General features: G+C 39.6%; 6 protein-coding genes across 15 annotated transcripts; 3 read left to right on the top strand and 3 right to left on the bottom strand.

Annotated features, from left to right (window-relative positions):
• Nucleotides 1-51,305: 51,305 nt before the first annotated feature.
• On the top strand, nt 51,306-53,072 carry MAP1LC3C (microtubule associated protein 1 light chain 3 gamma). The gene is made up of 4 exons (XM_054162494.1): nt 51,306-51,367; nt 51,448-51,503; nt 51,640-51,746; nt 52,683-53,072. The coding sequence occupies exons 1-4, from the start codon at nt 51,319-51,321 to the stop codon at nt 52,984-52,986; spliced, it is 516 nt and encodes a 171-aa protein (XP_054018469.1). The 5' UTR covers nt 51,306-51,318; the 3' UTR covers nt 52,987-53,072.
• A 31,599-nt stretch (nt 53,073-84,671) lies between these two features.
• On the bottom strand, nt 84,672-108,084 carry EXO1 (exonuclease 1). The gene is made up of 13 exons (XM_009909160.2): nt 107,894-108,084; nt 104,847-104,966; nt 103,851-103,974; nt 102,931-103,068; nt 102,516-102,728; nt 100,364-100,551; nt 99,490-99,586; nt 97,669-97,885; nt 96,143-96,395; nt 93,814-94,291; nt 93,201-93,302; nt 87,400-87,593; nt 84,672-84,813 (listed from the first exon to the last, which is right to left on the bottom strand). Exons 1-13 carry the CDS (start codon nt 108,052-108,054, stop codon nt 84,672-84,674), a joined length of 2,427 nt encoding a protein of 808 aa, XP_009907462.2. The 5' UTR covers nt 108,055-108,084.
• A 17,969-nt stretch (nt 108,085-126,053) lies between these two features.
• Nucleotides 126,054-161,581, bottom strand: LOC104308039 (protein ELYS-like). Its single transcript, XM_054162293.1, is given in 33 exon segments — nt 126,054-126,143; nt 126,145-126,266; nt 126,269-126,521; nt 128,434-128,468; nt 128,712-128,784; nt 130,090-130,287; nt 132,014-132,206; nt 132,651-132,758; nt 133,284-133,416; nt 133,509-133,584; nt 133,715-133,873; nt 134,745-134,876; nt 134,941-135,085; nt 136,578-136,765; nt 137,484-137,630; nt 138,734-138,790; nt 138,890-139,013; nt 140,084-140,177; nt 140,631-140,735; nt 141,543-141,683; nt 141,837-141,926; nt 142,025-142,115; nt 144,348-144,476; nt 145,285-145,346; nt 145,787-145,968; nt 146,056-146,188; nt 148,776-148,920; nt 150,784-150,868; nt 151,791-151,907; nt 152,893-153,100; nt 154,410-154,590; nt 160,045-160,298; nt 161,467-161,581. Coding segments are annotated over 33 exon segments (4,359 nt in total). The 3' UTR covers nt 126,054-126,059.
• Nucleotides 161,582-179,835: 18,254 nt separating this feature from the next.
• Nucleotides 179,836-192,147, top strand: OPN3 (opsin 3). Its single transcript, XM_009909169.2, has 4 exons — nt 179,836-180,266; nt 189,602-189,921; nt 190,962-191,213; nt 191,877-192,147. Exons 1-4 carry the CDS (start codon nt 179,915-179,917, stop codon nt 192,138-192,140), a joined length of 1,188 nt encoding a protein of 395 aa, XP_009907471.2. The 5' UTR covers nt 179,836-179,914; the 3' UTR covers nt 192,141-192,147.
• A 44,967-nt stretch (nt 192,148-237,114) lies between these two features.
• Nucleotides 237,115-239,004, bottom strand: PIGM (phosphatidylinositol glycan anchor biosynthesis class M). Its single transcript, XM_009909170.2, has one exon. It carries the CDS (start codon nt 238,983-238,985, stop codon nt 237,726-237,728), a length of 1,260 nt encoding a protein of 419 aa, XP_009907472.2. The 5' UTR covers nt 238,986-239,004; the 3' UTR covers nt 237,115-237,725.
• Nucleotides 239,005-269,660: 30,656 nt separating this feature from the next.
• On the top strand, nt 269,661-520,639 carry RGS7 (regulator of G protein signaling 7). Of its 10 annotated transcripts, none has more exons than XM_054162304.1 (18): nt 269,661-269,832; nt 270,884-270,982; nt 374,637-374,733; nt 409,568-409,618; nt 433,529-433,635; nt 444,734-444,785; nt 455,476-455,540; nt 458,052-458,128; nt 458,271-458,352; nt 475,240-475,314; nt 476,424-476,522; nt 477,211-477,272; nt 479,525-479,635; nt 480,120-480,245; nt 489,400-489,586; nt 493,471-493,560; nt 494,826-494,879; nt 503,144-503,773. In XM_054162304.1, the coding sequence occupies exons 2-18, from the start codon at nt 270,905-270,907 to the stop codon at nt 503,396-503,398; spliced, it is 1,668 nt and encodes a 555-aa protein (XP_054018279.1). In that variant the 5' UTR covers nt 269,661-269,832; nt 270,884-270,904; the 3' UTR covers nt 503,399-503,773. The 10 variants fall into 10 exon arrangements, with proteins under 10 accessions (XP_054018279.1, XP_054018281.1, XP_054018282.1 ...); XM_054162306.1 differs by lacking the exon at nt 269,661-269,832 and adding an exon at nt 495,691-495,771 and having other exon boundaries at nt 502,954-503,262; XM_054162307.1 differs by lacking the exon at nt 269,661-269,832 and adding an exon at nt 495,691-495,771 and having other exon boundaries at nt 503,144-503,220.
• Nucleotides 520,640-541,007: the final 20,368 nt, after the last annotated feature.

Below are 541,007 nucleotides of genomic sequence, written 5' to 3'. Positions count from 1 at the left end.
ATTGCCATCCTGGCTAGAAGGAACGTTGAGGCAAAACCAAGGTTCAGGCTGTGAAATGGCATTCTATGGTCACTTACTATTGACATACAAGTAGATGGTAGGTTTTCTGTACTAGGAAACATAAAGGAATGAGCAACATTTCACCCATATAAATATTTCCTTTAAATAAATACTCAGTCATACAAATATTTTCTAGTTTTGGGCCTTTAGTTTGTCTATCACTATTCCATGTCTTCTAACTAGCCTTAAATACATCAGAGTTACATGACTGGTAATTAATTCTTCTCCTACAAGTACGAGAAGGTTTTAAGGGATTGGGGTTGGCCTCATCAAATTAATCAGAATCCCTAAAGCCTCTCAGATAAATGGATTTTTTTATCAAAGTATTGTGAATTCCTTTCAACCCCAACAGTTCTTTCTAATTATAGATATTTCATCTAACAATGAAAAAACTCTGACCTAGTTATTTTTCCTTTTTTTTTTTTTTTCAGAAAATTTCTTCCCCAAACTAAACATTTATCAAGTCTGAATCAGTAATTCTGTGATGACTTATTATCAAACCAATTCTTACATAAAAATCAAATACTGCTTTTTAGGAAGGTCAAGGGTTATGTCAATTCATGTAATAATTATTGTCAAATGATAGCATAGACATTTTGTTTTATTTTACACCTGGGAGTTTTTTCTTTCCTAACTCTTACTTGAAAAAAAAAATAATAGTGAAATGGCATTTTTTTGTTAAAATGTCATCCATATAGGTGAGTACATCAGCACAACCAGAAATGTGATGCCTTCATTTAGACTACAGTTTCAGCTGATGTTAATAGTGTGCCTCTACAAACACAATTCAGTTGCACAAAGAGGCAACTGTTTCACACAAGTGTGAATTTGCTCTTCGAAAAAATAAATGTTTGGCAATAGAATTTTCTCCAGTCAGAGCTGTAATGGATAAGTTTCATAATAAAAATGTTTCACTACCACCCCTCTGCTTCTTTTGAAGTAATATGACCACAAAAGCAAGCTGCATTCTGCATTTTGTTAAATATTCACAAAACTGTTTCCAAAATGCAGACTTTTCTCACCTGGCTGTGTGTTAGTGAAGGCACACTTCAAAAGCAGTGGGCAAAAAGGCAAGGAAAACCAACCATGTCCAAATATGCTGCTTTAAGAACAAGCTGAAAACCCACCTTGACTTTCAAACCACAGGTTTCATTACAACTTCAAAAAAACAAAATTCAAATTTCTTTTGAAGTAAGCACAGCTTAGGAAACTCTAATCAGGTATAACCCATGCACAACTTCAAATTGCCAGCTAGAGGCACACGACAGAACTAGTTGTAACTGCAAAAGGCACACTTTTGACGAAGAATGTTTGTTTCTTTTGCAGTTGCCAAGATCTGCATCATCCCAGTGAAATAATGACATAATCAAAAACTTTAGTTGTCAGCTTTTACAGATAAACTTCTGCTCAATATTTTTCTGATATCCAGCTGAGCATATGCCATCTATTAGCCTCCCCACACGCACATATGAAAGCATGTATTCTGACAGTCATAGAAGAAACAAATATCTAAAAAAAATTATTAAAAAATAATTAAAAAAAAAAATCCTGAGTTGCTATGAAGGAAATATCTTTGTAAAGAGAACTTTCTGTACTTTCTTGCTTCTGTATATAATTTAGAATATGTCTAGCAAGTATGGGACCGAGATCCTCAGCATTTAATTTACTGACTGGGGTTTTTTTTGTTTTGTTAAAGAAATAAATATTAGACCAGATTAACCTGTGGTGAAAATGTCAGACAAGTTATGCCACCAGTGCATTCAGTCTTATGAATTGAAGCTGAAAAACAAATCAAACAAAAAACTAACCACATTTTTAAAGGTTAGTCAAGATATTTGGAAAATTTCTGAGGTCCCCGTGGATGGGTGACGTTACAGTTTGAGATAAATCAAGTCCCTACACAAGACCCCCCAAAAAAATCAAACAAACAAAAAAGACCCCAGTGTCCAGAGCTGTTAATTGTAGCACCTGATGGCAATAATATACAAGAATGGATTAGTGTGATTTTTTCCCCCCTTGCTTTATGAATAGTTGCAATGTGTAAAGTTTTGTTAAATGACATTTTGTACAAATATTGGAGGATCTGAGCGGAACAGAAATTTGTCAGATGATGAAGCTAACACGTCTGTTTACAAAGCAAGACTTAGTGATGAAATCAGACTGTGGAGTTACCACTCGCCTTCCATTTAATATACCACAGGAATGATTCAGATGTAGTAGTATTACTGGACAGATCCTAGGGAAATAGTGTCATGAGTATTATCCAGATTAATGAGTTTACAAATGCATTCTTATCGGCTTGGAAAACAAATTAGGGTGCTTCAGTGACCCCCTCAAAAGAGCTGATATGTAATATTAATTTTAGAAGTAGCAGGACGTTCTTGTTTTATAAATGGAGGCGTTTCAGGGGTTTTTGAACAACTTCTAATCCTAAATAGTAGTCAGACATACTAAAAATGGACTGGCAGGCTCAAGTTTTATTTGGTACAAAGTTTGGATGGATATTTTAATAACTGTTTAGAATGGCAGCAGCTCCAAAGTAGTATAGAAGGCTTTGGTCTGTCCCACTAGCCAAAAGACAAAGTGCATCTTTGGACTTCATTAAGTAGGAAATTAAAAAATATCAAATTCTGCTTGAAGCTGTGTATAAGGGGATTATAGCCAATTACTTGGTCTGAATTACTGTTACTGTTTAACTAGATTTGCCATAGCAGCTTTGATTCCTGCTTCGGATCCCTCTACCAATGTTCATAAACCTGGCGCAAATCCATTACAGTGATTTCACGCTGGATAAGTAGGGATCAGAATCTAGACCAGTTTCCTCTTGCTTTAGTTCTCCAGAGTATCACCATTGCACAGGGTATTTCCAGACTTAACAAGGATTTGCATTCAGTGGTTTCTCACAGACATAATCCAAAAGATGCACTTTCTCTAACCCCCTTCTAACTGGCATTGGTAACTCTGTCATATTAAAGGCAATTTCCTAAACAGGACAGCTTTATTCTTAAAGAATGTAGACTGTAATTGTTGTTGTTTGCTGCAAACATTTACTAGTGCCTTATTCATATAAGATTTTGTTTAACTGTTCCTCATGTGAAGTCCTGCTAAAGATCTTGGATCTAGTACTGAGGCATACAGCAAACTTCCTGCGTAAGAAGACTACCTATTGTGATGTTTACAGGTTAGTACCTAAAACTAGAGTCACAAAAAGACAAAATTTGAATGGGATATATTAGTCCAAACCACAAGGACATCTAATCCTTAGCATTTTTATCCAAGCCCAGTTCTAGAACTAAATTTCACACGTTTCTCCTGTCTTCCTTATGAACTAATCAATAGGACAGTTGAATTATTCTGTACTACCAACATGTAAAAATAAATACAATCTGGATTTCCTGAAGACCTGGCTGATATCAAAAGCATAACCACAGAAGTTCCTGTAAGCATAGGGTGAAGCACAAAAACAATGCAGTGACTACTTTACAAATCTTCCATGCTAAGTTTCAAGTTGCTTTGGGCCAGCTAACACGTTTTTTCTGCATGACCCAGTGTTCTACTTGAATACAAGGAAAGCATGGATTGTGTAACACAGTACAACAGCCATAGCTGTGGCTTGACAGGAACAGGTTTAAGTTTTTGTCCAATGTTTTCCTCCTCATTTTCTTTCTGGGGAAAAAAAAAAAGCTATCTTTGAAATTGAGGCTGTGCTGTATAACATTTTACACAACACAGGGCCACATGTTCCTTCCAGTAAATGCAAGCTCTGGTGGTTGTGGTGGTAGTTCAGGGAAGAGCTTGAGAAACTAATTTAAAGGGTCTTAATATGCTGCTTTTAAGACCTACCCATTATTGACTGTACTACCTAAATTCTACTACTTTGTTGAGTTTTGCATGCAGAAAAACTAAGAACAACTAAGCTCTGTGGGATTGTTATCTGCTATTTTACCCTAATCTAAGCAGAAACACAGACTAAGAATTTTTAAGGTTTTTTTTGTGACTTTAGTGTGTCCATATTGAAAATGTCACAGACTTTCTCATCAGCTGTCTATTCCAGTTCTTCAAACTGAAGTGCTTTATAAATATCCCCATCTTAAATATCATGTACTTGATTCCTGAGAACGGCCTTATAGAGTGCTAAGTTATCTTAAAACTGGGTTTGGATTTCAAAATTAACTCCTAGTTTTAATAGAGAAATACTGACCTACATGTATAGTATGTTTCCAGGTGGCAATTACTGGCATTGCATTTTTTTCCCACTGCTGTCTTTTCTCTACATATCCATCCATGGGTTTTTTTAATCACTGTTAATCCAATTCAATCTATGTAAAGAAACAGAATGAATCCTTGGTATTTTAAACTTCACAATGATACCTCTGAGTTGAAGGCACCAGTAAAAATATTTCACTTTTAACACTGCAGAGTATAGTAGCTCAGCTGATACTGTAGGCTGATCGCTTTTCTTAGCTGTAGTTTTTCACTTTAATTACTACCGGATGTTATTTGTGAATTTTTCAATGTTGAATCAGGTTGCTCTTGCATCATCACTTTGCACAAATGCCTTAGAAGCTTGCCAAACTAGCATGTGAAAGAGACCTCGTTCAAAATAGTTTAGACAAGAAAAAAAGAAATGCTTTACACTCTGTGGATGCCAGTCAGTAGATAAATCCCATTCTTAGAATACAGTGGAGTGTTCTATTGCATCCCCTGTTTGGATTAGCTCTGCCTAGGTTTCAAAGTCTATTAGAACTGTGTGTTTGAATTATCTTGAGATCAGGATTTTACAGAGAATCTGAATCAAGAATCCAGCTGTATTGAGTGGTTCAATATCATAACTTAAATTGGATTTTCATGAAAACATACTTCTATTCCATATGTATATGCTACAGGGGCATTAAAACACTGTTAGTTTTTCTATAAATTCAAAATACACATAGGACAAAAATCAAGCTACTGCAACCTGTTCTGAAAACCTTGTTAAAAATCAGTATTTTAAGAGCACCATTCAATTCTGTCTGTAAATTATTCTGCTATAGTCAGACAACAGCTCTGTTTTGTTCACAACAAAGTCTACACTGCAATTCTACAGGAAGACTCAGTAAACCTTTTTAATCCTGCAAAATGAATATGATAATTTTCCCTTTAAGAACAGCAATGATTGATGGTTGATTCAGGCCAGAAAATAGAACAAAATATAATAAAATGGCCAAGAGGTTTCTTTTATGTTCCTTGTGGCCTTCCATGTCCACAAATGTGAATAATACTGATTTTATGTGTTGTAGTGATGTTGTGGGAATATCTAGCGGGCACTGCATCTCACATAGTAGTATCTGTCCCTCCTGCACCAACATAAAATGTAACAAGGGTAGAAAACACAGAGCAAAAATTGCTCCAGAGGTAATAATTTAAATCAGACTGAGTTAATGGAAGGAGCGCTGACCCAAAAGCTCTGGGCTACTTTCTCTTTTCATTCCTTCCCTCACAAAATCCTGTCTTTCTTACGCATCCCCCTTGCTCTCCTTTGTATGATTGAATTCCCATGACTGTTTTCAGAATGAGGGAACCTTTTAACTATTACAAACTTAACAGAGAAAAATCACCATGAATAAAAGTCCATCAGTTATCTATGTAGCAGGTACTGAGAAGTAAAGCTGTATTTGAAATGAGGTTCTTCTTCGTACATTAGAAGTTTCTACTGCAGTATAAGGATTTACAACACAGCCCATGCCTCCACATTTCATGCCATATACAGCATTTGCATATAATATCTCAAAATACAAATGTAGTCCAGTCTGACAGATACCATTCTGAACGCCTAATAAACTTGTGAAAACTAGGTACAATATCAAGCAATCAAATTTGACAAATTATTCACACTCAAAAAAAAATAAATAAATCTCCAAAATTCTGCTAACTACATAACGTTCATCAATTACTTAGACACTGGAATTGCTTTCATATATAACTTTGAGTGACTTATTGGGGATTTTAATGTGGGGGGAGGGGGGAATCTTCATTTTTAAAATTAAAGGCATGCACCATTATACATAGTGTTAGTTAAGCCAGACAACATGTAACCTATAAAATTATGAACTCTTCAAATGGAAGTGTGTGGAACACAATTTTGTTGACTAATCCATTTGAAAATGTGTCGTTTGCTAACAAAGCTTTTCAAAATGATTTCCTCAGTATTCAATTACTCCACATTATTCCTTACTTGTATTTCTTCAACTGACACTGTACCTGTATTCAATATTTTTATTGAAACTTGACAGAGAAACCAGGTACTTCTGGAGGCAACAGCTGTCTCTTTCTAAAGGTCAGAGGGCTGTTCTCCTAATCTCTCTCGTCCTCTCACTATTTTCTGCTTCTTCAGCAGCCCAGTCCAGGTTTTCACTTGTCATTGCCTGAGGAGCAAAGAAAACAAAATACTTGTAGTCACTTCTGAAAACTGCTGGCTGCTCAATATGCTTTTGCCTTTTGAGAGGTCACTCACCTCTCATTATGGTATGAGAGAAAGCATAGTAAAGGAGGTCAAACACATAATTCCTGGTGCCTCTCATAATTTTTCATCTGGATGAAGAAATAGCAGAGGAGAACATTTAGCAAAATTTAAACGAGATAAAAGTTCTTCTGGTGATATAAATACATCTTCTGCTGGCCTTGTTCTAATGTAAACCATTATTTACCATACAACCAGATTTGTAATGACTGAAATGTGTGACTAACTAGCTTGAAAATGTGAGTGGTCGAACACTCCTTTTCTTTAGAAATTCAATTCATTTCTCCACTTTGTAAGAGTGGTGGAAGAGGCAGATAAAAATGGAAAATGCACTGTCCCCTCTTTTCAAGGAATATCCTAGGTTGCTACTAAAAATAGAGCTAATAAGGATTTTTAAAAAGACAAAGATCTTAGGCATTCAACTTCTATTAATTCTCAAAAGGTGCTGCATACATGTGGGAACTTGGGGCTCACAGCTTAGTACCACATTGTTTGTGGCAAACTGTCAGACTTCTCAAGAGAAATCTTTTCCTTCTTCTCACTATACTCAAGACAGCTGTGACATCTGCTTTTAACAATCTCCATATTCTTCAAAGACATTTACGACCTAGATTAGAGGAATTTTCCATGTGTAAAGAAAAATGAATGACAGATTCAGTGAGGAACCTAAAGAACCTAGTACAAATATTAAAACAAAGAAATCAGGTCCAAAACCAGAATATATTCTTATTTTGACAACATTTTTAAAAACCCCTCTAAAATATATATGTAATTGGAAAAAGAATGAGAGGCTAGTGCAGTAACTCAGATTAATGAAGTTTATATTTATAAACCAAAACACTGTTACATTAGGCCCCACATCTAAACTGCTGCTCTTAATTCAACGGAGATGTGAACCACTAGCTTTGATGTCTTGTACAAAGGTTTCAGCATTGAAAGTTTTATGTCCATCTATGGATGTATACAGCTTAAAAGGCAGGAAAAAAGAATGGGGTTCTGTGTATATCTATACGAACCCCACTGCCAAATAATCATCAAAAAATAGTCACTTCTCATAGCATTCAAGTCCGCAGATGTCACCACAGAAATCTTAATGAACAAATCTGGAGAAAGGCAGAAAAGCATTATCTGTGGCAGCAAAGCAAGCCAACTAAAATAAACTGTAGGCCCATTTTCCAAGTGCCAGTTTAAATAATAAAAGCACTCAGATGCCCCCATATCCATTCCAGATTCAAAATGTCCTTATATCACATTCCAAATACAGAGGCTTCTCAGACATACACACAATGACACAGACTGAAAGGAAAAATTAGTATCTGTGCCAGAAGAGCTTGTGTGAGCACAGTGACTTGTTCCACTGGTGTCCCACTGTTAAATAAAACTGACAGGAGATAGTACAGCTCTTTCTGGGAAGGGACACATAGCCTTTGCTAGAAAACAGGAATATGCATGCATCAGGAGACTCAGAATAATGAAATGCTAAAGTAAGCTCCTGGCCACAGCACAGAAGTACACTCACGTAACAGTTTCTGATAGCACATACCAAAGCCATCTACTCGCCTTCTCATTTCCACATAGTGCCAAAGCTCACTTTTTTAAATAACAAAGGGCAATGTTTCTCTCTGAACAGCAACCACTGCCTCAATTGTCTCTTTCCTCACTCCCCTTTTTTGCTGGCAAATGTTTCTGTTATGTACCCCCTGCCTCTTGTCTTTTTCCTTTTCAAGCTATATCCTGCATGCTGTTTCTGAATCCCTTGCTGCCTTGTACACTGGGATGAATCCCTGCAACTTTCATCATTGGTGCTGTAACATCCTGCAAGGTTGTTTCCACTAGCTTTACCTGAAATGCTCAGAAGAAGGAAGTACATGCACATGTTGTTTAAAGACACACAAATTACTATGTATAAAGACAAGGAGAGTCAGGGCAAAAACAGAATGCAGGCACTACTGGAGAAATGGGGAAAGGGTTTTAAATCACACTTCTCAATCCGATTTTGCCTTGGCATATCCGAAACCTGTATCAGGATCTGCAGCCAAATTTTGCAAACCTTACACAGCTAAGACAAGACTTGCCTCCAGGTATTTTGTTCACTGTTGTCCTGGAGTCGCACACCAGGTTAAGCTGCTCAGCTAGGCAATAACAAGAAAGTCAAAACTGCAGATCACTTCAAGCCACATGACCTCAACTTTACCCTCCAGGTGGCATTTGGCCACAGTGAGGGTCTAAACTGATTACTGTCATCTTGTGACAGTTAAGATGGTCCAAGCTTGCCATCATATACAATACCACCACTTTCAATAGAGCAAATGAAGAAAGAAGACCTGTCTGCAAAGACATTTTAAATCTCTGAGTGTGACTTTGGCACTCTACTTCCCTACACAGTCTAAAAGTAGCAAGAGTCTTTTGTAAAGTTTGCAGAACAAAAAGAAGATCTATTATGTAAGCTTACTACTATACCTCTTCTGAAGGAATAAAATATTAAATAGAAAAATCTGTCTAAACTTATTTTGAAAACTGCATGGCCAGCTTATGCAGTAGCTAGATATGTGGCAAGGTTGCAGTGTTACTCTCTAAGGAGAATACAAATAAGTATGCTTATATATTTTGTCCAGGCACTCCGTAGTCTCTAAGTTCTACTATGAGAAGTATGGATAACTTCTCATTATCCTTCCTATTTCAAAACACAGTATTTATCACCGATGTGTACAATACAGCGGCATAGCTTAGGCCTGTTATATAGGTCAGTATCTGCAATGCACATGACAACATAGTTTGCCACTGCCAAGGGGAGTGGCTGCAAAATCTATTTTGGATAATCCAGTTTATATTTGAGGAAATCAATATGTGGTCATTTCTAGAACTGTGAATATAAGGCAACTGCTGCATGCTTGTATATTTGATGAGTTTTATTACACTATATCCTTATATGAATGCCTATGCAGTGTAAATGCTTTAATATAAGATACTGAATGGGTTTTTTACACATTATTTTATAAATGATGCTATGTAATACTGCATGTTTACCAATTTAATTTTGTGTGTGTGTGTGTTGGTACAAACTTGAAGCAGGAAGACATGATTTTAATAACTTACACAACAGCAATTCAAATCCATTATAAAAATATGTTCTTATGCAAAGACTTTTAATTTGGCAAGACAAGTGCTTCCTTTAGACAATGGGCTTGGTTCACAGCAATACCTGTGTAATTAATGTTTACTTATGAAAAAAAAATTAATCACTGAGTCTCTGAATGGGGCTACTGACTGCTGCAACCACTATGGCAGTATGTTTTGATACCTTTGAAAATGTAACTAGGAAAACATTCCTGGTCTTGAGTCAAGCAGAAAAATAGTGCTCTGCTTGAAAAAGTTTAAAAATTAGCATCTGTTGTGTTTGGTGCTGCAGGATGACAATGTAGCAATCTTTTGTTTCTCTCTCTCTGTTGTTTTTTTCCCCTTCAAACAATACTTGCTCATTACCTTAATCCAATGAGTTCGTGTTACTTAATTGTGAACTGGGCCCACTGTTTGCAGTGTTACTTACACGTAACCAAAGTTCAGTGTAACTAACAGAACTGAGTAGATTAATTCTTTTGGAAGAAAAGGCAAAAAAAGAGACTGGTTTTGGTTTTGCTGAGTTTCTGGAGAGGTGTTTTGGTAACAGTATGCTGCTGTTGTACCAGTGCTTTTTTAAATGTGAGGAAATCGCTGGGTTGAAAGACTGATGGCTAAGATAGCGCTGTCAGTGGTAATAACTTATACTGCTGAAAATGCAGTTACCAACAATGTAACACTAAATCAAGGAAGCAATGCATTAGTTTAAAACTGTAAATACCTGTTCTAATGCTGCAGCATCACAGCTTTTGTTTTTCACTGCTTTGATATCCAAGGATTCCTAGTACTACACGAATGTATTTCATCTGCTTCATTTTTTAGTTTCAGTACTTTGATTCAAAGTAAAGTTACTCTTATTTCTTTGTACTGCACTGAAATAAAAAAGTCTGGTTTCAGTACATAATGCTTTTCTTATTCTTTCTGGTCTGTCTCCATCAGTGTTTTTTTCTGTGGACATTAAATCACAGATACTAGACCCTAGCTCCCAGTCCGCACACACCAAAGGCATACCCAGCCACACAGACAGACTGCCTGGTGCCTCCAAGTACTACTGTGAAGTCTGAGCAGCACTGCCACCAAGGGACTGCGAGCATCTAGTGAACTCCACAGCTGTTGGAACACAGATTTTATATATGCCAGTTTAGATTCCAGACATGTTAAGGTTAAATCCCACTTTTGGGCACATCAGTCTGTGTTGCTCAGGCTGTATCCATCTTGCACGTTCACCTTAAACAGGCTGTCTGGCTATAAAGCAGTCTTGCTGACTATGTTTGTAAATAAAACAGGGGCATGGTACAAGCTTGAACGGTACCTACTATGGCATAAATGTTTCATTAGCATGGTTGTCCTTTCTGTTGGCCCACAACAACCATCATTCTCCCAGACAGTGCCCAGGTGCAGTATAATGGGGCAAGGTGTCTCAAATACAGTCTGGTCCTGTGAAGAAAGAAGGTGTCGGGAAGAGAAGTCCATCGGCGAGGGGGGTGAGGGAAAGACTCGCGGCAATCAATATGATTGATAAGCAAGCTTCAACTTTATTGTTCGAAAGTACGGCTTATAAAGCATCTCAGCTAAATATGCACAAATGTCATTATTCTATTGGCTATTAGTCCAGGGTTACATTATAATGTTCAACCTCCTTGCGGTTAGGCCTACGTGCAACTTCACAAGTTCTTTCTCAGTAGTCCTTTGTCTAACATATACTTTGTTTCACATACTGTTATCTTGCAAGCAACTGCAAGCACAGCCACAAGGCTATGGTGGCATTGCTGCATCAGCACACTAGCTTACTGTGAGCAGTAAACAACAAGATGGAGTCCGGCCTACACTTTTTGTTCAAGCAGCTGTTCCATAGAACCATGTCCCTGCAGTTCAAGCCATTCCTCAACAATTCCCCCATTTTTCTTTTGTACAAATAAGGCCTTGGAGGTTATCCTTTGTCACTTTGCATGATACAATTATACACAAGTTTAACAATATTCAAAATTAATACAATGATACCTAAAAACCTAAAAGCTTCTTTTGTCAATCAGGCTCTAGGCCTACACTGCCAGATTGCTCACACTACTCATTGCTGGCATTTGGTCAAAAGAGTTGTTCTCATCTTATACAAGATATTACTTGCATATACAAAAGCAAACAAATTAAAACTAAGCTATATAGCAAAAACAAAAGTTCCATAACACAGCATGTCTAACAGACTGATACAAGGCACAAAGCTTAAGTTAAACTAGTTACAATGTTCTAACAGAACTAGCATAATACATGGTAAAAGATAACAAACATTGTAAAGAAGAACTTAGATCTTAATAGTTCCAGTCTTTACATTTCACTTATAGACAGAGAAGATTTGATTATGCCTGAACACATTGCACACTGAGATTAAGACACAAATGCAATCCTTAGCACTCTTCTACAATCTGCTTTAGGGGTATGTTGCATCTTTATTTTCTCTAGGATGGTCAAAAATCATCAATTGTTTAATGGTAGCAAGATTTCTTTAATCTGTAAAGGCAGATCTGGCCAGGCTCTAGCTTCACAGACAGAAAACTTGCAGGTAAACAGCAAGAGCAAAAGAGCTTCTTTGCTTTGTCCAATATAAAATTACACATAATAGCGTGTTTGCTCATCCTAGTAATACTGAGCTCCTATTGGTACCATTAAAAAAAAACTTTTTTGCTATGGGGTATTTTCCCTTCCCCCCCCCTCTTTTTTTTTTTTTTCTTTTATATATAACATATAAGTCCATAGGAACATTTTATCTAATCATACAACAATCAAACAACTCTAATATTCAATCCTTATTCACATGGTGCTATGGTACATTCTTCTGATTGATGCTTTTGATCCCAGATTATCATAACAGTTATTGTGATCGATGTTTGAAATGCTTCTTCCTCATAGTCTTGATTCTTCTGCACATTAACTGAAGAAAACTTTTAAAAATTAATACCTATTTACTACAAAGCTTAACTATATTACACGGAGCTCCTTTGAAATACTTAGGCACACAAGTAAGAAGGTTCGAACCAAAAGAAAATCTTATAATTTGAACTCATTACTAAGTAGGTATACCTTGCTACAATTACTATGTATTAAGTACCTGTAAATACCAAATGCTTACTATTCATTATTCTTATTAGAATAACTTAGCAAAACTCTAAATAACAACTCTCTAAAAGACATTGCAACCAGAAATGATAAAATTAGCACTGTCGCTTTAAATTAGAGCAGAGTCGCGGCTGAAGCCACTGGGAAGGGGGGTCGCTGGTGCGAGCCTCTGGGGGGGAAAGGGGTGGGGGCTGCTGCTGTTGCTGTAGCTGCTGTCGGTGCTGCCGGTACACTGAGCTGCCTTTCTTCGGCTTTTTCCCCGCTGGGTGCAGACGGCAGTGGTGGCAGCTGGTAAACACAGTGTGGTCGCCGCAAGATGCATTAGGGGCAGCCCAGATAAAACTGGGGCTGCATCTCGTCCTGACAAAGTTGCTGTAACTGCAGCAGCCATTCGCTGTTCTAGCTTATATTTTTTAATACAGTTTATGCATTCTCGCCACGGCTTTGGCAGCTTGATAGTGACCCAGTCCCACAGTCTGTTTCCATAGTCTCTCCAACAAGTTTCATCAAAATAACTAAGCCCAGGAATTATCTTAGACGATACGTCTGCCTTTTGTTTTTCTAAAAAGCAATGAAGCAATGAGAACTCTACCTCTTTTTCCATAATCAGCAGTATTTGTCCTTCCACGCTGGTGTCCTTAAAGCTCTTCTGTGTCACAGACTTCCCTAATTGTTCTAAATAAAGCAAGCCTCGTTTCTCAAGGAAACATTAAAAGGGCTACTTCGCTCTCCATACCCCCGGGGGATTTCCTTCCTAATTATTTCCTTAAGTGCAGCCTTGAACCTGAGCCGGTAGCCCTTACCCGGACGGCGAGCAGAATTCCTCCTAGTGAATCCTTGCCCAGGCACGGTACGAACCCCCTACGCCAGCGTCGGGTTCATACTTTTGCCCGTCGATCGCTGCACAGACCTGGGAATACCCTTCGACGCACTCCGGCCTCACCAGTTCCTCCTTCCTCCAGCAGCCATAGACCCTGAGCCCGCTGAAGCAGCCGTCGGATACTCTTCCGTTCCTATAAAGCCTTCATGTCCCTGTGTTCGAGCGCCATATGTCGGGAAGAGAAGTCCATCGGCGAGGGGGGTGAGGGAAAGACTCGCGGCAATCAATATGATTGATAAGCAAGCTTCAACTTTATTGTTCGAAAGTACGGCTTATAAAGCATCTCAGCTAAATATGCACAAATGTCATTATTCTATTGGCTATTAGTCCAGGGTTACATTATAATGTTCAACCTCCTTGCGGTTAGGCCTACGTGCAACTTCACAAGTTCTTTCTCAGTAGTCCTTTGTCTAACATATACTTTGTTTCACATACTGTTATCTTGCAAGCAACTGCAAGCACAGCCACAAGGCTATGGTGGCATTGCTGCATCAGCACACTAGCTTACTGTGAGCAGTAAACAACAAGATGGAGTCCGGCCTACACTTTTTGTTCAAGCAGCTGTTCCATAGAACCATGTCCCTGCAGTTCAAGCCATTCCTCAACAAGAAGGAATAGGACAGCTTAGGCACTTGGACATCATGCTGTGTCACTTAGCTGTACAGACAAGGAACTTCTCCTGGCTTCTTTTGCTATTTAGGTGCAAGCTATTTGTACTCCTGAAATTGTCACATTCCAAATTTGAAGTTCAGCATTGAGTCTTGGTGTCAGACAAAAGTATGACATTCTCCAGGATACAGTTTATGTGTGAACACTTGGATCTAGGAGGGAACTCCATCCATCTCTGCATTTATAATTCTTCCCCAAATGATGGGGACCAATTGTTATTGGAAACACTGTCCTGTTTTCCAGAGGAGATAAAACAGCATTGATCAGAGTAGATCCTATAATATTAGGGAAAAAAAAAAAATCAAGGGAAAAAAAAAAAAAAAGACAGGGACTTTAGCAGTATCTGTTAAAATTCTAAAATAATAAGCCTAAAATAATAAGCCCAAACCTCTTTTTGGGATTGTAGGCTGAAGGCTAAGTAGAAACCATGCAAAAAAAAAAAGAAGATTTTATGTACAGTAATAAAATTTTAAAACCTGAAGCCTAATTAAACCAATGGCCTACAGTGGAGTGACTGCATCAGTGAAAGGGGACAAACTATAGATGTCTTCCTGAACTTCTGTAAGGACCTCTGCAACGTGGTTTCCTATACACTGATGAGAGAAGAGTTTGATGGATGACAGAAAGAAAAGGAATGGTCATGGTCAAAAATAAATATTACAGTCCAAGTCCATGCTGATGTGGAAACCAGTAATCACAGAATGTTAGGGGCTGAAAGGGACCTCCAGAGTTCGAGTCCAACCCCTGCCAAAGCAGGATCAATTAGTAGTGTCACTCAAGGGTCTGCACTGGGATCTTTATCAGTGACACAGGCAGTGGGATTTAGTGCACCCTCAACACATTTGTACATAACACCAAGATGAGAGGTGTAGGTGATCTGTGAGAAGAAAAGGAAGCCATGCGCAGAAGGACTTGGGCAGGCTTGAGGAGTGGGCTCGTGCAAGCCTCTTGAAGTACAGCAAGGCCAAGTGCAAAGCACCATACCTGCGCAGGGGCAAACCCCAAGATCAAAGCACACTGGAGGATGAATGGATTGAGAATAACCCTGCTAAGAATAACGTGGAGGTGCTGATGGATAAAAAATTGGGCATCAGCTGGCAAGGTGCTCTTGCAGCTCCAAAAGCTCATCATGTCCTGGAATGCAAAAACCCAAATTGTTTATGATGCCAGTGTTAATACACTGGAACAGGTTGCCCAGAGAACCTGAGGACACCTAGAAGCATTCAAGGTCAGGTTGGACAGGGCTTTGAGCAACTTGACCTAGTGAAATATGTCCCTGCCCATGGCAAGGTCTAAGTGATCTTTAAAGGTCCCTTCCATACAATTAAGGATTCTGTGATTGCAAGGTGCTGCAGTAAGTTACATGACTAGCTCAGCTTAGTAGCTGGTATCGGTAAAGGAGACATTCACATGGCTTACAAATCTTCAGGTGTATTTCTTGTACAATTCGCTTGAAAGTAGCTTCTTTTGTAACTCAGGAGTGATACAAGTAATATGAACAAGTAATTAGTTCTGTACAGAATAATTTCTGTCCTTAAAAACCCATATGTGCATAGACTGACTTTTGATACAGGCAAGAAACATTAAGTGTAAAAAATGTATAGAAACTTTTCACACTTAGACATTTGCATAGAGTGATCTAAAAGGAAGCACAGTTTCTTCTCTCATGTTTATTAATTTCTCTGGTTATTATGGAATACTGAGGCTTGTTTGCCTATTTCTCCTCCTCCCACCCATACTTTCAGTCCCAATGCCTCACCCATAGGTTTTTTCCTCAATCCCCCAAGTAGCTCTGGATAGGGCCATAAATGCCAGCACAGCCAGAGTTAGCACATAGCAGTGGTGTGTTACATGGCCCAGAATTTTATTTGCTGTCGTAACTCAATATAAAGTAAGGTTTCCAACCTCCCACCATACCTGAACTGCAGTACAGCTTGGAAAACTTAACATACAAAAGGGAAAACATTTGTAACACATGATAGCCCAGGTCCTCTCACATGTCCCAAGAACTGAGTTACAGCAATAACACAAACAAATCTCAGCGTAAAGACCCTGATGCTTAAAAGGGGAAAGCCTTTTCCACAAAGAAGTGCTGTTGTGGACAAAGCAGTGTGCTATGAAGGACAGAAGGGATATATGCCTAGAGGTGGCAAATGTTGGTTATGAAAATGGGAGTTGTGTAACAGCCTAGTCTGCTTCTCACCAAAGTGTGGGCTACACAGACTATGGGAAAAACAAAACGGGGACTTAAAAAAAAAACAACAGCAAGGAAGCTGACTCCAAGCATTTCAAACACTTCAGATAAGTATTGCACCATTTGGAGTATCCTGTAAATAAATTCTAAGATGTCCACAGTTTATTACACCAACCTCTTGTGGTGGTTTGGCCCTGGCCTGGAGGCCAGATGCCCAACAAAGCCTCTCTATCACTCCCCCTCTTAAGTGGACAGGGGGAGAAGGGAAAACAATATAAGAGAAAACACTAATAGGATAGGAGCAATTTTAATAACACTAATAAGCAAACAGCAATAGACCATGCAGAAGGAAAAAGCAGAGAGAGAGATGTTAGTCTCTGCTTCCCATCATCAGGACGATGGTTGGTCTTGGGAAGCAGGGCTTTCTAAGCTTGGTGGTTACATGTGAGGATAGACGCCATGGATGAATTCCCACACTTTTTTCTTATACCTGAGCTGATGTCATATGGTGTGGAATACCTCTTTGGCCAGTCTGAGTCAGCTGGCTCAGCTGTGTCCCCTCCCAGGATCTTGCCCACCCCTCAATGTACTCTTGGGGCAGAGAAATGTTGAAAGGACACAGCCTGGATACTTATTCAACAGTAGCCAAAACACTGCTGTGTTATCAACTACTGCTGCAAAAACACAGCACTAGAAAGATGCTGTGAGGAGAATTAACTCCAGCTCAGTCCAACCCAATACACCTCTTTATCCAGTAGGCCCCTTCTTTACTTCCATAATGCTGCAGCTCCCAATTCTCCTGACAAGATTCATCAACAATCAGTACTTACTCAACCCATTATGACAATTAGTGCAATATGCACCTCTTTTCTAATAGATTCAGATTAACATCCTAGTTTGAATCTGGGAAAGCAAGTGATTGCTCATTTCCCAGGAGATTGCCATAGTCTCTGGGATATTTTGTTGTTGTTGTTACAGAGACTGCTTTCACATTCTCTTAAGAATACAGGAGGCCTAAACGAACACAAATCCCCCTCAATTTCTATCTAAAAAAACTTCTAACTAGGTCTACTGCTAAGTAATTTCTCCATGGAGAGACACTCATGTTCCCTGTAATTTGAAAATGAGAACACTAAGTAGCAGATAACATTTAAACGGAAAAGGTAAAGACTGGTAGGTGATAAGAAAAAGCAGAAACTCCTGAGGTAACCACTGCTCTCAGTAGCCATGTGCTCTTGTCAGAGCTGGGTTTATGTTTTACTGGAAAGGAAGCTTTTGACTTCATGGGTCACAATGAGGTAAGCAATAGCTGGCTGGCCTTCCACCCAAGTGTTGTTTCACAAACAACACTTCAACAGATTTCTTCACTAAATGCAACAGGAGTGATGAGTTCAGAATAAAGAGAGAATCTTTACCTTCATTCCAAAGCTACTGGCTTTATTCTAACAGTATCAGAGCACCTCACTTTGGTATTTCTCATATTTTTTACAAAAGAATTATTTTACTTGATTATTATTTTATTGCCCCTTTTCAGAGAAAATGCAGTACACACTGAAGACCAAAATCTGCATCTAAGAACTCTTTTCACATATGCAGCTTCATAGAAATCATAAGAAATTCGAAACAAAATCTCTGTTTATAGACAATAAGCAACTTTGGCTACTGCCTTTAGCACATTATGGCCAGACACATCACATTACATGGGAGGACTAGAAGTTCTAACAAAATGGAACTTCTTCCATTGCCAATTTTATCAGGAAGAAACCGAACAGTCACTTGTCACAAGTTTTATTGTATCTCCTATAAACCTGTTTGTTTGCAGTTCCACCAAGTTTTGTTAGACTGCTTTGCCTTTGGTTAGATGAGTAGCATGGGAGAAGGGTTTACTATCGTTATGCCTTTTGGAATGTGTACAGGAATTGAACAGGATTTATATTAATAGTAAAGCAATTAATGAGATAATTAGGAGCAACCATCTGGAAGCAAGAAGTGTGAATATAAAGATACTGCCTAAGTTTTCCCTCTTGGCCTTCTACCCTACCTGATATTATCATAAAAGCATAGAATCATTTTGGTTGGAAAAGACCTTTAAGATCATCAAGTCCAGCCATTATCTAACTTTGCCAAGTCTGGTGTTAAATGATGGTCCTTAGCACAACATCTGTGCAACCTTTAAACACCTTCAGGGCTGGTGATTCAACCAGCCCTCTGGGGAGCCTGAGCCAATGTTTGATAACACTTTCAGTGAAGAAGTTTCTTCTAATATCCAATCTAAACCTCCCCGGTGCAACTTGCAGCCGTATTTCCTCTCATTCTATCACTTGCTACTAGGGAGGTGATCCTTGAACACTGGGCAGCCCCTCTTCCCTCTAGGGCTTTGTTCCATGATACTTTGGCCAGCAGATCCCTGAAGCAATCAAAGTCTGCATGCCTAAAATCCAGGGTTGTAAGCTTGGGATACATCCCCCTAGTTGCCCTGAGGATCTTACATTCTATTGCTTCATCCCCAGGCTACTCTGAACTCAAGGCTATTAATTTTTTATCAAAACAAATCATTTCAGCATTTTAGCTCAGCACTGAGGTCTTTGAAATATTAGTTGATCAAAAACATGTCCCAGTTGCCCAAATGACCTAGACAATGTGCACAATTGCTCCAATCCCCAGTGAGACTGTATGTCATCCTGCTAGATTAGGAGTTGTTTGCTCTAAAGACTAGCACTTGAGAAATTGCCAAAGATCAGTACTGTCATAGCTCAAAGGTGCAACAGCTCACATCAGGAATTTGCAGGGTGCTTTGCCATCACAAGAGTATTCAGTGATAAAGTTTGAAGAAATTCACAGCACATCCTTCATTTTTATGTCAGTTTTTGGGCTAGAGGAGGTGATAAAAGCATGAGATCAGAACCCAAATAAAAGTGACTAAATCTCATGGTACCAGTCATTAGAGAGCTGACTCTAATTAGATTGAAGCAGAGAGCAATCTTTTATTGCTTCTTTTGCCTCTCAAGAATACTTCAAATCTCTTCTTTCAAATAATGAAATGACATGGTTGAACACTGTGAAAAGGAATTTTAAGACAGTACCATCAGAAAAAGAATCAACGGTTGCTGTAACAGTATTGCATATAAGAACTGTCAACATGTCATGTCCAGTCCAGACTGAGCAGCCTAGCATGCTCAATTATTCAGGTACTTTCAGGTGGCACAAAGATATTTTTACATACTTTGCTATCTTGTTTCATTCTCTCATGATCTTCCAATTTCCTGCCTGCTCTTCTGGATTTATACATAACTGGTAAAGCTCTTGTCCTCAAATTTGATGGTGCTCAAATGTCCTCAGATTCTCAGTAGGAGCAAATCTACATCTAACCAGAATTACTTTGTACCACCAGCATTGTGGGTAATGAGCATAAAAAGGTAGAAAGCTGGCAAATAGAAGAAATACAAGGCACCTAAAAGGTAATGTATCTTTTAACAGGTCTTTTGCTTTCCTCCATAGAGGAGAATGACAACCTCCTTCCTCATCAGAGCTTCAATTAAAAACCTTCAAGATCTGCTAAATTACTTTTAGTTTCCAAATGCATTTTTTAATTGTTCTGTTCCAACATGTTTCCCTATCAGGGGCTGCAGCACTCCAAAGCTCTAGCTGGGAGCACTTTATATGGGCTTTAATTTTAGCTAAGCAGGTAGGCTTTAGCTGACAGGGTGTCGGAGAGAGGCAGGGGAGGAGGCAGGGTTGCAGGCAGGGTCACTGCTTTCCAGTGGGAGGGGAGGAGTGGGGAAGGGGACCCCTGAAGCACCAGAGGAAGACTTGACAAAGGAGGAGTTTTCCTTAGTTGATGAGGACTGGGTTAAGGAATAGTTAGGCAACCTGGATATCCATAAATCCATGGGTCCTGATGGCATGCACCTGCGGGTGCTGAGGGGGCTGGCAGAGGGCAATGCCATTCTGGGGTGTTGTATTAGAGGGGGTGTGGTCAGTAGGTCGAGAGAGGTTCTCCTCCCCCTCTACTCTGCCCTGGTGAGGCCGCATCTGGAGTACTGTGTCCAGGTCTGGGCCCCTCAGTTCAAGAAGGACCTCAGGGAACTGTTTAAAAGAGTCCAGCCACAAAAATGATTAAGGGAGTGAAACACCTCCCTTATGTGAGAGACTGAGGGAGCTGTGGCTCTTTAGCTTGGAGAGGAGGAGAATAAGGGGTGCCCTCATTAATATTTGTAAATATGTAAAGGGTGAGTGCCAAGAAGATGGAGCCAGGCTCTTCTCAGTGATACCTAATGACAGGATAAGGGGCAATGGGTGGAAGTTGAGGCATAGGAAGTTCCATGGAAACATGGGGAAGATTTTTTCCACTGTGAGGATGACAGAACACTGGAACACACTGCCCAGGGGAATTGTAGAATCTCCTTCTCTGGAGATATTCAAGATCTGCCTGGATGTGTTCCTGTGTGATCTGGTATAGGTGATCCTGCTTTGGCAGGGGGTTGACTAGAAGATCTTTCGAGGTCCCTTTTGAGGCCCCTGACATTCTGTTATTCTGTAACTTATGGGGAAATTGGGGCGGGGAAATGAACTGCCAGTTTGAGAAGGGTGATGTTACAACAAAGCCCGGCACAATGAATTTTCATATAACTTCATATTATGCAATGCCCAAGCTTAAGTGAATGAAAAAAATCTACTTGTCAGCATTGTCATTTTCAACTGCTACACCGAGTAGCTCGACTGTCAGCATACCTCTGCAGGGCTAGAGCCAATATCAGATAGAAACAATCTTCATGATTGCTCTCCCTCAAAGGTTTATACCTGTTAGCTCTAAGACAAGGAGAGGCAGCACTAGGCAACAAAGATCTGTTCTGACACAAGACATTTTCTGATCACATTTACTATGTTACAGAAGGCTATAAGGTGGAATGTGCCTACAAAAGGAAAAAAAAAGGGCTGGAAGGCAGTCCATGTATCATTGATCTCTGTACATGAAAGGGCTTTAGCATTTCATCTGTTTTCAAACCCACTGGGAAAAAAATAAAATCTCTAGAAGAGGTGCCAATCTCACAAAGTAGCAGCCTGAAATAATGGAATCATGATTCTGTTCTAAACAAAGGCTAATATGAAGGTCTCGCAGTTCCTCAACGAGTTCTCTAAACATTGTGCAAAATGTGGCAACCTTTAATTTTCACTGCAGCCAGACCAATTACAGTTCTCCCTTATTTTCTAATGCATAACAATTGATGAGGGCAGCAGAGACCTAACCTGAAGTCAGAAGTAGCAAAAGACTCCAGAAGTAAAGCAATAAAGCTAAATGAGAAAAAAGAAGGGGGGGGTGATTTTTCTATTTCAAACCACCTGACAGTAACTTCACTGCATGGAAGTCATATTCCTATCACAAAGTGAGGTTCCAGGAAAGTAACTTGTGCTATTGAGAAGGAAACCAGATCTTTGCAAGAAACATAACCGATATTCACAGCTGTGCAGTCACAGAGACAGCTGGTTATCTTACAAAACTGAAATTATCATAATTGTGGAAGCTTGGGTGTGAAACTGTACAGGACACACAAAGTTATTTTGTTTGCATGTGAAATGCACTGCTTCCCAGACACCAGCAATACATTCTTAATTTTTCTGGAACAACCAGAAAGGCAAAAGGCCAAGAGACATTTCTTCTGGACATTGACTAAACAATATCGAATGACTTGCAATATTACCAAGCAGGACCGAAGCCCACAGTTTAGGCACTGAACAGATGAGCACCACTGGATCCCAGTAACATCTCTCCAGAGAGCCACACAAGTTCTTACCTGGAGACATTTCTCAGAGTTGTACATTTTTCAGCAGTGCTGCTCCAGAGAAGGGCAACAAAGCCGGTGAGGGGTTTGGAGCACAAGCCCTGTGAGGAGAGGCTGAGGGAGCCGGGGTTGCTTAGCCTGGAGAAGAGGAGGCTCAGGGGAGACCTGATAGCTGTCTACAACTACCTGAAAGGAGGTTGTAGCCAGGTGGGGATTGGTCTCTTCTCCCAGGCAACCAGCAGCAGAACAAGAGGACACAGTCTCAAGCTGCACCAGGGGAGGTTTAGGCTGGATGTTAGGAAGAAGTTCTTCATTGAAAGAGTGATTGGCCATTGGAATGGGCTGCCCAGGGAGGTGGTGGAGTCACCATCATTGGAGGTGTTTAGGAAGAGACTGGATGGGGCACTTGGTTGCATGGTTTAGTTGATTAGATAGTGTTGGATGATAGGTTGGACTTGATGATCTCAAAGGTTTTTTCCAACCTGGTTAATTCTATTCTATTCCAAGCAGACCATGATGACAGTGAACAGAATGATGCAGCCCAAATCAGCATCTCCCTGCACACAGGCATTGAAAGTGCGATGGACAAATCTAGTGGCTGTGTCCTTGTCATGTATGGGTGTTTTTCAGTCACAGTTACGAAGCCCCCAGAGGAAAAGCAGGGATGCTTAGCTTGGCTTCTCAGTTTTTCCTGTCAGAAAATGCACACCTGCTGAAAGGTAGTTTTCAAGGCAGTGGGGAAAAAAATGGGCTGGCCTCACCCTTCTGCTGGCCCTTCCCCTGCCAAGCTGCTGAAAAATGCTTTTTCTAGCAGAAATGTGGAAACTGAATGTTCCACAAAGCATGGATATTTGCCATGCAGTTCACCAGCTTGGGTGCACACATCCTTGAAATAAAGAAATCCCTGCTATAGAAGAGCTTGGGAGACAAATTAGAAATGTAAAGAAAGGAGAAACCTATATAAATCTATGCTTCAAAATGGCAGCAGTGGTTTCTGCTTAACATCCCAAGGATAAGGTTAATGGTTCTTATGCTCCCTTCAGTGCCTAGCAAGGAAGCAAAGAGTAGGGCACAGTCAGTTTGCTTTTCATAACAAAGTGTCTTGTTGTCTGGAGCAACATTACACACTCTTGTGCCCCCTGGGCAAGGAACAATAGCAATGTCATTTCTCTGTGGTGCAGGTGCCTTTTTTTCTGGCAAGGATATACTCACATTTCATTTCTCTGGGAGACAACAAAGGCAGTTTTATTTTAGATCTTGTATCAGTCCCCAGGCTTGCTCAGGCTATTGCTCGGGGCAACAGATTAGACTATGGGAAAGAGTGTGATGAAAAACTGGCCTTGGTGAGGGTTACTACAACAAGCAGCAGGCTCTGGAGGAACACAGCAAAAGGCAAACAAGGCATAGGAAAAAGTCTCTGTCGGCCAAGATAACACCCTATGTCATTTGCACCTATAAATCTGTGGCCTGCATTCAGTCCATATGCTTAGGGGATAACATCACAGTGATGACTGATGGTCAAAAGTTACACTGACATGCTTGCCTTAGGATAAGGAAGAGGAACTGACAAAGTTATGGTAATGCTGTCTACCTTAAGATAAAAGTATACTGGGAGAACTTTCCAAGCTAACCTTATCAAGGTTGAAAGGTCAGAGATTTCCAGAACACCATATATGCATCCTTGAGGATTGCCATTGTTTGGTAAAATCAGCAAACTCCAGCAAAATGGTGCCCTGATGTTGAATTTAGCTCATTGTTATATCATGATAATGTGAAAAAACACTCCTCCTAGCTAGAGTCTGAGCATGTGTAGTGAATTTAAGGGTAGTTGTATCTTTAAGATGAAGCAAGAAACCAGACAATAGCTAGTTAGTAAGTGTTGACATGAGGCATAGACAATATATTTTGCTACCTAAATATCCACCACACATTTCAATTGGTGTGCTAGCTTTGTGGGATTATCACCTAGCACCTTTTTCTGTGCAGAGCTGGAACAAAACAAATATCTTGATTCTGTGTGTTGACTAGCTTTTGCAAACCATGTAAAGAATCCAGATTTGTGACAACAGTAGTAAATCTGGAAGGGAACTCAACAGGCTATCCAGGGCATCCTTCTCCTTTGCAGGATTAAAAGTAAGTCCCTGTAAATTACATGTGAAGGGTCAGGTCTCACTACTCCTGCTTTTACCACAACAGTGATCAAGGTAATCCCTGCTTATTCATACTCCCTCAGCGACTTGATTGAGGCAGTCTGAGAGATTTAATAAAAACTAGAGTGAATTTGTTTCATTAAGTAATTGCACAAAGTTCTGTCTGTGTTTATAAATCTCTTTAATGATGCTAACCATCTCCTTATTGCAGTGTTGACTTGACATACTGGCTTTGCTTATCATTTAAATGCAAAGTGCCTTGCCTCCAGGTGAGGCTAAAGTATGCACAGTGTATGCCTCAAACCAAAGAATGAGGGCTGCAGAAATGATGAATCCTCACACATCACTAATAACTAGGTAGAACCATTTTGTCACACACACCCCAGCTGTCTGGGGAGAGTTACATCGTAAGAGCCTGGAGGGCAGCTCTGCCCTATGCAAGAAGAGAACTGAATGCCCTTTTTGCTATCCTGAGAAGTCTGGCCCAGAATGCATTTCTGTGTATATGGAATCATAGAATTGTCAGGGTTGGAAGGGACCTCAAGGATCATCTAGTTCCAGCCCCCCTGCCATGGGCAGGGACACCTCACTCTACATATGGTTGCCCAGAGCCACATCCAGCCTGGCCTTAAAAACCTCCAGGGATGGGGCTTCTACCCACTCCCTGGGCAACCTGTTCCAGTGTCTCACCACCCTCATGATGAAGAACTTCTTCCTAACATCTGATCTGCATCTACTCATTTCTATTTTTGCTCTATTCCCCCTAGTCCTATCACTACCTGACATCCTAAAAAGTCCCTTAACAGCTTTCTTGTAGGCCCCCATCAGGTACTGGAAGGCCACTGGAACGTCTCCTCAGAGTCTTCTCTTCTCCAGACAGCCCCAACTCTCTCAGTCTGTCTTCACAGGAGAGGTGCTCTAGCCCTCTGATCATCCTCGTGGCCCTTCTCTGGACACCCTCCAGCACATCCATATCCTTCCTGTAATAGGGGCTCCAGAGCTGGATGCAGTACTCAAGGTGGGGTCTCACCAGAGCAGAGTAGAGGGGGAGAATCTCCTCCCTTGACCTGCTGGCTATGCTTCTCTTGATGCAGCCCAGTATGTGATTGGAATTCTGGGCTGCAAGTGCACACTGCTGGCTCATGTTGAGCTTCTCATCCACCAACACCCCCAAGTCCTTTTCTTCAGGGCTGCTCTCAAACCAATTCCTGCCCAGCCTATATTGATGCCTGGGATTGCCCCAACCCAGATGCAGGACCTTGTATTTGGTCTTGTTGAACCTCATGAGGTTGTCATGGGCCCACCTCTCCAGCCAGTCAAGGTCCCTCTGGATGGCCTCCCTTCCTTCCAGCATGACTGCTGCACCACACAGCTTGGTGTCAGCAAACCTGCTGAGGGTGCACTCTCTGCCACTGTCCATGTCACCAGCAAAGATGTTAAACAAGACTGGTCCCAGTACTGATCTCTGAGGGACTCCACTTGTCACTGGCCTCCACTTGGACATGGACCCATTCACAGCCACTCTTTGAGTGCAGCCATCAAGCCAGATCCTTATCCACTGAATGGTCCATCCATCAAACCCATACTGCACCAGCTTGGAGACCAGGATGTGATGCAGGAGAGTGTTGAAGGCTTTGCTCAGGTCCAGGTAAATGATGTCAGTTGCTCAGCCTTCATCTCTTAATGTTGTGACCTTGTCACAGAAGGCCGCCAGGTTTGTCAGGCAGGATTTGCCCTTGATGAAGCCATGCTGATTGTGCCAAATCACTTCTTCACTATTCTTCTGCCTCAGCAGTGCCTCCAAGAAGATCTGCTCCATGATCTCACTGGGCTCAGAGGTGAGATTGACTGGCCTATAGTTCCCTGGGTCATCCTTCTTTCCCTTTCTGAAAATGGGGGCTATGTTTCCCCTTTTCCAGTCAGTGGGGACCTCCCTGGACAGCCATGACCTTTGGAATATAATAGAGAGTGGTTTGGCAAACTCATCTGCCAAGTCCTCAGCACCCATGGGTGTATTGCATCGGGTCCCATGGACTTAAACACTTCCAGGTTCTTCAGATGGTCATGAACCTGATCCTCACTCACCATGGGCAGTTCCTTCTTCCTGTCCCTGCCAGTATCTTCCATTATTCTGGGAGTGCAGCCAGAGCCCTTGCCAGTGAAGACTGAGGTAAAGAAGTCATTGAGAACCTCAGCCTCCTCCATGTCACTTGTCACCAGCTCCCCTGTTTCCTTTCTGAGGGGGCCCACACCTTCCCTAGTCTTATTTTTGCCATTAATATACCTATAGAAATTTTTACCATTCTGCTTGATCTATCTCTGGCTAGATTTAATTCTAACTGAGCTTTTGCTTTTCTAACCAGGTCTCTTGCTGCTTGTGCAGCTTCCTTATATGCCCCCATTCCAACTGTCCTTTCTTCCACTCCTTGTAGAGTTTCTTTTTGTGTGACAGCATGTCCAGGAGCTCCTTGCTCATCCAGGCAGGTCTCCTAGCATTCTTTCCTGCTTTCCTCTTTATGGGTACACTTTGCTTCTGGGCACAGAGAAGGTGATCCTTGAACACTGACCAGCTGTCCTGGGCCCCTCTTCCTTCTATGGCTTTGTCCTACGATACTTTGGCCAGCAGATCCCTGAAGCAATCAAAGTCTGCATGCCTAAAATCCAAGGTTGTAAGCTTGGGAAACATCCTCCTAGTTGCCCTGAGGATCTTAAATTCTATTGCTTCATGGTCACTGCAGCCAAGGTTATCCCCAAGCCTCACACTGGTCACCAGCCCTTCCCTGTTGGTGAGAACAAGGTCCAGCATAGCACCTTTTCTCATTGGTTCCTCAACCATTTGGAGGAGGAAGTTGTCATCTATGCATTCCAGGAACATCCTGGAATGCTGGTACCTAGCTGTGTTGTCCCTCCAGCAGATGTCAGAGTGGTTGAAATCCCCCACAATGACCAGGGCTTGTGAAAACGAAGCCACTTCTATTTGCTTGTGGCATGCCTCATCTGCTTGGTTCTGCTGGTCAGGTGTCCTGTAGCAGACCCTACAGTATCACCACCTTCCCCTGTCTTCCTTTTAATCTTCATCCATATGGTTTCAGCCAGCTCATCATCCTTCCCCAGGTGGATCTCCACTGATTCCAGCTGGTCACTGATACAGAGAGCAACACCTCCTCCCCTCCTCCCCTGCCTATCCTTACTAAAGACTTTGTACCCGTCTATCCCTACATTCCAGTCACGGGAATCATCTCACCAAGTTTCAGTAATAGCCACTATGCCATAGCATCCTAGCAGAACAGAGGCCCTTAATTCATCCTGTTTATTGCCCAAGCTGCATGCATTTGCATAGATGCACTTTATACCTTGTCCTGCTTTGAAAATAGCCACATGTAGGGTATTTTGAGAATTAAACATGAGATTGTGCCATTTTTCAATTTCAGAGCAAAATGCTCTCCAACTCATATTATGTCCTCCTCAAGCATCTGAAATGGCTTTCCTGTGTGGGATGTATGTGTGCATGTCCTCTAAGGGGCAAAGCAAAAACTCCTAAAATTATGCAATTTGGAGTGAACACATAAAAAAGAAGAAAGCTGCTCTTAATAAATTAGACATTTCTCTTGGCATCAGATTATTTAACCTTTTCAGTTTTATACAGTGCTTCTGTTCACACAGATGCAGGGAGATCCACAGATGGTCGTGAGGCTGCTGTGATACCAGACCAATGCCAGCAGAGAAATGAGCTTTCAGAAAGGGTTCACTGCAAACCTGCACTGTGTTACACCAAACACTCTGCAAATGAGCCTAACAGTCATGGAAATGAGTTCCATCGAGCATGAACTAGGAGATCTGCTAAGTGAGGGCCTCTAAAATAGGCCTGTTTGGAAAACAGAAATAATGAGCTCCTGCACTTTTTTTGTTAAAGGTCATGAAAACGGGACAGCTGTTGTTTAACAGCTAACTGCAAGTAATAAATGCCAGGAGTAACAGATACTGCAGTTAAGTAAGGACGACTACCTGTCCTTTTCCATAGTAATTTGCACGACATATCAAAAGCATCACAGAATTGAAAGTGAGTATCTTTAGGAAACTGTCTCCTCATGATAGGTGTGGCTCTTATTAAGAAGAAAGCAAATAAACCCCAGAAGATCTCATGGAGGAATTCCAGCACAGGCAGGCCCAATACAACAGAAGTAGCATGCCATGTGCTGTTTCAGGTCCAATACGGCTAGAACTTCTGGAGCAACAGATCCTAAATCACATGCAATATGTTGTCCATAGTCCCTTTCCACATTTCCCATGGCCACAGGAAGCTTCTGCTGTAGGTGGACAAACATTGGACCTTCTTGCTTTTGTTGCAGATTAAGTCTGTGGGCTGTTTGGTGTTGCCTCATTTCCCTTCTTGGTGAAGAATGAACACAAAGCTGCTTTGTCTTCAAAATGTATCAGCTTGGAAGTCCAGATATGGCTGGGAGGCAGGAGCTGTGATGTGAATTGTTGAAGCTAGGGCAAGAACCATGGACAGCTCTTCTCTGCTCACAGTGCTCTCTGCACAATAAACTATTGAACCCAGTGTGAGAGGGGAGGCATCATTAATCGTAGAATCATAGAATCATAGAACAGTCTGGGTTGGAAGGCACCTCCAAAGATCATCTAGTCACCACCCTCTGCAGTAAGCAGGGACATCCTCAAATAGATTGGGTTGCCCAGAGACCTGTAGAGCCTCACCTTGAGTATCTCCAGGGTTGGGCCCCCAGTCACCTCTCTGAGCAACCTGTTTCAGTGTTCCACTGCCCTCAATGTTAATAACTTGCTCCCAACATCCAATCTAAATCTACTCTTCTCTAGTTTGAAGCCATTTGCCCTCATTGTATCACTACAGGCCTTTGTAAACTGTCTCTCCATCCTTCTTGTAGTCCCTCCTTCAGGTGCTGGAAGGTCATTATTAAGTCTCCCCAGAGCCTTCTCTTCTCCAGGCGGAACAACCCCAGCTCCCTCAGCCTGTCTTTGTATCAGAGGTGTTCCAAGCCTCTGGACCCCCTCCATCAGGTCCATGTCCTTCCCATCTTAAGGGCTCCAGACCTGGACATAGTAACACAGTATCATAGTATCACCAAGGTTGGAAGAGACCTCAAAGATCATTGAGTCCAACCTGTAAAATCTGCTCCTTGAATGCACCAAACCCACCTGAGGCTCAATGCTTTTAAAACTCAGGTCACAGAAACAGCCACAGATACATTCAGATCCATTAGTGAGCAGGACTTTGTCTCCACAGACTGAGGTGGTTATTTTCACTGGAGTCAGGAGTCAGCCTGTTTTGATGAGGAAGTGTCTTGGACCTTTCCCAGCTATTGATATTCCTAAAGTGATGATCCTGTTGTATGTGTGGCTGCAGTGATGCATTGCCTCACCACGCAGCTCCTGTTACATGTGCCTGGCCTTAGCTGGGCTGCTGACTGCATCTGCTGAAGGCTTTGAGCACAGACCCCACTGCTTTGAGTTTTAAATAGGGTTTGGGTGTGAGGCTCTTAGAATAGAATAAACCAGGCTGGAAGAGACCTTCAAGATCATCATGTCCAACCTATCATCCAACACCACCTAATCAACCAACCCATGCAACCAAGCACCCTATCAAGTCTCCTCCCGAACACCTCCAGCGACGGTGACTCCACCACTTCCCTGGGCAGCCCATTCCAATGGGCAATCACTCTCTCTGTGTAAAACTTCCTCCTAACCTCCAGCTGAAACCTCCCCTGGTGCAGCCTGAGACTGTGTCCTCTTGTTCCGGTACTGGTTGCCTGGGAGAAGAGACCAACCTCTGCCTGTCTACAACCTCCCTTCAGGTAGTTGTAGAGAGCAATAAGGTCACCCCTGAGTCTCTTCTTCTCCAGGCTAAGCAACCCCAGCTTCCTCAGTCTCTCCTCATAGGGCTTGTGCTCCAAGCCCCTCACCAGCTTTGGTGCCCTTCTCTGGACATGCTCTAGCAAGTCAACATCCTTCCTAAACTGAGGGGCCCAGAACTGGACACAGGACTCGAGGTGTGGCCTAACCAGTGCAGTGTACAGGGGCAGAATGACCTCCCTGCTCCTGCTGGCCACACTGTTCCTGATGCAGGCCAGGATGCCATTAGCCTTCCTGGCTGCCTGGGCACACTGCAGGCTCATGTTCAGCCTACCATCAACCAGCACCCCCAGATCCCTCTCTGCCTGGCTGCTCTCCAGCCACTCTGACCCCAGCCTGTAGCTCTGCATGGGGTTGTTGTGGCCAATGTGCAGAACCCGGCACTTGGATGTGTTCAATCTCATGCCGTTGGACTCTGCCCATCTGTCCAGCCTGTCGAGGTGTGGTCATTTGAGGCTGTGCCTTTAAGAACAAACACTGCTGGAACACACTGGCTAATGTTTTTGGTACCAGAACCAAAACATTCTGATATTCTAAACGAATTTCATTGGTTGATAAACAAAAATGCAGCTTTAGATTGTGAAGCAGTTGGAATTTTTTTTTCCACAGTTCAGTTTGGTTTGGGAGTTGGGGGAGTTGGAGGTTTCAGCCTGTTCTCCCTGCCTGCTTCTTCTGCGAACTGCTGGAGTTGGCCTTCAGATAAGCAAAAACTAATCCTGCATGGGCTTTTGAAGCTTACTAACAACTCTTTTCCTTAGTAACTTGCCTTTCTCTCTCTCTAACCCCTTTTTGGGGAAAAAGGGAGGTAGGGGGGGAGAGAGGGAGTTCCAAGGAGGGGATCCCTCCCTCCGGGAGGGATTTTTGTTGTGTTATTTCTCTTTGCTGTATATTTCTGTGTATATATTGTAAATACCTGTATGTATTGTGTCATATATAACCTGCTTTCCATATATGCTTGTAAATATATAGCTTTTGCTCTTTGACTGAGTTAGCTGTGGTTTCTTACTCTGTGGAGGAGAGAGAGCTAAGCCCTCTCTCAACCTACCACACGAGGTCCTTCTGTAGAGCCTCTCTACCCTCCAGCAGATCAACTCCTGCCCCCAACTTGGTGTCGTCAGCAATTTACTGATGATGGACTCAATGTCCTCATCCAGATCATCAATAAAGATGTTAAAGAGCACAGAGCCTAGCACTGATCCCTGGGGCACACCACTAGTGACTGGCTGCCAGCTGGATGTGGCACCATTCACCACCACTCTCTGGGCTCGGCCCTCCAGCCAGTTCCTAACCCATCACAGTGTGCTCCCGTCCAAGCCATGGGCTGACAGCTTGGCCAGGAGTTTGCTGTGGGGGAGTACTGCAGGTGAGATCTCACCAGAGCAGAGTAAAATGGCAGAATAATCTCTCTGGATCTGCTGGCCACACATCTTTTGATGCAGTCCAGGATGTGATTTGCCTTCTGGGCTGCAAGTGCACACTGCCTGCTCATGTCCAGCTTCTCATCCATCAGCATCCCCAAGTCCTTTTCCACAGGGCTGCTTTCTATCCCTCATCTCCCAGTCTGTATTGATAGTGAAGATTGTTCCAGCCCAGGTGCAGAAGCCTGCACTTGCTCTTGTTGAACTTCATGGGCCCACCTCTCCAGCTTGTCCAGGTCCCTCTGGATGACATCCCATCCCTCTGGTGTATCAACAGCACCACTCATCTTGGTGTCATCTGCAAACTTGCTGAGGTGCATTCGATTCCACTGTCTATATCATTGATAAAAATATTAAACATCACAGGTTCCAGTATGGACCCCTGAGGGACACCACTTGTCACTGTTCTCCATCTGGACTTCAAGCCATTGAGCACTACCTTCTGAATGCAACCATCCAGCCAATTCCTTATCCACTGAACAGTCCACCCATTGACTCCTTATCTCTCCAACTTGGCAAGTAGGATGCTGTGGGGGACTGTGCCAAGGCCTTGCAGAAGTCCAGATGGATCATATCCATAGTTCATCCCTTATCTACTGACATAGTCACTTTATCCTAGAAGGCCTCTAGGTTGGTCAGGCAGTACCTGCCCCTAGTAAAGCCATGCTGGCTGTCTTGAGTCACCTCCCTGTTCTGCATGCCTCAGCATGGCATCTAGGAGGGTCTGTTCCATGATCTTCCCCAGCACAGAGGTGAGGCTGACAGGTCAGTAGTTCCTAGGGTCCTCCTTTGTATCCTTTTTGAAAATGGGTTTGATGTTTCCTTTCTTCCCATCCCCAGGGGCTTTGTCTGATTACCAGGACTTTCCAAGTATCACAGCAAGCAGCAGCTTGGCAACTACATCAGCCAATTGTCTCAGGACTCTGGGATGCATCTCATCAGGTCCCATGGACTTGTGTATATTCAGGTTACCCTTCCAGCAGCTGTTAACAGAATCAGTGGGAGCTGTGTGAAGCCATATGTGTTTGGTCTGATCTGAGCATCCTTTCTAGGTCAGACCTCTGAGGAGGAAGAGCACCTAGTGTGAGATGTTTGCACATGTGCAGTAATGACTAAATTACACCTCTCTAACAAAACTTAGGCAGCCTCAAACAACACAGAACCTGAATTTATAATCCAAGAAAACTTCATAGGTGCTCAGACATTCTGAGGATCATGTTCTTGGAGCAAACTGTTCTCACAACAAAAAATTACACCTTTTTTTTTAAACTGCTATGTCTTCAGCTGTCAACAGTGCCCTGCTGGCTGTGTGCAAACTACTCCAGGGCATGTGAAACAGCTCAGCTTAATCCTTGCTGATTTAATAGTAGAGGGACAGTAAGAAACAGCTCAAGGATATGACTTGCTCCCAAGATTCTACAGTTACTTCTGACTGCACACAATTTGTACAAGAAGCTAATGTTTTGCCTCCTATATCCTTTGGTAGATATCATCCTACCACTTGCAAGTACTGCCAAATTATGTGGGGAAGAGGTGCCTTTCATCAAGACCCAAGGAAAACAACAGTGACTCCAAATTCTGGTTAAACGTGCTTCTTTGGAGGGGATCACCTATATATCAGGCCATCAGGCCCTGCTCTTTGCTGGTTCCTATCAAGCTTGACAGAATTAAAATAGCATTGTTTAAAGAAAAACCTGTGCAGCTTTTTGTTGTTTTGTTTGGGGTTTTTGTTGTTGTTGTTGTTTTGGGGGGGGGGGTGTTCGTGTGGGTTGGGGGGGGGGTTTGTGGGTTTTTGTTTGGTTGGGGGGTTTATTTGTTTGTTTTGGGTTTTCTTGGGGTTTTGTTTGTTTGTTTGTTTTGCTGTGACTCTCAAACCTAAACCATGGAAATCTTAAATGAATTGGCACTAACAAATGTGGTCTCATACACTGTCATATGTTAACGCTGACCCTTAGCTGTTATGCCAACTAAAGGCCACGTATTTTGTATCAGTTCAACATCAGATATCCATAAATAAATAAAGCAAGTCTTCTAATTTAACATTTGTAAGTATGGAGGAATTTAAATGCACACCTGTAAGGACACTGTAACCATGCCACAGAAATGTAAATGGACCACATGCTGTAAGAGTATTTTTTTCCTTAATAATTTTAACCTATATGAGGCTGTTACCAAGCAACGTATTAACCATCCTGAAACAACAAATATAATCAACCTTAAGTATCCAGCATGACAACTCACTAAAGCTTCCCAGGGGACATTCAAGGTACTAAAATGTTTCAAAAGAAAGACGCATGGTCATCCTGAGGGCTTTTTTAAAGAACTGTCATCTTCACAGTCAATATTAACACATCCATTACAGGGCTGAAACAATTATTTTCTAGCATATGCTGCCTGTAAATGTTATGTATATCTAAATATAGTAGGCCTCACATGTCAGGAATAGGATTCAAAGCCCTGGTTTCAAAAGAGACTGAAACCTCTTTCCATATTAGACTATTCAGTCACACTCTCACAATCAAGTTAATGCCTCTAAGGCACTCAGCATCACCTGGGTCACCACCAGTATGAGTATCATGGAACCCACCAACATGAAAGGATATTCCAAAACAGGGTAAAGAACATATCACATACATATTCAGAGCAAGGCAATTCTTTCCCCAAGGACCACTGTAAAATATAATTTCTCAGAATATTCATTACAATTTCAAGCCAGATTTCTATCCCTCAAAGTAGGACTCAAATATGTATTTGCAAAGGTGCCTGCTACTTCAATACACGAAACAGAATTTAAGCCTCAAGCCAACACAAATGTATTCAAAATCAGGAGAGAGGCTGCTGGTACAGTTAAGGCTGTTATCAAAGAAGATCCAGTATAATGTGCCCAGTGCAGTGAGATTTGCAGGTCATACATAACTATGTAAGTACTACACCTGAGCAATGGGGGCACAAACCAAACCTACACAGTCAACCGACCTGAAACAGCAGAACACTCAGAAAAAACCTCCCAAAATCCAAACATCCAGCTTGCATGCCCATGCATCCCCAGGGACCAAAGGAACTAAAAGCAGAAAGTTGCCCCAACACCTACTTTCAGGCTAATTTCTTCCCAGATTGTTGTCATCAAACACAGTCTGTATGAACAAAAATCTCTCATTAAAAAATTCCCAGCTCCACATCTGTCCTCATATTACATGGCAGTCACAAGTTAGGATAAGATTTGAGCTCAGACAAGACTGGCACCAGCATCTTACATTCCCAGTAATATAAGTGATCGCAATTCAATCAGCAAACCCAGATTACAACCAACCATGACGTCAGGATTGTACCTTTGGTAATCACTGTGAGTAGGAAATCCCAGTTTATGAACAAGTCTATCCTTACCACTCTCTATCCTCTGCAAGGATGATATAACAAAAACAAATATGTCCTTGACTTAAAAGTGAGACACAATGATGAACCCAGCACCTGATTCATGCTTTACTTAAAGCTTCTGGGACCCTGTGGCTCTCCCTTCACAGCATGCTATATTTTTTTCTTGAATAATTTGACTATATTTGGTCAGGTGTCAAATACAAGGAAAAGTGACAGCACAATAAATGACTAGGCAAACACCACTTTCAACCTGTGAGACAAGAATGGAGCTACACTCTTCTCCCAGGTCTGCAAGTTTGCACGAAACAGTGCAGGGATTCCCCAGTTCAGTCAAAAATCTTAAACTAGTCCCTGCAATTACAACAAGCAAGCTAACCTGGCTAGAACTTGTTCATTTGTAGTGGGTGCTCTCTATGATATTTCTTGGTTTCTTTTAAGTACCTCAGGTATTCTGACAAGGTAAACAATCACCTCTGAAGAGCCTGTGATGCTCTTCCCACATCAGCAGGAGTGTGGAGGAACCAAAGCAATGTGTCAGCATCCCTGTTCTGAGATGGCACCAGCCCTTTCATATCTCCGTGCAACCGTCAGCCTTTGTATTCAAGAAACAATCTTGTGCAAGTGCTGTGGTCTCTTTTTGCTTATGCTGGTCCTTGGGGAAGCATGTTGTTAGGCCACCTGTAGTATTTTATGCAGCATCACCACACAAATTTTCTTTGCCCTGTTCTGACACAACATCTTTGATTTTTCACTCCGTAATTTTTCACTCAGTAATGGCCAGTTTGAACACAGCACAGGATCTATATACACTGTCACACTTCATGGCAATGTATTAGTAAGCAACAAAAAGTCTCTAAAAACTACTTCTGTTAAACCATACATTGTTGATAACTGAAAATGTGATTGCATTCAGTCTGTGCTAGAATGGCAGTGAGCCAGCCACCATGTTTTCTAGCCCTGTTGGATTCATTTTTCCCAAGTCCATTTGAACTACCTCATCAGCTAATAGCAAGTCCCAGCAGATGGCATTACATTACAAGGAAACTTTACCCTGGTGCCAGCTGCCTTCCCCTCAGCTCTACAAGTTCAATGGAGAGTCTCAAACTTCTCTGTGCTTAGGCATTATCTTACTTTCTTCTTACTCATGTTTTTTTCCAAGCCTAGTGCACAGTCATTATGCTTCAGCTGAGTGGAAGGCATGTTTCAGCTGAGAACAAAGCCAGAAAGAGGCAGCACAGCTTTATGTGACTTTGATCTTCATTCGTATAGCTCTGTTTCAAAATCCCTTACCTCCCTGTGGTCCCTCAGGCCAGAATAATCTTCATGTCAGCACTGCTACTGTATGCAATAGGTTGATAATAACTGTTGTCACTCCTTGCATGCTGTAGTCTGCCTTTTCTAGGAGCCAGACAATAAGGCAAGAGTAAATTCAGGGTTGAAATACTTCTGAATTCAAATGTAAATGATATATAAAAGGTTTAAGCACATATGTGTGAATGCAGGTGTCTACTGCTAAGAGAAATAACCCAGAACAGCAGACCCAGACCCTGGGGGTTTCCAGACCTGTTAAATAATGAAAGCTGGGGATGCAGAAACTGTCACAACTGCTAGCACTATTACTTAGTTCATCCTCAGCTGCCCTTCCCTCCCTTTTCTCAATTCCCTTCTGTTCCAGCTCTTCTTCTTTTTCTTCAGGACTTCTGCATGGCTGGCTTTGTTCCCAAGATTAGAAATCATATCATTCAGATGGAGCTGTGTCCTGGGCTACAGGAGAGGTTACAATAGCAATCCATGTGCTTGTGTGCTACCGAGTCTTGCTGTACTGTTGTGCCCAAGCACAACAAGCTGGAGTTACTGCTATGAAAAGCTGGTGATACTCCTGTGACTCAGTAGTTCATGGCTATATACAGACCAAAAGGTCTAAAGGTCCGCCAGTGTGAGATGTGATTCTCATCTTTATTATAGAGCTGCTGACCATGACGCATCTAGCTTCCTAAGAATTTTAGATAAAATCTTTGAGAGGCAGGCATCAGCAGAGAACTAGAATAAGCAGAAGCACTTCAAAAGGAAGATATTTGAGTGTGACCAATCTGTTCAGCTGTGGAAGGTGTAGAGGAATTACTACCACAACATGAGGAGAAACTTCTTTACTATAATGGGTGATAAATCACCGAAACAGGATACCTAGAAAGGTTGTGGAATCTCCTTCTCCAGTGACTTTCAAGACCCATCTGGATGTGTTCCTGTGTGATCCTGCTTTGCATATGGGTTCAACTCAATGATCTTCAAAGGTTCCTTCCAACCCCTACCATTCTGTGAGACTGAGTGAATTCAGGGTCACCCGATAGAGCTGTTTACGATTTGCGTGGTACCCTGCTAGGTTATATGCACAGCTGTATTAATGCACTTATATATTTAAAAGCTCTTATTGAATATGTCATAAGGTATTCCTCATTTAATTGCTGGAAGGTTGTCTTTCCTGTGTATGAGATCGTGATTTTTGATAATCACTCTGTCACCGGAGCAGGAGTTCCTCTATCACTCTATTGTTCTCAAGAGGGCTGGCATTTCAATACCTTTTCAACTGGATCTTCTATTACCCAGACATAATCTAATCTGTATGTAAACAGTGTGTGTGTGTGTGTGTAAATACACATTACTACTGTGCCGTAAGAAAGCTGCAGAACCTAAGTTCATTATGGAATACACATTTGGTGATCCTAGGAACTAAGCGGACGCCGTCAGACATTTTAAGAGAGAAGTCCATTTCATGAGCGGCAGTACAGGCAGACCATTAAATCTCTTGTGCCACCTTCTGACAAGCATGGCGAATTACAGCTTCCCAAGAACAGGAACAGCTCTTTGCTGTAATGTGGCGCTCTGGGTAGTGGAAAAATTCTGACACCAGAGGTACGAAAGGATGTGCTGACCCACCGAGCTGTGCAGGGCAGCTTGACATTATTGCAGTCAGGTAGTGGCTCTCACCTTGAAGTGCCACATGAAGCCCATGGTTACTAACCCTTTAGGGTTAGTCAAATCTCTCACAAGCAGAGTTGTATTTTAAGTATCCATGCCATTCTCCTTTTTTTTTTTTTTTTTTTAATTCAATTTTATTCAAACAGCACACAGGAGTCATTCACAGCCATTCGAGCCTTTGAGTTCTATGGTTACCCAAACTGCAGTGGAGCCAGTTATAGTTGGTATTCACGTGCCTAGTGCCTGTCTCTTGGCAGCTATGACACTAAGCACAACTTCTCTAGTGCCATGCTTCTTTTAGCACATGGCTGATTTATCATTATTGATTTTATTTCCATGATGGATCTTAGCAAGATTCACCCAGATACTTTCTGGCTGCGGCTCTTGCAGCTGTAGCCTCAGACTTCATGAGGATGCTACTATCTTCTTTTGACTTTCTTCCGCACCTTTTAGCTCAAAAGCAGTTCCCTCTAAAGCCTTGCCCTACTTTGCAGTCAGACTGGGATAAGAATCCTGATGCCACCAGAAGGTTCACTTATCCCTCTTATCCCATCCTAAAGATAGGTACAAAAAAGCAGAACACTCACTTGAGCTGGAAATCGGGAGTGCTAGCACAAGGAACCACAGACAGTGGCTACAATAAAGAGTGGGCTTAAGAAGTGGCCCTGAATAAAACCTTTTCTGGGGTCTTCTGCATGGTACAGGTAGGGCCCTGGGGGGAAAACTCTTCTTTGAATTTTTGTATGTGATGATCCTTGGGCTTATGGTGCAAAAATATAAGGAATCAGAATCAGAAGTATCCAGGCAGTTAAAAGTTACATAACTAATATTATTGATACCAACTTACTCAAATTTACCCGTGCTAAATGTAAACGGGAAAGTGTGCTGGAGACACCACTTCATCAGTCATTTAATAGGGCCAACAGAACAGAGTTGTGAGCTACAATTGCAAAAATTTAATTCAGTGACTTTTTCAAACCAAACTAAGCACAGAACAACAGATGACAACCAGTGTGAAGTTCAGAGGTAGAAATGTCTTCAATACCCTCATTAGCAGTGCTGGGAAGAATGAGTGAGTTATTTCCTTGAAATTTACACCACCTAAATGGGGTGGGGAGGGGTGAGGAGAGGAAGTTTCATGTATCTTTATCCTGAGGAGTGGACTTACTGTGCATAGGACACTGAGGCTCTGAAAGAAAGAAACTGAAAATAATAAAGAATTAGAACCTTCTCCTTTTGTTCCTCTGGGCAGAGGCTTGCTCCAGCATCTTCTATGTCCTAGACTGTGTCCTACCACCACACTGACAACTGACCTCACTCTGATCCACCCTGACATTTTGATTCTCTCAATACATGTCTGTTTTCATCAAAGCTTTAAACATATCTTGATTCTGCTTCTGTTCAGGAAACAAAACAAAACTCAAAGTTTGTTCTGATTACAGAATGTTAAAGGTTGGAAGGTACCTTCAGAGATCAAGTCCAAGCCCCCTGCGACAGCAGGATCGCCTAGGGTAGTCTGCACAGGAATGCATCCAGGTGGGTTTTGAAAATCTCCAGAGAAAGAGACTCCACAAGCTCTCTGGGCAGCCTGTTCCAGTGCTCCATCACCCTCACTGTAAAGAAGTTTCTCCCCATGTTGAGGCAAAACCTCCTATGTTCAAGTTTGTATCCATTGTCTCTTGGCTTATTACTGCACACCACCAAAAAGAGATCGCTCCCCTTCACTTGACACCCACCCCTCAGATATTTATGCACATTGATGCAATCCCCTCTCAGTCTTCTCTTCAAGACTAAACATCCCCAGGTTTCTCAGTCTCTCTTCATAGGGGAGATGCTCAAGATTTCTTCTGAGAAGATATTTAAGGCTTCATGGAAGAATATGGTCCAGACTGAGCAGCTGGCTCTTCTTCTGGGAGTCCAGCTCAAGTAATTCTTGATTAGTGACTCTCTCACCCCACTTCCTTTACTTTGTGACATTAACATGATGATAGGCACTAACTCACCACTCTGGAGACACATGTTAGAGAGTCAAAATATCTAGTCATCCTTAGGCAGTTTGCCACCATCAATCACCAAGCCTGTTTCAGAGACAACTGCAGAAAATTGGATCAGAAAGTAGACTTCAAACCACATTACACATGGGAAACAAATGCTATCCAGGAAACCTTTTTATAAGTCTAAATTATAAACCATTCCTTGACAAAAGAAAATATTTTGGAGAGGCATTTAGTGAGATACTGCATTTGACCACAGGCATCTGATCCAATTAAACTTTTAGTATCCTTTACACCCATAGCAATATATTTAATCCACTGTGTACATCTGACTACAAACCTTCAGTGAAAAAGAAGAAAGAACACACATATATACGTGTCTCTCTGTCTATAAGTATATACTTAAAATCATACATACTAATATACATTTACATATACTAGTATAGGCACAAAAAAACTGCAGCAGTTCATGTGATTACATTAAATACAAGAACAGAAGTATTTTAACTCAGTTCACTGACTGCTGAAATTTCAAAGGCAACAAGTGTTCTTATGTTAATAAAACATTTCAGCTTTTGCACTTAGGAGTTGCATGGGACTAATCCTACAAAAAGGACAGGGAGAATTTACAAGAGTGAATCTGAATTATTTTGATTGTCCCCAGTAAAACAATGATGCAAATGGATGCATCAGCTATTTAAAAGCCAACTTGGTTTCCCAATAACCTCCTGGTGGTATTTGTAAATTGACTTCAGTATTTGTTTTTTTCAGTAATATAAAATTCAACTTAATTCAATGTAGCATGATGCTGCTCCCAAATAAATGTAAGCCAGTATATGAAGAACTAAAGGAAAAGGTATATCTATTTGTGGGAGAGAATACTGTAACAGACCTGTTGAATTAGTTAAGGATATATTGAAACAGAATAAAGAGGAAAACTCCTTCTTTTTCTTTCTAAAAGTTCAATGTGTCCTTCTAGAATCTGATCAGTTTTCTTGGAGCTGTTTGATTTGAAGAAAAAAATCACAGCCTGCGAACACACCTCTGGCTAGTGAGCCCAACAGAATTTGACTTGAAGGTAGCATCATAAAGCACCCATCATGGTGGTGCAAAAAGTCAAGTGAGCTTGTGAGGGAAGGGAATTTAAATTCGCCAGAAGGCTTTATGGATCTAATGCTTGTTCACAATCACTAACTGGCAACTCCATTGGTTCCCTCTTGAAATTTTGGATAAGGCTGTCTCCTCTGAACCACCACTATTTTCTAAGTGTGATTCAACCTTGTGTTTGAAAGATCTTCTATAAAACTGGAGGGAAATGTACAACTGGTGCTTGCCCTCTCTATCAAAGTGATGCCACTTGAGAGAAATGGCACAGCAAAAACTGAAGTGGCACTATGATATGCATTTGTCTTCTTCACACACAAACTGATAGGAGGTATTGAAAATAAGCAAGACCCATATCAGGAACCAGCTGCTGAACAGCCTAGACACCAGTTCTGTGAATCATTTGATCCTTACAAATGGACTCCCTGAGGTTACCAACAGGAGCCATTCAATACTCCACAATTGCCATCTATCATATCTATATGGTTTATCTCTGCATTTATGTAGGATGGGACTTTCACCAAGTGTCAGATCTGTTTCACTTAATCTTTCATTTATACCACAGAAAAAATCCTCTTGATTAGTACTTCCTATACAGGATTCTGATTCTTATGATAGTCTTCCCTTACAATCACAGGAGTGTCTGGGTAAAGGCCACTCTGTTGCTGGTCACTGCTGTATGGTCACAGTTACCACCAGTAGGTTTACTATGCCTGCAGTTCTTGTCTGCTACATTGTGAGACTAGCACTGTATTGCATTTCAAGACACTGAAGATAGGGAATTCAAAAGAAAATAGGTAAAGAAAGTCTTCTGCTTTCCAAAGCAGCTAGATCTGCTCAAGAAGACAAAAGGCAAGACAGTGGCATGTTTTGCATAGTCAACAGCTCCCCCAGATGCAATATATTCCATTTGTAGTTTAAGAAAGATTGCCCACTGTAAAGATTGCCCACTGCAGCCACAGTACTGCAAAGGTGGGGAAGAACTGACTTATCTACTGCACCCACATTAGTCACACAAACTAAGCCTATGAACTGTGCAACAAGACAGCGTTTTTCACTTTTGAGTTCACCAGACTGACCTCTGTTCAGTGTCTCCCATTCCACACATACTATTCTTCAATGCTTCATTATAAATCCATTTCCCATAGAAAGGTATTCTTTTCCTCGCAGCTATACAGACATTCTCTATAACTGATTTAACCAAAACCCAGGTTACAGATGAAAAATAGAAAGGGTGGGTTACATGGGTATAACCTATTGTGACAGTTTCACTTGACAACACTAAGGAACTGAGTAAACTTATATGTTACTGGGCAAAGGAAAATAGGCAAAAAGAGGACTAGAGCAGAACCCAAGTCCAATCCTGTGAGGCTGAGCTCTTGGAAAGTATTCACAGTACCCACTTTAGATATTCAAATCAAGCACATAGTGTGGCCAAAATAATGAAAGAACTCATGCAGAATACAGTTCAGAGCACTGAATGGACCCTCTGTGAGAGTTGACCATATACAGAACCTGAGAAGACTGGACTTTGGACAGTCATTTGCAGTCAGATTCCTGAAGCAGAGGATTCTGAGTATCTCCTGATGTACATGTTTGGTCTGTGATTTGGAGTAATATTATATCAGTTTAAAGCACTTGTCAGCATTTTTGTGTTCAATAAACTGCAAGGACTTCTATAGAACTTTGTTCATGACACACATCTAAGCCTTAGATATTTCTGCTGAAAGCATTTAAAAGGGACTTTATGTTCTGAGGGCCACAGTTTCTGAGTACCTAATGTGGGCATCTTAATATTCCCACATTAAGTGCAGAAAAATTTCCCTGTAGGGATCAGGCCTCATTAACATGCACCTAAAAAGGGAGGTATTCAAAGGCACCAGTCACTCTTGAAAACTCTATGCATCACTCTCCTGGTGAGGCATGCTTTTGACCCTGAAGAAGAGTTTGACTCTCCAAACTCCTCTGTCAGGCTTTCCAGCAAGATGGCAACAAAGCTGCCAACTTCATAAGGACATGACAAAGCTATTTTAAAAAATCCTCTGCTCTTGGTCAGTCATGACACCCTTTCTGAAGGTTAAAATACAAACCAAGTTCCAGCATTTACAAACCAAACTCCAACAGTTACTTTTGGCTCTGCCTGACACATAAAACTACTGACATTCTATCTGAAAACAATTCAGCCATACTGGAGAAAAATGCATTAAAACCCTATATAACACAAAACCCCCTTAGAACAATAATATATGGACAAAGATAGCTTTTAAATCCATTTTTTCATGAATACTGATCCCTCTCACCAATGTACAGGCCCTGAGGTCTGGACCCATATTAGGAACACTGCTAAAACCAAACAGAATGCAAATGTGCTACCAAGTCAAGCAGCAAAAACATTAACAGAAGAGGGAAATTGTGTTCCCAGAATTTCAGCTTATCATAGGTATCCAAAAGAATCAGATGGCTTTAAACAGATGCACAGTAAATTATAGTCAGAGAAAAATTTGGAGCTTTTCCCTTCCTATTATGTCTTTGCATTAAGTGTTGTTGATATGCATGTGAAGTAACAGCAATCCCTTATAACAAGAAAATATGCACACGATCCTAAAAATACCATTGATCCAGCAACAGCCCTCATGAGCCAGGCCCAATCCCACAGAAGGGCTTTGTTATCAAGAAAACACAAACATTATCAGCTATTGCTAGCTGTGAAGCAGCTATGACTACAGAAAGGAAATGCATTAACTGAAGCACTCACCTCAGGTTAAAACTAAGTGTCTTGTCCACGCAAAGGAACATTCCTTCAGATTCTCAAAAAGATGATCAAGGAAATTGTCCACAAGAACAATATAATTTCTGGGTTTTTTTCTGAAGACAGAAAGAATAATAATTGCATATTATCATAGAATTGTTGTAGAATCATAGAATCATTTCAGTTGGAAAAGACTTTTAAGACCCTCACGTTCAACCATCAACCTAACACCACCATGGCCATTAAACCATGTCCCAAAATGCCATGTCTACACAGTTTTTTAACACCCCCAGGGATGAAAACAATTCAGCCATCTACCATCTCCCTGGGCAACCTGTTCCAATGTTTAACCACTCTTTCAGTAAATAAATTTTTCCTATTATCCAAACTAAACCTCCCCTGGTGCAACTTGAGACCATTTCCTCTTCCCCTGTCAATTGTTACTTGGGAGAAGAGTGTGACACCCACCTTACTACAACCTCCTTTAAGGTAGTTGTAGAGAGAAATAAGGTCTCCCTTCAGCCTCCTCCAGACTAAACAATCCCAGTTCCCCCAGCTATTCCTCATGAGACCTGTTTTCCAGATCTTTTGCCACATTTGTTGCCCTTCTCTGGACCCATTCCAGCACCTCAATGTCCTTCATGTAGTTCAGGCTCCACACTGTTGACTCATGCTCAGGTGGCTGTTAACCAGTACCCCTATGTCCTTTTCTGCTGGGCCTTATTCAAGCCACTCTGCCCCAAAACCTGTAGCGTTGCATGGACCTGCAGGATCCAGACTCATGTAATTTGCCTTAGCCCATTGATCCACCCTGTCCTGTTCCTTCTAAGTAGCCTTCCAACCTTTGAGCAGATCGACACTTCTGCCCAGGTTGATGTCATCTGCAAACTTACTGAAGGAACACCCAATCTCCTCATCTAGATTGTTGCTAAAGATGTTAAACAAGACTGGCCCTAATACAGAGCCCCAAGGAACACTTCTTGTGACCAGCTGTCAACTGGATTTAAATCTGTTCACCACCACTCTCTGGGCTCAGACATCTACCCATTTTTTAACCCAGCGAAACAGTAAGAACAGCAGAGTAGATGATGGGAAAGGAGAATCCAATGACAGTTTGCCATTTTTACAATGTTTCTAGACTTTGAGCTCAGCCCCTGTGGGACAGAAAGCTGATAAACCACTGTTAAAAAGGAAACAGAAAATCAAAGATCTACATGTAGGGACCTTGACTAAATAACCTTGTCAGCTTTCCTCAAGAAAGGCCAGTCATTTTATTTTTTGCATCTAGTTAGAATCACCAATTTAAGCAACACTTGCAGAAAATTGCTGAGAAATCTAGGTTTCAAAATCTCAAATTTAAAATGCTAAACAAAAGCACTTTTGTGGATCAACTTAAAAATTATTGAAGATATCTCAATATAAATTGGTCTACTCAGTGGTCTCAATATGGTTGAAAATGTAATGACGTAATGTTGAGAGAGATCGTAAAAACTTTACATGGAAGATAGAACACTCGAGAAAAGCACATTTAGTGCACTTGTAAACAAAGATTCCCATAATGAAATTATTTAATCACAATGAGCTGAACACCAGCTACAGGTAATAATGAGAAAAAAGAATAGAGACTAACTGAAATTTCTTTTGTGGAAGAGACATTTTAATCTTAGAATCCCAAGCTCTGGTGGAAAACAGACACAGTCTCTCATTTAAAAGTAACAGAAGTGCTTCTTACCTTTTCTAGCTACACCAAACTAAGCATCAGATATAAGATTTAGATTAAATAAAAGTGTCAAAAAATCAGGAGACAACTAAAAGTACATATAAAGACTAGCAAATTAACCCAGAGATACCATGTGTGACCTTTTTACTTACCTCAGCATTTTGAGAGGGGCTCAGCTCATCATTTAGGTCTTATTAGCAGATGAGTTCGGACCATACAGCTGAGATACAGGAATATGCATCCCCTAAAATATAAGAATACTCCAGTGGCTTGTTGGTATTCAGAAAATTAGTTACTGGCACATAATTATTTCTGACTTACCCATGAGAATGGGTTTGCTTCTGTGTCACATGAGAGGAAACAGACAGGTTCAGAGTTGTAGAAGGCAAGAAGGACGCAAAGGACTCCCTGTCTGTAACTAGCCATGTTCAGGGAGCAAGAAAATGTTCAGGATGGCTCTTTTAAAAACCATTAAATTGACTGACTGAGTCTGAATACTTGAGGCCCTTTTCAAACTGCTCTTGACAATTTTATTTTCACTTATAGACAACCTTCATGAATGCACATATTTAAGATAACTATGCATAATATGTAGAAGTCACAGTCTTTCTCAGTGCAACAAATAAGCCTTCATTTTGCCAAGTCACATTTTTTCCCTAGAACATCATGCTGCATTTTTAGTTCCTTCTCAGTTAGGCTGCTTAAATAAATAAATCTCAGTCCCTCTGTATCGCTCATATTTGAATCATTAGTGTACACATAACTGTTTCATGCCTTCTGCACTGTATCCATCAGCTTCTCTTGCTTATATATCCAGTTGTGCTCAGAATTATTAAGTGCTGGATAGAATTTATAGTCTGAGTGAAGCCCCATTTGTTATTCAAGATTTGCTGCACTGGAATTAACTCAGTAGCACCTGCATACTGACTTACAAAGAAAACCTAATCTCAGTCTATGGCATACTAGAGTGCTTTTCATCATCTAAGAGTGGAGTGAATCTCTTCCACTGGAACACAAATAAGTTGCAATGCCATCCACATTTCAACATTTATTGAGTTTTTCTCTTTACTAACTCCTATCCTTGGATTTCCCTCCATTAGACATCACACTGTTCAGCCATCTTGGCAGAACAGACTAAAAAGCTTTAGCCCAGCTTCAGATTGGGAGCCCTGCCTCCTGAGCTCTGTCAGATTAAACTTTGGCAATTTAAAACATCAGTGCCCCCACCCTACCATTGTGCTAGAGGTTACTGTCCTATTCCTTAAAGCTCACAGGGTTTTTAAATACATGGGAAAACAAGAGTGCACTGGGGAGGCTTCTGAAGGCCAGTGCACTGAAGGCTGTGCAGTTATTGGGTTTTATCTGTCTGGTTCCTTCAAGCGCTAAAATCTTGGCGAGCACTGTTCATCTCTCAGAGAAAAGTAGATACCTGCTTTTGGGTATGTTGTCATGCCTCTGCTGCATACCTGTGTATTCAAAAACTTTGCAGAGGGGAGGAAGAGACCTCCTTATCTTTTACACCTTTTTGGTTGTTACAGACCTTACTGTAACCAGCCCCGGCTGTTGCAAATCACAGATTATGTGATTCACATTTGCATACATGCTACAATATTGTCATTCAAACATGCTTCAGAGCATGAAAGAACAGAGCAGAATTCAAAAAGCTCAAGAGGAATTCACCATTCAAAGAGGTGTTTAGCATTTCTCTTTAAGGAAATACTAACTTACAGATCCACTATATGGCATCTGGACATACATATACAGTCACATCAGACCAGTTAATGTTATGGTGTTATCCTGACCTTGTGATGTGTCAACATCAGACCTTTTTGGAAGCAACTTGTCCCTCTCTACTCAAGTACTCTGTACTTTTTATCTCATTTTTCTTCTTTGGAAGTGTGATTTCAGCATGCAGCATTCAGCTACATAAAGGCAACTGGTAAGGAGTTCTGTAGTTTTTAAATACAATCACATATAAAATATTGAGGTTTATTTGCATAGTTTTGTATTTGTTTGGTGGTTGATTTGTTTGTTTTTATTCTCTAAGAGGCAGGGTGGTTCTGTGACCAGCTCAAGGCATTTGGGCTTCAAGAACATGGAATGAGTTATCATTTGTATTTTAGCCTTCCCCATGAAATTGTGTTATAAATGTTGCATGCATTCTTCTCATTTTGTTTTTTTGCAGCTGACAGTTATTTCTACTTCATTTTATCTTGTCTGAGAAATTCATATTTCCAATTCTTCAGAGAAAGCTTGGGTTTTTTTCTGAGCTGCTTATATTTTGCATAGCATGGGGAGCCTTTAATATCCATATAGACCTATATTATTTGAATGACAACTACCAAGCAAGAACAATTTGAGTAAATGTACTTTTTCTAAATCTTCAGGCCTTTAACACAAATAATGACCTTTTTCTGAGCAACAAGAGCATGAATGAAACAGAAGTCTAAGAGAAAGAGCCCATTCATCACTCTCTCCCCAATTCTCTACCCAGATTCCAAAAAAAATGTTGGAAACTGGGATGAAAAAGTGCAAGAAACAAGGGAAGCAATGAAAACTTCTGAAATCATAAAATGAATTGGCAGGCAAAGCAGTCAAATTTTAGAATGGACAAGTCACATATGCTAGGTAGTCCATGAAAGAAGCACCTCCTCACTTGGTCAAGAAGCAAAGCCTTCAGTCATTTGCTCAGTCATTTTCCTCTGCTGCAGTATCATGTATTCAGACTGCAGCCATACTTCTCAGACAAATCAGTTTGTATGTCCCAAAATGTACCCACCAGCTTGTTTCAGACTCTCTTCATATACCATAATTAATTTTTTTATAGGAGCTCCCTCATTTTTAGGACTCTGTAGACAGTATGCTCAAATTTTGGATACTGCGCCCTCGTGTACAGGGAAAACAATTCCCTAACTAAAACACCTTGAGGGTATTGGATGAGGTTTTTAATATCTTCAGGTCAAATAAGTCAATGTGAAGGACATGCTGTCTCTTTGCTGCTTATATGCTAACTTCATTTGGGCCAGACTCTATGTGATTAGGTCCATGAAGCTGGAATCATCTCCATGTAAAGACAATGGATATATCAGAATTTAGTTACACAGCTGCAAACCTGAGACTGAGGGAGAGGCTGTAAGTGTGGCAACAAAAATAGGCTAGATAAAATATGCAACTCCAAGTTTGTGCATTAATGTTCAGGGATTATGGGACCCCTATGAGTGTAGTCTTGGGCCATTCAAGCAGGTAAAACTAGAGTAATGACTCCCTTTGGTAGTTCTGTTTCTGTAGGGTCCTCTGAGTATTCCACTCTCTGCACAATACTCCTCTAACAGCTCATTAATTATGTGCATACAAGAATAACTTGAAAGGGAAAGGAGATAAGAAGGAATAAATTCCACCTTTGGCTCTAAAACTGGGCATTTCAATGCAAGAGCGAATGCAGGTGCCATGTAGTCACTCACTAGACTTTCCATTCTCTCTGTCTGCAGATAATGAAACAATTACATTATTAGCACAGGTTAATTAAAGCCTAAGTCGGTGCTTACACTTAGCTCTCAACAGAAGTTAGAGCCGTAACTGATAATCAGGTTCACTGATCACCAGAAATTCTCCTTCTTTGGCACCCCTTCTTATCAGATACTCATTTTTCTTACTAGCAGTAGCTGTAGGAGCTTACAGTTAAAAACTCACCTCTCTCTGGAAGCTGGGCCTCTGAGGCCTGTACAAAGCCACACTTTCATACTTTGTATGCAATGACAGGTGACACAGAAAGAGGAACCCTCATGTGTCAGGTTTTCTCTCATCTGCACACAATGCATCAGAAGCCACCAGGGATGTTTGGAAGAACTTGTTCACAGCTTTGGGAAGCCCCACAGTGACCACAGCTCCAAGGACACACTTTGTGATCTCCACGCATCCTTCTACCTCCACACGTTTTGGTCCTGTGCTATATGTAGGTCTATGCCGTTTCTTTACCCTTCTAATTAGTCTTCTGTTTAGTCATTTTCTTAAATACTTGTACCACCAGGCCAAGTTATGGCATCATGCCACATCTGTGACACATTCTTCCACTCATGCTTCCTGAGTCTGTCACCCCACCTCTTCTCAAAAGAACTGAAGTTAGACCCAGCACTGTAAGCAAACCCCTGAGCTTATCTGCCCTGATTCAGTATAGACTCAAGTTATCTCTCCAGATTCAGAACTCTTGCAAAAATCTTCTGTTCTCTGAGCAATTAAATTTGCAGTGCCACATAGAGGACCTTGTGCTGTGACTAAAGTTCACCACGTCCAGATCAAGAGAAAAGAAAAGATCAACAGCACTAAGGCCTTCATCCACTGGAAACTGTTCTGGAAAGGCTGGATGAAAGATATGGCACGTGCATAGGTAATGCACACACACTAAGATGGTCCTTTTCAACACAGTCTTAGGTGACAGTGATTTTGCCTTGAAAAAGTGGTCAAAGCATGGTAGATCAAATAAAATTTTAAAAGGCCATAGTTTAAAGGCATATCAATTCCAGGAATCCACTGAGATGACTTAGAGACTCAACAGCTAGTCTTGGGTTAACTGTACTCCTTGCTGAGCACTGTCTTGCCACAAGGCCTTCTTGACAGCTGCGTGAAATCAGGTGAATAAGCAGCCCAAAAGGCAGGGAATCTGTGTCATCATATTTGGCAAAAAGATGGACCTGAAGACTGCTTGAAATAAAATCACAACCATGTGTTAAGGACAAAAAAAAACAGAGCTAAAACTCATGGAATCACAGAACGGTCCAGGCTGGAAGAGACCTCCAAAGGTCATCCAGTCCAACTTTCCCACAGTCAGCAGGGACATCCTCAACTAGACCAGGCTGTCCAGTCTCTCCCCATCCTTCCTGTAGCCCCCCCTTCAGGTACTGGAAGGCTGCTATTAGGTCCCTCCTGGAGCCTCATCCTCTCCAGGCTGAACAACACCCAGCTCCATCAGCCTATCCTCATAGCAGGATCCTCATCTCCCCAGTAATTCAGAAAATAAGCAATCTGGTAGGCTGTGGATATGGGGAAAAAGATTTAAATCATAGAATCATAAAATGGTTAGGATGGGAACTGTCACGGTAGTGGGGTTTTTGTTTGTTTGTTAGTTATATTCCTAAACCCAGTTTTGAAAGCAGTTTGTAAAGATGAAGAAGGTAACTGATGTTCTGGACTGGCCACCTGTAAAGGGAAGGCAGATGGAAACAGACCAGCCTTGAGCAGCACCCTTTAACCACCCTGTAACGTAGTCAAAGATCTCTCACAAAGTATTACATCGTCTTGTATGCAAAATATATCACACTTCGGTTAATTTATACCAAAGAAAGCAAAGAACAGAAGCGGCACTGCAGCACATTCCACATTCCCTTTGCACCCCGTCGTCGGCGGGGCGAAGAGAGGAAAGTGTGTGAAGAAAACCCTGACCGCCCGGGAGCCCCGCCGACCGCCCGGGAGCCCCGCCGACCGCCCGGGAGCCCCGCCGACCGCCCGGGAGCCCCGCCGACCGCCCGGGAGCCCCTCGCTCCACCGGCACCGCACGCCTGGGCGGGGCCTGCGCCGGGTCCCATAAGAGGCGCGGGGCGGGGTGGTGGCAGCAGCTTCGGGAGTGTGGTGGAAGGAGGATGCAGGCGGTGCCGGCGGCCAGACCGTTCAAGATGAGAAAGAGTTTCGGTAGGGGCGGCGGGTGCGCGGAGGGACTGCACCGCGGCAGGCTGCGCGCACGCGTAACCTTTCTCCTTTCTCCCGCGCAGCCACCCGGCTGGAAGAAGTAGCAGGAATCCGGGCGAAGTTTCCAACTAAAATCCCGGTAAAGCTCTGTTTTGTTATCGGAGGCTGTTGGTGCGATTTAAAAAGAACCGCTGGGAGGCACTCTGAATTGGAGGGGGAGAGGGGAGGAACCTTGATGTTTTAGGATTTACTAAGTGTGACTCTGATTAAAACAGGTAATTGTTGAGAGATACCACAGAGAGAAGTATCTCCCTCTCTTGGACAAAACCAAGTTTCTTGTTCCCGAGGAGCTGACCATGACACAGTTCATAACCATCATCAGGTAGGTAGACAGCGCCTGTGGGTCTGTGCTGCACTGGGGCTTGCTGCTCTTTCTAATCAGGTGCTGTCTAATGCTGTGCTGGAACATCTTGCTCTCTTTCATGTGGAACAGGATAAAGGTATTAGTAATTGCTTCCTCTCTTGCAAGTGTTTTTTTCAGGGGCATTGGGGGGGTGGGGGAGGTGGGGAACAAGGTCTATGCTTTTTGGATTCATTAAGTCTTCTTTCTTCCCCCTAACAGTAGTGAGTAGAGACTACACCAAATTCTTGTTCTGCTGTCTTCCTGCTTGATGAACTTGGCACCAGGGCTGTGTGCTTCTTCTTTGCTTGCAGTTGTTACTGCCTTTCTCTCTTACTGTGCCTTGCTGAATTTGCTCCAGTTCAAAGCAGTTCTTAGGTGTGAGTGGGATGAAATGTTCTCTGTATAAAACATGACAGAGAAGCCTCCCAAAGTATTTAGTGATGCTCCCTGACAAAGTAGGAGAGCTATGTATTTTTCAGCATGCTTTTAAAAGATGATCACTTCTGTAAAACATACTTTTTGCTCTTGGACGGCTTAGGTCCTGGTCTTCGTAATGCCTCTGAAAAGGACTCTTCTTTTGAAGGTACTCTGTTTAATAAGTGAAACAGACCATGCTGGAATGTTTTACTACAGCTGTACTGCAAAAGCTTTTGGTTTCTACTCATTACTTCTCCCTGGTAACTGGGAACTCAAAGCCCGGGCTCAGTAGCACTCAACAGGGCAAGCCTTTCCCCAGAGAACAAGCCTTTCAGCTTCCAGTGACTTCCTGCTGATGAAGATATTGAGCCACATAATGACTTCACACAGCATTTCTTGAACCTAGTTCAGGCAACTGCTCTGCTTAATGTATTTCATAAAGTTGAAACTTTATTAAACTTGTTAATGCTTAATCCTCTTTTTCTTCCCTTCATCTAGAAGCAGGATGGCTCTAAACGCTACACAAGCTTTCTACTTGCTCGTGAACAACAAAAGCCTAGCCAGTATGTCCTTGACAATGGCAGAAGTGTACAGGGACTACAAAGATGAAGATGGATTTGTGTATATGACATATGCTTCCCAGGAGATGTTTGGATGCTTTTCACCTGCAGCTGAAGGGGAAACTATGGCTCACCTTAAAAAACACTTAAGGTTGGGTCCATGTGCTGCAGCAAAGCAATTTTCTATGAATCATGCATGTGACATGAACCTTGGAGATGCTCCTGCTGATAAGAGCTCTTGAGCTCTGTAGTGGAGAGGTATGATTCCAGGCTGGCAGGACCAGCTTAAGGCAGAAATGGCAATATGCTTTTCCTATATAATAATTTGGATGTATATTTTTATATTGGAAGACACAATAAGATTTTTTTTTTTTTTTAAACTGCACCTCCCCTTTTTCTGTAATATTAATCTTTTATGTAATTGATTTTTAAGGTTGTCTTGGAGCACAAGACTAAAAGTAAATAAAGAATCCTTTAAGTATTGAGTTGAATGTTAATCTGAGGAAAGACTATAAAAGTCTATCTAGGAAAAGGTCCTAAAATAATTCAGAGCATTTGAGCATAATGCCTCTTAAAGCATTGCTTGCACACCAACTCTGAAGTTTTGACTAGAATTACAAAGGTTAAGTTATATCACACAGGACAAAAACCATATCTAACTAAGCAGTTCATTAAACTAGACATGAGCTGCAAGATAAAGCAGAATCTGGAGCAGCATTTAAAGGCAGTGCTTGATTTAACTTGGAGAAACTGCTTTCAGCAGTTACAATAAATGCTGTGATATACATAACTATTTGCTTAAGTAAGCAAGAGTGATTGGTAGTCAGCATAACCTCAATGCAGATAGCATGAGTTGAACTGTAGTGTAATCAACTGCTCAAGAGTCTGTTCCTATTGCTAAATTCTTCTGCTCTGGTCTATGTGGGTAAAAATGTCATATTCATTCTCTACAGGCACCTGCTTGTCAGTTCCCTTGAAGGATTTCAGTGAGCCGTCTTTCAAGGATGGATAGAATTATGTCTCATATGATTAAGAGGCATACTGGTGTCTCTAGAAAATGTCAAAAATGCCAGGTAGTGAGAATTCAACTACACAGAATTGGCTCCTAAGCATGTTAAAGGAACACTTGACATGAGGCTTAGTCTGATGTATAACTCTAGTTATATAGCTCTACTGGTCCTCTCATTTGTGAGGAATGTCTTGGAAAGTTGTGAATGTTCAGATTGAGAATGATCATTTTAAAATGTCACAGTGTGCAGCTAGTTTATCAGCCTCATCCTAGGACAGTCAAGTTGTTACAATACGATGCAGTTCTGTTCAGTACCAAACCGATTTGCAGAGTGATTAATGTAGGAGTTTCTAGACTGACAGGAGTTTCTATGCTGACAGTATTTAAATTATGCATAAGGAATGCAGTAGTTCTCTTGCACTAATAATCTCTTGAATTTAAAGCTCTGAGCAGACTTGAGTTCAAGCCTTTAAACCAGGGGTTTTAGTGGGGTACCTGCCCCAGTGAAGGTAATGCTTGCCAATTCATGTTTCATGAGCTGAGAAACAAAGAATTCATTGACCTGACTAGCTCAGTGGAAAGGGAAAGGTTGAAGCTGTGTTACTGCAGGTTATGAAAACATGTAAGATTTGGGATCCCAGAATCAGTTGGTTGGATAGATCTTGCTTATGTTTGTAATGGAAACAGTTTCCATTGCACAAACTGAACTCAAATAGCTATTTGTTACCAGACCTCAGGGAGGCAGAGACACCTGTTTGGCAGGAGTACCATAGAGCAATGTTGAACAGCTGTGGGAACCTCGAGGTGGAGGATGCAAGGCTAAGTTTTGTTATGTTCAAGATCTCTTGCTAATCTAAGAGCTTGGGCTAATATTTAGCTTCATTAGCTCCTCTATCTTTCTTTCATGTGTGATACTTTGTACATGAACTAAAGATTCTTGGCTGGAACAATTTTATGCCTGACAGCCAACTTTCTTTGGTTTGTAATGTAGTGGCTGAGATTTAAGTGTTGATCCCCTCAGCATTTACTGGCATTAGGCTATGGTGTCTAACAGACTGAGTCAGCCAAAAAGTTGCACAAGGAGAAGGTCAATTGCAGGTAAAGAGAATCATATAAACCTGTTTAAACTAGCTTGCTAAGCCTGGAGAGAAGTCTTGTGAACTGGGAAAGCTTCATCATTGGATAGTAGTAATAGACTTACCTTTTTCCCAGTTGTTAAAGCGCATAGTACTAACCATCAAAGCCAGTTTTTAAAAAGTCTTAAAATAATAAACTACAAGTTAGGTACCAAAATAAATCAGTTTTCCTGCTTGTGGATTTGCTTTGGTGTGACTAGAGGCTTTTGATTAAACCTATTCTCTCCTAAGTGCGAGGAGCAAGGACTGAAAAAGAAGCAAACAGAAAAACTGCTCTGACATAAGCAACTGAGATAACTGCAGCTACTTCCAATGTAGCTGCTGTTTGCAGAGCTAATATTTGCTCAGGCAAATACACATTGATTAGACAAGTGTGTAACTTTTTACAATGAAGGACACCATGCTGTGGTAAGCAAATTTTATTGTTCTTTCCCCTAATCTAAAAAGAGAAGGCAAAGATGCCACTTGTTTATGCAAGTATCTTCATTTCTAGATTATGACATACAATACCCATCAGAGAAAACATTTTCTGCCATAGACTACCAACTAAATCCTGGAAGGTGCTTGGTGCTCTGGCCTCAGAGCACTTGCATGCATGCATACATACATACATGCTTTGCTGAAATAACTTGTTAGATTGGGTCCATGGTGCTCATTCCTTTGGGAGACCAAGCACCGTCGCATCTTCAAATATTAAGACAAATTGAAAGGATACAATGGAAGTGTGGGATGAGGACTGAAATTGCCCTTGCTGTTGAGATTATTTTCTTTTGGTTTTGTTAGCATTGTGGAAAATAAAGTGCTTGGGAGTTGTGACTTTAACACAGCCAAGTAGAATCATACAGAAAAATGCTTTACCAAGGTACTAAAAACTTTCTGATGTTAACAATCATAGGTACTGCTGGAGTTATTTAAACAGAAATACAAAGCAGCTGAAATCTGAGGCTGCAACCTTGCTGGACAAAAATGATATTCTCATGAAACATGCCATTCTTGTCTGTAATGTATGCCTGCACCATGACTGCTGTCAGAACAGGACTGATTTCTTGTTTTCAAGAGCTGAACAAACTTCTTTCCTGTGGGTTGCATTCTATGGATTGCATGCACTCTGCTCATAAGAGCAGCTGGAGAAGAAGGCAGTAGCAACTGGGGGGGGCTGGGGTGGGATGGGTGGGGGGAGTGGGGTGGAGGGAAGACAACCTCCTTCCTACCATTGATAGGCTGTTGGGTATGGTCAAAGATATCTGACCAATGCATTTGAATTTCAAGTGGGTGGCAATCAATGTTGGGGTTTTTTTCTGTGTCTGTAAGACTAGAGATTTAGCTTTCTGTACTTTCCTTGCTACAACTGATGTCCTACAGCCATCTACAAACTGCACAATATTTTATGGAGTGCAAATTGACATTTGTTGCTGCAAGGCAAACTTGATAACCTCATCTTGAGTTTTAGCACATAAGCAACAGCAGGAGCTTTCCAAAATGTTTGCATTTAAAATGACTTAACAGCATGTGGGTAGAATAAATGAATGACTGGCAATACTCATCTTCTCACTCAAGGACTGTAGGCAACAAGTCTTACAGACTTAGATGGACACTTCATTATTTTCCTGTGCTAACTACTTCCAGATGGTGGTAGCTTCAGGGTAAAAATATTTTTTAAAAGATACACAGTTAAACAGACTGACAGAGTGTAGCTTCCCCTTCAAATAAGGGGGTTTGGTTTTGTAAGATACAGTAAATTAAGGTGTCCAATGAAGTAATAGGACAATATAACCTTCAGCAGCAAATTACACTGCCCTATTTGCCTTTCAAAAGAGCTGCTATAGAAACTAGGGGGAGAAAACCAAAAGACCTAACCAGGAGAGAAACTGTTTAGTATACTGGGTTTTAACTTATGGACTATAAAGCAGAGGGGGAGAGAGGGAGAGTTTATGTGGAAAGCTTCCAAGGGATCCCTGAAAGGTAATTAAGAAACATAATTTCATATATGTTACTGTACAGTCTCCTAATGGCACGTGTTCTTCTCCTAGGGATTGCTGTTCCAGAAAGATTTCTAGACAACTCTCCTGAACTTTAAAATATCCTGTTCTTTTCATACAGTTTTGCATCACCCTGTCATATTTTAGTGCACGCACACAAAGTTCTGCCTACAGATATGTGCTTAGTTTCTTTATCTTTTTAAGATGATTTGTAATGGTAACTGTTTCCACTTTTTCTTTTCCCCAATTATGGTTTTAGTTTTCTTCTGAAGAGCAAGTTTCTTTATCTGCTACTTCTCTCTCTATAGTCTCCAAGATCCAAAAGCAGTTTGGTCTCATGTCCAATAAGCTATAGCAGCATAGTCCATGTGGGTTTTGAAGAGCATGCAGCAACTAACACTGCCAGTTAGAAAGCATCAAACCCTTGGGTGAGAATGAGAGTACACATGACTTTCCAGAGCAGGCAGGGAGTGAGGGTCTGCTTAGGCCACTCAACACTTACATCATGTCCGGCAGCGACTGTAAAGGGCCTTTATGAGGCTGCTTATGATTTGTTGCAGGGTGGGCTTGGCTGATAGTGTTTATTTTTGCAAGTACTCCTGGCTTTACTTTCTGTTTATAACAACACAGTCTGAATCTCACTCAGAGATTAAGACCTGTGTCTTGAGATGACACAAAGAACCTGGTTTAACTGCTGATGATCAAGACATTCCTGCTACACCTAAATATTATTTCCTGTTCTCAAGAACAGAGCCAAGACTTTACAGCCTCCCAGATGGATTTGCAGGGAAATCTTTAGGTCCACTAAGCAGTGGGTGCGAAGTGATGGAGCCGGCCAGAGGATTAAGTATGTGTGTCAGTGCTTCCATGCAGGGCAGCTGCAGCCATGTATTCTTTGCAAGCCAGTCTGTGACTGCCTGGAAAGCCTGAGACTCAGTGTGACCTCACTAAGGCAACTATTATAGCCATTAGCTCCCAAAGAGAAGTTATGAGAAAGAAAATATGCACACATGATTGCAGATGGAGGGTGAATATAGCCTTTTTCCTGAATAAGAAGTAAACTCTGTCAACTGGAAAAACAAAGGAGAGTGCCGAGAGGAAGACATGGCAAGTAAAGAAATTCTATTCTTGGTGCTGGCACTACTTCACAAGGCAGCTGGCTTGGCCCTGACTATGAGAACTTTAAAACTTAATAGCAAGTGGTGGATATGAGTATGATCTCTGTCTGCCCCTTCTTCCCTAAAATGCTGTATCTGTGGTCAAAAATTAAGAGTCAGATAATGATATGAGATGCATATTTGAATGCTGACTGGCTGAGGAAGAGTAATTCATTTTTCAGCAGCTTGATGCATTAGTCATCAACTGGAAAAACAGATTCTGCAGTACAGGTGAGGGCAAGATCACCAATTTATTGCAGACATATCTGTGTTGTCTAGACTGTCAGGGTAACCCAAGCAAGCAGCACAAGGCTTATGAAGATAATTTTGTTATTCAAAACTATATTGGCTCTGTTATGAACTTGTCAAAACTGTCAAGAGAGGCTTCAAGAGAAATACTGCATTTTCCTAGGAGGCAGCTGGACTTGATTTAATCCTCAACTCTTACCAGCCATCCTCATGCTCACTGACTTTCGTTCCCGTTCTTTTTCTGGAAAGGGACCAGGTCTTCTGTGTTTGCAGAACCTGAGTACAGATTCCAAGTTTGCTGAAAACTATAAATAATATGCCTTTAGTTGCCACTTGCAGAAGAAGTCACAGCTGTTCTGTTATTGTAATTCAGTCTATGTTGGAGTCACAAAATTTGGCTATGCCTTGGTCTCTCTCAAGCTTCTAAGCCTCTGCGGGGTCTGGAGCAGCAGTTTAAATGGGATCTCCGAGGCTGTTACTGCCATTTAGGTAGATCTTCCCTTCCAGTGAATTTGAAAAATAAAATGTTTCACATCCCTTTTTTAATCAGTTGAAGAACATCTGTGTGGTTTAGCCCTGCTAATAAGGCTGAACTATTTTTGCTACAGGCACAACAAGGCAGGCTAATGTAGCAGCTTAATTTCATGTCTCAGCTCATCCAGATGATTTTACCACAAAAGGAGGAGAATGCCTCCTATGGGATCATCCAGCAGTGGGTTAGGAAGAAGTAACACTCTCTAGGAAGGGATTGGTGCAGAGATACGATGTTACAAGAAATAGAGGGAGGGTAACTGCTACTAGTATAGGTAGATCTTGAAGATGATACAGGTCTGCAAGCTAGGCCATGTTAAGACCTTAAAGGAAGGTTTTCTTTGGCTCTGACATCCGAGGAAAGTGTTGAGCAAGCTTACTGTCATGTGCTTTGCAGAGGAGCATGCTTTATAACTCAATGGGTAAAGAGTGAGGGAGTCCCTGCTGTGATTTCTTTCTCGCCCTGAAGAAGCTCAGTCACAAACACCATAGTAAGCACCCCCAGTAACTCCTGTCTCCCTGGACCCATCACAGAAAATCACTTTTCTGTACCCTGGAGTGACCCACAGAGGTATATGGCAAGGCTCTTGAACCCAGTTCCAAAACTAGATCCCTAACCTACCTTTCTGTTCTAACTACCCAACTGTAAGATCTGTGAGAGTTTTACGAGTGGAAAATTTAGGCAAAATGCTATAAAATGAATGAAACAGGTCCAGTAGAAGCTGGGTGATGCATTGCAATTATTGCCTGGAGCCACGAAGGCTTCAGAGCAAAAGCTATCATGTTATAGTTCACAAGAGGAAGCACTTAACCCACAGGGGGTGGAAAGAAGAAGGAAAGGTCAAGAACTGTAGCAGGTATTAAAAGTTTTATGTTTAATTTTCTGGAAAGTTTTTCTTCAAAATACAGTTTTGCCAAGTATCATGTTTCCTATTTCAAACTGCTGTATTTTTTCCCCTTCAAATTAATTTTACTTGTGCTAGTTTGTCAGGAGGAAAATCCCAAATCTCAGAAAATGCTTGTTGACTATATGTATGTATCTGTATGACTGCCATAAAAATCTGCAGTATGTATGGGAACAGGCACTTGGGCAACACTGAAAAGCCAGAACATGGGTTACTCTGTACTAGGCATATCTCCTCATTTTAAAATGAGATGAAACTTTCTGCTAATTCTCAGCATAGAAAGTTCTGTGTTTCATGAGGGGTTTTGGTTAAACATAAATGTGGCACACTTTGGGTCAGGCTATGTTTTATAATCATTTACTGTGAGTGATTTGTTAATTGCATATTCTCAGGTGTGTTCAGTACCAGTTCTGGCTCCAAATAAATTGCTGAAGATCTATCTGTTTCATTTTGGATACCAAGAGTGAACTCAGCACTTTGTAAAGACCTGTTGGTACAAAAATATTAGAAAGATATGCTTTCTTCATAATTAACTCCTTGATTATTTTGCACCGGAAGTCATTTCAAGAGAACGCAAAGGAAATCTCCACATGCTGGAGATTTTTATCCTGACTCAGACTTTAATCATCTACTCGACATCATAGAACTTTATAAAGGTTTAATCAATGTCATCTGCTCCCTTTTTCTTCTTTATGCTGTTTGCTTCACATCTGGGTTTAAGTGCTGGTTAAACAAATCAGAATTTATGGAATTCACCACACTAATGAAGCTTCTTCTCTTGTCATCTTGTTCCCATACAAAGTATTTGTTCATAGGGTCGGTGCTCATCTAACACCTTTATTCCCTATGCCTTCTAAAAAAATAAAGACATAAATACAAAGGCAAAAAATTTCCTTGTGATAGTTAGTCCTATATATCTTGTGGGTTTTGCAATAAGGCACATGAAAAATGTTGTAGAGATTCTGCAGGAAGAGTGAAGAGGGCCTTCATAATTGCCTTGGTACTATTCAGGAGAGATAACTGCAGAATACTTCATTTGGACAGTAATAATCAGCCACAAAAATACAGGACAGAAAACAAGTGGTTAATGATATTTCGTCTTAGAAGTCCATGAGATATACTGAATCACAAGCTAAGCATGAGTCAACATTATCATGCTGTTGTGAAAAAAGCAAACATCACTCTGGGATTCCTAAACAAGAGTGGAGCCTGCAAGATGTGTGAAATAAGCCTTCCGCTGTGCTGAACAATGGTAGCGCTTTAGCCAAAATACTGTGTGCACACTGCAAAAAAAGAGTATTAACTACTTGAGAATTCAGAGAGCAATGATGATAAGCAGAGATTTAAACTGAAGAAGTGAGGTGATTTAGTCTCAAGAAGACAAGGTTGGAAAAGGAAAATTATATTCCTCATAAATGAGAGGCTCTTAGACAAGGAAGGGGGGAAATCTTTTTTACATTGGCTATTACAAGAGGTAATGGGCTTAAACTGCAGCAAGAAAAACCTAGGAAAGCCTCTTAATGAAAAAGTAGGTGAAATGCTGTGATTACTTGCCTGGAAAGTTGTGGATTGTCCATCCCTGGAAGATGAGGCAAGTGGAAGATTACTGAAGGTCCTCTCCCAGTCCTTATTTCCTTTGAATCTGTTTTCTATTACAACACATTTGTTCCTTAGATTTGAAAACATTTTTCTTGGTAGTGAGTGTTCTTAGATTGTATCACACTTGTGTAATCCCAGTGAAGGGGATGCAGAATAGTGGAGGGCATGCGAGATGATCTTATATTTTTGTTTTTGTCTGAAGAAAAAGATATGATCAACAGATCACTTTAGCACAACAGAAGATTGGTTCCAGAAAAGCTTCTTGAATGCTGATAGGTATTAATCAAGTCCCACCACACTGAGACTTTAATGTTGGGGACAGTCTAGACTGATGCAAGTGTATGGGTGTGGTCTCAAAATAGCTGGTTTAAATCTGTGCTGCTGTTGAAAGTGTTAATGCTTGTAACTGACATGACAAGCTCCAGGTCCATGATCCAGCCATCCCCATGAGGTCATCAGAGCCCCTACAACAACTGACTAAATGTCTTTGATCACTTGGCCACTCATGCAAATAAATCCTATGATTAAGACAAGTATTATATCCCCATTAAAGAAGTCAAATTAAAGAATGCAGCTACACTCTGACTTTCCAAAAGTCAAATGGCAGTTACAATTGATGGACCATAAAAGGGCCATTGCTGATACCAGTTAAGACACTTGAAAACTCAGAAAGGACTAACTGAAAGCTAGTATTGTGACAGTATTTTGAAAGAGTAAATGAATTAGCAAAGGTAAACACCATACAGCCTGGCATCAGTACTGGTAGGGCATATCAAGGACTTAACTAACTGAGCGTTTAAAAGGTGACGAATATTGATGTTAATGTGTTTACTGAAAGTATAACTTGTCTATCAGCGTTTTCAGTAGGTTACAGTATAAGATTAAACAGGTATTGGTATTAACATGTTAAGACTTCCATTTAACCTGTCAGATATCTGTCTAAAGGAGTAAGAAAAATGTAGTACCTTATAAGGAGGTCTCAAAAAAAGCCTCCTAAAATCAGCACCAAGTAATTGTACTTTTAATTCAGTCCTGTATAGCCATGTTTCTAGGCCTGTGCTATTTTTAGCACAGCATTTTAACCAATAATCTAGAAGAAAAACAAATCAATCTTCCCCATCATAAATTTATCAGTGATAAATCCTGCAGCTGTCTCAACGAAGGGCAGGTCAAGTGCTTCTGGGTGATGTGAAGGTAAACACATAGAATGGTAACAACAACATCTAAGTCTGACTAGAGCTATAATTACAGAAGATGATGTTGGGCCTTGTGTTATAAAAGAACAAGAGAATAAGGATATTGCAGTAGCCACTATGTGTTGCAGATCATCAAGAAAAGGCAATACAATCCCTGGGCATATATACAGGGAAAAGAATTTTAATCTTACTTCTGCATCTATCACTGGAATGACTGCTGCCACATCCAGTCTAATGCATACAGTTCAGGGCTGATGTTGTAAGGAGAGTTTGCACCTTGAACAAATGGAACCAGAAGAAAGTGTTGTCTCTGAAACAGTTTTTCCCATGAAGTCCCTGGTCTATCACTCTTAAATATAAATTCACTTCAACTGAAACTGTAATTCCTCACATGTTCACCTTAATATATGTTTTGTGCTTACCTACAGATTTTTCTCTAGGATATTCTCGTTTCTTTCAAACACACATCTCTTGATGGCCCTGTATTCCCCAAAGTGGAGTGAGCGGCAAAAAACTGGAGGCACTAGAGTGAAAAAAATGACAGAAGTCTCACTTGCTATGACTTCCAACCTAAACCCCAGCAATGAATCAGCAGAATACACCCTGGCCCCTCTGAATCCTGCAGTCAATATATTGTCATACACCTCAGCTGCCCCCTGCCAGCTATCCTATTTTCTGAATCTTCCAGTTAACTCCCAGCTGTCTCCCCCTGCCTACACATGGGAAACTTTGCCCTACTTACAAAGCAAAATGTTTTAATAGAGCCATGGTAGAAAAGACAAGTCAGGTTTAACTTAAAAGTAGTATGTCCTTTATTTTTTAACTAGTCTGTAAACACAAAGATTTTTGGGGATTGAAGTTTGCTTTGGTTTGCCTATGAGATGTCTAATCTCACTACACTGTATTAGCAGCAGCTTCTATTCCTGACCTTATTCCCCTCTCAAAATGTTTTCTTTCCTGAACCATATGCTTCACATATAGTTATTTAAAGAGTTTCACTAGCTAAGCCTGTCAAGATGAATCATCCCTCCTGCAGAGGTGTTGTGGGATATGCAGCACAGTACTAAGACCATTAATTTGGTTATATAGTATAAATAAAATCATACATGTCAGTTGTGCGTTGCTGTCATAGATAAAATTACTCAAAGAAATTTTAACTGATGTGGAATGAGCTTTCTCAGCCTAGATTCCCTAAGAGGTAGGAAAGACATATCTTTATAACAGAATTAGGCTATGTTTGTGCATATTAATTACAGAGACAGTGTCAAACACATCTCTGGATATAACTGCTGATGTCTACCAGATTTTAGCCTACTGTTGTTTCTCTTCTTGCTCCAATGCCAATTTTGCTGGTGTAGAGAATAATCATAAAAAGTTTATCTCTGTCCCTCACTTAAGATGGTTGTCTGGATGTTATCTACAAATGATTTTATAACATCAAAGGTATAGTTTGCAGTAAGAAGGCTTTTATGCCTCCTTTTATGCCTTTTGGTCTTTGGCAGTATGAAAAATAGTTACTATGAAACATGTAACCTTTATGCCAGAGCAGACCTCTGTCCTCTTTTCCCAGATAAGTATCCAAAATGACTGAAAAGAGCATCATGCTCCTTCTCACAGGCAGTCTGGAATTCTTTCTTTCTCAGGGTTATTGCACTTTCAGCAACAACAGAAGGACTTCCCTACATCACTCCAGGACTAGCCTCTGGGCTAGTGGTAAAAGCACTTTCAAAAAAGGTGGCAGATGAGTTTCCTGTTTGTGGGGTTTTCTTGTGGGTTCTGATTACTGATGTACCATGTATGATATGTATCCATCTCCACCTTTAATTGTAAAATGGTGGAAGAGGTATCATAAGTGATCTTCATGCAGAACTTGGGATTTATCGCAACTCTTCCCATTTCCTGATAAGCTGATCTCTCTTCAGCTCCAGGTGTTATTTCTTCTGAATTCCTGAGAACATGGTTATATGATCACTTCAGTGCAGCATAAATCTACAATGGTCCACAAAGTCCTGTCCACCTTTGCACACTCATACATTTCTTCTTCTGTGTGAGAGTCCTGACTGTTTTGCTGCTGCTGTTTTCAGACAGACAAGGTTCTTTGGCCTGATTTAAAGGGCTGCTAGGTGCATACTAGAGGTAGGACATGAAAAGCAGCAAGGAAATGGTAGTGTGTTACTGGCAAGGAACAGAGAAGAGAAGACCAATCTTTTCTGGCAGCAGAGCAGACATCTACCTAATTAAAGTAACCACGTAACAACAGCATAGGATACCTTCTTATGCAGTGCAGGCAGTTTGGAACAAAGGTTCGCCCAGCATTTTCAGAATCACAGACTCACAGGAAACATCTACTTGGAAGAGACCTCACCATCATCCAGTCTAACCCTTGACCCAGCACTGAAGGGTCAACACTAAATTATGTCCCTAAGTACCAGGTCCACATGTTGTTTAAACACCTCCAAGGATGATGACTCCACCACTGCCCAGGGCAGACCATTCCAATGATCAATAACAGTCTCTGTGAAGAAATATTTCCTAACATCCAGCCTGAACCTCCCCTGGTGCAGCTTCAAACCATTTCCTCTAGGCCTCTCACTTGCCACCCAGGAGAAGAAGCTGACCCCATTCTCACTCCAACTTCCCTTCAGGTAGTTGTAGAAAGCAATGAAGTCTCCCCTCAGCTTCCTCTTCCCCAGAACAAACAACCCCAGCTCCTTCAGATGCTCCTCACAGGTCATGTGCTCCAGGCCCCTCACCAGCCTCATTGCTCATCTCTGGACACACTTCAGAACCTCAATGTCCCTCTTGCAGTGAGTGGCCCAGAATTGTATTCATGAAGCCAGACATTTACAGTCTGGTCAAGCTGAGGCAAAAGGTCCTTTTGTAGGTCTCTCCCTCATATGTCATGAGTGCTACACAATGTTGCTAGAATGAATTGGTTTGAGCATTTATCTGCCTTGCTATTCAAGAGATGTCACCTTTCCTACACATTTTTGAAATGTCCACTTTAACAGTGTTTGTTCAAAGCAAAATTTTTTGTGCTGTTTGAAAAAAATGTAGTCACTAACAAAACAAAACAGAACAAACCAAAACAATTTCTGACTGAAAACAGATCTGCCAGATTTAGTCATTGTCCAGCAAAATGAGGCTGCTTTCAGTGAGCCACATGAATGCAAACAAACACCTTCCCCTGCTCCAAATAATCTATCATTCTGACCATGCTTTTCAGGGATTATTCTGCCTCACATTAACTGTGACAGACACTTTGCAAGCCAGAATTTCTGGTCCAGTCAGGTTCAACAGTGTAGGCAAACCTGCCAGGTAGAGCCAAGGTAGGTTTGAACAATATTGAGAGTCCCCAGGTGCCACAACTGCTCAGGATACAAGCCAATCCTCGGACTAAGGAACAGCTGGCTGCCCTAACTGATGCCTGGTTTCCCACAGATCTGAACTCCAAACATTTAATCTGTCCTGAAAATAATAAAATAATAATTTTTTTTTCCAGAAGAGTTCTATGATAAGCGATGGATTCTCCTGCAGCACAACTGGAATAGATCTCTCAATGCACAATGCCACATCTGTTTCTGGAAAAGCACAAGCGGAGCCAATTGAGTGATCTCACTGGCTAGTAATTTCTTTGAAATAGTTTATCACATATATGAAAATACACTGCATTACATCACTTCAGAAGTCATCTTTGTTTTCATTTAAATTAAGTTATAGTATTTTTCTTGATGTTTAATCTTCAGTGCACGTGACTTCAGTGGCATTATAGAAAACATTGAGAATAAACTATTTGGTATCTACATATCCATCCAGTTGGAACACAGCACTGGGGAAGTTAATTATACATATGTAATATTTAGAGGCTGACCCACAGAATTAGAGAACACTCCTACTTCAGCGGCTTCATCTCCAACACACATACAGACATACACACATCTGAAATCTATATCCCATATGGGAGAACAAAGTTTTCCAAACTTAAATTACTGGCATTTAAATAAGAAACCCACAAACCCAAATAAAATACTAATGTTGATTGCTAGAGCATGCCAGCATTTCACAACAGACTGGGAGATTGAACATTTTTGTACTTATTCTCCTTCAGGCACAGCTGAGGAATGTTCAGACAATCTCAACCACAGCCATATTAGGACAGCATTAGGTACACAGCTCAAGTGCAGAAGCAATTTTTTATGTTATACCCCAGACAATGGAAGATTAGACACAGAACTCACAGAAATGGATGCATTGCTGTGTGTCATCCATTTATTTTGTAATGTACAGAATAAACATGCATCTTTGGTCTCCTGCTGAAACGTTGTTTTCCAGGAAGGTTGCTTTATCACCCAAAGTCACATGCAAGCAGAACTTTCAGGGCAAGAGAGAGGAGTAATGAGATTAATATTTGTTCCTGGAATTAAGGCTGGGGGAAGTTCTAATCAGTTGCACATGCCTCCTACTTCCTTTTACATATCTCTGTTATTTGATCCTCCACTTTTTAGTTTTTCTAGTGCAGAATCTAAAACACATCAAGAGAGACAATGGTTTTCCTAGATCTTCTATAAGGTGAGTAATGGTAAATGTATAGTCATCTGTATGGACTGAAGGTTTGGGGCTTATAAATTTATACTATTCCTTTCTGGCCATCTGTGAGCCATATCAGATGGTCCTATTAATAGTCCTATAGCCAGGTTTCATTGCAGATATAACTTTGAAGGTGATTTCAGGAATGATGTCTTCTTGTTGCACTGCAGGACTGAGATTCAAAGCACCTGTTTTTGACTCCCAGTAGTCTCTGTAGTCTCTGTTTTTCACAAAATTAGGATAGTACTTGTGACTGCTGTTGCTTTGACGTCTGATATAATAGCTAGAACTGACTATAGCTTCAGAAGTTACTCTTGCTACAATTTTATGTGCCACCATTATAATATTGTCAACAGGCAAATACAAACGCCTTCCATCTGTAGAGAGATAAGAAGGTAAGACACAATATAAAGCACTGGCTAAAAGATGGTTGTGATGGGGTAACTCCATGTGCCTGCCATGTCTGATGATTTCTTGTAGCACTCCAAGTAGGGAAGCCCAGCTTGTTCATCTTCCCTGACAAAGCACACTTGTGAATCACTAGTAAATGGTCCCTTCCTCGATAGATATCAGGTCCCTAAAAACACAAAGTAAAGGTGAATAATAGAAACACTACAAAGTCCTCCTCACAGAGGAACTGCAAATTTCTAAATTTCCATTCAGAAGAATGTAGGTCTAAAATGTCCTTTAATCTGTACACACTTCAAAGGTTCCTATGTTCACATAAACCTCTGGATTGTTTATAGCTTGTTTGCAGCCACAGTGGGTACTTGCTTGTGAATTATTTATATCTCTAGAAAGGACTAAGAATGGAGTAGGAAGATAGGACTGAAAAACTCACCTTCAAAACATTCACAATTACTTGAAGATTGATATAAAGGGACAAATCAGTTCCTTCATTAAGCATTCAGAAGGAAAAAGTTTGAAAGTATCTATAGCCACATTTCAGTTCTGGAAATATTAGTAGATTAAGAAAGAGGGCCACAGACAGATAAAATTCGGGGGGGGGGGGGGGGGGGGGGGGGAAGAGACTCTTCCATTACTATGGGATTTTTCTTGTGAATCTGAAAAATTAAATTATAACAAAATGAACAGAGTGCTGCTACTTATCATGATGACACTGATTATGTCAAGCTTCAACTCAGTTTCATTCAGCAGCTAGCATATAATTCCAAGTGAGCATGACCTACTGCAGACATTTGTTTAATATAAAAACTTCAAGAAATATTAAGAGAATTCATTGTTAAATTTTGAGAATGGGCCTAGAAGCTACAACTAATACAGAGACTATACTTGCGCTTCACATCTTTCCCAGATACTAGAATTTGAAGTTCAAACCGAAAGTGCAGTTTAACCAGAAAACTTCACAAAGTTCTTCACCAATCCTGTTAGCAAGGATATTGATTCTTCAGTGCTGCAGTTTCTTCATTACTTTTTTTCCCATCCACAGTTTATATTCTCTTCTTTGCAAAACATTGTTCATGGTTATGGGCTGACATTCCATCTTTCCAGTCTTCTTTTCTCTAGACTAAACAATGCCAATTCCTTCCATCCTCCTTCATGCTCTCTTTAGACTGTTGCTCTTTTTTTTTCACTCCTTTCTGGATTGTCTCCAGTGTGTCTACATTTTTCTTGAACTGTGGTGCCCTAACACAGAACTCCTTGACAACCTCTGCTGTCAAGGAGAAGAGAATTATCTTACACACCTTGCACAGAACATTTATACGCGAGGATCATTTTATTTTGCTTAAATTTGGTAATACTCGGTAAGTGCAGGATGCTTCCTCATTAAACTGAAAATGTTATGTTCAGAGAGAATCTTTCCTTGTGAGAACTGGGTTCAGGTATAGTTTTGTGATCGGCCTCAAGGGTAGAGAGTTGTAAGCACCTCTTTTACTTTATTACAGGGCATGCCACTAAACTAGGAGCTAGCACCAAAGATCCAGAGGCACACATGGTTTTCAGAGATGGATGGCAACTATCCTACTTTGCGTTTTATTAAAATAACAACACTTAGTTAGCTTTCAAGAGACAGGTAGTGAGTTGAATTTGAGAAGAGCTTTGCTCACAAGGAACATGAGATCACAGTTGCAGTTAGAATGATTTGGAAGGGACCTTGAGGGTGATTGAGTTCCAACCCCAATGCCATGGGTAGGGAGACCTTCCACTCAACCAGACTGCTCAAAGGCCCATCCAACCTGGCCTTGAACACATCCAGGGAGGAGGCATCTACAACTTCTTTGGGCAACCTGTGTCTTGGCAGGCTCACAATAAAGAATTTCTTCCTGAAATCTAATCTGTCAGTTTGTAACTGTTACCCTCCTCTTAACACAACACCCCCTTGATAAAAAAATTCCTCCTCTTTTTTTTTCCCATAGGAATGCCCTTTAAGACTTGGAAGTTCCTTTTAAGAATTGGAAAGGCCAGAATGAGGTATCCTTAGAGCTTTCTCTTCTCCAGCCGGGAACAACTCCAACTATCTCAGCCTGTCCTCATAGGAAAGTTGCTCCAATCACCTGATCATCTTTGTAGCCCTCCTGTAGACCCATTCAAGCAGGTCTGTGTTATGCTGGGGGCCCCAAAAAGTAAAAAAAACTTGTTATCTTTATGTACTTTTAAGCTGAAAAGTTGTTTTATTAAAGTCAATTGCACTATTACTTCATTGTGTTGCCTTAATTGTATAATATTCTACAAAAAGGATTTGGGACAGATTTTACTGGGGTTTGCTACCAAAACTTGAGGATTATTTCCTGGTGTGAAAGAGGGTAGGATGGATATTGAACAGCAATAATGGTTGTGGATAGCTTACTCCTTATTCTCCAGGATTTCTTGCATGGCATGAGCAAGAGGCTTAGCTCATAAAATACAAGGAGACACATGCTAGCTCAGAAAAATGTTTTTATATTCCTACCAAAACAAACATTTCCTTACATGTACTGCTGTACAAATTTCTGTCTGACAATAGAGAAAGACCAAGAGACTTTGTCAATTATCTTCATGTTAAAATGGATTAGACATACTTTGAAGACATGATTAGCTTCAGGGGTGCAATAATGTTATGCACATGTGTTTCAGTTAGTATCTTTCAATGAAATTTCAATTGACTTTGAAGAATGAAAACAAAACAAAACAACAGAAGAAAAGTACCCCCACTGGCAGTGCTTATTTGAATTAATACCATGGATAAATAATCACTTCATTTGTACCACTGCAACTCGTGCTTACTCAGTTTCTTTTGTAAAACAATGGTGTAAAAGCAGGTAACAGATAAATTATGGTGATCAAAGTTTTAAGACAAGTAGAGATAATTAATTTTTTTTTTAAATGATTTGGCTGCCATTACAGCATTTCCTCAGCAAAAGTAACATGGAAAGCTTGCCTCCTCTGCCCAAGCCCACACTGTAATTTGTGTACATTTCAAAACATGGCCATTACAACATGCCATGAAGTGCCATGTCTACAGGTGGCCTGCAGTAACAATTTCCCAGAAATGAATGATTGTTTGTCTTCAAGGCAATCCACTGAAGATATCTGTAATTTGCTAGGATATAGATTATCATTCTAATCCTATTTACTCAAGCTTGAAGTTAGTTCCCTAATAACATTGTTTGTCTTTAGTGCAAAACTTCTCTATCTATTAATTTCAGTCTTCATTCACTCTTTTCTTTCAAGTTGTAGGCTTGCTTAGTAGTGCTGGTATAAAAGAGGAATAATTACAAAAAGACTTAGTTTAGCTTCTCTCTGCTACAGCAAAGAACAATATTTGACCTCCACTTTTACTTTCCCATGCAAAGCCATACAGCCATACTAAGCACTAAACGACTGTGAAACCAGCTGTCCAAGACTATTTCCTTTTACTCAGGACTCACTGACTTCTGAGAATTGACCTAAGTGCTTATTGACACCAGCCCAACAAGCTGAATGTTTCAGGCTTGCCCAGTACCATATGTAGTTGACCTTTGACACTTGAATAATATTTGAAGAACAGCAATATTGCTAGTCATTCTGTGTTAAATGTGACATGCAATATTTCTAGAACAGAGGCATTAAAAAAAAAAAAAAAAGAGAAAAAGAAGAAGGGTAAAGGTCTTATTCCTATTTCCTTTTTTATATTTTAAATACTTCAGACTTGCACAGCTGAATACCATAGAGCTAGAAGCAGTCACTAGAAGTCACTCAGAATGTGTAGACACAGGGCTATATCTGCTAACAGTTTCTGGGGGATACTTACTGAGAAAGCTTGTGGATTCTCAAACAATTCTATTGCCTAATGCAAATTCTCACAGCTTAAAACCATTACTTTTTATTTTATGCCAATGGACATAAATAATAGTTCATTCCCTACTTTTTTGCTATACCTTATGCACCTGAATAGGATGATGTACAAGGGGCTCAACAGACATGGCTGGCCACACATGGTTGCCATTGAGATAACCTCTTCTGTTCCCACAAATCCATTTGCATATATGGAGGTTTAACATGGACTTAATTAAAAAACAAAACAAAACAGAACAAAACCCAAGCTATTTATTTGTTCACTTACCTCCAAAGATTGTGTTCTATAAGACACACTTTAAATTATACATGAGATGCTGATGCTGCATTCCTGAATGCACACTAAGTTCAGACCACAATTGTGAATGAAGCAGAGCACATCACAGCTTGCCTTTGTCACTCTGTGACTTGCATTCTGTACCTCTCAGCGAACATGATTGCAGTCTCTCTCCACACCTAAGCACAAGTTTTTAAATACTCATTTGTCTGTGTCTCCAGATATTACAGATTTGTGCAATTCAAATTCCATACAGGTTATAACTGTTCTTAAGAGACAGCTGGTTGTGGAAGAGCACTGGATAGTAGGAGTCACACAGCACAAGCCCCTGTCTAGTCATCCAGCATTCACAGGGACAATTGCGATGAGCCCTACCTTAGAGTTCTGTAATCTGCGGTGACATCAATTTCCCTGCAATTCCAGCAGCAGCACCTGCCTGCAAATATATCCACACTCCTACCCACCCACCTTCCCATTGGAAGAAAGGCCACACATGCTCTGTTCCATTAAAATTATTTTCTCATCCTGATGCTGCTCTACACTATAGGGATAGGAATGGCAGAGCCCACAGCACATGTATCCTGGAACACAGAAAATAAAGAGAATACTCAAACATTTCAATGGATAAACTGAACTGGCAATTGACATCCCACAATGCATTCTGAAACAATTAATTTACTCAAAACACAATTTTATTTTGAACCTGGAACTGCTTAGACCTAGTGCCAAAAAAGTACTCTCATAAATACAAATCCTGACTGCTCCATTTATAGCTTTGTATCATTTAACCCTTGCTCCCTGTGTCAAGGGATGCTCCTTGGCTATAGCAGCAGATTTCCACAAGAGGACTGGAGTTGAGTTGGGAGTGGGGGTGAGTGGGGGTGGTGGTTTGTCAAGCTACAAGATAATTTTAGGCTGTTGCAAAAAATAATACAGTTCTGGGCATATTGAGACCATCTGTCATTAATGGAACTAAACCTCAAGAAACTCAGTATAATGAACATTATCTAACACGAGGAGCTGGAGTTGCTGTAAAGGTTGGGAGTGCTGTAAAGGTCTGGAACATTCTTTGTGAAGAACCTCATTCATTTACAGAAGAGAAATTAGCTTCAGATCCACAGACATCTGGTATTCTAAAACTGTGGGTAGAATCTTTCCCTTTTTTACCACAGAGGAGTCTCTTCGCAATGGTGCTGTTCATTGCTTTCTTTCACCTTCCCACCTATCTCATTCTTGACTAGGTAAGAGCCGCCTAGAAGAGTCACGATACCATTGCAGGGATGGTGTGGTTTGATCTGCAGAAGTTATCTCTAGCCTCCTCTTTCTGTATCTAAACAGTCCCTAAAAAGTCAGAGGAAAAACTACTGAATTGTGAGTGAGATGGCCTAATTAGAAAGTCTGAGGATGACGGTCGTAATGGAGGAGACAGAGCCATATCACCATCTTATGGTTTAAGAATATAAAATATTTTTCAAAAAAGGAAAAAGGTTTTTTCTTCTTAATGTGGTCAGTATGCAGGCAGGGGAAGGAGGTAAAAGAATCAAACTACTTGCCCTTTCAACACATCCTAGTGAAAGGCAAATCTGATAGCCCACTGAAAGGCAGAATAGAATAGAATAGAATAGAATAGAATAGACCAGACCAGGTTGGAAGAGACCTTCAAGATCATCGTGTCCAACCTATTCTCCAACCCACCTAATCAACTAAACCATGCAACCAAGCACCCTATCAAGTCTCCTCCTAAACACCTCCAGTGATGGTGACTCCACCACCTCCCCAGGCAGCCCATTCCAATGGCCAATCACTCTCTCTGTGTAGAATTTCTTCCTAACATCCAGCTGAAACCTCCCCTGGTGCAGCTTGAGACTGTGTCCTCTTGTTCTGGTGCTGGTTGCCTGGGAGAAGAGACCAACCTCCGCTTGTCCACAACCTCCCTTCAGGTAGTTGTAGAGAGCAAGAAGGTCTCCCCTGAGCCTCCTCCTCTCCAGGCTAAGCAAGCCCAGCTCCCTCAGTCTCTCCTCATAGGGCTTGTGTTCCAAACCCCTCACCAACCTTGTTGCCCTTCTCTGCCACTGTCATTTCTCTCCATTACAACTATACCCTGGTTTTACAGAAAGTGTTACTTAGTTGTGATGTACACTAATGGCTGTAAATGTACTTAATGGCAATCCAAGAACCTGCAACAATCCCTTACTGGCACATTTTTGAAGAAGACTAAAAACATGCTTTGCTCTTTACATTTCACTTTAATATAATCTCTCTCCGTTTATATTAAAAATTGAAGTTGCAATCATCCCACTAAGATCAAGTTCTGCTCTCAGATCTGCAAGAAGTCTGTCAAAAAGTGGTAAGAGAAAAGATAGAGTTCAGCTTCCTATGAGCACACATCTTCCAGTGGTAAATTGTGGGTGATATCATTTCAGGGCTCTGGCATTGGCAAAATGTGTGTGCCAGACACAGGAAACCAAGAAAAATAAGACAAACCACAGAAGCCTCCAAAATTAAATATTTTTTATAGTTTAGTCAGAAGATGGATGTTCTCACTCAGACTGACCTCCATGAACTAGATGTTTAAGCCAATACAAATATTAGCTTATTTTTTAAAGTCTCTGAACACTCATAAGACAGGACAGTTCAGCTTAGTTTTGATCAGCTTTTTAGCGAATTAACTAATCTCTGCTTTGCTTAACAACTCCAGGTCAGGAGAAAAGGGTCTCACTATTTTTTATACTGCTTACCTTGTAAAAAAACAAACCCAAAAGTGTCTGATGGTTTCTTATACTTAGTAACCGTAAATCTCAGAAGTCAGTGTTCTCTACACTTACTCTAGAAAGGATTTATAATCAATACTTCCATTACTTAGTCCTAGCTAGATTTTTTTACAAAGTCCACCATAATTCAGGCGAACACTGAAGGTCATTGCAGTTGTTACTAAAACTATTTTAATGCACTAAAGTTAGCATTAACTAGTTTTAAATGATCTTCATTGGAGAAAAAAAGTTGAGGCAAGCTAACTAAAATACTTAGTTTAGACAAATTAGCTAATTGTTAAAAACTTGTGCTAATGATACAAGGATGGCTGCTAACTGAGCTCAAAACATATACATTCACATGCCTTAAATGAACAGTTATCTGCTGAAAACATATTTGCCAACTAATACTGTATGATTCTATTCTACTTAAAACTACTTGTGCTGCAGGAATGGTTTCTGTGACAGGCATTTCTCTGGTCATAAATTCTGAAGAAGAGAATGAACAAGACAGCTATGGTCTGGATTTCCAGTAACATTCTCTTCTCTTTAGCCAGTGTTACTAGCCATTATGTATGAACAACCATTTCAGCATTTCCAGATGTGGTGATAATGGCAATTAACAAGATTATGTAGTTGGTACTGATTCTTGATTGACAGATTCTTCCCAAATTAAGGCACTAGATCTATGAACACAGTAGGTATACTTATTCAGGTTGAGAATAGTACTCTCTTCGTCTGATGGGTATAAATATATTTTTTCCCCTCAACTATAAAAGAATCACCATTGCTAATTAAATTATTGCAAAATAAGTGTGCACTCTCCAGCTGAATGATTTGTAGGATATCAGTTCTAGAAGATCCATAAGATTCCAGTTCTTGGCCTCCTAAATAACAGTATTTCAAACTCCTTACATTTGAGCACTTCTATGGCAATGTGAACAGGACAACTAAGTGCCATTTAAAGTAAAATACAGCAGAATCACCACTGTATACTGCCTGGCTTTCCAACAACATAATACTGGTTATCTAGGAAATACCACAATTAGTCAAAACAGGCATTTAAACCAGTCTTCAGCTATTGCAAAAATAAAATGGTAGCCAAAGGCTCCAGACAGCAGCTTTTGTTTGTTTGTTTTTTAAGGAAAAGAAAAATCAGTTTACTGTAAGTGGGCTCTTGATTCATGAACTGATGTGAAGGAGAAAAAAAATAATAAAAGTGAATCATCCTTGCTCTGAGACTTGTGGTGAACCATAACAGGAGCTCCTGAAATGTAGCCTCTCCATTAAGTGACCACAATGAGTCGCCTTGGGTATTCTACTGTGTCCTCTATGGATTTAGACATATCAATTCTCTTCGCATGCATTAGCATAACTCACAGCAGCATCTAATCATGCTACTAAATGTGTAATCTTTAATTTTTTTCTTTGCATTAGCCTTGAACAGCTACTCTCCCAGTTGCATTACTCTGTTTTAGTAATTTTCACATATATGTATCCTAAATCTTGCAGGTTCTGTTCGAGCCAGATGCAACAGAGAAATCGTGAAGACGAGGAAAGCGTCAATTGTTTCTTTCATCCCTTCAACTCAGTTGTTTGTAGTATGAACAAGGATAAATTACCACTTCTGGATAACAAACTTAAGGTCCAAATTATAACAAGTAATTAAACAATCTAGCTAGGTTTTGGAATACATCTCAAATCCTTTGTCTCTAGATACAAACATTCTTAAAATATCTGCAGACTTATCCTTAGAGAATAGGGCAGGAATATTCTTATTGTACAACCTACAAAGCAAAGTATGAGGAATTAAGAAGTTTGCCCAAGGTGACAGCAGTAAAGCAGAAGTCCATTGGAATTCTTGCAGACACATAGGCAACTTAAATATGCTGATATACAGAAATGTTCTAATTTATCCAGCTTGAAGTGAAGCAGTAAATGTCTAGAATAAAACATTTGAACAATACCCTATCCAATGCTATTTTTACTATGAAATATTAAGATACAATTTATTTTCAGTTTACAACTTTCAATTCTTTCTGTCACTTTGGAGTATAGGAAAACAAATAACTTTTGCACACCTCCTTCTCTAAAACCAAGATTAACAGCAGGAACTGAAAATATACTATGCAGGTTTTTAAGTTAATAAGGAAATAAGTCTTATAAGCCTTAAGCCTTTGTTAAACAAAATATTACATGCATTTTAAAGTGTAATCCAACTCTTTGTTTTCCTCTTACTTGACAGCATTTTAAATGTATTTTTTTGAGAGTGCCAATTAGCAAGACTGTGATAATTTATTTTTTTAATTAAGCATTCAAAACTTTCGTTTAAAAATGAAACAGTAGCAAAATTCTCTGCTGTTGACAAATAAAAGATTAGAGGTCTGTGTAAAATTGAGTAATTCATTGTATGTGTAACCTGTTCTGAATTGGCATAAATATGTATATAATGGGAGCCAGAGCCAAGCTGCACATTTTTTTTTGTTCCTGCCAAGATAAGTAGCTTATTTTAAAGAAACCAAACCAATTAACCACCACTGTCCCCCTTACCCCACCCTTTCCCAGCCTAAAATACTGAAATATCTAAGCCATGTTTCTTTCACTTGCTACTACAGAGGTACTGACACCTTCTGGCAGTAAGTGGTTACAACTGTAAAGAACTGCCAAAACCAAAATTTATTTGGTTTCAAGTAGCAAATTCTACTATAATTTATAATTGAGTTTATTATTGAGTTCTGCTGTGTACCAATGCAAATCATTACTGAGGAAATATTATAATAATGTACACAAAATCAAATAATACAATTAAATACAACTACTATGAGCTGAGAAGAAACAAATTTTGTCCCTTGATTTGTTTTTCTAAGATGAGGTAATCAACTGATAAATATTGTTGAACTGAGCTCCTGTGATGGTTTGGGCCTGGCTGGGGGCCAGATGCCCATCAAAGCCACTCTATCACTCCCTTCTTAGACAGAGAAGGAAGAGGGAAAATCAAACAAAAATGCAGGAGTCAAGATGGAAGCAATTTAATAGGATGCAATGCCAAAGCAAAGGCTGTGCACAGAAGCAAAAGCAAAGATATTATTCTCTACTTCCTATCAAGCCAGATGATGTTTTGGCCACTGCTGAGAAGCAGGGCTTCAACATATTTACCAGTTGCTCCAGAGGACAGACACCATCAGCAAATGTCCCCACACTGCCTTCTTGCACTTAGGTTTTATATCTGGCTGACATCAGTTGGTCAGTTGGACCAGCTGTGTCCCCTCCCAAGATCTTACCCATCCCTCAGCCTGCTGTTGAGGGGGAAACACTGGGAAAGCACAGCCTTGTCTCAGAGGTAGCTAAAACACTGCTGTGTCATCAAAACACAGCACCACAAAACACAGCACTAGAAAGATGCTTTGCAGAGAATTAACTCCAGCTCAGCCAAACCCAATGCACCTCCTTTAATACAGGAAACAAGAATAACAAAAAACAATGGATGGGGGGGACAACTTAGACTTAAAATACTAAAAAGCAAATCCATCATTTGAGTGCTTGTGCTATTACAAGTGTTGCAATGATTCTGTGTTTTCTAAAGAAACAAATGGGTGCCTCTCAAGATACTGGACATGAAACAAGCTAAACAAAAGCTGAAATTCCTGTTTGATATAGGCTGTAGAATGGTTAATGCTAACTTCTATTGTTTTTAAAGTAATGTAAACAATAAAACTTCTAATCTTCCCAAACTCAGTCTTGTCTGTCTTATCAGTACACTGCTTCTGCACCTCAAACATTTAGAGCTTTGCTCCAGGTTGTCATATGTACATTTTTAACACTAAACAGTTACTTCAAAGCCATTAGAGAATCCTTCCCAAAACAGGATCTCACACAGGTATACATCATATTCCAAATCCAGAGTTTTGCAGCTGTTAAAAGTAAGAATTTGCCTGGATCACAGGAATCTGGGAAGAGCTACTGGAACAGGAACTAATCCTTCACATGAGGCAAGTCTCTGACAGGCATTTTTGTTCTACTGACCTAATATTTCCTACACTCTCCTAGATGAAGGAAGAAAATGTGTAGTCCCACTTTCCATAGATGAGAACTGGAAATGCACACTACTCTCAGATGGTGTATTATGGGATGCTTAGGCTGAACTTAGCAATAGGAACAAGAAGCATTTACTCCAAATGGGACTGTAACTCTCGTGATTCACAACTGAACAACATTCTTCAGTCTAAAGTGAAAATTTTAAAAAGTGATCACAGATGATGAGAAAATTGTAGTAGAAGAAATTTAGATGCAGCCTTATACATAAGGCATTGGATTTTAAACAGATGGAATGGCATATTTTATTGTATTACAGAAGTTATGCAGGACAAACCTTGCAACAACCTCCTATAAGGTAGTTGTAGAGAACAGAAAGGTCTTCCCTCAGCATCCTTCTCTCCAGTCTAAATAAACTCAGTTTCCTCAGCTGCTTCTCGTGAGACCTGTTCTCTATGCCCTTCACCAGCTTCATTGCCTTTGTCTGGACCCACTCCAGAAACTCTATGTCTTTCTTGTAGCAAGGGCCCCAAAACTGAACACAGTACGCAAGGTGTGGCCTCACCAGTGCTGAGTACAGAGGGACAATCACTTCCCTGGTCCTGCTGGTCACACCACTCCTGATAGAAACCAGGATGCTGTTTGGTCTTCTTGGCCACCTGGGCACACTACTGGTTCATGTTCAGCAGGTTGTCAATCAACACCACCCAAGGCTTTCTTTACTGGGCACCTTTCCAGCCACTATGCCCCAAGCCTGTAGCATTGTAGGACTATTGTAACCTAATGCAGAACCTAGTACTTGGCCTTGTTAAATCTCATACAATTGACCTTGTCCCATCAATCCAGTGTCCTGGTCCCACCGTAGAGCCTTCCTACCCTCAAGCAGATCAACACTCCTAAAGTGATATAATCTGCAAACTTACTGAGAGTGTGCTCAGTCCCCTCACCCGGATCATTGATAAAGATATTAGAGAGAGCTGGCCGCAGTACTGAGTCCTGGAGAACATCACTTGTGACCAGCTGCCAACTGGATTTACCTCTGTTCACTACAACTCTGGCCATTCAGCCATTTTTTTATCCAGTGAAGTGTTCACCCATTCAAGCCACAGTCAGTTTCTCCAGAAGGATACCGTGGAAAACAGTTAAAAGCTTTACTACAGTCCAGATAAACAACATCCACAGCTTTTCCCTCATCCACTGAGTCAAGTTTGAGATCAAGTTTGTCAAGCAGGATCTGCCCTTCATAAGCCAATGCTGACTGGGCCTGATCATCTGGTTGCACTGCACACGCTGCATAACAGCATTCAAGATGATCCTCTTCATGATCTTCCCTGGCACTAAGGTCAGAATGACAGGTCTGTAGCTCCCTGGATCCTCCTTCTGGCCCTCTTGTACATGGATGTCATATTTGCCAATCGCCAATCAACGGAGACCTCCCTGGTTAGCCAGAACTGTTAATAAATGATGGAAAGTGTCTTGGTGAGCACTTCCAATGGTTCAGTCCCCTTAGGCACATATCACCCAGCCCCATTGACTTCTGTATGTATAAAGTAGTGTAGCATAATCCTTGTGGATTATGGGGGCTTCATTCTACTCCCCATTCCAATCTTCCAGCTCAGGGGGCTGTGAACCCAGTGAGCAACTGTTTCTGCTGCTAAAGCTGAGGCAAAGAAGGTATAAGAGTACCTCATCCTTTACCACTACGTTCTCCCCTGCATTCAATAACAGACGAAGATTCTCCTTAGTCCTCCTTTTGTTGCTAATATATTTGTAGAACCATTTCTTGTCTTATCATCTGAAGCGGTATTAATTTCTAGTTGGGTTTTGGTCCTCTGTATTTTCTCTCTGCATAGCCTTGTGACAAATTCGTAGCCCTCCTGAGCAGTCTGCCCCTTCATCCAAAGACCAACTTTTCATTTTCACCTTGATTTGAACCAAATCTCTCTCTTTAGCCAGGCTGGTTTTCTTGCACACTGACTCCTCTTTTGGTACAAGGGGACAGCCTCTTCCTGCACCTTTAAAATTCCCCTCTTGAAGAATGTCCAGCTTTGGTTCTCTGGGACTGCTTCCTAAGTGACTCTGCCAACCAAACAGGCCAAAGTCTGCCCACTGGAAGTCCAAACTGGCAGTTCGTTGACTCCCCTTTTTACTTCAACAATTGAGATCTTTGTGATTGCTGTGCCCAAGACAGCCTCCATCACATCACCCACAATTCCTTCTCTGTTTACAAAAGTTCAGCAGTGCCCCTTCCCTAGTTGGCTCCCTCACCAATGTATTGGGAAGTTATCCTCTACGCTCCAGGAACTTCTGCCTCTCTATTCTATGTATTTAAAAAGGTTCTACGCTATATAGGTTATCTTGCAGACACGGGAGCTGGTGTGGCTTTCCAAATACCAACAGAAAGTAGACAAAGTTCCCATCAGACCCAGTGTCTCATCATCTAGAGCCCTAATATTCTCAATTTTTTGTTTGTTTGTTTGTTGCTTTTTTTCCCATCTACAATTCATAAGATATATCATCAGTATTTTACAAGAGAGGCTTTGAAGCCTGCCTATGTGATGGTTGTTCTTTAAAGGTATTTAGATCTATATTTTCCAGCAAGGAATAGTTACAGGATGAGCTACTATTGAACTGTTATCACTATGTAGCACTTTAGAGCTAGGGGATCCAGGAACTGGTTTTGATCTTCCCTTCCTCAGCCTTCTCTCTTCTGTCATCTTGTAACCAGCTGTGGAAGGTTGGAAGGCCAATCCTCCCTTGCCTCCCACTGGGGCAGAGACACAAACGGATTGCAAAAGCGATGGAAAGTTTAAATGGAAAAGCAGTAAAGTGTTTTACAGAGAGCTACAAGAGCAGTGACAAGAGATCCCAAAGCATACCCAGAAGCCTCCAAGCACTCCCCTTCTCCCTACGTGAGGGTACATCCAAAACCCTCAGGTCTCACCAGAGCAAAGTGACAGACTCACCTCTCTCGATCTGCTGGCTACACATCTTTTGAGGCAGCCAAGTGATTTGCTTTCTGGCTGCAAGCTCACACTGCCTGCTCATATCCAGCTTCTCATCCATCAGCACCCCCAAGTCCTTTTCCTCAGGGCTAATTTCTATCACCTCCTTCTCGAGTCAGTATTGATAATGGGGGTTCAATTTCGACAAGTCACATACCTGCAGTTTCAACACCATTACTTGATTTGGATGACCTTAAACTCTCATATTGATTCTCTGTGATACTGAGTATTTGCAGCTCATATGATCGTGCTTGGTGCCATGGTTTAGTTGATTAGATGATGTTGGGTGATAGGTTGGACTCAATGATCTCGAAGGTCTTTTCCAACCTGGTTAATTCTATTCTATTCTATCATTCCACTGAAGAAATGTCTAGTCAGCACTTTCAAAAGTGAAGTTTGACCAGACCATAATTAGTAAAATTTATGGTCTTTCTGTGCCAGATTTACCCTTTTAATAGGATATAGCAATCCCATCCACTTTGTAAGAATATTCTGAAGTTCTGCTGATAAAATTAGGGAATATTCATAGAAGATGAAAAAGTAAAAAGAATATTAAAAAGCAAACAATGCACACAAAGACATACACTTCCAAGCTGCCATCTGCTTTCATGCCCTCCTACTTGTTTCCTGTTTTGCAACCACCTTCACATCCTCCAACATTCAAACGCTTTCTAAAACAACCATCCTTGTCTCTGAGGTTTTCCTTTTTCTTGTCATCTGAGCACATTTTATTTTATCTTCCCCTATACCATCATAACCCATAAACATGTCTATTTTGATACTGAATCATTTTTACTGTGGAATATTACCCTGCTCAGATTCAAATTTTAACTCAGGAGTAGTCTTGCACAAAGTCATTTGCATGTACATCTTCATATCTTACATAAAAAATACCAATCCAAGAAACCTAAACTAAACTATAAAACATTATTACATGCTTGCATGTAACAGAGGCCTCTACTGTATTAGCTGCTTTCTGAGAAGAATCCCCTATAATATTAAGCCAGAACTTAAGACCTCTAAAGCACAAACCAGAAATTACACAGAACTATTTAAAGAAATCTACTTCAAGACCATACAATGTAATAAAATCAACAAGTGCTTTTACAGCATTCCATCCAGCTATCCCTTGCCCAATGCTTTACAAATAAGGCACTTTCAATTACATTTTTAATCTCCTGTTAATAAAGGAATATATAGAAAAAAGCCAAGGACACCTATTGGTGACAAAACAGTGGCGATACGGATGTTTGTAGAATATTTTACTTTATTTCCTCTATTCTCTCTTCAGAGAGGCTACAGTAAAACAAGTGATGGTATTGTGGATAAATGAACTAAAGCAGGATTTGCAAGCTACAGAACCTTGCATCGCATCATATGAAGAGATATTTCTAATTTAAAATGAATGTTAAAAGCCCTGCTTTTCAACAGTGAGGATTTTTTAGTGAGTGGAAGCCTGCATCACTACCTCAATTCCTTATAGCCCATCCCATTAACATGTAGAAACAAGAAGTCTGCTCCCACAAACTTACACATAACCTACTCTTGTAAGCAGCTTCTTTGTAAATTAATGCAGCTGGTCACCTGGTTTCATAGATGCAATTTCTCTGAGAGGAAAAAAATTTTCTTTGTTTTTGTAATTGCAATCCAACAAAAAACAAACTCCAAACAAATCACCCACAGCCTTGCCTCTCCTAGGTCAACTTCAAACTTTACATTTTTGCAAAAAGCTCAGAGATGGAGGGTAAGTATTCATCTCAGGAATGGAAAGGATACATTTCATAGATTAAGACAGTCTTTTCTACTTTCATCTGCTGCAGAGATACAATCTTTCCTTAAAAAAACAAAGGAATAAAACTTAGACACTATCTTTACATTGACTCAAATTTTGATTTTAAGAGGAGAAATCTGAATTCTCATTATGTTATTTCATGATAATTCAGTCATCCAAGGCAAGGACTGAATTGTTTCCGGTTTGTTAATCAGCTGTTGAAGACTGAAGCTTCAAGGACAATGATCTTTTGTATGCCTTAGTTCTGAGAACTGATACTTTGTGTCTGTTGCTGGGACTGCCATTGTGGAAAAAGCAGGCAAAGCAGAGGAACACATTGTATTTCTATTTTTCTTTCTGCAGTCCTCAAGTTATTCCCATCAATAACATGACTGCGTCAAACACAAACCTACTTGTTGAGAGAGCAGGTCTTACCTTACAGGGGAAAAAAGTACTTATCAGAGTGCTGTAAGTATAGTGAAGGTTGTTTGGAATACTGAAGAGCAGTTTTACTCCTACTTTGGAGCTAATTAGGCTCAAGAGTAAAGAGGCAGCCCAAATAAATTATCAACTATTAAAAATGAAGACACAAACTTGTTCTGCTGGTATTGTGCAAAGGCAAAGCCAGAGCTGTTGTTGGCAACTTGGATTGCAGGTTGGTATAGGTTAAAGACCGAGTGTTCCATCATAGAGGAAAAATACCTCCAGAAGTACCAGAGAGCACAAGGAGGTGGACACAGGAAAGTGTAATCTTGGTTATTTCATTCCCATCATGCTGCACGTCCCTCTATAAAGGCAGTTCACAGTCTCAAAGTTCTTTCTCTTTTCTTCCTTCTCTCTGCTCCCCAACGCAGTGGCTTATCTCTTGTGCTTTGTGGGGCCTTCTGCAGCCTTGGCTAATTTCTTGCTAAGCAATTTTGGCCAGGGCAGGGGTAAGGGGGCAGGGGGGTGTGACAGTTTTACCAGGGCCAGGTGAAGTTGAGTTGTGGGTGGGGGAAGGGGGAAAGTTTTGACCTAGTGATGCCCAAGCAGATTCCTTTACCCTGAACACCTGTTGTATGTCTGTATATGTCTGTAAATAGCATTCAAATTTAACTTCCAGTTCTGGGCAAGTGTTTTTATTTCACTCCCTTAGGAGCAAAATACCTTTCTGTCCTGTTGCCCGGAGCAGCTCGTGGTTCAAACCTAGGACACAGCCGAGATATAAAATGACCACATGCAGCTGAAAAGTTTGGATAGAAGTTTAGCAAAGGACTTTGAATAAGAACACAGGCATCTGAAGGGTTTTATTTCAGTCATCTTAGAACTGTGTCTTTCAACTTTCACCTTTATAAAAAAAAGATGACAAATCACTGGTCAGACAAAAATATATAGTTGGTTTTCAAAGTATCTTCTCTACATTGATGAAATATCCAGAAGAAAAATTTTGGCAATGATTAAAAACTCATCATATTGTGCATGTATACAGCTCATTGGAATATGGCTCTCTGAACATCACTATGTTCCAGATGATTAAATGTTTTTTCTTCTGTTTCTGGAGTGAGCTGTATATTATCTTTGATTGGAGACAACGGATCTGGCTTTTTACACGAAGGAAGTTTTTCACACTCTCTGCACACAAAAAAAAGACAAAACAAAACCCAAGAACGTTATGATATTTTATGTTTCTAAGCATAGGCCTCTAATATCATACAGGTTAAAACATCTCTCAACAAGCCCAAACAAAAAAAATAAAAAATCTGTGATAGAAACTTTTCATTGCAATATCACTAAAATTAAACAAGTTCACTGAAAGTTATTTCAACAGTTTTAGTTATCCTGCAACAGAGTAACACCTATCAGCTATCATCTGAAAGACTGTATGTGTGAGAGACTACATTTTGTTTCTCTTGATGTGACTCAAAGATAAAATCAGCTATGCTGCTTGCCCAGACAATAGCTGATGTATATGGGGCAGAGCCACTGGAACAACTCTCGACTCCCAGAAAGGTGCATAGATAACAAATGTTCATGAGACTGCAGCTGTCCTGGAAATGGGCAGAGGCCAATCGATACTCTCTAGAATATACATACCTAAAAACTGTATAAAAGATCTGAGCAACTACTCAGGAGAAGGAAAACTCGGAAGGAAAAGACCTGGACAATGCCGCTGAGAAAGAAAACATGAGAGAAGGAAACGACTGGGGCAATGCTGCTCTGAAGGAAAATGGAGAGGATACCAGGACAGAGACATCACCATGTAACCAAGACTCTGTGTCCTAAGTTCCTCCTCCTGCAACTCATGAAGAGGCTGTTCAGAGGACAACATCTCTTCTACAGCTAAAGCTACAGCACCCTTCCTCTACAGACCCAACATCTCCTCTACATCCAAAGCTGCAGCACCTTTCCTCCACAGACTCAAACTGCCTTGAGGGGGTGAGGGGTGTGGTAATACAATTCCTTTCTTCTCTCTCTCTCTCCCTCTCTATTTTCTCCCTCTCCCCTTCTAAACCATCCACTTTGTGTAATAAATAGTCTAGCTGTTGATATCTTGGCCTCCTTTGAGCCTCTAATTTCATAACACAGGAATATTCAAAAGAACTGAGTCTCTTAACGAGACAGTATGTACCCCATCTTATGTTGGGTAGCATGTGCTTTCTTTAAGTCTTGTAAAACAAATAACTGTAGCTTCCTGTATCTACTATGAGTCTTGACATGATGGCAGAACAAATTAATGTCCTGCATGATTTATTTGCCATTAGACAACAAAATTCTTAAGACATAAGGCTAATTCAGAACTATTTTAAATTACAAAACAAAACCAGAATAACTCAGAGCTAAGCAAGTCCTGGCAGTGAGAAAAACCTTTTTGGGAAATAAATTAAGAAAAGAATCCCCTAGAAGCTAAGAGAGAAATACCTTATTTACATAGAAGTAAGTTATATATAGAAAAAGATATATCCTCACTGTATACCCAGAAGTTAGACTAGCCAAAACTTGACAGATAAAAATATGTTAGGGGCCAAGTCTTGTGACCATTACCAGAGAAAAGGAATGGCATGCCTTCTAGGCTCACCGTCCTATTTGCCTGTATACTGATAAATCAAACTGTATAAGTTTTATCCCTGTTTAGGACCCTGGTCAGACATTCCTAATAAGGCATAAAGCAATATATACACAAACACTTCTTTGAAACTCATTCTTAACCTGCATCAGAAAGATAACAAAAGATTTCTAAAAATATTAATACTGTAATATTTTTCTAACAGAAATCAGTTGTATGTTTATAAGAGCTTACCACAAAGCCCTAAGTTACTAAAATATATTTACCTGAGTTAACCTATGCTGACTTACACTTTTATTTAGTGAAAAAAAGAATATCTTCTATTCTAATCTCATTTTGTTTCCGATTAATTAAAGTAAGGATTATTTATTCAAAGTTGAGACTATTTGAATCTGGGAAAGCTTTGCCACCAGGAATTTCTACCTGAGCCTATGGGAACAGTATAAGGCTTGTTTTGGGTTTTTTTGGGGGAAGGGTTTTTTCAGTTGTTTGGCTGCTTTTTCTTTTAAGTGCTGGGGTTTTCTGTTTGGTTGGTTTTGTTTGTTTTATGTTGGGGATTTTGGTTTGTTTTTTTCTTTTTTAGTTCAAACCTTGAAGATATTTGCAGAAACTTCAAACAAGCACAAGGGAAAACAGAATTTTATAATGCATAAAACCACCTTTTTTAACCAGAGACCTCAGATAAAAGGAATATTCCTTCAATTCACCATCATCTTGAAAGCAGAACAGTTTTGACAATCAGCCATCTGAAAATGTGGGAGGCACTTAGATGGTAACAACCTTGTATTCACTTATGTTTGGTAACTTTTATGCAGCTTTTGGACTTAGACTAAGGAACATCCTTTATTATTTGAGGTCAAATGGTAATAATTTTCATGTAAACTAGGTTAAACTAAATGCACTACTTCAAAAAATTAATTTTAGCTAAGAGTTTTTCTTGGTTAGAATGAAAAAAGTAATTAGGAGAGGATACTTGCAACAAATCCTAGATCAGTTATATCAAGGTTAAAAAATTCAAAATTGCATGTAGAAAATGTCTATCTTAAGCTGTTATCTTTACTGAATTGTGTGGAGATGTGGAAAGTCTGTTCTGAAAATTGTTTCTTTGGAAAAGAGTATAAAGAGTTCTAATGAAAGCACTGACAGCAGCCTACCTTCTAAACTGGAAGTTTTTCCGGAGATCACTAATGGTGGTTTGCAGTCCCATCTGATTTTCAGCATCACAGTGATTTCTCTTCTGCACAGGTGACTGTTTCCTGCTCAGTCCACTTACTTTAGCTGGTATCAATGGCTTCAGCTTTGTTACACTAGGTGACCGTGTATAACTGGATTTATGTAAACCAGGAACCTGTGAGATTTTAACAGTAGAGTATGAATGGTTAAAAACAACAACGTGCAAGCAACAGATATTATGCTTATAATATTCAAAGCTTACAATAAAAAACAAAAGAGAACTTTACATTGTGTTGAGATAATATAGTATAGTCTGAATTGCCACAACAAGATATTTAGACAGCTTCTACAATCTGAAAATGGCTTCTTAAACTCATTAGAATAGAATAGGATAAACCAAGTTGGAAGAGACTTTCAAGATCATCGCGTCCAACCCATCAACCAATCCAACCCACCTAAACAACTAAACCATGGCACCAAGCACCCCATCAAGTCTCCTCCTGAACACCTCCAGTGATGGTGACTCCACCACCTCCCTGGGCAGCCCATTCCAATGGGCAATCACTCTCTCTGTATAGACACAAAGCAGCTGTAAGAACTGGCAAACCAGTTTCCACAGGTCTTTGTATTCTAAGAGGTTGCAAACAGTTCTTTTGAATGCAGTTTTTAAAGTCTATTCAATATTTTTTTTTCCTCATCTGCTTACATGAGAGTACCACAAAAGCTATTCAATAACAACTTTTATAATTTTAAGAGAAGCCACACTTTGATATCACTATGCAATATCTATGGCTCCATTTTTCATGAAACCTAAGCAGAGTACAGGTATCAGTTTATCTTGAGGATCACTAGAACTCTAGTTGTACCATTTTTGCCCAGTTTCTGTACCTGGAACTCAAAACAGCAGTGCTTGGCCAAAATGCATATTTCAAATGCAACTAGTCTTAAGTTTCAGAGAACGATAGAATCATTTAGTTTGGAAAAGACCTTCAAAATCATTGAGTCCACCCATTAACCTTACTCTGAGTCCACCACTAAGCCATATCCCAAGCATCACATCTACGCAGCTTTTAAACACATCCAAGGATGGTGACTCTACCACCTCCCTGGGCAGCCTGTTCCAATGCCTGACAAATTTTTCAATGAAATTTTTTTTCTGATGTCCAGCCTGGTACAGCTAGATGCCATTCCCTCTTGTCATATCACTAGTTAATTGGGAGAAGAGATCAGCATGGAGGACAGGGAGTTGATTTAAGACAGCCAGCATGGCTTTACTAGGGGCAAATCCTGCCTGACCAGTCTGGAGTTCTGTAAGGCCTTTGACATGGTCTCCCAAAGATTCTACTCTCCAAGATGGAGAGATATGGCTTTGATGAGTAAACTGTTCAGTGGATAAGGAATTGGCTGGATGAGCACTACCCTCTGTGACCAATGGCTTCAAGTCTGGATGGAGAGCAGTGACAAGTGGTGTCCCTCAGGAGTCTGTACTCAGACCTGTGCTGTTTAATATTTTTATCAATGATATAGACAGTGGGACCAAGTGCACCATCAGCAAGTTTGCAGAAGACACCAAGCTGACTGGTGCTGTGGATAAGCCAGAGGGACATCATACAGAAGGACCTGGACAGGCCGGAGAGGTGGAACAAGGAGAATCTCATGAGGTTCAACAAAGCCAAATGCAGGGTCTTGCACTTGAGTCAGAACAATCCTCACCATCAATACAGGCTTGAGGAGGAGGTGATAGAAAGCAGCTCTGAGGAAAAGGACTTGGGGGGTGCTGGTGGACAGGAAGCTAGACAAAGGCCTGCAGTGATAAGACAAGGGGCAATGGTTTTTAACTGGAGAAAAGTACATTCAGACTGGATGTTAGGAAAAAAGTTCTGTACAATGAGGGTGGTTGAGCACTGGAACAGGTTGCCCAGAGAGATGGTTGAGGCCCCATCCCTGGAGATATTCAAGGTGAAACTTGATAAGGCTCTGGGCAATCTGATCTAGTTTGGGATATCCCTGCTCACTGCAGGGGCAATGGACTACATGGTCTTCAGAGGTCCCTTCTAACCTGGATGATTCTACGACAATGTTTACCCCACAACAACTGCCCTTCTGATTGATATTTGAAAACATCAGTTAGAAGAAAAATGCATTGCTTCATTATATAATCTCTTCTCCATATTCACCACCCCCCATTAAAAAAACAAAACAAAACCCCTGTGTACCTCATTCACAATTCACTTCTCAGTTTCCAAGCACCAAATCTGTTTTTTCACATTTACATACTTATAAGTAAATGAAACTCATTCTGACATGACACAGTTAGTATAATTAGGTCAGTCAGTGTGATATCATATTTCATATTCTCATCCCTAAACATGATCTCTTCTATTGATGTCACTTTTCTGGGGTCATTATCAGGCTCACTGTCTGATAGCTCCTCAGACTGCTGCTACCACACTTTTTTTAATACTGATACTGCTTCTCAGACTTGGTGCACAAAAAGTAATAAGTCTAACAACAAAAGAAACACACTGAAGCCTGATCTGCTGGAATTTTTTTTAGCAGCTTATCACATTTCAGAAGTTAAAACTTATACCTATTGCTATCTATTTAATCACTCTCTTCCCATGTATACTATATGTGCAGAACCATAGCAAGATAATTAAGTACATGCAGTATACTTTTAGATGAAGTTAAAACTTTCTTTGCCCAATAAGGGCACAAGCAGTAAAAGGCTGTAAATGGCTCATTCACAATTTCCATCATTTTCTTGTTGTTTTCCCCAATTTTTTTGAGGAAGTAACCATTTCAATGCATCAAATGCTTTACTGTTTGTGCTGTAGAACATGAACTACTCACAGTTGCCAGCTTCTAAGTCATCACTCAATCTTAGCTTGATATTTTAGCTTCTATCATTATAAGGACCAAAACATAATTATGGAAGTACAACACCTAACAGAAGATACGACTGCCTGCAGTTCTAAGAAGTTCTTATTTTAGAGTTGACTACAAAAGACTGGTTTAGGACACCGAGGTCATAAGTAATGCTCATATTTCCCATTTGGATAATGCTAAGAATAAAGGATTTTGTTGTAAATAAATTGTATTTTCTGTTTTGTGGGATCATCTTTAGAAGATCATAGAATCAATAAGGTTGAAAAAGACCTCAAAGATCATCAAGTCCAACCTGTCACCACAGACCTCATGACTACTAAACCATGGCTTCAAGTGCCACGTCCAATCCCTTTTTGAACACCTCCAGGGACAGTGACTCCACCACCTCCCTGGGCAGCCCATTCCAATGGCTAACAACTCACTGTGAAGAACTTCCTCCTTACCTTAAGCCTAAACTTCCCCTAGAACAGTTTGAGACTGTGTCCTCTTGTTCTGGTGCTGGTTGCCTGGGAGAAGAGACCAACTCCCTCCTGGCTACAACTTCCCTTCAGGTAGTTGTAGACAGCAATAAGATCTCCCCTGAGCCTCCTCTTCACCACCAGCTCACTCAGCCTCTCCTCATAGGGCTTGTGCTCAAGGCCTCTCAGCAGCCTCCTTGCCCTTCTCTGGACACATTCAAGAGTCTCAATGTCCTTAAATTTATGGCACAACTCTGCTTACCTCAAATGCTTCACTCACTCAGTTGCTATTGATAACCTACTACTTTTTCCTTAAAATATTAGGGGCCTTCTTTTCAACAAGAGTACACATATCAGTTCCTTCCAAAACAACATTTCATTTTTATATCCACCCACTGCACACACTAGTTTTATTGAAACAGCATTGTTTCTACATGAATAGACTAAGTACCTCTTAGAATTCCAAATAAAATTTGTAAAAACCCATGAAGTTTAAAATGTAGGCTAAAACTTGAAACAAGAATATTATGAATAATAAATAAAATTCTAGAATTCCTGTTTATCTACCACTTCAGACATTCTTCAACAGACAAGAAGTTATTCATAGTCCTACATAGTGGGACTAAGTTACATCACTTATAATTAATGTAGAAGTAGGCAAAGCTGCATAATGATTACCCACTAAGAAACTTAAAACTAGATAGCTCTTTTGCCTTCTGTCACTATCAGCCTCTATGATGAGCTCAGAGCAATTGTGGAAAATACTTAGCAGAAAAACATACAGCTGGAATACTATCACAGAAGAAAAATCTACAAGATCCTAGAGAGCTCATTATCTTACAGGGATCTGTTAGAGGAAAGCTTCTATCAGTTTTGATATTAGAATTGGTTAGACACTTTTCTTTGGTTTGGAACCAATTCCCCAGATCACCTCCTCCAGTCATTAAATTACTCTACAGGTCAGCTATGTTATTCAGTTTACCAAATCAGAATAATTTGTTTTAAGTGATTGACTGAGACTCTGGGTGGGCCTGAGTTCCAATGATTGACCTTTTGGTTATAGAGTCAATTTTCAGCCAGGTGAGTTTTATGGTCCAACTCATTGTAAGTATTATTACCAGCATATAAAAGAAGCAGAACAAATGCATGGCCAAGGAAATAATTAAAGGAAAATCTCCTATTAGCTACTTGCCTTAAACTCCTGTTCTCATGGATTTTCAGTAGATTCCTATTGTCTGAAAAGCATCAAGCATCCTGAAAATTTGTTTATTTATGATACTTATATTACCTCAGTACTTCCATACTGCATATTCCCCACTATTTAGTAGGGGCATTCTCCCAGTACAGCTTTAAGGCGAGTAAAACATGAAGCAAAATATAATACATTCTTAAAACCAAAGCAGTACAATTTTGAATTCCAGCATAGTTTCATTTAATTGCTCTGTCTTATTGAGAAGGAGCTAGAATGTTAATTTATTTAGAAAGCATTAATTTTGGTAATCAGGTATTCCAGAATAAAATTCCAATTCACCACATAGGTTACTAACCACCACAAGATGGCACTATTATACAAAACACACACAAAATCCTGTTCAGCAGAGACGCTTGTGATTTTTAGTCTTGTCGACAAGAAAGCAAACATTAAGAAGCTGAAACTGTCTTCCTTTGACTTATGAATCTTTTGGTCAATTCTAATGGCAATGCCTAAGGAGTTAAAGCACTTCTAAGCTGTTAAGATCTTAGAGGTTTTGTAAACTGGACAAATGATTAAAACTCTTTAAAATTTTAAAGATAAGGGACATAACATTTGTTCTTAGATATCCAAGAAATCACATAGAAGTGAAATTATGAATGCCCAACTCATACTGAAATGCTTGCTCTGAAGGAAAATTGATTGTCCTTCCATACAGATTCATTAGTGGCTAAACAGGGATTTTAACTAAAACAATTAAACAAGAATGGTTGACTAAAGCCTTTCCAGATTTTAGAATTTTAAATTTTAACATACTTTTTCCTAGTTAAAGAGGAAAGAGAATGCTAAACTGGTAGATTTATCAAGACAAGCAATGAAACGAGGCTGTATCTTGTGACTGTATCTGAATTATGAACATGACTGCAATTTGTATCATAAAACCTATGCTTTAGCATACCTAAGGAAAATTCAGAAGTGGGTTTTTTGGTATAAAATAAGATGCCAAGCTAAGGCAAAGTGCTCAAAATCCTCAAACAAGTTGCAGCTATGATATCAGTCATCGGTGGACTGGTTATATTTCATCTTAAATCTGATATAGATGAACAAGAACACAGTTTTCTCCTGCCAACACAAGCATTGCTTAAAGATTGTTTCATTAAGATTTCTGGAATGAACTAGTAGAAAGCACAAACTGATTTGTGGAGCTTAGTAGAGCTCATAATAAATTTAAGAGAATTCTTACCTTGGCCTTTATGATTGTGTTTTTTCTGTCAAATTGAATAGCAGATAATGCTGGAGATCGAGTCTCTTGGTCATCAGCCACTGTTGAACTGGAGTCAGATTCCTTCATCAAGAGAAAATTCATAAATTCATTTGCATTTCAAGCAGGGTGGTGGTGGTCTGGTTAGGTGGAGTGTTTGTTTTTTTGCTTTTGTTCTGTGGACTGGGGATTTTGGGCTGGGGAGCAGGCCTGTTTGTTTCTCCCTCCCCCATGTGCAAAGCTAAGAACTTATACAAAAATTTGGTGTTTTTGTCAGCAAGCAACACTAAGGTGACATACACTCTCTGAAAGACCTTCAGAGTAACAAAAGCCAAGGCAAAATGCTAAACTACATAGGGTTTTTTTTTTAAATCACTGTAGGGATAGCAATGGAAAGACCAGACAGACGAAATCAAGTTTGTTCTTTGGCTTTCATCTAGTAAATCAACACCTTCTACACAACTATGTAAAACACTGACAAAGTTTGTTAGCACAAGCTATCTGCAGGATATCATCTAGGAGAAGACTTTGTAGACTAATTCTTTTTATGATTTAAAGTGAAAGCAAATGTTGAAACAATGTCTAATTTTCTTACTTGTGCATTGGAGTTGTTTTTAGACACTTCTGTTTCTGAAGACTCCAAATTGTGTTCTGGCAGCTCACAAGACTTTTGAGACTCTGATAACTGTTCCAGTTCTGTTAGGGAGGAGGATTCTTCCTCCATTTCACCACACACCACTTCACTCTCTGTTTGTACCCCATTAACCTGATCTTCCTGGTATGCAATGCAATTGCTGCTCTGTTGGTGAAACTGCTGTGAAAATACAGTAGGAGACAGGCAAGGACTTCCCGGTTTACTTGTGAAGCTGCTAAACCATTGGAAGCAGTTTTTCTGCATTTCTCCAGGAGGTGTAAAGGTCGCACTTGTTGATTTTTCAGTTTCTGAAAAGCGAGAAGCATCTTCTGTTACATCTTTTACTTTTTGTTCCTGGCAAACCTGCTCAGCATCTTGAGTCAGATCACTGTCATCTTTCTTTGCTCTATTGTCAAACATTGCATCATTGCAGAAAAACCTAGGGAAAAAAAAATAATAAAGAAAATTAAAAAGAGGTGAAGGCAAATGAATATGACACCTCCAAAATCCAGTAATTGTTTCTATCCATCAATTGTATTTTTGGAGTGCACTTACAGACAAATTGTTTTGACATTGGGAAAATTTTCTTAGTCCCCCCAGGGAGGTATTTAACAGCCAACAGTAAAAAAAGAAGCGGGGGGAGAAGGTATCTGTAAAACATGTCATTCATTGACTGAAATAGTAACAAGGTTCTTCATCTGAAAAAGAGAAACATCTAGGAATCCTACAAAGAATAATCAATTCAATAATCAGAGCTAAACAGTAGAGAAACACTTCAGCACCTCTCATTAAGGAGACTGAAACATAACTATAGACTCATACAATGGTTTGGGTCAGAACAGAACTTTAAAGTCATCTAGTACAATCCCCCTGCAGTGAGCAAGGACATCTTTAACTGTATCAGGTTGGTCAAAGCCCCATCCAACCTAACTGTGAATGTTTCCAGGAATAGGATCTACCCTGTAGGCAACCTGAGGCATTTCACCATCCTCATAAAAAAAAAAAAAAAAAAAAAAAAAAGAAAGTCTTCCTTAGTCTTCCTTATATCTACTACAAATCTCCCCTTTTAATTTCATTACCCCTTATCCTGTTGCAACAGGCCTTGCTAAAAAGTCTGTCCCCATCTTTCTTTCAGGAATCCTTTAAGGATTGAAATGCCACAATAAAGTCTTCCCAGAGCCCTTGCTTCCCCAGGCTGAACAACCCCAACTCCCTCAACCTTTCTTCACAGGAGAGGTGTTCCATCCCCCTGATCATTTCTGTGGCCCTCCTTTAGACCCACTCCAAAAGGCTGACATCTTTATTGTGCTGAGGACTCCAGAGCTGCACATAGTACTCTAGGTGAAGTCTCATCAGTGCAGGGTAGAGGAGTAGAATCACCTCCCTCAACCTGATGGTCATGCTTCTTTTAATGCAGCCCATGGTACAATTGGTCTATATAGTAATAATATCATATATAGCAAATATATAGTTCTTTTCCATGCTACAGCAGCAGCTCCTAAGAGTAAGTACAAGTCAGAGCTTTATAAGAAACTGAGCACTGTTTTAAAAAAGCTACAATCATTGACACCTCTTAATTTTTGATACAACATAATAAAAACTTTCAGTTTAGGAAAGCACATGCTAAAGCACATCAGTATTAAGACTATACAGTAAAATTACATTGCTCAAAAATATACAAGATATTTAAGAGGAAATACACACATTAAGAGACAATTATGATAATGTTTTGTGAAACCAATTCAAGTAGCTGTGGTCAAACGTGACCAAACAACCCCTAACACATAGCCAATATAAAACCTAACAAATCCAAAGTCCCTCTTCTCAAAATGCTGGTGCAGAGATCAGGAGCACTGACTGAATGTCATGGGATAAGAACAAGTATTTACGATTCAGTAAAGTCAAAACAAAAACAAAAGCGAAACTTACCCTGTCAACATGTCACCATATTCACTCACTTCAATATTTGTCACAAAGCAGCTATTTTATTTTTTGAGATATGTCATATGACCTTCACCCAGAAAAGAACCCAATTCCTAATTAATTTTGATACCCAGGGGCGAGACTGCAGTGAATAGCCTCTCATTTATTTGTCTCACACAGATGACATACCTAGTACAGAGTTCTTCATGCCAGCTCAGGGCTACAAGTGCATGAATACAGTTGCAGTAAAAAAAAAAAAAAAAAATGTGAGGTAGCATTTTTCTCATTTTCAATATTTGGGTTACTTCAGCAACACTGACAGCAAATATTATTTTGATACTTACTGAAACATGAGCTGCATGCCTACCTGCTTTTTGTTCCCGGAACAATTACAACATCCTTCTCTTTGTTCTTCCTTTGTAGAAAGGAAGCAAATTTATTTCTAATGCTGGGACAGGACTCAGAGCTTTCTTGGATGACAGAATTCCCAGAAGAATCAAGGCTTTGTATAGCAGAGACATTCTTTTGTGCCTGATTATCATGATCACTCTCCTTGAATTTTTTTGTTTTTGAAAATGAATATTGGGTCAACAGATCTCCATCCGAGATTTCTTCAATATCTAAAAACAATTTAAGCATCACTGTAAAAATCATGTTCTAGAATTAACCAGGTATGAGAGAATTAAGCACTATGTACTTACTCGCAGACTTAGAATGGAATAAACCAGGTTGGAAGAGACCTTCAAGATCATCGCGTCCAACCTATCATCCACCCCACCTAATCAACTAAACCATGCAACCAAGCACCCTATCAAGTCTCCTCCTGAACACCTCTAGGGATGGCAACCCCACCACCTCCCTGGGCAGCCCATTCCAATGGGCAATCACTCTCCCTGTGTAGAACTTCTTCCTAACCTCCAGCCTAAACCTCCCCTGACGCAGCTTAAGTGTTAGTAAGGTCTGGTAGGAACATGCTTCACAAATTACAGTTTAGAAGTCTTTTACACAGTTATTTTCCAGTACATAGCCTTAAAAGTAACTTTCTATGGAAAGGCAGATGGAGTGGAGACAGAACACATGAAATGAAAATGAAGTTTGGTTGGTTTGTTTTTGTTGTGTAGTTTTATTTGGTTATTTGTTTGAAAGGTTTGGGTTTTACTACAACACTTTGAAAGCAAAACTGAAGTTAACTTAAAGGCAAGTCACTAAACTACGAATTTTCATAAACCAGGGACTAAAAATATATCAAGAGTAACAAGATCAAAAAAGGAGCCCTAGTAGCAACACAAAAAGCAAAGACAGCATAGGAAAACACTTAACATATCAGATAAAGCACAACTGGATCAAAGAAGTGCTCCTTCTATTATAAGCCCACAGTTGGTTTCGGCAGGTATGTTAGGTGGTAAAGATGACAAGATGACACAGATTTACTAGAGGAAGTAAAAACACTGGAGTACAGAATACCCTTGATAAGGGGATACAAACACTAGGGCGTTAGAAGAGTATAGAAAACATTCTTTAAATTTCCTGTCTGGCCAAGTATAAACCCTAGGAAAAATAAGTTATTCTCATTTCTTAAAAAACTATTATAATATGGAAATTAAAACAAACAAAAAAATAATCCCAATGGTATTAAACATGACAACTTAAAATTGAAACCAACAAAGTTTTACAGCAAACTAAAGAAAGTTATAATCAAGTGCTACTTAAAGCTTGCCACCACCCTTAATCGTTACATAGCCATTATTATGGCTCATCAGTCTCACAGCTTTTTGAAAACAGAATACAGACAGAGTTAGGCCTCTAAAAATCTTGTGCCATCAAGTCCAAGATAAAATTCTTTCTCCACAGCATTCTATTGTTATTCATATACTTATTATAATAAAAACATACCACTTCTTGGCCTTTTTTCCAAGAGCTCTTTGCCTGAAACTTTTAGCCCTTTAATACTAATTATCTTCTCCATGCCTTTGGTTGTTGGTTTCTCTGCCAAATGCATTTTATGAGGAACAATATCTGCATTAGGGACAGGCTTGTAGTCTCTGCTCCAAATGCTATTTGCATGACTAGCATGTCTATCATTCCAGCCACAACTTCTCTGCTGCACAGGCTACAGGGAAAAAAAAAAATTTAGAGTTTTGCCTTCTACATACAATTTGCTGATTTAGCATACAAAGTCATTTTGATATTTGTATGTGGGAACCCAGGGATTAGCTAACAGGATGTTTAGATGACCTTCATGTCTGTGTGGGGCCCTGGAGTGGGATAAGACGTGTTTTACCCTGAACCATGCGAGAAAGGATGGAAGTAAAAGATAACGAAGTGCTGCATCCTTGAAGCGGCTAGGAAAGGTAACTGGGGAGAAAAGAACCTGTTAAAATAAAGATAAAATGGTGGGCTTTACAGGGATAGGCTGTGGGAATGTGGAACTGTACGATCCACAAACACCTTAATAAATAGCCACCAGCTCTGCAGAGAGGGGCCACTTGGCCCATGTTGCAGCCATGGTGTCTCCTCACAGACTGGTCTCTCAGTTTGTATTTTAGCTCACCATGGTGGAACCAGCTGGATTAGGACCACTATATTTTTCACAATTCTCACAAACACCACAACATTTGTACAATTAGTGACATACTCTACTGAAGCATTTTCTATTTTTGCATGAAAGAGCTGAAGGATGAATTTAAAAACACCATATCCAAATTGGCACAAAGAGATATTTCCAATTCTTCCTCCAGGTGGATACAGGTTTCATGTGTGAGGAACAGACGTCCTCCAAAGAGGTCATTCCAAAACATCGATATTCTAAACAAATTTCATTGGTAGATTGATAGAATGCAACTTTAAGTTTTAGTGCAGAGGGAATTTTTCTCAGTTCCAGCCTGTTCTGCCTTTCCAGCCTGTCTGCTTCTGAGCAAACTAGCTGGAAATACCTTGAGATAAGCAAAACTAATCCCTGCATGTGCTTTGAAGCCTAGTAAGAACTCTCTTCCTTAATAACTGCCTTCTCTCTCTCTCTCTAACCCCTTTTTGGGAAAAAGGGAGGTAGGGGGAGAGAGGGGGTAGGGGAACCCTCCTCTGTCCGGAGGAGGGAATTTTATTGTGTTATTTTTCTCTGCTGTATATTTCTGTATATACATTGTAAATACTGCATATATTGTGTATATATAACCTGCATTCCATATATGCTTGTAAATATAGCATTCCTTTGCTTCTCCGACTGAGCTAGCTGTGGAATTTCTTTCTCTGTGGGGGAGGGAGAGCTAGGCCTTCTCTCAACCTACTACACCTCACGTCTCCTACTTTTGATACAAATTATTTTTGTGCTGCCATGACAGTATGGCACAAGTGACTAACTGCTCGTCTCAATTGTATTTCTGTCCAGAAAACCTAACCTGGGAAAATACTTTCCTCAGAGTTATATATGTAGATTAAATCTCCTTGAGATCTTTCTGAATCATTTATTTCTGTCAACAGGATTAAGGACTTATTTCATAAGCCTAAAAGGAAAACAAGCACTGAAGTTAGATGCCATGAAGAGTACAATTTTTACCAGTACAAAGAATGAGAAATGTGTGGGAGCATACAGTTTCTGCAATAGCAGAATAGCTTTACCTGGTAAGTCAGTTGCAGAAAACATTGAATCATATTTTCCTATGAATATTCAGACCCATGTCAAATTCTTAATGTGTAACTTCAAAACAAAGATCTTACCTGTGCAGTGTCAGGGTTATAATTATCAATTTGTTCCATTGTATCAATATCAATGTTGCCAACAGCAATTTGAAAAGCAGCACTATCCCCAAAATGTCTGTTATCATTATACTAAAGGAAAATATCCAAATATTACATTAAATTTCAATAAACATGGCATGGAATTTAGACTAGCTATTTGTCTTTTTTTGTGCTAGAAAGCACTGCTAGAATATCAACCAAAAGCATGGCTCAATCTGAAGTAAGAGCAATTATAATATATCTGCAGTGCTTGGCAAATCACAACAGTCATCACCTGGAAAGTTAACATATTTCCAGAAATTATGAAGGAGAATACCAGAGACTAGGCGGCTTTGAGAACATACAAAGCTAGTAACTACTTCAACAGCTTCCTCTTTTTACATTTTCCTAATCTTCTGTGATGAAATTATGATACATGAGTGTGGCAAAATACTACTGGCTCTACAGGAAGAGGACAGGAAATGCTTAGATAGGGAATGACACAAACTACAAGAATTAAACAAGCAGAAATTACACATTTAACACAGACAGAAATTAATAATGGCCATAAAACAATTAAAACAGTTTAAATATAACCTGTATTTAGCAAGTTGTTCTCTACAATGAAAGACAAATCAGTAGATTTCGCCCCAATTAATATGTCACTGATAGGTCAGGTCACTCAGTTACCCCCTGTACTTCAAAAATTAACTAAAAGCAGAGCAAAAGAGAAAAGAAGGAAGGAAAAAAGAAGAAACACTTTCTAAGACTGCAGTAAAGTGAGGGTTTAGTGAACTGCAGAGATGCAAGGAAAGTGCTAAACATATCACAAATGAAAAAGTATAAGACACTGCTGTTTCACCACAAAGGATACCGTCCTGCATAATTTAGTGTTTCTGGATCAATATCATCCCCATATGGATTCAGAGGAACTAATTTTCTGTTGAGAGGGTCAAAAACTAACTGATAAAGGAACGTATTATTGGCTCGTGTAAAACCCTGTATGTATTCTTCTGGTACGGTTATATTCATCTTCAAGTATTGCCCCATTTTCTTAATAACCTGTTAAAAAATAGTTTAAAAATGCTTAAATGCTTCATTTAAACAGGCTACACAGGTTAAATACATTCCAGTTATTAAGTATCTTTGCTTGTAATGAAACGTACAATGTGTATCTTGTTACAACAAGCAGATTTGGCTTTAAGAGGGGAAGGAAAACAGAAATTGTATACATTATTTTCTCACTCTCAAATTGTTTACAATAACATAAATAGCATAATCCAACTCTTTATAAATACTTCTTGTCCAATAGGATAGAATAAACCAGGTTGGAAGAGACCTTCAAGATCAAGATCATCATGTCCAACCCATCATCCAATAATCAACTAAACCATGCGACCAAGCACCCTATCAAGTCTCCTCCTGAACACCCCCAGTGGCGACTCCACCACCTCCTCGGGCAGCCCATTCCAATGGGCAATCACTCTGTGTAAAACTTCCTCTTAACCGCCAGCCTAAACCTCCCCTGGTGCAGCCTGAGACTGTGTCCTCTTGTTCTGGTGCTGGTTGCCTGGAAGAAGAGACCAACCTCTGCCTGTCTACAACCTCCCTTAAGGCAGTTGTAGAGAGCAATAAGGTCACCCCTGAGTCTCCTCCAGGCTACGCAAGCCCAGCTCCCTCAGCCTCTCCTCATAGGGCTTGTGTTCCAAGCCCCTCACCAACTTTGTTGCCCTTCTCTGGACTCGTTCCAGCAAGTCAACATCCTTCCTAAACTGAGGAGCCCAGAACTGGGCACAATACTCGAGATGTGGCCTAACCAGTGCAGTGTACAGGGGCAGAATGACCTCCCTGTTTCTGCTGGCCATACTGTTCCTGATGCAGGAAGAGCACCTCCTTATGGTATATTACTTAAACCTAATGTGTATCCAATTATCAAAACACTTCAGCAATACTTTTTAGGATAGGAAAAAAACCACTTAGATTTCCTCTTCCCCCTCCATTAATCATCATAAAGGAGTGCTTATTAATCTGGTAGCTGCTTTTTTATATTTCTAATGCACCACTCAAGAAGAAGTTTCTAGTAATTCATTTTCCATTATCACTAAAGCCAGACTGTGTTCTTTTGAAAATCAAGTTTATCATACTGCTAGAGGCAGGAGCTTCTCCTTTCCAAATAAAATACCAGCTGTGTTACAGCCATACATTCTAAATACAGGGAAATGTACTCATCTCATTAACAAGAGTTTGAACAGTCAAACCACTTTTTTTCTTTCAAGTCACTCTTGACTTCCCAACACTACTAGAAAACAGCAGTGGTGAATTATGACAAATTATTAAATCTTGACATTTTGCTCAAAAAAGGTACATTGAAGAAAATCATGGTTCAAAGCTCTCTTTTCACTTCCATGAAAGCCAACCAAACCAGTTGCTTTGATGTCTGCTTTACAAAATATTTCAAAAGCTTTCCTGAATTGGATCTACCTGCCTCCAGGACAGCCACACAAGGTATTTTTCTTATTAACTCTAAAATATCATCTTCTCCCTTATTATCTACACAGAAGTTATTCGCTACCTTAGCCTTTGCATTTCCTAATACTAGATTTGGTTTTGTCTCACACATCAGATGAGAAATATACCTCATCTTATTTTGTTTTACACCATACCAAACTTTTCTTCTGTAATAACTAATATGCAAAAGCAGAACAAAGAACAGGTAATGAGGTTTAAAAAAAATCCAAAGCCTTACAAAAAAGTAAGTCTCTCCTCAAATATAATACCCCCCTGAAGAATTAGAACAATTCTTTCTTTACTTTGGTGCATTGCATTAAATTTATAACAGCTTCAACACTAGAGTAAGTTTAGCTCAGTATCTTTCTAAAGCACAGGAGAAAAACAATTCTTTTAGCATTCTCCTCAAAATGGAGGAGCTCAAAAACCTCTCCTAGTTTCAATTCAGTGTTCATTTCCTATATACTATACAGGTCCCCAACAAGCCAACAAACAAAACAAAACCAAACCAAGTTTACCTTTATAATATCTGGATTGTTGGCTAATTTCAGTAACTTGCATGCTTTAACTAACCCAATTCCATGAATTGAGGCGAGGTAGTCACAACCAGAAAGAATACACATATAGCGGAATTTCTCTTCTGTAAATACATTTCCAAGCTGCTTGCAGTTCCCTAGTCGGGCTTGATCTATCTCTAGTCCATTTCCAAATTTGTCAATTTTCAGAAACACCTGGAAAATGAAAACAATAATTTATACCCAAATAAGCTAAGTTTGTTCCACTTGCTGGAAACAAAGATTGAGTGCTATTGCCATTTCTTCTGTTTCCTCCTTTTACCATAGAGGAGTAAATACATACATCAAACATAAAAGCAGAGTTTGTAGTTGCCAAATATCGGTGAGAGGTAAAGGCTATCAGTATTTTCTTCCATACCTTTTTACATCCAAAAGCTAAAAGATCAGAGTCTTCTGTAATTATAGCTTGAACCATGCCAGTCTTGTTGAGATAAGCCAGCTGAGCATCAGCTTCATAAGGAGCAACAATACAGTCAACTCCCCGGGCTCGTGCAGCCTGTACATAAATAGGAAGCATACAAATACTTTGCATCAATTTTCAGTAATTACATTAAGACATCCATGAGCATAAGAATCTCTACTAATAAAAAAAAAAAAGTGATTTTTTAAATCACACCCCCATCCCTTCCATTAGAGCCCAATATTTCATATAAAAAAAAATTAAAAATAATCAAATATCAAGTATTTGATCAAGACTAGTTTACAGATACAACCTTTTCTGTGTTGGCCTGTAACACTGAGCTCCCAACATCTGACCACAGGTGCCAGCTTCAAACTCATGCAAGTTCTATTTTGGACAAAGGGAAACAGTACTAGACTTAGGTAATACTACTTCAATAAAAGTTCTAGTAGTAGAATATTCTAGCAGTTGTAGTAAAAAGCTCCTAGAAATGTTTTTTAAGCAGCCAAAATGTTTTATGTAGTCTATCCTCAGGAATTTGCCAAGGCAACCAAAAAAACCCCAAAATTGAAAAGTAGTGTTTAGGTTTTGCACAGCAAAAGTAAAATTGTATTAAAAGCTAGTTTGTAACACTATTTCAGCTGACATAGTATCATTATTTACACAATTGGGCAATAATAAACTCCAAGTTGAAGTTTGTTAATTGTGCCTAAAAATCCAGTGTGCAGGACAACTAGAAACTCACAAGGGGATTATATTTCTCTTACCTACACAGAAGAGTTAGTGATGTAGCCATACAAATGCAGAGTAAGACATGCTATTTACTGCATAGATTTTCTTTTTCCAATCTGTCAGTATCAGTATCATTGACAACTTACTTTAATAACTTCACGAGCCATAACATGGGTAACATTTACACTGCGCCCAAAACATTCCCTAGCTTCTGACAGTTTCCCTTCCTGTAACAACTGTTTCCCCTTCAGAAGGCTGGCTTGACGCTTCCTGAAAGAGAAAGAAACATATCCAACACTCTCTAACTATTTTTCACTTAAAAGAACAAGTAGTGAAAAGGACTAAGACAGATGGGGGGAGGCAGAATCGTTCTGCAGATGAACCCTTTCCAAATCTGTTTCACTGCCAATTTTTTAAAATACAAGAATGACCAAACCATTGTACTGTTGAAATTTATAATGGTTTCTCAGAAAACAGTAACATCTCAGGAATTGAAAGCAGTAGTGTAAATGTGATGCACCCATTCTCAGACTGCAGTAAAATAGATTTAATGGAATTTGGGAGTCTCTGATATTAGATACCTATTGGTTTAGAGGGCAGAAGGCATAATTTACTTTGTTTCAAATATCAGAAATTAGTCACTCCATGCTGAAGGAACCACATGCTCCATGAGAATTTATGCACTAGTGAAAAATTCTCACTGTGTCAGTGAGAAACCTCATTATATAGGGACCTGAATCCAAACCTGAAATAAGTTTATTTTATTATTTGTAGAGAAATAGGAAGAGAGTGGTGTTATTTTTAACTAAAAGCATATTGGAAAGAAATATTTTTGTCCAAAGGTCACAAAGTTGGGTGAACTAAAAGCCTTTAATATATTACAGGAACTAATGCTCAGAGATTTACTTCCTTCCTCTATAATAGTGTTTTCATTTCTAAAGTGCATTGCAATTTTTGGAATAAAACTTCTAAGAAGAAATTTGGATGATTTAAATATTTAAAGTAAATGAAATAATGCTACATTGCAGGAAAGTTTACCAAAGATTACTACCAAGCTGAAGCTTGAGGTTTTTCAACTTAGAAAATGAATCATAACATGAAACATACTGTTTTGCTTGCAGTCAATACAGTTCAGTACTTACTCTCGTCGGGCCTTTTCCACTTCCTTCTTAGAAGGTAGGGTGCATCCATCAAACACCAAAATTGGTTTAATTCCAAATGAGAGGAGCATATCAACAAGTCTCATACAGAAAGCTACATAACTGTATTGACAATAAGAAAAGGAGATATTCTTTATTGTTAGGCACAAGTCTATTGCATATTTGCAGAAAACAAGAACTGTAAATTTAGGACTATTGTTTGCAGACCTTAACAGGCCATATATTTCCCCAACATCACAAAAGCAATAAGAACACCTGAATGCTCTTTTGAACAAGAGAACTCCACTTCCAGCTCAGAACTAGACTGACAGTGCTCTCTACTTCTACACAAAATAAGAACCCAAATTCAGTTCAATTTTGTTTTGCTACATTAGAATTAGACACTGCCAAAAGTGTTACGAGTTAAAAATGTATCATCTTTTTAATTTTGGCAACTCTGTTCATAATGGCCAGGGAAACAGGATGAGACAAGCCCAGAACACTACTTGAAGGCTTGTGTAAGGCAGACTAAATGCATTTTTGCTAAGTTGGAGGAGTGATGGGGCATTAAACCTTTGTGAAACTATTCACTCTTCACTCCAGATGGAGGATACTTGCTATGGACTGAAAGTGCACAGAACTGAACTTGATATATGACAATTTCTGTTCATTTCCTTCCTAAGAAATGTAAACATGTACAAAACCCATGTTTAATTCTGAAAGCTACTCTTAATAAAAATATACTGTGTTAAGCAATAAAACTTGCATCTTATTCAGAGCACAACACATCTATCAGAGTTCCTCAGAATTGCTACATTTGTCACAGAACTATTTACACACTATCACTTCATACAAATAAGGTTCCTGAAAATAATACAGAATTTTGAACAGATGAAGAGGTGAAGTGTCCGGTGAGTGCAAGAAGGGGAATATCACGCCCAATGTTTAAAAGGATAGAAAATAGGACCCTGGAAATTACCAACCTCACCCATGTGCCTGGGGAGATCTTTGAGGAGGGTCTCCTTCTCAAAGGGCCCCTTCTACTCTGCTCTGGTGAAACCCCACCTGGAGTACCGCATCCAGTTCTGGAGCCCCTATTACAGGAAGGCTCTGGATGTGCTGAAACGTGTCCAGAGAAAGGCCACGAGGATGATTAGAGGGCTGGAGCACCTCTCTTGAAGACTTACTGACTTAGGACTATTCAGTCTGGAGAAGACAAGGCTTCAAGGAAACCTTATTGTGAGCCTTACAATATCTTAAGGGGGCCTACAAGAAAGCGGGTGAGGGACTTTTTACAGTGTCAGGTAATGATAAGACTAGGGGGAATGGAACAAGACTAGAAATGGGTAGATTCAGATAGGATGTTAGGAAGAAGTTCTTCACCATGAAGGTAGTGAGATGCTGGAACATGTTGCCCAGGGAGGTGATAGAAGACTCATCCCTACAGGTTTTTAAGGCCAGTCTGGATGGGGCTCTGAGCAACCTGATCTAGTACAAGGTGTCCCTGCCCATGGCAGAGGGTTTGGAAGTAGATGATCCTTGAGGTCTCTTCTAACCCTAACAATACTAGGATTCCATGCTAAAGCACATGAAGGACACAAAGGTGAGTTGAGACAGCCAGCATGGCTTCATCAATGTCAAACCCTGCCTCACCAACATAGTGGCTTCCTGCAGTGGAGTGACTACATCAGTGGACAAAGGAAGGGCAATGGTTGACATCTATCTGGACTTCTGTAAAGCCTTTGACACAGCCCCATATCCAGCTGAAGACAAGTGGTGTCCCTCAGGGGTCTGTACTGGGACCAGTGCTGTTCAATATCTTCATCAATGATACAGACCACGAGATTGAATGCACCCTCAGAAAGTTTGCTGGTGATAACAAGATGAGTAGTGCAATTGACAAGGCTAAGGGACAGGATGTCATCCAGAGCGATCTAGACAGGCTAGAGAAGTGAACTCAGGAGACCCTCATAAGGTACAAAAAGGCAAAGTGCCAGGTCCTGCACCTGAGTCTGGACAATCCTCCTTTTCAATACAGCCTGGGAGATGATGAGATTAAGAGAAGCACTACCAAAAAGGACTTGAGGGTATTAGTGGATGAAAAGCTGGATATAAGCCAGCAGCATGCACTTGCAACCCAGAAGGCAAATCATATCCTGCGCTCCATCAAAAGAGGCATGGCCAGCAGATAAAGGCAGTTGATTCTGACACTCTGCTCTGTCAAAACCTCACTTAGAGTACTGTCCAGATCTGGTGTTCTAAACACAGGAAGGACATGGACCCTCTGGAGCAGGTACAGATGAGGGCCTCAAAGATGATCAGAGGGCTGAAGCACCTCTCTTACAAAGACAGGCTGGGAGAGCTGGGGTTGTTCAGCCTAGAGAAGAGAAGGCTCCAGGAAGACCTTATACCTAAATTTCAATATCGGAAGAGAACCTACAGAAAGGTGGGGGAAGGACTGTTTAGAATTGCATGTAGCAACAGGACAAGGGAAAATAGTTTTCATCTACAGCAGGATAGCTTTAGGTTAGTCATAAAAAGGAAGTTCCTCACAATGAGGGTAGTGAAATACTGGAACAGGCTTCACAGAAATGTGTCTGAGGCTCCACTCCTGGAGACATTCAAGGACAAACTTGATGGGGCCCGGAGCAACCTGATCTGCTTAAAGATGTCCCTGCACCCTGCAGGGGGTTGGGCGAGATGACCTTCGAGGGTCTCTTCCAGTCCAGTGCATTCTATGGTTCAATAAATTGCTTCTACAGAATTTCACCTGAGAAACTGAATTACAATGGAAGTGAGGGATGCTGGAACTCACTTAACTGCTGATGTTTTCATAGAAAATATGTCAGATTTCTCCCCACCCTCCAATATATACACCAATATTTATTTTTTGAAAGCTATTTACTTATAGTCAACATTTCCATTTTCTAAAAGTACAATTCGGAAGCAACAGTAATAGATGAAACTGCTTAAACTTAACTTTTAGTTCATATACGCGAAGCTAACAAAACTTTAATGAGCAAGAGAGGTGAGACCGAAACGCAACTTACACATCCGTTGGCTCTCCTCGGGCCAGCTTTTCAGCACAAGCATAAGCGCCTTTGTGCAGCCAACAGTAGGTGTCCACAGCTACTGTCTGCCCTTTGTATTTCTTCACGTGGCTGGGCTCAGCAGCTTCTTTGAGAAATTGAAGCAGGCCCTGAATCCCCATGTTGTTGCTTAAACTGCAGCCGGGAAAACGAAAAGCGTGAGCACAAGGCTCGAGCCTCGATCTTCGCACAAGGAAAGTCAGCACAGGTTGCAGACTGGGCACGGGCCTGTACCAGAGACACAAGAAGCTCCTCGAAGTGCCACCATACACCCTGACCAGCCGAAGCTCCTTCCTGCCGCCCGAAGAGGTGCACAATGTTTAAGCCAGGGTGGGGATGGGGCTGCCCAGTGCCGGCAGGCACGCAAGCAGCTACGGGCCAGTAGGACCTGCGCAGGCTTCCCCACGCCGGGGTAGGGAGGGGGTACAAGGGGCTCCACACACAGCCGTCTCCCCCGCCTCGCTTCAGCCAGGGGCCGGAGGAATCTCAGCGATGCTTCCCGCGCCGCCCTTCACGGTCTCCCCTCCAGTGGCACATGCGTACGGACACGGGGAACAGTACCATCTCAGCGGCGACAGTGGTTAAGACAGCTCTCCAGTCATGGCGCCAGCAGCGCCTGTGCTCGGCGCGGGCCGCCACAGCACCGGGATGAGGCTGAAACTCAACCGCCGCGATCGCCGGCCAACGGCCGCGATCGCCGGCCAGCCGCGGCGGAACGGCGTGCGCCCGTACCTGGCAAGGAGAGGAAGGAAGGCCTGCACGCCGGCCCCCACCCGCTCCGCTTCAGCTACGGCGCGTGGCGGCCGCCCGGGTCTTTCAAGGAGCGCGCGCTCTGGGCACTGTCCCCGCCCCCGAGGGCGACTATGAGTTCCAGCATGCCCCGCGCGGGCCCCAGAGCCGTGCGGGCGCGAGTCCCGCCCCCGGCAGGCGGGCTCCGCCCCGCGCCGGGTAAAGCGGCTTGGAGAAGTTGGTCGTCGGGTTTGGGGGTTCGCGGAGCTTTCGCTCCGAATTGAGCTTGAAAGAAAAGGATTAAAGGGCAGGGTGTTTGTAGGTCGGACATAGGTGCTGCGAAAGGGGGTTCTGAGGGGCTGTGACGTGAAAGGGTGAGCTGTGAAATTTACTGCTACCAAAGGCAGTGCAGTTAACTCAAGCGTCTATAAAAGTATCTCATACACTGAAGTGAGATTCAGTTCGCAGTGTTGAGTCCGCACATCCTGTGCGCAAGTAAATTTTTCTGTCTCTCGGTAGAGTGTTGAATAATGGGGAAAATACTGCTTCCTTACATTGGGACTAATACATTTGTTGGCCTCTAAATTAGTTGATTTACTGTGGGGGGAAAAAAAACCCAACAAACCCAACAAACCACAAACAGTTGTTTGCTCCAGCTTTCTCGACCTTTCTTACATGCTTTTGTGCCTTACTAGAAATTGCTGTACTTCCTCCATTCTTCATGTTGAGATCTTTCACCTTCTTCCTGTATTTCCAAAGGCAACCCCATGCTCCACCCTGCCAATATGTCCCTTTGTCTTTATGTTTCAAGTCAGAGGTCTTTTCAGGTCTCCATCTCCAGCTATTTCAGTCATGCCAGGCATACCTTGGCATGATCATGAACAGAAAGAATGTATTTTTCTTTCCTGCTACAGGAAAGCTATGACTTAGTGGCAATTACAGAAACTTGTGGAATTAATCCTACAACTGGAGTGTGGCCATCAATGGCTACAAGCTGTTCAGAAGGGACAGGAGAGGAAGAAGGGCTGGAGGTGTTGCCCTCTATGTAAAGAAGAGGATAGAGTGCAAAGAGCCGTCACTAAAGAATAGCCATGAGCAGGCTGAAAGCTTATGGGTAGGTATTAGGGATTGGGACAACAAAGGGAGCTTTGTGGCTGCCTGATGAAGCAGAGCCTATCAATGAAGCCTTCTTACTCCAGCTTGAGGAGAACTCACAATCACAGGCTCTCATCATTCTGGGGGATTTTAACCAACCTGACATCTGTTGGAAAAGCAGCATGGCTATCTATAGGCAATCCAGGAGGCTCCTATAGTATATATAGATGACAACTTCTTGAGACAAATTAGCAGCCCTACTTGGGGTTATGCATTGTTGGACCTGTTGGCCACAAATGCAAGCAAAATCTTCAGGGATGTTGAAGCTGAAGGCAGCCTGGGCTGTAGCAATCATGTACTAGTGCAGTTCAGTCTTAAGGGGTATGAAGCCCACAAGAAGCACAGTTAGGACTCTCCATTTTAAGAAAGCAAACTTCCAGCTCTTCAAGGAGTTGGGAAATGGCTCTCAGGGACAAGGGAGTGGAACGGAGCTGGCAGATTCTTAAGGATGCTTTCCATAGAGCACAAAAGATCTCAATCCCCACATGTAAGAAATTGGGCAAGGAGGGCAAGAGCCCACCATGGTTGAGCCATGACCTGCTGGTCAAACTAAAGGCAAGCTGGAGCTGCACAGGAAATGGAAGGAGGGACAGGCATGCTGGGAAGAGTAGGGGTGAGGTCAGGAAGGCCAAGGCTGTTAAGGAATGTATTTTTAATTTATAAATATATGGCAAATGTTAATAAAAACACTTCCAGTGATGGTGACTCCACCACCTCCCTGGGCAGCCCATTCCAATGACCATTCACTCTTTCTGTGAAGAACTTCCTAACATCCAGCCTAAATCTCCCCTGGTGCAGCTTGAGACCGTATCCTCTTGTTCTGTTGGTGGTTGCCTGGGAGAAGAGACTGACACAATGCGTGATCAACTGAGGAACCTGAAGATATATAAGTCCATGGTACCTGATGAGATGCATTCCAGAGTCCTGAGGGAACTGGCTGATGTAGTTGCCAAGCCACTCTCCATGATATTTGGAAAGTCCTGGCAGTCAGGTGAAACCCTTGGGGACTGGAAGAAAGGAAACATCAAACCCATTTTTAAAAAGGGTAGAAAGGAGGTCCCTGGGAACTACAGACCTGTCAGCCTCATCTCCGTGGCTGAGAAGATCACATCCTGGGCTGCATCAAAAGATGTGTGGCCAGCAGAACTGGAGAGGTGATTCTGTCACTTTTCTCTGCTCTGGTGAGACTTCACCTGGAGCACTGTGTACAGGTCTGGAGTCCTCAATACAAGAAGGACATGAACCTGCTGGAGTGGGTCCAGAGGAGAACCATAAGAATGATCAGGGGGTTGGAGCACCACTGCTATAAGGACAGGCTGAGAGAACTGGGGTTGTTCAACCTGGAGAAAGCTCTAGGGAGACCTAATAATGACCTTCCAATACCTGAAGGTCATCCTACAAGAAGGATGGGGAGAGTCTGTTCACAAAGGCCTCCAGTGACAGGAAAAGGGACAATAACTGGAGAAGAGCAGATTTAGATTTGGATGTTAGGAACAAGTTCTTTACTCTGAGGGTGATGGAATGCTAGAACAGGTTGCCCAGGGAGGTAGTTGAGACCCTTTCCCTGCAGGTTTTCAAGGTGAGGCTTGACACAGCCCTGGACAGCCTGGTCTAGTTGAGGATATCCCTTCTGACTGTGGGAAGGTTGGACTGGATGACCTTTGGAGGTCCCTTCCATCCCAGACCATTCTATGATTCTATTTTCTCAGTGAGAAAGAGACAATGGATGGCTTTAAATGCATAGATGAGTATGCACATGTAGAGGTGTATCCTGTCACCTTTCCTACAGTGAAGCCTCAGAAAAATTCCTAGGCTTCCCTCAAAAAACAAAACCAGAATTAGGGCACCCATTATTGCCATTAAACCTCAAACTCCTCTGCTTTACCAGTTTTGCTGCCTTTACTGGTTTGTATTAACTGTTTTAGGCTCACCGTTGCTGTCACAGTGCTGCTTGTGGCATGTTTTTTTGATCTCTGGAAACAGCTAGAAATGGATGTCAGAATGGAGAACAAAAGCCTGCTGAGGTTCTAGTACACCAGTGTGTACGTTTTTCCCCCCCTTTTGTGACATTTTGTTGTGAAATTTTATATCCAGATGCCGTGAAGCATCTGTGCCATGTAGCTGCATGGCTCAGCCTGGCCTCTAGGAACCTCTGGGACAGCGTGAGCTCCAGCTGAAGCCGAATGCAATGGTCAGCTTAGTTTCACTTTTTAAAGGGCAGGAACAGGAACAACTCTCTTTAAAGGTAAGTCTTTAAACTAGTCATGCCACAGTTACTATCTGTTTGTTGTTTTTGTTTAATGTCATGATAATGTACGTTTATATAGGATCTAAAGAGGACTTGGAGCCTGTTTGTTATTTTGTTCTTTCTGCAGTGGACCTCACTCTTGTGCTGAAGACAAACAGATGAGTTTTCTAGCTTATTCCTTCTAGCTGAATGTTCTTCTGTGTTCTCAGGAGACTGTTCCTTTGAGTTAATATCCTTTGGAAGGTGTGTGTTTTGGTATGATGAAGCCCCAAATAGCAGTTCTAGCCTGTGACTTTCAATTTTTCTTCTGTGTCTCCTGTATGTTGTCCAGAAAACATTTTAAACCAGTCTAGGGTCACTGAGTTCCTCCAGACTCTCAGAGTCTATGCTGAGCTGTGCTGAAATTAATTTCTTCCAATCTGGAAATATACTGAGTACTCTCTCCATATATATTTAAGCATGATCTAGTAGTGTTAACAGCTTGACTCAATCATTAACCAGAAATTGCAAAAGGACAAGCAAACGGCAGCAGATGACAACAAAGTTTGGCAGGCAGTGGGAAATGAACAGCTGTGTTGTCATATTTAAGGTGAAAGCCAGAGGCAAAGGAAACCTGAGTCCTCTGAGACAGGTGAGCAGCACCTGGGAGTTGTCGCTATTGATTTATTTAACTCCGTTCTAGGGCAAACTGCACTTGAGGTAAGCTCTTCCTGGACTTGTACCCTCTGCATGTGCACCCTGTTTTTCTGAGAAAAGTGATTTAATGTTTGAAAATATTCCTTTCCCCAGAACAACCCTTGCTATCAATACATCCTGGGAGATGTGGTGATAGGAAGTAGTCCTGTGGAAAAAGACATGGGGGTGCTGATGAGCAAGAAGCTGAACATGAGCAGGCAGTGTGCGCTTGCACCCCAAAAGGCAAATCACATCCTGGACTGCATCAAAGGATGTGTGGCCAGCAGATCCAGGGAGGTGATTCTGCCACTCTGGTCTGGCAAGGCCTCGCCTGGAGTACTGCGTCTAGGTCTGGAGCCTTCAATATAGGAAGGACATGGACCTGATGGAGTGTGTCCAGAGGAGAGCAATGAAAATGATCAAAGGGTTGAAGCACCTCTGCTAGGAGGACAGGCTGGGGTTGTTCAGCCTGGAAAAGAGGAGGCTCTGGGGGGACCTAATAGCATCCTTCCAGTACCTGAAGGGGGCCTACAAGAAGGGTGGAGAGAGACTGTTTACAAAGGCTTGTAGTGATAGGATGAGGGGCAATGGATTGAAACTAGAGAAGAGCAGATTCAGATCGGATGTTAGGAACAGGTTCTTTACCATGAGGATAGTGGAACACTGGAAGAGGTAGTCTGGCAAGGTGGTTGAGGCCTCATCCCTGGAGATATTCAAAATGAGGCTCAAGAGGGCTATGGGAACCTGATCTAGTTGAGGATGCCCCTGCTTACTGCAGAGGGGTTTGGACTAGATGATCTTTGGAGGTCTCTTCCAACCCTATGATTTCTGGTAATGCAAACAATGAATTAGCAGGTGAAGGTCCTTGTCCCAGGGAAATCTAGGGATGTGCAACCCATACAAGGACTTGGATAAAAGCTTCATTTAAGTCAGTAGTTCAAAGTAAAAGGACCTTAATTTAAACTGAAAGGTTAAAAATAAACTAAAAAATATGTAAATCATGGTCTGCAGGAAAACTGTAGTTTAGATTCTCTGGGATTGGATTCCAGCTCACAGACTTTTGTGGGACTTTCAGCCCAGAATAAAGAGGAAGAGAGAGGTTTGCTGTTCATGTACAGGCTCCTCTGGGTGGAGCAGGTCAGTGTGATGTGGAGGTTGTCTCTAAAAAGCAAGCACAATTCCCTCATAGTGGGAAAACAATATTTTGCTGCATTGCTTGTGCGAAACTGTCTCCTTTTCTTAGAGTAGGTGGCTTAGAGCATGTGCTTCCATACTGCACCCTGCCCTCTCAGTATTACTGGCTGCTCTCACACACTCCCTCAGGACAGATGTTGTGAAGAGATTTTTTTTGTGGATCTTCTTTCTTCCCCTCTCCCTTTTTTGTATTCTTTGTATTTCTGCAAGAGATATGTTGATAGGAACAGGACGGACAACAAAGCAGCTTGCATCATCTGCAAGTCATTTTACATACCCCTTGTCTGGGGTTTTTATTCATGAAAGTGAAAAGTATCCTTTTTTATTCTGCTCTTTCCTGACTTTTCTCAATCATTTTATATCCTTCAACACAGTTACACTCAAAACCGTGGTCTTTCTGGAGATGTAATGCCTTCAAACCAGAAAGCACTGCCAGCATCTTGCTGAATTCCAGGCTTCAAAAATTGGCAGTCAGTGAGGACTTTAAATGTATCTTAGCTCCCTTGAACAGACTGGAGATTTTAAACCTAAAGTGAACAGTCACTCCTTGATGCAGTCAGTGGTACAGATCTGTAATGTCATCAGATTAACAGGCTGGACCATAAGTAGAGATGGAGCTTGGCAGCAGTCAGTTTTTATGTTTGCTTATTTTAGACAAGCCCCATGCTGGTGTAACAAAGCCTCTAGTTACATTCCTGTAACCAGGTGGTAACAGACATTTCACACAAGCCAGTGAGATACAGATATCCTATCACATTTTGTTAGAAGTTTCTTACATATCAGAGGTGAAAAAAAGGGGGCTTTGGGAGAGGTGTGGGGCTGGGGGGAGGGGAATTATTTTACTGGGCTCTAGTGATTTGGTGGGATCAGATAGAATGATCAAATAGTGATTGTGCTTTCTGGAGAAATGAAGGAGGCTCAGTAACCTACCATTATCCTTGCCCTGTTACTCTAGGAAAATCCTTTCTTATGGAAATACTGCATCTGTTAAATCTATCTACACTAAGTGCCCTGTTTACTTTTGTTCCTCATGTAAATATTTTTCTTCTTTGTGCTACGTGGATTAAAATTAAAATGGGTTAATGAGTAACTAATTATTCCAGCAGCAGCTGAACAATTTCTCATGTGTTTCCAGCTATAAGTAATCTAAAATCTGTCTTTTGCTTTTATTTAGGTACTGATAAATTCCACAGTGCTGAGTCTTACAGCAGCAAATGAAGAATATGTATCTGTTCTTCCTTTCCATTTTATATTTGCTTTTGAAAGCCACTGGCACCAGAGATATTCTATTTGGTCATAAGAATTACACAGAATATCAAGTGGGCAACATGAATCTGATTCTCTCTGTCCCACATGGAGGGTCAATGGAACCCAGAGACATCCCTGATCGAGAGGCTGGCTGTTGGGATGAAAAGACATCCTCTTGTATTTTCTCTCATGAGTGTCCTCCTGGAAGTGTTCAAAATTATGAGAAATGTAAAGTGTCTACCAACCAAGATAAGTATACTATAGAGGTGTCTCAGGCTCTTGCTGAAGAAATCAAGAAAATTACTCATGGCTTCTTTCCACATATCATTATAAACCACCTACAGAGGTTCAAGATGGATGCTAACAGGGAAAAGGAAGAAGCATCTTTTGGAATTCCCCAAGCAGAACAGGCTTGGGAGGAGTATATGGGATTTTTGACCACTGCAAAATCACAGATGACAGGGGGTCTGATTCTGGATATCCATGGACAAGCACATCCTGAACGTTGGATAGAACTAGGATACACACTTTCCAAAACTTCCCTTAACTCAAACATCTTTTCTGCATCATCTTCCTCAATTAGACATCTGGCCAGTCAGCTAGTCAATGTGTCTTCTGAGGCTTTGGTTGCAGGGAACAGAAGTTTGGGTAAATATATTGAAGAACAAAATAATAGCTATGTTTGTGTGCCTTCTCCATCCAATCCTCGCCCAAACAATGGGAGCTATTATAGTGGTGGATACATAACAAAGACTTTTGGTTCATGCAGTTCTGGCACCGTTGATGCAATTCAGCTTGAGCTACCCCAGTGGGTGAGGGCCCCTGAAGAACGCCACAGATTTTGTAAAGCACTGGCAAGAGCTGTAATGAAATTCTGGCAAGCTAACTACTGCAGCCAGTACAACCATGATTTTCTGGCATGCTGAAGGAGGCTGTCTTGTTAAGATACCTTTCCACAATACAGTAATAATCTGGAACAACAGAACAACTGATATGCCTGAATCATTTACACCTGCACTATAATGGTGGATGGTGGTGGAAAGTAAGTGATCTGCAAAGGAAAACAGAGGTATTGATGTAGAGAAAATCCACAGCTAATACCAACAAATCTGTTAATCCACAGCTCTGCATCAGATCCAGCATTGGAAAGACTGCTTGAAGATGAATGGGTTTATTTGGAAGTATCATTTGCCCAGTAAACTTTTTCTGTGCTTAATTTCTTTTCAATAGCATCCTCTGTTCTCTGGAACATAATAAACAACTCTTCTGCATCTAAGTAATTCTGTGCAGTGCAGTGCCTTAGCAGATTGTTCAAATAAATGAAGTGTCTCTGTTTTCTTACCACATTTAAGACAGGCAGTTGGAGAACAGAATAGAAATAGAAATTAGAATAGAATAGAATAGAATAGAATAGAATAGAATAGAATAGAATAGGTTGGAAAAGACCTTTGAGATCCTCAAGTCTGGTGACTCCACCACCTCCCTGGGCAGCCCATTCCAAGGGCAGATCACTCTTTCTGTGAAGAACTTCTTCCTAACATCCAGCCTAAACCTCCCCTGGTGCAGCTTGAGACTGTGTCCTCTGTGTCCTCTATCATTGTGTGAAATGTTTTGAGGCTGGGACCACTTTCCATTTGGTGTTTAGAAAGCTCTAGATTTGAAATGAGCAGTTTTTTCCAGGAAATGAGTGAAAAGTGAGTCAGCCTTGTCAAGACAGTTATTTATTGCACAAACTAGGTATGAGAGCTGGGGATGAAGCTGTTTTTTAGTTCTTGTAAAATGGACAAAGTTTGATTAATTGTATATATAGTGACACTTAATGTTTTACAACCTTTTAATGCACCTATGTGAAGGTAGAATCAAAGAACCATTTTTGTTAGGACCCACAACAGATCAGTGTCCTGCATAGGCTCCATCTTCCCTGATGAAGTTGACTCTTGTCTCTCATTTTTACTAGACTGAGGAATCTTTTGTGTAATTCCAACTTTCATGCTAGTCACATCTAGTTTCTGGGACTGTACATCTGAAAACAAGCATGGAACTTGACAGAAATGTTGGGCCTTCTCCTAACAATGAAAGGTCTGTAATGGGTACAAGAAATTGGTAGTAGCATATAGGTAAGAAGGGTGCCAGAAGCATAAAAGCGAATACACACTGGCACAAACATGAAAGGAGAGGGTGACAGTATCAGATGACTACATAATAGCATGGATACTTTTACACAACTAATTGAAATACTGCTCAGTGCATGCCGCTTTCCTGAACTTATTTCCTGCTTTAAATCAATGGGAAGAGGAAACCCCTTTTCATTTTCAGCATCAACGTCAAGTTCCTGCTCAGTTTTGAGACAAATGCAAAACAAATAAACCCAAAACAACAACAACAAAAAAACCCCCACCCCAAATCGACTTGCTTCATCCAGCTTCTGACATCATAAGGGCAGAAGGCTGGTGGAAAACAGCTCTAATGTGCATTTCAGAAGAAAATTAAGGAGAAGAGTCACTAAGGACAAAAAACTTGTATGACAGATACAGAACATTAAAATTGTCAGGGTGATTCGAAAGGTTTGGAGCATTATCAGGCAGTAGATAACCTCTTGGGCCTTCTGCCAAATGAAAGCCTGATTTTGTGTAAAATAAAAGATGAACAATGAGATGTTAGCACAGACTGCAAGTGCTTTCCTTCCTTATACAGCAGCATACTGATGAAATTGTTATTGTACACTCCATATCAGTGTCCAAATCATGACTTTGATACAGCCACAGCTGCAGTTTATTTAGTTTTATTACCATGAAAATGAAATTTTTGCTTGTTATTAGCAGTAATCTTTGCCCTTGGTAATACAGTAATTCAGATGGAAAGTACATGCAGGGCTTGTGAATGAAGAAAGCTAATGAGTTTTATTAAAACCATTCTACAGATGCTAGTAACACTAAGCTTTAACCTACCATCTTTTCATACCAGAAAATACCTTTTTTAAGTATTTCATTATAACTTTGATGGAGAAAGTCTGGCAGCATTTGGGCCTTCATTTCTACATTTCTGGCACATTTTCAGCATGATATATTGTGGTCTTACAGATTGTCCTGAACAGAGTGACTAACGTTTACTCACCCTTATTGACTGCCAAAAGCATTTCAGCAGAGATGTCTGTATACAGTGCTGTCAGAAAAACTGAAGGATGTTTTGAAAATGGCAAAAGTTCTTGCTTTTTTTGCATCTGCAGCAAATACAGATTATGTAATACTTTAACCATCAAATACTTCCCTGGAAACAGAACGTCTAATGGATTGCTTCCTTCAAGTATGCTGAGAATAGATGAGGACAATGCATTCATGATTCTCAGATATACTGAGAAACAAAACATCATTTTTGGAGAGATATAACCATGGCTAGGACAGATACTGTCCTCAGTCTACCTGCATGCTGTTTGTAAGCATGCACATATATTATGTACCATAAGTCTAAGAATTAGAGAAGCCAAAAAAAGTACATAAAAATTAGTTCTAATATTTTATGTTTTACAGCATCTCAGAACAGCTGAGGATGGAAAGGACCTATAGAGGTCATCTTGTGTAACCCCACTATTCAAGCAGGAACGTCTAGAGCACATTGCCCAGGACCATGCCCAGATGGATTCAGAATACCTCCAAAGATGGAGACTCCACAGCCTTTCCTCTTTTCCCCTTAGTGTGATACTTATAGTATGGGATACACCTGTGAGACAACTCAAGTCAGCTGTCCTGGCTAACTCAGAACTAATAATGACCTGGAGCCTATAGCAGGCCTGTGATTCTGTCCCAGTAAAACCAGGACATTTGCCTCTTTCAGTGGTGCTCTGTCACCAAGCACCACTGAAAAGAACCTGACACCATCTTCTGTACACTCTTCCTTCTGATATTTATATAATATCTCAAACAGTAAAGTATGCTAATGGTTTCAAATGGCTACTTCCTGAAAAAAAAAACTGGGGAAAATGACAAGAAAAAAATGATGGAAATTGTGAATGAGCCATTCATGGCCTTTTACCACTTGTGAGCTTATTCAGCAAAGAAAGTTTTAACTTTGTCTAGAAGTACATTACATGTATTTAATTATTTTGCTGTGATTATGCACATGTAGTACAAATGGGAAGAGAGTGATTAAATAGATAGCAATAGGTGTAAGTTTTAACTTCTGAAATGTCATAAGCTGCTAAAAATATCCTGCAGATCAGGCTTTAGTGTTTCTTTTGCTGTTAGACTCATTACTTTTTGTGCATGAAGCCTGAGAAAGCAAAAAAAAGATCAACAATGTTGTATCAGTATTTAAAAAAGTGTGGTAGCAGCAGTCTGAGGAGCTATCAGATAACGAGCCTGATAATGACATCAATAGAAGAGATCGTGTTTAGGGAGGAGAATGTGAAATGCAAAAATCACAGTGACCTAATTATACTGATTGTGTCATGTCCTTCCAGTACATGGCCTTCCATTATCTTAAGGGAGCCTACAAGAAAGCTGGGGAGGGAGTTTTTAGGGTGTCAGGTAATGATAGGACTAGGGGGAATGGGAAAAAAAAAATAGAAATGGGTAGATTCAGATTGGATGTTAGGAAGAAGTTTTTCACCATGAGGGTGGTGAGACACTGGAACAGGTTGCCCAGGGAGGTGGTAGAATCCCCATCTCTGGAGGGTTTTAGGGCCAGGCTGGATGTGGCCCTGAGCAATCTGATCTAGTGTGAGCTCTCCCTGCCCATGGCAGGAGGGTTGGCACAAGATGATCCTTGAGGTCCCTAACAATTCTATGATTCTATGTCAAAATGAGTTTCATGGACTTATAAATATATTAATGTGAAAAAACAGATTCAGTGCTTGGAAAGTGAGAAGTGAATTGTGAATGAGGTACACAGTTTATAATTTTTTTTTTTTAATGGGGGTGGTGAGCAGCTGGAAGAGATAATATAATGAAGGAATGTATATTTCTTCTAATTGTTTTGAGGCGGCTGTTGGTCTCTTCTCCCAAGTAACTCATGACAGAACTTCATGAGATTGGTACTGGCCCAACTCTTAAGTCTGTCAAGGTCTGTCTGGATGGCACCTCCTCCCCCAGCATATTAAATATGCCACACATCTTTACATCAACAGTAAACTTGCTGACTTGCACTCAATCCCAGTGTCCATATTGCTGACAAAGATGTTAAACAGCATCAGTCCCACTACTGACCCCTGAGGAACACCACTCATCTTAGACATTGAGCCATTGACCATTGCTCCTTGAGTGAAACCATCAAGCTAATTCCTTATCCACTGAGTGGTCCCACACCAAATCCATGTCTTTTCAATTTATAGATTAGTATGTTGTGGGGGACAATGTCAAACACTTTACATAAGTCCAGGTAGATGGCCTCAGTTGTTCTTCCCTTATCCATCAATGAGGTTACCCCACATTATGAATAAAGGGTGATAAGGCAAGAAATTAATAAAAATATAAAGTTAATGTGGCTCTGCCTCACACATAACTATATACAAAAGTTATCAAAGACTATAAAGCTTCAGTATTCAGTTGAGAAAATCTTCACAATAGAGATGGTTACAAATGGTTTGAGAACAATATTTGGAAAAAGATAGATCCCAAAGCAGTAAATTTTCCCACTAACCAAAGGCAGGAATTTCCAAGAGTCTTTAGGAATATGTCAATTACTCACAATGCTGCTTGCTGATTGTGGAAATTTCTCTTTTGTCTCTTTTTATCAGAAAATCCTTCTGAACTGCTTTGCTGCTTATAATCCACATGTGTGTGGTGGGCAAAAACCCGTGAGAGAAGAGCCTCATGTTCTCTGCAGCTCACCTGTTGTATATAGCCAGCTAATTTTTGTTGGAATTGTCACCAGACAAAGGCTATTGATAACCATCAGTTCTCTGCTTAAACATGCCCAAACATGCCCAAAACAAGCCTAGAGTTGACCCTGCATGGGGTCTGTGCCTGGCAGGACACGTGGCTTGGGGGAAGGGCCCATGTGAAGTCCAGTGACCCACAGGCCTGGGAGGGGGAGGTATCTCTCCTCTGGCTCCTTTCATCTCAGCCTGTTTCCCCCATATCCCACCTTCACTGGGGTGGGGGGGGAGGAGGTTTGTGTGCACTGTCACACCCCATCAAAGAAGGCCATCAGATTTGTCAGGCATGGTTTGCCCTTAGTGATGATATTTCTCTAAGAACTTTCAGTGTGTAAAAGAAACTTTTATTATTTCCTGTATAATTGACCTTCTGTCCAACTCAAACACTACACTCAGGTTTTATTACTACAGTATAACCCTGCAGTTCTACATGTAGGGAATACTAACCACATTATGTCCTCAGTAAACTTCTCAGGACTGCTTTTTTTTTTTGACAAGGTAATCAATGTAAATAAGATCTCCCCCAAGGCTGAATTAAAAAAAATTCACTAAGAACTAACTTTCCTATAGCCCTATTGATTTCCTCTTGTGTCTGAAAAATCAATAAAACTGCCTGATGTTTATTTTAGGTATCTATTGTTGTACTTTTCCCTTTGGTAAACTCCTACAATTCAGTTTGAATTTCATCATTTCCCATGTCTATGTCTTTTGTTGGTTTGTGTTGGGTTTTTTTTTGGTTTGGTTTTGTTTTTCCCCCAAAATCTGTATTATTGTCTTGCATTTTATCAAGTCTGCACAGCAGAGACTTGGCCATTTTTTTCTTCTTGTTAAATATAGACATAGGTATTGCTAGGTTTGCTATTGTAATTTTTATCAAAGTCTCAAGCAAGACTTGCATACTGAAAACTTGGAGACCGGCAGCATCCTGTCGGACAGAACATACAAACAAGACTGTTGCCATATTCCATCCAAATTTATGCAGTGTGAAATCTGACCATTGAAATAGAAAGGCTCTTAAAATTATTGGATAACAAGGAAGAAATGGATGTAAGAGTGCTATTTCTGCATTCTGCTTTTGGAGAGACAATGAACAGTAGAGCTCTGGGGAAATGTGATCAGACAGAGAAACAACAGAAAGTATGTGACTGATTAAAATGGAAATGGATGGCCCAAGAGTAATAGACAGGGATGGGAGCCCCACTGATACTGCAAGGATTAATGTTTATAACCTCACCAAGACAGTCACTACTGTGACTTGGAGTGGTGCTTTAGAGTAGTTCAACACACAGTTTCTCCTGTTTTGGTATACAAATAACACGATACTCATGTAAAACCCAGTCTTAGCCTTCCTGACAGATTCCTGTCAGGAAGTACATCTTTTCAGTGAGGCTCTCAGCAATTAAAAGCAAGACCTGTGTTTCCTTATTTAAATTCTTAAGATACTAACTCAGGTATATTTGGTCTTATTTAACTGGAGGAAAAAAGAGTCACAAGAGAACAATCTCTTGGAAAATAAAACCAACATTTATCCCCAGTGACAATGACACTTGCTTTTCCACAGTATGTGGAGGCATTTACTCCTCTAGGGACAGAAAATTCCCTTACACATATGTAAAAATTAATAAAACAGTTAAGAAACATTAGGAAAATATAGCCTACAGTCATTCTACTTTACTTTTCTTTAGCATATAGAGTAGCTGTTTGCATCATATATACAGTCTCTTGTTAAAAGCAATTGATCTGTTACAGTGACTTAGAGTCATATGGACTTACAGCGGTATCAGCACTAATAAAACAGGAACAGGGTGCACTTTCCATTAAAGTAATAAATCTCTGATTTGAATACCTGAATCCTTTATCAGTCATACTCCAAACAGAATCCTAAAATACTAGCTATTCCCAAAGTAAGCCTTCACACATCTCTGCATGTTAAAGAAGTTATTCACTGAGGAAAAATATCAAGCCAACTGTCTTTGCCTTTTTTGGACAAGTCTATTGAAGTCTGTTGTGGCCTCTTTTAAATGAAGTGTGTGCAGTCACTTTTTTGCTGCCTATATATAATGTAGAGTCTCATTTAGTGCTTTTGTGTTGTATAATAACATTTGTGTTTTATAATAACTGCAAACTTCTGAAACTCAACTTACATTTACTGCTAAACCAAGAACTTCAAACAGTCAGACTAACGTTGATTTGGTGTCCCTTCTAAATTCATCCTTTGAGCAACTTCTGCTTGTATCTCCAGGTTTCATGCATTGGTACTAATGAGTATTTTCCTGATTTTTTTGGATTCAGCAAGAGCATGGCTAACACCCTTTCTCTCTCAGGAAATAATTATTACCCACGAAAATAAGCCATAAAGAATTAAATTAATAAATGTTTATATTTATTTCTTTGAAATCCAGAAAAGTAGGTGGTGCATTTATCCCAGGCTAAAGAGTAGTCATTAATATTGAAAACTGTAACTGGAGATGACAGTAAATTTGATCAAAAGCTCTGGAAACTTAAAGGATTGATGAAAGAACTTTTTTTTTTCTCTAGGTATGCTCTAAACTCCCCTTTCCCCACCTACATCAGAGGAGGTTTGAATGGGGGAAGACAATGGCATGAAATTGCCTTCCCCTCCCCCTGGGGGACAAGTAAAAGGTGCCCATTCTTCCCGCTGGGAAGAATTAATTATTTTGATAGTATAAAATAACAATTAATTGAGTTAAATATGTGACTGACAGATTTCATCAGGATTTTGTTATCTTTTTTTCCTTTAATTCTTAAATTTAATTCTTCTAACTGTCTATTGGCTCTATAATGAACAATCTTGACATTCTTGCAACATCAGTGAATAAGGGATTCCAGCAGCGTGAAGTCCTGCCCAAGTTATGTCATTGCAAAAGCAGCACCCTGTGATCCCATCCATGCCTCCTTTTTCCTAGATACTCTACAAGAAAAGACTGTAACTCCTCAGCAGCCATCATCCACAAAGAAGCTTAATAATCACATAGGCAACAAGATATATTACATCCCTCTTTAAGCACAATACAAATTGCTTGCTGCAAGGTTAATCAAGGACATTTCTTCGCACCAGTAAATCTTGTATTTCCACAACAAAGACTTACAGAATGAACATTTCAAAGTTATTTGATCCATAGTTATTTTTAGGGCTATTAATCTCATTTTAAGAGCTGCATAATTTTTCAGCTGTCTACATATAATTTCACTTAGCTGCTGCATGAAACTGCTTAATGTATTTATTGCAGTTGAAGACACAATTATTGTCAGTGTTAGTCTTTTTCAAGACCTATCAAGATAGTGTAGTTCATGTTCTGTATTACAAATGGTATATGCTCTTTTGTATACTTTTTTGACTATACTTATTGCACTGCAGTCTTTGTTTTCTTTCTCCTCACAGAGTCACAGAATCAGAATGTTAGTGGTTGGAAGGGACCTCCAGAAGTCATTGGTCCAACCTCACTGCCAAATCAGGATCACAGGAATGCATGGAGGTGGGGTTTGAAACTCTGTAGAGAAAGCTCCACAACCTTTCTGGGAAGCCTGCTTCAGTGTTCCAATACCCTCACTGTAAAGAAGTGTATCCTTTTGTTGAGGTAGATCCTCCTCTGTTCTAGCTTGTACCCATTTTTCTTTGTCCTATCACTGGACAGCAAAATAATTCTAGTTTTCCCAAACTCCCAACAAAATAAAGACCAGTTTTTCTCCTGACACAGTATGTGTATTTCATGTTTCACTTTCCCAACCACAACAGACATGGAATACTCATAAAACCTGAAGTCACTGGATTGAGGCAAGCATTACTGTATGAATATTTATTGTCTGAGTTACAAACAACATAAACCAGATTATAATACCTGTTGCCACTAAACTTAAAAATATCTTTATCTCCAGATGTACTTCACAGAGGAAGTGTGAGTATGATGTAATATTTGAAATGCTTTGAGATATATGAAAGCAAAATTCTATGTTACGTATAGTTCCTTTTAAAACCAACTGTGTTTCTAGTATTTTTTTAATTGGCCTATAAACTCTTCTAAAAATCAGACAGTAGGAAGGAAGCAGCTGTAGCACTGATAAGCCATATTAACAAGGATACAGCACAACAAAGGAAGCCACAACCTCTTTCCTGCTGCATAGTAAATCCATTTCACAATCCTCAGAATAAATTGCTTTTTCGTTTTGTGTAACTGAAACTGTAAGTGAAATAGAAGTTGAATATTTTTTTGGTGGCTGAAATAAAGCAATTTTCTAACTGAAATTTCCCTGTTGAGAAATTCAAGCAGACAACACTGCCGATAAATTATTTTTGAGGGTTGTGAGAAACGAATATATATGGACAATCCTCTCCTGAATCTCAAGCAAGCAAACAAAAATTTTCAAGTGTTTAAGTAGTGTATTTTTGTTTGAATTATAGAAAAGAGCTTCAATACAACAGGATGGCATCTTGCAAGGCACTGATCTCAGGCAGAGTTATAAAGCATTAATTTTAGTCACAGTCATATTTGATAATACAGGAGGAAAAACAGAAAAATGTGTGCTTGCTGCACTAGTTTATTAGAAGTTGTCAGTTACAGAAAGATCCAGCATAGAGAAACTGATGTTACCTGGAACAGGCAGCAATAGATGTGTTTTCATGTATACAACAGAAAATTCTCATCTAAGATAAATTGTACTCTATTTGTATTTAATAATTCCAGTTAAATTACACCAAAGTCACTAGTTAAAAAGGTTTGGAGAGATCACTATAATAAAAGAGTTTGGCTTCTGGCATAGGACACTCCAGAGAATGTCCACTGCAGAGTTTAGAGCTTAACAGAGACAGAGATTGTTCAAGTTAACTAGTACTGATGATACACTCTACTTGACGGATGTCTTTTAGTTTCACCTTCCACTCCTTCTGGCACAGTTGTTAAGGGTGCTTTTCCATTCTGGAATCTAGTTTCCTTTTCTCCTATGGTTTCATGAATATACCGTTCTGTGACACTTCACATATAAACTCTTTACTTCTTGTCTTGGATTACATACAGTAAGGTCTCAGCAATGGGTACCTTAATGGATTCAGGAATGTATGGGAGTGACTGCAGTATTTTGAGATTCCTGATCACTAGTGACAGTGGACACTGGCTTTGTAGCATGTTGTCGCTTTTTGGTATTTTCTAAACTCTTCATAGGTTTTTCCTCTGCTTTTGTTCCAGTTGGTTTAGAAGCAGGTCTCCCATTTCTGCTTCACCTTCTTCTTTTCCCAAGATTGAAGCAAAATTACTCTGAGATATAAAAGGCTCTGCTTCTCCCTCAGCTGCATCACATTTACCATCTTGTGTGTCAGGTGCATCACATGCAAAGGGTTGCTCTACTGGCATCATAGATGTACTAAAGACTGCCTGATGGATGGGGTTCACTATATGGTGATGTTTCAGGTACTGTTCTGAGGTTTGTGCCTTGATTGCACTATCTGCAATAACCTAAAGGTGAAAAATGTTAATGCATTATTAATTATCAAACACGCTAACTACAAACTGAGCTAGACAAAACTGAGGACAGTGAAATGCTGTTTTTCCTTTCAGATCACTGTGCAATGTAAAGTTGAAAACATATGATGAGCTCCCTACTACAGGTAAGAGTTGAAGGGACAGAGAACAGTATTCAGTGCGTGCAGTCCTCTTCTTCATTTCTGAGACTTCACGACTAATGATGACTTAGTTGATTAGATAGTATTGGATGATAGGTTGGACTTGATGATCTCAAAGGTCTTTTCCAACCTGGTTAATACTATTCTATTTGCCACCACCCATGAACAAAGTGAGCAGTTTTACAATACAAGCTACATATACAACTGGCAGTAATCATCACACTGTTGTACTTTCTGGAAGGATACAAATCCACACAGTGAACAACTCTGCCTCTAACAAGGTCAAAAACTGTTGTGTCCCCAAACTTTAATGTTTCAGTCACCATAGTTGTGATGGAAAGACTTCATCAAATTTGCCAGGTATCACATCCAACAGCTCACCACCACACTTGGATTACATGGGACAACAAAGGTATTTTAAATACTTCCATCTCATGTTTTGTGATTCCCTGTACTCAAACTTTTATGTGGACAAGAAAAGTAGTATCTCAGTGTATTTCAAGTGACTCATGGTTACCATGCTAGCCAACAATGGCAGAAGGAAGAAGCCACTTAACAGGAGTGCCCATAGAATCTGCTTCCTTTTTTGCCTGATGCCTTGTCAAAAGTTGCTAAAGAATGATATTAGAGCAACATGCCATGCTTCAAATCTAAATTCAGGAAATACTACTATGCATATATATCCCTATTATGCTTAAGAATCTATGAACAAGAAAGCATTAAGCACTTTGTCCTAAATTCAGTGCAGGTAGACATGCTCAAAATGTATGTTTATGTCTAAATCAGTAAGAACCAGTTAAATCAGAGAAACCTTCACTGCAATGCTACCTGAATGACTGCAGAAGGTTTGTGACTCTGTAGGATGCATCCACCCTGACAAAGACCTGACGATGATTTGGGCTTACCAAAGACCTGATAAAGATTTGGTATTCATGGCCATTAAAACTTGATTATTTTCTTTTAATCCATTAGCTTGCCTTTTGACATATGCTTGCCCTCAACTAATTAGACTAACCATAGGCCAGACTCAGCTAGGGTATATACGTGGCCCCATTTGGAACTAATTTCTGTCGGTCATCATTGGAGCAGTGTGTCTATAGTTGGGGACTTTCCCATTGGATCAGGATGCTTCCTGAGGAAACTTCCCAAGAGCGAGCCCTCACCCTCCCTTCTGGTGAGTGACTGCTTCTGGATATATAGAATCACAGAATTGTTTCACCTGGAAAAGACCTTTAAGATCATCAAGTCTAACCATTATCTACCAAGTCTGGTGCTAAACTATGTCCCTTAGCAAATTGTAAAGGATCTAAGGATCTAAGCACTTAAATCATCCTAAATCATTCTGAAAATGAGTTTGGTTCCCACATAATTTTTTCACTGTAAACCCCAACTCTTATGATTGTCCTTAACATCAAAACTGTATTTTTTAAAGTCAAATAAGAAATGTTTAAGATCTAGTAAAGCAAATAAAATCAGTTATTTTTTAAAAACTGTAGTCAGTTTGTTTTGTACTACTACAGCTCTCAATGGCCCAAGACTTGACAGGTTCTATTCTACGTTCTAGGTATAGAAAATGCATAGGAGAAAAGAGTATGTGCCTTTACATAATGAGGTTTTAAATTCTATTAACCAGATCAAGAAAATGCAACATTTTGGTGTGCCTTCTAATTGCCAGTAAGTCAGCACTATCCTCAATCTTCAAAGTCTTTTCTATTCTGCAGAAAATGGGAAAATATTTTGCTTACATTAATTTCCTCTGTTTCAGGAAGACTATTAGAAACTTATTTCTTCCTCTGGAGAAGGAACAACTGGATGTCTGTTTCTCCCCCATACTCCTCTAATTTTGGAAAATACATCACTGATGAAAGCTGCTATACTACACAAAATTCCTCTATTGTCTTTTTTTGCTACTGTTGATGATGGCTTTGGTCTTGAGTCTGCAAACCAAGAGGGAAAATATATTAGCATTGTGGAATCAAAGGGATGATTAGTTGCCCATTATATTTCCCCCCCTCAAAATTACCTCTTAAGACTGATGAAGGTGAATGGTAAGGCCATTTCTCTAAACAAAGCTTCTTTTGAGCTCTAGGAGAGGTCTAGGAAGGAGTAAATAGATACCAATGTTTGTAAGTTTTACATGTGTCACCTTAAGCAAGGCACTACAAAATTAATTCTCCTTGTAGCACTATTTTAGCTTTTAAAGTTGAGTGTGACAATTAATCACACTTCTGAGTGATTATTGAGTTTCTATGACCCTGGAGAATTTATATTAATTTGGTCTTGTGTTTGCTTATACTGTCATCTCAAGGCTGTTCATTACTGCATTTTCAAGAACAAAGAGCTTTGCATACCTACAATCATAACTCAGGATTTCTTTTTTTCATGCTCCTCATAACAGACAATAAAAGCTATGAGAAATAGAGATTATGACAACTTGTTGATCCAAGCTCATGCATGTAGATACTGGCACATGCCCCATTCTGCACCTCTTCTCAAAATGTTATTACAGTAACTGCATGACAAGCTGGATCAGGGAACACAAATGACAGAACAACCCCATGCAGTGCTACAGGCTGGGGTCAGACTGGTGGTGGAGGTGGTGGAGTCACCATCACTGGAGGTGTTCAGAAGGAGACTTGATAGGGTGCTTGGTTGCATGGTTTAGTTGATTAGGTAGTGTTGGATAATAGGTTGGACATGATGATCTTGCAGGTCTCTTCCAACCTGGTCTGGTCTGGTCTGGTCTGGTCTATTCTATTCTATTCTATTCTATTCTATTCTATTCTATTCTATTCTATTCTATTCTATTCTAACAAAAGGAGGAGTAGAAGGGGACAGATTTCAGATGGCTCAACTTCATTTGACAACTATACAAATTCTGTACCTCATGCAAGGCGAGTAGCAAACCCAAGAACTCTAGGGCTAGAGAACAGACGACAGTATAGCTCTCTTTATTGGGAGTCTACTTTTACCATTATTTAAGCAAACCCAGCCCTGTGAAAAGAGAGACTGAAAGTAAATGCAGCTCCTGGCTTCTCTTGCTTTCAAAGGGGTCCAATTGGCAAAGCTTAACAAACCTAGACAGTCATTCCTGCCATACCACCATTTAAAAAGGCAGAGCAGGAAGCTGAAGTAGCAATTTGAAAAAAATCACATCTCTTAACAGTGCTTGAGTGAAAAACACAGGGGCCACTGATATTCATCATGAAGATCTTCCTATAAGCATGTGATGTTATGGAAGTTCTGACTTAACCTTTTTTGACAAAATTCAAGCCTGCCATTTCTGATTTGCAATTCCAGTTCTCAACTGAAGGCATTTAGGCAAACTTTAAAAAAAAAAAAAATCTAAATCAAATCACATTTATGAAGCATTTAACTGTAAAAATTGCAGCCCAGCTTACCCTAACAGATTGTTTGGCATTGGAGTTTTGTTCACTGAAAGATACTCTAGTTTTCTTTGCTTGTAGAGGAGGAGTAACTGATTGAGATGCAGAGGGAGTTGCTAGTGTCGTGGTGCAAAGGCTGGATTTGAGAATAGACCGAGGCTTAAACTCACAAAAACCAGAAGGAGGAGTAGATGTGGCCAAATCTTTAGCTGTCTATGAAAAGAAAAAAAAAAATTCATTTAAAACCAGTTGAATCTTCAAAACAGAAAACTTTACTTGTCACAAGTATTCATTTAAATTAGAAACTGAGTTTGTACCAGCAGAGTGGACAAAGTTTACCCTTTGCACTGTTTGTTTTCCAAGGGTACTAAAATCCTAATGCTGAACCCCCATGCTTTCTGTGTTTCTTCTGGCTTTTAAATGTATTTATTTTATAATGGCAACATAAAATGTTATTTTTTTCCCAGTTAATTTCCTGCAGAAACAAGGATATATGGAATCACCAGGGAGGTGATACACTAGACTAAATGATGTGACACTGCTGAAAAACATCTATACATCTTAATCTAGAAGTATCCAGGTCTTTTTACCTCAGCTCAAAAAAGATTATACAGTATTGAAAGATTTAAAAGGAGGATAATGAAATGAGCTTAATGATACAGACAATATTTAACATGAAGAGGAAAACTTATAATTCAGAGAGAGCACAACTAGCTTGTTCAGGCAGGCAAAAGGCAAAAAGAACAGCACCATGAAAATAGTTCAAATATGATTTCTTTGCATGATAAAGAGATTTAGGGTAGTGAATGGAAATACAACTTAACACAAACAATTAGCCATCACTAAATTTGACAGAGACTGATACCACTTTACTGATAGCACTTAGTTGTTGTTCACTTAACTGCATTAAGTAAATTAAGTGTATACTTTCGTGCTTGTAGGCGTGCAAGTCAAATTGTACAGAGACATTGAAAATCTAAATAATGAGATAATTAAGCCACAAATTGCAGATCTAAATATATTGAAAAATTAAATTTTAACTTACTTTGTTCCATGCAGTAAAGACAAGAGTATTTCATGAAGCTAAGGGACAACAAGCAGACTGCAATTACCTTCAAACTAAACCTTCCCTCCTTAAGACAGTTCCCAACATATTGCTTCTGTCATGGCTTAATGAGTGCACAGATTGCTCTATTGCTCCAAAAGGGGCAAAAGAACATAGATTGGATGGTAATGGAAAGTTTAAATGGAAAGGCTATTCACAAACTACAACGCTACAGTTACACAGTAATGAGCATAGCAAAGCATATAGAATACAAACAAATCCACAGTCTAGGCTTAACACACAAGCTCATTAAGCTAGAGCTTTACACACAACTCTCTTTACACCAGGACAGCCAATTCAGAGCAAAATCCCAGCACTCTTCCTTCCCCCACCTGGTATTTCCCATAAGCACCCAGGCCTCTTTCTTCACCCCCCTGCCCACCATTGCTAGGCTGGTTTGGGCTGACCAGGCCCAAACTGCCCCTCACTGTTTCCAAATCCTGCCCCCATGCTTAGGCCATAACTACGCAGTAAAGATACCAGAATGTAAGAAAGGTGTCTCCCAGGGAGACCAGAGGGAAGAAAGAGAGAGAAATTGACTTTGCAGCCACCTTTATAGGAATGCAGGATTTATGGGAAGAAATACACTATTTCCTGTGTTCACCCACTGGGCTGGACCCTCTGGACACTGGGGGTCTCAACTCTGTGGCCCTCTTAAGGCACCCATAGCCTCAAACTGCCACAGCTTCCCAAAGGACTGCATATACAATAACCACACACATACTGAAAATATTTCACCACCTGAATACAAGAATGTTTCTCTTAAATACTTGGATGGTGTAATTTTAATTGTTTCTGAACTTTTGGTTTAGTTGGTCCTTGTAAAGTACAAACCTTAACCACCAGAGGAGTCTGCAGTAAATTCAGCTCTGGTGCTCTTGAAAAATTCTCCAGTGAGATGAAGCTATGCATATTTGATTTCAATGGCCTGGATGCCATGAAAGTAGAAGCTCTGTATGGTGACTGCCAGCTACCACCTTTTGCTGCAGAATATGAAGAAACAGAATAGACCAGAAAACCCAGCAATCTGTGAAGACAGAAAATTAAAAATGTGAACATAAATAAATAAATGAGAAATCATGACACATTCAACAAATCTGAGATGATGCACAACAAAAACATTTGGTGTACTAGAAATAGAGGTGAGCCCTCAGTGTTGGGTGATGTATCAGACCAATGAACAAGTTCTGGACATATTCTTTTTTATAATTACTGCTTTACACGTCATACTTCATTTTCTAAACCACTGCTTTTGAGGCAGGAGTAACCCAAGTGATGTAATCCTAGCATTTACATTTCTGTGGTGGGACCACTTCAAATTCACCCCTTAGTTCTGCACCGAAGTTGACCTTTATTTAACAGATACAAAACTAAAGGCAAACAGGACACTTGCAAACAGGAAAGCATATATACAGAAATATTCACAGACACACATATTCTATATGAGAAGCAATAGCTATTCCAGCTATACCTGAAGCCTTTTTGGGAAGATTTTGTAACTGGTCTTTCAAGAAATGCTTTGGGCAAGTCTGCACCAGGGAGAGGATGTGGTAGGACTGCTGGTTCTGCAGCTCTAGGTCTAGAATTAGAAGGAAAATGTAACTGACTTTCATTCCCCTGAAGTAAAAGCATACCAGAATTCAAGTCCATTTGACCATGTCACTTGCAAGAAAATCATCTGCAATACTACGTTCTTTTCCACAGTTTATACTTCTGCCTAGATAGAAGTAAGAAAAAGGCAGAAATGAAGCAGAAAATGGGCAAGAAGTGGTAAAAGGCTACTGTTTGATCATACAGTAAAATCCTTCAATATCCGTACACAAATAGCTTGATGGTAATCATACTTTCAGCTATCTGAAATTCTGTAAACACATTTACAATAAATACATGTATTTGCATAAATAAGATTATCATAGCCAAAATCCCTCTCTCCAAATATTCCTTATGATGAATTGATTCTTCAATGTTTCATAGTGTATGCACAAAAAAGCCAAAGAGTTTTATGCTTGTGCACCTTCCTTCCAAAACATTATTGTAATTCAAATGGGTATCTCTCTCCTCCAACAGGTAGGTCAAAGCTAAACTTTGTTGAAAGGCTGCTTACCTAGCATACTGTGAGACACTGCTTTTCTCCTCATTTCTTACCCATACTTCTCTAATTTTGGATAATACACTACTGATGAGAGTCGCTATTCCATCTTTTTTTGCTACTGTTGATAGTGGCTTTGGTTTTGAGTCTGCAAACCAAGAGGGAAAATATATTAGCACTCTGGAATCAAAGGGATGGTTAGTAGCCCATTATATTTTATCCCGCCCCCCCCCAGATTACCTCCTCTTGTGACCGACGAAGGTGAACAGTAAGGCCATTTCTCTGAAGAAAGCTTCTTTTGAGCTCTAGGAGGTGTCTAGGAAGGAGTAAATAAATAGATACCAATGTTTGTAAGTTTTACATGTGTCACCTTAAGCAAGGCACTACAAAATTAATTCTCCTTGTAGCACTATTTTAGCTTTTAAAAGTGTGAGAATCAATCACACTTCCAAGTGCTTATTGAGTTTCCATGACCCTGGAGATCCAGAAGGCTCAGCGCTTTCTCCAGGCAGCTCCCTATGAACTCTAGGAAAGATTTTTCCATATTAGTCTAACACAGAATTTCTGGCAACTGCTCTTTCTTACAGGAAAGGATTTTGGACATTCTGGCAAGTGAAAAGCATAAAATAAGAAGTTAGCTTATTACAGTATGTTAATTGCCCAGAAGTTTTTTCTAGCAGTGTTGTTTCTAATTACTGAATACATTTCCTCCACATATACAGTAAAACACATCCACTGCACAGAATGGCAGGAAGTTTTACCCATCAGTGCATACCAATTTCAACTGCCAGTTTTAGCTAAGTAGGAGGAAGACTGAAATTATAACAGAGCCTACAACTTTCCATAAAAATAATTTTGAGACTCTGCAGAACATTATTCTGATATACTTGTTACCACCTGTGATTTTTAAATGGCGTACAAAAAAATGACAAAGAAAAAACTACCTACACACACACCCTCTGGCAGGAAGAAAGTTTTCAAATGCAAAACTTAACACTTCCAAGACCACCTGATAAACTATGGTTCTGGAAAACAGCAAATGTGTCACAGATTCCTAACAGAAGTTCACACAATGCAAAATTTTATCTGGCTAATTTGAGAAGCAGAAACAAATAAGAATGTCTGTCATAAGTTGTATATGAATAAATTATGACTTGAAAGAATAGCCTTGAAGTAGTGAAATAGTTTGTTTAAATTTTTGGTTCAGCCCTAAGTTCAGGTATAGAAACTCATTTTTAGTACTTCAAAGGACAGTGTAAAAACAAAGCAGAATATCCATTGCATGCTATCAAAAAGCTGTTAGTAATACCTCACAGGCACTTGCACAGCTCAGCCCTAAGTTCAGGTATAGAAACTCATTTTTAGTACTTCAAAGGACAGTGTAAAAACAAAGCAGAATATCCATTGCATGCTATCAAAAAGCTGTTAGTAATACCTCACAGGCACTTGCACAGCTGACAGAACTTTTATGCTTACTGTAAGATTAACCTTCTTTGACCAATTCAGCTGTAGTGCCACAATATAGTTGGCACACTGCAAATGGTAGACTAAAGGAAATGCAGATTTCTGAACACGAGCATTGTTCTGTAAAAACTTCTCCAAACAGTTCTAAGAGAAATAACACATTAAAAGAAATATTATTAAGATTTTTTTTTGTCTTGCCCACCCTTACTAGCTCAGCAGTTGTGAAAGGTAGCTTCAGTAAGTCTTCCATTAGTCCTATCTCCTGGCAGACTTCAAATGTGTGTTTTAACAGCTCTTCTCTGTTTAACGTAGTGGCAGATTGCTGCAACAAACCCCATGCCTCCATCATGCACCTGTAATGAAGATAGCCCCAAATTATTGTATTCAACATGTAAAGGAAAGATAGGGGCATTATGGTTTATATTATTTGTTCTCCATTTTTCATAATATTTGAATGCCAAAATGGTGTGCGGTGGGTTGAAGTTATCCCGCAGCATTAACATTTTGCCAGACCAACTCAGTTAGAAGCAAATGAAGCTGTATTTACAAGTAAAAACTATACTCTACAATGGAATGAAATGAATATGTATAAATATGCAATATTTACAATATTATATAGATATTTACAATTAGTAAACAACACAAAACCGCCCCTGGTCAAAAAGACCAAGGAAGCCGTTCCACTGCCTCCCCATCCCCTGGCCCGGGAGAGGAGCGGAAAGAGAAAGCAGGGGGTTAGACTTAGCCAAGGTCAGCCAAAGCATGTTCTCTACTGAGCAAAGCAAAATGAGCCAAGATGAGAGGAGAGAAGAGAGGAGGGAAGAGAGGAGGGAAGAGAGGAGGGAAGAGAGGAGGGAAGAGAGGAGGGAAGAGAGGAGGGAAGAGAGGAGGGAAGAGAGGAGGGAAGAGAGGAGGGAAGAGAGGAGGGAAGAGAGGAGGGAAGAGAGGAGGGAAGAGAGGAGGGAAGAGAGGAGGGAAGAGAGGAGGGAAGAGAGGAGGGAAGAGAGGAGGGAAGAGAGGAGGGAAGAGAGGAGGGAAGAGAGGAGGGAAGAGAGGAGGGAAGAGAGGAGGGAAGAGAGGAGGGAAGAGAGGAGGGAAGAGAGGAGGGAAGAGAGGAGGGAAGAGAGGAGGGAAGAGAGGAGGGAAGAGAGGAGGGAAGAGAGGAGGGAAGAGAGGAGGGAAGAGAGGAGGGAAGAGAGGAGGGAAGAGAGGAGGGAAGAGAGGAGGGAAGAGAGGAGGGAAGAGAGGAGGGAAGAGAGGAGGGAAGAGAGGAGGGAAGAGAGGAGGGAAGAGAGGAGGGAAGAGAGGAGGGAAGAGAGGAGGGAAGAGAGGAGGGAAGAGAGGAGGGAAGAGAGGAGGGAAGAGAGGAGGGAAGGGAAGGGAAGGGAAGGGAAGGGAAGGGAAGGGAAGGGAAGGGAAGGGAAGGGAAGGGAAGGGAAGGGAAGGGAAGGGAAGGGAAGGGAAGGGAAGGGAAGGGAAGGGAAGGGAAGGGAAGGGAAGGGAAGGGAAGGGAAGGGAAGGGAAGGGAAGGGAAGGGAAGGGAAGGGAAGGGAAGGGAAGGGAAGGGAAGGGAAGGGAAGGGAAGGGAAGGGAAGGGAAGGGAAGGGAAGGGAAGGGAAGGGAAGGGAAGGGAAGGGAAGGGAAGGGAAGGGAAGGGAATTGTTATGGTACAGCTCCTCTAATTCCAAGTATTTACCCAATGAATTTGTTTAGAATAATCTTTTGTTTTCCTTTTTATACCCAATAGTGATTTAGTTGTATTTTTCTACTTTTCTGCTCAAAATCTGCAGCTGAATTTTAAAGGCATTGCCTAAAACCACCACATGGTGGGATACATTTTTTTACCTGTTGGACAATAATACAGTGAGGAAAAGCTGCACTTCACTACTGCTTAACATGGATGGCTTCATCATCTGCATGTATCTGAGGGCTTGCCTATGCTCTCCTTGACACAGGAGGGATTGAATAATTCTCTTATGTTGCCATGACACAGTTTTGATCGTAGCTGGATGAAAGAGCAGGGCCAGGGAATTCTGTGGAAGTTAGTGGTCAGGTTTATTACAATCTATACATATGCATATGCAATAAAAATATCCAAAGGTGTGTTAAATAAACTTAGATGGCAAACTAACAGAATACTTGATACAGAAGAGGCAAATAAAAATTGTTAGATATCTGAGAGAAAAAAACACCAGTTAGCCATACAGAACAAACTTACAAAAGGAGTAATTCACACTTTTCTGGGTTAACCAAATCTCTGTATACAAATGCCACTTGAAAAAAAACATATGACTAAATAAAACTACTCTCCCAGAATAATAGATTTATATTATCATTGTGACAGGCAATGAACAACTTTCAGCAGCAGAAAGAACATGAATTAGGTTTAAAAGTCATTTCTATGATCTTCTCTCGCAAATCAGGCCTCTGTAATCAGAGTTTTAGTATTTGAAGTACTTAAATCAGTGCTCAACTGGTCTGCTGAAAAGAACCTAAATGGATGGGTTTTAAGATTCCAATATCAAGCATTTTTAAAGTTCATCTCTTCTTTGTTTTAATCAATTACTGTCAAAATAATTTGAACAAAATTTCAAATAACAATTATATCGCTGAAGATACCACAGAAGTATTACCAAAAAGATGCTGATGTTTTATCACCTGTTGTTAGACAAGTGCCAGTTTTTTCAAAACACTTTTTGGATTATAACTTTTTACAGCAATGTCTGTCTAACTGAACTGCAACATACTTACTTTGTAATCATTGTGATCTAGAAGCCAAAAACCTTGAATAAGCTGAACATGACCCCAAGATATAGCAAAGGCAGCTGAGAAGGATTTGATCCAAGTGTCTGTTTTATTTGGAAAGCAATGCATGATATCTAGTAACAAGTAAATTGTCTGTAAATCTAATTAAGGCTAATAGATTGTGAGAGCAAAAATTTATCACATTACATTCAGAGAAGAATAAAAAAGTGGTAGGAAGCAGAAAACACTAACGTATTGGTCATTCCATTTTAAGGTATTATAACCTGAGGATAGCCAGGTCCTAATCGCAAAATTGCATTTGGAATAAATAGTCACAAAGAAATAATCCTTGATTTCTGTAAGGCATCCAAAAAGGTTAAGTTTAGATATTTAAATTCTTCAGTTACAAACTCAGGCTCTCCATTTAGTCAGCAGAGCTACCAGGTGACCATTCAAAACATTTGAACAATGAACAATGTTTAATTACTAATGCAAACAAATTATACAACTTAGTTTTTTCCTCATTTCCAGAGTATACCCAAAAATGTAAATTATGGTGTACTTACAATACAACTTCACTTTGAACGATTAAAACTGGATTGAAACCATTATGTGGATCACTCAATAGGAGTGTCATTTTCTCTTTCTGACATCTGCTTTTACATTTTTAAACCTCTTGCTGTCTAGGCTTCACTCTTGGGTGTAGACAACAAAGAACAAAAGTGATTTTGTACATTTCAAAGGCTCAAAAATTAAGTTTCCACTCAGTGACTTTTCTCTTTTTTTATTACTCTGTGTGCCTGCACTTTTAACAGAACAAAGCAAGCATTATTAGCTCTGTTGGAAAAATCAATGATTTCAGTACAAATGGGGTACTGGTAAACCACTGTCCAAAATCTTTTTGCTCTAAAGCAGCACATTTTAGTGCATCATTCTAGTAAGTAGCTATTTGCTACAGATATGGGTGAATTAAAAATTAAAACCTGTGCTTAAATTTAGAGAAAAAAACAAGGGAATTTTTCAGCATTCATTAGTAAAGAGGTTGATAACAAAAAGAAAGAAAACATAAAAAATCCACAGTACAAAGAAACAAAGCAACGCTTCTGTCTATGACTTAGTCCTAAACTCAGTGTTTTCACTAGCACTGTATTTGAAGCATACCTTAAAAAATGCTATTAAAACATGTAGGTGCCAAACATTTCAGAAAATATATGTGCATATGCTGAAGGTGTAACAAAAATAACTAGAAAGGATACAATTGCATGTTTGTAGCTTTCTTCAATGTTTTCTAGCAAATAGAGATCCAGCAGCGCCTGAAAGGAAAAGAAAAATGAAAAACTCCTGGCTTTTATAAATCATTGGCTTTGGGGGTGGGGCTGGGGTGTTTTGTTTTCAGTGAAAGTAACACTCACATGTAAACTAGCAGGTGGATATTTCCCATTTCCTCCTCCATCTCTCTGCCACAACTTCTCAACTTTGTCTCCTAACTGGGAAACCATTCCATCAATCATCAAGCAGTCAGAATCCCATTTCCCTCTACAACAGAAGGTGGGAAGGGTTTGGACAGAGTAAAACACTAATTCCAGCCTCTCAGTGTAAACTATTTCCTCCAGTCAAAACAAAACAACAAACAAACAAAACCAACCAAAAAAACCCCAAAACACCAGACCCAACCAAATCTCCCGTGAGTCAAAGCAACGAACATACAAAGGTATAGTTAAAACTTTAAAGGCACATGAAATAAATTTCTGAGTCAGGCAAAAGATGTGCATTACATCATATTGAGTTATTAAAGGAGTTCAAAATAGAATCCCTTTTCCCTTATTAAGGGAAAAGTTGTAATAACCTTTTAGTTTTCAGATTTTCTTCCTTGTGGTTTTACTTGTAGTACAAAGGAAGTGTGGTATTACTTGAAAGTGTAGTACTTTGTTCTCAGTGACACAGCCTACCTTCCTTTAGGTCTTTGTTTAGTTTTCCAAAGGAAAATCTATTATCATCTAATCCAAGGCATATCACCTATATGCTAGCAAGCTAGTCCAGGAAAGAGAATCTGCATCAGGAAGTGACTTCTATCCAATAGCTCCAAGAGTGCTAGGTGTACCAGCCACATGTAACTTGGACTATCTTATTAAATTACACAAATGTACTTGTGAATAGATTAAGGCCAATATAATTTTTACCATTGATTATGAGTTTATAAAGGGGATGATTTTTTAACATAACATGCTTTCTTCTGTGTCCAAAACAAATGTTCTGGGCACACTACACTTTGTTGAACTGGAGATGACTGATCCTATCCGGATCACAAGTTCTTTTTTCAGTAGTAAAGAATTATGCCAATTAGGCAATGAATTAAGTACGCTAGGAAAAAAGAGATAAGATAACAAATGATAGTAAGCAGAAGTATGCATAAACATTGCAACAGAGGAAAGTCACCTCTGTTTTCAGCCGGACACATGCATCACTGAAGTTAATAGTACTGCCGACAAATTCTGCTTTAAGCATGACGTTATTTAAACAAATACAACTGTCAATACAAAATCCATTCACTTCCACTTCTGAATTTTTAGAATTCTACATTCTATATAGAATTCTGTAAGGATTACCTTGATAAGCACTCCATTTTCTGTCGATGACCAGTATAATAGCTCTGAATCAGAAGATAATTGTAGAAAGGTCTGGACAGGGGCATATTGTCATCTGCAGGCAATAAAGTCAAAGCAAGTTAAAAAAAGTAGTATCACATTTTTAAACTCAAATTTCTAGCAAGAAAGACAGAAGATAAGCAAGCTAAGCATCAGGAAGCCTCCAACTCTGAAAGAAGACAGTTTGGTTTCTGCTTTTACTAAAAGAACTGTAAGACACCAGACTTGATTCTATCTTGTCTCAAGTGTCATTGCAAGTTTACAGTTGATGTATCATTCAGAACATGTAGAGTAAGATGAAGTTCACTGTGAAAACAAAACAAAACAAAAAACCCCCAAACAACTACTTGCATTATGTATTTGAAAAACCAACACAGCTCCAGCATATGCTGTCACTGAACCAATATGACTGGACAAAACATTTTCAAAAACATGGCTAAGCAAGTGTTTACAGAAATCACTTATGGGACAGTCTCTGTGATATAAATGCAGTACAGTTTATACTTACCAAAACCCTCTGGAAGGAGACTGGATTGACAGAACCAGATGACCACTTGTGCATACAAAGAAAGGAGGCTAGTTACCACATTCTTGTTTGTCAGGTCTCTAAAACCTGGAATAAAGACATAAGGTGATTTTTATTATGCAATTCCTTTTATTTTTACAAAACTCCCCTCATCATCCTAAAAAGACAACATAAAAGGAACATGGTAGAAATCTTTGCCTTTGCATTTTTCATTCTGTATCACTTTTTTATTGGGATTAAACCTCTACAATCACCACCAAAAGAAAAAGCAAACCCTGCAATGAACCAAAATCACTAAAGGTTAAAATGAAATACAAAGACTGAACAAGTAAATATACTCAGGAACAATATGCCAAGAACAACTGATGATATAAAAAGCTAAAGAAACTCAAATTACTTTTTACTTATTTGTGCTTCTTTTATATTTTTCAGCAATTTCCAACACAATATTTGCATGCAATTATAAATTGCTAGTGGAAAAAAGAATACTTTTCAGCATTTTGACTTTCAGTTGCTGTATTTTCAATCCTGTGCCTATATAGCTTCTTGCTGAATGTAGCTTCCCCTACCCATTTGCATGAACTCCACAATTTCCCTGAACTTGAGGAATATTAAGTGGTAGTCCCAGATGTCAGCCCCTTCTGCTAGCGAAATGTGATTGTCTTACAATCATCATAAACAAGAAAAGCTCATGTTTCCACAATTAAAACTAATAGAATAGAATAGAATAGAATAGAATAGAATAGAATAGAATAGAATAGAATAGAATAGAATAGAATAGAATAAACCAGGTTGGAAGAGACCTTCAAGATCATCGCGCCCAACCTATCAGACCCAAGCATAATTCTAAATGTTAATAAAACACGCCAAAGATACAGCAATACTATTACAAACCTTTTTCAGTAAGCTCCTGTACTTCTGTCAGAAAACATTTTAAGACTGTGTTAAGGTTGCTTAAAAGCAACTGGCAGTGCTGAAGAGACTGTAGTGTCTGTGGGTCAATGAAGTTGCAAGAGCCATCAAACAGTGGAACACCTTTTCAAGAGCAAACACAAAATCATTAGCCTCCAGAGAAATATCAAAGTGCACTTAAAGAACCGTCTGCACTATCAGGTACCAGCAGATTGCTGAAGGAACTCAGTTAGGAAGAATAATTTTATGTTTGCAGAATGGTACACTAGTACTCACATATTTGGTCAAATTCATCTTTTGTATAGATCACTTTGTTCCATGTCCATTGAAGAACAAACCGTAAATTAGCAGAACTCCTTGGCAGGCCTTAAAAAAAGAAGGAGAGAGAGAGAACAAAAAGGTAATGATTCAACAATTTCAAACTATAAATATATATTGCATAAAACCAACATAAGTATTAATACCTTCAGATGTCCAGTGTTTAATGCATCTTATCAGAAGTTCTAAAGAACCTGTCTGGACAGCAGCTGACAGCACTGCTTCTAACTGCTCTTCCTAAACACAACACACAAAATAAAATGAGAATATTACATACTTTCAACAACTGAACCACAACACAAGTGTTTGTTTCTAGCTATATACTCATTATAAAGTCAATTAGTACACAGGCAACTCATTCTACATTTTTTTTCTTAATTCTAGCCACAAGCTGGACAGCTTATTGGTCTGAGTACCACATTAAACTTTTCCTCTAACATTTCAACTTACTGAAGGCTAATATTTATTTGCAAGCCTCCCTAGTATACTCTTAATTTACTGAGTTCTAGTTAACTATTCTCAGTAACATCCTCTGCTAATACCCATTATGCATTTTATGCAGATAAGTTTGCCATCAGGAATGCATAGAGGGGACAGAACGCATACAGCTATGCAATGTCTGCATAGAAGCAGTGAAGCTAAGGTTAAGCAGCTTTCTAGACCTTCATGAGGACATGAAGCTGTTGTGACAAAAACCATCAAGTTATCATTTTCTAAAATGAAACAAAAAAAGAAGTGAAACATTTACATTCTAAACAGTTTAGATTTTAGGCTGTTCAAACACTGTATTATAATGTAGTGTCAATCCTTTTGAAGGATAATGCACAGACATACAATACTAAGTAGCAGATTATTTCAGCCAGCATTCTAATACTTTTTCCAGGAGAAATGATCCTTCCAAAAATGTTCCTTTTTTTTTTAATGCAAAAGTATTTTTCCTTTTTAAGCAAAACCATTACTTTCAAAATGATCTCTACACATTGATAATGTCATCTCTTTCTGAAAATGGGCTTCAGACAAAGAAACACACCCAATAATATTTATACTGCAAAACAAATGCCTAAACCAAGCTTCTTGGTTCTTTGGCTTCTAAAGCTGAAATTTGTTTTACATGTCCAGTCTGAGGTGGGCAGATTCAGACTGGACATGAGGAGGAAGTTCTTCACCATGAGAGTGGTGAAGCCCTGGAATGGGTTGTCCAGGGAGGTGGTTGAGGCCCTGTCCCTTGGAGGTGTTTAAGACCAGGCTGGATGAAGCTCTGGCCAGCCGGATGTAGTGTGAGGTGTCCCTGCCCATGGCAGGGGCGTTGGAACTAGATTATCCTTGTGGTCCCTTCCAACCCTGACTGATACTATGATACTACACAAAAGAAACCCCTGCTCCAAGACATTACAACCACGTCTGAACAATAGGGTCACAACTCAGGAAAGATTATTAAAAAATGAGTTCATTTTCTGACTTATTTCCAAATTGGAATTGACATGAGAACATCCAATTTTAATGTAAGAGAACATCAGGCCTGCAAAATAGTCTGTGGGCTGCACCAACTTGCCAAGAAATTTATTTTAGCTACCACACTGCGCAGAAGTGTTAGTTGCCCTTACACACTTCCATAAATCTAGTGAAGAATTCAATATACAGGAAGATGACAGCAGTGGGACGAAGGGTCACCCCTTCCTACTTATCACACCATGATAACTAGGTAGGTGATCGTTTAGCTTAGATACTGCCTGGGTGAAGATGGGCTGTTCATAACAAAGACTATCTCTCACTAAACTCTTCCAATGAGAGAGAAACACTTGCTGAACTGCAAATGAAAAACCTGTGACAGAGGCAGGTGAAGTCATTGTGGTGGGATTATGCAGACACAAGGTAATGGGTGTCGTGAGCTAAAGGTGATTAAGGTGCAACAGCAACAATAAGGCAGTCTAACAGGAATAAATTGGGATGTTGTAGCAGGCCAAAAAAGAGCGAAAAAGAGGGGAATTGGTGATGAAATTGTCAGGCAGAACTGACAAGAGTAATTGTTTACCACAGCCTGCTTCCTTTGAAGCAAATAATCGTGAATAGTGCAGCAAGCTAATGTCTGCAATGGCTTGCATTTGACTGAAACACCCTCATCATTAGCTACTAACCTAATGCTTCCAGGAGCTGAGAGGGATGAAAGTTGTTCTGTGGGAAAGGTGCTTTATGCTGTGCACAACCAACACTGACTGTATCATTCCTTGTGCGTATCTGTTGCACAGAACTAATGGAAGGGCCTTTAAAGACAGATCTATTAGGGCTGTTCCCAGTCAGACTCACATTTGGATTTCAGAATACTATTCCTTTTTTTAATGAAAGTCAACATCTGTGTTTCATTGAAACTTATAAATAATATCAAAATCAGATTATCATGTCTTGTAGCCTTAACACCCCTGTCAGATATGATGGATCTATTTCTCCCTTGATTCCCTGGTACGTACTCACCTGACTCAGGCTGGATGGCTGGACATCAAGTAGTCTTGGAGACAGCAAGCCAGCTACCAAACACTTCTTGTAGCTATCATGAATGGCTTCACTTATTAAAGGACCAGATTTCTTCAAAAACTTCAAGGTCTGAAACATCAATCAAAAGCTACAGATTAAGACAGCATCATTTTTCAGCCACTAAAGTTCTGGATAACCACTACATGAACTAATATAAATGTTCACTTAAACTGTCAGAAAGCTTGCATCACTAATACGCTTTAGATTAACAATCTGAGTAAGCATTGTTATGTGGAGTCTTAAAGACAGCAGTCAAACAAACAGTTTATTCACATACATTCAGTTTAAGTGAAACTAACACACAACTTTAAATTGCACTTTGGAAGACCCTTTCTGTGTTTATTTCTGCAGAAGATGATTTATGTTGGAAAGCTTTGGTGAGCTGAAACTTCATTGGCCGCAAGCTGTGCAGTGGCTCAGAAGTTATAATTTGGCCAAGCCTGGGAGAAAACAATTTTCACTTCTTCTGAAATAGTTAAATAATTTTTCATTTTCCCCATTTTCCCCATTCTGTCTTCCTTTTCCCTTAATCAGGGACCAAAACCTTAATGCAAGACTATGTTGGCAGTTTATCTGATGGGTAATACAGAAGAAACACTTTTCCCTAACTTTCACAATATTTTTGTTCTTGCTCCTAGAGCACCACTGGATTTCTTTCTAGTCATTCAACCCCTGAAGACGCTTTAACAAGAGACAATGGTAGTTTTACAGACCCAAGAGTGGACCTAAAACATTACCATTTGCATAAAACCGGCAGGATACAATTGCATGTAAATGAGCAGGATGAGAGTAAAATGGTCTCTGACAGTGGAATCAGTGCAATAGAAAACTTAGAAAAGATTTTGACATTTTTGGTAAAGAAATAGTGAAGGATTACCTCCTTCTGGAAGCCACTGCAAGTCACATGAACAACTCCCGAGTTCAGCAAGCACGTACCATCTGCAGAAACAATGAATGTCTGACAACCTTCCACACTCTCACTGTTATGCTTTGACCAGTTTACATTATTTCAGAGGCAATATCTGGAAAGATATAACTAAGTACCCACTTTCTTCATCAGATCATCTATAAATTTGTGTAGGGATTTTATCTCTAGTGTTACTGAGGTGCTGGACTTCGAGCTTCAGTCCAAAGTCAGTTCATTTGATGACCATCACCGCTTCACAGATTACAAAAACTCAAAACACAGCAGATTGTCATATATGTTTTACAATATTAAACACCTTGTTAGCACAATGTCATCAGAGTTGAGTTTGTGAGTGGTTGGGGGTTTTTGATTTGGTTTGGGTTTTGAGTGACAAACATTGAACAAGAGAATCAATAAAGGGTATTTGACCCCAGTTTAAGCTTGCCACTATTAAAAGCAACAAAATACCTACCAAAATTGTAGTTGCTTGGGTTGAAAAACTGCTCAGGTGGTGGATCAGAAGGAGGAACTCCCTGACTTAGGCTCCACTCATGTATCAGAATATCCAAAATAAGATCTGGAGCAGTCATGTTCACTACAGTATCCAGTGACCACAATGCAAAATAGGGACAATCACAGAGGAATTCTTCTGGCCTTACAAGCAAAAAGGGTATAAGATAAACACCAACTTTCAAATTAGTTATTTTCTGGGATATTGAAAACAACTGAATAAAATACTACCTTGTTGAGTCTGGCATTTGAGCATGATACCAGCGATTAATGTCAAACACACCCAAGTAAGTAGATGGTCTACTCTGACTATGCGTGTTCACTTGCCAACTGAAGATTGATACACTGGTGTCAGGAGATATTACTGTAAAGGATAAGACATTGTTTGTTATTTACAGAAAACATGTCTGACATCTTTAGAACACCACTTTCCATTTGTCTTAATTCTCTTATATCACTCATGGAGTATTGATAATAATAACAAAAAATATTACAGAACAGCAGATGTCTTTGTGATAGGTTTCAGTCATACTGTCCCTTCTTGTTCAAACTGTATCAATTCTAAGTCAAATCAAAGACAAAATTATTAGAATAGAATAGAATAGAATAAACCAGGTTGGAAGAGACCTTCAAGATCATTGTGTCCAACATATCATCCAACACCACCTAATCAACTAAACCATGCAACCAAGCATCCTGTCAAGCCTCGTCCTGAACACCCCCAGTGACAGCGACCCCACCACCTTCTCTGGCAGCCCATTCCAATGGGCAATCACTCTGTCTGTGTAAAACTTCCTCCTAACCTCCAGCTTAAACCTACCCTGGAGCAGCCTGAGACTGTGTCCTCTTGTTCTGGTGCTGGCTGCATGGGAGAAGAGACCAACCTCTGCCTCACTACAACTCCCCTTCAGGTAGTTGTAGACAGCAATAAGGTCACCCCTGAGCCTCCTCTTCTCCAGGCTAAGCAAGCCCAGCTCCCTCAGTCTCTCCTCATAGGGCTTGTGTTCCAAGCCCCTCACCAACTTTGTTGCCCTTCTCTGGACACGCTCCAGCAAGTCAACATCCTTCCTAAACTGAGGAGCCCAGAACTGGACACAGGACTCGAGGTGCAGCCTACCCAGTGCAGTGTACAGGGACACAATGACCTCCTTGCTCCTGCTGGCCACACTGTTCCTGATACAGACCAGGATGCCATTGGCCCTCCTGGGTGCCTGGGCGCACTGCAGGCTCATGTTCAGCCTACCATCAACCAGCACCCCCAGGTCCCTCTCCACCTGGCTGCTTTCCAGCCACTCTGACCCCAGCCTGTAGCACTGCATGGGGTGGTTGTGGCCAATGTGCAGAACCCAGCACTTGGATGTGTTAAATCTCATGCCATTTGACTCTGCCCATCTGTCCAGCCTGTCAAGGTCCCTCTGCAGAGCCTCTCTACCCTCCAGCAGATCAACTCCTGCCCCCAGCTTGGTGTCGTCAGCAAATTTACTGATGATGGACTCGATGCCCTCATCCAGATCATCAATAAAGATGTTAAAGAGCACAGGGCCCAGCACTGATCCTTGGGGCACACCACTAGTGACTGGCCGCCAGCTCGATGTGGCACCATTCACCACCACTTAAACTTTTCATGGGTTGCCTCCCCTTTCTTCCAGAGATGATACACCCTCTTTTTTTCCCTTAGTTCTTTTAGAAGTTCATTACTCATCCAGGCTGGCCGTCTGCCCTGGCGGTTCATCTTCCGGTGCATTGGCACAACCTGTTCCTGCGCCTTCAAGAGTTCTTCCTTGAAGTAGGCCTACAATTTGATCCAGCCCATTGATCCAGCCTGTCTGGGTCCCTCTACAGAGTTTCCCTACACCTGAGTGGATCAATGCTCCCACCCAACTTGGACTCATAGAATCACAGAATTATAGGTATTGGAAGGAACCTCTGAAGATGATAAAGTCCAATCCTCCTATCAAAGCAGGATCACCTATGGTAGGCCACAGAGAAACATATCAAGGCAGGTCTTGAAAGTGTCTAGAGAAGGAGGCTCCATAATATCTCTGGACAGCTTGTTCCAGTGCTCTGTCAACCTCACAGTAAAGAAGTTTTTCCTCATGTTGAGGTGGAACTTTCTGTGCTCCAGTTTGTGTCCACTGCCCCTTGTCCTATCACACCTTTCAGGGCACCACTGAAAAGAAACTGGCCCCTTCTTGACATCCATCCTTCAGATGTTTGTAAACATTAACAAGATGCCCTCTCAGTCTTCTCTTCTCTAGGCTAAACAGCACCAGAATAAAGGAGGAGGAGAACCTCCCTTGACCAGCTGGCCACACTGTTCTTAATGTACTCCAGGATACTATTGGTCTTCTTGGCCACAAGGGCACATTGCTGTCCCATGGATAACTTGTTGTCCACTAGGACTCCAAGGTCCTTCTCCATGGAGCTGTTTTCTAGCAGGTCAACACCTAATCTGTACTGGTACATGTACTCACATGCAGACTTACTGAGGGTGCTACCAATATCCTCATTCAGATCATTGGTAAAGATATTAAAGAGAACTGGCACCAATACTGAGCCCTAGGAAGCACAGCTTCTCACTAGAGAGCAGCTGCATGCAGACATAGGTTTAAATAGGGAAAAAACAATTTTGCTAACATTCTTAAGCAATGAAGAGAATGGTCTTATTGTTCAAAGAAGGGAGCTGGCAGAATAAAAAAACCAGAACAGCATTATTCAGATGGCCTCACATCGCAAGAGCATGTCAGCAAACAAAATAATAAGCAAACCCATTTTTTTTCCTTTAAAGAAGTCCCATGTAAGTTGAGCACCAAATTTTTCTTTTTAAATAATCCCAACAAGCTACTCTATATAGATATTTAAGAATTTCAGACTGTGGGTACAGGACAGCATCCATCGTTTAGATTTCAAATTCATCCATTCATTAACCACACACAGACACCAGAACAAACCTTCATTAATGCTATCCTCAACATGGTTGTGAAATTCTTCTACAGTCTGACAGCTGAGTAATTTGATGCTGCAGGCTGGCTCTCTCAAGGGTATGATTCCATCCATGAGATCTAAACTGTACCTTTCAGCACAGTATTCCAAACCCTGGAGTAAAAAACGAACAAACAAACAAAAAAAACCACAAAACCCAAACAAACCAGAAAAGGTCATTCTGAGGTACAATCATATATTATACCTAAATATGAAATAATGTGTATGTATATTATAATATACAAATTATTTTGTATTTTTCATGAGGTTATTTCTGATGGCAAATAGAAACTACATGAGACATGCAACAGAATTAAGTGTCAAGTCCTAATGGTCAAGTTTGGTTGCAAAGGCTAAAATTTAATATTTCCCTAGCTTAAATTCGCTCTGAAGCATGCAGACATAGGAAATAGATAAGAAAAATCTAAACCATCTATTTGAAAAACTAGCATGAAATCTAAGTAAATAATTTAATCTGTATGTTTAAGCGAAACCTTTGTTCCACTTTTTAGCCATTGCTCCTTGTCCTGTCACTGAGTACCACTGAAAACAGCCCAGCTCCATCATCTCGACCTCATAAGTTCCCTTCTCAATCTTCTCTGATCCAGGCTAAAGATCCCCAGCTCTCTCAGCCTCTCCAAATAAGGGCTATAAACAAAATAACTTTTAAAGGAGAATAAAACAAAGCAGGAGTGCAAAAGCAAAACATCCAGCCTGCCAAAGTGCTTAGAGCACTCTACAAGAGATGCAGAAATGAACTGAACTGAAAACCTTTTTAAAATTGTAAAACTCAATGAGGGTCCTCTGTTGCTCTAGAACACTATACATTTATGGCATAAAAAATGCATGTCAACAAAGGTAAAGAGATGACATCAATATTTAGAATACTCTGAATCACCTGAAAGTCCCCATGATAGACAATGCATTTTAAATAAACACTGTTTTTTTTTCCCAAACACCTAAACTTTATATATTCAAGCAACAATACTCACATAAGGAAAGGGATTTCCTATACCACAGGAAAAAAGATAAAGGTAAAAATTATAACTCATTCCAACAAAGTGCACAGGTTCTATAAAAATAGAGTATTCCAAGACAAGAATCACTCCAGTTTCATTCCATGATTTTTGAGAATATATAAGAGAAAGTGTCAAAATAGGAAGAAAGAACCGCTAAGTAATCCTAAGATTACTTTTCCCTCAAAAAGATCTTGGAAGAGCTCCAAGCACACTACCAAGCAGAATTATACATTATACAGAAGCATCGTATATCTGTTAGATATCTGAGATATAATGATACCTCATCTGTATTTTAAACACAACATGTCAGGAGTCAGTACTAAAAATTTGTACATAGTCTTCTGCCAAAATCATACCACTGTTTACTGTAAGTGTTTATGTATTTTCTGGCTTGAAGAGTAAACACCATAGGTAACCCAGCCAAAAAGTAGAAAGAGTTATCCTTATAGCTATAAATTTCAGGATTAACACTTAACCAAAATGTAGGTATTTTTAATTGGGAGGGCCTGTTGGCAGAGCTCAAAAGAAAAACAAGAATGTAAAATGAAAGATCAGAAAAGAATATAGCTATATGACTGCATTTCTAAAAGATACAGAAGTTTGTTCAAGTCTGCAGTTTGGTTAAACAAATTCAAACCCCTATCTTCTCTTCCTAGGTAACATTTTTTTTTTTTTTAATTAAGAATACTTTTCTTTCTAAAAGCTGCTTCCTCTTCAGGAACTGAATTTTTATGGACTCTGGAGATGAATCTAATTGGAACACATGACACTGTAGCATAAAATTGTATGACTGGTTTTCGAAAAGTACGGACAAAGGCCATGCCCAGTAAGACTCAACAAAAGACTAGTGGTTTTATAGTTAGCTCTGAATTTTGATAGCAAATATTAGCTCTACCAACTTAACTGATGCTTAGAGGAAATGACCATTTTCATCTTTTCACATACATGCGTGTCTTACCTCATACACGACTTGTCCTGATGCCAAGCACTTTCTGTCACTAAATGCTAACTGCAACAGATGTAAACTCACAACATCACCTCCACTGGAAAAGGTATAAATTATGAAATTTGATTACAAGCTGCTTTGCAGTCCTCATCATTTTATTAGATCCAGATTGAAGTTTTCTTAATAGAACACTGTAGGTGAAAAGAAAAACACCACTTCCCAAAACACGAGAATTGGTCACATTTAGCCACAAAAACATAAAGGAGGAAGTTTCAACACTACCAACTTCTGAGGCAAATGCTAGCCATACAATTTGAAAGCTTTAATACATGATTATGGACTAAATATTTTTGGAAACAGCTCTTTACAGTGAAGAGATCAATCGAACCTGCTTTAAAGTAAAAAAAAGACTGCCACTCTATGAAAGGCTGAACTGACTAAACGGCTTGCCAGTGATGAGAGATCTTTCTCCCCAACTTTGGTTCATACCAAAGTTCCACTCCCTCTCTTGTACAAACTGCACCCTTCCACATTTTGATTTGATTTGTTAGCCCAGTGGGAAGCCACTGGCTTTTCCGCCAAACAGTGACAGTTTGCTAAGAGAGTTGAACTGGCTCATAAAGACTGCCAAAGCTGGCACAAGGTAATGAGACATACTGTCAACGCTTCCTTTAGGGCAGCACTCTGTTGTACCACCACATTTAAGTGTTCTAGATCTGCAGCCTCACCCACTTTTAATCACATTTAATACCACGATGTGAATATCAAATCATGAAGCAGTCATCAAGAAACAAAGGAAATAATGTAAGAATGCAAGTACAAATATGTATGGCCACTGTTGCTTTGCCTTCCTTCAGAAGGTAAGTCCCTCTTTACATCTGTTAAATCCCATAAAAATTGCATCATAAGTTGAACACCTTGATGAGTAGCTGAATAAACAAAACATCTACTGTATGAAAACAAGTATTTTAAAAATAAATAAATAGAAATTCAGTGGCTTGTAGTAATTTTTTATTCACCTTTCTTGCGTAGACTGAGCAGCCCACAAGTAGCAACAATTCCGAGGATCATTCTCAGGCTCTTGAAAAGTGACAGCATAGACAGGAATCTTTCCTCCTTCAAACCGAGAGTGGTGCCTGCAGGTTTAAAAAAGAAAGAAAAAAAAAATAAGTCTACTGGCTCTAAATGTTTATAGGAGCATCTTCTGAGAAAAGAGCACCTTACATGCTTATCCTCAAAGTACAGAAGTTCATGCTTCCATCTCAAACAAGTGAGTCAAGGAACTGACTACCTTTTATGCAACAGTCCAGAAGTGAGGAAATTACTGTCCATCGAATGCAGTAACCTGAGGTGTTAGATTTCTCCTCCTCAGGCAGAGGAGAATATAAGTGATTACTTCAGCTGCTAGGCAATAGATTGTTCCTACTGTTGTATCCTACTTCAATATTGAACTTAAAATGCAGCACATCTTCTGAAGAGAACCAAATAGAAGTACCCTGTCATAGGACAAGGGGCAATGGATATAAACTATAGCACAGGAGGTTCCACCTCAACATGAGGAGGAACTTCTTCACTGTGAGGGTCACAGAGTACTGGAACAGGCTCCCCAGAGAGGTTGTGGCGTCTCATTCTCTGGAGACTTTCAAGGCTCATCTGGATGCATTCCTGTGTGACCTAAGCTAGATTCTGTGGTCCTGCTCTGGCAGCGGGCTTGGACTTAATGAGCTCTGGAGGTCCCTTCCAACCCCTAACATCCTGTGATCCTGTAAAATATAAGTATTTCCTGGTTTCACCAAATACTACTGACAGAGAAAACTGTTGCATAAGAATCAGCTCTATCACATCCTAACTGCTTGACATAACTTACAGAAGCCTGCTTTCCACAGCTCCTCAATCCACAGGCACAATAAAGGAAATAACTCTAGTCCACTGGGGACAAGGTGGTCTGCTTAATCCATGTATGACTCAATACGCATTTCGGAAGAAGATTTATAAACAATCCAAGATTACACTCAAAGTTCAGTCTCTGAAAAACTTATTTTTAAGTTGATATCCTTTTCTAAGCAAAAAATGAGACTTCTGCATCTCCAGGCATGGCCAAATGTATAAAGCTCCACTTACTCCCTCATCAAAGTTTTCATATTCCATAAGGACAGGTAGCCATCTGAAAAGCCTACAACGAGCTGATTGCTTCTGCTTATGTAGCAGAGGGTTGATATTCCTGCTTCTGAGGGACTCTGTAATTGAAAACAGAGATTGCTCCCTTCCCTGGTCACAATTTCTCTTTGCTGTAGAACTTCAGCAGGAATTCTAACAGCAACTTCTGGATCTACAAACACAAAACCACACAATAAATTAATGTCATATGCCATTTAGGTTGCATTTTAAATACTAATGTGACAACATGTATGTGGAAGTTTGAGGCTAGGCCTTTAAAATTTTGTTACAGATTTCCAGCAGACAAGTAGAAAAATATAAATAAATCACTATTGGATGTAAAAAGGAAAACTAAAGATCATTCTAAACAATTTCATTGAAGAAATATCTGCTATAAGACTGGCTGTACCAAACCAATCTTTCTTCTTCTGGGGGCTTCTCTTCTCTGCTCGCTTTGCTTGGGAGAGATTAACTTGCTTTTGCCAACCTTGGGTGCAGTATTTTGGTAAAGTCTAACCACTACTTTCTTTCTGCTCCTTTCTCCCTTTTGGACCAGGGTGGGGAGAGGTGGGGGGAGGGGCAGAGGGACAGTTTCCCTGGTCTTTGACCAGGGAGTGTTTCGTGTTGTTTGTTAATTGTAAATATCTGTAAAATATTGTAAACACTGTATACTTGTGTGTATTCATTGCATTCCATTGTAGATTGTAGTTTTGCTTGTAAATATAGCTTCCATTTGCTTCCAACCAAGCTGGTCTGGTGAAATTAATGTTGGGGGCAGAATCTCAACCCACTGCAATGTACAATCTGTACAATCTAATTCTACTGCCCCAGGCAAAACACCCATTTATGGAACATTTGGTTTTGCTATTGCCATTTTGTATATATTCAAAGAACAGAATAACTTTCTGATGGGACAGGTATTCTCACTTGCATTTCAAAAACATGAAAAAGTGTGACAAATTCTTCTTGGACTCTGTAAATCACAAGTTTCAACCTCACGATGAAGCTGTCTGAAGTAACATCAACCCCTGAAGCCATTGCTGTAATAATCAAAACAATCTGAATACACAAATTAGAGATTTCATTCATTGAAATGTTTAATTTTTGGTGAGTTGGATTTATTTAAACAAAACCAAGCTTTAAAGTTTGCCCCAAGTTGATTAACAGAAGTAGAAGTACACTCCCATGAAACAGGGCATCTTTAACTCAATTTCCTATCAGGCAACAGCACTCAGATTGTAAAATTCCCACACCACACAGGCATGAATCAAAGACTTAATGACCGTGGGAAGGAAGGGGTATTTACAACATTAGGAGTATTAAGACACTCCCATTTTCAATCAGTTCAGGACTATACAATGCAAACCCACTCTTACCAGCAGTTATATCTGCACACTAGTATCTTTGAAGTCGCTTGCATGTTGTTTATTTACAACAAATTTTCTTACTTTTAAATTCAAGTTTAAAAACTACAATCTTACCTGACGTTTTGATTTCATTCTGACTGCAAGATAAATCATCCAAACAAAGGTCAACTAGAAGTAGATGACCAACATCTGTACCCACTGCTACCACTCCAAAGAGGCATTGCAGACTCTGATGCAGGTGCTGAGTGCTTGCAGTGGCTCCTCCATGACTAGTTATGGGTTCTATAGCAGTTACCTACAGCAGAAACTACAAGTTAATATTTAAGATATTTGACAATTTAAATAGAAATAATTCAAAAGTGAAGCCAGAATTGGCACATCAGAAACAAGAATGTTGTTTCAGTGGGTTCTCTGGCTCAGGAATCAGCACAGCTTACCACAGGTGCCGCGAGGGCACAGTGTGCTTTTATTAAAGGGCAGACAAGGTTACATAACAGCGTAGCGAAACTGAACACAAAGCACAAAACAAAAACCACACCTGCATTACCCACAGTCCCAGAAAGGCACAAACAGAAAACTAGGCGCAAACCAAAAAGCTAGACACGTGTTACCATGGCTCTGGCGATTTCAAAATGGTGGGGTGTGGCCAGCGCCTCAGCAGGAGTCTCCACTGCTCAACGGAGGATTGGTGCAGCTAATAAACCGCTCCGCCAGCATCCCGTGATGTTGGATCAAGACATCCCAGGAGGGCTTGGGGGGCAAAAGCCCCTTCCCATTATACAATCACGTTACATAACCTCCATCCCCTATTGCCCATGCACGCAGCCCGCTCAGGAGTTGTGGCACCCCCCACCCAGCAATTGCCTTCCTCCTCTTCATCTTCCTCCAGGTTTGTTTGCCCTCTACAAGGCACTTGGAGGGTATTTGTGGTCAGCCAGCAAAACAATAAATTACTAGCACTACTTTGTTTATAAAACAAAGAACTTGCAGACTCTTGGTTTTCATAGCTTTAGCCTTATCAGCCACCTGGGTACTTCTGATCAGACACAATTAACCTTTTCCTGTTACAAATGTAAATACATAATCAGAAGACTTAAAACCAAAGCATTGTTTCCAATCAAAAAAGAAAAAAAAATGTATATAATGTTGCTGCTTTCCATTTGCTAGATTTCTGACAGTTATTTAACTAATTAACTTCAGCTTAAATGTGGCATTGTTATTATAGCTTACTAATTTCCATATTCTGCTAAGAAATACTTAACTCCAAGGAAACACCCCAAATCAGTTATGTTCAAGAATCTTTGTCACATTTGAGAGACTTAGCCTTCTTTTCCAAACAGGTATTAGGAATAATCATGTCTCTAAGTCAGATGAGGCAACAGTCAAGTTTTCATGATAGACATTCAATAGGAATGAAATGTTTCTTAGAAAGCATTAAAGGGTCCTCATTTAGAATAAAAATAACAGCCAGATGAAGAAAAAAACCTTAAGTGCCCACTAATTTTTTTTATTAAAATAAAAAAAAATTAAATCTATCAAAAACCAGCAGCAAAGCAAATAGTAACTTGATAGAGAAAAAGCTAGCTGCCGCTGAGGAAGAAGCACTCACTGCTCTTTAACACACAAAGCAGCCCTCACAGAACTTACAAGGAGAAGAAGACAGACCTTTCAGCACCCGCCACACATCCCAGGGCAATACTGACCATCATAGCAGAGACACAAACACATGAAGACTGCTGCACTAAAGCTATATAACCAAAGAACATAAGCTATCATTTAGCCTTCTTTCAAAATGTTGACACAATAAGAACAGGAAGCTTTACTTCAGCAACAAACTTTTACTTGAACATAAAACTAAAGAAGTGAGCACCAGAAGGGAGGCTGCTATTTTTGCTGTTGTTTCATTTTGGGTTTGTTTTTGTTTGTTTGTTTGTTTGTTTTCTCCCCCCACCCCTCCAAGGTGTGGAGAAATAGTCAAACCCCTAAGCCCCAAGTGGTTTTCCTCTCCCACATCAAGCACTTGCTACGACTACTCTGCCTGGCAATCTACTAGAGAATTTACCTTTCATCTTCATCATAAGAATTCTAACCTTACAAATATCTACAATAATTTAGACACTTTTATTTTGTTTTGGATTTCCTGCAAATCAAACTGAATTTCAAGACTTCTCTCCTACTCAAAGGACTGTCAAAAATGTTTTGATTATTCAAATTCTTGCTGCTCCAAATCTTGATGACAGTTATGAGGAAAGCAGAGCTACTGTATTTATCTTGCTGCAGAATAGACAAAGTTCAAGTGTTGCTTCTAACTTCTTTTTCTTTCAAGATTTTTTTCACTGTACAACTGGCTCCAAAAAAATCTTTTCCAATTTTGCATACAGTCTTCAAATTATGTTTCCTGTTTTTAAAACTTCTGGGTTTTATACAGAAGCTGCTGAAAGTGTCTATTTTCCCACTGTTTTACACACTGGCTTTTCATATTCTCCTAGATTGCTTCCAGCTCATTCTGGGAAGGAGCAAAGCACATTTATCTCAGCTCACTGAGTCTGAATGCTCATACAATGCCCTTCTGCCTTATACAGAGCAGGAAAATTTGTGATAGTACCGCTAATAGCTCTGAAATATACAACCATTATAAATCAATTAATACAATTGTTTGTAATCCAGATTTGCTTTTACTAGAATCCACGTTGGTGAGCCAATAAAAAAAAAGTGTAGTGGTTTGAAAGGAAAGGCTCTGCTTTCCCTCCCCCACTGAGAAAGAGACCACGGCTAAACCCAGTCGGAGAAATGAGATTATATTTTACAAGGAAACAGATTAGATGCAACACAACAAACACAGGTATTTTACAGTATATACAGGAATATACAGCAAATGAACTCAACCAGAAATTAGACCCCCCACAGAGGGGGCTTCCCCCTGTGCCCCCTTCAACCCCCTACCTCCCTTCTCCCCCAAAAGAGGTAGAAGAAGAGACGAGGACAGTTAACAGGGCAGGAAAAGAATAAAGGCCTTGCACAGGGAGTTAGTATCTTATCTTAGTTGGCCAGAATCCCAGAAGCAGATCCAGCCGAAAGGGACAGCGAAGGAAGGAAGACTGAGAGAAAGTTCCCAGCTCCCCCCGGGTCCAATCTGACCTCCCACAATCCTACCAATGAAATTCGTTTAGAATACCAAAATATTTTACAAACATTTAGCCAGTGTGCCCCTTTCTTAAAGGCACAGCGTCAAACGGCCACAATATGATACTCCATTAACTTTTTCAGTTTTCTGCTGCTTTTCAATGAGATGGCAGGGGGGTTGGAACTAAATGATCCTTGAGGTCACTTCCAACCCTAACAATTCTACGATTCTATGTCCCCATGTATAAATAAATAAATAAATAATGATTTAGGTTTTTTTTTTAAACTAATTCCTTTACTGTCTACACATCTACTCTTACACTAAAAGACAGTCACTATAAATACCCTGTCTTAATACACGAATGGCTTGACAACTCAGATCAGAGTCACTCTAAGTTAGTGTTAATCTACAGTTTAGCTGTCCATAGGAGTTATACCCACGTGGAAAATAGTCCAGAAATTAAGGAGCTCATTAAAGTCTTAAAGCAATAATGACAAATAATGCAGAAAATGATGTTAAGAATAGATCTGCATCTCTGCATCTTACTTTTTAAAAGAATCAGTGTAAAAATCAGAGAAACACTCAGGCAGATTAAAAATGCATATTATGCAATGTATAATGTGGAGGTAAGAGTTACAGAACAAATTCAAAACACACGGACAAATGTAAGCTTTACACACCTGTTTTTGCTTACATTTACTCCCACTCATAGATTAGAAGTTAACAGCCCAACTAGTAACACTCATGTCCTGTTTGATCTGTTCTAACTAATATAAGAGCAAAAGATAGGAATTAAAATGAAAGCGACAGACCAAGCATGCTTGTCATCAAGAGCATTCAGAGCATAAGTGTAAAAATTCAGATAAGCTTTGGCTTTATTCCAAAATTCATAACCCTCACCATGTAACAGCCAGCTTTTCCCCCAATGCTTCTTCATATTTTCTCCTGGATAGATTTTTGTGCTATAGCAAAAACCCCTAATACAACTATAGTTATCTACATTTGATTTCAAACAACTTCTATAGACACAGATTTGATATGTGACATGACCCTTCTTAACTGTTTCTTTACCTATTCCCAGCTTACTTAGATTTAATAAATAAAACTTAGCAAACCTATGCCTTTTATTCACAAACATAATTCACTTATTGATTATCCACTTCTGTCAACAGTTTGCCTTTCCATCTGAAACTCCAGGACTTACCAAGATGATTGACAAACTGACACAGCAAAGCACCAACTCAACTAATTTCTTTAGAAATGACAACACAAATCCGCATGACTAGTAATCACACTGCAACATTACACACAAACGAAGCTCCACTAGCAAGTCAAACCAAATTGCATTATAGAAAACTGAGTAATAAAGAAGCATTTAGTTGTTGCAGGTTCTAAGATAATAAAAATACAGTCAATCGTAGTCTTCAATTAACTTTAACTTACTGTTGTTTTACAGGAAGATAATGAGGCTAGGGGACATTATATCATTTGAGTCTATGGGTTATAGAAGACAGAAAATACTAGTAACATTACACCAGTGTATCCCATCTACATAAACAGAATATTCAATAAGCAGAGATTCAAGGACTGCAGATTGAGTCAGCCCTTCAACAATCCATCAGATAAATTACTAAAGGCTCTTCATTTCATCAGAAAAATATGTTCTGCTCTAAAGTCACCTGCTTGCTTGTCTGGGAACATATCTAAATAATTTATAACACAACTATGGAAGTTTGAGATATTTTAAATACATTTTCTGACATAACCAGTTACGAAAACTATGTTACAGACACTTTGAAGAGTGGGGCTTTTTTCTTTTTTCCTTTTTGTCAACTTTTTCACACCAAAAAAATAAATAAATTATTTTTAACATATTTTTTCCAGTTCTGGGCTCCTCAGTTTAGGAAAGATGTTGACTTGCTGGAACGTGTCCAGAGAAGGGCAACAAAGTTGGTGAGGGGTTTGGAACACAAGCCCTATGAGGAGAGGTAGAGTGAGCTGGGGTTGATTAGCCTGAAGAAGAGAAGGCTCAGGGGAGACCTTATTGCTCTCTACAACTACCTGAAGGGAGGTTGTAGACAGGCGGGGGCTGGTCTCTTCTCCCAGACAACCAGCACCAGAACAAGAGGACACAGTCTCAAACTGCGCCAGGGGAGGTTTAGGCTGGATGATAGGAAGAAATTTTTCATAGAGAGGGTGGCTGTCCATTGGAATGGGCTGCCCAGGGAGGTGGTGGAGTCACCATCATTGGAGGTGTTTAGGAGGAGACTTGATGGAGTCCTTGGTTGCATGGTTTAGTTGATTAGATGGTGTTGGATGATGGGTTGGATGCGATGATCTTGAAGGTCTCTTTCAACCTGGTCTATTCTATTCTATTCTATATTTTTGTGGAAATGGAGAAGTAGGCAACTATCTGCTGTACAATAAACCCATAAAACTCGTGTCACTATCAGTAAACTTAAACAATAATGGTATGACTTTACATAAAGCCTCTCTTGACTGGATACTCTGATGAGACAGTATGCTATTGTAGCATAGGAAAAACACTTCCTAACAAAGAGACACTCCAAAGTTTTTCCTGAACCCAACAACATAAAAGCATTGATCTGATTAAGAAGTACATACCCTTCCTGGAAGAGCAATTGATGTAACCTCTCTTGATATTCCAAGGTCATACAGACAGAGAACACTTCCCTCTGCTTCTTCCAACCCGATGAGTAGGCCAGTTCTCTTCTGCCAGGAAAATTCCTTTACCACACGAACAGTAGGAGGCTGTTCATTCACTCCACTGAAACGGTATGCAGAGAGCTGCTCTCCTGTCACAGAGTTCACTACCTCAAGTTGAGGACCACATGCCAACCATGCTAGGCCATTTCTCCCTGTAAGAGAAAGAAAGCTGACTAAAGCAAATTTCCAACAGAAGTTTGAAAACAACTGAAATATCACAGTCACTGCCCCTTTGCTTCAATAAATGTACCTAACAGAAGAAAACCAATTTAGCAAATCAACTATATAAGATCACCCACTAAAATCCTCAAGTAATACATCTTAATGACCTTATTATTTTTCATTTGTGCTTGCCATTCTAGCTTTCAAGAACTTTTATTGTTTGGGATAAAGATTGCAATATACTGATCTATAGTCTTTATACCATATTTGACTAGAAATCATCTAAATACAGACAGGAATAGAAATCTTAAAGTATCCTTCAAATATAACAAATCTAAAATAATTAATTTCTAGTTTATTAGCTTTACTGGACACATGCCTACTTAGAGCAGGGATTTGGACTTCAACATGAAATTATCTTAAAGTGGGCACTGCAAGAGTAAATTTGAACTTTTACATATGCTGATCAGAGAAAGAATTTGATACATTTTGTTTCACCACACCACTCCAAAGTATTAACTCAATTACTGTATTTACAGCCAGGTAGATAAATTCAAACTGATCATAACAGAAGCCTAGACATCCATACAGATGGATGCTTTCCCAGCTCTGCTTTCAGATCACCTATCGGCTATCTAATCTGCCTAGCCACTCCAAGCAACTTTCACTGTTACTCGTCTGTGTCCTATTAAATACACTGGAAATATGTCTGCAGTGCTTAATGGTGGGATCCTCTTCCTTCTACATAATAAAAAGCAGGGGAGGGTTGCTTCTGCAACAGCATAAGAACTGTTTCTGTGTGTGATGTTCACAGTTTGAGTTGGTACAAATAAATACGTTCCAGAACAAGATCATTACCTTTTTTGAAAGCTGCCCTTTATTTAATCAAAATTATTCAGCATGCTAAGTAAATTATTTTAATGACATTGTTAATATTTTTAATATTCAACAGGATTGGTGAGGGTTGTTGTGATTTCAAAGTTTAATGACACTACTGTTTAACATTTTCAATCATTAAAACATCCTTTTTGTTCACTTGCAACCTGATGCAGCTTAACACCATCAGCCTGACACAGTTGATACTATGACCCTATGCTTCAGGTAATTTGTCCAGGCAATAAATTTATTTCAAGACCAAATTTATAGGAATGTGCTCACCTCCAGAAATCTTCCCACTCAGCACAGAATTCAGAGTAATCTCATCTTCCCCAAGTGCCTGAATAGTTATCTCTGAAAACCGCAGCAGACTGCTCATTACCTGAGCTGTTTGCATTCTTCACTGTAACGAAAGAAAACAGCACAAAAATTTGTCAGCCACAAATATCTTTGAGATTTGAAACAGAGCTATCTCCTATACATTGCCTGTAGCTGTTTTCCTAAGGAAAAAAAGTGGCACTCAGGACATTTTTTGACCTCACAGCACAACAAAAGCTTTTTAGTAAATTTGCACTTTGCCATTTTTTACTCCTGCAGAAAGAGGATTTAGTGAATGACTTAGCAAGTTAGTGTATACCACCAGGTCATTTCTTTCACACTTAGAAAAACTCCCCCTGATATTTTAGGCAAAAACTCTACATTTCATCCAAAACCTGTATTTTAGTCTAAAAAGGCACTAGTGTAACAGTCTGTATCCAAATTCTACAGTCAGGCTTATTTCACTCAAGTGCAGCCTTAGAGAGTCTCTTGCAGAGTTTGTGTGAATGTTCTGCAAGCACAAATCTGCAGCAGAAGGTGAGAAGAAAGAATTTCAGCTCCCCGTTCAAACAACCCCTAACAACTAAGATCCTGTTTCTGATGCAGACCATTGATTTGATTTCCTTTTAAATGATAAAACAAAATCAACAAAGACCAGAGCCAGGTCACCCAGCTGCCTCCTAATTCCAGATTTGCCGTTCCTGTCTAGCATGGCTAAGCTGAAGTCAGTTCTGAAATGATGCTCTCTCACACACTGCTTGTGTACCCGGACAGACAGATGTAGGTGTGAACTGTTTCAGCAGAGAATACATCCACAGCCTTCCTAACAGATGAAGACATGTCCAGCCACCCACACTGGTATGCCATTGTACCACTTGCCCCTCACCACACAAAAACGCAATGAAGAGAAAGGCCTTCCAAAATCACTGGAGGTCATCTGATCCAACTCCCCTGCTCAGGTACACTGCCCAGGACCATGTCCAGACAGCTTCTGAATATCTGAATTTGAAGCATACTTTTATAGCAGGCCCAAGTTTTTGGTGACTTTTCCCTACCAATTTAAGTATGCCCTCCACCACAAAGGTAAAACACCACCACACAATTAATGGCTTCTGTTACGGTGCAGGCACACCCCTCCCTGGACTTCATTGCATTGTCAGTGCAAGCCTTTGCATTCTTGTTAAATTACAAAATCCAGTGGGCTGTGACAACCTCATACTTTCTGATCTTACCTAATGAAGGAGTGAGATGAAGCACTGGTTGTAAGTACAGTGAGTAGGCATCAGGAGGCACTCCCTTACCGAACCTCTGTCTCCTGGGTTACATAACCTGGGAGACGCATACACAGTGTTGCCTGGGAAACGTACACACAACCCCTCCTGCCTGGATCATGGCCCACTTTGAAGAGTGCCAAGACTGGCCAGCAAGCATAATGGTAACAATGAAAAGTACTGACCAAAGTCAATCATCTTGTGACCCTATAAACACTGATCCTAAGTGAGCTCCCCAGGATCACAGTGGGCTTTGTCTTGGCATCTCCCCATGAGCTGAGATGCCTCTCAGGCCAGATTACAGTCATAGAATCATAGAATCATAGAATCAATAAGGTTGGAAGAGACCTCAAGGATCATCAAGTCCAACCTGTCACCCAACACCTCATGACTACTAACCCATGGCACCAAGTGCCACATCCAATCCCCTCTTGAACACTTCCAGGGATGGGGACTCCACCACCTCCCTGGGCAGCCCACTCCAACAGCTAACAACTCTCTCTGTGAAGAACTTTCTCCTTACCTCAAGCCTAAACTTCCCTTGGTGCAGCTTGAGACTGTGTCCTCTTGTTCTGGTGCTGGTTGCCTGGAGAAGAGACCAACCCCCTCCTGGCTACAACATCCCTTCAGGTAGTTGTAGACAGCGAGAAGGTCTCCCCTGAGCCTCCTCTTCTTCAGGCTAAGCAACACCAGCTCCCTCAGCCTCTCCTCCCTGAGCTTATGCTTGAGGCCTCTCCTCAGCCTTGTTGCCCTTCTCTGGACACGTTCAAGAGTCTCAATGTCCTTCTTAAACTGACACAGGACTCAAGGTGTGGCCTAACCAGTGCTGAGTACAGGGGCACAATGACTTCCCTGCTCCTGCTGGTCCCAACAGTCAACCCAACACCACCATGGCCATTAAACCATGTCCCAAACTGCTGTGTCCACATGTTTTGTGAACAGCTCCAGCTAGGGACAGTGACTCCACCACCTCCCTGGGCAGCCTGTTTCAATGCCTGGCCACTCTTTCAGGATAGATATTTTTCCTAACATCCAACCTAACTCCCTCCTGGCACAGTTTCAGGCCATTTCCTCTTGTCCTCTTATTTTCTGATGCTAGGGAGAAGTTACTAACCTCCACCTCACTGCAACCTCCTTTCAATTACTTGTAGAGAGCCTCCTCTTCTCCCAGCTAAACAACCCCAGCTCCCTCAGCCACTACTCATAAGACTTGCTCTCTAGACCCTTCACCAGCTTTGTTGCTTCCACATAGCACGGAGCCAAAGTCCTCCTTTGTGACAATCTAACAAGTGAGCATGGTGGAGATGGTTTAAATGGTGCTGCTTTGTAATTTCTAAGCAGCCTAACACTCCAAACTTTGGTGGAAGTTGGCAAGTTCAAGATGTACTGACAGAGCTCTAGGACTGGGATGTGACAGTGAAACCATGTTTGCTACTAATTTCAGAGAAGCTGGGGCCAGTCCCCAGCATCAGGGTTGAGTGTCTGTGTGGTTTTGCAGAGCTCTTACTTCAGAGCTGGTGGTTTCTGCTCTGTCTCCAACATGTGTCTGTCCTGCCAGGTCTCCTGTACCAGAACAGGAGACAAGAACAACCTGCAGTTATTTTCCTCTGTTCTGTGCTAGGGGAACTCTCTCCTTCTTTGGATCAAGGCCTTTTTGAGGCTCTTGATGCTGTTCTGTCTTCGCTACCTGGAATATAGACCCTTCAAGCAGAGCTGGTTAAATAAATACATTTTTAATCCCATCTTCAGCTGAAAGGTTTCAAACCTCAGAGTGCAGCAAAACTTGCATGATCAAATCCTAAAGCTCTGGTGAGGCTCCTTGGCTTTGGGGGTTCATTGCAAGTTGTAAGCAGTGGTGCACTGGGGAGTCAATGACTATTGATAGTCAGCTTGGGCATGGTTTCAAGTGAATATGTTGTGGAATTTGATATTAAAATCCATGGCTTTGATGCAATACCAGCTGAAAGGGAGAGAGGCTTCAGCTAGATTTTACTTTGAGCCTTTTATTTGCCTTTTGTTGAAATGAAGGGGAAACACAGATGAAGTCAAGTACGGATTCCAAAATATTGGGGAGAGCAAAGGGAAGGTCTAAAAGGACCTTAGGAAGGAATTAAATGTAATAATAAATCCAAAGCTGAGACTGCTTACTTGGAGGTGAATGAGCATGGGGGGGAAATGGCTTTTTTGGCACAGATTATTGTCCTGGTGTGTTGGAAGTGGATGACCAGCTTGAGAAGGCATCTGCAAGGCTCCCTGAAGCAGATGCTGCAGACAGTCATCCACTGTTAAAGCTGATGAAAGGAAAGAATGTTCATCTGCAAACATCAACAGGGAAGACCATGTGCTTGTAAAAGCCAACACAGGCAAACATGATTAAATCACTGTAATTGGCAGATAGGGAAAGACCTTAATTCTAGGTTAATCTATATCTATATAGATATATACCTATATAGATATATATACACACCTTTATCTATATAGATATAGCTCTCTGTGTGTGACTTGCTTAGACAACTTTGTTGAATCCTTGTATAAATCACTGTATTGAACATAACAGCCTATTGATTAATGACTAATTAAGCATTGCTATATAATCATACCACATGATCTTAGGATTTATTGTAACACTGTCTCCCACAGCATCCTCCCAGAGAAACTGGCTGGTCATGGCTTAGATGTGTGGATGCTTTGCTAGATGGAAAACTGGCTGGATGGCTGGGCTCAAAGAGTGGTGGTGAACGTAGTTAAATCTGGTTGGTGGACAGTCACAAGTGGTGTTCCTCAAGGTTCAGATTAGAATAGAATAGAATAAGGATGAGGAGAAGGCAGAGTTACTTAACAACTTCTTTGCCTCAATTTTTTCTAGCAGGACAGAATGTCTTCCAGACAGCTGGCCTGCAGAGCTGGCAGAAGGAGTTAGGGAGCAGCATAGTCTTCCTCTGTTCCAGAATGGGGTAGTTGGTGATCTGCTTAGCCACTTGGATCCCCACAAGTCCATGGGACCAGATGGGATCCATCCCAGGGTGCTGAGAGAGCTGCCAGATGTGCTGGCCAAGCCGCTCTCCATCATTTTTCAGCAGTCCTGGCTCACTGGAGACATCCCAGACGACTGGAAGCTGGCCAACGTGGTGACCATTCTCTTCCAACCTGGTTAATTCTATTCTATTCTATTCTATTCTATTCTATTCTATTCTATTCTAGAATAGAATAGAATAGAATAGAATAGAATAGAATAGAATAGAATAGAATAGAATTAACCAGGTTGGAAGAGACCTTCAAGATCATCGTGTCCAACCTATCATCCAACACCACCTAATCAACTAAACCATGCAACCAAGCCTCAACTAAACCATGCAACCAAGCATCCTGTCAAGCCTCGCCCTGAACACCCCCAGCGACGGCGACGCCACCACCTCCACGGGCAGCCCATTCCAGTGGGCAATCACTCTCTCTGTGCAAAACTTCCTCCTAACCTCCAGCCTAAACCTCCCCTGGCACAGCCTGAGACTGTGTCCTCTTGTTCTGGTACTGGTTGCCTGGGAGAAGAGACTAACCTCTGCCTGACTACAATTTGGGACCTGCTCTGTTTAACGTCTCTATTAATGATCTGAATAGGAGATTGAGTGCACCCTCAGTAAGTTTGCAGATGACACCAAGCTAGGTGGATATGCTAATCTTCTTCAAGGTAGGGAGGCTCTACAGAAGGATCAGGACAGGCTGGATCAGTTGGCTGAGGCCAAGTGCCAGGTCCTGTTACAGATTTTAGTTTCATTGCAATTTGGGATAAGGATACTAAATTTCAGTTTAAAGGAAAAGTAGCTAAAATGTTATGTTCTGCAAACATCAAAATATTTCAACCATCAAAAAGTTCAGGAATCTCAAGCCCAGCGATAGCCATTTTAATTCTAGTTTCTGTGCAGTAGTTAGAGAAAGAATGAGAAATAAATAGGTTAATAATTGGACCATTCAGTGCAAACACTGAAATAAGAATGTCAGATAAGATCTTCTGTTTCCTAAGACAAGGCAGAGCATAAAGCAGCAGAGTGTCATTTCTTACTAGTCAAAAATGCTCCAGAAGCAACACAGTTAAAATCTGTATTATATTAGATTCCCTGGTTACATCTGACCAAATATTATTGATTCATGTACATGGAGCACATTAACCTCTGTGGGATATACATGCATCCAAGAACACCATATGTTTAACAATTGGAAAAATACAACAATTTGGCTCCTCTACCAACAATACAAGTTCCACCAAGCGGCATCTTCAGGGCTAGCATCTTCATACTCATTTATCGATATGCTGCAAAACCAAACGAGACAAAACATCTCACTAATACTTAAAAGGCCATCTCTCTTTAAATCTTCAGCCTTTAAAAGGAGAAGAATGATGCAAAAGTTGTCAACTCTATATTTGCCTTTGTGAAGTCATGTTCTAGTAATAGGACTCAAATTATTGCATTGTTAAAGCGCTAGAGTTTTCTTTTACTTGCATCAAGATATATCATAGCAATTCCAATTGAGTCAAAAGCAAATTTTCAGGTCAACTGAGATGAGAGATCATAGCATGAGTAAATGGCTGCTGTCACAAGGCCTTAGTCATTTTCAGAACAAGTGGGATTTGAGGCCTCTATTTCACTGTGTTATTCATCTAGGTGTTAAATCATTTACACTGCAGTCACTGACGTCAAGACTGACATCAGTCCAGCCTATGAGGAGTCTGCAGTTCAATTTGAAAACATCATGGGGAGGTAGAAGGTGGGGAAGAGATCTATTTTTAACATTACACTTTGTGAAATTATTTTCTGTAGGTATATAAGAGGGATAATTCTCTAGAGGACAGAGAACAAGGCTTTCAAACAAATTATTTCAGTATTCAGCAGAACTGCAGAACTGCTTTGTCGTTTAATAATCCACAGGAATCCTTTCTTGCTTTACACACTCCTGCCATAACCATTATGCAACAATTAGCTAAAACCCCTAGAAAGTATTAATGCTGATTCAAAAATGTACAGCATTGTCTGATAAACTGGTTTACAGCATTTCTAATAAACTGGTTGTATTACAATTGTAAAAGTGTACCAGTGAGCATACATGTGTGACGCATCTAATAGTATCTAGAAGTTCATGTCTAAACAGTAGAATGATCATCTGAGAGACTTGTTTACAAATTCTGCATTAACAGCATCGTGAGCCTGAATTTGTACTTCAAATGGTACAGATCTTCTTACAGTTTGCTGACAAGGAAAGTAACTGTGAAGCAGTGTCATGCAGACTGTCATAAAATTCAAGTCTTTCAAGCTTCTGGATGTTGCTCTATAGAAAAACTCTCATTTGCAAATAACTGATTAAAGTTTCTGTCCATTCAAGATATTCTCACTAGAAAATAATTAATTCTCTGGTTTCCACTGTATCTGCAGAAGTTAATTCCAACAGGATGATTTGTATTAATTTGTATTTTCTAAAAAAGACATGTAGAAAGAAATCACAGAATGCTAGGGGTTGGAAGGGACCTTGAAAGATAATCTGGTCCAACCCCCCAGCCAGAGAAGGATGACCTGCACAAGCCCTATGAGGAGAGGCTGAGGGAGCTGGGGTTGTTTAGACTGGAGAGGAGGCTCAGGGGAGACCTTATTGCTCTCTACAACTACCTGAAAGGAGGTTGTGGACAGGTGGGGGTTGGTTTCTTCTCCCAGACAACCAGCATCAGAACAAGAGGACACAGTCTCAAGCTGTGCCAGGGGAAGTTTAGGCTCAAGGTGAGGAGAAAGTTCTTCACAGAGTGATTGGCCATTGGAATGTGCTGTCCAGGGAGATGGTGGAATCAACATGCCCAGAGGTGATCAAAAAAGGATCGGATGTGGCACTTGACGCCTTGGTTTAGTTAGCCATGAGGTGTTAGGTATTAGGTAATAGGTTGGATTTGATGATCTCTGAGGTCTTTTCCAACACTATTGATTCTATGATTCTTCTATGATTCTATGACCTATACCAGATCACACAGAAACTCATCCAGGTGGGTTTTGAATATCTCCAGAGAAGGAGACTCCACAACTCCCCTGGGCAGCCTGTTCCAGTGTTCCATCACCCTCACAGTGAAATTTTTTTTCCTCATGTTTACATGGAACCCCACCCCACTGCCCCTTTTCCTGTCATTGGGCATTGCTGAGAAGAGCCTGACTCCGTCCTCACCATAAACATTAATGAGGTCTTCCCTTAGTTTCCTTTTGTCCAAGATAAAGGGCCCCAGCTCACTCAGTCTCTCCTCATAAGATGTTCCACTCCCTCAATAATTTTTGTGGGTCTGCACTGGACTCTTTTAAGCAGTTCCCTGTCCTTCTTGAACTGAGAAGCCCAGAACTGGACACAATATGCCAGATGTGACCTCACCAGGGCAGAGCAGAGGAGGAGGAGAACCTCTCGAATTGATGTGGCTAGAAGATTATAATGGGGTGCTTCCTCAGAAAATCATTGATGTACTCTTTTGACTATCATCAATTAATTTTCTTACAGCAGGTTTCCACCTATAATACATATAAAAGCAGTGTTACACAATCACAGAATCACAGTCATGAGCTTTAAAACGACCTCTTGGGATCATTTAGTCCAGCTCTCCTGTTCAAGGAGGTCACCTACACTAAGTTGCCCAGGATCCTGTCTATTTAGGGTTTTAATAGCTATAAGGATGGACATCCTGTTCCAGTGTTTAATCACCCTTCTGGTAAAAATGTGTTCTCCTGTGTTCAAATGAAATTTTACCACCTCTTGTCCTAGAATAATACAATGGACTAGAATCATATAATGGGTTAGAAGGGCCCTTTAAAGGCCATCTAATCCAACAGCCCTGCAAGGCACATCTTCAACTAGATCAGGTTGCTCAGAGCCTCATTCAACCCACCCTGTCAGCAGGCGCTACAGAGGAAAGCCTGTCTCACTTTTCATTCTCTTCCCCCGTAACACAAGGGTAAGTCTTCTCTTTTCTAGGCTAGAATCTCAACTCTCCCAACCTTTCCCCATATGAGGTGTTCCAGCCCCTTAATCATCTTTATATCCCTTCACTGGACTTGCTTTGGTAGCTTTGTATCTCTGTTGTACCAGGTGGCCCAGGTCTGGACACTGTACTCCAGGTGTGGTCTCCAGTCCTGAACAGGACCTGCCACTGGCATATACCACTACTGAGTTGCCTCTGACTGGGTTTTTTATCACTTAAGGGTTCAGCTAGTATTCTTTCCACCCTGAAACCAATAAATAACTAAGAGCAGATCCTCATTTAACTAAAGAGAGTATTTGAAATTACTTTGATGGACTTTAATATAAGTGTGTCCTTTGAGCATTGATATATTGGGGCAGAGACTGCTGGAAAGTTAGAAAACTCTTGAACATTGAAAAGTACTTGAACAAAGTACTTGAAAAGTAGAAACCAGGAATATAAAGAAACAGGAAGATGCACACAAGGCCACAATCTTTATGTCATGGAAATATATTTGGAAGATTTTGTCAAGCTAAAGAGGGGTTAGACGTGGAGAGGTACATTTGAAACTATTAGATCTGTGACGAATAGGAAGAAAGGAACAAAAGGTCACAGATAGAGTTCTGAAAAAGGGGAACCAGTGGAGAGAGACAGATAATAGAAGACAAATATGAAAGGAACAAAGTAATGTGTGTTCTCCTTCCTTGACTTTGAAGACTGAGGGCATGCTCAGCAGTGCCAAAAGCAAGAAGAACAGGGATGTAATACAGGCCTTTTAGGAAAAAAATAAGTAGAATACTGGAGCACAGAAATCATAATGGCTATTTAGGCTGTTACAGAAAGCAATTGTGATCAACAAGATACTTGAAAAATTAAGTGATAAAAAAGAAGCCTAAGCAAGATAAAGGCTACATAAAGTGTTCATTGTAATTAATGATATATCCAAGCTGCAGTTTATGAATGTGATTTGTGTGACATAACTAGTAGTCTAGTGAACATTTTAAGAATCATTGTATCAGGTAAGGGAGGCATCTCTATCTCTCTCACCATCTCTCTCACACAGCTGGTCTCAGCTAGAATATCTAGCATAATTTCCAGTCTTAAAAGGTCAATTACCATTTGAACAGACTTTTCAAGCATGTAAACAAGAAGATTTGCTGCCTTTGGAAAAAAAAAAAAGAAAATCAGAATTGGATATGGCCTAAAATTCTATCTGATAAAGAGGGCTTATAGGCAAATCCACTAAAAGGCCATTATATGATGTTCAATGTCCTCTAGAGCTAATTATTTCACAGATTTGCCCCAGATCCTCCCTGAAGAAATGTAAAAATCAGTAATTTTTATAAATGGTTGCTTGAAACACTATCCATGAGAAATACTTTCATAAAATACAATTTTCTAGAGAGAGTGTTCTCATAACAAATGTAGGAAACAGGAAAAAAAGAGCACCATGTTCAAAAGAAACAAGATAAAGTACTTTTTCACAAAATCTGTAAAACTGTGGATGCTGAGAGTATTCTTTTTAGGTGGATTCAGAAGTAATTTACAAATGGATAGATTAAAAGTCAGTCAAGGGATACTACACACAGAATACAATTGCAACTCTAGCTCAGAAAAGTAATTTACAAATGGATAGATTAAAAGTCAATCAAGGGATACTAAAAACAGAATACAGTTGCAACCCTGGCTCAGAAAATCCTCAAGCAATGTGCGGCCAAACACTAGGAGGGGTAAACCAGATCTCCTATTTCATAGTTACTTCATTCTCAGATTCTTTTAACAAAGATTTGCTATTTACCACCATTAGAGACAGAAAACTGGATTATGTGGATCTCATCTATCCACAGACTCGAATAACACATACAGAATTCTCGTTTAAAAGCTCTGTTAAAATGCTGCCACACATCTAATGCTTCATAATTAACATAAAGGCCAGTTTTATCCCTGGGACAAGAAAAAGAGGAGGAAGAATAGGAAGAAGAGGAAAGAAAGAATGTATTTCCAATGGCTTATCTAAAGACACATTTAACCTCAGAGCACAAATTGAATACAGTTTTAAGAAACTTTACATTTTATCAGGAAGCCTGAGGCCAGTGCATATCAGTGAAGTAATTGAGAAGATGTGGACATATTCAGGCTCCCTGCTGCAGATCCTGCCGCCTTTGTCAGGATCTAGTATATCAAACTTTTAGGATAAGCAATTCTACTAATTAACTCTGTGCTCTTTCACAAACCAAGGAGGGAAAATAATTTTATTTAATTAGGTCATGCTTTAACATGCATTCATCTGCATAATAGGCTCAAGGATCCTGCTTCAGAGATACAAGGGGCCAACTTCAACCCATGTAAACAAGAAGACCATAATTAATAGGAATCTTAATTTTCTAGTTCAGCTGATGCACCAAATGTAGGCATAGGAAAGAAAAGTACTTCACCTACAAATAAAAATGCAAACTACTCAGGCTTTATTTTATTTATCATTAAACCTTTTTTATCAGACCTCCAATGACATGCCTTTAAAATACTCTCAAATGCCTCTCAGGGTTGGAAGGTGGAGTAAGAAAAATCATGCACATTTGGAATAAAAAATAGTCATGTTTGCTGAAATTGCTAGACTGATTTTGCAAGCAACGTAGTATGAACAAATCCTAAGATTCTTCTAGAATTAGCAGCACCAATTCTCCTATGTGTTGAGCTCTTTTGTGTGATATATTTGGAATTCTGAAATTAGACAGAGATAGTCAGCATAAAATCCAGTACAGAAAATCCCTCAGCAAAAAGCTGTAATTTGCAAAATACCCACCTGTCTACCTACATGAAAAAGGGGAGAAAGGCAGGGCTCAGCAAAGTTCCTCCATACTTACTCTTTAATTGACATGATGGCCTGAAAGAATTTCTTCTGACTCCAGTGAAATAGTTTAGGGATGTCTCTAGGGATTGTTTTTGTATTTACAACTTCCATTGAATACTGATCTTCTGACGCTCAAGCTTCACATTCCAGGTTTTGGCACCAGGAGCATAGGATTTTTTCATACTTCCACTAAATTTACAAGAGCACAGGGAAGAGAATTATACAAGCTAGAAAGAACTAAATTTTTATGTTACAAAATCCACCAACTCTCAAGGCACATACCAGAATGGATATCATCACTCAGATTTTACAAGAGAAATTCCAAAGATGGATTTTATCCTCCTACCTTCAAGTGTCTTCCACAGAACAAATGGACACATGCAAGTTTCTAAATTGTTTACTATCACACTAAACATGGAGCCCCTTTCTCAACTTGTTAAAATTAAACTTGAATACAGTAACAGCAACAAGAAAGTTGCTTCAAGCCTGTTGTTTGGCTTAGGTTTTGTTTAAATCAACCATGAAAAATCCCAAACATTTTAACTAATTTTCCAGCTTCAAAGGCACACCTGCTTTCCCAATTTCTGATTTTTTTTTTAGGGAATGAATGGTAGCCCAGATAACTCACATTTGCCCCATTATGCCGTGGGGCTCATGAACAGCAGTCTCATGAGCAACATGTAATCAAGGGCTAAATACTGTTACCTTTCAAGATTCAAATTGACTGTTTATAAAGTTTTAGAAATCCTTACCTCACACTTCTGTCCTTGGAGAAGCTGAAGGAGCTGGGATTGTTTAGCCTGGAGAAGAGGAGGCACAGGGGAGACCTCATTGCTGTCTACAACTACCTGAAGGGAGATTGTAGCCAGGAAGGGGTTGGTCTCTTCTCTCCAGCAACCAGCACCAGAACAAGAGGACACAGTCTCAAGCTGCACCAGGGGAAGTTTAGGCTCAAGGTGAGGAGAAAGTTCTTCACTGAGAGAGTCATTCGCCATTGGAATGGGCTGCCCAGGGAGGTGGTGGAGTCCCCATCCCTGGAGGTGTTCAAGAGGGGATTGGACGTGGCATTTGGTGCCATGGGCTAGTCATGAGGTCTGTGGTAACATGTTGTACTTGATGATCTTTGAGGTCTCTTCCAACCTTGGTGATTCTGTGATTCTGTGGATCAAGGTTGTTGCTAATCCTCCTGAAAAAGGCCTTAACATTATAATCTTTGACTTCTGGACCAAAAAGGGTATGGTTGTATGGATCATATTATAGTCTATTTCACGTATGGGAGGAACAGTATCCACAGAGTGAAAAAATTGCTTGCTACAGTTTCCTTCCTTATCCTCCAAACCTCCTGTTTTATTTCTCCTTCAATATCAGTATCATGAACATTCTAGCTCCATATCAATACCATGCACATTCTAGCTCCTCACACTCTATTTACTAAAGTATTTTGCAAAAAAAACGCAAACAAAACAAAACAACACAGAACAACACAACCTTCAAGCTTTATTATCCTATTGCAATGGTGGAAAAGTGAATTTATTTCCCCTCTAGCTCAAAGACAATTAAATCCTGATCCATCCCCTGAGTGAGCAACACTGATTACTGAAGGAATGGCAAGTACCAGTTCTTGAATCAAGCTTCATTCACTCTGTGGAAGGTTGCCTTTAGAGAATGGTTCAGTGCAGCACATGTTTAGAAGGAAGCATTTTCCTGAAAAAATGCAGGTGCTTGAAAAGGAGTTGTGTGATTTGTACATGTCATCATTAGTAGTTTTTTGTTGACTAAACATGCACAATTTAAAGAAAAGCTGTAAGCATCAGTAATTAATATGTTAATTACTTTGGATTATGTTACAATCACAGATTCTCTACATATGAAAGCTAGTTACCTTTTTCAGGGTTCTGGATTCTATGCTACACCTCAGATGATCAAGTCCCAGTTCCTATAACCCTTTACTGAATCTGATCCCTTCTGCTTGATAGCATTTTGCGTATCGTAAAGGCTTACCATTTTTTGACACCGCCACATGAGGCAGTGTGTTCTACTGTGAGGTCAGAAGAATTGTGCTCCTGTCTTGGCTCTGCCATTTCTTCTCTTTTGGTAAACTCATCAGGTTGTTAAAATCTACCTGTAAAAGAGGAACAACATGCCAACCCTGATTTAGTTGCCTTAAAGTATAACTAATCCTATTAGTTAATGCCCACTTTTTATGTACATGGTATCTGTGGTTCCTTTTGTATCACAACACTACGCTGATTTCTAGTTCTGGCACTGTTCTGTTTATTGCACTACTCTTGTGTCTGATGTACATTTACATGAATATTATTGACATAATAAATACAACTGAACTGTAACTGAAGGTGAACAAAAGTGTTCATGGTACTAGCTATGCTTAAGCAAACATGCATTTACATGTGTTTACTGATTTTTCAGCTACTGAGGTCATTAATTCATATTCATTAATGCAACGACATATTTCTGTGATCAACAAAATTCTAAAGTACTTCAAAGAAGCACATCAGTGGTAATAAGTAGAGGTTGGTATCTTATGCCATTCGAGAAAAAATAAGCTTATGAAGAAATCAGCTGAAAAATCTTTTGTCCCTCTTTTTATTGACATCACTATGGTATTAAGTGATTCATTAAGCAGATGATTAAATTTTGGATGAGAAAATACAGCTAGAACAGGCAGGCAGAAATATACCCTTTGACCCTAATTAGTGTCATTGTTCACATATTTAACAGGAGTACCATGAACTCATAAAGTTTAGATCCAGAAGAGACCTTGAGATCTACGTTCATTTCCTCCATGTTACAGATCATTAAATATCAGCCATTTATCACTATCAGCCAAACAACTTTGTTCTAAAGCAGAGCTTCAGGGAAGGTACCAATTTTTAATCTGCAGACATTGAGAGATGGAGAATCCATCATGTTTGTTTCAAAGGTTAATGCTCACATTGTGAAAATTTAAGCTTCCTATATGAATCTGTGTGGCTTCAACTTCCATAAAGCAATTACTGGAATGTCTTCACTGATTTAGAGTAATAGTATATTCTATTAGAGGTCTTTGTACCTCAGTTACTTCTCCATTTTTTCTCTCTTGTTAATTAAAACAGGTTGAGCTCTCTGTCTCCTACTGCAACACTTTCACTTCAGGCCTCAATTTTCGTTATTCTTTTTCACATTTTTCACTTTTTCAGTATCTTTAAAGAATGTTGATGCCATGTTGCTGTGTTATACTGTAATAAGCAATTTTTAAAAATCACATTTTCTATGCACTGTTGCATAGAACAGTTTGTATGCTGGACTCTGGAAAATGACAACAGGCCATTGAGTTTGTACTCACTTCTTCATGTTTGTGAACATGAAGTGAAACAAGAAACCACAGTATAGGGCTGATCTCCTATAGAAGGTTAATCCTTCAAAATAAAGTTAAGGTCCTAGGTTCTTAACTTTAAAACACATTATTTAGGTGAGATGAATCACACCTGCAGCTAGTACAGCTATTTGTATACACACCAGATATAATGAAGCTCATATGTCATGGTACCTGCTGTAGCCATTCTGACATTCTCACGGCATCTCGTTGCACCCCAGGGTCCACTCCCTGCTGCAAACACTTGCGCTTGCTTCAGTCAACCATGTTTAAGCTAAACACTCATCTCAATCAAAAATACTCAGATTCTTGCAACTTTTACACTTAGCCTACTTTCTGATTAAAGTTCACATCCCAATACAGATTAGGTTATATAGTTATGATGACACATTCTGTACATTCAAGCCCTAATTTTGAACTTTTAGCATTAGGCACCTATGCTACTTTTTTTTTCCCCTTAAATATTGCATTATCAACAGATGTCAGTCTTTAAAAGTCTTGTTTTAATGTCAAGTAGTTGGGAACAGATGAAAGCTTTCTTGTCTGTAAACTCGCCCTTGCTCTTCAGACACACAGTGCAGCTATATATAGATGTGGTGAATAATCACTTGGCTTTAACCTGCCTTTAAGGCTAAAGAATGGCCAAGAGAACATGTAAGAAAACAACTGCCATGAGAAGGCTGTAAATATTCAAATTAAAAATGTGAAGACAGGTAGAGTTTTGGAGGGGGGTAGATTTGCTTTCTTTTGGAGGACTGCATTCTAGCTGTCTACCATGCCCTTTGAAATATTTTACAAAGCTCAAAACAGGCAGTAAAATCCTAATGTCATCTGATTCCTGAAACAAATGTATTGAGTGTGGACCAAAACTTCTCTTTTCTGGCTTGTCAAAAAATGTGGGAAAGAGCCTTTTACTTGAAGGGCACACAAGCAGAAAACAAGTAAGAAAGAAAATTAGTAAAAGCAACATATAAGTGAATGAATAAGCAGGAAATTACATAAGTCTTTTGAATGCCTTGAAATATTATTTTTCTACCTCACAATGTTCTCACTGCAAAAGACCTGACATTTTTTATGACATAGTTAGAAATAGGAGTTGCAGTTTGTATTTCTACACAAGTTTAGAGAATAGAAAAGAAACTTTGGTGCTTTATTTACTCTGCTTTGGATTCTTCAGCTCTGACTTGTAAGTGACACTCGGTGCTCTGATGTCCTGAAATATTTCAAATTGCTAAATACAGCAAAGGCTGGGAACTTTTAAAAACAGTCCCAGTCATCTGACAGTTTCCAGTTCTGAATTATTATTTCCAAGGCTGCCTTCTAAGACTTCTTTTCTTCCACACAGGTAAACATGCATCTATACACACACGTTGTCCACCAGAAAATTTACAGCCAATCCATTCTTTCATCTCATGTAAACCTGGCACAGCAGACAACATAGTTAAAGGATTGTTGCAAAGTGATCCAGAAAGTACTTGGGAGTTTCAAGGATTGTTTTCATAGTACAGGACTGGGGACCTTGTATTCCACCTTCTTGTGATACTACTCATGAGCTCAGCTACATACACATTTGGTACTTTGAGTTGAGACACACTTCCAGTAAGCCACACACATACATTTCCAGAGATGCAAATATTGGCATACTTTTCATGCAACTGTAAAAGTAAAGATAAAATCCTTTTAGCAACATTTCCATTAATTTGTATGCATGTTGGATGAACAGGTGCTACAGCAGAATTAGGAGTATGAGTTCTGTTCCCAGCTTTGACTTTGGCCTGATGATACAATTAACACAGCATTTCTTTTTGTTGTGCCTCATAAGAACACTGACATTGCATGGAAGATAAATGGAACTCCGTGCATGAAGTATGCAAGATCACTTGAATAATGTCAGCAATTTGACAGTATTAATAATAGGTCCACTATGAATTCAAGCATTGAGAAGACTGCACATTTAAGGATCTATTTTATTTTGCTATGAAAAACCCCAAACCAGGAATTCTGAGGTATGATCTTTGCAAAATGTAATTTATGGATTATTTTTCTCTTATTTTCTAGAAATCAAAAAGACATCTAAAGGGATTATTTTTGACAGATGCTCTAACAAAAGCCTACTTAAAAAAACCCTACATATCTAATAGAATCTGCCAATCAACACTATATTGTTTAACATGGACTACTCACTAAATTATATTTCTCCCTTCTTCCTTACCATCTTTTCACTCCTTTTATTTTACAGGGATTAAAAAAGGTACATAATTTAAGATTTCCCTTTAAAGACAGAGACAGGGATGTATTCTTCTCAGTGAATTAATCTGGCCCAGCCATATTTTAAGACTTCCACCACACAGCATATGGTCTTGAAGCAATCCATGACCGTGTGTTGACGTATTTTTGCACATCGTCTGTCATGCACAGGCATATCTCTTTTTTGGACCAAGAGAGTTAAAGAATGTATGCTTTTCCTAAAGCCCACACTAAAGTACTAGTAGTCTGTTACTGGAAATTTTGGAAGGTCATGTGTTCTATTAATCCAGCTTTTATGGGGTAGAAATATAATTGATTTAAGAAATGCAGCTGCTTTAATAATGAGAATAAAACAGAGTAGTGATGGAGAAACAGACAACTAGCTTTTAAAAGTAAGTTTCTGTTATCAATTAAATCATATTTGATGGATTTGAAAACAGACTGTAAATAAAGTTAACATTGATAAGACTAGTTAATTAGTGTTTTGTTTTTCTGACCCATGACTCTCTATTCCTAATCCTTCTGCAACAGCAGTAGTTTGTCATATAAAATTGCCATGACAACCCTGCAATTTATATATAGGTAGATGTTTTGAAAGAATACCTATGTTTTCAATCTGATTCCACAAGGAACTACACCCCCAGTCTAGCCCTTTCAATACCATTGTGTATAAAAAGGGAAAAAAATCCCTAGGTACTGTTTGCCAGGCCATATTTTTTATGAAAATTCTGTTGCTTACAAAGATTATAGATTTAATTATTTTTTTCATCTAAACTAAGAATAGATCTAAACCAAAAGTTTTATCTGGGCCTTTGTGAAGGCTATCACACATCAGCACGTATGTGGGTTGGCTAGTAAAGCAAAGAAACTAGAGGTTTTCCTGATGTTTGGTCTTACAAGGTGTTTTAGGCCTACATCTGTGATGAGGAAAACTCTCTGGGACGCATTCAGGCACAGCTTGTATTTTGAGACTCCTCAGCCTAGCTGAAGGGTCACTACAACACCCTCACTAAAGACAGCTAGAGCTGCATGGACATTCCTGTGCCAGAGACGCTGAAGATGAAAGTATAAAAATAGGTGACTTCACAGTGCAAACTTTGGTATCTGACCTGGTCTGTGGCTGACAAAAAGGTGTTCACTTGTGCCACAAGTTTGCCAGGGTCAAGATGCTGGTAGTTGCTTTGTGAGGATGCAACTAGAGCCACCTCTAAGCGCTGAGGGGCAGCAGTTTAGGGGAAAAATAATTAAAAATCACCATACTAGGAGTTTCATTGGCTGGAAATCTGGAGAAGTCTATCAGTTCATCAGTTTCTACTTCTTCCCAGAGCAGGGCTAATAGGAGGTCTGTCCAAAGAAAGTGCTGCTGAAGGCAGCCTCAGGGAGCCAAAATGCACAGAAGGTTTTAAGGAAGGCGACAACCACATCCCGAACATGACCAAGCCGCTCGTCGCAGCGAGGTGACAGATCTGTTGAGAAGGAGCCGCATCTTACCGACGCCGTACGGCGGCAGGAGCATCACCCTGACCGGCAAGGGCAGGGCCCGTCCTAGGTCAAAATCACCCGGGGGAGCGCCCTCCATGGGCGGGAAGGTCGAGAGGGCTCCTCCTTCTGTCCTGATTAGCGGTCTGCCTTGGGGCCAGGAGCGGACGCAGAGGTTTAGCCCTGTTCCTGGGCTATGAGCAAGCGAGCCGTGAGCCATGCCCATGGAGAACAGTACGGACACGACGGACCGACTGGAGCCCGAGGCAGCGGAGCAGGAGGTGCCGGGCGAGCGGCCTCTCTTCAGCGCTGGCACCTACGAGCTGCTGGCACTGCTCGTTGCCACTATCGGCATGCTGGGCTTGTGCAACAACTTGCTGGTGTTGGTGCTCTACTTCAAGTTCAAGCGACTCCGCACGCCCACCAACCTCTTCCTCGTCAATATCAGCCTCAGCGACCTGCTAGTGTCCGTCTGCGGCGTGAGCCTTACCTTCATGTCCTGCTTGAGGAGCCGCTGGGTGTGGGACGCCACTGGCTGCGTCTGGGACGGCTTCAGCAACAGTCTCTTCGGTGGGTCGCCACCTGTCGCCCTAGGTCTCTCCTCCCGGCTGCCCTCGTTGTCCTTGCTCCGTCTCCCGCTCCCTGTCTCCACCTTCCCCACCTGTCCACCATCACATTCCCCCTCCCCAGCTGTCCCAAACTGTCAAGTCTCCGGGCTCCAACCATAACCTCACTCCCTCAATGTACTCGTCTCTGCGTCCTTCACAGTTCCTTCCCAGGCGGTTCCACCCCCCCCACTCGTTTCAGATGGTGCTTGCCCGCCCTCTCTGCCGGGTTGCGCGGCCCCAGGCGGGGCGGGAGGAGGCGCTCTCCCGCCGGCGAAGCCGCAGCCCGGCGCGCCGCTGTGGGGCGGTGCTGCGAGGGAGAATCCGCCGCTGTAGAGGTTTGCGGGGATCGGGCGTCTCCCTCGCAGAGTTCTCGTAAGAAAGTCGGCAGTGTCGAGGAGCATTAGACGTTGTCTTTTATGTGAGGAAGCGTTGCGGTCTGTGGATAAGGGGCGCGTACGACTCTGTAGGGCCGGCAGTGCCCCGCCACGGTGGAGCAGGTGGAAGCCCGGACACTCAAGCATCTGCCAAATGGATTCTGCCAGGCAGCTTACACAGGAGAAGTGTAGTTTTGTCCCTATCTTTATCCCTTTATATATTGTACTTAATAATTTTGATTATGGCATTTTCCATCTTGGCGTCAAAAAATAAGATGCAGAGAAAACAGAGTACAATAATCTTACAGAGCAAATCAAAACAATGAGGTATAAATTGGCAAGCAAATTGTGTGGTTAGACATTTTTAATTTCTATTTATTTTGGGATGTGCTAAGACCTTATTACTGTCTACAGCTACCTGAGGGGTGGTTGTAGCCAGGAGGGGGTTGGCCTCTTCTTCCAGGCAACCAGCTCCAGAGCAAGAGGACACAGTCTCAAGCTGTGTCAGGGAAAGTTAAGCCTCGAGGTGAGGAGAAAATTCTTCACAGAGAGTTGTTAGCCATTGGAATGTGCTGCCCAGGGAGGTGGTGGAGTCACCATCCCTGGAGGTGTTCAAGAGAGGATTGGACGCTGCACTTAGTGCTATGGTTTAGTAGTCATGAGGTCTTGGGTGACAGGTTGGACTTCATGATCTTTGAGGTCTCTTCCAACCTTATTGATTCTACAATTCTCTGTTACTTGTCACTGTAAATGTTTTCAGTGTTGCTGCTTTCATGTATCACTTTCTTTAATAAATTTGTTCCCAAAGAAATGTAGGCAAATTCATGAGCTGTATCTACAGAGTAGTCAGGCTAACATCACTGCTTAAGAAAATGTCTTCTTTCTCAGCTTGGTCATGTTACTTTCCTTTTCCAGTGTGTGTGGCTGTTCAGTTTTAAGTTCAAATAAGAAAATACTTGCATAATATTTTTTTTTCTTGGAAGAATAGTCCCTAAGCCCCAATACTTGGTGTAAGCTGTCTTCTGCATTTGTTGATCTATAAATGGGAGGTTCCTCTGACAGTTAAGACGTTTGGGACACATGATTAAAGCTGCTTTTAAAAAAAGTAATACACAAACGTTACTTAAAACTTGTTGAGAATTAACTCTGAATTGAAAAATTGGATTTTTTTCCTATTATTGTAGTTAATAATTGGGAATCACTTTGGTCATGCAGCTTAATTTTAAATTGTTAGGTGTCATTATGAGGATTTTGCTCCTACTGTTTTGGAAGTCAAGATGAAGGTTATTTTTGCATTGTTCCTAATGTCAATATGATTAAACACATAGGTGGAATGTGTGCTTGAAATGAACTAGTAGCACCTACATTTTCAGAAATCTTTGTTGTGTAACAATGACGACTTTTCTTGCCCTTAAAACTGGGAGGAGGACCCTTTACAGTTCTAGGAATTTTGGACTGAGAATCTGAAAATTCTCTTTATAAAGGGGTTTCTCACTTTTCCAGCCAGTCTACCAGTTTCAAGGCAGAACTTAGACACTCTATGCAGATCTTCAGATTCTGAAACTTTTCAATTGAGAAGGTGTCAACAAAACTATAGATTGTCTGTCCAGTAACAAATGGGTATTTTTTGTTCCTTGCAATAGCCTACTTTTGCATTATTGTAATTTTATCATTAAGCAAGTTCATCTGCTTCTTGTGTTTCATCGTACAGATTAGAACTTGCTGTTTGTATTACTGATGGCTGTTTTCTCTGTGTCTTGAAAGTGTTTAATTGAGCTGTTAGAATATACCAAAATCTGCTTGCTACAGTGCAAAACTGATCATTTTGACTACTGACCATCTGTCCTTATCACACAACTAACAATCTCAATTTTCTTTTACCCATTAGTTCTGAAGTCAAGATACAGTTTAGGTACATGGATCTTCACAACAGAGGCCAGGGAAAAAAAGCTTCCCTTTGCTATTGCACTGCATATACTGGTGTGGGGAAATGACGTAGGTTAGGTGGCTGAGTGACAATGTCTAAGCTTCAATGGCATGATTGTCTTAGTCAGTAATCCCCATTTAATTGAATTATACCAAGTTCCAGGGGTTGTGGGGGTTGTTTTGTTTTGTTTTAGCAGGTGATTCTATCTTGATGGAATATGATAGCTTCTTCAGTTAAGTGATGTATTTAAACTGTGAGGCTCACCTTTCTGTGGAGGTATGCAGTCAGGTAGCTCTGTGCTGGTCTTGCTGATTCTGCCTTCTCATGTAAAAGCTTGTGACTGTTGCCCTGTCTGTAGTCAACCAAGCTGTCAGTAGTAGAGATCCATGTAATCTCTTTATCTGATTTAGTAATGCAAATCATGCCTGGAAGGTTTGCTGTCTGTCACTGAGTGCACAGGTTTTTGTGTGTAACTGCTTGAGAAGACACTTGGCAGCTAAAAATACTCAAATGTCACAGAACCACAGAATGTTAGGGGCTGGAAGGGACCTCGAAAGATCATCTAGTCCAACCTTCCCAAACACCTCCCCCCAACTCCCCCCTTCCTTAACAGATGTGGATACTCAGCCAGGGTGTTCCAGCACTGTCCCATTCTTAAAGGCACAGCCTCAAACGGTCACAATACCCACTAACCTTAAGCAAGAACTTGTTTAATTGTGGAATAAAGGCTCAGGGTGTGATACTTACATGTGCATCTGTTGTTTTTTCACAAACAAGCCTTTTAAAAATGACAGTGACTATTGGAGAACTTGATATGTGCAAAAGAAATTTGTCTCCTGATCATCCACAGGTGGTGGATTTCTGCTTTAATGCTTTCTATACATAAAAATAGCCCTAAGGATTTAGAAATAAGCTAGTCTGATCACATGGAGCATGCATGTGTACCTCTTGAGCATATATCATTCTAGCCACAAGTGATGGCAACTGAAAGATTCTTATGGAGTAATAGATGTTTTAACTTGAGTCATGAGAGTTACTTCATAAAATTTACAACTCTTGACAAAGTTACTGCATTCTATGGAAGTGTAGTATTTCATAACATATTTTTCCTACTATTTTGGGGGGTGGAAGTATTAAAGGAGGGGAAAGGAAAAAACCAACACCAGTGCCATTTTAGAGGTCTCTGTAAATTAAATAGCTTTTGTAATTCTGATGACACTACTCAGAAGTTGTCCTTCTGGCTACTTCTGTTCCACTAAGTGATGACCAAATGCTGAGAGATGCTCCTTGTAGTTAAGTCTGCTCATTCAGTAAAAGTGATTTATTGATAATCCCTCATGTGAAAGTTAAAAGGTCTTATCTGCCCAGTTATACACATGCTTGATTTCATGTGATCCACTCTTGTAACATAGCTTTTACATGCTGATGTTTTCTTACAAATTCCTCTGTCATGTAACCCACTCTACAACTAAGAAAATGGCAAAAGCCAAATGACTCCTAAACAGAGTTATCTACAGCACTGTCTGAAAGAATTATTATGTCATTTCCCTCTCCCTGTACATCAGGGAGGCACTAGATGCCATTGAGCTGGAGATCAGGGACCATCAGGTTGAGTGCCTGTGGGTGAGAATTAAGAGGGAAGGCCAACAGGGCTGACATCTTGGTTGGAGTCTGTTATAGACCACCCAACCAGGAAGAAGATGTTGATGAAGCATTCTGTAGGCAGCTTAAGGCTGTCTCAAGATCACCTGAATTCGTTCTCATGGGCGACTTCAACCTGCCTGACATCTGCTGGGATCTCAACACAGCAGAGAGGAGGCAGTCTAGGAGGTTCTTAGAGTGCATGGAGGACAGCTTCTTATCCCAGGTGCTGCGTGAGCCTACCAGGGGCAAGGCTATGCTTGACCTCCTCTTCACCAATAGGGAAGGGCTGGTGGGTGATGTGGTGCTCGGAGGGTGTTTAGGGGCCAGTGACCATGAGATAATTGAATTCTTGATATTCGGTCAAGCTAAGAGGGGCAGCAAGAGGACCTCCACTCTGGACTTCCAGAGGGCGGACTTCAGGCTACTCAAGGAGCTAACTCAGAAGGTTCCTTGGGAAACAGCCCTTAAAGGGGTCCAGGAGAGCTGGGACTGCTTCAAGGAGGAACTCTTGAAGGTGCAGGATCAGGCTGTGCCAATGCACCGGAAGATGAACCGCCGGGGCAGACGGCCAGCCTGGATGGGTGATGAGCTTCTAAAAGAACTAAGGGAAAAAAAGAGGGTGTATCATCTTTGGAAGAAAGGGGAGGCAACCCATGAAAAGTTTAAGGATGTTGCTAGGTCTTGTAGGAAGAAAATTAGGGAGGCAAAAGCACATTTGGAGCTTAGACTGGCCTCTGCTGTGAAGGACAACAGAAAGTCCTTCTATAAATATATTAATAGCAAGAGGAAGGGCAAAGACAACCGCCACTCCTTGGTGGACACGGAGGGGAACGTTGTAACAAAGGATGAGGAAGAGGCAGAGTTACTTAACACCTTCTTTGCCTCAGTTTTTTCTAGCAGGACAGAATGTCTTCCAGACAGCTGGCCTGAGGAGCTGGCAGAAGGAGTCAGGGAGCAGCATAGTTTTCCTGTGTTCCAGAATGGGGTAGTTGGTGATCTGCTCAGCCACTTGGATCCCCACAAGTACATGGGACCAGATGGGATCCATCCTAGGGTGCTGAGAGAGCTGCCAGATGTGCTGGCCAAGCTGCTCTCCATCATTTTTCAGCAGTCCTGGCTCACTGGAGGCATCCCAGAGGACTGGAAGCTGGCCAACATGGTACCCATCCACAAGAAGGGCCGGTTGGATGAGCCAGGGAATTATAGGCCTGTCAGCCTGACCTCAGTGCCAGGCAAGATTATGGAGCAGGTCATCCTGAGTGCAATCACACAGCACTTGGAGGATGGCCAAGGGATCAGGCCCAGCCAGCATGGATTTAGGAAGGGCAGGTCCTGCCTGACCAACCTGATCTCCTTCTATGATCAGGTGACTGGACTGGTGGATGTGGGGAGGCCTGTGGATGTAGTCTACCTGGACCTCAGCAAGGCCTTTGACACCGTTCACCATAGCAAACTCCTGGCCAAGCTGTCAGCCCATGGCTTGGATGGGAGCACACTGCCATGGGTTAGGAACTGGCTGGAGGGCTGAGCCCAGAGAGTGGTGGTGAATGGTGCCACATCCAGCTGGCAGCCAGTCACCAGTGGTGTGCCCCAGGGATCAGTGCTGGGCCCCATGCTCTTTAACATCTTTATTGATGATCTGGATGAGGGCATCGAGTCCATCATCAGTAAATTTGCTGACGACACCAAGCTGGGGGCAGGAGTTGATCTGCTGGAGGGTAGAGAGGCTCTGCAGAGCAACCTCAACAGGCTGGACAGATGGGCAGAGTCCAACGGCATGAGATTTAACACATCCAAGTGCCGGGTTCTGCACATTGGCCACAGCAACCCCATGCAGAGCTACAGGCTGGGGTCAGAGTGGCTGGAGAGCAGCCAGGTGGAGAGGGACCTGGGGGTGCTGGTTGATGGTAGGCTGAACATGAGCCTGCAGTGTGCCCAGGCAGCCAGGAGGGCCAATGGCATCCTGGTCTGTATCAGGAACACTGTGGCCAGCAGGAGCAAGGAGGTCATTCTGCCCCTGTACACTGCACTGGTTAGGCCGCACCTTGAGTACTGTGTCCAGTTCTGGGCCCCTCAGTTTAGGAAGGATGTTGACTTGCTGGAAGGAGTCCAGAGAAGGGCAACAAAGTTGGTGAGGGGCTTGGAGCACAAGCCCTATGAGGAGAGGCTGAGGGAGCTGGGGTTGCTTAGCCTGGCGAAGAGGAGACTCAGGGGTGACCTTATTGCTGTCTACAACTACCTGAAGGGGAGTTGTAGTGAGGCAGAGGTTGGTCTCTTCTCCCAGGCAACAACCAGTACCAGAACAAGAGGACACAGTCTCAGGCTGCACCAGGGGGGGGTTGGGCTGGAGGTTAGGAGGAAGTTTTATGCAGAGAGAGTGATTGCCCATTGGAATGGGCTGCCTGAGGAGGTGGTGGGGTCGCCGTCGCTGGGAGTGTTCAGGACGAGGCTTGACAGGATGCTTGGTTGTATGGTTTAGTTGATTAGGTGGTGTTGGATGATAGGTTGGACACAATGATCTTGAAGGTCTCTTCCAACCTGGTTTATTCTATTCTATTCTATTCTATTCTATTCTATTCTATTCTATTCTATTCTGTTCTAGTTGTGGACTTTATCTTTCTGATGCATATTTTCAAACTCGTCTTCTTATGATTCTCCTCCTCTCCACTGATTACAGACAAAGCTGCAGAGCACTGTGTTTGCAAACTGAGCCTACAGTTGAGTGATGTTAAATTTTCCTCCATAAACATGTCTGTAGATGATTTTATTTCTGAGTCTTTGGGCGCAGAGAAATGTGAGGTTAACTTCTTGCCTTGCCTCGTTTTCAGAAAGTAGACCACATGATTACATAAAACATTTACCTCAGTATAAATATGGAATAGTACCCATACAATTCTATAATAATTTTCTAATTTCTGTTAAGTCATGCTGAGATCTATATTCTGGAATGTGTTGTCAGCAGGTTCTGTCCTGAAAAAGGGCATGGAGAACTTCCTTATCAACCTCAGTTAAAACCAAAAAACAATCAACCAAAACTTGTCTTTTGAAAACCCTCCAGTCTACATCTGCTAGTTCAAATTATCTTTTTCAGCAATGGCTTATACAAGAAAGAAACCCCACAAAACTAACTGTGAGAGCAGTGAAACCTTTGAAAGTTTAAAAATAACACTGGCAAAAAATGTAGAACTTTTAAAACTTATTTTATTCAGTTCACACAGGCATGGCAAGAATGTGGCACATTTTCCATTAGAGAGTGAAAAGCTTCCAATTACTAACAAAGCTTTCTAAACTCATAGAATATATAGAATACATAGAATAAACCAGGTTGGAAGAGACCTTCAAGATCATCGCGTCCAACCCATCAACCAATCCAACACCACCCAAACAACTAACCCACGGCACCAAGCACCCCGTCAAGTCTTCTCCTGAAAACCTCCAGTGATGGCGACTCCACCACCTCCCCAGGCAGCCCATTCCAATGTGCAATCACTCTTTCTGTATAGAACTTTTTCCTAACATCTAGCCTGAACCTCCCCTGGCGCAGCCTGAGACTGTGTCCTCTTGTTCTGGTACTGGCCGCCTGGAAGAAGAGACCAACATCCGCCTGTCTACAACCTCCCTTCAGGTAGTTGTGGAGAGTAATAAGGTCACCCCTGAGTCTCCTCTTCGCCAGGCTAAGCAACCCCAGCTCCCTCAGCCTCTCCTCGTAGGGCTTATGTTCCAAACCCCTCACCAACTTTGTTGCTCTTCTCTGGACTCGTTCCAGCAAGTCAACCTCCTTACTAAACTGAGGGGCCCAGAACTGGACACAGGACTCGAGGTGCGGCCTAACCAGTGCAGTGTACAGGGGCAGAATGACCTCCCTGCTCCTGCTGGCCACACTGTTCCTGATGCAGGCCAGGATGCCATTGGCCCTCTTAGCTGCCTGGGCATCATCATCTGTAAAGAGGATTCCTCTACTACTTACAGGATAAAGTAACTTTCTTAAAGATCTTAAAATGTTAATTGATTAATATTATGCTAGTTTTCTTATTGAATGCCTTGGCACAGAGGCTTAATGTGTTGCTGTAGATTTTGTTGTCTACTAAACTCCCATGCTTATATATATTTTTTTTCAAAGTGAGGTCAAGTATCTGTGATATCCTTCCACGGTTTTTTCCTAGGTATAATGGTTATTCTCTCTATGGCAGAAAAATCTGCAGGTTTAACCTTCTCAGAGCTATATAAATGTATGCTGTAACACACATGAAAGTACTTGAATAAATGAAATGCTGTATATACACATGACAAAATACTTGGGCTTCATATTAGATAAAATGTATGCAAATATAGACACACATAACTGTATCATCTCACAGAGAGCTGTGAAATGCAGCCTTTTCTTATTTAAGAGACTCTCTATATGATGTAATGACTGAACTGCAACATATTTTAGATGACACAAGCCTGATAGGCAATTTGGTTTTTCATCATCACATTTCACAGACTATTGAAACAGAAATCCTTATGTCCTGATAAATACAGAATTGCCTTGACTTCATTAAATTATAACAATGTCTGGATAGGGTAATGCTGAGATCTGAAAATGATTGTGATTTCTGCCATAACACATGAATTGTGCAGAGGGGTTGAGATGGACAGGAAAGGAAGAGAATGCATGAATAGTTGAAATGAGTGCTTTCATGTGAGCAGCAAGATAGGAAAGGACCCTTAGAATAACCCAGTGTTGTCTAGATAGGATTCTTTCAGCCATGTAATGCTTTGCTTTCCTGATTATTGTTTGGAGTACAAAGACTTAGAGGAAAGCTTGAAAAAAGTTGGAATTCTTCTAGTCATCTTGTTCACACAAAAGGTGCCTGTCTGTGCTTTCAGTTGTGGAAAGCTTTCTTAGACTTTGATCTCAATTCTGAATTGCCTAGAATTTCTAACATTTTTGTTACTGCTGATTATCTCAGTTTTTTAATATGGTAACTTTAAAGAAAAGTTCAACTACTGCCAACAATTGCACACCCTTGGAGTGTGATCCCTCACTTAAGTAACACTTGAAAAAAAGACTAGGCCAATGCTTTTTTTTTGTTTTGTTTCTTTTTCCTCCTTGTCCTGATTCAAAGGCCATTGTACATCATAGGTCAGATACCAGCACCCTACTCCAAATACTTCTGAAGTTAGTGGTGCAGGTTTTGTTTGTAGTTAGTAATGGGTTATTGCCCAAAAAGCTTATTTGTGTTAGATTCATAATACGAGACAGCCAAATTTGAATTAACCTGCCAGCAAAGGAAACATCAAGAGGACTTCAGTCCAGTCTGCAATGTTTGTGAGTGATTAAATTGATTTTCTTTATTTTTCCTGCAGGAATCGTTTCAATTATGACTCTTACTGCCCTTGCCTATGAACGCTACATTCGAGTAGTCCATGCAAAAGTGATTGACTTTTCTTGGTCTTGGCGTGCTATCACATATATCTGGATCTACTCATTAGCCTGGACTGGAGCACCTCTTTTGGGCTGGAACAGATACACACTGGAAATTCATGGATTAGGTTGCTCAGTGGACTGGAAGTCAAAAGACCCAAATGATACCTCCTTTGTGCTCCTGTTTTTCCTTGGCTGTCTAGTAGTGCCTGTTGGAATCATTGCCTATTGTTATGGCCACATTCTATATGCAGTAAGAATGGTAAATCAATTAAAATAAAAGACTTCTCTTGATGTAATACTTTTTAGGGAAAAATGTTGATTCTGTATATTGTTTGGTCCAGAGCCTAAATTTGCACTCTTGCTTCTTATTCTAACTTTTAAATGTTTAACACTCATCCATGTGAGGAACCACTAGAAAGGATGGAGGGCTAGAGCAGAGCTAGCTTAGAGCTACCAAAATCTTATTTGTGTTAATTTTAGTAGCCGACAGTGAAGGAGCTGCTCACGCTCACTAATCCACATCAGATCCTGCCTTGAAAAAGGGGAAAAAGAAAACTGTTTGCAGTTCTGCTGATTAAAAGACTCACCTCCTCTTCACCCTTTAGAGGAAAACCCTGTAAAACAGTTCCAGGTTGAGATTAAGTCCTATGAAAACAGTTAGACATATTGCAACCCCTTTTAATGCAGTATAGGTCTTTTTAGTGTTAGAAAGTGCAAATGTTTCATATTCTGTGAGTAATTACTCTGGACCCATTTAAATTTGTGGTCATGTCCCATCTTTTCCTCATTTTATGACTTGCTGGGTAACATTGGGAACCTGCTGCTGAGTAATCTGCTTTAAAAAGAGGTTTCATAATTTCAGGGTAGCAAACTAAGTGGCAGAACAGTACAGAGAAATCTATCTATGAATTTTTCAGCAATCTTTAAAGAGAAGATGACACAAATCTACAGGACTCCCTCAGATAAAGGGTCACTAAAGGAAACTGAACTTTCTCATGCCAATGGATGAGGGCAAGCTAGTTTTCTAAAATACTTTGAACAACTACAGCATATCTTGTTACATCACTGAATTTATTGTTTTCTGGTAGTTTTCCTATTTTTTCCTCAAATAATATTTCTATATTTAATATACACAATTAAAGTCTGGGAAGCATGCTGTAAAGTTCCATAAGAAGGTTCAGAAGAGAAGGTGTATAGTGTCAGTATCTAAATTAGTGAGTTAGTTAAATGTAGAACTATTTAGCTTCAAGCAAAATACAGAGCTATTTTAGTTTATTGTTTTTTCTTTTTCTTCTACAGCTACACTGTGTGCAAAATTTCCAGACTGTTCAAGTGATCAAACTTTTAAAATATGAAAAAAAGGTGGCTAAAATGTGTTTCTTAATGATCTCCATGTTCCTTATTTGTTGGATGCCTTATGCAGTGGTCTCCTTCCTGGTGACATATGGCTATAGCAACCTTGTAACTCCAACAGTAGCTGTTATCCCCTCGTTCTTTGCCAAGTCAAGCACTGCTTATAATCCAGTCATCTATATCTTCATGAGTAGAAAGGTAAGTACATTAAGGATATTCTATTTACAAACAACCAGAAACTGAATTGTAAGTGCCTGAATGCGAGGAGTCTCGTGAAAGGGATGGGAAATTTAAGTGTCTAGTTTTGATGCCTTGCCTGTGAAATGGATGCAACTAGGAAACCTCATCTGAATCACTCCTTTAGCTCAATAGAGAAAATGTGGAAGATGTACTGTCTGTCTCCAGACCCTGGAGTTACTTAAAAGGAAGAAACCATCACTTTGTATCCCCTTTCCTCACCTTGTTCCTTCTTTTTGCCTCCTCCTGCAAAGTGTTTCTGAGAATATTCTTCCCTTCTTCCTTTCCCCCTTTCCCCGCCCCACCCTTTTTGAATACAGGCTCAATGCCTATAGCACACCTTGGAGCTTCATTCTTTGTTCTTTGCAGATCTTGCTACTGCTAATAAATTGCATTTCAGTGCCCTCTGCTGGCTAGTTGACCCTATTAGGCTCTGGTGGAGAAAAAAATACCCATAAAGAATCCATCATATTTGTTACAGCACCGAAACTACTTTAGAACAAGGTGGAAATATGCCAAAATTGATTATTTTGAGTAATTTGCTTTATTGCTGTCTTGACTGGATTGTATGTTATGTGAATGTTTGGGAAGTTGTAACTTTTTTCTTTTTCTTCTTTCTTGCAGTTTCGACAATGCCTTTTGCAACTTCTGTGCTTTCGCCTGACGAGATTACAGAGGACCATGAAAGAGACACCAGCAACAGGGAGTGACAAGCCAATAAGACCTATAGTTACATCTCAAAAAGCAGGGGCCAGGCCAAAGAAGAAAGTGACTTTCAGCTCTTCTTCTGTTATTTTTATTATCACTAGTGATGACACTCAGGAAATAGATGACAACCATAAACATAGTGAGGCAGAAGTAAATGTTATCGAAGTAAAACGACTATAGTGACAAGCTAAAGAGACATGAGTATGAGATGGACTTCAGTCAGTAGACTTCATTTGGAGACTGGTTTCAGTGGCAGTGTCTGTGGGCTGCCAGAGGAAACTGCATTTTTAAGTTGTGAAATAGTGAAGGGATTCTGCATCTGCTGCTCTGCAGGCAGTTTTGGTCACAGTACTGAAATCTCTGCCTCTATGCCAAAATCGATGATGGATGATGTTACTCTGAGATCTCCAAGTGTATTGTAAGCTTGCCATTCAGGGGAACTTGATCAGGCTGGAGGAATACAAAGTTCAGCAAGGGCAAGTACAAAGTTCTGCACTTGGGAAGGCACAGCAGGCTGGGCCCTTGCTGCCTGGAATGCAGCTCTGTGGAAAAGGATGTGGAGTCATGGTGCTTAGTGAGCAGGGTGATCCTGTACTGTGTTCTGGCAGCAAGGAACAGCATCAGCATCCCAGGCTGTATGGACAGGGTTGGAGCCAGTAATCTGAAATTATTAGCCCTTGACTTACCTCTCATTAGACCATGTCCAAATACTGTACCCAGTTTTGAGACCTCAATACAGGAAAGAAATCTGTAAACTGGGATGAGCTCAGTAGAGTCTCCTAAAATTGTCAGCAGCTGTAGTATTTGTCCTGTAATGAGAGGCTGGAAGACCTGCATTTGACCAGCCTGAAGATTAAACATCTTCATGGGAGCTTAACCATGGGGATGGGGAGATTTTTAAGGAGATGGAGCCAGGCTTTTCAGGACAATTTAGAGTGGAAGGATCACAGATAAGAAGCATGAACTGAAAGAAGAGATTTGGATGGGGTATTAGGTGAAGCTTTCTCACCTCAAGGGCAGCCAAGCAGTGGAACAAGTCAGACTAGAAATTCCCTGAGGTTCTTTCTAGCTTCCATTATCCTGTGACCCCTGAACTTACAGCATTCCAAGCAGAGTTTTCAGGCAGGGAGGAACATTTGAAGCTGGCTGCAGTATTGTTGATGTGAATTGGTGCTTTGCAGAGTCAGTCACGAGAAAAGTGATGTCATCAGTGACTGGGGTCATGATTAAACCAGAAGCCCCCAGAATGCTGTCCCTGTGTACTCAGCAAGTCTTCTCTCTCAAGGCTACCTGGTAGGAGCCTTGACTTATGTAGTTAAGAAAATCGTGCAAAGCAGAGCACCATTGAAAAAATGTCAGTGAAAAGGGAGAATTAGACATTTGTGTTGGATTTTTTGGGTTTACAATACATGCTTTATGTATTTTTAGCTTGCATCCATTTGTTCTGTATGTGCACCAGTAGCATCATCCTCTATTAATCTTGAACCTGCTCTGGTACTTTGAAAATACTAGTTAGAGGAGAGCAGGGTAATTTTTTCCTAAGTTGCAGCGTAAGTAATAGAGCTCAGTAAAAGAACAGATAGAGAGATAGAGATGTTAAAATAAATAAATGAATATTTTCCTCCTCTCACCTTTGTAAGTGTTGCTGATCTAAGTAGTCACAAGATTCTGCTCTGAATATGGCTTTCTGTCACTATTGGGTGATTATGTTAGAACTAATTTTGAGTTACAGTGGCTAATTCTCTACCACATGCATTTCACCAGTGCCATTTCTGTGCCTCAGTCTGCTAAAAGGGCAGTGTGGATCTCCAACATGCATCTTTTCTGTATCTGTGAAAGCTGTAAGAAAAGCAGTTAAGAAACCCCTTGATTCCTCTAGGGACAAATCTTCTGAGAGGTATAAAGGGAATATGCATTGGTCCTGCCATCAAGAATGAAACTTTAAAATTAAATAGAAAAAAATCAGGGTGTGAATGTAGCAACTTTCAGTTAGTTCCTCAGAGTAGGAAATAACCTCAGCTCAGAACAAGAGACTGACTTTGTGCTTGTGCCTGTTATTTTGAAGAGGCAAATTCAGTACATGCACACCTTTCTAGAGCTTTAGCACTGGTGAGCTGGCTGTGTCATGTTTCAAAGTGCATCAGGAGTCCACTCTGGTTTCTAGATTAAATCAGATAACCTGAGAGAAAACAGATCATAAATACTTGTCTTTGTTTCTTTTGTATTTGTAATTTTTGTCTTGCTACAAATGAATAGGTAAGTTGATTCACCATGTCAAAGCATGTTCATTGCAATGTTGAGAGCTAAGCTTTCAGCCAGCGATCACTACATCTATGCACATTTATACTTACAATGGGAGGAAGATGTATATGAGCATTCCATGTCATAATTCCATCCTTCTACCAAAATGTTTGGCATTTTAGTGCTTTCTGTATACTGAGCTTTCAGTCAGTGATTAAATGCACCTTATTTATATCAATGTGTTCTCAATGTAGCTTTTTTTTTTCCCACTGAGAGGGAGATAGTTGGGTGTCATAACTTGTTGCATACAGCTTGAAGGGCAGCATTTTTGCCCTGAGAAAACAGTAGCATTTTGGAATTCCAGTTGACCTTTGTATATAGAGTCAGTAAAGAGAAACTATCCACCGTTCAGGTTTATGAAGGTAAAATCTGAGTAATAGTAACAGTATGTGGTGTTTAAAAAAGGTAATTGACATGCAGCATATTTACCACTGCAGTACTGGGCACACTAAAAATTATGTAACACTTTATGAAAACTAAGCACTAAAAACTGTTGGAAGATTGTTTTCTAAGCTACTTTGTGTAAATTGGTGGCCTAAAATGATAAATTCTGTGGTCCGTTGCAGGTAGCTTGTTCTTACAGCCTGTGAGGTGTCTTTAGCTTTCGAAATGTGGCCATGTGAAGTTAGCATGCTGGAGTCCTGTTTGTTTGTATTTTAAACTTAACTATTTTATGTGGGTAACTGTAGTATTGATGCAGAATTCCTAGCCTGCTACAGAATTTAAGTATTGTAACACTCAGTCATTGAGTATCACCAGGTGGTTACAGATCCGTTATTTTTATTTTTATTTTTTAAATTTCAAGTTGGTCTTTGGTCTGTCCTGGGAGGGTTGCAACTGGCTAGTTTATTGAGTGGAAATGCAAAGCCTTCGAGGGACCTTTCTTTCCCATTACAGGCAATAGAAGAGGAAGATGGTTAGCATTAATGTTTGGGCTATTAGCTGCTCCTAAAATAATACAAATGCAGACTAAGAAAAAGGAATAGGAAAAGTGTGAAGGTGTGGCAGTTTAGGCTGGGTGCTTCCTGGGCTGCCACATAAGTTACACCTTCAGCATGCAGAGTGTCCACCTACTGGGTGGACACAGGAAGCAACATATTTCTGCCCATAAATCCTGCATCCTATACATCTGCCTGCAAAGTCATTCTCTTTCTTTTTCTTCCCTCTCTGCTCCCGTGGGAGATGCTTCCCTATCAGATAAATGGTGGGGGAGTATCTCAGGCCTCTTATGCCTGTTTAGGCCTAGTGCCAGGATAGTAACAGCAGGGAAGGTGCAGTCTCGGGCCTGGCCAGCCTGGGACGAGCCTAGTGGGGGGGGATGTGTGGTGGTGGCGGTAAGAAAGAGCCTTGGGGGTTTTGGGTGTACCCTCAGGTGGGGAGAAGTGCAGTAAGTGTTGGGGTGCCTTTGGGTGTGGTGTAAGGAACTCTCTGTGCTTTGGGATATCCTTATTACTATGCTGTGTAGTTTTCTAGAACACCAATTGCTTTTCCATTTAAACTTTCCATCGCTATTCCAATCCATTCATGCGAGTGTCATTCTTTTGCCCCTCTCAGGGCAAGAGAGGATCTGTCCCGCTCTAAACCAGGGCAGAAGGGCAAAAGGATAAGGAGAGATCAGAAGGGTGCGTTATTTATGAAAATTTTAGATAAACTAACTGGTAAGAACTTTAATGATCCTGCCATGCAAAGGAAATCGGTAACTGTGGTGAGTACCATGATAGCCTCAAAGCCAATTCCTTTCTTTTAATGATGTTTCATTGATTTCATGCAATACTAGAAAAATACATGTTACGAGTTAGCTAGAATGCCATTTGGAAATGCAGGAGCTTGAGCTGAACTGCCTGCTGAGGAAAAGATCCCCTCTCACACAGTGTTCTGAGGCAGTCAAACCTTGAAGTTGTGTCCACTGACCTGTAAGTGTAGGGTCTTCTGCTGCTGCCCTGGATCCCAGACAGGCAAGAAACTATGGGAAGTGTGGTACAAATCTGCTTCACAGCCTAGTGACCTTTCTCCTTCATCACTCAGAAGCAGCCACATTTATGCTGAATGTATCCAACTTCATGCCAAAGAGTCAGGATTTATGTTGCCAAGACATTATATTTTATCACACTGATTACCTCAGTGAGGAGATCAGTATTCACAAGCATTTCCTTTGTGCAACAGCAGTATCCAGCTTGCTGCAACAACTAAGTGATAAGGACATTCAAGCACTATTTTATGCTAAGCTGTCCAGAAAGAAAAGCTTTTAACAATGCATTTATACTTGGCTTATATAAACAACCTTCAGCATAAAAATGGAATTTGGCTGTGTGATATTCAGAGATGAAAGAGGTGAACAATCTGACTATGATGGTTGGTTTTGGTGTAGGTTTTTTGTTTGTTTTATCAAGAGGCCTTTTTTTTTGTTGTCTCATTAAAGGAGGAAGGAGGTGATGTGTGTTCCTGCTGCTCTTAAATGCTGGCAGTAGGATACTCCTTTTGGTTTGGACTAGTACTTGCATATGCCTCGGTCCCTCTCTGTAGTAGTTTTAGGCTGTATCTTTAAATTTTTCCACACATCTTGAACAGAAAGTAGTAAAATGTAAATAAATCACCACTGGGTGTACAAAGGAAAATAATGATAATTCTAAACAATCCCATTGGAGAGATATCCACCATAAGAATTAGTTTGGTAAACAATCTTTTGGCTTCTTTCCTCTGGGAGATACTAACTTTGTGTTTCTGGTTTCTGCTGACCTTGGCTGCATTGTTTTGCTAAATCTAACAAAACAACTCTGCTCATTTTCTCTTGTCCCTTTGTGTCCAGGGAGGTATGGAGAGGGGCAGGGACTAGGAAGGTGTTAGTTCCCCTGGTCTTTGGCCAGGCTGGGGGGTTCTTGTGCTGGTTATAAATTGTAAATACCTGCAAATATTGTAAATACTGTGCATTTTGTACATATTCATTGCATTTCATTGTAGATTGTAGTTTTGCTTGTAAATACAGCTTCATTTGCTCCCCACTGGGCTGGGCTGGCAAATTTAATGTTGGGGGGAATTTTCAACATACCACACTCCCTCACTGGCACTGAAGCAGGATGAAAAGCAGGAGGGAGAACTGCACATCTGACTTCCCTTTCTTCTGCCACAAGCAAGCACTGCAACCTTTTTAGTCCCACTTATCTGATGCCAAGGCTGCTTTGCCTGCTGCTCTGGCCTGGTTCTGCATTTGATTTATCCAGCTCTAGCTGCACATTATTAGTGCCTTTCTCTCTCTCTCCTTATCAGATTAGTATTGAAGAATTACTTGTAACACTTTAAAGCTGAAGAGGAAATTAAATTGATTTGCAGTACAAATTACAATGCAGGTTATTAGCAACGGACTTGGCATCAAGCACTGCTTGAATCTGGCTCTGCTGTCATTTTGTTGCAGCATTTTCAAGAGTGTTTGCACTCCCTCTTGTGGGTTGCTCAGCCCGGTGCATGCTGACAGAATGAGCACGGCCTTCTTAAAACTGTTTTCATTATGCATTTCCTCTGTATATGGGAAGGTTACATTTTGTTTATATTGCATAGACTTCTGTCTTTGAAAAACTGTGGGAAAGAGATACCTGTAAATAATAGGAAATGTGGTCTGTTGTAGTGATGATTTGAGTATCTTACGTCTTTGCAGGTTCTGGAGAATGCATCAAGGCAGGAGGTTGTTTTAATAGATTGTGTAGGCATGGTGCATATTAATAGTGTTTCTAAATCAGTTTTTTGCCTTGGTGGAACTTCCTCCAAGTGAAGGTTAAATTTCATTTGTAACTTCTCAAAGCAGCCTGAAGTCTGCTCTGAGGGATAATAAAGTTTATGCATACCAGTTAGCCATGCTGTTTTTCAACAGTCTGTCTTTACAGATACATGATTGAGACTGAGGCTAGCATATAATGTAGAATTATTAAACCTTACTTAATCGGCTGGCTGCTACTCTCCTCTTTATTTAGATTAACTGAGTTCCTGTTATGAGCTTCCACAAAATGTGCTTATTTTTTGTTTTGTTTCTGTGATGGATAGATCCAAGACAAATGAGAAAATGCTCTTCACATCTTCACATAGCACATGGTATTCATGGTTTATTTAGTTGACTTTTCACCTGGTTTGCTGTGCTGGTGTGACATGTATTGAGTACATGCGATGGGCCATGGCTGATATCTTGTGCAGTGTCTGTGCAAATTCCATCTGTTGTTACTCTTTTCTAAGACATGCTGAGGCCTTCAGAAAGAGACACTTACACAGGCAGTATTTTCTTTCTTTATGCCAAATACGCATTTTATTTTAGCACCCTTTCAGTAGCATTTCTGCCAGTTAGGTCTAAGGAGAACTTAAAGTATGCTTGATGGACTGTTGAATGTGAATCATCCTCCTGGAGGTAGAATACAGAAGAGGATTTTTATCTGCTTCTGAATCCATTTTCAGCACTGATCTTAAAAGATCTTATAAGTAGATAGTGTGAGTACCAACAGCATGTACATATATCACACAACACCAGTCTACACCTCCATTTCATGTGATGGATTCTATGAATCATGACTTGTGGCTCTGTAGATATAGTTGTAAAGTAAGTGTTATCTTTGAAACCATCAGAAAACAATGAAATTGCAAATTGCAGAACTGTGTGGGGTTTAGTTGTTCAGTTGCCTGAGAGCTTCTAAATGAGGGGACAGTAGGACAGGAGTGGGGGGAAGGTGTAGGACAACATTCTTTTCTTTGCAAAAGTTCTAAAGTAATGTGTTGTGTTTCTTCTAGGATGAGGATTTGATGGCAGTCTTATAATTGGCACACACTTAAGATGTGTAAGTATATAACTGCATCTAGAGATCCTCAGTAAATAGCTGAAATAACTTAGCTATTTATGCTTTCACAAAATATTCCAACTCATGAATATTAGATGTATTAATTTTAAAGTAAAAGCTTAGATATAGCTGTCTGTCTCTTCCCATGAAGTTACATCTAAAAAATGAATAGCATGCCTGATTTCCAGAGAATTGCTGTGAAATCTACTGACAGTGGGAAGTGTTTGCTTCAATAACTGTATTGAAATAGTTTATTGGTACCTATTACTACTTTATACAACCTGATCAGAGTATTGTTATAAAACACATTCTGCTTTTAAAAGAGATTTCTGAGATCATACACTGCCAGTTTCCAGAGTGAAATGATAAATTAGTGATCAGAAATTGACATGTTGCTGCCTGAAGTGGACAGTACATTCCCCAGGAACAGTATGCCCCAGCTTTACCTTTTGCACATTATCTCCTAATTGTTCTTTGAAACACTGCAGAGGCTTATAAACGATCATGGAATCATAGAATGCTAGGGATTGGAAGAGACCTCAGGAGATTATCAAGTTCAACCCCCTGTCAAAGCAGAATCACCTAGGGCAGGAATGCATGTCTTTCTTGGAAAAATAATTCATACCAGAAATTGTCTAAAATATGAAATGTAGGAAAATTTGGTGGCCATGTCTTTCTTTCTTTAGGCATTTATTGTTCTTTGTAGTTGAATTTTTAGACTAATAAAGCATTGCTTTTTCTGAGCAAAAGCCCTTCCATCTTACTAATTTCCCCCACCCTGTTTTTCAACAAGTTATGGCTTTCTTTCCTCAACAGTTCTTTCCTAGCAGAAGGGCTCAGGTATGTAGATTCTAATGTGCATAGAGGAAAGCACAACAAACCTTATTGCAAGGAGACTTGTGAAGATAGCACAAACTTGGCTAAATTGATATCTACAGGAATGTTTAAGTGAACGAGACACTGTTGGCATGTGTTTAAATCCAATATTTTGTACATACTACACAGTTATATCTGAACGTAAGGAATTAATTGGTCCTAAAGATAGTTCAGTTTCTGTTGGAAGCAGCTTGAGATGTGCATCAATTATATAGCAAGACTATTTTTTATCTAGGTAAGGTATCACCCTGCAGAGGGAGCCATTGGGTTATTGAGCCAAACGTTGCTTGTATTTTCACTCTGCTGTAGTTCAAATTTTGTGGGTTTGATTTGTTTTGTGGTTGGTTTTGTTGTTGGTTTGGTTTGTGGCTGTGTTCTTTTTCTTATTGTTGTGAGCTTACATGGATACTTGCAGATTTAGTTTTCTTCAGGCTTTGCTGCAATTGCACAAACTCATTCTCTTAAAATGTCCTTCCTGGAGGTGACAATTACATGCTTAGTACCTTCTCTGCAAATGGAACCAGATAGGAAAAGAGGTCCATCCTGTTTCAGAGCACCAAAGACAGTGCTTAATTTGTATAAAATGCAGCAGATCTCACAAGGGTACAAACTGTCAAAACTTCATATCTGAGTATGGAGTCCTCTGTGCAGATGGGAGACCTGGTCTTACATGAAATTTATCAGCCACTGTGTATGTCTCAGATATTCCAGGACATCTCAGGTGACAGTAGGGCACCTACATGGGTGCAAAGTTACTGAGACTTGGAGCTCCACTGAGTACAATGGAAACCTATGTTATTTATTTCATATCCAGGCCTCTTAAGTTTGATATTCCTTAATATGAAAGTCAGAAGGTGGGCTTGAATCTTCCTTCTCTTGCCTCTAACACGACTATCACTTCATTTTGTAAATGAGTTCTGTTGAGGGCTTTTCCCCCCTTTCCCCCTCCCTCCCTCCCCTCCATTTTCCTTTCTTTCTTGTCTCTTCCTTTCTGTCTTGAGCAGAGTACTGTGAACTTCACTTGGACAGCTTAGTTCCCTAGCAGCTAATCACCTAGCATTTGGGCGATCAGGTGTAGCAATGCTTTATCCACATACATAATCTGGCCCAGTGTTTTCTGATTATGTCAGGTGGCTGGTAGTTTGAGGAAAACTGTTGTCTGGACTGTGCTCTGTGTGTGTATCATGATCATTGCTAATGTCTGGTATAAATTTGACACTAATGAGTGCAATTGCACTAAACGGTGTCATTTCCTTGAAACAGTGTTTTCTGACTGAAAAACATGCTTGAATTTTTTTTTTGGCTAGCACTACTTGGGAAAATGAGACAAATAAAGGTCTTTCAGTCTTTCCCATAAAGTCTTTAAAATGTTTATGCCATCCCGAGTCTGTAGAGCTTTTTGCCATTTCAAAGCAAGCAGCTGCTGAAGTATTATGGGCTTCAGCTGGAGGTAGTTAATGCTACTATAAAAGTAGCAGAAGAGATGGAGAGAGTGTTGAGAATGTTTCTCCTGAAAACCATTTCTAACTGATACAGTTTTTCCCTAGGAATAGATCATTAGCCTGAAAAAGACAGTATTTACTTCTTCACAAAGAAGGAAGCATTGTCAATTGACAAATTTACTGTTCCTGAGAATCTTTCAAGTCCAGTGCTGTTTGTTCCTACATACTTGTGTAAGTGTTCTGAATCTAAAATAGTTTTCAGTTTGTTTTTATCAATTTGTTGGCAATGAAGAGATGTAAAATACTGCCAAATCAAGATTGCAGGGATTTGCGTGCTTTTAGCATGGTAGGGAAACTAACTGCATCAGGCAAAAGGGACCCCAACATAAAGCTTCTCCACAAGAATATACTGTGTGTCCTGAAACAGTGGGTATCTCCAGACAGCTGCATTACTCCATATATGGCTCCAGCACTGTGCTGCCTGATCACCCCAAACTGCTCTCACATTTCTCTACAGCAGGAGAGTACTGTATCTCATGTAAGTAACCAAGCTGAAGGCAGACTGTGGTCTAACTGCCTAGCTTGCCGTGGGACTGGAAGGTAAGCTGATTTAGCATGCTTGTGGACCAAGGTCATTTACAATCAGCAGGTGTTTGTATTAAATGAAGATCCGTGAACCTGACCTGCCAAAGAGCTGAAGAAGAGAGACTTGTGAAGGTAAGATGGCCCTGTTTTGGCTGAAACTAATGAAGCAAGGCTAAACCAACAGGAACACTCAACTTCAAAATAGATTTTTGAGGGCCAGGGTTCTAGAGCAAAGACCGTTGCCTAATTAACTGCAATTTTAGTATTAAAGTTAGCACCACCTCATAATGCTGACGCACCAAGCTGAGTATGTGGTAAATGTATATGACTACGTTACTCAGCTCTCCTTCCAAAGCATGCTAAATGGCAGAGACAGCCAGGGCTAGGGTATAAAGCCCACAAGAGGAACATCTCTTGGTGCTCAGGGGCACTGCACCAGCAAGGAGGGAAAGACAGAGACAAGGACAGACAACAGGCTGTGCTCCTTGTCCTACGCTCATAAGAACACCCTTCTTGGCAAGAATTGCACCTCCAATATATGGCTTCAGTTTTGCTGCATTTCTATTACATATTATAGCTGTTGCAAGTATTTGAGTCTCCGACTTTGTTGGATGTTACCCAGGATTTATTAATCCTGAAATCAGTCACTTGCAGTTACTGCATTTATAACCAGCAATCCCAGATCTGTTATATCTGTTACTGTAATGAATTAAACTATTTTATTAACTTTCTGAACCTGTGTCAGTGCAAGCCCCTATTGGGGCACTGAAAAAAAGAAGAGGAAAATGTTAGTTTTGTTAAACAGTTCCAGTAAGATTCCTGGACTCTGAGACAGGCAGACATGGGGACCTTAACATGATATGGACCACCTGGGAAAGCCTGTGCAGCAGAAGGAATGGTTTCCTGTAGTTTAGTGCTTTGTGAGCTCTCCTACTCTTGAGAAGACAAGTCCTCCAACAGAGAATTGAACCACTTTTCTTGTCAGGTAAAAAGATATATTTTATGCTACTAAAAAGGAAAGAGGAAAAAAAACCCAACAGTTCCTGCACAGAGAGCCACAGGAGGGTGATTTTTCTGATGATGAAAGTAATTGTCTTTCATTAAATAACTTACAATCCTAAACTTCAACACTACTCTCCTTAGCAGCTGTTATAGGATTCAAGAACATTTGGAAGTTACATTTAATTGCAGTGTCTAAATTGTGGTTTTAATCTTTGTTTTAAAAGGCTGTTGAAACAAGTTATTACAATGTTCTAACTATAATTTTCCTAGGTCACTGCCTCTCAATGTCTGTTGCTAGAATAAGCAACAATGTTATGACTGTAATATGGATTAAGTGTGCTATGTTTTTACTACTATTATCCTAGCAAACATGAAGATTACAAAGTATAATGATTTAACATATATTTTTCCATGGCTTAATCAACTACTGAGTTGATATAAGGATCCCTTTAAAATACAGTTGCTAGCAGTAATAGCAATGCTGACATTTCTTTTTATCTGCTGATGTTTTCATTTGGGGGATACTGGTGGACATTGTGGCTATCTTTTTCTGTAGTGCAGTACAAAATAAGTCATTATTGTAAGTTCAAACCTTTAAAGTACTGAACAGATAAAAGCTAGCTCTGTGTGTCTTGGAGACAGACATTCCTTTAATTTCATGAAAACAGAGTGCAGGGGTTGAGTGCCTTCCCAGTCTGTTGTCACGGTCAGAGTTCATCATCTGTCTGATTTCCTTGCAGCCACTCTCACACTTGGCTCTCAGTATTACACTGCAGCTTTAACATCAGTAAGGTTTGGAAAATTATTATCAAGAAAACAAGTGTGAACTCTTTGGGAATGGAGGGCTTTTTTTGTTCCCATACCATGCTTTTTCTGGTTAATACTGACCCTAAGTATTTGACAGCTTACATGACAAACCATGAGGTCTCATGTGGAGAGGAATGGCATTAGCACTCTCATTCGTTAAGCAAGAAGTCCAACTGAAGGAAGTTTTCATAGATGAAGTCATAACTCCAAATGGACAAGACTGTTCAGATGGCATAAGATTGGGTAGTAAAATACTGTATGATGTTTGTGGACATGAGTCCATAAGGGAATGCCTTACTGGTAAAGCTAGGAGTAGTGCTTCAGCCCATGCAGAGTGGAAAAGGAAGCATGTAGTTGAGCAGGTAAATAAGTGTAGCTTGAAACAATGCATTGCAAGGACAGAAAGCAAAGTCTGTTTGTAGCTGTAAGAAGATTTTGGCCTGGGGAAGGCCACTGGTTAGTATTGATTTCTGAAGCATCAGAGTCATAGCTCTGTCAGGACAGAAGGGACATGGGAATAAAGTTGATACTTGGGAAGTGGGGAGGAAGATCTCTAGCAGAGGGCTGGACAGGAGGTGAGAGCAGGGGAAACTTAAAGAATATGGCAGGAATTTGATACCCATAGAAAAAGCTATCTTCTCTTCCCTCAGGCTATCCTTAAAATAGGATAGTTGCTGATAGTGTAGCTCCTTTGTTGATGATATACAGAAGCTATGTTTTAGCTGCTGATTTGCCACTGATGTCACTCAGAAAACCTTGACCTCTGTACCAAAAATAAGAAACTCTGAAGTAAACTGAATGATGATTAGTTGTTGCAGCTGAGTTTGCTGAGTCAGAGGACAACATATCGCACAGGTCAGTGGGCTGATACAAGTGCTTGCTTACCACAGAAGCTGGGAGATGGGTGTAGGCAGTGCTCTTCAGTGGTAAACATGATTGTCTAGCAGATTAAATTGCCTTGAATATCTGTGGGTGTTTTTAAACAAGGTTATACCATTTCTTCTCCCTCTCTTTGCATTGTTTTTTGAGAGCTGCTGTTTACAGGAAGCATTAGGAGAAGATCTTAGTTACAGGCCAGCAGAGTTTCTTATGGTCAGCTCTTATGTATTTGTTGTCTATAAACAGCATTGTGCATATGCTGTCAGGGTCCACAGGCTTTTGGTTCTCAGCAACTGCCATTTTCTGTTAGTGGTAATTGGGAAGTAAATCCGGGCCTTACGTGTATCAAGCCACTGAATCGTAGCTTCACTTCTACTCACTTTGATTTGCATGAGCACTGAGAAGCAGGTAGTATGAGTTCCATGTTAATGCTTAAGAATAATTGGATAGTGAAAAGTAGAACTGCAATTCAAGAGTGGAAAACTACAGTGCAGGCAAAGGAACCACATGCATTTTAGAATCATAGAACCAATAAGGTTGGAAAAGACCTCAGAGATCATCAAGTCCTACCTATCACCCAACACCTCATGACTAACTAAACCATGGCTTCAAGTGCCACATCCAATCCCTTTTTGAAGATTTTGATGCTTTAAACACAGTAACAAATAAACCAAACAAGAGAAAGCTATGTGAAATATGGTGGGCTCTCTGCAAACCTCTCAACAGAACAAATTAAATGTCTCAAAGCCAGACCCATGCTGGTAATGTTTTACCACTAAGGAGAAGTAGGGCTGCCTTTTCCTGTACCTTCCAATGGTGAGCCACAGGGTGTTGGAAGCAGAAGACTGTGGAAAAGCACAAAACAATATTGCTGATAAACATGTGGTGACCAGAGTGGATGCAGAGGCTGGATGAAGATCTGGTGGTGTTTGTTCCTGTGGCATCAGGAAGGAATGGGTGGCAAAGGTGAAAGCCACATAGTCCCATTCCCACCACCAAGACTGCTGACAAGATACCAAGATTAGGAAGTGTTTGAGCAACTGATAATGGAACAATGGCTTGACTATAGTATTAGCTCAATTTCCTACCTAACTGGAGGATGAGAATTTGATGCTAAATGGCAGGGACAGATCAAATGGGTCTGTCCTCCTTGCCTCTCCAAAATGGACATCTTTTGGTAAGCTTTGCAACCTCAGCTATGTTGAATGCTTTCCCAGGAGATCCAGTATGCAATTCCAATCATTTTTTTAGAGCTGTATAGCTAGTCTGTAGTTTACTACCTTTATCACTGTCAGTCTTAAAGAATCTGTGTATGTTGCATGTCTCACTACCCTCGTGGTGGTGAGACACTGGAACAGGTTGCCCAGGGAGGTGGTAGAAGCCCCATCCTTGGAGATTTTTAAGGCCAGGCTGGATGTGGCTCTGAGCAACCATATCTAGTGTGAGATGTCCCATGGCAGAGGGGTTGGAACTAGATGCATCTTGAGGTCTCTTCCAACCCTAACAATTCTATGATTGATTTAAAAAAACCTGCATTATTCACACACCCAGCTACTGCTTTGAATGCAACCAAACCTACAGCATAGAAGCTGTTTGCACATCTGGTGTTGGGCCTATAGTCATGGCAATAATTGGCATATCTATTATGAGATACTCCAGCTGCCCCTAGCACCTCTAGTCTCTAGAGGATCAGGTAAAACCCAAGGGGAGTATCTCTTAATAAATTTCTTAATCTTTTCCCTAATTAATCCATCACTAAATGCAATACAGGGCAACCCTAAGCCTTACTTTGATGCAATGATCTCACTTGGAAATGCTAAGTTGGTGCCAGACTGTGATGATGCATGGGACAGAAAAGCCACAAGTATCAACGGGTGTCTGCTTGTCTGGGTATCTAAGGATCCTTAGCACTAAGCCATCAGTGCTCCATATTGGGTTCTGGCTCTGTACATGTCCCTTACAATTGCTCAGGCCCTTTCCTGTCATATTGGACCTGTTTTTCTCTGTGTTACATCATTATGTTACAGTCATAAAGTATCATGTGCTACATAAATTGTTTTTTTTTTTAACTTGGAGCTGTTATCAACATAAAAAAAAAATCAGTCATGCCATGCAAAGAAAAGTAGAAGTAAAGCAAATTACCTATAGTGACTTGGTAATTGGAAAAGTCCAAGTGAACCAAGGGAAAACAAAGCTGCAGGCAGGTCAAGGCAAGTTCAGACAGAGCAAGTCTGACACACGTTAGTTGTAAATCCCTTCAAACATACTACAAATTGTGTGGTCTGGCTAGCAATGGCAACTTGCCTGTTTGTAACACACAAGGAAAGATGCATGTTTGGGTTTTAGTTTTTGGGTGCAATGCATCCAGCTTACCGATTACCTCCATTCCTGCCTGCATTTTTATCCAGGTTAGTGCTTTCTCTTTGGAACTAGGAGTCCTGGATTTCTTTCCCAAACTGCAAAATGTCAGGAAAGGCTCTACTCTCAAACAATAGTTACCTTGGGCAGAGGCAAAGCAGGAAAGGTTTCAACTGAAAAGGTGTATAAGTGAGGAGGATCTTCAGCTAGAAAATGTAAATGACTTTTTGAGATCTTAGTTACCTCTTGCAACCTGCAGAAGCCATAATGAAATGTCTTATCTTTACATCCACATTTGCCTTCTGGGCTCATGCTGGGTGTTAAGCTTGCTAGAGATGTGAAGATACTCTTCCAAGTGGAATACAGACTTCCCCAGAGGCAAAAATTGGGTCATGCCTGATGTCATTCTTTAATGACACACAAGTGCTGAATTTTCCTCATTGAACTAACTCAGTGCTGGAAAGCTATAACCAAGTTTTGAAATCCTAAGCATGAAGTATTTTAAGCAAAGACCTGCCTGCTCATGTCCTGAGTAGTGGAGGCAGCAGAAGGAACAGGGGTAGGATCCAGAGCTGGGAGAAGGGTGTGGAGAGACCATTTATTCTCTTCTGTCACTGTTAGGCAATCAGGAAGTGAGTCAGCAGCAACTGGTGGGTCTTGGGTTTCTTCTCTTTCTCCTTCTCTGCCTCATTGGCCATTGGAATGGGCTGCCCAGGGAGGTGGTGGAGTCACCATTACTGGAAGTGTTGAAGAAGAGACTGGATGAAGCACATGGTTTAGTTGATTAGATGGTGTTGGGTGATAGGTTGGACTTGATGATCTCAAAGGTCTTTTCCAACCTGGTCTATTCTATTCTATTCTATTCTATTCTATTCTATTCTATTCTATTCTATTCTATTCTATTCTATTCTATTCTATTTTCTTTGTCCTCCTGCTGTCCCCTTTTATACCTCCCATCTTACATTACCCTTTTGCAAGAAGGACATTGAGACTCTTGAACATGTCCAGAGAAGGGCAACAAGGCTGGTGAGAGGCCTCGAGCACAAGCCTTATGAAGAGAGGCTGAGGGAGCTGAGGTTGTTTAGCCTGGAGAAGAGAGATACATAGAAGATACATAGAATAAACCAGGTTGGAAGAGACCTTCAAGATCATCGCGTCCAACCCATCAACCAATCCAACACCACCTAAACAACTAACCCACGGCACCAAGCACCCCATCAAGTCTTCTGAAAACCTCCAATGATGGCGACCCCACCACCTCCCCAGGCAGCCCATTCCAATGGGCAATCACTCTCTCTGTATAGAACTTTTTCCTAACATCTAGCCTGAACCTCCCCTGGCGCAGCCTGAGACTGTGTCCTAAGAGGGCTCAGGGGAGACCTTATTGCTCTCTACAACTACCTGAAGGGAGGTTGTAGCCAGGAGGGGGTTGGTCTCCTCTCCCAGGCAACCAGCACCAGAACAAGAGGACATAGTCTCAAGCTGTGCCAGGGGAAGTTTGGGCTGGAGGTGAGGAGAAAGTTCTTCATAGAGTGAGTTGTTAGCCATTGGAATGTGCTGCCCAGGGAGGTGGTGGAGTCACCATCCCTGGAGGTGTTCAAGAGGGGATTGGATGTGGCACTTGGTGCTGTGGTTTAGTAGTCATGAGGTCTTGGGTGACAGGTTGGACTTGGTGATCTTTGAGGTCTTTTCCAACCTTATTGATTCTATGGTTCTGAGTTTCACATGCTCCCAGTGACTTTCCAGGACTTCTGTGAGGGAAACAGGCATGGGATGCACAGGTATTTCAGTGCCTAGAACCAGTTCTGCCATTCTCCACATACCCTTTGCCTTGACTTGGAATGGTGCTGCTGATGTGGGGGACCTACTTGCTCTGCTTTACAGAGCCTGTTAGTGCCTGTGTGACACTTCCTGTGTGACACACAGCTAAAAATATATAGGTTTTCCAAAATGTTCAGCACCTTGAAGCCTGTCTCAGGGTGGCAACCTTCTCTGCAGCATTTGTGCATCAATTGGTGACTGTCTTGATGATACAAATCTTTACTCAAAAATGTCACCTTGGTAATAGAGTCACTTGACTTACTACAATCAGGTCTTAATTTTATCATTTTGTGTGGCTGAGGTAACAAACTCATCTGAAACCTGTGGTGAAAGGGTCTCACTTCATTAATGAATTCTTAGGTAAAAGAAAGCTGGCGTGGCCTTGAGGGCATTGGAAGTCCCTAATGCCATCCTCAGTTTAATATCATTTGCAAATGTGCTTTAAAGGGTGGCTTGGTCACCCCCACACCTTGCTCTCTTCCTTCCTCTGAATCAGAGGGAAGATCTAAAAAGAAATATTTTTATAGTCTCTTTTGTGGGCAGTCTTGATGTGTTTGGAAAACATGTTTCAATAAAAAGAGCTAGAAAAAGATAGGGTTTGGGCCTGCACATTTGACCTCTGTAATTAAATGTGGAGGGAGACACAGAATTGTCAAGGACATCAGAGGTAGATTTCAGTTACAGATTTTGAAAGGTTTTTCTTAGTGTGAAAACTTTCAGTTTAATTATTAAAAAAGTTATTTTTCATAGAAATACTAAGAAATACTGAACTCCATGATAGCTGCAAGCTTACAAGTGCAAGAGAGAGGAAGAGGATAGGACATGTTGCTTGAAGGTTTCATTAACGGGCAGAGCTGTTTTAGAAATTAGTGCTTGTGTCTGTTTATCAGTCTGACAGCTGCCTTCCTCATCTCACTGATTGTTGACATCACATTTACTTACTAATTTTGGAGAATGGAACATTAAGGCAATAAAAACTGGTGTATAAAGTGACTGGTATGGGGAATAACAGAGCCAGTGAAAATGAAATCGTTCATTGATTTTTCTTGAAAGAGAAGGTGACCTTACTGTGCATGAAGCTGTAACCATGGCAGCAAATCTAGTCACTGGGAAAAAAAATGATGCTGATTTTACAGTAGGAGGTGAAAATGGACACTCTAAGCTGAATGTTTTCAAGCTCATGATTAGGGGCTTCAAACGTTTTCATTTAATAGGCTTTGACTTTGAAGATGGATTGTGCCTCTGTATTTCTCACAGAAAAGATGTCCACATTTGGTAATTGGGCTACACCACACAGAGGGTTGAGGGGCACTTGTGCTAGAAGAAAGATGAATCTCCAATTATGGCAGTTTCCTGTAACAGGTGTCAGGGATACAAGAGTGTCCCAGATAAATAGGGACCAACTGTTACTTAGATAAAAGACCTTTACATCAATGGCTGTGTAAATGGAACTTCAAGCATTAAAAAAGGTCCTGGATGTAATCAGAAATTAAGGAGATAACACTTACAGGGGCACTGTAAGTGTCTCAAATTATTTACAAAGAGCTAATTCTAATTGTGCTGCCCTGTTTCCCAGACAATAGAGGGACTCCCAGACATGGAGAGAGCTGAGGGGTCCTGATCAGGCAGCTGGCAGCTTACTCTGGTTTGTGCTGCAGGGAACTGTAGTATAACTCAGTACTTGTGGACACACATTGTCCTTTGCACCCACAGCAGGAGGTGGTTATGGGCTGCTACCCCTGAAAAACTCAGCTCCCGCATGTCTCCCCAGGCTTGCTTCAGCCAGTTTTCAAAGGCTTTGCTGAGCACTAGTGCTTAAACAAAGGGACTGGAGTGCTCATTCTCCATTTTACAGAAACCAAAATTATGTGGTATATTTATGAGATATGACTGGTTGCAGACTGCATAATGTAACTGATCCCTTCTTGTATTTAAGAAAAGTGCTCAATAAAGCCGTATCTGTTTGGTACACTGGGAAATAACAGACATTGAGACAAACTATTATTTGGAATGTTTTAAATTAAGATTAATGTACCCCAAAGTGTTTATCTGCGATATCATTGTAAACTGGTGTATGTTCCTGCAACTCAAAAGAAATGTTATTTTCTGTATTAGAATGTTACATCCGTTACACAGTGTGTGCTTAATTTGGGACCATTCAATTTGGGACCACTCTCTGTAAGTACCTCAAGAAAAGATGACTTGGACTCCAGAACCAGAAAGCTAGTTTCATAGCAGCACCTTGATCCAAAAACCATTTTGTAATCTCTGCTTTGTTAAATAACCATGGTGAAATTAGAAATACTTGTCCTTGTAACGCCAGGTATGAAAGTACTATACATATATACCAGGTACTGGTTCTGCTTGGTTTTGATGGAGGTTGCCCCCATAGACATGGTCTCTGCAGTAATGCACATCCAATTGGAATTCAGAGGAAGTGAAAGCAAGCAATATACAGCTTCAAAAGTAGCCTTCAAAATACAGCAATACCAGGAATCCTCCTCACTGTCAGAGCCAGGCATTTGCCCAGTGGGATACATGCTTTTTATAAATAATATCAAAGGAGTCCCCTTTTAAATCCAAGCATCTGATCCCAGACTTTCTTACTGGTTTTACAAAAGGCTGTGGCCTTGTTTGTATGTCCTAGAGACATGACTGTTGTAAGATCTGCTGTAGAGAAGCCAGCCAAATTTCCAATGGAGCCATTAAGAAGTCTGTTTCTCAGCAGGTGACTTGTTGCTCAAATAGAGACATCCACTGGGATTTAAATCTACAACACTGTCCTCTGGAATAGCTCAAGCTAAGTGGGAAAGTGACTTTCAGTAGGCAGTAGGGGGAAAGGGGATTTGCCTCAGTAGGCAATGAAGAACGAAGGAATCTTGAAAAAGAGTGGTTTGAGGATAATGATCAAAAGGGGAGAAGTAGAAGTCAGAAAAAAAGTCAGAAAATCAGAGGATGAGAGAAAACGAAATTAAAATGTTATGGCAAACATTTTAAAGATCTCACTTGTGGATTTCAAAGAAGGAGAAAGATCAGACTTCATTCAGTGCTGGGGCATTGCTGAAAGACTTCACTCAAATCCTCTGAAGATCCATTTCCATCTTCACAAATAAATGATTGCGCAAGCTGACTGCAAACCTATTTTTCAATAGACTAATCTGCTCTTGGGATTTTTCCAAGATGATTTTTTGGAGTAGAAATTGGAAGAGAAGCATAAAGAAACAATAAAAGTAGATCTCTCTGCTTCTCCACTTTATTTTCACATGAAATCCCACCTCATAACTAGTTCCATAATAGTAAATGGGAATGGGAAAGGGAGAACTGGCTGCAGAAAGGCAGGAAAGCCAAAAATAATAGAACAGAACATTTAGTGGCAGAAAAGCATTCACACAATGGAGGACATGAGAAAAAAAGTTAAAGCAATGTGATTTTTAAAGGAAAATTCAAATGCAGATGGGCATATTTAGACTAGAAAATAGCAGATAGAGATACCAGCAGAAAATGTATAATGTTAAGATAGACTTTGTCACAGACTTCTGTTCAGGCAGTAGATAACATTTCCAATACTGTTTCAGTTTTAGCAAAATGTTTTAAAAAACCAAGCCTGCAACAAATACCTTTCAAGTAAAAACTCTAATTAACCTGTATTGGTTGTTTTTGCATAATCAAAGTGAAACTTGCAAGACTTATTTCTAAATGGCTAGAGAAGCATATTAAAAGCCTTTGGCAAGATTACCTTTGTGTGAATCAGATAAGCATACTGAAAAGGCATAATCGTATCCCTACCAGGAGATGAAAATGGCAAGTTTTGCAGAAATCACTGGTTTTTGCTGTGTTATGATCATTGCATATTGTAGCCTCATTGAACTAGGAGTTTGATGGTGAAGTCACATATTAAATACCTACATATGATTCTTAAAATCCTCATTTTACTTGGTAAAGGTGATGCTAGTAGCGTGCTGATGGAATGTTTCTATGCTCAGCATAGTCTACAAAATGCTGTAATGTGCACTAATCTGGAGAGCCATACTATTAGAAAGTTCTTTAGGCTTTGATATGTCTCAGTTTCAAGGTGGATGGTACATATCAAGTATGTACAAACTACAGTGTAAAGAATGCCATCATTATGCTTAGGAGCTTGAAGAGAGCTGTTCATCCAGCTTTTGGAGGTGTGAGCCACCTAAACTGGAGGAATTTTAAACTACAGCTGTCAGGATAATTACTAACATTGTGTATCAAAATCACACAGATTGCAGTTGTGCTTTCCTGCTAAGTGTCTGCTTGTTCCGCCTTACAACTCAACAAGGGTGCTCTTTGCCAAGGCTGTATTGTATCAGACACTCCGTGGTACTCATCCTTTTGTCTTGTGAACAATAATTCCTCAGGGAAACCTTTTTCAGTTACCACCTTGCTTACATAAACATGTGGCTTGAATGCTGACCAACCTTTCTTGTCCAGTTACCTTTATTCTTATTCAGAGTAGAAATGCAGGCAAATGTCAAAGACATAAAAGCATTTGAAAATAAGAGGCTAAGCGGTGAATGCTGTTCAGGATCCTTCAGCAGCATCCTCCACCTGACAGCAAGTGAAGTCTTTCACAGACAGAGGCCTGCTCCTAGAGATATCATGCAGAGGAAGAAAACAAATTCACTTATGATGGGGTGTGGATAAAAATACTCAGCCAACATATTGCAACATATTTCTAAAATGCTGAAGAGGTCAAATTTATGTTTTTCTTATTCCTTATAAGTACTGCATGAGGACTGCTCCATTATTTGTAGTGTGTTAAATATCACTCACTAGTAAACACATTGAGCATTGCACTGGGACTAGATCTGATAGCAACCATGTCCTTTGTTTTGTATAATCTTTAAAAGTGAATTGTGTGGTTTTTCATTATTTCTCTTCTCAGATGATGTCTTTAGTATCTTGCTTTCAGGCTACATAATCAACTGCATTATATTGTTTCATGGGGACAAGAAGAGGATGTAGTTGAATATTCTTAGACTAAGATTTCTGTCCAGCAGTATGTGTTTACAATTACATGGTTATAGTAAGCCTGTATCTGTGCAAGGGGGTCCATCAATGCTCACTTACTGACTGTCCTTCTGCTCAGCTGTGAAAATTCTCTGGCCACAGCCAGTAGGCCAGAGAAGCATGTTGAAGCAAAGAAAACAGAAATTCAGGAAGAAGGCTGAAGCACACACTGGCATTGATTTTCTGTTTCTGTCTCTTCTTCAGCAGCCTGGTCAATTTACTTATAGATGAGTTTACTTTAAATTCTAGCCCTGGAGGAAAAAAATTGACATGAGCCTTCATAAAGAAAGAGTTTTCTTGTGTCCAAGAGCTAACATGATGCCAGGCTCCCAGTGTAACCCTGCAGGATGTCACTTGTGCAGAGACTGGGCCCTTCCAGACAGTGACTCCTCCAGCACAGGGTGTGGAGTGCTGGCATCACCAGCCACCGCCTCCCTCATTTAATGTCTAATTCACAGAATCACATATTGTTAGGGGTGGAAGGGATCTCGAAAGATCAACTACTCCAATTCCCCTGCCAGAGCAGGATCACCTATACCAGATCACACAGGAACTCATCCAGGTGGGTTTTGAATATCTCCAGGGAGGGAGACTCCACAAACCCCTGGGCAGCCTGTTCCAGTGTTTCATCACCCTCACAGTGAAAAAAAATTTCCTTATGTTTACATGGAACTTCCTTTGCCTCAGCTTCCACCCATTGCCCTTTGTCCTGTCCTTGGGCATCACCAAGAAGAGCCTGACTCCATCTTCTTGGCACTCGCCCTTTACATGTTTATAAACATTAATGAGGTCACCCCTTAGTCTCCTCCTCTCTAAGCTAAAGAGCCCCAGCTTCCTCAGTCTCTCCTTGTGAGGAAGATGTTCCACTCTCTTAATCATTTTCGTGTCTCTGTACTGGACTCTTTCAAGCAGTTCCCTCTCCTTGAACTGAGAGGCCCAGAACTGGACACAATATTCCAGATGCAGCCTCACCAGGGCAGAATAGAGGGGAAGGAGAACCTCTCTCGACCTACTACCCACACCCCTTCTAATACACTCCAGAATGGCATTGGCCTTCTTGGCCACAAGAGCACAATCCTGGCTCATGGTCATCCTTCCATCCACCAGGACCCCCAGGTTCTTTCCCCCTTCACTGCTGGGAGGGACTGTCCCCAATCTGTACTGATCCATGGGGTTCTTCATTACATTTCTCCCTGTCCAACTCTCCAGCCTACGTCTCACTGAATAGCAGCACAACCTCTGTCAGCCACTCTACCCAGTTTTATGTCATCAGCAAACTTGGTGACAATGCTCTCTGTTCCCTCATCCAAGTTATTGATGAATATATTGAATAGTACTGGTCCCAGTACTGACCTCTGAGGCACTCCACTAGATAAAGGCCTCTGACTAGACTCTTTCCCATTGACCACAACTGTCTGACTTAATTTAGGATGCCTTCCATCTCCATAATGGAACCGCTACTCTCTCTACTCCTGGGAGAGGGGTAGGACCATGTAGAAAACTAATGTCATTCAGAAACACCTTCAGATTTCTCTCTAAAGTCAGCTGCTCTGGACCCCTTGAAACAGTGGGCATGAAAGCCACCCAGCATCCAAGTCACAAGAACCATTTACTGCTTTCTTTGATAACATTGATAGGTATGAGAATCTGTGCCCTCTTCCCTTAATCCTGCCTCCTCCTTTCTTTCCTGTTTCAATGTCAGGGAATCAAAATGCCAGGCAGAATATTCAGCAGCTAATAGGTGGAAGGATCAGCAAAATAAAATAACTAGGATCAGTGGGAGCAAGCTAACCTTATTCTGTAAGGAAAGATGTGAGTAGATGCATTAGCAGAAAAAATGATGTTTGGGTTTGGATTATGTGTACTACCCTGAAGTCACTGCAGTCATTTAGGTGGAAACCAGTATAGAATTTAAAAAACCAAGCCAGTGGCAGGAGGAAGGGTTCATTTTCTCCCAGGGCAAACTGGAAAATTTATATGTACCTTCCTATAGACAACTAACTTTCTTTGAGTGAGAAAGTAGACAAAATAATATGTCTTCATCACTACTTCAGTTTCACCAGATGCCAGTGTGTGCCAATGGAAGATCAATCAACAAAAATTACTTGTTCAATGAAAATCATAAATTGATAGTTCTGCTACATCCCTGGCACTCTGGAAAGAGTACACCCCTCAAGGTGTCATGTCAGCCACACAAAAAAGAGCCTTATTTCGCTATGTAACAAAATACCTCTGTATCCGTTGTATGAGGTAAATAAAAAGGCAATGATCTTGTGAATCTCCTTTTGAAATATGTATGTATTTCAACAAATGTAAGGAATAAAAAAGTTGCATAGACTATTGTTAATATGATCAGTCAAAGTTTGATAATCTGGAAGAGGAAAGTAGAGCTGGTTTTCCCTTTCTCTATGTCTGTCGGCCCAGAAAATCTTTTTATTTCAAAAAGGGTTTACTTGCATCTGGCCTCCTACATCAGCCAAAATAGATGACCACAGCTGTGCCATTGGTTCCCCCCACCCCAGTCTCTGAAACACCTAAACAATTATGCACGTCAGGATCCAGCAGAGATGCCCATGGTTGGCTTGGGACAGTTCAAGACATTTCTCAAAAGCAACTTAGGAATTAAGGAGCTTGTGGAACCAGCATTCATTTGGGAAACAGTATTTTTAATCTTCTGCATTACCAGACTGCTTACAAACATTTACCTCAAACCTAGTTCTGATGAGGATACAGGGTGAGGTAAAAATCATTCAGTTTAACTGTATAGGTGTAAAAACATTTCCCATTTTTAGAGCTATTTAGTTTGCCAGGGAAGGTGCTATATGTTTGGCTGTTTGCTTTGTATGTAGAGCTTATGGATCTGAAGTCAAGTACAGCATTTTGAGGTCAGAGCTGCTGAACCAGGTAAGAAGGCTAACTTTGTGAAGGAAAACCTCTAAAGTCATTGCAAAGCAAGATAGCTTGGCAAAGATATAGAAAAGGTTTAGAAGAAAGTGGAGTTTTCAGGTTACTTTGAAAAAGCACCATCTGGAACTTTTATTTGGAATTTGATTTCCATGCACAAAACTAGGAACATCAGAATATTGGAAATGGACATTTAAAAGTTAAATCTAAGGAAGCAAAGGTAGGATCCATCAGAACCAAACCAAAAACAGAAACAAAAAAGCTAACAGCAGTTGTCTTTGAGATAGGGACAAGGTAAATATTACCCATGGCTACTTGACATGGATAAAAAGAAATCTCCTAGAGATATGTTTTAGAAAAGTGTCTTTCTGTCCTGGAAAATGTATGATAAGGTTTGTTACTAAACTTAAACAGAGTCAGACTAACATCTAAGACAATTTTCAGAAAATACCTCAGCAGAAAGTTATTTTGAGGAAGAAAACACACAGGAGGAAGGACAGGAGCAACAGCAGCAACAACTGTCCATGCACCACAGTAGAAAGCTGCGTAGTAAAAATGCATGGAAGAAAAAAAAAGAGGGCGAGGAGGGGAGAAAGCTGAGTTTTTAAAAGGAGCCCTACAACCATGGGCTCGTAAGTGAGTGATGCCATAGGAACAAGGCTGAGGACAGCCCCTCCCTGGTGGGGAGTAGCACCATACCAGTGGCATCCACAGAAACATTACCAGAGTCAACACGAAGGGAAACCTGCTTGGAAATAGAATACATACATAGAATACATAGAATAAACCAGTTTGGAAGAGACCTTCAAGATCATCACGTCCAACCCATCAACCAATCCAACCCACCTAAACAACTAGCCCATGGCACCAAGCACCCCATCAAGTCTTCTCCTGAAAACCTCCAATGACGGCAACCCCACCACCTCCCCAGGCAGCCCATTCCAATGGGCAATCACTCTCTCTGTATAGAACTTTTTCCTAACATCCAACGTCACAAAGCAGTATCATCATCCTGCTGAACATCCCAGCCTGGGAAAAGATGCTGAGGACACACTGCTAGAAGTTGTGGCTACTCCTAAGAGGATTGGGAAGTTTGTGGCTAAGGAAACATTGCTGCTGGGCATGTAGATATGCTGCTGAGTTCATATGGCAGAGGCTACTCAGGTCAGGGATCAGAAGGCTCCTCTGTGGTGTTGTCTGGTTTATCTTCTCACCCTGGAGGGAAGCACTTTCATTCTCAGCAGAATTTTTGTCTACAGCAGAAAGTCTTGCTTAGGTTTCAATCTCACATTAATAAAACAATATTCTGGAGGACACAAAGATAGCCTGAAGTATTATCAGCAAGAAGCTTCCTTGATTCACATTATGCACATCATCCTGTAAATGATTAAGCATTAAAGAAACATAAAGTACTTACATCATTCAGTTTTCCACTACTTTGAACCTAGGCAATAAAAATCAGTGGAGTTTCTGTTACTGCAGGTTATACTGTATCTGCTTGAAAACAGTTATGTCTGATTCTAATTTACACCTAAGCCCTTTTTCATGGCATAAAGGGGCCTTAAAGGATATAATTTACATTCACATGCGATTCTGTGGTACACTAAAAGGGCCCTTATAAATGGCCAAAGTGCCAAATAGAGCCATGACAGCCTGTGTGAGAATTCGGGCATGGGTCCTCTAAAAAGAAACTTAATTCAGGCAGATCTGCATCCGTCATTGAGAGGGTGAAGGGCACCTGGACAGCCAATGATGAGAAGTACTGTACAGGGCAGTGCCCATGAGGCTGTGTCCTTCAGCGCAAACCTGTCCTCTCTTTCTCACTTTCCTCTCTTGCTCATACATCAGTTGCAGCACAGAGCCTCTAAATAACAGAGAGGGAGGAAAAATTACTTCATCATGATCTCATGTGATTTCCTGAGCAGGTAAAAATAAAGATGTTAAACTGGTGACCATGCGTGAATCTTGTAGAAGTGACAGCACCAACTCCTCTGCGCTCTTCTTAAATAGCAGAACTAAAAATAGCCAAGATGATGTTGGCCTGAGATTTTATAAGACTCTGTGTTCCCCTGATGACAAAGAAATGACCTGGCAACATCCATGCTGGTGCCAGATCAGGAAATGGCATAGAAGAAATAATGTCAGGAATGACTAGAAATCACAGGGAGAAGATTTCACTGGGGAGAGCAGGAGAGTGGAGGAGACAGTATGCAATCAATGTCCAATGGTGAAAGCAGGCACATTCCCTTCTTCCCTCCCATATGCAAAAGCTAAATTATTTTCTATTATTCTGATATCCAAGAGACATCTCTGGTTTCCACATCAATGAATATCCTCAGATAGCACTAATGATCACTCTCACTATCCGTGCTTTCTTCATGCTCCCCCACAGTACTGCAAATATATCTCCAGACATATCTTTCCTTTTGTTTTCACTCTAGGATCAAAATCTCTGCATTTGTCAGGAAACAGAATTATCATACCCTAGACAATGCTAATAAGAATGAAAATGTGGTGAACAAGAGACCTGTGTAACATCCATGTAAAATTGCTTTTCAAAGTATTCTTCAGCAGTATAAGAACTGAGTGAGGCAGTAAAAACCACTCACAGTGAAGAAAGGGCTTCTCTTTGACCTGAATCACATCCCTGTACCCTATGTGTCTTTAGAAGACTTTCACAAGACTAGCTAGGAGAAGACCTGACCTAAGCAGACTTTCAGTCAAGTGAAGTCAGCTAACAGAAGAGTTCAATAGATTAATCATGCAAAAGCACTTCATGATTGCTATTGCTTTTCTAGCCCACAGTCATGAGTAATTCTTTGTTTCCTTCCTTCTTTCTTCCACAGGATATTACAAGGCAGAGCAGATTGCCAAGAGAGCAAAGGAAGGGATGGCACCAAAAGCAGCTGTCAAGTTTGAATTCCTTAGATAGGAACAATCTGATCAGCATCAAGGCCCAAAGAAATATTTGGCTTTGAGTCATTTTCTCAAGCACCATGGGAGAGCAGTGAGAGTGAGCTATAGATTATTTTGCTGCCTGTTTAATTTTCCTCTACAAAGCCATCTATTTAACTTGGGATAATATTTCCATGTCCCCCTATGTAAATTGGGGGATAATATTTCCATGTCCATCACATACAGAGATGCCCAACACAAATCACGTATTTACCAGGTGCTCACATTGAGAGGACTACTTCCCCATGACAAAGTGATGAGTATCTTTTATAGTTTGAATGCACAGCTAACTCAAAAGGAGAATTATTCCTATCTCAGATGAAAACAGGGGCAGGTAAAGACTCTATCAACCTCTTCATTATGGAAATTTTGACACCTGGTTCAGGACTGAACTTCCTAATTTATTTGGGCAAACTTTAGGTATATGATTTCTTAATTCTTTTCAGGTTTTAGTATTGTTATCTGTTTTGTACTTCTAGAGTCTCAAGGATATAGTGTGGTCTCACTGTTACCGAAGGTCTTGGTGGCCTTGTATGCAGTTACATACAGATAGAAGAGACATTTTCAATGATCTTTCTAACAGCAATAGAAGTTGTTTCAATGCTTGCATGACACTAAGCGTGTGGAGTGGCAACCTTCCAGTTTTTGCAGGAGCTGGCAACTAGCATGGTTCCTTAATAGAACAGCAACATATTTCTCTTTCAGATTTGCAGTTTCTAAATGTCACTCTTTTATTGTTGATTTATAGAGATCTTTTTTTTGCCAGTCCCAACCAGAGCAATATATATACTCCAAACTGATATTATATACTCCAAAACCAGTTCTTTTTCCCTTGATTGAATAAAAAATTATGGTAAAGCATTGAAAATTTTGTCTCTTTTAAAGCATTTTATAAAGTAAATCAAATGTTTGGATCTCTCTGAAAAACAAATCTTCTAATTTTATGCAGAACATTGCACAGTGCACTGAAAATGAGGATGAATGGTTGCTAATTTAGACAGTCTTGACCGTGTATTTTTCTGTAAAAGATTGTCAACTCGCTACCTAATTTGATGATTTGAATGAATAGTGCACCTGTACTGTTTACTGAAAGGTATGCTTCAGATTTATCTTCTAAGATTTTACTTGAACACTAATATCACAAAGCCTACATAAAATGGGAGGACAAATCTAGTAATAACAGTGCCACAAATGAGACTTTAATTGGACGGTCAGGAAAGACAGTCACTCAGCTGTTTCTCTCATGAGTATCCAGTGGTCACCCAGAAAAAAACCCAACCAATATGTGAAGGACAAGGGTCAAAATTTAGGGGAAAGCGATGTTGTGGTTTCTGCATATATTGGAGAGAAGTGGCCCTTCATGTTGGGATAAACATGAGGGAGTTTTGGAGTCTTGCCAGGCTCCTGGGCTTCAGGTGAGAAACCTCCAGGGCTGCATGAGTCATTGGTCAGTGCCATGCAATTTGTACTGAGCTCTGTTATAAATAATTCCCACTTCTCCTGTCAGCTTGTGCAGTTGAAATAGCTGTTGGTGATGCTCAGCAGATTTGTAGGTTTTGTAATTTTTCAGGTCCCAACTGAGTTGATAGCTTTGCCTTTGCCCCAACACACACCAACACTATCTATTTTTCTAGATGGAGGAATGTCACTATTGTATCCTGTGTGGCTTCAGCTCCTCCAGGTAAATGGGAGGCTGAGTCTGTTGCATTTACCTTACTGCTGCCTCCTGCTTTGCTGTACCTGGAAAACAGAGTAGTAGTATTCCTTGGTGCAGGTGTAAAGATTAAGCTTTGGGAATTTCAGTGGCAACCGAACTTTGCTTCCATGACAAAAGCATTCCCAGAAAGGTTATGAAGATGCCTGAGCCTTTGATTTCTGAGAGAGCATTGAATATTTGTGAAGCTCTGGCAAGTTCCATTTCCTGAAATATTGTCATTATGTGGGTGAATATGTTTTGAAGAATAATTTTTCTCTGTACAGCCATGCTGCTTCCTTTTAAGGAGAGCACCAAGGATGAGCAACCTTTTAGAGAAAGCCTCTGAACACAGTAAATGAATGTATATTAAATCAATGTAAAGAAAGGTAGATGCCAGACACACATCAGGTAAAGCTAATTACATATTTCAGGAGTAGTCAAAAAGCTTCATTTGTGTCTGACCCACGTAACACAACATTGAACAGTACCGCTACTTCCTACAGAATACCTATGTTGAAAGACTAGAGTATGAGGCTTTCATCAAATGAGTGTCTGTTAAATACATATTCAGATGAAGTTTAAATACAGTGTCTTAAATGGCTTTTTAAAGACAGAAACACATTTTTGACAAGTATTATACTTTTTAGTCACAATTTGGAGTGTTGAATAATTCTCAGATAAAATTCTGTAGGTAGTATTGAAGTTTCACAATAAAGTAATCTGAATTAAAGGAAGCAGAATGGATGTTGAAGGGTCTAAAGATGGTTAATTTAGATGTAGAGCTTAGCCTGAATACAAGGTTGAATTCAAAGATCTAAACAGATTAATTGCCAATGCAATATATACCCACAGATGAAAACTGGATGTGATATTTTAAGATGTACTTTTGGATAATAAGTATGCTTTCAGAAAAGAAGTGACAAGGAACAGCAGAGAATGTCTTTTCACTCTGGTGCACTACAATGCATTACAATTTCCTGCAGTTTTTGATGAAGTTCAACTGCATTTATCTACAGTAACTATTTATGTGTGTTTGATTAAATTTATAAACAGATCATCAGAAAATAAAGTTACAGGAAATAATGAGCACAACAAATATGAAAATATGAAGGACTTTTTAGGATGAGTAAGGATATGTTATAGTGCAAATGAGGAATTGGTAAAACTCTGTCAGAGGCACTTGATTAACATTTCTCTTTCTAAATGGCTGCTGAGTAAAAGGCACAAGTGTTCAGCCTGCCATATCACAGGGATTGTTTCAACACTTGTAATCAAATTTATTCTGACAATAACAATGTACTAACTGTGCTTTTTCAGGTGGGAACCCTTGTTGGGTTTTATAGTTATGTGGCCAACTGGCAACATGAGCATTGACATGTCCACTGTACCATAGCAATCACAAAAGTGACCTAGGAATTAATAAGATGTTGTTCTATTCCCACTTCTTGCAAGAAACTCTTTACTGTCTGGGTGGGTTTTAAGTAGGATACCCAAACAGGAAACCCAGAAACCTCCAAGATGTGAGTAAGATGTAGTTCCAAGAACTGAGAGGAATGAAATTAAAGTTGGTAGCTAAGATTGTCAGAAGCAAATTGGATCAGACATTTTTGCTTTTCTACTTTTGATGGGTTTTTTGCACATTTTTTTCTCATGTCCAATGTCCCAACCAGAAAAGCCTAATCCAAAACTGAAAAGGAAACCTCAGAAAACAGCTTGTTTCAAGAAGGAAAAAAGGAATTGAGATTTTGGATTGATGATTTTCAGAATGTCTGTCTACTACAGACTTTTTCTTTATTATTTTTGTTAATAATATTGATGAAAATCTAGAGGCTTTGCCTTATTTTCTGCTTAATTTGCGTAGCAATATATTTTCATCTTGAAACACAAAGTTCTAAAAATGTAACCATAGGAGTTTCCTTGACTCAGATGGCTTTGGCCTAGACTTGAAATGCCATGCTCCTCACTGCTGGGAGAAAGGAAGTTCCCCTTCACATTGACACACAGCAAAAACATTGTGAAAAAGCTCCACTGTCATGGCTAAATTCTGCCCTTAATGACCCTTCTTTACCTGTACTAATTTCCACGTGTCTTGGAAAGCCTGTGTTTCAAGTACTGCAATGTTCATGTACATTGTTGTTCAGTTAAATGAAATACACATGCACAGATTTCTCAAAAAATAAAGCATTTTCAGTCACTTCAGGCTACACTATCACTAGCAAGCAGCACTCAGAGATGAGCCCTCAACATATTGTGGGGGATTACTGCAAAGTAGATGTGGTTTTGCCTGCCTGTGCTGGTTTACTACACTTTGTGTGTGGTAGAAGGTGCCTGAAGAGAAGCTGAAGATACCGCTGTCACCAACAGGAAAGGCAGTAACTGGAAAGAGGGGGGACTGCGAAAGAGAAGAGGGTGAGACAAGCCCTTCAAAAGAGTTCATTAGCACAGGGAAGGCAACAGAGTGGAAAGGTCAAAGAAGATACTGATGAGGGGATGCTTCAGTTGAAGAAACAAGAGTCATAACATTTTGCAGCAGTGCATTCACCTGCTGGTTCAGAGTGTCCTGCTCCCATGAAATCTTGGTGTTCATTAGGTGGGCATCTGGAGCAGATCTTCATCCAAAAGAAGCTCAGATTCTGTGTATCGACAGCACATTGCGATGTAAACCAACACACAGGAAGTGAGGACAGCAGGGAGAACTCACTTTAGTACTGCTCTGAACTAAAACATAAATGTAGACGTGTTTTAAAAGTTGGACTGAGATCTGGTCACACCTTGTAGTGGAATTTCTTTGGGAGCTTATTCTAGAGCCTTTATTAGGAGACAAATCACAAATGCAGCATTTATCATCTGGTTTGTATGATACCCTACATTGCTATCAGTTCTTCCTCACCTGATACAGCAAAATAAAAGGTATTTGTTTTAAGTAATGGTCTAATGCTTTTGGAAGGTGTATGGTCAGAAATGCTCATCTGAGTTTTCCTACATCTCAGGAAGGTTTGCACAATTACTGATAAGTAAGTCCCTGAAGATGGAAAAATCACTTATGCAAAGGAATATTTCGCATTTTGGGCACATTAAATTTTGACTTCTCAATAATGCACAAGTATAATTTATCACAAGGCCCTTAGTATACATTTTTTCTGTTTGTCTGGGAAATAAATGCACACATTATTTGTGTTTTACATAAACTTCTGAAAACTCACCAGATTAAAATTCCTTTCTGTCCCATACAACTGACTGCTACTCATGATCTAAGTGTGACAGCTCCTGGATACCAACCTCTTTGCCATCTGGTCTCTCAGAAGAGCAAAACACCTGCATTTTCTTTAAAAGCAGCTTTGCCATATGGCAGCACAGTACCTATTCAAATTCTCAAGGCTAAAGTACATTATTTAGTTTTGATGAGTGTTCTTGAAACTGCTTTGCAGAAATCTGTCTTTGGAATAACATCTGCATTGCCCATCTAAATGTGAGCCACAGGGTTGGGGTTTTTTCCAATATCCTGACCCTCCTCTAACATTCTCTGCTTTCTTGATATTCATGCACCAAACATACATAAGATATTTGACCTTTATGTTGCTGAGCACCATGCATGTTCAGTGACTAATGCAGCATGATTGCTTTGTAAACACCATTTCAATTTGGCTTGCAATTAAAACACCTAAATGAGTTCTAACACCTTGGCTTGACAAAAAGGTGTAATTGTGCTACTTTCCTAGTTTTTGCAGATACACTTCAATTAAGATCCAAATAATGCTCACATTTCAGGCAGCTAAGTCCACAACTGAAACCTCCTATATCATCCTGAAGATTAATTTTAGACAGAATCTCAGCTACTATTCAATACTAAGGGTCAAATTACTTGTAATTTTCCAGACTGATAAATTAATATAGCATTAGCCCTGATGAAATACAACACAAATATATGTTTATATGGTACTGCAAACTGTAGTGCCTCTGAAACTGAAGTTCACTTCTCTTTCTGCAGAGGCATAATCAAAGGCAAAACTATGCAAATGTGAAGAGACAAAGTTCAGCAAATGTCACTGATCACTGGTGGGTTTAAAGAAGACATTTTCAAATATCTTGTGAGTCACAGTGTTTACCTTTGATGTCTCTTGCTGGGCTTCTAACCTGCTTGCACAGAACCTGGGATGAGGTGGTTCTCAGAAGTGCAGAACAAACACTGCTCTTGTTTTGATACAAGAGTCAAGCAGGGCACCTGTATGCTGTCAGAGCTAGCTTGCCTGCAAGGAAATGCTAGAAAATGTGCTAGTATGAGAATAATTAAATGGATAAATCTGGTTCAGACAAAAGCAGAAACTTTCCCACCACTAATCTAATTCAGACTGGAAGGCAGCTTTCAATAGCTTTCATCTTTGAATTCTCAGGGGACAGCCATAAAATCAGAACCAAGGACAGAGAAATGCAGGACTATTTTTCTCAGTGGATTAACATTAGCCTCCAAGTTCAAAGACCTCGGAGTACAACCACACAGAACTACTGGACACTAGACATGTCTATATGCTTACATGCACAGGACTTATACAGGGCTTGTATATGGTAAAGGACTTACACAGGAGTTGTATCACAGGTAGAGAATCACCTTAGAGGCTGCAGTCACACAAGCAGCCTATAATGAATAAGCAGTTCTGGCCTGTACCATGTGTATTGAGCTTTTAAAAATGGTTATATTTAAAATACTGGAAAGAGAAGGGAATTCCTTTTGTCCAGAGTCACATTTCACTGGCATGCTTGGCAGCTTTGGCTGGGAAGTGATGGTGAGAAGTAGGCCAAAATTTGGCTGTGCTTTCTCTCTGAGACAGCAGGTGCCATGCAAGGGGTAGACGGAAGGAGTGCAACAATGCATGTGCATGACACCTGGAGGAAATGTCTCTTTGAGGAGCTTAGATCTACTAAAGACAATTGCCATGAGCCCAGGTGTGCAAGACGTCAAGCTTCTCCAACAGCAGCTGTTTTCAGCCTGGCTTGAATTTCTGAGAGAAAATAATTTCTCGGTGTGTGTCAGTCTGGGCTGCTCACCACCAGTTATGCCTGGAATGTTGCCCATTCCTCTTTATTTATTTAAATAGTCTTTTAGATAGAAAACCTGCCAAACTCTTCAGCTTTGTGCCCTGTCAACTGCAGTAGTCTGTAGAAAGGGTCTATTTTCTGATACAGGATCACATGTTTTTTGCAGTCATCACTATTTTTTCTTATCTATAGATAAGTTAATCGTCTTAAACAGCAGTGTATATAATTTCAGAGCTAAAGGTAAACTATTATTAAAACAGAAGACTTTAAGTAAGGACAGTTTTAGTAGAAGGCTGGATCTTTATTTTATTTTGCAATTACACAAGTCATTATCAGTACAGGTGACTGGAACTGTGCCAGTTTAGCTCTTTTCTTCCTCCACTTTCTTTTTCCCACCTCACTCAGAGTATGCAAAATTCTATAAGAAAGCTGTGGTTTACTTTTGGTAGAAATGGCAGCCAAGTTCCAGGGGCTAGTAATGCTTGAATTAACCTTGCCTAACAAGCAGACCTGGGTTTTAACTGCCTAGCCAGCTAAAAACACCTTTGCAATTACATGATTTTGTCAGGTTTGATTTCTCTTTTCTTCCCTTCTCACCTAACAATGTCACCACCTGCTGAGCATCATCTGTGAAATGCCAACTAGACCAAGTCACAGTTGTGGTTTACTGGCACAATCTGGTAGCACCCAGTCTTCAGTGGGGGGGGAGAGTGTAAGAAGATAACACAGGCCCAGAACTGAGATTTTTATCTGACATACAACTTCAAGTGGTGTAAATAAAAGGTCATAACCAATTAACCAAGCATACTTGGTTATGGGAATGGTTTGTTAGGGATGCTTGTGTGGTAACAACCTAGGAAGAACCATTGGACCAGTATCCTTTTCTGAATGTGGCCAGCAACAGATGCAGAGAAAAAGTTGACAAAGCAGATATTTTCAGAAATACTTCCCCTTTTCAGCACAATTTGCAGCTTGGTGAATTCCCAGGAGAAGATGGGGAGTTTTGTATTTATACCCCTTGATGAAATTTTCTTCTATGTATTTGTCCAGTTGTTTGGAGCTCAGTGTCCTGTGCCTCCAAAATCAGGAGAACATTTGTTCACCATTTCCATTGCTAAGTAATATGCAAAGGCCCAATTCTCTTCAGGGGAGAGATGAGGATTTCATCCCTTCCTTCCAGAGGAAGTTCAATCAGAAAACCTCAAGCCTTCATCTGATTTAAGATTATTCTGAGGGTAATGGATTTCATAAAGTACTTTCTGTGTGAGGTTTTTTTTTTTCTGAACATATGTAACTAGGGAACTGGGGCTGGCTGTCAAAGTTAGTCCTTACTGGAGGATCAACCATTGTTCAGTCTTCACATCAGTTTACTGGCACTTAATTCTAGATTTTCTAGCTTCTCTAGACTTTGGTTATATATGCAATAAATAACATTAAATGACTTTTTGCTCTGAGTCATTTATTTGTATGATTCTCATTTTGCATATATATTCATGCCTGTCTCCACTGTTAAAAAGGAATTGCAGTTCCACATTATAAAGTAACATGTCAATGGCTGTTATCATACATTTCAGTGAGAGGGAAATCTACCCCTTCACTCTCAGGCTAGTGATAAATCCTGGTAAAGGGTGAGGAAAGTCCACCTGGGTGAAACTGGGGATGGGCTGTCCTGAGTGAGGGAGAGTCAGAGGGATGAGGTCTGCCCTGCCCTGGTTGCCATGGATAGGGTGCAGCCCTTGGGGGAAAGCCTTGTCAGGGAAAAGGAGCACAGGGAGATAGCAGGACCCAGCTAGCAGGACCCAGGAGGTAGCTGTGTTTGGTGGTGGGGAGAAGCCTTCTCCACCTGCATTCAGCTCTGAGGGGACAGTACCTGGGAGTGCTGGTGGAGTTCTTCATCATGAGCCAGCCGTGTAGTCTTGTGGCCAAGGCCAACGGTATTCTGGAAAGCATTAAGAAGAGTGGCCAGCAGGTTGAGGGAGGTTCTCCTTCTCCTCTACCCTACCCTGGCGAGGTCGCATCAGGAGTATTGTGTCCAGTTCCGGGCTCTACAGTTCAAGAGGGACAGGAAACTACTGAAGAGAGCCCAACATCCACTGGACGAGGATCAATAAATGACTGGAGCCTCTCTCTTATGAGAGAGGCTGAGAGACCTGAGCCTCTTTAGCCTAGAAAAGGGAAGACTGAGAGGGGAATCTTATAAATCCTCTTCTCATGCGTGACCAGTGATAGGACAAGGGGCAATGGGTACAAACTAGAACACAGTGGGTTTCACTTAATGAGAAACTTTACTTTGAGGTTGCAGAATCTCCTCTGGAGATTCAAAACTTGCCTGGATGTGTTCCTGTGCAACCTCATCTAGGCACACCTGCATCAGCAGGGGAGTTGGACTAAATTATCACCAGAGGTCCATTCCAACCCTTACCATTCTATGATACTACGGTTCTATGGTCCTGTAACCCAAAAGGGGTCTCTTCTTATACCCTTAACAGATGGCATGAAGTCCCTGAATTTGCTCCTGCACTATTACAGATGAGGATATACATAGTTATACAGGATATATATGTATCTTTTAGGTATGTACAGATAAATGAGGAGATATTTATAGCTGCTATAGTATAGATTAAAGATCTGCATGCCTTAAGAACCATGGAAAAATCTATTCTGGGCACTCTGTGGAGAAGTTTGCATCTGTACATTCCCACCACCTACGGCCTCCAGCACTGAGCACGTACTTGTCGAGAAGCTTAAAAGACTGAGGCAAATTTAGAGCTCCCTGTAACTGCTTCTGGCACAGTACATCTGGTCCAGATTTCATTTTGGTAGTCTGTATCTGATCTGTATCTGATCACAGAATTTGCATTGGCCTTCACAGTGCCTGCTTTCAGCTGCCTGTAGAGGGCCCCATCAGCTCTGTCATCCTGATTAGGCGGCTTGTAATAGATACCCACAACAGTATAACTCATGCTGGGCTGCCCCTCAGTTCACACCTCCAAACTGCCAACTCACCCCTCATCCACCCCTGGACAGAGCTCAGTACATTCGAGTTCTCTCTCACGTAAAGAGCAACTCCACCACCTCACCTTGTTCACCTGTCTTTCCTAGAAAGGACATATCCATCCATGACCACATTCCAGTCATGTCAGCTGTCCCACCATGCTATGCTGGAATGCACCTGAGAATATAACATATCTCAAAGAAAAGGTTTAAATATACAAAAAAGAAAATCTGAATATGTTTTAAATCAAAAAGTCTTTAGTTAAATGTTTAGAGTTTACTGACAATCAGGCTTGTAACTGTTTCAAACAAGACTGCAGTAACTTCCCAATAGCGTGTTACAGGAATGGATTAGGAGACACATCGTGCTTGAGTTAAGTTGTCATTTAAATGGATCAAGCAATAAAAAGTGACAGAGGCAAACAAACTGAGCACAATAGAGCACAACAGGGCACAACAAAATTAAATCACTTGATAATAAACTACCGTCTGAGACAACAGCCAACCTCTCCAGGGCCTCACTTTTGCCCCTGTTTCTTGATCACTTTGCTCCATCCTGCACATGTGAATTTTGGCCCTGGCCTTGCAGTATTTCTTTCTGGTGAACTAACAACATTTGGTTCACTTCCAGCAACAAACTTTCTTATACTTAATCAACTAGTTTATCAGAGCATGAGAGAACATTGGTCATGACTTCAGTTCCTGTACTGCTGGAATTAACAAGATGGCTGTTGCCAGCACTAAACTTGGGAGTGCTAATGCTAATTAAAATCTATTTTCAAATACACCTGACAGTTTTAAGGTAGAGAAGTACTTGTTACTCATGTGAATTTCCAGACTGTATATTTTTAAAAAGTTTAAAAAAAAAAAAAAAAAGGTGCTGCTTTCTTCAGGAACATGTCATCTGTGAGAAAGAAGTAATGAATGTGATACAGCATTTGTCCTCCTGTAGTGAGTTTATCACCATGTGTGTCCTCCAAACTCTTCTGAGTAAGAGAAGCTTGAAACTAGAATTTACAAGTATTACTATTTTTGGTTAAGTTTTTAATTGTCATATTGTTGTTGTAACAGAAAGATGTGGCAAAATAGTGCTAATGTTGAAGCTGACATAAACTATCAGTAGCTTTATTATCACTTGACTGAAGTCCACATAGCCCCTTCAGACAGTTTTCCCTCAGGTGCATTTGGGTGAAATATATTAAAAAAATACTGTAACAGCTAATTCAAATGTGACTGTGTTCCTAAAGGTAATCTTAATTATTCCATGTATTCACACTATACAGTGTGGAAAATAAAGAATACTAATCATTTAATCATACTTCATTTTCCACTTCATTTTCTAAGCCTGTTTCCTGGGTAATTCAATCTACTGGATCAGTGGGAGGGACATGGGATAGATTAAAAAAAAATGTTGACTGTCAGGTCACCAGGGGATTTGAATTAATGTTCTTTTGCATAGTATATAAGCACACGGGCCACAAAGTACAGCTCTCCTTGGAAAATTACTGACAAAACAGTAAGCTGCTGACTTGTGAAGCAGTAATCAGGTTTTACTTGAGTTAACCTTCAAAAAGCAGTTTTAGAGTGACTGCTCACTAATACTCTCTTGCTACATCAACAATATTGCCTGTTAACAGCTTATACCAGTCACATCTGTACAAATCTACAAGTGCTACTGTAGGATGCAACATCCTATAGACCCCCTTTAAATAGTATGATGGAAGCAAAATTAAGTTCATCCAGCCTGACAACTGCTAGATTACCAAATCCCATTTTCCTCCTGTAAAAATGGAAAGCACACTTGATAAAATACCCTTCATATAAATAATGTAGCTTCCACAGTCTGAGCATATTGCTGAGTTTGCCTGCATTTCAACTGATTTCAAAGGCTGAAGTTCTCTTTAGTATAATCAGATACAGACATTTCCTTTAGATATTTCTTCCACAGATGTTCTAACCTGCTTCTCCACTAATTTCCACAAGAAAGTAGTAGAGATCGCTTACCTGTCATTTCTTTACATGCAAGCTATGAAATACTTTATCTGAAGAGAATGTTAAAGGCTCCCAGTTAAGCTCTAAGAGGCTGAAGACAAAACTTTAACTATGCATTAAGGCTGCCTCTAGTAAGCAACTTCTTATTTCTGCAGAAGCCCATGCCTGCCTCAGAACATGCCAAAGAGGAGGGTGATGAGGAATCATTTGCTGAAAAAAGATACTATTTACTTATGCTATGAAAAAGTAAGACATTTTGGTCTTCTTTGTATTACTGTAGTATCCAATAAAAGAGACTTATTAAATGCATGGCTTTATTAAGGTGTTTACAGAAAAGTAATTAAAAAAAAAAAAATCTGATACTTTTACTAATACAAAATGTAGGTCTCTGACCTTGTTTGTCATGCAGCAAGACAGAAGCAAGGCTCATACACAAATAATGTGACCAGTGCAGATTGTTAATGAAAAACATCAGGACACTGGTAGAACGTGCACTGTCAAATAGAGTTACAATTAGGTGGTTCTTGAACATGTCCATCACAATTCAAGATCCCTGCTGCATATGCTTTTACTTTCCATATGCATCAAAAATCACGTGATTCAAGTTTTAGTCACTAAAGTGCTAAACAGAAAAAAATATTTAAGAAACCCCTTTTACAGAAGGCAACTCTGAAAAAATATTCTTAAAACATGTCATGATATGAACTTTTAATTTTGTTTCTCTATGGGCAGATAAATGTTTCGGTTTGTGTATATGGTGCATGTACATAGGCCCTTAAGCAAGAAGGTTCCAAGAGTGGTTTGGTTTCAGTTCTGACTACAAGGTTTGTCCTAAGTGCAGGGTAATTCCATACCACAATGCTGCTTTGGAAAATATATGAAGAATATACTTTATGAGTTTCATGTGTTCACTATGTATTTCTAAAGTCCTTTTAAAACAGAGGCCTCATTCTTCTCAGCTAAGAAAACAAAACCAAACTGAAAATTAATCAATTGCTTATAATTGACTGTCTCTTTGCTTTCTCTGTAAAACACTAGATAAAATACTGGAGTTTCCTCCTTGCTGTGAAACAGAAAAGCTTTGAGGTTTCTTGGGAAAAAAAGAAAGCTGATGAGCTCAGTTTAGAGCACATAATTGCTGCCTTTACTATTACAGGAGTCAATACAGTAGTAAGAGGGCAGTTGGGTGGTAAGGACTAGGTACATGGATATTGTGTCAGATGGTAATTTAGCATGCTCATAGTAAAACTTAATGAAATATTTATTATTATATTTTTGTTTACTTTGTTATCTGAGTAATTCCACTTATAAACTACAGGAAGTCACTGTTAAATGCTAAAGCAAATAATTGCTAGTGCTGAAGCTTTGACTGGAGTCACCTGTGAATCCAGGCATGACTCTTTGGACTGCAGGCTATGGTGTAAAAAGCAAGGCAAAAATGGTGTCCGTATTGGTACACTGTTCATTCATTTCACTTTGTCTTTCACCTTGCACTTTGCATTCCAGGGCTGGTTTCAGTGCAATGTGAAAAATTTGTGCAAATGAGACACTTCAACTTTTTCTTTTATAAGAGTAGTGCACATCACAACTTTGCAGCCTGTGGCAGAGAATGAAGGCTAGTATTCACACACATCAGTTCCTAATTAACAGAAGATAAATGGACATAAAATTAAGCAAAAGAGTTTGAACAACCATCAAAAGCAATAAATGCTCCATAGGAAATGAATCTGGTAAATTTTGAGAGCATTATAATTAATCACCATGACTTGTTCATGAATTATACCTTGTTCTACACTTGGCTACAATTATTTTGCTTTAATGCTTTTCATCAGTGAATAAAGTTATTCAATGCTATTTACCTATCAAAAATGATTTGCAAAATCTAAACTCTCAATTATCTCTCCTGTTTGCCTCAGCTCATTTCTCCCATCCAATTTCTTATGGTTCACCACTTATAAATCCCAAACACACTGGGGTGACTGGCTTACTTACAAAATAACAACCATAAAAAGAAGAACTCAAAGTGGATAATTAAATCTATGACTGCAAATCCAAGTTTGTATAAAACTCTTTTTATGACTTGTTTATGCATGGCTTTCTCAAATCATTTCTGAAGGGTTGGTATTGACCTACAAAGGTAAGATTCTCTTCAGTTCCTGCTGCCACAGAAGTTGCCTTCTCAAGGCCTCAAAATTTTTCAGTTATTAAGGAATCAAGAATTTATTTGTCATAAGGAAATTACTTCCTATCTAAAAATCAGTATTATAAGACTGTCATGAACACAGTAACTCAAAATGTTTTTCCTGAAAACTTTTTGAAGCTGGAAATGCCTTTTGTCTTTCATTTTCCTTCTTTGTCAACAGGATGGAAAAAACAGGACAGTGGAAAGGTCTAGGCACAGTGCAATTAGGTCTTCTAGAGAGATACAAAACATTGCTTTGGGGAAGAAAATAGGCTTGCAATAGAAAAATGTTTAATGGGTTACAGAAGATCAGTTTTACCTTGCAAGAAAAACAACCTATCACCTGCCTATTACGATGGCTTGAACAGAGGTGTTGGCAAAGCAGAGCTTCTTCAGTCTTTTGGTGAAACACAAAGTGGGCATGTCAAACCCTACATTAGAAAATAAAACCACATGGGGCACTTTCACTTCACACACACACACATACAAAATATTTTGGTGATTAATATAAAACTCAAGTGTGTGTGTGAGTGGCTCGTGCCACCAGTCATTTGACTGACAAACCTCTTGTGTGAGATACAGACAAGCTGGTGGTTCCGTCTTTCTTCTTTCATCCCAGGCAAAGCAGGGGCAAGGAAATCATTACCATGTCAGCTAAACCTGAGCAAAAGCCCCAATACAGTTTGTCAAAAGAATTATCTGCTGCATCATACAGTTTCTGGTTTAGAAAGAACAGGCTGGCAGGATCTTCACAGTGTGAAGGCAAAAATGAGTGCAGAGGAGCAGGGGAAACCAGAATGCCTTCCAGTGCAGGAGCAGAAGCACCACCACTCTGAGAAAATCGTCCTTCCTCGTAACACATCAGAATGGCTGATTTGGACCATCACACCTCTTGAAAATATGCCCTAAGGCCACCTCAGTGGTTCTGAGAAGCAATGGGGAAAAAAATTGCACAACCAGGAAAGAAAAGCCTGAATGTAAGAAAGCTGGGAGCCACTCCAGTCCTGGAGAAGCAGGCTGCCTCAGGGGACTGCAGATTCAGAGAAACAGCATGGTAACCGTGAACTTTGAAGGCAAACCCTCTTGCCTGCATCTTTTCCTGCTGACATCTTTGGGAATCCTATGGAATGACTGAAGTTATTTTGCTCCACCTTATATACCAAGGGTTTCACTTTCCTGTAAAATCTAACTGGAAGTTGCAGAAAACATGAAAATGCCTGTTTTGCACATGCCTGTCTAAACTTGAGATTTTACTAAAAAAGACCAATTTCCACCTCTGTCAAGGGCTGTGTACCCCAGACTCCTCACTGGATATTCTGCAGAGTACCAAGTCTAAAATGGCTCTGAACCTCTCTCACTACCACTTAACACTCAATTCCACATCTGCTCTTGTGCCTCATCTAGGAATAAGTATCTCATTTTGACAGGTTGTAGAGCTTCCTATTTTAACACTTATGACAACTGCTCCACTTCCTGAACTCTCTTCACTTTCATTATTTTTAATATCAGAGATATTAAACTACTGAAAATTTGTATTTCCTATTAATTTGTGTTATAAACTCTATACTGCTTTTGGGAAGCAGGTGCCATTATTTTGATTCTTTGCATTTGCTACTGTTAACATCCATGGTAACTGCTGTTAACTAACTGCAGTTTGAAGTTTAGCTGCAGCTTGGATTGCGGAAGCAAGGAACACAAATATTTTTGTGTTGCATATCTCTGTGACCCAAAACAAGTATTTGGAAAAGTCTTCCTTCATGACAAGCATAAATCTGTTCAAAAATTCAAACAGCACTGGAAAGGGAAAAGTATCTGAACAAGAATGCACATCTGAGTTCCAAAATAAATTACAACTTTCAAGGAGTCCATGACTTGTATGAAATAACCACTTTTTTCTCCTATTTCACTGAAGAAAGACCCAGTACAAGCCACAAAACTGAAAATGTTATTGTGAAAAGACAAGGAAAAAACCCAACAGTGTACCTATGAAGTTACTTCATCACCTTCATTCTTGTAGAACATCCCACCCACTTACTGGAATGTACAGGACTCTGGAACTCCAACATGCCTTTATAATCCATGCTCTTCTAGAGAAAAAGCCAGTCCTCAAGAAGCAAAGTAATGGTGAGGAAGTGGATGCTGCGGAGTAAGAAGACTGGGGCTGTTCCATGAAGGGGTAGAAGAAGGAACTGAGGATGACCCCATTATGGGTTATACCCTTGCTGACCAGGGTGCAGTCACACACTGTCTGAAGATGGCATGTGGGAGATAAGTGCTGGTAATGAAGCCTCAGACATGGTGAGTAAAGAACCAGTCTAGAATCCTTCCACAGAATCACAGAATTAACCAGGTTGGAAAAGACCTTCAAGATCATCAAGTCCACTCAGCACCATCTAATCAACTACACCATGGCACTTAGTGTCTCATCCGGTCTTTTTTTAAACACTTCCAGTGATGGTGACTCCACCACCTCCCCAGGCAGCCTATTCCAATGGCCAATCACTCTTTCTGTGAAGAATTTCTTCCTAACATCCAGCCTAAACTTCCCCTGGCACAGCTTGAGACTCTGTCCTCTCCTGTCACCGGTTGCCTGGGAGAAGAGACCAACCCCCACCTGGCTACAACCTCCCTTAAGGTAGTTGTAGAGAGCATTAATGTCTCCCCTGAGCCTCCTTTTCTCCAGGCTAAACAGCCCCAGCTCCCTCGCCTCTCCTCATAAGGCTGCGCTCAAGGCCTCTCACCAGCCTCGTTGCCCTTCTCTGGACATGTTCCAGCAAGTCAACATCCTTCCTAAACTGAGTGGCCCAGAACTGGACACAATACTCAAGGTGTGGCCTAACCAGTGCTGAGTACAGGGGCAGAATGACCTCCCTGCTCCTGCTGGCCACACTGTTCCTGATGCAGGCCAGGATGCCATTGGCCTTCTTGGCCACCTGGGCACACTGCTGGCTCATGTTCAGCCTACTGTCAACCAGTACCCCCAGGTCCCTTTCTTCCTGGCCACTCTCCAGTCACTCTGACCCCAGCCTGTAGCTCTGCATGGGGTTGTTGTGGCCAATGTGTAGAACCCAGCACTTAGATGTGTTGAATCTCATGCCACTGAACTCTGCCCATCTGTCCAGAATGTCAAGGTCCCTCTGCAGAGCCCTGCAACCCTTTAACACATCAATACCTGCCCCCAGCTTGGTATCATCTGCACATTTACTGATGATGAACTGAATCCCCTCATCCATATCATCAATAGAGATATTGAACAGGATGGGGCCCAGCACTGATCCCTGGGGGACACCACTAGTTACTGGCTGCCAACTGGAAGTGGCACAATTTACCACCACTCTCTGGGCTTGGCCCTCCAGCCATTTCCTAATCCAGCACAGAGTGCTGCTGTCCAAGACATGGGCTGACAGCTTTGTCAGGAGTTTGCTATGGGTGATGGTGTCAAAGGCCATGCTAAAGTCCAGGTAGACTACATCCACAGCCTTCTCCACATCCACCAGGCAGTCACCTGATCATAGAAGGAGATCAGGTTGGTCAGGCAGGACCTGCCCCTCCTAAATCCATCCTGGCTGGACCTGATCCCCTGGCCATCCTGTTAAGTCAGATCAAGATGATCTGTTTCATAGTCTTGCCTGGCACTGAAGTCAGGCTGACAGGCCTGTAATTCCCTGGCTTCTCCTTCTGGCCATTCTTGTGGATGGGCATCACATTGGCCACCTTCCAGCCATCTGGGACCTCTCCAGTGAGACAGGACTGTCGAAAAATGGAGAGCGGCTTGGCCAGCCCATCTGCCACTTCCCTCATTACCCTAGGATGGATCAGACCAGCCAGGAGCAGCAGAAAACAGGGCTAGAAACAGTGCTAGAAAGGTTACAAGCCAGTTTCAGGGACTACATGGGTGACAGGTACAACTGCACCCACTGGGAATGTGCAGGGCAATTAAGGCAAATCAGTGCCCTCACAGGTCTGAAACAGTGTAGTTTATATACATTCATGCTACAAGGTACATGCATTTACACTAGAGACAGTGCTGGTGATATGAAAATTCTTACCCAAGGACAGTAGGGCTGTTTCTGGATTTTGGATTGTTTATTACTGTTGTTTTTTTGCAACTAGTGCCTCTTTTTGATAATGTGAAATAATTTGAACAATTATGAAACTATTAATTAAAAGGAAAAGCAAGCCTGCCAACCATATAAGTAAAAAAGTGTTATATCCTTTGAACTCCAGAAAGTAGGCAGATGCAAGCCACAGGCCTTGTCCAACAAACCACAGGAACAGAAGCAGCGTACTACGCCGCCAGGACATCTTAACACTAGGCATTATGAGGGGCAAAAGGCAGAGATACCAGACAAAGTACTGGGATGTGCATACTTTGTTAAAACTCACAAAAATAGCAGTGTGTAGGAAACAACAGAAGGGAAGATCTCTGTAAAATGCTAAGGACACAACCAGGAGCATAAGCAGCTGGGGTAGGAAAGCTGCAAGCCCAAGAGCAAAACTCCATTTGCTCTCTGAAGTTAGGTACAACATGTAGAAATAGGGAGAGAAATTATGACGGCTGTCCCTCCTGGTCAGGTGGTAGAGGTAGGCATGCTCCAAAAACTCCCAGCCATAGAGGTTATAAAATGCAACAGTCAAGGCAGCCAGCACAGATCCAGCAACTGTTCCAAAAACCAGCACATTGCGGTTCAGCATCTTGACGAAAAGCTGCCAGAGGTATGCTACGAATGCAAACTTTGCTTTTTTGTCACTCCCCAGCTCCACTGCCCCTTCCCCGCTGCAGCGTTTGCTCTGCAGATGGAGCACTATCGGCAGCGCGTAGGTCAGTGGGTATATTTTCATATGCACCGACAGCCCATAGCAGACTGCGGCTTTCCCTACGTTCCCCCTCTCCACAAAGTACAGAGTAGCGAGCACCAGCAGCGCGACTACGGCCTCTGCATTGCCCCGGCTAGAGACGGCCATGGGTAGAGGGTTAAAGAGCCAGGCGGCGGCGCAGCACCCGCAAGCCTGACCAGCGGCGGCACCGCGGTGCCGCAAGATCTGGTAGGCGACGACAGCAGCCGCCAAGTCCCCCGCCACGAAGAGCAGTTTCCCGAAGACCTCGGCGAGGTAGACGTTGGGAGTCAGGAGCCAGGCCACGAGCGGGGTGTAGCGGTAGGTGGCTCGTCCGTAGGGCGACCGCCCCTCGGTCACCAGCCGCGCCGCGTCGGTGAAGACCCGGTAATCGACGTCGGTGTAACGTACCCGCATGGCCCCGTCCTGGTGCAGGCCGTACAGCACCAGGCCCAGCCTCGCGAGCAGCGCCGCGCCCAGCGCCGCGCCCACCCCCGGCCATCCCCCCGCCATCCGTCTTCGGAGCCCGTCTGCTACCGCAGTGCTCTCAACCGGCACCGCTGGGCGTGAAGAGGGGGTGGGGGTGAGAGGTAGGGGAATGGTTGGAAGGGCTCCCGCTCGGCGGGGAGGAAGCGCGGCTCCACCAGCGAGCCGCCGCGCGCGTTCTCAACTTCCGCCTCTGCGCGGGGGGACGAAAGGGGATCGCGCACGCAAGCGCGCGCTCTCTACGGCCGTCGGGCGGCGGCGCGTGCGTGATGGGGGCGGGGAAGCCTTTGCCCTGGCTGGGGCGTTGTTGTTACGAGTGTTGGAGCAGCTGTGGCTTGTTGGGTGGGTAGGAGTGGGTGGTGTCCGGGCAGGTCCTCTCTGGTCTTCTCAGTGGCTGGTGGCACCCTCCTGCCTATCAGGGCTACAAGTCCGCGTGTCCTTCCCTCCCCGCCGCTGCGAGTCCTAAACCGGGAGTGCCACTGTCTCGGCTGTCCCTGCGTGTCCAGAGCAGCGCACCTGCGGGAAGGGGGAGGTGTGTGGAGCTGCGCGCTGTAGCTGCCATTGAGTTGGGGCGTTGCACTGGTGGTTTATATTGATTCCATTAGACTGCGTTACTCTGCCTCGGTAAGCGTGGTCTCGTATCGCTGTCTTGAGCCTTGCTAGAGGAGGAGCATCTTTGTCAAAAGACGTAAGGAGAGCTGCGGGGCCTCACCGTCCACGTTGCTGTTGCTCCTTCCCCTTCTCAAAGAGAGCATCATCGGAGCAAATCTGTAAGGCTCTATATGGGCAAAGTCAACATATGCAGTAGTAGTTGAGAAGAAGGGAAAATAGCATCTGTTATTTACCTTCTGCAAATGGCTGTGCTTTGCCTAGATATGAGCTCTCTCTAAAGCGTCCTTCCACAGTAAATTTTTTATTTACTTGGATCAGAAACAGTACCATGAAAATCAGAGCTTACAAAATGTGATTTACGATAAAGAAATTAATTCCATTGTAATTAGAGTGGGAGTTTTGTATGGTTTTCAAATAGTTTTCCTTGTCTGGATATTTGCTAGATTGTATCTCATGTTTGAGTTGTGGCTGACTGAAGACCTGGTCTATCTTAACTAGGACTATGGATTTAATGTTAGGACTGTGCAGGATCTTTTTTAAAGAGAAGCTTTATTCATAGGAAAACTGCATTTTCTTGTTTACTAGTTAATTGCAAGTGCACTCTTTTCCAAGTGAAGCAATTCAACTAAATGTTTTGGGAGTTGCAGCATTCCTGGCTTACATCACTTAAAGACAAGAATGTGTTTTTTCTCTGATCAGGAGACACTCATCAGAGAACTGGGAATAAGTTTGTATTTGGCACAGATGCGTTGGAGGGTGGCCTAACTTGTAGGCTGTTCAGGGAACAAAAGATACTTCTGTTCATGTGCACACAACTGTTTGTGTGGTTTTTTGTTTTATTTTCCCTTTAAGACTGTTTTACTTTGCATAGTAATACCATGGTGTATAGGCTAAGGTGTCCAGTGGAAGAAGCATGATAATTAACTAACCTGGAGAATCTCTTTTTCATCTGTATGGGTCATCAGATATGTACATATTACATAGTAAACTGGACATCTTAAACACGAAAGTTCAAGACACTTCTTCATTAACTCACCATATGATATCATTAAGTCCGAAAACTGATGCTCACAGTATTTGTGGGGTAGGGCACAAAGGTATTGTTGCTCCTTTGTAAATAATTGCTTAGATACTACTGCTGTTCTACCTTAGAACAGGAAAGATTAGTCAAGTAGTTTTTTCTCCTTCCTTCTTTCATATAGCTTGTTTAAGGAAGGTTGTTGCTCATAAAGAACCATGTTTGCCATATGCCTGCTTTCTTCCAGCCTTGTTTGAGATTGTTGTCTCTATCATTTCAGATCCTTTGAGGAAGCTTTGTCAGAACAGAATGCATTACAGTTTATTTGTTGAAGTGTCAAATTTGCTTAAATAATGCCAGTTGAATAACTTACGAGTTTGTGTGTTTCTCTGATGATTTTTGTCTGGTTTTGACAGTTTGTTTTCAGAGAAATCTTTTATTTCATCTGAAATCAATAGAAATTGTGGAGTTGTCCTTAGTGACTGTTTATCTGGATTCTAGAGAGGAGAAGGTAAGTGATTTTAAAGGATTATGATGTTAATGAAACAGAAAATCTGCCTTAGCTGTTATTGCATATACTGTGACTGTATTAAATTGCCTGAGTTAGAAAAAGAGTTGCTTTTCCTTATCTATAATTTAATGTCCTGAAAATAAGCATGAAGCTCTTCAGAGATAGAAAGTTTGGCTCAAAAAATGTTTGGCTTTAGATTTGATACCAGCTTGCTTAACCTGATTTGTTGTGTACTCTAATGCAGGAAGGAGGACAGTCTTATTAAAGTTATAAATCTGTTGTTCCTGTAAAATGCTGCTTTAATTTATACAAGCCACCAGGAATCACTTTTGGAAAACACTAGGAGAGAAAACCTAATCAAGCTGCTGGAACTGCAGCTAGCTGATTCTTGTACACATGAAAATACAGTATGAAGCAAAGTGTGGAGTTGGCCATAACCATGTATATTAATTAATAGGAATGTAGAGATGCATATGTATATAAGTGTGGTTTTTTTCCCATTGTCTGCCATGCATTTTGTTTACACAGTCTCCAAGATGGTACTGTCAGATTCCATTTTACAAACTAAGGTCACATACATATATGTGCTTCTGTTGCATACTCATGATGTGGGATGATAAGCCTAATCTCAAATTTTAAGTTTTCATGTCTTCATCTTCTCTAGTATAGATTGCTCTTCAGCAGCCTTGGGGCATATATTTGGGAAGCTCCCTTAAACACCTTATCATTACTTAAGATTCACACAGCAGTAAGCAGTGCAAGGACAGTGAAACTGAGGCCTTGATATGCAAAGTGTGCTAAGGCCTGGTGGAAGTTTTTACCATCTGAAAAACAAGATAGAGATGGAGTGTGACTTGCTAATGAGTGTGGGAGAGAGTAACAAGCTGGTTCCCAGTAAGTCAGGAGTGGTCAGCTGTTGCACTTGCCTTTCAGGGTTTTACAGTATGGTAGAAGGCCAGGAGCTGAGGCAAAGAAAGATGAACGTATGGCTAGATCGGATGGATATAGTAGGGCTAAATATTGGAGGAACTAGCACTACATTTGAGAACTTGGAAGCTAGTTGAAGGGGTGTGGAGAAATTGACAACGAATTAGAAGATGATTGTGGTAGCAGTGCTTTGAAGTAACACAAGAGAGACAGTGGTTGGTAAAAAGGTTGGTGCAAGGAAGGAGAACAAGTGTTGGGCTGCAGTTGTGAGAGCCTTATTAAGATTCAGGCTTAAATGTCTGAAAAGTTATGGAAGAAAGAACAATAAGAGGCTTCATAGGAGGAAGGCACTTGAAGGATCCTTTCATGTGCCATGTTTTAGCTCATTCTACTGAGGTGGTGGGGTAAGGCACTTCTCATGCAAGTCTCTTCTCCAGTTAGCTAATGGTTAAGCTATACTTTGGGATTTTGTTAGAAGATAAAATTTGACCATAACGACTAATGCATTTTAAATTGTCTGACTGTATGCACATAAGTTCGTATGTGTAAAAGGTGACAGGGAAGCTGAGTATTAAACATTGGAAGGAAGATCTTGGACAATAGCTGGTATACAGCTTTCAGACTTCTGAAAGGGGAGACTGCTATACTGTAACTTATTAAAATTATATATTTTTAAATTATTATTTGAGGTATCTTTGCATTTTCTTGGGTTTTGAACCTAGAATGTTTCCTTACATGATAAATACTTCTGCTTATTATATTTGTAAACTGACCAATTTTGGATAAGGGGATTAATACAGTCAGCTTCTTGCAGTACATGAAATCTGGTGGAAAAAGTGATTAACAGCTATGTTAGATAGTGTGGGCTTGCTAACTTGTATTTGCAAATACAACTGATGCCTTACAAATATTTGCAGTGTGTCAAAGCTTAGATATTACTGGCAAAAGGGAAGTGTCAAGATTAGGTAATTATGTATTAATTTCTGCTTTAGTACTGGAACGAATAACTCAGGAGGTTTTGCAAAAATAAGATTGGAAAAAAAAAACCCACACAGAACTCTTCACAGAAGAAAATCACTATTATAAAGATAAGGCCACCACTATTCGCGTAAGCTTTTCCTGTTAACGTGTTTACTTAAAAGTGATATATTTATGCCCGCCCTTATTCACACATTGTTCTAAAAATGTGGCTATTCAGAGAATGTGATCTGACTTGTAAAGGAATTGCTTTTTTTGTGGTTTTTTTTTTCACCACATGATTTTGCACAATATGCTTAAAAGTGGTTTGCATGGTTCTGCTTAGTGGTTTTGCTGGTTTATATCCGTGTATTAGGTAAAATGCTAGTTGGTAAGGGAAAATAAGAACTGGATAAAAAATAGGGAAACCTGTTAAAGATTAGTGGATTAGGATTCCAGAAGTGGAAGTATACAACAAAGAAATTAGTTGAATTTCCTCTGTGGGTTTTGGGTTTTATTGGGGTTTTTTGTTTGTTTGTTTTGGAGTTTTTTGGTCTATTACTTCTGCTAACCAAAGAGTGTGTAGAGTGACCTGATGAAAATACAAACTAGAGCCAAATGACAAATTACAAATTCAAAAGGTTCTGACCATTGAACAGAGGCCAATGGCACACCCAGAAAGCCTGAGTGTCTATCACTGTAAAAGGTTAAATCTACTGGTGTTAGGCACCATTTCTTGCTAATTTTTCAGGATGTAAGTGAAGCAATATGTATTGGGAACTGGTGAAGTTTCTGTTAGAGGACTTTATAGACATGTATATATGTATTTACATACTAAATCTATATATATAATTACTATATTTAAATGTTATGTATGTCTGATAAGCATACTTAAGGAGTAATAGTCATGTCTTCCTGGATGTCCACAATTTTTAACCTCTTTAGATACCTGTCCTGGCTTAGCACAGCTCCTCTTACAAGCATCCCTCCCCACCATACAAATGGGAAGGAAAAGGACCTGAGAGGAAGAGTTGAGATAAGGACAATTTACTACTCTTCGGCAGGAATATCAGATTACACAAAAGACAACAAAACATACCAGGGTCTGCAGCATCCAGGGAACGTACAAAATGCAAACAGCAAACCACAAATCACCTGTGAACCACTCCAGCTGAAAACCGGAAAAGGAGGGATGTACTCCTGCCTGAAAGCTGGGAAAACCCCACAAAAACCCAGAATAGAAAGGTTTGCAAGCTATAAGATATACTTCAAGTCCCATAAGCTCCTCCTAACTCCTTGTCATGCAGTGAGCATGATGTGAGCATGGCGTAGAATATACAATCCAGCTGGCACTGTGCCACTGGGGAGCTGTAGCCCCATCCTATGTCCCTTGTCCCTTCTAATGGGGCCAGTCAGCTTAAATCAACACATTACCTCTGTGAGGTATTACCTCTGAAGTGTAAGGTAGTGGAGCTTAAGAATGTCAGATATATGGGATCCATCCTCTGTTCAAGCAATAACATTTGTGACACTTTACATGAGATTAGATTTGGAATGTTAGCATCTGAGATATCCTTGATTCAAGAGTCATTACCTATCGGTGCAGCCAGCCATGTGTCCTAAATGGCATTCAGTCACAGTACTTGATTTTTAAGTGATTAGGGGGGAAAACCCCTGCATTTTTACTTTGTTTTTAGTTTATAGCAACTGAATTAAGTGTTTTCCAATTCTTTGTAGAAGGAAAAGAGACAAAAGCTTGGAATGTATTTGTTTCAATCTTCTCACACAGTTCTTTTATCAAATATAAGGGGCAACCTGTAATTAGTGGGGTAATGGGGAGGGAAGTCTATCTTCTGAGCCTACGTTAGACCACCACCTTCTACATCAGTGAGAACTCCATTACCCAGTTCCTAGTTCATGTATCTCATATTGAGATACATGAATGAGATAAAACTGTTCTGAACCTCTGGTCTTGTTTTTTGATTGACAAGTAAGCATCAAATATAGAAAGAAAATCACTTCAACTTTCTGCTAGTGAGCTGGTTTGTTTAACACTTTCAGAACAGATGGGACAGACATGAAAAGGTGCAAGAGGTAATCAATAATTTGTTTAAAAATAAGTCTGAATTACTTTATTTCAGTAGCTGAAGTAAGAAGTTTTTAAAATGCAGAATTTTAGGCTTACAAGCTATAGGAGCTATGGTTGAGAGTGGGAGTTCGTAAACATCCAGCTTGTGTTGTTCCAAAGGTACTGGAATACAAGCTAGTTCCATGGGTGGCTAAACTATGGAACCTTGGCCTCTTTTAGTTTAAGCAACAGTTGGCTTCCATGGGACCCAGGAACACAGGAGTTTGATCAAACCTTTTCCTGAGGAGGAGTTTTTATCAAACCTTTTCCTGAAGAAGAGTAGTCAGACATAGCTTCTCTTAGTCTTTCCCATCCCTTTCCTTGAACTTCATTTTCTAGTGAGGATACTCTTTGTGCTGCTGCTGCTTCTCCTGTAGTAGGGAAATCACATTTTACCCAAATGCCCAGTTTTGTAAAATTGGTGGGAATTTAATCTCTGACTATTACTCAGTGTTGTGCTACTGCAGTAGAAGTGGGGAGACAAACACAGGCGTTACGGACTTACTGTGCCCAAAGTACAAGGAAACATTTCTGATGAATAATGTCTTTAGCAGAGGACCATAACCTGTCATAACTCCTTTTCCAGCCACTTAAGTGTCTTTCTATGCTGTGATCTTTTGTATCTCCTGAATAAGAGAATTAAAATAAGAACTAGTGTTATGCCAACACATAGTAAATAAAGCACTGTAATGGAAGGTACAGGAATGACAGATAAGAAAAGGAACTAAAAAAGTGGTATAACTCTCTGTAATAAAGTTCTGTGGAGAGAAAGGTGAAATGTGATTTATTTGCTGTTGCAAGCTTGGTCAATAGCCATAATATAGCTGTAATAGACCTCTGTCTATCACTTAGTATATTTTGTTTCATTTAACTAGAATAAGCAATAAGATCAGGTACATGTTAATTAAAAACCACAGCTTATTATTTGCAAGTTCAGATACCATTTGTTAAGAGTTTTTGCTGGAAAAGAATTGGTTTGAGATCTTAGAAAGGGTTACTTTGCACAATTGCTAAGAGAATGTATGAAGTCCTTCAGAGTGTGAAGTGATTTACTGAGTTGTAGGACACCTGCATTTGTAAAGTTGGAAAGGTTCAAGGACATCATCTTCATCCCTGAAGGTACTATGCAGCATAATTGTGTAACCTCTCATGGTGGGGAAAGTCAGCTCTTACCTTACTTTTTGATCTAAACCTTATGTTTTGGGGGTTGGTTTGTTTTTGCATTTTGAAGAAATAACCTTTTTTTTTTTCTTTCTTTTTTTTTTTTAAATGAGGTTGAGTAAACGTTGAGGATTCTGTCTGGAGACTTGCCAGAGGAGTAGAGCACTCAAGTGCTTCTGCAAGTTTTGAGAAAAAAGTGACTGACTAATAGAGATGTTACTGCTTCTGCAAGATGAAGGACTGCAGCAGGAATTCAAGACACCAGGGACCCTGAGCATCACTCCTAAGTGTTGTGATCAGAAATCTCTCCTTCTTCCAGAAGGTATAGCTGTCTAGATTTGCTACACTTGTCACATACCAGGCTTTGTTTTTCTGTGGCTGTTTGCAGTTACTCACTGAGATACAAACAAGTAATTCTACTTACAGATGTAGTCTTAAACTAAATCTCATGGAGTTGTCTAACAGTAGGGGCTATGCTCACTGTTTCTTATGCTTTTGAGCATCAGATGGATTTCCAAGAATGTGGTGTGTGTGACACTTTTATTTCAGTAGATACAAAATGAGTTCAGGCCTGTAAGCATGGTATTGAACAATAAATATAAATAAAAGTAAATGGCTTTTGTATTATTACACCTTCTTCACCACCCACATGGAAGAGTACTTGTGGGTAGTATTGTGAGGGTCTCATTAGCCTTGCGATTTTCCTGGTGATATTTCTAATCTGGGTTCCTGGGAGACAATAGACTACCCTGTGAGAAGGGTCTGCCCTGCATGTTGGACCCTCTTTTCCTTTCAGAAGAGAGTGACCTACAACTATGACTCTCCTTTTCATGGGAGTACTAGTAATACCGTGGCAGGTAGTTCTTTTTGATGTTTGTGAACTCTCCAGTGTGGTGGAATTGACAGCCACATAGTCTGTTGACTGCTTCTCCACCTCTAGAACCTCATACCTATTGCATAGTGACACCTGGGGAGGCACAATGGGCAAGGAGAGGGTTTGCTTGCCTTTTCTAATAGGAACTTACTTCCATTCACTACTTATTTTCAGGACCCTGCCTACATCCTGGTAGGGGGAGGATGCCAGATCCCTTTGATGGTGAGGTTTTTGTGATGATGCTTCTTGTCTCAAGGAGGTCACAGTATGATTCCACATGTCTTTCTCCCAACTCCTTAATGTTCCTTAGCCTATCCACTTCCTCTCTTACAAGATCTCTCATGAGACTTCCTTTTACCCCATGGCAATATGGTGCAGCCTATATAACCAGCTGTGGCTGTGCAGCTGATTAGAAGAAACTGTTAGAAAAGGCAGTGTCCCGCTGCCAGGGCTAACTGTGCTGGAAAGGCTCCAAAGCTGCTGTTTTGGAGGAGACATGGGTAATCCTCTGGCCTTGCCAAAGGTGTAGTTTGCTTCCAAGTGTGTCTAAGCTCTGTCTACCTAAGTAGAAAAGGCCTGGGTGGAAAAATAGTTACCTTTGCTCATGAAAGAATGCTTTGGCTAAGGCTTGGTACTGCCAGCATGTTTACTGTGTGTGTGTAAAATGTGAATTAAGATTATCTGTGTTTACATGTACTCCAAAAGTTTTGCAAAAAACAGTTCTCTTTTGTATAAAACTTCGAATACTCCCTCAGGAATGGAAATGAAACACTAACACTACCACTACCTGTGGTGCTTTCGGCCTTACCCAATAAGGGCTTCCCTTTCTTAGATCATGAATGATTTTAAATTGGTTAAATAGCTGGTTTAATATATTTTGAACTAAAAGGGTGTATTACTGAGGTTAAGCTTTTTCCCCTTCTCTATTTTCTAGGGATGATGGTCTTCTAAATATTTTTTGATAAAGGATCCACAGTTTTCCCAAATGTTTTAAGTGTGTTTTTTAGGAAAATTAGCATCTGTCTGTTAAAGGCTGTTTGCTTCTGTCCTGTATATATTTATTTATTTAAAATAGTTTGTCAGGGAGATCTCCTTAAAAAAATTACCCCGAGTAATAATCCTACCTTACTTCTTTTGTTCTATCCTATTCCATTGTGCATAGTATCTAAAATGCAATTGTACTTTGCACTACAGAATCATACTAAAGAGAGACTGTCCTGGGGACTTAGCTGTAAAGGATATAGCCTTCAATAGCCATCTGTGGAAATTCACTGGTTGATGTGTTGGGGGGTTTTTTTGTTTGTTTTTCTTGTTTGGCTTTGTTGTTGGTTTTTGTTTGTTTGTTTTTCTGATGACTAGTGTTTTCTGTCTCCTAGATATTTATTTGTCTGCTCTTCATTTAAAATCTGAGCATTGCTTATATACATTTTTCTGTTTGGACTCTGCCCTTTGCTGCATTAATCTCTGGTGATGGTGCTTCTGCAGATTATAATTACCTGGTAGCAAAGTTCATACTAGTTTTGCTGCTGTTGTTAGCAGTTACAATTCTGTCATTTGCTCACCTCCTTGTTACGCAGGATGACAGTCCCCGAACCTTATGTACATGGGTCTTTTAACTCAGACTTTAGAGCTTATTCATTCACTGTTGATTCAAAACGACAGCTGTGCCATCAATCTGTTTGTCAATCTTTCCCCATTTGGTGTTCTGGAGTATGCTCTCCTTCCCACATATGCTCAAGGATGCTGTCTGGTCCCTTGTGCTCTGCAGGTGTGCTGCACCTGGATCAGAAAGTGAGGGTAGACAGTATGAGCGCTTACTGTTTTAATGTTAAAACTCATCATGGGAAAGTAAACCCCTGGTAGAGAATTTGGGCAAGCCGTGTTTGTAAGACTTGGGACAATTCATATGCAGTGTTCTATATCTGCAGTGTAACTGGCAACAGGCATACCACTTGTTTCAGTATTGTTTGGCTTTCTTCATTCTGGTGAATTTCAATATTTGTCTTTGCTGACTGTCACATTGCTGAGTTTTACAGGTTGTTGCCAGAATTTGAGCCTGCTGACATAAACTTCGCATAAGTGTAAGTATAGAGAATCAACTAGTGATTATCCAGTGTCAGAGCAGATCCTGCTTTGTTTGTGTACAGGAGAAGATTAGGGAAGGCTGCCTTTTGAGAGACAGAAAATAGCTATATCTGATATCAGTTTGAAGCTTTCAAAGAGATGATTGTGCCAAAAAGTACAGCACAAAAATATCCCCTGGGTAAAGCGTACATTAGGTTGAAATATTGGTGCAATGCAAAGTAACAGTCTTCCTTATTTTGATTGCATTGCATTTGTACAAACTCTAAGGTAAATATTTCTGCAAAGATTAAAAGTCATAGGATCACAGAATCACCAAGGTTGGAAGAGACATCAAAGATCATCAAGTCCAACCTGTCACCACCAACCCCATGACTAAACCATGGCACCAAGTGCCACGTCCAATCCCCTCTTGAACACCTCCAGGGATGGTGACTCCACCTCCTTGGGCAGCCCATTCCAATGGCCAATCAGTCTTTCTGTGAAAAACTTCTTCCTAACATCCAGCCTAAACCGCCCCTGGTGCAGCTTGAGATTGTGTCCTCTTGTTCTGTTGGTGGTTGCCTGGGGGAAGAGCCTAACCTCCACCTGGCTACAAGCTCCCTTAAGGTAATTGTAGACAGCAATGAGGTCTCCTCTGAGCCTCCTCTTCTCCAGGCTAAGCAACCCCAGCTCCCTCAGCCTTTCCTCATAGGGCTTGTGCTCCAAACTCCTCACCAGCTTTGTTACCCTTCTCTGGACATGTTCCAGCAACTCAACATCTTTCCTGAACTGAGGGGCCCAGGACTGGACACAGTACTCAAGGTGTGGCCTAACCAGTGCTGGGTACAGGGACAATTAGATCCCAACCAAAACTTTTTAATAGTGAAGCCTGTTTTGATTGTCCATATAAGTAAGACATCTTTGAGTCTTTAATTTTTTTACTTCAGTCACACATGGTGTATAGTAAATCAACTTTTCCTGTTCGGAGAGGAAGGACAGGATTTAGATTTTGCTATCTGTTTATAAAAGTATTTTTTTCAGATAAATAGTTCTATTTATTTTCTTCAAATTTTTCTTTCCCATTCTCTTCAACTTCTAACCTGAGAGCTCAATGAACAGTATGAGATGCTATCCTCCACCAAAGTACTCTAGAAGGGCTTGTAGGAGTCTGCAACAGGTTGAAGACTGCTCCTTAACCCAGACAGTTCAAGCATGTAGAAAGTCACCCTTCTGTCTTCCTTGTTATTAGACTTGTTGTATTTTATTCGTATGCCTTAATTGATTTTACAGCTGAGAAAGGTACTTCTGTGGACAAGTGACTCTAGGATTACTCAGCAGTGTCGAACAGTATCTGTTCTCCTTCAGATTCATGGACAATCTGTCTCCCTGACTACACACCATCTCTCACTTTCCCTTCTAGCTTCTTTTCGTGTTCCAGTGTTGGCTACCTTGGATTCTCAGTTCATGTTCTTTTGTTAGGACCAGAGAGTTCTAGTTTCCCATTTCCAGGAGGAAAGTATTTGTTTGCTCTTCATCCAAATGTGTTCCTCTACATCTCTTGTGGAGGCTTCATGTAAAATGCACAATTTCCTCCTTCCAAAAAGACAGTGGTTCAAAATGTAGGATCTCTGGACTCCAGCTTGGCTCAGAACAGTCCAAAAGAGCAAATGCAGAGAAGTGCTTGATTATGGCAGCCTTCATCATCTTGGCAAAGACTTCAGAAAAATTCACATTTAATAGATGATATTATCAGCCTGTTTTGTGCTTGCTTATTCAACCAAGAACTATTTTAACGAGACATATAGTATCTACATTTCAGAGCCAAGGACTTCTCAACATGACAATGCTTGCCATAGAATTGACAGGAGGCATATCTGCTTAAATTTTGAAATAAGAGTATCTGTACTAAACTAAAAAAGGTTATTTTAAGTGTGTTGCTCTTGCCTGTGTAACTTTTTTTTTTCAGTACTACATGTGTTATTTTCTCAAACTGTTCTACTTCAGCTTCTTTTTCCTCTTTTTTTTTTTTTTTAAGAAGTGGGAAGGAGTTACACTTCTTTAATGTGATAGTCTGAAAATAATTCTAAGTAGAATATTCACAGTAACTCTGATGAATAAAGATGCTGTTTTCTTAAACCTTACTACTTTTGTACTGCTACATCACAGGATGTGATATTACTCTCAGAAAAGTTGGGAATGCAGTCTCTTTTACAGAAATGTTCAGGTTGGAAAAGACCCTTGGGATCACCAAGTCCAAGCAATAACCCTACTCTACAAGGTTCACCCCTAAACCATATCCCCAAGCACCACATCCAAACAACCTTTAAACACACCACCACCTCCTGGGGCAGCACATTCCAATGCCTGACCACTCCTGTGATTTTTATTTTTTTTCCCCCCTAATGTCCAGTTTAAACTGACCTGGTTTTAGCTGGAGGCTGTTCCCTCTTATTCTATTGCTCATTACCTGTGGGAAGAGAGCAGCACCAACCTCTCCACAGCATCCTTTCAGGTAGTTGTAGAGAGCGATAAGGTCTCCCCTCAGCGTCCTCTTTTTCAAACTAAATGCCCCCAGCTCATTCAGTCAGTCTTCATAAGATTTATTCTCCAGGCCCTTCCCCAGCTTTGTTGCTCTCCTCTGCACTCACTCCAGCACCTCCACATCTCTCCTGTATTGAGGTGCCTAAAACTGAACACAGTACTTGAGGTGTGGCCTCACTGGAACTGAGTACAAGAGGACAATCACCTCCCTGCTCCTGGTGGATGCAGCATTTCTAATCCAACCCAGGATGCCATTGGCTTTCTTGGCCACCTGGACACACTGCTTGATCATATTCAGCTGCTTGTCCATTAGAACCCCCAGGTTCAGACAGCTTTCCAGCCACACTTCCCCAAGCCTGTAGCATTGCTTGGGGTTGTTGTGACCCAAGTGCAGGATCTGGCATTTGGCCTTGTTGAAGCTCATCCCATTAACATTAGCCCATTGATCCAATCTATCCAAGTTCCCCTGTAGAGCCTCCCTACCCTGGTGGAGATCAATTCTCCCACCTAACTTGGTGTCATCTGCAAACTTACTGATGACACACTCTCTGTCTTCATCAAGGTCATCAATAAAGATATTAAACAGAAGTGGTCCCAACATTGAGCCCTGAGGAACACCACTTGTGACTTGTGGCTGGTCACTAGCTGGATTTAACTTCACTGACCACCACTTTTTGCGCCCAGCCAGTGCTTTATCTATCAGGGTGTGTGCTCATCCAAGCCATCAGCAGCAAGTTTGTTGTGGTGGCTTAAACCTTAACTGGGAGTTAAGAGCTCAGATGGGGGCAAGGTTGAGAATCTCTCCCCAACTCCCCCCTCCTCCCTCCCAACAGAGAGGGGGGAAAAAAAAGGAAAGGAGCAAATCTACCAAACAATAATTTGGAGTCAGCTTGGAAGTAGAGAGGTAAAGAGTTTTCTTTAAACAATATATATATATATATAATAAAATAACAGGTAAGGTTCACAAGGGCAGTGAACGAGGATGGATGGGAGGGGGACAAAGAATAAGAATACAAAACCAGTCTCTCTCTGAAGAGGCACAGAGGCAGCAGGGAGAAGGATCAGGCCTGACCGTGTGGCAGAGGAGCAGGAAGGCAGCCACAGTAGCTCTCATCCAGGAGAGGCAGGAGCCAAAAGGAGAACTAATAACTCCAATGCCTCCCCTTTTATACCCTAGCTGGGCAGGGAGGGGGGAGTGGAACAGACTCAGTTTCCCAGGGGGAAAATGCCCTGCAGGGAGGGCAAAGCACTCGCAAGCCCTCCACCCTGTTTTTTCAGAATGGGTGTTAACCCACCACATTTGTTCACGAGAATTCTGTGGGGATGTGTTAAAGGCTTTTCAAAAGTCTAGGCAGACAATATCCACAGCCTTTCCCTCATCCAACAGCCACTCATCTTGTCATAGAAGAAGATCAGGTTAGTCAGGCAGGACCTGCCCTTCATAAACCCATGCTGATTGGGCCTGATCCTCTGCTTGTTCTCTATGTATTGTGTAATGGTGCTTGAGATGATCTGCTCTGTGACCTTCCCTGGTACTGAAGTCAGACTGATAGGTCTAGAGTTTCCCGGATCCTCCTTTCTTCCTTTCCTGTAGATTGGTGTTACATTTGCTGCCCTCTGGTCCATTGGGACCTCCCTAGTAAGCCAGGACCTCAGCTAAATAATGGAAAGGGGCCTGGGAAGGCTGACCCTACTTTAAGAATGAAGTTATAAAGGCACAGGAGCAGGCTGTCCCTATGTGCCATAAAATGAGTCGGTCAGGAAAAGACCAGCCTGGTTAAGTGAGGAGCTTTTGCAAGAACTCAGGAGGGAAAAAAAACCAGTGTACCAACTTTGGAAAAAGGGACAGGTGAACCATGAAGCATTTAAGGATATTATAAGGTCATGTAGAAAGAGAATTAGAGATGCAAAAGCTCACTTTGAAATTAATCTGGCCAATTCTGTCAAGGGTAATAAAAAGTGCTTTTATAAATACCCTAATAGCAAAAGGAGAGCCAGGGTAAATCTTCATTCCCTGTTGGATGAAGGAGGGAACATCGTAACAGAAAACAAAGAAAAGGCTGAGGTACTTAACATTTTCCTTGCCTTAGTCTTTAACAAAAAGACTGACTATCCCCACTCAACAGCCCATTAAGACAAAGACTTGGTGATAAGCCTCAGCTCTTAAAAGCTGACAAAAACTGGAAATATTTTCAGCTACCTAAGTCTCTGCAGAAATGCTTGGTTTTATTTAAAAATTTTAATTTCAGTCTTTTTTAAAGCCAAATGGACTGCAAAGCAAAAGGCTGAGGTCCTGAACACCTTCTTTGCCTCAATATTTAACAGCAAGGCAGGAGTTCAGGATGAGTGGCCTTCTGAGCCTGGTGATGGGGTCAGGGAGCAGTGTATTGCCCCGGAAATCCATGAGGAATTAGTTTGGGACCTGCTGAGCCACTTGGACACTCACAAGTCCATGGGACCGGATGGGATCTATCCTAGGGTGCTGAGAGAGCTGGCAGATGAGCTGGCCAAGCCGCTCTCCATCATTTTCCTCCAGTCCTGGCTCACCAGTGAGATCCCAGATGACTGGAAACTGGCTAATGTGATCCCCATCCACAAGAAGGGTCGGATGCAGGAACCTGGAAACTCCAGGCCAGTCAGCCTGACCTCAGTGCCAGGGAAAGTGATGGAGCAGATTATCCTGGCGGTAATAACTGCGCACCTGAAGGATGGCCAAGGGCTCAGGTCCAGCCAACATGGATTTAGGAAGGGCAGGTTCTGCCTCTCCAACCTGATCTCCTTCTATGATCAGGTGACCCGTCTGGTGGACATGGGGAGGCCTGTGGATGTGGTCTACCTGGACTTCAGCAAGGCCTTTGACGCTGTGCCCCACAGCAAACTGCTGGCTAAGCTGTCGGCTCATGGCTTGGACAACACCACTCTGTGCTAGGTTAGGAACTAGCTGGAGGGCCGAGCCCAGAGAGTGGTGGTGAATGGTGCCACATCCGGCTGGCGGCCAGTCACCAGTGGTGTCCCCCAGGGATCAGTGCTGGGCCCCATCCTCTTTAACATCTTCATTGATGATATGGATGAGGGGATTGAGTCAGTCATCAGCAAATTTGCAGATGACACCAAACTGGGAGCAGATGTTAGTCAGTTAGAGGGTAGAAGGGCTCTGCAGAGGGACCTCGACCGACTGGACAGATGGGTGGAGTCCAACTGGATGGCATTCAACAAATCCCAGTGCCAGGTGCTGCACTTTGGCCACAGCAACCCCATGCAGAGCTACAGGCTGGTGTCCAAGTGGCTGGAGAGTTCCCAAACAGAGAGGGACCTGGGGATGCTGACTGACAGCCAGCAGTGTGCCCAGGTGGCCAAGAAGGCCAATGGCATCCTGGCCTGCATTAGGAATAGTGTGGCCAGCAGGAGCAGGGAAGTCATTGTGCCCCTGTACTCTGCATTGGTTAGGCTGCACATTGAGTACTATGTCCAGTTCTGGGCCCCTCAGTTTAAGAAGGACATCGAGACACTTGAACGTGTCCAGAGAAGGGCAATGAGGCTCGTGAGAGGCCTCGAGCACAAGCCCTGTGAGGAGAGGCTGAGGGAGCTGGGATTGTTTAGCCTGGAGAAGAGGAGGCTCAGGGGAGACCTCATTGCTCTCTACAACTACCTGAAAGGAGCTGCACCAGGGGAAGTTTAGGCTTGAGGTGACGAGAAAGTTCTTCACTGAGAGAGTCGTTCATCATTGGAATGGGCTGCCCAGGGAGATGGTGGAGTCACCATCCCTGGAGGTGTTCAAGAGGAGATTGGACGTGGCACTTGGTGCCATGGTCTAGTCATGAGGTCAGTGGTGACAGGTTGGACTTGACGATCTTTGAGGTCTCTTCCAACCTTGGTGATACTGTGATCCTGTGATACTATGATTCACTAATCTTCTCTTAGGGTTTGTCTTGAACACTGATTTTTGAAAAGGGAATACTGTTTCTCAAGTCTGCACAGTTTGTGGAATGTGTGAAAGCCCTTGCCTTACGTGCTGTATATCTCAAAATACAAAGCAAATGCAATTTTTGGCTTCAGAAAGAATGTCTTCTGTTTGAAATTGCTTGTCTTCCTGTATTTGGGTCCTACACAAGTCCTTTCTAGTTTTTTCCCTTCACGCAAAACATACTTCTGTAAAACCCTTAGGTCTTTAAAAAAGATTAATGTGTCTGGAAAGAAATGCATTCTAAAGGTGTTTTTCTCTTACTGTGTCTCCACCTTTCTGTTCGGCAAACAAATCCTATTTTAGGTCCTTTTACTCTGTTTTTGATCTAGCTATACTTATGGGGCAGAAAGGCTTTTTACTACTCTCTCTCTCAAGTTCATGGTCCTAATATTATCTCTAGTCTATCACTTGCTTCATACCTGCAAGTGTCTCAGTCTTACTTTGCTATTCATCAATAAACCTACCAAATCTGTCTTTGCTCCCTTTTGTGAGCCAGGGCTATTGCACCCTTCCCTCCTATACTTATCCCTTGCATTTGTATTAAGTGTCTCATGTTGTGTGTCAGCAACAAGTTCCCTGGGTTCTTAGGATGCTGCTGGGATGAAAGTTCAAAAGAACAGTTGTCAGGTGAGATTCCTCAGGGTCAGGAGACCAAAACCTCTTTTTGTTAGTGTACCTTGGGGAACTGTGGTTCCTAAGGTCTTCGCTGTGAAGACAGGACTATGAAAGCTCTGAAACCATCAGCCTGTCCTCACTTTTCAGGCTGTACAGTTCAGGAAGCTTTGTCTGTACAAGGTTTCTGGATTTTTATGCACTTCAGGCAGGAGTGTCTTGCTGATACTCTGAGCGCTCCTGAACTCCTGCCTCGCTGGGTGGCCTGGAGAGTCAGTATGCCTGCATGTAAACCACTTTTAAAAGAGTGTAGGACTGAAAGAAAACTAGGCAGAGGAAGCAATGGCTTGGTGCTGTCTCACTGCTGGAATACTGTAGCTGAAGGGTGAAATTCAGGCTCCGGTGAGCAGGACTTTGAATTCACTACACAAGAAATGAGTTTTCCAGGTCAGTTAGCATCTCACTTTCTGAAGCCAGTGTGTTCCTAACATGAGAAAACAACGCAAGAAAGGAAGAGGGTGGTTTCTTGGCAACCCAGAACTGGCTTATGCTGCCAGCATCATAACTAGGAGTTAGAGCCTTCCAAGGCTCTGTGATGGAGGTGTTTCTCTGATAGCCATGACTACTTTCAATCTATTCTTCGTTTGTTTGAAAAATAAATCAGGAAGATACTAGAGTTTATCTGTGTCTCCTGGACCATAACTTAATTGCAGTACAACAGAGCCAACGGAAAGGGATTCTTTCCCATTCCCATCCTACCTTCCTGAAAGGGATGTTTTTGCTAGAGCCTCCAGCAATTCCAGAAAATTAAGTCTTTTGTTTAGAACAAGACCCAGCCAAACAAGCCCCTGGACCAAACCCTTGTATTACATCACACTGGTATGGATAATATGAATGGTATTAAGATTGATGCCTAAATTGGGTACAGTACATGGTGTTTGCTGAACAAGTGAATGGTAGAGATGCTTAAGTATTTTTTTCCAAGTCATCTAATTTAATCTACAGAGGTGAAATACAGTGAAAAATGCTAATAATTACAAATCATAAAGCTTTTAGTGACTAGAACAGTTTTAACCTGCATGTTTTTAACTAAACACACAGAGTCATAGTATAGATGGAAAAAAACTTTTAGATCATCAAGTCCAACTATTATCTAACTCTACCAGGGCTTTTAAATACATTCAGGGATGGCAATTCAACCACTTCTTGGGCAGCCTGTCTTTTGATACAGAAGTTTTTTCTGATGTCTAACCTAAACCTTCCCTGGCATAACTTGATGCAATTTCCTCTTGTCCTATCAATTGTGACTTGTGAGAAGAGATCAACACCCACCTTTCTACAACCTCATTTCAGGTAGTTGTAGAGAAGAATAAGGTCTCCCCTCAGCTTCCTTTTACTCAGACTAAACAACCCTGGCTCCCTCAGCTGCTCCTCATAAGACTAACTCTCAAGATCATTCAGCAGCTTTGTTGCCCTTCTTTGGACACTTTCCAGCACCTCAATGCTTCTTTTTGTACTGTGGCACCCAAACTGAACACAGGACTGAAGGTGCAGCCTCATCAGTGATGAGTACAGGAGGAGAATCATTTCTACTTTCCTGCTGGCCATGCTATTCCAGATGCAGGCCAGGATGCTGTTGGCCACCTAAGCACACTGCTGGCTCATGTTCAGATGGCTGTCAGACAGCACTCCCAGATTCCTTTCTGCCAAACAGCTTTCTAGCCTTTCAGCCCCAAGCCTGTAGAGTTGCATGGGCTTGTTGTGACTCAGCACTTGGCCTTTTTGAAGCCCATATGATTGTCCTCAGCCTATTGATCCAGCATGTCCAGGTCCCTCTGAAGAGCCTTCCTACCCTGCAGCAAATCAGTGCTCCCGCATAACTGAGCTCTGGGGAACACCAATTGTGACCAGCTGCCAACTGTGTGTAACTCCACTACACTACCACTCTCTGGGCCTGGACATCCAGTCAGGCGTAGGGCAGCCAGTTGTGTGGGGTTTTTTTTTTGTCATGAGGATGCTGTGGGAAACAGTATCAAAGGCTTTACTGAAGCCCAGGTAAACAATGTGCACAGCCTTACCTCATCCACTAAGCACCACCTTGTCATAGAAGGAGATAAGTTCATTAAGCAGGATCTGCCCTGCACTAACCCAAGCTGACTGGGCTTGATTGCCTGATTGTTTTGTAAATTTTGCATTATAGCACTCAGTGTGATTTGTTCCATGACCTTCCCTGGCACTGAGGTCAAACTGATGGATCTGTAGTTCCTCTGATCCTCCTTCTGGCCCTTCCTGTAGATGGGTGTCACATTTGCTAATTCCCAGTCCATTGGGGCCTCCCCAGTTAGCCACTAGTACTGATAAATTGTGAAGAGTTGCTTGCTAAGCACATCTGCCAGCTCCTTAAGTACTCCTGTGTGTAACCCATCTGTTCCCATAGACTTGTGTATGTTTAGGTGATTCTGCAAGTCCCTCACCATTTCCTGTTGGATTGTGGACATCTCCTCCTGTTCCTTGTCTCTGTGTTCCAGGGGCTGGCCATCCAGCAAATAACTATTCTTGATATTAAAGATTGAGGCAAAGATAACATTAAGTACCTCAGCCATTTCCTCATCCTTAGTCACTGTGTTTCCCCCTGCATACAATAAAGGATGAAGATTCTCTCTATTCCTTCTTTTGTTGTTAATATATTTATAGAGGCATTTATATTATCTTTTAGGGCAATAGCTAGATTAAGTTCTATTTGGGCTTTGACCCTTCCAATTTTCTCCCTGCATAGCTTCACTGCATCTTTGTAGTCCTCCTGAGTGAAGTGGCCTGTCCCCTTTTCCAAAGGCCATAAACCCTCCTTTTGTCCCTGAGTTCCAGCCAAAGCTCTCTCTGAAAAAAATTTAAACAGGCATTATGTCCCACTTGTGACGCTCTATAAAGCTCCTTTTTCCATTCCCTTTTTTTGCTCCTTCACATTTAATTGTAATGTTTTATGTATTGTTGCAAGAAACTCTGCAAAAATACTTCATTGACATTAAGGTGAAGACAGCTGGACTTCACTATGTGCTCAGGCTCCCTCGTTCGTAGGGGTGCTTTACTGGGTTCAGACACCAGTGATTACTTATTTTTAAAGGGAAGACATGCCACCTTTTAAATTGCCTGTTGGAACTTTTGAAGATCATACACAATTTCTTGCCTCTTAATTATGGTGCCTTTTTTGTTGTTGTTTAAGGGAGATGGTTTCTGTAAGGCTAGTTTAGAGATGATTTGAGCTGCTTGGCTTCCACTATGAAAATAAATTAATAATGTCTTTTTTTTTTCTTTTTTTGGCATGAGAGCCAGGCAAAGAGGGATCTTAGAATATTGCACAAAGGATGGCACATTGAAATAGTAAACCCCCTCACTTTCCTGTGCTGATGGATGATGCTATGAATATTTGATACCAGTAAATACCATGACAGGATTCTCACTTTTAGGGCAGCAGAGGTTTGAGGAGGAAAGAAGGGCCTGTGAAGTGAGCCTCTCTGTTTACCTTACTAAGATTTTGATGCTGACTGCACCTCATTTATCTGGAGCTTTAGGATTTATTCTTGGAGGATTCTTCTGCCAGAATGAATACTGTAGTGTAAGTTTGGATGTTTCATCACCCAGGTGCATTATCCAAGTGCTAATCATTGAAATGGAGAGGCCAGAGTCAAAAAAACTATTATGGATGCAGCACTAGTATTCTGTGATGACAGCACTATTGCCTGGTAACATTTAGAACTGAAGCATTTTTGTGTTACTGTTAAATTTCTCATCATCAGTTCAAGCTTGTGACTTTATCCTCATTCTTGTCTAATTAATACTGACCTTCCATTGTCACAGGCGCCTGAATACAAATTATTGGGATATTGTCTCTGCCCTCAGGGATGAGGCTAGGTAGTACAACTGGAAGCTGTACTGCGACTAGCAAAGCAATGTAAGCCTTTATAATGTTAGAAACTATATGGGAACATGCTTCACCAAACTAAAGTGCATTTACTTGGCTAATAAGTTGGCTAGGTAGGGATGTGTATCTACAACTCCATATCTGCAGTTTATCGTTTTTTTGCAGTCCCTATTGTCCCTTTAGAGAAATCCCTGAAAACTATTGTGGTTTAGACTAACAAATGAGTTTTTCATATTTTTCAACCACCCTTGTTTCATACTAGCTAGACTTATCCCTAGAGACTAAGACACAATATCTCTGTCTGAAACTTGGTCAGAACTTGTTCCCTCATTATTTATAGTCAAGAAGTAGATGCTACCAATTAAAGACTGTTTGTCCTTGCCCAGTAAGAGCAGACTTTTTTCTGTACCTGTAATGCTTTTTGCTTTTTTGTCCAGTCTCCAAGTATTTTGGTTCTCTATGGTTCCCTTCATCCTCTTTTCTTTATTAAGGTGAAAAATCAAGTGCATTTTTCTTTTCCATAGTTCTCAGTTGTGTGGCTGGCTTTTTTTTTTTTTCTTCTGTCTTTCTTTTTTTCTCTTATATATCCTTGAATCCTTTAATTAATTTTGTGTTGATAATCTGACCAATTTGCAGAGAAGATAGGATCAGCCCTTGCTTTCTGAATTATCCTCCTTGCTTCATTTGATCCTAGTCCATCCTCTACTGTTGGCAGCTGCACAAGTTTCATTCGACATGCAGTCACTGAGATTGTGGAATCTGATTTCAATCTGCTTCCTTCCTATTAAATAAATAGTACTGCCCTCTCTCCATGCACTGTGGAACATTTTTCAGGCTGGATGTATTCGTGCTACCTTGATGCCTTTACTATCATGACCTCTTTATTCACTTATCTCCATCTCTTCTGTTATCCAAAGGCCTGTGACTATTTTTATCTCCTCCTCTAAAAGACAGTTCTTTATACTGTGCAAATCTCATGCTGGATGCCCGATTCCTTTGCACAGCAAACCTCTGCTTTCTTTAGCCCCTGTTTATTTTACTGCTCCTCTCTGTCTCCATTCTCTTGCAAAAAGTAAGCTGTAAACCATTGCTATATCAGAGGAAAACAATTTTTTTCATGCTAAGCATTTTATCTGTCAGATATGTTATCAGGCTCCACTGTCTGCTTGTGTTACTGAAGTAGAAGCTACTTCAGAAGACAAAGCCAACCAGGTATGTCCTTGTGTTTGGCAGTCCTTTACTAGAGAAGGATATACATTAACTAGAGAAGGATAATGTGCACAGTAACAAAGATTAGACATTTTGGAAAAAGAGTACACAAAATTAAATTTCTTTTCCCATATGTCTTTCATCTTTTAATTTCCTCCTTCTTGCTTTACCTCACTGTCTGGCTATTTCAGGCTCTGAGCTCTACGTCAGGGTTATTTGGCTTTTCTGGCTTGCAAAATGCCTTGATATTATAGTTTAAGTAAGCACACATGGTTCACCCACTGCCTCCCAAATATAGTAAGCTGAGGTAAGTTTTAGGATATCAAAGGTTTTTTAAGACTTTGCCTGTCTAAACTCTTCTGGGTGATTACTTTGAACACCGAGATTTATTGTTTTTCAAACTCTTCTTCCTAACCGCTTGTTATGTTTTTAGAGAATACAGATAATTTCCATTGTTGCCCCCCCCCCCCCCCCCCCCCCAAAAAAAAAAAAAGCTTTCTTAGCCAATTGTTTTGAGCTCGCTCTTTGGAGGTTTAAGAAAGTGTCCCTTTAATATTTGATAAATTATAGGGAAATTGAACACTAATTATGTAGTCTGAAGAGAAAATATAAGAATTGAGTTCTGGGAAGGATATGGATTTATACTGTGGTTTGAAAAAAGCCCACAACCCTAATTTATGGTTCTATTACATTTTTTGTTAAAATGAAAATCTTTAACTAATATAGACACCTGCTTATTTGCTTTTTGTGATTTTTAGTCCCTTGAGTGTCTGAAGAATTTAACTTTAAAAAGCTCTTCTGTCAGTCTCAATGCTATGTAGAGTTTTAAAAGAATGAAAACTTCACTTATTTCTGTGAGGCAGTAACTGTATTTATTCTGTGTACTTTGATATAAATACATGTAAATTGGTTCATTTTGTAATGCACTATCAGCCAATTTATTCTGGCTAATGTAGACCTTTAGAAAAACAAAGCAACCTTGGGCAAAAAGAGCTGTTTGATTAGATTATCCGTGGATGTGAGGTAGGGAATTCATGAAGGATAGAAGGAACTTCAAAATAAAGGTAGGGGAAGGAAAAAAACCAATAAACAAAGCCTGTGAAACTGCTGAGCTTTCTTTTTCTCCAGTGCATTCAGCTCACTGAATTAATAAGATTAAGTGGCATCAAGTGTGGAGTGCTGGAAGGACTGTGCTGGAAGGACTGAGCAAAGTGGGGAATTTCAGTAGTAGCTTGCATTACTGAGTTTGGCAAGTTACCTGCGATGCCGTGGTGCTACCATTTGAAGATTTTTTCTGACTTGATAGCTGCCACAGGTTTTATAATTTGTGTAGTAGGTGTAAGCTTAGCTTGCAGTTTAAAAGATATGTTAAAGAATAATGTGGTTTTTTAATAAGACAAAACATCTTTGACAATTGACAAAAAACCTACACAATTATCCATTGCTCTTATTTTTGGCATTTACCTATTTGTTAGAAACATCTCTAAGTTCTGGCTTCCTGTAAGCAGGAAGGGATCAGATACACTAAAAGGCATTTTTACTTTTCAAAATCTCTCAGTTTCCCCCTAATCTCACTTTATGAACACTTTAAATGCATCTGCCATTTCTTCAGAAATTGTTTCAACAGTTTGCAAGAACTGCCCCCTGCTAAATGTGACCAAGTCCTATATCCTCATTCTAAGATTTCTGCCTTTTTTCCAAGGAGCTTCCTTTTTCCTTTGTTTTTCCTTGTTTTCTTTGTGCTGCATTATTTTTATTTATCATCTCAATTCTTTGCCACACAAATTGTTCCTCCAGCTACTTTTTAATGTCTCTTGTTAATTCTGTTATGTCTTTCAGCAATTAATCTGTTCTGGTGTGTAACCATGACATTCTCATACATGGTGCACTTTTCCCCTCTCCCTTTACGGGGCTTCCAAGTCATCCTTTTCTCTAGTCCTTTCATGCCAAAGGAGACACTTATTCCTAATTAATCCTTAATAAGTAGCTTATTCTATTTTGATCTGAGCAAATGCACATCTATGAATCAGGCCCAAGAGATTTTCATGAGAAGTGGAAGGGACAGTTACTTGTATTGTTGGAGTTTTTTGTTGTTTAAGTCACACACACACAGAGGAATGCAGCAGCTGAAGATGTGGATATTATTAACCTGTAAATTTCTGCCTTTCAGGAGAGTGTCATAAATACCAAGCAACAAGAGGAAATGCTGAGAGCAATACACCCTTCTTTAAAGCAAAGACCATTCCCCAAACTCTAGGCTCTAGGCTTGTTCTGTCAATAATGGCTTTTTGTAAAATGGAAAAGCTTCTCCAAGAGCTGTTTTGCGAACTGGAAGACCAAGATTCAGAACTTTGCTTGAGTCCAGGATATTGGTATGATGAGATCCAAATTTGACTCAACCCCCCTGTTTTATCTGGAGATTAGTTCTATTCCTACATGTCTGCTTGGTTTCTCTAGTTGGTAATTTACATGTACAATCAAGAGTAATAAATCCTGAGTCTTCCAGGCAGTTTTTAAGGAACACAGTGTAATAGGTCTCATTTCTGTAAATGCTTTCACTATGTGGAAGTGAGGGTGTATTGCTGGTTGTGGTAGTGCTTTCTGTGGAAAGAAAATGAATGTTGAGCCACACTACTTAGGTGTGGGATTGAGAATGTAACCTTTTCGACTGAGAACGACTGCCCTCTTTTGGATATCATCAGAACTACCTTAATTGTTAAGACTAGTACAAGTACTTGAAGTTCTACTTTTTCTGTTGGAGCAATTGAATTTCCATGGATAGCTGCTGTGAGGCACCATATTGATATCAAATTCTCTGAAGCTGTGGATTTTCTCTGACAGTAATAATTGACATTTTTTTGTAAGGTATGAAATCAGTTGCACTGAAGTGTTGAATATATGCAAATTGCACTGTGTGATCTGTATGGTGTATGTGTATACTTATGGTGTATGCATATTACTTCTAATAATTTTTAATTCCTCAGAAATTATGTCTGTCCATGACTAGCTATTTTTGGTGTTGTTCTGGCAGTTTAGATTATTTTTTTCCTCTGTGTGTGTGTTAAATCTAGATTGCTTTTTTAGTTACCACCTTCTTTTCTGTTTTAGAAGTCTTCTTTTTGTTGTATTTTAACTCTTGTCCTACGCAACCAGGTAGAACTAGCTTTGATCTTCAACACCATAAATTGAGAAAGGTAATTAAGGTTTCAATAGAGTTGGTAGGCAGCTGACAAACCAGATGTCTAGGGCTTATAAAAAGTGCCATGAAGGAAGTGATGAAGTCTGCAATCATGCATTCAGTTCTAGAAAATATATACTGTAACTTATAATAACCTAAATGATATTTGAAGAATTACATTAAATGGATTAATTGCACTTAATTCCTGAAGAAGGTGGTTTTCTGATCTTACCAGGAAGGCCACAGATTGGGCCTGGAATCGCGAGCTACCTACTTAGAGCCTCACACTGAAATGCTTGTAGTTCTGTAGGGTCATAAATATATCAGTCCAGTTAACACAGGTGGACCATCTCTGTGCTTAACCAGACTAGCATTAAAAAAACCCTGGGTATGTTAAAGTAGCACAGTATTAAATCATGGCACTGTTAGATAGCCAGAATATTTGTTGTATTTTCATAAATTTGAATTTGATTGTTTATAATGTTGTAATGTGTTAAAGACTTGGTCATCAAACAGGATCATGCAGTGTTGAGAGTTTGTACAGCATGTCTTCACCACAGAGAACATTTGGTCTAGGCATAAGATGAGATAAATTGATAGATATATCATATATATGGCAGTATACTGACATAATGCTACAGCACTGGTCAGCGAGACAGATAAAATTCCCAATCTCTTTCACATCCAAGTAGATTGTCATATATGTCCTGACATATTTTATCTTAAAAATGCCTGTGTGTTATGTACTGTGTGCATAAGATGTTATTGGAATACATGAATTGTATTGATAATGCAAACTAAACACAGACAATGTAGTCACCACCTTGCTAAATCATGTGTACTTTATTGCCTTGTTAGATAAAGCTGCCCCTTGGCAGCCTTTCCCATCATCTTTGTTTTATTAATGAGTAGTTTTGCCTTGCATTTTGAATGAGGCCGTTCCTCTTCTGGCAGACCATGCTTTCTGGGGATGCTAATGATGGTTGTGTATGAGATAAGTGATGAGTCTCAACATGGGAAAGATGTGTAAGTAATTTATGAATGAAAGTGTTTTATAGGCTGTTGAAAAAACACATCCAACTGTATTAGAATAAGATTATCCAGTTAAAAGAAAGTCTTTGCTGTTCACTTGCATTTATGGAAGTAGTCCATCCATCCCAGTGTCTCATTCACCACAAAAAAGTGGCAAAAAGAAAATTCTGTTGGGTTATTTCTGGTTTTCTTTTCTGTCAAACCCTTTGGAGAATTTATAGCTTCTATTTCAATTTGATAGTGGACATGCTGATGAAGTGGAAAAATTGGTGACATGTAGTTGCAAGACATCACTGGTATATTTGAATTAGTCCCTTGGTTCTGAGGACAAAGTTAAAGATTGTATGTACAATATAGTTCCTTTTAACATTACTGGACTTTAGTAGATCCAAGTAATTTCTCTGTCTACATACTTGATTTAGAACTTCATTTATGGTACTGAAATTTGGTTATTTTCAAAGAAAATATATAAATCTCACATATCTACTATTTTATTTCTGAAATTAATGAGAATGGTTAATGCAAAGGCAAGTTTGGAGGCAGTGTATCACACAGAATCACACAGAATCACCAAGGCTGGAAGAGACCTCAAAGATCATCAAGTCCAACCTGTCACCACAGACCTCATGACTAAACCATGGCACCAAGTGCCACGTCCAATCCCCTCTTGAACACCTCCAGGGATGGGGACTCCACCACCTTCCTGGGCAGCCCATTACAATGGTGAATGACTCTCTCAGTGAAGAACTTTCTCCTCACCTTGAGCCTAAACTTCCCCCGGTGCAGCTTGAGACTGTGTAGCCAAAATCTAACTCAGCTGGGGTTACTTCTGCCTTTAGTTTTGAAGGGATTCTCGGAAAATAAAAGTATGGGCATGTTGCTGCCTAAATTAGTCAGCTTTGTTAGGAAGTTTTTCAGAGACACGTAATCTCTGCCAAACCTGTCAGCTGAATAGGTTGTAGTAAATAGGTAGGTTGGAGTTGTCTCGTAAACAACTTCATATATGTAGTCCAAGAACTACAGAACAAGAGAGTTTCATTTTCAGTTGGGTTTTTTTTTGGTTGGTTGATTGGTTTTTGTTGTTGTAGTTGTTGTTTTGTTTTGTTTTTCACTTGGATTAGTGACAATATGAGGCAGAGTAAGAGAACAAATGCATTACTTTATTGGAAACTTGATAATGTCTGATTTTTATGTCTTTTAAAACAATCACCATGTTAAGTGTTGGCTGGCAGAACAAATTGAAGGAATATGTAGAATATGTGCATTATCTATATTTTAAATCATTTCCCCCCATACCTTTTCTGGGTAAAATTGTATTTAAAGCATATTTTGTGCAGTTCCCATTTTTACTCTCATAAATAAATGTAAACATCAGTTTTGATTTTGTGGTTTTATGATGCCATACAACTACAAAGGTATTATTTGGGGTCCTAAAAGATCTTTGGAGACACTTTCCTTAACTTCCAGTGCAGATGGAGATCTTTATTGCTGGTATCAGTTTCTCAACAGTGGACTAGACTGAACTGAAAGATCTGTTGGGAGATTAATATTTTTGTTCAGATTTCACTGCTTCGCTTCATCATGATGCAGTTGTACATCAAATAGGTTTTAACAGGAAACAAGTATTTCCTTAGTTCTCTGTTTATTCTTTAGTTTCATAATTTTCTCTGCCCCCTATTTGCACCATTGATACTTCACTTTTCTCTTGTACTGTTGAATTTTTTCACTTGTACTGATCTCTCTCCCATGTCAAAACTCCAGATTTCTCCCTTGTCCATGCTATTTCTTTCCACACTGCCGTTTCCTCATGACATACTCTGTAGAAGTTGACAGTGTCTATCTAGTACAAAGCTAATATCCTTTGCTGCCAATATATCTCACTGAAATGAGTTGTGATTCTTATTCTGTGTTGTGTCATTTCACCTTTCACTACTTCATTCTCTGAAGAATATTCTTATTCATGTCAGAGATCACCTTTCTTTACTCTGGTGTTCTTCCTTCGGATCTCCAAGGAGTCCAGATCAGCTCTTTCACTCCTTTTCCCTTTATGTTGTTGTCACCACTGTGACTCCATACTATTGTCTCAGCTAATTTATCACATTCTCTGTTAAATTATGAAGACCTCTGCAAAGTTTGGAAGAGCAGTTAAAGGTATACACAGCAGCTGATAATAGCAAACTTGGATCAGCATAGCATTGAGTCAGAATCAAATCTCACTTTGATCTCATCTCACTCTTTGAAAAAGGTAGAAAAAAGTAAGAGTGGAGATGACACAGTATGTATGGAAACCTCTGTGCTTGAATTGTGTGATCTATGAGTGCACACACCACAAGGTGCAGTGCAGAGTAGATGATGACTTCTCTTTCAGGATCATCCTTGTAGTAAGAATTACTGTTTCCAGAAAAGACACCTTCAGGTCAGAATCATAGTATCAGCCAGGTTGGAAAAGACCTCAGAGATCATCAAGTCCAACCTATTACCAAATACCTAACACCTCATGACTAACTAAACCATGGCTTCAAGTGCCACATCCTAGCCTTTTATGAACACCTCCAGGGACAGTGACTCCACCACCTCCCTGGGCAGACCATTCCAATGGCCAATTACTCTTTCTATGAACTTTCTCCTCACTTTGATCCTAAACTTCCCCTGGCACAGCTTGAGACTGTGTCCTCTTGTTCTGGTGCTGGTTACCTGGGAGAAGAGACTAACCCCCACCTATCTACAACCCCCCTTCAGGGGGGACAATGAGGTCTCCCCTGAGCCTCTTCTTCTCCAGACTAAACAACCCCAGCTCTTTCAGCCTCTCCTCATAGGGCCTGTGCTTGAGACCTCTCCCTAGCTTTGATGCCCTTCTCTGGACACGTTCAAGTATCAAAATGTCCTTAAACTGAGGGGCCCAGAACTGGACACAATACTCAAGGCATGGCCTAACCAGTGCTGACTAGAGGGGCAGAATGACTTCCCTGCTCCTGCTGGCCACACTACTTCTGATGTGGGCCATGATGCCATTGGCCTTCTTGGCCACCTGGGCACACTGCTGGCTCATTTTCAGCCTACTATCAACCACCATCCCAGGTCCCTTTCTGCCTGGCTGCTCTCCAGCCACTCTGTCACCAGCCTGTAGTGCTGCATGGGGTTCTTGTGGCCAAAGTGCAGAACCCAGCACTTGGACTTGTTAAATGCCATCATGTTGGACTCCACCCATCTGTCCAGCCTGTCAAGGTCCCTCTGCATCTGAGTAGCACAAAGCTTACCACTTGTGTTCTTGTGTCTGTTGAATTCTGGCCGTTTCTATCCTTTAGGAAAATTAAAGTATTCCTGTCCATTATATGATAAGGAAGTAAGGCATAAAGACCTGATCGGGTTTTTTTGTCATGGTCAGTACTAGATGTTCACAAATTAGGCAGTTGCCTGGGACATAGCAAAAGAGCCCTGCGGGTGTTTTGAGGCGTCTTCAGGGCAGCTTCCTATTTGACTGGAACGGACTTGCTCTTTGCTCTCTCCATTCCACTGCTCTGAGACATCTGCAGTGCCAACAGAGTGTAAACTCTCCCTAGTTCTCACTGAAAAAAAACACATTAAGTGTCCAGCGTAAGGCAGAGGAACCGATTCCCTGTAGTTGTCGGTAAAGCAGTAAGGCAGAAGGCGACGCACTTTCCCCACCAGTGCCTTTCACCACCAACTCCCCCCATCATTCGCTATCCCTTTAGCCCACATTTTCTTCCAGCCCAGCCCTCCAGTGCTGCTTAATCTCATTTACAGGAGCCGCTGCCAGATCTGCTGGCAGCTGTAGTTCCTCGGCCGCTGTTTTTGGTTAGCGGACCGAAAGCGCCGAGGAGGAGGAGGGCTGCTGCGTGGCTGAGCGGCAGTAACAGCAGCAGCAACAGCACCTTTGACGTGCCCGTCCCCCACGTGACGGCCGCTCCATTGCAGGGAGGGAGCTGAGCCGCCGCCGCTCCGGCAGAGCAGGGGAGAGCCGCAGCCTCGGCGGCGGCGGCACCAACAGCGGCGCCTCCGCCCGCAGTGCGTGTGCGCGCGTCTGTGATGAGCGAGCGCCGCGTCCCTCCGCGCGCTGCCGGCTGACACTGTCCGCGCGGGGCGCGTCAGGAGCAGCAGCAGGAGGCGAGGAGCCGCGGCCACCGCGCAGTGACCTTGGCCCAGGAGGTAAACGAGCCGGGCGGGAGCCCCGCTCCCCACCGCGCCCCCGCCCCGTACCGCCCGCAGGAACGCCGGGGCCCCGCCGCTGCCGCTGTCCGCGGTGCTGAGAGTGCGGGCACCTTGCCGGACTCCGCGCCGCGCCTGGCTCGTCGCCGGGCGAGCCGGATCTCCCGGCCATTTGCTGCCGAGAGGCGAGCACCCATGGGCGGGCGCTGCGGGGGTAGGGCAGGGCTTGCTGGTGCGGTGAAGTCCTCACGCCAGAGGTCTGGGGAACACGGGAGGGCTTTGGAGGTAAGTGGAGTATAGCTCAGCCCTCCGGGCTCTCCGCGACCTCTGGTGTGGTCTGTAGATGGAGCACATTCTTACACCTGCGTGCAAAGCCGGAGCTACGGCATGATCTGAGCTCTTGCTTAGTGCAGCTCCCGTGTGACCGGGGGGAGGAGACGGTGCTGGCAGCGGAGCCGGTGTTTTGCAGTGAAGTACGATGAAAGTAGGTGAAAGCAACAGGAAAGGTTTTTCTGGCTTGTTGCTTCCTTCACCCCCTGTCACCTGCTTCCCTCCTCCGGCATATGTGTAAGAACACACACGCGCTGGTGAATTAAAGAGAAGTTTGAAGTGTCTGGTTTGCTTTTGTGTGTGTGAAGGTTGTGGAAGTTGCGATGGCCCGATCTGAGAGGAGAGGGCACTGCTGAATAAACAGTCGTGGGCTGAGTCGGTCGTCCTAAAATTGTGGTCTGGAAGTGTGGAGTGTCCCTCGGTGAAGCTTGTGCAGGGGAGGAAAGAGTGCTTCATGAGGAGGTGTCTGCATGATATGGTGGTTAGTGGTATGTCAGGGTGATATTCAAAGTGACAATTTATTAACATCTAAATTAGATTAACATATTACATTCATTATTTAGAGCCAAAAGAGAGTAATGACAGTAAATGATGAAATATCTGGAGTAAGAGTATACTCTGATTCTGATAACATTCTGGTGGAAAGTCAGGTCCATTAATCATCAGGGAAAGAAGGACACCTGAGGCGATGTCTTACTGAAACCACTTTTACCTTTTACAGTGCAGATCAGATTTGTGGGACATGGCACAAGGAAATAATTATGGGCAAAGCAGCAACGGGGTGGCTGATGAATCCCCAAACATGCTGGTATACAGAAAGGTAAGCCTCTGTATTTTTCAAAAGCTGAGGAAGGGACTTCAGGAAATGGTGAAGTCCTGGACTCTTTTGCCCAGCAAGTAAGGCCATAATTTTTTTCTCTCTTTAATTCCATGAGTAGATGCTGCTGCTGTGCATTGTGTTGAATGGAGCAGTCTGATTTCAGAACATGATCTCTTACCACTAATTTGGAAGGTTTTGCATCTGTTGATATTTGTGCTGCCTGATGTAGGCCATTTAAATTGCATGTGCAAAGTAGATCTGTATCCCAGGTACTACTAGTGACTCCTGTTTTGAGAAATGATTGGCTCTTTTGTTTGAAATGGTAGAATATGCATGTGCCCACTTTGCATTATGTTGAGAAACATATGGTTTTCAGTTTGAAATACTTGATGTCTTCCATTCACTTCATGCATTGATATATATGATATGTGATGGTGATGGTGCACCAAACTGGAACATGTTTTAAGTTCAAACTTGTACAATCTATTTTAAAAATGAATTAATTTATTTTAAAGCTAAATATTAACTGTATAATACAATATTTTTTATTTCTGTGTCTGGGCAAAGATTTTCAGAGTGTAGGAGAGTCAGAACCCTTAATTTATTTCATGTGAGGGGAAAAACTGATTAAAGATATTATTTATCTGCAGTCACCACAACTTAAAAAACTCAAGCACACACACTCCAGGGATTCTCTCTGGGAAGGATTTTTAATGTAGTTATTCTAATCGCATCAATACACAAATTTCCAGGCACTGAACTCTAGTAATGGGGCTTATTTAGCCACTGTGCTTTCATTTGAGTGGTTGTAAATGCTTGGGGAATTTGAAGTGCATTTATACATATTTTTTTAAAAATAAAGTTTTTTAGATGCATTTATCAAAAAATAATAAATTCTAATAATGAGAAAAACAACTTCATTGACACAAACTGAAGTACATAATTATGCAAATGCTTGTTTATTTCTAGAGCACAGTGCTTTCTATCTTGTTTGTGGTTGTTTTTATCAGATGGAAACAATCAATATTTTTACTTTGTTAGAGGTATTGACTTTTCCTTTTGCAAGTTATCTGTAATAGAAAGCATCTGATATATACTCAAGTTTAGTCTTTGAGGGAAACTGAGGTACCTATCATCAGTATCTGTGGTAAGTGTTCATTTCCTAGAAATGAAAAAAATAATTGTCTCAAATTGATGCATGCTTTTTTCTTCTTCCTATTTTCAAGTATGTTCCTGATTTCTGTTAGTTGGTTATATTTCTTAGTTTGAAAAATTAGGCTCTTTTTACATAAGTGAATGAATTTATTAACTTATCCATATATGTGTCTAAAAAAATAAGGGTTTACCTTTCCAGTAACAGCACAAGTATGTTTTAAAATGCAGTTTTATGTATTAATTTATATGTGAGAATATGCTGTATATATTAGAAGGAGTATACCAAAGCTTATATTGTTCTTTATGTTTCTTTTGATCTATCTAAACAGAATCTTTCCACATTTGTCATGTAGTTCCATGTAGAAGTCTTTTCTCAACTTATTACACAGAGAAATTGTTTCTCTTTTCCCATGTCTGTATATATATTCCCATGTCATGATATATATTTATATCATGACAAAATGTAATGTTGACCTTGAGTAGCCTCATAATTGAAATGGAACCACCATATTCGGTGATGAGAATCCTGCTGATGTGGGGGAAATCTGAAAATGGGGAGCATGGATAGGACACCAACCCTGAGCTGTATGCTCAGCAAATCAAAGCATCAAACACCTTTGCAGTTCTCTGTAAATCAACAGTGAAGGGATGATATCAGTTAGTGTCTTCCAGTGTAGCAGCGGTCATGTTGCTGAAGTGCAAGTGGTGCACTGAGTATTAACCTTCTGAAGAGCAATGATCCTCTACAGTATTTTGTGGCATATTTATTTTTATACATGTCAACTTATTTTTGTAGCATGGTGAATCAAAAAAATCATTTAAGATTGTGCACACTGCTGTTAAGAGTACAGAGAGTACTTGAATACCTTGGCAGTATTCAAGGAATAGACAACAAAATAAAGAGAACTTAAAAAAAAAAAAAGCTCACTTTTTTCTGCAGTATGATATTTCCATAATCAAATGTGTAATAAATTATGTGTCTAGAACATAAGAGGAGCATAGTTAAGTGGAAATCCTTTCAGTTCAGAACATATAATCGCTGGATATAGTTCTCTAATAGCAGCAACTAAATCACAAGATTCCTCGTAATACATTTGAAAACACAATACTTCTCTGTCTGTCATTGTGTTGGAAATCAAAGCACTGTGCAGAGTGAACAAAGAACTAGATCTGCCAGCTTCATGAAGGGCTCTCTTTTTGGCCAATTGGAAAAGTATTAATAGTTGCTAGGAAAAAAAAAGGCAAGTGGTATTGGCTGGCTTCAGATGAAGATTGAATTTGAAGCCTTGCATTTTGAATAACATTGTTGAAATCCATAAATGCAGAATTTTGTAGTACATAAACACATGAAATAGCATACATTTTGTGATGCATGTACCTGCAAGGAACTGATGAGTTACCTTTCACTGCTTGTGTCAACAAAAAAGTAAAATTTGGCCGTGGTGAATGAAGAGCATTACTTTGGCTATAAACCAGATTTGTAATCTGATAATTTTACTAGTCAGGCACAATCTGAACTAAGTGTGTTCTAAACTATGTGGAGTTATAGCCCTGGGTTTACTAAGTCCTTATTCTGTCAGGTGCATGTTAGAGAAAATTCTATATAGAATAAAGTTCTTGTGTTTACAAATTTGATATTTAAAGCTTGAATCATTACAGAATAATTTTTTGCACTTTAAGTAAATTGCAAACTTTTGATAAAAAAGGGTATTTTTCTATTTTTCATAATGTATTTGTTTTGTGATTAGTTACTTATTTGAAGAGTTGAAGAAAGATTATCAGATTGGAATCTAGAGTAATGGAGAGTGTAGATGTCCTGTTATTCTCATAGTAGCTTGTATTCATAGACAAAGAAGGGTTTAGTTACATTTTACTTCTATGTATGAAATATATATTTAAAAATCAGCAGAGGGTAATTAAATGTTCAGTGTATACATAACTTAGAATTAGTTATCTGTGATGGAAAAGATCTGACTTTCTGGTCTGTGCTTTGCTTACTTTTTAAAATCAAACATATGTTGCAAAGGTTAGGACTTTTAATTTGTAAGTTTAGTGGTTATTGTATTGGTGTCTGAACTAGCATAATTTGAGAGATGATAGATTTATTTTGTAGCAGTAAGTTTATCCTTGTCTGAATAGTAATATTTTTCTTACTGAGACTTTGAATCTCTACCTTCCTCACTGCCTTGTGTGTTAAAACAGCTTTTGCCAAAGCTGATTAGAAATACTAACAGTTGGAGCTGTAATGAAGATAATGAGGTGTTTGTTCTGTTCTTGTGACAATTGTTGAAGGTCATGTATGCCAGTACTCATGTATAGCAGGGTCAGAATTTCTGATCTGAATATAGTTTGTAGTTTATCATTATCTGATAACTATGGATTAAGTATGCAGTAACCATGCATCCAAAGCATGGTGCTGAGCAAATTACCATGCAGTGACAACATTTGAGAAAATAGTGATCATCATCTTCTAATAATCGTTTACCTCTCATCTGCTTCTGCCAGAGATGACTTCCAGCATAGTGTGCAGATAATACTGTATTCTCATGTGGATTTTATCAACTTCTTCCTTAAATTAAAGGTACTGGAAGAAAAGCCTATGAGACTAAGGAAGGATATGGTAGATGGGTTTTTTCTAAATGATGTCACTCACTTTGGTAAGGGAAGAATTGGTCTGATACTACGCATTTATGAATATGCTGTTGCAACCTATGGAGACATCTTGTTCCCACTGTGTAAAGTACTGAGTGCTGGGGAGAAAGGTCAGCATTCGTGGCCCTCAGGAATTCTATCTGTAGGAAGAACAGAACTTACCTCCCTGTCCAGTGTGAATGTCATCAGGATGTTGTTGTAGTTCCAAAGTAGTTGGTTGATAGTGAAGCAAGCTGGTACATAGGTAATATTTAAAAAGCAGCAACTTAATACTGAAGGACAGTATAGTTGCTAGGTGCTGTGGAGTACCTTTCATGTGGTGAGACTGCATGTTTCTCTGTACACTCTCACCCTCATGTTTCTATGAACCCCCTGTGCAGTGATTCACTTTGATTCTGTATCCTCTCCAGGAATGGTTACTGTTAGTACTAGGTGTTTTGGCATCGTTTGTGATAAGAGCATTATAAAGGATTTGATTGTTTTCGCAACCGTACAGAACCACTGAAAATGCCAAGGAAACCTGCTTAAAAATATATCTGAGTCTAGCAGGTGGCTAGATCTGTGAGAGGGGCACCTGCCCTGTGTATTGGCTTTGATGATTCCCGCTGGTATTTTTCATCCTTTGTGTTCTCTTCTCCTCTCTCCTAGGTATAGAAATGTATCAAGTGATATTGCAGTGAGAGGTTTCCTGCTGCTCACTGTTCTGTGCTTGACGTGTTCAGATCATTGGCATTAGTGACAAACGCTAAAACTACACACAATTCTGTGCCACCATGTTACTTGATTCTTCATCCCACATGTGCTGTCTGAAAACTGTATGTGCCTGTTTTGATTGTTCATTGTCATTTTCAGTTCCTCTGCTTCTTTCTTTTGAAGCAGTCTACATTTGTAGCTATGGAAACAATGATGCTATTGATAATGATGTACAATACAGAGTTAGAAATTGTTTGTTTTGGAGTTTTGAGTTTTGTTTTCTTTTACTTCAGACTTATTCTTTGTGGACTGCAGGAATTTTTATAGTATCATGTGGTGACATTTGACAGATTCCCACCAAATCTAATATGAACTATAATGAGTCCAAATTAAAATACTTGTGAGTAAATACAACTTGTTAAAATGTGGCTATTTTCCCAATTCAGGAATCACAAACCAATTGAACCATAGCTGTAATTTTTAGTATGGGAACCACTACAACAGCTTCTTCAAATCAGTCTATAGAAGTGGCTAGGGGGAAGAAATTTGACTTATGAAGTCCTTTTACAAATCTAAATCCCATGTCAAGTCTAGAAAGAACAGAATAAAGTCACCAGCAGAATATGTTTAATTGGTTTTCACATGCTATGAAACTTTTCAGGAAAAGTGTTGGGGAAAGGTAAAGTTGAAATTACCCCCCAAAATAAAATTGCCAGACTAGCTCAGATGGAAGCAAATGAAACTGTATTTACAAGTAAAACTACAATCTAAAGTATGAAATGCAATTAATATTTGCAAAATGTGTGATATTTGCATATATTTACAATTTACAAACAACACAAGAACCCCTCTGGACAAAACCAGTGGGGTACCAACAGTTTCTTCCTCCCTGCTCCCTTCCTCCTGGTAGCTTTTTAGCAGGTAGCCACAATAAGAACGCATGCCAAGGTCAGCAAGCTAGCAGAAGCACCTGTTAGAACAAAGAAACCAAAAAGAGAAAAAGTTAGTTTGCACAACTAACTTTATGTTGGTTTCCAGACCAATGGGATTATTTAGACCTTATCATTATCTTCCCTTTTACATCCAATGGTAATTTATTTACATTTTACCACTTTTCTAATCAATTTGTGGAAAACTTTCCTAGGCACAGCCTAAAACTACCACAATCCACCCCTTCTAAATAATTCCATTGTTTTCTAATGCTATTCATCTAATGTAAACCTATATGTACAATAATGAGTAGTAAAGTTCATATTTTCAGTTTATCCTCCATTTTGACTATCTCAAATAAAAGCCAGTGAAGCTTTTACTAGATAACATACAGACGTCTTAACTGATAGGAATGGTAGCTTGGCATGTGGACTATTTAGCCTTTTAAAATTTGGGGCCAGTTTTATGCATGCATGTGTGTATATCTGTGTTTGAAAACTTTGTTCATCAGATGCTGCTATGAATCTCTCTCAGTTTGTACCTCCAAGAAGACGGCTTTATGGGCTGAATTTCAGAGAAGCTGATTTGTCTGTGAAGGTGATCAGGGCATCAAAAATGAGAGACATCACTCTTGCCTTTTCTTACTGTTGTTATCTGCTCTTGCTATAAATATGTTTTGGGCTAAAAGTTTATTTCTGATGAATAGGAACTGGAGAGATGACACTGTAATGTACATTTTATCCATATTTTTTCCAGTGAAGATGCCCATTTTCTAAGATTTTTAGAACTGTGCTATTTCTGTTCAATTGCAGACATCTTTTATAGCCATTAAATTAAATTTGAAGTATTATTCAAATGAGAAATCCTTTTGGGGAAGTTTCTAAGAATTTATCATATTGTATTCATATCAAAGATGTGCTGGCATAGTTTTGGATAACCTTGAGCTGAATAGACCCCAAGGACCACCCAGAGAGAAATTTATCCATCATAGTGAAATCATCATTCTCCTGGCATTCTTGTACCATTCTTACCAAAATCAGGTAAAGCTGTAATTTTGAAACTGTATTAACTCTTTTGACATGCTAAATCCTGTTTGATTGACGTAGCGTGAAATTCTAGGAAGGAAGGATTGTGCCACAGAGGAATAGATAGCAAGCACAGAGGATCTCTTCACAATGCAGTACAGATGTACAAGGATTATTTAGCTGAAAATGAAAATTGCTTCCTGTAACACCAAAGAATTAATTTTTTTCCTTTCTATTCCAGTTATTCCTGATGGTGGGATGGTTGTGTAATCTGAGTGTACATGCATACACACATAGTACTTCAGGTGTCTAATCTAACAAATGGACTGGCAGTTATAAATGCCCTCTCAGCAGTGCAGTCCTGTTGCCCTGGGACAAACAGGTGTCCCTGCTTTTATGATGAAGTCTATGGAGTCAGGAATCTTTGTTGTTAATTAAATAGCAAACCACAGGAAAAAAAGAAAGTGTACATACAGCCCCCATGGAATTTCTTTTGGAAGGAATAGTATGCCATCTAAGCCCTCTTGTATTGTAATCTGATTACTGCTTCATAATTGAATAAACACGAACAAAAGGTTGTATTAGAGGACATTTAAATAGTTTTTGACAGTATCTCATGTACATGTACACTATTGTATTTTTTCTTACACATTGTAAAAATTAATTGCACTAAAGTATTTTGAATAGCTGTTATTTAAAAGCACCCTAAATTCTAGTAGAAAACCACAGTTTTTCTGATCCATTTTTATATCAGGATAAAGAGTTTACTGAATGCTTTTTGAAAGTAAGAAATATTATTGCTTCTTAATACCTACACTTCTCTGAACTACAGACCATTAGAATTATTAATCTGTGAGCAAGATTCTGCCCTCAGATATAGATTCACAGCATCTCTTGATACCAGCAGGAACCATACAATTGCATTTGATATAGAATCAATACCAACAAAAAAGGACAATGTTTAACAATAACCTGTACTTGTTTGAGCAGAAACAGAACTAACCCTGTTCAGAGATTTTACTTTTCCGCTAAGTCTCTTCTAAGTGATGAAACTTTCTGAAGTTAATCACATATTTTTGCAGAGAGTGTCTGCTTCCAGAAGTGCTAATGCTTGATTTTTATAGTTATTGCTAAGGACTGGTATGCAGAAAGGGTCACTGCTAAATCTCATGTACCTTATTGCGGGTGCAGTAAGAGGTTGCATCTTGTGGGAGGAGCTGACAGGATAGGTGGCCCTACACTGACCAATGAGGTATTCCATTCAATATAATATTTGGTATGAAGCTGTGGATTCACAAGAATTAAGCCCTCTTCTTTGATGACCAGTGTCTGAGGTTGACCGTCCAGTCTTTCTTCAATCCCATCCCATGAGTCTATCCAGCTCCAGAGTTTGGTTCTTTTCTGCCACTGAGTCCACTGTCAGACTTCCCACAGCATCCATGGTGATGGTGACATAATTGCCATCAGGGAGGTTAGGTATATTGGTTTTGTATATATTGGTGTATGCTTAATTTTACTGCTATTACTTTCATTAAAGCTGTTTTAAGTTTTCTTTTTGCAATCCATAAGCCTCTCTCTTTCATATTCCCTTTCTCAACCCCTCTCCCAAAGGGGAAAATAGAGAGTGTCTGTCATTTGTCTAGTGGCTGGCCCAGCCCTAACCCTTGACATAAACCTTTGAAGCAGGTATTTTACAAAAAGAATTATCTGTTGTACACTTTTGTCTGTCTGTATGTGGGAGATTATGTAGAACATTTTGTGGCTATACCACAAAATCCCTGATGTTGGCCACATTTAGTGCTGCAAGCATATGTGTGATCTTAAGTTCTTGAGTAGCTTATTTTAGCTGTGTGGTATGTAAAATAGGTGGTCTGCAGTATAATTAAACTTACCTTGCTAAAATTCTGACAAGGTCAACTGTTTACTTTGTACAGAGTACCTTACATTTATCAAAGTACTGCGTTAGGTGGTAAAGTATTACGGTCCTAGGAATGCTGTTTTAGACAATTAGAATACTATAAACAATGTGCATTCTACCTAGCTCTTCACAGTATTACTAGCGTTCAAATTACTTGTTTGGTGGCTATTTTTGGGGTTTTTTTTGTTTGTTTTAAGAATTACTACACAGGGACAAATCTAATTCAAGTTACTAGGAGCCAAATTTTTTTTAGTAGCTTTTCATAAATCGTGTCTATTACTCTGTGCAATCATCACACTACCAGAGTGAAATATTTAGATTTTGTCTCTTGTGGTCAGGTGGAAATACCAGTGTCCATCAGAGCAGAACAACCATATTAATGCCCTGTAAAGTTAATGCATTAGTCTGGTTTCCAAGAGAGAAGACAAATGCCTTTGGCTTGTTTAAAACAGTGATAAATTATATAGTCCTTTATCTCTGATAATTTGGGAAAAACCTGTAGTATGTGAATACAGAATTTTCCTGCTATAGTAAAATGTTCTTCAAAATTTAATCAACTTTTCTCTTCTACAGACAGTTGTGACCTGAAGCACTTGGGTTCATTTATAGTGAAAAAACCATTATTCTTACCTTGCTTCCTCTTTAGCATCTGTAGCATTACTTTTAAATGTTGAAATTTGGGTGACAGGTTGGACTTGATGATCTTTGAGGTCTTCTCCAACCTTGTTGATTCTATGATTCTATGATTCAAATTCATGTTCAGCTGTTCAGTAAACATACTGTCTTCTTATGTTGAGGTGTTGGTATTGTGTTATGAGACACATTCAGAAGAAAAGCATGTGGACATGTTGTGTTTGTATTTTTCTGTGTTGATATATCTGTAGCTGTTAAAAGACTAATGAATTTTCTCTGGGATGTTTTTGGTTTATGTTTCTTTTCTGTCTAGAAACCAAGGGCTAACTGATTCTATGCGACTGGACTTGACAATCCTTTGTATTTCCATGGTCTAACATTTGGAAATAAGACATGTTGTACAGGTATAAACATGTACCTGTGGGCTGTGGATTGCCTCTGAAAGTTCTAACTTTCCTTCCAACTCACTGATGTCTGTTATCTAAAAGAAGACAAAGACAGATGTGGAGATGTCAGTTTATGTTGTCTGGAAGGGTGTTACCACAGGACTTTTTTTTTTTCCCCTTTTTTTTCCCTTTTTATTTCTTCCCTTAAAGAAATTTATTGAATGACTATACTTATTGCTTCCTGTTCAGAAAGAAATTCTGTCTACTCTTTGTGTCCTGTGAAATAGTTTCTCTAATGGATAGTTTAATGAGACTTATTCTTGGTCACTCTGAGAAATATTAAAAGACATGGACCAGATTCAAGGGGGAAATGCTGCATGTGAGGCACTGAAAGAAAAATCCTTAGCATCACATCAATGTATTACTTGCAGTATGTTCGCCTTCATGTGAGCTGTTCCACCTATTGATCTTTCTGGCAGATAAGACAAGAGGGACAGGACTGAAGGAGACCACCAGGACTGTGCAGGCACTTCTGGAAATGGTTCCAGAGTTTCACTAGGTGGTGCTCTTTCCCCTGGGTAGTGAACCAACATCCCATAGGGATGCTGTTCTCAGTGCCTTCCATGATTGATGTTGATTTTGGTGTCCTGGTCAAATTGTTGATAAAGTCTTTTGATAGTGCTTTTAGTTCACTGATGCTTGTTCTGTAGTTTCCAGGATGGGAAGCCTTTAGTGTCATGTGTTCATCAACCAGTCTAAACATTGCTTTTTACACAAGGGAGACTTCTTGGCTTAGTGTTCTGTTGGCAAACTGAAGGGATAATTTCTGTGCATGAAATTCACAAGCTTAAGTATAAAACAAGAGGAGGTGAAGTGATTTGGGGAAACTAGTCAGAAGAGGATGAGAGCAGATTGTTTCTGTTTTTTTTCCCTCTGTGCATGGTAATTGCCTTCACATCCCCTGCAGAACAGTATTTGAGAATCACCAAAACGGAAGCGAAGCTTGCTACAAATTCACAGTTGTTCACGTGATTTCGTCCAAATGTCAATGGCTTTGTTTGTTGTCTTAAAATGACTTAGTGAGAGGAAACTATGTTCCTGTATGTTCTCATTTTTCTCCCTTATTCTGCCTTTTTGATGTGATCTGTACAGGCATGGTAAATGGATTTTAGCTGAGTAGTCTACAGTTGACATGAATATTAGCACTGATTTTCATTTTAGCCGTATTTGTTGTTTTCATGTGAATATTTTTGTCCCTTTTTTTTTTTTTTTTTTTTTGTGGGCTATCATGAATAGTATTAATAAAATGGACTATTTATGTGCTTATGTATTAGCCAGTTGGACTCTGGAGTGTTACTAGAAAAGGTTTGTGCATTGCATTGTCAGCTGTCCTTGGGATGGGTACCTTCTTCAACACTGGAAGCATGTAGAAGATGCAGTTAAGAGAGGGAAATGCTTCTCCCTTTTAAAATATTTTTTTTTTTTCTTTGTAGAAGTAGGGATAACATTTTACTTTCTTTATGTGGCCCTAAGTGCAGAGTAATTGCTGTTCTCACTCCAGTTATTAAGGTTAATCCACTGAAAAGTAGTTCATGGTTCCTGTGTCAGTGAAATTCTACAGATGTTGTTATGCGGTGTTTGTACTACGCTAGAGGTGTGAATTCCAGCTTTTTTCCACTGAAGTAGGCTATATTGTAGTATGAACTAAATGATACATTACATTTTGGTTATATTTTACATTTTCCCTTTAAAGCAAGTCAATATAATGATGACTTTTGAATTAATTGTCCTTCTACAAGCTAAATAAGTTTTCATAATTGACATATCAATTGTAACATTAACTATTAATGCAGTGAATAACTTCTGATAAGTGAGAATAAATGAGTTGATAGACATTAGCCAGTGTAACACCTTTTCCCTGAATGAAAGAGATGGATTGAGTTTTGGGGTTACAACCTGCATTAGAACACAGTGGGAAAGAGTGGCAGATAGCATGTTTTACTGAAGTGCAATGGCAGCCATAGTTTTCACTAATGCTAGGATGATTTGTGATGAATGATCCATTACATCACTCTTCTAATCTGTCAGATCTCAGCAGATTGCCTTTGTTAAAGAGTGAATGTGATCATTCATAAGGAAGCTCTGAGTGCGAGAAAGTCTAGGTTGTGCTGCTGAATGGTTTTGAATAAATCAGCTGGTATCAAGCAAGCTGAAAAGCATACAGACACGAGGTGAGGAGAAAGTTCTTCACAGAGAGAGTTGTTAGCCATTGGAATGGGCTGCCCAGGGAGGTGGTGGAGTCACCATCCCTGGAGGTGTTCAAGAGGGGATTGGACATGGCACTTGGTGCCATGGTTTAGTAGTCATGAGGTGTTGGGTGACAGGTTGGGCTTGATGATCTTTGAGTTCTCTTCCAACCTTATTGATTCTATGATTCCTTAGGATGAAATAAAAGGTAGGCATTATTTTAAAGAATGTGAAACATATATCTTAAAACTAAACAACCCCTCCCCACTTTTCTGAGTTAGGAATATTGGAACCACAGGAACTGTTCATTTGTGCCACAAAACCTGTAAATTTCTCAAGGCAGGAGAAGTTTTGTAATTTTACCAGACTGTGATTTGCTTAAGAGCAAGGAAAGTACCTAAAACCAAATACTGCATTTAGAAAGTTTGGCAGTGGGAATGTGGATATGAATCATAGTCCTGCTGTCCTGTTTGACAGAATGGTAGCAATTTTGTACCTCTGTGCCTCATTAGAGATACAACATTTGGCTTTCAGATTAACAGATTTTGTATCACTTTTGAGTGATCATCTTGGATAATTTTATCTGACTCCCAGTAAAGTGTTAAGTGGAGATATAGTGGCTGAATCTCCATGTGGTGTCCTGATAGTAGACTTTGTAGGGTCATCACTTCTGTTTCTTTACCTGCTTCAAATTCTTCAGGGACTGATGACAGAGGGAAAGGAGGTGTGCATGACCTACAGTACAGGCCCATCTGTGAAGACCAGATGGCATTGTAACAATTTTTCCGATTATTTGGTTATTTTCCCTTCCATTTCCTGTAAATCATCTAGGGGAAACTTGTGCTGAAAGAAGCATGAGTGATGGAAGTGCTGACCTTTATTGAGGGAATGGCATTTTGTGTTTTCTAACCACTGCAGCCTATTCTCACTTCTTTAATGCCTATAAATGCCATGCTTGAAATAATATGAAAACAGAAGCTGTAATTGTACCTCTCAGCAATATATCCTAACATTCACCACACAGAAAGTCTTTCAATCTGCATTCATGTGAATATTGTGAGTTTAATATGAGTATCTGTGATTTGAATGAACCTGTGCAGCATCATGCACCATATTTCTGTGAAACATGAGAACAGCAAAACAACTTGCTTTTTTGCTTCTTTTGTTTGGCAAATCTTACATGCAAAGGCAAGATTTTTTTTCTTTGTCTAATAACAGTATTAGTAATGTAATCAGAGTTATTATTTGTCCAGTTAGAAAACTCCACACAGATAACACTCATATCTATAGCTTTAATTATCCAATTATTGCTAATTTCAAATATTAGTATAGTTAAAACTGATATACACAAGTTGTTTAGTATCTATTTCTTTCTCTGCTGCCAGGCTCAATTTTTCTAGGGTCCTCGGGTCAATAGAGCTAAGTTATTTTCTAGAAGGGTGATAAGGGGTTACATCTGTGATCTGCATCCTGATAGAGTATGATGTTGACATTGAGTATTTCTTCCTCATTGCTCTTGGATCTGCTTATATTTATTGCTTTGTATTTGCTAACACTGTGGTCTTGTTTTCTCTTTCTTTGTTGCTTTCCAAGTTTTAGTTCTGCCCAAGTTTTATTTTATATCCAAATTTTACCATATATGGGATCTATTACTCAACTCCAAGGCTGCATTCCTTTACTGGGAATTTGATGATAGATGATTTTCATTTTTAGCCCTGGAGCCCAGGTATCATCTCGTCCCACTGCTTTCCAAAGCTTCTGCTGTCATGTGCTACATGGAACTTTTGGGAGCTTCTGTTATAGACCCTTATCTTTGTTGAACATAAATACTACTTTATTAGCACATCCTTATCACCCCCTTGTATTAGGGTCATTGACTTGTTCACTGTACAAAAACAATGAACCATTGGAAAACCTGCATGTCTACAGATACATTCTATGGTTTGGTAATTACTTGCTCTTAATTTTGCTCGTATATTACCATAATTACCTTGTAACATTTTTCACATTAAAAGGCAAATTAGTCTGGTTGTAGATATGAAGAACTTTATTTAAAGCTTCTGAATTTTGCCATTTCTAAAGTAATAAGAGAGCCACAAGATTTGTCTTATAAATTTTTCATGGCTGTGGACCACAATATACGAGTCAAAAGGAGGTTTATAAAAGAGGTCAAATCTGCTGAAGAATAAATTCTGTCCATGGTTGTTATCAAAACCCAGTCATTTGTACAGACTGAGACTGTTAGCGTAATCTAAGAGGCCCCATTAAAAAACATGACCTTTAGCAAGCAAGTGATTATTACCCTTGTCTTCCACTCAGTTTTTAGAACTGATGCCTGACTTCACAGCAGTTTGAACTTTGCAATCATCTTAAATGAATGCAGGTTGAAAGACCTTATTAAATAAAAAGCAGAAGTAGAATTACTTTGGGCATAATTTGAACATCCTCTTGGATTAATGGCATTTACAGTATTAATCAGAGAGCCTGAAAATCAGTTGTTGATGGCTATAATAATTGAAGCATCTCAGCTGACGGTGTTGATGCTCTTGAATCATGATACACATGAAAGGCAGTTTTATTTGCACAAACTTTTCTTGTGTTTCCAAGTGCAGTCTGTCATCACTGACTATTTTTAAAAAAGGCTAAGAATTCCAACTGTGTTGTGAGTGAGTATTTTTTTTTTAATCATGCAATATTGCTGTGAAAGCTACAACTCTAAATCAGCTAACAGTTGCAAGTGTTGTTTATAGAAGCTCTTTTGGAACCAGGTATCTCCTTAACCACTGCAACCAATGACTTATTTGTTAATTTTTAGGCAATAGGAATGGAAATTCTAAACAAGAAAAACTGTCATTTTAATAATAATATATGAGGGGCTTTTTCAGTTTAGGTTGTGCATATTTTTTTCACATCTTGATGTGATCAACCAGATGTTTTAGTTTGGGTGAATACAGCTGTAGGTAGTTTGTGCTTCACAAAGGTGGCAAGAAAAAGTGCTTTTTATCTTACAAAGTGACAAATAGATAGATTGGTTGGGTTTTTCCTACACAGTACTATTGAATCTTACAGCTTAGAAGTAGTGTGGTAATGTCTGAGATCTATTTCTATTCACTGTTCCTCAAATAGAATTTGTAGTTTCTGAATGTTTCTGAAAGTTTCTAGTCATGAGGTCTGTGGTGACAGGTTGGACTCCATGATCTTTGAGGTCTCTTCCAATCTTTGTGATACTGTGTGAATTTTGTGGGAATTGGATTTTGTTTTTTTTTTTTTAAAGGAAGCAGACTTTTTTTTTAATATGCTCAAAGGTAAAGAGAATCTTTGATACGCTGTTTAATTACTAACTTCAGCCATACTTCCTCAAAGGAAGTATGTTTATTTTCTTTCCCTTTTGAAGTACAGTGAATTCCAGTTGTCAAGTTGGTTTTGAAATTTCTATTACTTTATTACATTTTTCTATATATACTTTTTAGAGTTTTTAATTTAGAAGAGCTGTATGGGTAGTTGCAGACTAAGTTGTACACCCTTGATTTTGTTTTGTGAAACACATGCTTGAATGTGGTCCGCATCAGTGCAGGTGTCCTCAAAAAAATGATGTGATTTTTACAAGTATGGTGGGTTTTCACCACGTATAATGTGATATCTGCCCTAAAAGGGTAAATAACCACATGTATGCAGAATTTGGAAGCAAAATGAAATTATTATTTACAGAAAAGTAGGTTAAATACAAAAGTACACTAAATACAGAAGGTAATAAGCATCCAAAAAATATATATTTACAGATAAAACTAAACAATAGAAGTTCTTCACCATGAGAGTGGTGAAGCCCTTCAATGGGTTGTCCAGGGAGGTGGTTGAGGCCCCATCCCTGGAGGTGTTTAAGACCAGGCTGCATGAGGCTCTGGCCAGCCTGATCTAGTGTGAGGTGTCCCTGCCCATGGCAGGGGGGTTGGAACTAGATGATCCTTGTGGTCCCTTCCAACCCTGACTGATTCCATGATTCTATGATCTAAACTTCATCCTCCCTCTGTACAGACTCCCCCTTGTACACAAAGGGAGCCCACATCCCCTGGACAAAGGTCCAGAGGGCTGTTACTAGCCAACAAGTTATTGTCTGTATCTCTAGATCTCACTGCTGTTTCTTGCCAATAGCCTAAACAGAAACTGGCAAGCCAAGAGAGAAGGCAGAGACAGAGAGAAAGAAACAAGGCAAGAGAGTGAAACATGCTGTGTTCCCAGATTATATAGTAATACATTTTAAAAAAAAATATTTTGCAGGCCAATGGAATAAGATAAATATATCTCTTAATATTCTGTTCAGCCCCTTTGAAAAGTCCACCCCTTAGGACTGTCTATTTTCTGGACTCTCAAATTCTCTGGAAAAACATATTTACAGTTAAGACATTAGTCTTAACCTGTAACAGCAAGCAGGAATCTGGTGGATGAATTGATGGATTTCTGTGTGCAAGCAAGACAAACAGCATGAATAAACCTTATTTGGCAATATTACCATATTATTTCCTAATGTAAAATTATGTTGGAGAAGAAAATATTTAGCAAAAGTAACTTTGGCTTTTGTTAGCAGATTTGAGGGATCAAATGAGCTAGTTGTTATTCTTATTTGCAATTGCCCTAAAGATCTTGACTCTTGTTCTGTTTGGGAGGCTTCTAAGTTTCAAAATGATATTTTTTCTCATATTTGCAATCATCACTTCCATTCTTGACTATCATAAGTCAAGATGTTGTAAATATTACCTGTAGGTGCTTGTTAGAACAAACATTTCTATAATTCTGCAAGTGAGTGATAATACTGTAAATGCACTGGCCAGTGTGTGCTTAAAAGAGATCCACTATTTAATAGTATCTAATCTGTAGAATAAAATTAAAAACCTTTAGATAGTGGCAGCTCAAAAGCACAAGACCATGATACAGTGGTGAAGTCTCAAAAGTGCTGGAAAATGTTTTGGCACTATACCTTTAGGGAGTATTCTAAACTATAGTTAGTAGAAAATAATAAAATATTTTTCTGACTGCATAGCCATGACTATCTGAAGTTTGACAAATATGAATAACATAGTATGTCAAGCTTGATGATCTCAGCGGTCCCTTCCAGCATAAACTATTCTAGTATTCAGTAGTTATCTGAAAGGGATTTTTCAGTTATGCTGTGTTTTGTTTTGTGTCCCAAAGTGGTTTGGCAGGATGAGATTTCTCATTCCTCCAAAGAGACAGTAGGTTTTACGAAGTGCTTTTTGAAACTACTATTTTTAAGGATGCCAGATACCTTTTGAATTTCATAGCCAAAGCGTGAAACACTCGTTCTGGAATAGTACAAGAACTCCTTCACAAAAATTTCTGAAACAAATTGGAACTGAGATGTGGATGTTCAGAAGCAAAACCAAACGAAAGTACTCATAAATAACAATTTCACGCCTGACTATCTTTTGCACTTTGAAAAACATCACTTAATATATGTGTTATTAAAATATCAAATCACAAAGCTCAGAAATCTGAACAAAATAGTTTCACCAGAAATCAGTAGGCAGTTCTAGGGAAAAATGGTAAGAGTTTCCATTTTTATTTCTTTATGTCACTTTAGCAATACTTTTTAATATGTATCTAACATACGTTCAATATGTCTTAGAATCATAGAATCAGTCAGGGTTGGAAGGGACCACAAGCATCATCTAGTTCCAACCCCCCTGCCATGAGCAGGGACACCTCACACTAGATCAGGCTAGCCAGAATCTCATCCAGCGTGGTCTTAAACACCTCCAGGGATGGGGCCTCAACCACCTCCCTGGACAACCTATTCCTGGGCTTCACCACTCTCACAGTGAAGAACTTCCTCCTCATGTCCAGCCTGAATCTCCCCACCTCTATCTTCATTCCATTCCCCCTAGTCCTATTACTACCTGATATCCTAAGAAGTCCCTCCCCAGCCTTCAGATACTGGAAGGCCACAATAAGGTCACCTCGGAGCCTTCTCTTCTCCAGACTGAACAGCCCCAACTACTTCAGTCTGTCCTCATAAGATAGGTGCTCCAGCCCTCTGATCATCCTCGTGGCCCTTCTCTGGACATGTTTCAGCGCATCCAGGTCCTTCCTGTAATAGGGGCTCTAGAACTGGATGCAGTACTCCAGGTGAGGTCTCACCAGAGCGGAGTAGAGGGGGAGAATCACCTCCCTTGACCTTCTGGCTATGCTTCTCTTGATGCAGCCCAGGATCTGATTGGCCTTCTGGGCTGCAAGTGCACACTGAGAGTTCATGTTGAGCTTCTCATTCCACCAGCACCCCAAGTCCTTTTCTTCAGGGCTGCTCTCTAGCCAGTCACTGCCCAGCCTGTATCTTTCCAGAAGGCTGAGAATTACTATTGCTGATGCTTACTGGGATATTCAGTGACATGATTCAGAAAAGCAGTAAAGCGACTATATAAACATGCAAAGCTTTACTGAATATCTTAGTCTTACTTAATGGTTCTGAAGAGTTCCAAAACATTTTATCACAAGGTTGATTTTGCTGTATTCTATAAATAACTTACGTTCAGTTTCAGCACTTCTGCTGAAATTAATGAAAGTACTGTTTGAAAAAAAAACCAACAACCAAGACAAAACCAACATTTCAAAGAGGAACAACAAACTCTCTGGAGAACATCTAGTTCAGTTTCCATCTCAGAATGAGTGTTTCCAAACTAAATCAGGCCAGCTGCATTTACTAACAGTTCTTTCATGTTTGTGAGCAGCAAGGGAGAATTACAGAGGAGTTTTGAATTGTAGCAATAGAAAAGCAAGAAAAGTGGTTTGAACAGATTTGTATGGGATTTCTTTGTTGAGATATTATGTTGGTAACATTGGCTTTTGTTTAAAATTTGAGATATTTTTAATGTGAGGAGTTTTAGATTTGCTTTTCTTGAACATTTCATTTTTTAGATGCTTCAGCAGATGTTTTTTATTTATTCAATTGGTGCATTGAAATTCTATTTGGAGACAAATATAATGTTAACCTGCAATGAATGAAATAAAATTTACCCATTTAATTCTGAGAGAAAAATCCGTATTTCCAAATACTGATTTTATAAAATCTGTTTTACTTTTGGCAAGGTCATCTAAGAAAAGCTATTGTGTACAGTAGAAAGATGTATTTGTAGCCTAAACTGTGAGATATTTAGCTATAATTGCTTATTTTGCAAGGTCTTTCTGCTTAAGCATGGACAGGTCTTAACAGTTACTCTTAGATCGTTATCAGCAAAGTGGAGGTAATGTGATAGTTTACTATTCTACTGTTTTTCTATACTGTAAAAGATTTGGAAACTACTTCATTGGAATAGCTAAATACATAACAATAATATCACTTCCATTTAGAATACATCTATAATGTAAAATTGGAAGAAGATCGGCTACCAATTTTGCAGTGCTAAGATGATTAATTTGAAAGACTAGTATGGCTGTCCTTGTGTTGTACTCCTGCTGGTACTATAACCCTTTGGAAAGCATGTCTGTAAATTCAAATCGCAATCTAACATGGGAAGCCTAGATTTAATTGTTATTGAAGAGTTTGTGTGTGTGTGTATCCCCACGTAATTGTGAATTATAACGTTTATTGCAAGCATGGACTCCTATTAGTATAACTTTAATTACTCATTTCTTTTTCTGCTTAACTTTGCTTAAAGTAATCTGAAACAAGTTTGGATTAACAGCTTCCTTTTCCTGGTTATTTATGAGAGTGCATGAAGGGAGTGGTTAAGCATCTGTGACTTGCAAATTTGATGTTCTAACAAATAGGTCTAATGATTTTGTCTGCTTAGTGAAGTGAGAAGCTTCAGCCAGTCTAAGTTCATTTTGAGCCAGCACTTATGTCTATGTAAACTATAGGAAGATTAGTAGCACCTTCTTTCACTCTTTCCTCACCAGTTCCTGAGTGACACAAGAAAAGTCTTTAAGAGCTCCAAAATAAATGGTTGTGTGTAGTCATAACAAAAGACTGCTAGTAAGGAACTTGCTCTTTTGTGGAAATGTAAGCTGTTGTCAAGAAATTTGAGGTAGCAGATGTCCCACATCCTCTCTCCAAGTATACATTATGTCCAAAACATCCTAATATGATACGAAAAACTGTGGCCAGTTACTTTGTTGTAAAACAAACTTATTTTGTACATAACTCTTCTGAAATTCATAATCTATCTTCTCATGTGGAAGGGAAACTATTTTCTATTTGGTTAATTAATATTCTCTTGCTGAATGTTTCATGATTGTCATGGGTTGTTTACACCTGTTCTGGCTAATAGAACTGTTCCTGGCACACATCCTGTGGAACACACTTTAAAGAGTACTACAGTACTGCATGCAGATTATCTGCGTCATTTATCATTTGGCACATACTCTGCTTTGTACTAACATGCTGATTAATCTTGATTGTCTTACTCTGCTGGTGTTTTATATTGGTGAAAGAGAAACTTCCTGCTATATTCTGTGTTTTGTACAAAGAAGTATCGAGCTGATATGCTCTCACAGTGTTTCTGATGAGTTGGCTTCCAGCACTGTGCTGGAAACCATCTGTAGAAGTCAGGCATAATATGTGCCAGTCAGTTCTTAGTATGTGCTCTACTTAGGGACACTGTGTGGATGTGATGATAAAGCACTCAGCAAGATTACCTGTGCTTTCCCCTTATCTAATAATGGAATCGTGTCTTACAAAACACCTCATGATAGACACTTTTTAAGTCCAAGCTTTGTATGTGTGTGAAATTTTTGCCGTTGGAGTTCTCCTACCACTATAGCACATTCATTTTGGTGGTACTGTCATGATTCTAAGTTGATGATAAACTCTCTTAGCAGCTGGTTAGATAGAAACTAATGTTCCAAATTAATATAGATGTGCTGTGAAGCATTGATTCAAAAGATTCTATAAACAACTCTGAAGTTTAATCTTTCGGCCAAATCATATGCTGTGTACTAAATACTTATTAAGGATAAGCTGTTTCTACTTTTAGAACAAATATAAATGGCAGATGCCACAATTCTAATACCAGATGCCAGTGATGGAAAGGATTTGTGACCTAAATACTCCTGAACAATTTTTTCCTTAAGTGCATGTTCATAGTGACTTATGACTTAACTGATCTAGGTAACTGGAGTGGACTTTACCTCTGTTCACATTAGAACAGATATATTGACAAAGTGCCATTGATACCATTCTGTTTAACTAGAGTATGCTTTGCTCTTTTGAGAGGAAAAAAGGTATAACAGAATCATGAAATGGCTTAGGTTGGAAGGGACCTTAGAGATCATCTACTCCAACCCCCCAGCTGTGGGCAGGGATGCCTCTCAACTAGACTTGGTTGCCTAAGGCCTCATACAACCTGGCATTAAACACCTCCAGGCAGGGGGCACCCACAACCTTCCTGGGCAACCTATTCCAGAATCTCACCACCCTTATACTAAAGAATTTCTTCCTAAGATCCAGTCTAAACCTACCTTCCCTCAGCTTAAAACCATTGCCCCTAGTCCTGTTTCTGGACACCCTTATGAAAAGTTCCTCTCCAGTTTTTCTGTAGGCTCCCTTGAGGTATTGGAAGACAGATACAAGGTTCCCCGAGAGTTGTCTCCAGGCTGTACAATCCCAGCTCAGCTCCCTCAGCCTGTCTTCAAAGCAGAGATATTCCAGCCCATCAACCATACTTGTGGCTCTCCTCTGGACTCTCTCCAACAGTTCTATGTTCTTCTTATGATGGGGACACCAGAACTGGATGCAGTATTTGAGGTGGAGTCTCACAAGAGCAGAGTAAAGGGGCCAGCAGGTCCAGGGGGGTGATTTTGCCACGCTCTTCTTGATTCAGCCCAGGATATGGTTTGCCTTCTGGGCTGCATGAGTGCACTGCCAGCTGAAAGTGAAAAAAAGGCTGCTCTGCAACTAAATCCATCTTGACAAATTTCAATATTCACCTACTTATGTGGATCCTAGCTGACAGGGCAATTTTTGTGTTCCCCCATAGTATTTTTTGAGGTTAATGGGAATGATTTATTGTCCCTTGTAAAAATGCTTCTCCTGTGTTGATGGTGGAATAATTGTTCACAGATATCATCCAGTCTAAAGTTTCAGCATTGAAAAGCATTTTAAGTATTTATCTTTATAAATATCCCTTTTGCTTCTTTTGTTTGTTTGGTTAGTTTTGTTTTTCTAAGGGAATATGTTTGTATCTTTTCCATGCACACACACACACACACAAGGCAAAAAACCCAAACAAACAAACAAAAAGAACAACATCCCCCAAATTTAAACACAGTAAGTAACAACCTTGCTATAGGGTTAGTGTCTATGCATATTTTGAGGTTAAAATTGGTCCTTGAATATAAATGTGTCTGTCCTCTTTCTCTTAATTTTTTATTTTGTTTTCCTAAACAGTCAGGTTTTTATTTCGTGTTTCTGTTGCCTACTTTCAAGTGTTTTCATCTTCTCTGTGTTTGCTCTCTCCTTTCCCATCAGTTCTCTTTGTCGTGTCCATACTGGCAGATTGTTCACTAATGATGTCTGGTAATGCTTTTTTGGAAATGTTCCCATTTTGCAGATGGATTAACCTAGAAATATGAAACTGTGTTGCTTTGGTTCAGGTTTGTTTACAGTGCCTTTCAACACATGAAGCAGAAGTTTGATCTGTAATGATAATAAATCTTATCCCCTAATTCCAGTTATTTTCCAGATTTTTCTCTTTCTAACTCCTAAAGGTACAAACAGGGTAAAAATGCTTAAAAACTGTGGTAAGATGTAAAAATGGACACAGCATGTATTGTGATCAGTGGTCAATAAATTATTCTGCTACTAAAACTGTGAACGAAGTTTTGTGTCTCAGAAGGCAAAGATGACTCATGATGTGAAAAAACAATTAAATTCCTCATAATTTTTGATACTTGCATATAATAGGAAATTTTGACAGCCTTGCTTTCAGAATATTCATTTGAACAGGAGTGCAGTTAGGTGATGAGATCACAGTTGTTGGGTATTTTTTCTTTTAAGTGGGGGCAGAAATTTATAGGAAATTCTGTTGGACCAACTTGAGAAATTAATTTTAACTTACCATTTTAAGGGATGCAGTTGAGGCTGACTGGCCTATAGTTAACCCAGGTCCTCCTCCTTGCCTTTTTTGAGGACTGAAGTGACATTGGCTTTTCTCTGGTTCTCAGGCACCTCTCCTGCTCTACAGGACTTGTCAAAGGTGATGGACAGTGTCATAGCAATGACATGAACTGGCTACCTCAGCACTCAGGAGTGCATCTCATTGGGGCCCATGGATTTGTAGATGTCCAGTTTACTAAACCGATCTCTAACCCACTTCTTTTCAACTTAGGCAAAACCTTCCTTTCTCCTGACTTTCTCTGTGGTCTCAAATGTCTGGGACTGAAAGCTGGCCTTACAGTAAAGAGCAAGACAAAGAAAGCATTCAGTACCTCCACCTTCTCTGTATCATCCATCACCAGGACACCCACTTCATTCAGCAGTGGGCCCACATTTCTTCTAGTCTTTCTTTTCTTTACTTTTTCCCCCCCTTTTTTTCTCCAGTGTACCTGAAGAAGTGTTTGTTGTCGTCCTTGACCTCCCTTGCAATGTTTAATTCTAAGGAGGCCTTGGCTTTCTTCATTCCATCCCTGCATACTCTGTCAACATTCTTTTATTCCTCCCAAGGAGTCAGCCCCTTCTTCCATGTTCTATAAAATTCCTTTTTCTACTCAAGTTTATTCAGTAGCTCCTTGCTCAGTCATACAGGTCTTCTTGCTCCTGTACTTGATTTCTCACTCATTGGGATGATCCATTTTTGAGCTTGGAGAAAATCATGCTTGAATATTAGCCAACTCTCTTGGGCCTGCTTACCATCTAGTGCCTTATCCCATGAGATTTCTCCAAGCTGTTCCTTGAAGAGGCCAAAATTAGCCTTTTCTGAAGTCCAGGGTTGAGATTCTGCCTGTTGCTCTGGGCCTACTGCATATGATCCTGAACTCCATCATGTCATGGAGAACTAGCCTGCATGTTATTACATGTGAACAGCATGTCTGTGAGGTAGAGAGTCCTTATTACACAGTATGGCATTGATATTGTGTACCAGCTGCCCACCCTAGCCACCCTAGTCCTGCAATATTTTAATATACAGTAATACTTCTGTATACTTCAGTTTAGGGGATATCTTGTATAGAAAGATGGAAGAGCAGCCATAAATAGAGGTGTATAATTCATATATCCTATCAGAACATGGTATGTATTTAAGACTTTTTTTGTGTGCTTATATTTCACACTCGTTTATATTTGTTCAAGGGGTAATCTGCAATATTTAATAGAATTTTGTGTGGTAAGATAGGCTTGGCTTATAGTAATTTTAAGAATCAATTTATTCAGTTCATTGCTTGTACCAGCTTGTGAGGGTGGTATAGGTGGAAAGATGAGAAATGTGACTAGCTCTTTCATTGCATTTCTAGCTAACCCAGGAGAGCATTGTCAACTATCTCCCAGACAATAGGATATTTTTCAATGGTATTGATTTACTTTAGTTCTACAGCAGGTGAGCAAACACTGATATGCTTGGTTTTGGAGTCATGTGTGCATACACAAATATTAATTTTTGATATAAATATAAAAGACTAAGTGATGTAATAGATTCAAGAAAAAGACATTATTACTGCAAACAGTCACACCTTGAAAGAAATGAAGAATATCTTTGACAGAGTACATGATAATAAGCAGGTAAATGAGTCTCTACTGACTTACCTGGATGTAGCTGCCATAATTGTGTCTAGGAATCAGTCCTGTTACTTGTTTATCTATGTGAAGTACAGGTGACACAATAAAAGGAATGAGGGCATGCATATAGAAATTCATGTCATATCAGTGTAGCAAATAAGGATGAATGTAGGACTATGGTATGCTGTGACTGACATTGCTTGTGAGAAGCTATTAAAATTTCTTGATGTTCACCCTTCCTATAATTCTATTTTCCAATAAGAATGTGGCAATTTTTTATGTTTTGTGGGCAGGGATGAAGTGAGTAAGTCTCTCTATGTTGGAAGCTTGTTGTAGAATCTAAACAGGCTTTAGACAGATCCTTTCAATGGGTTTTAATTCCAACCTGTACAACCTCCTTGAGCTCAATGGGGCTTGCAAGTAGTGAAAAAGTGCTTGTTTCACACAAGTTTTTCTCTTAAGAAAAAACGAAGTTTTCATCTCTTCTCCAATGATGATCACAATACTTCTAGCTTGATCTCCACTTTAAATCTAAATATTTAGGGGCAGCAAGAAGACCTCCACTCTGGACTTCCGGAGGGCAGGCTTCAGGTTACTCAAGGAACTAACTCAGAAACTAACTTGAGAGGAACACAGACACTGTCTGAACACGGAGACACTGAGTTAGGAAAGGCAAAGCCCAACTGGAATTGAATCTGGCAGGGGATGCCAAAGGCATCAGGAAGGGCTTCTGTAAGTACATAGGTGGCAAAAGGAGGACTAGTGAAAATAGGGGCCTGCTGCTGAATGAGACCAGGGACCAGTGACAGAAGACAGAAAAAGCTGAGGTACTCAATTCCTTGTTTGCCTCAGTCTTTACTAGCCATACCAGCCTTCAGGAATCCCAGACTTCACAGACTGAGGAGAAGATCTGGAGCAAGAAAAATGTATCTGTGGTGAAAAAGGATCAAGTCCCAGGAAACTGGACATACATAAGTCTGTAGGCCTTGATAGGATGCACTTAACACATGTTGAGGGAACTGACTGATGGCATTATGAGGCCACTTGATGATCTGAATGATCATGGTGACTGGGAGAGGTTCCTGATAACTACAGGAAAGCAGATGTCACTGATGTCTTCAAAAAAGATAAGGAGGACCTGGGGGACTACAAGCAAATCAATCTCACCTTAAACCCTGGAAAAATGATAGAACAACTAATACTAGAAAGCATTTCAAGGCACATGAAAGCCGAGAAAGTCATCAGGAGTAGCCAGCATGGATTCATCAAGTTATGCATGATCAACTGGATAAACTACTATAATGAGATCAGTGGCTTCATAGACTAGAATAATGCAGTGAATATTGTTTAATTGACTTCAGGCTTTTGACATAATCTCCCATAATATTCTGGTAGAGAAGATGGTGAAGTATGAGCTGAATGAGAAGAGCTGAACTGAATGCTGACCAAGTAACAAGGAACAGAGTGGTGCTCAGTAGTGCAAAGTCTACTTGGATGCCAAGTGACAAGTGGTGTGCTCCAGGGACTGTTACAGAGTCTGATTCTGTTTAATATCTGCATTAATGGTGGGGCAGAGGGCACCCTCAGCATGTTTGCTTATGACACAAAACTAGGGAAGCAGCTAATACGTGAGAAGGTTGTGCTGACAGTCATTGGCAGACTGGAGAAATAGGCTGACTAGAACCTCATGCGGTTGTAGTTGTGAAGTTTTTAATGAGTATTAGTTAATTTTGTAACACAGAAGATACAATAAAAGCACCAATGCACTATCCTAAGGTAAGTATTCATTTACACAGATTTCCATGTATTGGTAAGTAGATGGGAAACATACAAACTAAGGTGTCAGTTAAAAGTCATAGACCTTCTATTTCTTCTTCCAATTACCATCCTTCTGCCAACTCTGCTTTCTTTCATGAGACTGAGTATCACGTGGTAGTAACTTCCTAAATAACTCTGTTGCTATGGCTGCAGCAGCTGCTGCTGCTGGAATTTACATGCAAAGCACTCCGGTGAGGGGATTTACAGAAAAGTAATTGAAAATGGTCAAGTTTGTCAGCATTTTTATAGCCCACCCACAAAGGAGTTCATTATGCATCTCTTTGCAAGAAACCAGTAGGTCTGTTACAGCTGTTACAGTAGATCTGGCACAGCTTGAAATATAAGAGGAGAAAGAAAGGCCTAAGCTATCTAGTATAGGGTCTTGGCTAATTTGCTTTAATCTTGCAGGATGTTACTTGCTACTGTACAGGAAGGATCAAGACATTAGTTTGGTGTTTCTCACCATCAGATGATTAAATGCAATGTCATATTGTGATTCTGCTTGCAAAATTAAGATTAACTTCTTGGGATAAGTTTAGGGGTTTAGTGGGGGATTTTGTGTTTTGTTGTTTGTGGGTTTTTTGGTGGGTTTTGTGTGTTTTTTTTTTAATGTGAAGAATGTACTGCTATACTAATTAAAATATTCTAACATTATTTTGAAGGTACTGTAGGACTTGTAACCTTGTACCCTGAGACCTTGCTAGCTATGGAGAAGCCCGGTCATTACCCCATTGACTTGGCTTCCAGGAGTGGCTTTGCATATAGGTTGAAGGGAGTATGACTAGCTGAAGGGTGTTCTGCTTCTTTCTAAAAACTTGTAGTGAGATTAGAATTTTTTTCCTGAGTAGTAGTAGTAATGAATGTTAAAATTTTGACTCTAGGAGAAGTGAACTCATACAACAGCCATTGAAAGTTCACGAAGCTATGAAATGCTCAGTTTGATGAAATACCATGCAAGTTAAAAAGTTTGTGTGATCCTTAACAATTGCCACTAACTTGCTTTTTCTTTGGCAATTTCTTTTCATTTTTTGAGGTCTATGGTCATTAATTGATTTAACCTTTGTAATGGGTTTAGCTGATTGAATCTTCTGTTGTGTGTTCAATTCCATGCTACCATTATGCCAGCTTTAAAATGAAAGTGCTGACTGGAGCAAAGTATCATGAGGCTTGTAGTTCAGATTGTAACATGAGAGACTTCCTGTTTCCAGTTGCTGCTTCTGTTTTTGAGTTTGTTTTATTGCTGGATTCTGCTGCTGTTTTTGCTTTTGTTGTGCTTTTCTGAGAAATAGCTAAGGTAATTGTCCATTGTATTATTTTTCATTAAATTCTTTAACCCAAGGCTTTTTGTGTTACTTTCCCTCCCACTCTGGGGTGGGGGGCTTGCTTGTGAGAGCAGGCTGTCTTAAACTAGGACACCTTGAAGTGTATCTGTGAAGTGGGCATCTTTCTTTGTACTGTGGATGTGAATCAATACATATGTTACATATTACATATGGCAGGCACATACATGAAAATAGTTTGTAGGTACTTACACCAGAACAGGGAAGAAAGCTGAACTATTTTGGTCCATTCCCTGTAACAGGAAGCTTTTCCTATGCTCTGCCCTTATACCAAGGTAGCATTATTCATTCAGATTGTGTTATTCAGATGGGACAGGTTGCTGAGCAGTGAGCAGTGAGTCATTCCTGTATTTTCTATAGAAACTCCATCTATAAGGATCAAGTAAAAATGTTTAGGAGTCATTCAGCACTTGTCAAGAATTGTCCATAGTGTGATGCTGCTTGAGCTAATCATTGTCTTCTTTATGAGGCCCTTCAAAGCCCTTGTTGCTCTGGTCAAGGCTGACACGAGCTGACACCAGATACTTAATTTTCCTTTTTAAGTGGTTTATAGGCCCTTCTAGTTTGGGTGCACAAAAAAAAAAAAAAAAGAAGACAGGATGATATTCTTCAACAAGGAAGAAATCATTTCTTTACTTCTGGATGTGTCATAGGACTAAAGCAAATAAATGTATCTCACATCTATGCATTTTATTTATCCCTGAAGCATTCCTTTCCTTGAACAAAAGGAAATTCTGTCTATTCCACAAGGCTTTGAATAAAAATTGTCTTTCAAAGCCAACTGACTTTCTCTTGAATAAAATTGCTTTAAAATTCAATGTTGACTTCAAACCAAAACCCAACATACATATGGCAGGTATCTTGTGATTTTGTTGGATTGTGACAAAACTCCAGTCACATAATATAAATAATTTTTTGGAAATCACATGGTATATAGTCGAGATTCTGAAACAGTTCAGTCATGCTTACTTCCTGTGCTTGTCCACAAAGATTTGAGTGGTTTTTTTGGTGTTTGGTGGTTGTTTGGTTGGTTGTTTTTTTGGTAGTTGTCCATCTTTGGTCCCCATTCATTTGCCATACCTTAAATAGTCATGTAGTCAAGAAAAAGTAACTTCCAATATCCACACTATGTGGTCCGCTTCTGAATCTGATAAAATCTGGCTGTGACTGTCAGTGTGGTTAGCTTTGCAAAGTGGTGAATAACTTTAAAAAGTGGGATTAAGTTATTACTGTTTTTTCTCTGCTCCTGAAAAGAAATGTGACCAGTGACAATGGTGCATGCATGTTGGATGTAAAGATAACTGGGTAAGAATGTTTGTTCTAAGAAAACAGTGTTCTTTGACCTTGACATACCCCAAATCAAGCATTGCACAACTTTATGTTGGCAGAAAAACAATACCAATTTTATTCTTAGATCTGAGTTACAGTGCGTAAAACAGAACTATTAAAATATAAATGGAGTACATACAGCTTTAATTGGACTTGGAAGGAGGACTTGAACCTTAAAAGTGCATTTGCCTCCAAAATAATTTGCAACCAAAAGCAGTGTAACCACAGTGCTGAATGGAAGTTGCAAGTGGAAAATAAAGTGGTTTCATAAATGTCTGGGGTTTTGTTATTGGTTTTTTTTTGTGTACCAATACAGAAAAGCTGTACATACAAAACTTCCTCAAAAGAGACAGAGCAAACTGTACAAGCCCGGAAAAAAAGCCTTTTGATGGCCACATGGAAGCTTCCTTGTGTGATAACCTACTGTGTTATAAAATGACACAGCAAGCTCAGAGTTTCAAAAATGTCCCTACTAACTTGGGCAAAACTGCCTTTTAAGGAGAGCCTGAACTTCATTAAATTTGTTTATAAGCTGTTAAGTTTGAGAAATTCTCTGTTACACAGAGGTAATTAGAAATAATTGACATAACTTATACAAGAGAAATGTGCCTAAACTGTCACATCTACATTCAAAAGTACTTATATATGAAGTAGTGAATCAATGAATGAAGTAAATATATTATGATGCTTTGAGTTTTGGTAATCAAGCTACTTAGATAACTTAAGATTGCATTGCAAATGCAGAAGTCTTTTTGCAAAAGTCCTGATGAACCTCTGATTATTTCCTGTTTTTATTATTTCAAACTACTTTCCTGTAAAATCTGTCAATATACTATACCTACAATGAAAGGGGAAAAAACCAGAAGAGTAGCATGTGGTGCATTCAGTGGGAGCTACTTTGATACCTGATTTTGGCTGAAAATGGAAGAACAGATGAGGTAGGATAATGAGATCATATCCTAGGTCTTGGCAGTGGGCTACCATTAGATTTATACAGACTTCCTCTAGCCTGTGTAGTTGAAGTGGAAGTCCATATGAAAGCAGACACTGAAAGCAATATCCAAATAATTGCTCCACCAAACTTGCAGACTTCAAAAACTCTTGCCTTTTGGCATCTACTTTTCTCTACCTGTTAAGTACTACTTTTAAGTTTACCTTTAAATATTGACCCACATATGTGTAGTATTTTCAAAATTAATTATCACCATCATTAAATCTCTTGGAAACAATGCTCACTGATTGAAGATGTATGCCAAGATTGGCACCTGGGGTTGATAATGTCGTGAGCAGAATTAAGGTGAAATAAAAGTGTGTTTCTTGGAAGGAGATACTCCTTTGGGCAGGGTAAAGCTAGCATACTTTTTGTAATCAAATAATTTTGCAAATTTCAATGAACTCTAAAGTTCCCTGCTATACCTTACTGAAAGTACAATCAAGATGATGATAGTAATTACTGGAGAAAGTTCTGCTTGCCAAGCAGAATTATTTAATTTCTAGCTTTAGTAGTTCAAGGCCATATGTATTGGAGTCATATCATTTGGTTCGAGTCACTGAATACTAATGAAACGTGTTCTTTATTCAGATAAGCTTGCATTTTGTGTGTTGAAAGTTGGAAGCCTTCATATATTCAGAATGGCAACTTGCATCAGCATTTTCATAAAATCTTTTTTTAGGAACTTGGCTGACTTCAAAGGCAGCCATTTCAGTCAGTCTTTATGATTTAGGTATCCTTGAATGCTGTAAGGCAGAGCGGCTTTATGAGATAAAAGACTGGAACAAAGCCACAGCACACCAGAGCAAATAGACTAAATACTAAATATTTTACCGAATCTCAGTGCTCTTCATCATTCTGGTCCTGAGACAAGTATTTCTTCTTCTTCTGTAATCCATTAGGTTAATGGACATAGATGGCTTCTATTTGTTTAGGATTTTGGACACATTGTGTTGTTCTCGTCATTAATCACTGTAGAGTAAGCTTGAAGTGCACAAAGCTTGCTGTGGCCAGAAATGCTATGCTATTCTTCTGCAATAATTATAAGCCTAAATAACAATGTAGAGAAAATGTGTCCTGAGGTTACATAGAACAGTCTGTGTTGGGAATAACTGATTAAAAAAGAGGTGTCTGACCTTGTCCAGAGCATGTAACATTATAAAAGTCAAGAATTATTTCAACAGCTCTCAATGCCTGTGAAACATTTTCAGACACTAAGAAAAGATACTAGAAAAAAGGATGACTTGCAATTTCAATAGCATTTCACAAAATGCCAAAAATCCTCCATTTTCTTGGAAGAGGAAAGAGAGAAGGATGAGACCTTCTTAAATAGTAGCATGATGTAGAAATTAGTTTGTCTGAAATATGGATTTCCATGCTTATTCCGAGTATGATGACGCTACCAGAAAAAGCTAAAGATAAGAAGTGATCCATTCCAGAAAATCCTACTTTTATCCGAACAGCAGAAACAAGCTGTGATTAAACTCTTGCTTAAGCTATAGATGACCCAGTTAAAGTTTTTTTTCATAATAGAAACTGTAACTTTAATCAAGCCTGACTATAAAATGTAATTATGTTTGAATGTGTATTTAAGATTGAGAATGCATTTTTTATTAGCTTAGGGGAACAATTTGCAGCTTCCTATGTACAATTGAATCTATGCTTGAGAATTAATGTAATCCTGTAGTTCTGCTTGCTTATATTTTAATTGATTAAATAATTATGTAAGTCTTCATATATTTCACCTTGTTGTGATCAATTGTTAACATCTTCCTCTATACACACAACTGATTTTTCTATATATAAGCAACCTATACTTTCCTGCAGCTTATTTTAGCTTTGCAGACAGGAGTTTTTAATACAGGGAAATAAATAGGAGCAACAGAAACTTGAGATGTATGTAGTTTTATTACCCTCCTTGCTTTACTGGAAAATGGAACAGAGTGGTATTGGTTACTAGAAAATAAAACATTAAATAACTTTTAAACAGTTGATCTTTGTTATTTATAAAAAAGTATTTTAAAAATGAATGTCCAGAGTAAAGTGTGTGAACATTGTCCTAGGGTAAAATTGTTAATGGGAATGGTGATCACTCTGAAATAAGAAAACTGTATCACTTAAGTTATTAGACTCCTAGGCCATCATGGCCACCTGACATGTTAGCTTTATGGAGCAGTCTCACATATTCTTTATATTTGCTGTCCATGGAAAGAAATGTCATTTATCAGATTAGAAGTAATGGTTTTAATATCTACTTATTTGGGATAAATGTGTGAAATGGTTAATTTTCTGAATCAACCAGAAAACTGAACCAAGTGGAGCTTCAAAACAATACACAGGATATACCACCACTACTTCCTTTTTCCTGCTTCTTGTCCCCTAATTTGTTTAGAGAAAATTTTATTTATCAGTGAAAGAATCAAAGATTAAAGATTAAACAGCTGGAGATAGAGGAACTTATGCAGAAGGATAATAGTGTTCCAGTGGAAAAAGTAATCAAAGAAACAACCTTTTTGTTTGTATAAATTTGTTTTCCTGCATTCAGAACTGAGATTGGCATCCAGGCCTCAGGCTGTAAGGAATGCCACAGCCTTTTACAGGCAACAGGGAGCTATACTGACTGTGGGTGTGTGAGGTGTGAGCAGGTTTTTGACCTGCTTAGCTGGTTGGCACAGCTCCAGGATGAAGTGATGGAGCTCAGGGAAGAGGTGAGCAGGTTAAGAAGCATCAGGGAGAGTGAGAAGGAAATCAATAACTTTCACAAACTGATCTTTACAAATACAGAACAGGAGTCAACTCTTAGTGGAGCAGAGGATTCAATACCCTTTCCTCAGGTAGCCTCCCAGACTTCCTGCAATAACTCACATGTGCAGGGTCAATGGGAACAGGTAGCTACCTGACAAAACAAAGAATACAAATGGAGCAAACATGTTCCTTTAAGAAGCACACCACCCGCAGTGCCCTTGCAGATCTGGTATGAGGCTCTGAAGGAGGAACTGGTTGCGAACAAGGATGGGGGATCACGAAGGCCAAAAGTGCTACAAAGGCCAGAGGCACCACCAAAGCCAGCCTGCCTCAGGCCAGCCATGAAAACTGACGGTGAAAAGAAAAATCGAAGGGTTGTTGTTGTAGGTGACTCCCTGCTGAGGGGAGTGGAGGGCCCGATATGCAGACAGAACCCACTTTACCCAGGCTCCCTGGTGCCTGGGTAAAGGATGTTGTAAGTATAATTCCCACCCTTGTGAGTCCTTCAGACTTTTACCCACTGATGGTTTTTCAGGTAGGTAGAGATGATGCAGCAGTGAGAGGCTCACAATCAATTAAAAGATTCTTCAGGACCTTGGGGCAACTGCTAAAGGGATCCAGAGTGCAAGTTGTGTTCTTCTCCATCCTTCTGACATTGGCAATGGATGAGGGAACATTTAGGAAGAGCCAGGAGGTCAATTCATGGCTCCAGGACTGGTGTCATCGACAGGGGTTTGAATTTTATGCTCACAGCTCAGTTTACAATACACCAGAGCTCCAAGCAACCAATGGGATGCACCTGTCCCAGAGGGGCAAAAGGATCCTAGGGCAGGAGTAGGGTCTGAGGAGACCTTGTTGTGTCCTTCCAGTATCTGAAGGGGGCCTATGAGAAAGATGCTGAGGAACTTTTTAGGGTGTCAGGCAGTGATAGGACTGGAGGGAATGGAAAAAGAATAGAAATAGGTAGATTCAGATTGGAGGTTAGGAAGAAGTTTTTCACCGTGAGGGTGGTGAGGCACTGGAGCAGGTTGCCCAGGAAGGTGGTAGAATCCCCATCCCTGGAGGTTTTTAAGGCCAGGCTGAATGTGGCTCTGAGCAACCATATGTAGTGTGAGGTGTCCCTGCCCATGGCAGGGGTGTTGGAACTAGATGATCCTTGAGGTCCCTTCCAACCCTAACAATTCTATGATTATATGATTCTATCTGTGTCATGACTGGCAAAATGAAGAGGGTCCTGAATCATAGAAGGTTTTAAATTGTGCTGTAATACATGCACTCATTTGAGAATAGTCATAATCAGCTGACATGTCCTGTTTCTCTCCTCTGTAGCAATCTGAGCCAAGAATGTGACCTAAATTATGCTACTGTTACCACATGGTTCAGACTTGCTTTGCTACAGAGTGGAGAAGAGAGTTGTACTAATCGTGGGGACATTATTTAAATTAGTTCCTACATTTTTAAAAGTATTTATTTAATTTGTGATAATGGGAAAAAAAAAGGCTCCAAAGCAGTAGAGAAGAAACTAAAATCGATTTAATGTCTGTGGCCCTAGTGACTCTAGTCTACACTGCATATGCTCTTTTATTCTGGCATTCATTGTTCTAATTGAATAATTTTAAAGTTCTATGAAATGCAACATCTGAAAAATACAGAGATTTTACAGTGGAGTTGTAAGATTTTTCAAGGATTTTTATTTTGCTTGTTGTAGCTTATTGTCTAAAACAAGACCTCGAGTCTTTAGGTAAGTACCTTTGGTTAGGTAAGCACAATTAGGCAATTAACACCACCAGTAGCAGCTTCCTTCTGTAACTGGCACAAATAACAGAATTACATTTATACAAGAATATTTGCTGGAGCCAACTCACTTGAGTGACAGCTCTGAGCAGTCCAGCAATTGGTGAAGACCAAACAATCTGGAAGTTGCTCTCCACCTCCTAAAAACTTATCCACCTCATCACGAAGGAGAAGCAGCATAGCTTTGCTTTTGTGGACACCTAAGTTAAAGATCTCCAGGGACACCTGGGACCAGGCTTGCTCTTTGTGATCTGACATGCTTGGTACTCTGCTCCTCCTGACTGCTGCTAACCACTGCTCCTGTCAGCAAAGAGAAGTAGAGTTAGTCAAACTTCTATAATTTTGTATTGCTTTTAATATTAGTAATAACTCACAGAGGCAGTAAATGCCCAGACTCTTATTATCATGAATATAGAAATACAGATAGAAATGAGATGTAAGAATTTGTGTCCTTGTTCAAATACAGAATTTCCTAATGTCTGTGCAGTTTGACAGTTTGATGGTCCCAAAACCAGTCTATGACAGAAAAAAGTTCAACCTGCATAGTATGAACAGAACTGTTGTCCAGATCAGCGGTAGGTGTTCTAGTTTGAATGCCAAAGGATTCATCTGCAGCGATGAATAGGAGTGCCCAATACAGTCGGTTGAATTTCAGGGCAAAATGGCTGCTGTAACTGGCCAGGTTTCAGAACCATACTCTCAAATGTTGCAGGAATTGATTCAGTATGGGCAAAATTTTTTTCCTTTGCTTTTAATACATGGAGTTCTTGCTTTGTCTGAAATATGGTTGTTGGGGTTTTTTTTGGTGTGGTTTTTTTTTTTTTCCCTTTAATCAGCATGTCAGGCATTTGGTCCTTTTGGTTCCTTGATTTGTTTTACATAATTTTATGAACAAACACAAAAAACCTTCTTACTGTGGGAAATATCGTTCAGTTTTAATGTGGTGCTCTCACGCCATCCTGTGAGGCAGGTTTTACTGCTGAACACTGTCTACTGCTAGACAGAGCAGAAATAGTATATTTCCATTTCTTTAAATAAAATTCCATCTCTTGTGAACAATCAAAGCTGTGGAGGTTACTTTTGTCCCCACTTGATACTACTACAAATGAATTTTGTTATAATAACCTTGGCAGACCTGATAAGCAGTGCTCTCACTCCTCTGTCCAAGTAGGCAAGCTTTACTGCAGGAGAAACCGTGATACCCTTTTTTGATTGCTTCCTCCAGTTGTTCCCGCTCCTTCTCTCTTCTACATCTCTTTGCTGTGAACATGATTCTCCCTTATGTGGCAGAATCCTTTACATTCCCCATATAAATGGGACAATGCCTTGATAACAAGGGTGCAAATCACTAGCAGTTCATGGTGGCTTTTGTTGTTAATTGCATGGGACTTTTGGGAACATCTAGATCTTCTGGTACCATTTCTGGACTTTCATCATCGTAATATCTGAAGTTAGATTGTTATGTGTGGTTACCAACACATTCTAGTAATAGTTAGAATTAAAGAATCATAGAATTGGTTTGGAAAAGACCTCTTAAGATCACCTAGTCAAACTGCCAGCCTAAGACCAGTATGGCCTTTAAACCATGTCCCAAAGTGCCATATCCACACATGACTTGAGCATCTCCAGGAATGATGACTCCATCACCTTCCTGGGCAACCTATTACAATGCCTAACCAGTCTTTTAGTAAAGCAAGTTTTCTTAATATCCAATCTAAACCTCCCCTGACACAGTTTCAGGCAAATTCCTCTTGTTCTATCATCTGACAGTATGAAGAAAAGACTGACCACCCACCTCCCTACAACTTCTTTTAAGGCCTTGTAGAGAGCAGTGTGTTCCCTCAGCCTCCTCTTATCCAGACAAACAATCCCAGTTCCCTCAGCATCTCCTCATAAGACTTGTTCTCCAGACCCTTCAGCAGCTTTGTTGTGCTTCTCTAGAAGTGCTCCAGCACCTCAATGTCTTTCCTTTAGTGAGGGGCCTAAAACTGAGCACAGTATTTGAGATGCAGCCTCACCAGTGGGGAGTACAGGGGCATGATCACTTCTGTACTCCTGCTGGCTACACTATTTCTGATACAGGCGTGGATGCTGTTGGGCTTCTTGGCCACCTGGGCACACTGCTGGCTTGTGTGCTTCAGGCTGTCAACCAGCACCCCCAAATCCTTTTCAGAAAAACAACTTTCCAGCCACTCTGCCCCAAGCCTGTAGTATTCCACGGGGTTGGTGTAACAAGGCACTTGGCCTTGTTAAACCTCATACAATTGACCTTGGCTCATCAATCTAGGCTGTCCACAACCCTCCACGGAGCCTTTCTACCTTCAAGCAAATCAACACTTCCCCCGCAATTTAGTGTGATTTGCAAACTTACTTAGGGTGCACTCAATTCCCTCATCCAGATAATTGATGAAGATAACTGGCTGGAGGGCCGAGCCCAGAGAATGGTAGTGAATGGTGCCACATCCAGCTGGCAGCCAGTCACCAGTGGTGTGCCCCAGGGATCAGTACTGGGCCCCATGCTCTTTAGCATCTTTATTGATGATCTGGATGAGGACATTGAGTCCATCATCAGTAAATTTGCTGACGACACCAAGCTGGGGGCAGGAGTTGATCTGCTGGAGGGCAGAGAGGCTCTGCAGAGGGACCTCGACAGGCTGGGCAGATGGGCAGAGTCCAACGGCATGAGATTTAACACATCCAAGTGCCGGGTTCTGCACATTGGCCACAACAACCCCATGCAGAGCTACAGGCTGGGGTCAGAGTGGCTGGAGAGCAGCCAGGCAGAGAGGGACCTAGGGGTGCTGGTTGACGGTAGACTGAACATGAGCCTGCAGTGTGCCCAGGCAGCTAAGAGGGCCAATGGCATCCTGGCCTGCATCAGGAACAGTGTGGCCAGCAGGAGCAGGGAGGTCATTCCGCCCCTGTACACTGCACTGGTTAGGCCTCACCTCGAGTACTGTGTCCAGTTCTGGGCCCCTCAGTTTAGGAAGGATGTTGACTTGCTGGAACGTGTCCAGAGAAGGGCAACAAAGTTGGTGAGGGGTTTGGAACATAAGCCCTATGAGGAGAGACTGAGGGAGCTGGGGTTGCTTAGCCTGGAGAAGAGGAGACTCAGGGGTGACCTTATTACTCTCTACAACTACCTGAAGGGAGGTTGTAGACAGACGGATGTTGGTCTCTTCTCCCAGGCGGCCAGTACCAGGACAAGAGGACACAGTCTCAGGCTGCGCCAGGGGAGGTTCAGGCTAGATGTTAGGAAAAAGTTCTATACAGAAAGAGTGATTGCACATTGGAATGGGCTGCCTGGGGAGGTGGTGGAGTCGCTGTCATTGGAGGTTTTCAGGAGGAGACTTGATGGGGTGCTTGGTGCCATGGGTTAGTTGTTTAGGTGGGTTGGATTGGTTGATGCGTTGGATGCGATGATCTTGAAGGTCTCTTCCAACCTGGTTTATTCTATGTATGTATTCTATGTATATTAAAGTGAACTGGCCCAAATATTGATCCTCGGGGAACACCACATGCCAACTGGATTTGACTCCATTCACCACAACTCTCTGGGTCCAGCCATCCAGCCAGTTCTTTACCTAGCATAGCATGTGCCTATCCAAGCCATGAGAATTCAGTTTCTCCAGGAGGATGCTGTAGGAAACTATGTTGAAGGTCTTACTAAAATCACGGTAGATAACCTCAACAGCCTTTTCCTCATCCACCAGGTATGTCACCTTGTCATAGAAGGAGATCAGATTGGTCACACAAGGCTTGCCCTTCATAAACCCATGTTGACTGGGCCAAATAATCTTGTTGTCCCATGTGTAAGACTTGATGTCACTCATGATGATCTGCTTCATGACTTTCCCTGGCACCAAGGTCAGACTGGTTAAGCTTCTTTATTTGGTTACTCTGTGGTAACCAAGTTTTTGAAAATGCTGCTAACCTGAATCTCAGCAACACTTCACCTCAAGGTTGTGTTCTTGGCTTTCACACACCTTCTATGGTGTTTCTGTCATATTATGTACATGTGTGGTGTAGCTCTGAAGCCTGTTTTTCAGTCTTCTTAAAGATATGAAAGTTTTGTCCCTAATTTGATACTACAGCAAATCCATTTTGTGAAAAACCTGTGAACTCAGGTTTGTGTTCAAGAAGTCAAAACCTACAGCTCTTTAGAGGTTTATCTTAGCTCATTAGATGCTGTATAGTCCCTGGAGAATGAAAAATCAAGTAACTCTGGACTTTGCAAAAAATCAGTAGAACTATTTCAGAGATGAATCTGGACCTAGGTTTCCATAATCCATAACGTACACATCATGTTGTATCTAGCCCACTTGTAATTTCAGTCTAGATTTGCTGATATTTGCACATTGTCTAGTTAGAGCATCTGTTAACAAATCCTTTTTAAAGGAAGGGATCATAACTATATAGTTGAAGAGACCTCTAGTCTATATACTTGTTGAAGACTTTGGGAACTTACTTGACTAAATCCCATATTAATAATTTCTTTCAGTGGAACTTCCCTTCAGTTTTGAGAGAACTTGCATGGATAAGATATGCAATATTTGGCCCTAAATCCCTAGAATTCTTAGGAAAACACAAGCTATCCACAATAGTTCTTGTCAGTGTGAGATCCCGTCTGAGAAGTTTTTGCTTTAGACTTATCTTCTTTACAAAGATCAAATAAAATAGAGAGGTATAAATGTTTCTGTTAATGTAGAGCTGAATGTGAAGCATATGTTCTGTTTTCTGGATTTTTTTTTTGTTTCCTTTTAAAAACTAATTTGCATTTCGGCATCACTGAGTCATTTGAGCAAACATGTTGTCTGCCTTGAGAACCTTGGAGAGTAATGGTCAAATCTCTTTAAACTGTAACTCAAGATTAGGTTTATGTTCGTTCAAAGTGATTTGCAACAAGTGCATGCATCCAGTTCCTGACAATTTTACTTCAGATTTCAGATAATTTTGAACACCTGTTCCAATAGGAATTAGAGTTATATTTTGTTCTGCAATCATACTAAAATTGCAGTGGGTGTGTAAGGCTCTTCTGAATTTGGCCAAGACTGCTAAGTGGCTGCTGCCACCAGTTTTCAAGGACTTTGCCATGTTTTTTATAGTTGTTGTGAAAATTCTGAATTGCAGTTGGGAAACAAGAAGCTTTCTTAAAATGATACATATCTGAAAAAATATACATTGTGGGAACATGCTGTGTTGCATACTGAGAACTAAATTTTATGTATTCTCTGGAAGTCGGTAAGTTCTACAGCTGGAGTTTCTTTCATTGATCTCAGACCAAAATGTGAAATGGGGTTTGGTACTAAAAGATTTGAATATGAAAATGACAAGTGTGATGCTGATTCTCTCCAGGTGCTCAAGTTTTCCAAGGCAAATTTTCATAATAGCTTAGAGTTTGAACTAATAGAAGCTTTTCTATGCAAGAAGATGTAGGAGACAGTTTGGTTTGTCTGAAAAGTATATTTTATTAACCATGACATAGTTAATGGCGATGCTGAAACGATGCTGCAGCATTCATAATTCAGAGCTCTTATGTCAGGCTTTCTACGAATTCAGGCGAACATGACTTCAGTAGCTTAATTACCATTTATGTTTTTAGGGTTTTATTTCCTACCAAAAAGCTACATTAGAATATTTTAACTTTTCTTTAATGCTACAGAATCTTGAGTTTCCACAGAGATTTTCTGGCAAACACTGCAGCTGCAGAATTCTAAAATACACAGATTTTAGTGTGGGTTCTTATGAAATTCTGGTAGTTTAGTAACAACCTATATTCTTGCTTTAAAAGTTTGGAATACAATGCGTATTTCTTGTAGCATGTTTTGATCGTTTACAAACCATCTTTTTTTCCCTTCTGTAGTTTTTATACAATTTATTTCAGATGGTCTTTCCCTGCCTGCAAGTGTAACCATGGGAGTCTGCTTCCACAGGATGAATTCTACCTCTCATATGCCCTGGCCCTCTCATAGTATTTCTATATATGTATTTCTATATATATATATTTATGTATTTCTATAAGTTAGGTAAGTGAAAGCTTCGTACAGCATGACAGAAAGTTCTGTCTTAACATAATTTCAGAATACCTCTGCCACACTGTTCTTATGCCTTTGTTTATATGATACAGCATATCTTCAATTACAGATTAGTGCCTGTAAGCAGGGAGGAATCTTTGAAATGGGTGAGTCCAATAATCAGAAAGATTTGTTCCATTATTTCATTGCAAACATTCTGAGCAGATAATATCACATTCTTTTCACTTCAACTTGAAATAAATGCTGTGTATGTGGGTGCTGGTGAGTCAGAGTAAATAGAAACATGAATTCAAGTTTGATAGTGGAACTGGCCTTGAAGACCTGTGAAATATGCTCAGTTTTAATTGAGACATAGTAGGGACTGCCAGTTTCTGCTCCCAAATATCATTGCCAGGTGTGGCTGTCTGTAGAATTGAGATGTAAGAATAAAGATTAAAAACAGAAAAAAATTTTAAATATTTATCTTTACAACATTGTGAACTCAAAACTAGAATAATTACTGAGTAAAATTACCTCTGAAATAGTGATAGAATCAGGCTTGGTGCACTCCATGCAACACTATGCTGACTAACAGTGTGTTTCCTGGAATATGTTACTTGACCTAGATAGTAGTGTTGCATATTATTTAGAGGTAGGAGGATTTGCTATATCACGTTGTGAGGTTTAGCTCAGCAGGGAGGCTTGCATCACCATGACTATTTGGATTTTTAATTTTTAGGTGATGGGATTAGACATGATCATCTGAGTCATTGGTTCCTCTCCCACTTCTCAGAAAGTGTCTTACATGGTAGATATCTAGCTCAGATGAGCTCATGAATCAGTTCCCCCCACATCACAAAACACATTCCAGCACTTCGTAATAAACTGCATATGCTGCCAGGTGGTAAAAATTCAAGGCTTCTTCAAATTTGTAGTTTAAAATGTATGCTGTCTTTCTCCCTTATTTTTCTCCTCCCTTCAGGTTCTTACTCACTTTTTTCCCCACACCTTCCCCCATACTTTCATGACTTCACTCTCTATCACTGATTCTTCTTTTACCACCCCTTCACCCAGATGCTTCAACTGCTTTTCCAGCTCTTTAATTCTATTCCCTGCTCTTTCTTTTCTCTGGCTTTTTGCCACTTTCCTAATTTTAAAGCTTTAAATTCTTTCCTACATTTTTAAGATGACATTGAAACCTTTTCCCCAGTTTGTCTTTCTCTAATTCTTTATGACAGAAACTAGAGGGCTGCAGTTAACACTTGGCACCTTCCTCAGGTTTGTATATGTCCAGTAGCACTTAAATCATAACTGAAATTCATCAGACTTTGCTTTCTGCTTATGTAGGATGATGTAACATATATACTGGTAAAATCAAAGCAATACCTTAATGTTTATAACAGATGCAGTTTTCAAAAAAAACCCATTACTTAAATGTACTTTTTACAGATTATTTGAATCATGGAATCATGGAATGGTCTGGTTTGAAAGGGACCTCTGAAGGTCATCTAGTCCAACCCCCACTGCAGTAAGCAAGGGCATCCTCAACTAGAACAGGCTGCTCAGAGACCTGTCAAGCCTCACTTTGAATATCTCCAGGGACAGGGCCTCAACCACCTCCCTGGGCAACCTGTTCAGTGTTCCACGACCCTCATGGTAAAGAAGTCGTTCCTAACATCCAATCTAAATCTGCTCTTCTCCATCTTAAAGCCATTGTCCCTCATCCTCTCACTGCAGACCTTTGTAAACAGTCTCTCTCCATCCTTCTTTAAGGTCCCCTTCAAGTTCTGTATGGCCGCTGTGAGGTCCTCTTCAAGTTCTGTAGGTCTCCCCAGATCCTCTTTTCCAGGCTGACCAACCCCAGCTCCTTCAGCCTGTCCTCGCAGCAGAGGTGCTCCAACCCCCTGATCATCTTCATGGGCCTTCTCTGGACACACTCCATCAGGTCCATGTTGTTTCTCTACTGAGGGCTCCAGACCTGTGCACAGTACTGGAGGTGAGATTTCACCAGAGCAAAGTGCCAGAATCACCTCACTGGATCTACTGGCCACACATCTTGATGCAGCCCAAGATGTGATTGGCCTTCTGTGCTGCAAGCACACACTGCCTGCTCATGTCCAGCTTTTCATCCATCAGCACCCCCAAGTCCTTTTCCACAGGGCTGCTTTCTATCCCTCATCCCACAGTCTGTATTGATAGTGAGGATTGTTCTGGCCCAGATGCAGGACTCTGCACTTGCTCTTGCTGAACCTCTTGAGGTTCACCTGGTCCCAAATCTCCAGCTTGTCCAGATGCTTCTGGATGACATCCCATCCCTCTGGCGTGTTGACAGCACCACTCATCTTGGTGTCATCTGCAAACTTGCTGAGGTGCACTTGACCCCACTGTCTATATAATTGATAAAAATATTAAACATCACAGATCCCAGTATGGACCCCTGAGGGACACCACTTGCCACTGCTCTCCATCTGGATTTCAAGCCATTGAGCACTACCCTCTGGATGCAGCCATCCAACCAATTCCTTATCCACTCAACAGTCCACCCATCAAATCTGTATCTCTCCAACTTGGCAAGTAGGATGTTGTGGGGATCCATGTCAAAGGCCTTACAGAAGTCCAGGTTGATCACTTCCATAGGTTGTCCCTTATCTACTGGCATAGTCACTTTATCATAGAAAGTCACTGGGTTCGTCAGGCAGGATTTGCACCTAGTAAAGCCATGCTGGCTGTCTCAAATCACCTCACCTGCCCTTCATATGCTTTGACTTCATCTCTTTGTATTTTCTTACCAACTAAAAGCAGTTCTAGTGGTGGGTGGTAGGGTGGCTTCCAAATTTGAAAAGACCTGAAAAGGATTTGTTTTGAATGAATTGTAGTTTTGCAAAATAGAATACCTCGTGTGGGCATTCAGTTTTCTCATCTCCCCATCATAAATCCTCTGGATTTATTAATTTTATGCAGTGCATGCAAACTTTTGTCAATCTGGTGTATCCATCTCAGTGTCAGACTTGCAGAACTCTGGGAATTCTGGGGAATGCCAATTACCCTTTAAGACAGGAGTATTTGGAAACACAGAGAGAAAACCATTCAGTTCACTAGGGAATGTATCACATGTCTTTTTTAAAGAGGTGTTTGGGTTACAGTGAGTAACAAAATGACTTGAAGATAGTCTGTCTCCATGTTCTGGTGTTCTGTTGTGCATCCAGCACTTTGTGAAATTTTTCAGTTTCATATTATTTGGCATATATCCACTTGTTCAATGATCTTTCACCTGTTTAGAGTGTAACTTTCTTCCTCTATTTCTACACTGCTGTTTCCTCAGTCTCACAAATGAAGACCTAAGCATAGCTTAACTGACAGAGCCTTTCGGGGAGAGAAGCACGTGGCAGTAGATGGGAGCAGAATCCTGTATCTTTGAATCTCAAGATGATGATGCATTTGGGCCTCTGCCATACAGAGATAATGTAACTGAAAACTAAAGTAGCTTTAAATGCATCCCTGGCCTTTGGAGTTGGATAGATGTGTTTTGAGATTCATTTTTCTGTGGAAATTTTTAATCACAAAACATAAATGATGACAGGAAACATTTAATTTCTGCTTATTCAAGTAGTTCAGAATTGTTGAATAATCCAGCAAAACACCTAGAAGTCTAATTTAAAATAATTTAATTTGGGTTTGAACCTTAACAAAGATGTAGGTAAATGCCAATTATTTTAGACTTTTTCCAAAATGCTTTTAAATTTCTGCATTACAGAAATGTGAAGTGTGTATCCTCCTCTTTTAGGACTGAAAGAAAATGTTTGAAATCTTTATCTTCATGAGACAAGAAAAGTCTTGATCTAGCTCTAGCAACAACTCCCTAGTTTTCTGTTAACTTTTATTGGATGAGTAAGAGCTGGGATTTGTATATAAATTTGAATAGGAGCCAGAATCTTAGTATCAATGAAAAGTCCTAGGTACTTGATTCTCCTTTTATCTATTGTCATGTCTAGTGTACCATCTTCCTTGGCCAAATGAATGCTATGTGAAGCTCTGATTCAAAGAAGATGTTCTTTTGAGTATGTTATACATTCTGGAATTGCACATTTAGGATTACTGTATTTTTGTCTGAGGAAACATAAACAGACGTGGAGATGGATCTGTTGTAGAGTACGCATGATGCAAAAACAGTGTCTTGGGGATCCACCTGCTATATGTACTTGGTGAATCCAGCATCTGGACTGTACTCAGTGGCTAGAATTATGTTGGATTTGCTAGAATGCTGCAGCCCAAAGCCAGGACTCTTCTCAAATTGTTCTAAGTGTGCAGTTCATCTAGTACATTCAGATTGTTTTTACAGGCAGTGCGGATAAACAGATACTTAGAGTTTTCAATTTTTCCAGCAAAAGTAGGTGTTCCCTTTAAAACACGGAAATTGCAATCTGAAGGAGATTACTGGTCTAAAAAGAGAGCTCAGAAGGCAGGTTTACAGGCAAATGTCTGTATTGCCTGGTGAAGTCTATTCAGGTGTCAGGAGATTCCAGATAAGTGTGTTACTTCAAGCACAGCTCATGAGAGTGGGACAAAAAATTTTGAGTCTTTTCACCCCCACTGCATTTCCCAGGTCCTGTCAGTGTAGCTGAACTTGGGAGGTAGAGACTGCATAGCAGTCTGAATTGAGGAGCCAGAGAATAAATCCACTATCAGATTGAAGAATTTTTCGTATGTGAGAGATGTATTTCAAGGCTTTGAGAATCTGTTAACTTCTTGAGCAAGTCTTTCACACAGAATTTTTATGGAATGAAATGAACCACATACGTCAGTCTTTAGTTACATGATATCAGAAATACGGAAAACACTGGGGGAAAAAGAGGGTGAACAAAAGCACGTGGAGCACCACAGTCTAGGTGGAAGTCTTGCAAAAGAGTAAAGGAAGTGCTGTCTTGAGTTTTCTCAAGGTTTTTCACAGTGATAGTCTTCAAAGTGTTAATAGACTGGTAACTCAAAGCCAGTGATGGAAAAAAAACAGGTTTTTCTTCCTTTGACAGATAAAAGCATTACAATTTTTTTCCCCAGACTTGTGTAATAATAATAATAATAATAATAATAATAATAATAATAATAATAATAATAATAATAATAATAATAAAAAACAACCCCAACATGATAAGAACATAGATGAAGAATTTTAAGATGTCATTGACTTTGGAAAGAGGAGTGCATAAGTTCAATCTTCATGAAAATCCTATTTTTCCAACTGAATTTTAGCCCGGAGGTTGAACAGTAGAATGTATCTAATACAAACCAAATTCAGAATGGAGTTTTTTATATTCTATCAGATAGTGTGAATGTTTAAAATCAGTCTTCTTGTCAGCTGTATAGTCTTTATTATCATAACCTAAGGGGATCTGCAGTGCCATGTTTCCTGCTTTTGAGGAATGCCCCACTTCACAAGCTCTGTCATTTAAAGTTATGTGGAACTTCACAGATGGTGCAAATAATCTCTGCTGAAGGTTTTGAGAAATTAAATGTAAATGAACATCAGTCTGCAGAATAGAGGTGGTCTGTGTTACCCCAACATAATGTATTAAAAAAGACTCTTTTCAGGGTCGGATTGTACCTGAAATACCCCATGCATTGTTTGTACATGCCACTTCACAGGCAAAATCACTGTTTTCTCTGCCTGGTAGTTACAAATCCAACACAACCAGGGCATTGGTTAAATCCTGAGCAAACCTATGGGAGACAGCAGATTTTAATTTGTGCCCAGTGGTAATCTAGAAGCTTTAAGATATGCTCTGTTAACTCTAAGAAATGCAAGTTATGCCAGTTTCCTTCTTGAAAGAATTTTTCTGTATTGATCAATTAATGCTATGCCAAGGCTGAGGCTTTTTATGATACTAGACACATATGTGAACTATATGAAACTGCACACTGTACAGTTCTTACAGCTTCTCAAATAAATGTTTCTCTTTGTGTTTCTTCATACTCTCAGGCTTTGAGGAACAGTTTGCCAGATGAGTCAGTCTAATATTGCTGCCTAAAAATAAAGGGTTTGTTTTCTCTAGTTTCTGTCTGGATTTCTGTTACAAGCAAAGAAAATTTGTATAGTTTGTTTCCTTGAGTCTCTGACACCTTGCATAGAGATAGCTGAGATACAAAGGTTGCATGGCTTCCTATCTGTGAGATGATGTAGCAGTCTGCCATATCCTTATTTTTACCGAAGAACTGTGTCTTGGAAAGTGGAATTTTATTTGTATTCATGTGTTAGTTTTCATTTTTCATAGAATGGGCCTTAAGAAAAAAGAGGTAACTTTTCTAGCAAAAGACTCACCATCAGTGTATCTGTTTCAAAAAAACCCCAATTTATTAAAGGTATATTTTTATGGAAGCAGAAATATGGCTGGCATATTCATTATGCATTGTAGCATCAAAACATTTTCCTACTGAAAGAATATCAGAGAAGGCTGCAGAACCATAGAATTGCTTGCTATTTTGTGTAAGGTGACCAGACACCCACTCCACAAGTTCTTTTTAGCTATTCTGTCTCCCACTGGTGTAGTGCTTAGCTACATGACGCCACTTTGTTTTTCATGCGAGCTGTGTCTCAAACAAAATTAAAACACGTAGAAGAGTGCACTTTTCAGCTGTTCAATGCACTTTCTTATGAAACAGCAAAAAAAAATGTGTTGAAAATAAATGTTTGGCCAGTTGGAGGGTGCCAAGAGTACTTCTGGTGACCCCTTGTAAGTGGCATTTCTGTCTGCACTCATTAACGTAATGATTAGTAGCATAAACTGTACAGCTAAGCATCAAGGTTTTATGAAAGCTGGTGGAACTTTCATATATGAAGAATAGAATTAATTTGCCCTTATTTCTAAGAAATGTTTAATTTCCTTGGGGATTTTCCATAATACGGAATAAAGAGAAAACCAAATCTCTGAAGAGTTTGTTTTATCGGTGAAAGACCTCAGGGTAGCAAAGCTGCTTCCAGGCAGTTTTTGTGAGATTTTAAAGCAGGGTGTGAGAAATGCTTGGTAAGGCTCTTTGATTATGGAGCACTGAAAATTAAAATACTGCTCAGGGAAACTTGATTATACTCTGGAAAATGCAGATAATGATCTGCCTTACTCTATTTCCAACTTGTCTTTTTTTTGTCAGATGACAGGGTGTCATTTGCAGAGTGGCACTGTGGGGTTTGGGGAACTTCCTGGTGACTGGAAAAATAAAATTACCCATTTTTTTTTGTTCAAAATATGCTTTGTGATGTGAAGGGTCAGAATGAGAAAATACTCCTTCTGAGATTCTAAACACCTGTAGTCCATTCTGTCTCAATAATACCACATATATTGTGCAAGAAAATCTAAAGGAGGTAGAGGGGAAGAAAGAAATACATTATTAACTCATATACCTTATACATGGCTTGACAGGAACAATCATCTTCAGTACTTTAAACCATAATTGTACTCTTGGCATTCAAAAATAATTTATTTTTGAATAACAGAATCATAGAATGTTAGGGGTTGGAAGGGACCTCAAAAGATCATCTAGTCCAACCCCCCTGCCAGAGCTGGATCACCTAGAGTAGATGAAGTAAAATTCCACTTTCTGATGACTTGGTTGTAATGACATTTTCTGGGTCCTATTTATCCTTCATTGTCGTTTGAGATTGCCTACAGTAAAAAAATTGTACCACTTTGGTTTTGCTTGTGTTGGTTTTAGAATACTAAATAGCAGCATTAGCATGGGAGACAAGTTGAGACATTTTTGTAATGCAGTCCTTTCAAACTAACATTTCAGCTACAATGATACCAATTTTTTGTAATTATAGGTTTATTCTAAATGCTATTGGTGCTACTGTTGTAAAAGTGGGAAGCCTGAAGATTTCTAAACTGCCAGTAAAAGTGGAACGTATCTTCTGGTACTTACTTGAAACTAGGCTATATTGCAATGCTGTTTTGACAGTCATCTATTCTCCTAACAATATTTACTTGTTTATAATAGCATTTATTTTCCTTTCATGGCATTAAATATTGACTCTCAAATCAGTGTCTGAGTGTGAGTAGATTCTTGCTATTCTTTTGTGCATGATTTTTGTTGTACTGGTTGATTACATACATTCATAGATACTGTCCGAAGAAGGACTTGGACTCTCTGGAAAGGTTTATTTTCTAGGATAGGCAGTACTGGTCCTCTGGGAGCATCCCCTAGGGTGTCTCTGCAGGAGTGCACGTGGAGTGCAGCTGAAATGATTTTGTGAGACAAAATGCTTTTATCGGCCAGGGATGTTAAAAGCTTTTGAGTGATTCAAGACCTCCACACAGGGTAGTAGAGGTAAATGGGATCAGATCTGTGAAATTAAATATTGGTGTTGTCCACATCATACACATTTTAGGGATGTTATTTCAGCCTATCTCTGACTTGGTCCCATGATGCCATTAATGATTCAGACCATATTTTTCTGGTTTATCTTAATGTGAAAAGAACCCAGCTGATGTTCTCTGATTCTGCTCCATAATGTGAACCAGTTATTTGGAAAACTTGCCTTGGAATTGAATTTGTCATCCCAACCAGTGTGTTAAAGTACATGAGTTCATAGAGAAGCTAGTCATCCTGTTTGGAAATTCCACCAAGTATCACATCACTCCAGATACCCAAGTCTTGGGTGTGGTACATAACATGCTCCAGCAGGCTCTTTACAGCTATCAATTCATTGGAGGCATTGAAGGTCAAATTCTTGGCATCCTAATGTACTGTTCCAGTTTAGCTCCTCCAAATTTCCAGCTAAGAAGGGATACTATGTTGTATTTTGTAGTTGAATACAACTTATTTTCAGATTTGATTTTTTAAAATTATATTCATAATGTTATTTTATTCTTCCAAAGAAAAGAAATCTTTTTCAAGCCTCTAACCAACTTGAAGACAGTGCTTGGAATTAATGAAGTTTGATTAACCCCCAGATGTGAAGCTATACCTTTAAAACTGTACTTAATAAGAAGCTTTCTGTAGAAAAATAAGGTTTTCCTTCCAGGGAAAATTAAAATTTTAAGTATGTTTGTTAAGCAAACTTTATCTTGTATCACTTTGGAAAAAAAAGTGTAAAAACCAATGAATATCTCTCAATTGATTTAGTAAAGTATTAAATTAACATTTGCAGAAGTTTCTTTATTCAGTGTATTTTTGTAACTTTCTATGATGAGTGCTGTTACGGGACAGGAGGATTCTGTGAGTGTTTGATTTTCTGTTAAATTTGGGATTTTGGGTATTTCCTTTCTATCACTTCACTGTACAGTGTCTGTGGTCACTTGCAGCTATTTGTCCTCCCCTTGTTTCCCCCATATAGCTTTCCTGGATGGTGCTCTGAGCTCTGTCACTCAGCAAGTTAAAACTTTAAAAGCGCTCCTGGTAGCTATTAATGAATTAGATGGAAAACACTGTTCTGGGAGACCATAATTTGTGGTGGTTTCTAATTGTCCTTTTCCAGAGTTTTATTTTTTTGTAATACAATCATTAGTCTTTCAGATATATCCTATTTGAAGAAGATGAGAAAGGCAAAAACCCTTGTCTGATGAGGAGGTTGTGATGGAAAACAGATGCAATTTGTCTTGACTTCTACATGTTAATGGTGGATATTGTCTACCTAGACTTCTGAGAAGCCTTTGATACTGTTTCCCACCGAATTCTTGTGGGCAGACTGGCTGCTCGTGGCTTGGATGAGCACACACTCTGCTGGATAAAACACTGGGTGGGTGAAAGGGCCCAAACTGTGGTAGTCAATGGACTTAAATCCAGCTGGTGGCCGGTCACAAGTGGTGTTCCTCAGGGCTCAGTGTTGGGAGCACTTCTGTTTAACATCTTTATTAATGACCCTTATGAAAACGTAGAGAGTGTCATCAGTAAGTTTGCAGATGACACCAAATGAGGTGTGCACAAGGGTAGGGAGGCTCTGCAGAGGGATTTGGATAGATTGGATGAGTGGGCATTGGCTGGGATGAGCTTCAACAAGGTCAAATGCCAGGTCCTGCACTTGGGCCACAACAACCCCAAGCAACGCTACAATCTTGGGAAGTGTGGCTGGAAAGTTGTCTGGCAGAAAGGAACCTGGCAGTTCTAATTGACAAGCAGCTGAATATGATCAAGCAGTGTGTCCAGGTGGACAAGAAAGCCAATGGCATCCTGGCTTATATTAGAAATTCTGTGTCCAGCAGGAGTAGGGAGAATTCCACAGCATTAACCAGGTTTGAAAAGACCTTCGAGATAAGTCCAACCCATCATCCCATGCCATCTAATCAACTAAACCATGGCACTAAGTGACTCATCCGGTCTTTTTTTAAACACTTCCAGGGATGGTGACTCCACCACCTCCCTGGGCAGCCCATTCCAATGGCCAATCACTCTTTCTGTGAAGAATTTCTTCCTAACATCCCCTTGTACTCAGCTCTAGTGAGACCACATCTCAAGTATTGTGTTCAGTTTTGGGCTCCTCAATACAAGAGAGATGTGGAGGTGCTGGAGTGAGTGCAGAGAAGGCACCAAAGCTGGTGAAGGGCCTGGAGAATAAATCTTATCAAGAGTGACTGAAGGAGCTGGGGCTATTTAGTTAGAAAAAGGGGGCTGAGGGGAGACCTTGTTGCTCTCTACAACTACTCGAAAGGATGTTGTGCAGAGGCTGGTGCTGCTCTCTTCTCACAGGTAATTAGTGATAGAACAAGAGGGAACAGCCTGATGCTGCAGCTGGGTAGGTTTAGGCTGGATATTGGGGAAATTTTTTTCATGGAAAGAGTGGTCAGGTATTGTAATGTGCTGCCCAGGGAGGTGGTTGAGTCACCAACCCTGGATGTGTTTAAAAGTTGTTTGGGTGCAGTGCTTGGGGATATGGTTTAGGAGTGAACCTTGTAGAGTAGGGTTATTGTTTGGACTTTGTGATCCCGAGGGTTTTTTCCAACCAGAATGTGATTCTGTGAACTGTTTCTTGGATGTCTAAAAATGCTTCTGCTATTTTGAATTAGTTTGTGCTGGTTTAAATCATGCTGAGGTAATTAGGATATAAAAGGTTGTTCAACTGTCAGATAGACTAGGCAGTAAGAAAAAGGTGTTTACTTACTATTTGTTCTGACACAATAATGCATTTTTCCAGAAAAAAAACTGAGAGCAAGGAAAGGCTCAAGCAAGGATACCAAAAATATTTTAGAACTCTGTTTTCTTTACAAAGCCAGCATGACTTATTTTAGGAAAGTTTGGAAGCAACTTGAAGATGGTGTTTCAAGGTATATTTAGTTTGTGTTCTTTTCCCTGAACACAGTCATCTAAATGCACAACTGCTCAGTTGGTTTTTACAATTTTGGAATTGTGGCTGTCTTTTAGGGAAAAATGGAGAGACTGGCTCATTTTTCCTTTTTAGTCCATTATGTGAATTATCTGATATAAGAAAATGTTTGAAAACAATAGGACAAATCTTATTATCACTCTCTACAACTTTGAGATTGGAGTGAGGAGGGGGTCAACCTCTTTTCCTTGGTGGCAAGTGTCAGGACTAGAGGAAATGGTTTCAACCAGGGAAGGTTCAGGCTGGATGCTGGGAAATATTTCTTCACAGGGAGGGTTATCAATGATTGGAATGATCTGCCCAGGGCCACAGTGGAGTCATGGTCCCTTGAGGTGTTAAAGCAGCATGTGGACCTGGCACTTAGGGACATGGTTTAGTGTTGACCCTTCAGTGCTGGGTTGAAGATTGGACTGGATGATCTTTGAGGACTCTTCCAACCAGATGTATTCTGTGATTCTCTGAAATTAAATCTTACTGCAAGTACAAGGTAAACCTGTCTGGGTATCTAAGTTGCTGCCTTGAAATAGAGATTGATAGAAAGAACTATTAAGTCAGCAATGAATGCACAGAGCAGACATCTAAAAGAACAATATTGCAAATGTTTGAATTCTGTCTTTAAAACATAAAGTCTAGCAGGCAACTTCTGAAACTTTTGTTTGTAAATACTGTTGCTGACTTCCTTGTTACTGCTTCCTCCTTCTACCACTCATAGTCAAAATGGCTTACAAATAGTACCTAAAACCTACACTTGATCTGTATCATTTGCAGCACTGTTTCTACTGCTTAACAAGAGCAGTTCAAAGAGTTTAAGTAACAGACTTTCTGGGCCCAATCTGCATCTAGTAGCCTTATCAGCTTCTGATAGCAATATTTGCAGGCTTTTTAATCTATAAGAAATTCTGTGGTTTTCATTAATTTAGATGAGCCTTTGGTCTTAAAAGATAATACTGTTTTTAATTACAGCCAGAAATTATTTTCTCTTTCCTAGAAGCACTGAAATGTAATGTTTCTAAATTTTGCATTGTATTCTGTGTGCTACAGTTGCTCAGTGATGTTATTGAGGCAGCAGACAGAGGTTCCTGAAGTTCTGAGTCACAGCTCTGGATTAGGGTGCCAAAATCTTTAGCAGACTTCCCTAACATGCCTGATTGCAAGCTGATCTCCTGGTGTCCTCTGTTAGACTTGCCTGGCACACTTTTCCTCAGCCCACAAACTTCAGTTTTGAATATCCCATAGCATGAGCAGTCTGGTTGACATATATGTCCTACATCTACAGACTTCTTTATTTCACCTGCAATCTCTGCAAATGAGACTTTTGCAGAGCCCAGAGTATGTTGAAGAAAGTCTTTTGGCAGGATGAGATTTCTCATTCCTCCAAAGAGACAGTAGGTTTTACAAAGTGCTTTTTGAAACTACTATTTTTAAGGATGCCAGATACCTTTTGAATTTCATAGCCAAGGTGTGAAACACTCGTTCTGGAATAGTACAAGAACTCCTTCACAAAAATTTCTGAAACAAATTGGAACTGAGATGTGGATGTTCAGAAGCAAAACCAAACGAAAGTACTCATAAATAACAATTTCACGCCTGACTATCTTTTGCACTTTGAAAAACATCACTTAATATATGTGTTATTAAAATATCAAATCACAAAGCTCAGAAATCTGAACAAAATAGTTTCACCAGAAATCAGTAGGCATTTCTAGGGAAAAATGGTAAGAGTTTCCATTTTTATTTCTTTATGTCACTTCAGCAATACTTTTTAATATGTATCTAACATATGTTCAATATGTCTTAGAATCATAGAATCAGTCAGGGTTGGAAGGGACCACAAGCATCATCTAGTTCCAACCCCCCTGCCATGGGCAGGGACACCTCACACTAGATCAGGCTAGCCAGAGCCTCATCCAGCGTGGTCTTAAACACCTCCAGGGATGGGGCCTCAACCACCTTCCTGGACAACCTATTCCAGGGATTCACCACTCTCATGGTGAAGAACTTCCTCCTCATGTCCAGCCTGAATGTCCCCACCTCCATCTTCATTCCATTCCCCCTAGTCCTATCACTACCTGATATCCTAAGAAGTCCCTCCCCAGCCTTCTTGTAGGCCCCCTTCAGATACTGGAAGGCCACAATAAGGTCACGTCGGAACCTTCTTTTCTCCAGACTGAACAGCCCCAACTCTTTCAATCTGTCTTCATAGGAGAGGTGCTCCAGCCCTCTGATCATCCTTGTGGCCCTTCTCTTGACCTGCTGGCCACAATTCTCTTGATGCAGCCCAGGATCTGATTGGCTTTCCGGGCTGCAAGTGCACACTGAAAGCTCATGTTGAGCTTCCCGTCCACCATAGTTGCATACTTACTTACAAAGCAACTATGGCTTTCATGATGGGTCAACAAGTTTTCCAAAAGCACTTTCACAATGGCAAACAAATGAAATGAGGTAGTTCAGGTAATGGATACATTTGGTTTTCATTTTTCAGTCAAGCTTATATTATTATAGAGCAAAATGGTTTGGATCTAACATCTGTCTTAGACTTTTTTCTACCCATGCACATTAACAGTCCAAATGCATGTACTTGTCTGTATTTGTGGGTGTAGAATGGCTAGCAAGGAAGGTCTTTAAAGCAAGGTCTTTAATTTCTGTTTTGTTACTGTTGTATAAAATGCCAAAACAATACTATAATGTAATCTGAGGATATTAAATATGCAAATATGGGTTACATGTAGCTAATGTTTCTTGTTTATTTTCCTGTGCTCACTTGTTCATCTCAGGAGGGTAAGAACCCTAATTCCTAGGTGTTTGCTTTATGTTTGAATATCCTAGGTGTTTGCAGTATGTTTAGATTCTGTGTATTTCTAACAAAGTAACACGTCTGAATTTGCACATTTCTGTAGCTCAGTGGACCTCATTACTGTTATTTTTACTTGATTAAACAAAACATCAAGTTCTCCATAAATTCTGCTTCCACCCAATATTTCAGATGGGTTTTGGGTATCACGGGGAAGTCAGGTAATTTGTGCTGGTGATGTCAAAAACCAGACAGTAGCAATAACATACAGCAGGTGAATTTGATTCATGCAATTTACTGAATTGCTAATTAATTATGTCTGACTGCTATACTGCATTGAAATATGGAACAGGAGAAGTGTTTCAGTGTGTCTGGAGGGCACCTACTGCCTTGATAACAAGCTGCATAGAACAGATGGTGTTCACCAAGGACTGCTACAGGAACTCAAGAGGGAAATATCTGGATTTCTATTGGGGATGTGTAACTTTTCATTTACAATTGGCACCTGGCAAATACAATGCCAGTTTTTAGAAGCGAGTTGATGTGAAACCTAAAGAAGTACAAGCTTCTAAGTCTCTGGGCTGTATAAAATAGTAGAAATTACTTTAGATTAGACTTTGTGAATGACTGGATAAATATGACACAGATGTAGTAGATAATTGCTATGGCTTTTATGGAAGTAAGACTTGCATAACAGTCCTTTTGAAATTCTCTGAAGGACTTGGTGCAGCTTGTTCATGAGGGTGACCTGAATGATGTGCTCTACTTGGACATCCAAATGCCTATTGACAAAATCTCTGCAGAATGACAGAGGTACCTTAAGATACTGTCTGAATGGGCAACATAATGGCAGGTCAAATTGCAGTGTATAAATACTAGGATTTTTTTCTTCTTTTGCTTTGTACATCAAATGGTGGCTTCTGAGTTGGTCCTTGCTACACAATAGTGAGTTACTGTGTAACAATGACAAATATCAGTCTGACATTATAGGTATAGTCAAGAAAACATCATCTTAGATAGCAGTCTAAAAAGGAAATAAAATATAAGTTGTTCAGAAGAGAATGGAGAGCAAAGCAGAACATCAGTTCAGTGTTACAGAAATCCCTAAGTTGCCAGCATTTTTAATACTGTACTTCACAAAAATGTTGAGGAATAAGTGGGGGAGATTAAAAAAAGAGTAGTAATAGCAACAGAACAACTTTCTTATCAGGAAGGTGTAGCTTATGTGTTTCATAACTTGAAACCACAGTATTTTATCCAGTGTTTTATCCAGTATTTACTAACTTAAAGACAGGAATTTAAACCTTTATATCTAAAGTATGCCTAATATGATAGAAATTTCAATATGAATACATTTAATGTTAACATAGTTTTGAAGCGACTTTTCAAGATGCAGCTGAACCAGAGCTTGATGACATCAGTTGGACAGGTTCCCATGTACTGCAATGTACCTGAAATTAGAATAGAATAGAATAGAATAGACCAGGTTGGAAGAGACCTTCAAGATCATCGCATCCAACCTATTCTCCAACCCACCTAATCAACTAAACCATGCAACCAAGCACCCTATCAAGTCTCTTCCTTAACACCTCCAGTGATGGTGACTCCACCACCCTCCTGGGCAGCCCATTCCAATGGCCAATCACTCTCTCTGTGTAGAACTTCCTTCTAATCTCCAGCCTAAAGCTCCCCTGGTGCAGCTTGAGACTGTGTCCTCGTGTTCTGGTCCTGGTTGCCTGGGAGAAGAGACCAACCTCCGCCTGTCTACAACCTCCCTTAACGTAGTTGTAGAGAGCCATAAGGTCTCCCCTGAGCCTCCTCCTCTCCAGGCTAAGCAAGCCCAGCTCCCTCAGTCTCTCCTCATAGGGCTTGTGTTCCAAACCCTTCACCAGCTTTGTTGTCCTTCTCTGGACATGTTGCAGCAAGTCAACATCCTTCCTAAACTGTGGGGCCCAGAACTTGGGCATCCCAGAGTAAATGAAGAGCCTGTGATTAGAATTTGGTGAACACAATTACATTGAAGCAGGACTGGAACTGTATTCTATCTACATTTTTCCATACATATTCTACCCACAGTTTATGTGGTGATGGAACATGTGATTTTGGCTGAGCTAGGGTTTTTGGTTCTTGCATAGCAAAGCAGGGAAAGAAAAAAAAAGCAGTGGGCAGTTTTGCTAAGTGCTCATTCTGTGCTCTCTCTTGTCAAACTAATCCTTTATGTCTGCACCATGTCATAAGGAAGTAAAAAAAAAAGCCTCTATAAAAACTTTCATAACACTTCAAGTTGCTCTTATTGCTGGCCTCTTGAGGAGATACTGTAATAGAGGAAGACTGAGAAAACATTTGCCTTTTTTTTTTTTGTATGTGACAACACATGCAGTGTGTTGAAATGCAAAGCTGTATTAAATAACATCATACTGCATTAAACCAGCATTAGCTGCAATAAATGCTTCTGCAGATCTCACTTGCTCTGCAGCTTGTTGCTTGCAAGTAGGGTTCCCCATTTTTATATTATTTGCAATTTAAACTTGCATTTCAATCACTAGTAGGAGAGGTTATTTTTAGTAAGTATAAAGCAGATGCCTTCTCTTCTTTTGGCAATTTCAGTAGGAGGAAAAAAACCTTTACTAATTAATGTTTTTGCCTGCTGAGGCTCCTTACCTTAAGTAAGCCTTTTTTGTCATAGTTGTGTGGCAAACTTTTTGTCCAGAGGAATAATTGGCAGGATGGATGGAATGTGATATTAAAAAAATATGGAATTGAATTCAAGAAAGTAGAATGCAGCCAGAATTTTAGACACTTCTGTGCATTTAATATGAGATACTTTCATGGGTCTTTCCTTGTTTACAACTGATTCTGGATATTTTGGATTTCAACAAATTTCTGCAGTTCTTTCTCTCTTGCTTTCCTTTATTTATTTATTTTCCCTTAGAGTAAGTATATGATTTAAAACTCAAACATTTCTTTTGGAAATTACTCCAGATTTTCTACATGGCGATGAAATGATGGAAAATCACTTGGGGTTTCGATATACTGGTCCTTGAAGATTGTATCCCATTTTGGGATTGCTTTCATTTTCTCTAGTTTACTAAGAGGCTTTGGTTCGGTTGTAATGGTGATACTGAAATCAAGTTTAATTCTTGGTACAGAAAATTGGAGTTTTGGAAATAATTAATTTGGTCTTCTTTGTGCCTTTTTAAAAAGAAAACAACCAACAGACAAACCTGTTGTGTGATGCATCAGCAAGCCCTGAATGGAGGAGTGCTAGTTTGCTCAGTTGGGACATGGATATTTAATCCCTTATGCTGTCTCTGAATTTGGACCTGCTCTTTTCAGAGTCCTTCTAGCGAATGCTTCAGCATCTGAAAAGCTGATGATTCAACAAAGCTTTTGATCACACTTGGTCTTTATGCCCTATGCTATGGTTACATATCTAAAAGTTGTGCATGTAGTTTTGTTTCTTAACTTCTTTTGGGCTTTACACTACAGTAAGGTCTAGAGAATGCAGTAGAGAATAGTTTTCTTGGCTATTTGAGGTGAACTTTATTCCAGGATTTTACCACCCACCCTTTATTGTATTTTCGTTTTCATGCTTTTTCTTCAACCAATTTTCTTGCAGCACCACAATGAAAAGATTTTGAGAAATACTCTTGGAAGTAATGTCACTGACTTTCAGGCTGACCTGGATGACAGATGTGGATATATTAACAGTAAATGAATACATTGCATATGTAATGTTCAAATTCTCCATGTGTTTATGGGGGTTTATGTGGCATTCTCACCTGTTTATTGGGAAATACAAAGGTGTATTTATCCAAGGTTTTGAGTTCTTCTCAAACAATATTAAATTCAAAATGTGTATGTGAATGTCAAATGAACTTCCTTTTTTTCTTATCTGTGGACTTTGAATTAGGCACACTTGAAAATGTAATGGAACTTAGCAGAATTCACCACAGTCCATAGAAACAGGTGTCGGCAACTTCAGTGGCTTTTTGATCATCAAATTTTTTGAATGTTATTTGTGAGGTATGTGAATTTGAACATGACAAATAGAAGCTGTACATTTGGCCTAAGACTTTGATGGATTTTGCTTCATTATCTTGGGTGCCCATAGAAAGCATAGATTCAAAAAACTGAACAGACATGATGTTTGAAGTTGATTTAAGTGTATATTTAAACAGAAGTTTAACCTAGCTGAAGACAATGGGGCTATTGGTAGGAGTAGGAATGATGGGGGGGGTGTTAAAACAAACAAAAAACCAAAACCATTTAGGAATATGTTTATACACTTTATGGGATTAATACCAAAAAAGCTTTGGTTTAGGGAAAAAAAGTGTTTCATGTGTCTTTTGCAAACTTCTAAAAAAGGCTTGGATTATGGAATGTATTTTATCGGTACATTTTATTAACACTTCTAATTAATCAAAAGAATAGATAATATGTTAGTTTATCTGTATTTGTGTTCTTGGTTGGAAATATTTGACAATTATGCCTTCCTTCTGTTTTATCCCTTTCTTTTAAACCACAGTGTGTTCCCTCATGTTACGGAAGAAATGTCTTTTATTAATTCCTTCATTGAGTGCTGAAGAGTAACAAAAGTGTCTTGGGTGAATGAAATGTGAATGCTTTTCACTGATCCAGAACGGGGTATGGAATTATATGGGAAGACTTTTTGTAGAAGAAAGAGATTCTATGCCTTTTTTTTTTTTTTTTTTTCTTTTCCCAAAAGGTTGATATAGCAAACTCTTACATTCTCTCAGAGATTACCTTGAATACTTCTATACAGTTTCAGCATGTTCTGACTGAAAGTTATATTTAGTTATTTAGCATTTTCAGTGTCGTCAATAAATGTGGAAACTATACCAACTGCTTCCCAGAAATTGCAAAGTTACTCTTTTGGTTGAAGATTCCAAGTATATCATGTTCCAAGACTAAATATCGGCATTTATTGATAATACGCCTCATAAGAGGCAACTTCTGTGGGCAAATGAGAGGAATAATGTTGAAGTGCTAGATCTAAATTATTTAATGAAAATAATTTTTCAAGAATAGCTCGGTGCAATTTGAAAATGTGGCTTCATTCAGATAATAAAATAGCAAAGTCACCAAGCAGAGATGGTATCAGCACTGGTTAGGCCACACCTTGAGTACTGTGTCCAGTTCTGGCCCCTCAGTTCAAGAAAGACATTGAGATGCTGGAATGTGTCCAGAGAAGGGCAACAAAGCTGGTGAGAAGTTTCAAGCACAAGCCCTGTGAGGAGAGACTGAGGGAGCTGGGGTTGTTTAGCCTGGAGAAGAGGAGGCTCAGGGGAGACCTTATTGCTGTCTACAACTACCTGAAAGGAGGTTGTAGGCAGGTAGGGGTTGGTCTCTTGTCCCAGGCAACCAGCACTAGAACAAGAGGACACAGTCTCAAGCTGCACCAAGGGAGGTTTAGGCTGGATGTTAGGAAGAAGTTTGTCACAGAAGGAGTGATTGGCTATTGGAATGGGAGGTGGTGGAGTCACCATCATTGGAGGTGTTAAGGAAGAGACTTGATGGGGTGCTTGGTGCCATGGTTTAGTTGATAGGATAGTGTTGGGTGATAGGTTGTACTTGATGATCTCAAAGGTCTTTTCCAACCTGGTCTGGTCTATTCTATTCTATTCTATTCTATTCTATTCTATTCTATTCCTTCTAGATTTTTTTTGCCACAGGCAGATGGCATCTGATGACTACAATGGCAGGAGTGACTGTTTTTTGTTTGTTTGTTTGAGACAGTTTCTTTAGAAAAGATATAGAATAGTTTTAGATTTGTTTTTCACTTTGTTGCTAGGAAATCTGAAATGGCATGAATAGTAGATTCCAATGACTTTTTTTGAATATTTTTCTTCTGCAATTTGTGTTAATTTATTTTAAGTTTCCAAATCTGAAATTACATGAATGCTTGATTCCAACGACTTTTTGGTTTTGAATATTTTTCTTCTGCATTTTGTGTTAATTTATTTTGAGAGGGGATTTTCCTTTGAAAAGTGTAGCACTTTGTTTTTGTCATTACTGGATTCAGTATGATTAATTTTATGATTTAAGATTGGGGTTTTTGGGTGGGAGGTGGTGGATATTGGAATTTTAATTCTGGTCATTGAAGGGCTTGCTCTGAGTTTTAAATAATCCACAAATGCTGTATATCTGTGTTTTCTCCATCATCCTTTGAATACTGAAAATAACATTAACTAATATATCAAAGTCCTCAGCAGGAAGATCACAGGCAGACTGTCAGTTTGCAATGCATAACTCTTCTTTGAATGTTTAGCATAGTTATGTATCTTTCCTTCAGTAATTTTATCCTGATTATCCTTCTTGATGAGATACTGCGGTGCTGTAGAAATGGAAACAAAATGGATTTCAGGAGATGTAGTTCTTCTCAAAAGTGTGGAAGCAAGATTGATTATAATCCTAGGTCAACCTTGACAGATTTTGTTGCTAAAAACTTCCACTCAGAGAGGCTTTTCAGATTATTGGCACTTCTGTTCAATGCTTAAATGCCCTTTCCTGACCCATCTTATTTTTATATGTAGTTTATTCCTAAAATGTTACTCTCTCAAAATCAAAGCACAGGGGTTTTTTTTGGGGTGGGTGGGTGTGTGGTTTTTTTTTTAAGAGTCATTTCATATAAAAGGAAGTGAGGAAACATGGCTTAATTACTGGAGAGGGGAGGAGGGAGGAAAGAGGATGTTCTCATCTCACAAGCTCCATACTAAAAATGATGTTATCTTGTATGTACTTCTAAAGTTAACAACAGGGTACCACTGATAAAAGGCTGAATCCTTCTTCTTGACACCCACCTTGCAAATACTTGTAAACAATATTAAGATTGCATCTCAGTCTTCTCTTCTCTGGACTAAACAGCCCCAGATCTCTCATTCTGTTCTCATAAGACAGATTTTTCAGTCCCTTAATCATCCTCATAGCCTTTCAGTGGACTCTCTCCAGTAGTTCCCTGTCCCTTCTGAACTGAGGAGCCTTGGGCTGGACACAGTACTCCAGATGTGGTCTCCCTAAGGTAGAGTATAGGGGGGAGGAGAGCCTCCCCTGACCTGCTGGCCACACTCTTCTTTATGCACCCCATGATACCTTTGGCCTTGGCCACAAGGGCACATTGCTGTCCTGTGGCTAACTAGGACTCCAAGGTCCTTCTTCATGGAGCTGTTTTCCATCAGGGCAGCCCCTAATCTGTACTGATGCATGGTGTTACTCCTCCCCAGCCACAGGACTCTCAACTTATCCTTGTTGACCTTCATTAGGTTCCCCTTTGCCCAGCTCTCCAGTCTGTCCAGGTCTTGCTGAATGGCAGCACAGCCTTCAGGTGCACGTTTCATAATTTCAGCAAACGTGTTGAGGGTACACTCTATGCCTTCATCCAGGTCATTGATGATGTTGGCAAAACTGTGCAGGCTACTCCTGACAACTTTCTTTTCTTCCACGTGCTTAGAGATGACCCCCTGAATGAGCTGCTCCATCACCTTTCCCTGGATGGAGGTGAGGCTGACTAGTCTGTAGTTTCCTGGGTCCTGCTCCTCACCCTTTTTGAAGACTGGAGTGACACTGGCTTACCTCCAGTCCTCAGGCACCTCTCTTCTTCTCCATGATCTTTTGCAAATACTGGAGAGTGCTAGAGCAACAACATCAAGCCAGCTTTCACCACTTGTGGGTGCATCCCATTGGGGTCTGTGGTTTTGTGCATGTTCGGTTTACCCAAATGAGCTCTAACCCAATTCTCACCGACAAGTGGAGAGTCTTCCCTCCTCCAGCCTTCCTCTCTTACTTACGGGGCCTGGGATTCTTCAGGACTGGAACAACTGTAGGTTTGATTAACTGCAATTCTTGAATTTACTGTTATTTTTTTCTGGATGTTCCTTTTGTGAACACATCCTGAAATTGAGACTAGCAGGTGATACATTCTGCCTTTTCAAATGTTATCTATTATGTGGCCAAAATGGTTAGAATGTTCTCTGCAGTTTTGTTTTCTTGTCTGAGAAAGGTTATATTTAGAGCTAAAAAAGGTTCAAAGATGTCAGGTATGCTTAAATGTTTGGAATGAATTGCACACTATCAGCTCATTGCTAAATTCTGCCAAAGCGGTTTTCCACTTTTTTGTCATGATGAGAATTTGTGCTCATGAGTTAGAAAATAGCAAAGCTTATTGTTTATAGCAGGTACAGATCAAACACTAGCATTTTCTTTCCATTGTTCATATTATGCTGTCAAAGTATGTCATACTAGAAACAGTAATCTTTTCCCTGGGATAGCCTTGAGTTTCTTCTGGCCCCACATTAAGAAACAGTAGCTTTTTCATTTCCTTAGGCTGTTTAGTGTGGAAACAGCTATAAAGATAGTGCCAAGAATCTGATTTCCATAATCCTGGTGTTAAAATAAAAATCCACTCTACCCTTCTGCCTAGAATACATCTCTTGCTTACTCTAGAATGAAAAAGAAATTAAGAATAAGCTCTCATCTACTCCAGTATCTTCTGTTCCAATTTACTGATTGGAATAATATGCTCTGAAGGTGTTAGGATTTTTATCCTTTGTCTAAAAAATACCCCAGCAAAAATACAAATTCTTACAGACTAGATTCAGAGAGTTTCTATTTATTGCTTTGCTTGAAGAACTTTACAAATCAACAGAGACTGAGTAGTACGTTTCCTTTAATAATGTGAAACTGTAGTAAATCATAGGTGCATACTAGATTTTAAAATTCCAAAAGTGGCAGCAGAATGAAAAATACAGTTTTTATGGGACAGAAACAGTGGGAATAACAATTTCATAGACAGCATTTGAAGTAATTAGTATTTTCATGCAGGAAATACAAGGATTCAGTGGCAGAGACATGGTTCATAAGCCATTATGTAGGAGGAAAATCATGTTCTTAGAATGAAGAAAAGTGTTAAAACGCCTTGGGTGATGTTTATACTGGGGAAAATGGCACTTGTAAAAATCACAGTGGTAAGCATGTTTGGTCATGTGTTAAAACTGTTCTCCACGTACTTAATTCAAAAATACAGTTGATTCCTCTAGGCTGCTTCCATACTAAACTATTATTTGAATGTCAACCTCAGGCTTGGAGAGCTTCTGGGGTTGTGAAGGAAGGTCCTAACATAAGCCAAAGAACATGTTAGTGTATTATGTCTGTGTCTGCCTGATTGTGTCAGTCTGCTGTTTTACTCCAAGGAGACCTTCAATGTGTTTAGAGTCCATAGGCAAGTGTTTTCAGCTTGAATAAAACTTGTATTCTAGATGAACTTGCACTGTGACCCTGTCTTCACAATCAGTGTCTCAATGTTCCTGATCATAGGGCATGGACATAACAAATAATTAATAACTGATCCTCAAAAAGGATATTTCCTAAATATGTGCTTACAGAACAGTCTAGAAGCCTAAGTGGTGTAAACAAGCTGGTCCTCCAAGCTAAATTTAAAGTATTACATCTTCTAACTTTGTTTTGGTAGATCTTTCCAGTCTTTCCATTTCTAGTTTTCCATTTTTTGAGAATGTATTCTTTTTAAGCAGGCAATACTAAAAAAGGAGTACTTTATTTCCACTGTTAGGTTTGCAAAGCCACCAAAGAGCAGGAAGTCGTCCTTTGATTCTCACTGCAATTAAATGTAAATGCACATAGGGTGACCAGGAAAACCAAGAATTTTGTGTTCTCTTCAACTTGCTGAACAGCCTGCTGGTCATCTATCTTTATATGACCAGTGGCCTCTAAGGCCTAAAGCATGTAACGGGAAATAAAAGGTATTTTAAGTAATTTGTTAAAAAAAGTTCTAAATCAGTTTTTTATTTGATTGTGGATATTAGAATGTGGTACCTGTGGAAACAGTTTTCCAGCTCCTTGTTGGAAGCAGTGCTGTTTTGCTGGACGTGGTATGGCTGTCTGTATTAATTGCTAAATTGTCAATATTGCTTGCTTTGTAGTTGTGTCTAATGTGCTGGAGGCTGTGTACTGTAACTGTAGGTTCAGAATGCTTGAAAATGGAAGCCAGATGGTCAGAATTGAACATCAGGTCCCTGTGGGTGCAGTTTGCAAATCTTACATCCCTGCCTGAGATTTATTAAGGATTAACTAAAATCTGGAGATACAACTTTGTTGGGTCACAAATCATGTGATGAGGAGATGGATGCTCAAAATATTTAGCAACATCTAGGCTAAGATTAATTTTTCGTAGCGGTGTTTGTACAATGAGCAAGTAAATGCATTATAATAATTTATGAATAGAAAAGAAAATTAACTTAGGGAATGCAGTGGTTTTCAAGAATTATCTCCATCTTCCTGACTGTAATGAAGAAAACAAACTATTCAGGATAGATTTAGAAAGATTTAGAATTCCTTTGGTAGAGTTTGTATTAAAAGAGCCACATACATTGTCTGATAGTAAAATTGCTTTTGAAGTAAGTGCTGTATAGAGTTGTCGATTAACAAATTGAACTCGTTTGTTCTTTAGGCAATTTAATGTTGAATATAAGTAATTCATCTACTAGCATAATCTTAAAAAAAAGTGTTTGAAAGGAAATACAATTTGCACACAAATACTCAACTTTCCCAACAGATGTTTAGTGGAGGAAAAAAGATGCTAGATATGTGACAGAATAATTTATGCAATACTAATTGGAGGCTTGATTTTTGCCAAACAGACAAAAGCATGAGCAGGAAATGTGGAGAAAGTTGGATCTGAGGGACAGCTGTGCTCACATGTTGAAAGAATTTTCACAGATGTGCATTTATGAAACAGTTCTATGGCAGCGCACCAAAGAGGCATACAAATTGAAATCTGCTTTACTTATTCATCACTGTAGCAGGGTTGGGGGTGGGTTTTGTTGGGTTGGTAGTTGGTACTTTTTATGTTGTTTGTTTTTCTGACATGAGCATTAGTTAGCATGGATTTATATGGGGTTACTGTGGGTTACTGCAGCATTTCCTGAAAAATGCTGCCATTTGTGCCATAGAAATTCAATACTAGGGTGGGTTGCTTAAATTTAAAAAAATCTGTAGACTATAAGAGAGATCTTTATGAGCAATTGCTTTTCATAATGTGTTACAAATATTTTTTTGATACCAAGCACCAGTTTGAAAGTTACAGTATTAGCATATACTCACGCTTTACATCTAAATATTCAAACGATCCATGATTATATAACTGGTGTATGCTACAATAATTAAAAAATTCTCATACATTCTGTTATGGTTCATATATGTATTTATTTGTGCTTGAAATTACTTTGTAAAGTACTTGAAAATCATAGAATGTTGGAAAAGACCCTTAAGATCATTGAGTCCAACTGTTAACCAAGTCCACCACTAAACCGTGTTCCTAAGTACCACATCTTGGACTTTTAAATACCTCCAGGGATGGTGACTCAACCACTTGACTGGGAAGCCTGATTTTTTTATCTATCTATGTATCTATGTATCTATGTATCTATGTATCTATGTATCTATCTATCTATCTATCTACCTACCTACCTACCTACCTATCTATAACTGCATATATATATATATACACACAAAATGCTGTGTGAATGTAAGATTTCTGTTTACTGCTTCCAATTAAATTTGAAGGTGCTTTAGCTTCTTTTTTTCTGTTCATTTGAGTAGTCAGTTCTGCAGGAAAGCTAGGTCCCATTGGGAGTCAACAATAATACATAAAATTTTGGTAAGAAAACAATTGAGAACAGAAAAAGCACATTTCCCAAACTTTGAATGTCATGCAGTATTGAAAAAGTTATTGATAACTGCAAAGCCTTTGAGATATTAAATGAGTTTTCCTAATATTATAAATAATATTATCTCAATAAAACTAAACTGGTTGTATTTAGCAATGGTTGAATTCCAGGAAGCATTTTTGTTGCTTTTTTTAGCTCTTGATTTTTCAAATAGCAACTTCTTTAATGCTTTGACTACACTGTTTTGTTTGGAATTATTTGTGTATTTGTATGTGTGTATAATATATTGTCACATATCAATCCTGCTTTATTTAGGACTTTTGTAAGGATTACATTTAAGTTTTACCTCTCAGAATAAGAGCTATAATTCATGTGTATATTCCCAATTATGTCAGTGGTTAAGATACTCACAAAGTAAGCTAAAAATCTGATCTTTCTTTTTTACTAATTCATTCTTTTAATGCCCTTGAATAATTCTTTAATGCTATATAATCTGCATTTTAATGATGAGCAAGAAGTAATAAGGTGGAGTCTTATTTATTGTGACAGAATAAGGTTAAGATGGGTTCCTAGGAAATGCTTTTCAGCAAATATACATTTAGCTGAACTCATATTCTTAAGACTTACAGCATGGGTCTGCATATAACATGATGATACCATCAGAGCTATTCAGAAGCAAAACATGCCTTCCAAGCAATTTAGAATGGTCTGATTGATTTTTTTTTTTTTTTTTCCAGCTTTGAAGTCCCTTTGCTTGCTTCTTCTAAAAGCAATTTCGAAAGTCTGAGTCATAGTCTAAGGCACTTGTGGACTTACCCGAAAAATGGAATTTGAGCTTTATCTCTCTTCACTAGATTCCTTCTATTTCAGCTTCTGGTGCATTCATAGAGGCACAAACAGTGTGCAACAGAATTCCTTCACTAGTACTAGGAAAAATGGATGACGTTTCAGGCATTTCTTCTGAACTTGAAAGCTTAAAGATATAACTGGAACAGGAGCAATTTAGTATGAGAGTAGAATTTCGTTCACTTTTATGGCAGGGATATTCTCAGGTTGCAGCCTGATGCAGCCTGATGCAGCCAGCAGCTGTCTCGGTGAGAATTCACCTTTTTGTACCCATTCACATGACTTCCAGGTAGGCCCTCTGCCAGAGTTGCTGTTCTTGTCAGCAGCAGGACATTTGCCAGCCTTCCTTCTCCAGCTAGCGCTCATTCACCTGCTTTTACTGCCTGCTCTCTCTCCTTAATATGCCTTCTGACTTCATGACTTCTCTTCATGTGCAGTGGTGGAGCTCAGCTGCCTTGTGGCAGAGGCTCTATGTAGCACTTTGCAATGAGTTTCATTAAAAAAAATACAAACAACCTTGTGTGAGTATATTGCTTCATACATCCATTTATTAGAGGTCTGCCCAAGACATTTACATATAGCAGAGCTTCATGATTTGATTGTGCATCTACTTCTTTAGTTTTGGAGCGTATCCTGTTCGACTCCTCAAACCAAGTATCTTCAAACATTTGATAGTGGTGCTAGTAAATTCTGCAAATGCAGCTTCTCACTTGCATGTATTTACAACCATCCTGGCATTTTGACTTAAATACTCTTATTTTAGTTTTCTTTATTTTATTGGCTTCTGTTTGTAGAACTTTTTTCTACTAATTTTAAACTCACACTTTTCATCTCTTCTGCTTGCCCATGCGAAAAGAACAATTCTGTTTAGTTTGTTCCTATCACTGTGAAGGACTGACATTCCATAATTTTCTAGCACTACATATGTTTATTAACAAATTCTGTTCAAACTTGGGAGCCAGAGAAAAATACTGTAATAATTGCCATCCTCCACACTTGTACAACAGCATTATCTCCATACGTTAATCTTACTGATGAGGACATATTTTTTTATTACTTCTGGACCTTTGTTGAGTACTGAGTGACCATCTGAATAATAGCTAAACTATGCCTTTTTCTCAAAGAAGTCTCTTCCTTTAGCCACTAGCTCTCCTAAAGATTGCAGGAATTTAACATTTAGGAATTTTACCTGTAGGTAGAACGGGCTGAAGTTGGCCTTGGGATCTAGAAACTACTAAGGCTGGATGAAACGGCATAAAACTGTCAAATAGATATTCACTTCTTAAACTTGATGTCTTTTGGAAACCAGCTACAATTTACTGTCAAAGCTAATAAATGTAGCAATCTAAAGCAGTTCCTCCACTCTTCCCCTTAGGCTCTGAAATAGCAGTTCTGTTCTCTGCTACCTGGAAAGCCTCTAATGGTTTCCCACTGGCCAGAGTGCAAAACTGAGACATAACTTTGTCTCTGAAGCTAGCATTCACTTCAAAATTAGGCTGCATTCTTTGTAATAATTGCTGTTATTTACTTCCCATGACTCATCCTTCTTCCTTTAAATGTGGCCTTCATGCCTCCATCAGTGCCTGTGTGTGGAACCATAGGCCACTATTCTCGACCCTCTTCTTCAGTGATAAAAGTCACAGAATAATTTTATTTGTGGTATGATTTTAGCTGCAATTACTGTGCCAAATTGATAATCTGTTTTTCTCTTTCAATCTAAATCTTCTTCTGTCCAAACTTAATCTCTTTGTATAACTTATATATTCAACTGCAAGCTTAACTGGCAAACAGGTTTGTTAACTAACAAACAAGCTGAGAATATTAGCATTTTCAGAATATGAATGAATCTCACCATGTCTTCTTGCACAATATTCCTTTTATTACTTTTCCTCTGCACCTATGTAGCATTAATTCAGACTGACAAATTATTTTGGTTATTAAAATACTTTCCCTTCTGTTTGGGAAAGTGCAAACTAGTCCCACTTACACTTTTCAAATGCTTGTTATGGCTCTTTAATGGCTTACTGTGGCTTGCTCTTTGTTTCTTTTACCTCTCACAGTTTAAGTTCCTCAAATGCTTCACATTACAGAATCACAGAAAACATCTGGTGGGAAGAGACCTCAAAGATCATCCAGTCCAGCCCTCAACCCAGTTTCAGGTAGATCCTAAACCATATCCCTAAGCACCAGGTCCACATGCTGCTTAAACACCTCCAGGGATGGTGACTCTGGCACTGCCCAGGGCAGACCATTCCAATGTTTGATAACCCTCTCTGTGAACAAATATTTCCTCAACCTCCCCTGGTGCAGCTTGAAATCATTTCCTCTAGTCCAGTTGCCTTCCACCAAGGAGAAGAGGCTGGCCCCATCCTCACCCCAACCTCCCTTCTGATAGCTGTAGAGAGTGATGATGTCTCGCCTTAGCCTCCTGTTCTCTGGACTGAATAACCCCAGCTCCCTCAGATGCTTCTTATAGGCCATGTGCTTCAGGCCCTTCACCAGCCTCATTGCCCTTCTCTGAACACACTCCAGAACCTCAATGTCCTTCTTACGGAGAGGGGCCCAGAACTGAACACAGTATTAAAGGTGTGCTGCAAAGCCTCCCTACCCCCTACCAGATCAACATGGCCACCCAGCTTGGTGTCATCTGCAAATTTACTGAGGGTGCATTCAATCCCTTCATCCAGATCATTGATAAAGGTCTTAAAGAGAACATGGCCCAGTACTGTACCCTGGGAAACACCACAAGTAACTGGGCGCCAGCTGGACTTAACTCCATTCACCACCGCTCTTTGAGCCTGGTCATCCAGCTAGTTTTTAATCCAATGCAGGGTGCACTTATCCAAGCCTTCTGCCCCAAGTCTCTGAAGGAGAATGCTGTGGGAGACAGTGTCAAAGGCTTTACTAAAGTTCAGGTATCACCAAGGTTGGAAGAGACCTCAAGGATCATCGAGTCCACCCTGTCTCCACAGACCTCATGACTAGACCATGGCACCAAGTGCCACGTCCAATCTCCTCTTGAACACCTCCAGGGACGGTGACTCCACCACCTCCCTGGGCAGCCCATTCCAATGACGAACGACTCGCTCAGTGAAGAACTTTCTCCTCACCTCGAGTCTAAACCTCCCCTGGTGCAGCTTGAGACTGTGTCCCCTTGTCCTGGTGCTGGTGATTGAGTGCAACTGCATTTTGTTTCCCAGACTGCTGCAATCCATTTCCTGACTTTGTCTCTGTTAAACATGTTCCACTCCTGAATTTTTTTCTTAATTAAGATAAGGTGAACCATAGCATTCTATAAAGAACATTGAAATTCAGGGAAAGGAAAAAGAAAAGAAAGTTTCTTGACAAGAAACAGAAGAGTTCTATAAGCACTGCAGTTCTCAGTACTCTTACTACAGAGAAAAAAAGTGAGTGCCTCTGTTTATATTTAAAGCATATTGCTCTAGTACTGTAGTACAGAGTTCTGGGAATGACAATACATGATGGAAAATTACATGTTAACACAAGCAAAAACTTTGGCTACTGATACAAAGGGCACAGTGCACAACCTCAGACTGAGAACTGCTTTTTGCCAGAGCATGAAGTTTACACAGCAATACACAAATTCTTTGCATGCATATTGCCAGACTACAAGCGTTGAATCATAGAATCATAGAAAGATCTGGGTTGGAAGGGACTTCCAAAGGTCATCTAGTCCACCCCCTCTGCAGTAAGCAGGGACATCCTCAACTAGATTAGGCTGGCCAAAGCCCTGTCAAGCATATCACAGTATCACAGTATCACAGTATAACTAAGGTTGGAAGAGACCCCAAGGATCATCAAGTCCAACCTGTCTCGACAGACCTCACAACTAGACCATGGCACCAAGTGCCACGTCCAATCTCCTCTTGAATACCTCCAGGGACGGTGACTCCACCACCTCCCTGGGCAGCACATTCCAATGACGAACGACTCGCTTGGTGAAGAACCTTCTCCTCACCTCAAGTCTAAACCTCCCCTGGTGCAGCTTGAGTCTGTGTCCCCTTGTTCTGGTGCTGGTTGCCTGGGAGAAGAGACCAACCCCCTCCTGTCTACAACCACCTTTCAGGTAGTTGTAGAGGGCAATGAGGTCACCCCTGATCCTTCTCTTCTCCAGGCTAAACAATCCCAGCTCCCTCAGCCTCTCCTCATAGGGCTTGGGCTCAAGGCCTCTCCCCAGCCTTGTTGCCCTTCTCTGGACATGCTCAAGTGTCTCAATGTCCTTCTTAAACTGAGGGGCCCAGAACTGGACACAGAACTCAAGGTGTGGCCTAACCAATGCGGAGTACAGGGGCACAATGACCTCCCTGCTCCTGCTGGCCACACTATTCCTAATACAGGCCAGGATGCCATTGGCCCTCTTGGCCACCTGGGCACACTGCTGGCTCATGTTTAGGCGGGTGTCAATCAGCACCCCCAGGCATCACCTTGAATATCTCCAGGGATGGGGCCTCAACTACCTCCAAGGGCAACCTGTTTGAGCGTTCCACTACCCTCATAGTAAAGAACTTGTTCCTAACATTCAGTCACTGAAGGAGTTTGCTGAAATGCTGTACAAAGGTCTGCCTCACAATTACTAGTAACTGCTTGTTTTGCTCATAGGATATGCCCTGCAAGTTTATGTAAGCTCTATGTCTCATAAGAAGTGAAATTTAACGTTCTAATTTTTTTCTAAGGATACAGCATCAGTGTGCTTTTCATAGGCAATCATTACTTTTTTTTTTTTCTCGCCTTAACCTTTAAGGGATTGAAAGGAAAATTTGTGTAATTGCCAAAGCAACAAATAGATGTAGTCTCAAAGAAATTGCAAGAAAGAAGTCTTTATTGAATGTGTAGGAGAAGAGAAACAACAGATAAATTAGCAGCATTTTGTATGTGCTATATTTCTTAATTGACTGGATTTCTTTTATGTGAACTATTGGAGAACTGGGAAGTAAATGAATGAATGCATTCATTTCCCTTCCTGTGCTTTCTTGAAGTAAATTCCAGCTTGCCTGCTTCAAGGAGTACTTCCTACCTGATATTTTACAAACTTCCTACTTGATGTCACTTTACTCTAGTTAAGTTCCCAGAGCCTTCAAGTGGCACAGCAGCAAAGTGAGCTGTCACTGAGATGGCTAAAGTTCTTTCAGCCTTTCAACATGAGGGAAGTGGAAGTATAGGAGACTGTTAGTGGTGTGGTTTGCATTACATTTATTATATAGAACCAGTGTATTGGTTCTGGAATGATTCTGGGCATAGGGTGTGGAAAGAAGAAAAAAGAAATACCAGTTACATCAACACTTATTATAATTTTGAAGTTCAAAGTGAGTTTGATAAAAATGTCTTGTTTTTATGATTAATTGTTGTAGAATATAAGCAAAAAGCATTTTTCTGACTAAAAGTATTATTTTTATATTTTTTTCAGCTCCTACAAGAGTGAAATCAAAACTCTCCCATTCATTAACATCTGTTTAATGTTCTTTGTTTAGTGTTCGTCATTAAACATATTTTTAACTACTGTGTATTTTTACAGTGTTTACTACTATTTAGTTACCTTTTTCTTTCATCAGTGAAAAGGTAGGACCTTATATAATGTATTGTACTTTGCCATAGCACATCACTCTCACTCTAATTCAAAGTGACCATTATTTAAACCAAGCAAAACTATGTGCTGGTTATAAAATAGCTTAGCTTTTTCTACAGTAATACAACAATTTAAACTGTAATTTCACAGTGCTCTAGTAGATAATACAAACACTTGCAGGAATAATGTAAAGGTTTTGGCTATTGTTTTTGGATGACACCTCTGAATTTGTGTAAGTCCCCTAAAGTTACTGAGCAAACCACCGAGATTTTGCTGTTCTCTGAGATGTCTGTGTTGAAATGGAGTTTAATTTAACCTGTTTTGAGCAGGACGTTTGACTGGATGACCTCCAAAGTTCTTTTCCAGTCTCAATGATACTGGTTCTCTGTCATCAGAAAAACAAGCAACAAGTGAACATATTTGAAGGGTGGTGCAGAAATTTACTGGGAGTCAAGTAGGAGTTGTCACAGGAAGAATCTGTTCCAAACTTTGCAAATCTGTTTGGAGGGATGGGAAGGGTATTTTGCCATGCCTTAGCTTACTGGTGTACTATCCTGAGGTGAACTCTTTGTGTGGTGGTATTATTAAATCTGTTCTTAAAAAATGTTTTTCTGCTAATTAAAAAAGACCCCACCCACTCAACCAACCACATTAAAGTAAATATGAGCTAGACATCGATCCATATCTAAACCAAAAGCTCTATGAATGATGCGTTGCTACATCACAGGATCTGAGGTAATACTAACTAATTGCGTAAATGTACTTAGGTCTGCTAAAAGTCCTAAAAGGACATAGAACTACATAAAATCACAAATGTTCTCCCCCTGCTCATACATTGTGTCTATGGAATATAGTTAGCACAACAACAGTAAGATTTTTTTATTTTGGACCCATCTTCTTTCACTTAAGGCCAACATTGTATTTCATAGTCATCACACTGCATCCAACTTGATTCAGGCAGGCAGCTCATGGAGCAGAAATAATACCCCTGTAAAGTGCTGCTTATGTAAGTAAAAATCTTAGTAAAGCTAATAGATGCTTTCTATGAATTATGTCCAGAGTTTGCATTAATCACATATGTTGTGACATCCTTGTGGTTGTTTGCTTCACTGCCCACATGCTATTGTAGAAAATTCTTGGTTGATCTAAGGTCCCTGGGAAACTAGTAGTACGAAAGTCTTGCAGGTTTTTGCAAATACTTTCTAGTGAAACCTTATAAGTAAAAGAAGGGAAATCTTTGCAATTTAAAGTATAAAGGGATGTATGTAAATGGCAAGAAATAGCACAAAGTTATTTTCTTTAAGGGAAGCAGAGAGAAGATATATCTGGCATTAAGATGATGGACCGTTCATTTATCTGCTTGTGTTTGAGCAGAATATTGTGTAAGAGTTTATTTACAATATATTCTTTCACTGATAACATGTTAAATGTGTGCAGCTGTTTGGGTACTTCTTGCATATTTTTTTTTTCCCTAAAAAGCACCTAACTACAGTTCTTGGAGTTGCCAGGATGTACTTTTGATCACAGTTAAACAACTTATACTTTCAGAAGAGGAATATATTGACTTTACTTTTAAAACTGTTCATCTGACCATATTTGCTGTTACTTTCCTGTCTTAAAAAGACCACAGGTGCTAGCATCTGAAAACATCACTGCATTCTTTCATAATATGACAAAAAGCCTGCAAAGAGGAGTGCGTGGAGTGTGGGTTTTGGTTTTTTTTTATGAAAAAAAGGAAGTCCAAGAGCAAGTTCTGTCAGGGGTAGGGAAGGAAAACCAAAATGCTGCTTGCGTTATTGCAGAAGAGAGATAGTCCTGCAGTAAAAATGGTGACCTATGCCACCTTTCTCAAGGACACATAAATCAGATTCATGAGGAGAGTGATTCAAGTGAGCTGAGTGAATAATCCACCTTCTTACAAGTACTGCTGTAGCCTACCTGCTGATTCATCACTATCGCTGTGTTTGCACATAGTGACTGTAGTGTGTGATATGTCAGCTTTTTGAAAAAGCTTCCTGCTTTTGTTTGTTTGTTCCTCCTGTGTGCAGACAGAAGGAATCCATATTTCATTCTCCTTGCAGAGCAAAAAGGAGGGGAAAGGGAAAAGGTAAATAAAGGTCAGTAGAAACAAATCTTATTTTCAGGATGATGGTAAATGAATAAAACATACTCAAATGACTTACTTCAAGATGAGGATGAGAGGATCGGAGTAAACTTTAAAATGCATTTTCATATTTTTCAATAACTTCAGAAGAGTAGCCTGAAAATACGAAACATTTTGTTCACTTAAAAGAGCTGCTTTATTTAGCTATAAGCAATTCTACATGATTATTGAAGAAATGTTCAGCCTTTGTATCCTGATGTCTGGATGCCAGTGCACTAACAAAAATGCTCATTTTATTGGCAATTTGTTGTTCCCTGCAATGCTCCTTGTGATGGCTATCATGGATTTCAGCTAAAAAACTCCAAAATTTTGTCTCAAACATACTGATGTCTCCAAGTACAAATAGTAAGCTGCATGTGTTTATATATGACATTTCATATCAAGCTAATTCCATTTTACTGATTAAGCATTACATTTGCTTTACTACTATAGAATCACATTAGTCTCCAAGCCTGAACTCACAAGTATCTTAAAGGAATCTGTGATGAAATAACTGTAGCCTGTGAATGTCTTTGTATGACTGTCCTGCTTTGAAGCCAGACAGATCCTCTCTTACCCCCTGAGAGGGGCAAAAGGATGACACTCACACAAATGGATTGCAAAAGTGATTAAAAGTTTAAGTGGAAAGCAGTAATTGTTTTACAGAAGCTACAAAACACAGTGACAAAAGAATCCCAAAGCATACAGAGTCCCTTTACAGCACACCCAAAGGCCTCCCAACACTTCCCTTCTCCCCACCTGAGGGTGCACCCAAAACCCCCAGGGCTCTTTCTTCGCCCCTGCACTGCTAGGCTAGTCTCAGGCTGGCCAGGTCTGAGACTGCCCTTCCCCCTTCTCCTGGCAATAGGCTTAGCCAGGCCTAAGAGGCCTCGAGATACTTCCCCACCATTACCCGACAGGGAGCATCTCCTACAGGAGCTGAGAGGGAAGAAAGAGGAAGAGAATGACTTTGCAGATGGATATATAGGGTGCAGGATTTATGGATATGAAATACACTGTTTCCTGTGTCCACCTACTGGGTTGGACACCTAGAATGCCAGAGGTTTAACTGATGTGGCAGTAACAGGGGGCACCCAGCCTAAAGTGCCACAATGACACTAATACATTGGAATTACCCACTTGGTACATCTTACAAGTTTTTATGGCTTTATAGCCCCATCAGAGGATACATTCTTATTCATGCCAAAGGTAAGTCATTATATGTACCATGATACTTTTACTGCTTTAGTACCAATTAGTAAAACACTTAATTAGATAGGTCTCTAAGGAGCCCTCTTTGTTTCTCTTTTTATGCTTACAATGGCAAACAGACAACTCCTCTCAGTCTTTAGAGAAAGCAACACTCATTAGCAGCAGCTTGTGTTTCCCTTCTAACACTTTTACATACAGAGATTTTATGATGTTTCTGTACTCTGAAATGATTTGCTTAAAACAGGTCATCTACAAAGTAAATATTGATGCCTTTCAGATGAGAAATTTGATGTCATTTATTTGTTTGAAATGTGTTTTATTAAGTGACACTTAATTCCCAAAGAACATTTTCTGAAAAAAAACCTTTTTTCTCTTTTTTTTTTTTTTTAATAAGAGATTAACATTATTGGAATATTAATGTGAGAAAAAAATCAAGCTTTTATTAGAATTTAAAAAGGAACTTCCAAGATGTCCTTTTCAGTTTCTATAACTTTTATATCTACCAAAAAGTCTGCAGAGTTCCATATGTAGTTTTTTGTTAATGGAAATGTATAGAATCATAGAACTGTTAGGGTTAGAAGGGACCTCAAGGATCATCTACTTCCAACCCCCTGCCATGGGCAGGTACACCTCACAAGTTGTTCAGAGCCACATCCAGCCTGGCATTAAAAACTTACAGGGATGGGGCTTCTACCACCTTCTGGGCAACCTCTTCCAGTGTCGCTCACCAGCCCCCTTCAGAGACTGGAAGGCCACAAGAAGGTCTCCTCAAAGCCATCTCTTCTCCAGACTGAACAGCCCCAACTCTCTCAGTCGGTCTTTATAGGAGAGGTACTCCAGCCCTCTGATCATCCTCATGGCTCTTCTCTGGACATGCTCCAGCATGTCCAGATCCTGCCAGCACGTCCAGATCCTGCCTGTAGTAGGGGCTCTAGAACTAGACACAGTACTCCAGGTAGGATCTCACCAAAGCGGAGTAGAGGGGGAGAATCACCTCCCTCTACCTGCTGGCTTATGCCTCTCTTGTTGCAGCCCAGGATGTGATTGGCTTTCTGGGCTGCAAGTGCACACTGCTGGGTCATGTTGAGCTTCTCATCCACCAGCACCCCCAAGTCCTTTTCTTCAGGGCTGTTCTCAAGCCATTCACTGCCCAGCCTATACTGGTGCTTGGGACTGCCCCAACCCAGATGCAGGACCTTGCATTTGGTCTTGTTGAACTTTATGAGATTGGATTGCGCCTACCTCTCCAGCCTGTCAAGGTCCCTCTGAATGGCCTCCCTTCCTTCCAGCATGTCTGCTGCACCACACAGTTTGGTGTCAGCAAATTGCTGAGAGTGCACTCAATGCCACTGTCCATGTCACCAACAAAGATGTTAAACAAGACTGGTTCCAGTACTGATCCCTGAGGGACTCCATGTCTCACTGGCCTCCACTTGGACATGCACCAATTGACAGCCACCCTTTGGGTTTGGCCATCAAGCCAGTTCTGTATCCACTGAATGGTCCATCCATCAAACCCATACTGCACCAGCTTGGAGACCAGGATGTTGTGCGGGACAGTCTCAAAGGCTTTGCTCATGTCCAGGTAAACCACCTCTGGTGCTCAACCTTCATATACTAATGTTGTGACCTTTTCATATAAGGCTATAGAGTATATGTGTAAAGCTTAAGGTATACCTACACAAGATAATAAGAAAAACACACTTATTTGCTACTTTGTAGTGCTGAAAAATCTGAACATAACTATTACAGGAAAGCGTTACTCATTCTTGGTGTTCTCCAGTCATGCATTTTGAGATTTTCAAAAGGAATTTATCTGTTTATTTTGGGTGACAAACTACTTACAGGTTCAACTTCTACAAAAAATACCACCATTACAAACTTTGACAGAACATCTGCTTCGTATTCCATTATCTGTTTGCACAGGACACAGTTACACAGTCAGTACACATATGTGCAGTTCATGCAATGGGACAAAAGGAAAGGTGCTATATAACTCTGTGGGGAAACATTCTAAACATCAGAAGTACATGTATACTGCATTAGAAACTAATCCTTGACATGACCCATTTAAAGGAACTTAATCATGACAAAATATTTCCTTCTTCAATTACATCATCTTCAGCATAAAATCTGCTGCTAAACCATTTTGTTATAAGCATAACAAAATCCAGTGAAGAAACATCTGAGTGACTTTATTACATACAAAGCCTTTGAATCTGCGATGATTTTTACAAAGAGTGATTAAATCTCTGGTAATCCTCACCCCACCCTGACCTACTGATATAAATGCAAACTTAATGTGTCTTTTGAATATTCCATTTTTGCATTAACATTATGATATTCTAAATTAGCTTAATTAGTGTGGGTTCAAAATAGTGAAGGAACTGTAGAGGCAAAACAATAGAAAATGGTATAAATATTTAAAGATCTGTCACAATACTCAAAATGACATCATCTTTGCTTTGTCACTGAGATGATGGAATTAGTATGCAAGTCATTAAATCAAAATACTTTCATGTCTGTTTTTCATAAGTCAAAGTGAGATTTCTGATTCAGTTAAGTATCAATGCTTCTTTCTTGTGTAGATCAGCACTGCTCTGCTGACTAAACACTGTCTCAGTCTGAGAACATAAAAAGTCACTCCCAGGGAACCATCTGACTATAAGAAAACAAGCGAATCAAGCAAGTGGAAGGGGAAGGTTTTTCAGATGTGGTGCTGCTGAAGCCTGTCTTTGGAGAGAAATTGTGTGGATGTGAATAATTTTCTAGGCTGTTTCACCATGCAAGAGAGGAAAAACAAGAGAAAGGTTTAGATAGCAGAGTTTGTTTTGAGTTTTGATATAAGCACTTGTTTTTATCCTGTCACAAACAAATCTGTGAGAGGAATAAAGTAAACATTTGTCATTGAAAGTGGCACAATTAGAAATGTAAATAGTTCTGCATGTGAGGTGTCCTTCATCCTATTAAAGACAATACATTTTATCTCCTTGGCAATTTTAGATAGTTAGCAATAACATAATAGCATTAGTGAAGTAAATTAAAGACCACAGAAGTACCCCCAAACTGGTACTATTTTCCTTTTAAGTCAGCTCAGCTGATTTTTCCGTTAAGGCAGTTTAAATATGCAACAGTATCCACCTGCTCTGGCTGGGACTGATGAGAGATCCCTACCTGGGCAAGCTGGAGCTGCTCTTTCTCTTCCTTTCCCTGAGCTGGCCTGGATGTTCCTAAGGCTGTTTCTCATGGTTTTTTCCCTTTCTTATTCTGCTGTTGTAGCATTTTTTTACCTTTTCTGAGACATTTTCCTCGAGGCATACACTTCAGGTGATGGCTACAGGCCTCAGCTGAGCAGCTGCTGGAGCTTGCTGAATTCCCTGTGCCTGGCACATGGCAGCCCTCACTTTTCCTCACAAAGGACACCTCTGCAGCCCATTATACTGCCATTTGGGCACAGACACCCAAAGCAGAAGTATTCTTACAGCAGGTAAAACATCAGCTCATGTTGTGTTCTGTGATGCTTTTTAGAAACAGCACTGAAAAATGAACTGTCCATTTCAGTTATGGCAGTTGAGGGCAAGCTTTGATAGGATGGTGTTGCCAGCTGAAGGAGATGTACTCATGCCCTCTGCTTTGGCTGTTGGTGGTGGCTGGTACACAGTGCTGGGCTTTAGAATGCCATCCTCAGCGTTGGCTGAGTTTTGCTTGGGTCAGCAGATTTTAACACATGCGTAACTGCAGTGCTGAGTAATTGTTCCTCAAGCCTGAGACAGCTTTGTAAGAGGTGAATTAATTTTTCTGACATAATGCTATTTCTTTTTAAAATTAGTATCCCACAGATTACATGACCTCCATGAGTTTTGGAAAAAGAGAGTTTCATACTTACTGTTTCTGCTTTCTCTGATTTGACAGACTGATGACTCATTTATCTGTCAACCAAACTAGTACATCTTAAACTTTAAAAAAAAGGAGAAATAATAGAAAGTCTATATAAAGTGCCAAGCCTGGTTATGACAGTTACTGAGAAACTGGTAAAACCTCGTAACAATAAATGGTAGAAATATTTCCAAGTTGTAATATTAAAGCAAAAGCTGTTTTCAGTTTTAATTTACTGAAGAGGTATACAGTGTGATTTCATAAAACTAAGATTAGATTCGAGTAGAAAGCCATGTCTGAGTTTTGATGTCTAGACACATCAGGGCCTCTCACGGTTTGTGCTGGGCCTGTTTGGCCCTACCATGACAACAGCAGGACTGAAGTTTTGGCTTGAAGGGCTTATGGTAGTGAGAGACTAGGGGGGCTCGAGAAATTAGAATATAAGCATTTCCATGTGAATGGTATTTATACCTGCAGTATTTGGCTTAGTTCGTTCAGTCTGGAAAAGCTGAATAAAGGTTGAGGAGAGAAAACAAATGTTAAACTTAAGTCTCGGCAGGTAACTTGCTTACCCATTCTCCTGCCAGACCGAAAAAAGGAAAAACAGAAGGCATTATGACTATGTGCCAAGGCATTATGAATTATTCCCCTTGAATCCAGGCTCATCAAAACCTTGTGCACTGCAGTATCTTGTGTCATTTCTTGATGCTGTCAGTACTGGTGCCTATTACTGAGTTTCACCCTTTTCCCCTCCTTTAGGAATGTTAATGGCTTCTAATTTCTTTTTTTAAATTTTTTTTTCCTGTGTATTTGGTTTTTTGGTCTTAATTTTAGCTTTTTTTTTTTCTTTCAAAAAGGATGTGGTTACTGTTTGCTTATGGTAGGGCAATTAATTCTCACACAAAATAGTGCTTTATTCAAATAACTTTACATTCAACCACTGGTGTAGCTTGGTAATTTGTGAAAAATTTGTGGTAATTTGTGAAATTTTTCAGATAGCTAAACTAATTGTAAATAGCCTTTTAGAGACCCAGTGAAAACAAATCATTGTTTATTAAAAATACTCTGAAGACTTTCTTAACTTTTCGTGCTTGTAGAAACAAACGTGCAGTCTTTTAAGGATGCTGCTTTTGCTTGTATTAGTATACCTTGGGAAGTTTGAAAGGCAGTGCCCTATCTTTCTACTAATTAGTAATGCAGTCTTAAGATCACAGAATCACCAAGGTTGGTAGAGACCTCAAAGATCATCAAGTCCAACCTGTCACCACAGACCTTATGACTAAACCATGATACATGATTAATGCAACAATAATTCCTGCCATGTTGATAGCTTAGCAAAGAGTTAAGCATACTTGGTGTTCAATATACAGGAAATTCTGTGTGTGGTGATTGACTACAGTAATATCAAGTATATAAAAGGAAAATCTCAAAAGTCAAGGCACTGCTAAGTTGCCCACACATTATGAATATACACGACATTATGGGGCCTGCTGTTACAAGCTCACATACACTTTTTGTCATAGCAGCCAGATTCATTCAGAGCATACTATATGAACACCATGTGGAGTAATTCAAGATCTTGTGTTACATGAAGATTTAGTCAGGATTTATAATGTGGCTTTTGCCATCTTTTAAATAGGTATTGTTTTTAATATTGAAATAAAGCAATTACCATTTTTTTTATTATTTTGGAAATATTATATTCTTTAGTAGAAGCTAAGCAGGCTTTACCTGTTTCAGCTCTTATGAGCAAACTGGGTTTAAAAGGATTGCCATGTCTCACTCATCATTATAATTAGTATTATAATTGGTACTATGAAACAGCTTAGTTATTTTTTGATCCTCTATGTAGCCTTGCATATAAAACATAGATAATCAAAACCCAGCTATAGCAAATAAACTGAGTCCATACAAATCTCTATGTGTATGTAAATGTGAACAGTTAATTTTCAAACGTAATTGTAAGATTAGACAGATGACACAATATTGCCACTAGCTTACACTGGAAGTCTCTTTATCATGTTGTCTCTCTGACTAAGCTCCTATTGATTTCACTCTTGTTTGCATAGAAAACATGATCATTCTAATGAAATGCTGCCATGGTTTAACTGCAGCTGGTGAAAAAGCACCACATAGCTGCATTCTCACTTACTCTTCCCTGGTGGAATAGGGTGAGTAAAAGTAAGAAAACTCATGGATTGAGATAAAGACAGTTAATAGGCAAAGCAAAACTACATCCAAGTAAGTAAAACAAGGAATTAATTTACTACTTCCCATGGATAGCCAGCTGTTCAGCCATTGCCAGGCAAGCAGGTTAATGGTTACTTAGGAAGATGAAAGGCCATCATTCTGAACCCACTCCCTCCTTTCTTCTTCAATAAGCTTTATATGATGAGCATGATGTCATACAGTATGGAATATATCTTTGATCAGTTGAGGTCAGCTATCCTGGCTATGTCCCCTCACAACTTGTGGTGGAGCTGTGTGAGAAGCAAGAAAATCCTTGACTCTATGTAAGTACTGCTTAGCAATAACAAAAACATACCTGGTGAGATCCACACTGTTTAGAGCACAAATCCCTGTACTGGCTACTGTGAAGAAAACTAACTCTACTCCAGGCAAAACCAGCACAAATGCTTGCTGTCATGTAAGCATGGCTGTGAGAATTCCAAGAAGCAGTTGTATTAGTATGTTTCTATTTTTATAGCTGTACCATCATTACCATCTGTTCTTTTGAGAGCTTGACATTGAAGATTTTTCATACATTGAATTACAAATGACACCATGCTTTGGATTTTCTTTAGTAAGTTATGAAAGGACTGATACCTAGATATTGTCCTCTCTCACTGAATCTGCTTTTACTTTTGAGATTTATTTTCTCTTGGAATAGTAAATTGAAGATTAAAAATCCTAGTCTTCTGGTAGAAGAAAAATGTGTTCTTGAGTGGTTTTGGAGAGTTAGATAAATAGAAGCAATGAAAAGCCATTAAAATTTGGAATTACAAAGAAATGGAAGTGAAATAATATCTCTAGTTTTATTTCTGCTGATTGATCCTCCTGTTATCATTAACTTGATTGGATAGAACCAGTATTTTAAATGGATTAGACTATCACTCTGTACAATGTCTGTATGTTGAGGACACAACGCTGATGAGGAATGCAAGTTTTTCCCAGAAGTCTTTCCTGATGATCATCACAGACTGAGCTTTATGGCCCTATGTTAGTGCATGCAACATTGAAGTGATGGATTTGACACAGATAAGGATGTGAAAATGACCAGCAGTATAGAAAGAGTGGCATGAGAAAAAAGTATCTTTTTTTTTTTTTTAATACCTTCTAAATACATAAAATAATAGAGTAGAAAATGTCTCAACCAGTGGTAGCACTACTGTGTAGAGCTCTGATTCTTACATGCTGAAGATTTCACCTCTTTAGCTACCTGCCAAATCAGCTTCCCTGTTGGTGATGTTTTCATAGTTTGGAAATCTTGCAATAGAGTCAGAAGCGTGATACCATTTTTCCATCACTGTCCATGATGTTTACATCCATAACCTGCAGACACCTTGTGAGATTGTGGGAGGAAGACAGGTCATCCTGCGTCTGTCTGACAGTGGAAGAGGCAGAATTCAGATTTCTTAAAATTTGGATGATGTCTGGTACAGTGTTTGACTTCTGTTGTGGAGACACTGTCTGTGCTACTTCAAAAGAGTTGCAAATGACCACTGGGTCATTAAGTGGATGTAATTGTGGCAAGCTGAGAATTATTCAACAGCATTTTACCATTACAAACAAAAATTAAACTTGAAAAAACTTATTCGTCTCTCCCATCTCTGTAATTCTGAATTAAATTAAGGGGAAAAATACATTGTGACTTTGTATAATATATACATCCTTTAATGCTTAATGTTTATATTGATATCTATTGATTGTCTTTAAATAGAGTGGAATTCAAAATTTTAAAAAAATGGAAGGGGAATCTTTTTGCATTTCCTATTCTTTCCATTAAAAATAAGAGCAGGTTCTCGATAAGACTGAAAGTTTTCATTAAGACCTGAGTTTATGAAATCTCCTAGCCTGGTAACCACATTCTAATCTTAAGGGTTGACTTCTCAGAGATTATGCATCAAGATGCATGTTTCTCTTAGACTAGAAAAACATAAAATTGTAAAATTTGTTAAATGTCTTTGTGATAATGACTTTAAAATACCACATGCACTTACTGGTTCAGTGTTACCATGTGCAAAAGTGCTTTAGCATTTTGTTATGATCATATCAGAAGAGGTGATCATTATGTAATTAACTGTAAGCTATCTGAAAGTATTTTGAGTATATATTTTCAGGTTTTCTGAAATGTACTAAATGCATAACCTTTTTGTCCAGCTGTACCTACTTTCCAAATCTTCCCTCTCCCTTTGTGCACCTTTTCTTTTAAAGTTGGCCTTAAAAAATTTGGATAGAGAAGTTGGTGGCATAGTTCATTTGCAGAAGAAACGAGTGGCAACAGTGTCTTCAAGTATATTAAAAGGCCTGAATTAACACAAAGAAAATGGAAAACTTGTAGCTCAAGGCCTGAACCGAGATAGTGTTTCCTGAGAGAATTAATTACCAGTACTAGTTCAGTGTATTCTCTACCCCGACAATTTGTCCTCCCAGATATGCCAGCACAATTTTCTCTCAGGCTGTGTTGAAGTTCAATTTTGCAATCGATGTGGCCCGCCCACACATCTGTTTTTCTCAGCTCTTTGTGTTTACAAGAGTGAGTCCTATAATAATAATATTGTTAATAATAATATGGTTATTGTTGTTTCATTGTTAATAATAGTAACAATATAAAAAATATATAGTCATGATATTGTTAATAATAATAACTAAATTGTTTAATGCTGTTTAGTCAGGCAAATTTGTTTCCTCTCATTCTGAAGCAGTACATCCTGCAGTATGAGGACTCCACAGTGTTCATTAGCTGGCTCATCATCTGTCAATAATAGGTTTTATTTTTCTGACACATAGAAGAAACTGCAGAAATCAATCTTCATAACTCAGCTACAAAATCACAGATAATTGAGCTGGAATAGAACTCAACCATCTGTCTACTGGTAGATTACTGAATCCCAAGATGCTGCTTGGAAGATATTTATGTGTAGTTTACAGACAAATTATTGTACTTGAGGATATCAGTTACAGCATTTATCTGAGGAATTGATGACATTTGTTATGTGGGAACCTGACAGTGTCATGACCTGAATTTTGTGCTTAGTTTAGCTTAAAAGTGCTGGTATCTTAGCTGAGTTCAAGGATGTATACTAGCAGCTAGAAGGCAGATAGGGTAATGAGAGATTGAAAAGAGAATAGCTAATATCTGACATGGAAAAGTGGAGAGAGAAAAAAAAGATATTACAGTATCACAGTATAGGCAAGGCTGGAAGAGGCCCCAAGGATCATCGAGTCCAACCTGTCTCCACAGACCCCACGACTAGACCATGGCACCAAGTGCCACATCCAATCTCCTCTTGAACACCTCCAGGGATGGTGACTGCACCACCTCCCTGGGCAGCCCATTCCAGTGACGAACGACTCGCTCAGTGAAGAACTTTCTCCTCACTTCGAGTCTAAACCTCCCCTGGCACAGCTTGAGACTGTGTCCCCTAATTGAATTGGTGATTAGACACATAGTGGCCCTCTTTTTACAGGCACTATTGAGAAGACTAGATTTAAATGGTCTTAGGGATGAATTACATTGGGCAAGACAAGAAATCCTCCACATACATAATAAACTATAGCTGTGAAACATAAAAACAAAACCTTGCAAGAATTGCTACATATTATATTAGGAATTGATAAGCTCATTTAACTTCTTAAATGAGCTGTTATTCCTGTATTGCTATCAGTCTTACATATTGCTTGGTTTGTTTACACTTAATTGATTAAAATAGTTGTTTATAAACCCAAATGAAATTAAAAAATTTGCATACCATTAGGTGAGAGTCTCTGTTGCCATATTTCCAAACATGAAAGAATTTATGGATTTTGTCAGCCCTTAAATGCCATGGGAATAATTTTTATTATGACTAAAAAATTTATTCCATGATAGCATTTGCTGAAGTATAAGCAAATTATTTCTCAGTGTGTTTTATTCTTTCCACTGTTATTTAACATTGTCTGTTGTTTATATGGCTTACCTAATGTGCTGAAGGTTGAGCCTTAAACTAACAGGTATAAGCTCTTAAGTGGATAAACTGTAAGCGTAGTATGTGCATAAAAAGTAATTGCTGCAATATATTAAAAACAAACAAACAAAAAAACCACCCAAAGTCCAAATTTAGAGATTCAAAGCCAGAAAAATGGTAAAAGACTTGAACAGCAGTTACTCAAGTTGCTTCAGAGGACACTTTAACAGTCTTGGCAGCTTTAAACAATAGTAATAGAAGACTCAAAGGGTGGACAGAAAGTAATAAATAATGTCATTGGAGTTCACAGCAAGTTTCCTGTTATGGTTTTCAGACGAGTATTCGAAGGCACAAGATTTTTCCTCAAATACTGTTTTACAAATGAAGTTTTAACATGGAACGTCAGATAAAAATTGATATAAACAAGCAAACAAGAAACATGCAAATGAAAAATAAGCAAAGGAGAATACCATCAAGTTCTGGGATCACAAAATCACAGACTGTTAGAGGTTGGACAGGACCTCTGGAAATCATCTAGTCCAAATGCCCTGCCAGAACAGGTTCCCTTAGAGCAGGTTGCACAGGACAGCATCCAGGTGGGCTTTAAATGACTCCAGAGACAGAGACTCCACCACCTCTTTGGGCAGCCCATTGATAAGATCTCCCCTCAGTCTTCTTCAGGCTAAAAAGCCCCAAATCCCTTAGCCTTTCATAAGACTGATGTTTTATCCCCTAATCATATTTGCAGCTCTTTGCTGTACCCTCTCAAGCAGTTCCCTGTCATTCTTGAACTGGGGAGCCTGGAACTGGACACAGCACTCCAGATGAGGCCTCAGCAGGGCCTCATATTTATTATATTGGAGCAATAAAATATGAATCATTTTGCCCTAGGCTTACATAAGTATCTTCATGCTGGCCCACCAGATAACCCTGGGATTACTGCTAAGTAGTAACCTAATCAAATACCTAGTGAAATCACAGAACACTTGAAGTAGAAAGAAACCTGTAGATTCTCTAGTTAAACCACACTGCTCAAGGCAGTCATAGAGCCTGAACAAAACAGAAGCGTTGACAGATGGGCAGAGTCCAATGGGATGGCATTTAATAAGTCTAAGTGCCGGGTGCTGCACTTTGGCCACGGCAACCCCATGCAGAGCTACAGGCTGGGGTCAGAGTGGCTGGAGAGCTGCCAAACGGAGAGGGACCTGGGGGTGCTGATTGACACCCGCCTAAACATGAGCCAGCAGTGTGCCCAGGTGGCCAAGAAGGCCAATGGCATCCTGGCCTGTATTAGGAATAGTGTGGCCAGCAGGAGCAGGGAGGTCATTGTGCCCCTGTACTCTGCATTGGTTAGGCCACACCTTGAGTACTGTGTCCAGTTCTGGGCCCCTCAGTTTAGGAAGGACATCGAGACACTTGAACGTGTCCAGAGAAGGGCAACAAGGCTGGGGAGAGGCCTTGAGCACAAGCCCTATGAGGAGAGGCTGAGGGAGCTGGGATTGTTTAGCCTGGAGAAGAGAAGGATCAGAGGCGACCTCATTGCCCTCTACAACTACCTGAAAGGTGGTTGTAGACAGGAGGGGGTTGGTCTCTTCTCCCAGGCAACCAGCACCAGAACAAGGGGACACAGTCTCAAGTTGTGTCAGGGGAGGTTTAGACTCGAGGTGAGGAAAAAGTTCTTCACTGAGCGAGTCATTCGTCATTGGAATGTGCTGCCCAGGGAGGTGGTGGAGTCGCCGTCCCTGGAGGTGTTCAAGGGGAGATTGGACGTGGCGCTTGGTGCTATGATCTAGTTGTGAGGTCTGTTGGAACAGGTTGGACTTGATGATCCTTGGGGTCTCTTCCAACCTTAGTTGCTGTGATACTGTGATACTGTGATACTGTGTTGAGATGGCAAAATTACATAAAACTTCAGACAAATAACAGAAAAAAAGATGGATTTTTTTTTTTAACTACAGAGATTCTGTTTTTCAATACAATTGCATTTCAAAATGTCATAGTGAAAGTATGCCTTAGGGAAATAAAATCTCAAAATTACAAAGAGTAGTACTTTCAATGCAAGAAGAAATGAAGTATTTGAAATTAGTTTTAAAGTAATATGGTACGGAATGAATACAGCAGAATTCTTGAGAAATGTGTTTTTCAGAATTTGTTTTACAATCTCTTCACTTTTTGTGGAAAAATAAACTCAGGGAAGGTTTGCAGCTTTGAAAAGAAATGTGATTACTGACATTAATATTCTCATTTCCATATATGTTCCACTTTTAACAGTCTATCTGCAGAAGTCTGCCTGCATCCCTGCATAGGCATGTTTCTTGTTCACATATTTACTGACCCTGCTTAAGCTATTCTGTGATTTCTTTTTCATCCACACTCCTCCTACATGAAAGTGCCTTACCAGATACATCACAATGGTTTGGTAAAGCAGAAAAATCTCACTGCTGTTAAATAGAGAATATTGATTTATCTCTTTAGTGGAAGTACTTACCTTATTGTACCCACAAGACATGATGACTTTTAAAGGCAGTGATTCCTTTCTTTATACATTCTAGTCAATACAAAAGTGATCATCAGTGATATAATTTTACTTGTTACTGTTGTGTTGGTTGGCACTGCTTTACCAATATAAAGAATTAACCTGCTGTGGATATGAGTGGGGTGCAGCCATCTTCCAGAATTATTGGTTTGAGAGCAAAGATATTCAGTAGTCACAACCTATGGGAATTGCCAGGTATTCTATCCACTGGCAGTTGGTTTAATGTTTTAATTTCTGTGGTTCTGAGGGCTGTCAAAGGACATGCAATGTGCTGCTTTTAAGGTCTTCATTTGCAACTACAGTTTTATGATCTGAATTGGAATATTTAGTCATTGGAATCACTCACTCCTTAGAATAAAGTCTAGATTCTGAGATTAAAAACTGCACTTCTTGCTAGTATCTTGGTAGTAGTAACTCATTTCACACTGTTTTTGAACAAATTCTGATTCACACTTTCCAGCTGGTTGTTGCATCTCCTTCAGATGCTTTAGACTACACACTGGGGATGCTGTGACAGGATAGTAAGCCTAACTAACATAACAAGGAAAAGGAGATAAAGCAAACCATTGCAAATTGATCTCCATTTCTAATGAGCCTTATGTGTCATGCCTTATGTATCTTTCTTTTGGAAAGTGCAGTTAATTATACAGTTAAATTTAGAATGTTAAGCAGATGGTTTTAAAAGTCTAAACCAAATATTTCAGCATCCTAAGACAAGCTCTTCTGTATCAAATTATATAAGATTTTTTTTAATAATACTGAATAAACATTACTATCAGATGCATATGTATGAAAGAACACCTAGAGGTGTATCTGCACTGTATAAAAAAAAAAAACTGGGAAACTAGGGCCACAGTTTGATTCCACAAAATGGGTGGCATGTAGGGTGCAGAGTTCAGCATAAACTGTTGTGGGTGGAAAATTTCATATAATGCTGTCTGTGCAGAAGACCTATTCCTACTGGTCCAAAAAAGCACAGTGCTTCATGAACTCTAATGATTGATTCGAGGTTTAGGCTGCATGTTAGGAAGAAGTTCTACACAGGGAGAGTGATTGGCCATTGGAATGGGCTGTCTAGGGAGGTGGTGGAGTCACCATCACTGGAAGTGTTTAGGAAGAGACTGGATGGGGTGCTTTGTGCCATGGTTTAGTTGATTAGATAATGTTGGATGATAGATTGGACTTGATGGTCTCAAAGGTCTTTTCCAACCTGGTTAATTCTATTCTATTAGCATCATCAAGACACTTGGGTTCAGAAAGTGGACTACTGCTTTGGAATGAATGTCAGAGGTGAGGTAGGAGTGTATGATGTGAAAAATGGTGCTGCTGTTTTGATAAAATAAGCAAAGCTATAACTAGAACATGTTTGACCAGTTTTACAATAACTAGAAACCAGCATATAATCCCAAATCTATGATTTAGTGTTAAACAGGACTGGTAAACAGTAGCAAAGCACATTGTTTTAGGCAGACTGGGTAGTTGTACAGGAAAAGTTAAAAACAAACTTCCCATGAAAGGTAAATAATTTACAGTTCATTGCAGTTGGCTTTAAAGGTAGTTTTACCAAATGCTACTTATTGAAGAGGTAAGTGTGATTTCAGAAATGGACCATTAGTTATGTAAGTATATTGTACCAAATTAAATGAATTGAGTAAGAAATTAAAAGTACATATGTATCAGATTAATTCAATTTGTTTAATATCGGTAATAATTGTAGAACAGTCACCCATGAATGCCATAGAGATTGATGAGTGCAGAGGCAAATAAGCAGCCTGTCTGCTTTTTAAAATAAAGTTTTAAACTGTGTTTTACTTCACTTTCAGTGATATTTTAGAATTAATTTCTGAAGCCATGCCAAAGTTTAAGTTCACTTCTGGGAGTTTACAATTGTTACCAAGGGCAAAAATAACTCAAAGTGAACCTGATCTTATCCTGAAGCAAAAGTCTCTTGAATTCAGTTTGCATTAGGGTAGACTCAAGAGAATTACAGCAGGTATTAATATGCTCAGGAGATTGCTCTTGAACTGCGTGGATCACAGATGTCCTGATATCATACATTCAGAGGCTATACCAGTTAATATTTTTATTATGTCACCGATATATGCTAGGTTAGAGGTCACTGATGTATCCAAAAACAAATTCTGAGAAGAATATATATGATGACTACAAGCTAAAATGCAAATTATACAAAATGGGATCGCATTTTTAAGTTTCAGAAGAGCCAAAAAGATAATGAAGATGTATCTTTCCTTTGTGCTCCCATTTCCTTGTCCCTTTCTCCTTTGTCTGGCACATAAAAGCCATTTAAAGGAATTTTAGTGTATTAATTCATCCTCCTATTTTTCTTGAGACAGGATGTAGTGCAACAAGAGGTGATAATATAAAGATGGGGTAAAGAGGCATACAGTGAACAAATACGTTTCTAAACAAGCTCCCTCAGAATAATTAACTTCTCAGTCATGTTGAATATATTAAATGCATTTGAGACATCTAACTCCAGATGTTAAGTTAGTTGTCAGGGACATTTGTAGAGGGTGTGCAATCTCTTAAATTTTCTGGAACTTTATACATAGTTCCACTTGTTACAGGAAAAGATATGCTGTGGCAGTCATGCAGTAGTTAATAGTCAGAAGCTCAGTGCCTAGAGTATTTAGTCCCAAAATATCAAAGGAGATGACTTCACTAACTACAGTAGGCTTGATTCATGCCTCTGAGAAGAGATAAGATTGGTTGGGGAGAGGGCAGAAATCATGACTTTGCAGCTTTCTGGAACCGAAAGAAACTCCAGTCTTATGGAATGTCTGAATACTTTAATTTCATGTACTGTTGTAATGCTCCTACATGTCAAAAATATTAGGAAGTTGTTTTCTTAGTTCTAATTTCTCAGCCACAGGAGATTACAGTGATTTAAACATCAGTCAGTGGCAAAGTGGAAAGGAAAACTAAGGATTCCAAAGTCCTAGTTAAGTGGTTCATCTGATAAATGCAACTTGCTCTGTTTTTTCCAAATGCCAGATGAATCTTGTTACTGTTGATGTGTTTAGGTATTTTAGTTTTTTCCCACCTTGTTTGAGAAAGTCCTTCAGAACAGAATTATGGTTTACTGTGTTTATACATATCATCTGATTCCCCTTAATTTGGACTGGGCAAATAAATTACACTACTAGTATTTGGTCTTTTCATCAAGAAGTAGGAATCCCTATTTTTCCCTTGAAAGAGGTAGGTGCTTGCAGGCTACCTCTCTTGATTCCATTTTAATTTATTAGTGTAGGTCTCTCTTGCAGGGTAATCTTTCTGTATGTTTTTGCCTTAACTGTCCCATTTCTTCTAGGAATTACTAATCTCTAATGTATTTGGAAAGTGAGATGGGTCCTTCTAAATGCTCCTTAGCACAGATACAGGACTATCTAAAAGGGGGTTTTAGTTACTGCACTCTGTTAATTTCCATCCTTAAAGCTGGTGAAACGGCTAAACTAATGATAGAAAAAGAGTTGGGATTTTTCAAGTGAGAAATTGCTTTATTACAAACAAGCCACCAGTTTGATCCAACTGGATCTAATACAAGATTGTGACTCTTCCAACTCTTCAGTTTAACCAAATACACATAATTTGAGAGAGATGAGATTGAGATGTCATGTCTAACCCTTTGGCTAGTAGAAGGATGTGTATGGCATACATACTTCATTGTGTATTGTGATGTATATTCTCTTCACCATAATTAATAACTAGAATGAGTCCTTCTTGCAAAAAGGAAAAAAAAAACGGTCTGAAAAAATACAATTTCTTACTTAGTTCTTTCATGTAATATTTATCTCTTTAGAAAAAATAAGCAAAACAATTATGGAAAAAAATTGATGGGCTTAAATCCTCATTTATAATTTTTAACTTGCTCAGATACATTTTCAGGTTTGGGTTCTAACTTAGTGTGCCTGATTTCAATATTGCTCTCATCTCATTGTACACACATAATAGTATATGAATACCAAATTACTATGTAACAAAAGAGTTATCTCCTTTCCTAGTGGTATATCCAATAGACTAAACAACTGGTTTTATAGTCATCATTCACTATTTTCAGAACTTGCATATTTCAAATTTGTTCATTGCCTGCTGCTCTACTTTTGACAATAAAGAGAATATTTTTAATCAAAGGAAATACAACAGCAAAGGAGAATAAAATGTAGGTACAGTAAATGTCAAACTATGACTGGATTGGATGAATTCAGAACATTCAGACCTGATTTGCTTTCAAGTACATAAAACATCAGAATTCAAAAGCTAGCGTTTTGCTGGTAAAATAGCCTTTTTAATGAAATGACTTTCTTTATCTCCAAGGAAATTAAAATATAGTTAGATTTTCTGAATCCATAAGACAAAAATCATGCTTTTAAAAACAGAGGAAAAATAAGACAGAGGGAGATGGACAGTTTTTCATTTCCTCAATTCCTTCAGAACATATCTAGTGGAGTGCTATAACAGCTATATACCACTGAAAGGAAGTATCACAAAAGATGTTTTCCTATTGCTAATTATACTGCAATCAGGCAACATATCAACTAGGAAATGTCACATTGGAACGCACTCCTATTTCATAAAGCCCTGGAATGTACACACTCTTTACTGTGTCACCCTGTGTCTTTTGACATGTTAGCCCACTGGTTTTCATGTGAGTTAGGTATTTAGTTACTTTTGTTTTCTTAAAAAAAATCAGCCTTGAAGTTCACCAGCTGTTGAAGTGATTTGGTGAATGAGGCTTTATTGAAATCGTGGCTGTGCCACCACATAATAGAGCATTCTTGTGAAAATCCAGAAGTGTGGAGCAGGAGTGAGAAGAGACTAAGTCCTTTTTCAATGCATGGAAATCAGATAACTTTAAGAGATGGAGCCAAGAAATTAGTCTGTGTATAAGGTAACTATGTATGATGGAATTAGATACTCTAATGGGGTTTGGTGGACTGGCACTACAGCACTTTAACAGGGATTCCTTTTAAGAAGGCTTTTGGGAAAGCCTGTTTTGGCAAAAGAGTATGGCTAAGATCATCATTTCTGTTTTGTCTATTCATTGTGTAGAAATCTTTATGAAACTTCTCACTAAATATCTGCTAAATGAAGCAATGGGCTATGATCTGGTTTTACTTTTTGCAATCATTTTAGTAATTTTTATAAAAATACCGGAATACCATAAAAATGTTTACTGTGTCTTAGGAAAACAGGATTTTAAATTAATCTCAGAACTAGGCTGATATAGCTAGAATCCCATTCTGGAAATGCTGAGAAATTGTAAGTCACCCCTGGCTCTGCTGACCACTGCAGGATTTGAACCCATGACCTCAACACTCATAGTTTCATGCACTACCAACTGAGCTGTGGCTCTGCCCCCTAAGTTGTGCAGTCTGAAATATGTGCTTTCAGAATTTTCTTCTATAACAAATCCACTTTCTTTCCTGTTCAAATTCCTTGAAAAATCTGTAAAGCCTATGAAAAAACCCAAACCAACCAACAACAACAAAGAGGCTGTTACCATCCACAGGTTCTCCCCAATATGTTTAAAAATATGTGTCAAACTTTTGATACTCCTTGCTGAATAAACACCTAAGACCTCTGTTTCTTAAATTGATGAGAAGCTTGATGAATTTTTATAGTTAATGAGAGATGAATAAATGTTGCTTCATGTGGAGAAATACCTTATTCTGTACCCTGAAGGGTCAGCTAATATTTGTATGCTTTGCTTGTCTTACATAAACCTGTACTTTGCATTACTGTTACCAAACTGATACTGGCAAAAGCTATATTAGATAAGTTCTCTTTTTCACATAAAAACTGCTAAAGTGTGTGAGGTGTTATCAAAAGTAGTAAAAAGATGACAAGGCCTAGACCTTCTACTGGCTGAAAGGAGTTGATGACAAGGTTTTTAATGCGAGGGCAAGCATACTGGTGTTATTGGAATGCTGGTAGCTAAATTTTTATGGGAAATCATTTAAATGCTCTGTTTCATTTATTTCAATACCTGTCATCTTTTCTTTTTTTTTTTTTTTTTTCATATAGAACATACTATAATTGTGGACTTTATCCATTTTCTTTCTGTCTTGCTCACTTGGTGGATGAATACTTCAGTGATTAGTTTATTTTCCTTTCATTTACAATGTTAGTAAAGTGAAAATGGTGAATTACGCTTTAAGAACTGACACAACCAGAATATCCAGGACTGTCTGATATTTATCTATTCAGATTTGGTAAAAAAAAAAAAATAAATGTTTTCAAATGAGTTGTGAGCAGGCTACTGTGAAAATCCATCTCTCATAAATGCTACATTACTGTATTATATCAGCAGTGCATTTTTTTTTAAATGCCAAACATAACTGATACTGAAAGCCTACCATATTGTAGTGCAATTACCAAGGACAGATTTTTTTGAAGAGCATAATTTAATAGTTGAAAAGGTGAAAAATCAATTTTGATGTTAGCATTTCTGTATTTAATGAAGTTAGTGCCTCAGAGCAATTTAAAGGACCAAGAGTTTTTATATAGTATCTCAGTTCTCTAAATGCTGAAATATTAGTAGAAGACCAGCTTGCCGCCTTAAGTCTTCCCCTGCCACAGGGCAGAAAGCAATGAAGAAATCACCAGTCTACTTAGGCTTTATCTTCTCCATATGTTGGTGAAACAATGGCACAAGATGCCCAGAGGGGTGGTAGAAGCCTCATCATTGGAAATATTCAAGGTCAGGTTACAATGGGGTTCTGTGTAACCTGATCTAGTTGAAGGTGTTCCTCCTGAGGGTGGGAGTGAGGGGATTGGTGGGGAGGAAGAGGAGGGAGTTTGGACTAGATCTTGGAGGTCCTTTCCAGCCTGAACCATTCTAGGGTTCTACAATATTCCTTCTTGCAGTTTCATTGTGAATGGGAAAGTAACCCTGTGCTTTGATCAGTTTCCTCATCAGCTGTTGTCAAGTTAAGAGAACCTCAAAATACATGCAGTCTCGTTTTCTAAGTTTGTATTCCATTTTCATATTGTTTACCTTGAAGTGTTGTTCTTGCCAATGTAATTTTGAGCATTTCTTGTGATTACTTCCTCCCTATTTATTGTTTGTGAAGTATAATGATTTAGCCTTTTTTTTTCCCAAGGGTCTCCTCCTTGCTTAGAAATAGCTGCTTCTAAAATGATCTGCTGCTGTGCTATAGCTTTGTAATGTTTGGGATCATCTGACAAGCAAGGAAAAAGAGATTCTAAACAGACAAATTTAGATTTAAAACCATTAGTAACAGATGATGTAGAAAAGCTGTACCAATTTAGAAATCATCTCTTTCCTTGGATTTTAGAATTAAATGAAAATATTTCCAAGTAAATGGAAGTTGTAAGTATTGGCCTGAGAAATGTAACTTTTTTTCTAGATAGATGAATGTATCATGACTATGCTATATCTTATAGCTAGTATTTTAATGAGTGTTTTCGTATGAAAGCAAATTGTGCCATTAGCTACTGTTCGCTTTTGTATGAGTTACATATGTATAAGCTAGCTTAATCTTCCTTTAGCATCTCCTACAAAAATGTGTGCTTGTGTTTTCTTTAAAATCTTAATCCATACACTGACCACACACTGGAATCTGCTCTAACTTTTATTTGTTGAATTTTTCTTTTATTCATCCTTGGGAAAAAATCCAAACCTTTAAACTTTGGAATAAGGTTTTGAAAACTCCATTTAGAATCCCAAAGGTCATTTCCAGTTGAGTGTGTCTGTTTCTGAAATATACAGGAGACCCTATTTTGAATGTCAGGACCATCATAGCACAAATAGTCACTCCAACTCAGGAAATGTCTTGGCTTTGAAAGAGCATATTTTTAAAATATGTATTTTGCCTAAGAAACATTATTTCTCTCTTCAGTAGCACAGCCTGCAAGCTCAACTCATGACCTGACAAAGTAATAAGTATTTATAGTTTCAGCTGTTTTAAAAAAAATATTATTTTATTCTGAATGAAATATTCTTACAGAAGTATCTCTAGTAATTTAAGTACTCTTTCACCAAGCCCCTTTAATCAAGCTATTTCCTTCTCAAGTACCCATAGTGATGCTTCCTTTTCCTCTGTCATTGTAAGCAATGTTTTACACCTGTGATGGAAATAATGATTTTACTGAAAGCAGAAATAGTTTCCAAAATTATCATTGACTTCAGTGGTTTTGAAATTTCACCAACTGGATGTATTTTTAAGTCCTTTGGATAAGCTTTCTCTGGTTTTGTTGTGTAACAGCGTTCAAGATTTGAGAAAGATGTAGTCCTGATTAATAATTTGTAAGCTAAATAGACTGAAATGTTTTTCTTTATTTGGAATTTAAACATAAACCAAATTCATTTGAACTGGTAATTTTTCCATGAGGGCATAGTTTTTTATATTTTGTGTTTGATTGTGACATTTCACAAACATAGAAAATGTTTCTTGTCTTTAAAAAGGTGTGGTGGCTTCAAAATTGCCCCCCCCCCCCTTACATTTGCCAGACCAGCTCAGTTGGAAGCAAATGAAAGCTGTATGGAATGCAATGATTATGTACAAAATATACAGTATGTACAATATTTAAAGATGCTTACAATTAATAAATAGCACAAGCACCACCCTGGCCAAGGACCAGGGGAAGATACTAGCTTCTCTGTCCCTGCCTCCCCCTTAGCCCTCTGTACAAAAGGGACAAGAGACAGAAGCAGAGAAGTTAGTATCAGTCACAACAAAAGCAGTGCAGACAAGTTCAAGCAGAAGCAAGTTAGTATCTCCCAGCCTGAGGAAGTGATGAGAGAAATTGTTTACATTACTAGCTTAAGTCTGTTATCTAGCCAATGGATTGTTTAGAACGATCATTATTTTCCTTTTTATGCCCAATAGTGACTGACTTACATCTTTACTACTTTCTGTTCAAGATCTGTGAAAAAAATTTTAAAGGCTTAGCCTAAAACTACCACAAAAGATCAGAGTACAAAATAAATTCAGAAGTATCAATAATATGAAACAATTGTAAAGAGTATTTGAAGCAAGTAATTAAAAGCAAAATATCCTTTGTCCTTACTTAACAAATTTTTTGTTGTTGTTTGGAATTGCACTTTCATGAAGGACAGGGCGCTGGAATTGCGATCCCATATGCTATTTCATATGGTTAGTGTAGTGTTTTCTAGAACTTTTTCTTGATTTCAAAGCAGAATCAGGATCATAGATTCTATCAAAGTTATGTTTTCTCTGTAATAGCAGTTAAGTAGCTTTTAGAGTCTGTTTTTCACTGTCTAGCCATGTAGCATTATTAATATATATGCAGTGAACTGGATGTATGCCCTATATATTTAGACGTAGGACTCTGTAAGTATTTTCTAATTGTGTGACATGTTGGTGCATCAAACCACTAGCTCAGCATTAGAATTCCCTGGAAGAAAAGATAACTTATTGGCATAAATCACTGTCAACAGAATGAACTCTGTTACCTTAAAGATTTTCCTTTCAGTGTTGTACAGTTTTATGTGATGGAGTTTAACCTCTGCCCATTCTTTATCGAGGGATCATTGACAGTTGTAGCTTCCAAACAGGCCACTTGATTACAGGTTAATCGTGGGAGTTTGGAGTCTGCTTTTAAGTTATCCTTTTCCAAAAATATTAAAAAGAGTTCAACAAAATTCTGTTTCAATGTTATTTTATTTTACCTCATAGAGTCATAGAATTGTTAGGGTTGGAAGGGACCTCAAGGATCATCTGGTTCCAACCCCCCTGCCATGATCAGGGACTCATCACACTAGATCAGGTCGCCCAGAGCCACATCCATCCTGGTCTTAAAAACCTGTAGGGATGGAGCTTCTACCACCTCCCTGGGCAACCTGTTCCGGTGTCTCACCACCCTCATGGTGAAGAACTTCTTCCTAACATCCAATCTGAATCTACTAATTTCTATTTTTTTTCCATTCCCCCTCATCCTATCATTACCTGACATCTTAAAAGTCCCTCAACAGCTTTCATTCTGAAACTGTATTTCTTTGTCAGCTACTCTGTCTTTCAAATAAAATATTGTAAAGGAACTTTGTAGAAAATGCTTTGCTATGCAGTAATGAGTATCTGAGATGCCAATAACTTAACTGATCTTGCATGGTTGATATGATTTCAGTAAACTTCACAGGAAGATTGTAGAGGGTTTTTTTCTATTTGACGGAACATATTTAAGAAGGATTTATTTCCATCAACTTTGTTATTAAAAATTCAGCACCACTGAAAGATGGTTAATACTTCTTTTATAGTAGCTTAGCTTTATCTCTGCAAGTACATGTTTGTTCATTGTCCCTAAGGCGCTCTCTTTGTCCAGATATTGATATCCAAAATTTCGTATAACTGCTCAAAATGGGGAGGGTACAGGAATGAAAAGCGAAAAAGATACTTTAAAAGGAAATGCTAATTCTGTCATTTAAGCAGTTTAGATGCATAAGTAACACAAGAACATGCTAAAAATTATAATTCTAAATCCACAGCTCTAAATCAGCAAAATGTACAGAATCTATCAGTGGTGAGTGTGCAGTGTTGGTGGCAGGGACTACCCGAATGGGACTGTTCATCTAAACAGTAAAAAATCAAGTCTCAATATTTGCATGGAACTGGCACAGATTTCCAAATAAATTCAAAATAACCCAAATTATTCTTAACAAATGACAAAAGCTTGTCCTACACTCATTTAATGTAAGCATATACTGCTAGTATGTATAGTAGCACCCTTGTTTTACAACCAATTTGTAACACTACCTATTTGCTGTATCTGACACAGTATGGATAAATAGGGCAAATAAATTTGAATCTTAAATATAAATTCACAAATAGATAATTATAAATGCAGACCTAAGACAATGCTTTAATACAGGAGTTTGTTACATGCAGAGCTAAAATGTCTTTGGTTCTCTAAAAGTATTCTGTTTGAGGACAGTGTCAACTATTTGCTCACACCAGTCTTCATACTGCAGTAGGAGAGGAACACCAGGCATAATTGTCAGCATCATAGGTATATAGCTTTGATCCTTCTTCATTACATCCATTTAATGTGACTGGAAACTTTTGTGTTGATTTGACATTTAATTTTATAGTGTCAAATAATTCAGCAAGTAGAGGCTCTGAAAAGAAATGTGACTGATTCTGTGGGCTTGTTAGCTTCCTATGGATTCTGCCCCTCGGCTAAGTCATGCATATCTCCAGGCCAAGCAACTAGTGAGTTTTGGAGCAGAATCAGTTGTCATCATTAAGCAATAGCTTCTGTGTTCGGTAGCATTTCTATTGCAGAGTATCATTATCTTTCTTATTGCCTTATATAAGATGCAGTTCCACTGTTGTCATAGAATCTTTGAAATTGATCTCATAGGATCCTAACGTCAAGATTAAGACCTCACAAGGAGACAAGTGAACTTTTAAATATTAATAACTTTGGTCTGAGTTGCTAATACATTAGAAGGTTAAGTGAGTTTTTGTTAGGGTTAGAATTGCTTCACTGGCAAATAGCACATTTTTTGATGCATAGTTTTTTTGACAAAGGCTCCTGTAGAGCCTTCCTGTACTGTGAACTTCCTTCTAGCTACACTTTCCTTGTTAATTGTGTATCACTGATGACTGAAAAGCTAAAAAATGTGTTTATACATTCCTTTTCTCAAGCACATTGAGCTTCATTTGCAGGTGATCAGGAAGCAGTTGCTCTTTGTGGATTTGTTTTTTCTGAGTCGTTTAAGAAAGTTTAGGATTAAAAGAGATCTCATTGCATGATTAGAGCTAGTCAGGTTCAGCCAGGTAAGCATATAAGAAGGGAACTTGTGAAAGCCAAATTCTATGGTAAGGAGAAGCAGCTTGTATTTTTACTTTTGAGTGACTCAGAAGCAAACAATGATACATTGGGAAGGATAATTATTATCTAGCATAGTATTTTGTTTCCCAGATTAGACTTCTTGAGCAAAATTAGAAGAAGATTTCCTTTCATCATTCTAATTAAACTATTCTGCCCTTTTCATTGTCTTAGTTGCTGATGAATGACAGAGAAGTGCCTTGAGTGCTGTTACCCAAATATGATTAAATGAGATGTTTTTCAGTGGAAGGGATTATACATTTGCTGAATTTAAACGATCTGAAACAGAAATAGGGATGAGATCTAATGAAAGTGAAACTGTGCACCTGCATATGTTGGATTAGATGAGTTTGATTCTTCAGTTGAATCATTTAATAAAACCTAACCAACCAAACAAGCATTCATTTTCTTGAGTTCTTATGTTTAAGATAACCACAAAACACAAAGTGACTTAGATTTCTGTGCAAGAACGGACAAGTAAGAATTTTGTAATCTTAACAGATGACATATACAGAATCCCAGATCAACTGTAACTAATTAGGAATCTGCTGTTGTGTGGTATGTTGTCTTGGAACATTCCCACTTATTGATACAGTAGTCTTTGTATGCTGAAGTTACCAGGCAGTTCACAATGCTGCTGTCTGGAGTGTGAGCTGCCTTTTGTACAAGTGTGATGCAGAACAATGATCTGAGCTGGACAGGCAGGGGAAGGTGTAATTTTGCAGTGTGGACATCCTAGAGGTCATTTTGGCAATCAAAACCAGAGCTACAGTCCCTGGCAGAGTTAGGTTTTATAGAGTTTAGGTATAGAGTTTAGGTTCCTGTTCATGAAGAAAGTTTTGGAAAGCATATGTGAATGTCAGCTGACAGTTTATTCCATATACTCTCAAGAGACTGATTGCTGATGGTACTAGGAATAGTAGGCATTAAATCGTTGAACTCTTGTGCATTCCTGAGGAAGAGGTAACTGCATATCACTACCTGCAAAATTATGTTCCAGGGCTGTGTCCTACATCTGTAGTAATCCATATGATGATGTCTTATGTATTAATTGCCTTCTAAATTCTGCCCCAGTGTGATACAGGTTATTATTCACTCTGAAGTTCTAGCAACGTTCTTGTGAGTTTACACTGGATGTAAGAAATTATCAAATTTAACTTTGTTCTGTTCAAAGATCATGCCACCTATGGTTATAATTTACTGGGCTGTTTAGAACGAAGATACTCACTTTAATTTGAGTGACTTCTTCTTCATTTAAGGGCTTCCTAAGACTACCAACCCAATTTAGAAGGATTTGAAACAATCCTTTGTGTATTATCTGTATAATAAATGGAGTAACAGGTTCCATTTCATAGGTAACAATTTGTCTGGCTGATAGTTTCTTGGGAATATTATTAATAGCCTTTGCTGCTTAAAGAATTAAATTCCATGTCAGATGACAGTCATTAGAAAGAACATGGGTTCTTTTCTTCTCTTGCATTCATACATTCCTTAATCCTGTGGAAGACACATTTTGCTAACAATATTGGCTGCTTGTGTGCGCTGCTTTGGATTATTCCACTGGAACAGAGTTCCTTGGGTTGATCATGTATGAGCCATAAGCATGTGGAACATGTGAGCCTCCAGCCACTCACTGTACGAACAGTTTTCTCATGAGCAGCCAAACAAATTGGTTTCCATTTTTTGGTAGTGTTTTTTAAAAAAGTTCTCACTGTGTACACCTCTGGTGACACAAAAGCCATCAGAGGGCTGGAGCCTCTCCTGTGAGGACTGGCTGAGAGACTTCAAGCCTGGAGAAGAGACAGCTCTAAGACCACCTTTCAGTTCCTGGAAGGACCCTACCAGAAAGCTGGGGAGGGGCTGTTTATAAGGACATCTAGCACTGGAACAAGTGGCAATGATATTCAATTAGGCAAGGGTAGATCTAGATTGGAGTTTGGAAGACGCTCTTTAATATGAGGGTGGTAGAACACCAGAACAGGCTGCCTAAGGAGGTGGTGGAGGCCACATCCCTGGAGACATTCAAGGTCAGACTTGATGTGGCTCTGACAACATGATCTAGTTGGGGATATCCCTGTTTCTTTCAGGGTAGGGTGGACTAGATGACCTCTAGAGGTCCCTTCCAACCCAGTACATTCATTCTATGATTCTATGACCTGAGCTCCCTTTCCCAGCCCTGCACAATTCCCCCATTGGGGCAACTATTGTACAGCTGCAACCGACACTGGTCTGCATTTTGCTGATCTGGGTCATCTAACTTCTGTGGAAGAAGGGTGTATAAGAGAACTTTGTTAGTCTCTTTTCTCAACACAGCCCAGTTGCAGACATTTAATGATTTATTTGGGAACCTGTTGAGGGGATGGAAGTGAAATGGAACTTTTTTTTATGATTTACCACTAAAATAATATAAAATGCTTTGTCACAGAGTGGTTTTTTTTTCATGTGGGCTATTTTGTAAATTGTATATAGTTTTAATTTGTTTTATCATAATATTATTGAATTATCAGCCAATGACTATCTAAATATTCTTTGTGTTTCCCAGTAAAAGAGCCTGCTGTTCATAGTTCACATGAAAGTGAAACTTTGCGTTGGGTGTACTTTATCAAATGTATGGAGTAAGTTAGCGTACAAAATTGAATTGCAAAAAAATATGAGCTAATGTAAAATTATAAATAAAATACAGCAACATGATTTTATTACCTTACTCTATTACCTTAAATAAATAAATCCCTGCTGTCTCCAGGGATGCAAAATTGCATCATGTTGGTGTTTGCTGGGGTGGGGTTTTTTTTGTTGTCATTGTCGTCGTCGTTGTTGTTGTTTTCGACCCAAAAGACAAGGATTTTCCAATTTGAATTTAAAAGCTCTATTTTTGTTTTGAACAGCCTTTTTGAGAACTGCATCAGTCCCCTAGAATGCTGCATGAATCTATTTTGCTTTTATATGTGGAGCAATACTAGAAATACAGTCAAAACGTTTTTAAACTCTTTCTTTTAAAAGCTTTAACTAAGTATCTTTGTTCTGCATTGGTATTTCTTTCTCAAGAGACTTTGGGCACATACATTCGTCTACCACTGGCCACAAATTAATTGCATTTTTTTTTTAGCCTGTTCAATAAAAATAGAGAGTATAAATTCAAAGTTAAAAAAAAATATTAAGGGTGACTCTGTCATTCTCAGAGATTGAACTAGGATTTATTGGAGAATTTATTGTAGGAAAGAATTATGAATTTATTTATTCTCTCTTTTATTTGTTTTCTCTGTGTTCAGATGGAAGATGTCATAGCACGCATGCAAGATGAAAAAAATGGGATACCTATTCGTACAGTCAAAAGTTTTCTTTCCAAGATCCCCAGTGTCTTTTCTGGTAAGAGTTACAGTGACTTTCATTCTGTTTAAAGTTTCTACTCTACTTTATGTAAGGCAGTGATCAAATGGAGAACACTTTTAATGGAATGCTATGGGGAATTCACAATAATCTAGAAGGTACATTTGAATTATATACTTTAATTATACTTTTTTTTTTGTTGTTGTTTCTCTCACACTGTAGTGGGCTTACACAGAGATGTTTTTGTCCTGTATATTAAGTGAAAGGAATACTTAGTTTACTATGAAAAGTCAATTATTTGAAAATGGTAATAATTTTATTGCAGAGTCTCTGGATTTCATGTCTGTTTTTTCACCTGTTTTCGTGGCAAATATGATTTTAGTGTTTAGGGCAGTACATGAAGATAAAAACTGCATACTGAATTCTGGCTGTAGACTTTTATTATATTTAGAGACAGCTTTTACAGCTGGTTGTCTCTGCCCAAGAAGCTAAGACTGAGATGTCTGTGGTGATTTGCAAGACAGCTGTAAACTTTATAGCTAATTCAAGTCAGTATTGTCATGGACACCGAAGTCTGTCCATTTATTAATTAACTTGCATAATATACTTTTTCATTTGCTTACATGCTTTTATATCAGTTTATGCATTTATATTTGTATCTTTCTGTGCTACCAGTGGGTATGGAGTTCCTTTCAAATAGATGCCATTGTTGAACCTACCTTTTCCATACTGTAAGTAGATTCTGTAATGGAAAAGGTGATCTTTACATATAAAGTATTTATAGACATCATTCTGTCCAGACAGAAAGAAGAATTTTATACTTTAATTATCAACATAGTAGGATTAATTTTATTTTCTCTCTTAACTAGTAGGGTAGTAATTTTTGCTACACACCACTAAATCAGAACAGCACAAGTTTCATTTTAGTTCAGTTAAGCTACTTTCCTGTCATTTCTCTAGCTTGGAAGGAATCATAAGTCTTCAAACCTTTGTTGCACGTAGTGGGTTTCCATTAATACAAGTTTGTGTATATGAAGCAAACAAATCTCAGCTTGAACTCAAAACTGTTGATTACTAGGAGATATGGGAATATTGTTGTCTAAAGATCATTATGATAATCATTAAAATGTATATAATAACAGCTTATATTACTGTTATTATCCATAAAAGCATCCACTTGAAAATTACCAAATCATGAGCATATGCTTTCTAGTTAAAGAAATGCATATATATCTATATACACACACATGCATCCATAGAGAGATATATATGAACCTGTATCAGTGCATAAAAGCAAAACATGTATTAAATGCCACCATCTGTCCAGGATTACATCTCATAAAAATTGGAAATTTGAAATTTTTTTTTTTAATGAGGAGAAACAGAATGGGAAGGTCTAATACAATGAAGTCATGTTCCTGCAAGCACTTAGAAAAGACCATTAAGAGACCTTCAAACAACCTATAAAAATTAAGGATGTTTATAAATTGTTTGTAGGAATACATTTTTAAGGGGTAGCATTTTAATTATGTTGGTATAAAAGCAAGAACTCTATTTGTATTTTTGTTGACTTTTATTTCATAGTACTACTTCTAAAAAAACCAGCAAATAAAAGAACTAGTTGAAAGAGCAGTCACTTTTTACTGCAGAATTACTGACCATATATATTTAAGGGTGACAACATTAGCAAAGTCACCCAGGGGAATAGGATCTTTATAGATAGAATTTAACTTTTGAATAGAATACTATGATATATATGATGAGAAATAGGATGACATGATTGTTTTACCACATTTGCTGAATCACCCTTTAAATCTTTTCACAAATGAAACACAAGTAAAATGTCCACACAGGGAAATATTTCAAATGCAGATAATTCTTTACAGGCTATACACATAGTTGTGCTTCAGGAAAACACAAAGAGAAATAATGCTAAGTTAAATATTACTTTACCTTGTGAAATTTTGACAAACAAAAAAAAGATTAATTATATTGCTTCATATTTCATGCATCCATAGAGACCAAATAAATTGCTTGATGTTGATAGTGGTACATGTGTATTTGTGAGCAAGCTGCTTGGATTAAAAAAAAAACAACATTTTTGTTCACTTCCTTTATTGAAATCTTTCAGAAGTAAATAATTTAGTTGTCTTTACCTGTTTAAAATATGCTTAAAATAAGTTTGCAAGCTATTTGACTAAGAAGAATGCAAACCTGTAGACACATGCTGATCACTATTCATATTTGTATCTGCATTTAGGAATGTATAAGGCTGTCTTGATGCAGCAACTTTATGGTGTAAATTCACTGGAGATGGTGAACTGCAGACTAATTTGGATAATAGCATTCCAGTCACCCACAAGCTGGAAGTGAGATGGATTGTGGGACCAAAAAAACCACACCAATCCTTGAGTGAGCTCCAGTGTATTGAATATGCCCAGATAAAAATCTCTGAAAACAAGGGGGTAAAACCAAAGTTGTTAGCACCTATTCTGTGTTTATACATAATTAATTTGTGTGGAGAGATTTTTTGGTAGCTATTTAGCATTAATGATGTTAATAATATTCATTTGAGTTCTTTTGATGAGGAACTCGCTATAAAAATATACTTCTTTTAGGCAAATACAGTGAGCAATTTTGTATATTATGAAGTCTTTAACAGAAATGATGGGGCTTATACAGAGAAATAAACAATTACTGGAGAACAGGATTCAGCATAAAAGAGTAAGTGGAAGTACAGCACTAGGAGCAAACTACCCTTTTACTTCTGCTTGCAGACCTGCAACATATTGTACTCACCAGTGAACATCTGTAGTGTATTTTACTATGTCATGACAATTAAGATAAATACAAAACACTCCAGAATTATTCTGTGTTGTAGCTTCTTCTGGTTTTGTTGCACTCAAAAATTATTTTTCACCAAGATCTGCATCATTCAGTGTTGCAGATCAGATGTATACAGTCTCGTGGCTTTTTCAGCCTAATTCTGTATTGGCTCATCCTGACTAGCTCACTTCCTCTGGGGACATTGTAGCTGTATGATGTACAATTTCAGACTTTTTTTTTTAAGACCCTAGCCTTTACAGATTCTCACTGAATTACTTCATCCAGCTAGTGCTTGAGAGGATAAGTACAATTAGGTCTTTGAAAAGGGAGAATGCACAATGCTCTGTAGCAGATGGTCTTTGTTGTGATGGTTCACATCATGCTGATTCATCCACAATCTTACTTTCAAGCAGACTCAGACTGGATGCAAAAAATAAATGCATTTGCATAGATAGCTTTGCAGAAAAGACTAATATACCTATGTACCCTAATAAACAATTTCCTGAAATCAGATTTGCTAGATTATAGTTTAGATCCTACACTGGTCACTGTAAATAGAAATTCTGCTGAAAACTGTAGTTTTGTTTAAGCCACACTAAGGTGTAAACCATCACTGTTCAAGTAATAGCTTCCTGTCTTTGAGAATGAAATAACCTGGGTTTATTGTGAAATATGTAGTCTCCTTATGCCCATTCACATAATCTTCAGTGTAAAGATCACACCGGAGGTTAGGGTTTACAAATTGTATTGCTCTAAAAGTGTATTCTCTGGCAGAGCCTGGAACTATCTCTGAACTAAACAGGTTATGCATCACATGAACTGTGAGTTTCTTGAAGGAGGGATCAAATCAGTTTTTGCAGTAACTTTAAGCATGGTTACACATCTGGGCATCTAAAACTGGGCTTGGAGATGACACTGAAGTGGTTCTTAGGAAATTTGACTGTTTAATGCCAATTTTTTATGAATGCTTGCCTATAGATCCAAGTCACTTTTGATCGTTAATGCGGATGACCACAGTCATGGTCATTAACTGAAGGCACATGCTTATAGTGGCTGATGGCTGACTAGACTGCAGTAACGCAGGAACCCTGTATGCCTGCAAAAAAAGTTATAATAATGTTAATATTCAGATATATGCTGTGGCTTTGTTTTGAAATGTTAAAGGATCCAAGGGAAAAAAAATAGGAGAGTTTGTTCCTTCTCCATGATTACACATTTTGATGGACAAAAGAAGTGCTTGCTGTTGCTGCCTCTATGGTCTTAAAATGTTTTGAGGAGTAATGAAGATTTATATAGACTTTACCAGTCAACAATAATAATTGCAGGTAATTGAAGGTTGCCACATGCATATTTTTTTTCTAACACCAGTTAGAGCATTAACAATAAAAAGAAGGCAATGTCTGGAACGTGGTTCACCATTAGGCCTGGAAATGGATGAAAAACTCTTACTTGAAATGATGAATATACAGACTGACATATGAATCATAGGGATTAGAAGGAGCTCTAGAATTTCATTTTTATTTTTACTAAGGAGAAACAGCAAGTAAATGCCAAAGTTTTGCTGTTCGCTTTCAAGCAGAAAGTAGCATTCAGAGTTTATAGATAAAGCACTGTATATATTCAAGGGTTGGTTTTGGGGGTCTTTGTGGAGTGGAGAAGTGTGCTGGTCAGTCTTAGCATGGAAAGACGGATATGGCGGTATCTTGTGGTCTTTATGGAATACCATTGTGGTGCTTTATAGAACTTTTAAAGTGTATAATAGTTGGTATTCTTGCTGATAAAATTTGTGGAGAATTTGCCATCTAAGTGGTATGTAAGTGTGAATGTGGGACACTGGTGTTTTTATTGAAAGAGCAAGAAGTATGAGAAATGTAAGGTTGATCAAAGAACACACAGAGACAGAATAAAAAGTATTCAAGCAAAATATGTTCATACGGGTTGTTACTGGCTCAATGTTTTTAACATCTTCTGAGTTAAAGTGGAAAGATTAATTTACCTTTCCTAGTGTGAAGTCTTTAGTTCTTTTGCTCATTCCTGGATATGAATCTGATACTGTCTTTTCCATACATTGCATTTTTCCTATTTTTTTAGAAAGACTAATGCCATCATATGTCATTTTCATTCATTGTTTTTCCTGATTTCAGAAAATGCTTATTTCAACTATACCTGAGAAATTGCTAAGATTAATGAGATGTTTATTTTTATGAACAAATCTGTTAAAATAATTGTTAATTACCTGTCTTTGTTTAAACACTGCTTGTAGTATGCTTGGTAAAAATAGGGAATTCATGTATTTAAACATTACAAAATCCTGCTGAAAGCAGACCAACAGTCTCAGTAGCCTGGTCAGATGTAGTGAGAAAGCCCAGAGGAAAGCAGTGTCATAGCAGCTCATCTCACCCACAAATCACAGGTGGGTGAGCCCGAGGAATGAATCACAGGAGCTACCTACAACAATAATAATGCTTGTTATATAGTGTCAGGCAGCAAAGCATAAAGAGCAGTACAGTGAGAGCTGGATGACTCAGGGGACTAATAACAAGAAAGAGTGTGTTTCATCTGTCATTAGTTTTGATCTTTCCCAGCTAAGTAATGAAGTGTTGGCATCTGATGACTTTTCAGTGCTGCATATGAAATGAGTTGATAGGTTTATCCACTTCAGGACTGGAAATTACCTACCTGAAATACAAGATAAAAGAGAAAGCTCTACCACTTGGATTGACCAAAAAAAAAAAAAAGAAAAAAAAAGGTGCAAAAGCATAACATCTTTATCTTCTGGTACCTTTGAAGTAACGTTATCTTACAAGTAACTACAAAGATCCAGGAATTTCTGGGTTTGATAGATTTTTCCAGAATAAGGAGAAGGCTGGTTCTCTTATTTATTGAGATCATGTTTGTGAATTTCAACAGTCATAAGTAGAAGAAATTGATTAAGAGATGCTGAAAGATTGGCCATACAGTAATTTCAAAGTAGAGAGGTAATTAACTGATTAGTGAGTGCGGTTTGTGTGCTTTAACATTTCAGGAAACGGCTGTCTGCATACCTTCTGCCACTGTTTCTGTTTGTTTGCATGTGTGTCTGAGCTGCATCACTGGGATTGTAACCATGCCCAGAGAAGGGTGCTCTTAAGCTGCTTAAAACTTGACAGAAATTTGATACTTTGTGGAAAATCAGCTTAGTGAAAGCATTTCAGTTGTGGAGCTCTTAATGGCCATGTGACAAACTTTGGTGGGCTGGGATCAAATATGAGCTGAATGCTTTTATTCACTTCAAATGAAAAGGTAATGCAAGAAATGAAGAACTGCTTCCAATAACTTTAATGCTCCAAGATGATTATATTCTTCCATTTTCATTTTAAGGCATGTGTTAACATCAGACCTTTAATAAATCATTGTTAGAATTAAAGGCTTTTAAAAGTGTGAAAGTATTTTCATTGGCTAATTTAAAACCGAACAACAAAATCTCATTTAAAAGTTACTGCTTCTCCTTAACGAAACAGCAACAAAAAATTGTATTGATATGTTTACCTTTCAATTCAACTGGGTTGCCATTAGGAACACTAGTAAAAAGAAGAAAATGCAGTGAAGAAAGTCTGAGGCAATTTTGAAGAATTGTTCCAGGAAACTGAAATATACTGAAACCCCCCTGATAAGTGTTTTAAAGTAATCTGTGTACGAAACAGTTGTCATAAATTTCAGTTCCCTCAGAATCAGTAGATATCACAAGCTTATTCGCACAGCCATTTGCAAAAGAAAGGGTTCCAGAAGTCATGCATTGATGAGCAAAAATCTTGACATTTGTTCTCTTGTGAGATGGGAGATTGCTGGGAGCATTTATCTTACTTGTTGTTTGTCCACATGAAGTGCACAGTTTGAATTAGATGATCCCCTGTTTCCCAGACGCTAGCACCTGACAGCTCAGCATGTTTCCAGAGAAGTAGCTAAGGGGGTTGCTGATCATAGTACAAATTTGTTTTTAACTTCTCCTACTATGATGTTTTCCCATGGAAACACTTTCATCCCTTTCTTACACTTTCTTCCTAACTTCCTTGCATGTCAGGTTTTGGTGGAATGGGCTTTCACTTTTGACATGTAAACAATTTTAAGAGGAGTGTGGGAAAATATACTGCCTTCACTGTGGCCAAAAATTTAAATTTACCTAGTTTGCCACCTTTGATATCCAGTCTCTGGACACTGGATGTGTAACCTTCATGGATATTGTGGTGTGAAAAGGGAGTCCTGAATCAGCTTCACATCACCCTGAAATTTGCAAGAATTCTGCAATCCATCACAATTTCACTTCAGGTAATTTTGTAAATTTTCCCTGCCATAACACCAGTTAATAATTGTGCTTTGTTATGCTGTTTTTGTATCAACAACAATGAGTAGTACTTACAGAAAACAGAGAACTTAACCCCCTCCAACACATGCACACACAAACTTTTATAGCATGCATATTTATGTTATTATAATTTGCCCATGCCAGTGCCTGAAAATCACCCCACTTTTCTGCTGACATAAGCAGCATCTGTAGCAGTGATTAATAACATGGGCTCACTGAAACCTGTTACATGCATAATCAAGACCTTGTAGGAAGACAACACTAGAATATGGCTAAAGAATCACAGAATTGCTAGGGTTGGGAGGGAACTCAAGGATCATCTAGTGTCTCTCCACCCTCATGGTGAAGAATTTCTCCCCAACATCCAATCTGAATCTACCCATTTCTATTATTTTTCCATTCCCCCTAGTCTTATCACTCCCTGACACCCTAAAGAGTCCCTCACTGGTTTTCTTGTAGGCTCCCTTCAGATACTGAAAGGCCACAATAAGGTCTCCTCAAAGCCTTCTCTTCTCCAGCTGGAACAGCCCCAGCTCTCTCAGTATGTCCTCATAGGAGAGGTGCTCCAGCCCCCTTGATCATCCCTGTGGCCCTTCTCTGGACGTGTTCCAGCATGCCCATATCTGTCTTGTAATAGGGGCTCCAGAACTGGACACAGTACTCCAGGTGAGGTCTCACCAGAGTGGAGCAGGGGGGCAGAATCACCTCCCTCAACCTGCTGGCTATGCTTCTCTTGATGCAGCCCAGGATACTGTACAGAAATATTCAGAGCTTCTATGAAAACGGTTTTCTTTTCTGACTATCTTTTGGGAATCTATTAGAAGAAGTACTATTGATACTGCATAACAATGATTAGACCTAGTAAAATAAAGTTCAGTGACAATTTTTCAGACAACTATTTTTAAGTCATTCTTTTTTTCACTAAGAAGCAGAACAAAGTATCCTTACTTTATTCCATCAGTTTATGGGGTACTTCTATGACAACCAAGATGTTTGTTTAAATCACATTGGAATTTTTTCAGAGAGCAATTCAAGGGACACAGAAGTGTGTTCCGAGAAGGACGAGTCACTACTGTGTTTGTTGTCGTTAATTTTCAGACAGGAGGCAAAATCACTGCTCATGTTAAGGGTGAGGAGAGGAGGTGTATAGCTGAAGACAAATTAAGTCCCAGCATGAGGTCTTAGTTGAGTGTTAGTAGCGGTCTTAACAATGCGAAATCTGTTTCATGTTGTCACGGTCTAATCGCTGGTTAAACTCCCTTGCGTCCCAACTGGTCCTCATATATCAGAAGGGCTAGGTGCGGCTAAGCCTAACTCCTGACTGATGCCCAACTGAACCTTTAATGTTATGAACTTCACGCTCTCGAGAACAGAACTAAGACTCAAACGCGAGTAAAGTGCCTAAAGCTGTTTATTTGTCAGACTACAAATAAATACCGCGGCAGTCGAGCGGTGATGACGCAAACAGGGGCGGGAGGGGGGCCGGGGGGACGGCAGCTGTCTGTCTGCGGCAGTTTCTCTCTCTCAATCTCTTATCAGGCGGGGTGGAAGACAGCCGCTGGAATCTCTGTCTACGGCAGGGCAGGGACTGCAGGCAGCGGCTCCTCTCCCAGCAGACAGTTCTCAAGCAGTCCCCAGGCAGGTCCTTAAGCAGTTCTCTAAGTAGGCTTTTATAGTGTCACACCTTGCCGACAAGCAGTTGCCACCTGTCCTAGCTGGTCAGTGAAACGCACCTAAAGCAGTCTCTAGGACTTCCCGATCTGCCCGTCTCCAGGGCTTCAAAACCTGCCCCTGTCTCCAGGTGTTTCTGCTGCCTTCGCCGCCAGGGAGTCGCTAGGGTCCTAAGTCCCACCGGGGGGTCCTCCGGGTTCGAAGCCCCTTATTTGGTCCCAGGGGGGCAAGTGCCAAGTACCCGTATACCAAACGATTATCCCAAATTATTTTCGCAACAATGTTGAGCCATATATGTATTTCTGGTCCCTTACACGTTATGCTTGATAAATGGCCTCTGTAAACTAAGCGAACGTCCATTTAAAGACAGAGAAGAAAACAGATCTGGTTCCTTTGAGGTCAGAATCCTTGAATCTGAAAAGTATCAATTATCTTGCCAAAAAAAAAAAAAAAAAAAAAGCAGCTACATTTTGCAAGGGTACCTAGGATTTATAAGGTGATTTTGTACGAGTGTAATGTAATTCTAACACCGGGAATATATATTAGTAGGTTTGGGTCTAGTATATTTGGTCAGTGTGGAACAAAACAGTAACAGACAAAAAACTTGCGTTCAAGACTGCAGTTAGGCACATCCTATAATTCTTTCATAAATAGAGACAATAGATATTGATAAATGTCATTGTATTAATTGGAAAATATCCCACTTTTTAATTTATGTGGCATTGTACACTGTTGTCTGCTGTGACATGATTTAGTTGACTGGTGATTTATTGTATGTGTATATGAATAAATGTAGATAGGTGATAAGCATTGCTGGTACTCATACAAGTAATATATTATTTACTAGTTTATTGCTAAGTATAATACAGTGTGAACATAGATTTACTTTTCTTTTTAAAGATAGCACAAATGCATCTGGGATAACAGTATCCTATTCCTCTTAACTGATAACTTGCATTGACTTATTTTAAGACTTTTCAAGCAACTTAATTACTTTCTGCTTCCGTTTTACCATTTCAGTGCATTACTTTTGGTTTTGTGCCTATGGTCAAATACAGTTTTACAGACATACTTAGGCCTTGCATGTTATCTGCATCTTTTCAGACTGTTGATATATCATCTAAAACATATGTCATAACTTCTAAAATGGCAAGCCACAAACATGTAGTTACACTGATCAGTATGCAGATGGACCTCAGCTGCTCTTGTTTGTGCTATGGGTTGGTTGTTCTGGACTGGAAGTACATAGAAAATAGGTTGTTACAAAGAACATCATGCTGTTCAAGCAAGATTTAGGAGGATAATCTTAATTTTGTGTCATGCTTACATGGAAGCTTCTGAACTCATGATGTCCCCATACTCTGGACCATTTAAAGGCCAGTAATTGAGTGTGTTGCTCCAGAAAATGTGTAGAAGATTGGTCAGTGTAGCAATTTGCTGTCATAGAACATCTGCTGATAGTAAATAGGAAAATGCAGCTTTTCTCACTTTTTGTGTATGTGACTAGGTGTTAAAAATACATTTCTACATGTTTAAAAAATAAAACAAAAAACAAACAGTAAAAGAACCCCCACAAAACCAAACGAAAAAACCCAAAGTACAAAAGAACACCAAACAAGTGGGATGTCCATCTTTCTCTGTGATTTGGTCATAGCTCTTCTCATTTGTGCAAGTATGCAGGGGACAGGGGACAGTCATATACATGACTTCAGCAAGTCATGTATATTGTTGAACTACAGAGCAGGTACCATTCAGCAATGGTTGTCCCCAGCTTTGTCAGACCAGCATGAAGTAATACATGCATGAGTTAAATGGTCTAATATAATATTCAATTTCACATTACATAGCTGAAATGTGCAATACTGCTTATAAATTACCTCAGCAATAGGTTAAATGAGTACTGTTAATTAGTCTCAATTAGCAAAACTCTCCTCATTTTATTCTGGGATTATGAGCCATGTTTAATCCAACCAGTCACCTAATTGGTTTTGGATTTAGTCCAAATGATGCTTAAGTCTGTTATTTCTAATCATTAATGATGGCAGGTAAAATGAACAAAACAAAACAGAAAACCCCAACAAAACATAACAAAAGTATCCCCCAAAAAACGACTGAAGGAGTTTATACAGAGACAGCTATAATAAAATTAAATTGTTTAATGGGTATAAACAAACCTTATAGGGCAGTCGATGTGATATGAAACACATGCTATTGTAGCAGGCTAGAAGTATACAATTTTTAGAGGAATACTAAAGCTGAGAGTAATGTGACATCAAATACCTTTTGAAAATTTTAGTAGAGCTAAGATAGATTGGTAGAGTAATAAATTTAAGGTAGCTGAAAGTCCCAACTAAGAAACAGAGGACCATCGACATTTTAGGAAATGGAATGGAATGGAATGGAATAGAATAGAATAGAATAGGTTGGAAGAGACCTTCAAGATCATCATGTCCAACCTATCATCCAACACCACCTAATCAACTAAACCATGGAACCAAGCATCCTGTCAAGCCTCGCCCTGAACACCCCCAGCGATGGCGACCCCACCACCTCTTCGGGCAGCCCATTCCAATGGGCACTCACTCTCTCTGTGTAAAACTTCCTCCTAACCTCCAGCCTAAACCTCCCCTGGTGCAGCCTGAGACTGTGTCCTCTAGTTCTGGTACTGGTTGCCTGGGAGAAGAGACCTACCTCTGCCTGACTGCAGACTACCCCTTCAGGTAGTTGTAGAGACTTGTAAGCTCTCAGTTACAGGGAATTGTGAAGAGGAAGTGAATTGGAAAGAAGGAAGACAGAATTAAAGGTGTTTAAGAAAAGGGGGAAAGCATTGCTAGATACAACCACTATAAAGGCTCTGAACAGCTTGAAGATAATTGCTTTTTGATCAAAACCATTGCATAATTTGGAAACAGTATCTATTTGTTATTTGGGATCAGTAATTATTTATTTAGCGATAAGAAAACAAGAAAAGCCTTCCTCAAAGAGTATGAATTATTTATCATAGCATGAGTGATGACTTCTTGTGGAAGAAGCAGAACGTTGTAGGGAAAGTGTATCTTAACTTCTCAGTGATGAGAGCCTCAATGTCTCTCTTACACTGTGGTGGCCAAAACTGAGCAGAGTACTGAAGCTGAGCCTCACCAGTGCCAAATACAGGGGGTCTCTTCCCTGCTCCTGATGGGCCCACTATTTTTGATACAGGCCAAGATGCTGTTGGCCTCTGTGGCCACCTGAGCGCACTGCTGGCTTGTGTTTACCCAGCTGTCAACCAGCACATAGATTCTTTCCTGCCAGGCAGCTTTCCAGCCACTTTTCTCCAAGCCTGTAGCATTGCATGGGATTTTGCAGCCCAAGGGCAGGATCTGGCACTTGGCCTTTTTAAACCTCATAGACTGATCTTGGCTTATTGATCCAGCCTGTCCAGATCTCTTCGCAGAGCTGTCTTACCCACATGCGGATCAACACTCCTTCTCAATTTGTTGTCATTTGCAAACTTCTTGAGGGTACACTCTATCACCTCATGCAGATCATTGGTAAAGATAATAAACAAGATAGCCAGTCACAAGTGGTGTTGGGGCCAATCAACTGGATTTAACTCTGTTCACCACCCCTCTCTGGGCTTGGCCATCTAGCCAGTTTTTAACCCAACAAAGAGTACACTTGTCTAAGCTAAGAGCTGCTGGATTCTCTAGGAGAATACTAGTAGAGAAGAGTTTTAGAAGAGCAAAACTTTAAATGAGTGCTGTAGGAATGTATGTGTTCACTTGCAAGATAGGGTAGGTAAAGATGAATGTAATTGTTTCATAGTGAAAGGATGAGGTGTAATGACTTCCACCTGGAAGATGCTAGATTTAGGTTAGATGTTAGGAAGAATTTCTTGGGGTGGTGAGGCACTGAACAGCTTGCCCAGAGAAGCTGTGGAGACTTCAATCTTTGAGATGTTTTGCATCTTTAGGAGATACACTCACTTCAAGCAGTGTGTCTTCTGGGACAAACTGAGTATTATTGCCTTGCTAAATAGCCCTTGCTAAAAGGCTCTGTGGACCAGTGATTATTCTTCTGACAAAACATATTCCATGTGTCCAATATCTGTTACCTAACCAGGCTTAGAGCAGGTGACCACGTCAATCAAAATGAAGACAGCAGCAGGTCCTTTAAATATCATGTCTTTCAATAGCATATTGTCCTACCTCTTTGTACATAGCCACTTTTCTTTCATTTTTTGCCTTGTTTTCAGTACAATCACTGAACCTGCATCTAAGAACGTCACTGTCCAATGTCTCAGAGACTCATACACACCTCATCTTCCCTGTGCACAGAGAGGAGACAGCTGATAGATAGTTTTCGTAGTTTTTAAGTGTATGGCTTCAGTTACAAATATTTGCTTAAGTTTCCTTGTGGAGGCATCAATGGTACCTCAAACAAAGAAGACCTTTTTGATGAACGGAGGGAATATCATCACATGTTAATGCCTGCAGTAAAACAAACATGTTTCATGTCAGTTGCCCGAATGCTGCTTCTTTATAGATTGTGAGACGTGATGATGTCCATTTTAGAGCATGCCTGCTTCAGTTTGCACAGCACAAGCAGCTACTTCAGAGGCATTCAGGATGTCTTTCTGAATAGTATCAAGATTGGAGCCTTGTTTATGTATATCCCTTTCACCTATTATGGGTAGCAAAGGTACAGTCAAAAATAAAAGCCACTGTATAGTGAATTTTGGTTTATGTTTGAAGTAAAATACCTCCAGGTGGTGATGGTTTAAGAAAATTTTGCATGCATACTGATCTTAGAAAGAATAAATAAGAATAAAGTTTCTTAAGCAACTTCAAATCACAATTTGTTTGCTGTACATCTCAGCATATGTCACACGAGAAGAATGTGAGCTATATTTCAGTTTTTTGGTCAAACACTATCTGAAACTGTTGATTCAAAAGATTTGAAATATTTTTAGTGATCATAGTAGAGTTACTTTGGATTTTTCCATCACAACAGAGATGTAACTTCATAATTTGATTTCTCAGTCAATAAATAAAATCTACTGTTAAGCATACCACCAGAAAGGAAACGTACCTGACGTTAAAGCTTAAAAGGGCATGAGTGAAAACTGCCAAAATAATCATTTCAATCTTACTCTTATTTTCAAAGAGACCCCTTTCTGGAAACTAAATTCTAGAGAGTTCTGAAATGTTTTAGAATAGAATAGAATTAACCAGGTTGGAAGAGACCTTTGAGATCATCGAGTCTGATCTAGCATCCAGCACTATCTAATCAATTAAAACCATGGCACCAAGCACCCCATCCAGTCTCTTTCTAAACACCTCCAGTGCTGGTGACTCCACCACCTCCCTGAGCAGCCCATTCCAACATCCAATCACTCTTTTCATCTCCACTGTATATAATTCACTGTCTGGGAAACAATATCATAGTTGCAGGAGTTGTGATTTTCCACATATATTTTCAAAATGGTATTTGCACAAAGTGTTAGCTCTTCAAGGCTCATCCATTTTCTTTACTACATTGTAGGAGGAGAGATGACTCATCATCAATAGAGAGGCATGATATGAGCTAAGCAGAGCTCACACTGCTAAAGTTGTAGTGTTTGTGTTGCACAATAAGATTATCTTTTAATTTTGTTTAGGTTAAAATAGAATCAGCATGTTATTAAAGATATTCAAAATTTGGACTCCTGATAATTGCTGGCAAGGTAACACCTTAAGAGAAAAAAAGCAGATGAGGTTGACCTTTATTCTCCTTTTATTTCATCTCCTGTGTTTAAAAGTATCAATCAACTTTCTCCGAGCACTGTGTAGGAGATCCTAGGGCATTGTCCTCTGGTCTTATCAAAGAGAGGAGAGCGTCATAGCATAATGTAGCACATCCATCTTAGTTCTCTTCAAGTTTTCTATATCTGCTTAATTTAGAGGAATTGTCCATTAAGAGCCTTTCTGGTGTGGCAAATCAGTTTTCTACTGGAAAATGTTTTCACAGCCACAGTTTCCTGATATTTTTGTTATTATCTGACCGTACTGAAATAACTGTACTTTGCTTTGAGTGTTTTATTAGTATATTTCTGTTAGAAGCTGTCTTATGAGTTAGAAAGATGAAACATTCTGCTTGATTTACACTAAAAAAAGGCTTTGCCTCTGTTGAATTAAACATTCTGATAGCATTAAAGGAAAATATATTGGAATTTTTCAGTTTGTGAAAAGATTTGATGTTTGCAGAAGGAGTTCCACTTCTCAAGAAAAAGAAGTTTGAGAATGTCAGAATTCAGAATTTTCTGAAGAATAGAAACTGGTGCCTGACAAATTCTGTTGTGATGTGTGAAGCATTCTTTTGAGGATGCACTTTTGATGAGAGTAACAGGGAAGTCAGGGGCTGTCTTGAGCAACCCAGAACATGATCAACACAAGAATCTTCATTATCTCACTTATTTGGCATATCAGAAATGCTGATGTAGGGTCCTTGGAAGAGGGAGTCACTGTTTCAGTATGAGATGCTTCCATACTGAAATTACTGAATGATCTCTGCAATACTAAACTGCAGAGTAGCTTCTACCTCTGCCAGATCTTCTACCTTCCCTGATACACTTGGCTTGGTGTTCATCATCATCTTTACTAAGATTGGAGTATAGCAATTTTAGGGAGCACTAAAAGGTTACATGTATGTATATTTGCTGTCTGTGTGGAAAGAGTTACTTGTGGGTGCTTCATCTTAAGAACCTGTGCTCAGAGCTGCAATTTTCCTCTTATTTTCACAGTGCACGTGATCTTGTTTGATTAAAAAGTCATCTATTTTTGTTAGTTCACTTGCTATAAAGAAAACACCAACTAGAAGGTATATTGCAAGTTAAATATTGATTTTAACCATGCAATAAGAGAAAATTACTGAATTAGAGAATGTATTGACAAGAATCCTGTTGCTTTCTTTCCTTGACTGTCATTTCTAAAAGAGTAACTTGGGAGGAGAGCCTCATTACTGTTATTAAGAAATATGAAAATCAAAGTTTTAACTTTGTATCTATAGATACCTTTTAATATATTAACCTACATTAATAAACATTTTCTATTAAAAATAATTTATCAGTAGTATATAAATATATTCCAACAACAATTACTTAAAACCATGGAATATCTGTGTTCCAGTACTAGCAATAGTCAAAGACATACTCTCTCAAAGTCAGTAAAAGATGAGGCCTAATGAATTTGTCATGAACAAAGCTTCTGACTCGTCCTGACTGGTTTGAATTGCTTCTGTGTTTATGTGCTGCATGAAAAATTGACTGTTCATCTTTCAAGTAGGATGTTTTGCTAACTGTTAATGTGGCTAGCAAAAAGAATCCTGCTCCTCTGAGATACTGCTCTCCTGTGAGTGTATGGAAGAAATGCTGGCCCTTAAACTACCATACTTCCCAGTGCCATACAGCAAGGGAAATGACACCCTGTCAGCAGCGTCAGACATTCTAAGGGTAGGCTTGCTGCCAGATGCTAGTGAACTCTCAAGCAGACAAGTGGAAGCATTTTCTAGTCCAAAAACTTTACAGAGGAAAATTCAAACAGCTGCAAATTGTTGCTGTAAATGTTCTGCTGTCCACTGCAGTGTGCTTTGCTGGCCATGTAGGAGGGGTCAACCATGCCAGTTTGGCAACAGTAAAGGCAGCAAAATGGCAGCTATGAGGAGACAAAGGAGGTTGTGTGTGAACAGGAGCCTTGATCAGGGCAATTCCAAGCACAAATACAGGCTGAGTGAGAAGTAGCTTGAGAGCATTCTCAAGGAGAGGGACTTGGGGGTGACAGTTGATGAAAAACTTAACATGAGCCAGCAATGTGCACTTGCAGCCCAGAAGGCCAACAGTGCATCAAAAGAAGTGTGGCTGACAGGAAGAGGTAGATGATTCTCCTCCTCTGCTCTCTTGAGACCCACCCTGGAGAATTGCATCCAGTTCTGGGAGAGTCAGGGCTGTTCACCCTGGAGAAAAGGCAGCTGCAGGGGGACCTTATAGTGGCCTTCCGGTACCTGAAAGGGGCCTATAAGAGAGCCGAGAGGGGACTTTTCATAAGGGTTTGTAGACATGAGAGGGAATGGGTTTAAGCTTGAGGAGTGTAGATTTAGACTAGGTATTGGGAAGAAATTCTTTACAGTGAGATACTGGGTCAGGTTGCCTGGGAAGGTTGTGGATGCCCCTTCCCTGGAGGTGTTCAAGGTCAGGTTGAATGAGGCCTTGAGCAAACAGCTCTAGTGGAAGGTGTCCCTGCCTGTAGCACAGTGGTTGGAACTATATGATCTTTTAATGTTGCTTCCAATGTAAACCATTCTCTGAATCACTTGTTGAAAACAGTGCTATGTCAGGCATGGGTATTTAACAGCAGCTTGGTTCTATACAGGGTCAAGTAGAATTGGCATGAGACGGGAGGACAAACACAGCCTTGTATGTACTTAGTTTCTAAGTATAAACCATGCAAACTGAGGCAGAAATTTGAGACTTAAGTCTCCCCTCCTAGGTGACCTGTATCTGTCCTCTTTTGCACGAAGGAAAACTCTCTCTAGTTACCACTACTTCCTTTCAGCTGTACTTTGGAATTCCCAGACTATCGAGCTGTGGGAAGTTATCTGCCTACTGACATCATCGAGCTATTTGGTAGTCCAGACACAAGTACTCTTTGCTGCTCTCCATCAGTTTCTTATCTGTTGATAGAGTACTAGGAGAATTGTATTAATTGCTGTTGCCAGATTGAACAGATTATAATTATTTCATAGAAAAAACCTTTTTAATTTAGGAGTTTTATTGAGTTTTGTTTCCTGTTGCAGTAGAGGACTGCTGGTTTTATTTTTAAATCTCTTGATTAATATCTTTTCATAGAACCATAGAATTGGTAGGGTTGGAAGGGACCTCAAGGATCATCTAGTTCCAGCCGCCCTGCCATGGGCAGGGATGTGTGAGTGAAGATCACATTTGTGACCATCTAAGAATCTGAAAGTGTTCAAGTCCGTGGGACCCAATGGAATACGGAACCGGCAGATGAGGTTGCCAGACCACTCTCTATTATATTCCAAAGGTCATGGCAGTCCAGGGAGGTCCCCACTGACTGGAAAAGGGGAAACATAACCCCCATTTTCAAAAAGGGAAAGAAGGATGACCCAGGGAACTATAGGCCAGTCAGTCTCACCTCTGAGCCCAGTTAGGTCACGGAGCAGATCCTCCTGGAGGCACTGCTGAGGCAGATGAATAATGAAGAGGTGATTGGGTACAATCAGCATGGCTTCACCAAGGGTAAATCCTGCCTCACAAACCTGGTGGCCTTCTATGACAAGGTCACAAGGTTAATAGATGAAGGTCAGTTTGGACAGGTGCACTCTGCACTGGGTTAAGGCTTGGGGAAGTGTGGCTACAAAGTTCTCTGGCAGAAAGGGACCTGGGGGTTCTAATCAACAAGTGGCTGAATATGAGCAAGCAGTGTGCCCAGGTGGCAAAGAAAGCAGTGTCATTCTGGCTTGTATCAGAAATAGTGTGATCAGAAGGAGTAGCTGCGTTATTGTCACCCTGGACTCAGCATTGGTGAGGCCACATCTTGAGTACTGTGTTCAGTTTTGGGCACTGCAATACAAGAAAGCTATCAAGGTGCTGGAGCAGGTGCAAAGAAGAGCAACTAAACTGGCGAAGGACCTAGAGAATAAATCTTATGAAGAGCAACTGAGGGAACTGGGACTCTTTAGCTTGAGGAAGAAGAGGATGAGGAGAGACCTTATTGCCTTCTACAACTACCTGAAAGGACAACATAGAGAGGTAGATGCTGGTCTCTTCTCACAAGTAATTAGTGATAGGACAAGGGGGAACAGCCTCAAGCTGCACCAGGGTAGGTTTAAGCTAGACATCAGGAAAAAAAAAAATTCACTGAAAGAGTAGTCAAGCACTGGAACAGGCTGCTCAGGGAGGTGGTTGAGTCACCATCCCTGGATGTGTTTAAAGGTTGTTTAGGTATGCACTTAGCAATATGGTTTAGTGGTGAATTTGGTAGAGTAGGGTTAATGGTTGTATTTGATGATCATAAGGGTCTTTTCCAGCCTGAATGATTCTATGATTCTGTGAAATAGTAGACATCAACAATTTTATGTAAAATACATACAGGTCTTGAAGTGTTACATGGAAAAACCAAAATACAAATTGTTGTGTACAGAGGCTGGAAGGAAGAGGGGTAGAATTGTTTGGGTAGGTATGCAAATGTTTGTGTATGCATGTTCCCTTAGTGAGGGTTTTTGTACATCTTGTAGCTATTTATTCTTTTTCTGAAAGTGTAAACAGCAAAGATGTGAAAGGTGCTAAAAGTGGTATTCATGTCACTGCATACTCCTAGGTAACAATATGAACTTAATGACTTACAGCCTTATCCTCACAAAGATCTTCTGTACTCACAAGTCTAAGTTATAAAGGACCCATCTTGAGTTCGCAGTAAGACACCATCCATTCTCAGCTGTTTCATCAAAATGAAATAAAACAAATAAATGCAGCAAAAAATAGCATGAAGAATAGACTCTAGGATATGTAGTATTATGTATTACACCAACACCTACAGGCCTATCTTTTCATAGAATTAATAAGGTTGGAAAAGACCTCAGGGATCATCAATTCCAACCTATCACCCAACATTCCAATGGCTAATAACTCTTTCTGTGAAGAACTTTCTCCTCACCTCAAGCCTAAACTTGTGCAGCGTGAGACTGTGTCCTCTTGTTCTGGTGCTGGTTGCCTACGAGATGAGACTAACCCCCACCTGTCTACAACATCCTTTCAAGGAGTTGTAGAGAGCAATAAGGTCTCTCCTGAGCCTCCTCTTCTCCAGGCTAAACAATCCCAGCTCCCTCAGCCTCTCCTCATAGGGCTTGTCTTCAAGGCCTCTCACCAGCCTTGTTGCCCTTCTCTGGACACGTTCAAGTGTCTCAATATTTCAAAATGATTCTCTGTTTTCTAGCCTCCAAAATCTACAGCACAGGATGCTGAACTATTATCTTTACTGTAGAGATAAATGTGAGCCCAGTGACCTACCAAAGATTGCATCACAGGCTGGTGGTCCAGTATTATTCAGAATAATGTAGTTATTGTTACTCTTCTACCTGAAAACAGATGGCTGAAAGTTACTCTCCTGCTTTGTCACATTACCATCCATGTACTTCCCATGAGCCAACAGATTAATGTATCAAAGTGTAGCTCTGGACATAATGAATGTGTGAGTAAGGATGGGAGAAGATTTGTTTGGGTGGTGTTGGATTGGTTGATGGGTTGGACGCGATGATCTTGAAGGTCTCTTCCAACCTGCTTTATTCTATGTATTCTATGTATTCTATGTAAGATGGGAGTTTTTTTCCAGAGGCTATTACTTTGCCCAGGCTCCAAGAGACGTTCCAAATAGGAGACATTAGTGATGGCTCTGTGGTCATTGCCAGAGGATGATACTGATGGAAAGCAAAATGCTTTGCTATTAAGATGCATTCCATTAATGTGTTACCAAGTTACTTGGAAAAGCAGGCTGCTTTTGCAGTCCTATAAAAATATCACAGACAAAAAGCCAATATTAGCTAGAGGACTACAATTAATATCTGTTGAATGTTCATATGATAAAACATAGCAGCAAAAGAATGAAAGTGGTAAACCAAAACGGAGAGATACTTATTTTCATAGGTTTTAATTTTTGACTTGCTAAGTTTACTGTAATTGGTGGAAGCATAATTTATACAGTGGCCAGAATATATATTCATATATATGAACATATACCATACTTCAGTTTTCAATTTTATACAGAAATGCAGTATTTGTTATTATTAAGTATATTTTAAACCCAAGAGCTTCTGATTGCATATTAAAATTAGAGTTCATGTCTACTTAATTTTTTGATAACTCTCCATTGATGGATAAATCATATTAGAGAATTTCAACTGTCAGCACAACTTACATTTCAGTGAATCTTTGGGAATTATCCTCTGGAGCTAATAGAGCTTGTCTTTATTGTGACAAAGTGCTCAGGGTGCATGTGTAAAGAAATATCATGAGAAGAACTCTAAGAAATTTATTTCTTTGAGAACAGACTCAGTCATATCTGCTTCAGACAGTCATGCAGCACAGCTATTAGCATTTAAAATAAATTAATTCATAATCTCTGAATAGTGATGAAAAGGCTGCAAATTAAAAATACACTGAATTTGGTGGAAGTATTGAGTTGGAGCAACAATCAGTTTTATTTCTAACAGTTAACTCCATGCTGTATGATGTAAGTGATTTTTATTATGCAAAGTAATTGAGCATAATAAAGTCTTGAAACAATCCCGTATTTTGGTAAAAGATGAATGGGATTAGATTTTTCAGTCAGAATAATGCTCCACAGTATAGTTTCTTACAATTTGGATAACTTAATTTCTTTTCCTTTCTGAAAATGTAGCCCTGCAGCATCTCTTTGATGTGTAAACTCTTAGACATAGCAGTATTAAAATAATCATGGATCTGGAAGAAATGGCAAAAAAACCATCCAGTACAGCTTTATCAAAAATAGAAATTCATTTGAAATTTCTGAAGTCTATTGAATATTAAAATGTTTCATATTTGAAACAGAAGAAAAAGAAGCCTTGAGCAAAGTTCTGATCATAGTCACTGACATTTCTGCTGTAACATTTGAACGTTGGGAACAAGGATGAAAGTTTCTATGCAGCTTCAGCAAACTTTCTTGTATCTCTGGCTCACTGGTCAGCTCCCAGATGACTTGAAGGTGGCTAATGTGATGCCTATTCACAAGAAGGGCTGGAAGGAGGAACCAGGGAATTACAGACCTGTCAGCCTGACCTCAGTGGAAGGCAAGACAATGGAACAGGTCATCTTGAGTACAATCACACAGCACTTACAGGATGGCCAAGGGATCAGGCCCAGCCAGCATGGATTTAGGAGGGGCAGGTCCTGCCTGACCAACCTGATCTCCTTTTATGATCAGGTGACTGCCTGGTGGATGTGGGGAAGGCTGTGGATGTAGTCTACCTGGACTTCAGCAAGACCTTTGACACCATCCCCCACAGCAAACTCCTGGCCAAGCTGTCAGCCTGTGGCTTGGACAGCAGCACTCTGTGCTGGGTTAGGAACTGGCTGGAGGGCCAAGCCCAGAGAGTAGTGGTGAATGGTGCCACATCCAGCTGGCAGCCAGTCACTAGTGGTGTTCCCCAGGGATCAGTGCTGGGCCCTGTGCTCTTTAACATCTTTATTGATGATCTGGATGACACCAAGCTGAGGACCAGTCTTAATCTGTCAGAGGGTAAGAGAGCTCTGCAGAGTGACCTTGACAGGCTGGACAGATGGGCAGAATCCAACGGCATGAGATTTAACACATCTAAGTGCCAGGTTCTATACTTCGACCACAACAACCCCATGCAGTGCTGCAGGCTGGGGTCAGAGTGGCTGGAGAGGGGTCAGAGTGGCTGGAGAGCAGCCAGGAAGAAAGGGACCTGGGGGTACTGATTGATAGTAGGTTAAACATGAGCCAGCAGCATGCCCAGGTGGCCAAGAAGACCAATGGCATCCTGGCCTGTATTAGGAATATTGTGGCCAGGAGGAGCAAGGAAGTCATTCTTCCCCTGTCCTCAGCACTGGTCAGGCCACACCTTGAGTCCTGTGTCCAGTTCTGGCAACCTCAGTTTAGGAAAGATGTTGACTTGCTGGAATGTGTCCGGAGAAGGGCAACGAGGCTGGTGAGAGGTCTCAAGCACAAGCCCTATGAGGAGAGACTGAGAGAGCTGGGATTGTTTAGCCTAGGGAAGAGGAGGCTCAGGGGAGACCTTATTGCTGTCTACAACTACCTGAAGGGTGGTTGTAGCCAGGTGGGGGTTGGTCTCTTCTCCCAGGCAACCAGCACCAGAACAAGAGGACACAGTCTCAGGCTGCACCAGGGGAGGTTTAGGCTGGATGTTAGGAAGAAATTCTTCACAGAAAGAGTGATTGGCCAGTGGGATGGGCTGTCTAGGGAGGTGGTGGAGTCACCATCTCTGGAAGTGTTTAAAGTAAGACTGGATGAGGCACTTGGTGCCATGGTTTAGTTGACTAAATGGTGTTGGATGATAGGTTGAACTTAATGATCTTGAAGGTCTTTTCCAACCTGATTAATTCTGTATTCTGTATTATACTTTGTATTTATTGCTATTAGCTGAAAAATATCTGGTCTGTGCTGGAAGGCTTGGAGCAGTAGCATCAGTATTAAAAAATGAGGGCTCTAAAAAACCCAGCTGAATGCTTTGGTCAAAGTAAATTTTATTCTGGAATTCTTTGGTGTTTAGTCATGAATTTCATGTTTTAGGGCTCTCTGTTATAGCCTGTATCCCCATGCTACATGATATCTCTGAAGATAAGCATTTTGCACAACTACCAGGTTGTAGATCTTCCTTTATTAAGTTTCCCATTAGAGATGTTTCTATAGCTGTGTTTCTGGTTGGCTAATGAGCAAATTGTTGGGGAACTTCTGTATTATTTATATCCAGTCCTGCAACTTATGTCAAGAGTTTCTGCAGACTCTGACATTATGTTGTCATATTTATATCAATAAATCTTTTTGAAGGATATATTTTAGTAAAAATAACCACATTAAATAGGTTGGGTTATTCAAAAAATCTGTGATGATCAAAGATTTTCAGGTTTTTATGGACGTCACATTTCAGAGTCTTAAGCACAGAGAATGGTAAGAGCATGAGTCACTGAAAGCGTGTTTTGATATAGTGATGGTGGAAAAACTTTTGAAACCAGCTGTATAAATTAACTGTTGTGTAGGAACGCACTGTGAGGAAGGAAGCACATTGACATTGTGGCTGGGCAAATGTCAAAACTGTACGCTACTGTGTCTCTACTGGCTTTCTTCCTGGAGTCAAAGGCAGAAGTCAAATCTTGTACCATTTATGTATTTATTCCTGTTACGCCTGAATCAGGACTTCAGGGTTTTCCCCTGTGAAAATCGTCTGCAAATGTGAAGTGCCTAGCAGAAATTAGACTGCTGCCTCACTTCCTTCCATTGCCATCTGTGTGTGGGTGTCTTTAGGGGGCAGTATGGCAAGAATTATAAGAACAATTTCAGAAGGAAAATATCGTATTTCTAAGCTATGTTGAAATGGAAATATTAAAGGAAAAAACCCCACAGAATTACTTGAGGTAATAGCACAGTGAAGATTTTCACAAAGTGTTTTTGCTGAGCTTGGAGGCTGTTTGTACACACTGTTTTCAAATTGCTGATACATAAAAAAACTTAAGAAAGTAAATCTGTTTATTGTAGCAGAGATAATCTCAGGCACATTTTACTGTGTTGCAAAGCTTATCAAAATGCAACCCACAGACACTTAATGGTTATGTGTATGAGAGAAAGAATGTATTTTACTGCTAGTGATATGCAAGCATGTAAAACCAAAGGGGGCAGAAGCTGCAGTATGTGATGACAGTGGGATGGGAAGTTAAAAAATTTGCTTTTGAAAGTGCCACTGCTACATTGATGAGTATTTTTTTCTAGCTCTGCTTTCTTTTCAAGATACTGTAGTTGTGAAATCTGCATGCCCTAAGTAGTATCTTCAGCTAGATACAAGGTGTATTTGTATGTGATCCCCAAAAAAATACAGGTCTATTTTAGGGTAATTGAGATTTATGCAGGTAATTAGATGACTTTATGTGGTGGTTTGAAAGGAAAGGCTCTGCTTTCCCTCCCCCACTGAGAAAGAGACCACGGCTAAACCCAGTCGGAGAAATGAGATTATATTTTACAAGGAAACAGATTCTATGTAACACAACAAATACAGGTATTTTACAGTATATACAGGAATATACAGCAAATGAACTCAACCAGAAACCAGACCCCCCACAGAGGGGGCTTCCCCCTGTGCCCTCTTCACCCCCTACCTCCCTTCTCCCCCAAAGAGGTAGAAGAAGAGACGAGGATGGTTTGCAGGACAAGGGAAGAAGCGGACAGGCCTGTTACAGGGAGGGAGTTAGTTCTTATCTCTTGGCAAGAATCCCAGAAGCAGATCCAGCCGAGAGGGACAGCGAAGGAAGGAAGACTGAGAGAAAGTTCCCAACTCCCGTGGGTCCAATCTCTCCTCCCACAATCCTACCAATGAAATTCGTTTAGAATACCAAAATATTTTACAAACATTTAGCCAGTGTGCCCCTTCCTTAAAGGCACAGCGTCAAACGGCCACACTTTACAATATATGTATGGATACTTACTATAGTTAAGAAGGAGTATAAATTTTTTTTACAGTGGTTACTCATATCTATAAAAACTGCATGAAGTAAAGTTGTCTGGTCCCCTCTGGTCCACCACGACACCATTTCTGCTTGGCAGCCCTCTAGCTCTGGCATCTCACCTTTTGGTGTTCCTCTAGAATACATAGCATATGGTCTCAGTATAGCCTCAGTACCAGCATACGGTTTTTACTTCTCCAGAGAAAGAAAATCATTCAACCGACCTAGAAAAATGCCTTAATTTATGAATTTCAGGCAGTGCTGAATTACTGGGGGAAAACCCTCAATTTCAGTAATACAAATTTCAAATCCCAGCTTGCAAAGAATGAAGGAAAAAAACTCTGTGCCTTGGTAATGCTTTCCACTGAGGAGCCCTTTGTCATGAAGCTAACAGTAAATTCTTCTTCTGTTAATCTGAAAGTTACCTGCTCATTAAGAAAGAAGATTTAAGAGGTGATCAGTTGAAATTTTGTGGTGTTTCCTTAACAGTGAACTCAAAAAAAATTTGCATTTATTAATTTACCTGTTTCCTATAGCAAGTTGGCAGCAAGGTACAGTGAAACATCTATGATATATAGCAAATTTGTCCCTCAAAAATGTGTTGCCAGTTTTTCTGAAGCAAGCTTGGATGAACTTTTGGAGTGAGAGTTTAGGATGGTTAGATGCTGTTTCAGGAACCAGAGGACAAATTTGGGATAGAAGTCAGGTCCTTTTCCTTCTTGGCTTCTTACGAGGGAGGCTGCTTTCACATTTGTACACTGCCATGTGCTGCACCAGGATGCAACCTAAAGACCAAAGTGGAGACACTTGGGTTCAAATACCTTCAACTACTTGTGTCTGAGCAGAAATTTGGACTAAGGTCCTCATACTTTAAAGAATATAACCAGCAGGCAGAAGAGGCTGATCTTTTCTGAATGGAGTTTCTTATTCCAAGTACAAAGAAGTTACATAATTTCTAGGAGAGACGAAAAAAATTGTGGCTGGTAGCTAGGTGCTCATCTGCAAGAGTTCTCAAAGGTAATGAAGGGAGAACACGACAGGATTTCTTTCTTAATAGTGCCCAAATGTGTTTGCATGTGTTTGAAGGTTGAGAGGAGGCGGGTCATAATGATGAGAAAAACAAATTCACTTATCTTCTAGTCTTTTTTTTTTTTTTTCAATTGTTTTTGGATTTTTGTTTTTCTATTTGGAGATGAAGATTTACTAGAAATGAAATTGAGTTTTGTTGACCTTATGATATTAAAATTCTACTTATATTTCCTCCCCAACACACACCCCTCTCCCACCCCCCACAAAAAAAATGTTGTTTGTTTTTGCATGGAAGAAATTGTAAGATTTTGTTGTCAGGGTAACATACAAAATAGTCTTTACCCATGTCACTTGAATACTGGTATTTTATTACAGTCAAGCAAGGTCACGCAGCTTTGCATGATTTACAATAGGCTGTTTGAGGTTTACATACCACTTATTTTTTCTAAAATATATCACTTCTGTCGTGCAAATTTTTCACATGAAGCAATGTTCTACAGCAAGATGCTAGCTCTAGTGCTTATTATAACATATATATCCCATCTATATGGGACTACAAGGGTCCCATCTGTGGTTTACTGGTATATTGCCAATTATGCACATCTAGTGTCATCTGTAAAACAGTAATTTGTGGCTGTTGAAGAGATTAAGTAGAGAAAGTCTTCTGAAAAGATTCAGAGATAAATGTTGCTGGAGTGAAGGAGCAGTTCATTTTGCTGGAGGGGCCTTTGTGGATTAGCACAGCCATAGTAATTAACCTTTTAGTATTTATGAACTGGATTTGTGTTGTGAAGCTTGGATATGAGATGGGGTGTGACTGCAGAATTTATGTCACTGCAATGGCTTGGTCAACACTGTTGAGTGATTTCATGTAGATATGGAAGTGGAAGAGATTTTTCATGTCCTGTATTATCCACAAGGTGAAAGTAGATTAACTTTCCTCTCTGAAGTAGAGAATTATTTAACAAGCAACAGGTTATTCAGAAGTTTATACTATCCAGAAATATGGATTCTTTCTACACTTCTACACTTCAGTATTTTTGAGGATTGCTGACAGCGTAAAATAAAAGGGTCCAACTCAAAACCAGTATTATGATTCATTTGAATGTTTTATTTCTACAAATATATGGTGTTAAGAGTAGAAAACTAATATTTGTTTCTTGTGTACAGTTAGTATTATTCAGATAATTTTTAAAAAATCTGCAACTGAGGTATAAGGAGACTCAAACAAGAGTAAGTTTGTGCATTTTCATTCATCAATAATTTAAAAAGCAAGTGGCAGAAAGTATTTGAAAGTTGAGATGCAAATTTCCGTAATTAAACTACACTCTGATTGGTAATGTCTTTCTTTCAGAAGTCTAGTAGAGGTCAGTTGGTTAATTATGTAAATGCAATCTGCAATGTATTCAAATTATCACAGTTTTAGCTCTGTTGCCACTTATGTTAAACAATTATACCAGATTAGATCTATAAATATATCTTTCATTAATCCAAGATGATAAAGTTGAATAAAAATGCTAGGTGGAAAGCATTTAAATTAGTATGAAATAAATTCCAATTTGGTTACACAACTTCTTTGTGTCATTTGCTTATCTCCACTTTTTGCCATCTAAACATTTGTTACCAGTTTGCTTTTGAAATTAACTGAGCAGTCAAAGCACCTCTGAATACATTTTGTGTTAGACTGAAATCCAACGCAGTTTGATACTGACTAGAGACATAATTTATAGGGAAATAGCTTCTTGTTCCTTCAAGCACTCCTCATCAGAGAGGAGTCCACGCACACTTCTTTCACCTTTCTGGCTGCAGCACTGTGAAGTGACACAAACCTTCTCTTTGCTTAGCTATAATAGACACAGGGCAAAAAATAAGCTGAATAATCCAGTATGGCTCCACATACATTTTTCCATAATTACACCAAAGGATAATATAGCCATTGCTTTTCTGCCCTCTGTCCTTGATTTCTTTCAGATGTATGCATAAATACACAAATTATGCTTCTCAGAGAAAGAAAAGAAATTGTAAAATGTCTGTGCTGAAATAACAGAGTGACAACATATAACTATGGTTTGTGACCATAGTTATGTGTTGTCGCTCTGTTATTTTAGGGAGAATGCTGATCGTCTTGTCCCATTCACAAGTAGAGTCCAGCTTTCTGTTAGAGAGCAATTTTTGTGAGAAAACAGATGGTGCTGAGAAACGGAGAGTCTGCTTGCCTTTAGAGTCTTGCTCATCTCATCCAATTTCTCTTTCTAGTATCTGAATCAGTCATGAGAAATGAAAGTGTAGATTATATTTTTTCCAGACTATCATGAGCAATGATTTTGAAGAGTGTATCAGTGACTAAACCTAATTTCCAGGTGTATTACTATGAAGTATGGTGACAAAGCAATGGTGTTGAAGACTGAAGTCAAAATGACACAATTGCCTCCTCTCCCAGTGAGAAAAAAAGTAAACCAACCCTACCTAATGCTTTTTCCTTACTAATTTACTGATCATCATGTTATTTTTAATTTAGAAACTGGTACTTGCTACTGTAATGTTTATGAAGTTTTCCCTGCTGTGAGTTGTCCTGCATAAAATTCTCAAGACTCTCAAGACCAGGTGGTGGTGAAGAGCTGAAGGTGACCCATCTGAGTAGGGGGCTCCTTCATGTGAGCTCTTGGATGATCTGCTGCTGCAAGCACCCATCCAACAGGCCCAGATTCCTGGCTTTCACAGCACAGGACAAACATTGCAATGGTTATGTTGCTCTTGAGAATTCAGATGGCAAAGTTTTCAAAGAGAATAGTGTTTGCTGGATTGTCATCAGCAAAACTCTCATAGTGACACAGTGGGGCTTCCTGTGTCCTTGTCTCTTCATCATCTGTAAACACTGTGAGGCCTACAAGTTGAAACAAAAAAGAAGATTTTATTTACTAAACCAAGATATTACCAGTAAAATAGTATTTTTGCAAGGTGAAACCTGTTAACCTATCTCCTTGTGAAATATGAATTCATTAAGTTTCTCAGTATTCTTATGATTTGTGACTCCAGTTAATAAACTATACTTTCTTGCAGCTCAAATCTTCAGCTAAATATTGATGTTATAAAAAAGATAGAGCATTTTGAATTTCGATTTTCTTATGCAGAACTGCTATGATACATTTTACCTGTCAGATCAAATCTTACATGGCTTATTTCATCTCTGCATAGCAAAAAAGGATCTATAATTCCCTTGAAAATTTCTGAAGTTCAGAATCAACACCTTTTTGAAATGCACTCTGTAAACACTTACTTAAAATTATGGGTTTGTTCATGAAAGTTAACTTTAGTGTTGTTCTAGCATTTATGACTTTGACTTTGAAATTAGCATTGCAGAGTTCAGAGAAGAAACTTCCCTCAAAAATATTTTAAGATGCTCTGATGGCTTCAGCAACTGCTATTTCTGGACCATTTCATGTAAAATTAATCACTTGTGGATTTTCAGCAAGTACATTTTACAAAGAAGACACTCAAGTCTTTTTTGTTTGCAGATGACTATAGATGTATTTTTACCTTTTTCTTTAGAGTTGAAAGTCTCTCATAATTTTGGACCAGAGTAAGAATTTTATTACCTTTATCTGGATAGGTGCTGGCACTTAAGAAATCTCACTTGTTTCTCAGGCTCTGAGTCTAAATCTCCCTCTTTTCAAATGGTTTCTGCTTGTACTAGCTTTAATTTTTATTACAAATTATCGCTATGCCATGTCCAGTTTGTTTTCTATAAAAACTGAAACAACATCTGAGGGTTCTTCTGGGAATTCAAAAATGAGTTGACAATGTAACTTGAGACTTCTGCATCTTACAGATCTAACAGCCAGCTTGCCTTTTAGCTGCCTTCTGGAAGTGACCCTTCATCAGATATCCTCCAGCAACTCAATGTCTCTCTTGTACTAAAGGACCCAAAACTGAAAACTGTATTCATGGTGCAGCCTCGCCAGTGCTGAGTACAGGGACACAATCACTTTCCTACTCCTGCTGGCCACACTATTCCTGGTACAGACCAGGATGTTGTTGATTTTCTTGGCCACGTGCTGGCTCATGTTCAGCTCGCAGTCAACCAGCACCCCCAGATCCCTTTCTCCTGGGCAGCTTTCCAACCACTCTAGCCCAAGCCTGTAGTGCTGCATCAGGTGCAGGACCCAGCACCTGGCCTTGTTAAACTTCACAGAATTGACCTCAGCCCACTGATCCAGCCTGTCTGGATTTGGGCACACCAACACTCCTGCCCAATTTTTTTTGCAATTAAGCAAGTCTGTAATTTTTTCATCCTAATTCCTGGACTATAATTCCTATAGATGTGAATTGTGGTGTTTGAAAAATTACTTGAATGTATTGGTCACCAGATTTTTAAAGTGAGCACTCAAAGGAAATGTTGTTTTCCTGTGAAGTATTCATGTGTTTTGCTGCCTTGTTCTTTTCCTGAGATAAGAAATTGTAGTAATGGTTTTGCTTTTAGAAACACGTTTGCATAAGTAATAAACCTTAGAAGACATCAGTGGAATGACTGAATTAAATAATTTTGTTGATTAGACATTAAAAGTTGCAGCTAAAAAAACCCCAAGCAAACAACAAACAGGAAGCTATACAAGATAATATTTGTATCATTCTTTTCAGAACTAGAATTGGCCACAAGACATCCCAAAGGAGTATGACCTGATTAATATCTCACATGTTGTATGACAAATTCCTTGAAACTTTGTTTTACTTGAATAGTGTTCACACTAGGAGAATGTTGATGTTAATGTTTATTCATCTGGGCTTTTGTCGTTGAAGTCAGGCAATGGAAATCATAAGTGTTCAAATGTGATAGCTGGCTTAAACTGCTCTTCAGGCTTTCAGGTACCTGGGGAATGGCTTTAGTGTGAAATGTGAATAGAGCACTAATGATCTTTCTGAGTCAGAAGATGCAATTCTCAAAAAAATCCCATTTCCCACTATTATAAGAAGACAGAGTATAGCGTGTCATATGGAGGTGAAGAGTGAGGAGCATGGTGTGTCACTGTGGGGGGAGGGAAGGGAGTGGAAGAGGTAAAGGGGAAATAAATAATTGAGATGAAAGCTATAGAAACTTTCCTCCCTCATGGTACCTGAGAAATTTGAAGGAAGACAATGTTAAGAATCACTATTCAAAAATGCCAGGTTGTTTTCCTGATTACTTTTTATCTTTGACCTTTGAGGATTTAGGAAAATATTTAGGGCTGACTAATGTTCCTACCTGCTCTAGCCAGCTGACATAAAAATGTAGCTATGCATGCAACAGTGTCATTGAAGTCTATGAAGTTTCATCTTATTCTAAGCTAAAATTCTTCCTTCAGGGTCAGTCTGTAATGAATAAGGTTATTAATGATGATTTATGAAAATATGAAATATTAAAAGTATTTTATTAATATTCAAAATTTATTAATAACCTTTAAACAACATTTTTATGCAGATTCTGGTGCACGGTTGTGGACATACGCCTTAACTGGTACAAATTATTTTGAACCCAATTAGAGAAATTACGGATTAGTTATTCAGTAATAGAACCAAGGTTGCAATTGTGCCACTTGTCCACTAGATGGGGACTCGATAGGATGCTTGGTGGCTTATACAGCTTTGAGAAACAAAGCATCAGGACAATACAATCAAAGGAACCTTTCAGAGACTTAAATCAATTGATGATCACAAATTATGACTCTGGACATAGCCAGGGAGGCTGCTTAATAAACCACAAGTTACAATACTGCGTGAGATAAAGTGAGATAAAGGGATTTTAAACAGAACCAAATCTGGTGTTAAGCATGTTGCTGTGCAGGTTGCCAAGCTACTGCTACGCTGGCTGACGAGGCTGGCTCCGGGGACTCGGCAGGGGCCGTAGCTGGTCACTTGTGAAGTGCAAGGGCTTGTGGGGACTCAGTGCTGGCTCCTGGGGACAGTCCCTTCCGGACGGTGGAGGCAAGCCTTCTCCTGTGGCTGTGTGGGGGTTGAGGTGTAGACTTCTGCCAACTGGCAGGTTCACCTGGACAGGCTCTCTTGAGTGGCTTCCTCGGTGCTGCAGTTCTGTGGAGTCAGCAGGGCACTGTGGGGAAGTAGTTCCCCTCCTAGGGCTGCTGGATAGCAGCTGGGAGGGAGTGACGTGGAGAGGCGCAGCTTTTCCCCTGGCTCAGCTCAAAATGTGTGAGCATCTGGGGTGCTCACAGGTGGTCCTGGCTCTGAATCACCCTGGGTCAGGTTTGACTTAGAGGGCTATAGAGCGGCAGGCAGCGGCTCCTTCTCCCGTGACTCAGCAGCTGGCACACGGAATGCAGCTGAGCACGGTTCTTACTTTGTGCACAGGCACACGAAGGCTTTGGTTCACAGGTCTGTGGATTCATGGCTGCAGCAGACCCTATTAGAACTGCCACATGATTTAGGCTACCTCTCTCCCTGTAATGGTAAGGCTTACCAACAGGGGTCTCAGTCCCTTTAAGATGCGGTGGCAGGTTCTTCCTACCAAGTGGGACTGCGGGTATGATGCTAAGCTGTAGTGAAGCGAAGCGAAGGACTCTTTGCAGGCTTCTGGGTAAACTGGGGCACGGTGGCACTTCCTGGGCAATAGCTTCTCTCCAGACTGCAAAGGCAAAGCATGCATATGAGGCCAGTGCACATGCATCGAGCAGAACAGCACAAAAGAGCTTAGTAGCAAAGAGTATCTTGTTTACAAGTTGGGGTAATATTTATAATATGCTCGAGGCTTGGATTTAGCTAGTAGTCCATCTTGGTAAGCACCTTTAACCAATAACAAAGCATGTGGTTGGCATTATGCCCAAACTTGGAAGAAGAACAAGTATCCCACAAGGTTGGCTTGTGATCTTGTTTATCCCAGAAAAGGAAGGCGGGATTATGAACTCCGGCTCAGTGACGCCTGGCCCTTTGTTTACTCGTGGGCTGAGCACCCACTCAAGAAAGGAGGGGGAAGGGGGGATTTGACCAAAACATGTTAGAACAAGTTTTGGCAATATTTGGGGCATAATTCTGGGCATAGGCTCCCTAATGACACAGTCTCATAAAATTCCTCTGAAGGACAGAAAATATATTTATAAAAATGTGTAAAAGAGAATATTTTGAGGTAGGAATATCTGTCTGAATTGTTCTGTACACATATAACACGTACGACAGCATGCATAGATAAATTGCCTCAATTAAGGAATAATTCTGGGTAAATGCTATGAGAAGTGGTAACATCGGATTTAATATCAAAATTTAGATATGCAACCTAGTAATGAAAATCTCTGGGCATGGTGTTATAAGATAATCAATAAGCTTTGTAAAATACATGATACAACTAACCACTAAATATGATTAAATAACAGCTACAAAATTATATTCATATTTTCTTTTTTCTCTGAAATGCTCAAAAAAAAAGTATCATAATTATTGTTGTAAGAAGACCAAGGGAAAGGCTGCACTATGGAGAGTATAGAAAGAAATCTAAATCTCCCAAATTACATGGGAAATATGATCCTAATGTTATGCATTATTGTCCGTTCATGAGATTTTATTGTCTTGATTTGATTTATGTGTCCGTAGATTGTGTAAATGTTTATTATCTTTTTAAATTTAAGGTTTACCGCTGTGTTATCATGTCTGCTGAGAAATGGATGAGCAACTTAAATACTGGTTCTATACAGAAATGTTATGCGACACATTTCTCTATTATGTTGCTTGTCTCAGCTGGAGGTATGATATCGCAGAGATCATGCACATAACCCACCCCCCCCAGTCTTAAAGTTGCTTAAAATAGGAATGTGTGTCTGTGGAACCACCTCGTAATTTATGTTGCCATTCATTGGGTGAAGTCAAACTGTAACTTGCAGTCTGAAAACCAAGACTGACTTCAGTCTTGCAAACTGTTTCAGGAAGCGTGTGACCAAGAGGAGCAGAGGTGGGTAGCAGTTAGGAAGTGGGGTTGAATGGCTATTCGGTCAAAAATATCAGGGAATCTGGTACTAAATATGTTAAGAGACCAGCATGGGACCTTAAAATAAGAACAGGAAATTAAATAGAGCAGAATAGAGTGGCAGTAAATGAAGGGATGCAGAGGAATAAAGACCAAATTGGCAAGAAAAGAGCTTTAGCATCAGGGGAAAAATTAATTCTGTCAAGAGCTTAGCCATGAGATGGAGTTTGAAACATAGGTAGTACATGTTTAGGTAACTGAATGTGCTTTTGCTGGTAGTCAGTGAAAGGGGTTGAAGTTGATACAGCAGAAGTGACAGTTACAGATAATAAATCTGGAAGATAAAGTTGAACACAAACTGCAGCTCCTAAGAGGAGCTCATCATGCCTTTAGTCTTAAGGAGGTTTTTAAGCTTCTAGTGTGGGCTATAGTATATACCCCATATACTTCAAAATCCTGATCCATGTTGGATTTACTTTTTCTAGGCTTCATTTGTAAACTAATTTGAAAGGTAGGGAAAACAATTTAACAAAATGTTTGGTTTTCTATGTAATTCTTGCAGGCTTTGATTGGACCCTTAATGCTCTTCTATTACATTTTATGAGTTTTGGCCTAGAGAAGAATAGTTAGTGGTATGTTTTTTTGCTAAAAGGAAGCTAAACAAAAAGTAGAATGGTCTGTTTTTTTATCTGGACAAAGTGAGCAAAAAAAATACAGTTCTCTTTTACATGATAGAACAATATTAATTGGCCTGGGGAACTGAAAAATATGAAGAGAAAACTTACTAATCTAAAAATGCCTGTTGTTTTTTTCCTAGGTTCAGACATTGTTCAATGGTTAACAAAGAACTTATCTATAGAAGACCCAGGTAATTTATCTTTTTTTCCATGTTTGAAAAGTGATTGTACTTTGTCTTTTGTCATAGTAAAAGTGGACAGACGAGTATAGTTTCAACAGCAAAACAGTCAGCATCTCACCTTACAAATCTTTTTATTGGATCAGGTACCAGGAAACAAGGTGATGGCCAAGAATGAAAATAACAGCTGCATTAATTAGTAGAAAATGAGCTTAAGTTCTACTCTGTGAGGGATTTACTCAGTGTCATGCTAAATAGTTTTAAATTATTTTCTTAACAGATTTTTTCAATATATAAAAAATAAATAGCACTGATAAAATATGCTTTTGTACTCCTACCAAAAGCTGCATCTCAGTTCTTAAATTTGGATGTGTTTATAGTGGTGGACTGTTAAATAAAATCAGGGCAGTGAGGAAGAAGAGTTCATTTCTCTTTAAGCTGGTTGGAATGTAGAAGTAAAGCTTTGGTTCTGAGCTCTGACACAGATTTCTTGTGTGGCCAGCAGCACAGTGATGAATATCTGATAATTATTTCCCTGGTTTACAGGAATCTTATTCCATGACCTGAAGTTTTCCAGAAATGAATTATTCCCAGTAAAAAATGCTGCATGGCAGAAATAGAATATTCTGTGGAAGTTGCTATTGTCTTTTGGCTAGCGGGAAGATAATTTTCCTTCTTTAAAGCATGATCAAAAATACTTATTTTTCCTTTCTCTATTTCAGACTTTTAGGAATGGAATTTATGTGCATTTAAAAAAAAACATTTACATATTTCAAAATGTTGTGTTTCTGTCATATTAAAAATGATAGTATGATCCTTGTGCAATTCCAGCAAAAAGGAGAATCACTGTGTTTAAAGTTGTGACATGAATAACAATTATAAAGACATAATTCACTATTTGGAGGTAGCCAGTTAACAACTTATTGGTTATACTAAAAGTATCACTAATTGCTTCCAGTTTTATATAACTTTACAGAGTATCTTATGTTTGCATCCTGCTGATGAAGTGGAGGATGCAAGAGATCTGTGTGTGGTATTGTATTTTTCAGTTGTCAGCTACAAAACGCTACAAAACTCTACAAACCCACAAATCTTTATTTGTCAAAGTTTGAAGGACTGTTATTCTGTGTGTATTTGATATGGAAGATTAACCTTTATTTGACAAACCAGAACTGCAATACTGGGATAGGCTGTCATTCGGATTATCTGGTGGTTGTGAAATTTGGAATAGCAGAAACCTTAAACTGAATGGAAAAAGTGCTTCCCTATGTCGATGTCCAATGAAAATTAAACAAACCTGCAAACTACTAACCTGTATAACCAGAACAACACAGTACTTTTATTTAAGATGGATTTAATCCTTTCAGATTGCATGGGTGGAAAAAATTATCCACAGTGACAGAAATGCCTTATGCACATTGGTCCTAGTCCAAAGTCAGCTATCTGGAGCTTGCTGGATGCAAAGCTTCAGAAAGCCAATTACCCTAAATGCTGCCTTTGGGCAGTGCTCAGAACTGCCAGATAGCAGTGAAGCTGACAGATGGTGGCAAGAGCTATTCACATGACAAAACTTCTGAAAATATTCTGGTTTGTAAAATGTTTTAAGTGTGACTTTTTATTCCAGTTCTATTCAAGATAATCTAGAATTTCCTGTGGAAAAAAAGTAATTTTGATTTCTGGTGTGATTTGGAGAATCATAGAACAGGTCCAGTTGGAAGAGACCTCCAAAAATCATCTGATCTAACCTTTCACAGGAACGGGGGCCCTGATGAGATTATCTTTCACCTTGTCCAGTTTAATCTTGAACACCTCTAATGATGGGGGCTCCACCACATCCCTAGGGAGTTTGTTCTAGTGATTGTTTTCACTTAAAATCCCCTCCATATATCAAGATGAGATCTCTCTCCATTGCTGCCTGTTCACTCCATGCAGTTTTTTATGATGAGAATGCCATCTTCTTTGTAGTCACCCTTTAAGTAGCTCAAAATGGATGAGATTCCCCCTTTTTTGTTCTGCAGAGTGAAAATATTTAACTTGTTCAGTCAACTTGTTATTTAGTAAACCAAAAACTAGTAATAAAGAAGTGTCACTACCAAAAATATATATATATTTTTAGATGTCACATTATGTAGTGCAATTTTTATTCTTTGTTTTGCATGGGGAATAAACTCCAATGCCATTTAAGTGGGAATGAGGAAGAGTGCTTTATGGATAGTGGGAGAACAAAAGGCAGGAGGAGGTTTGACAACAGCGTGTGCTCTCACTGTGTTAATAAGTGTAAAACAAAGAGCAATTTTGAGTAAAAAAAACAGTTACAAGTATAAATTGCTAGTCAAAAAAACAACCAAACAAAAACCCTGCACATTTTTCATAAATGGAAAATCTGGAATATTTGAAAGATTTTTGGCTTCCTGAAGTAAATCTCCACCAAAACAATAAACTGGAGATGATGGCTGGATTCTAGTAAATTGTATCAGATTAGAAGTTATTTCAGTGGCTCAGAATGAAGCTTCTGCCCAGAATAACCCTGTATGACATACAGTTGCTGTTACATTGTTTGCTTTCCCATGTGTACTTATGTTTGTGTTTCAGCCTACAACTCATCTGTAAAAGTGTAAGGAACAGAAATTATCTAAGTTATTTTTAATGTAGAATTTTAATTCAGTCATGAAAATAAGCCTGATCTCAACCCCCAAAGAAGCAATTAACTGAGTTTACAGAATTGTAAGGGCTTGTGGTTTGGCACTTAGATCTGCTTGTTGAATTGACCATTACAGAGTAAATGCTGACTCTTCACTGATGGTGCCAATTACTCTTAATGTGGAAAATCTACTGGTTTTCTACATTGTTTTTCTTTTGTAAAATGATAATTAGTGCCATGAAATTTGCCAGACTGACCACAGTACAGACTGACCACAGTACAGACTGAAGTCCTTTTAATCCTTAGAGGTAAAAATGAGGTGATTTAAAGGTATCAGCTGAATTTCCAGTAAATGAATCCTGTACTCGATTCTTGCGCTGATTTCTTTGATGCCCTTTGGGCAGACACTTGATTTCTCTATTCTCTAGCACTGCAACATGCTAATGGCAAATCATGCTGTTGTCTCTTTGAGAAGAAAACTAATGCAAATTTTCAAGTGTTTTCATAATGAAGTGTGTGTTATTCACAAATGTGTATTTCATCCTTAAGTCCTCCAATGAAGAAATTTTATCTAAGTGACTCAGAAAGGGCCTGGTAACGTTGATATGTTTGGCCATCATCCCCTTGTTCCTTTACAGTACCTTTACTTGTGAGTGTTGCTAGTTTTACAGAAACTCAGAAACATTCAGTTTGGAAAAGACCCTTAGGATCACCAAGTCCAACTGATAACCCTACTCTGCAAGGTTCACCCCTAAACCATATCCCCAAGCACCATATCTAAACGACCTTTAAACACATCCAGGGTTGGTGACTCAACCACCTCCCTGGGCAGCACATTCCAATGCCTGACTCTTTCTGTGAAAAAATTCTTCCTAATGTCCAGTCTAAACCTACCCATCTGCAGCTTGAGGCTGTTCCCTCCTGTTCTATCACTAATTACCTGTGAGAAGAGACAAACACCAGCCTCTCTACATAATCACCTTTCAGGTAGTTGTAGAAAGCAACAAGGTCTCCCCTCAGCCTCCTGTTTTTCAAACTAAACAGCCCCAGCTCCTTCAGTTGCTGTTCATAAGATGTAGTCTCCAGATCCTTCCCAAGTTTTGTTGCCCTCCTCTGCACTCACTCCAGCACCTCCACATCTCTTGTGTGTTGAGGTGCCCAAAACTGAACACAATACTCAAGGTGTGGCCTCACCAGAGCTGACTACAAGGGGACAATCACCTCCCTAAACCTGCTGACACAGCATATCTAATACAAGCCAGGATGCCATTGACTTTCTTGGCCACCTGGGCACACGGCTGGTGCATATTCAGCTGCTTGTTGATTAGAATTTAATTTACTTGTATCTGAAAGCCAATTGAATTTGGCTGAAGGCACTCCATTATTGGTTGGTTACTTAAGCAGAGCCACAGTAGTGCAGCCGGCTCCAGAATGCACAGCCTTTGCATTCAAATTGCCTTAGTCCAGCACATTTTGGCAGTCTGTTGAAGGAGTTTGCTACAATTTTTTTGGACATGAAAGATTACACTAAAGTCAAATATATATGACCAAATCAAATTTTGTAAATTATAAAACAGGATTGTACCTTAAAATAGGCACCCTCTTCAACTTCAGTTCTTAATTCTTTTCATTTAACTGATGTAGCTAATTTGTAATTAGGTGCCCACTAGCAGCCACATAAACTGGTCACTGATCCAGTTAAAGAACTTCAAAGAAGAACTGATCCAGTTGATGGAGAACTCAATAGCACAACATCTGTTTGTATTTCTTCTACCTTTCCCTTTGCTTTGTAGTAAGATCTCTCTCTAGCAGCTGCTGTATTAATTTACAGTACTTGCTCTAAAGAGTTAGAGGAAAAATACTAGACATATTTTTGAGTTTATGAACATGTACTTGAAAAATTAGACAGCTCTAAGTTACTTCTGCCCCCTTTCCATGAATATGCAGTAAGGTAGCAGCAAAGAGCAGGAACCAGACAAGATGTTCTAAGTGATTGCATTTGAGAGACGGTGCCAGACAGCTGCAAGCAAAGGGGAGGTTCTTCCAGAGTTTTCTAAGGGTGAAGAGGGTCTCTTATGAAAAGCAAAAAGGAAGGGAATTGAAAGGTCATGCTTATGTTTGCAGTCTTTGCATTAATCAAAACTTGTGGAAATGCAAAAGAAGAGAATGTAGTTTAACTTTTAAAAAAAGCTGATAGAAGTACTTTACACTGCCTGCACACATACTGTAACCCTTGTACTAGGAACCCAGGAACACCGAGACACTCCCTTCTTTCATATGTCTAACAGAAGGTTAGACACATTTTGTTCATAGTGGCAAACCTCCTCAAATCTAACTTTTCTAACTTTCTTCTACAGGGTGAATTTGATCTGAGCGTTCTGTGTCCCGTAACATTTAAATGGAATAATGACTAATTTCAAATGAACAGAAAGAAAGTAAAATTCAGATCCTGCATGGGAATAGAAAAATATTTGGGCACCTCTTTAGTACCAATAGTACTAATGTTGTGATATTCAAAACAAAAATATATGGCTCAGTTTTCCTTTAGTTATGTGTAGCATGGGTGACAGACACTTAACCTGTATGTGGCATTCGGTGGGCTTCTAGCCACTGCTGTGGTTTCAGAACTGCAATGATAGATTTTCACGTGCGGAGGTTACTTTACTTGCCTAAACTCTTAGATGGATTTTGGAAGTGGTGAACAGTGGTGTATTGCATATAATTTAGTTGTGACAAGATAAATCAGATTTAATGGATTTCACCTTTTTTAAATCTCTTCTGATTCTAATTAGACTTTGAGCAAGCTGATCTATTGGAAAGTACCCCTGCCTGTGACAGCAGGACTGGAACAATCCAAACCGTTCTATCATTCTATGATTTGGCTATAATTTGTGTGTCATAAAACTTTTCTATACAAAATGGAACTCTATTGATGTTTGCTTCCTTTTGGTTAAAAAAAACCCCCTTCAATTGAGGTTTTAAATTTCATTTTTCTTAACACAAGCCCTGAATCCATGGTAATTTCTTCAAAACTATTAATTTTCTTAATAGGAAATAATGTATGTCTTTAAATTTAAAAGTCTCCCAGTTCTACTCAGAATTATCTTCAGTGGCAAGTGTAGTACCTTCACAAGATACTTACTCCTTCCTCCATTTCTTTAACCATTAAATGTGAAATTCCAAGACTGCAGAAGGCTGGAGGTTTTCTCATTAACTCCAAAAGAAACAAGATTTAACTAGATGCATTTTAAAAATAGAATTGAGTGTAACATGGCCTTTAGTATCTTAGACTAAAATCCAAGAGCTAGTTTATATAAGTAGCTGATATAGAGTTAGATTTTAAAAACTGAAGCAAACCACCATCAATCCAGCAGGCACTATGGGCTTTATTTCACTGAGGTCTTTGAGAGCCTTAGTGACTGAAGAGTGTGAAAAAAATACTGAATAGAATACAAACTAATGATTAGAAAAATAAGTTAGAAGAAGCCTACTAAGATAAGGAGTTAAAGATAAAACTGTTACCAGATCCAGATAATAGAAGCTGAAAAATCAGTAAATATTAATTTAAAGTAATTTAATTTAAAAGAAATCCAGATGGTCTGATACACCAGTTGTAGGAATGTATTTCATCCTTCCTGTCACAGGACAAATTAAGCTACAAGAAATCTAAATTACACAACTGAAATCTTTACCCATGAATTTACCTTGAAGTACACAGTTTCATCATAAAACTATATATAAGATGAACTGTTAAAAACGGATACTAGCTTCTCCCCAACAATTTGTAAAGCCTGGAAAGATTTATAGTAAATTTTTAGGATCAAATCCAAAAGTGGACATTGTTGGTTTTTTTCCCTTAGTTTTAATTGAAAATTCTCCACATTGTTTAAGAAACTGGTGCAACTGAATTGGATATCTCCTGCCATTGTTCACAATATGGAACTAATAACACAGCCTAAGGCAAATGTATGTAAGACCATTATTAACTTACTACCCATGCACCACATTTTAAAAATAACTGGCATCAGAGAGCAAATCCTGCTGATTCAGGAATATTATCCATTCCCCATCTTACCTACTTGCACTGTAATTCTCTATGCTAGTAGCTCCACCTTTGATTATCTGGCATGGTCAGAGACTATTGTGTTACTGGTTTTGGTAATAACAATAAAACATTGTTGACTTAGCTAAGGACAAAAGTACAACTAAAGAATCATAGAAAAGGTATGCTCTTTCACTGGGAACTCTGATAACTTTTAGCAATAAAATTCATTTATGAAATGCCTAAATTTAAAATTGTCTAACCTTTCTAACAAAATATTTAATCTCATTTTTACTAATGTTACTAGGAATTTGTGTGCTTTTTGTACTGTTTGACAGCCTCTTTCTGAACCTTTTGGATCATACCAAGTTTTGGAGGTTTAAGAGGAAGAAAATTTACTAATTACCAATTCATATTGGCATAATAAATTAAAAGCATCTAAATAATTGTCTAGAGACTTCATTAGCTTTCTGCTGTCTTGTTTCCCAGAAAACTGCATTACATAATAATGGAAAGCACAAGTAGGTGGGAGTGAGATTTTAAATCTGGATGACTTAATTGAATAAAAGTAGTTGAAATCCTAGTTCATCTTGTCAGCTGCTGCAGCTGTTTATGGTCAGGTAAACAAAAGGGTTTTGATATTTGCATACTATATGTGGTATTTGATGCAAGGAAGGTTAGTGTAAGGCCTTCTCTTGATTTTGTTACTAATTTTCCTTAAGAGGGTTTTCAGTTTTCCCATGACACATGGAGAGGGATACTGATGTCCACAGAGGAGCATAGTAGCAGTTCAAAATTACTCAAACTGCTGTGTGCTCTGGTTTAATATATAAAGGACATAACTTGCCATTTCATCTTGGACAGTTTAGTATTTCCTCTCATTTTTCAATATGCCTCTGTCTTCCCCCTCACCCCACCCCCACCCCACCTTTTTTTTTTTAATCTCCTCTGCTGTATCTCCATGTTTCATTCCCCAGTTTTACTAGGTACAATATCCTCTGGTTCTCATTTGCTTACAGCTCCTGATTGGATCCAGTTTGCACGTTCTCCATTCAGGTGTTCTACCTCTACTATTTCATCTTTCTTCTAATGTCACTGCTTGGATTCAATTACCTACTTAAATTTCACTGATTTTCAGGTGTTTCACTGTTTGTGTGGCAGAACGGGTGCCAAAACCTGCAGCTGCAAGCCTGCCGTAGCTGCAAGAACTCATTTGGTTTCAGAACACTTGAATCCACAAAATTTAAAATACGTAGTGACAATAGAATCTAATTTTTATAGGTGCTAAAAAATTACTGTTCTCACTAAATTTGAAATACAAATTAATAATAAGATAATCCAAACCATAATAATAAAAAAATCCAAACCTTAAAAAGACTCTATTCAGCTCAGTTAAGCATGCAGAAATTATAACAAGTGACTTACACTTGCTTTTGCAATTTTGCTGAATAGAATAGAATAGAATAGAATAGAATAGAATAGAATAGAATAGAATAGAATAGAATAGAATGGAATAGAATGGAATAGAATTAAATTAACCAGGTTAGAAGAGACTTTTGAGATCATTGAGTCCAACCTATCATCCAGCACTATCTAATCAACTAAACCATGGTGCCAAGCACCCCATTAAGTCTCTTTCTAAACTCCTCCAGTGCTGGTGACTCCACCACCTCCCTGGGGAGCCCATTCCAATGGCCAATCACTCTTTTTATGAAGAACTTCTTCCTAACATCCAGCCTATTAGTTGCTGTCTACTTTAATACCTTAGTTAACCTGAAAAATTCACTTTTTAACAGCTTTTAAACTCATTAGAAAGGTTACACAGAACTATAAATGTGGAATATTGCATCCTGAAATTGTGGAATTATATCCATTCTCAAATATAATCACTAGCAAGTAATAAAGCAAAAATGTAATAAGCAACTATTGTATCATATGAGCTGTGGGATAAACAAAGTTTAAATGTCTTGGTTAAGGTCTTTCAGAGAAATAACAAATGATTGGGTTTTTTCATTGTAACAGAAGTGAAAACTTGTGGTAGCTTCATATATTTGTCACCTAACTTGAGGATATTTTCAAATAGGCTGCTTTGAGGAAGTTAGGAATGAGGATTTACAGTATCGCAGCTAAAACCGATATGAATTTTAATAATAGGGAATGCCACTATAACTGCATAATAAAATGAAATGTGCAGACAACTCTCTAGGTAGTTTCACCTGTAAATTCCCAGGGGGTTAAAATTTCTGTCGGTGTATGTTTGCAAATTTATGCTTTGAATTATCTGAAGTAGATGAAATCTCAAGAAATAGATCAAAAGTAATTCATTTATCCACAATATCTTCTACCATATCCACACGCTTTTGTCACCAGTAACGATGGCTGACTGAGAGTAAATTAGAAGTGAAAAATGTATTTAAGTTTCTGCACAGTACGTTTAGAAGATATTCTGACATAACAATGCAGCAATTAACCAATAAATGTATTTCAACATTAATATCAAAAGAGACTCTGCACACCAAGGACATTTAAGCATAATGGTAATTTATTTATTTTAATTCCCATGGCCAAAATCTTCTGTACAGCCAGAAAAAAAAGCAGAGGTGGCAATGTAAATTAGTTTATATCCAATGCACGCTCCAAAATACTTGAAATAAAAGCATTTTGTACAACAAGCTTTGTTTTGAATGGTATGTCTGATACATTGCTCAACTCCAAGTTCTAGGATCCTGAAAAGCAGCAAATTATTATTCCTTATTAATTCACCTTACCTTGCCTAGTTATGATTTTATAGACTCATATAATGGCTGTTCTCTATGGCCACTCTCTTCTTGTATGGAAGCCTTCATGAGATCTCTTACAATCTCTATCCTTCTTCTTCCTATGGATTTATATATATATATTCTTTTGTGCATGTATATGGATCTATATATATACAAAAAGAGAGAGGGAGGAATGAAACTGCCAGAACTCTGACTGGAAATTCCAGTGTGGAAATGCTGTGCTGTGTATTACCATTGTCTTCTGGTTTGTTTTCTGTCTTTCCTAATAGTACTCACATTGGAGATGTGAGCAAGCATTTTCATAGAATCATAGTGACTCTAGTTTGTCTTGAGTAGAAGCATCACTCACTGGGCATGAGAATTTGAGTAAGTGTAGTGGTTTGAAACACTGATGGAATAATACCCGCTATCATGGATTTATGATATTTTACAACTGTAGGGTGTTACCATCTGTGGTGGGTTGAAATTCCTCCCCCCCTCCCCGCCCCCAGCATTACATTTGCCAGAACAGCTCAGTTGGAAGCAAATGAAAGCTGTATTTATGTGCAAAACTACAATCTACAATGAAATGTAATTAATATGTACAAAATATACAGTATTTACAGATATTTACAGTTAATAAACAGCACAAGGACCCGCCCTGGCTAAGGACCAGGGGAAGCTACTAGTTTCTGCCTCCCTGCCTTCCCCTTACACCCCTATACAAAAGGGACAAGAGACATAAGCAGAGAAGTTAATACCATTCACAACAAAAGCAGTGCAGCCAAGGTCAAGCAGAAGCAAGTTACTATCTCCCAGTGAGAAGAGAAATTGTTTATATTACTAGCTTAAGTCTGTTATCTTTCCAATGGGATTGTTTAGAATTATAATTAATTTCCATTTTACACCCAATAGTTACTTATTTACATCTTTACTACTTTCTGTTCAAGATCTGTGAAAAAAAAATTAAAGGAATAGCCTAAAACTACCACACCATCCTGGACAGGAGATTCTCAGTTGCTCTCTCACTTTCTGGGTCTTGAGCGTGCAGGTGCATCTTTGCTTGTTTTCAGGATCCAGATGATAGTTTTCCTTTAATTTTCTTTCTGTTTCATATCTATACTGATGTAATCTGGTGCTTTTGTAGTGCAGGAGTAAAATATTCTCTGTAAATCAACTAAGAAAATTCTCTCTGCATTTTTTCCCCCTCCCTTTCTTATGTCTTGGTAAAAGGGGAGGGAGGAGTTGGGAGGAGGAAGGTGGTAGGGTGGTTTTTTTGCTCTCACACTAAAACCATAATGTTAAGGAGGGTTCATATTTGAAATTTTCATCATTTATCAAATTTCAGTTCTGCCTGCTGTTGTCTTGTCTGATGAATCAATACCCTGAAGTATTTTGCACTTCCTCAGAACTTGCTTTTTACTTACCTCATTAATGCTATACTTGTAGCAAGTATTGTTATCATCAGTCTCACCCTTCTGTGGATAATTTAGGATGAGCACAGATAGTTCAGAATCTATTAAACACAACTACAGTTGTTATCCTCTTCAGTGTGATAACTGACCTTTATTCCCATCATTCTGCCTGTTGCTTTTTCCATGACTTCCTATCCCAGATCCACTAAATTCCTTTAGAAAACTTTTGGGGAGATCATGCAAAAAGCCCCCTGGAAATCCAAGATCATATGTTAACCAGGTTTCATGATCTTCACTAGTTTCACAAGAACAGAGACAGAGTTGTGAGACATTGCATCCACCAGCAAAAGTAGTGCAGAATTTTCATTTTCTGTTACATTTGGTTTTAGGTTCATTCAATCTACCATTTGTTATAGTTCCTATCATATTATCTCTATATGCATCTTTTGTGTTCATCTTTTTCCCCCACATTTCCTCTGGATGTCTTTCGAAAACCTGGGGACACATTTTCTAGCTTTTTTCCTTTAGCACTGAGGGTGTTTTAAACGATAAATTGCACAGTGCAGCTAACAGTTCAGCAATTAATATTTGACTGCCTTAAAACAGTGACCATTATGTTGACCCACATAGATGCTTTTGTTCATTTTATCAATTTATTTTAAAACCTTTGATAGTTGTTGTCGCCACTGTTGTCATCAGTGCTGTCTCTTCTTTCTGTATTTAGATTCTGCCAGTAGAGAAGAATTTAGATCATTCAGTGAGACCTATTTCTTTTTATGGGAAAAAACCAACAACATGTTATGACTGTGTTTTCATTGAACTATTTTTGCTGGCTAGTCTTTGTCAATATTTCTGTGTTTTAGATGTCAGAGTTTATCGGGCTAAATAGTTATCTCTGTGTAAATCCTGTGCAATGGGGAGAAGTGAGCACTGAGGGGGTGGGGTATGACAATAGAGATGTATGATGGCATGAAATGGCATTTTGCAACATTTGGAAAGTTTCATCCTCTATTTTGATACGGACAATGAAATGTGTTTTATGTGCCAGTTAAATATATGAATTATTAATAATGGGTGAAGAATACTGTCTAAAAGTGATCCTGTTATTTATAATTGCCTGGTATTTTGTGTATTTATGTCCCACATAACTGTATCTGATCACACTGGGAATCGTATTCCTATATTATTCTCTGGAAAATTACCTCCACAATCTTCATTGTTACCTTGCCTGAGCTTTGATGATGTTACACCAATTTACTTATAAAGCTTTTAAACATTTGCTGGACTTGAAGAGCACAGCAATGAAAGAAATACATTATTTTCAGCATTTCATGCTCTTGATTTGCTGGAGGTCTGATAAGTGCCCCAGGGATCAGTGCTGGGCCCCATGCTCTTTAACATCTTTATAGATGATCTGGATGAGGGCATTGAGTCCTTCATCAGTAAATTTGCTGACGACACCAAGCTGGGGGCAGGAGTTGATCTGCTGGAGAGTAGAGAGGCTCTGCAGAGGGACCTCGACAGGCTGGACAGATGGGCAGAGTCCAACAGCATGAGATTGAACACATCCAAGTGCCGGGTTCTGCACATTGGCCACAACAACCCCATGCAGAGCTACAGGCTGGGGTCAGAGTGGCTGGAGAGCAGTCAGGCTGAGAGGGACCTGGGGGTGCTGGTTGACGGTAGGCTGAACATGAGCCTGCAGTGTGCCCAGGCAGCCAAGAGGGCCAATGGCATCCTGGCCTGTATCAGGAGCAGTGCAGCCAGCAGGAGCAGGGAGGTCGTTGTTCCCCTGTACACTGCACTGGTTAGGCCACACCTCGAGTACTGTGTCCAGTTCTGGGCCCCTCAGTTTAGGAAGGATGTTGACTTGCTGGAACGAGTCCAGAGAAGAGCAACAAAGTTGGTGAGGGGCTTGGAACACAAGTCCTATGAGGAGAGGCTGAGGGAGCTGGGGTTGCTTAGCCTGGAGAAGAGGAAACTCAGGGGTGACCTCATTACTCTCTACAACTACCTGAAGGGAGGTTGTAGACAGGCGCAGGTTGGTCTCTTCTCCCAGGCAGCCAGTACCAGAACAAGAGGACACAGTCTCAGGCTGCGCTGGGGAGGTTTAGGTTGGATGTTAGGAAGAAGTTCTATACAGAGAGAGTGATTGCCCATTGGAATGGGCTGCCCAGGGAGGTGGTGGAATCACCATCATTGAAGGTGTTCAGGAGGAGACTTTATGGGGTGCTTGGTGGTGTTGGATTGGTTGATGGGTTGGACGCGATGATCTTGAAGGTCTCTTCCAACCTGGTGGTATTCTATGTATTCTATTCTATGTATTTTTGTAAAGAAGATTGTATTCTCCTTGACTGTATTGAGTGCAGTGAAAGAGGCAGTTATTTTTGTAGCTGCTACATGTTCTTTGAACTGCTTGGTCATAAGTGGGTGTTCTGTGATTATGATAGCAAAGCATGACAATGATACAAAAATAATGGTTGATGTAGTAGTAATTGATATCAAAACAGACTTAGAGACTGAAAAAATGTCATCATTCATCTTAACCAGCATTAATCAAGCAATCACAGCAAGAGTTTAGTGCTCTCTATTGCTAATCCTCACTGAACTTTAGAAACTCATTATCTGGCATTCCTCTGATTCAGCAGTATTATTTTCTGTAGTTCCTTTAGGAACAAATATTTTGTGCGCTGGAAAAGCCTGTGCCAACTGTTGCAATCTACAAATCAAAGAGGTGCACCAGCCATGCGAATTATTCACGTGCCCTGGATCTGCTAAGCTTTAAACCTCACCACAGACATATTCATGGCTGTGGCAGTGGATTGTAACTGTTCCTGTGCCTATGATATCCAAACCCAGCTTACTGAGAGGGGAGTTGGCAGGAGGTTAGCTGTGCCTTGCCTTGAGTGTGACAAAGAAAGCGAGAAGCAGTGATAGTGTACTGTGGCCAGGGAAGCATGCTGTCATACAGGGCACCATATCTGAGGGAACCATAATGTAAAAAACATTTCCTGTCTGACACACACAAATTCTTGGCTGTCATGTGTTGCAGGGAATGTATCTCATAGTTCCCCACTGAATGTTTGCATACAAACAATTTGGTCACACATCTATCTGCAGGCCTAGCCTGTGGAGGAGAATAAAGTATGAAGATCTGGCGTACCAGCAGAAAATATAAAATAAAAGCAGAATAGAGTAGAATAGAATAGAATAGAATAGAATAGAATAGAATAGAATAGAATAGAATAGAATAGAATAGAATAGAATAGTAGAATAGTAGAATAGAATTAACCAGGTTGGAAAAGACCTTTGAGATCATCAAGTCCAACCTATCATCCAACACTATCTAATCAACTAATCCACGGCACCAAGCACCCCATCCAAGTCTCTTCCTAAACACCTCCAGTGATGGTGACTCCACCACCTCCCTGGGCAGCCCATTCCAATGGACAATCACACTTTCTGTGAGGAACTTCTTCCTAACATCCAGCCTGAACCTCCCCTAATAATTGTACTACTGAGTAGAAATAGTCTATGTCCAATATATTGGGGCTTCTACAGATGCTTGAAATTGTGTGAAATTGAATTTTTGAAAGTATGGTATTTGCAGTATTTTGTTTAGTTTTGGGGATTTTTACTTTAAAAAATTGTCTTTAGCAGGTTTGTTCAAAAGGTCCACATACGACTTTATATATTAGTATGTTCATACTGGAGTGGGGAATTAATGAAGTATTAGGAAATATCTTATGAAAGGAAGTTCAGACTGTCATTAGGGAAATCAAGACACTGGTTTCTGCCCTGAAGAATGTGGGAATCAAAGCTCAAACTAAAAAATTTCAGTTTCAGAGGAAGTGCCAGTGGGAAAAGCAGGAAACCCATACTTCAAAGGAGTCTGGATTTCATCCTTCTGTCCTTTAAATGTAAAGAGACAAGAGATACCAGTAATAAAAATTTTTGAAAGTCTCTGAATTCTGCAAAATTGAAAATAGAAAAAGTCAATAATGAAAATAGAAGGAATATTCCACAAATGCTGACTTGTATTGATTAGTATATTCCACCACTGGAAAGCCTGATTGCTGGTGTGATACTGGGAAATTATGCAATGTTTAATTTTCCCTCGTAGTTAAGTTTGCTCAGTGTTAGCTGCTTGGATGGATTTCTTCCACCACATATAGCTCTATGTTTCCAGTATGCAAAATGAACACATCAAACAAATGCTATTTTTTCCCCCCATCAACATAAAAGCTATTGTGCTCTCCACAAATCATGACATTCTGAGGTCTTAGGGGTATGGTCTGCCTTTCAAGATACAGTTTTATCAAAAGAATAAACGCCAAGCTTCAGTATGAGGTAGCAAGGGTTAATGTGTGAATTGGCTGACATCCCATGAGAAGCAACCACATAAAAAATTAACAGACAGTACAACACACAAAACATTTTCAAGAGGAAGGCTTATCACACACAGAGAATCACACGTAGAATGTATGTATTGCTAGTAGTAAGATGCAACTTCTTTTTCGAAGATTAACTCCTCACATGCTAACTCCTTTCCTTTTTATTTCCCCTTCCCTCCCCACCTTGTGAGTGAAGAAATACCTTTTTCATTGCTGTTTTTGTTTTCTGTTTCTTTTTTTTTTTTCACAAAACTATAGGTCAGCTTCCCTTTTCATTTCATGACGGCCTGACTTTGCAGAGTTCTGTCAGACATTTAGTTCAGTCCCAGTTCACCCGTATCCTATGAGCACGAACAGCAAGATTAATAGCAGTCCCCAGTTTGCTGGATTGTTATTGTGAACAAAGTATCAATGTTGCAGGTATACAGCATTTTCTCTAGAGTTAGCACATGCATGTAAGTGATGCCCTATCTTACAGATCGGCTCAGACTCTGAGGGTGCGTTCCTTGGGCAGATGAGGTTTCACAGCACTTCTCTGATAGGTTTTGCCCCTTACCTGCTGAGTGATGTGCCTCTGGCCTGCTGACGGCATCAGCAGCCACTGTTCTAGAACACAGCACAAGCAAAATCCTACCTGTTTCAAGTAAGCTGTTGTGGTAACAGATAATTTGATGTGCGATGGATATCTTGCCATCAAGCATGAATCTAACTTATATTGTGTTAGGGTAAACAGTTCCTCTTCCTTCACTAACTTTTGGCCTCCCTGAAATGACTCTCACTGAGTGCTGCTCCCTTTGCAAATCTGATCCTTCAGATGGGACAGATTAGAGAGTGTTATGTGGATGTTCAAGAACTTTTCTATCTATTTCCCCCTCTTTAAATGCCACAGTTGGGCCAGAGAGCGAGTCTCCTTTGCTTTGTGAGTAGCCAGCTGTATTTTATTACTTTTACTTAAAGTTAATAATTTGCAGCTCACGTTCGTCCTGGCAATGAAATGACAGCAGGAGAGTAAAAGATAATATCTTGGCATTTGACACTTAAAATGAATGTGTGCTTGTAAAGTTCTGACTCATTAATTCATTTTCCAGAGAGCCATGTGGCTTAGCAATGCCCTTCAGTACTGTGATGGATTTTAGATTAGACAAATAACCTAGAGTAACAAACACTCTGTTGTTTGATGGAAAGGGAAGTTTGGGTTTTCCACTGTCACTTACATCATACAGCAGTCATAAAGACACAAAGTGCCCTAAACCGTGTTCCCTGAAAGAAATTTTTCTCTGGAACTGAGTGATACAGTTTATGATCAAATTTATAAGCTGGAAATGTGATAAAATATGGATATTATTTATTAGATATAAAAAATATTTTTCTGAGCTAATTTGATCCAGGTTTGTTTGCCTGCTTGATGATAGGTTGATTACACATGATAGGATGCTAATAAACATTGGCACACTACCTATTCAAATCCAGCCCATCAGTTCAAAATGCTGTACAGCAGGCAAACTGCACACGCCTTGTCAAATAGCCTCTGACACGGGCAGTTGCCTATCTGAAATGTGAGGCATGGGGTCCACCTTCCACCCCCACCAGGCAACCTCAATGGCCCCTGTCTATTGGCTCCTTAACCTCAAACCTGGACCCTGCAGCAGGGAGGGAGGAGAAAGGGCAGTGGTCAAACAGATTTAGCTTGCTGGTTGATGCCTCTTCCAGGACACTGAGCTGCATAGAAGAACATTAAAAAGACACTGAAAAATGCTATCTTAAAGTGCAACAGAATTGGGAAATGCCCTGTTTTCTTTTCCTCAGTCCCTCAAGGATTACTGCAAGCCACCTCAGAGGTTGTGAGACTGTAACTATAATAGAGACCACATCAACAAAAATCCTGAGATGCATAAAGAAAAGTGCAATCCACATTAATTACTGAAAACATACCCTTCAACAAGTTTCATTCATAGAAACCTGTTTATTCCAAAGAAAAACAAGGTACATCTATCCTTTTTCATCTCTTCCTATGGATGTTGTAGTAAGAGACAACTTGTTCCAATGGTATTTCCATACCCTTATTCCATACCCTGTAATTTGAGATCATCCATCCATCAGTCAGGAGGAAACCTCACTATGTTTAGGAAGGAAATAAAATGAAAGGTCAACAACCAGAGAATATTTTTCATTTTGTAGATTTCATCAGGTTTGCATTCTCTGAAAGCATTGAAAATGTCTGACTTTCTTGTATAATAGAGTATATTAAAAGTGACTAGCATTTAATCTATCAAGATGGCTCTCCTTGTAATGGCACAGCAGATGGCTAGGCAATACTACTACTTCTCACAAAAATGTTTGCTAATCAATTTTTGCTCATGTGTTGTTCACTTCACCCACTCAGCTAAATAAAGTTCAACAACAGAGTGAACCATGGAATTTTAAGCTTTTTCTGAGCTCTCAGAAGTAGCAAGCACATTAAGAATCAAAACTACACCTACAGCAACATTTGGAATGTATTTAAAATACTTCATATACTGTTGAAATACAGCAAGCTCATAAAGATACATGTCTTGTTTTCACTTGAGTTATGTTTTTACCATTAGCTTTTATAAGTTGCAACACTGTCCTTTTCTGACTGTGAAAAATTAAAACACTGATCCAGGTAAATTTGTTTCTTGAACACGCTGTTGCACTTTTCAGTAGTGTGAGTGCTATGAATTACACCTGGATTCTTTTGTCTCCAAAACAGTCAAGAATAGAAGCTGAACTCTATTCTATTTTGTCAGTTATAACTCCATTCTCCCTCGGAATTTCTGTATGATATCTCTGGAGGCATTTTTATTCTTTTTATTCTTTGTACAGCAGTTGAACACAGTCTGAGTTATGCATTCTCAGTGAGGTTATCTGTGCGTAACTAAGAATGTAGCTTACACTGCATATTCTTAGACACAGTGGATGAAGACTGGAAAATAATAGTTGTGTAGATAACACATTTCTCTGTGTGTCCTCGTACACTTGCCATCTGAAAAAAAAAAAAAAAAGAAAAGAAAAAGTATTTTCTTGCTTTTAGTCTGTGTTCCTCCAATTTTTGTAGTGTGTTCAGAGTGCTTACAAATATTACACTTTCTACCTGTGAACCTTTCAAGCTTCTGTTTTTTCTTCTTAGCTAATGCACTCCATAGAAGTTGTTTATATTCCTGATTTCCATCTGCCATTCTTCCAGATGAAATATGCTTCTCTAAGTAAAAATTTCCTAACTTCACATGTGGGAATAGCTGGGGGAATGCAGAAGCTGTCTGAATTGAAATTCCAGGCAGTTAAGCGTGTAGGACTAGTCTGCTTCTGGGTACATTTTCTTTTTCAAGCTCATGATTTTGTTCCCTACCCTACTGTTCTACTTCACTGGCGTCTTTGAAGCATTGATTTTCAATCTGATTTTTAGCAAATTGAGAGATACATCAAAGTGTTGTCTTCATTTTGTCTCTCATACATTGGACAAATTCTTGCTTGGAGTTTAGAAACCTCCAGACAGATGAGTTTTCTTTCTGTGTAATAGTTTCGCTGCTGCTACACAGATAGCAACAGTTTTAGTACCCTACCAGTCTGGTGTGAATCAGGGTTAAGGGTTATGATTTTGTCTCAGGGTTGTAATATAATTCAGACTGGGAGATAGCTCGGGAGGACTCTAGTCCAACCCCTTGCTCAAAGGAGGGTCAACTGTAAGGTCAGACATGCTACATGATTTGGGTTAGCTTAAAAATGTCCCACTCCACCTCCTCTAATGAATCTGTCCATGTGGGCTAAAGGGTGAAGGAGGGAGTTTTCAGTGATGTTGATGAAGTATGGCTAACCAAATAAACTTGTGTTTCTTTCTTGTATCCAAAATTACAACAGGTGAAGTATAAATGAATCCTTTCCGTGTTTGTTAGCAAGAACACAGAATCAGGACTCATACAAAACAGTCCTTCAAACTCTTGGCAACCATGACCTTGGGCTAATAACAAAAAATCTATAGCTGCTCTATTCTGCAAAGTAGTATGTCGAATAGAATCCATGTTTAACACAAGTCCTCTGAGGGCCAGGGAAGAAGTATTATTCTGTTTCTATAACCAACATTCCAGTTTATTTAGAGTGCCTGGGGCCTTAGCCGCTGCCACTCCTGGAGAAAAGAGGGATGCTTCTACAGTGTTTCCTCTTCCCCCCAAATCAATGCTGTCTTCACAATCTGCTTCAAAAGCATGAATGTTACACCTCTGCCTTTTCCTGAGGTGGTTCAAAATTGTAGAACTGTTTGGTGTCAACATGGTCAAACAACCAGGGCTACAGGGTTCTGCCTTGATCTGCCAGGGTAAGGCTGGCCAGGCCCTGTCCCCACAGAAAAGGAAAAGACCTGCAGGCAGACAGCAAGGGTGAGTAAACTCCATTGCTGTTGTGAATTGAGTTTTTATATTCCCTCCCTGCCAGAGTTGCATCCTGAATATTCGCGGTTCTGCCTGATGTAAAATTAAACATAACACAATAATCTATTTTTACTCATCCTAACATACTAATCTCTTGAGGCTCAGCTTTCAGATAAGGGAAGGTACCAAGTCCAATTGTTCCAACCCTTGGCCATATATTCTAATGTTAAGTTTGGTTTTTTCAAATTTCTCCCAACTAAAGCCACCAAAATTTTCCAATCCTCCAAAAATTTTGTTAACCACAATAAAAAACACATATAAAACAAACAAACAAACAAAAAACCAAACAAACAAACAAACAAAACCCAATTAAAAACATAACATGCTTTAACTAGTCTTTCTTGTGACATAATACCTGCAGTCCCCCTTTTTGTTTTTATAACAAAAAATGAAGATGTCTTTTGTGCTATAATCCATTTTAACCATCACTTTAACTATTTGAAATTATGACATTTTGGTGAGTTGATATAAACCCATATAAACATGTTCCCTAATCACACGGCAATTGAGCAATCATGATATTCAGTTCAGATGTCTTCTGGTGTTGTTCACACGTGATCAGCCTCAGATCAGTGCCATCAATTTCAGTTTAACATGACAGTCACTGGGATCAGTCTCAAGTCTGCTGATTTTCAGCTTCATGGGCACTGCTGTTTCACCCAAGTGTTGATTCTTGCATTGTCAGCTGAGATGTTTGCAGAACCACGTTATAGAACTCTTCAGCTCATGATGTAGGTCAACTTTTCCTGGCTGGTATCACTAAAAACCTGTAGGTGATAACATACACATCCCCTTCCTACACTAACAAATCCATTTCCCTTTTCTTAGGCTAAACCTCTGTGTAATGTATCAAATTCTTCTATTATTTTATATTGTGTAATTTTTATAATCCTTATCTTAAAACAGTATCACAAATATAAAGACCAAAAAGCATTTTATCATATCCTTATATTAGGCTCCTAACTTACGCTAATACAAAAAATCCATGAAAAACTTAAAAACTGTGTTAAAATCAAATCACTAATTTCTGAAAAAGAAATAAACAGTTACATTTTATAGAGTGCTCTTTTAAAAAGAAAACTTATTTACTATAACCCTTACTTATATTACATAGAGCTCTATTAAAATGTCAGCACACAAAAAAATTTTGAGCCAGAAGAGAAACTCAACCTATGAACTTGTAGAATAACTTATTCTATTTAAAATTATTCATTATTGCTTATAATTTATTATACTTATTACTTAACATACATTATTACAATTATTAAGTACTTATCATAAGTAGAATAGAATAGAATAGAATAGACCAGGTTGGAAGAGACCTTCAAGATCATCGCGTCCAACCTATCAACCAATCCAACCCACCTAAACAACTAACCCATGGCACCAAGCACCCCATCAAGTCTCCTTCTGAACACCTCCAGTGATGGTGACTCCACCACCTCCCCAGGCAGCCCATTCCAATAGGCAATCATTCTCTCTGTATAGAACTTCTTCCAAACATCCAGCCTAAACCTTCCCTGATGCAGCCTGTGTCCTCTTGTTCTGGTGCTGGCTGCCTGGGAGAAGAGACCAACCTCCACCTGTCTACAACCTCCCTTCAGGTAGTTGTAGAGAGCAATAAGGTCACCCCTGAGCCTCCTCTTCGCCAGGCTAAGCAACCCCAGCTCCCTCAGCCTCTCCTCATAGGGCTTGTGTTCCAAACCCCTCACCAACTTCATTGCCCTTCTCTGGACTCGTTCCAGCAAGTCAACATCCTTCCTAAACTGAGGGGCCCATTAGTTATGATCCCTAGCATAAAAACTCAACTACTACAAACATTAAAATGACAAATCTCCAATATCCATTATAATAAAAAAACAATGCTAAAATCATTATCCATACCAGGTTTGCACCTACAAAATTTTAAAATGTCTTTCTTAACAAAACTTAGCACTGTTCCTTTAAATCTTACACAGCTTCTTCAGACTGCAAATAACTGCAAACAAGGGAGAGAGAGAGAGAGAGAGAGAAGGAGTGGGGTGAAGGAGGGGGGACAGTAGAGAAAAGCACTCTTCTTCCATTGTTTACAAGCTGCTGTCTCCAGAAATGTGCAGATTTTCAAGTTTTAGAACTAAAGTTCTGACTGCATGACTACTACTTTCAGCTCCCATGTTTCCTTTTCACCAGTTTCTTGCTGATGAAAAAAATAGAGCAGTGTTCCTTTAAAAAGTCAGGGACTGGTAACTGACCATGCCTGATGTAAGAGAGTGAAGGGACCTGCCATTAACTCTGCTGCTGTGGGACAAACCAAAGCCACAGCCTCCCCTTGGGCTACGGGATGGACTGGCACCACTTCCTCAAGCTTCCCCTCACTGAAGCCAGATCTGTGCAAAGGAAAACCAAAGGTTAGGGGAGAAGCTGTAAAAGCATCTGCTGCCAAAGTCTCTGGATGTTGATACATGCAGGCTGTCAGCACATCACTCACAGCAGGATTTTTTAAGGTGCGCAAAACTCTAAGGCAATCAAAGTTCTCCACTTGCTTCTCCAAGGCAGCTCCAGTATCAGGCGCTGCTTTAATCACTCTGATTTTATCATTCTTCTTAGCATAGTCCCAAAATTTAACTCTGATCTTATCCCAGATCCCTGGATCATACACTGTCCATCTAGTAATACAGGAGTGGTGCTTAGTAGCCAAAAAGCATCTGCTGAAGAGCAGAGGTACTGATTGATTTCTCATGTTGTTTAAAGATTTTCTGAAAGGCTGCCAGGATAGTTTCCTGCTCCTGAGCCAGCCCACTCCCTTGGTTTTTAACAATATCACTAAAAACGCTCAAAATAATTTATCTGTTCTTGCGTTAATTCATTCCCCATAGTTCACAGCTGCTTACCTTTTGTACAGCGAAAAAGACAATTAGAACATGCATGTATTTGTGTTTCGTGTCAACACTCTTATCTCCCAGTTTGGCTGTGCTCCGCTGCCGGTCCTTTCTTTCAAGATTCTTGCCTAGGGGGTCCCCAGGAATTTGGGTCCCTGATTGGGTGTCATTTGTCACGGCAGACTTGTCACAGACTCTAATGTGGTAATTGAAGACATTTTGTTAATACATCTGAAGGGCTTATATATGCCCAAAATAGCTGATGTAACATACGGGCAAAGACAGAAAATCTGCAGCTGTACTAATTTAACAAACGCATATTCTTTTCACTACTCAATGTTGTTTCTACTTTCTTGTCTGCAAGGTCAGGACGGTCTCGGATAGGTAGCTTTCTTATACACATTCCAGAAAGCTTTCATCCCACAGTTTTGAACTTGCAAGCACATTTCTTTTTTTACCTGCCTCATCTCTTAAAGGGGACTTAGATCCTGCTAGTTCCAATCCCTACAGGCATGGAGCATTTTTTTGGTGTGAAAAGATGCTCTTCGGTCTGGATAGGAGAAGGCCAGGATGGAAACTCATCTATGTTTATAAATACCTGGTGGGAGTGTGTAAAGGAGACAAATCCAGGATCTTTTCAGGGGTGCCCAGTGACAGGATCAGAGTCAGTGGGTACAAACCGAAGCACATTATGTTCCCTCTGAATATCAGGAAACACTCTTTTTACTGTGGGGGTGACAAAGCAAAGGTTGCCCAGAGAGGTTGTGGAGTCTCTCTCCTTGGAGATACTCAAAAGCCACCTGGACACAGTCCTAAGCAGCTGGCTTTAGACATCCCTACTTGAGCATGGCGATTAGATCAGATGACCTCTAGAGGTCTCTTCTAACCTCGGCCGTTCTCTGGTCCTTTGTTATTTTCCCACTAGTGAGAAACTTTTAAAGAAGTCTCTATCCTTTACTGTAGTTCTGATAAAACTACTGATGAAGATATCATACAATTGGAATCAACTACTTTATCATCATGTAACCTGAAACTGTTCTGAAGAAGAAAAGCAGGCTGCACCATCAGGGTCAAAAATGATAGCTGTTTTCAGCTCTGAGTGAATATTGCAGTAACTACCTGTTAATGCTGATATAAGTAGTGGAACTGCAACTACAAATGGGACATCCAACAGCCATTTGTTAAGAAGAGTAAAGGGATTTTTTTCCATTTTCATTATTATATCACCTAGAAAAGAACAGCACTTTCGTGATGGCAGGACCTTGACTGAGAGTCAAGTGGTTATCTGCAAGAGGTAAGGTGAATCTGAGCAAGATAACTAAACTGTTTAAAGGAAGTAATTTTTTTTTCTGTCTTTTGTTCTTCAAACAGTGGAAGCCCTACACTTAGGAACACTGATGGCAGCACATGGCTATTTCTTTCCAATCTCAGACCATGTTCTAACACTAAAGGATGATGGCACCTTTTATCGATTCCAGGTAAGTGCTCCTGACTTGTGCAAATGGAAGCTCATATTAAAGGTCTTACACAAGGTTCATGGCAGATTTTAACCACATTTTGTCTCTCATGTAACTGAGTATATAGTGGTAATTCCTGTTAAAGTGAAAAGTGACAGAAGGATTTTATTTAGAAATGAAGTCAGCAAAGCATTAAGATAACAGTGACCATTTTGATCTTGGGAAAAAGTGAGATAATGCTAGGTGTGGAAGAATCTATCATGAAATAAATTCATATAGTATTATATAGTAAAGGAAATTAAATTGTCTTTTTGACTTTTATTCCTAACATAGTCTTAATTTGGAAAGGAAGAGACTTACTATGTCTGATTTTAAAAATGACTGGTAATGTTTGTATTCTTTCTTATTTGAGGATTTCCTTATTGGTAACAGAGTAGTGCTGAGCTAGTGTGTAGTCTTCAAACAAGAGCAGACAAATTTCCACATTGATCTGTCAGTCCAGTCGCATACAACAAACATGAAGATGCTTCAGAACAAGCTGGAAGGGTAGATATGTATACCTATCCATACACATACATTGTTCAGATTTTATTATATTAGATTTCAAACTAAGGTCTTAGGGAACAAGAGTGTTGCTTTTCTATTAGTGAATATCAGGTTTGCAGGGCAATACCACCTATGACTCAAAACAAATACAATTGCATAGTATCTGATTACATATTTTAAAGAAGGAATTAATTTTGCTTGCCATGTGACATTGGTCATTGCTCTTCCTACGAGGTGGTCTTTCTAGTAGGTATCACCAACAGCTGCTCTGAGATCTTCCCTAGATGTTCGCTGCTTTGAAATAATGATTATCAGTATGAAACTGATCATATGAACACCGTAGTTTGGTAGTGCTGCTCTGTTAGTTCTAATTGTGTTAAATACTTAAAGAAAAATCATATCTGGTAGAAAAAAGTCTATTGTCTTCAAGATACTTAAGCCTAAGCTTTGTCTTAAATATTGTCTAAGAGCTATGAGGAATAAAATGAAACAGATTGTGGTCTTTAAAATGCAGAAGGAAACTGTGATATATTGGAGACCAGTCATAGTCTCAAACATTGTATTATGTTAATTGCTATACAATACTTTCATCAGTATTTTGAGTGGTGTTCTATAGAACCACATAAGGGAAGATAAACGTTCATAATACTTGGTGTAAACCAAAAATCCAAGAGCAAATATAAATATGTACAGCACAGTCTGTCAAGAAAGAAAATTATTGCACCCATGTGTACAATATTGCCATAGCTCCGTATGTCAATCCTATGAAACACACAGTGCAAAAAACCTGTCCTTCAGCAGGGTAGTAAGATACATGTGTACATGGGTAATACAAAGATCAGTCACTCCAGGCCTCCTCCCCCAAATCCATTATTACTATGGAGAGGATTTGAACGAAAAGATTTCTTTCTCATGGTGCTTGATCCTCCTCAATGTTCAGTATAAAGAAGAGAGGGATGACGCATGGGTGAAGGGGCTTACTGCTGAAGGAAAGGCACTGATGTGGTTAAAAGTTAAGCAAAAAGCGGAACGTCATGGTGTGGTCGAGGCTCCAGTTCTTGAGGCTCCAGTTCTCTGCATAAGCAGCAGCCATAAGGACAAAACGTTGGAGGACTTCATTTGGCAGAGAATAAGACTTATTTATAGGAGTGCTAGTCATTGAATTCTACATAACTGCTGGCCTGCTTCTATCCCAAATGAGAGAAATAACCACCACTGCTAGCATGATAATTCAACTTAAGGAAAGAATTAGCTACACTGTGAACAACTAAGGGTAACAACTGAGAGTTCTGCAGCTACTCTTTCATGGGCTTTTGTCAGAGATCTATAGCCTACATGTTTGGACATGAAACTTCAGTTGATGTATGTAAGTTATTTGCCATATACATAGGAAATAAGGTAATTGCCTCAAGCATCGCTCAGTATATATCTGCAGCATTTTTGTTGTTCACTGCTCTGTGGTACCTTTCACATTGCTATTCCTATGCTAACAATTTTAAAACAAGGCAAATTTAGCTGTTAGTGTACGTCATGAGCTATGTTATTAACTGAAGTTATAAAAACAAAAGTTATGTCGTTACAATTCCAGATTCCCCATAGAAATTAGACTAATATAAAATCTGGTACTGAATCTGTTAAATTGGAAGAAGAAGACAATATAATGGGGAGGAAAGTGTGACTGTATGTGTGTGAATTATGCACTAGAATAGTTGCACAGGTGCTTTGGAAGTAGGACCCTGTGAGAATAGGACAGGATTCACAAATTTCTAGATGTTTTAATACAGAGAGAAAACCTGACAGCCTTGAAAAGCCCAGTGGCCTTTTCTGCAGAGAAATCTCTGTCTGCAATACAAAGACTTGACCTACAAAAAGCCAGGCTAGCCTCAATAATGTTCTCCACGCACTTCATTTTTTGTTTTCCAAAGGGTGATGCATTCTCTTCTGACAGTAAAATAACTTCCAGCTTGTTTTAAACAACCTTCTGTAGTACAGAAATACATAAAAGCAGTGCAAATGCCCTATTACAGGCAAAATTACTCCTTTTCAGTTGTTACTCTTGCCATCAAGTGGGCTATAAATTGTTGTGGTAGCTGCTTTTTAAAAATAATGTGTTCTTACAAATTAAAAACAATAATTTCTGGTAATTGTTTGACCTATTTAGTCCTGTGATGATAATTTAGTTCAAAAGGGACTGATCTAAATATTAATTGCCTTACCCAGAGAGGAAATTTTGTATTAGTCTTAACAAGGCAAAGCAGAAAATTCGGGGATAGTGATACGCTCTGAACCATCCTGAACAGCCAAATTGCCTGTCAAAGCTGAATACTTGCTAACCATCCTCCTCTACCTGAGAGCAAATAGGTATGAGGGGCCCAAATAAGAAAATTAAGGTGCACCTTAGGAAGCAAATCTTCCTGGGCCCAGGGATTAGAGAGATCTTTTATCCACTTAAGTAATAATATGTCCATTCTGATGAGAAGGCCTAACTTGCCCTCTCAGCTGGTAAATTATAATGGTCTCCTAGGGAAAGATATGTTGATTTCTTCTACAAGTTGCACATGCATACTAAGTGTCTCATTGTTCATAGTGAAAAATATTTCCTAATACCTTTTGTTTTGTTTTTTGGATACTTGAGGCTAGTGACAATCACATTCTCATTTTGTGATAAGATTAATTAATGATCTAATGTAAACTAATTTTAAGATGTGTTTATGTTCTGCAACTTCTAAGAGGCAAGGCATAAATAGCTGAGAATAAAATGATAGTGGGAACAATTTCTTGAGAAAGCATGAGTTTGGTGAAGATAGCAGCAAAACTCGTGGATTTTGGCAAGATAGTTGTACCTGTAGTGTCTTCTGTTCCACCACTGGGAACACTCTTGACAAGCACATTTAACCTCTCTGACTTTATTTTTTCATATCTAAGTTGTGGATAAAATAATATAGGAACCACTGTAAAATACTGTAAAATATTGTAATGGATTCTTGTGTCTCAGGTAGAATTACATCACCTCCTACATCAATTTGACTCATCCTTTCTTGTCTAGCTACCTCTTGTCTCAGTCCTTGGTCAGCCTCTGGCCATTCTGAAGACTGAGGCTGTGGCCAAACATCACAGCTCTCCAGCCACTCCCGCCAGCCTCACTGGATCATCCAGCATGCTTTAAGGGAAGGATTTTAGTGGAAGCCACACTTCAGAAATAAATAAGCAGATTACCTTATCCAGCATTTGGCAGATTTTCTTCAGCAGCTGCAGGTGGAAGGACTAATTCATGACTCTTCAGCTCAGGCTCAGCATATAGAGGTTCTGTTTAGGTTTCAAATAGAGAAAAGTAATTTCCAATGGATCTTTCTGACTGCCGTGTCAGTGCTCTTCTTTTTTTCTTTTCTTTTTTAACTCAGACAAACTTTCTAATCACAGAATGTTAGAGGTTGGAAGGGACCTCTGGAGACCATTGAGTCCAAGCCCCCTGCCAAAAGCAGGATCACCTAGGGTAGTCTGCACAGGAATGCATCCAGGTGGGTTTTGAAAGTTTCCAGAGAAGAAGATTCTGCAACCTTTCTGGGCAGCCTGTTCTAGTGCTCTGTCACCCTCACTGTAAAGAAGTTTCTCCTCATATTGTGGTGAAATCTTCTATGTTCAAGTTTGTATCTATTGTTCATTGTCTTATTACTGTACATCACCAAAAAGATATTAGCCCCCTCCACTTGACACCCACCTCTCAGGTGTTTATAGACATTGATCAGATCCCCTCTCAGTCTTCTCAAGACCAAACAGCCCCAGGTCTCTCAGTCTCTTATCACAGGGGATATGCTCAAGTCCCCTAATGGTCCTTGTGGATCTCCCTTGGACTCTCTTTAGCAGATCCCTGTCTCTTGAACTGGGGAGCCCAAAACTGGACACAGTATTCTGGGTCTGGTCTCACCAGAGCAGACTAGAGGAGTAGAAGAACTTCCCTAAACCTGCTGGACACACTTTTCTTGATGCACCCCAGTATACCATTTGCTCTCTTGGCCACAAGGGCACATTGCTGTCCCACGGAGAGCTTGCTGTCTGCCAGCACTCCAAGGTCTTTCTCCATAGACCTGCTTTCTATCAGGGCAATCACTAACTTGTACTGGTGCCTAATATTATTCCTGCTCATATTCAGGCCCCTGCACTTGTCCTTATTGAACTTCATGAGGTTTGCCTGCACCACGCTCTTCAGCCTGTCCAGGTCTCATTGGATGGCAGCACAGCCTGACAGGTTGTCAGCCAACCACCCCAAGTTATGTATCATCAGTGAACTTGCTGAGGTTACTATCAATCCCCTCATCCAGGTCATTGATAAAGATACTGAGCAAAGCTGAGCCCAGTACTGATCCCTAGGGAACACCACTAGCCACAGGACTCCAAATGGACTCTGTGCCACCAATCACAACCCTCTGAACTCTGTTGTTGAGACAGTTTTCAATCCACCTCACAGACCAATTGTCTATGCCACATCTCCTGAGCTTTTCTTTGAGGGTGTTATGAGAGACAGTATCAAAAGCTTTACTGAAGTCAAGCTATATGACATCCACTGCTCTACCTTTGCCTACCCATTTGGTCATGGTTTCATAGAAGGCTATCAAATTAGTCAAGCAGGATCTCCCCTTGATAAATCTGTGTTGGCTACTCCTGATAACTCTTCTCTTCCTTGTGGCTGGAGATGACTTCCAGGATGAGCTGCTCCATCATCTTTCCAGAGATGGAGGTGAGACTGACTGGTCTGTAGTTGCCTGGGTCATCCTTATTGCCTTTTTTGAAGACTGGAGTGACATTGGCTTTCTTCCAGTTGTCAGGCAACTTTTCTGTTCATTTTTTAAAATGTTGGAGAGAGACTCAGCAAGAGTATCCACCAGCTGTCTCAGCACACGTGGATGCACTCCACTGAGCCCCATGGATTTGTGTGTTTTCAGTTAATAAAAAGTCATCTCTAACCCAATGCTGACTAACTAGTGGAGTGTCCTCCTCCCTCCAGTTCTGCTCCCTTGCTTCCAGGGACTGGAGTTCTGAGGGCTGGTTTTAGCAGTAAAGACTGAGGGAAAGAAGGCATTCAGCAACTCTGCCATCTCTATGTCCTCTGTTACCATATCTCCCATATCAACCAGCCTTGCTAGTTCTTGCTGCAGGAGCCTTCTTCCTCTTTGAGACAAGCATTTCCTATCTATAGTCAGCAGGCCTGGGGTCTTGTAGAGTAGCTTGTGATCAAATAACCCAAAATCCCTGTGCTCTTGGGGCATTTAAATCACCTACTGTGGCTGCAGCTCTGCCCATGCTGCATCTGCCTCTCTCACAATAGAAGCTCAGGAGGGGCCCCTCCACTCTCCACTGCTTTCCATGCTTATCCCCTTTCCAGGTTAGAAAATAGAAGTCATAGAGCTAAAATCATTGTTGTTTCCAATTTCTTTAACCTCTTTTTTAAGAATTTTGAGCTAAATACTTGCTGTCATCCTTCTTCTATGGGCTTGCCAATGCTAGATCATCGATGTTATCCTTTTCATTTGCTAGATCATTTGAGCCAACTGCAGTGAATGTAGAACTGAATACTTGTGAATTCAGCCATCAAGGCATTTGAGATTGTGTGTAACTTTTTTAGCATGGATTTCATTTGTGTTATTTATAGGGACTCCTTTGTGCCTGTGACAAGAATAGCAATAATATGCAAAGTACATATATGGGTGATTTGAATATTCCTCCCTATCCCAGTAATTAGATGTTTAAAGATTTCATGGGGTGGAGCAGCTTCAGAAACAATTCTTTTCTTACTATTATGAACAGAGGGTAGCTGAAAGATGCTTCATGATTTGCCTCCTCATTGATACAGTTGAAGGTATAGAAATTAACCATGTGTTATAACAGCTAATGTACAGCACTGATTTTTACAAGTGGCTGTTTCATTAGCTCAGATATTACTATTGATTATTTTTATGGCAGGGTGTAGTGGTGTGATGGTTTAGCCCAACCGCACCAACAAAAAGCACAGCTGAACTCAGCTGGAGAGGCAAATGAAAGCTGTATTTTACAAGCCATAATGGAGTGCAATGAATATATACAAAATATACAATATTTACGACATTATACATGAATTTACAGGAAAGATAGCAACACAGAAATCCTCCCAAGAAGGATCCCACCTTGGGTTCCTCCCAACCTCTCTCTCTCCCTCTCTCTCTCCCTCTCTCCCCATTCTCTCAAGTTAATTAGAAGAAAAAAGGAGAGTAGAAAAAAGGGTGTTAGGAGAATTTCAGGTAGTTCAAAGCAGTTAAGGAGTTAGCTGGTTAGCTGCTTATCTTATCAGTTTCTGCCCAGAGTCAGTGTGCATGCCAAGAGAAAGACAGAAGCCAGAGAGCAGAATGTAAGATGATAAAACTACATCCCGGTCATCTGCCAATGAAATTAGTTTAGAATTATCTTCCTTTTGTTTTCCTTTTTACACCCAAACATTCAGCTAGAGAATTCTGCAGCTATCCTTTCTTAAAGGCACAGCCTAAACTGTCACATAGGGTCAAAGCAGATCTATGGGATTTTATCACAGGATTCCTTGTGATACATAACAGCCACCACTACCAATTTGTTTAGTACCAAACATGTGCTATATTACAGGATTATGGTTCATATGAGTCTATCAATAGGAGGATTACGGATTTCTGTGGTTAGGTTTACCTAATGATCTTAGTCTATGATGCAGGAGAACCAGTATGTGTCTGTATGTGCAAAACCATTTTTTTGTAACAACCTGTTTTGTTCTGCATGCTTAAATGTTTCTATAACCACATGTGCAGTGCTAGGTAAGCCTTATTTCTCTAGCTGCTGACTTGTCCTGGCTGCTTATTCAAGTTACAGATACAATTAAAGAAAGTGGTTTAAAATCTGATAAAAACTGGCAGCATTATTTCTGCCTGAGCTGATAAACAGTGCTTGACTTTCCCCAAACTGTCCTACCACCCACTTTCCTTCCGGCCGTAAGTGGGATGTCATGGCAAAATAACCAAAGTGCTTGCTTATGATTAACTGCTTCACATTTCCTTATGAGAAAAAATTAAATGCTTAAGTATGATAATTCCTTCAGGATTTCTACATTTGGAAAAAAAAAAAAAAAGGTTGATATTCAATAATCATATCTCTGAAAATGGTAGAGGAGAGGCACACCATGTTATACCACCTACGTAACTCTCCTGGGGAAATTCTTCACTGACTTAGGTTTTCTCGATCAGGAAATAAGGCACACAGAGTGTGTAAGATTCTTGTTTTCAGAGTATGTGATATTACAAGGGGTGTTAAAATTCTTCTACAGGGTATTTGATATATATGAGAAGTAACAGTTCAACCAATCTATATTTGCATACTCCAGGTATATATTTATGGCTGAGACGTTGTACAAGTTTAGTCTTAATTTGCTTGACTGTGGAGATTGTTACAACAAATCTATGTGCAGGTAGGAGCCCATGAGACACTGAGGCTGGCCACAGCTGTGGGGATGCACTCAGAGCACACTCCTGAAGAACAGAGACAGGGGATATCTGGTACACACAGAGGCCAACCTGAAGGGGAAGCCTTTCTACCCATCTCTGCAAACTCTTAATGTATTATTTTAATAATTGAATTGTAATGTCCTGGGAACCTTGTAGTGAGATTTCTCCCTCTGTATTTTCTCAACTAGGAGGGAAGTTGCTTGAGATTATTTGCTACATTTTATCAAGGGGTATGCCAATTTATCCAGCGTGCCTGATGCATGGTGAGTTAGAATAAGACCAGAGCTTTATCAATGTTAATACCAAAGTGTTAGGAAAGAAAATGTGGGATACACCTTTGGGAAAATATTAGGCATTTTAACTACACCTAAGTTTACTGTTGATGGGGTTTTACATATAATCACAACATTACAAAAATTATTTTATCAGAAACAGATTTAAAAATCATGTTTCAGTTTCTAGGGATTTAAAATATTTTTCTTGGTTTTGTGGGGGGTTTTGGTTTTGGTTTTTTGTTTGTTTAGTTGGTTGGTTTTTAGTTTCTGTTTCTCTTAGTTCTCTTCCTTACCACTATTTTATATGATTAGTTTTAGGAACATTTTGCTTGTCTCTGCACTCACCAGTGCCATTTCCTGCTTTGAAAGTAGAGCTCTGGTCAGTTAAATACTAGATATTACAGAAAATTAGATACGAAAGAGAAGTACCACAGCAAAAATTTCATCATAATACTTATGTATGCATATAACAGTGCTGAGGAACCAGGAGTCATTCTTTAATTTGGTGAGGCTTTTTTGTCTTCTACAAATAAACAGTTTAATGATAAGAAAATACAAGAATTCCTAAGGTTTTTTTGTGATTAATTTTAACAGGACTCTAACCTGACCTGTCTGAGAAATGTATTTTTGCGTGTGTTGGTTGTTCTTGGGTTTTTGTTTCTTTGTTTTGTTTTGTTTTCCTGTAATTTGTCCTGTAGTCTTATCTTCATGTTAAAATTACTTTGGGGCATGTTTGCAGGGCTGATTGTAGATAGACATGAACTTTGTTCCCACTGGGATCCAGCTGGATGGAGGCCAGCACCTGCCATATTGCAGTGCTTGAGCTTACAAGCTGTATTTCTCAGCAGGTCTCATTAAATGTATCAGAGCACCATGCAGGCAGGGTCATGGCTTGAAGTTCAGAGAAGTTGTGCCTGCCTAATTCAAAGCATCAGCAAGTAGAGCGAATGCTTGCTTGCCATTCCCTGGGCAGAAAGACCTTTTTCTGGCCACAGTTTCCCTCTCTCTGGAGACTCAAAAATGGAAGGTGTTTAATTTTCTTCAGCACTTATCTGTGCTGTTATTTGATCTTCTTTCTCATATTGTAATATTTGCCTTTTGCTGGAGTTTCTTTTTGGCTTACCTTGGAACACAGTTTTGAAACCTTTTGCTATGATGGCATCATGTGCTTTGCTAATTAAAACTCATATTCTAACTTCCCTGCTTATATTGCCAGAGGTGCGGTGGCACAGGGAGGCTTAAACTCATCCTTAGTAGCATAGGCATTAATATGTGCTTTTTCTGTGATCTCTTTTTCACGTTCAGGTATCCAGAGATTGCCAGTGTGGTTACACTAGCCTGTCACTGTTGATGGGTCACTGCTCCAATAGAAAGATTTTTCACGCTATATATTTAGCTTGACAGTAGGTATGAATTAGACACCTTTCTGCCCTGTTGGTTTTCAGATGAACGTTATAACAATTTTGAGGGAAGTGAGCAGCATGAGAGATTTCCGTCTTTGGAGCTAGGAGATCTTTGAGGAAAAAAAAAAGAAGAAAAGCAGAGATAAAAGAGATTTTTTTATTTCTTTTTTTTTCCTAAGGAAGCACCTTTGTTTTGAAATACCACTCAGACCAGTCACATGTTTAACAACAATAATTCAACTGCTCAAATAATGCATAAATCTCTGTATGCACCCATATGTATATATGTATATGTACATATGTATATATATGTATGCACCAGCACCAGAACAAGAGGGCACAGTCTCAAGCTGCACCAGGGGAGGTTCAGACTGGATGTTAGGAAGAAATTCTACACAGAGAGAGTGATTACCCATTGGAATGTGCTGCCCGGGGAGGTGGTGGAGTCACCATCATTGGAGGTGGTTAGGAGGAGACTTGATAGGGTGCTTGGTTGCGTGGTTTAGTTGATTAGGTGATGTTGGATGATGGGTTAGATGCAATGATCTTGAAGGTCTTTCCAACCTGGTTTGCTCTATTCTATTCTATTCTATTCTATTCTATTCTATTCTATTCTATGTATACATATATGAAAGTGTTATGTTTAAAATACTATAATGTTTTACATTTTAATAAGAGATTGTAATTTTAAGAATTAAGCTATTTGTATGAAAATGCCTGTATGGTCTTACAGTCTCATTTGGTAGAAGTGAATTATTTTAATGATACATTTAGCACAGTATTAATAAGAACAGTATTGAACTAGTTATTAATACTTTAGTTGTCATTCCATTAAAAAAAAAATCCACATTTGAAATCACAATGGGTGAACAAGTAGAAAAAAATACACTTCAACAAATGGAAAGAAATTTTTTATACTTTGTGAAAACAGGTTATGTTCAGTGGCACTTTGAAACAAGTAACTCCTAGGAAAGAGTATTGAATATTAAAATACACTAATGAAAACTGTCCATAATCAAAACCTGAATGTATCTTGAAGTATCTTCTGTCTTTTCACCTTCTAAAATGGCTTTTTCAGGACATGTGAGAGGTATGTTGCCAGGGAAGATGAAACAGACAGCCTTATTACCTAACCTTGTGGGTTTTGTTCCCTTCATTTTAAGAATTAAAAAGAAGCTCTTTGTTCTTCTTTTTCAATGCTATTCTGACACTACTTGAATAAAAAGCATACAAATGTAATTTTCTGGTTTGATGCCTATTTCAATATTTTCATGTTAACAATGGAATAGATCTACCAAAAATATAAATTGACTCTGAAAACCAGTGTTAATCCAAGGACTGTATAATGCTTGCATTGTCTAACTTGAGTTCCCTATTTTCACTTTTGTTTTGTCTATAGACACCCTATTTTTGGCCATCAAATTGTTGGGAGCCGGAAAACACAGACTATGGTCAGTGTCAAAATCTTTCCTATTTCTTTCAGAAATTATGTATTATATGAATGAATACATCTGTCTTGTTTAATCATCCCACTGTTAAAAACATAATTATATGTCATTTAATTCCTGTGCAAGAAAAGTTGTTATTAAAATGAATGTGTTGTGTGTTGATACCTTTTAAAAAAAGGTATCAGAAGTTTATTGAAGTCAGATTTGGAGTTGATTTGGGGGGTCAGGGGGAAAGAAAGCTTCAAAACTCACCAAACCTGTCTTGTTATTTACACCTTCTGCTTGCTCTGGGCGTGGAGTTGTTTTACAGTAGAGTTATTTACAGTGATGAAGCCTCAGTGAAGCAGAGGATAAACATTGCTGATGGTTGTGCAAGAGTTATTCTCAGATTCAGACCCAAAGATGTGCCTAGCTTAGTTCTGTTATTTCTAATATACACTGTGTGGGAAAGTATTTATTACAAAGACTAGTGTGGTTCTAATATGAGCTGTATTAGAAAAGACCTTGTTTACTTGCCTGTTTCTTATGTTTTTATTAAAAAATTATGCATTGTAATTATTGATGTGTGCTTAGATGAGAAAATCTGAAGATAACAGGTAGTAAAGTATTACATTGGAACTCATAAAAATTTAATAACCAAAATTAGGTGCCTCTGTACACCAAATAGTGACCTATTTTTTAGTGAAAATGGATTGTCTATGAGCAATCTCCTGTTTGTTCTAATACAGAGTGTAAGTATTCAGCTCATCTGGGTCACTTATACTATGTAACTAAGAACAAACATGACAGCTCACCTTTTCAAAAACTCAAACTCTGAAAGTCTGTGTACAGCTCTTTTGAAATTTAGATGCATGTTCATTTGTAACACAGATTCAATCTCAGCCCTTGGGAGCCAAGAACCCAGAGGGATGGATAGTTTCAATAGATGTTTTCTTCCTTTTCACACCAAACGCAGTTTCATTTCAAACATTCTGCTAAATAAAGCAATTTCCAGCTGACTCGATTTTCCTGAGGACTTTTTTCCTATACCTTTCTGTGAATGTAGAGAGGGTAGATAAGGGAAGAACTGGATGCAGGTGGCTCAAAAAAGGATCACAGAACTGTTGTATACAGTAGCAATACACAAAAATCAAAAAAGCAGAATTGAAACAGCTGGAGGATGTTAAAGAATAAATTCTATCTCAAATATGCTCCAAAGATGTTCAGCAGATTTTCATGGTAATTCTGTTACTTTCTGTTAAATCTAATAAATCAAATGTACATTATTACAGATACATAAATGCATTTCATACTTGTCATGTAGTATAGTGCTGTGCAGTGCTTCTCTTTTCATAGAACTCTACTGAATAAGCATTAAATTGCACCTCCTAAAATTAATGACTGTGGCAGGCATTAGGATTCCCTCAAGGCCAGCAAGATTTAGACTTTCCCTGTAATCTTCCTTTATCCAAGTTATTAACAAAGCAGACCACTTCCTTTGGCATTGACCTAATTTTACAAGACTTTGAAAACACACTGTAATCTTATTTTAATGAAAAAAATTAACTCCCAACCATTTACCATTACTCACCCGTAGCTGGGCTACTGTCCAGAATGTATCATACTGCCAGGAAAATAATTAAACTAGACATTAAATGAGGTTGAGATACTCAGTGAGCTAGTTTAATACCAGAGCTAACTCAGAAACATTCTAAACAATCTTCTCTAAAATATTTTCATTTACAAATGTTTATTTGAAGCAAAAAAGACATGAAAACAGTCTTCTAAAATGTCAAGAAACCACATAAGGCTATAGTGCTATATCTTGGTGGCAAAAATACCCTCAAAGAAACCCAGTGCTTGGATTAATTTATGCCATGTGTGGCCTTTGATTTTGGCTTTAACTATCAGAATATTGACCTTATTCTGAAGTTACTAAGAAACTGTTCAAACAGTGCCGAAAATCTCCCTCCTTTTTTTTGGTTGAGAAACTTAAGAATTGTGCCTCAAATTGCAAGTATTTTTTTCAAAAGGCAGGTTCTTATGTTCCATCTGTTAAAGATACCCATTTTAATGCCAGGACTTGGAGTCCACCCATGTAGGACATGTTGTTCTATGTAGAATCCTATTGGTCTCCAGGGATTTTATTAATGATGTGTGAATAACAACAACAACAACAAGAAGCATTGGGTCACAGTTCAGAAAACTGTCCCTAGAAATTAGCACAGATAATGACTGAGCATGCAACCTACCTGTAATCATCATCTCCTTGGTACAGATTTCATTCTGTAACTGGCAGAATTTTTTTTCTGGCAGATTTAAACCACTTCATATCACTAAGAATTAATTAATTATGAGGACTTGTTAAGTCCATTTCATCTCACAAAGGGGAAATATAATGCAGCATATGAAATTGTTATTCTGTATTCATTTTTTCTTAGTTCTCATTGGACTCATCCAGTACTCTTGGAGATTTAGTGAGCCATAGCTGTTGCAAGTTTGAGGAACTTGGTTCCTTACTGTTCTGATGACAGTCAACTACAGCAATACAGGATGCTCTTTAAGCCTTGTAATTTTATGTGTATACATTTCTCCCAAAGGAGTTAAAAAGGGAGGAGGACTGCAGGATCTTTGTAGGTTATGGAGAACACAGTAAATAACTGGTAGTGCAAAGGAGTTTAAGAGCATGTGACTTCTTGATCTGTACAATGATGTTAGATGAGGCTACCTTTTTTAATATATTCAAATCAAATTCTTAACCTGTGATGGTGTGAAGAAGGACAAGTTTTGTAAACGTACATATTTTCAGTAGCCTTCCAGGTAAAGTGTGTTGTAAAGGCAATCTTCTGGGAAATTAGAGCATTTACAGGGAAAAGAAAAATAAAAGGCATTTTTAAAAGCTCTAATTAATTGCTTCCTTTAAAAGCACAAGCTGCCTGTCTGGGTAAAGGTTGCCTATAAATTTCTGTGGAAATTCTATAGATATTCATGACCCTCCTATCCAGTTTGTCTTGCAGTAAAATAAATAAAACATCTACTTTTGCTGTGTAAAAACTAATGTCTCATACCTGTTGTTCTCTAGCATTTTTATGAAAGCAGAAGGCTGTCCTTTTTAAATTTTCTTGATAATCAGCTAACAAATCAGTCTGTACAAAGCTTCTTTGCTAAAGATACCTTCTTATCACTGAAGAGTAGAATGAGAGACCTCTCCGTGTTCAGCCTCAGCTGCTCCATTCTCAATGAGCCATTGCGCACCAGGTTTATCTACCTCTCCTCTGCTCAACCCACAGTCATGCTTAAGTTCACAAAAAATAATTGCAGTCATGAATCATATTTTGCACATATTGAAAACTGTCCTATAATTTTCTCTCTAAAGTTTGTTGCTTCCTTATTTTATGTACCTTGCTTTACATCCTCCTATAAAAAAACTGGTTAGTTAAGGAATTTTCTCTCAGTCACTGTGATAGGCTTTGTTCTGTGGAGTTACTGGCTAGAAGGAGAACTGTGAAGAGGATGCATTATATGCTTTTTTTGGCCAAATGCTCAGGCAGGATTCCCTTAGCAACAGCATTTCAGTAAGCATTTTTTGTCTGAGAAATATTAAGCTCTGTTGCTTACTTGAACTTTGCATGTGCTCAGCATATCTGGAAATTAATCCATAAATACAAATCAGTGACTTAGGGCATATTGTCAGATATGATTTTTTTTTCGTCTTTTTGGTTAAAATTTATACCATGAGAATGAGGAGAATTTTATCAATATAGTGTAAACAGCTTCTGGAGAGCTCTGCAGTTCTATAATCTTCAGTCTTGATACCTAATTTCCAGTTTTTCAAGAGCTATTGTCAGTCAGAGTACATCAGTAATCCTCTGAGGTCCTTAATAGAGATACCTCCTTTAAGGACCTGTCTCAAAATGTCTCAAAATTTGCTGGATTTCTAGGTGTAGTAAGAAACAGGCTCTTCCCACCAGTCTCAAACAGTCTACTAGCTTGGTTGTAGCTCCTTAAGCGTCATTTCTTCAAGAAACTAAATATACATAGTGTATTGACCAAGATCTTGACAATGGGACTAAGTGAGGAGTACAGTCTATTAACAAGAATAATTCTTCAAGAAAATGTGTTTGGGGCTAGTGCTTGCTATACATAAAATGTAGTCTGGGCAGACCCAAATCAAATGAGCTTTAGGAAAGACGTGCTTCAGCAGAAAGAGGGAAGAGGTGACCTACAAGATTTTTTTCACTATGAATTCATATCCCATTATATTTCTCTGCAGAACCATGTGGTGCATTCGTTAGAAGCTATCTCTCTCATATAAATGATGAAAAGAAAATCTCACTTTAACAAGCATGTCCTGAATGTTGTTCTGATCCTTGCTGATTCTGACATTGACAAACCACCACAGAGAATGCTCTGTAAGCAGGACTCATGTCCTGAAAATGCTTTCCAGCCAGCTTCCACTCCAAAGTTTTTTGCTTAACTGAATTTTTCTTTGGACAAATGTGTAATTTATTTCTGTAATAGGTGAATATGGTAGTTTTAGGCTATGCCTTTAAAATTTTGTTACAGATTTCAACCCACAACAGTGAAGCATGGAAAATGTGTTTGGTGAATGCATTTGTATGCACATGTATGAAAAAGTAATTGCCCCAAGTACATGTTTTCTGCAGCGCTATTTTAGAAGCATTGATAATCTGCATGTATGTGCCCTATGTACCTCTTGTTTCTTACCAGAATAAGTTCCAAGGTTTATAAACATACCTCGTAATTCTCAGAATTGCTTTCAAACTACCATGTTGAGTAAAATAAAAAGGTTTGTCCATTTAATTGTCAGTATAGGAATTAGATCTTGAAGGCTGTGAAGGGAACAGTGACAACAATTTTTTTCTCTGTAGTCATGCACTGTCTTGCCACTGATAGCCTTTTGTCAGGTGAGTAGTTTACCCAGTTTTGTCAAGTAATGCCAACATTTTGATGCCATCCCTGTAGCTGATTTTTGCAGTTCAGAAGAAAATCCTCTCCATCTTCATCCTTGCCTTGGATTGCATATGCCCTAAGTGGTTGCTATAGAAAAACAGGGTATTTGAATTTGTTGTACCTCCTCTTCTTAGAATCTTATTAGTAACTGCAATTAACTTGCCTTAAATCTCAGAGCCTTAAGAGAAGGCAGAATTTTTTTTTTTTGCCAAGGCAGTGTTGTAAATTCTTGCATGCAAATTTAAAGCATTTTGATAACATCAAGAAGTATGTAATAATTCAAGGCATGTGATTTTAAATTAGGCCTGACCACAGGATATTCTTTTTCTGATCGTAGTTTAAGTAGCTTGGGTGTCGGTGGAGTCGCCATCACTGGAGGTGTTCAGGAGGAGACTTGACAGGGTGCTTGGTTGCATGATTTAGTTGGTTGGATGGTGTTGGATGATAGGTTGGACACGATGATCTTGAAGGTCTCTTCCAACCTGTTCTGGTCCTATTCTATTCTATTCTATTCTATTCTATTCTATTCTATTCTATTCTATTCTATTCTATTCTATTCTATTCTATTCTATTCTATTCTATTCCTCTTATTCTCACCCTGCAGATCAACATCATCTGGGGACTTTTGCATTTTGAAGATTAATTTGCCTCTTTTTTATTCTTGAGTTCTCTGGTAGTTTGAAATTTGGTCTCATTCTTCCTCTTGGTTTGTGTAAGTTCTTTATCCATCTAAATTTATAATCAAATTGCATTCCTTAAATGTTATAGAAATAGTGTAGTCAGAGCGTAAAAATTAGGGAGAGGGAGAAGTGTTTCAGAAGTCACATTTTTGACCATAAGGCAATTCAATGCATGTAGGCTATCATGATCTTCAATCTAACTTAATGTTATTAGCATTTATTAAAGAGTGAAGCTCCTTAATAGAGATGTAAGGACCCATTTGTCCACTATTTTTTTTTCATTGTTGAGTGAAACAATAGGTGACCTAAAGGTGGTATAGATGCCCCTAGACATCCCAAAGTTTAAATAAGATAGTTCATAGTATCACAGTATCAGTCAGGGTTGGAAGGGACCACAAGCATCATCTAGTTCCAACCCCCCTGCCATAGGCAGGGACACCTCACACTAGATCAGGCTGGCCAGAGCCTCATCCAGCCTGGTCTTAAACACCTCCAGGGACGGGGCCTCAACCACCTCCCTGGACAACCTATTCCAGAGCTTCACCACGCTCATGTCCAGCCTGAATCTCCCCACCTCCAGCTTCATTCCATTCCCCCTAGTCCTATCTCTACCTGATATCCTGAGAAGTCCCTCCCCAGCCGCCTTCTAAGACCACAATTAGGTCACCTTGGAGCCTTCTCTTCTCCAGACTGAACAGCCCCAACTCCTTCAGTCTGTCCTCATAGGGGAGGTGCTCCAGCCCTCTGATCATCCTTGTGGCCCTTCTATGGACATGTTCCAGCACGTCCATATCCCTCTTGTAATAGGGGCTCCAGAACTGGAGGCAGTACTCCAGGTGGGGTCTCACCAGAGCTGAGTAGAGGGGGAGAATCACCTCCCTTGACCTGCTGGCCACACTTCTCTTCTCTTGATGCAGCCCAGGATCTGATTGGCTTTCTGGGCTGCAAGTGCACGCTGAGAGCTCATGTTGAGCTTCTCGTCCACCAGCACCCCCAAGTCTCTCTCCTCAGGGCTGCTTTCCAGCCAGTCACTGCCCAGCCTGTATTTGTGCCTGGGATTGCCTCGACCCACGTGCAGGACCTTGCATTTGGTCTTGTGGAACTTCATGAGGTTGGCTTGTGCCCACCTCTCCAGCCTGTCAAGGTCCCTCTGGATGGCATCCCTTCCCTTCAGCATGTCTGCTGCACCACACAGCTTGGTGTCATCAGCAAACTTGCTGAGGGTGCACTCAATGCCACTGTCCATGTCACCGACAAAGATGTTGAACAAGACTGGTCCCAGGACTGATCCCTGAGGGACTCCGCTTGTCACTGGCCTCCACTGGGACATGGACCTATTAACAGCCACTCTCTGGGAGCAGCCATTGTTGATTTCAGTTTCTCCATCCCACAGTTATGTTCTGCGCTGATTGTCCTGTAATTCTCCATCTGACACAGGCACTCACATGTGGCCAACTGGGTACTTTGAAACCCTTAGACCTTGAAACCCTTAGGCCTTGCAGTATTTTTTATTTTCTTTACTCTTTAAATACTGACTGGGCATGTACACACTGACTCTGAAACCAGAATTTTGACTCACAGAGCATATACATTTATTCTGGCTTCAGTGGAGATAATGAATGTTCACTGAAAGTTACACCCACCACCTTGGGCTGAATCAAGCTGCAACACCACTGGCACTAGGACAGTTATGTAAGGAGTTTAAGTTTGCGTACGTGGTGGTGGATGTGTAGGTGGCATTATCCCTGGTCTTCAAAGGCCCAGTTGCACTTCCATTATATTTAGCTGAAGCTTGTTTTCTCATGTGGAGAGAGTGAAGACTTAGTCCCTGTTTATCAACAGACAAATTCCCCAGTTTAATTTTTTGGGTGAAATCTTCTATTTATTTATGTATTTATTTATTTCCAGAAGGTGTGTGTAATATAATTTATACTCATTCCAGTTTTGTGATTCTGGACTTAAACCTGTCATTATTACTATGATAAGTCTATAGAGGTTTCTTTGGAGCTTTCAAGAACAAGTGAACAGTCAAGAATGGAAAGCCCCAGACACCCTCTTCATCTTTGCACTCTCTCTTTGAGCTAACATTGCCCACTTTTTGTGACTGCTTGACAGAATTTTCAAAAGAAAGTAGTTTGTATTTACTGCACAGCTACCAAAGAGTGTTTTAGTATTGGTTTGTGATTCAAATGCTCATTTATAAACATCACTGACCCTCTCTCATGATGAAATGTTGCATATTGCTATTGTCTTTACAATTATTGTCAATCTGTTTTCTCATGATAATCAGTCATTTCTGGAGCACAAGCTATAGCATCCAATATATAATTCACTTTTGTGGAGACAATTATGTTGATTGCAAAATCCATCAGAATGCACTGGCTCTAAAAATAAGTGTATGTGGCAGCCCATATTTAGCAAATTGATGTTATTAATCAGACCCTGTTCCTTGCATATCATTCATCAGTATGTTAAGTGGTTTTCTGCGCCCTTGTCAGGGAGTGGCAAGAGATGGCAGCTCTGCAAGGGAAGATAAGCAAGAATTGAGGAATGCAACAATGCAGGCAGAAACTTTGTCTCACTGTCTGGTCTGACCAGAAGGTGCAAGGTCCTGCTACAAAGCAGGGAGAGGGTTTGTAATTACGAAGCTGGCTAGGGGCATATCTGCAATGTAGCTCAATCTAGGACAGGGGGAAGTAGCTGATCTTAAACTCAGTTCCCGGATGCAGGGGGCCCCAGTGAAGGCACTGCATGCCCTGTTGAGGACAATTACAACTCCTTGTGCTGAGGGCCCTTACCAGGACATTTGGGGGATAGATAAATAGAGAACTATATAGAGAAATAGAGGAGCTTTTATTTGGAAATTCTTCCTGCAGATTGTACTTCTGTATGAAGCTGTAAAACCACTGACAATTCATATGAAAGTGGGATTATAAAAGCAGACAATCTTTTCTCTGAAATGCTGAGGGCTCATGACTTTGGTCTGAGAGAGAAACTGACTGACAGCCAGATGCTCAGGGTCAGGCTACTGGACACATGCAGTTACTTCACACATGTTTTGGTGCAAAAAAGGGTGTGTAAATACATATTTTTCATCTCATTTTTATAGAAGGGAGAAGAACAAGATCTAATTTCTCTGATTTTTTTTAATATTCTGGCTGAAAATTAGAGTGATTTTGATGTTTTCCTTGTCTTCCAATATGCTAGTGAATTTTGTTACAAGCAAGCCAAAGAATATAATAATAAGAATGTGAACTGGTGAACTCAAAATTCCTGAGCTGCTGTCAGTCTTTGCTGTGACTACAAGTAGCTCTGTTTTATAATAAGGAGCAATTTTTAACACATTGCAATGGCAGTAAATTGAGTCGAAGTGTGGTAATGTCCTTCAGAACTATTTTCTTCTACACTAGTGTATATATTGTATTGCCCAAAGAAACTAATCTTTCTCGGGCATATGCTGCCGTATTCACAGTGGGACATAAAAATCAAACCACATGTATTATGACCTTTAGGGTCCTGAGGAGAAGGGGATCTGGATATTCCATAGAAAGAAGGTCTCAGATTTGGCCATTATTTTTTTGACTCTTGGCTAAAATATGCTCATTATGATAACCAAACATTGATATGGTCTGTTTGCTATGGATTTGGAGCGGGGAAAATACTGCAGTACAGTCACACACTGGAGACAAGAGTTTTCTTAGGCGTAGTGTTAGATTAGTAGTGTGGCAAGCTAATTCCTCTATTCTGCTTCTGGTGACTTTATAATTGTTTTGCCAGTATTGAGAACTCTGTCATCTGAAGATGCATTTGTGTTGAAACCTATCCTGACAGAAAGATGAATGGTTAGTCACCACCTCTGCAGCAATCATTTTTGTTGGAGGTAGTAAGAGATGCTCATCCCCAAGTATACCCACAATGAGACTTGAGGAAATGCTGAGCTAACTAAAGGTACAGGGGTGATAAGAATATGGTTTAAAAGGACTTATGAGAAGAGGAAGTTTGCTTTGTTCAGGTGGTTGGACTAGATAAAATTTAACCCCTGGAATTCTCAGTTTTCTCATTTCTATTAACTGTGCATTCTATTTCTAACATTTCAAGGGGCTTAGGGATTCTTTTTTCCTTGTTCAATGAAATAGCCAATTCTGAAGTAAAAGAGTAAAATGCTTAATTGTAAAAGGATCTAAATGACAAAGTGTTCTCTTACCACTGCACTGGTTGCACAACAAGGAATTGCTGGTGGGAGAAACTGTACAGTATTCAGTTGATGTAAAGTATCTGTTGCTAAATAGTGTACCTTGGAAACACACTTTATTCAAGGGTAGCAACATGATGCAAAACACTGTGCTGTTTATATAGTCTTAAGTTTCTTTTTCATCCCTGTGTCCTTTCAGTATTTAGCTGTCAGTATTCCATTTTATTAGTTAAGATTCTGGTCTGTTTGAATGAGGTGAAGGCAGAAAGCTCTGCGGAAGGACTTTGGATCTAGAAAATAAATGGGAGAATATTTTTTTCTCATGATACATAGTATGTGACATGCTTTTAAATTTTTTGGTCTCATTTTTTTTTGTTTTAAATATTGGTTATAGCAGACTAATCTTTGCAAGACTTGAATTTTACCTGAAACTATTTTTTAGCTAAAATCTTAGGCTGAAATGGTGTGTTTTCTAAATATAAAGTCAACATAAACAAAACCATGTATACATATTAATGAGAACCTACTTGACTGATATACCAGCAACTCCTGATAAAACTCACACATTGTAAGTTACACACATATAGTTTTAAAAATGTTTTTGCCATTAAACAACCTCACCCCAACTATCTCATGTATTTCCCATAAGATGTCTCTTGCATAAAGAAGATTTTATAATTATTCAATGAATCTCTGTGTCTGACCCATCGTTTTAGCGTGATAGCATTGATCCTTTACTTACAATTTACTGGAATAGAAGGAGAAATATTTTTCAAAAGCTAGTAAAATAGAGGTGAACCCTCTAGATTTCTGCTCCTCTGTGTTTGTGAGATAGCAGCAAATTTTGTGTCATTTCATTCTGTTCTAGCCGTATACCTGTGCAAGCGGACAATGCAAAACAAAGCAAGGCTAGAGCTGGCAGACTATGAAGCTGTAAGTACTTGGGGAAAAGCACATTTCTCTGCTGGGCCTAATGAGCATGTGAAATCATGGTAGGCATGAGAACTATAGGCATAATATGTGAAAATTTTTACCAACGTGAGCCAGCATGTAGGTCTGATATTGCTCAGTAGACATAAGTGCTGTTGGAGAGACTGTATTGAAGGCTATCTGGGCAAAAGCTCAGATTTTGGTCCATCTCTAATCTTATTCTGCTCAGATCACTATGCCAGGATCAGAAATAACAGTTCGCGTATCCCAGACACACCACAAATGTTTGAAAGCAATTGTAATCTACACTGTGTAAAGTTTGAATGAAGGATCACTGGCAACATTTTTAAAAGCACTTAGTAGCTGTAGAAATAGAAATGTCATTCTTTAAATTGATGCTGGTGCTTGAGCCCTTGTCCCATCAGTTATACAAGAAGCAAAGATGGTCAAATTAGAGGCACTTCCCACTCCCTGGGGGATGTTCTGTGCCCCAGGTAAGGTAAGGTAATTAGGGGACAGGAAGAGCCAGACAAAGAGGAAGCTGGATTAGCTGATGAGGATGGCATTCACTAAGGAGAGAGGTGTTTTGAATTCCATCCCTGTTCCTCCAAAAATCCCTGAATTTTTCATGAAAATGTCAACATAAAATTCATGAACAGCCCTGGCTCTGCACTGAAAGCTGTCCAGCTGTGCTACTATGACATGATAGCAGGATAGTCAGCCAGGCCTCTCAACATGCAGAATACTGCAGCCGCAGAACCATGCTGACACACTATTGCTTCTTCTGGCACAAGCTTGCTTTTCAGTGTACTGCACTGTAGGGTATGCATAATTTTATACTTACATTCCTTAGAAAATTCACTTCCAGTATAAGACCCATGAGAGCCTTTACTGATATTGACAAGATCTCTCGCAAGTCTCCTCTTTCCTCTTTGCAATCACAGAATCAGACAGGTTGGAAGAGACCTCCAAGATCATCAAGTCCAACCTATCACCCAACCCTAACTAATCAACTAAACCATGGCACCAAGTGCCTCATCCAGTCTATTCTAAAACACCTCCAGGGATATTGACCCCACCACCTCACTGGGCAGCCCATTCCAATGGGCAATCACTATTTCTGTGAAGAACTTCCTTCTAAGATGAAGCCTAAATTTACCCCTACACAGCTTGAGACTGTGTCCTCTTGTTCTGGTGCTGGTTGCCTGGGAGAAGAGACCAACCCCCACCTGGCTACAACCACCCTTCAAGCAGTTGTAGACAGCAATAAGGTCTCCCCTGAGCCTCCTCTTCCCCAGGCTAAACAATCCCAGCTCCCTCAGCCTCTCCTCATGGGGCTTGTGCTCCAAACCCCTCACCAGCCTTGTTGCCCTTTTCTGGACACCTTCAAGCAACTCAACATCCTTCTTGAATTGAGGGGCTCTGGAACTGGACACAGTACTCAAGGTGTGGCCTAACCAGTGCTGAGCACAGGGGCACAATGACTTCCCCGCTTCTGCTGGCCACACTATTCCTGATACAGGCCAGTATCTCATAGAGATATATTTGCAATGCATAGCAATACAGTTAACGCAACGATTTTTGTGTTAGAAAGTTTACATAGTTTTTACACTTAGTCTCAGTAACAGCAGTGCTTGAAGGTAAATGCTTTTTTTTAGCAAGAGAACCTCTGCCTTCTTCATGTTAACAGATGGCATACAGCTGCCTTTTAAGCTGAAGGGAGATTGGAAAAGCTCTGTTACTGACAGTGAAGCTGCTCCAGCATCACTGGAGGAAAGAATTTTTCTAACATTTTACAAATCTTCTTCCTGTTATCATTAATAGGCTGTAGGACACACACATTTCCTGTACAATGGTGAAGAACTGTAGTCTGCATTTTTTTTGAATAATGATAATAGCAGAAAAGGTCTTAGATGATTCCTATAATACCTAAATGTTGATGGCTTACTGTATTCAAAAACATTATAATAAGTAGTCAACATTGCTTAATGCAAATTGTTTTTGTAAACAAGTGAAGGAAACCATCATGTAGATTGTCAAGTATGGAGCGTACTGCTGCTATCTTTCAGTATTAGATGTTTTCAAAACATGAATGTTTCTACTACTCAGCCAGTAGCCCATATATGACAATGCTCTAGAAATGTCATGTTCTGCTGAAGATTGCACCTGCACTTGCCATCAGAGTTTCAAAATGCCATGGAGATGAAGTGCTTGGGTGTATGACTTGGTGGTGGACTTGGTGCCATAGACTTACTGATTGGACTCAATTATCTTGAAGGTCTTTTCCAACCTAAATGATTCTGTGATTCAAAAGTAGATAGATCTATTATTCCATCCTATTTGGTGTCAAGCAAAGATATTATATTAGGTAAGTAAGGTAAGTTTACACTTGCACAGATATCATGACTTCATCATCCTAGGGGAGGAGAGAGTGGGGCAAGGTTGGAAAGATAAACTGAAAGCCAATAAATACTAAATAAAACCTAACTGACTAAGTTTTTTATGTATTTTCAGGAGAGTTTGGCCAGACTACAGCGAGCATTTGCTCGGAAATGGGAGTTTATTTTTATGCAAGCCGAAGCACAGGCAAAGTAAGTTCCTTTGAAGATAAGTAGTTTTGGTTTTGTATTCTTTTTTGAAGAGAGAAGGGGAGGAAAAAGTGATTGGACACTTCATCAATTTAAAATACTGTGATTAACACTATTTCTTTTAAATATCCTATAACATCAACAGAGTTGACAAGAAGAGAGACAAGATAGAGAGGAAGATTCTTGACAGCCAGGAGCGTGCTTTCTGGGATGTGCACCGGCCAGTGGTGAGTGCTAGTGGGGCCAGTCAGTGTGGCCCCTGATAAATGTCACTCCCTGTGAGGAACTGGGGCAGCCTTGAAACAAGTAAAGAGGGCTGTAGGCCCACCTCCCGCCTCCCTTTTTTGCAGGATCTGTAGTTTATATCCTGCTATATTGAAGACTGCAGATGTGCATACACTCAGTTTGGGCTTTTCAGTGAATAGGTATGTTGTGTCTGATTTCTTGCTTCAGAAGGTATCTGTCTGTGACTCAGGGTATGAGTCACATAACCAAAAATTGCCAGCACAGCTAAAAAACTTTTTTTTTTTTTTTAAATCTGTTGGGGTTTTTTGCTTGCAGAACCTTTCAACTTCAGTCTAATTATATTTCCAAGCTATTTTTAATGTACATAGATATTGAATGGGCTGCCTAGGAAGGTGGTGGAGTCACCGTGACTGGAGGTGTTTAGGAAGAGACTGGATAGGGTGTTTGGTGCCATGGTTTAGTTGATTAGATGGTGTTGGATGATGGGTTGGATGCGATGATCTCAAAGGTTTTTTCCAACCTGGTTAATTCTATTCTATGATATTTACTTTGAACTGTGGGAGTCACATACTGTCCAAACAAGTCTGAGCTCCTTTTCAAAGTCTATCTAAAACAATTAAACAAACAAAAAAAAAATCTTACATAATCAAATCCTTTGGAGAGCTAAAACTTTGAGAAAGAACATAAAATGTCACAAGACTTCCAATTAAGCTGTAAGAAGTCAATAATCACATTTTTTTTTCCTTTACTACAGAATTATACCTGTTTCCTTTACCTAGAGCTAAACTTCCATTTTTCTTGTGTGTACAGGTTTTGGTAGGATTGTCAGTGACACCAAGCATAGACCCTGTCTTCCACTGTAACACTGGGAAAAGATAATTGTTCTGAGGAAGTAAAGTTAGGTCACAGTACCTGCAGAACTGGTGAATACAGTAAATTTCAAATAAAGAGAAATAAACTTGGACATGGTCAGCTTGTATTTGTGACTGTGGAATTGGAAGTGATAGAAGAAATGGATTTTTGGACAGGATTTACAATGTCAGGTAGAGAAATAATTTGAAATGGAAGATTCAAACAACAGGCAAGAAAACGGACTTTATTGTCTAGTCACTGATGTAAAATAAGGAAGGAGGACAGAAAACAGTCTTTCATCTAATGTTCAAAGGAGCTGCATGGAGATTAGACAAAAAGTTTCTATGGAGCTGAGAACTTTGAAGGTGCAGGCAGCTTTTATATTAGACGTAGAAATGGTTCTAAGGGTTTTGAAACCGGGAATGAGATACAATTTCCAGGTCTGGAAGAGATGAATTGTTCAGGTTAAGATATAAGCAGACAATGAGGAGAAAATTAAAGAAACCAATAGGAAATTGAATCTGATTGAGAGCTTTGGATGAACTGTGGATAAATCTGACTGGTCCACAGATGTTTTTAATCTGGCTGTAAGAATACCTAGGAACTAGTCAGCAGTGTAGAGTCCTGACCTTAGGAGATATAAATAGAAGGATGGTGAGGTTCATACTTAGACTAACCAGCTACTCTCACTAGCTAGAAGCTTCCATTAAAAACAGTAAAAAGTAAAAGTGGAACAGACTGAAAAGAGAAATGTAATTCTAGAGCTAATTACAATTTCTAATGTCTTTTCAAGCCTCCCAAAAGCCCACCAAAAAGTCACAGAAATGCCACAGTTCTGAAGAGCTAATTTTGGAACATTAGGTAATGTTTATGTAAGAATCTTGGGGTTAATGCTTGCTTTATTTACAGTTTTTTAATCTTTTGATAAAAATTCAGAGGGTAGGGGCAGTGATACTATTATTTAAAACCCACCCCAATAATTTTATTTTATTTTTATTGTAAGTGAATTTTGAGAATCAAATTTTTCTTTTCTTTTTTAAGGGGAGTAAATATGTATTTTTCAGGGTTTTTTCAGGTGTCCTGGTTCTTAGTTGCCTTATTTCTTACCTACCCGGCTACAGTGTTGGTACAGAACCTTTATATATAGAATATAACCTCTGAATATTATATCTACATTTTATCTAAAAAAAACAAAAAATAGAGAGAGTTTACAGTGGTGAAAGGGATAGAAGAAGGAAGCAAGCCATCACTCCAAAAGGGTAGTGCAGCAGTGCACTACAGGAATGGAAAAAAAAGCTGTGAAAAAAACAAAAGCAGTGACACCAGGCAAGTGTAGCTGCAGAAAAAGACCTTGATTTGGGTATCAGAAATATCACTGTGATTGGTAAGTTGAAATAAAAACCCTAAGATTTGATGTGTAAAGAACATTTACTTCAAGCATCTCCATTTCCTAGGTCCCAAGTAAAAATCAATCCTGCAGGTGGTTACAGAGGCCCTAGGAAATTTATACTATGTTCTGAGAGACAGACAAATTCTTAGAAGTCATTGTGCTGATACTTTTGATCACTGGCTGAATAGTGCCCACAACTTTTTGTTATGTTTTCAGACTGAGATGGTGCTTGGAGACGAAGGGAGAAAGTGAACTTCGAAAGGAGTTCTTTTCAAATAGTCATCTGTTCCTCAATTTTCTTTCAAGAGACAGTTAAGGGAATGGTTTCATATCTTGCTGATCAGTTTCCATTCTGATATATATTTAATTGCAGTTTCACTGTGTATTTAATTTTTTATTTTGGTGTGTATTTTAATGTAATGTAGGGTGTACTCTTGCTCAGTCCTGTAAATTACAGATCACAGAATCACCAAGTTTGGAAGAGACCTCAATGATCATCACATCCAACCCATCACCACAGACCTCATGACTAAACCATGGCACCAAGTGCCACATCCAATCCCCTCTTGAACACCTTCAGGGACGGTGACTCCACCCCCCCCCGGGCAGCCCATTCCAGTGGCTAACGACTCTCTCAGTGAAGAACTTTCTCTTCACCTCAAGCCTAAACTTGCCCTGGCGCAGCTTGAGACTGTGTCCTCTTGTTCTGGTGCTGGTTGCCTGGGAAAAGAGACCAACCCCCTTCTGGCTACAACCACCCTTCAGGTAGTTGTAGACAGAAATATGTCTAATGATTTTAGTATGCAGCTAGAAGGAACGTGACTGAGCTTCAACTTTAGGTACCGCCCCCTGAAAAGACATTCCTGAACAATTTTTATTCTTACTAGTTTAGATACTAATCATAGTAAAACCATGGAAATGTGTGTCAGGGAGAGTTGTATAAACTCCCTTGAGATCCTGAGCAGCAAACCTTGGATAAAAGCCCGTGCCATTATTTTTAAAGTAGGAGATACTTAACATAGGTCTGAGATTAATTTTATTCACATATAATGACGCATTTATCTTTTTAGTTTCAGACTAAACATGTCTTAAATAGCTTCCTTTTCTTTCTACTTGCTTAAAAAGTGTGTAATTTTCATAATTTTGAAACTTCAGTCTATGGAACTGAGAATTAGAGCATTTATCAAAAAGCAATAACAAGTTGAGATAAACTGTGGAAGCCAGGTCCTTCCTGGAAATTAAGAAGCTGCTCTTGTTTGAAATGAAACGTCATGCTCCTGATTTAAGTCTTCATAAAAGAACTCATAGCTTTCCTGAATTATTACATCTGCTTAAAATCCATAATTTTACATTTGTTTAAAAAAAAAAAAAGACAGATAGGTACTAAACCAGTAAATCCTTTGAAACGTTCTTAAACCTGCATCACATACAGCTGGAGCAGAGTAGATGTGGCTTGTTGTAGAATTGACTCTGTTAGGTAGCAAACAAGGACAACTGATGTCTTGGTTATAAATGATTTACTTTTCTTCCTGAGTTATACATAAATGTAATTTAAATGAAATGCATAATAAAGGCCTTTTGAGATTCAAAGTAATTTAGAAGATGATGGGGGAAATATATTTTTCTCCTGAAAGTTCGCTGCATGATTTATGAGTTGAACAAAAAAAAAGCCTTTTGTTTTCTCCAGTGCCTCTGACCTTTGTCCTCAGACAGAATGTTGGTTTCAGTCATATTTAGCAGGTTTGTGTGCAGTTGCTTTCAAAAGAAAGATGGGAAATAGGCAACAGCTTTCTAAGATTTGCTAGAGTTTAAACTCTGATTCTGGTTTTGTTATACTGTGATTTAATGAAGCATGAGCGTGCATTGAGCTGTGATTTCAGTTCTTGTGTTGTGCCATTCGTAGTTTGGTTAAACTTCATCCACAGGACTTCTGTTCCCATTCCTACAACTGGTTTGCTGAATGATGGTTATAATTTCATTTCTGTGAGAAAGACATGAATAGCAGCTATTGATAAGGAATGGACTCAATGGCCTTAAACATATTTTACAGCCTAAATTATTCTAAGTTTGCAGATGACACCAAGCTGGGGGCAGGTGTTGATCTGTTAGAGGGTAGCAGGGCTCTGCAGAGGGACCTTGACAGGCTGGACAGATGGGCAGAGTCTGATGGCATGAGATTTAACATATCTAAGTGCCAGGTTCTACACATTGGCCACAACAACCCCATGCAGTGCTACAGGCTGGGGTCAGAGTGGCTGGAGAGTGGCCAGGCAGAAAGGGACCTGGGGGTGCTGGTTGAGGGTAGGCTGAACATGAGCCTGCAGTGTGCCCAGGTGGCCAAGAAGGCCAATTGCATCCTGGCCTGTATCATGAATAGTGTGGCCAGCAGGAGCAGGGAAGTCATTCTGCCCCTGTAGTCAGCACTGGTTAGGCCACATCTTGAGTACTGTGTCCAGTTCTGGGCCCCTCAGTTTAGGAAAGATGTTGACTTGCTGGAATGTGTCCAAAGAAGGGCAACGAGGCTGGTGAGGGGTCTGGAGCACAAGCCCTATGAGGAGAGGCTGAGGGAGCTGGGGTTGCTTAGCCTGGAGAAGAGGAGGCTCAGGGGAGACCTTATTGCTGTCTACAACTGCTTGAAGGGTGGTTGTAGCCAGGTGGGGGTTGGTCTCTTCTCCCAGGCAACCAACACCAGAACAAGAGGACACAGTCTCAAGCTGCACCAGGGGAGGTTTAGGCTGGATGTTAGGAAGAAGTTCTTCACGGAAAGAGTGATTGCCCATTGGAATGGGCTGCCTGGGGAGGTGGTGGAGTCACCATCATTGGAGATGTTTAGGAAGAGACTGGATGGGGCACTTGGTGCCATGGTTTAGTTGATTAGATAGTGTTGGATGATAGGTTGGACTCAATGATCTCAAAGGTCTTTTCCAACATGGTTAATTCCTATTCTATTCTATTCTATTCTATTCTATTCTATTCTATGGTACCATGAAAAACAAAGTCATTATTTATGTGATTTAATACAGTAAGACAAAGTTTACAGGGTGGGTATATCTGGTAAGGACAGCAGCAACATCAGATGTGGTTTCAGGATAATTCACTGATTTGGTAAAATTCAGAAATATGCGTGATTTCTGGATTTGGAGGTTTCATGTAGTTTTTCCCTATCAGCAAGGTAGGAAAACAGTAATATTTAAATGTTTTAAGCATTTTCACAGATCCATCACCTTTTGCTTCTTTCTGCATTTTTTTTTAAATGAGATTCTGTCTCCATTAGTCCAAATTTATCTGTTTATGAACAGACAAAGTGTATTTTACGTGGTTTGTACAGGACCCTGAGCCAGTAGGTAATACTGCCAGGTGTCTAGAGCCATGCAGTGGATAGTTGCAGTTATTTCTTCTGGGTTTACTGTTTTTGCTTTTGTTTTTAACGATTTTTCCATCCCGTCATTCAAGATCAGTCTCAAAGACCTGGCAAAAAAACTGAATTTAACTTGATTAAGGTGATGCAGTCCTTCATTTCACACTTTGCATGCTACAAATCCTAGATTTTTCTGGGCCACTCACTTTTTTAGCCAGAGAATGCAGCCATCTGCTTTATCATAATATTGTCAGGAAGTTTTTAAACATCTCCAAGAAACAAATGTTAGTCATGCCATCCAACTTCACTAGTGATGTATCTGCATACAATTTTCATGTCTTTATTTGCCCTGTTTCACCATATATTCTTACAAGGCAGGGAATGCAGCCAAAGCAGCAACTGTCAGTCTCAGATAATTGCACTTCTGGTAATGAAACAAAGCCTTGTACAAGGTTTTCTTTTCAGAAAATGGTTGTAATGTTTATGATCCATACTCAACGTCTGTTTGAGGGAGATATTTTTACAGCCTTATGTAGCTAGCCTGCTAACTAAGACCTTCATGAAAGAATTCATACTCATGTTATTTAGCATTATTATTTAGTCTGACACTTGAGTAAGGGTGGGGCAGATAGGGATTAAAAAAGCCAGCTTGCTTTCAACAGTGCAACAAACTGAAAGTTTTCAGATTAAAATTGAGGATTATGGAGAAGTCAGAAATTCTGAAATAGCTAAGTGATGAGATGGGGGAAGGACAGAATCACAGAATCACAGAATGTTAGGGGTTGGAAGGGACTTTGAAAGAGCATCTAGTACAACTCCCCTGCCAGAGCAGGATCACCTATACCAGATCACACAGGAATGCATCCAGGCACGTCTTGAATATTTCCAGAGAAGGAGACTTCACAACCCCCCTGGGCAGTCTCTTCCAGGGTTCTGTCACCCTCACAGTGAATTTTTTTTTCCTTCTGTTTCCATGGAACTTCCTATGCCTCAGCTTCCACCCATTACCCCTTGATCTGTCATTGGGCATCATCAGGAAGAGACTGGCTCCATCCTCTTGGCACTCACCCTTTACAGATTTATAAACATTAATGAGGTCACCCTTAGTCTCCTCTTCTCCAGACTGAAGAGCCCAGCTCCTTCAGTCTCTCCTTGTGAGGAAGATGTTCCACTCCCTTAATAATTTTTGTGGCTCTGCGCTGGACTCTCTCAAACATTTCCCTGAGGTCCTTCTTGAACTGAGGGGCCCAGGGCTGGACACAATATTCCAGATGAAGCCTTACCAGGGCAGAGTAGAGTAGGAGGAGAACCTCTCTTGACTTACTAGCCACATCTCTTCTAATACACCCCAGAATGGCATAGGCCTTCTTGGCCACAAGAACACATTGCTGGCTCATGGTCAAGCTTCCATCCACTAAGACTCCCTGGATCCCTTTCCCTTTTACAACTCTCCAATAGGTCAGACCCCAATCTATACTGATACCTGGGGTTGTTCTTTCCCAGGTGCAAGTCTCTACACTTGCCCTTGTTGAATTTCATTAAATTTCTCTCAGCCCAGCTCTCCAGCCTGTCTCACTGAATGGCAGCACAACCAGCTTGTTGGTGAATATATTGAACAGCACTGGTCCCAGTACTGACCCCCAAGGGATTCCACTAGATACAGACCTTCAGCTAGACTCTGTCTTTTGACCACAACTTGCTGACTTCTTTCCTTCAAGCACTTCACAATCCACAGGAAAAATGAGATGACATCATGGCTTGCAGTTATACCTAGTTCTGGTAGCAACTAGCAAAATAAGCTGAAGTGATAAGGGCTTTTTTAAAATAAGTGTAATGTTTATACAGTGATTTTTATTTCTATGTGAATTAAATTTGCTGCTTTAATCAAAAGCATTCTGTCAAGGACCTCATTATAAATCAAAAGGCAGATAATGAATTTCTGAATGTCACCTGTATTTGCCATCAATGTTTTCAGAGACATGTGGTCAGACTTTCCTGTTGTCACTTCTTATCAAGTGAATAGCCTAAATTTTTATGTATGGAATCTGTGAAAGAGCAGTTTCCTGCCTTATAGGGTATAAAAAAAAAAGAGAGAGAAAGCAATAATGATTTAAGTATTTAGCATATGGGCAACAAAACAGAATAATTTAACAGGTTTCCTTATACAACAGTGTTGCAAATACTGGCATCTTCACATACACAAAAAGCACACTAATACAGACTTAATTAATACTATCAAAGCACCACTAAAATAAATACAATTGACATAATTTATGTACAATAATTCCTGGATCTGAAAAGCAGTCACTACAAACCTAAAATACTCTAAATTAAGAGTAATTAGAAATTAAATTAACTGTCAAAAAGAATTAAGCACATAACTTCCATGCAGTAGTATATTCTTTAGCACACCTTCTAGTTTAGTTGTGTATGACTTGTCTCAAAATTTAAACATACCTTTCATATGCATTTTGCATACTATATGTTTCTCTGAATTAATTTTTTTAACACTATGATAAAATCCTGTTCCCTTAAGGTGAAATCCCAGCTTTGCACATGATCTGTTCTTAAACAAGCAACTATATGAGACTATGAGAATCTCTATCAAGATTCAAGATGCTCTGTCTCCTGTGAATTGATGTTATGGTTTCATTTATTAGTATTATATTTCTTGAAACATGTCACTGAATGTTCATTTCTCCTCTTCCAAGTAGGTCTTTGGTTTGTACAGCCACTAGAATTTCTTGCATGTCTTAAGACTGCTCAAACCAGAATTATATTTTGGAATAGCTAGAAGGCATAAACAGGAAACTAGTACAGTGCAGGCTCCTTTTGTTTTGTTTTGTTTTGTCTTGTTTAAGATGATTGAAATATTTGAAATTTTAAGTGATCCTAAGTACCATGAGACTTCTCACCTCTTAGATTAAAAGCCATCTGAGTTAGCATGCTGCAAACAATTAAAGCTTGATCAAACTAATTGATCAAATGTCTTTTTTACTGATCATCTTTGAACCTCATTGGTCTCACCCAAACAAGAGAAACAATGTGTAGTTAAATTTTTACCCATTAATTGCATGACTTGCTGTGTTTTGGTTAAATTCACTGCAGAACACCAGTGGAACTCCTGCTATTTTCATAGCAGTGATGGTCTTCAAATAAATCTTTGAATAAAGCATATATTGATTTTACTAATTGATTCAAATAGCAGTCTTTCTGTTCGTCACATGAGGCTGTCTATAACAAGCTAAATTTACCTTATGCTTAAATGCTTATGTCTTTCTCAGCAGTTTATCATGATTTCATTATTCCTACATCAGTGTATTTCTAGTGGATGACACAATCAGGTTTATTGCTCATTCATTTCAATTTAACAAGTCTGGAACTTTATATTATTTATCTGTTCTTTATTGAGTCAAAATTAATTTAGCTAATAAGGACATGTATTGAGCATTTAAATTCATTCTATGCTTGCCTGCATTATTCTCTACTAAAGCATTCAATAGAAAAGAATACTTAATCCTGACAAAGCTTTTATTAATTCTTATGAATTAAGACAGTCCCTTCCTTTGAAGGAAGCTGTTGAATAAGATTTGACATTGAACAATCTGTGGCCTGAAATACCAGTTCAATATATGAATAAGAAAAAATGGAAAGCTACGTTTGCATAATTAGAAGCCAATAGGTTGTACATCATTATCAGCTTATATAGACAGATTTTAGCAGTTAGGATGTGTATAATTAATTTGTTTCCATAATACTAATTGAATGTAGATTCTATATCTGTGAAGCTGACCTACCAGTCGTCTGGAAAGTCTTGTGAAGATAAGGTGGCCCTATTTCAGCTGAAACTAATGAAGCAAGGCTAAAACAACAACAACAAAGCAGCTTAAAAACATTTCAAAAGTTATAGTAGCCAAATAAATGTCTTTCCCTAATTAACTGCAATTTTAATACTAATGTTAACACCCCTCAATGTGATAATAAGTCAGACAGAGTACATACTAAATATATGACTATGCTAAATATATGACTATGTTAATCAACTCTCCATCCAAATCATGCTAAACATCATCTAGAAGGCATAGGCAGCCAGGGCTAGGGTATAAATAACTACAGAAGGAACACCTGTCTGGGGAAGAAGACTGGATGTAGCAGGGATGCTTTCTCATAAGAACTGTGCATTCAATATACAGCTTAACATTCGTGCATTTCTATTATTTCTTGTATCTCCAGCTTTGTTGCATGTTCACCAGGATTTGGAGTTAATATTCACGCTCAATCACTTGCTGTTAGTGCATTTATTACCAGCAATACCAAATCTATCTGTCACAAGAGCTGCTGAAATGAATGGAAATTATAAATTAGATACAGGCTTTTAGAGACACTAATAAAGTACATAAGAGTGTTTTAGATTAAATACTCTTAGCTGATTGTAAATTAAACCCATGATTATGTGCTAGACATGAACTGGCAATATGCACTCACTGCCCAGAAAACCAACCATATCCTGGACTTCATCAAAAGAAGCATGGCCAGCAGGTTGAGAGTGGTGATTCTGCTCCTCTACTCTGCTCTGATGAGCCTCCCACCTGGAGTACTACGTCCAGCTCTGGAGTCTTCAGCACAAGAAAGACATGACCTGTTGAAGCAGGTCCAGAGGAGAAGCACAAAAATGGTCAGAGGGCTGGAACACCTTTCCTGTAAAGAAAGCCTGAGAGAGTTGGGGTTGTCCAGCCTAGAGAAGTGAAGGCTCCTGGGAGACCTTATTGCAGCCTTTCAGTACTTAAAGGGGGCCTATAAGAAAGATGAGGACATCCTTTTTAGCAGGGCCTGTTGTGACAGGGCAAGGGGTAATGGTTTTAAATGAAAAGAAGGTAGATTTAGAGTAGATATAAGGAAGAAAATTTTTGTGAAGGTGGTGAAACACTGGAACAGGTTTCCCATGGAAACATTTGAGGTCCTGTTGGATGGGGCTCTGAGCAGCCTGATTTGGTTAATGATGTTGCTGCCCACTGCAGAGGGGTTGGGCTAGATTACTTACAAAGATTCTTTCCAACCCAAAACATTCTGTGAGTCTGTGATACTATATTTGCAGGTTCAGGCAACTATGGGTACTGGGTTTATTTTCTCGTTACTTAAGATTGATTGATCTATTAGTTATGAAATTAGCTATGTTTAAACATCTTTCAAGTCCTATCAGATAGGACCAGGAAAACAGTTTTCTGAAATTTGTAAAGCATTAGAAACATTCAGCTCTCCTTTGACTGTATCATGACAGCTAGTTTTCCAAATCCTATTAAAAGATCTGACCACTTGTACTCAGGCCATTCAAAATGTTTTTTGAAACCTTCTATTGTACCAGCAGTCATTAATAGTGCGGCTGTTCCACTTGCAAAGCCATTTTACTTGTTGACCCTGAAGTGTGTAAAACAAGATAAAACTCCAAAATAATCTATAACTAAACCTCAGCATTCCTTTATAAGCCTTAATGGGATTTGCACACTCAATAACTTCCACCTCTGGGAAATGAAAAATTGGTGCATTGCAGGAGCATTGCAGCCTGTGTTTTTTCTTGTGAGAGCCTCAATTTACCAACAACTTAGTATAGAATTTTAATGTCTTCTGTGATGCTACAATTTGTGACAGGAAATAAACTTTCCCACACAACAAGAATCAAAGTGTGTATTCCTCCAGCTAATAATTTAATAACTTCTTTGGTTTTCTTCAGCTGACTATCACTGGAAATTTTGTCTTTTGCCTCACTTCTTTTTCATAATCTTTATTGCCCTTCTTCTCTCCTTGATTTTTCAGTATGCACAGTTCAGCTAGCTACACATGTAAACTGCAATATTAAAACTACAGATAAAAATGAACTCTGGTATTCTGCTTATCACTCAGTGTCTGATTAGCTTTTCCTTACTTTATAAGTAAGTGATACGAATAGTGGCTGTTGTGGATTAGAAGACTCCTTTCCCCCCAAAAAATGACAGAAATAGGAACAATGACAGGATAGATTCTTGCAGAGAGCAACACTAACATTTAACACTCAGGAATTTTCAAATTGAAGTTTACTATATTTGTGATAGTCTGCTATTACAAATAATGTAAAGGACAGCTTTCAGTCTCTGCCTTGTATTTACGTTTGTGTGCCCAACTTTACCACGTCCATGGTTTAAACTTATGGTGTTTAAATACTGAAAGCCTGGAGATCTTGAAATCTAGCATTTTTCATTTAACAAGTTAGCCCATTATTGCAAAACAAATCAAAAGATCCTTGTCATAAGGTATTGACAACAAAATGCAATGAAATTGTGTAAGGGATGTGAATTATTCTGCCTAAATATTTACTTCTTTAAGGCACACTGAATTTGTGGGTGTGCATATTGAGATGAAGTAATTATTTTAAATATCACCTATGCATTTTTAGCTAAAGAGGCTGTGAAATTACATTCCTTAAATCATTACTAGGATTGTGTAGGTTGAGTACACAGCACAAGCTGCCAGAGGGCAGAAGCAGCTGTAAGGAAGTAAATACCAGTCTTGACTTTCTGTTCTGCTCTTGTCAGGGGGAAAGGCAGAGTGATGAATTTTATGCTGCTGTGAATACTTGATTGGAGTGTTCTGTAAGGTGGATTATTTGAATTTCAGTCCCTGCATCTTATGAAGATCATAGGCTGTGCCACAGAAATGTAGGCTGAGAGAGACCTCTGGAGGTCATGTACTCCAACCTCATGCTTAAAGCAGTGCTAACTGCTAAATTGAACAAGACTTTCCAAGCCCTTGGATTAAACAAGTTTTGAAAATTGCCCAGAATGGAGGTTCCACAGCCTCTCTTAATCAACTTATTGTTTTATTATTAAGAATATTTCTTTATAGCTAACTGGGATTTCTTTACTGCAATTTCTGACTGTTGCATCCTGTCCTTCCATGGTGCACCTGTGTAAAAGGCTTTGCAAGCCTCACTTAGGCAGCAGAAGGCAAGTAGCTTTACTCTTTTGCATGCAGAAAAGGTCTGTCCCTCCATTGGTCATTTCTATATGGAATATATTTCTTCTGCTGCTTGTGGCCTCCAAAACTAGTCTTGGTATTCAAGATGTATTCTTATGATGTTGAGTAGAAAGAAATAACCATTTCCTTTGCCAGTTGGCTATGCTACCGATAATACAGCTGGGTGTGTAGTTTGTCTGCATTGCTGTGAGGACATACTGTTGATTCGTGATCTGCTACTCTGTCAGATCATTTTCTATAGAGCAGCAATACAGACAGTTCCCAGCCTACTGCAATGCATAAACTTAGTCCCTCCCACATACAGGGGTCTCAGATACAAGAAGACTTGTTGGTTATTCTGTCTTAAGTAGATTCACAGTTACATTGCTACATTCTTTAAGAAAAATAAAAACCACCAGAACATAAACTGATGTAATTTTAAACATTCATATACTTCACTGAGGATTTCACACATACTAGAATTGCAAGCATATCTGAGAAAAGACATTTTTATACAAAAGGTTTTGATTTTGGCTATGTGGCTAAGCAACAAAAATGGCCCTTGGAGTGTGCAGCTTTTTACAGCAAGCAAACTATAAATGCTAGGTATTCTGCATGTTTGGATAGAAGCATCCCATGGCTAAAGCACCTCATTTGATGTAAGAAACGAGTTCTTCCAAAGAGTAGCTATGGGCGTCAAAAAACTAATGCACTGTTAGTGCTGTTACAAGGGCTTAATTAACAAATTCAGTGTTGCCACAGTTAAGGAAAGAATATGAATATCAAGTAGATTTTTTTTTTAACTAGACATACACTCAGGTGGTTGTTGTTTTCAAATGTTGACTATAGCCAGATCCAAGCATTTGAGTTTCTGGACCTGGAGTTATTTGACCTCCTTTCCTTGCAGAGGAGGATTCCTCCTTCCACTGTGTTTTTTGGCAGATTCCTATTATGCAACCTCCTAAAAAACATCAGTAGAAAATTGTGGTGCTTGGAATTCATACTAAAGTGCTTATCCACTAATTGAGTTGTCCTCTATATGTTGGGTTTTGTATTATTTATCTGCATCTATTTATCTCAGCTGGACTGACATGTTCTTTACTGTAAATTAATACAGTGGCTGTTGTACTTTCAGATAAGGGTATGCAAACAGATTAACAAAACTAAACTTAAGTTTCTTTCAAATATATGACAGTTCTTCAGCCAGGTATTTAAAAGCAGATAAGGGCCAAATTCTACCCTGCTTATTAGCTTGCTGTATGGCAATTTCAACAAGATCCAAGACTTTCCTCTGTGTGTGTAGAGGGGGAACTGTTTTCATACAAGAAATAAGCATTCTATTTACACATATAGAAGAGGTTTCAAGTCTTCCAGGAAATGTGTTTGAAAACTATTTACAGTATTAGTATGCAAATTATATACTACACACTAAATTATAATCTTGCAGCAGAGCACTCTGACAGGCATCTCACTGTTTGAACTATGGTAGTCCAGTTAAAAAAGCAATGCAAAAAGAAAACACAGCTGGACGCAATTGTATCAAAACACATACTTATTATGTTAATGGGGGCATACAAATAAAATCAGATGTTGTCCAGCAAAGGTTTTCCCACAAAGAGGCCCAGTTATTTCAGCAAAATGTTCAAATAATGCAAGCTTTTGTGTTTGTTTTAATTGAAAAGATATTTGATATTCATTCCTCAAAACTGACAGACGAAATGTGGCAGCATCAGAGACATAGTAAAGTCCATGTCATATCAAGTATTATTTTAACAAATACTCTTCAACTGATAAGAAAACATGAATTGTGACCCTGATTACATTAGGTACTTCCAGTGATGTATTTTAAAGCAAATTATGAGATCACTATTATAGTGGTAGTCATACATGTCTTAAACTCCCGTTGCTACCCCAGGTTGTCAGAGTAGTGATACACTCTTTAGCTGCCTTTCCTTTTGCACTGAAGCTTCCTGATGCTTCCCTGCCTCTACCTCTCCTACAGAGTTTCCCTCAGTCACACTGGTCTGGTTTCTGCCCTCACAGTCTCTTGTGAGTGCCCTTGCAGTACCATGCCACAAGCAGCTTTACCTCAGTGTGAGAGATTTTAAAGTCAAGTGTCAATAAGAATCCACTAGATGCTGCAGATTTGGTTCGGTCTCAAAACCTAGCTAGAAAGAGCTTTGCCTTTGTTTCATTCCTAAAAATCTCCCAGAATTTCTTGTTGTGTTCCTCACATCAATCTTCATAGCTCTGGTGTGTAAGCTACCTGGGTGAGGTGTTAGATCTGTTCATGCCAGTTTACTGCTGGTAGACTTTAAATCCTTCTTCTGATGACGTTTATGCTCCTTCTTTTCCTTTCCCTTCCTTCCCTTCCCTTCCTTCCCTTCCCCCCCTTCCTCCCCCCCCATTTTTTTGGGACAAGCTTTTAACAAAGCATAACTGAAAACTAAACAAATAACATTTTGTACATTGTAAAGCAGGCACAGCTATTCAAATGGTTGCATTCAGGGGTTGTAGACATTGTTAAAAACTCATATATTCTTCACCGATAGCTTATGTTGTGAATTGTGTAGTAGATGCATTGTTTTCTTTTTAATTTTATATCTTGCTATATTGCCCTGTGAGATTGCTTTCTGCCTTTAAACTGACCATCACGCAGAATTTAGTCTTTTTTCACCTGCCATCGTCTTTGAGGGTTACAAGTTATTCTGAGGTTAAAACCCACCATTTTTATTCACAAGCACTAAGTGTACCTTCTCAAATCTAGCTCGAGAGGCTTATCAGATGCAGTCTTGAGAATATTATCTAAATACCTGTTTTATTCTTACTAATGAGGAGTTGTTTATACTGCGAATTTAATATGATCAAGCACACAGTAATGTATTACCTTAAATAAAAATTTACTTATTAATTTAAAAATAATTTTTAAATGGATGAAGAAGCTATCTGTTATTTAAAACCTTTCCAGAGGCAAAGTGCCCTTGGTGTACTTGATGAAATGCATTTGTTTCTTGGCTCTGCCTATATAGGAAAAGTTTAAAATGTTTGTCTGTGCAGATTTACAACCACATCAAGAATTTTACATTAAGCTTGTATCATTGGTGTGACAATAAATCCTGTTGCCTGTAAAGTAAATGCTATGTCTGTCTACTGCCACTGGGGGAAGAAAAAAAAAACAAAACAGAAAAAGAATCCTACTTTCACTAAGAATTTGTACTTCTCACTCTTAGTGGCAAATGTAATCCCTCTAAAATCAATACCTACAACACACCTGAAATCGTAACACTTGCCATATTCAATGGGTAAGGAAATATTTCTGCCCAGAGTTTGTATCTAGAGGGAAGTCTCAAAGGAAGATGAATTAGGATAGACTAGAGGACTTGTGTCCTATGGGATGCTACAGAGTCGTGAGAATGAATCTTTAAAGGCCAAATCAGATGTTTTGAGAGTCATTCTGTCTCCTGGTTAGGCTTCTGAAACCTGTTGGGTTTTGGGTTTTTTTGGTTGGTTGGTTTGGGTTTGGTTGTGTTGTGGGGGGTTTTTTATCTGAAGAAAAAAAGTCCCATTTTGGCACTACTAGAAAATCTTATTTAAAAAAAAAAAAAAGAAGAAGATTATATTTTAAAGTGTGACTCAAAACTAGATGCTCCCAAAGGAAGCCTGGGATTCACAGCTGAGTTGGGTATTGAACAATTCTATTTATTTTGTCACATTAGGTCAGTTGTACTTCTTAAAGGGATAGCTAGAATGTACATTGTATGGCTCCATTGGTAAAACCAAAGTAGAAACAGGTGATTTGTTTCTGTTATATTGAGAATAATTTTATTTCAAGTTCATGATGTTACGAGCTCTAAGCATGTGGTCTTTAATTCTCACTCCAAATTTCCCAAATACTACCAACAGGAATTTAATTCAAAGTAGTATCTGTCTGGGCTGCAAGTGTGTGGATGTTTTCTGCTCCTCTGTATGTTACTTTCAGTACTTCCAGCATGAAGATATACGGTAAAACCTGTCCTAAAAGCCATCATAAGTTCCAGCAAACAAGGCTGAAAACCAAAAGCTTCTTATGATAAATAGGGCAAAACAGTACTTGAGATGCTTCTTTAGACTATATATTATTTTGGTTTCAGGGACTATTGCAGAAGGACATCAAATTATTATATGCCTCTGGTTATCTATTTTCTTAGCTTTGCAAACTGAAGCGGAATATCTCAATGAAACTATTACAGAGTTCTTCCCCAGATTTTATCCTTGTGCTTCCCTTTCTTTTTCTTTTAACAGCCTGGATGTGTAAACACTACTGAAGTGGATATAAAAAAATCTTCAAGAATGAGAAATCCACATAAAACAAGAAAGGTAAGTACTGTTACTATATCAAAACCAGGAAGTGGGAGTAATTTATAGCATGAAGTTCATAGTTTCTTGAAACAATTTTTTCTTATCATTGCAAAGAACAAAATCATGAACATATGTTAATATTTTGTAAGCTCTTAAATGAGTTAGTATAAAAAAATGCTAAGTAGGCACTATCTCTTACAAAAGTCTTTGAAAAATACACAGAGAATATGAAAATAAAATTCATTTTAGCATGCTTTATTCATGTTGTTTAGTAGATTGAATAAAGCGTAGAAAAATGTAGTACACCGAATAAAGCATCTTAAAATGTTTCTGTCAGCAATCAAGGGAAACTGAAAATGCAGCGTAAACTATAACAGCAGTTTCTGTTGTGCTGATCTTAATAAAAGGAGTGTCTCTAGTTTACAGTTATGCCCCCCAAATGGATGACCAGAAATTGTAGAGGAAGTTAGCTTCATCCAAATTTGGATACCAGACACCAACATTGCATCTCTAGGGATGTATCAATGGACTGGAACAACTCTTTCAAATCTCTTGTATGATAATAATGTAGATTGACTCCATCTTTAAAGTACTTCCTTTGTGATATATTTTCATCCAACCAATTGAAAAATAGGTTTAGGAAAGGAAAGTGGATTTAGAGAAAGTTTTATCGTACCTTATTTATAGTAGCGACAGATTCAGATTATTGTAATTTACCAAGCAATAATTGCAAATTTGGGACTCATCCAAATGATCCATTGTGATAAGCTACCTTTCAGGATACTATTTCTTTTTTTCCTGCCAGTCATCTTGACTTACTGTAATAGCTGTTTTTTAGTGCCACCCCCCATATTTACTATGCTGTTAATATAGAAATATAATAAAAGTAGATCGGGTGTTCTACAGCATTATGAAATTATGGGGGTTTGGAAGTCTTTATTTTACATGAGGTCTCAGAAGCACCATCTTATTTTAGTTAATGGTTTATTTGAAATTTCTTTAGAAAAAAAAAAAAAAGATGGTTCTGATAACTTGAGCATGCTGTACTAAGACATCACAGTTACTATGTGTAATGTTAGAAAGTATTGTCTGAAATCAACTGTCATTGTTCCATATTTTTTGCATAGTCTGTCTATGGCTTACAAAATGACATTCGAAGTCACAGCCCTACCCACACACCAGTACCAGAGACTAAGCCTCCCACAGAAGATGAACTACACCAAGAGGTTTGAAAAATACCTACAAACATGTACTTTAAAATAAACTTTAAAGGAAAGTGGGTATCAAACAAAAAATTATTGTAACTGGGAAGTTGTTTAGAGCAGGTCAAGACAATGTTTAGTAAACATTCTCCTGGTTTCAGGATATGTGGATTTAGGTACATAATTTCTGCTAAAACTATCAATTTTGTATCTTGCATTAGACAGCTAGAGGCTGTTAGCAGCAGGCCAGTTAGTGGATTCTTTGCATAGCTAAGTCCATCAGCACTTTTAGCAGTAGACATCGTGCTCTTCCTCTCAACACTGATTCAAGGTTTGGGGATATACTTACCCCTCCATGTACGCATTTATGGGTTCACAAATTTATCTACTGTTAATGTTTCAGTAATCTTTCCTGAGGTGTTGAAATGGGTGAAGGTAAAGGTCTTCAAAGATCTAGAAAAAAAAAAGACTAATTGGATTTCTGTTGATGATATTGGGTCTTCTCTGTGTGTGTCTATATGATCTTTTCTCTTTGGTAGAAAATTCCATTTCTTTTAGAACTACACTGGAGAAATGTTGCTTCAGCTCATACATACTTCTCTTCTGTGCCCTAGAATAAATTAAGATTAAAGTACAGTCCTAGTAAAAGAGTTATAGAAATAGAGTAAAGCAGTTAATTACTCATAAAACTCTTTACCTTCCTTTCTTGCAGATTAAGCACTGGCAAATGCAACTAGACAGACATAGATTAAAAATGTCAAAAGTTGCAGAGAGGTGAGTGTATTGTCATATCTGCTAGTTTTTCAATGACACTTATGAGGAAATGTCAGGGCACTTCAAAGAAAGAGACAAGGAAGTTCAGGTGTCATAGACATAGCTGATGAGAATTTAGTTTAAGTGGGAGTTATGAAGTCCTTCTATTGATAAAAGGTGGCCCAGATGTTCCATGATGTGTTTCTGATAAATCCAAGATTCACTGAAAGAGTCTCTGATCAAGTGGTCACAAGTTTTACCTTGCATTGGCAGGGAAGACAAAATGAATTTGCTATGGGGTTTCTGTTTTGATATTTCAAAAGGACAATCACTGATAAAGCAAGGGAACCAACTGGCAGACCTGGCTGGGTGAGGAACTTGGTGCCTCAACAAAGGGAGTGAGTTTACTTTGGGTCAGAGGATGTAACACTAATAGACATACAGCTCCAAGTAAGATTAAAATTTGTCAGGAAAGGGCTAGAAAGTAAATAAACCAAAAAGTCCCTCAGAAAGACTAACTACAGCTTAGCAGAGAAAAGGTAGAGAAATATAATACAGAGATAGTGGAAATGGTAGAAATAGTGGAAATGGTAGAAAATTGAGCTGTGTAAGACTTAGTAAAAGAAATTTAGCCAAATACAAATGGTTCTTTATCCTTTCATATACATTTGTTCATGTGTGTCTACTTCTATATGTATATTTATGCATACACATACAAAATACATGTATGTTTATGAAAAGGTTAAGCATTTGTGTTTGCTGAACAGTAAAAATGGAATACAGACTAAATATAAATAGGAATGAAAGTGCAAGGTCCTGCATCTGGGTTGAGCCAATCCCAGGCACAAATACAGGCTGGGTGCAGAGTGGGTTGAGAGTAGCTCTGAAGAAAGAGACTTGAGTGTATTGATCGATGAGAAGCTCAACATGAACCGGCAGTTAACTCCTGCAGCCCAGAAGGCAAATCATATCCTCGGCTAAATCAAGAGGAGTGCAGCCATCAGGTCAAGTGAGGTGATTCTTCCCCTTTACTGCTTTTGTGAGATCCCACCTCAAATACTGCATCCAATTCTGATGTCCCCATCATTAGAAGGACACAGAGCTGTTGGAGTGAGTCTGGAATAGGGCCACAAAGATGATCCAAGGGCTGGAATACCTCTGCTGTGAGGATAGGCTGAGGGAGCTGGGGTTGTTCACCCTAGAGAAGACTCCAGGAGGACTTTTTAGCTGCCCTTCAGTACCTAAAGTTATCCTACAGGAAGGCTGAGGAGGGACTTTTCATAAGGATGTCTAGTAATAGGACAAGGGAAAATGGGTTTAAGCTGAGGGAGAGTAGGTTTAGTCTGGATCTTAGGAAGAAGTTCTTCAACACGAGGGTGGTCATACTTTGGAATACGTTGCCCAGGGAGGTTGTGGATACCTCCTTCCTTCGGGTGTTGAAAGCCAGGTTGGATGAGGCCTTGAGCAGCAAACTCTAGATAAGGAACATCCCTGCCGATGGTGGGGAGGTTGGAGTAGATGATCTCTGAGGTCCTTTCCAACCTAACCTATTCTATGAAAGAGTATTTTTTCTTCACTTGTTCAATAATTTTCTTCAATAATTATGAGGCAAAAGGAAACAGAAAGCAGAAATAAGGGCATGGGAGATGTAAATTATCAGAACAGAAGCATTTTTAAGTGTGTTCAACTGAGCTGGACCAATTCATGAATAACAGAATTTGGGGGGGAGGGGGGGAAGGGGGAAGAAGAATATGTTTGGAAAGCAGTAAACTTGGGAGTGCCATTTGATTAGGAAATAACAAAATACTAACTGTATTTAAGAGGAAAATAGGAGTCCAAGCAACTGCAGGGCAAATAAATATGACCTGAACACTATGCAGTGTTCTAAAATGGATTTTAAAGGAAGCTGTATTTAAAATCATAGGGGTATCAACCACATTCCTTTATGAAAACAAATGTGCATGGAAGATGTTGCTTGACTTAATTTATTGTCCTTAAAGAAGCCTTAAAAGGAGCTATGTGAAATTATTAAGAATGTTTGTAGTTTATTGTATCTCAGCTCTTGATAAAGTCTGAGCCACCTCTCCTTCAGGGGCCCATTTTTAAAAGGCTTAAGTAAATTTACTTTAGCTTGAGCTTGTAGCTGACTCTGAGTGTGTGCACAACCTGGTTACTGTGGTACAGTTGATACAAGGTAATTTGTTAACTGGGATAACCTGATCATATTTCCTCACCTCCTGACATGGCAATGTTTGATGCTTTTGTTTTCCTAGTCTATTAGCTTATACAGAGCAGTATTTGGAATATGATCCTTTTCTTGTGCCCCCTGATCCCTCAAACCCTTGGATATCAGATGACACCACTTTCTGGGAACTGGAGGCAAGGTACATATTTTTATTTCTTCTCTTGGAGTAAGGATGTGTATCAGGCTTGTCTTGAAATGTGAAAATTTCAGACAGAGGTGTTGCACAAAAATATTAAGTCAGAAGGGCAATGCAGTGTCCTTTTGGTCTTTCCACCTTTACAGTTCCGTAAGATAGGAAGAGCTATGGATTAATAAATCTGTGTAAAAAGTTACAGTAACCAGTTTATAGGGTTCCAGTGTGGGGAAAAAGGACATCTTTTAAAATCTGGTAACATTTCCTAGTTGGAAGTCCTTATTTTTCTGTGCAGATGCATATGTATTACCTTCATTCTGTGTAAATATTAACACCCTGGTTGCTCATCTCTTAACATTGCACAGATATGAGCAGTCTGTAAAGTGAGAAATTTGTGGTTGAACTTTAAGGCTTAGTTTAAAAGATGACCACAGAGTATTAGAATACTGAAATATTGCTGATTGTGGGTTTGTTTTTTTTCCTTCTTTAGCAAAGAGCCAGGACAGCAGAGGGTGAAACGATGGGGATTTGGCATGGATGAAGCTTTAAAAGATCCTGTGGGAAGAGAGCAGTTTCTCAAATTCCTGGAGTCAGAATTCAGTTCAGAAAATTTAAGGTAAATGAGAGGGACTTTTTAAATAGCTTGTAAGATACACTTCTTTCTTTTGTCTGTTTCAGTTTTTCATTCCTTCAAAAATTTTCATGTGTCATGCAGATTGCCACCTGCTCCCATAGTCAGGCTGAAGGAAATGCTGATACAGGTATTGGAAGATTCACATAAAGTATATTTTCCTATTTGTGTCCAACTATTGGTCAAACTACCTAGCTAAGAGCTCTCCTCTCAGCTCATTTTGTTAAAAAAGTTTAAAACATTGACCCATTCAAATTCTGTTCAGTATCTTTTATTAAATATTCTGAGACTAGTAACATTTGAAAATTAATAAAAGAAAAGTACTTTTGAAGTAAAACTCACAGGCTTTCACTGTTGATCATTGGTCTTTTGGAAATCTCCCTCTAGATTCTAGTACTTGTGGATCTGACACAACAGATGTAGCATGACAGCTTGCTCCGTAATTCTTCACTGACTGCAAAATAGAAAGGTGCTGCTAGTGTATAATGAATTCTCTTTTTAGTTATATTTACTTCTGAGGGAGAACAATTATTTGGTTTTAAAAAATGACACTTCATCTATTTGCTAATAGCATGATTTGTTGTCACTGTTCTAAGGAAGTCATATGTCAGTAGGAATTATTTCAGAGGGATTAATAGCAGCCTTTCTATCCATAAGTCAAACTGTATGTAGTACAAAACCAGGTACAACGTAATTTTCTCTTTATTTCATCTTGTCAGATGTCTTCTGCATCACTTCCCATTCACCAACAACATAAAGATGATTACATCCTATTTGCACTTATTCTAGAAATCAAATCAAATTTTTTCTATGCTAATTCTCATTCCAAAGTGGTGAAGCATAGTCTTTCATACTGGAGTTACATTTCCATAGTATCTTAGCTATTTAGCTAGTAGTATTTAGCCATTTGTGGTGTTGGTTCATAAATGCTGAGTAATTGCACAGACCTCCTTGTTGTTAATTTCAGTTTATCAGCAGTGTAATATGAAATGCACCTTTCTAAGCTAATGACCACGTTCATATTCAAACACTCAATTTTGCAACACAAGTTTATGTTATATACTCTAGACTTTGTGGTATTTTCCAATTGATTTGTTTACCAGTACACCCATGGAAATATGACCTGAGCTGTGTGTTGGTAACTTTGTGTCAGATACAGGTTTCTTATTTAAAAATCAGTGGTAAAATGAAATTTTAAATACCAAGAATAATACCAAGAAAAAGAAAGAGGCTTTGTTTGTTTGTTTACTTGAAGAGCATCCTGTCAACTTTTTATGCAGAGCAGCTGTTCAAACATTAACCTATCCAGCCCAGTGTGTGCTGCATTTTCTGTGCTTTTCTGTGATTCATTTGTCTCTCAGTCAACTAGACTGTTACCCAAATAATCCCTAGCTCATTCTTCTAATCCTGTTTACAGCACTAGGCGCAAGTGAACTGCAGGTGACTGATCCAGAACAATTCTATAGAGAAATTTTTTCAGCGCTGATTCCTTGACGTGCCACCTACTCTTCTGTTTCTCTCTCTCAATTCCTATATTTGCATTATAAAATAAAATATCTAAGCAACAGTGAATATCAATTGAAAGGCTGGCCATGGGAAGGATCAGACAGGGGATCAAACTTGCACTGTAAAGGTTCTTTCTATTATTATTAAATGGAGGTAAAGTGTCTCACAAGCTTACAAATGTGTTTGTGAAGTCTCAAAAATCAGTCCGCCATTAGGCTCACACAGTAAAGGGGGTTAGAAAGCAGGCATTTGTAAAGGTTTTTGTGTAGAGAAGTCAAATGTCTCAGTAACAGAAATTAAAAGCCTGATGATTCCAAGCATTTCTGCAGAATTAACCTTCATTTTAAAAGACCACCAGTTTCTTTGCTCACCTCATAGCACCACTGTGCCAGTTTGGGTTTTGGGGGTGTGTTTGGGTTTTGGGGGTGTGTTTGGTTTTTGGGGGTGTGTTTGGGTTTTGGGGGTGTGTTTGGGTTTTTTGTGATTTGGCAGCCATCTTGAGAAAAATATTTTTTTCCATCCACATCTTCCCACTGCAACAGAGTGATCTCTAATTAGTAGCTGGCTCTTGTCTGTTTACAGATATAACCATGATAACATTTACAAGCACCATCAAACCTTCAGTAGGATAGACAACTGGGACCATAGAGTCAAGCTACCAAGCACAGTAAAAAAAGATACAGCAGGGAACTGCAGACGCTACACAGAGATTTAGTATTAGTTGATTAGAAGTGTTATACTTTGCTTTGGTGAAGTACAAAAAATGTGAAATAAGTCTACCAGATACAGTTTCTATTCAAGTGTATCTGATACCTATTCAAGCTGAAAGTCCCACTGTTACTATTTCATTAACTTTGAGGGTGTCTAAGCTGCCTAAGAATATCATTCTTAGTGGATATACATCCTGTCTTAAGAAACTGAGCAGGGATGAATCAACAACAAAGAACTGTGCAATGATTAGGAATGCCACCAGATTTCACCTTCTGACTCTGTATCTCTGTGCCTTTTTAATTTGCTGTAAATTCACATTAATAGCATTTCACACTCTAGAGAGGTGTTTTAAAGCATAGCAAATGAAAAAAACTGCCTAAGCAGTTCTGTCAGTGCAGTAGCTTCATTATAATGTGACTGCAGTTTGCTAACACCCAGATTGTATTCTGTATTTGCCTAATGCAGGCTATGATTTATACTTCTATTACTTTGCAGAGCTTTGAAAAGATTGCTATGCATGATGTTCACTATGCAGAACAAATAGGTAAAGTGACAACATATTTGGATAACATCTTTAAAAAAAATCACAAGGCTTAGGTTTGATCATGATCCAATGAGCTTGGTCATGAGTGAGCTAGTGAAATTAATCTTATTGTAGTGTGGCACCTGGAGATGTAATTTTTTCATCCCTGTAGAAAATTGCCATTCCTCTCCATGTCTTTGCTTTGTCTCCAGTGCTGCAGAATTCTTTGAAGAGTTAATATTCTATGCTGTCTGCATGGTAGCTCCCAAGTAGTTGTTTTGTAGGAGTTGCAGCCTGTAAATACATAAATGGCTTCCAGCCTGCCAACCTGAAAGCCTGTCCAGGTCATTGTTAGTGAAGGCAGCGTAGTGACAGAACATCTGCCATGATGCACAGAAGGAAAAACTGCTCAACCCCTCTTCTTTTGGTCCTTATTTATTATCTTTCATAATGTGCAAGTGAATAGGTAAAAAGAGCTTTAAGTTCTTCTTGTCCAGAAAAAAATACAAGGGAGTTAGATAGATTTAGCTGTTTTCTTTCAACACATTTTCCCCGACCACCCCCCTGCAAGCTGAGTTCTTGTGAGGTGTTTGTTTTGGACTCGTCCATTTAAGTTGTAAAAATGTTCTGTACTGGAGATAGAAGCTTTAATTATGTCTGGTAAAAAAACAAACAAACCACACACATAAAGAAACCAACCACAAGTACGCTACTAAAAATCTGCATAGTGCTTTATTATGTTTAACTGACTTCAGTGGTTCTGATTACTCCTCTAATAATACCCTAACAGGGCTTTTACTGCAAGAGGTTATCTGGTTTTTCTTTTAATCCAGCCTGTTTCACTTTTTTTCTGTTACTGATCACTACTCTTGGGGACTTTAAATGCAAGATATTTCTGTCTTCACTGGTGGTAAAGAGAGTTCTGTATGTTACAAAGTATGAAGATTAATTAACTGTCCTTGATGTCTGTCCTACAAGTCTCAGTAAAAGAATTGGCAATGATACCTTACCGCACAGTAGTTTTTTTTCCTTCAGGCTGTTGTTTATCAGAGTGCTTTACGTGCTAGTATTTTAACCCGAACTTAATCTTCAAGGCTGAAGTTGCCTGTGCTTTATTTCTCACTGAGAAATAAACAAATAAATAAAATAAATCTTTTTCTCCAAGTCCCAGCATTGTTTCCATTCCTGCCAATAAGATAAGAAGGAATTAGTTGCAGTAACTTGAAGTCTTTCAGCGCTACTATGTCTTGAAGCTTGAAGTTGTACTTGTCAAGAAGGTGAACTATGGGAACCAGAAGGCAGAGATTTCTACTCCTAGAAAGATGCTAGCTGATTTTCTCCATGGAGTTTGTTAGAGGTTTAGTTTGTTGGGGGGGTTTGTTTGTTTTGTTTTGTTTGTTTGCTTGATTTTTTATTTTTGGTTTTGCTTCTGCTGAAAATGCCAAAAGGTCTGTCTTTCAATCTGTTGTGTTACATGCACTAGATGAAAAGCCTACATAATTCCCAGTTCACTGTCTCCACACTCTGCCTAAATCCCACACATTTTGTGGAGAATCACTACAGCCTTTGTTTCTCTCTGCATTCCTGTGTGCTAAATGATTAGCTCTATCTGGGATCTGCTGGTGGCTGCATGACATTAGGCCAGATAATGGGACAGAAGCCATGTTACAGCTGTGCTATTTATCTGGCAAGGCCACCCTCACTTCCAAAGTAATCCAGTTGGAGGATATAATCCCAAGATGTCTTGCAATATGTGTTTTATCACAGAATCATAGAATGGTCCAGGCTGGAAGGGACCTCCAAAGGTCATCCAGTCCAACCTCCCCACAGTCAGCAGGGACATCCCCAACTAGACCAGGCTGCCCAGGGCCTCATTGAGCCTTACTGTGAACATCTCCAAGGAAGGGGTCTCAACTACCTCCCTGGACAACCTGATTCAGTGTTCCACTACCTCATAGTAAAGAACTTGTTCCTAACATCCAATCTAAATCTGCTCTTCTCCAACTTAAAGCTATTGCCCCTCATCCTGTCACTGTAGGCCCTTGTAAACAGTCTCTCCTCATCCTTCTTGTAGCTTCCTTCGGGTACTGGAAGGCTGCTATTGGATCTCCCTAGAGCCTCCTCTCTTGAGGCTGAACAGCCCCAGCTCCCTCAGCCTGTCCTCATAGCAGAGGTGCTCCAATCCCCTGACCAATGTAGTGGCACTCCTCTGGACCCTCTCCATCAGGTCTATGTCCTTCCTATATTGAGGGCTCCAGTCCTGGACACAGTACTGCAGGTGAGGTCTCACCAGAGCAGAATAGAGTGGCAGAATCACCTCCCTGGATCTGCTGGCCACACATCTTTTGATGCAGCCCAGGATGTGATTTGCTTTCTGGGCTGCAAGTGCACACTGCCTGCTCATGTCCAGCTTTTTGTCCATCAGCATCCCCAAGTCTTTTTCCTCAGGGCTGCTTTCTAACACCTCCTCCCCCAGTCTGTATTGATAGCGAGGATTGTTCCAGCCCAGGTGCAGAACCCTGCACTTGCTCTTATTGAACTTCATGAAGTTCACTTGGGGCCACTTCTCCAGCTTGTCCAGATCCCTCTGGATGACATCCCATCCCTCTGGTGTATTGACAGCACCACTCAGCTTGGTGTCATCTGCAAACTTGCTGATCCCAGAATCACAGAAATATTCAGGTTGGAAAAGACCCCCAGGATCACCAAGTCCAAATGATAACCCTACTCTACAAGGTTCACCCCTAAACCATATCCCCAAGCACCACATCCAAACAACCTTTAAACATACCCAGGGTTGGTGACTCAACCACCTCACTGGGCAGCACATTCCAATGCCTGACCACTCTTTCTGTGAAAAAATTCTTCCTAGTGACCAGTCTAAACCTACCCAGTTGTAACTTGAGGCCATTCCCTCTTGCTCTATCACTGATTACCTGGGAGGAGAGACCAGTACCATCCTCTCTACAATGTCCTTTCAGCTAGTTGTAAGGAGCAATGAGGTCTCCCCTCAGCCTTCTCTTTTCCAAACTTAACAGCTCCATCTCTGTCAGTTGCTCCTCATAAGATTTATTCTCAAGGCCCTTCCCCAGCTTCATTGCCCTCCTCTGCACTCACTCCAGCACTTTCACATCTCTCCTGTATTGAGGTGCCCCAAACTGGACACAATACTCAAGGTGTGGCCTCACCAGTGCTGAGTACAAGGAGACAATCACCTCCCTACTTCTGCGAGACACGGCATTTCTAATACAAGTCAGGATGCCATTGGCTTTCTTGGTCACCAGGGCACACTGCTGCTTGTCAATTACTTGCTTGTCAATTAGAACCCCCAGGTCCCTTTCTGCCAGACAGCTTTCCAGCCACACTTCCCCAAGCCTGTAGCATTGCTTGGGGTTGTTGTGATCCAAATGCGGGACCTGGCATTTGGCCTTGTTGAAGCTCATCCTGTTAACATTGGCTATTGGATCCAATCTATCCAAGTCCCTCTGCAGAGCCTCCCTACTGTCATGAAGATCAACACTCCCACCCAATTTACTGTCATCTGCAAACTTACTGATGACACTCTCTATGTCTTCATCAAAGTCATTAATAAAGATGTTAAACAGAAGTGGTCCCAACACTGAGCCCTGAGGAACACCACTTGTGACTGACTGCCAGCTGGGTTTAACTCTATTGACCAGAACCCTTTGGGCTCTTTCACTCAGCCAGTTCTTTATCTAGCAGAGTGTGTGGTTATCCAAGCCATGAGCAGCCAGTTTGTCCATGAGAATTCTGTGGGGAACAATGTCAAAGGCTTTCCAAAAGTCTAGGTACACATCCAATAGTTGGTCATCCTGTCATAGAAGGAGATCAGGTTGGTCAGGTTGTTCTCTATATAGCATGTAATGGCACTTGAGATGATCTGCTCCATGACCTTCACTGGTACCAAAGTCAGACTGACAGGTCTATAGTTTCCTGGATCCTCCTTTCTTCCTTTATTGTAGATAGGTGTTAAATTTGCTACCCTCCAGTCCATTCTCCAGTTAGCCAGGACTTCAGGTAAATAATGGAAAATGGCTTGCTGAGCACGTCTGCCAGCTCCCTCAGCATTCAACCCCACTGTCTATGTCATTGATAAAAACATTAAACAGCAGAAGTCCCAGTACAGACCCCTGAGGGACACCACTGCTCTCCATTAAGAATTCAAGCCGTGGAGCACTACCTTCTGGATGAGACCATCCAGCTTATGTTCAGCCTGTAAGGGCATGTCTATACAACCTGCCTATTCTGTACTGGAAGCTGAATATTATCTCAAATAAGTTAGATTTATCTTCCATCTGTTTATCCATAATTGAGTATAATCTACTATATGAAAAAGTTTACCTGCAAAAGAAAATAGCTTCCTAAAGCATGTTTCTGGTGACTTCCAAAAGTATTGGCAGTGACATAATTGAACAAACAACAGTGTGACAGCTTTGAGCTAGATCCTCAGCATGTCTGCAGAGTGATGGAAAATACGTGTTTACAAAGAACGTCCTTCTCTTTCATTTTTCTATTCCTTACCTGACTTTGATGCACATGAATAATCACTCCCAGAAGATGAAATTGAAGGTTTACCACTGCAGGATATACACTTTTAAATGCAAATATCAAAGCAGCTTAAGAAAGCCAGAGTAGGTTGCCCAAATTTGACAGAGTGAATTGAATTAGAGTTTGTGAGCTGTACAGTTTCTAAACTTGAGTTATGAGGCCTCTATTATTACTGCATTGCCATCAAGATGCATCCCTAGGTGCTGTGCAGGATCTTTGTTCAATTCACACAGCAATTTATAGAGATAAGTGATGCTACAGATAATTTTTGAAACCAAAGTACTTTTGTTGGCAGACTCCCTTTATGACCTTGGAGAAGCCAGTATACGTTACTACATTATTAATATATCTGCAAAACTGAGACAATATTTCTTTTCTGTCTCGTGAAGAATCTTAGAGCTCAATAGACAAAAAGATTGTGCTTAAATACTGTGGAAATTGAAGTGTGTAGAAATACCTGAAATAGTCATCTCAACAAAGTGCAGGTGACCATAATGGCTGTGCTACGGAGGAGTTTCAAAATAAGACTATGAAGGACTAATTGCTTCCCAGTAGTAAACCATCTCAAGTGAAGAATGTCTTACAAGAGGAATACTTTAAGGTTTCCTTTGCTATGCTTTATAACCTCTCCTAAGAGTTGTAGCAATAACTATATTAGAATTTGGACTGAGGGGTGGTATAATTTTGCTTCTTTTGGGGGGGTCTTAGCACGGTTTCACTCTTCCTCTCCCCAGTCCCATCCTTGTTTAACTAAGTGAAGGGAGATCAGTGTGATCTCACAGTGTAAGCCATGGGGGAACATTTTAATGCATCCACATTATTTGTCAGTCTTGTAAAATGCAATTTACTTCACAGTTAACTGACTTCAAGGTTCAGCTTATCGGTTTCATAGGATCAGCTGTGTCAAAGCAATAATGGAAACTTCTGATGGCATATATTGCAAATTTAACAATAGCAAACCATAGCTGAACTCTTGCAGGAGGGAGAACTAAGTGGTCTGCACCGTAGCTAGGCATGGAATGCTATTTGAATTTGGAATTATTTTGTGCAATGAGAAAATCTGAACACCCATACAAGTAATAACAATAAAACAATCATAACAGCAAATGAAAAGTGATTAGAAAAGCTTATAGCTAGCTTAGCTGTGATTACAAAGTGCTAACCTCCTCCAGACTAAGTGGGAAGGCTACAATGAATTGGCCTGTACTGTATGTGACTGCCTGATGTTGGTTTGCCCAGCAGCAGGAAAGAGAGAATGGTTATTTCCATTAAACATTTAAGTAAAAACATGCATAGAAATTCAATACTGGAGAAAAAAATTCAATTGTAGCAAGCAAAACAAATGCTTTTCCACTTTATGCATAATTTGTGGATTAATAGTAACAAAATTTATATTACAGTTTATAGTTTAGCAGGACCCAGAGAAGTTCATGTAGATAGCAAGAATGTAAGCTTGTACTAGCTTTTGAAGGAATGTCAAAAAGCAATAGAGTTATAAGCTATATAAACCCTCATGGTTAAGGTGAAATTAAATCTGTTTAATTCCTTTTACATGGAAACCTTCTTATAAGCAAGATACCCATATATATGTAATGAGGGATTTGCCAGCTGTCTCACGAAGAGGCTTGTAATAATTGCTCTTAACATGGATTGATTGCCTGAGACAGTATACCAGAATGCTGACTCCAACATAAAAATCACAGATTTTTCTTCTTTTACCATGTTGTAGATGAAAACTTCAGTTACTTTGGGGTCTTCTAAGAGAAAAGTGTAAGCAATTCATTAAGGATTATACTGAACTGGAAGTCAAGATGTAATGTTGTGTCATAGGTTCTGGTTAGCAGTAGAAGACCTGAAGAAGAGGCCTATCCGTGAAGTTCCTGCTCGTGTCCAAGAAATCTGGCAAGAATTTCTTGCTCCAGGTGCACCCAGCGCTATCAATCTAGATTCAAAAAGTTATGACAAAACCACGCAGAATGTAAAGGATCCTGGAAGATACACATTTGAAGATGCTCAGGTCAGTTTGCAATCCTGTTTAGGAACATCTGAAATAGATGTTGCCTAGTGACATTTATATACAACAAAACCCCCATATAATTGGGGATTAAATGGTAATGCTCTGTTTCCTAAAATACCATTTTGGCAGTACAAATGGGTAACATTCTTTCTTTCATGAGGCCTGTGAATTACTAAAGCTCTTAATGAAACTTCTGTGCCTGATATAGACTCTTCAAATAGAACAAAGGGTATAGTGCAGTGAAAATAATATTTTCATGGTCCTGTTTTCTTAATTTTCTTATTTAGTTACATTAAGAAAAAAGCTTCACACTCACACACGTTGATTCATAGTTCTCAAGATCTGTCTCTGAAAGGCTTCCCTTGATACAGGCTCATTGCTTGTTCTTTCAACGAATGCCCAAAAGTGTTGTTCTATCTTATTAAACTGCTATCTGTAGAATATTAGGAAAAGATCCTATAGATCTGCTTTTCAACAATAAGTATTACAGCAGTAAAGAACAGTCTATAAATGTCTTATATGGCTTTTGGGGGTTTGATTTAGTCATGGTTTGAATACCATCATCAAAAGATACTTTCGACCAGAGCTAGGTTTGTGAAGATACTTAAATTTTTGAGATTGGAAGTTAAAAAAAACAAAACAAAACAAAAAAACCAGAAACCACCAAAGAAAAAAAGTACTACTATATTAAATGAAACACTTAATGTGACTTGTAACAATATTGGATTGGACGTGGCACTTGGTGCCATGGTCTAGTCATGAGGTCTGTGGTGACAGGTTGGACTCGATCTTTGAGGCCTCTTCCAACCTTGGTGATACCGTGATACTGTAATATTTCATCTTTGAAGACTTCTGAGAAAAGCAATAGGTAAGAATTGGGCTTAGTAAAAGGAGCTGAATTAGTACCAACCTCTCTTTTTCATCAGTAGCCCAGTGATGAAAATGTAATTATTAATGCAAAGTGAAATGGTGTCAAAAGGAGTGATTGAGATCTTTATCCCTACAGAATTTCCTATAGCTTGATTATTAGGTCATCATCTTGGGAGTCAGGAGGTGCTGCTTCAAGCTTCACAAAAGAGAGAAGGGAATTTATCAGGGCTTTCTGCTTTCTGGGGAAGTGCCTCTGGCCTAAATAGAGGGGGAAATAATTCTATCACCTTTTCATTTTGCCAGTATAATAAGGGCAACCTATGATGCAACAATAAAGTTTTCATTAGACATATCATAACCACTGTTTTAAACTACTCTACATTAAGCCAAACATTGGTTTTGCTTCCATCTGCTGACCCCTTGGAGACTTAAGAATGCAGCCTATAGAGGAAATAAGTTACACAAATACAGAGTCTAGCAAGATGAAATATTTTTTTAAAATACGTTTTTGCAATTGAGTCAGTAAAAGACAAATTCCTTGAAAGTATTTTTTAATAGGTATAAAACTTCAAATGCATTTTACTTCCAGATCTCTCTTCTCTCTTCCCCCCCTCACCCCAGCCTTTGTTTGTGAAAGACATGGAGTACTCAGACTTTACACAAGCAGGACTTCCCCATGTCATACTTCTGCTTATCTGATCCAATGCAGCATATAACTCAAACCTAGAAGCCTCCATTTCTCTGGGAAAAGGAGGCAGATTGTACCTGCCCTCTTCTGACCTGAAGTTCTGAGCACACCTTTATGGAGTGCTCCACGTGAAGTAGCAGAGTTTTGTCAGAAGCAGGACTAGGCCTCTGCAACAGGGTCTTCACAGCCATCCAGTCAGGAAAGTGATCACTTATAAGCTGTTCTGGCAGTTGGACGGTCATTTAATTGCAGATAAAATTGTCATGAAAAGCATTTCCTGACTTGAAAGGTAGCACCATGAAACTCCATATCAAATCAGAATCATAGGTAAATAAAATGCTTCAACACAGTGTTACCCTTTCCTGCATTCATTTCTTTCAAAACCTTTTTCAAGCTTTGGGATATTCCCTTCAAAGGTCATTTTTCCCACCTGCTTTTCACACAGAAAACAGTGATCCATGCCTGGGGCAGCAAACTTTCACTGGGGAACTGGGAATGAGAATTAGATCATGAAAATTTCTGCGAATATGAAGCCATCTGATAATGTTTTTAATGTTTCTGATAAAGTTTTTAAATGGTCAAAAAGCCAGAAACCTGTGCTTTCCTCATACTGAACAAAAAAAATAGACCAATTGTTTTAAATAACATCCAGCCTCAATTCTTTCCTAATGTGTCCAATAACAATCTAATACAGCCTAATTTATTCTTGCCTGTACATAGTTGGGTTTGCATAGAAATAATATTTTAATGTTGTACTGGTTTGAGTTTTAACTGAAGTTTAAAAGCTCAAATGGTAGATTGAGCTTCCTCCCCCCAACCCCCTGCCTCCCTTTTTCCTGGTAAGGTAAAGCAAAAAAAAAAAAGGGTTGGGGAAAGGAGAGGTAAATTCACAAAAGAAATAGTCTGGAATCCATTTGGAAGTAAAAGAGGTAAATTTTTAACACAATATATTTATATAGCAGTAACAGGGAGGGTTCACAAAGGCAAGGGATAAGGATAAATAGGAAAATACACAAAACCAGGCCATCGGCCTTTCTGCTACCTATTGACTGGATTGGCTGCTTTCATAGTTGAGTGGAATAAAACTCCCCAAATGAACCAGCTTAAGTTCTGAATATACACCAGAATTTCTCTGCTTACTGCAAGAAATACAGTGAAAGTCATTTAGAATAATTTCTGGCATTTCTAATTTAAATCAGCTTTAATTTTACCTTATCATAATTTTTAAGCAAGATGGCGTGTGCTTTTTTTTCCCTATTCAATAATTTTATGCAGTACCAAGCTGAGAAACAGCATTTACTTCACAGTTTATTTGCTGCTTCTTGATTACTGTGCTATGAGTTTCCTGTAGTAAAAAATAAACCAAAAATAGCTAACCCAATTCAGTATCTTCCTTAAAAATATTTTTGAGACTGTTTCTTATCCTGATTGTTTTTTCTACAAATCGCTTTCCTAACATTACAACTAGAACTAGAAATATAAAGTGTCCTACATCATAGATTTTTTAGGTATTCATATTTTATGGAACTGAGAATGCTCTGAAAAGAAAAGCTCTATAAACTGCCTGTGCCATTTGTTTTCTCAATAAGGATTTCCAAATTTTCATAGGCCTCTGAAAAATAAATATCTTGGAAATGAGATTATCCTGGAACTATTTTCAATTTGCATATGTGCATTCCTTTTTATATTGGAATATAGTATTTTCTATTATTTTTCATATATTTACATATAAAATTAATGTATTTCTAACATTTATTTAAATTTATATTTTTCTATATATTTATATCTTGGTTTGGATAGCAGACTAAACATCTGTCAAAGCATGTTTTCAAGAGTAGCTAGGAGATTCCTTTCCTAATTAAGCACTTATTTATGGTGCTAAATTTGAAACCTAGTATCCTTTTCCCAGCCTTTGAAGTTAGAAAATCATCTCCAGAAACTAATTCAGAAAATCAGGTGTGGAAGGATGCACAATTCCTTATTTAGTCACTTAGCTAAACTGACTAATGCAAGGGAAGTTTGAAACTGGCCTTACGGTAGGGCTCAGTTGCAAATTCTTGGAAAAATAATTCCATAGGAGAAATAGAGACTATGAATTAAATAATGGTGTGTTGTATTCTTTATACATAACACACAGGTGTGATTTCTGCTTTAAGAATAAAGAATAATTCAGCCTGAGCTTCAGAACTGCGACCTTCTATTCTATAATACTTCCTATTGAAAATACTGATAGCTGGTATATGTTCCACAACTAAAACATATGACTACCTGCTATTTTATACATATCTTCTTTTATGGGCATAACAGCTCCTTCTTTCCCTTTCAGGAGCACATTTACAAATTGATGAAAAGTGATTCTTATCCTCGTTTTATACGATCCAGTGCCTACCAGGAGCTGCTACAGGCCAAGAAAAAGGTATTAGTCCATCTTGCCTTTGTCTTGCCACTGTGCAAAGCGGTGGTTATGTTTGCAACAATACTCAGTCTTCTCTCCCCTGTGCCAGTGCAACTAGATATCTGGTAGGTGACCAGCTTGACGTGTTTGAAGGGTCACATACACACAGGAGTTCAATATACATATATGTGTATATATCCTGCATGCGGGCATGTTTCAATAAGTTACTCTAGCAAAACTTATTTTTATTTTTACATCCCATATTGTACTGTTTTCTCTGTTATGAAGCACCTTAAGTTGCAAAGTGCTTTACAAATACATTAAAAAAATAAAATAAAATCCCAGAAGAATAGTCTTTCATGTTTGCAAGTTTGCTTATGTAATAATTGTTGTTCTCTTTATTCTACCTATAAATGCTGAAGAATGTGTTTAGAAACAAACTTACTCCTATGAATAGCTTCTAATTTCAACTATAAATATAGGGGCATCTTAATTCTGTTTATTTCCCTAATATTACATGAATAGTTTTGAGTAGGCTAAGAATCTGATTTGTAAGACCGATCATGTCACGCTCCGGCAAACAGAGACTCATGTCTTGGTATGTAACATTTACTTAGAAAAATCCAGATTATGAAATGAGTTCTGAACAGACACAGCCCAGAATATGTGGAGCAGCTTGTGCAATGCAGATTTCTATAATAATAAATTATTTTAGCTGTGGGTTCTAAATAGTAATCTCCTTGAAACAGTTGGGAGCCCTGTGCCTTGCAAAGTCAGGGCCCCAGCCGTTACCCGAACAAGGTAGTTATTAGCACCATAGAATTCTAACTGTTTATAATGGCAACTTAAAATTATATCAAAGTGCTGTGTGATTTTGTTTTTTGTTCAAACATTCATTTCTGAAGATCCAATATAGAGAGAGATGTTGAAAATGCCAGAAAGCTACAACTGTCCGTGTGAAGTCCTTAAGTTTGTGAATGTCAGTTCATTAACACAAAATGTGCACTTCATTATTTCTTTTTATTTTCAGTTTTCCTTCTAAAACAAACTAATTTGATCCCCATAAAAAATTGTTTTGTTTTTTTTTGGTCAAGTACTATGTCTGTTTTGCCCATCCCCTGTTTTTCAGAGTCCCATTTCATACCCGTGTTTGCTTCCTGACATATACAAACTTTGTTTTGCAGTCCATTGTTTCATCAGTACTTCTTTTCTACTCCATTTTTCCTTGCTTTTCTTTTCCCCTTCATTTTTCGTTCTGTTTCGTTTTTATTTATTTTAAATTTAAGTTGGAAAACACTCTGGATCGTCGAACATCTTTTGAGAAATTCACTCGCAATGTGGTAAGTTTGTTGCCTCGGAAGACAAGTAAAACTTGATGGGACGTCCTTCTCCCCTCCCTCTCACTGATTCCTACTTTCCCTTTTGCTTCTCTAGCCTGGCAGTTAAAAAGTGTCTTCATCACAGTTTGTGAATTTTCCCCGGAATGACAGCTTTATAATGTGCTTTCAACCCCTCCTCCCTAGTCTTTTTCTCACTGACCTCAGTAGTGACACATGAAAGAATGGACCTTTGGGAGCCATGCTTTTTGCATTTGGAAGGGTGAAATAAAGTTATTTTTTTATAATTGTAGTAAAAAAACCCTGTTAAAACTTGCTTGATGTTGTTCCCTTTTCTGATGCCTCCCAAAATTCTAATTCTAACGTAGATTAAATGCATTGGATGTATATTCTGTCTCCTTTATATTTTACTCAGAAAGAGTTTGTTGCATTTTTTTTAAAGCTAGACATAGGGAAAAATAAAGAATAATAAGTGCCCCATCTTCCTTAATGTCTAGTGCAACGTCTTCAGGACCAACAATTCATGCTGATGATGCACAATGGTTTGACTGGGATTGCATTTAGATAATGGACTACAAGATCGAATTTTATATATTTTTTAAAAAATATTTAATTTTCAAAAGCTATTTCACAAAGGTAAAAAACCATCAAGGCTGGTAAATTTGCTGTGGGCATTCTCTTGCCGCCTACCAAAAGATCCACTGACTTCCTGATATGTGGGATTCTTTCTACTTGTCCGGTTTCTTTGGATTTTTATTTTTTTTTTTAATGGTGAAAGTTCAAACTAAAGCACTCAACGCATTTATTTTTGTAGGGCAGAAACATCCCTATTTTCCCATGCCATAAAAACTGTACACCAACACTGAGGGCGAGCACTAACCTGTTATGAAAAGAGGTAGAAAGATCTTGGATTATACTCGAGTTTGTCTGCATTGTCTGTTGAATTGTGCAGGTGATGCTGCTGTGTGTGTGCGCGTCTGTGGCTTTTTCTGTGACCTGGTTAGTGGAGCTGTGTGCATTGAAATGAAAATTATGGGAGCTTTCAGCAAAGGTCATGGTTTTTGTTTTCTAGTTTCTAGGGAAGGGGAAACAGTTCTGAGAAACTGCCTCCCATATAATGAGGCTCAAAAGAATTTCTTCAAGTATTTAAAAAATATATATATATTCTAGTAATGATAAAAAAAAAGAACCATGCAGTGAAAGAATGAAGTTTTGCAAGTCTGTGGGAATATCTCACATGTTACAACAAAACTGTAATTCTTTAACTACTTTCTTATAGGTAAAGTTGTCCTGTAATATGCTCTGAATCCACCCTAATCAGGAAGAAATTTGGATTCAATGGGACAAAGTCTGTAAAGAACACTAAAAAGTAAATAAATAGCCCCAAAGGAAACTATCCCAATATTTGAAACAAAAACCCTTATGTTTTGCATGGTGGTGTTGCCATAGCATGTTGCAGTGTGATTTGTGTGTTGTCTAAGCAGGTTAATCTATAAACCAATGTTGTGTATGATAAAATTATACATGGTATTTTCATAGAAAGTTCCATATTAATAAAAGATCCTGTGTAACTAAAAGAGAGTCTAAAGAGTAGGTAGTATGTCTGGGACTTCTGAGAGCCAGGCTTTGTGCCAGTTACAGTGCCTGGCAAGCTACAATAGCTATGTTTATTCAAGGGAGTTTAAACAGCCCACAGATCAGGAATTGGTTATTGTAAAGAGCATGTAAACAGGTGGCTATAAGGTGAAAAATAGCAATCTGGAGACAGATGTTAGGAGAATACAGTGCAAAAAGAGGAAAATGGAAGACAAACTGGGAGGCACTAAGATGATTCTCCACTAATCCCTCTCAGAGCAGCGTTACTGATAAACCAGCAGTTCTGTGCACAAACACTGGAGCATTATGCCCTGCAGGCATGCCTGATTTTTATCGTGCTAATCCTCAGGGCAGAAGTACCAGAACAGCAGGATGCCAGAGATGCAAGGCAGGCCCAATAAACCATCTGCAAGCTAGAAATGGGAACGAGGATTTCTGGATATGAAGCATCAGTACTTCTTCAGTAGAAGAGAGTGATTCTTTTTTTTTCATGAAGCAAGCTATAAAACAAAAAACTGTGGGTTTGCCTTTCCTCAAATTACTACCTGTGAATCTGGGTGGAGTCTGTCAAGTTGGGTCACGTATGAAACTTGTCACTGCTAGATCTATATTCTCTATTAGATTGGCAGTTCAGAGGCTTGCAAATTAATTCAGAATGTCAGGATGCTCAAATGCAAACCTATTCTCCAAGACAACTGAATTCACATCAGTGTCCCCAGCACCCCTTGCCACCAGGCATCCTTGTTCTTCTATTCTCATTCTCAGTTGATGAGTTGATAATATGTAATTATCTACCTTGGTACAGTGGTTCCAACCAGCAGGGATGAGGGAAACATTTTGCAGAATATTCTACAGTGTACTGATTAACTTGTTCAACTTCAAAGTGAGGGACTGTGGTATATGTCTGTTCTTCTGATTAATACAGAAAATAGGGGTGAAACAGGTCATCTACAACCTAGATAAATGCTGCCATCTCTGAATGATTTAGTAAAATGAAAATTAGTTTTCTTTCTCCTTTGATGGTTGGACTTGATGATCTCAAAGGTCTTTTCCAACCTGGTTAATTCTATTCTATTCTAATTCTATTTAGAAAATGTAGACTAATCTTCACTGTTTTGTATATCAAAGTGGGTTTGTATTGAACTAAATTAGACATCAGGGTTTGCTGCTTGAAATGTTTAAAAAAACCCAGTTGCCTTGATTGTGTCTAGGGACTGAAGCTGAGGACGTGACCTTGTAATTCATAACCCGATTCATTAAGATGGAGTCTGCAAGAGGCTCCTGATCAGTGATAACTGAAGTTGTACTTGCTATGAAAAGCATTTGTCAAACTAGAAAGTTTAGAAACTTTGTAAAGGGCAAGCCCCCTGTATTGTTTCTGCTTCCCCAGCCATCTCAGTCCCTCAGGTTTCGCTTTGGGAGTAGTTAAGGTGTAGTGAACTGCAGCACCCCAGTAAAGTGAATAGGGAATTGAAAGTGTAAGTCAGGGAGTAAGAGACTTCCATTGCTTGTTACAGTAATACAAACAGGGAAATCAATTGTTTCAGTGGCATTGGAAAATTGACATTTGAGGAATTCACATGGGGGAAAAAATCCACATTACAAAAAAAAAAAAGTTACAAAAATCAGGAAATATTCTCTATGTATGTTTCTGGGGAACAAGTCCTTTAAGGAAAATTTGTCCTTAATTTCTCATGTGCATGTGGGATTCATGACAGTGGCAGACTGATAGTCTGAGCAGGACACCTTTGTGAGCACTAGCTTGGTGCTTAGCTGCAATCACCAGTCTGGAAGTCTGAAACAAAAGGATGTCATTTACAGGGTAGTGGACTAATTTAATTTCCACCATATGCAATTTTTCTTGTCCCACAAGGAACCAAGTTAGGAGGGCAAGAATGTATCAGACCTGTCTGGAGGGAGATAACTCCACCATGGCTACAGACACCACTGACAGTCTTAAGGATTCATTCATTGCTTCTCAATTATAGAGAAGGCAAAACCTGTGCTTTTTGCAAGTTTGTAATATTTTATGGAACTACAACCAATACAAAACAGTCCAAACTCACTTCATATATTAAACTAGAGAGCCATCAGATGGCAATTATCATCACTCACAACCTCATAAACAAGACTCCATTTAATAACCAATAACACTGGTGTCATGGAAAATCTTATGTTAGTAACTTCAGATGGGTGTTCAAATTCAAACTACTCCATCTGGCAAGTTTGTACTCACAGATGAGAGCAGCTCATCAGTACATGCAAAGACCAGTGTGAAAAAAGAAAGAAATTGGTGAGGGACGTTTTAGGGTGTCAGGTTAGGATGGGACTAGGGGGAATGGAAAAAAAATAAAAATGGGTAGATTCAGATTGGATGTTAGGAAGAAATTCTTCACCATGAAGGTGGTGAAGCCCTGGAACAGGTTGTCCAGGAAGATAGTAGAAGCCTGATCCCTGGAGGTTTTTAAGGCCAGGCTGGATGTGCCTCTGGGCAACCTGATCTAGTGTGAGGTGTCCCTGCCCATGGCAGGGTGAGTGGAACTAGATGATCCTTGAGGTCCCTTCCAACCCTAACAATTCTATGATTCTATGATTGTCACTCAATTTAGAATGAGTCAAACAGGAACACAGTCGCTTAGCTGGTGCCTCCTGTCTATGGACCTCTCCAGGCAATGATACAGCCCTAATGAGAAATGAACAGAGGACTGCAAATCCCTGTGACAGACCCAAATTCAGTAAATGCTAACTTCCTTCTCTTCTCACACGTCCAGAAGAGAAGTGCACCTGGGTGAAAGCAGCATCCTGTGCTGGTGTGGAAACCTAAGCAGAATCCTAACCCCGTGGGCATTGCTAAAGCAATTCCCCTGTGCTAGAGGAGCAAAGGCTGCCTAATCTTGGACAAGGACTTGCTGTTTCTGCTCCTGTGCCTCTCCAGATGTATTTCTGTAAGGGGCTGTTTATATACTGACTCTGTGTGTATGTGCGCTGCAACATTACTTGGGAGCTTTTGCTGCCTATGCCAGCTGAGCTGCTGGTATGTTGCAGGTGTGTTGCACATGAGCAGATGGGGAGGGGTGAGAGCAACAAGGGTTGATTTCCATTTTGCTCACAGCAGAGATCATGTTACACCTGGTCAGATATGTGGAATTCTCATTTCTAGATCTGCCAGTACCAGTTCTGGCATGGAGCATCTGTGCTGGCAATAAAGAAAATTGAAAATGGGGCCAACGAGGTTGCTTAGCAGAAAGGAAGAAAATTAAACTTCTAATAGGAAAGGACTTGATCTTCCTCTAGCATCCATTTCAGCTCCAGCCCCTATATACATTCCATATTGATTTCTTATAAGCCACATATGTACTGAGGTTGTTACTTACTTGTTTGCTGGATTATTTGAGATGTTAGTGTCACACTGCATAAATAAGTCAGTACATTTGTATTTTGCAGCTCATACATCTGTACATGGTTATGTAATTTTACCCCAAAATTCTGTAAAAGAACAGTCAGAAGAACAACTCTATGTTAAACAGTACACTAAGGTAGGGACTGAACACTGAGGCTTGTACTTCTTCACTCCAGCTGCTGTTCTTCCTCCTCATACTCCATTTCCCCTGTCGCGGTATGTGCACAGGATTTTCTTTTAGTTTGTGTATTATTAGCAAAATTGTTAAACAGTTTCAATCTGTGTGTCCAAAGTGCACCAATTAGCCAGAAATCCTAATCCTGTTTAGAATTTAGCCATAAGCTTCTAAATTTTGATGGCAACATTGTATGGAAAATATTGAGGATCTCCTTTTCATTCATCAGACAAACATCTACCACTTCTTTCAACTTTTTTTTCCAATTGTTCTTTAATCTTGTTAGCACTGGAAACATTTTCCTATGTGTGATGACTCTCATGCTACACCTTTCAAACTTGGCCTGTTAGATATACTTCCCCAGTTCAAAGTTTGGCTTATGGACATATTATTAACATTGTGTCTGAAAGAAATAGCTAGGCTCAGCTCTTAATGTTAGGACCCACAAGGGATGATCCTTACAGCAGTCTGTAAATTGAGTAAATCTGGAATTCTCCTAGAAGTGATAATTATAAGCCCTATGATACAGAGCTAAAGCAAAAGTATATTCTGGAAGTTTGAAAGAGATATTCTATAAACTGAAAACCAATAAATCCCTGCAGCTCTGGATAAGAAGGTGGGATAAATCTGTATGTTGGGCTGCTATGGATTCTGTGTATTAAAAAGCTTATTTTCCCAATCAGAGAACTAAGTATGATTCAGAATGAACATGGAAGATCTCTTAAAGAGGTTGTATCTTGTAAACTTTCAATTTTCCTATTACAACATAAAAGAGAACTGCTAATACCTGAAAAAAGAGCACCCATTCTTGTTGTTCAGGTGGAGAATTCCTGTCTGTAAGAAGTGTAATGTTCTGTGAGGCAGGAAGAGGAGGTAAAGACCATTCAGAGAAACCCTTATCACTGTAGGGGTTAGGAGAAAATATATCCAAAGACCAGTAATAGGTAGGGGAAAAATGTGTCACTATAGCTTACCATGTCTATAAGATAAAATTCAAATAATATGTAGAATAAGATTATACAAATCAGATCAAGTAAGTAGCAACTAGATTTTGGCCTGATTTTAGGTCAAAACTTATTCAGTTTACACTAGTTTACTAGAGTTGATTCCCAAGATGATAGAATTTTGCTGTGCTTCATCTAAAAAATTCAGGGAATTTAGAATTCATAAATAATGAATTGTTGTAGATAAGAATAAAAAAATATTTCACATATTTTATCCTACAAGAAGAGTTGACACAGCATTGTAGTGTGTTATTGAACAAATTGTTTGAAGACTAAACAGGGCTCCTGGTTCAACTGTTTTAATTATCTGTTTTATGCAGGTCAGTAATATAGGGAACTCATACATGTTTACAGAGAGTAGCCAGGCCTGCAGACCTATGAAATTAATCACAAGTTACTTAATGAAAGGCAAAGATTGGCATATGCTAAATATTTTCTGAGCTTATGTCCAAGGTGGACATTCATGAGTCACCGAACAAAACCATTTTCAATATGCTGTTTTAAGTTGCATTCCAGTGCCACACAGGTGTGGACACATTTTTTATTTTAATAAGAAAAAAAAAAGGCTTACTATAACATCTTACCTGTTACATTAGAGGAAAACATAATTTCAGGCTTAACATACTTTCAGCTTACAAAGAATCTATGAATATAATATAGGTAGAAAGCGGTAAGAGTTAAATTTAAACATAGGGAAGAGAGCATGATGGGAAGGACACTTTCCACCTATCAGAGAAGAGAGTATTAATACTGACAGATGATATAGTGAACCTGATGGATGATCAGTCTAATGCAACATTGCAGATCATGTATTTCCTTGAAAATTATGTTATAGGGGAAATATTCATCCTAGTCTGTTCAACTTGTATTATGCAGCTCAAAGAATAAAATATTGTTCCTTTTGTGAAGACCCACTCCGATTTATTGCATTAGAGCAAATGCTCAAAACCAACTTACAGATCCCTGTGAGCATAATTTTAATTGATACTGACAATAGATACCAAATTGCGCAATTCCACAAAGTACAATACAGCAAATTACTTAAAAACTCCTTGATATGATAGAATACGTTCATTTGCCATACATTGCAGAAAAAGTACAATAAATGTAAGAATCAAATATGTAATAAAAAAGTTAGAGCCACTTTACATTTAATGTTTTATGATCTATTTGTGCTACATTATCAGGGTATGCCTATGGTATTTTGAGGAATGATGTAAGCTTGCTGTGCCAGCTTGGCCGCTGTTGGATCAGAGCCACAGTAGGATGGCCTAGGAGAGCTGTTAACATTGTTCACAGCTTTTGTCCAGCTCAGATAAAGCTCAAATCTGCCTGAAATATACCATGGTGACATATCCTACACCATCCAATTCAAACAACTTCAAAGCACTGTTACACCATCACATGTTATACATTCGAACGATGTTTCTACAAACAGTAATCTCATCAAAGCCAATAGTTGCATTCATGAGAAAGTTGCTTTCCTGCCTATATGCAATCCACCTTTTACTTCCTTAGCTTAAAACATCTTTTTTTGTCTTCCATGATAGAACTACTGCAGTTTTCACATTGGTCACTTGTAGAAGCCTTCTTCAAGTTCTGGGTATAACCAACAGCAAAAACCTCAGCATTAGTTTGTCATCAGCTAAAACCAATCTCATTCAAAAATGGCCTTTAAAGTCGTTAGATTATTCTGTGAAACAATCTGGCTGGCAGTACAGGTGTTGTGTTTTAAGTGTAAGGGATTCCTGTGGTTAAAGATTTGACAGACTCCAGTTGGTGCCCCTAGTTATTTGACAGTGATGTGGCAACACTAAGTGGTTGCTGATGAACAGGTTTGCAGTGATCATGCCTCTGTTTTCTGTTTTTGTTTTTTTTTTTTTGTTTTTATCTTTTCCTCAGGGGAAATCGCTCACATCAAAGAGGTTAACCAGTCTAGTGCAGTCCTACTAAAAGGATCACCTTGTAGCATGGAAGCAGACTCAAATCATTATACATACTTTGTAGCTCACTGATTGCCTGACTCAGAGGACAGTAGAACAAGATGTTGCATGAGCAAGGACCTGACTTGTTTTCTTTTGTGTATACTAAGGCATTACAGACTCCGAGGGACTCTCTAGCCTTTCGATGCCTCCATTTCGAAAACTGTCTGCTCACTTCCTCCTTCATATCAAGCTGGATCTGTGTCTTTTTATTTTCTGCAAGCTCAAGTACAGTGAAAAAAAAAAAAGCTTCTGCTAGGCACAGTTTATTAAAAAAAAAAAGTCAGTCAAAAACTGGAAGAAATGTAAAAAATGCATATATTAATAAATATACATGGCATCACATTTATTGCACAATAAATTAGCACAGAAGGTTTCATTTCACTGATGTATTCACATTGAGAAAGAAAGCCTGTGTCTTTGTCTGTTGTCTGTATATTCTCTGTTAATGTTTCTTGCATTTATTTTTATACCATATTTAAAAAAGAACACCTTTTACTCCAGATGTATTAAAGTTGATCCTTTCTCTGTAAATTTGTGTATGTTTATATTGATGTTTTCTCTTTCATTAAAAGATGCAGAATCTCTTTCCTTTGGGAAGTTTGAGATTTTCATATTGAATCCGAAGCTTAGTCAAGAGTAAAATCATCCCCAAAAGTTACACACCTTGTGCTTTCAAAAAAGTGACGTGAAATGGCATTTTCTTTCTCTCAGTGACACCTAATCAAACACACTTAATTGCTAATAATATTTTTTTTTCTTTTCTTTTTGTCAAGCTAGCAGCAGAGAGACCTTTCCAGCTTGCTCATCATCACATAGGCAAACCTTTCTATAAGCTAGGCCCACTCTGTAATACTGCGTCCTGCACAGCAATTCAGTCGCTACTAAAGACTGGATCAACTGAACTGCATTTCCTTAGGAACTTTGGTGAACAAAGCTGACTGAGAATACAAGTGTATACTTGATAAACAGGAAGGACAATGTTTCTTTCTCATTGCTGTCACTTGTGATACAATGCAGTATTTTGAACTGAAAAGGTAGTGGTTTGGGAGTGCTAAGTATACTGTCTGGAGAGCAAACCTTTGGTAGTAACATGCAAGACTTCCATTTTAATTCAAGGGCTCTACTATCTGCTGCAGAGGCTACTCACATAGAGACCTACTGGCAGGTTGATGAGAGCATGTGAATGTTGCCCGTGAGACAGCATATGTGGAGCTTCTGAAGCTAAACTGAGCTAGAACCAGAAATCTCTGATTGGCCTAAGATACAGCACTTTTGACTGACAGAAAAGTGATGATGGCAACTGAGACAAATGACAAAATTCTCGTATCCCCAGAGTATCCCAGGGTACATAGGACAAACAAGACTTTTTAGCAGTGCACAGGATAGACTTGGGACAGCCAACTCTAGCACCATCTGTCATACTGACTTCGGTTTGATATTGAGAAACAGGAATCTTGTTTCAAAGGAGACTACCAAAGCTGAAAATGCACAACCTCCCCCACACACAAAGTGGAGTAGTCATAGACACAATCAGAAAATGTATTTGAATACATTAATGCTAGACTCATCTCATTTAACACTGAATACCAACCTGAGATGGTGCTGCTAGTGACAGGTCTCCTGCACAGAGCAGCTGTGGACAGAAGATACTGATCTGCCTTCTGCGGGAAGTGCTCACTTCGCCGCTGGCTGGTGCAGCTATAGCCCTGACTGCCCCATCTCTAAAAAGGTACTCTGAATGAAGTGACTGAAGGCAGGACAAAATACATTATAAATCACCATGAGGTGATTCAGGTTTTGCTCAGTTGAGGTTTCTGGAAGTTTGGGATATTTTTAATTTTTTTTTTTCCCTATGCCACTATGCTTCCGGTTTCTAGCTAGGATGATAATCACTGTGTTAAAGTGTCTTTGTTTTTATTAGCACAATTCTGCTAAGGTTGTGTTAGAGAAAATGTAGAAATGCCCAAGAACTCCATCTAGGACAACTCAAAATACTCATGGTCTAGAAAGGCCAGATGATTTTTAATAAATAGCCACACTGAACCCCAGATCTTAAACTCTGAGATTTAATTTTCCTTTACCACAGAAATGTGAGCTCAGAGGCATGAACTTTGGGCCAGACAATCCACAGAAATTTGAGCTCTGTTTCACTTCTCAGTGCCATTGAGAGATATTTATTTCCAAATGCCTGCTGCCACCAATTGCATCAGTTGATATATTTCCTGTTCTCCCTTGGGAGTTAATTAGATACCAGTGTCTGCTTCGAAGAGTCACTCCCTTCAAATAACAAGTGTTTTAAACTCATGCATTAGATATTTCATGCAGCTTTACACTTGGAATTTTTTTTTTAATTACTTTGCAACACCAACTTTGCAGATAGGTATGGAGCATTTGTACTCATTTTGTACTTATTTTAGTTCTTTCAATAAGTATGAAATCTTTTTTGAATGGCTCTTTCCCTGCATAATCACAGACATTAACACACTGTCTATAAAAACATGCATTGCTAATAAGGATTTCAGAGTAGTCAGGGAGGTGTATTAAGGTTTAATTTGAGCTTAGTTTCAAGGGATACAACTCCACTGTTACACAAGTGAATACAGACCAAACAAAATCTGTCCTACAACCAACTGATTTTTAAAGAGTTTCTCTGCAATCTTTTGATATTTGACCTGCTCTCTGTTATCTGCCAGTGATACAATACTGGGACTGGCAACTAAGTAGGCACAAACTTCCTTTTACTTCCCTACAGAGAAAACCTAAATATTCTTTTCCAAATTTATATGATGATTCACTTAAAAAGATTAAGATCAACTCAGACTGAAGCATGTTTGTACAGCCACCAAACAGCTGAACTATGACTTTGGTTGCATAATGATATAACAACAAAGAATTTCAGTGATACCATGAGTCTGCTGAATTAAAAATGACCAAAACAGAAACCCAACCTGAAGGGGACAGATTTCTAGTCCCCTGGGGAAGGGCCATCAATCAGTGACTCGTAGCTCTGCCCAGGAAGCTGAAAACACCCTCCATTGCAGGATAAAATTTGTAATGTTAATTAAAAAAACACACCAAAACTTGGAGCTGGAAACTTCCATCTGAGAATAAGGGTTCATCAGACAGTCTCTTTTCTCATGCATGCTTGAGCATAAAGTACTTCTTAAGTCTACAGGGGAAAGAAGTGTTTGCTGATGCTGCGGCACCCTTGAGCTCCCAGGCCAGCCTAGGAAGGAAAATGGCTGGTGGGAAAAACAGGAGATTCCCTAGCACTGACCTGACAACAGTAAAATATTCATCCATTCTTCTGTAAGTTACAATTAAAATTTTTCCTTCAACTGTACAAAACCATAGAGAGATGCATATATCCTTAAACAATGATAAGAGAAATTGCAAAATGCTGAGCTGAATCAGTAGTGAAGACTGGGTGAAAATTAATGAGCTGAAGGTGAATACAAGAGTAAGAAATGGGAATTAATTGTGGTGACCAGAACAGAAATAACAAGGGAGGAGAACTGGGGAACTGAGTAATTAAGAGCAAGAGGCTGTCTGCAGCTGGTGGATTGCCAGCCTATTGGCCATGACTCTGCAGAGCTGGAATCAAAACCAAAAAAAACCAGACCAGATCAACTGTGACTGCCCTTTTAAAATCCAGCAATGACATTTTTTCAACTAGAAAGCAATTAATTTTTTTTTTCATCTTGCACCCCTAATATTCTTTGAAGTCATGAGGCATAAATGCCAAACAGTCCCCCAAGAAATAACAAATAGGAGGGCAAAAAGCAGTTCTAGAAAATGAGACCTATAGGAATGTGTTCAGGATGTTTGCTTCTTTAAAATAATAATAATTAAATAAAAGGCAGAAAACTAAAGTGAGCAAAGGTGGTTTTCTTTAGCTAACTGGAATGTAGAGCTGGGAATGACCAGTGATTTCTTTGTGACTATTGCAGTTATCTTTATGCTAAATGATTAACAGCTATTTGAATTCAGATTTTAAAATTACTGTAATTTTTGTGTCCATTCTAGCTAGAGATGTGCATAGAACTAACTCTGGGCTTACTACATTAGGTGTATAAAATAGAGGAATTTTGGTAAAAGAAAGTTTATAGCTGTAAAGATTTGTATAAATTAATATTACAATCTCAACAGATTTGAGAGAAAATTATTAACAATTTTTTGACAATATTCCATGTCCACCACTTATTTAAGCAAGTTACTAAGTGATTGTGAATCAGTCCAAGCTGCCTTCTGATCTGACTCTCCTGAACAGATTCACATTTTTGTCTCCTGTGAGGTTAAAATAGGTTGAAGTCCCAATATGAAAGTGATGGAGGGAAATAGAGGATGATCCTTCTGAGCCTAGATTCACCCTTCTTATGCTGGTAATGACAGTGGAGTCCTCAAGTGACCTGTGTAAAGAAATGGGGTTTGTTTGTACAGACATTGACTTGAGTGATGCAGTCTTTCCAGATCATTTTCTCTGCCACTATGAAGTTTATTTCCTAATACCTAAACTAAATCTTCTTTGCTTCTATTCATCTCTTCCTTTTTAACAAGGTTGCTACAATCAGTATAATAAAATGTTTCCTACTTTTTTTTTTTTGTTCACATAGGTAAATGGCCAGTGCAACATTAGAGCCTCTTTGGTTTTCTTACTGGTGTTTTCTGAAGTGCTGAGTGACTTCACCCCCCTCAGGGATGGGGACTGTTACAACTTCCTTGGAGGACAGTGCCTAGAGCAGGCTGCAGGGCTCCCACCCAGGCTTTGCAGGGAAAGACCAGAGGATTACTGTTGTACTTCTGTCTGTAGACACTTCTATGGGACTTGCCCTTTATGCCACTACTGAATTGTGCAATCATATATGGCACAGTGATGCCCAGTTTCTTTGCAGGAAAATATAGATAGTCATTCTCCTTTATGTGTAGCTGACTCTTTATGGGTTAGTGAATTGTCTTCAGTTGTCCATTGAGTAGCATCCTCATTTTTCAGATCATCTTCTCTTCCCAAGGTCACTTTTCTCGTATCATTCTAACATCTAAAATATTTTTAGTTCTTTCATTTGCGGGTGTCTTTATGTGTTGGTGAGAGTGAGTAATCTTCTGGCCCGATTCTTTAACACAAAGGCATGGATGACAGTGAGTACCATCATCACTGTTTGCTGTGAGGGATCTGTATGTGTAAATTGTTAAGGGAAATTGTCATGACAATAAATGCTGAGAACCTGCTCAAACGCTAGATGATAGTCCTTATTTACAAGTGTGGACATGGACAGAAAATATCAAACAATATTAAAACACAGTTGTAAATGTTACCTTGTTAGTGGCATTTGTACTATTTTTATTGTACTTTTTCTTTGCTCCCAAAATATACTTAGCTGCATTCACCTTCATTGGCTCTTTTTTGGTTTGACTGGATTTTGAAATCTCTCATCAATTTCATCACAAATGTCAACTTTAAAAAAGAGATATGGTTTACCATCCTTTCTCTTAACCCCAGGGCTTCATGTTCTGCATGTATATAACATAAATGAAGCATTTCCTTATTCATACAACTTTTCTATCCACTTCTTTATTCCTTTCTCCCTTTCTATTTGAAAGGATATGTGGCAATGGTATATTTAATGTAACTGACTTTTCTACCTTTTTGCTAAGAGGAATGTGTAACCTGAAATCGATGACCTTTTTTGAGCTCATCTCTTCTGAAGCACTGTTCTTTATACAACTCATCTTTTCTTTTAGACTTTCTTTCTTTTCTCCACATCCCACTCAATAATGTCTTTTTTAAGGATTCACTATATTTTGTAGTTCTTTTCCTTTGTTCCTCTGATCCTCACTCCACTTGATCCCTCCTGCATTTTCCTGTGGTGCCACTAATGCTCTTTAGACTTACCTCCTCTGATTTATCTTTCTTGGAATTGAAAAAATTAAAAGCATTAAAGGAAAGATAAGCCATCATGCAGGTGCACAACATGCTTCTGACTGTGGCCTGCTATCAGGGGACAATTCTGCCCCTGGGTGCCTGCCTTTCCCCTTCCCCACCCTGCTCCCACCAGCTCTTCAGTTCTACTCCAGCCACTGCTGCCCCAAATTGTCCTTTCTTTCAGATGTCAGTGAGGATTCAGACATAACGCCCCAGAAGCATTGTTAAACACCTAAGGTACTTTCCTAAGGTCTTCTGTGCATCAACCCTTCTCTTCATGAAGTCCGTCCTTTGATTGTCAGAAAGGCTTAATGGTTAAGGTAGCCATTCACAGCATGGCAACAGGCCACAGAGTGGCTGTTAGTAATGTTACCACCTTTGTTTAAACTGTTTTCCAAGTCTCTCCATTAAGCCAGGCTCGCACACCTTGCCAGGATCCCCCTGACCTGTCTGGATGTCTGGGCAGCATGACCCTGCCAAAACAAAAATGGAGACCTAGAACATGTAATCTTTCCTTTCTCTTCCCTCCCAAATAAACTTAGCCCCAATGCCCAAGCCAATGTTGGTAAACAGCATATAAATGCTGTGTGTGACCAGGGCAGGCTTGCAGGGGCCAGGCAAACCGCTGGTAGAGATAGCAAGAGATAGCTGAGCAGCTTGCCAGCAGACCTCCAGGCTGATGGAGAAGGGGCCTGAGGAGATGTCCTAGGAGGAGAATGTCTGTGCAAGTGTGCCATTACACAACAGGGCCATCCCTCCTCCCCTGGTGGGGAGGAGTTGCTGAGGACCAGAAGAGGTAGGAGGTAGGTGCGTTATCCATTAGCCTAGGTGCACTGAATGGAGATGGGCAGGCAACAGGAAGCCTGGGTGTGTGACAGGGAAGGAGAATGGCCAGTACTCATTATCCTCTCCAGGCATTGTAATGCAAAGTAAATTGGGAGCTTGAGTTTCTTTCATGGTAACAGCAAGGTGAGGACCTCCACAGAGCAAAGCAGAGTATCTCAATATCATATAAAAGAAAGTGTCTGTATGAATCAGGAAGGAAGTTTAAAGCCTAAGACCAGGACATATGCCTTAAGTTCTGGTCCATACTGCTCTGGGAGGTAGCCCCAGTGAAACCAATTAATTGGGCCTATGGAAGTTTGTGTTGTTCCTAAATCACAGATGAAGTTTTTTGAGGATGGGGGCATAAATATGGCATTTCATCAGTGGTTAGATTTATTTTAAATGTTAAGGTGTTTTAAAAGGAGACATTAGCAGTAAAATGCTGAAGACACAGTGTAGACAATTAGATCTCTAATGCTCAATTAGTGAGGGAATTAGTTTCCAGAAAGCTGATTTTACAGAATAGTTAAGCTTGTGATCATAGACAATTTTTAAGTCAGCAGTTCCTAAGTCAGTTTGTGTTGCTCCATTTCTCCTTCCTTCACCTCATCTGAAATACATTAGCAACCTTGCTGGGTCCATGACTATCAAGGCCTTGCCTAATCTCTGTTCTCTTGCTTTCTTCTCAGTCATTTTCTTTATCCTTTTCTATCACTTTTGGAAACCCTAGGCATGAGGGAGTAACTGCAGTTGTTCCCCCACCTGTGTATTTGTGTGTAGGGGGGAATTTTAACTTCTATCTTTATTTTCTTTCTATACATATGTAAGACTCATTTTGTTCCAAAGGGCTTCTTCCCTGTGTCATTCCTGTCATACAGACCCATATAATCTTTTTTTTCCTACACATTTGTGTATTATTGACATTTACACATTTTATTGGGGAAAAATAGCAAAACAACACCCCCTCCCCCACCCCCCTGCTGTTGCTCAGAGATGAGTAGAACTATAGGCAAGAAAATTTACTTCTGTGCTGCTCAAACACTATTGCTGTGTTAAAACTACATTTCAGGATTCTCATCTGCAAGGAGCACTGATCACCTGCTGACTTAGGTGGCATCTCCGACTGTTTCTTCCTGCCCAAAACTCTCAGCATACTTCCACTGAAATCAGAAATGTGAAACCTGTGAGACTGAATTTGCCCAGCAGGCAGGATTATGCTTGCCAGCTGGATATCAGTTGTAATAACTTTTTAGTGTAGTAAGGTGGGGTTGGAGGTTTTTGGAAAGGTGGTTTGGACTCCTCTTGCCACTCTTCCCACCCCAGACCACATCATGTACTGGGAACACACCTTTGTCTCTAGAAATCTTTTGAAGGCAACCTCTTTCCACCAACATCATGGACTAGGAAGACTGGCTTTTATCACTTTGTGTCTTTTAATAAGAAAGAAAAATCAAGGGGTTTGAGGCCAGAGGACCTCAAGGAATCAGAAAGGAAAAGAGAGGAAGGAATGATAAAAATTAAAATGTGCATTAAAATGACAGCTGGGGTAATGACATCAAGGACCCCACCTGCCTCTTGTTACGGCTATCACTTAGTTTCTGTGACTGCTGAGAGCACTCATGGGTGGCTGCCAATGACCTACACCATGTGTGGAATGATGTGACCATCTGGAGTGAGCAGAAGAGGAGTGAGTGACCATAGGACACACATGTAGTCGGTGGTGCCTGACCTGGGAGGTCAGGACTGGGAAATAAAAGATGGAGTATTGGGAAGACAGAAGGACTTTCATCTATGTACCCTTCAAACAATATGAAGCCTACTGCTTTTATTTTTCACCTAAAGATTTTGAATGTGTTGCTTCAACTGCAGCTGTCAGTATCAGCCCACCACATAATGCAGAAACGTCTTTCTTTGACAGTTGTCCCTCCTGGATACACTTACTTTATATTGGTACGGAGATAGTAACATCCGCATGGCCAGTATCAGCACTGGTCTGGTACAATAGAGGCAAAATGCTGCGTCATCTGAACAGCACTACTTTGACTTGTGCAATGCTGAATATGAAAAATATTAATTACAAAAATGTATTGAATGGGACACTTGATATTCATTATATCCCATTGCCCGAAGAATCTAAACAGAGCATAGAATCAGAAACAAATAAGTAAAAACTTTCTTCCCCATGTTAAAGAAAAGGTTTGATGTTATCAGAAATTCCTTATTTTTTTTTTCCTGTTTCCCTCCTCCTCAATAGTTCTGAAGTGATCATATACCTCTTCTTTCTATTTGATTTTTTTTTCTTTGTTGGTTTTTTTGTTTGTTTGTTTGGGGATTTTTTTTTTTGTTTGGGGATTTTTGTGAGTTTTTTTTGCATGTGTGGTTTGTCTGGTGCTTTTTGGTTTTTGTTTGGTTGTTTTTTTGTTTGTTTGTTGTCCCCTCCCTGGATGGATCTTGCTGATTTATCGGCTGAGAACTGAGATATTCATAGGAAGCAAATTGAACTGATTTTATTCTCCTGCCCTAAGCCCTCAGCTACGGGGATATCAAAAGTCACTGGCGAGCGACTGCCAAGTTTTCCTTCGGACACTCGCAGCCAGCGAACCTGCCAGAGGCGTGCGGCACAGAGCGCTCCGCAGGGCCCGCTCTCCCGCGTCCCCGGTGGCACGGGACGCGGAGCCGGCCGGGGCGGGGCCGGGAGTGACACCTCGTGGCAGCGGTGACACCCCGCGGGCGAGCCGCGCGGCGGTCCGCGCGGACGCTGTTTCCACCCGGGGGCGCCTCGGAGCACGCCCTGTGCCGGGCGCGAGGGGTCGGGTGCCGCCCGCCTCGCGCTGCCAGAGGCGCAGGCCGGGCCCTGCCTCCCCTGGGAAGACGGAGGATCACCGCCCGTCCTTCCCGCCTTCCTTTGCAGCCCTGTTGCCCGGTGGAGAGCGGGTTCCCGAAGCGCCAATGCAGGCTGAGGTAAAGAGGGGCGAGGGAGTTGGAAATGGCCAGGCGGCGAGTAGGCACGGCACAACTGTCAGTAATTGTTATTAAAAAACACCCAAAACCAAACACCTGTCATCTTGTCCCGATGAAAAACAAATCAAACATGGAATGCTTTGGTTCTGTCACATCAGAGGACAGCGTCTCCATTAAGATGGTTCCCGGGACCCAAGGTTGCTGCATTACGAGGAATGCTTTCTCGGTCGCCAGGATCGTATCATGATACATCTGGCGTGTCTTGGATCGACTTCAGTAGCTATGGGCACTGATTAAATAATGGAAGATCAAGCTGCTGTGCCACTGAATAGAAAAACAGTCCCAAATGAAGAAGAAACAGCCACAGGGAAAAGCAATTGCATCAAGGTCTGATGTAACTCTGGAGATGTGCAGAGGCTGAGGACTAATGGAAGTACTGGTTATAGTGATTTGCCTGCAAGTGATCATGGAACTCTGGGCATGTCCCTGGAAGGAAATGCCAGCAGAGAGCCCCCTTCCAGCAGGCTGCCTAGAGGAAAGGTGGGCTTTGAAGCTGTGCATGGAGCACTGCTCCTGGATGTTCCCCTGACTGCATCTAGGGTGATGGAATTTAGTCTATAGGCAATCAGACTGACCAGAAGGAAACTTTCGTTATGATTCCAATATTAGGTGTGAAACTCTTGGCTAAAATACCACTGGTTAACCACTGCCAAACTGCTGTGGTACAGTATGGCACTTGGCGAGAACAAGAAACTGCTTGAATTTCATGGGCTTCCACCTGCTAAGTTAAATTATGTTGTCTGGGTGCTGCCCATTGTCCATGTGATGTGATTGCTGAGAAAATCTGACTCTCAGCCCGTTCCATTTCAATTTTTTGTGTATCCCATTCCACCTCCACCAAAGATCCTGCACCTGCGCCTGGGAGAACAACAAGCCAAGTAGGGCTATGCACCCTAATAATCTCAGATGCTGAACTGTTTTGGGGAGGCTTTTCCATGGAGAAATGTGTGCGCGGTGAGCTGTGCTTTGGCTTTGAAACTCAGAGGATGAAAAAAAATGCTTTTTCTCTGTTATTAATACACAGACAACTTTCATAACATTTAATGAAAAATACGTTAGGCATTTGTATGTAATTTTTTTAATGTCTGAAATGGATGTTATGGCAAGCAATTGTCCCAGCTTTAGGGGATGGAGAGAAAGTTTGTCTTTGCTTGGATATATAGCCCTCCCTTTGGGATGGTGTCATTTGATAATTCCTGCCACATGTTCTTATGAGTAGGATGTTTTTGTTTCCTTACTGTGTCTACCAAGTCCTGCTGGGTAATATTTCAGATGGTCATGGTCAAAAAAAACATGTGACAACTTCCAGATGTTCAAATAATCAAAGCGATCTGCAGATCTAAGGGAGCACACCGACAAACAAATGAAGGATAACTTGAAGGGATGCAGTCTAGGTGGGGGGTCACATTCAGAGGTGGTGTAGCAGGCTGAAGGATAGTCTTTTAATATCTGGAGAATTCACTGATGTGTACATGATTTTCTAAAAATGAGACAGTCTGATGATGTGGCTGGGCAGACAGTAGAAACCGAAAACACGGGTGTCTGGCCATGGTTTTCCTGCAGCTCGGAGCGGTGCTGGCTTCCCAGGGGTGCGAGGAGAGCTTGTCTCAGTGGGGTGTAGATCTGAACAGAGCTGCCTGCTGGGCTCCAGTTTGTGTGATGTAGCTGGGGGTAAGAAAAGTGACAATGTCCTGCTACAGTCTGAACCACCACTTCAGTCTGCACGCCCAGGCTCATCATTGCTGACTGGTGGTGCCCAAGGCAGTGCTGAATTCAGCAGAGAGGGCAGGGCAGCTTTCAGAGCAGGGACACATGCTTGCTTCCAGCTTGCTCCTGACTACCTTGAAAAGGCACCTGTTTATGCATTAGGAACTAGTTCAAAGCTTGGATTTGGGAGCCCTTCATCAAAATCCTTCATCCTGGGTAATTTTTATTGGCCCTTCCTCCCAGCTTTATAGAAACAGACAAGAAAATTGAAAATTTGTGGTGGGACACTATATTCCTCTTTGGGAATGTAAAAACATTCATTATCAAGGAAAAATTAAAAAGCTCATATTAGTCACTGGCAGCCTGGTAACTGTAGAGGTGAACGGGCGTAGCTGTGTTGTGCCATGTGTATGGAGCTGCAAGCAGGACCAGTAGGATGGGGGCTGCACGTTGCATGCTGCTGTCACACAGGCTGGGTGGTCCTGTCTCTGGTTGTAGGAGGGACAAGGTTCCCACTCCACAGGATCCCACAGCAATTCTGCTGGTGCCTTTTTGGATGCTGGCATTTCATGTGACAGTGCCTCCACTGCTGGTAGCACATCCTTTGAAACGTACATGCTCTGCATCTGCCCCACTGTGCGTGCAACTGGCACAGCTCTGCTGGAAAACTATTTTGTAAAGCCTTCCATGTGGAGCAGTGATGGGGAGAGGCAGGTATAATTACCATTGCTGTTGTTATTTCTATGACTGCTATTACTACTACTACTCATTTAATATGTGGAAATGTTGGCTGAAAATCTGTCTCAGATGCTGATGGGGAAAGGAAGATCTAATCACACTGGGGGAGCTACTGGAGTTGTGAATGTTACTGTGTCTCCTACAGGCTGCTCCTTTGGAAGTGTAACTCTTTGGGAGATTACTACTGACTCCTCTTTCCCTTTGGCAGTAAGACTTTATGTGACTTTTCATGCAATTCTATATGGGTCTTTTACTGCTTGGGAGGTAATGGTTTAGTGTACTAGCAGATTCAGTACCCCACTGGGAAAAGGAACAACTTTGTGGCAGTCTGTCCACATCAAGGGTGGCTTTTGTCAGTTGGGCTCCCTATATCATTTCCCAAGAATTTGTAGAACTTCTGGAACAATAATTCTTTGGGATTGTTCAAAGACTCCCTTTGTATGTATTATAGAGGGAGAAAGACCAATACTGTGCATATCTGGAAAACTGGACCATGGTGCTCATGTGAGTGTGGAGTGGCCTGAGCCTAAGAAAGGCAGTGTGTGGGCCTTGGAGGAGGCATGCCAGAGCATGGGCAAACACCGAAAGTGGAGAAGGCCCCTGCAATTCAGGAAGTCATTGTTACTTTAATATGCTTCAGGAAAGTAGTGGCGATGAATAATTAGATCTGGGCCATAAACCAGGTATTTATTGTGATGAATCACCTCTGTTCTGATTCTTGTCTATAAGACTGGGATAACAAGGTTGTTTAATGTTGTAAAACCAGAAAAGTTTTGGAAGCTTGTACTCTTCTACTAGCTGAAGCATCCACAGCATGTGCTTCCATCATTTATAATATGGTTGTCAAGACTGCAAGCTCTTTGCCCACATTCATAAGGACAATTATAGTGGGAACCATTCACTCCACTGGAAGCTGACTCAGGAAGGACATATCATCAATGAGAAGATGTGATAAGGAAAACAAAGCGACTGCATCACGAACCACAGACCTGTGTGAGAAAAGAACAAGTGTCCTAATCTACTATCTACCCATCTATTGGTCACCTACTTGTCTCTCTACTATCTACAGATCTGGATGGATTCATTTGAAAAATAGGCAAGGGAGCAGCACGGGGATGTCTGGCTGGAGCAAGAGGAAAGCCACCAAAGGACCTTTTTCCCGGCTTATAAATCGATGCTTGGTCTCCGTTCAAGGCTTCATAGTTTAGAAAGAATTGCAGTTTGTTTTTCAAAAGATGCGTCAGGCTGTTACGGATTAAGACAACAATATGCCTTCCACATTGGCTCTCCCCAGACAGACTGATTTTTGGAGGATTTGCTAGTCACTTCATTTCAGACACATTTCTTAATGTGTTTGGATTTCCTTGTAGTTAAACTTAGACTCTGTCCGTCCCGAATCCCATCAGACTTGTTGTGCAGCATTTGTCCTTTCAAAGTCATTACTGATACGTGCCCACCACACTGACTGCGATCTATTAAGATAATTTGTCAGTAAAAATTGCGAAGTAAAATATTCTCTCAGAGGGAGGGCCTCAAATGTAATTTCATAGCAAAAGAATCCTCAATCGTTTCCAAACTGAACCTAATAAAAAATGAAAGCTAAATCTACTACTGAAAGCTAAATCTACTACTACTTAGGTGTGACCTGCCCAAAGTTTCAGACATTTTCCATCTACGTCAATATCTCAACCATACTTAACCTAGCCTGTGGCTCTAACACCCATTCAGGAAAATCTGCAGACAAGGCCAGTGCCTGACATCTCTATCCATTAAAATGAATGGTCACACATCTTTACTTTCTAATTTTTGTTTCCTTCTATTGCTTGTTTGCAGGTGGACCACCAATTTCCCCTTTTTAATGGAAACTTGGGAAGTTCCCAGAGGAAGTTTCCTGTCTCTGCCTCTTTTGTTCTGTAGAGCTGCTAGTCTCTTTCCCATATTTTAATAGTCATTGTTCTCATTTGTTGACTTCAGATCTTGGCCAAATCCTGACAAAATCAACAGAAAGGCTTTGCTTTGAATTTTAGATATGTTTTTGTTGTGGTTTTTTTTTCTTTCCTCTTCTTCTTGCTGCCTGGCTGTCCGATTTAAACAAATATTTTGAGAACAACTTGTCCTCAGTTAACTAAACTGGTAAATAATGGATAAATATAGTTTTTATTTGGAACAGCTTTCTGGCAAAAGATAGGGTACAGCACTAAGAAGAAGTTTTCTCACCTTGAGTCATGGGATCTGGTTGGATAAATTAAAACCATTTACTTAACCTGCCTGCAAAACACACAAACATCAGAGTTGTCCTTCAGCTGTACTGATACTTTGTGCTGCCTACGCTACACTAGCTTCAACACCTGGGCAGTAATTCCATTTTGTGAAGCAGAAATAGCCTTGGTTTCTTTCTTTCTTTGTTTTTGTATCAAAAGCAGCACAAGTCTAATTTATATATTTAAGCAAAAGCTGATTTTCCCCAGTTGTTCAGTGGGGTTTTTTTCTGCTGTCTGGAAAAGAAATTAGATTCTGTCATAAGCTCCAAGCTTCAACATGTTAACAATTGAATTATAAATTTCTCTGTGTCCTAAGGCCAGCTACCTGCCTCCCTTAACTCAGTCTTGCTGTGCCATTAGTGACTTCTTATCAAAAAATACTTCACCAAGCCTGCAAAAGGGATGTTGCCGTGTTTGTTATGATGAATGTTTACATATTGCCTACAAAGCATACAGAGGACTTTTAAACTTTTTAACTATGTGTTTATTCACCCAGATGGGATATAAATAGAAGTGCTACAGTGTTCTTGATATGCATAGTGAAAACAAAGACCCAATTTGCAAAAATAGTATGAGTAGAAGTCATTGTATTTTGAGGTTTTATTGTAATAAAGTATAGCGCTAGTACACAAAACCCGGCTATTATCTCAGATTGTCTCTCTGCAGAATCACAAAAACAATCTGAGTCATCCCAACTTGATTCATGCTCAGTTCCTGTTTGGAAGGCTTCCTTCACCATCAGACTGCCTGTTAACATTTTTTCTGTGGAAGTTCAAATTGTGTACATCAGTTGCGTAGTCTATGGTGGGTTCTGCAGCATGAATCATGGAAAATATGCATTCCTGCTTATTTGTAGTTGGCTGTTTTTGCAGAGGTCCCTGTGGAAGAAGATCCATGAGATTTTTTTTGGCACTCTGAAGAAATTGCTTAATAGAGGTTTATCAAACATATTAAAAGATGATTATCATTTGAAAGAGGGAAAAGAGGTGGGGTTGACATGTAGAGCTGAGACCAAGTATGAATCAATTTCAGAAAGAGAGTTTTCCTGTATGAATAAAGCAAGGCACCAGAGAGTTGTTGCCCTGTTTCTTCCTGGGTTCTCTTTATGGTCTGTCACTAAATTCTGGTGGAACTTTTATTTATCTTTATTGTGTTTTTTATTTCACCTATGTATAATATGTTATTACAATTAGTACAGGCAGAATATTTGTTTCAGTTAGTTCATGGAGTTGTTCCTTAGGAAATAACTTTGTTGCTTTCACCTGAAAAACATCATAGAAACAGACAAAATGAGTTCTACTTGCCAATCTTCTTTCCTTCAGTTGAGAGAGACCCAAGCGTGCAGCACAGTAACCCTCTAAAATATCTTAGATATTAAGAGAATATTAATGTGTGGCTTCGGGGAGATGAAACTGCACAAAATAGTGATGATACTAGCTAATATTTCTGCAGTTGAACAGTTCAGCAGTAAGCAGCTTTGTTTCTGATAGTGACCTGCAAAAATATGGTATTAATTTTACTATTAGTTAGAGAGACAGTATTAAGGACCAGTAAGAAAACAAAATCTCACTTAATACTTTTGTAGATGTTGCAAAGATTTGGGTTCTCATATATAATGAGGATTAAAGGAACTCTAGAAGTGTTTGGTCATTTTAAGGCAAATGACTGAGAAATAGTCATTTATTCAGTGGGTAAAAGTGAAGTCAGATGCAAGAGAACAGTCAGATGCAAGAGCACCCTCCACCAGGAAGCAGGGAGCTTAAACACGGCATCTCAGGTCATGTCCAGGGCATCAGCTGGATGTGAACTCCAGGAGTAAAACTGGTTGAAAACTAATGTGACTCCTGAAATACGCATATTTGGTAGCGAGTCCTTATTTCCTCTGTACATGTGTCAAGGGCTGAAACATAGTGTTTGCTTCAGGCACTCCTAAAGAGTGCTTGAAAATCAGAGATTTTTGGTTGGGCACAACCAAAAGACTGGGAAGCACCTTCTGAATGATATTATAGGTATGCAGTCTTCTCAGCATATCAAGAAAAGGTTAAAGGGCTAAAGGACTACTGGCTACAGATGGTAAGTATTAACTTCAGGACTATGGTCTTCCAGTCTAGCAAGTACAGATATAAAAAGAACTGGTGGCTGGAACTGGACAAATGCTACGGATTTCACCAGTACTGGCATGGATCTTAGTAGGTTACTGTGGCTTTTCTACCATTAGTAATTTTAAAATCAAGAATAGATGTTGTTGGGGTTTTTAATCTAGAAGATGTACTCAAGTTTAAACTGGATCAAATTCAAGGATGTCCTAAATTATGTGGTTAGGTGACCACATGACGACTCCCGATTTTATGATCTGAAAATCCTTCTGCTCTGACAAATAAGGCTAGAGAAAGTTTTACTGTGGTTGAGAAATTGCATTCATGGATACTTGTTGTATTTACTGGGGTCAGCATTCATCTTTCTTCCTTCTCCTGAACCAGCTTAGCGCTGAACGGTCATGGCTGCAGAGCTGCACTAGGCAGACCTGTCCTGCCTAGCCCAAGGATGCTCCTTTTTCACTTATTTCTTTCCTCCCAGGCTGGAACCCCACATTCATTTTTCCGAGGAGCCAGGAGCCACCTTGACCCGGGGAACTTCTGTAGCGCTTTGAGAGTAACCATTCACAAAGACCTTACAGCTCTGAACTACAGCACGCACAAAGAACACTTTTTTTCTAGTGACTACAAAATGCTGCCATAAGCTTTGCTCAAATGAAACCTCTATTAGAAGTAGTGGAGCTTTGTATGTTAGCCACCAATGATTTGACTATTAGATAATTGTGATCATACTTTCTCTTCAGAACCACTTGCATTGTTTAAGAAGAAAGTCAAAACTCCAATCAAGCTGTTAAGAGATTTTGAAATATTCAGATGTAGAGCTCCCAGCTTCCCTGTTTTAACCTTTGAGGTACAGTGCAGAATGCTGCTAAGCAGGCGGTTGTCTCAGGATTTATTGTAGTGACTGAACTTATAAATACAGAAAGTTCACAGAAAAGCCTGCTCTGAACTTTCAACCAGCATTCGCAAACTAAGAAGCCATAGATTACTTATACAACAAATGGATGCATATCTGTCAGAATGTCTAATAAAGATAATATGTGAGAAGTACAAACCAAGTCATTTTCCTCTGCAGTAAAAATATTTTTTTTTCTATTGGATACAGGACAGTAACAACAGCAATTTAAACCTTTTGGAGCTTTTAAGTATAGAAGGTGATACACTGACAAGAATTATACCCAAAATACAGGTCTCAGAATGGGGATTATCAGGTCAGATGAGACCAAAATCTGACAAAATAATGACTGAATTATCTTCATACATACCCATTTAAATAAGATCTTGATACTCAAAGGCTAACTGAACCATACAATATGATCCAGCAAAATCTGGTTTTATAAATGCTCTTTGTGCTCAGGAAGACATGGGGACTATGATGCTATTGATTTTAAAAGGTCAGATCACCTGTTTCTAGTTGCTTTGGTTATTTGAGTATGCTTGGCCTGAAAAGGTGAATGCTTGGCCTACAGTTCCCATGTACCCTAAAACTGCCTGCTCCCTGTGGGTGCTCTCTCCTCCTTGCAAAGTACTGATTGAAGACACATGAATGCTACTGAGCAAATAACATGAATTGCATCTATACCAAGCAATAATGGTGATTTTTGTTTTCTGGGTGGTCCTAAGGGATGTGAACATAACCTTCAGCCCCAGGCTAACATTTACTGCCCAGTGCCATCACAGCTGGCCCCAGAGATGCCCAAGAGTCTGGTAAGATGAGTTGAAAATATTATTTCAGGTACAAGTTGTAACTGAAATATCTTGAAGAAGTTCTCTCTCTTTAAATCTCCACATATATGCATTTCAGATTTATATTACTGCCAGTTCACTTTACATTTTGCATCACACCAGGTACCTACATTAACTATTGATATTTGGGCTCAACAATAAGAACAGGAGACAGCTGAGGAGAGGGGAGAGATTAAAAACAAGTGTGATTGTGTTAGCTTTTATAAGCTTGGGTCTGTCTGGGTGTACTGAATCTTTGGCAGCACATTTTTGGGCTCAAAACTGGAATGGTGCCCATCAAAACTGGGCAGTTCCCAGGGTGGGAGCACATTCTGTCCCACGGGCACTAACCATACCTGCAGCACAAGGTTTGCCACACTGTAAGTAAGCAGGGGCCCGTTCATTTAGCTTGTGTAAGCACACAAACACAACATGCTTTTTTTCGTCTAGCTCCTTCATCCTGAAAGGATGCAGATACAGCTGTGCTCCCTGCTGCCAAGGGACTCCTGACGCCTTGCATTTTTGGAAGAGGTAAGTGGTGCAGGAGATGGACCTGCAAAGGTGAGAAGGAGCCCTTTTCCGAGACAGAAATTACAGCACAATTCTGGTTAAAATCCTAAGCTTCAGATTTATCGATTGCAGTAAAGAACAGTACCTGCAACACTGAATGTTACTTTACTGCTGCTATTAGGATCAGGCAAGGAGATGCTACAAGCCTTTGCAAACTTAAGTTTTTTTAGAATAGCAGAAAATGAAGTCAAATGATGCAAAACACATTTATCAAGGGGTTTGTGAGAGAGATATCCATCCCTGAGCTGTCATGTGCTGTACTATCTGCTTTACATTCCTGCACAGATTTTTCAAATAGTAAGAGGAACTGGTCAGTCTTTTCAAATTTGATAGAGCAACACTGATATTGATTTCTGTGGCTGCAGCCATGTGTCAGAAGATTATCTGTGGTGGCATAGTGAGTTCAATACATAGCTACATCCTTGATACTTGAATCTCTAAATCTTCACTAAAAGAGATGCCAGTAAATTGTTGTTTTCTCTAAGCACTAGTTCTTTTTAGATGTAATCATAGTAACCACCATAACATTTGGGCTGACACTGGCCAATAAGGGCAGAAATCTTGGCCCTGGTGAAATCTTTGGTTGACAACTGCAAATAGATTTTCACACAAAGAAATAAGAATCAAAAATAGTGTTTTGTATAATAATAGTATTTTTTTTAACATCTGAATGTCAATGCCATTACTTTCTAAAAGTTTGTTTGTGGTGAAATGAAACAAAAAAAGTTCATTTCTATCTCTCTCTCCAAAACAGAAAACCTGACAGATCTATGTTTTAATGCAAATGATGGCAGATCCAGAGCCCAGCTAGGCACCAGGCAGCTTAATGGTGGTAATGAGGCAAATCATGTAGAATCTTAGAATGGTTTGCCTTGCAAGGGACATTAAAGATAATCCAGTTCCCACCCTCTGCCATAGGTGGAGACACCTGCCAGATCAGGTACTAAAAGCAACATTTCCAGGGAGGGGGCATCCACAACTTCTCTGGGCAACCTGTTTCAGTGTGCCACTAACCTCAGTAAAGAATTTCTTCCTAATACCTAATCTAATTCTACCCTCTTTTAGGTTGAAATGGTTACCTCTCATTCTGTCCCTATACTCCCTGATTAATAGTCACTCCCCATCTTTTGACTGGATGCCTTTAAATACTGTAAGGCTTCTATAAGGTTTCCCTGGAGCCTTCTCTTCTCCAGGCTGAACAACACAAATTTTCTCAGCCTGTCTTCATAAGGGAGCTGCTTCAGCCGTCTGATTATCTTTGTGGTCCTGTGTATTTATGTATGTCAGCTGAATTCCTTTTAGTGAATGCAGGGATTTGATCCAATATCTAAAAAGTTGCTGGTTCGTCGATCTGCAGCCCTAAACAAATTTTAGGGAGCATCCAACCTTCAGACAGTTTTCTCTTTGCAGAGCTGATCTAACTTGCTGTCCATTGGTTTTAATTTGCTTTGGAAGCCAGCTCTGTAAAACCAATACATGTGGCACCAAATATCTAAACCACTGAAAACATTGTAGAGAATTAGGTCCTTGTCTTGCAATTCATATGAGGTTCCTGACTAAATGTTTCTAAAAACCAGCTTGATCACAATGAAAGAAAATTAACTGAGGTTGCAGACATGCCTAATATTTTTGGTGGCCACAGGAATTAGTGTTGTACAAAGACTGAAAAAATGCTGTCAGAAATTAGAAATAGAACTGTTTTGTTACAGCCTCTGACCTGTTTCTCTTTAGAATTAGTGCTTATTTATTCAAGATGCTGCTTTCTTTTTAGTTGCTCCTTGATGCGTTCAAACAGGTGAGCAACGTCAAAGCGGCAGCAGCAGCAGATGGCAGCACCAGGCTGCTTTATCCGAGCTGTTAGAGCCAGCGGGGGAAAAACCGAATCTAGTAGAACCCGTTTCTTAGCTTTGCTTTCTGATCTTCTTCCTTCCTTCTGCTTGTTCTTTTGGACTGGTTCGGGGTTTGTTCCTTATGTGGTTTTTCGTTGTTGTTGTTTATTTGTGGGGGGTTTGGTTGGTTGGTTGGTTGATTGATTGGTTTGGTTTGTGTGGTGTTTTGTTGTTTGTTTTTTTTCCCCTCCCATACTCACTATTGGAAAAAAGAACAGCATAGGAGGAAAAGTGCATTGTCAGCTCATCCTATATTTAATAGGAGATGGCAAGGCCTGATGTGACTGGCTGAAAAGATGACATGAGGTTATAGCCCAGCCTAACAGTACTTCACGTTGTATTAAACACTCCACAGGGGCAACATCTGGAGAGTTAAACAACCGCTGGGTAATGCAATTTTAAATACCAGTTCATCAAAGTAATAGACTCCACAGGACCCTCTTGGGATCTGTAAACTGATGTGTTCCAGGCTTTGTGTGCTGCAGCCCCTTTGTGTAACACATTAAGGAGAGTCTGATAGCTCTGACTATTGCAGAGTGATAGAGTTAGGGTTTGCAAACTCATCTACAGCACACCACCTTGCTGGGCTGGGATCAAATGCACGGCCTTTATGGGTTTTCTCTTCTTTTTTGCTCAGAGTTTGATAATTTGTATATCCAAACTTCCTGTAAGCTGAGGAAAATATTTTAGAACAGATTTATTCTTGAGTCTATTTTAACAGCAGTGAATGAGCCTCAAAAGGAGATTTGATCTCACGCTTTCAGTTTTCCAGAGTAGTTAAAGAGGAAGGAGCAAATTTTCTGTTCACTCTTCATAACCAGACAAGCTTTCAATCTGAATAACAAGTGGATTCCTCAGGTGCTTGCTGGATCTGGCTCCTCTCCTGCATTCTTCAAATACAAGCCAGCTGTAGCTCCAGCAATGCAAAACATGAAGGAAACGTGGCTCTCCATTTTGGTGGGCCATGGAGGCTAGTGCCATCGTCTAGCTGCAGATCAGCTTACCTGACAGCAGAACTGCATGCACTTTTCTGAAATAACTCCTGTCACTATTTTAGAGCTGCTAAGCAACAATACAGAAAAATCCCATTAAATAATTAATCACTTTAGTCCCATTGAATAATTAATAACTTTAAGAGAGGACAGCCCCAAAACTTTTTGTTGCCTGATAATGCAACATTTGCTTTCTGAATCCAAGTTCAGCAAAACACTTAGCCCATACAGATCCCTCTGTTTAGGCAGATTTTGATAGCTGTCACCAACTGATCTTTGTCACTACCAGGAGCATGTGAAAGTCAGCAGCAAAAGCATAAGCCAGCAGCACTCAGCCAAGGTCAATGGAAAGGCTTCGATTCTTTCTGGGCAAGTATCTGCCCTCATTGCTGTTCTTGCTTGCATATCCTTCTCTCTGATTTACTGAAATCATTTCAGATCAAAGGGCAGTAGAAAATTCTTCAGTTACCTGACACAGTTTCAGTTCGGAAATGTCTCCAGGTAAGTTTCTCCGTGATGCCCTTCAAAGAGAGATGCTGATAGTCATAGAGCAGGGGGAGGAAGTTTGAAGTTTGGTAAGCCACCATTGCAATTTTATTGTTTTTATTGGGTACTTGTAAACTCTATGAGAGTGCAGAGGGGCCAGAAAAATATATGTTGTATCTCTGTCTTCACTAAGCCATATAAAACAGTCTGTCTTCAGCTGCCTTAGTGTCAGCAGGAGCACTGACCTGAATAGTCTTTGAACTGAGTGCTACGGTCTCACTTGACATCCTCCATTGTCTTCCTGCCCAAAATGTTTGTATCAAGCAGTCCTACCCACAGCTCTGTTAGGTAAACTATTCTTTGGAAATTATAACATTTGTGAATGTATAGCTACGAAAGATGCCCTCTCCTCACTACACTGGTTTGTAGCCTATGCTTTAGAAACAGAACTTATTGAGCCTGCGGACACATGAGCTACTGTAACTTACGGGAATTATTTTCCATGCCTTGTTACTGCCGAGGAGACTGCGGCTGCCCTCCATCTGTGGAGAGGTCTTCATAAGAAAATGGGGAGCAGTAGAAAACCAGCATGGATTCTCCAAAGAATGCATACGTTTATTTATTTATTTCAAATGTCTTTCATGTCTTGGCTTTGTGCATCTTTTCCAAGAAGCAAATGCTTCGCAGATGGGAAGAAGCAATTTTCAGTTGTAAAAATTCTAAACAGTTCAGGTGAAATGAGAAACAGAGCTTCCTGGAGACATGCCAGGTTTTTTTGTTAAGTCTTTCTTCCCAGCATCACTTTGATTGTGAAAATATTCACCCACCTCCAGATTTTATAGCATGAGAAATGCCCTGCCTGGGGTCTAATCGGTGCCTGAGGTATCACTGCAGGGTCGATTAGGAAGGAAGGCTTCTATTTCCACTCAGACACTACACATCTGCTCTGATTTTCTGCAGGGTAGATCCACAGTAACCCCACTGCAAAAACAGTCTTACATAAACCAAGCTTATACTGGCATAGAACCTCTTCTGGAGGGAGCTCTGCTATGTTGTCATCAGGAAAAGTTTTAATTTGTCCACTGATAGTCTGTTTTCTGTCACATGGCTAGGTACTGAAATTAGGGGGAAAAAGCATAGGTGGTTTGTGAGAAAGAGTAATGAGCTTATTTGTAGATACCTCCTGCTGATAAAATCTTTTAGGATTTATGGCAGATCAAATTAGCAGGAGCTTTTGTAATTACCCTCAGAACCTTTGGCTATCACACACTGCCTGTGAGGCACTTAAATCCCCCACACGCTCCCCATGGGGAGCTTAACTCATCCTCCAGGATGTCTTCCTTGGAGCCAGACACCTATAGTTGGACACCTATACATCTATGACCAGCTATGTGTAGCCTGAACCTCAGCAGCAAACAAAGCAATATCTCCCCTGCACTGCAAATGATTGTGGGTGTGAAGCTGGAGTGACCCCCATGTGGGGCAGGCACCTGCAGTGAAGGGAATGAGCATGGTGGACCAGAATGCCTCTGGGTGATGGAAGGATTCAGCTCTCTAGGCACTAAATCATTCAGGACACTCTGGATCAGAGACTGGGGGAAGTGCAGAAGGGGCCTGTAATTATTAGCTTCTGCCAGATTTCTGGGAACGCAGCTCCGGAACACACTAACGCATGATGCTCAGTCACTGGCTCACTTTGGATGTTGCAATGGATTTTACAATGTGGATTTGACAAGCAAGTCGTGCAGAGCTCTACAGGGAAAGAGAGAAACACTCAGCGGTGGGTGCTGAATCAGGGCCTAAATGTGTAATCCACAATGATTTGCTATAAGGTCTAGGACATTCCCTGAAATATATTGAGTTGTGCAGGAAATGTCTGGTTACTTGTGTAACTGTTTGCAAGATACACAAACTCATCAGGCTCTGACTCTGTGTCTTACAACAGGAATGCATTTTCTTGTGTTCAACTGCCTATCTGATACACATACTGCTCGGCCAAAATGACTTGTTAGTGATTTATTTTGAATATTCAGCCTTTACCATATGACATCACCTCCTTAACTTGATGAAAAAAAGGTTTAGACTGAATTCTTCCCATTAAAAATAATGGGGCAATGGTTTCTTGATGCCAATATTTACTGATATCAAAGGAAAATACTGTCTTGATTATTTGTCTTAATTTTGCCTAAACAGTACACAGAGCACAGAGTACAAAAACAATATGCTCTTTCCTCTAAAACAGATCATCACTTACTAATTATTATATGATTTGAAGGAAAACAGAGTCATGATTGGACATTTTCTCACTGTATATAGTGGGTTTTTTTCTTATCATTATTGATAAAGGGGTCATATAAAATTACTTCCTATCTCTGCCTTCATCCAAAATTTCAGAAGGATTGCTTTTTAGTTGTCCATTTTAGAAAATACAGCAGAATGAGACCCAGATCCTTGGCTAAGATGTCTAAGTAAGAGCTACATTATCTATATGTATACAGAAAGAAATGTACATACTGTGGATATATGTGTGTGTCTGTACATGCATACACATACATAATCCATTTTTAATCTTTAATTAAAGCTTACAGATCTCAATGGTATTTGAACATTCCTACAATTCAGGTGCTGCCTTTGTGTTGGCTTTGGATACATTTTGCTCAGACAATTCAATGTGTATAAAATAAAGTCCACCCCTCTATTAGAGAAAGCTAATACGAGAGCTGATATATCCAGAGAGGATCTCTTGCTTGGGCCTGGGTGCAGCCAGAGATGTGCCTTACCTTCTTGTGATTTCTGTCCTGTTTGGAAACATATATGGAAAGTCAAGGGTTGCAAGTTCAGGTAAAGCATTAAAGAAAAGCAATTACTGATGCATGAATCTGTAGAAGACTTTGTAGAGAGCTAGTCTGCTTCCAGCATATCAGGAAAACAAGATTCAATCCAAGATTTTGGACTGAAGACGAGGACATATTTGATATGAATGAATCTGTGTCATCCCAATTAGATTTCTATTGCCTAAATAATCTTTAGCAGGCGCTACAAATGCATTTGTTTCAAACCTTTCTAATATAACACCCCTCTGTTACATCCATTCAGCAGACCTTTACTTCAATCCACATCAGGCACTTTCTCTTCCTATCTTTTCTCTAAAAGTTCCCCTATCAAGCTTCCCTATCAAGGGTGGTTTGGTGTAATGGGAACCATGTTGTGTCAGTGGTGAACACATCAAAGCCCATTCATCGAATTCTTCTGTGCTTCACTGGCTACAAACATGCCCAAACAATGCCGAGCTGCCGAGCACACCCAATACAAACTTTTAGCCATAGCTCTCACATTGTTGCTTCTGCGTGGCGGTAAAGGGGGGCGGGGGCGGGGGCGGGGGGGGGGGGGGGGGGGGGGGGGGGGAGGAGGGACAGGAACATTTTTGCTCAGTTGCCACTAGATGGCGTAAAGCCTAAACTGCCAATGTCATCCGTCTTGCTATGGAAATGCATCAATTTCCTGTTTAGCTTTTTCCTTAAATGGGTTATAAAGCTGAAAATCAAGCCCGTGTCGCTCTAGGTGGAGTGAAGGAGCCCTGTTTATTTTAGTATGATGCACTGATTTGTAACTAGTGCTCCCTCAAAGGATTCATGCCACGTGGGCTGGGAGGAGTGGCTGACACACCAGAAGGCTGTGAAGGCATTCAGTAAGATCTGGACAGGCTGGCGAATCGGGTGAAGGGAAACCTAATAAAGTTCAACGAGGCCAAGTGTAGAGTCTTGCACGTGGGGAAGAATAACCCCATGTGCCAGTACAGGTTAGGGGTTGACCTGTTAGAAAGTAGCTCTGTGTCTACTACTACTACTGTGTCTACTACTGTGAAAATTCTGGGCTTCACAACTGAAGGGAGACAAGGAACTACTGGATAGAGTCCAATAGAAGACTACAAAGGTGATTACGAGACTGGAGCATCTCTCTTACAAAATGAGGCTGAGAGACCTGTGGAGAAAACTGTGAGAGGATCTTATCAATACTAGTAAGTATCTAAAGGGCAGGTGTTAAGAGGATAGGGCTGGGCTCTTTTCAGTGGTGCCCAATGATAGGAGAAGGGACAATGAGTACAAACTAGAACACAGGCAGTTCCACCTAAACATAAGGATTGACTTCTTTACTTTAAAGCTCATGAAGAACTGGAACGGGCAGCCCAGAGAGGTTGTGGAGTCTCCTTTTCTGAAGACATTCAAAACCCATCTGGACACATTTCTCTGCAACCTGATCTAGGCAAACCTGCTTTACAGCAGGTGTTGGAGTAGATGATCTCCAGAAATTCTGTCCAACCCCTCCCATTTGTGTTTTGGTGGCTTTACAATTTTTACATTGGAGAACTGAAGTCAAATTCTTAAAAACTGGTTACCTTTTTTTTTGTCTTCTAGCACCCAATTCAGATGAGTAAATAAGGAGTCTATACTATGGAGAGAGCCCTCCTACTGTGACTGTGCAGGTACAAAGGTTTTTGATCTTTAGGCATCTAAGGCAGATCATTAACATCTGATGGTGCTGACATCCTTGAAAGAGTTCATTGATAATCCCCTTCCCTCTTTCTCTCTCAGTCTGTTAGCATGCCTTTTGCACTTGTCCACGTGTACACCGAAATTCTCACCCACTGCTCAACTAATTACATACTAATAATACATGGGAAAATCACAAAATATCTCCTTTTAGTAAATGGTCTGTTATGACTTTAACTATTTTCACAGCACAGGTGGTATTCCCAGATGTACTTGGCAATGCCCTAGTTCTATTTCCAACTAAGGGAGTTTTAGTATTGCCTTAAATGGCAGCTGGCAATAACAGGTATGGCTTCTGAAAATCTACAGCATACAGATGTGTGTTTTGAAAAGTGCAGTGCAGTCTGAATGGTGAGCATACACATATGCCCAACAGTTCCTTACACTTTTCTTTTTGCAATTGTGACAATTCTTTGTATACATGAAACTGTTGAACCTCTTGAAAGTACTTTGTGTACTGTTTTGCATAGTTGATAGAAAAGAGTAGAAATGGAAATGGAAATAGAGTAGAATAGAAATGGAAATAGGATAGAATAGAGTAGAATACAAATGGAAATAGAATAGAATAGAACAGGTTTAGTTCAATTGGAAAGGACCTAAAATGATCATCTAGTCCAACTACCTGAGTGAGTCATGGCTGACCCGATTACAGCATGTTATTAAGGACATTGTCCAAACACCCCTTAAATACTGGAAAGCTTGGGGCATTGACCACCTCTCTAGGATAGCCACCTCCAGTATATGTCCACCCTCTCAGTATCTATGCCAGATAGATATGCCTTCACAAACTCTGAAGATGTCCTAACCCAAAGAAAGCCTTGCAGATCTCTGCTACCACTAATCCTCTTCCAGATGAGTCTGATTGGATATTATTTCTTTTCCACCAAGTGAGGATCCTTTTTACTGTACTCAATGACAAAATGATTTAAGGCACTACCTGGTCAGAAATCCAGATACAGCTCAGTCATGGGTTGAGCTGGGACAGAAATTCTTTTACCCCAAAGGAGTAAAATAAAAACACTCACACAGAATTGGAGGCTACATAGAAATATTATTTATGAAAATATAATAAAATACAAAAAGGCATTCAGGGAAATACATAAGTTGTGTATAGATATAGATATATACACACACACCCCCAAAGTGAGCCGGCATGCACTCAGAGAGGTGAGAGAAAGCATCAACTGGTTGTGAGGTCTGCTTGTATCAGGAGATGCAGGTTTATGGGGTGGGATAACAAATGACCATATCTTGTCCTTCCTCAGGGATGGACTGTCTGCCCCCTCAGGCTCTCTGGACTTCTGGAGGAATATCTCTCTATGGTAGGACAGTCAGTCTTTACAACCATCTCATTAAGGCCTTTTTCAAAGAAAATGTCGTTGAGGAATGTTCCTGCTTGAAGAATAATCTTGTGTTTTCTCCAGGAAGTTTTGAACTGATCATGGAAAAAAAAAATCAGAAACTTTGAAGACAAATGATGTACCCACTTAAAACATTCTATGAGGTCACTTTTGCAATTTTATTTTTCAAAAGCAATAAAATTACCCCATGGAACAAAACAAGAAATTATAAATGCATTCTGTATGAACTGATCTTTTGACTTGAAACACCATTTTGTTTGAGATTTTAAAATTGATCAGTGGGAATTACAGATCATCTGGACATCAAAAAAAGTCTCCATTTCAGTGTAGAGGACATCAGTTTGAAATAGAATCTATGTTTCTGCATGCAAGAATATTTCAGTCTCTTCTACAGAACTTCCCATGCCAATTGCTTACTTCTCCATATTGTGTCTGCACACTTTAATACTGTCAGGGTTTAACAGCCAGAGAAGACTTGTGAGGTCTCAGTTGTGCAAACAAAGCTGCACAGACAAGAGAGCAAGAATGGGCAGGAACATAAAAGGGGTGAAGAAAGAGCCAAGGTAATGCATTAGTGGTTTGGGGTTGCTGCTCCTGATGCTTTCAGAGGGACATGAAAACTAAGCCCAGAAGGGCTGTTTCCAGCCTAGGATCACAACCTCCCACATCCCAGCTCTTTCTTTCACACAGTACTGGGAACATCCAGATTAGACCTGTGGCACAGACAGATTCTGGGTTTTTTTTCCCCGCTCTGTCTTCCATAGTTGTATCTTTGCCAAGGCCTACTATTAACTCTGATTTCAACCAGTATTTCATTTGCCTCACTCATTTCAAGAGTACCATGTCAGAATGTACATGGTATTTAGGTGAGCTGAATGTCTTCTGCTACCAAAGGGCATGAATTCCTCAGCAGTCAAATTATTTTTCTTACCGAAACTGTAAAACAGATTAAGCTGGCATATAATCACTTTCTACCCAGGAGTTTAGCTAGGCTATCCTATGTGCTACAGGACATTTTGAGACAAAAAAATGAAGACTTCATTTTAGTTCTTCACTAATTGAATTTGTGATTGTATTAATTCCCTCTTCCTTGACATTCCTACTAGAATATTAGTTTAATAATACTTCTTATGAAAGTCAGGTACATCAATACCTCTTGCAATTACTGTTTGGGGGCGGGTTTTTGTTTGGTTGGTTGGTTAGTTGGTTTGTTTTGTTTTTCCCCCAGAGTTCTCATTCATGTTTCATAGATGTATCCTCGTCCTATTTTCTTCACAGAACTGAGAATCACTGTATGAAAAATGTGATATGAAGGTTCTGTTGCTTTGAGTGTAGTCATTGCTATCCATACACATAGCTAATCTTCATCAGTGGAAAGATTCACCGCAGTTACCTAACTTCAATTTCCTAAATTGGAAAGCACTTCTCTAGTGATTTTGGTACTCAGTGAGGAGAAAGAAGCAATTTTGTAGGGCAGATAATTTGTTCTGACGACATGTGCCATCAATAACTTTCTAGAGATATTTTTCACTCTCTGCCAGTCATAAAAGGGGACCTCGGTCACTAACTTGAAGTATTTATCTAATTTTATAGAAGCTAAAGTTAAGTCAATTTAATCCCAACAGCTATGTCTTAACTTTATCATCTAGTGCAAAAAATGTGCTAATACATATGTATTTAAATATGAATGAATCGATCTAAACCCCCATATGGGTGCAACTACATTATGCTAATTTGCACCAACTGTATTTATTTTAAGATAGGGTTTCTTTGTGCCTCTTCCTGACCTTTGTTTCTATCTCTTCATAGTCTGAAAAGCATCACTACCTAAATACTTGGTATGTAGTCACAGAGTGTTTTTTAACTTTTGAAGCAAAAAAGCATTTGGAAATGTCTCACTCTCTTCATTGCATATTGCTTGGTAATATTCTATAGTGCAAAAGTTATTTTAAAATTGGATGGCTTCCTGTTGCTCTGCTTGTAAGCCTCAAGTCTTTATATAATAATTTTGCAGCTCTGAAGTATCATTTCATTCTAGGGCTGTAAAGAAAATTGGTTCCTTCTCTGTTATTCAGGCAGGACCACCAAGCAAAAGGGAGAAAGGATCCTGAAGTCAGAGCAGAGGAAAATGAGCAGCTGTGGTTCACGTACACAGAGCAGTTGTTTAGAATATGTTTGTGCCTGGAAGCATGGGAGCCAACAGCACGCACCCAGGACAGAATGGGCACTGTCAGTATGTCCTTGCCCTTCAAATCTGTTATTCAGCCACCCCAGAGCTAGGCCTGGCCTTAGTCAGGAAATAAAATTATGCCAATGAAAGCGATTCTTTTTTGATATGGAAGAACGTCAAAAGAGCTAGGATAAGATTAGCAAAACAATTTCCATTGCTGACCAAACACAAATTTAAACCCAGGTCACCAAAGGTGAAATGTCGCTACACTAAGTTATGTAGTTTTGACTTCCCAGTTAATCCTTATTTCAAGGTAATGAAACTCAACTGTCAGCTGGAATACTGTGTCCAGCCCCAGAATCCACACCTTCAAAAGGATTTTGAAAAATTGGAAAGAGTTCAGGAAACTGCTTCAGGAATGCTTTGAGAACTCTTTAATCCATCAGACAAAGGCATAACGAGATCCAGTATCAGAAAGCTGTGTTTTGAAATATTCAGATTAGAAATAAGGGGGTATGAGAATTGCATAGGCGGAGAGGGATTTATGAGATCCTCCATCACTGGAAACTTTTGAATCTAGACTGGTTTATCTTGTAAAAAAAGAAATAAATATCATCTTCTGCTTAATGAGAACTATAGATTTGAGGCCAGAATTAGCAAGACTGATAGAATTCCCCTTGGGCAGCAATAAGGCAGTGAAAAGTAAGGTAAATTTCAAGCCTTATGCCTCATGTCTGCTATTCTTGAGTATGCATATGAAAGTTGGTACAAAGGAAAACCCAAGCCAAGCTTTAGACTGTGGTGGTTCAACCCTAGAGAGCAACTAAGCACCACGCAGCTACTTGCTCACTCCTCTTTTGCCCTGATGAGATGGAAAGGAGAATTGAAAACAAGTAAAACTCCTGGGTTGAGATAAAAGTTTAATAACAGAAATCAAAACAAAATATTACAATAACAATAGTAGTAGTGAAAAGGCAGATAACAGAAGAGAGTGAAATGAACTCCAAGAAAGACAAGTGATTCACAATACACTGGCTCAATGCCCACTGACCTCAGCCAGTCCCCCAAGCAGTGATCTGTCCCTCCCAGCTAAGTCTTCCCAGTTTACCTACTAGGCATGATGTCATATAGTGTGGAATATTCCTTTGGTCAGCTGGGGTCAGCTGTCCTGGCTGTGTCCCCTCCCAACCTCTTATGCTCCTCCAGGCTTCTCACTGGCAGGGCACAAGAAGCTGAAACATCCTTGACTTACTATAAACAGTGTTCAGCAACAACTAAATGCATCAATGTGTTATCAACATTATTCTCACACTAAATCCAAACCACAACATTATATCAGACATTAGGAAGGAAAATAAGTCTATCTCAGTCAAAACCAGGACATAGAAAAATTCTGACAATTGGTAATTTAAACTGTGTTCTTAGGTTTTTACAGATAACCATACTGAGTTCCGTTTTTTCTTCTTTTTTGTGTGTTTGGGGTTTTTTTGGTACTAATGACATCAGTTAAGATGCAAAGTTCTAAGTATGTTCAAAGAGCTGGAGAGGAGGTTATGCTGCAAAAAACAGCTACAGAAAACAATTTATTCTAGAAGTCTTTCACAGAATCACAGAATCACCAAGGTTGGAAGAGACCTTAAAGATCATCAAGTCCAACCTGTCACCACAGACCTCATAACTAAACCATGGCACCAAGTGCCACGTCTGGTGCTGGTTGCCTGGGAGAAGACACCAATCCCCTCCTGGCCACAACCACCCTTCAGGTAGTTGTAGACAGCAATAAGGTGTCTCCTGAGCCTCCTCTTCTCTAGGCTAAACAATCCCAGCTCCCTCAGTCTCTCCTCATAGGGCTTGTGCTCAAAGCCTCTCCCCAGCCTTGTTGCCCTTCTCTGGACACGTTCAAGAGTCTCAATGTCCTTCTTAAACTGAGGGGCCCAGAACTGGACACAGGACTCAAGGTGTGGCCTAACCAGTGCTGAGTACAGGGGCAGAATGACCTACCTGCCCCTGCTGGCCACACTATTCTTGATGCATGCCAGGATGCCATTGGCCTTCTTGGCCACCTGGGCACACTGCTGGCTCATGTTTAGGCGGCTGTCAATCAGCACCCCCAGGTCTCTTTCTGTTTGGCAGCTCTCCAGCCACTCCGACCCCAGCCTGTAGCTCTGCATGAGGTTATTGTCTTTGTTTTCTTACTTATTTAATATCTACTTGCCAATCATAAGCTCATCAGATTTCATCAGTATTGAGAGCCATTCAGCTACATATTTTGATTTGTAATTTTTTACATTTTTTATATTTTATATTCTTTTTGAAATAGTTACCTGGTATTGTTTATGGTACCCAAGTGAATGAATGGCCTAACACATCCAATGCAAATACTTGGACATTCAGGTTGAAGATGTTTCCTTGAATAAAACTTCATTACTGAACCAGAACAGGAAAGAGTGCATAAGCAAAACTGAATTTTTTTTAAAGCCCTAAAACTATTCTCTGAGTACTTTGCACCAGTGCAATAAACATTCAGAGGAAAGGGATATAATATATCAGAGAATTCCAACGTCTCCTTCTATTTTACACATCATTTTTCTAGGTGGTATGCTGCCCCTTTTTCCCTATTGCTTCTCCATCTCTTTTTCCAGTGTAACTTTATAATTGTCAAATCTTTCTGTCACCAGTACATTCTCAGACTTTTCCTCATGCTTATTTTCCTCCCATCCTGACCAGGTTATTCATGTTCCCGGTTATTCCACTCCAACAAACTCTAGATATAGAAAAGTATATTACTTGTGAAAATGAGGAGGCATTTGTGCAAGTCACCTTGCTGTAGCTACATGGTGAAGTTCCCACTCATCTGCAGTGCATTTTTCCTCTGCAGATAGCCAGAGCACCTGAATGAAGTATGTAGTAGTTCATATACACAGTACTTCATCACATGAAACAGTACTGCTGCTATGTGTTACCAACAGCACTCCAGGAGCTGCAGAAGTCCTAACCTGAACATTAAGCTCCAGAAGCTTGCTTCTGAATTCTAATGGTTAGATGGAACAGCACTAAGTGTCTTCTGATATAACATTTAGGCAGACAGTGATGGTATTGAAAGCAGACCTGAAGATGTGTTTATATATTCAGAAGTTTGTCTGGGTTTTTTGGCTGGTTGGTTGGTTTTGGTTTTTATTGTTTCTAACTATATGATTTACCCTAATAGGAGTCAACAGTATGAAATGTATCTGTGTATGACACATGCATTCATTCTCAATAAGAAGGCTCATACAGTTTATCACTGACTAGAAGAAAGGCAATTATGGGAGGTCTTACCTTCTAATTTCTAGAATAATTTTAGCAGTCTAATTTTGTTTCTTTAGCATGCAAATTCCTCCTTATTCCTACCTAGGTTTACTGTCATATATAGAAAATTGGATTATTCAGATCCTACATAGCATGTCAAGGAAAGAGTAGTACTTGCTGAAAATCCTCATGTAATTTGGAACTGCAGGCTTTATAAATACCTGGCTGTAATCAAACACATTCTCTTGGAGAAAGGACAATGCTTCTCCAAATGCAGTGTCAAGCACTCATGACACCTGCATACCCTGTAAAATAATAAATATTCTTGCACTGCCTTGACTGCTTTGTGTTTCATGTGGATGATTCTCTCCTTGTCTCTGCATAATTCAACATGAGTAAGAATATATAGTGTATTTTATGTATTATGCTTATAAAAATGGATGAAATTATGCACTTAGGCTTGTGATTTCACTATGTATTTATGGGAACACTAAGAAATCTCATTATCTATAAACTGGGTATTGATTAGTTGTTAGGTCTATGCCTATACCTGAAGCACCCCTTCCATTGATGTTTAATAATCTGTCAAACTCCCTATATAGTTTCCTTGAGTATTCATCAAGGGTAGTTGCTTTTTGAGAATGGACAGAAACATGCATTAATTCAGGCCCCAGCTCAGCCTCCCATGACACAGCAAGTGAATTAGGTGAGCAGTCTTCACGGAATTCAGAGCACAGAACCACAGCCACTAACCAGGATCTCTAAGACCCCTTGCCCAGAGTGCGCACACCTTGCTCCTAGTATTTGTGACGGAGTTCTTCAGATGCCAGATTTGCTTGTGAAGTGAATCTTATTTGGCAATTCTGTTCTATTATCAGTTTGAATCTTACATTTGTACCTTTGAGGAAAAGGGCATGACCATCTCAAATTCAAGAAATTCCTATCCTCTCTGAGAAGAGGAAAAGACAAATCTTTATTTCTTCTTTTCTTAAATTTGCTGTATGTAAATACTGTCTTAATGTATCTGTTGTTTTCATTGCATGGTACACAATATCTGGAATAATTCTGTTATTTTAAAAAGCCCTCTTTGTAGTGAATCCACCCACAGCTGACAAAGATCTGTTGTTAACTAACAACTGAAAAAAAGAAGGAGCTGAAGGAATGAAATAAAAAAAAAAAGATGCTATATTACTTATGCATATATCTCTCAAAGTTTAGCTGGATAATTTAATCAGAACTGGGGGGGGGTAGGTGTCATTATTGTGTCATGTTAGGAGCAGAGAGAAGGGAAAAAATCCTATCATTTACATGGAGCTGATGAATGATGAATTAACTGTGTGCAAACTATATAAAACAAGCTAGGCAGATTGACAAAACTTGGCAAAAATAATTCAATCCATGGAGTCAAATTATGCCATAAACTCAACCTGGTACTATTCAAACTGGCACATTTCACTTTAAAGAAGGCTGAAATATTCCTCTACTCCCAACAAATCACAGATTCCACTTGTCTGGGCCAAATTTTGATCCCTCTCTAGTTCGTGCAATATATACGAAAGTTTTCATAGTGATACTAATTTTGTTGTCATTTCGTTTCCCTGGTTCCCAATTGCATTTATTTATTTCCTAGGGTTATGAAGAAAAGTCTTCAGAAAACTAGGCTTTGTAGACCAGACATCATGTTTACAATACTTCCTAAAGAACAAGACTTGCTGTGACACTCATGTTCGGCAGATGTTGTTATAGTATGCTCTGTGCTCTCTCACCTCATTACTTGATTCAGTAGCAGCCCAATATTATTTCTCCATAAGATTTAGCTGACATGTTCATAATTCGTTTAAAATATTGAGACCGGATACCTTCATTTCAGTGAAATGCTTGTGTATTTCCCCAAAGATCCACTTCCAGTCACTGTCAGTGAGATAAATTTAGGTTTAATTAAAATATCTACATGATATTCCTAAACTTTTCCCTTCTGTGCTGTACATACTTTATATTTCCATCATATGTATTCTGTCCTCAGTGTATACCTGACAGGATTCTTGTCACTGAAAATCTGCCCTGCAATCAGAAGGAAACATCCATCATTTTATTATTTTGCTTGGATCATTGTCCACTGTTTGGGGTAGAGGTGGGACCCATTTGCTTTGGGCAACTCAGACATCTCCCACGGCCTGTTTGCTCTGTCATAGCAAGGAATAAAATGCTTGTTAAATGCAAAGGAGGCATGGTCTCAGTCATGGTCAGGGATGGGTTATCTCACAGGAATATTGGAAAGCCTGAAGTATGCAGAGTGAAGGAGCTGGAGCTTTCGTAATGACAGTGACTTAGCAGGCCAACAATCATCTTTTACTCTTCTGTGTCGATGCTGTGATATGAGGTCCACAAACAAGGGCAACAAGGTGTTTGCGGTGAGTTTTTTTCTCCTCTGGGACATGCTGCAACTTATTTAGTCCTTTAATCTTAGAGAAGTTTTGAATTATTTTATCCTCTGAAATACCAGAGATTTGAAACACCTCGCATTAAAGCAAGAAGATGGAGCACATGATACAAAGCCACAATATCTATATCTGGGTTATAGACCAGGTTTTGAGAGGAAAATCACAAGGAAATTAGGAAGGAGCAAGGAAATGTTAGCTGATGCAGCTAGAAAGAAAAATACCTCCAAGATTTTGAAACTTTATATTGTACTTCTTCCTCCTTCCTTACCAATTCCATGAACTTGTGCTGTTTGAGTAGGGACAGATGTCACACAAAGTGCACCATTTGTAAGAATCTCACTCAACACATTTTCATGAAAGAAATTAACCAGGGACCCAGTTAATTACTCACAGTTCTTGGAAGAAGCTATATTGGCTGCCTTCCTGGCTCCACACATATTGCCTTTATTAGTCGTTATACGGCAAGTGAATCGTGCATGACAGAGCTGGTCTGGCTCTAATATTTTGCGATTATCTGGTCCTGTTTATTAACATTCTCTAGAGATCCAAATGTCCCCACAGCCCCTCATGACAGTGAAGAAGGAAGAGAACTAATCCCAAATCACAAAATCATAGAGCACTTCTGCTTTCTTCTGCTCACCTCTCTTCTTTAGCTAGGTAGTCTCTCATTCCAACTAGAGAAAACAGAGATGGAGTGAAGGTGAACTAGTCTCCTCATTCATTCAATTCATCTTGCATTTAGGCAGGATCATCTGCTTCAAAACCTCTAGAGCATCATCAGAATAGTGATAATAAAATGGTGGCTAAGGTTTATTTAGAGAAGGGCATGACAGACCTCAGGTAGCTTGACATTAGTTTATTCTTTTAATTGTCATTGAAAGTAGTTCCAAGAGAAAATACAGATCTGTGTCATGTAATGTATCAACCAGAAAATGAAGGCCTGGACATATGAAATGCTTTGGCATATGAGATCACTGTGTTCACACTAGATGACCAATTTTTCAAAGGGCTCTGGGTGGCACACGTTCTTCAAACTATTTTTGAGAATTCAAGGGATTTTTAAAGAGTTTGTGACTTAATGAACCACAGCTTTAGAAATACAGTTGAGAAGTACACTTTGGGCTACCACATTCTGAGAAAGAATCAGTGAATATTTGGCAATGCATTCTGTCTTAAAAGGGAATGACAGCACTAACATTTCGCAGCATCCTTCCCTCTGCTGTTTTCTGTTCTTCATTAATCACTCCTCTTACCATGATCTCAAAACCAGTATGGCAACATACACCATTAAGCCTTCACCAGTCTAAGTAGGAATCATTCCCAAGCCAGAAAAAACCCAGTCCTGTCAAGGAGAAGTTTATTTCAGGCCTTCTGTGAAGTCATCTTTTTTAGTCTGGTCAACTTAATTTGTGAGCATTCTGGAGAGTTCAAATGAAAGTATGTGAGGAGCAATCATTTCCTCCAAGAAAACATACAAAGGAGAAGCAACTGTCAAACACCCAAATCCCATGTTCCTGGAGCATAGATGGCCTCAGGAAACCTGGTTAGAGCTTTGCTCAAATGAAATTTACTGCGAATGAAGTGGAAGAAGATTAAGGTAGAGAAAGATGCTAGCACTTTCTTTTCCTTCTAAGGACTGTGCAGAGTAATTTAGGTGTCAAACCAGAATCCGGCAAGCTGAGAAAATTTTGTTCATGTCTGCTCTGAAATAGGAAGGTGGCATGGCATTTCTGACAGGGGTGATTTAATCCGTGTTAATGAAGTTCATTACTGGGGGTGGGATGAAGTACTTACTCATCTACCAGGATGGGATGTTGTCCTGTCTCAGGTAAAGATATATTTTCAGAGCTGTTTTTCATAGCAGAGATGAAGTACTGGAAAAAAAACAGGATCCAAATGATTGCTGCTGAGAGTGCTTTTCTGGCTTGAAT

The sequence above is a fragment of the Dryobates pubescens genome, chromosome 6, assembly GCF_014839835.1.
Source record: "Dryobates pubescens isolate bDryPub1 chromosome 6, bDryPub1.pri, whole genome shotgun sequence".
Classification (NCBI taxonomy): Eukaryota; Metazoa; Chordata; class Aves; order Piciformes; family Picidae; genus Dryobates; species Dryobates pubescens.
The sequence above is the reverse complement of the archived record's forward strand: the minus strand, read 5'-3'. Positions and strand labels throughout refer to the sequence as shown.

Coding starts and splice junctions, on each gene's coding strand:
- MAP1LC3C (XM_054162494.1), top strand. CDS start 51,319: ATGCAGGCGGTGCCGGCGGCCAGACCGTTCAAGATGAGAAAGAGTTTC. Junction 51,504..51,639: donor AGTTTCCAACTAAAATCCCG/GTAAAGCTCTGT, acceptor TGATTAAAACAG/GTAATTGTTGAGAGATACCA. Junction 51,747..52,682: donor CAGTTCATAACCATCATCAG/GTAGGTAGACAG, acceptor CCCTTCATCTAG/AAGCAGGATGGCTCTAAACG.
- EXO1 (XM_009909160.2), bottom strand. CDS start 108,054: ATGGGGATTCAGGGCCTGCTTCAATTTCTCAAAGAAGCTGCTGAGCCC. Junction 100,552..102,515: donor ACAATCCAGATATTATAAAG/GTAAACTTGGTT, acceptor ATTTTTTAACAG/GTTATTAAGAAAATGGGGCA. Junction 96,396..97,668: donor GGAAAAAAGGCCAAGAAGTG/GTATGTTTTTAT, acceptor AATTGTTTTTAG/ATATTGAAGAAATCTCGGAT.
- OPN3 (XM_009909169.2), top strand. CDS start 179,915: ATGCCCATGGAGAACAGTACGGACACGACGGACCGACTGGAGCCCGAG. Junction 189,922..190,961: donor TTCTATATGCAGTAAGAATG/GTAAATCAATTA, acceptor TTTCTTCTACAG/CTACACTGTGTGCAAAATTT. Junction 191,214..191,876: donor ATATCTTCATGAGTAGAAAG/GTAAGTACATTA, acceptor TCTTTCTTGCAG/TTTCGACAATGCCTTTTGCA.
- PIGM (XM_009909170.2), bottom strand. CDS start 238,985: ATGGCGGGGGGATGGCCGGGGGTGGGCGCGGCGCTGGGCGCGGCGCTG.
- RGS7 (XM_054162304.1), top strand. CDS start 270,905: ATGGCACAAGGAAATAATTATGGGCAAAGCAGCAACGGGGTGGCTGAT. Junction 270,983..374,636: donor ACATGCTGGTATACAGAAAG/GTAAGCCTCTGT, acceptor CTCTGTGTTCAG/ATGGAAGATGTCATAGCACG. Junction 409,619..433,528: donor CTTATCTATAGAAGACCCAG/GTAATTTATCTT, acceptor TTCTTCAAACAG/TGGAAGCCCTACACTTAGGA.